Source organism: Anomaloglossus baeobatrachus, chromosome 7, assembly GCF_048569485.1.
Source record: "Anomaloglossus baeobatrachus isolate aAnoBae1 chromosome 7, aAnoBae1.hap1, whole genome shotgun sequence".
NCBI lineage: Eukaryota > Metazoa > Chordata > Amphibia > Anura > Aromobatidae > Anomaloglossus > Anomaloglossus baeobatrachus.
Genome location: NC_134359.1, coordinates 115,827,210 through 116,403,925, shown reverse-complemented (window position 1 = coordinate 116,403,925; position 576,716 = coordinate 115,827,210). Strand labels below are relative to the sequence as shown.

At 47.4% G+C, this 576,716-nt stretch overlaps 3 protein-coding genes across 4 annotated transcripts in view; 1 reads left to right on the top strand and 2 right to left on the bottom strand.

Moving 5' to 3' along the window:
* The window catches only part of LOC142246633 (uncharacterized), a 20,125-nt gene extending 13,626 nt beyond the window's left edge, over window positions 1–6,499 (bottom strand). Inside the window, exon 1 of the mRNA XM_075319699.1 lies at window positions 6,427–6,499. Coding sequence (XP_075175814.1) covers window positions 6,427–6,499 — 73 coding nt within the window. The remainder of the gene's footprint in view (window positions 1–6,426) is intronic.
* Window positions 6,500–117,559: 111,060 nt separating this feature from the next.
* On the bottom strand, window positions 117,560–497,493 carry CDK15 (cyclin dependent kinase 15). Of its 2 annotated transcripts, XM_075317605.1 has the most exons (15): window positions 497,345–497,493; window positions 482,250–482,281; window positions 448,648–448,797; window positions 442,991–443,088; window positions 402,364–402,443; window positions 396,445–396,539; window positions 384,405–384,467; window positions 381,722–381,845; window positions 375,589–375,709; window positions 350,167–350,260; window positions 339,842–339,905; window positions 258,198–258,246; window positions 194,806–194,945; window positions 123,656–123,776; window positions 117,560–118,298 (listed from the first exon to the last, which is right to left on the bottom strand). In XM_075317605.1, the coding sequence occupies exons 1-14, from the start codon at window positions 497,469–497,471 to the stop codon at window positions 123,667–123,669; spliced, it is 1,347 nt and encodes a 448-aa protein (XP_075173720.1). In that variant the 5' UTR covers window positions 497,472–497,493; the 3' UTR covers window positions 117,560–118,298; window positions 123,656–123,666. The 2 variants fall into 2 exon arrangements, with proteins under 2 accessions (XP_075173720.1, XP_075173721.1); XM_075317606.1 differs by lacking the exons at window positions 482,250–482,281; window positions 497,345–497,493 and adding an exon at window positions 473,943–474,088.
* A 45,304-nt stretch (window positions 497,494–542,797) lies between these two features.
* The window catches only part of ALS2 (alsin Rho guanine nucleotide exchange factor ALS2), a 195,351-nt gene continuing 161,432 nt past the window's right edge, over window positions 542,798–576,716 (top strand). The window contains exons 1-4 of the mRNA XM_075317602.1: window positions 542,798–542,881; window positions 559,116–559,192; window positions 573,805–573,959; window positions 576,068–576,716. The exon at window positions 576,068–576,716 is cut by the window's right edge and continues 259 nt beyond it. Coding sequence (XP_075173717.1) covers window positions 559,173–559,192; window positions 573,805–573,959; window positions 576,068–576,716 — 824 coding nt within the window. The 5' untranslated portion in view covers window positions 542,798–542,881; window positions 559,116–559,172. The remainder of the gene's footprint in view (window positions 542,882–559,115; window positions 559,193–573,804; window positions 573,960–576,067) is intronic.

The window sequence follows — 576,716 nt, the reverse complement described above, 5'->3', positions numbered from 1 at the left end:
GCCCACCTCCTTCCTTCTTCATTGCAGCCGGGACGCAGGTAAGGTGATATTCCTCACTCCTGCGGCTTTTTCTCTCTTTCTCTCTGTTTTTCTCTCTTTTTCTCTCTTTCTCTCTATTTTTCTCTCTCTTTCTCTCTTTTTCTCTCCCTCTCTTGTTCTCTCTTTCCCTCTCTTTCTCTCTTTTTCTCTCTTTTTTCTCTCTCTGGTTCTCTCTTTTTCTCTCTTTTTCTCTATTTCTCTTTATTTCTCTTTCTCTCTCTCTTTCTCTCTTTCTCTCTCTTTTTCTCTCTTCTCTCTTTTTCTCTCTTTCTTTCTCTTTTTCTCTCTTTCTCTCTCTCTTTTTCTCTCTTTCTCTCTCTTTCTCTCTTTTTTTCCTCTCTCTTTCTCTCTCTCCTCTCTCTCTCCTCTCTCTCTCCCCACTCTCTTCTCTCTTCTCTCTTCTCTCTTCTTTCTCTCTCTCTCTCCTCTCTCCTCTCTCCTCTCTCCTCTCTCCTCTCTCCTCTCTCCTCTCCCCTCTCCCCTCTCCCCTCTCCCCTCTCCCCTCTCCCCTCTCCCCTCTCCCCTCTCCCCTCTCCCCTCTCCCCTCTCTCCTCTCCTCTCCCCTCTCTCTCCCCTCTCCCCTCTCTCTCCCCTCTCTCTCCTTTCTCTCTTCTCTCTTCTCTCTCTCAGACCTGGCGATGATCACCTGATGCGGTCACCTGACGGAATCAGCTGACACTATAAGTCAAGCGGTGAGGCTGGCTTTTTACCGCCTGGCCGGCTAAACTATCAGCTGCTGCTGTCGGACAGGAGTCTGCACAGAAGTGTGTAGTTTGTTTTTGTTGTTTTTTGTGCACTGATGCATCAGCTGATTGTATAAAAGCCGTTTATACAATCAGCTGCTGTCATGTGATTCAGGCCCTTGAACCTGACACATCATCTGATCGCTTTGCCTTCCAGCAAACCGATCAGATGATATTGGATCCGGATTGGACGGTGCGGGACCCTTGACCCAGGATTACTGCGGAGGGGGGTTCTTTATTTCAATAAAGATGGAGTCACTAATTGTGCTGTGTTTTATTTCTAATAAAAATATTTTTCTGTGTGTTGTGTTTTTTTTTTATCTGTACTAGAAATTCATGGTGGCCATGTTTAATATTGGCGTGACACCATGAATTTCGGGATTAGGGCCAGTTGATAATATACAGCTAGCCCTAACCCCATTATTACTCAGCAAGCGACCCATCACCAGGGCAGCTTGAAGAGTTGGACACAGTGCCCGAAGATGGCGCTTCTATGAAAGCGCCATTTTCTGGGGCGGCATTCAGAAAGCTTGGGCACCGTGCGCTGCGGATTCCAATCCCCAGCTGCCTAGTTGTACCTGCCTGGACGCAAAAATTGGGCAAAGCCCACGTCATTTTTTTTTTAAATTATTTCATGAAATTCATGAAATAATTAAAAAAAAAGGGCTTCCCTATATTTTTGGTTCCCAGCCGGGTACAAATAGGCAGCTGGGGGTTGGGGGCAGCCCATAGCTGCCTGCTGTACCTGGCTAGCATAAAAAAACATGGCAAAGCCCACGTAATTTTTTTGGGGGGGAAAAAAACTCCTGCATACAGTCCTGGATGGTGTATGCTGAGCCTTGTAGTTCTGCAGCTGCTGTCTGCTGTCTGTCTGTATGGAGGAGAGCAGACAGCAGGTGCAGAACTACAAGGCTCAGCATCCTCCATCCAGGACTGTATGCTGGAGGGAGAGGCAGAGGGAGCAGAACTGCAAGGCTCAGCATACTTTATCCACTAGTGTATGCAGGAGAGCAGACAGCAGCTGCAGAACTACAAGGCTCAGCATGCTGCATCCAGGACTGTATTCTGGAGGGAGAGACAGGGGGAGCAGAACTACAAGGCTCAGCATGCTCCATTCACTAGTGTATGCAGGAGAGCAGACAGCAGCTGCAGAACTTCAAGGCTCAGCATACTCCATCCAGGACTGTATGCAGGAGTTTTTTGCCCACCAAAAAAATGACGTGGGTTTCGCCATATTTTTGTATGCTAGCCAGTTACAGCAGGCATGTATGGCTGCCCCCAACCCCCAGCTGCCTATTCGTACCCGGCTGGGAACTAAAAATATAGGGAAGCCCTTTTTTTAATTATTTCATAAATTTCATGAAATAATTAAAAAAAAAAACGACATGGGCTTCGCCCCATTTTTGTATCCAGCCAGGTACAACTAGGCAGCTGGGGATTGGATTCCGCAGCACAGGTTGGCCCGAGCTTTCTGGGCCCCTCTGGTGCAAAATGCAGTTCACAGCCACCCCAGAAAAGGGCGCTTTCATAGAAGCGCCATCATCTGGCGCTGTATCCAACTCTTCCAGCTGCCCTGATGCCGGGTGGCTCGCTGGGTAAAAATGGGGTTAGGGATAGCTGTATAGCTTGTTGGGCTTTGTTTTACTAGCTAGTATTAAGCCAGAGATTCTTAATGTCAGGCAAGTTTGACCCGGCCATTAGGAATCTCCAATAAAGGGTTAAAAAAAAGACACCACACAGAGAAAAAATACTTTAATAGAAATAAATACACAGACACACTTAAAGACTCCATATTTATTACTCCCTCTCACCCCTCCACGATCCTGGTCTTCTGTCTTCTTTCTCCTTCAACCCATGCAGCTCTGCTACATCAGACAGCACTGCATGGGAGGAAGACGCTGCTGCTCCCATGCAGTGTAATCACTCAGTGAGTGAGCAGAGGCCACCGTTGAAATAGTAATCTGACAGGCGGGTTAGTATAGCAACAGTGATCTCCAATATTCACCGGCTGTGGCATCCAGTCCTTGCATGTGGGCTGACTCTGTAAAGAGCGCCCATATGCAGGAACGGGGAGCCAAGCATGTGCCCAAGCATCTTGCCGGTACATGGAGATGCTCAAACAAGCACCACATACCGGAGAGATGCACTGACAGGATTTAGCATGACGTCTAGCCATGTGACGAGTCTGTAGCCAATGAGATAATACACACGTGACTGGTCACATGCTATTTTGACGTCACGGAAGGCCCTATCATCAGTGCTGGTTACCGGGAGGGCGCAGCGATGATCGGAAGGAAAAGCGGCAGGAAACAGAGTGCAGGACGCGTCACAGGGACCTGTAAGTGTAATGGCAATGTTTATTAACTGTATGTGTACATGTATAATGTGTTTGTATGTGTTTGTGTTTGCCTCCCAATGTTTTCAATGGGGTTCGAAGGTATTCGTCGAAGGTTCGTCGAACATTCGCCGAACTGAGCCTCCGTTCGACGAACTGAACTCGAACACTAGGGGTTGGCTCAACACTACTTACAACCCCTGGCAAAAATTATGGAATCACCTGGTTCTGAGGATGTTCATTCAGTTGTTTACTTTTGTTTAAAAAAAGCAGATCACAGACATCGCACAAAACAAAACTCATTTTAAATGTCAACTGTCTGGCTTTAAGAAACACTAAAAAAAAATCCTGAAAACATAATGTGCTAGCCAGTAACGGTTACTTTTCAAGACCAAACAGGGGAAAAAATTATGGAATAACTCAATTATGAGGAAAAAATTATGGAATCATGAAAAACAAACAAACAAAAGAACACTCCAATACATCACTAGTATTTTGTTGCACCACCTCTGGCTTCAATAACAGCTTGCAGTCTCTGAAGCATGGATTTAATGAGTGACAAACAGTACTCTTCATCAATCTGGCTCCAACTTTCTCTGATTGCTGTTGCCAGATCAGCTTTGCAGGTTGGAGCCTTGTCATGGACCATTTTCTTCAACTTCCACCAAAGATTTTCAATTGGATTGAGATCCAGACTATTTGCAGGCCATGTCATTGACCTTATGTGTCTTCTTTCAAGGAATGTTTTCACAGTTTTTGCTCTATGGACTGATGCATTATCATCTTGATAAATGATTTCATCATCCCCAAACATCCTTTCATTTTATGACAAAAGAAAACTGCCCACAATTTCAATATAAACTTGGGCATTTATTGAAGATGTAATGACAGCGATCTCCCCAGTGCCTTTACCTTACATGCAGCCCCATATCATCAATGACTGTGAAAACTTACATGTTCCCTTCAGGCAGTCATCATTTTATTGTTTAGCTTTTCTGTATGTAAATCCCATTTCCTTTAGGTGGTTTCTTACAGTTCGGTCACAGACATTGAATCCAGTTTCTTCCCATTCGTTCCTCATTTGTTTTGTTGTACATTTCCTGTTTTGGAGACTGTGACGACATGGACTCTCATGGGTTAAAGTTTCTTAACATTCAGCCAGACTATTGTTCTTATGTTTGCTACGTCATGTTTGCTTAGCTATTGCTCTCCAGACTTTTCCAGTAATCATTGTATTGTAGTTGTGTATTGATAATGTAATTACCTTAGTAGCCATTGTCTAGTCAGTGACTTTCCGACTCCATGTAGATATACTGAGTCTTTCCATGCACATCATTTAAATGAACATTTTCCATGCAGCTTGAAATTCATCCAATGGGAGAAGCAATCTTGTCCAACCAATCGATGAGGACGCAGTGTATCCTAAGGGAAGGTTATGGCTATAAAAGGGACTTCTTTAAGCCACCAGGGTGGATAAAGGTTGATGGATGCTGATGGATGGATCCAGTCTAAGCTCTTTGGAGCTGACTAGAGGATCAGGATATCTTATGGCTTCAATCTAGGGACCCCAGTTCTGGTTGGAGACCATATCCACAGCCTAGGGATTTCGACTCCGGCTGCCAGGATTGTAACATCAAACCAGGACCACCTAAGGAGGACACTCAGGTTGGGACAGTTCAGTCACCTGTTACAGACTTTGCAGACCTCACACAGCTTCCTGAATCTGGCATTATTCCTTTCTCGGTGGGTGCCCGCCAAAAGCGGGGTGCTGCTGGACTGGAGTAAGGGCGGCTTTGCACGTTGCGACATTGCACGTGCGATGTCGATGGGGTCAAATCGAAAGTGACGCACATCCGGCGTCGCAGTCGATATCGCAACGTGTAAAACCTTTTTGATACGATGAACGAGCGCAAAAGCGTCATTATCGTATCATCGCTGCAGCCTCCGACATTTCCATAATGCCGGTGCAGCGACAGGTGCGATGTTGTTCCTCGCTCCTGCGGCAGCGCACATCGCTGTGTGTGAAGCCGCAGGAGCGAGGAACTTCACCTTACCTGCCGCCGGCTGCAATGAGGACGGAGGTGGGCGGGATGTTTACATCCTGCTCATCTCCGCCCCTCCACTTCAATTGGCCGCCTGCCGTGTGACGTCGCTGTGACGCCGCACGACCCTCCCCCTTAGGAAGGAGGCAGGTCGCCGGCCAGAGGGACGTCGCACGGCAGGTATGTGCGTGTGAAACTGCCGTAGCGATAATAATCGCTACGGCAGCTTTCACGAGATATTGCACGTGCGACGGGGGCGGGACTATCGCTGCAGCATCGGTAACACATTGTTACCGATGTCGCAGCGTGCAAAGCCCGCCTAAGCGGCCCTGGAAGCTATGAGGCATGGACATTCTAAATCCCTGGTGAGCCAGCGGAAGGGTGAGACTCTGTTGCCTGTTACATTTGTGTTTTGCTGGTTATGTGTTATGTGCCGTTAATTGTTTGGGGATCCAATAAAGTCTAATTATTGTGGTTCCCTCACCCTGTGTTGTCTGAGTAGTGTTACGCCCACGGTTAAGGAGGCCGGCGTTCAGTTGGGATGAGCCCTGAGCTACGCTGTCTTTCTAAAGGCGGCGGGTTTTAGTGGACGAGAGTACCCACTGAGCCCCATGTCTCCACAGAGACATATTGCTTTAAGTTTCCTGTCTTGATGCTTTGATGTCTACCTTGGTCTACCAGTGTTTGCCTTTAACAACCTTCCCATGTTGTTGGTATTTGGTCCAGATTTTAGACACAGCTGACTGTGAACAACTAACATCTTTTGCAACATTGTGTGATGATTTACCCTGTTTTAAGAGTTTGATAAACCTCTCCTTTGTTTCAATTGACATCTCTCGTGTTGGAGCCACGATTTATGTCAGTCCACTTGGTGCAACAGCTCTCCAAGGTGTGATCACTCCTTTTTAGATGCAGACTAACGAACAGATCTTATTTGATGCAGATGTTAGTTTTGGAAATGAAAATTTTCAGAGTGATTCCATAATTTTTTCCTCATAATTGAGTGATTCCATATTTCTTCCCCCTTCTTTGGTCTTGAAATAACTGTTACTGGCTAGCACATTATGTTTTCATGATTTTTTTAGTGTTTCTTAAAGCCAGAAAGTTGCCATTTGAAATGACTTTAGTTTTGTGCTATGTCTGTGATCTGCTTTTTTTAAACAAAAGTAAACAACTGAATGAGCATCCTCAGAGTCAGGTGAGTCCATAATTTTTGCCAGGGGTTGTAGTAGTTAATGTGTGTCCCACTCAGCCAAATGTCCTTCACCCTGATGCTCATTTTCCCTTGCTTCTTTCGGAGATCTTCCGAAAAAGTGCTTGAGTTTTCCATTGACTTCCATTATACTTGGTACAGGAGTCAAGCCTGTCCAAGCATCCAACTGCTGGTTACGAGTATCGAGCACACAAGCATGGTAGTTCACGCTCATCACTAATCACCTCCTCACTGCAGGTTTCATGTCACTCACTTGTGGCGCCCTGGACAAGCCAGGGGCCACAGACAACAACACCAACACACCCCACACTCCCGGTCAGGCACACCGAAGTCAGACACAAACCCTTGTTGCCTTCCTCCAGAGGCTGATGTTCACACCAGGGGGGTGGGCCAGGCGGTTGGCCCCACCCACCGAGGAGTTCACAGTCCTGGAGGCGGGAAAAGTAAGGAGATGAGTTGAGGAGAGAGGACAGATCAGTGAGAGAGTTGAAAGTGGTAGGAGGGAAGTGGCAGTAGAGAAGCCTGAAGTTGGTCCGGGTGTGTGGCCCGGACGGATCAGCAAGGTTGGCAGACGGTGGTGACCGTCTGCAGGAGTGGCCTATCGGAGTCTACTGTAAGGACCGTGGACGGGCGGTAGCCCGGCGGTATCGGACCGGTACACGAAGAGAAGTCAGCACCATCCGGCAGGGGCTTGCGGACCCCGGCAAGGCTAGGAGTCACCAAATGAATTTGCCAAATCCGTCAGCGAAGGGAACCTCCTGAGTTTCCCAGCAGCCAAGTCCCGACAGAAGGCAACAGTCCAACCGTTAGAGGGAAACACAGCCACCGCCAAGGCTACCGTTCCCAGGGCCAGAGCCTGCGGGCAAAAGGGGCTCCTCCAGCCCATATCCAAGCTGGGAAGCGGGTTACCGGTGGGAACCCATTGGAACCGTTTACAGTACATAGGTGCAGGGAAAGGCAGTCACCATCAACCTGCCGGGAGAAACAACACCGCAGCCGTCTGTGGGACCCGTCCATCCAGCCGTGTGTTTTACCGAGAACTGTGTCCTCATCATTGGCTGAGTGAGTACCACCGTGCCGTGCGGCACAGCGCTGCCCCTGCGACCCTGCACCTCACCAGGCCCCGTAACCCGCCTGCCATTCATCCCTACCCCATCACCGGGCCCCGGGACAACCAACCCTCTACCCACGGAGGGGAGAACTAACATCAAAGCTGCTCCCTGTCACCGCTCCCGGGATCCCCTTCTAGAGCAGCGGTGGTGTCACCAATATCACCACAACCGTGGGTGGCGTCACGGACAATATCCAATCCCCACAATCAAAAATCCTTTTCACTCACGGGCGAGGAGCGCCGCTCGAGTCCCCGGGATCCGGCCCACTGCTCGAGCCACCACCGATCAACCGCAGCCGATGCAGCAGCAGTAGCCGGACCCGAGCAGTGGGAGAACGCAGCGTCCCCTCCTCCGCCCGCGACACACTTCTTCAGGGGGGCATGGCTACACTGCTCGTCATAGCATCTATATCTGATCTGTCTTTGACTAATTGGTCAGGTAGACCAATCACAGCGGTTTTCTGGTGCATGCTCACTGAGGTCCTCGGTCGCCACAGACTCCTCTGTACGCATCCGCATGCACAAAGAACACTGAAACAAGCTGCCTAGTGTGCACAGTTGAAATTATGAGAAACAACAGAGTAGAATGAGGGGAACAGAGGAGTACAATGATTATGCGCATGTGAATATATTATGCTGCCAAGAGCATGGATCCATTTATATAAACCTGTGCATTAAGAAAAAATAGTGACCATGATTATGTCAGTGATGACTTAGTTGTGAGTTGACATTAGATACAGTAAACAGTAAGTCTTCTGGAAAAATGCTGGAATATCTCATTGACTTCCATCATACTCGGTATATCAGTCGAGCCCGTTCAAATATCTGATTGCTCATTTCGAGTACCAACCACCCAAGTATGGCATACATTTATACAATGTGTATACATAGCAAAAACAGCATAATATGTGCAATAAAATTAAACAGGTCCAACGCTCACCTATGCAAACAGTTCAAAGGTACAAATGATGGAGGGGAGATATTTTCAAGCCTCTAATAGCATGATTAGAGAACTAAAGGGGGCTTTACACGCTGCGACATCGCTAATGCGGAGTCGGTGGGGTCATGGAATTTGTGACGCACATCCGGCCGCATTAGCGATGCCGTTGCGTGTGACACCGATAAGCGATTTTGCATCGTTGCAAAAACGTGCAAACTCGCTAATCGGCGACATGGGGGTAATTTCTTAAAAATCGTTACTGCAGCAGTAACGAAGTTGTTCCTCGTTCCTGCGGCAGCACACTTCGCTGCGTGTGACGCCGCAGGAACGAGGAAGCTCCTCTTACCTGCCTCCCGGCTGCTATGTGGAAGGAAGGAGGTGGGCGGGATGTTACGTCCCGCTCATCTCCGCCCCTCCGCTACGATTGGGCGGCGGTTCAGTGACACTTCAGTGACGTCGCTGTGACGCCGCACGGACCGCCCCCTTAGAAAGGAGGCGGTTCGCCGGTCACAGCGACGTCGCCAGACAGGTAAGTATGTGTGACGGCTCTGGGCGATGTTGAGCGGCACGGGCAGCGATATGCCCGTGTCGCGCAACAGATGGGGGCGGATACCCACACTAGCGATATCGGGACCGATATCGCAGTGTGTAAAGCCCGCTTAAGTCTTATTGCCCATTCTATTTTTGCATCAAACATGCCAAAAACCTCACAAACCACCACATGATTTCATGATTTCATAATCTTAATATACAACCCAAGTTGACACAGCTAAGGCGGGCTTTGCACACTACGACATCGCAGGTGCGATGTCGGTGGGGTCAAATTGAAAGTGACGCACATCCGGCATCGCATGCGACATCGTAGTGTGTAAAGCCTAGATGATACGATTAACGAGCGCAAAATCGTCGTAATCGTATCATCGGTGCAGCGTCGGCGTAATCCATAATTATGCTGACGCGACAGTCCGATGTTGTTCCTCGCTCCTGCGGCAGCACACATCGCTGTGTGTGAAGTCGCAGGAGCGAGGAACATCTCCTACCGGCGTCACCGCGGCTTCCGTAGGATATGCGGAAGGAAGGAGGTGGGCGGGATGTTTACATCCTGCTGATCTCCGCCCCTCCGCCGCTATTGGCCGCCTGCCGTGTGATGTCGCTATGACGCCGCACGACCCGCCCACTTAGGAAGGAGGCGGGTCGCCGGCCAGAGCGACGGTCGCAGGGCAGGTGAGTGCATGTGAAGCTGGCGTAGCGATAATTTTCGCTACGCTAGCTATCACACGATATCGTACCTGCGACGGGGGCGGGGACTATAGCGTGCGACATCGCAGCATCGGCTTTCGATGTCGCAACGTGCAAAGCCCGCCTAAGTTCTGTTTTGCAGAATTGGTCACTGGTCATAGGGCATCTATTCCTTACTCTAAAGCAACATAAAACAGCACAATTTACAACTCCAAAAAATATATTTTACATTCATCAGTAAGAATTAAAAAAATATTAATGTCATATTACACAAATACAAAAAGACATGAAAAAAGTCCAAGAGCAACAAAACCATTACATATCTACATGGCTAATCCTAAAAAGCCTATACCTCCCATAATATTCACGGCTGGGGCAAGGGAGTGTACATAAATAAGGCCTCATCTGCAAAGATTATGAGAAAAAGAAATTTATGGTGTGATTAGGAACAAAATAAGACAATTCTTTCAGTAAATTAAAAGTTTTAAACATGTCACATATATCTTGAGTTTAGCAGTAAAGCAAATTCACTTATACTGGCCACAGGATTTCACATGAAGTAAGCAGCCTTGAGAGAAACCTCCCTTGTACTATTTTATCAGAAAAGAAACACTTCATGTAGATAAGTACCCATCTGGGGAACAGAAAACAACACTGTGTTCTTTCTGTATTATAATAGTTCTTTAGTTTGCATCTAGTATTGTAATTATAAGCCCATCTCATTCAGTTTCATTTGATTTTACTTCAACTTTGAGGTCGGGGCCACACGGGGCACTAGTGCAATCCTTGCATGACACTCGGCTCGCGCTGGCAGCTGAGCAGGAGCCGAGTGTCATGCGAGTGTCACTGCGACTGAGGTCCGATCCTTTTGGAAAAACTCCACTTCTGCACCACGTCCTCACCAATCACACATTAACATTTCCCATTGAACACCATATCACATATATAGCCATCAGCCTTTGTTAAGGCTAAAAGATTTTTTTTCAATTTGCCATCATGACAAGGTGGACTCTTGGTAGGGCCCTACTCTAAATTATTAAAAATCTCTTAAAGTATCCAATATTCTCTTTAGGCATGTTTTTATTTATTTTTCTTTTGCAGAATGTGTCACATACATTTTTTAAAAATGACCAATAATACCACATACAAGAGACAAATAATGCCACACCATGACGAGACCATATATTACAACCACATAGTGGACCGAATAATACCACATACAAGTGACAAATACAGTCACACTATGATCAGACCACATATTACCACCAAAAACTACAATTCTGATAGTTAATAAAAAAAACACAAAATTAATATTACCTTAAGTGTCATTATACACAAGAGCTCTGTACATAGTATACAGTGTAAAGTGTCAGTGTACAGGTAATACAGATATTACTGGTAACATTATACACAGGAGCCCTGTACATAGTATACAGTGTATAGTGTAAGTGTATAGGTAATACAGTGACTCACCAGTGACATACACAGAATATAGTGTAATACGTCACTGTATTACACTATACTCTGTGTTTACCTAACCATGTCATCTCTAGTGGAAATAATTCATCTTCACTTTTCTTCGTTATCCAGTGCAGACCACCATTTCTTCTTCCAACCAGGACTCATCTCTGCAGAAAATAACACACAGCTTTGTATAGCTGATCAATTCCAGAGCACATGCCCACTCTTTCCCTGATATCTCAACTACGCTACATGAAGAAAAAAAGCAACAATTTGTTGCCCTGCAGTTACAGAGACTCCACCCCATTGAAAACAGTATACTCAAAAAAATAAAATACATCACAGCAGTAATAATATCCTTTAATTAGCCCCTACAGTAATAATGTCCCACATCTTGGCCTCATGTCTCTCCATCCTGGCTCCATGTGTCTTCATCTTGGCTTCATGTCTTTCCATCCTGGCCCCATGACTCTCCAGACAGATCCCGTGTTTCTCTATCCTGGCACCTATATATCTGTTCCCCCATATTGCTTCTTTTCAGTACAAGCAAGAAAAAAAAAAGACGTTTCCTCTTACCTGGCCACAGTCCAGCACCGTACTCTTCCTACTTGAGCTATGCGGTGTCAAGAAGCTGGCGCATGGCAGTGACATTATACACCAGTGACATGTGTGCCGACATCAGCTGCCAGCCTCTGATTGGCTGGTTGCTGTTAACTATTGCAATGTAGGAATGTACTTCAACTGAATGTGTGTCCAATGACACATGTTTAATTGAATACCGAAACAAATCCTGCCCCTGGGGCCCAGTGAGCAGAAGCAGAGGAGGGAGGCCTGGACTTTCTTCTGCTCACTGGGCCCCATATACCATTAAGGGCTGTAATGCTCTTATCTCAGCCCTAGTTCCTTCTTTACTTTATCTAACTGCTTTATTTTATTTTAACTTACCTACAATGCATACTGGGATAGTCAAATGGGACTTCATCAAGGTGGAAGGGGCTGACGTCTATTTCATGGGCTGGGCTAGTTCCGTGCTCTAGTGAACATGCACAGTTGTCAATTATGATATATTTACAGTAGCAGCTCAAAGCTCATGGTTCGATATTCCTTTTCAATGCACAGTGACAGTGCTAACAGGACTGCAAGTGAGCGCACTGTCAGTGTGCATTATAATGGAGATAATACAGGGAGCAGGAAGAGCAGGGGACATGTCCTTCTTTCCTTTGAGTGTTGCTAAAAAAAAGTCAACTCATTAGGTGCCAACTTCTTTGCTATGTTCTCGACAATTACCAGATAGCATTAAAAAATAAAGTTTTATTCCACCCCTCAGCCACTATTGCATCCAGTGTCCAGTTCAACCTTAAAAAAAATGTAAAACATTTCATGAAAGTTCCTCCTTAATAAAGATTGTAAAAAAAAAAACTTGTCAATATTGACAAAAAAATGCATTCAACTCAAAAACCTTATTTAGAGAATGGGTTATTTTCTGATTATACGTTCTGTAAGGAAAAACAACAACAACAAAAGGCTCATTTGATATAAAATAACAGTAAAGGGGACCACTGAGTCCACAGAATGACCTAGCTACATGTCAGAAGGTTCCAAGTGCTGAGACTCCCAGTCTGAGGAGCAGCCAAATGGACACAGCTCTGAACAGGGCTTTCAGCTGTTTCAGCAGTCAATGGGGTCTTAGCAACTGGACACCCACCTATCAGAATATTTTAGGAAGTGTCATTGTTAGCTAGAAGTACAATACCCTTGTAATTGTAACTAATCACAACAACTACAAATATTGTTTGCTACATATAGTATGTTACTTTATCCACTTGTACAGAAACATACTGCACCTCATTTTCTCAATCCGTATGTGTTAGGTTGACCTAACGGTCACAGCTGTTACCAGTGATGTCCGAATGCAGAGAGGGTACCGGTGACTCCCCCCCCTCTGCTACTCCGTCTCAATGCGGACGCTGTTATACACATAAGACTGGAGATGTGCGGCTCCGAATAGAAAGTGTATTGATATTGTTTACATTACAAAGATATACAAAGTTGATTAGGGCGTAACTATGCAACATACATATTCATTAAAGGCGTGAATTACATATTCCCAGCAAAAGAAATTAACATAATGACTTATACTCCCATAACAAGATGTTTTTCAGTCGTCTCTAAGTCAAAACATTCTGCGTCCTTGAGGTTGGTCTCACAGTTTATTACGCAAATAAGGCTATGTGCACACAGTGCGTTTTTTTGACGCTGCGTTTTTGTGCGTTTTTGGCCGCTAAAAACGCACAAAAACGCACCTGCGTCGAAAAAACGCGGCAAAAAACGCACGCGTTTTGCCGCGATTTGGTGCGTTTTTTTGCTGCGTTTTGCTGCGTTTTTGCTCACTGCGTCCTTATGCGTTTTTTTATCAGTGAACAAAAAAAAAAGGTCTGATGTCATTTCCTTCTTCAATGTGTTCTTCATTCTCCACTAGTGTATGCAGAAGAGCAGACAGCTGCTGTCGAACTACAAGGCTCAGCATCCTCCTTCCAGGACTGTATGCAGGATTTCTTTGCCCCCCCCCCAAACAAAAAAAATGACGTGGGCTTCGCCATATTTTTGTATGCTAGCCGGGTACAGCAGGCAGGTACGGGCTGCCCCCAACCCCCAGCTGCCTATTTGTACCCGGATGGGAACCAAAAATATAGGGAAGCCCTTTTTTTTAAAATTATTTCATGAATTTCATGAAATAATTAAAAAAAAAAATGACGTGAGCTTCGCCCAATTTTTGAGTCCAGCCGGGTACAACTAGGCAGCAGGGGATTGGAATCCACAGTGCAGGGTGCCCATGCTTTCTGGGCACCCCCGCTGTGAATTGCAGTCCCGCAGCCACCACAGAAAATGGCGCTTTCATAGAAGCGCCATCTTCTGGCGCTGTATCCAACTCTTCCAGCTGCCCTGATGCCGGGTGGCTCGCCGGGTAATAATGGGGTTAGGGCTAGCTGTATAGCTGTCCCTAAGCCCGAAATTCATGGTGTCATGCCAATATTAGACATGGCCACCATGAATTTCTAGTAAAGATAAAAAAAAAACACAACACACAGAAAAATATTTTTATTAGAAATAAAACACAACACAATTAGTGACTCCATCTTTATTGAAATAAAGAACCCCCCCTCCGCAGTAATCCTGGGTCAGGGTCCCGCGCCGTCCAATCCGGATCCAATATCATCTGATCAGTTTGCTGGAAGGCAAAGCGATCAGATGATGTGTCAGGATCAAGTGCCTGAATCCCATCACACATCAGCTGATTGTATAAAAGCCGATTATACAATCAGCTGATGCATCGGTGCAAAAAAAAAAAAAAAAAATAATAATACTCACATGTGCTGATTACCGGCAGCTCCTGGAGCGATGGGGCGGGAGTCTGACCCCGTCCGATCGCTGCAGCAGCTGCCGGTAATCAGGGATGAAGTCTCCTGACGCATCCGCTGATACCGGCCGGGCGCCCGCGTCACCGCGATACTTACGATCACCTGATGTCCTGAGGGACAGATTTCGGGATAAAAAATATCCGGTGTCTGTGATCAAAAAAGCCTACAATAATAACAAGTCGCTTAAACAGGTTGATCTTATTGGGAAGATCAGAAATCCCGAGAATAAGGAGAAGAACATGGCCTTTTCCTCGAATTTCCTAATGACATATAGTGATGATAGTGGCAAAGTGAAAGATATCATTGCTAAACACTGGAAAATCCTGTTGAATGATCCATTCCTAAAGGAGACTTTACCTTTGAAACCGGGAATTACGTTCCGCAGGGCCTCGAGTCTGAGAAATCATTTGGCCCCCAGTAGACTCAAAAATAATAGTAATGATATGGTCATCTCTACCACCAAACCTTTGGGGGTGTTTAAGTGTTTGGCGAAGAACTGTCTTTGTTGTAATATTATCCAACATAGAAGGGTCTCTTTTGGGCTGTTTCCAGGGGGGACAGAATTCCCTATCAAAAGCCATATGACTTGCCAAACTGATTTTGTGATATACTTAATAGAATGTGAGTGCGAGAAAAGATATGTGGGCAGAACAACACAGCCCCTCCATAATAGACTGAACTCACATAGATACAACATTAAAATAGGTTTTTTGTTACATGGTCTCTCCAGACATGTAACTTTGACACATAAAGGTAAATCACGGTTGAGAATCACTCCCATTGAACAGATATCCCCCTTTGTCAATAATCGGGTGGAACTTTTGAACAAAAAAGAGACTTTTTGGATTTATAAACTTAATACTTTGAAACCACAAGGGTTAAATGAGGTGACTGATTTGTTTATGAAAGGTTAAAATATCATATCCTGCTATATAGTATCATTGTGGATTTTATGCTTTTATTGTGGTCTTATTTGTGTTGGAAGGTTTTAATTTTATATCCCGCTTTACAGTATCATTGTTGGTTTTATGCTTTTATTCAGTGTTTATTAAGTTTTGGGAGTTACATTATATTTTATTTTTTGAAAAATTTTTTATTTTCCCTTTTTTTTATATAATATTGTATCATGTTTATATGGTGTATATATATATATATATATATCGCTTACAGTTCATATACAATGTTTTTAACTTATTTGAAGGTGTTGGCATTCACCTGTGGACATTTGTCCTATTTATGATTACTGTTCTTTCCTGTTTCTATTGCACTATGCACTTTGTATTTATTTTTCTTGGCTATTCATGTTTTGACTCTTTCTTTTTCACTCGATCTTCACGTTTTTTGAAGTTATGTGTTTAATACCACACTGTTTTTTGCCCTTTTTTAACACGCTAGTTACATATTTTCCGCTTTTGCCCTGCGCACTATAATTTAGAATAATTTTGCGTTTTTCCTCATTCCTTGGACAGGCTCTTCTTCACCTTCTTCATTATTTTTCCTTAATTTTTGGTCTGAGCCAATGTCCGCAGAATATGAGCCTTCTATTGGTATCGAAGGCAGAGTTCATCATTTTTTTGGTTGCAGGGAGGGGGATAGGATTCCACCCGACCAACGCACCGATTGACATATGAGATTGAGACTTTAACACAGGGATATATAATCCATGTGCTCCCGTTTTTGTTTTGTGTTTTTCCCCTTTTTTTTCGATTTTTTCCCTTCAGCCTGTCTCATAGTATCATCATATTTCGATTATATTATACTGAACTGTATACATTGTTTTTAAAGAGTTTACCCATACAAGTACTATGTTCGGTTATTTTTTCCTTAAAAATACTGATTTTTGCCTTTTTTATATATACACACTGTGTCAGCCCTAGATTTATATACAAGGCTTTTAGAGATAGAGATTTATATACATATATATATGCCCGTCCCCCCTTTTTTTCTCTCGACATTTTCCCCCTCCTTTATGTTTTAAATTTTAATTTTTATTCCACTAGGTCCGCAATAAGGTTTTCTGATGAATAACCGGTAGATTATTCTCTGCACGGAGCTTGGAAGACTAACTGGCTCCCATCTCTTTTTCTCTGACATGCGCACTTTCTTTTTCCCACGCTTTGAACTTTCTTCACCTTGTCTTAACAAGCTCCGGACCTTTTCTGACATGCGCACTCACCTTTTTCCCACGCTCTGAACTTTCTTCACCCCGGCTTAGGTGTTTTACGTTGACTTACGTAGGATTTTCACGTAAACACTCGGAATTATACGGATCTTCTCACAGCTACACTTTCAGAGGTATTTCTTTCTATACTTGGTTTCAAAAGGTGTTTTCGGGACTCCTAAGGTGGAGACATGGTTTGCTCTCTTTGAGATGCAACCCCTTTGAGAAAAGAGTTAATATTCCCATGGGTTCTAGACCGCTTCATAGCGGCTTGGCAGTGCAGGGTTTTATTCCCGTATTTTATTTAAATACACAATAATTCACACATTTTTTCTTCTTTTTTCTTTTTATTGCATACCTTCATTTTATTTCATTTCTATTGGATAATATGATGATATTTCCATATGTAATTATGTATTTTTTTTGATCGTGATTTTCATTGTTATATGTGTTTTTGTGTTTTTTTGATGTGTCTTTCCCGCCGATTTTTTTGGAAGAGGCTGGGCTTTGACGTCATCATGACGGAATGTATATAGATTCTGCAGTCCTCATGGTTTAGCAGATTTGATGTACTTTTTTCCTGTGTGTCCTGAGGAAGGGAGCAGAGACTCCAGAAACGCGTCGACCTAAAGATGAAATAAAGGAACATTAACTCTCTATGTTCAGAGTGGTCACTGGCGCAGCCTTGCAAGCCCTACTTCACTATTCCCTGTGATCACCTGATGCGTCAGGTGACTGCATCAGGTGATCCATCGCCAGGTCCTGCATCCATCGGAGCTTTCCCGGCCGTCTGCACTCAGGCGGAGCGGGGGTGGCGATACCGTGAGAGGAGATGGGAGCGGGCATGGCACCGGGAGTCTGCAGACAGGTGAGTATAACTTTTTTTTTTTTTTCTACTGTTAACTTTTGTTTTCGCAGCCGCTTCCACCTCCTGCCTGTACATGGCGCCGCACGGCAGCATACATGCACAGGGCGGGAGGTGGGCGCGGCGGTGACGGTACCGGGAGGATTCACGCTTCTGTATATACTGACAGAAGGAATCCTCTTCCTGTACACGTCACTTTACTACCCACCTCCTGCGTTTATAGCTGCGTTTTTGGTCTTAGAAACGCACCAAAACGCAGCTATTTGCGTTTCTCATTGCGTCTTTCAACATCCCATTGCACTCAATGGATGAAAAGCGCAGTTAAAAACGCGGGAATAATTGACATGCTGCGTTTTTGTGGTCACCACAAAAACGCAGCTGAAAAAAAACGCTGTGTGGGTACAGCAAAAATGAAAACTCATAGACTTTGCTGGGGAAGCAAAGTCATGCAGTTTTGAGGCCAAAAACGCACCCGAAAAACGCGCAAAAACGCAGAGAAAAACGCACTGTGTGCACATAGCCTAAGTCTGGTTTGGTCTTGCCAGGGAGAATGAATTTCTATTCAGTCAGTGAAAAAGGTTAACTCTTTCCTCACAATCCCCCCTATTGGCGTGATTGATGGACAGGGGGCCATCGAGAAGCTGTGGACTATAGAGCGAGCAGGCTAGCCTCCAGATACTTTCTGAGCCGCGCATTGCTCAGGGAGTGTCGTCTCACATCCGTCACCCAGGACTGCCTGCATGCCTCTCGATAGGAGTCTCATCATGATACGCCAAGGTGATTTCTAGAGGAAAGAGTAGAGAAGAGAAAAAAAAGGCATATTAGTTATTTCATACGGGTGCTGAATAATCATTGTATCTACATTGCTTCAAGCAGCGGGAAAACAAAGCCATTAGCAACTTGAACACTACATAAGCAACTAGTAAACAGAGTAACACTTGGTTTCATTGACTGAAAGTCTATTGTAACAGCCTCCCCATTGAAACACTTCGTTTATTGGGACTCGTATGGCTAAGTATGGCATGGAAGAGGCTGTCACAGGTGCGTGTGTACATATCCAGCAATCTGTGATCTCAAGTTTTTCAGCTAACACTTCATGATGGGTCTCAAATGAATTCTGCCGTGGTGTAGAAGGCCCCAAAAAGGGAGTACACATAGAAATACTTATCAGCAGTATTAGGCCTTCTTGCAGTGGCTGGCATGGACCCATGTCGATTTCCCCTCAAGTTTGACGGAGGTTGGAGTGGTCAGCTGGACAGTAAAAGGCCCTTCGAATCGTGGCTCAAGGGTCTTTTTCACGTGCTTCTTTAGGTAGACCCGGTCACCAGGCTTTAGAGAGTGGGTTCCTGGAACGGCATCAGGCTCAGGTAGAAAAGAGTAGACCCTTTGGTGGGTTTCAGTTAGTCTCTTCTGCAGGGAAACAACATAAGGGTAAGTTCACACAGTGCGTTTTTCGCGGCGTTTTTGCGCAGTTTTCGGGTGCGTTTTTGCTCAGAAACCTGCATGACTTTGCTTCCCCAGCAAAGTCTATGAGTTTTCATTTTTGCTGTCTGCACACAGCGTTTTTTTTCAACTGCGTTTTTGTAGTGCCACAAAAACGCAGCATGTCAATTATTCCCGCGTTTTTCACTGCGCTTTTCATCCATTGAGTGCAATGGGATGTTGAAAGACGCAATGAGAAACGCAAATTGCAAATATAGCTGCGTTTTGGTGCGTTTCTAAGACCAAAAACGCAGCTATAAACGCAGGAGGTGGGTAGTAAAGTGACATGTACAGGAAGAGGATTCCTTCTGTCAGTAAACACAGAAGCGTGAATCCTCCCGGTACCGTCACCGCCTCGTCCACCTCCCGTCCTGTGCATGTCTGCTGCCGTGCGGCGCCTTGTCTGGGCGGGAGGTGGAAGCGGCAATCAAAAGTGAACAGTAAAAAAAAAAAAAATTATACTCACCTGTCTGCAGACTCCCGGTGCCATGCCCACCGGTGTGTGCAGTCTCCCCGGGTATGTATGCCTGCAGGATGCAGGACCTGGCGATGGATCACCTGATGCAGTCACCTGACGCATCAGCTGATCGTAAGTCTCGGGCTGACGCCAGCGGCCGGCTGGCTTCACCTATCAGCGGATGCGTCAGGAGACTTCATCCCTGATTACCGGCAGCTGCTGCAGCGATCGGACAGGATCAGACTCCCGCCCCATCGCTCCAGGAGCTGCCGGTAATCAGCACATAAGTGAGTATTTTTTTTTTTTTTTTTGCACCGATGCATCAGCTGATTGTATAAACGGCTTTTATACAATCAGCTGCTGTGTCATGTGATTCAGCCCCTAGAACCTGACACATCATCTGATCGCTTTGCCTTCCAGCAAACCGATCAGATGATATTGGATCCGGATTGGACGGCGCGGGACCCTTGACCCAGGATTACTGCGGAGGGGGGTTCTTTATTTCAATAAAGATGGAGTCACTAATTGTGTTGTGTTTTATTTCTAATAAAAATATTTTTCTGTGTTGTGTTTTTTTTTATCTTTACTAGAAATTCATGGTGGCCATGTCTAATATTGGCGTGACACCATGAATTTCGGGCTTAGGGCCAGCTATACAGCTAGCCCTAACCCCATTATTACCCAGCGAGCCACCCGGCATCAGGGCAGCTGGAAGAGTTGGATACAGCGCCAGAAGATGGCGCTTCTATGAAAGCGCCATTTTCTGGGGTGGCTGCGGGACTGCAATTCACAGCGGGGGTGCCCAGAAAGCATGGGCACCCTGCACTGTGGATTCCAATCCCCAGCTGCCTAGTTGTACCCGGCTGGACACAAAAATTAGGCGAAGCTCACGTAATTTTTTTTTTTAATTATTTCATGAAATTCATGAAATAATTAAAAAAAAAAGGGCTTCTCTATATTTTTGGTTCCCATCCGGGTACAAATAGGCAGCTGGGGGTTGGGAGCAGCCCGTACCTGCCTCCTGTACCTAGCATACAAAAATATGGCGAAGCCCACGTAATTTTTTTTTTTGGGGGGGGCAAAGAAATCCTGCATACAGTCCTGGAAGGAGGATGCTGATCCTTGTAGTTCGACAGCTGCTGTCTGCTCTCCTGCATACACTATTGGATGGAGGATGCTGAGCCTTGTAGTTCGACAGCTGCTGTCTGCTCTCCTGCATACACTATTGGATGGAGGATGCTGAGCCTTGTAGGTCTGCTTCCCCTGACTCTCCCTCCAGCATACAGTCCTGGATGGAGCATGCTGAGCCTTGTAGTTCTGCAGCTGATGTCTGCTCTCCTGCATGCACTATTGGATGGAGTATGCTGAGCCTTGTAGTTCTGCAGCTGTCTGCTCTCCTGCATACATTAGCGGAGAATGAAGAACATATTGAAGAAGGAAATGACATCAGACCTTTTTTTTTTGTTCACTGATAAAAAAACGCATAAAGACGCAGTGAGCAAAAACGCAGCAAAACGCAGCAAAAAACGCACCAAATCGCGGAAAAACGCGAGCGTTTTTTGCCGCGTTTTTTTGACGCGGGTCCGTTTTTGTGCGTTTTTTGCCGCAAAAAACGCACAAAAACGCAGCGTCAAAAAAACGCAGTGTGTGAACCTAGCCTAAGACGTTAGGCTATCACATTGCAGGTGTAACTCCTGCGGGAAGTAGCATCCTAATCTGGGTGCACTACTAAAGAGTATTGCAAAGGGTTAGAGCCTGTGCTTTCCCTGCGGGGTAGTCCTTATAGAGTAAAGAGCTATGGGAAGACATTCTGTCCATGGTCTACCAGTCTCCTCCACTGCCTTGGCTAGTTTGAGCTTTAGGCTGGAAACACATCTATGCGAGTAAAATCGGTCCGACTGGGCTGAAAAAAACTCGGCTGATTTTAGTTCACGTTAGGTGCGAGTGCAACGCAAGTGCGATGCTATTTCTGAATAAGTTAATGATTTTACTAGCGTGTGTAATGCGTGTGTAATGCGTGTGTAATGCGTATTTTTTACTATGTCATCTGCCATTCAGCGCTGCTACATGGCCGCTGACAGCAGACACAGACAGCCATGTAGCAGAGCTGAACGGCAGATGACAGCAGACACAGACAGAGCCGCACAATCAGAATGAACTCGGGTGAACTTAACCCAACTTCATTGTCATGCTGCGGCTCTGTCTGTGCCGCGTCCTGATTAGCGGTCACCAGTGAAGGGCTCACCGGTGACCACTAATCCCCCGAGTGACTGAAGTTAGCAGCCCTCTCTCATACTCACCGATCCCTGGCGCCGCCCTGCACGGCGTTCACACTGCTCCGGCGGCTTTTACTATTTTGAAAAAGCTGGCCGCTCATTAAACAATCTCGTATTCCCTGCTTTCCCCGCCCACAGGCGCCTATGATTGGTTGCAGTGAGACACGCCCCCACGCTGAGTGACAGGTGTCTCACTGCACCCAATCACAGCAGCCGGTGGGTGTGTCTATACTGTGCAGTGAAATAAATAAATTAATAATTTAAAAAAATGGCGTGCGGTCCCCCCCAATTTTAATACCAGCCAGATAAAGCCATACGGCTGAAGGCTGGTATTCTCAGGATGGGGAGCTCCACGTTATGGGGAGCCCCCCAGCCTAACAATATCAGCCAGCAGCCGCCCAGAATTGCCGCATACATTATATGCGACAGTTCTGGGACTGTACCCGGCTCTTCCCGATTTGCCCTGGTGCGTTGGCAAATCGGGGTAATAAGGAGTTAATGGCAGCCCACAGCTGCCACTAAATCCTAGATTAATCATGTCAGGCGTCTATGAGACACCCTCCATGATTAATCTGTAAGTTACAGTAAATAAACACACATACACACATGAAAAAATCCTTTATTAGAAATAAAAAACACAAACACATTCCCTCATTACCAATTTAATAAGCCCCAAAAAGCCCTCCATATCCGGCGTAATCCACGGACCTCCAGCGTCGCTTCAAGCTTTGCTGCATGGAGGTGACCGGAGCTGCAGAAGACACCGCCGCTCTGGTCACCTCCAAGCAGCAACTGAGGTGAGTAGCTGAGCTGTCACTGAGGTTAATCGCGGCCACCGCTGGATCCTCCAACAGTGACAGCGGGTAACCTCAGTGACAGCTCAGCCGATCGCGCTACTCACCTCAGTTGCTGCTTGGAGGTGACCGGAGCGGCGGTGTCTTCTGCAGCTCCTGTCACCTTCATGCTGGAAGCGACGCTGGAGGTCCCCATCCTGAGAATACCAGCCTTCAGCCGTATGGCTTTATCTGGCTGGTATTAAAATTGGGGGGGACCGCACGCCATTTTTTTTAATTATTTATTTATTTATTTCACTGCACAGTATAGACCCGCCCACCGGCTGCTGTGATTGGGTGCAGTGAGACACCTGTCACTCAGCGTGGGGGCGTGTCTCACTGCAACCAATCATAGGCACCTGTGGGCGGGGAAAGCAGGGAATACGAGATTGTTTAATGAGCGGCCGGCTTTTTCAAAATAGTAAAAGCCGCCGCAGCAGTGAGAAAGCCGTGCAGCGCCGCGCCGGAGATCGGGGAATGGTGAGTATGAGAGAGGAGGGGAAAATGACCGACAGACTGTGAGAGAGGGACAGAGATAGTGACGGACCGACAGAGAGAGAATAGAGACCGAGAGGGAGAGACCGACTGACAGAGAATAGTGATTGACAGACATTGGGAGACATCGCTCGTTTCCAGTGTTTTAGGAAACATGCGAGAAATGTATTTAGAAAATCGGATGTCACTAGGATGGTGTGAGTGCCGTCCTGTGACATCCGATTTTTTACACGCTCCCATAGACTTGCATTGGAGAAACTCGCAGTAGAAACTCGCAAAAAAGCAGCATGCTGCGATTTTTTTCTCAGTCCGATTCGGACTGAGAAAAAAATCGCAGATGAGAGCTGAATCATTCACTAACATGTGTCCGACTCCAATGCGAGATTTTCTCGCATTGCTCTACTGCGAGAAACTCGCAAGTGAGAAGCAGCCCTTAGAGTTCCATTTAACCTTTCCACTTTCCCTGATGACTGTGGGTGGTAAGGCGTGTGTAAGGCTGACTGAATGCCTAACAGGGCACAGGTGTTCTGGAACACTTGTCCAGTGAAATGAGTACCTGGGTCTGACTCTATGACTTCAGGGAGTCCAAACCGAGGCACCAGCTCACAGGCCAATTTCTTTGCTGTAATTCGGGCCGTGGCTGAGCTTACAGGATAGGCCTCTGGCCATCCTGAGAAGAGGTCTACACAGACAAGTACAAACTCGTAGATGCCATGTTTTGGCAACTGTATATAGTCTATTTGTACTCTTTGAAATGGGGCAAACGTCTTTGGCATGTGTCTTTGCGGGGTTTTAGTTAGCTGGCCTGGATTGTGTTGTTGACAGATATGACAAGCTTTTATTCTCTGGGAGGCGTATTGTCTGAAGCCGGGGGCTACCCAATATGGTTGCATCTGGTTCATGATTGAGTTTGTGCTACCGTGTGTGGGGTAGTGGAGTACTTTGAAAATGGCAGGGAACCAACTGCGTGGCAGGACGGGAAGTCCGTTTAGGCGCCAAATCCCCTCCACCTTTTCTGCCCCCTTGGCCCGCCATCCGGCCTTTTCTTCCTCAGAGGCGTTTTCTTGTGTCTTAACCCCTTCACCCCCGGCCACTAAAACACCCTAATGACCGGGCCATTTTTTGCAATTCTGACCAGTGTCACTTTGACAGGTTATAACTCTGGAACGCTTCAACAGATCCTGGCGATTCTGAGATTGTTTTTTCGTGACATATTGTACTTCCTGACAGTGGTAAATTTAGGCCAATATTTTTTGCGTTTATTTGTGAAAATTTAGGAAACTTTGCAAAAATTTTGAAAATTTCGCAATTTTCAAACTTTGAAAATGTATGCCTATAAATCTGAGAAATATGTCACACAAAATAGTTACTAAATAACATTTTCCACATGTCTACTTTACATCAGCGCAATTTTTGAAACAAATTTTTTTTTCGTTAGAAAGTTAGAAGGGGTCAAAGTTAATCAGCAATTTCTCATTTTTCCAACAAAATTTACGAAATAATTTTTTTTAGGGACCACATCACATTTGAGGTAACTTTGAGAGGCCGAGGTGACAGAAAATACCCAAAAGTGACCCCATTCTAAAATCTGCATCCCTCACTCTGCTCAAAACCACATCCAAGAAGTTTATTAACCCTTTAGGTGCTTCACAGCAACCAAAGCAATGTAGAAGGAAAAAATGAAAATTTTACTTTTTAACACAAAAATGTTACTTTAGCCATAAAATTTTAATTTTCACAAGGGAGAAAAGAGAAAGTGCACTCTACAATTTATTGTGCATTTTCTCCTGAGTACACTGATACCCCATATGTGGTAAAAATAAATTGTTTGGGCGCACGGCAGAGTTTGAAAGGGAAGGAGCGCCATTTGAATTTTTGAACACAAAATTAGCTGCACTCATTAGCAGACGCCATGTCGGGTTTGAAGACCCCCTGAGGTGCCTAAACAATTGAGCTACCCCACAAGTGACCCCATTTTGGAAACTAGAGCCCTCAAATAATTTTTTTAGATGTTTGGTGAGCACTTTGAACCTCTGGGGGCTTCACAGAAGTTTATAACGTTGAGCTGTGAAAAGAAAAAAAAAAAAATTTACCACAAAACTGTTGCTTCAACTAGGTAGCTTTTTTTCACAAGGGTATCAGGAAAAAATGCACCATAAAATGTATTGTGCATTTTCTCCTGAGTACGCAGATACCCCATATGTGGTTGAAATCAAATGTTTGGGCACACGGCAGGGCTCGGAAGGCAAGGAGCGCCATTTGAATTTTTGACTGCAAAATTAGCTGCACTCATTAGCGGACGCCATGTCGGGTTTGAAGACCCCCTGAGGTGCCTAAACAATGCAGCTACCCCACAAGTGACCCCATTTTGGAAACTAGAGCCCTCAAATAATTTTTCTAGATGTTTGGTGAGCACTTTGAACCCCTGGGGGCTTCACAGAAGTTTATAACGTTGAGCCGTGAAAAGAAAAAAAAATTTTTTTACCACAAAACTGTTGCTTCAACTAGGTAGCTTTTTTTCACAAAGGTATTAGGAAAAAATGCACCATAAAATGTATTGTGCATTTTCTCCTCAGTACGCAGATACCCCATATGTGGTGGAAATCAAATGTTTGGGCACACGGCAGGGCTCGGAAGGCAAGGAGCGCCATTTGAATTTTTGACTGCAAAATTAGCTGCACTCATTAGCGGACGCCATGTCGGGTTTGAAGACCCCCTGAGGTGCCTAAACAATGGAGCTACCTCACAAGTGACCCCATTTTGGAAACTAGAGCCCTCAAATAATTTTTCTAGATGTTTGGTGAGCACTTTGAACCCCTGGGGGTTTCACAGAAGTTTATAACATTGAGCCGTGAAAAGAAAAAAAATTTTTTTTACCACAAACTGTTGCTTCAACTAGGTAGCTTTTTTTTCACAAGGGTATCAGTAAAAAATGCACCATAAAATGTATTGTGCATTTTCTCCTGAGTACGCAGATACCTCATATGTGGTGGAAAGTAATTGTTTGTGCGCATGGCGGGGCTCAGAAGAGAAAGAGCACCATTTGACAGCAAAATTGGTTGGAATCATTAGCTGACGTAATGTTGCATTTGGAGACCCCCTGAGGTGCCTAAACAATAGAGCTCCCCCACAAGTGACCCCATTTTGGAAACTAGACGCCTCAAGGAATTTATCTAGATGCTTAGCGAGCCCCAAGGGGCTCCACACAAATTGATAATGTTGAGCCATGAATACAATTTTCTTTTTTTCACCACAAAACTGTTACTTGAACCACGTAGCTTTTTTTTTCACAAGGGTATCAGGAAAAAATGTACCATAAAACGTATTTTGCAATTTCTCCTGAGTACGACGATCTCTCATATGTGGTGGAAAGTAATTCTTTGGGCGCATGGCAGGGCTCAGAAGAGAAAGCGCACCATTTGACAGCAAAATTGGTTGGAATCATTAGCGGACGCCATGTCATGTTTGGAGACCCCCATGGTGCCTAAACAGTGGAGCTCCCTCACAAGTGACCCCATCCCCTCAAGGAAATTATCTAGATGTTTGGTGAGCCTCTTGCACCCCCAGGGGCTCCACAGAAGTTGATAACATTGAACCGTGACATTTTTTTTTTTTTTTTTTACCACAAACTTTTTGCATCAACCAGGTAGCTTTTTTTTTTTTTTACAAGGGTATCAGGAAAAACTGCACCATAAAACGTATTGTGCAATTTTTCCTGAGTACGCAGATACCTCATATGTGGTGGAAATAAATTGTTTGGGCACATGGTGGGGCTCAGAAGAGAACAAACGCCATTTGACTTTTCAAACGCACAGACGCGGTGCACTGATCGACCGCTGCAAGACGCACATTCGGATGGGATACAAAAAGCGTCGGTGATACGGAAAAAAAGAAAAAGTCACGCCAAAAATTCAGCAGGGATGCCAATCCGTTATGTGCATCCTGATCAGCGCTCGGCGGGACGCACGGACAGATGCGATACAAAAAGCGTCGCGGATACGGAAAAAAGTCACGCCAAAAATTGAGCAGGGATGCAGATTTGTTATGTGCATCCCTGATCAGCGCTTGGAGAGACGCACGGATGGATGCGATACAAAAAGCGTCGGGGATATGGAAAAAAGTCACGCCAAAAATTGAGCAGGGATGCCGATCCGTTATGTGCATCCCTGATCAGCGCTTGGCGAGACGCACGGACAGATGCAATACAAAACGCGTTGGGGATACGGAAAAAAAAAAGTCACGCCAAAAATTGACCACGGATGCAGATCCGTTATCTGCATCCGCGATCAGTGCTTGGCGTGATGCACGGACAAATGAGGTGTAAAAATGGACAGGATACAGGGAAAAAAAAAAAGTTATACTCACAGTACCCAGAGGAGTAGCAGACCCAGAGATGTGATCGGGCCAGTGAAGAAATTGGACGACCCGGTGAAGGCAGGTAAGAGGACGTCAAGGGGAGAAGGGAGGGGGAGAGGGGAGAGGGAGAGCAGAGGGGGGCGCGGGAGAGCAGAGGGGGTGCGGGAGAGCAGAGGGGGATACCGGAGAAGCAAAGAAGGAAGGAAGGAAGCAGAATAGAGATGACAGAGGAGGCAGGCAGATCGCAGGGGGAGCAGATCAGGATGTCAGGGGACAGATCGGGGCGTGGGGGGGCAGACCGCGGGGGGCAGGGGCCATAACGGGAGCGCGCATGGGCCATAACGGGAGCGCGCAGGGGCCATAACGGGAGCGCGTACGGGCTGCAAGGGGAGTGGAATACTCACCTGGAGCAGGCGCAGAAGCCGTGACATTAGCGGCGGCAGCGGTGGCGTGGTACCACAAGTACCAGCCACTCCACGCTGCAGACATGCTGGGGGAGGCTCCCCAGACCAGCACAGGCCTGGGGAGGGCGGCCACCTGCAGATCAGACCGCCCCACTGCAGACTGATTGGAGCGATTGCGCGTCATAGCACGATTGCTCCAATCAGTGCTGCAGGGGCTGGGGGCGGCATGTTTGAGATCCACCTATGATCTGCTGTAGCTGCTACGGCATCTCATGGCAGGATCTCATAGTATTGCACTAATTCGGGCATTATTTTTGCCGAAATCAGTGCGAATGATGTGGTTGGCGGTTCAGATTTGAACAGCCAATCACATCGATCGTCGATGGGGGTTGGCGATGCCACCCCCCTGGGGTCAAGCAAAGGTCCCCTGCTGTAAGAAACAGCAGGGGACATCATTTGAAAGCCGTTGCTATGGCCACGACAATCAAATGAACTTTAGGCAGTAAAATTACGTCCCTGGTCGTTAAGTCACGTTAAAATAGGACGTAATTTTACTGCCCGCGGTCGTGAAGGGGTTAAAGAGGTTCTGCATTTCTTCCTCCGTTGTTGACACTGTTTCCGTCTCCTTCAAAGGGAGTAAGGCTGCTTGTTTTGCTATTTGATCGGCCAAGCGATTTCCCCTTGCCTTGGGTGTTTGAGCCTTGGTGTGGGCAGCAACCTTTATGATTGCTAGCTGCTTTGGTATCAAGGCTACTTCCATTAGTTTCTTCACTGAGGCTCCATGCCTGATGGGATTTCCTGTTGCTGTGAGGAATCCTCTAGTCTGCCAGATAGTGCCAAAATCGTGCACAATGCCGTATGCATAGGCTGAGTCCGTGTAGATGTTCGCTGTTCGTTCTTCCAGAAACTCAATTGCCCAGATGAGAGCAAGAAGTTCTGCTTCTTGAGCAGATATGCGTGGAGGTAGCGGTTGTTTGGCTAGGACTGCATATAGAGTCACTACTGGAAATCCGGTGTGGAACTTGCCTGCTTCATTAGCGTATCTGCTACCATCCACAAAAAGTTCAAAGTCTGGATTTGTAAGCGGTGTTGCCTGAATATTGTGCAGGGGCTTTGCCTCATGTTCAATGAGTTCCTGACAATCATGATCAAATGGTGCGCTGGTACGTTTGTCACTCTCTTCTGTCCTCTCTTCTGTCCCCCCTTCTAAACTTGTGAAGATCAGCAGATCAGCAAGGTTTAGACTTGTAACTCGAGCAAATGAGATGTTTGGGGGTAGCAACAGCGTGCACTGAAGTCTGACCTGTCTTGCCATGGAGAGGTGTTTCAGCTGCACTTGATTGAGAACAGCATAGATGTAATGGCTGGTAAGGATGGTAGTCGGGAAATCGAGTGAGATTTCAGATGCTTTCTGCAGTATGTTTGAAACTGCTGTAACAGCACGGACACAGGTTGGTGCTGCTTTGGTGACGTTGTCAAGTTGAGAGGAGTAGTACCCGATTATGTGATGTTTGTCCGTCTTCTGGGTGAGTACTCCTACGGCAAATCCTTGAAGCCCTGCTACGAACAGATTAAAGGTGAGATCATAGTTTGGTAGTGCCAGAGCATCAATCACTAGTTCCTTGAGCTTTTGAAAGTTTTGTCGAGCTTCTTCTGTAAGGGAGAAAGGAACATTCTTTGTGCAATCATACAGCGGTTGCATGAGTAGTGACGCATTGGGAATCCACCGTCTGCATTTATCTCTGCTCGCTTTGCATCCTACTTCTGCCAGAAAGGTAAGAAGACTTATTGAAGCCGTTTTACATTCCTCTTCACTAGGGCAGCACAGTAGTAAATCATCCACTTACTGGTAGATGTACTGCGAGAGGTAGCGGGAGGGGGGATTGTCTCAGCTGCGGTGGCATAATTCCAGGCTTGACTGAAACTTTTACTGTGGGCACGGGAAGTGTGCCGAGGTCAGTTTTTGATGTGGACCAAAGTTTTGCAGGAACTTGTAGAAGTATTGGATCCGTGTTTACTTCACATGTAACATCAGATTCTGGTTGATCTTCTATCATCTGGAGAGTGCACAGGATTTCTTCTGGGATATCTTCTGGAATTTGCAGGATAGCAGATCCATCTTCATTGTAGACAATCTGAGCTTGCAGTCTTGAAAGTAGATCTGCTCCCACTAGGGCATCTCCACCCAGGGGGGACACTAAGAATTTAGACACGAACATGTGTGGTCCCAGTTTCACCTTCAGAGGATGTGTTATTGGGATTATCTGGGCTTGTCCATCAAATCCGGATACTACAGTAGCTTCAGATGAGATGGATCCTTCAGGCACCAGGTTCCTGGGGAGTACGGAGCGTGAGGCTCCTTAGTCCACCAAAGCTCTTATTTCCTTGTTGCCAATGTGAAGGGGGACGTGTGCAAATGGACCTCTGGCATTCCTATCCCGTGCTGCCGCAAGTCAGGCAGTCTTCCCCTCCTGACTCTCGGGTTGGTTTTGAGTGTCCCTCTTCTTCTTTCTACAGTCTCTGATCACATGTCCTCTGATCCCACAATAGTAGCAGGTCGGTGCCTTCCTTCTTGTACCTTCTGGCTGACCGTCCACTGCTGCTATGACAACTTTCTTGTTGCTCCTTTGCGTTGGTTTCTAAGCCACTTGCTTTGTTGACTAGAAGATCTATGTCTTCCATGTTTCTCCATTCTGGGCAGCAGGCTTTCAATCTTTCTGCCAGAGGTGCATGTATTCCATCCATGAAGGATCTTCCCATCAGGCGACGTATTGCACCCGCTTGTAAGTCCAGCCCTTCATCTGCGAATGACTGCATCAATCTCCCATTGTGCCCTTAGTTCTTTGCTCCTGGGCGCAGAAGAGATTGAGTCTTATCATGAAGTCTTGGCCCGATTCCACATTACAGGTATTGTCCGGAACATGTCCTGTCGGGTGGGCAGTGAGTTTGGCATACAGTTCGGGAGACATTTTAACTCTACACAAACCTTCCATATCCAACCAAGTGCTTCTGTAGGAGACCTGTATTTGGTTCAGGTAACATGAAAAACTGACTGGGTTTCTAGTCGGGTCTGGAGCATTTTGCAGGAAAGCCATCTGCTCGGCTGGAGTCCAGGGTACGTAGTCATCATACGTACGAGGAACTGCATCTCTGGGAGCATCTGGGTTTTGTGGATTAACAGGTGGTCTTATCAGGACTCTTCTTTCCACTACGGGATAAAGAGGAACTGGTGCTGTGGCTTGTAGCTTGTGCTGTGGGGCTCCACAGGCTAGGCATGTTTCACTCCAGTCCGGATTTTGTTGGCCACAGTTTGTGCAGGTCCATTCCGGGGATCCTGCTATTTTTGGAGTTGTTCCAGGAGTAGCTGACAGGTACGGAGGAGGCTGCTGTTGATCCTTATTAGCCTTCTTCCCAGCTTCTTCCCATGTGTCTGATTCTTCATGATATATCCAACCTTGATCGTGGGCTGTTTTTGCCATGTCAGAAAGAGTTCTGACTAGTTCAGTCCATGATTTATCTGCTATCACTCCTGCTCTAGTAGCTCTTATTGTGTCCCATTTGTTGCGGTCCAATTGATCCTTCCCCTTCAATCCAAATGTCTTAAAAACTTCCTTGGACTGACTGGCTGTTCTTTTGCCATGATAACACGTAATGAGATGTTGCAGGGTGCATCCAGCTCATCTGTCTTTTGATATTCCTTGCCCCATTCTTCATCTATCTTCTACAGCTTTTAGACCCTTGAACGTCCTTTGGACTAAACCTACCTATCCTGGAAGTACTCAGAGACTAAGGGGTGCTTCACACACAGCGAGATCGCTGCCGAGATCGCTGCTGAGTCACGCTTTTTGTGACGCAGCAGTGACCTCATTAGCGATCTCGCTGTGTGTGACACTGAGCAGCGATCTGGCCCCTGCTGCGAGATCGCTGCTCGTTACACACAGCCCTGGTTCGTTTTCTTCAAAGCCGCTCTCCTGCTGTGACACACAGATCGCTGTGTGTGACAGCAAGAGAGCGACAAATGAAGCGAGCAGGGAGCAGGAGCCGGCGTCTGACAGCTGAGGTAAGCTGTATCCAAGATAAACATCGGGTAACCAAGGTGGTTACCCGATATTTACCTTAGTTACCAGCCTCTGCAGCTCTCACGCTGCCTGTGCTGCCGGCTCCGGCTCTCTGCACATGTAGCTGCTGTACACATCGGGTTAATTAACTCGATGTGTACAGCAGCTAGGAGAGCAAGGAGCCAGCGCTCAATGTGCGCGGCTCCCTGCTCTCTGCACATGTAGCTGCATTACACATCGGGTTAATTAACCCGATGTGTACTGTAGCTAGGAGAGCAAGGAGCCAGCGCTCAGTGTGCGCGGCTCCCTGCTCCCTGCTCACACTGGTAACTAATGTAAACATCGGGTAACCATACCCGATGTTTACCTTAGTTACCAGTCTCCGCAGCTTCCAGACGGCGGCTCCGTGCAAGCGCAGCGTCGCTTGCACGTCGCTGCTGGCTGGGGGCTGTTCACTGGTCGCTGGTGAGATCTGCCTGTTTGACAGCTCACCAGCGACCATGTAGCGATGCAGCAGCGATCCTGACCAGGTGAGATCGCTGGTCGGATCGCTGCTGCATCGCTAAGTGTGAAGGGACCCTAACTCCTTTTGTATTCCTACCTAAGGTGAGGTCTAGAACCACCTTTCCTGGAAGTACCCAGAGACTGACTCTTGATCTGTATTCCTACTGAAAGGTGGTGTCCTAACTTCAGAGGGGGCTGAGAATGTTGAATGGCGCTGGGTTACCCTTCTTGTACCAAAGGTACACTCTATATCCGATGGCAATGGCAAACAGGGCTATTCCCACTAACACTAGGGCAGTGAATATCACATCCATTGGACAGAGCAGGTACACTATTACCTTTCAACACTCACTGATGTATGGGATCTATGACTACCAACAAGGACAACAGCACAGAAGCAAAGCGCAGGAGAGCAGACACGCGACACACGGAGAGGCAGAGAAACACAGAGAAACAAACAAACAAACAACCAAACAAGGCACAGAAAACATCAGCTGGCAAGGCTCTCTCTCTCAGAGTTCAGTAGAAACCCGCCAATAACCCAGTATCTACTCACAGTGTACCTCTTGCGCATTGAGGAGAGGGGAGATCAGATGTGGGGAGCATAAAGAGAAGAATAAGGTTCAACTCTTACCTGGCCAGGTGTTTCTGGTCCCCACGTCTGGTCACCTCCTCCTCTGCTTGGCAAGACAGTCCACTGCGTCCTGGGATTACACGGTTCCCTGCTTTTCGGGCGCCAGATAATGTTAGGTTGACCTAACGGTCACAGCTGTTGCCAGCGATGTCCGAATGCAGAGAGGGTACCGGTGACCCCCTCCTCTGCTACTCTGTCTCAATGAAAACAAGCGGACGCTGTTATACACATAAGACTGGAGATGTGCGGCTCCGAATAGAAAGTGTATTGATATTGTTTACATTACAAAGTTATACAAAGTTGATTAGGGCGTAACTATGCAACATACATATTCATTAAAGGCGTGAATTACATATTCCCAGCAAGAGAAATTAACATAATGACTTATACTCCCATAACAAGATGTTTTTCAGTCGTCTCTAAGTCAAAACATTCTGCGTCCTTGAGGTTGGTCTCACAGTTTATTACGCAAATAAGTCTGGTTTGGTCTTGCCAGGGAGAATGAATTTCTATTATTTTCTAAGTCAGTGAAAAAGGTTAACTCTTTCCTCACATATGTCATGTTACTAAGATGTGAGAACTGAGAAGACTTCTGAAATTGGAGGTATACTTTTACTTTGAATTCCATGTTGTTTCAGCTCTATGATGCCAGAGTCCCTCACCAAAAGGCAGGATCTGGCTGTTTTAGGCCTCTTTCACACATCCGTGAAAACCACACACGTTTTTCTCACGGACGTGAAAAAGGTGCGTCTTGCCCTCCGTGTGCCGTGATTTTGGCACATGTATGTCCTCTGTGCTATCCGAGATAAGACACGAAGAACAGGAACTTTCTACTCACCTGTCCCTGGTGTTGCTGTCCGTGGTGCTGATCTACGGTCTCCGGCCCTGCTGACTCCCCACTGCTGCTGCTTCCGGTCCTCTGTGCCGTGCATATGTGATGAGCATAATGAGCGGGGGTCGGAAGCAAGTGCCGGCAGTGGCAGAGACAGCAGCGCTGAAGACAGGTGAGTATAGAAATAGAAATTAATTTTATTTCACAGACACGTGTGTTTTCTCCGGTACGTGTCACACTGATGTCAATCGGATCACATCCATGCGGTCTGTGTGACACTCGTGCTGCTGGAGAAAACGGACATGTCTACGTGTGGACCACATGGACACACGGACACATGTCTATGGCAAAACATGTATGTGTGCAAACCCATTGATTTTAATGGGTCTACGTGTGCCCGTGTCTCCAGTACCTGTGAAAACGGACATCACATGTACCGGAGACACGGATGTGTGAAGGAGGCCTTAGTCACATTTTTTATGAATATAATTATGTTGACACTTGGAAACGTTTCTGCATCCATCTGGGGGTGGAGAGGTGATGGGGACATGATGACCTCCATGACAGCCAGGTTATTTCTGTAGTTTTTCCATATTTCTTTTGTGGCGCCCCTGACCCGGTCAGGCACCACTGAGTACTGCACCCATGCTGGGACAGTACTTCCAGGTAATCCTGAGGGCCAGAATGAGGTGTGTACGGACAGACACATAGCAACCAGTTCTCCCACACCATTAGATGGGACCCTTGAGCAGTCCCTGGAGGGGTCTGGCGTTCAATTCTTGTCAAGGGGTGTAGTGGAGGGGCTGAGAGCTAAAGTGCAGAGGTTGTCAGGAAAGGAGTGGAGCGAGCCAGTCTGGCAGTGGTGAGTGCAGCCCCTGCGCGGTGTAGTGACAGTTGGTGGGGGAGAACGGTCAAATGGTCAGTCAGTCAGGCAGTCAGTCAGTACGAGGTTGCCGGTGACTAGGCACGCACAGGGAACAGGTCCCCAGAGCAGACTTCAGTTTTAACTACCTGCTAAACCTGCTGGTGAGGGGAACTACAAGTACCTCACCAACATTACAGAGTCCGAGCCTCAGCAGCAACGCAGGGACCCATAAGGGGACAGAGCTTGAAGCTGTCTCACCTGGTCCACGCTGCCGGCAATCGGTCCAAAAAGGGGAGAAAAGGCAGTTGCGACTCCCTGGATAGACCCCATGGTACTTCAAGTCAGGGGTCATCCGAACACAGAGTGCTAGGAAGGCGAGCCAACTAGTTACCTTCAGACTGGTCAGAAGGAGCCCTGGTTCTACCTGGTTAATCACAGCATCGCCCGGGTCAGCTCACCATAACACCTGAGTGAGTAAAAAGCAGTTAAAAAGACTTTTGGACTGAGCCTGAGTTATTCTGGGACCTGTTGTTCTACACACTTGAGCCCCTGGGGCCTGCCTCACTCACGGGAGGCCACACCATCTGACTGCAGACCCCATCAGCCCCAGAAGCTCATAAAATTTGCAGTGGCGGTCATCCAAGCCGTGAGTGGCATCACGACACTTACAAAATCTGACATACCTGTTTGCCATATACTGAAGAAGACCCTGTGGTGTCCCTGAAGCTGGATCGATGTCCCTGGGGCGACACACTTTCTCTTATTGTTTTTGTAGATTGGTAACAAAAATTATACAAACAAGACAATGAATTCAAAATTTGCTGATATTATTATAGAACAATTTTTAATGTATAAGCCATAAACCATATTAGTCTTTATTATAAACTATATGTTACACATTGATTTATATAAGTTTTTCTTCTAAGTAAAATGTTAGTATTTAGATCCTCATTATCCTCCCCTAAGTTGATCCCAGGTCCCTCACTAGGCATTGTACTCTCAACATGCCTAGGAGGGTGCATTTCAAAGGTCTTATCAGAGAGGGCACATTAAAAGGTGTTTATTTTCACATATTCACAGCCAGATGGAGGGACAAGTCCATTTGAAATGCAAATCAGATTAGTTTCATTCCAACCCTCCCCCTTCTGCCATGTGGGTGGTATTAGTAAGTAAATACCATTCAAGTAGATGAAAAGTTGGGAGATTCTACATATTGGAGCTTTGCAATCTTCACATATGGCAAATTTGTTACAGAAATTCCAGTGAGTGACCGTCAATTTCTAAACAACATGAATGGGTTGTTTCTGTAGCACATACTTGGGCTTTTGCAAGCCCCAATCAGATGAACAGAATAGTCATAGACATTTCTACAACAAAGCTGCCATATGGGGAAATCAGTGACATACCATCAATGGCGACAGACCACGAGGCCACTATGGAATATCATGACCATTGCACGTGTATCCAGCTCCAATCCTTATAGTCCATTCATGGGCACCAGGACCTGGCCACAGCAACAGATCCTCGCCCATCCAAGCTACAGCATTAACTGCCTCACCAAGTAAATGTTTGGCTTATTGTATCTCTCCTGGGATCAGCCCCCTGGAGAGGCAGAAGTATTCATCATACCCACTCCCTTAGGGGTGCTTCACACACAGGGAGATCGCTGCTGAGATCGCTGCTGAGTCACGTTTTTTGTGACGCAGCAGTGACCTCATTAGCGATCTCGCTGTGTGTGACACTGAGCAGCAATCTGGCCCCTGCTGTGAGATCGCTGCTCGTTACCCACAGCCCTGGTTAATTTTTTATTATTGCTCTCCCGCTGTGACGCACAGATCGCTGTGTGTGACAGCGAGAGAGCGACGAAATGAAGTGAGCAGAGAGCAGGAGCCGGCGTCTGACAGCTGCGGTAAGCTGTAACCAGGGTAAACATCGGGTAACCAAGGTGGTTACCCGATATTTACCTTTGTAACCAGCCTCCGCCGCTCTCACGCTGCCAGTGCTGGCTCCCTGCTCTCTGCACATGTAGCTGCAGTACACATCGGGTTAATTAACCCGATGTGTACTGTAGCTAGGAGTGCAGGGAGCCAGCGCTAAGCAGTGTGCGCGGCTCCCTGCTCTCTGCACATGTAGCGACGTTATGATCGCTGCTGCGTCGCTGTGTTTGACAGCTAAGCAGCGATCATAACAGCAACATACAAGGTCGCTGTTACGTCACAGAAAATGGTGACGTAACAGCGACGTCATTGTCGCTGTCGCTATGTGTGAACCCAGCTTTAGACATTTTATACATGAAGCTCAAAGTATGAAGATTCCAGAAGCCAAGTCTTTGGCCCTGTCTACCAAATTGTCTATTAGGAAAGCCCCCTGCAGGAAGGAAAAAAGAATCACAACCCCCCCATCAGATGCAGGACAATGAATTCTACTAATTACATTAGAGTCGATAGAATCTAACTAGGATGACACACTGTTACAACCCCTTCCCCATCCAAATTGTGTACCTTAAACTGACTAGGAAGCAATCTCTAATAAAAAAAAAAGCAAAAAAAAACAGAAAAAAACAATAATAAGATTGATGTAACCACTGCTCTGTGCTGGAAAAAGTTGACTAGTTTTCAGCTCCTCGCAAACATCATCCAGCTCATCGATAGCAGTCTCTCAGCCAAGAAAACTCCCAAACTGCATCATGTGAGCGCTATGACTTTTGTAACAATACAAAATGAAGTCCATCCATCCATTTAAAATCCAAGCAATAAACGTCCAGGCAAAATATTGGTGTCAACAAGTCGGCTCATCATTAGATCTATGAGTTCCAGCGCGACAAACTCGACAATGGAAGTGGCTCATATGCTTTGTAATACACAGACATCTATGCAAGCATTGTGCAATGCACTTTACACAGGTCTGGAATGGTGGCCCAAAAAAAGGCAAAGAAACCTCGACTTCAATATCATCATAAGAAGTATCCAATGAAGTTTGCAAAAAAGTATGAAAAGAGGACAGGAGAAGATTGGAAACGGGTGATTTGGATCAATAAAGGTGGTGTCACACACAGCGACGACGACAACGATGTCGCTGCTACGTCAACATTTTCTGTGACGTTGCAGCGACGTCCCGTCGCTGTCGCTGTGTGTGACATCCAGCAACGAGCTGGCCCATGCTGTGAGGTCGCCGCTCGTTGCTGAATGTCCTGCTTCATTTTTTCGTCGTCGCTCTCCCGCTGTGATGCACACATCGCTGTGTGTGAGAGCGAGAGAGCGACGAAATGAAGCAAGCAGGGAGCAGGAGGCGGCGTCTGGCAGCTGCGGAAAGCTGTAACCACTGTAAACATCGGGTAACCAAGAGAAGACCTTTCCCTGGTTACCCGATATTTACCTTCGTTACCAGCCTCCGCCGCTCTTGCTGCTAGTGCCGGCTCCTGCTCTGTGCACATGTAGCTGCAGTACGCATCGGGTAATTAACCCTATGTGTACTGTAGCTAGGAGAGCAAGGAGCCAGCGCTAAGCAGTGTGCGCGGCTCCCTGCTCTCTGCACTGTGACATGTAGCTGCAGTACACATCGGGTTAATTAACCCGATGTGTACTGTAGCTAGGAGAGCAAGGAGCCAGCGCTAAGCAGTGTGCGCGGCTCCCTGCTCTCTGCACTGTGACATGTAGCTGCAGTACACATCGGGTTAATTAACCCGATGTGTACTGTAGCTAGGAGAGCAAGGAGCCAGCGCTAAGCAGTGTGCACGGCTCCCTGCTCTCTGCACTGTGACATGTAGCTGCAGTACACATCGGGTTAATTAACCCGATGTGTACTGTAGCTAGGAGAGCAAGGAGCCAGCGCTAAGCAGTGTGTGCGGCTCCCTGCTCTCTGCACATGTAGCGACGTTATGATCGCTGCTGCGTCACTGTGTTTGACAGCTAAGCAGCGATCATAACAGCGACTTACAAGGTCGCTGTTACGTCACAGAAAATGGTGACGTAACAGCGATGTCGTCGCTGTCGCTATGTGTGAACCCAGCTTAAGACTAGAGTTAATAGACGAGGATCTGATGGGTGCAGATGCCCTTAATCGCCTTGCGACAGATGAGATGGACTTCAGGAAAATGGTGCCGGAGGTGGCGCATGTGCAGATTGAGATCTCAATCTGCACATGCGCCACCTCCAGCGCCAATTTCCTGAAGTCCATCACTGGCACCGTGAGCACACTCTCTTCTTCTAGCCCAGGGCCTGCAGCATCGCCCAGGCCATGCTGCCAGCTTCCTATGGCCCCGTTCCATCGCTCCGCACCCCCCTGGTAAGCTACATTTGCTTTATAAGATGCACTTCCATTTCCCCCTAAATTTTTGGGTAAAAAAGTACATATTATAATCCAAAAAATACTGTAATATATTTATTTAATAATGTGTGAACTTTGTACTGTGAAATCTGGTAACAAATGTATTTTAATAACTTGAATAAATAAGATGAACAAGTATGCCACACCACTTCAATAATGCTATTAATTATTATTTTTTTTAACCATCAAGCTGGGTTCTGTTCTTGAGACTGTGTAAAATTGCATCAGCCTTATCAATTAAATTATTTACAAAGCTAGATTTACAAAAACATTAATAAAAGACTCATTCACTTTTATGTCACAGAAAATTCTTTAAATTGCCAAAGGAGCAGATTTAACATTTTAATTGAAATATGGAACTCTATGAGATCAAGGACCTTGAAATATAACACATGGTATCTATAAAACTACAATATAGAACAACAATGAAAAGTACAGTAAGAGATCTAATCCATGAACTATGCTGTAAGTCACATTAGGTAAAACACTGCCCCATCTTTCCAGAGATTGTGTGTGGTATTGCAGTCCAACATTCACAGTCTAATTACAGACAGTAATATTCAGACCGGCTATGGGGCTCCTCATTTAGTAGAGATGAGCAAATTGTTTTTAAGCAAATCAAATTTGTGTTGAATATTTATACATTTGCTGAACCCGGTGAATTAAAAACAATTTGCAGATTGTTTTGTGCAAATTGCTTAATATAACTCCCACCATTTTACACATTGCAGAAGAATTAATCAGCAAAAGACTTATCATATGCAGCCTTCTGTATTATACCTTGCAGCTTGCACAATCAATCACGAGGAATTAACATATCATGTATAAAAGCTGGGGCAGGGAATTCAGCAGCCATTTTGTGGTGAATCTGGATAGTGAGAGGACATCATAACTCCCTGCATAGTCATGGAGGTAAGGAAACAATGACATAAAACACTAAAGATACTATACAAATATTGTGTAAGGAAAAGATAATAGTGGCATATACATTTTTTCAGGACAATTGAAGACTTTGGAGTGATTTCAGTTTGCATGAAATCAAATTTCCTGATAAAATTTGGCAAATTTGCCAAATTCAAAATTTTTCTATCATATATGTTTTTAATGCACATCAAGTGACCCACAGTCATTCTTACATTGTGGTCCGTACATAGTCTATAAATGTTGGATGTGTAAAACCTGACTGAACAGTGTCAGTTTTTGGAATTATGCCTACTTATACCACCCGAAAGCAAAAGTAAATAATGTTTATATAAATTTTAAGGTTTACTAAATCCATTCCTTTAACTGAAAAATACAAGGAAGCACTAAGTATAAAGACTAAATTTCTATGAATTATACATAAAGCTGCAAATGAAAGAAAGAAGGGGAATGAAGAATAAAATGTGTCAGCTCCGATCATCCTCCCACCAGCAGTCTAATTAAAAGTCCATCAAAGTCCGGGACGGCAGGTAGGAAGCAGATGTCGTGTTCACAGCTGACGGAAGGGGCTTGTCTACAAACTTTCTGTTTTGTGTGAATACATCTGTGAAAAACACCATGATGAGAATTATGTGCATGCAGCCTGTATGGTAGTCTAGATTACAGGGTTTGTTGGTTGGTGTACAGAATCTACTGGAGCATATCACAATTTCTACTGTTTTGTATGCAATTCTACAAAAAAAAAAAAAAAAAAATTGATCGCGTTTGAAACACTAAGCATTTAGAGGTACAGTAAAATGGTACATATAAGAGCATCTCAATAAATTAGAATATCATCAAAAAGTTAATTTATTTCAGTAAATCAATCCAAAAAGGGAAACACATATATTATATAGAGTCATTACAAACAGAGTGATCTATTTCAAGTGTTTATTTCTGTTAATGTTGATGATTACGGCTTACAGACAATGAAAACCCAAAAGTCATTATCTCAGAAAATTAGAATAATTACCACAAAACACCTGCAAAGGCTTCCTAAGCATTTAAAATGGTCCCTTAGTCTGGTTCAGTAGGCTACACAATCATGGGGAAGACTGCTGACTTGACAGATGTCCAGAAGGCAGTCATTGACACACTCCACAAAGAGGGTAAGCCAGAAAAGGTGATTGCTAAAAAAGATGGCTGTTCACAGAGTGCTGTATCCAAGCATATTAATGGAAGGTTGAGTGGAAATGGGGTAAAAAAAATGGTGCACAATAACCGGGATATCCACAGCCATGATAGGATTGTTAAGAAAAGGTCATTCAAAACTTTGAGGGAGATTCACAATGAGTGAACTGCTGCTGGAGTCAGTGCTTCAAAAGCCACCACACACAGACGTATCCAGGACATGGGCTACAGCTGTCACATTCCTTGTGTCAAGCCAATTATGACCAATAGACAATGCCAGAAGTGTCTTACCTGGGCCAAGAAGAAAAATAACTGGACTGTTGCTCAGTCGTCCAAAGTGTTTTTTTCAGATGAAAGTAAATTTTGCATTTCATTTGGAAATCACGGTCCCAGAGTCTGGAGGAAGAGTGGAGGCCACAATCCAAGCTGCATGAGGTCTAGTGTGAAGTTTCCACAATCAGTGATGGTTTGGGGAGCCATGTCATCTGCTGGTGTAGGTCCACTGTGTTTTATCAAGACCAAAGTCAGCACAGCCGTCTACCAGGAATTTTTAGAGCACTTCATGCTTCCCTCTGCCGACAAGCTTTTTGGAGATGGAAATGTCATTTTCCAGCAGGACTTGACACCTGTCCACACTGCCAAAAGTACCAACACCTGGTTTAATAACCACAGTATCACTGTGCTTGATTGGCCAGCAAACTTGCCAGACCTAAACCCCATCTATGGGGTATTGTCAAGAGGAAGATGAGATACACCAGACCCAACAATGCAGACGAGCTGAAGGCTGCTATCAAAGCAACCTGGGCTTTCATAACACCTCAGCAGTGTCACAGGCTGATCGCCTCCATGCCACGCCGCATTGATGCAGTAATTCATGCAATTGGAGCCCAGCCAAGTATTGAGTGTATTTACTGTACATACTTTTCAGTAGGCCAACATTTCTGACTTTTTTTTTCTAATTTTCTGAGATCATGACTTTTGGGTTTTCCTTGGCTATAAGCCATAATCATCAACATTAACAGAAATAAATACTTGAAATAGATCACTCTGTGTGTAATGACTGTATATAATATATGCGTTTCCCTTTTGTATTGAATTACTGAATTAAATTAACTTTTTGATGATATTCTAATTTATTGGGATACAGTTGTATATGGAGGTCATATCGTACTGTAAAGGCAACACACACATTGGATGAAAGTTGGCTGATCTAGCTGTCCATCTGGTGTTGCATATGGAGGCCTCCCAACTCTTTTCTGATGATGTTAATTGAGAGAAGGTAGCCACAGAAGCAGACAGACTATTGGAGTAACCTGTGTAACCACAGAGTAGTCCAAGTGGTAAGAGGGCCGACTTCTACCTCAAAAACAGATGGAGTTGTGCATTATGATGAGCTCTGGGACTACAAAGGACCCATGTACTGATCTTGCACATGTGTCCTCTTCTGTCTGTGTCCACTTCTGATAGGGCAGATGGACATTTAACCACCAATCCTTTTGTTTTTTGAGGAGGTTCCTGGCAATGACTCCTATCTCCACGTTGAAAACATATGAATGCTCGGCTGACAGCTATCTCATATGTATGTACAGCATAATTTGTACATCAGCATTAAGGCCCTGTTACACGCAACGACGTATCTAACGTATTCCGTGACGCACATCCAGCATCATTAGCGACGTCGTTGCGTGTGACACCAACGAATGGCCGTTAACGATCAAAAATTCTCACCTTATCGTTGATCGTTGACACGTCGTTTATTTTCAAATAATCGTTGATTGTTGCAGGACGGAGGTTGTTCGTCATTCCCGAGGCAGCACACATCGCTACGTGTGACACCTCGGGAACAACAAACTACATCTTACCTGCGTCCGCTGGCAATGAGGAAGGAAGGAGGTTGGCGGGATGTTATGGCCGCTCATCTCCGCCCCTCCGCTTCTACTGGGTGGCCACTTAGTGACGCCGCTGTTACGCCGCACGAACCGCCCCCTTTGAAAGGAGGCAGTTTGCCGGCAACAGCGACGTCGCTAGGCAGGTAAGTCCGTGTGACGGGTCCTAACGATTTTGTGCACCACGGGCAGTGATTTGCCCGTAATGCACAAACGATGGGGGCGGGTGCTTTCACCAGCGATATCGCTAGCGATATCGCTGCATGTAAAGCCCCCTTTAGCCCTAGGATGACAAGCTGGGATGCTGTATATAATATGGCAATGTGAATGTTTCCTTCATGATACCATTTTGGAGGTATACATGAGCTATTCTATTTTGCCGTCTAAACTACATCATGGTCATATAGATCGGTTGTTGTAGAAAAATATAAGGTTAGGTGTCTTTCACATGGAACATTCTTGGTTCCTTTTCAATACTGCTGAGTAGTTGTATTTAGATATTACAATTTAATGACCTTATCAAAAAGTTTTTTAACATGCCAGAAAATTTGTGGCCAAACCAAACTAAACTGATTGTTTAGAAATATTTACACCATCAGATGTTCATGAGTACATATTGTGGAGACACGGGGCTCAGTGGGTGCTCTCGTCCACTAAAACCCGCCGCCTTTAGAAAGACAGCGTGGCTCAGGGCTCATCCCAACTGAACGCCGGCCTCCTTAACCGTGGGCGTAACACTACTCAGACAACACAGGGTAAGGGAACCACAATAATTAGACTTTATTGGATCCCCAGACAATTAACGGCACATAACACATAACCAGCAAAACACACAAATGTAACAGGCAACAGAGTCTCACCCTTCCGCTGGCTCACCAGGGATTTAGAATGTCCTTGCCTCAGAGGTTCCAGGGCCGCTTACTCCAACCCAGCAGCACCCCGCTTTTGGCGGGCACCCACCGAGAAAGGAATAATGCCAGATTTAGGAAGCTGTCTGAGGTCTGCAAAGTCTGTAACAGGTGACTGAACTGTCCCAACCTGAGTGTCCTCCTTAGTTAGTCCTGGTTTGATGTTACAATCCTGGCAGCCGGAGTCGAAATCCCTAGGCTGTGGATATGGTCTCCAACCGGAACCGGAGTCCCTAGATTGAAGCCATAAGATATCCTGATCCTCTACTCAGCTCCTTAGAGCTTAGACTGGATCCATCAGCATCCATCAACAACCTGGTGGCTTAAAGAAGTCCCTTTTATAGCCACAGCCTTCCACTTAGATACACTGCGTCCTCATCGATTGGTTGGACAAGATCGCCTCTCCCATTGGATGAATCTCAAGCTGCATGGACAATGTTCATCCAAATGATGTCTACAGAAAGACTGATGGTATACATGTAGTCTGGGAGTCACCGACTAGACAATGGCTACTAAGGTGATCACATTAGCAATACACAACTACAATACAATGATTACTGGAAAAGTCTGGAGAACAATAGCTAAGCAAACATGACTTGGCACACATAAGAACAATAGTCTGGCTGAATGTTAAGAAACTTTAACCCATGAGAGTCCATGTCCTCACACATATACTCTTCAACAAAGAAACTACAACGCCAAGAAGAAAAACCCATGAAGTTATGCAAAACGATGATGTAGCACATGTCGATAAGATCTGTAAATTATCAGTGTCAAGCACAAAACTCATTCTGTGGACAGGCAAAAAGCCAGATTGAAAGTAGATCTTTTTAGCCATACGAAAACTCAAAAATTGTATTAAGTCTTGTGAGCTAATTGTGTGATACCTCCTGTTAGTCGATGTGCCAGTTTACAGAATGCTTGAACTGAAAGACCTTGGTTCATCACCCCAGTAGATCACAAGGTGCGTAGATCAATACGTAAGCTCTATTCAACATTGCATGTTCCAGTGGCTGGGAGAACAATGATGAACTGGATTGACAACAAGAGATGCGCAGGGGAGAACCTCTACACAGATAGATCTTCAAATTAGAAGAATGGCAAAAGTTATTCATTCTGTACTGCAATTGAAATTGGATGTCGCATAAATAACCTAAGTCGTCAAACAGTGTCTGCACAAACCGTCAGAAGGCATTTGCATGGCATTGCACTACAAGTAATACCAAAGTTTTCTCACATGAGGGAATATAAAACGTAGTGTCCAATGGTGTCAATGCCCCACTGCATACCCCATACGGTTAAATGGAAATGGCTATAAAAATTGAACGTATATACCCATACAAACTAAAAAAATAGCCAATACAAAATATGTGATTATGAAAGTTTATTAATGAATAAATTAAAAAACAAAGTAAAAAGCAATGAAAGTAGTGCGAAATGTACCACAAAACAGCCCGGCAAGGGACAATAGACAAAATATATTAAAACAATCTCAAGAAGATCACGAAAAAATGGGAATATGTACTCAAAAATATGTAATGTTTTAGAAAATATTATGCAAGAAGGAGTACAAACAGCATCAATATAAACCAATGGTCACAATATATGAGATATAGAGCATAAATAATAGTACACACCAAAATATAATATACATACATGCATATATACAGTCAGGGCCAGAAATATTTGGACAGTGACACAAGTTTTGTTATTTTAGCTGTTTACAAAAACATGTTCAGAAATACAATTATATATATATAATATGGGCTGAAAGTGCACACTCCCAGCTGCAATATGAGAGTTTTCACATCCAAATCAGAGAAAGGGTTTAGGAATCATAGCTCTGTAATGCATAGCCTCCTCTTTTTCAAGGGACCAAAAGTAATTGGACAAGGGACTCTAAGGGCTGCAATTAATTCTGAAGGCATCTCACTCGTTAACCTGTAATCAATGAAGTAGTTAAAAGGTCTGGGGTTGATTACAGGTGTGTGGTTTTGCATTTGGAAGCTGTTGCTGTGACCAGACAACATGCGGTCTAAGGAACTCTCAATTGAGGTGAAGCAGAACATCCTGAGGCTGAAAAAGAAGAAAAAATCCATCAGAGAGATAGCAGACATGCTTGGAGTAGCAAAATCAACAGTCGGGTACATTCTGAGAAAAAAGGAATTGACTGGTGAGCTTGGGAACTCAAAAAGGCCTGGGCGTCCACGGATGACAACAGTGGTGGATGATCGCCGCATACTTTCTTTGGTGAACATCATCAACTGAAGTCCAGAACACTCTCAGTGAAGTAGGTGTACCTGTCTCTAAGTCAACAGTAAAGAGAAGACTCCATGAAAGTAAATACAAAGGGTTCACATCTAGATGCAAACCATTCATCAATTCCAAAAATAGACAGGCCAGAGTTAAATTTGCTGAAAAACACCTCATGAAGCCAGCTCAGTTCTGGAAAAGTATTCTATGGACAGATGAGACAAAGATCAACCTGTACCAGAATGATGGGAAGAAAAAAGTTTGGAGAAGAAAGGGAACGGCACATGATCCAAGGCACACCACATCCTCTGTAAAACATGGTGGAGGCAACGTGATGGCATGGGCATGCATGTCTTTCAATGGCACTGGGTCACTTGTGTTTATTGATGACATAACAGCAGACAAGAGTAGCCGGATGAATTCTGAAGTGTACCGGGATATACTTTCAGCCCAGATTCAGCCAAATGCCGCAAAGTTGATCGGACGGCGCTTCATAGTACAGATGGACAATGACCCCAAGCATACAGCCAAAGCTACCCAGGAGTTCATGAGTGCAAAAAAGTGGAACATTCTGCAATGGCCAAGTCAATCACCAGATCTTAACCCAATTGAGCATGCATTTCACTTGCTCAAATCCAGATTTAAGACGGAAAGACCCACAAACAAGCAAGACCTGAAGGCTGCGGCTGTAAAGGCCTGGCAAAGCATTAAGAAGGAGGAAACCCAGCGTTTGGTGATGTCCATGGGTTCCAGACTTAAGGCAGTGATTGCCTCCAAAGGATTCGCAACAAAATATTGAAAATAAAAATATTTTGTTTGGGTTTGGTTTATTTGTCCAATTACTTTTGACCTCCTAAAATGTGGAGTGTTTGTAAAGAAATGTGTACAATTCCTACAATTTCTATCAGATATTTTTGTTCTAACCTTCAAATTAAACGTTACAATCTGCACTTGAATTCTGTTGTAGAGGTTTCATTTCAAATCCAATGTGGTGGCATGCAGAGCCCAACTCGCGAAAATTGTGTCACTGTCCAAATATTTCTGGACCTAACTGTATATATATATATATACCCCCGTATACGACAGAGGTCCAGCAACAGGTGTTACATTGTTCTCAAAAACTACGGTATATTGGTGCAGAGCAAAGAGTAATGGAGCCTAGAATGGAGGCCAATTCTGTTCAGTCATAAGTCCCGCTTTTGTTTTGGACATAATGATAGCTGGAGATTGATTTGAAGACCACGCTGGCAACTATATGAAAAGGGCTTCCTGAGGTAATGTTACAGTGTCCTAACCCTGGGATTATGGTGTGGAGTGGCATAATTTACAGTGGCCAGATACTTCTAATCTTCATTCCAGGTACAGCAACTCTTGGGCCGTACATTAATTTGGCTGTTGAAACAGCAGTATGGCCATTTCTCCAAAGTGTAACACAAGTAATTTTTCAACCCAAGATACCATGTTGTGCTAGTGCTACTGTCTGGGCTGCAAGCATCTCCAGACTTGTCTCCCATCGAGCAAATCTGGGGTGTCATTGATTGGCAATTGCAAAGATACGGTAGCTGCCAGCAGGAGACCTTGATGGTTTGCATTCCTAATTGCATTCAGTTTAGCAGACTATTCTTCAAGCAACTATTAATAATAACTTCACCGATAGTATACTAAGGTTTGCTAGTGTGGATCGTCCTGTGTGTGGTGCTCATACTTCATACTGAATAAATTGAGATGTTCCTATTTTATTATCATTTATATATCAGTAACATGTCTCTTGATTCTGTGAATTCCATAATTCCACAACTTTGCCTTCTTGGTGTTGCAATTTCAGTTTTGACAAGTCTACTATAGCAGCCTGCAAAGTCACACGAAGAATAATTAATGTTTTGATCAGTGCCATACATATTTGGAAGTTGTCAGCTTTAATGATGGACGATCCCGAATTGTAAAGATCGGGGATCCTACCGATCACATAGGGATCATTTACATGATTCCAATCACGAGCTTTCCTGGGAAGCTCGTGTTACAGATCAGATTCAGATCAGGTCCGGGGTCTGTAAAAAAAACCCCAAACACATTATTAAAAAACATTACTTACAGGTCACACGACGCGTCTTGCCGACTTTGTCACTCGGCCGCTTCTGCTTCCAAGTCCGATTATTGCTATGCCCCCAAGTTAAAAGACCTTCCATGATGGATGTCATAGCCATGTGTCCAGTCTGATGTAAATGTTGTACAGACATTGGCTTACAGACTGGTCACATGACTATAACGTCATCGAAGGTCCTCATTGTCACCCTGCTTCTTGCTCTGTCTTGCTCTGTACAGAGCAATATAGCAGAGCTGACAATGCTCTCTCTGCTTCTCAACTGTGTCTGCACAGAGCGATGAAGCAGAGCTGACATGGCTCTCCCTGTGAACTACATTGGGCTAAGAAGTTTTTTTATAACAAAGATGGAGTCTCTAAATGTTTTTTTTGTTTCATTTCTAATAAAAAAATTTTTTCTAAGTGTTGTGGTTTTTTTTTTACTGTTTATTAGAAATTCATGGTGGCCATGTCTAATTTGGCATGAGACCATGAATTTCGGGCTAAGTGCCATCTAAGAATACAAAGCTGGTATTAACCCCTTTATTACCCAGCGTGCCACCACCTTCAGGGCCGCTGGATGAGCCGGGTAAAGCACCTAGAAATGGTGCTAAGAAACAATGCACCATTTCCAGGGGCAGCTGTGGACTGTCGAGAATCCCAGCCCCCAGCTGCCTGGCTTTACCTGACTGGCGATCAAAATATGGCGAGAGCCCACGCAATTTTTTTTTTAATTCTTTTTTTAAATAAAAAAAAAGGGCTTCCCTGTATTTTGATTGCCAGCCAGTGTAAAGCCAGGTAGAAGGGGGTGGCAGCCCGTAACCATCCGCTTTATCTGCACTGAGAATATTATTTATCCTTATATAACTATAGATTGTACATACTATATACATATATACAGCTCTGGCAAAAATTAAAAGACCACTGCAAAATTTTCAGTTTTTCTGATTTTTCTCTTTATAGGTATATTTTGCAGTAAAATGTAAATTGTTGTTCTATGATATAAACTAACATTTTCAGAAAATAAATGCAATTTTTTTCCTTCGGAAATTCGGAGACATGCTGTCAGTAGTTTATAGAAAAAAATCACAGTTCAAATTGTACTCAAAAATATACCTATAAAGAGAAAAATCAGAAAAACTGAAAATTTTGCAATGGTCTCTTAATTTTTGCCAGAGCTGTATATATATATATATATATATATATATATATATATATATATATATATATACGGTAAATAAATATATAGATATATAAAAATGTATATATATATATATATATGTATATATATACAATATATAGTTGGTATAAAAATAAGTAGATAATTTAAAAAAAATGATGTAGCGCTCCACGGTATTTTTGATTCTCAGCACAGATAAGGCGGACGGCTACAGTCTCCCTGGCTTTACCTTGGCTGGCAATCAAAATACAGGGAAGGCCTTTTTTTTTTTTTTTTTTTTTTTTTTTTAAATAATTAAAAAAAAAATGCATGGGCTCCCCCCAAATTTTGATTGCCAGTCAGGTAACACCAGGCAGCCTGCAGCCGCCCCTAGAAATGGCGCTTTGTTTGTTAGTGCCATGTCCTGGCGCGTCCAGCGACCCTAAAGGCGGTGGCACGCTGGGTAATAAAGGGGTTAATACTAGCTTTGTATTCTCAGATGGTACTAAGCCCGAAATTCATGGTGTCATGGCCACCATGAATTTCTAATAAACAGTAAAAAAAAACACAACACATAGAAAAAAAGTTTTTATTAGAAATAAAACAAAAAAAATTTAGAGACTCCATCTTTATTATAAAAAACTCCTTAGTCCGACGTAGTTCACAGGGACAGCAATGCCAGCTTCATCACTCTGTTCAGATGTCCATGAATAAGAACTAACGACACTGCGTTCTGTCGAAACGTGTTGGATGAACTGTGCCTTGTGGATGCTGTCTATCCATTTTTAAAGCGATAAAAATAAAGGGAAGTTTTTAATTTATCTGCCTGTGATCCACTGGATTTTGTTACTTTGTATCTGCTATTATCCCCTTGTGCCTGGGATTTCCATGCAGGATCAGCTGGTCTACTCCTCAGACTTACACACCAGAGCGGTGAGCTGGAACACATTTCTTCTTGCTGTACAGATACAGTCTATACAAAATAAGAAACAGAGAGAGCATTGTCAGCTCTGCTACATCGCTCTGTAGAGAGCAAGAAGCAGGCTTACAGTGAGGACCTTCATGTGACCAGTCTGTAAGCCAATGTCTGTACAACATTTATACCAGACTGGTCACATGGCTATGATGTCACAGGAGGTCCTTTAACCTGAGGGCACAGCAATGGTCAGACTCGGAAGCAGAAGCGGCCGGGAGACAGAGTCTGCAGGACACGTCACGGGACCTGTAAGTATAATGACAATGTTTATTATTAACTATATTCTTTATTTTAGAGCCTCCACTGCCCCATCACATAACTCAATCGGTGATCGGACGCTAGATCATGTTATCTCGATCCCGATCTCGATCTTTACTAAACTGTTGTGAACACATTTTCAAGTTTGGGGCTCCCTCTTGTGGTCAGTGCTGGCAATGCAGTTATTGTGTGGAGCAAAAGCTTCACACCCGTGGAGGACTGGCAATCAGGGTCAGATTGGGCTATTTAACTGAGTAGTTTTCTCTGGTTACTTGCCGGTGGTCAATTGCGCCTGTGTGTTAAGGACATTCTGTAACTAGCTCTGCTCACTTCCAGAACTCCTCTCAGATAAGTGGTCTTTGTACCTCTGCTGTTGTTTTCCACTTTCTTGTTGCTTTCTCTGCTTTGATACTAATGCATGATTCCTATTTTGTCTGTGTGGAGTTCGTGGTGGAATGGGATGATTACCTGCTGGGTGTGTCTGTATACTTAACTCCATGATTCTGCAAGGTTTGTGTTTGTCATGCTTGGTATTAATTCAGTCCCTCATGTGTATTAGTGTTTTTGGATCCCAGTAACATCTGAGTGCTGGTACAGTGGGGGAGAGGTTGTGTGACCTCAGGATTTTTCCATATCAGAAGTGCTGGTATATATTAGGATTTTTACGGCTGCAGACAGTTGCTCTTTCCTATGCTTTCTTATAAAGATAGTTTGGGCCTCACGTTTGCTGAATCAGTCTTTTCTGGCTTTGTATTGTATTTTTTCTATATCACCATAGCCTTTACATGTGGGGGGCTATCTATCTATCTTTGGGGACTACTCTGAGGCAGATTAGCTTTCTTATATTTCTATCTGTGAGATTATTTAGTTCTCCGGCTTTGTCGAGGCGTCCAGGTCATCGTAGGCACGCCCCACCGCTACTGTTAGTTGTGTGTCAGGATTAGGTCTGCAGTACGTTAAGTTACCAGCCACTCTGTTACCTTTTTGGGATTCCACATTTTTTGATTCTCCTCGGTCCCTGAATCATAACACTAAGCGATCGGGCGAGGCTCCTGATCCCGACCATCGGGGGGGATCACCCATCACTAGACAGCTTAACATACTTTCTGCTCAAGGCCATCTCTCCTACCCTCTATCCTTGCATGTACATGCTCAGCTCAACCAATAGTGACTGTGCTCCTGTTTACTCCTCTGCTCATCCTGAGTGTCCTGGTTTATCCTGAGTCTCCTGATTCATGATTCATGAACCAGGAGGCTCAGGATGACCAGATCTCTGCGCCTGTGATGTTTCCTCCTCTGCTCATCCTGAGCCTCCTGGTTCATGAATCATGAACCAGGAGGCTCAGCCTGAACCAGGACGTTCAGAATGACCAGAGGCGGAAACATCGCAGGCACAGAGATCTGCTAATCCTGAGCCTCCTGTTCATGAATCATAAACCAGAAGTCCCAGGATGAACCAGGTGGCTCAGGATTAGCGGAGGAGGAAACATTGCGGGCACAGAGATCTGCTCACCCTCCCATCTAGGGGTCTTACCCCCAGAACCCCGCTTCTATTATAAACAACTCCATGCCCACGTGGACTTAGAAAAAAAAATGTTTATTCCATCTGGAAAACATTGGGCTGTATTTTGAACACGCCCCCCCATCATGTGACAAATTACGTCATACCTGGAAGGAGCCCGTACACTCTCATCTACCTTTATTTTTAGTGCACGATCTAGACGCACGCAGCCTTAGAAGTGAATGCGTGACCTGGAAGCAGTTTGCCGCCATGACACGGAGCTTCGGTGAGTCCTATCCCCCTATCCCTTAAACCAACATTTTTAATCACTGGCTTCTGGTTCCAATAAACTTATATGGGTACTGGATTCTGGACAGGAACAATTTTTTTTTTAAAAAATTTAGCAGGGACCCGCCGGTCCCGGTTATCTGCGAGACTGCCCATCTCTACTCTTTAGTTTTTTTACTCCCCTTATTTCTAGAGCCATAACTTTTTTATTTTTCGTTTGACATAGCCGTGTAAGGGCTTGCTTTTTTGGAACTGGTTGTACTATTGAATAGCACCATGCATTTTATAATGTGATGTACTGGAAAGAGGGGAAAAAATTCCAAATGTGACATGATAGCTAACTGTTTTTTCTTTTTTAAATTTACAGTGTTCATTTAATGGGAAAATGACCTGTAAATATAATTCTCCAAGTTAATACAATTACACAGATACCAAACATGCATTGTTTTTTGTTTATTTAAAGGGAATCTGTCAGCAAGTTTTTGCTACCTCATCTAAGAGCAGCATGATGTAGGCAAAGAGACCCTGAATTCAATGATGTATCACTTAAGCCTGCTTTACACGCTGCAATGTATCTTACAATGTGTCGGCGGGGTCACGTCGTAAGTGACGCACATCCGGCATTGTAAGTTACATTGCAGTGTGTGACAGGTACGTGCGATTGAACGGTAAAACGTTCATCGCACGCACATCGTTCATTTCTCTAGAATTGAACGTCAGGTGGTTCATGGTACCCGGGGTAGCACACATCGCAGTGTGTGACACCCCGAGAACGATGAATAGATCTTACCAGCGTCCTGCGGCTCCTGGCCCACAATGCGGAAGGAAGGAGGTGGGCGGGATGTTTACGTCCCGCTCAGCTCCGCCCCTCCGCTTCTATTGGCCGGCTGCCGCGTGACGTCGATATGACGCCGAACGTCCCTCCCACTCCAGGCAGTGGACGTTCGCCGCCCACATCGAGATCGTATGGAAGGTAAGTATGTGTGACGGGGGTTAATCGTTTGTGTGGCACATTCAACAAATTGAACGTGCCACACATACGATGGGGGCGTTGCAAATCGCATACGATATCGTATGCGAAATTGCAACGTGTAAAGCAGGCTTTAGATTACTGTGTGCAGCCGTTCTGACAAAGGGAAAGATTTTAGATTTTGCATGTAGCAGTGCTGGGGGAGCTGTCCCTGCCCACACCAGGCTTTCAGTGTACATTTCCATAGACAGAAACTGCTAATCACAGAAGAAGGCATAGTCGGACTATAACGCACACGCTGTTGAGACCCACTAATGATAAAGATAACAGGGTTAAGCTAACATTGCAAGTATACCAAAGCAGACATTGAGATTCGATACAAAGGGCTGAATTTTCTGTATTAACTCTTGCAGCATGCTGTCTTCAGGTTATATTGCAGAAACCTGCTGTTTACCAATTTAATTGATTTATTTTAGGTTTATTAATTTACTAATGCAGCAATACCAAATATGTGCATTTTTTTAAATAGTTTTTCTTTCTTAATTTTCAGTAATGGAAGGGGGGGGGATTTAAATTTTTATATCTATTTATTTTTAATTTTTTTTATTTAAGCATTTTTATTTTCTCGATGTATGTGTTAGGCCCCTTACCAACCTTGAACTTGCAATCATCTACTTGCTTGTGCTATGTACTGCAATGCCACAGCAAAAATCATGGTCTCCTGTGAACACTGAAACGGGCTGCTGGCTTTCACAGGTGTACTATATGGAGAGAAGGTATGCACATCAGTGACTATGTAAGGGGAATATATGAAAAGCAGAAACTGCTGTGTGAATACTGACATGAAAAATCCAATATCTATATGTAAGAATGAAAATATGAAAAATGGAATCTGCATTACTGCCATGAACATATGAATCAAGAGAAATTTAGTTATTGAATTGATCAATGCAACAGAGTCCCAACACTACGCCAAAGTATTTCTCTACGTTGGGGTCCCTAGCTAGTGTGTGTCCTCTCATGCAGTTAAAAAACTTACCGTGTATGGGAAGGTGAGACCCAGGCTATATATACGTATCATGTGGATTGGCAATAGGTGTGGGTGGGGCCGGGTTCACAAACGAAAGACTACAAATCAATCAAGACATAACGTCTGGAACATCATTCTGAGTCTGAACTGGGTGCAAAAACCTAAAAAATTACACTATATGGAGAGAAGGTATGCACACCAGTGACTATGTAAGGGGAATATATGAAAAGCAGAAACTGCTGTGTGAATACTGACATAAATAAATAATAATATATAGCCTGGGTCTCAGCTTCCCATACATGGTAAGTTTTTTAATTGCATGAGAGGACGCACACTAGCTAGGGACCCCAACATAGAGAAATACTTTGGCGTAGTGTTGGGGCACTGTTGCATTGATCAATTCAATAGCTAAATTTCTCTTTATTCACATGTTCATGGCAGTAATTGTACCGCCCCGCCGAGCCGCTCGGATCCGTGCTCGTACTGCGGGTGGTGGCTTGAGCCTCTCACAGACCCGGGAGTCACGTCGCTCTGCAAGGGAGTTGGTGCTACACGTTGGGATTTGGGGTGTTTGGATTTGAAGTGATAGTTCGTGACACCACCCACGGGTTGTGGTGATTGTAGACACCACCACTGCGGTGAAGGTGGGGGGGGAGTGGTGTAGTGGCGCAGCTAGGTGTTGACCCCTCCGTGGGTAGGGGATGTTGGTCCCGGGGTCTGGCGGGCTGGGGCCCGGGTGCAGGGTGTAGTGTTGCGGTGCAGCGCGGCGCGGTGCCTGATGGCACTGGTGTACTCACTCTGACACAGGACAATGGAGTCGCTGGTAAACAAAATGGAGTGATGAACGGGGCCCGCAGCCGGCTGTAGCTTTTCCCAGATTAAGTTGGTAATGTACGCTTTTCTCCTGCACCTCTGTATGTGAATCTTGACTCCTGTGCCTAGGCACCGGTAGTCCGCTCCCCGGCGTGTATCTGTCATAGGAGCTCGTTTGCCCGCAGACGCTGGCCCTTTGGATCTCTGGCCCTTGGCGGTGGCACTTATCCGGAATGGTTGGGCTGTTGTCTTCAATCGGGACTTAGGTGGGAATGAACCCCTGAGGTCCAGACCGCAATCAGTTAATTCGACTATGGTGGTGGCTTCTAGCCTAGTTCGGGGTCTGAGTACCCTGCCTGGTGCTCCGGTATCCAGTTGGCTCCCCGGTTCGTTTCCGGCGGGCCACTACCCTGTCCCGGTCCCTTACGGTTCCACCGGTCGTATTCCCAGTCTCCTGCAGGCGGCCACTACCATCTGCCTCCTTGCCAATGGCGACTGGGCTCCAACCCAGCCACCGGAGTATTCTTTGGCAGGCCTGAGCACAGGTCTGCTTCTGGACTTGAACTTGACTCCTTCCAGAGCCAGGGCTAGACTTCAACTCCTCTTCTCTGTTTTCCCGCCTCCAGGTTTGTGAACTCCTCGGTGGATGGAGGCAACCGCCTTGCTCCACCCCCCCTGGTTTGGACATCAAACCTGGAGGGTGGTGAAAAGGCTTTTAGTTTGACTGCTGTTACCTAACTGGGAAGGGGTGTGTAGTGTTGTTGTGTCTACCTGGGACGACCTGGATAGTCCAGGGCGTCACATAATGCAGATTCCTTTTTTTCATATTTTCATTCTTACATATAGCTATTGGATTTTTCATGTCAGTATTCACACAGCAGTTTCTGCTTTTCATATATTCCCCTTACATAGTCACTGGTGTGCATACCTTCTCTCCATATAGTGTAATTTGCTAGGTTTTTGCACCCAGTTCAGACTCAGAATGGTGTTCCAGATGGTATTTCTTGATTGATTCACAGGTGTACTGTCATGACAGGTACAAGGGTCTTCATCAGACTCTTGGCTGTAATTGCAACCCATCAACAACGAGCAATCACATCACAGGCATGCTAAAGGGCTCATAAAATTATATGCCCCCTACTGCAGGCGCACAGAGATTAACAGCAGCATTTAACAGGTTAAAAGCCGCAGGCAGAGCTCATCATCTGCCGGCAAAGATGTGGGCTTAGCTTTTGAACCTGCATCAAAGTCAGGGATCCAGTATATGACATACCATTATGTCATATGTCGGTAAGGGATTAAAATACATTTCTAAGTGGAACAAAATAAAAAAATAACCTTCAGGCTAGATTCATACACTGTATTATGCAGCAAATGTTTCATTATGTTGTTAAACATTACATTTTATTCTACCTCAGTGTTCCACTCAGGGAGTCTATGTTCCTTCTTTCAGGATGTGCCACATGAATAATGCCTAATAAAATGTAATACTTCTATATGTATTTTTGTATATTTCTGCACAGATTAGCGTGTATATGGTTTAATCTGAATCCAAAGAATAGGAGATAACTTCCCAGTCACTTAGGCCACTGAGACCCCAACAAATAGTGAGAACTGGGTGTCACGGCTGAGGTTAGAGACTATACAACAACACAAAGGAAGGGGGAAGGAATGCCTTATTGCTAGGGAAAGAGGGTAAGTGATGACCCCTGATAACAACCTGCAGCTCCCTCTCACTGCACTCACAGACCCTATACAGGTTCCACACCCGTCGCTGAGCTGGATACCTGAGGCCCTGTCTTACCCTGGCAAAAGGGCCATAAGTAAGGATGGTGGGTATGATCGCTAGTGTGACGCCCTGGCAAAACCAGGTAGTCACAGATGACTGTACCCCCCACCAAGGGAACAGGAATTGCCTCCTCCTTGGGAATTAACAACACACTTCCCACACATAGGAACACCAGCCACAAATCCTTGTCGCCCCCATGACAGCCAGGACACACCAGTGGGCGGGACCAGGCAGATAGGAACGCCCACCTAGGGGTCTTGAGGTGACACGGGGTGGGAACCAGTGAGTTGAGTTTCAGTTCAGTTTCAGTTCAGTTTCCAGGGGAGTTCAGTGGAGTTTGAGTCGGTGACACGAGCTGAAGTGAAGTGTGGTCAGAGTTGGAGCCCTTGGACCACGGGAGGACCGACTAGGTGGCAGACAGCATTGTAGGGCCACAGGCGACGGAGATCCGGTCGCGGGATACCTGAAGTGGACCGGGGAAGAGTTGTAGCCCGCCAGTACCGACGACGGGAATCCGATCCGGAGGCCGTGCACAGGCGGGGTACCTGGACCCTAGGACGAGGCAAGCTTCAAGCCCCTTGTTAATTGACCAGCGGGAAAAGGTACCAGGTCTTGTTCCCAAAGAGAGAAGCCCAGATAGAGCAGACCGGCAGCCCAACGCGGGGAACAGGGTGTCCGCCAAGAACCCATTAAAGTCCAATGGGTCAGCGTCTGCGGGCAACGGCTCCCTCTGCGTCCAAAGCTGCAAGTGAGCGGATTTCTCCTGTTCCAAGCGGGGTTAATCTATACACCACAAGACACAAGTGCAGGAGGAAGGGCCCCTACATTGCCAACCCGTGTGCGGGACCAGCACACCCCTCCAGATGCAACCGGCATCTGGCCTTGGTTTACAATACAGACTTGGTGTGAATTCTTCCTAATTGTGAGTACACCGGTGTCGTCCGGTCCAACCTGCCAACAGCGCCCCTGCCTTGTGTTACGCTCACCGAGGAGCGGCGATCGTCCGGAGGTGGACCCACTGGACCGTGCACCGGACTCCCCCGAGAAGGCGAACAGCAGCGAACCCCTATACAGGGACTGTGCGGCGCCTCCCCAGAAGGCCTAAATGCACGGCGGCCAGGAACCGGTAGCAGGAGCCTCTGTAGGGCCAGGTGTAGCAAGGTTGTGACGTCCACAGCCGGCAGAACACGGAAACGGCACCGGAGATGTTCACAGCAGGTGACGTCCACAGCAGATACGGTACGGATAATGTCCACAGCAGGTAGGGCACGGTGACGTCCACTGTCAGTATGAGCGGTGACGTCCACTGCGGGTATGTATAGATAGTGTCCACTGCAGGTATGGCACGGTGACGTCCACGGTAGGTATAAGTGGTGACGTCCACAGCCGGGATGGTATAGATGGCACTACGGTGAGACACAGGATTAGAATCAGGTAACAAATGCACGGATCACAAACAATAGCACAAACGGATTTGGACACTGGCAATGCACTAATAGAGGCGTTGCTCGGGCGCCTGCTGCCGGGGAAGGTGAACTTAAATACCTATTAGGCAACAGGTGACCTCTGAGGTCACTTCCAGAAAATGGGGCATGCCACTTTAAGAAAGGGGGCGTGGCCTCGCGCGCAGCCTAGAGTCACTTACAGCAATTCTGTGTGAGGAGGAAACTGCAGCAGGCCTAGGAGTGGGAGCAGCGTCTGCAGAGCCATGGGGCCGGTAAGAGGAAGGCCTTCGCTGCCTGGGAGTGGGGGCAGGAGTGCACGTGGGAGCCATGCTGGGACTGGGCAGATGTGAGGGAGAGCTCCCCCCCCGGGGTCTGGTGGGACCAGGCATTACACCCTGCTCCTTACCCACACCTGGGCCCCGGGACTACACCTTCCCCTACCCGTGGAGGGGATACCACCTTGCTGCCCCCACACCATCGGTCCCGGACGTCGACCCCGAGAGGCAGCGGCAGTGCCACCATCCTATCACCGCAAACCACGGGTAGCGTCACAGATAATCTCCCCTGTAAATACCTCCATTTTTCACTGTGTGCGAGGACGGGCGGTTGCACGAGCCCCGGGTCCGGTCACCACTTGAGCCCAGGACACGATCCCGGATCCGAGCGCCACTCAAGCAGCCCCGGTTACCGCAGCAGAGGCGGCACCCATCCGCGACACTAGTCAATACCACTAACACTAAAAGATGTCACAAGGAAACAATGCGGGGCAAACACAAATGCTATCACCAGAGCCCAGGTAGAGAGCAAAAGTCAAACACTTATCTGAAGAGCAGTAACAGAAGTCTCTGGAGCAGCAGGAGATGACCACTGCAGACCACAACAATGAGCAAACTTTAAACTGCAACCAAACCACCCCAAGGTGAGGTTAATAAAGGAAGTCAGAGGATAGCAACTGAGAGGAAGGACTGACTGTTCTCCAAGGTCACACAGTCCGCAGGATGCAGAAAGAGGGAACTATCAGATAATAACATGTGCCACCTAAGTCTGTGATCTTCTAATACTCGCTGACAATGGATTGACAGGCTGTGACACATCCTTGACACTGAGGCATTTCAGAGTGTGAAAAAAGTGGAGGTCGCACTCTCGCTGCATTTACTCTTATGATAGTTCTGAATACTAATAAAGCGCTGCAGTCGGCTATCTCTGGGGGTCCTGTGGCGCCCTGGACAAGCCAGGACGTCACAGGTACTACACCAACACACCCCACACCCCGGTCAGGCACACCTAAGTCAAACATAAATCCTTGTTGCCTCCCTCCAGGGGCTGATGTTCACACCAGGGGGTGGGCCAGGCGGTTGGTCCCGCCCACCGAGGAGTTCACAGTCCTGGAGGCGGGAAAAGCAGAGCAGATTAGTTTGGAAGTGGAGAAGTGAGGTGGAAAAAGAGCAGTCTGAAGTTGGTCCGGGTGTGTGGCCCGGACGGAACAGCAAGGTTGGCAGACAGTGGTGACCGTCTGCAGGAGAGGCCTATTTGAGCAAGCCGTAAGGACAGTGGACGGGCGGTGGCCCGGCAGTACCGGACCGGTATGCAAAGAGAAGCCAGGACCAACCGGCAGGGCTTACGGACCCCGACAAGGCTAGGAGTCACCGCTGAAATTGTCAAATCCGTTAGCGAAGGGAACCTCCGGGGTTTCCCAGCAGCCAAGTCCCGATAGAAGGCAACAGTCCAACCGTTAGAGGGAAACACAGTCACCGCCAAGGCTACAGTTCCCAGGGCCAGAGCCTGCGGGCAAAAGGGGCTCCCTCAGCACATATCCAAGCTGGGGAGCGGGTTACCGGTGGGAACCCATTGGGACCGTCTACACTACACAGGTGCAGGGAAAGGCAGTCACCATCAACCAGCCGGGAGGAGAAACACCGCAGCCGTCTGTGGGACCCGTCCATCCAGCCGTTTGTTTTACTGGAGACTTTGTGTTCATGATTGGCTGAGTGAGTACCACCGTGCCGTGCGGCACAGCGCTGCCCCCGCGACCCTGCACCTCACCAGGCCCCGTAACCCACCTGCTTATTACACACCAATTTTAATAAGAATTAGAGAATTCAACTGTTAATAGACCGAAAACTGATTACTCTAAAAACAATTTTTATTTATAAACATTAAAATTATAAGTTCAAGCTATATCTCATTGTATGTAGCTATATCGGTCAGTGAACACACATCCAGTCGTGCAGAGCTAGATATACTCTAAAGGGATATCAGACTAGGGAAATTAAGGATAGCCCAGTGAGGTTCTTTTTGATAGAAATTGTAATATCAACTAAGATGTTAAAAAATGGCCAGGTCATAGATCCCTAGTCCTTCACCTTCCTGGCAGCGGAGGTAAACACCATAATGTTTCGGGCGCCCCCGCTCCTCGTCGGCTATCCCTAGTAGGCCCTAGAACTGCCTGTGTGTCAATAATTGACCTAAAGCCCAGAAAGTGTGGTTAGTGCTGAAGTCAGGATTATTCAATCACACTAGGTGCATAGTCAATATGCTGATTAGTATTAAATATATTAGTTGGTCATAGGTGAAATCCCCATACAGAGTAGTTGTAAAAAATGCTCCCCTCAGATGCACTCTAATGGGTGAGAGGGAGTACACAGGTAGCTGTCAAAAATCCGTTACCCAGTGCAGATGACCAACTGCATTAAAGTGGACCTGTAAGAATTAAATCCCAGTAGGGTAAACTTAACTTGCTGGAGAACAACCTCAACCCCGTAACCCACCTGCCATCCATCCCTACCCCCCTCACCGGGCCCCGGGACAACCAACCCCCCTACCCACGGAGGGGAGAAAAACAACAGCCAAGCTGCTCCCTGTCATCGCTCCCAGGATCCCCGTCCAGGGCAGCGGTGGTGTCACAACCTCACCACAACCGTGGGTGGCGTCACGGACAATATCCCCAAACGACACCACCCCCTTTCACTCACGGGCGAGGAACGCCGCTCGAGTCCCCGGGATCCGGCCCACCGCTTGAGCCACCACCGAGCAGCAGCAGCCGGACCCGAGCAGTGGGTGAGCGCAGCGTCCCCTCCTCCGCCCGCGACAGTCCCATTAAGAATAAATGGAATGTGGAAGTGTTCATCATTGATGGCCGCAGGATTCACACTCTAGGTGCTCCGTTTCTCAGGGACATTTTTGTCCCAGCAGTCAGACTTCCAGCAAATATAAAGTTATCCCCTGTCCTGAAGATAGTGTATAACTTTCAAATTTGAGAATACATAAGGTATCCTTATAAATATTGAATTGTACAAATGTATCATGGTGAGGTTCAAAAATATTTTCTTTAGGGAACAATCCAATGGGGAAAAAAAGCTGTCCACCACGGAGTTTTTAATGTATCAGCATTTATATAACCATTAATGTATTTTTGTGAAGTGATACGACTCCCTGAAGGTTGAGTTTTGAAAGGAGTTCAGTCTTGTCCTCTGTTGCTGTACATCACTAATGATGCATTATGTACAGGATTGGCGCTCTACACCCCCACTACTTTAAGCAGCTTTTCAAGAACATTGTAATACAGTGGGAAACACGTTATTTTCTTCAGGTGTGATCAAGAGGTTCCTCTGCTGCTGTCAGTGAGAAGACATTTGCCAACACACAGAGTGACTGCCTGCAACATTCTCTCATTATCCTTGGAAAAGTACTAATGAGGTAGAGGAAAAGATGGTGTCTGCTGCTCCGACCACCTGCTGGGGAGGTAATGAAGCAGTGTCTTGCTATGGTGGTGCAATCACTTTTATCTCTGGGAACCCCAATCACCATTTAAAAATGACACCTGTCATGACAGAAATGTGGGGATTTTAATCTATCATTAAAGCTTTTTTTTGGCTGTGTCACTTTTAATCTGCCACTTACAGCTGGTAGCAATGTAGAGAAAAACAATCTTTGTGTAGGGTAAGGAAGGTTTCCGACTTTTGGTTTTATATTAAATGCATTTCGTGGCCATCTTACAAGAAAGTCCCTAAAGCTGAGTGTTGGTTCTCAATCATTTAAAAGTTACCAAGTAAAAGTTGATTAATTTCTTGATAATATCTTATTTCAATGATTAGATTTCATGTTTCGGAGCGCTATCTAGCAGTGAATAAATTAATGAAAAAAAACCTGAATGTCAAACTCCAGAAAAAAACAATTATATAGACTGTAGAAATCGGGCAATGAAACAATCAAAAGCTTCTTTCACGCGTATGGTTTTTTTATACATTTTTTTTGCAAAAAAAAATCAGCATTTTAAAAGGCACATGGCTTTTGTTTGACAACTTTTAGTGCTTTTTTGTGCTATTTTGTTTTTTCAAAAATCCATTATTTTACTGTGCTTTAAAGGGAATCTGTCCCCACCTTGACCTTTTTAAACTGGTACTATCGGCATACAGGTTATAGAATGCTGAAAAAAGCCATACCTGTCTGTCTCACATCAGATGCCTTGTTGTGAAAATATCATCTTTTATAACTTTATGTAAATGCACTCTTCCAGGCTATGGGGTGGATGCTGCCTAGAAGATAACTCCACCTCCAGAGATTATTTTAAATAAAAGGGGCATTACTAGTGTGGTGTGTGATGGTCGGTCATTGCTCGCACTGCAGAGCTGTGTGTGATTATAAGGCTGGCTTCACACATGTGATTAACTCGCACGAGTGCAATGCGAAAAAATTAACTTTATCTAGGAGGCCGCATGGCACATGAAATACAGAATATAGAGTAGGACCCCCTATTGAGATTTGCCGTGACGTTGGCAGGGGTGGCTCAAAAAATTGATCAATTATTTGCTAAAAATCTCATTTTTTTATTATAGTACAGTTGGAATAAATCTGTGAATTTTCACTTTTTATATGATGCATGCCAATTTCAGATCATGCTGGCTCCTTTTTTTCTCTGTTATGTCTGTAGTTATGCTACAATTCTGGTGACTGACCATCTCCATACCATGTACGCCTGATTTTGGTTTGCAATGTATTCCTCCTGTTGGTAGCTGTTCAGATTCCTTTACCTCACCCCTTTCCACAGGCATTGCTAATTAAGCACCATTCTTGGATCTGGTCCGCCTTTATCAATGGTTGCTGTTTGGCACTGGGAGGGTCAGTTCTGATATAGTCCTGGTATGTGTAGAGCTTGCTCCACATGATGGGACCTGGGCTGATCTCTATCCACAATTGCCTTTTTTGCAACATGGAAGCGGCTATATACAGGTTACAGGTATGTGTGCTCCATTATGGTTCTGCTTTTAACTTTATCTAGGAGGCCGCATGGCACATGAAATACAGAATATAGAGTAGGACCCCCCTATTGAGATTTGCCGTGACGTTGGCAGGGGTGGCTCAAAGAATTGATCAATTATTTGCTAAAAAATCTCATTTTTTTTATTATAGTACAGTTGGAATAAATCTGTGAATTTTCACTTTTTATATGATGCATGCCAATTTCAGATCGTGCTGGCTCCTTTTTTTCAGCTGGTAGCAATGTAGAGAAAAACAATCTTTGTGTAGGGTAAGGAAGGATTCCGACTTTTGGTTTTATATTAAATGCATTTTGTAGCCATCTTACAAGAAAGTCCCTAAAGCTGAGTGTTGGTTCTCAATCATTTAAAAGTTACCAAGTAAAAGTTGATTAATTTCTTGATAATATCTTATTTCAATGATTAGATTTCATGTTTCAGAGCGCTATCTAGCAGTGAATAAATTAATGAAAAAAAACCTGAATGTCAAACTCCAGAAAAAAACAATTATATAGACTGTAGAAATCGGGCAATGAAACAATCAAAAGCTTCTTTCACGCGTATGTTTTTTTTATACATTTTTTTTGCAAAAAAAAAATCAGCATTTTAAAAGGCACATGGCTTTTGTTTGACAACTTTTAGTGCTTTTTTGTGCTATTTTGTTTTTTCAAAAATCCATTATTTTACTGTGCTTTAAAGGGAATCTGTCCCCACCTTGACCTTTTTAAACTGGTACTATCGGCATACAGGTTATAGAATGCTGAAAAAAGCCATACCTGTCTGTCTCACATCAGATGCCTTGTTGTGAAAATATCATCTTTTATAACTTTATGTAAATGCACTCTTCCAGGCTATGGGGTGGATGCTGCCTAGAAGATAACTCCACCTCCAGAGATTATTTTAAATAAAAGGGGCATTACTAGTGTGGTGTGTGATGGTCGGTCATTGCTCGCACTGCAGAGCTGTGTGTGATTATAAGGCTGGCTTCACACATGCGATTAACTCGCACGAGTGCAATGCGAAAAAATTAACTTTATCTAGGAGGCCGCATGGCACATGAAATACAGAATATAGAGTAGGACCCCCTATTGAGATTTGCCGTGACGTTGGCAGGGGTGGCTCAAAAAATTGATCAATTATTTGCTAAAAATCTCATTTTTTTTTATTATAGTACAGTTGGAATAAATCTGTGAATTTTCACTTTTTATATGATGCATGCCAATTTCAGATCGTGCTGGCTCCTTTTTTTCTCTGTTATGACTGTAGTTATGCTACAATTCTGGTGACTGACCATCTCCATACCATGTACGCCTGATTTTGGTTTGCAATGTATTCCTCCTGTTGGTAGCTGTTCAGATTCCTTTACCTCACCCCTTTCCACAGGCATTGCTAATTAAGCACCATTCTTGGATCTGGTCCGCCTTTATCAATGGTTGCTGTTTGGCACTGGGAGGGTCAGTTCTGATATAGTCCTGGTATGTGTAGAGCTTGCTCCACATGCTGGGACCTGGGCTGATCTCTATCCACAATTGCCTTTTTTGCAACATGGAAGCGGCTATATACAGGTTACAGGTATGTGTGCTCCATTATGGTTCTGCTTTTAACTTTATCTAGGAGGCCGCATGGCACATGAAATACAGAATATAGAGTAGGACCCCCCTATTGAGATTTGCCGTGACGTTGGCAGGGGTGGCTCAAAGAATTGATCAATTATTTGCTAAAAAATCTCATTTTTTTTATTATAGTACAGTTGGAATAAATCTGTGAATTTTCACTTTTTATATGATGCATGCCAATTTCAGATCGTGCTGGCTCCTTTTTTTCAGCTGGTAGCAATGTAGAGAAAAACAATCTTTGTGTAGGGTAAGGAAGGATTCCGACTTTTGGTTTTATATTAAATGCATTTTGTAGCCATCTTACAAGAAAGTCCCTAAAGCTGAGTGTTGGTTCTCAATCATTTAAAAGTTACCAAGTAAAAGTTGATTAATTTCTTGATAATATCTTATTTCAATGATTAGATTTCATGTTTCGGAGCGCTATCTAGCAGTGAATAAATTAATGAAAAAAAACCTGAATGTCAAACTCCAGAAAAAAACAATTATATAGACTGTAGAAATCGGGCAATGAAACAATCAAAAGCTTCTTTCACGTGTATGGTTTTTTTATACATTTTTTTGCAAAAAAAAAAATCAGCATTTTAAAAGGCACATGGCTTTTGTTTGACAACTTTTAGTGCTTTTTTGTGCTATTTTGTTTTTTCAAAAACCCATTATTTTACTGTGCTTTAAAGGGAATCTGTCCCCACCTTGACCTTTTTAAACTGGTACTATCGGCATACAGGTTATAGAATGCTGAAAAAAGCCATACCTGTCTGTCTCACATCAGATGCCTTGTTGTGAAAATATCATCTTTTATAACTTTATGTAAATGCACTCTTCCAGGCTATGGGGCGGATGCTGCCTAGAAGATAACTCCGCCTCCAGAGATTATTTTAAATAAAAGGGGCATTACTAGTGTGGTGTGTGATGGTCGGTCATTGCTCGCACTGCAGAGCTGTGTGTGATTATAAGGCTGGCTTCACACATGCGATTAACTCGCACGAGTGCAATGCGAAAAAATCTCGCATTGCACTTGGACCAATGTTGATCAATGAGACAGCTCCCATCTGCTATTTTTTTTCTCAGTCCAAATCGGACTGAGAAAAAAAAATCGCAGCATGCTGCGTTTTGGTGAGTTTATCGCGCGTGTCTCCCCAATGAAACTCTATGGGTGCGTGGAAAAAAACGGATGTCACATGGACGGCACACACACCATCCTAGTGAGATGCGTTTTTCTAAATACATTTATCGCATGTTGCAGAAAACACTGGAAATAAGTGAGGTCTGTCGATGTCGGTCAATTTCTATCGCTGTCAGTCGGTCTGTCTCTCTCTCTGTTGGTCTCTCTGTCTCCCTGTCGTCGGTCTCTATCTCGCTCTGTCTGTCTATCCCTCCCCCCCTCTCATACTCACCGATCCCCGAGCACCTGCGCGGCGCTGCACGGCTGTCACAAAGCTCCGGCGGCTTTTCCTCTTTTGAAAAAGCCGGCCGCTCATTATTCCATATAGTATTCACTGCTTTCCCCGCCCACCAGCGCCTATTATTGGTTGCAGTTACACAGGCCCCCACGTTGAGTGACAGCTGTCTCACTGCAACCAATCACAGCCGCCGGCGGGTCTATATCGTGCAGTAAATTAAATAAATAGATGATTAAAGAAAAACGGAGTGCGGTTCCCCCCAATTTTCATACCAGCAAGGGTAAAGCCATACGGCTGGAGGCTGGTATTGTAAGGATGGGGAGTGGATGGATGGGGGGGTGGGGCTGGGAGGGGGTGGGCCCAGAGGTGCCTGGTTCAGTTTAAAAGGGAGCTGCTGGCATCAGGCCCCTTTTCTCATCTGCTCATCTTTACATCTGTCTGTCACGTTGAATATCAGGCCTCCTGATGACCCTGGAGGGAGAAACGCGTTGAGGCAACCAAAGGCGACAATTGGATCATGTATCAGTGATGAGTACACCCCTTTCTTAGTCCCCTGCATCTTTGATTAAGCACATGCACTTTCTGGTTTAAAATGCTGCTGTAAATTTATTATTGCATCCTAGTATAAGTGCCTCCTTATCGTTATTTATCACTATGCACTTTAGGCCCACAGCACAGGCACTTTATATTTGTATGCATATTGTCTGATAGGGTGCAATAGGGACTCTTTAGGGGCAGCCTTCGTGGTGTGGGGGCGCCATATGTTATCGTGTATTCAGGGTGCCGACCCCCGCTTGAGGTAGGGAGTGGTTAGGAGACAGTTATTAAGGTCCCCTCCACGTTTTCTGGCGCATCCTCGCCTAACCTCTAAGGCCAATTGATTTACATGATCCTCTTTTTATACCTCATTAGCTATCCGCACTTATGCACTTTATGAGTTTTTGAGCACCTTTCATACCTGCCGCTAGGGTTAACTAGGGCAGGCTAAGGATAGCCGGCGGTGAGTGGGGGCGCCATATCGTGCTTTTAGGGTGCCAACCCCCGCGTGAGGTAGTGGACAGGAGGGAGGTTTATATTTAGGGGTTACTTTATCCTTTACCCTCCTCCCTTCTCCACCTGTGCACTTTAGGTTCTATAGTGTGTATTTTGGATGTTTTTAGATTTTATAATAAAATGATGTTTTAAGGGTTTATAGATATATTTGTCACTTCAAATTTCCCTTCACTTTATATATTGTTTAATATGGCCAGTTTTTTGTCAGGACCAATAAATAGTGATTCCTGGGTGGAGGACGCAAACCAGGCGTTCTGCACTAAAGAAACCCCGGAAGGTGGTATTGGAATTACTTCCTTGAGAACTAAATTTAATGATCTGTACCTCTCCTACAAAGAGTACACTAAGTCCTGGTGGGAAATTAAAGCACTTGAAAATTACCTAAAAAACAAAATTGTCCCTAAGGGTCTCAGGATAAATATCCGTCCATCCCCCCGCACCTCAAGTCCAAAGCTCCTTGAGGCTTGGCAAAAAGAGTCGGTCGAATCTTCCCTTAGACTAATGACCATCCTCCTACAGGAGGAAAAAGCTCTTCTAGAACAAGCTACGGTCAAATTGAATACAGATATTGAAAGCATACTTAAATGCAAATCGGATCCTGATTTTAATAAACGTGAAAGTACCCTACAGACCTCAATCGAAAAGTATCAGGGTTATTTGAAGGAGAGAAAACATCTACAGTTTCAGAGGGATCTAAGGGAATTCAACACAAATCAGGCCTATCACTTTGCCAGCCAAGCCCAGAGGGAGACGGACGTCTCCTCATCAGACTTGGAATATTCAGATACCGAAAAAACAGGAGCAGAGGGCTGGAGTAACAGAAGGGGGCAGTATAATAAGAGATGGCGGGGAAAAAAGGGGTACTCTGGGAAGGGACCAGGAAACCCAAGACCTTATGGACAGGAATCAAATTTCTCCTCATCCTCGGCTTCATCCAATGCATCCAAGGCACCCTCTTTTTTAGAACAGGGGATATCCAAGGTTTATCAATTGAGGAGTCGAGTGAACTAGTGTCTAGTGATATAGTGCAGGGTGGACTCAACAGGAATCAAATCATTAATCTATCTAGCTGTTCATTGAGTGAGAAACAATATGATGTCTTGAAAAAGGGCCTATCGTTTGTCCCCACAAATGACTTCAACTGCTTCCATTGGGTGAAAGATCTACAACTCTTTGGAAGGAAGTTGAAGTGGAGGAAGTTCTTTCTGAACAATGATAGGGAGAATTGCAAACGGATGGGGCTGACAGAGGAAGACTTGGAGGGCTATCAATCATTGATGGGGCTTCTGCAAGAACAGAGCACCACCTCAGAAAATGGTCTTGGTCCATTCACCAGACTTAGGGGGAAAAGCAAGAAAATGCCTCCACAAGGTGACACCCTTAATATTGATATCTTTCTGGAACTGGTGGAAAGGGACCTAAAAAGGATCCCACGTAAAGGGGGAAGCAATTCAGAGAGTAATCTTTCTAGTGAGGAATGGTCAGTACTAGAGGAACTGGAGAAAAATGATAACCTCGTACTGAAACCATCTGATAAGGGTGGAAACCTTGTAATTATGGACCATGAAAAATATCTGGGGATGTGTCAGCGCATTTTGGGGGATAGAAACATCTATGCGGTTCTCCCCTCTAACCCCATAAATGATTTTGAGTCAGCCCTTGTGGTGATCCTTGAGGAGGCCAGGGAAGGTGGTTTACTATCAAACAGTGAATTTGATTTCTTGAAGCCTGTTTCCCCGATGCTACCTACTTTCTATGCCTTGCCCAAGGTTCATAAGGGTCTTGATGTACTTAAGGGGCGTCCTATAATATCTGGAGTCGATTCATATATACAAAACAGTGGTATCTATATTGACGAGATTCTCCGTCCATTTGTCATCTCACTCCCTTCTTACACAAGGGATACTGCAGACCTGTTGGGCAAAATTGATGGCATTGTTGTAGGGGAGGAGGTATTCTTGGCCTCCATTGATGTGGAGGCACTGTATAGTAATATACCACATGATTTGGGTCTTAGAGCTGTTGAGTATTATTTAAACACCAGAAATATTGAATGCTCCAATCATACTCGGTTCCTTCTGAGTCTCCTTAAATTTTTGCTGTATCATAATGTCTTTAAGTTCGACGGTAAGTACTTCCACCAGCTCAGGGGGACAGCTATGGGGAGCCCTTGTGCTCCCTCGGATGCTAACCTCTTCCTGGGCTGGTGGGAAGAAACCGTCGTATTTACTGATGAGGACCATTGGTGGCAGACACATATTATTTTATGGACTAGATTTATTGACGACGTTTTTGTTTTGTGGTCAGGGACGAGTGCTCTGTTTGAAAAATTTGTAGAACAGCTTAACATCAATGATTTGGGGCTCCATTTCACATTTGAGATTAATGCTAATGAATTGCCATTTCTGGACGTTACTATACTGAAGGAGCGGGATGGTGGTCTTTCCACTCGAACTTATCGCAAACCTACTGCGACAAATAATCTACTTCGATGGGATAGCCACCACCCGACTCCCTTAAAGATGGGTATCCCGAAGGGCCAATATTTGCGCCTGAGGAGGAACTGCTCCACCATGACGAGCTTTAGGACACAGGCAAGGGACATGACCCGACGCTTCCTGGATAGAGGCTACCCTGGCAAGATTCTACATACAGCCCGTGATTTTGCAGAGAAACAGGACAGAGCAGCACTCCTGCATAGATGTGGCAATAGGGATAAATGCAATGAGGATATCACCAGATTAATTGGCACCTTTGATTGCCAGAATGAGCGGGTGCTAGGAGTCCTGAGAAAACACTGGGATGTACTCACGCTGGATCCAGATTTGAGGGGGATGATATCCCAGAAACCGAGTGTTACATATAGGAGAGGTAGATCGATCAGGGACAGATTGGTTCACAGTTGGTATACAAGACCACAACCTGTGGGCACTTGGCTCAATAGAGGTCTCTGTGGTTTTTTCAGATGCGGTGACTGTATATACTGTGGCTCCATGAAACCCTCAAAGTCTGTGATCAGTGCCAAAAATGGCAAAGAATTTTTTCTGAGGAGTTTCTGTAACTGCAAGACCACAGGGGTGATATATGTGGCCACCTGTTCATGCCCCCTAGACTACGTAGGGAAGACTAAGAGGGAACTACGTAGGAGAGTTGGGGAACACCTGGGTGATGTCCGCAACCAGCGTGATACGCCGCTAGGGAGACACATGAATGGACATCATGGAGGGGATATCCATCAGTTATCCTTCCGTGTACTAGAGGTGGTAAAAAAGAACCCTAGGGGGGGTGATCATGACAGGATACTCATGAGAAAGGAGTGTGAGTGGATCTTCAGGATGGAGTCGGTACACCCTGGGGGGCTTAATGAGCAATTATCGTATGTTTCTTTCCTTTAAGCCCAGGAATGCTACTTTGTTGGTTTGTGATGGTCATACTGGTCTGTATCCCGCAACTGGGAGGTAAATACTTTGCATTAAATGACATTTTTGTGCATTTGTGACATTCATATGTGATGCCTGGCACGGCGGGCCCTCCCCTTCCCCCTTCCCCTCTTCCCCCTCCCCCCCCCCCTGTTTTTCCTACTCCCGACCAATATTTTTCCCTTGTGTTTCATTAAGGGTATTTTTTGTTTTATTTGACCACATGATTAAATGGCATTTTTTTCAACATAAGAACATTAGTGCCTCATGTTTGAGACTTTAATCAGTAAATAATTAAACCATAATGAAATATTGGAATAATTGATGAAGGGTGATGAAGGGACAGAAACTATCTATGTATACATTTGTATACTTTGTTTATCTATTGTCCTTGTATGGTCGTCTATATGGATGAGGGATGACTGATGCCCATGGTTTATATACTCAGCAGTGGTTTGGAGGAGAGAAGGGGGGTTCTCAGCCCCTATTGCACCAGTTATTAACATGGTGGTGCGTTCCAGACTGGAAGGCAAACACCGGTCACATGATCGCGGATGTTACCGCATCACTTCCGGTTTGATGCTGGATATCGTAGCGTCACTTCCGGTCATGTGATGCGGTCCCGGTCATGTGATGCGGTTCACCCTGGAACGCAAACGGCCTCCACATGCCTGAATTGGCCGGAGGGAGGATTACATTAGTCACCACGAGGCGTGTGAGTAACGCCTTTGTGGCACCAAATGTTGATAAGCATGCTGATGGGTGAATCATGGACATTTAGGTATATTATCCATATCTATGGGGCGTGGATGGATGGGGGGGTGGGGCTGGGAGGGGGTGGGCCCAGAGGTGCCTGGTTCAGTTTAAAAGGGAGCTGCTGGCATCAGGCCCCTTTTCTCATCTGCTCATCTTTACATCTGTCTGTCACGTTGAATATCAGGCCTCCTGATGACCCTGGAGGGAGAAACGCGTTGAGGCAACCAAAGGCGACAATTGGATCATGTATCAGTGATGAGTACACCCCTTTCTTAGTCCCCTGCATCTTTGATTAAGCACATGCACTTTCTGGTTTAAAATGCTGCTGTAAATTTATTATTGCATCCTAGTATAAGTGCCTCCTTATCGTTATTTTTCACTATGCACTTTAGGCCCACAGCACAGGCACTTTATATTTGTATGCATATTGTCTGATAGGGTGCAATAGGGACTCTTTAGGGGCAGCCTTCGTGGTGTGGGGGCGCCATATGTTATCGTGTATTCAGGGTGCCGACCCCCGCTTGAGGTAGGGAGTGGTTAGGAGACAGTTATTAAGGTCCCCTCCACGTTTTCTGGCGCATCCTCGCCTAACCTCTAAGGCCAATTGATTTACATGATCCTCTTTTTATACCTCATTAGCTATCCGCACTTATGCACTTTATGAGTTTTTGAGCACCTTTCATACCTGCCGCTAGGGTTAACTAGGGCAGGCTAAGGATAGCCGGCGGTGAGTGGGGGCGCCATATCGTGCTTTTAGGGTGCCAACCCCCGCGTGAGGTAGTGGACAGGAGGGAGGTTTATATTTAGGGGTTACTTTATCCTTTACCCTCCTCCCTTCTCCACCTGTGCACTTTAGGTTCTATAGTGTGTATTTTGGATGTTTTTAGATTTTATAATAAAATGATGTTTTAAGGGTTTATAGATATATTTGTCACTTCAAATTTCCCTTCACTTTATATACTGCCTGGAGCTTTTGCCTGACCTAGAATTCTGTACCCCATTGGTGCGTAGTTCCAGGAGTACTCCACCATACTCCTCCGGCAACTAACCGCTTGGGCCCTCAGGTCACTGTTCACTCCGGTCAGTCCGTCTGCTCCCTTTCACTGTCACCTCTCAACTCCTCACTCTCCACTGTCTGACTCTCCACTGTCTGCCCCTCCTACCTGGTTGTCTAGTGAACTGGATTGGCTCCACCTCTAGGCGGCCATCCATTGGTCCAACCCTAGCCTGGTACAATGTTATGGGGGATGTTGGGGAAAAGCAGGGATTATCTGGAGTGTTTGTGTGTTACCGGCACTGGTCTTCTGGGTCCCTAGGGGGTAGGCCCTGCATCCTGGTGGGGATGCAGTATCTTGTAGCTCCCTGATGGGTTCAGGGGCGCTACAGTAGCACTACCTAGATGTTCATGGCAAATTTCAGCAGCTGCTCCCCCTAGTGTTTAAATGTGGAAAATATAAAAACTTTTTAACTTATTTTTCATATTTTATTCCATTAAAAAATATATATATATTAATACTTTAGATTTTTTCAAATAGTTGAAAAAAGTCATTTTTGTGCTGACATTCCCTTTTAGAAATTCTGGTTCATGATGTATCAGTGTAAATAAAGCTTAAGTTTAAACCACCTATTAGTTGGCTCGCTTTGTACTAGAAATGAGAGTCACAATTTTGGAGCACGATTTTGTGCATTAGGTCCTCGTTATTTCCTTCCTCCCCTTTTCATTGAGGTCATAGAAAGTGTCTAAAACACATAATAAATACAATGCAAGTCTTGAAAGATAGTTTAATGGCAAAGATTGTACCAGAATTCTAGCTTTATAAGTATGCCCTATTGTGTTTTCTCTGTTGTGCTTTGGTGACTTTTTTCTTTTTTTGTGTGTGTTAATGAAGCTTGATCTGGGTATAGCATTTTTTTTGCCTTTTATTCAATAGACTTCCTTAAAGGACATGAGAAAAATGCAGAAAAAAAACAACGCACGTTACTAATGTAACTGTAAGATAAATAGCACCACTAAAAACGCATGGCAAAAAGCCGCAGTGGAAAACAGTGCATGTGAAGATGGCTTAAGGGAAGAACTTTTTAGATTTTCTGCTAGATATTTTAATGTAAGTGGTACAGTTAGGTCTTTGTAATTTGGGCTCTGCATGCCAGTATTTTTATTATTTATTTAAAATTAAATAACTGAGATGTAATTGACGTATAGACTTTCAGTTTTATTTAAAGAGGTTGAACAAAAATATCCTGTGAAATATTTAGGAATTACAACCATTTTTCTACAAAGCCTCCTTATTTCAGGGGCTCAAACTTAATTGGACAAATTTACCGTATCATAAATAAAATGTTCATTTTTAATACTTTGTAGAGAATCCTTTGCAGACAGTGACAGTCTGAAGTCTGTAAGCCATGTGTTACCGGTCAGAGTCAAGGTGCCTCCTGTCTCTCCGTTGCCCGAGACTCATTCTTCTCCGCCTCGGCGCCATTTTCAATGTTTGGCACAATCCTCCGCTGTGCTACTAGTGGCTGTATTTTTTTTTATATATAAATTTAACTTTTATTAACATTATCAATAACACAGGAAACACCGTATTGTACAGAATAAAGCACAATGTCAGAACACAAGCATTTTATCGAGGAATTGTTAGCAGATCAAATCCTAAAATATGGGGAGATACAAAACTCAAGACTGTATAAACAACAATGAGAACTGTAACCGACAACTGTCGGAGGATTAACATAATACCTTTTTATACTATATAACGAGGCCAACAAAACCGGGGCCGTAACTCAAGTGTGAGTTGGCAGAATAGAAGATACTGTGTAAAACATGAATAAGAAAGAAAAAGAGAGAAAACAAAGTCAGAGAAGAAAAAGGTGGGAGGGTTGGAGTCAAAAAGGGTAGGTGAATTTGTCAGGATGGAGGGGGAGGAGGGGGGGAGGTTCTAGACACTGACAGTGCAATGTGGCTGTATTTTAAGATTTTGTGAATGACATATTTCGCAACCACCAACAGTCATCAGTGGTTGTCTACCTAGACGATATACTTATCTTTTCCCCAAACATGACTGCACATCGTAGGGATGTGGACGACGTAGTTAAACGCCTGCAAGCAAATTCCCTTTATGCAAAATTGGAAAAGTGCTTATTTGAGTGGGACTCCCTCCCATTTCTGGGGTACACTGTTTCTGGTACGGAGCTCGCCATGGATCCCACCAAAGTAGAAGCGGTATTAAATTGGCCTGAACCCCATTCGTTGAAAGCAATACAGCGCTTTCTCGAGTTTATTTCTTACTAACGCCAATTTATCCCTCATTTTTCTACTCGGACAGCCCCTTTGGTAGCACTCACGCGTGAAGGAGCTAATGTCACGGGCGGGGGAGGACGCCGCTGCGCTGCGCTCGCTAATGCTCGGGTCTGGCGCTGCTGCGATGGCTGCTCGGTGGCTAGAGCGGTGGGCCGGATCCGGGGACTCAAGCGGCACTCTTCGCCCGTGAGTGAAAGGGGGTAGTTTGGTTTGGGGTTTTTGTCCGTGACACCACCCACGGGTTGTGGTGAGGTTGGGCACCACCACTGCTGGTGACGGGGATCCCGGGAGCGATGGTAGGGTGCAGCTAGGATGTCGACCCCTCCGTGGGTAGGGGTTGGTGGTCCCGGGGCCCGGTGAGGTGACGGGGAGGCAGGGTCGGGAAGGTGCAGGGTTGCTTGGACTGCGCAGCGCGGTGCCGGACGGCACAGTAGTACTCACTCAGCCACAAAGGTACGCAAAGTCTCTGGTAAACCAAACGGCTGGATGGACGGGTCCCGCAGCCGGCTGCTGTGGCTTCTCCTGGACGGTTAGTGGTGGCTGCCTTTCCCTGCACCTTTGTGTATGTTTGGTCCCGATGGATTCCCACCGGTAACCCGCTCCCCAGCGTATATATGTGCCGGAGGAGCCCCTTTGCCCGCAGGCTCTGGCCCTTGGAACTCTAGCTGTGGCGGTAGCTGTATTTCCTTCTGTTGGTTGGACGGTTGCCTTCAATTGGGTCTTGGCTGTTAGGAAACCCCTGGGGTTCCGGTCACTGACGGATTTGACCTCTAATGGCAACTTCAAGCCTGGTCGGGGTCCGCAGGCCCTGCCTGTGTGTGCTGGCTTCACTTTGCTCCCCGGTTCGGTACCGGCGGGCCACCACCGTCTGCCAACCTTGCTCTTGGTGCCTGGGCCACACACCCGGACACAGTCAGTTTGCTCCTCTACTACCACTTCACTCTTCTCCTGACTCCTACTGACTCAACTCTCTGGCTCCCTTTTCCCGCCTCCAGGACTGTGAACTCCTTAGTGGGTGGGGCCAACCGCCTGGCTCCACCCCACCTGGTGTGGACATCAGCCCCTGGAGGGAGGCAACAAGGATTTTGTGTCTGGCTGATGTGCCTGTCTCAGGGTGGGGGTGTATGTTGTAGTACCTGTGACGACCTAGCTAGTCCAGGGCGCCACATTAATCCTAAAGTATGGGGTGAGGAGGTCTCTAAAGCTTTTACTTCCCTCAAAGCTCATTTTTCCAAAGCTCAACCGACCCGATGCTAATAAACCTTTTCCTCTTGAAGTGGATGCATCTTCTGTCTGGGCCGGTGAAGTTCTGCATCAGAAAAATGATCAGGGTCAAAAACATCCTTGTTTTTTCTTTTCCAAATCGTTTTCGCCTGCAGAGAGAAACTATTCCATTGGAGAGAGAGAGAGTTGCTGGCTCTGAAAATGGCTCTCTCTAAATTAAGACATTTACTGGAAGGAGAAAAATTTCCCTTTCAAGTTTTCACCGACCATAAGAATTTACGTTATCTCCAAACCGCACAACGTTTTAATCCCAGACAGGAAAGATGGTTGTTATTTTTATCTCATTTTCACTTTGCTACACTTTGTGTCTGGAGAGAAGAACACTCGAGCAGACGCGCTATCCCGATCTGTTGCACTGACTGATGAAGAAGACGAAGCTCAGCTAATCATTCCCCCTAATAGCCTTCTCTCGTTTTTTCCAGGCCCGGAAAGACTTTTGTCCCTGCTGGGTTGCAAAATGAAGTCCTTGCTTGGGCACATGCATCTAAAGTCGGAGGACATTTTGAGGATGAAATGTACTATTCAGCTTCTTGAGAGATTCTATTGGTGGCCTCGCATGGCACAAGATGTTAAAGAATACATTCAAAGATGTGTATCTTGTGCCAGAAATTGTCCATCCAGACAAAGACAGGCTGGATTACTTGATCCTATACCTCTAACCAATAGGCCATTGGAGATGGTCAGGATGGATTTTGTTGTGGATTTACTCAAGTCCCGTGGCAATGACACCATTTGGGTCGTTACCGACCATTTCTCTAAAATGGTTCATCTCGTTCCTCTTCTGGGACTTCTCTCATCTCGAGCTGTCATCACGAACCCTAGAGTTGAACCTATCCTCTGCGTATCATCCTGAGATGAGTGGCCTGGTGGAAAGAACTAATCAAACGTTAGTGACTTACTGTATCTTTGGCATTTTGTGTCCGCAAGTCACTGGTCCACTTTACTGCCTTGGGCAGAATTTGCCTTGAATAATTCTGTTTCTGAATGCACGGGACACAATCCTTTTGTTCTTAATAATGGTCAGCATCCTCATGTCCCAGTTTCTATACCCATTTTCTCCACAGTCCCAAGAGTTGTTGATTGGGCTACTAATGCTCGGGATATTTGGGATCACACACAGGAAGTGATTTGTTTATCTAAATAATGTATGAGAACAACAGCAGACGAACATCATCACCTTGCTCCTATATTTTCCCCTGGGGAGTTAGTCTGGTTATCCTTAAAGCACAAAAATTTCACAGAAAAACAGATCAAAATCTGGAGTATGTGGAGACCCAAAAAATCACAGAAAAATATTCCTAAAATTTATACCTTTATTGATTATCAATATATTAAAAAACTAGAAAATACCCTAAGGGTCTAAAATACAGTTTAGTACACAATTTAGTGGACCAGCCAGCGGTATACCCCAACAAAAATGGGGAGTGGTTATATTGCTCTACCAGTCAACTTTACATTCAATAATAAATGTTTACGCTCATTATAGAAACAATCAATCAAAAAGTCATTTAATCTAGATCCAATAATTGTCCATATACAGAAAAAAGAAGGAGGAAGTATATATTATTGGGAGGTGTGCAACTAAATTTAACATGTATCTCCCATATAGTAAATGAGAAACATATAAGAATGTTAGAACTATGTATGGTTTTAGGTCGTATGGAACAAAATGGAGAATATATAGTTTACTGTTGTGGTATATATTTTACATCCAGTATTCTTTTATGCCCAAGGCATGCCCTCTTCTCATCATAAGAAGCAGACTAAAGGCTGCTTTACACGCAACGACATTGCTAACGCAATGTCGTTGGGGTCACAGAATTCATGATGCACATCCGTTCTCGGTAGCGACGTCGTTGCGTTTGACATGTACGAGCGACCGCTAACGATCAAAAATACTCACCTTATCGTTGATCGTTGACACGCTGTCCAGTTCCCAAATATCGTTGCTGTTGCAGGACTCAGGTTGTTAGTCGTTCCCGAGGCAGCACACATCGCTATGTGTGACACCGCAGGAACGAGGAACCACATCGTACCTGCGGCTACCCGCAATGAGGAAGGAAGAAGGTGGGCGGGATGTTCGTCCCGCTCCTCTCCGCCCCCTCCGCTTCTATTGGGCGGCCACTTACTGACGTCGCTGTGACGCCGAACGAACCACCCCCTTAGAAAGGAGGCGGTTCGCCAGTCACAGCGACGTCGCTAGGCAGGTAAGTAGTGTGATGGGTCCGAGCGATGTTGTGCGCCACGGGCAGTGATTTGCCCGTGATGCACAACTGCCGGGGTGGGTACGCAAGCTAGCGATCTACAAGTCAACTTTACAATCCGCCGGATGGTCAACTAAATTGTGTACTAAACTGTATTTTAGACCCTTAGGGTATTTTCTAGTTTTTTAATATATTGATAATCAATAAAGGTATAAATTTTAGGAGTACTTTTCTGTGATTTTTTTTATCCTCAAAGAACATTAAACTGAGAGCAGCCTCTCCTAAGTTTGACTCTCGTCTTCTCGGCCCTTTCAAAATACTTGCCCAGGTTAATCCTGTGGCCTAAAATCTTAAGTTACCTTCTAATTGGGCTATTGCCAACACTTTTCATGATTGCGTGTTGAAACCAGTACGTCAGAATAAGTTCTCTGGTTCTTTTCCAGTAAACTCTGAATCGGGAGTGGACTATTTTGTAGTTGGTTCTAAGATAGTTAGAGGCAAGAAATATTACCTGGTGGATTGGAAGGACTACAGGTTGCAGGACCGAATGTTGGAAGCACAGGAGAATATCCATGCTCCAGAGCTTATCGCGGCATTTGAACAAGAGTGGGAGGATGTTAAAGAGGGGGGTACTGTTACGACTATACGCTGGAGGGGTCCTCCTTCTCAGGTCAGAGTCAGGGTGCCTCCTGTCTCTCCATTGCCCGAGACTCATTCTGTGGGTTCTGCTTTGCATTGGTGCCATTCTCAGCGTTTGGCCCAATTCTCCACTGTGTTACTGGTGGCTGGTTCAGCCACCAGAGTCTAAAGGCCGCTTTACACACTGCGATATCGGTACCGATATCGCCAGTGTGCGTACCTGCCCCCATCGGTAGTGCGACACGGGCCAATTGCTGCCCGTGTCGCACAACATCGCCCGGACCCGTCACACGGACTTACCTTCCCTGCAACGTTGCTGTGACCGGCGAACCGCCTCCTTTCTAAGGGGGCGGTTCGTTCAGCGTCAAAGCAGCGTCACTGAACCGCCGCCCAATAGAAGCGGAGGGGCGGAGATGAGCGGGACGTAACATCCCGCCCACCTCCTTCCTTCCGCATTGTGGCCGGGATGCAGGTAAGGTGAGGTTCCTCGTTCCTGTGGTGTCACACAGAGCGATGTGTGCTGCCGCAGGAACGAGGAACAACTTCGTTACTGCTGCAGTAACGATATTTGAGAATGGACCCCCATGTCACCGATGAGCGATTTTTAACGTTTTTGCGACGATGAAAAATCGCTCATAGGTGTCACACGCAACGGCATCACTAAAGCGACCGGATGTGCGTCACAATTTCCGTGACCCCAACGAGATCACTTGAGCGATGTCGTAGCGTGTAAAGCCCACTTTAGTGAGGAAAGCAGGCGAGTGCGCAGAGTTTTTTCCTGAGTCTGACTCTTTGGCCAACGCGCATGCGTGTGATGTGGCATCTTCGGATTGGCCATTGGACGTCAGCTACACTGATTGGGCATGAACTGAGACTAGGCGGTGCTTAAGTTATATACGGACGCTGCTGACGCCGGACGGCACACAGTCTTTACTTGCCTTGTAGTGAGAGCATCTCTTAGGCAGGTCTCTTACCAAATTGCTACCAAGTAGTTATAGCCGGTGGCTGTGTGACCGCAATCCTAGTGGCTGTGACAGTGCTGGTGAAGCCACTGTTGTTCCAGAGCCTGCTTCACCTCTACCAATATAACAGCACTGGTTAAGCGTACTGTTAACTATATCTTTACTTTATTAGGCGGCTGCACTGGTTAAGCGAGCTGAAAACTCAGGAGGACAAGATGTATAAGTACTAATATATAGAGAAAAAATTGCAGATAATACTAAAAATGCAAAAATTAATGTATGTGGAAAAACTCCTTTATTAACAATATAAAAAAGTTCACATGAATAATTATGAAAAAAAGGGAGGGGGAGAGGGATGGGTACAGAAATGTGAGGGTACAGGTAACACTATGCAGGATAATGTTGTAAGGAATAGACCTTCATATGTATATCAAAGAGCGCCCACTAAAGGTCAGGGAGAGGCATGAAGTCAAGCATGTGCAAAAATTATTGCTATTAAATAAATCAGTCTAACAATCACCACTTAGGAAGCTAAAATATTAAAATAGAAGAAGGTCATAGCAGAGGTATGGGAAAGGAATTCTCAAATGTAAAAGGATCCATAGTGGATACATCCAATAAAGTGCATAATGCTTTCTACATTACCCCTGCAGTAGTATGAGTTAGATGGAGGGCAGGGGGGAAGCCCCAAGGACCGTTTCGCTAGAGAGCAGCTCTATTAAATTAAATAGCGTGGTTTAATTGCTGCTCTCTCTTAACGCGGTGGAAGCCATAACTCACGGTTGTTTGTAGAAGAATGAGTGTGCTATTAACACTGACCGTTTAGCACCCTTTTAATTTGAACCTAATTATACTGAAGTCTGTAGTTGTCCAACCAGCTCTCTGGGCTCTCAGCAGCTATATCAATCCATAGCACGGTAAACCCCGGGTTGCGCTTAGAATTGTATGTACCATCCTCCTTCTAAGCCGCCAACCCTTAACACCATGGCTATCACCAAACACTGGGTTTCCTTTTTTATGATACTTTGCCAGACTGTACTGCAGCTGACTTCAGTTATTCCTTGTTTGTGGTTCTGTTTGCCTTAAAGCAAACCAAAGACCAGGATTTTCCTATATAAACTAAAGCCAGTGCTATACTGGCGCTATCATGCTGATTCTATACTTACCTTTGGTTGTCGGATTGGATGTATAGTTTTTTAAATACAGGCAAGTAAAGTTACAGAAATATACAGCTCTTTGATTGGCAGCAGCTGCTGAATAGCTAATATGTGGGACGGGTTTTGTTATCTATTCCCGCCCCTGTCTGCTGCCTGACCTCTGTAAATGCTAGACTGTATGGGCTGCATTTCTAACACACCCCTATCATGTGACAGAAATTACTCATACCTGGAAGGAGCCCATACAGGCTAGCAGAGGCCAGGCAGCAGACAGGGGTGGGAATAGATAACAAAACCACAATAATTCAAAGAAAATCTCCTAAATTTAAGTTTATTAGACATATATTAAAATGAGAAAAATCCTCAATTCACAACTCTTTAGAAAACATGACGTCTCTATAAGGGATAATTTGGTCTCCAATGTTGAACACCCCTCTTAACCACTTTACTTAAATAACGACATAACTTTTATGGGCGAAAGGCCACAGCTTTTATTTAAACAGTATACATATATCAAAACTTGTGGCTCAACATGCCCCCTTTTAGTAAAACATAACCGATACATGTATACCTTCCCAACCAAAAACAACCGATAGGTCCGTCCAAGAAGCCAACAATCATTCTTATCCCCTGGCCGTAACCTGCAACCGGCCCAAAGGACCACCTCGGCCGTGACCAACCGACCCGAGGTGTGGGATAATAACGTTCCATCGTTAAATACCCCTCCCCAGAACCTGCAGGACCTACGCCCACAAGTTCCCAATCCTGTCTGAAGCCACTACCCATGAGTGACTTCATACCACCAACCGACTATCGGTACTCCCGGCCTCTAGGAACGGACCTATCTCCCCACCACAGACCGACCACGTGACCGATTATGTGGCCCGGGCCCTCCACACCCCCATGGCTTGCTCCAGGCCATCTCTCAAACCAAGCATCCACAAGTCCAATCCGATATCCGTGAGATGCACCCCATCTCTCCGCAAATATTGACCAGTCGACGCCTCCAATTCCCTATGTCGCACCACCAAACCCCCATTCTGTGCCACAAACCAGCCAATTGCCCTATTCAATTTAATACGTGACCTGTTAACACGGTCAACCGACCTTGCAAAACGCCAGTTCTCCCGAGCTACAATATCAGACCACACTATGACAATAGCTGGGAATGCTCTCCACAGATGCAACAGATCCAGCTTAATGTCCCTCTTCAACTCTCTAGCTTCTCTCACTCCCAGATCGTTTCCACCCACATGCAAAATCAATACATTGGGATCCTGGTCGATCCTGCTATAATAAGCCACCTCTAGACGCACTCTCCCCCAGGTCATGCCCCGAATCCCGATCCATTTGACCTGCGCATCCGCTCTCGCCACTCCAAGTTGCCGACCGTCGGGACGTACATCCGCCCGCAACGCTCCCCAGTAAACAAAGGAGTGCCCGAGAATCCACACCAGGCACGCACCTAAAAAATATAAAAACCAAGAATAAACAGCAACTGAACAAGGAAAAAAACAGCACTCAAGCAATTAAACAAAACATATTAACCACCGTACTCCTAAATCCAGTCCCATCACTCCCCGTCACCCCTCACCAGGTGCGGCCTTATGTACAAGCGAAACCTGGACGACTCCCATCTCCAAATGCGCCGGATCCAATCATCGCTCAACCCAACAACAAAAGGAATCCCAAACCAGCAAATCCCCTTTCATCACCTTTGTCACTCTGACAAAGTGATTCGGCGCTGTCACCCCTGCAGATGCACTCTCCAATCTCCTATTAAATATTCACCCCATCGGCATAATGCGACAAGCGAAATTCAATTTTCACAAAACTGACTGCAAATCTCTCAACCTCACCTTTTTAGCCTGATATAATGAACGCACTGACGCTTTTAAATCAACCAACTTTTTGGGGACCACCCCCAATGGTGAAATCCTAAGATTGGAGAATGGCGGATCCTGAAACGGCCCGCCATCCTACCTAACTCTACCTCCTTGACTAGCTTTTCCTTCACCACCTCCGGGTGTTCCTTTGCGGACTTCAAGTTACCCGGGCGAAACACTGGCGCCCCAGATTCAAACGGAATCCTAGCTTTTCCTTTCCTTTCTTAAAGCACCTGGCCAAAGAATGGGAACCTCCACATCCGGAACACTCATGTTTGAAATGGCACGATGCCCCGAATTTACACTGCCCCTCATTGAATTGCCAGCAAGCTACTTTTTTCTGACCAGCCGGTGACCCGCTGTTCGCACCCGAGCCCTCGGCAGCCCCCCAAAAGGGCTGGGCCGGAGCCATCCTTAACCTCATCCACAAGGAGATGTTCTTGTGGTCCCAATTAATACCAGCCCGCAGAGCTTTCCGTTGCCGGGACTGCACGTCATATCTTAGCCACCCTAAACCCCCGTATACTCTATACGCCTCCCCAATCGAATCCATATATCCAAAAAGTGCGGAACAATGTTCCGGCTCCTTTTCCCCAATGACACTGGCTAGGATAGCAAAATCCTGCAGCCAGTAAGTAAACGTTCTGGGAATAAGCCTATACCTCCTCTTTTCCTCATCCTCCTCCTTTTTGAATCACTTGGCTTCACCTTGTCCAAGTTAAACTTCTCAAGGGGAAGTGTCGCGGGCGGAGGAGGGGACGCCGCGCTCTCCCACTGCTGCTCGGGTCCGGCTGCCGCGGCTGCTGCGGCCTGCTGCTGCTCGGTGGCTCGAGCGATGAGCCGGATCCCGGGGACTCTAGCGGCGCTCCTCGCCCGTGAGTGAAAGGGGGTTGTTGGGTGTGGGGATGGTTTATTGTCCGTGACGCCACCCACGGTTGTGGTGATTTGTAGCTCCACTGCTGCTCAATATGGGGATCCCGGGAGTGGTGATGCGGAGCAGCCAGGTGTTGTGTTGCCCCTCCGTGGGTAGGGGTTGGTGATCCCGGGGCCCAGTGATGGTGTGGAAGGTGCAGGGCCTGGTGGGCGCAGGGACGCGGGGGCAGCGCTGTGCCTTGCGGTACTGTGGTACTCACTCAGCCTGAGACGTTGACACAGTTTTACGGTAAACCACACGGAAAGACGGTTCCCACGGACGGCTGCACTTGCTCTCCCAGTAGGTAACGGTGATGTCCCTTTGACCTGCACCTAGTGTTTCTATGTTGGTAGCGATGGGTTCCCACCGGTAACCCGCTCCTCGGCTTGGATATGGGCCGGAGGAGCCCTACTTTGCCCGCAGACGCTGGCCCTGAGGAACTGGTGCCCTGGCGGTGGCGGTGTTCCTCCTTAATGGTTGGACTTTTGCCTCCAGTCGGGACTTGGTTGTTGGGGGATCGACGTCCCCTTCACTGACGGATTCGGCAAATTATGGCGACTCCTAGCCTTGTCGGGGTCCGAGAGGCCCCTGCCCTGGTGCTGACTGTCCTTCGTATACTGCTCCAGACTGCCGGGCCACTACCCGTCCGCGGTCCTTCCAGCAACCTCCGAGCAGTCCCCCTCCAGACGATCACAGCTGTTGCTGACCTTGCTGACCTGTCCTGCACTTAGCTGGACTAACTTCAGGTCTTTCTACGCTCACTTTTGTTCCTTTTCTTCTTTGCTCCACTACCACTTCACTTTCACTTAGCTGTTTACTCCTTCCTCACTCTAGCTCTTCCCTGAGCTGACTCTGTTGTTTCCTCCTTCACTCCCCTAAGTAGACTGCTTGGTTCTTCCTGCCTCCAGGGCTGTGTACTCCTCGGTGGGCGGAGCCAACCGCCTGGCCCACCCCCTGGTGTGATCATCAGCCCCTGGAGGAAGGCAACAAGGATTTTAGTAGCCTTGGTGTTCCTAACTGGGATGTAGGGTGTGGTGGTGTGATGACCTGTGATCCCTGGCTTGCCCAGGGCGTCACAGAAGCAGGGAAAAGATTTCCACATACTCCCCCTTCCATATCTTCTCCCTCACTTCCTTTTTTAAATGCACCCCCAAAGGACTCTCAAAGCAAACATATACTTCGTTCTGTGCCCTATCACCTAACCTCACCACCTCATCCTCTTTTTCCTTTTCTTTTTCACAGTCCTTTGCCGGACCCGGCCGCAACTCCTGCCGCCTGCCCCGTTTCCACCGCTACTGCAGCTCCCTGCATTGCTACCTCCTGCGCCGCCACTAGCGGCTGCATACCCCACGAGGGGCCCACCCGAGCCCCCGCCGGAGAACCAGACCCACTCACCCCCGACCGCTCAGCCGCCAACCCCCGCAGCACCCCTAATAACTGACCCCAAAACTCTGACCGTGGTAACCCCAGCTGCTCCCGCACCCCCGAGCCCTGTGTACTAACACTCGCGGAAGACCCCCCACTCCCACTACCTGCAACATTAAGCATACTCGTCGTTCGCTCACCGGGCTGCCTCTGAATTGGATCCGGAACAGCCGTATCACGATTCCTCTGATGCTCCATCCGTCCTGACACGTCGTCACCTCCATCCTCATCATCGGAATCCGAATCGCTGCTGAGGACCTCAGGGGGGACCAGTGTCGCGGGCGGAGGAGGGGACGCCGCGCTCTCCCACTGCTCGGGTCCGTCTGCTGCTGCGGCTGCTGCTGCTGCTCGGTGGCTCGAGCGATGGGCCGGATCCCGGGGACTCGAGCGGCGCTCCTCGCCCGTGAGTGAAAGGGGATTGGGATTTGGGATAGTTTATTGTCCATGACGCCACCCACGGTTGTGGTGATTTGTTGACACCACCGCTGCTCTGTATGGGGATCCCGGGGACTGATGACAGGGAGCAGCAAAGGTGTTGGTTCTCCCCTCCGTGGGTAGGGGGTAGTTGTCCCGGGGCCCAGTGATGAAGTGGGTGATGCAGGGCTTGGTGGGGTGCAGGGACGCGGGGGCAGCGCTGTGCCTTGCGGCACTGTGGTACTCACTCAGCCTGAGACGATGACACAGTTCTCGGTAAAACACACGGCTGGAAAGACGGTTCCCACGGACGGCTGCACTTGCTTTCCCCAGTAGTTGACGGTGACGGTCCCTTTTTCCTGCACCTAAGATGATGATGGTTGCGATGGGTTCCCACCGGTAACCCGCTCCCCGGCTTGGATGTGGGCCGGAGGAGCCCTACTTTGCCCACAGGCGCTGGCCCTGAGAAACTGGTGCCCTGGCGGTGGCGGTGTCTCTCTGTAACGGTTGGACTGTTGCCTTCAATCGGGACTTGCTTGTTGGGAGACCCAGAGGCCCCCTTCACTAACGGATTTGGCAAATTCACGGCGACTCCTAGCCTTGCCGGGATCCGAAAGGCCCCTGCCACTGGTGCTGACTGCTCTTCGTATACCGCTCCGGTACCGCCGGGCCACCACCCGTCCGCGGTCCTTCCAGCAACCTCCAAGCAGTCACCCCTGCAGACAGTCACCGCCGTCTGCTGACCTTGCTGTCTCTCAGTCCGGGGCACACACCCGGATCAGCTTCAGGCTTTACAAACTGTCACTTTCCTTTTACTTCAGCTTCTCTCCTTAGCTCCTCTGCCACTTCCTTCTACTTCCTCCTCCTAAACTGCACTGCCTGGTTCTCCCGCCTCCAGGCCTGTGAACTCCTCGGATTTTAGGTTAGCCTTGGTGTTCCTAACTGGGGTGTAGGGTGTGGTGGTGTTATGACCTGTGACCCCTGGCTTGCCCAGGGCATCACACCAGCAAAGGGACAGCCTGCAATTGGCGGCCGTCGACCCCCACGGTCACCGCACCCTGCTCCTCCAAACGCCTCCTGCTGGACCGTTTTCGTTTGATCCGACGCAGCATCCTGCCGCCATCCACCGTCACCGATCCCATGCCTGACTGCCGAACCAACGCTCCCTCCGTCATCCTCACTGGCCTCTCTCCCTGCCGACTACAGGAAGGCCGCTCACCTCCTGTTCCTTGCTGAGTCCTCCCCCCAGCACGATCCTCGCTGGGGGGGACCGTCACCACTGACCGCACACTCTGGTCCTGCCAACTGCTTCCCCCTGGCTGCTGACATGGAGATCTCGGGCTGCACTCTCCTGGCGCTTCCCCTGCTTCTTGCAGGGAGTCTCTGCCGTCGAAACCTCACACAGGGCTCTGCCCCCAGCTGGCACATCACCGGGGGCTGCCGTCAGTCTGCTCCCTCGCAGGCCGCAGACTGGAAGTAGGCCTTTCCGAAGCTCCGCCCACCTCCAACCCGCGGGCTCTCCGATGAGGATTCCTCCCAGAGGCCGGCGAAGCTCCTGCAGACTGTCGAGGGCTCCCCTGCCCCGGAGGGTCTCTGAGGGGGCTCCTTGATCTAGATCTCCTCCCACCACCGGGGAAGTAACTCTCTGGCGGCCGCGACCGCCGAGCACGCAGCACAGGTCCGGGTGCAGCAACAGCCGCAGTGGCAGGTACCATCGCTCCAGCTCCACAGGCCGCGACCAGCTGCTCCCGCACCGCATCCACTCCCAGGACCTCAGAGGCTCCACGCACCCACTCCAGTAGCGCCGCAAAATCTGACATCCTGGCACTGGCGATGCTGACCCACACAACGATGGCACCAACGGCAAAGAGGAGGTACCAGCCCTTACGGCTCCTTATAAACCCCCTTTTTACCCCACCCCTCACAAAGCTCTGCCCCAATCCTCATTGCTCTCCCAATCCACCAATCCCCTAACCCCTTACACAGCCCTATTAAACCAACCCTCCCGATCGTCATGGGGCTTACTCACCCCTATTGGGCTCATTGCCCATCTTACACCAATTAGAAGTGTGATACCAGAATAAGAGATAAACAAGAAACAAAGGGAGCTAACCCTAGTAGGCCCTACTCTCGCTCCTACCTTGCCGTGAAAGTCGGCACCCTAATCCTGCGCTTGTGGTGCCCCCACTCATCAATGGCTGTCCCTACAGGCCCTAGATGGCCCTAAGCAGGAGAAATAAGAGACCATAACCAACCCACACTAATATAGAAAAAAATACATTAATGTGACAAATCTAAATGCACAATGAATTTCAGGGTAAAACAACAATGATCTCCCCAGTACCTGAAATCTGGGGAATATAAAAAAGGGCGAAGAGCCCAGAAGATAATGAACCACTCTATATGAATATGGTCAAGGATATCTAGTCGGACTGTGTCCCGAAGTATGCACATCGTATGTTTGTGGCCACATGACTCCCCCTCTCCCAGTTTAGTAAAATGGCCACCACCAGAGAATCCTGATCGTGCGTGCTATGCACAATGTGAGTATTCACATGTCTGCAGTCACATAGCATAGAAAAAACAATTAGTGTGCAGTCAGCATTAAGGAGTAGAGATGAGCGAACTGGCCGTGGTTCGGCTCGAGTTCGGTTCGTCGAACGGAGGTCTCGTTCGAGTTCAGTTCGGCGAACGTTCGACGAACCGAACTCGAACCAATAGGATATAATGGGAGGCAATCACAAACACATAAAAACGCATTATAAATGTACACATACAGTTAATAAACATTGCCATAACACTTACCGGTCCCCGCGATCCCTCCTGCACTCTGTCTCCTGCCGCTATTCCATCCGATGATCGCTGAATCCTCCCGGTGACCAGCACTGCCAGCAGTGATGCAGGACCTATCGTGATGTCAAAATAGCCATGTGACCAGTCACGTGGCTATTATCTCATTGGCCACAGACTGGTCACATGACTATGACGCGTCATGTAGGACCTGTCATTGCACTCTCCGGTACACGGTGCACATTTGTGTATCGCCGTGTACCGGCGACATGCTCTAGCACACGGTCGACTCCCCATTCCGTTAGGGACCGTCTGACACAGCCGGTCATTAACGGAGATCACCGTTGTCATAGCAACGCAGTTAGCGGTGACGTCACCGCTAACCGCGGCTCCGGGAATCACATGATCGGAGCCCTGTTGCTATGGCAACGCGTCTGTCACCGCCAGCAGCCAGCAGCACTGATCTCTCACGGAGTGAAGGCTGCACGCTGCTTCCCGTGCAGCCATCACGGAGTGAAGGCTGCACGGGAAGCAGCGTCTTCCCCCATGCAGCAGTGATGGAGCAGAGCTGCATTTGTTGAACGAGAAAGACAGAAGACCATGGATCGTGGAGGGCTGACAGGGGGTAATAAAGATGGAGTCTCTAATGTGTCTGTGTATTTATTTCTATAAAACAAAGCCAGTATTAACTCATGATTACCCAACAAGCCACCTGGCTCCAGGGCTGTTGGAAGAGTTGGATACAGCGTCAGATGATGGCGCTTCTATGAGAGCGCCATTTTCTGGGGCGGCTGCAGACTGCAATTCGCAGCAGAGGCGCCCAGAAACCTCGGGCTAACCTGTGCTGTGGATTCCAATCCCCAGCTGCCTAGTTGTACCTGGCTGGACACAAAAATGGGGCGAAGCCCACGTCATTTGTTTTTTAATTATTTCATGAAATAAGTGAAATAATTAAAAAAAAACGGGCTTCCCTATACTTTTGGTTCCCAGCCGGGTACAAATAGACAACTGGGGGTTGGAGGCAGCCCGTGGTTGCCTGCTGTACCTGGCTAGCATACAAAAATATGGCAAAGCCCACGTCATTTTTTTGGTGGGCAAAAAACTTCTGCATACAGTCCTGGATGGAGTATGCTGAGCCTTGTAGTTCTGCAGCTGCTGTCTGCTCTTCTCCATACAGACAGACAGCAGCTGCAGAACTACAAGGTTCAGCATACTCCATCCAGGACTGTATGCAGAAGTTTTTTGCCCCCTGAAAAAATTATGTGGGCTTCGCCATATTTTTGTATGCTAGCCAGGTACAGCAGGCAGGTACAGCTGCCCCCAACCCCCAGTTGCCTATTTGTACCCGGCTGGGAACCAAAAATAAAGAGAAGCCCTTTTTTTATTATTTCATGAATTTCATGAAATAATTAGAAAACAAATGACGTAGGCTTCGCCCCATTTTGTGTCCAGCCAGGTACAACTAGGCAGCTGGGGATTGGAATCCGCAGCACAGGTTGGCCTGAGCTTTCTGGGCCACACTGCTGCGAATTGCAGTCTGCAGCCGCCTCAGAAAATGGCACTTTCATAGAAGCGCCATCTTCTGGCGCTGTATCCAACTCTTCCAGCACCTGCCTGCTATACCTGGCTAGCATACAAAAATATGGCGAAGCTCACGTCCTTTTTTTGTAGTTTTTTGGCAAAAAATTAAAAAATGCTTCCCTGGATTTTCCATTGCCAGTGAAGGTAACAACAAGCAGTGGGGGTTAGCAGCCAGTAGCTGCTTGGATTACCCTTAGCTAGCAATACAAAAAATGCAGCGGGAGCCTATATATATTTTTTTTAATTATTTATTTAAATAACTAAAAACAAAATGGGCTTCCCTGTATTTTGATTGCTGGACATCACAGTGCTGTAAAAATAAATCTTTAAAAAAAATGACATAGCGCTCCGCGGTATTTTTGATTCTCAGCGCAGATAAAGCAGACAGCTATGGGTTGCCACCCCCATCTGCCTGCCGTTACCTTGGTTGGCAATCAAAATACAGGGAAGCCCATTAATTTTTTCTATTTAAAAAATAGTTAAAAAAAAAATGACGTTGGGTCCCCCCATTTTTGATAGCCAGCTAGGGTAAAGCAGACGGCTGTAGCCTGAAAACCACAGCTGGCAGCTTTACCGTGGTTGGGGATCCAATGTGGAGGTCCCCCCAGGCTCTTTTTTTATAATTATTTTATAAATATTAATAATTAGACAAAAAAAGTAGGGTCCCCCCCAAATTGGATCACCAGCCAAGGTAAAGCGGACAGCTGTGGTCTGGTATTCTCAGGGTGGGAAGGTCCATAGTTATTGGGCCTTCACAGCCTAAAATTAGCAGGCCGCAGGCACCCCAGACGTGGCGCATCCACTAGATGCGCCAATCCTGGCGCTTCACCCCAGCTCATCCCGTGCCCTGGTGCAGTGGCAAACGGGGTAATAAATCGGGTTGATACTAGCTGTAAAGTCACCTGAGATCAAGCGCAGCAGTTTGTGATGTCATGGCGTCTATTAGATACCCAACATCATAAACTGTCAGTACTAACAAAAAAAAAAATCAACAAAAGAAATTTATTTGAAAAAACAGTCCCCAAAACATTTCCTCTTTCACCAATTTATTGTAAGAAAAAAAATAAAGGGGTCCCACGACGACTCTGGACCGTCTAGAATAAGGGGGGGAGACACTCAAGGAACGTATCCCCCATTTTCTAGGAGTGCAGACCCTTCATGTGAGGAGTGATGAGCAATGAATCTGCACTCACTCTCCCCGGGTCCACAGCAGCAGAGTCCATGTCGTAATGGTTGCTACCAAAGCTGCAATGCCCTGCTCATGAGGTAAGGGCATGCCTAATCAGGAGAACTATTCTACATTTCCAAATATTGGTATTTGCTGATATTATTGCTATTCCACCTACTATATATTGGGGATAGGATCTTGGAGATGGAATACCCCTCTAAGTCCAGTTATCCAGCTGAATGAATACTTAACAACAGAGCTCGCTATTTAGATGTGTTTTCTTGTGGCGTATAACGGACTCTCATGTTTGGTAGTCGTTCAGCAGGGAAACTATAAAAGCAAATCCCTCCATTTGGAAATGTAGTATATAGCTCTCCTGATCAATTATGTTCCTTACCTCATGAGCAGGGCATTGCAGTAATAATAATAATTTATTCATTTATATAGCGTTATTAATTCCATAGCGCTGTATGTCTTTGGAGTGTGGGAGGAAACCGGAGTACCCAGAGGAAACCCACGCAAACACGGGGAGAACATACAAACTCCTTGCAGATGGTGCCCTTGGTGAGAATTGAACCCAGGACCTCAGCGCTGCAAGACTGCAGTGCTAACCACTGAGCCACCGTGCCGCCCATTTAGCTTACAGATGCATAACCACCACTCACTGTGTCTGAACACAGGAAGCTGAGCTGACAGCCGCTCTGTGCATGCGGCAGCGTCTATTGTGAAGGAGAGGGCCGTGGGGGATCAACGCTGCACAGGTACCGTGGGACACCGGGGAACACCGGTGGGGTTATAGGGGGTAACCTGGCAGGGCCTGGGGAGGAGTTTTCTGTCGCATGTGTCATGGCACATGCGACAGAAATCAGAGGAGTAGGGTGAATGCGGCCGGCGCGCTGCTGTGCGCGTGGCCATTTTGGATTTCTGGGAGGGCATCGGGGGGTCACTTTGGCGACACCGGGGGACCGGAGGGGACCGGGGAGGAGATTTATCATGTTTGTTCATGCCAGATGGGAGATAAATAATTTTTTACCGGCGCTGTCATTTACTGTAACGTGATCATCGGTATACGGTGTATACCTGTGATTACGTGAGCGGGGACCGGAAAAACCGTCCTGAATCATGATCTCCAGGGTCTCAGCTAGCCCTGAAACCCCGGAGATTTTCTGACGCTGGGGGGCGTTATTCACTTATTTCTGCCTGCTGTTTATAAACGGCAGATCAGAATAAGGCTACATTCACACGACCGATCCATTTTTGTGGTCTGCAAAAAACAGTCCGTTTTTTTTCACAGGTGCATCCGTGTGGCATCCGTTTCCGTTCCGTAGATGGTCCGTATTTCATCTGTTTGTCATCCGTGTGCCTTCCGTTTTTTTTGTGTACTGCAAAAAAACTGAAGGAGGGAAAATACATATATTTACCCAGGATCCTTAGCTTCAACTTACATGAGGCGGTCGCATGTTCACTCCAGTGCCATTTTCTACTGCTTTTCACAGCGTAGAGCGCTCTGGTGATTTTCTTGTGCTTGTACACTTCATATCAGTCTTTTCTGTCATTATAATGGCAGAAAGACACATAATGTCCCACTCTCCTGCATTTTGTAATTTTGCACCCTTTGGTGCCTTTCATGTGGCACTAAGGGGTGCTTAGCTTTGTATTTAGCCAAAAAAATGAAAAAAAAAATGACGTAGGGTTCCCCTATTTTTGTAGCCAGCTAGAGTAAAGCAGATGGCTGCAGCCTGCAGACCACAGCTGGCAGCCTCACCTTGGCTGGTAATCCAAAACTGAGGGCACCCCACGCTGTTATTTTAAATTAAATAAATAATTAAAAAAAAAAACACGTAGGGGTCCCCCCAAAATTGGATCACCAGCCAAGGTAAAGCAGACAGCTGGGGTCTGATATCGTCAGACTAGGGAGGTCCATGGTTATTGGACTCTCCCCAGCCTAAAAATAGCAGGCCGCAGCCGCCCCAGAAGTGGCGCATCCATTAGATGCGCCAATCCTGGTGCTTCGCCCCAGCTCATCCCGTGCCCTGGTGCGGTGGCAAACGGGGTAATATATGGGGTTAATACCAGATGTGTAATGTCACCTGGCACCAAGCCCTGGGGTTGGTGAGGTCAGGTGTCTATCAGATACCCGACATCACCAACCCAGTCAGTAATAAAAAAAAATAGACGACAAACACATTTTTATTTGAAAAAACACTCCCCAATACATTCCCTTTTTAACCAATTTATTAGAAAGAAAAACAAATCCAGGTCTGGTGTAATCCAAGGGGTTGCCATGACGATCCACACTGTCCCAGTCAATGAAGAGCAGGATGTTCCCCATTGGCTGGGAGAGCAGTGCAGTGACCTGAGCTAACATCAATGGGTCAGCCCCGGTCACTGCAGGGGATGACAAGTGCTGCTGTCAGCGAGGTACATTACCTGCGCTGATCTCCTGCACTGCTGACAGCACCTGTCACTGAGTTCAATGACCGCCGCCTTCACAGCCAAGTATCGCGAGAGGCCCGTGACGTCACCGCTAGTCAGTCTCGGGTCGGAAGCGAGAGAAGGTGATATGACAAACGGCGGCCATGGAGGACAGTGACAGCGCTGAGGTCGGGACTTCATTACCGCAGGTAAGCCGAGCGGGACCATGTGTGCAGAGTGCCAGGAGGACGTCAGTGTCGTGGACTGCATGGCTGGGGACGTGTGTGTGTGTGTGTGAGTGTGTGTGTACATGCCGCGTGCAGGAGGGGGCGGAGTGAGCTGAGCGGGGAAGTGTGGGCTTCCTGCACGTAACTAGGATAAACATCGGGTTACTAACCAAAGCGCTTTGCTTGGATACCCAATGTTTATTTTGGTTACCAGCTTCTGGCAGGCTGCCAGCGATGGCTCCTGCACACTGTAGCTGTAAAAAGCCCTGCTTTTTGCTGCTAGAACCGTTCTCGAACGTATCTAGAACTATCGAGCTTTAGCAAAAAGCTCGAGTTCTAGTTCGATCTAGAACAGCCCCCAAAATCACTCGAGCCGCGAACTGGAGAACCTCGAACCGCGAACCGCGCTCAACTCTATTAAGGAGCAGAAGGTGCTGGCTGATTGGGGTGATGGCTCTGTGCTGCAGGTAATAGAAAATTCTCCACTCTCCGGCACCGGAGAATCCTGACAGTGCGTACTGTGCATGATGTGAGAATTCACAAGTCTGCAGTACCATAGAGTGACTAAAGACCATAATGCTAAACCAGGACAACTCCTTTAAATGCTGAACATGTCTACACAAGCACATGGACCCAAATTCATCTGTTTTAACCAGTTTTCTTGTAGTTATTCAAACATTTTGCAAATTTACACAATTTTTCCACCGCCTCAGCCATCTTCATCAACTATTTGAAAGTGCAAAGTGGCAGCTTTGATTAATCTGAACAACATTTTTCTCATTTACAGACTTCTTAATAGATCTTTAAAAATACCTAAAAAATGCCCGTGCAAAAATAGTAATAAAAAAAAAGTTAAAAATGTTAATTTAAACTCCTCAAACAGCAGGCATTTTTACATGTGTTTTAAAAAGTCAAATTAGTTAAGTGAAACTACTTTGGTGTCATGGCTGTCAGATATTCTTTAAGTGTAAGGCCGGTGTCCCACTTGAGATTGCCTCGTGTATATCTCGCGTGAGTATCGCGGTGCATCACCCGTCACGGACTCACACTCTGCTCACAGGAGCGGGTTGGTTGCAAGCATCTCTATGCAGCAGACCCGCTCCTGTCCGGAGAGTGTGAGTCCGTGACGGGTGATGCACCGCAATACTCGCGCGAGATATACACGAGGCAATCGCAAGTGTGATACCGGCCTAACAATTAGTTTTGCGCTTCATGATGTAATCTATTGAGGAGAAGCGCTTCAATTAATCCATATTACCAAGATAATTTAGAGGTTACAAAGGTTACCCTAGATCAGGCATAACCCTGTAGAACAGTATGGAGTGTAAGTATGACTACTGCTCCAAATCATGAGCCAATATCGGAGGGATCCAGATACTTCAAAAAGCAGTTAAAAGTCATATTTACTCTGAATGGAACCATATAAAACTGCAGCTCTACATGCAAAAATACATCTCAACTGACATAAAAAGCTATGGGCCTAGTAAAATGGCAACACAATCCAATTTTTCATTACAATGTTTTGCATTTTTTATAAGCCACATGTGATTGGGTCTGAAGAAGGAGAAGGGATCTCCAAAACGCATTAAACATTAAATCACTGTCAAGGTTCCTAGATTGTCTCTTCTTGCACGGCACCGTGACGTTAACCCTTTATACAGTGCTTTTACTTAAGCTGGTGTCACACTAAACGACAGCGACAACGACGTCGCTGTTACGTCACCATTTTCGGTGACGTAACAGCGACCTTGTAAGTCGCTGTTATGATCGCTGCTTAGCTGTCAAACACAGCAGAAGCAGCGATCATAAGGTCACTGTGCTACATGTTCAGAGAGCAGGGAGCCGCGCTTAGCGCTGGCTCCTTGCTCTCCTGCAGCACACATCGGGTTAATTAACCCGATGTGTGCTGCAGCTACATGTCACAGTTCAGAGAGCAGGGAGCCGCGCTTAGCGCTGGCTCCTTGCTCTCCTGCAGCACACATCGGGTTAATTACCCGATGCGTACTGCAGCCACATGTCACAGTGCAGGAGCCGGCACTGGCAGCAAGAGCGGAGGCTGGTAACCAGCGTAAACATCGGGTAACCAGGGAAAGGTCTTCCCTTGGTTACCCGATGTTTACGCTGGTTACAGCTTACCGCAGCTGCCAGTGCCGGCTCCTGATCGCTTCATTTCGTCGCTCTCTCGCTGTCACACACAGCGATGTGTGTGTCACAGCGGGAGAGTGACGACCAAAAAATGAAGCTGGACATTCAGCAACGACCGGCGACCTCACAGCAGGGGCCAGGTCGTTGCTGGATGTCACACACAGCGACAGCGACGGGACGTCGCTGCAACGTCACAGAAAATGGTGACGTAGCAGCGACGTCGTTGTCGTCGTCGTTATGTGTGACACCAGCTTTAGATCTACACATGGAGCTGCAGCAGTAATATTACTATACCTTCATAGGTGGTTGTGACTCTCACAATCCCTTAAGGTGAGCAGAACCTGTGCTCATATATAACCCTGAGTAGGCCCAGTCCAGGAACAACTTCTCACACCAATATCCCTGGCCGCAACACACCGACCCAGAGATGAGGTATTAATCACCAACGGATTAATACCCCCAACTTTGCAGAACCCCGTGCCTGCAACATCCCGGAACCCGGAGCCACCATACCAAGATGGTGTCCCTCAGTCCAGTTACCATTGCCTTCAACGGACCAGACCTACCCCCCGCTGCTGTGACAAAGAAAACAACCCAGGCAAATATTTTCCACCGTACTAAACACAAGGGAGGGTGGGCGGGGATCGCTCCATATACGGAAATCAAGAGAGGGGGTAAGCCAAATTTCCTATACTTACACCCCTCATCTGTCCCACCTCTTCCTCCAGAGAAACTCCTCCTACCCACCAATCCCTTTCTCTGCGCTATATACGAACATTCCTGTTCCTATTAACCCCATCACTCCTTTCCTTCCCTCTAGTCATGTCGCCCCTCCACCCTATGGGTTCCATGGCTTTCTTTGCGTTTTCACCTGCATTTTAGCTGCTTTTTAGGTCCGTTTAGAAAGCCATGGACCCCATAGGGGGGAGGGGCGACATGACCAGAGGGAAGGGAGGGAGTTAGGGGTTAATAAAGTGAATTAAAGGGCATTATGGGCCCTTATAGGGGATTGGTGGAATAGGGTCACTGTAGGGTGGGGAGGGGGCTAGTATATAAGCTATAGGGGAGGGGTCTTACCTTCCTTGTGACTCCGGACAGCAAAGGATTCCGACCTGACCAACTGACCAGCGGCATGGCGGACCTCCAGGAACTGGACAGGATGATCCGAGCAGCGATGGCGGTGCACGGGGCCCAGGCAGTGCAGTCCCACTTCAGGGCTGCCTGGGTTTCCCCGTCAGCACCTGCCCCTTGTCCCCCCCTCGGCCGCGGGCGGCGTTCCAGGCCCCCCCATCAGGTATTTCCCGGGCGCAGGGGGGCAAGGAGGCCCAGTGAGAGCCCCCCCCGGGACCCTCCGCGGCGGGGCGGGCAGCGGCTGCTTCCAGCGTCTGCCCCGGCCGCAGGGAGGAATCTCCAGCGAGGCCGCGGCGGCCGCAAGGGGGGCGTGGCCAGCCCGGGGCCTTCTTCTGATGTCGGGCCTCGGGCTGGAGTGAGGAGCCCAGCGGCGTCTCCCGGCCGGGAGCGAGCCCGGCAACGATCTGAGGCCAGCGGCGGCCTGGACGGAGGCGGGCCCGGCCTGGGGCCTACTTCCGGTCCCAGGCCTCGGGCTCAATTTAACAGGCCAGCGGCAGCCCGGGACCGGGGGGCGTGCCCAGCGGAGATCGGAGACTTCGAGAGGGGGCGTGCCCAGCCTGGGGCCTGCTCCTGGTGACGGGCACCCTGCGGTGGGACACGGCCCTGCGGCAGCTTCCAACTGGGAGCGGGCCCAGCAGTCGAATGAGGCCAGCAGTACCCCCCATGGGCGGCGGGGGGGCCAGGCGCAGGCAGCCAGCGGGGGGACCGGTGTGTGCAGGCGGCACCCGGATACCCGTGAGGCTGCGGGGAGCGGGGGGGACGGCAGGACCCCTGCGGTTCCCACCAGGTCCCTCAGGTCATCAGTACTGCGCCCGGCAGCAGCGGTCTCCCCCGAGCGGGGGAGGACCCAGCGGGATGCCACGGTTGGGGCCCCTGGAGGGCTGGAGGCGACGGTGGGGAGCCCCCTGAGCTCGGGGAGAGGCTCCTCCAGGAAGAGGATTCGGTCAGCGGCGGCCCGGGGGACAGGACGGTCTCGCGGGCTGTCGCCGCATAGGAAGAGAAGGACGCCCACCGCCAGTGCCCACACGGTGGCCCAGGAGGGCGGCCGTGGTGGAGGGGATGCATCGGCTGCGTCCTCTGGAGCTGGAACGGTGGAGGACGACTACAGCGAGGAAGAAGAGGGAGCCCTCAGGTCGGGGGACGAATCTGACGAGCAGATGGCAGAGGACGTCACGGTACCGATTTCCATTTCTGCGCCACGGTCGGGTGAGCTAGCCGTGGATTCGGCATTGCTTGCGGCGCGGGGTGCTGGTTTTGGGGAGGTGGCTGCGGGCACGGCAGCGCCGGAGGGGTCAGCATTGCTTAGTCAGTTGCTGGGCTTGTTGCAGGGTTTAGCGCGCACGCCGGCGGCAGCAGCGGCCTGGACGGGTCAGCGGTGGATGGCGCAGCATCGGTCATCAGCGAGGTGGCGCCGGTAGGGACGGGTGCGGTTGGTGGAGTAGTGGAGCTCGCGGGAAAAGGATAAGGAAAAGGAGGATGAGGTGGTGCGTTTGGATGATAGGGCCAAGTTTACGTGTGCTTTGAGGGACCGTTAGGGGCTCATCTCAAGAAAGAGGTGAGGGACAAGATTTGGAAGGGGGAGTATGTGGAGATATTTTCCCTGCTACCCGTGGAAAAAATTTAATCTGGACAGGGTGAAGCCGAGCGACTCCAAGAAGGAAAGGGAAGAGGAAGAAAAACGCCGTTATAGGCTCATTCCTCGTTCCTTTTCCAATTGGCTGCAGGCGTTCGCAATTTTGGCAAGTGTAATAGGGGAAAAGGAGCCGGAGCACTGCTCGACTCTGTTTGGTTATCTGGATGCAATTGGGGAGGCGTATCGCACGTACGGGGGCTTGTCATGGCTGCGGTATGATGAGCAGTTTAGGCAGCGGAAGGCGTTGCGGCCCGGCATGTGGTGGGACCATAAGGACATTTCCTTATGGATGCGTTTAATGGCGGCCCCGAGCCAGCCCTTTCGTGGCGGTGCCGGGGGAACGGGAGCCGGGCCCTCGGGTACCCAGAAAAAGGGATTGTGCTGGCAATTTAACGACGGCCAGTGCAAATTTGGTGCAGCATGCAGGTTCGAGCATGAGTGCTCCGGCTGCGGGGGGGGACATAGTTTTTTTCCAAATGTTTTAAAAAAGGGAAAGGCAAGGCTGGGGACGGGTTTGGTAAAAGGGAGGACGCCGGTGAAAATAGGGGCGATGGTGCCGTTTTTAAATAGGTATCCGGACGGGGCAGCGGCGTCACTTTTGCGGTTTGGTTTTTATATGGTTTTCAGATTCCGTCGGCGGTTGAGGCATTGCCTCCGGTTTGTCGTAATTTACGGTCGGCAAGGGACCACCCTATGGTTGTGGGTGAGAAGTTGGGGAAAGAGGTTGAGTTGGGAAGGATGGGGGGTCCATTTGAGAGCCCGCCGTGCAGTAATCTGGTGGTGTCCCCGTTGGGGGTGGTGCCAAAGAAGGAGCCGAATAAATTTCGGCTCATCCATCATCTTTCATTTCCGGAGGGGTCGTCAGTGAATGATGGCATCGCGCCAGAATTGTCAGCAGTGTACTACGTCTCGTTTGACAAAGCGCTGGACTTGGTACGGGCGGCAGGACGCGGTGCATTGATGGCAAAGATGGATGTAGAATCGGCGTTTCGTTTGCTGCCGGTGCATCCGGAGAGCCAGCACCTTTTGGGTTGCTGGTGGGGTGATAAGTTTATGTTGATCGTTGTTTGCCTACGGGCTGTTCAATTTCTTGTTCGTATTTTGAGGCGTTTAGTTCCTTTGTTGAGTGGGTGGTGCGGGACATGTCTGGCTTGTCCTCCATTATCCACTATCTAGATGATTTTCTTTGTGTCGGTCCGGCGGGATCCATGGTTTGCGCTGGCCTGTTGTTCACCTTACAGAGAGTGGCGGATAGCTTTGGGATCCCTTTGGCACAGGATAAAACGGAGGGGCCGGCGCCGGTTATGCGGTTCTTGGGGATTGAGATTGACTCTTTGGCTATGGAATGCAGGCTGCCGGAGGGGAAGATGGTGGACCTGTGGTGCGCGGTAGCAGCAATGCTGGCAGCATGGAAAGTGCGGCTGAAGGTGGTGCAGTCTTTGCTCGGGAAGTTGAATTTTGCGTGCAGGATTATGCCAATGGGGCGGGTGTTCGCCAGGAGTTTGGCTGCAGCTATGGCAGGCGTACGGTCCCCGGCGCACTTTGTGCAGGTCACGCGGGAGATCAAGGAGGATTTTCTGGTTTGGGATGTGTTCTTGCAACGTTTTAACGGCCGAGCCTTGTGGTTGAAGAAGGTGGTGCCCAATGGTGCGCTGGAACTGTACAGGGTCGCGGCCGGGTCGGCGGGTTTCGTCGCCCTTTTACAGGGACATTGGTACGTTGGGAGGTGGCCTGAGGAATGGCGGCAGGTTGGTCTGGTAAGGAATCTGGCCTTGCTTTAGTTATTTCCGATCGTGGTGGCGGTGGAGTTGTGGGGGTCGCAATTTTCGGGACGTAAAGTGTGCTATCACTGCGATAATCAGGCGGTTGTGCATGCGATAAACAGCTTGTCAGCAAAATCCGGACCGGTAGTGGCTTATCTGCGGCATTTGGTGCTCAAGTGTTTACTGTGGAACATTCATGTGGTTGCAAAACATGTGGCGGGGGTTGATAACGGGGTGGCGGACGTTTTATCTCGTTTTCAGTTCCACAGGTTTCGGGAGTTAATGCCGGGGGCGGACGAGATCGGAGCGGTGTGTCCAGAGGACTTGTGGAGCCTGGTGAGGCATTGATTGCGGGTTTAATTAGGAATTCGGTGACCGAGGTGACTTGGTGCCGTTATGCTAAAGTGTGGGTTGAGTGGCAGGAGATGCTGGGAGTTATGTTTGGTGACGGGCGAGCAAATTACTTGTTGGCGCTACTGGCATTGGTGAGCGAGGATTTCAGGGCTGGGAAGTCAGCATCAGCAATGATACTTAGGGTGGCTGCTGTGGCCTTTTGGTTGAAGGTCAGGGGTGAGTGGGGCGTGTCGCGGGATTTCGGGTGCGGCAGGCCTTGAAGGGTTTTCGTAAAGGGGTGAAGGAGCGGGACACTAGGCGGCCCATTTCTTTGGTTTTGTTATGGCGATTGGTGGATGGTTTGCGGGAAATTTGTGTCTCAGTTTATGAGAGGGTGCTTTTAGAAACGGCTTTTGTGTTAGCCTTTTTTGGGGCGTTGGTGAGCCCTTCCAGGTTCAGGGGGGGTGGTCTGATGTCCGAGGATGTGGCAGTGGTGGGACGGAGAGTAGAGTGTCAGCTTAGGTGGTCCAAAACAGACCAGATGGGTCGAGGCAGGTTGGTTGTGATGTACGCGGTGCAAGGGGATGAGTTGTGCCCGGTGCAGATGGTGAGGAAGTTTTGCGGCCTGCGGGGCGGTCTTCCGGGCCCGCTGTTACGGCACGTGGATGGGACTTAGTTGTCTCGTTACCAGTTTGTGGCCGTACTGAGGAGTTGTTTGCGCTGTGCGGGGGAATACCCGGGAAAATACGGGTCTCATTCCTTCAGGATCTGGGCGGCTGCGGAGGCTTCGCGTTGGGGCCTGGGTGATGACATGGTGAGACGAATCGGTTGGTGGGAGTCTTATCGTTTTCGGGGTTATGTGCGCCCACAGTTGTTGTCCCAGTGAGGGCTTTATAGAGTTATTGGTTGTGGCTTTGTCGGGGTTCCTTGCTGCAAATTGGAGTTGGTGGGTTTTTTTGTTTGTTAAAGTTGTTTCTTTGGTTGTAGGAATCTGCCTGATATGGATTCTGGGGCACTCCTTCGTGTTCTGGGGGGCCCGTCGGGCCGAAGCTCGCCCGAATGGTCGGCAGTTGGGTGTGGACAGGTCGCTGGCATTGGTCAAGTGGATCGGTGTGCGGGGTATGGAATGGAGCAGGGTCGTGCCGGAATTTGAATACTATTGCAGGGTGGATAGACCTCTGAACGTGTTGGTTTTGCACGTGGGGGGGAAATGACTTAGGAGCGCGGGCATCACGTGATTTGATCAGGGACATCAAGATGAATCTATTGCGTTTATGGACCAGGTATCCGGGTTTGATAGTGGTATGGTCGGATATTGTGGCCAGATTGGTGTGGAGGGGGGCACGGTCAGTTGAGAAGCTTAATCGCGCCCGGGCTCAAGTGAACAGGGTGGTTGCGCGTTTCGTGCGGAGAAACGGCGGTATTGTAGTGCGACATGCGGATCTAGAGTCGCCGAAGTGGCAGTTTCGGAGGGGTGATGGGGTTCACCTTAATGAGATTGGTTCTGATCTATGGGCCTTGGGTTTGCATGATGGTGGAGCAAGCCTTGGGTGTGTGGCGGGTCCAGGCCACGTAAGGTGTCACGTGTCCTGTCCTGTAGCAGGGGTAGGTCTGGTCCAGAGGCGGTTGTAAGGGATTGGTGGCTGGACTGAGAGGCACTGTCTTGGTATGGTGTCTCCAGGTTCCGGTAAATTGCAGGCACGGGGTTCTGCAAAGTTTGGGGGGTATTAATCCACGGGGTGATTAATACCTCATCTCTGGGTCGGAGTGTTGCGGCCAGGGATATTGGTGGAGGAAGTGGTTTCTGGACTGGGCCTACATGGGGTTACATGTACAGTTATTATTTATGTGTTACCTATTATTTGTTTGGGGTCGCCCGTTGGACGGCGCCCCCTTGTGTTAGAATGTTAATAATAGGTAATAAAGGCTGCTGTGGCCAATTTGTTTAACCAAGTCGCATGCAGTCGGTGTGTTATTTATTAGGTTAAGTTGGGTATACTAACCATCACGACCGGAGAATCCTTCCTCAGTGGTCAAGAAAGCCATGGACCCCATAGGGGGGAGGGGCGACATGACCAGAGGGAAGGGAGTGAGGGGTTAATAAAGTGAATTAAAGGGCATTATGGGCCCTTATAGGGGATTGGTGGAATAGGTCACTGTAGGGTGGGGAGGGGGCTAGTATATAAGCTATAGGGGAGGGGTCTTACCTTCCTTGTGACTCCGGACAGCAAAGGATTCCCGCCCACCCGCCCTTGTGTTTTGCGAGTTCGTTTTGGCAATGTTTTTTTTAAAAAAAAAGAAAACAAAATGAGAAAATGGAATGATGCAGTTTAAAAAAAAAAAAGAAAAAAAAAAAAAAAAAAGGAATACAGGTTAAAAAGAGTCGTATGTTCTGTCGCAGCAGCGGGGGTAGGTCTGGTCCAGAGGCGGTTGTAAGGGATTGGTGGCTGGACTGAGAGGCACTGTCTTGGTATGGTGTCTCCGGGTTACGGTAAATTGCAGGCACGGGGTTCTGCAAAGTTTGGGGGGTATTAATCCACGGGGTGATTAATACCTCATCTCTGGGTCGGAGTGTTGCGGCCTACATGGGGTTACATGTACAGTTATTATTTATGTGTTACCTATTATTTGTTTGGGGTCGCCCGTTCGATAGCGCCCCCTTGTGTTAGAATGTTAATAATAGGTAATAAAGGCTGCTGTGGCCAATTTGTTTAACCAAGTCGCATGCAGTCGGTGTGTTATTTATTAGGTTAAGTTGGGTATACTAACCATCACGACCGGAGAATCCTTCCTCAGTGGTCATGATTTGCACCTTTTTCATGCCAAAAGGCATGCGTTTTGATTTTCCAGTAAAGTCTATGGAAAATGGGGATTTCTGACCGCACTTTGCGTTTTAAAACGCTGCATTTAATTTGCATAATTTGTGGCAAAAAACATGCGTTCAAGAAGCAGCATGTCAATTGTTTTTGCCATTTCTGCAGCGTTTTGCTAACATTGAAGTCAATGAGAAGTGTCAAAAAGCAACAAACATCAAAATTCCAGCGTTTTACCTGCTTTTTAGGTGCAGAAACACTGCGTTTTGGACTTCAAAAACGCATGCTTTTCTGACTTAAAAATAATGGAATAATATGTCCTTTTACACACATACATAGTCCGACAATCAAATTAAAGAAAATTAGGATTTTATTGCTATTTTAGCATTAAATATTATAAAACCGCTATAATTTCATGAAATATAACTATTTTCTTTAATAATTCCAAAATTATATATTTTTTCCTTTTTTTTCTCTTTTTTCATTCTGTTTGACTATTTAATCTTTATTTAGCAGTGTCTTGATGTTCAAAATGCATCTGTCAAAACGCAGGTGAAAAAGCATGTAAGAAGCGCTGAAAACGCATCTAAAACGCGGTAAATACGCATGCGTTTTTAGCGCTAAATTTCTGGATTAGGCAACTTTGGCTAAATCAATTAAGGCAAAACGGTGCGTTCTAAACTGCATGTACGGCAACGCAAAGTGCAGTCATACCCTTACTCCCATAAGTCTATTCGGGTAAGACCCTATTTTGAGCTTCTTTGTCTTCCAGACTGTTTTCGTTCTTAGGCTATGTGTCCACGGGAGAATGTAGCTGCGGATTTTTCTGCATCAAAATCCGCAGCTTTCCCGCAAAATTTGCCGCGGATTTGCCGCGGATTTGATGCGGATTTTGGTGCGGATTTTTTTTTTCCCAATTTTAAAGCCAAAATCCGGATGAAAATCCGTAACAATAATTGACATGTTGCAGATTTTTCCGGACCAAAATCCGCACGAAATCCGCTGCGTAAAAATCCGCAGCGTGGGCACAGCATTTCCAAAATGCCATAAAAATGGCTGGGAAGTACCTGTGCTGCAGATTTTCAGGAAATCCGCGGCTTTTCCGCGAGAAATCCGCGGCAAAATCCGCGCATTTTCTGCAGCGTGGGCACATAGCCTTACAGTAAAGAAGCAATGTCTGTGAATATGATTAAACTTTCTTTCTTCTAGACATAGAGGATGCCCCCTTGTCATTGCAGGTCTCATCATGAAAAGATCATTAGAAAGTTCTCTATACTGTCCACGCATATATTTGCACATTGTAATAATATCGCCTCAAAGATTTCATTTTTACAAACTGAATAACCCCAAGATAAAGTGTCTTCTGTAGTGTACATAGAAATCACAGGGCCCCATAGCAAAAGTGCAACTTGGGCCCAACCCGCAAAAGCAAAAAAATTATATGTTTATGTGACGCCCTGGCCTGTCAGTTCGTCACAGGGTATTGTGCAATCTGCCATTCTGCACAGTATCCAATCCTTCTTGGTTACGGGTCCTGGTCCTTTGGTGTTGTTAAGAGCTTATCCAGTCAAAACATTAGAAACACTTTACACCATACCCACCAGACACACCATTGGGGGTCCTGAAGGAAATAGGGCCGCCCACTTGGGGGGTTGGTAGGGGAAGGTGAGAAAGTGAGAGAGAACTGAAAAAGGAGTGGAAGGAGTAGGAGGTAGAGTAGTGACTCTCTGAGAGGGAGTGGTCACCGATGAGGAGCAGGGCTCCTTGAGTTCTAGGTGACAGACGTTGGTCTGGGCCTGGTAGGAGCTGGAACCCCGGTCGCAGGGGATCGTATCAAAGGGCACGGATTGTCGAGGAGGGCAGCCGGTGGCCTTGAGCCATCTCCGGGCAGGGACCAGGGCACAACGGGGTACGCGGACCCTAGGCCGGGAAGTATCCGACGGGGGTGAAGCCTTCAAGATTCATCTCTCACCCGCTCCAAAATCGGGATACTAGCGCACCGATGGGATAGGATTTTCTCTGACACAGTCCACCAAATCCCAAGCGTGAACCCTGAGAGCAAGCTCACTCCGTTATCTATACAGGTGAGCGGGACACGACTAGTTCCACACTACAGGGTCCAAACAGTTAACAAGGTGCCACGGAAAAGGTCACAGGCTAACAAGCAACACCAAGGGCACGGACCCAAGCTTGCTCCCTCCTGGCTGCAGCGGTGCTCAGAATTCTGGTTACAAGCTGTCGGTGTCAGTATTCTTGGACTGAGTGCGTACACAGAAACCCTTCCTTTTCCCAATGGCACCCCACTCCTGCATTACCAACACCGGGCCCCGGGGCACAAACCCCCTACCCACGGAGGGGTTAAACACCTTGCTGCCGCACCATCGCCACCGGGCTCCCACTTTCCCAAACAGCAGTGGTGGTATCTCACCTTACCACGCACCGTGGGTGGCGTCACGAACTTCTAACTCCCCAGTACATACTCCCCTTTTCATACTCGAGTGTCCGCACGAACCCCCGGGTCCGGAGACCCCTCAAGCCACCGCGGTTCCGGATCAGAGCGGCTCGGCCGCTGGCACGGGGGCGGTACATATACACATATCGAAGCCTTAGTGTTGTCACCAGCAATGGCCCTTTTAGAGTATGATGCTCCCAAATATGCCCCTCCCCTCACACACTGAGTATGGTATCCCACAGTGAATCCCCCGCCAGTTTCACCCAACACATACAGTATAGCATCTGTCAGTGTGATGCCCCCACTCAGTATAAAGTCCCCACAGCCCCCTACTAAGTATGAGATGTCCGTAGTCTTATTCAGTATAAATGCTCCCACATAGAATGAGGATTCCCACTGCTTATTCACAGAATAAGAGCCCCACAGTATGGAAGTCCCCACAGTATGGAAGCCATTCAATTAGCCTCTCACTCAATATGTCAGCTCCCATTTAGTATGCCCCCACAGGCCCCCACTCAGTATGATGGTTTCCACAGCTCCCCCACATAGTATATTGGCCCCCACAGTCCTGCACACAATATAATGCCCCCCACAACTCATCAATTCAATATGAGAGCCCTCACAGTACAGCATAGAACATCACACAGTATCATAGCCCCTACCAGCCTCTACTCAGAATTATGGCACCCACCAGCATCAAACTCGGTAGTATGGCCCCGAACTCCTCCTGACACCGTAATATGGGCCCCACCAGACCTCCACTCAGTATTATGCCCCCACAGTACCCCCTGCAGAATTATGGCCTCCACCAGGCCCCTAATCAGTATAATGGCCCTCACAGTTCCTGACATTGAAAGAAAAAGAAAAGCATTACCCTCCTTACCTTGTTTATGCAATGTGCTGCTCTGGTCTGTACAGTGCGAGCACAGAGATTTCACACTATAGGTGCGATCTAGTGACGTCATTGCACCTACAGTACACAGAGTCTCAGACTCACCATCGCAAGCTGAATGGTGGATCACAGCGCCTTTAGCACTCTGATCCACCCACCTTTCTATTCAACGGTATCCACAACCTGAGGATATGGATTCCACTAAAATTGTAATGGCAGGAAAAGGGAAGCCTACGTCTAGCGACACTGGACCCCACCAAATCACAGGCCTCATAGTGGCCACATGGGTTGCCGCCAAAGATGGTGTGCCCCTGCGTGTCTTGGTATTTTTACTGCTTTTTAAACAGTCATAATTGATTAATCAGCTTAAGGCTAGGCTAGGGCCCCACTTTGCGTTCACCTACCTGCAGTTCAGAACGCACCTTTGTCTTGTAATTATTTTTGCCAAAGTTGTCGTTTGCTGAATTTTAGCGCTGAAAACGCATGCGTTTTTTGTGCGTATTAGATGCGTTTTTAGCGCTTTTTACATGCGTTTTGAACTGCAAGTAGTGACTTGCGTTTTGCAAATAAACACAAAGCTACATAAAGTTTAACTATTGAAAAATCAAGATATCTGTCTTTTATAAAAAAAGACACTCAGTACTGATGTCATGTCCTGTAGACATGTTAACATCCATGTTATAAAACAGCATTTAGGTTAAACTAGAGTAAATTTTTTTTAAAAAAAAACAAGAAATTTAAATGATGTTTTTAAGATACTTTTATTTGTAACATAATACTTTATTAAATTCCACACAAAACAATTTTTTTTTTTTTTTTTAAATAAACAAAAAATTACTTCATTTATTGTTTATTAAAAAACAATAGTTTAAATTTCCACATAATTATATTTTTAAAAAATAAACTTATGTATCTGAGTACAACTGCTGGGTGAAATATCCTTGTTTTTTTCTTGTGGCTTTATAAATATATTTTGATTATTGGAGACATTTTCTGGTGGTTGCAGACTAAATTCTGGTTGGTTTGGCTTAACATAAAATTTTTGTTGATATGGTGGAATATATTGTCTTTGGTATTGTTGATAGGGATTTGGCCTGGAAATATTTATTGGTTGGTGTAGTGGATCAATAATTTCTGATTGTGGTTTTTTAAAATCCAAGAATATTTTTTCAAGCAGAGAAACCATTTCCCCACCAGAAGGATATGGTCCCTCTTCCTCGAAACAGCTCATCATGCCACATATGGATGTCATGTGTCGCGGGCGGGGAAGGAAGCCGCTGCGCTGCGCTCGCTAACGCTCGGGTCCGGCGCTGCTGCGGTGGCGGCTCGGTGGCTCAAGCGGTGGACCGGATCCGGGGACTCGAGCGGCGCTCCTCGCCCGTGAGTGAAAGGGGGTACTTTGGTTTGGGGATTTGGTCCGTGACGCCACCCACGGGTTGTGATGAGGTTGGGAACCACCGCTGCTGATGACGGGGATCCCGGGAGCGATGGCAGGGAGCAGCTGGGATGTTGTTTTCCCCCTCCGTGGGTAGGGGTTGGTGGTCACGGAGCCCGGTGAGATGACGGGGAGGCAGGGTTGGATGGGTGCAGGGTCGCCTGGACTGCGCAGCGCGGTGCCGGATGGCACGGTTGTACTCACTCAGCCACAAAGGTACGCAAAGTCTCTGGTAAACCAAACGGCTGGATGGACGGGTCCCGCAGCCGGCTGCTGTAGTCTCTCCCAGACGGTTAGTGGTGGCTGCCTTTCCCTGCACCTTTGTGTATGTTCGGTCCCGATGGATTCCCACCGGTAACCCGCTCCCCAGCGTATATATGTGCCGGAGGAGCCCTTTTGCCCGCAGGCTCTGGCCCTTGGAACTCTAGCTGTGGCGGTAGCTGTATTTCCTTTTGCTGGTCGGTCGGTTGCCTTCAATCGGGTCTTGGCTGTTAGGAAACCCCTGGGGTTCCGGTCACTGACAGATTTGACCTCTAATGGCGACTCCAAGCCTGTTCAGGGTCCGTAGGTCCTGCCTGAGTGTGCTGGCTTCACTTCGCTCCCCGGTTCGGTACCGGCGGGCCACTGCCCGTCCCCGGTCCTACGGTTCCGCGTTGATCTGCCTCTCCTGCAGACGGCCACCACTGTCTGCCAACCTTGCTCTAAGTGCCCGGGCCACACACCCGGACACGGTCAGTTCGCTCCTTCACTTCCACTTCACTCCTCATTCCTTCTCTTCCCTAACTGTTCTCTACACTCCACTCAACTCAACTCTCTGGCTCCCTTTTCCCGCCTCCAGGACTGTGAACTCCTTAGTGGGTGGGGCCAACCGCCTGGCTCCACCCCACCTGGTGTGGACATCAGCCCCTGGAGGGAGGCAACAAGGATTTTGTGTCTGGCTGATGTGCCTGTCTCGGGGTGGGGGTGTGTGTTGCAGTACCTGTGACGACCTGGCTAGTCCAGGGCGCCACACATGCATATGGGTTTTTTTTGGGATCTTTGATTTTTCTAAGGCGACATGCTATACTCATGCCAAATGTGTCAAATTCGTCATCCTCAGTTGCAGATTTTAAAAGTTCCATAGTTTTTGTGGATATAGGATCATCCACAAGATTTTTTTTTTCAATGTTTTTTTGTTTTGTTTTTTGGTTTTGTGTAGGTTGGAATTTTATCAGGCAGATTTATGACATTTGAAACACTGGTTTCTACTATATTAGTTGATAATTCATCAACAACAATAGACTGTTGAATGCTGGATTCCCTCTCCCCATCTTCATCATGAGTAGCTTGGTTTTCACCAGCTTGATCTTCATCAGGTGTTTCGTCCCTTGGTTGTATACTGCCAGAAGTTTTACCAATTTTAAAGCAGAATAATTATTTTAACTTTATGAAAATGTTTTTAAATTTAGTAACAAATAAAATAAATAATATTTTATAATAAAATACTGAACACACAAAAAAAAAAACTAAAACTAAAAAAACTTACGGACGTAACTGTCGACTTGTACATAGAAAACGGAGATCTTCATAATACATGAAATTTATTTTTTTTGGCGATGATCCACTTTTCATTCCCTCTAACCTTATTTTATTAAAACGGTCTTTAACTGAACGCCATCTCTTCCTGACATCTTGTTCTACATTTGTAAAAAAAATAACATATATATGCTGATTAAAAAAAAGTATAAAATTTTAAACAAAAAAAAACAAAAAAAAAATAATAATAATATAATAAAAATAACATAAAAACGTACCAATTTTATTTTGCATTGCCTGATCAACATCATGCCACTGGGGGAATAATTCCCGACAAATGATTATCCAACAGTCTGATCGTTTGAGCTTCAACATATAGTCAGGAGAAGCTGGATCCCACAGGCATGGCATTGATTCAACCTTTTGGGGCATTAAGAAAAATTAAAATTAATTTAAGTTTAAGTAAATAAATGAATTTAAATAACAAAAAATGATATTTAAGTAATCAAAAAATGTATTTTACCTAAACACTAAGAAAAAAAAAACATTGTTTGTTATTAAAAAATAACTTACCAGAGAAATCAATTTTGGGACATCTATTTTAAGCCGCTGAGACCAAGCCATTGGTGACAATATAATATCCAGACACAGGAAAAAAAGGTTCTTCAAGCATTCAAGGGCAAAAATAATGATTCAACATGCCCCTTTTTATTTGACAACGAATGTGATGTCAATGATGACGTTTTTGCAAACAAATGCAAACTCCATTTGCTGCGTTTTTTGCGCCCAAAACGCAGGTAAAAAGCATTCAAAACACTAGTAAAACGTACATTTCTATCAAATCCAAGATTTTTGACCATTTCCATTGACTTCAATGTTAGCAAAACGCACCCAAAATGGCAAAAACAACTGACATGGTGCTTATTTGAACGCATGGTTTTTGCCACGAAATATGCAAATTAAACGCAGCGTTTTAAAATGCAAAGTGGGGTCTGGAAATCACATTTATCCATAGAATATCATGGAAACGCAAAACGCAGGCCATTTGGCATGAAAAAGGTGCTTCTCAAAACGCTGCAGAAACGCAAGTAAAAACGCAAAGTGGGGCCCTAGCCTAAAACATCTGTAAATCTCAAACCCTGCCTACAATGAAACACAAAAATAGAGGTTTACAGTAGCATTTAAATGTTTAAACTACATGTGCTACAACCGCTGTAGTTACAGGCACATGCTAGCTTTATATTATAACTGGTATCAGCCACATATGTTGCGGGTTCAGCTCTTGACTCTGCTCCATAAATGGAAACCCAACATAGGACGTACTACTAGATCTTAGGCCAGAAAAGGTTAAATCAGACCTTTGTGTAACATGCAGTTTGAATAATATATCATAAAGAAATTATAATATCCAAAAAAGACATCTCTTTGGTCTCTAGAGAGGGGACATATCCACCCCCTCATTGAACATATGGTATGAATTAAAATGGAGGAAGAATTATCTGCTGAGAAACCAGCACAAGGTCTGGGGTCTATATATGCAGGGATAGAAAAGCATCAGATATGTTACATCTGAAGTCAGCTATGGTAAATTTCAAAAGATTGTCCCATATGTTTGGGCACCAGTGATCAGTGATGAATATTGGGTTTTGTAGCCATCCAATATTTCTAGGAGACATATTTTTGGCATTGCAATCCTGAGGGGAAGAACATTAATATTTTTACATAATTGTGAGGCCTGTCTATGAGCTCCAAATTAAAATCGGTCAGGTGGATGAGGCTATCCATGTCATGTTTCATCTCTATAGAAAGGTAAAATTGTGATAAGAAACATGAACACGATAACTTCTGCCTGGGACCTCCAAGGACGAAGATATTCTGAAAGTTGGGGATCATATCATTTTCTGGAGACTGAGGTCACATCCTATGACCAGTCCTTTTTTGACTCACAAGAGGGGAGGTATCTAAGTGTAGCTTGTGTTTATAAAAGTAAATGCCAAATTATAACCTTTGTTCGATACCAGAAAGATACAAGGCTGTGTAGGATTGTTACACGTTTCATTGGATTTCTTTCCTCCATAAATCTGAGCCATTTCTGTTACATATTTTTAGTAATTTTCTTTTGTGATTCCTTTTTTATTGTAATTGTGTATACTGTTGTTTTGTACCCTTTCTAATATCTTTTGTATATTTTTAGAAACACTGCCTACGTTTCAGATTAAATATATAAAATGTATTAGCTTCTTCCCTCTTGCTCTATAAAACTGAATCCCCAAAGCCATATGCTGCCTGTAACAGATGCTCAATTTGCCTGCAAAAGGATTGGTGGTGGCCGCAAGTAGGTTTTCTTGGGTTATTGTGAAGTTTGGCAGTGACTATACTATTAGGTCCTTGTGATTTTCCCAATAATCGGCCTAGTAGTGAAAACAACCATTGCCATGTCCATCAATCATTGGTGAGTTGCATATTGTCCTTAACAATTGGACACAGCAGAGTGATTTCTATGACTACATATACACACACACAAATTTATATATTAGTATTCCTGCACTGGCCACTGATTGCAAACACCTCTGCACACAGCTGTTACACGGGATCCAACAGTCATAATAAGTGATGTCACAGCCCTCTCTTTGCCCTCCCTTCACAATGATCTTTGCAAACGATCATTAGAAACTTCAAAACAAAAGATAAGGTCTGATTTAGTCTATTGCTATTCATATACCTGTAAGTTTCTTGAAACAGAAAGTTGTAATCTAAAATATCCCCAGTTATCAGTGTGAAAATTGTAAGATTTCTAATTTTTATTTTTAATGCAGTTTATGATATGCAAAAAAAAGAAAACATTGCTGTGTTTTTTCTTTTTTTTAATACAAACCTGATTTAAACAATTGGTCATTTTTTTCATTAAATATTCCTTAACAATGTCTATGTACTAAAATGTTGCCCAGGCAAATGTACACTGAACAGTTTCTCAGCCCTACAAAGAGTAACTGAAGCAGGGACCTGTAAGCTGGCCCTCAGACTTGGGACCCTGCACTGTCCCTCCTTCCAGAGGTGCGCCTAATGGTAGCGAGGTCTGGACTGCCAGCGTAACCCTAAATCCTGTTCAAACCCTGAAGTAACACCTCGTCTCCCACATCCCAGCAGAGGACTGGAACTGGAGCAGCAAACCTCAAAATAGCACAGACAGGAGAACAAAAAATAAACTCATGCACACAGCAATCAGTCACTAGGGAGACACAATAATTGCCCAGGAAGAAATAAACGCAGTGAGGAAATAAACTAGCAGGGATATTTCCACACCACACAGGAAAGCACATAACAGATTACCAGGCTCTGGATTACCATGAAAGGACTGGTATCGCTGAAAAAAAGCTGGGCTATATTCGGCAATGAGAAACCGGATCCAGCACTTTATAAAGAGTGAAGGCGGCTGTGAATGGTCATTAGCAGCCTGAACTCCTAGCTGCAGTTCACAAGCCAGCAGGAATTAACTCCTAGTGGACTGAAGAGCAGTGATTCTAAAACAGCCGACGTCTGACTCAAGTTGAACAACTAGGAGACCTAGGAGATCAAAGATATCTCCTCTTTTTGTTGCTATTTTAGATATTTATCAGTGTAGGGACCCGCAAGCGTGAGGATCCGTGATGAGGATTGCGGGCTTACGTACATTGGCCAATTTACAAACTAATACCTCATAGTTATTTTATATGTATTTTTTGCACTTTTTTATACGGGGTGCAGCCGGGCCTCTTAATACAGGCCGTGCATAGTGGAATTTCTGTCCCTTGCGTGCTGCAGTGAGTAGTGTCCGAGTAACCCGCCTAATCTAATAGTAAGGGCGTGGTAATAGGTTGCTGGCTGGACACCATGCGCATACAAGTGTGAACAGCGCCCTATGCGCGCCACTAGTGTGCAATTTACCTTGCACCTGTGAAGTGTCCATCATGTTGAGAGGTTTGTCTGCATCCTGTTTGTGCATTGGATGTGTTGGCCTGGGCTAACTGGACTGGTTGCCCTCTTTTTTGCTGTGAGTATAAAACCATGAATAGGAAAGAAATACAGCAGTGGTGCCAGTGTTAAGGCCACGTCTCACTAAGCGACCGCTAGCGACATCGCTGCTGAGTCATGGTTTTTGTGACGCACCCTGTGATCTTGCTAGCGATGTCGCTGTGTGTGACATCCAGCAATGACCTGGCCCCTGCTGTGAGGTCGCCGGTCGTTGCTGAATGTCCTGGACCAATTTTTGGTCGTTGCTCTCCCGCTGTGAAGCACACATCGCTGTGTTTGACAGCGAGAGAGCAACGATCTGAATGTGCAGGGAGCAGGGAGCCGGCTTCTGCGGACGCTGGTAACCAAGGTACACATCAAGTAACCAAGCAAAGGCTTTGCTTGGTTACCCGATATTTGCCTTGGTTACCAGCGTCCGCAGCTTCTAGAAGCCGCCTCCCTGCTCCCTGCACACATAGTCAAGGTACACATCGGGTAACTATAAGCAAAGTGCTTTGCTTAGTAACCCGATGTGTACTATGGTTACCAAGCACAGCTTCATTACACAGGTCGCTGGTGGCTGATCTCTGATCGCTGTGGAGATCTGCGTGTTTGACAGATCACCAGTGATCATGTAGCGACGCTCCAGCGATCCCTGCCAGGTCAGATCGCTGGTGGGATCGCTGGAGCGTCGCTAAGTGTGACGGTACCTTTACTTTTCCACTGGTTATGCCACTCCTGAGGTAAATAGCTCCCCAAATACTCAATGTGTGAACATGGCCTTAGAGAGCTACTAACAACCGTTTGAAATCAATATCTACCAGGAATACAATGTAAATCAGCAGGGTAGAAATAATAAAGTTAAAAGTTAGCTTTGAGGGCACTGTATGATATTAAGCCATCACCCGACCTGGACTCTTAGGGGTACTTTGCACGTTGCAATATTGCTACTGCGATATTGCCGGGGTCAAATCGAAAGTGACGCACATCCGGCGCCAGTAACGACGTCGCAACGTGTAAAGCCTAGATGCACCGATTAACGATCGCAAAAGCGTCGTAAGTCGGTGATCTGTGTAGTGTCGGTCATTTCCAAAATTTCGCTGCAGCGACAGGTACAATGTTGTTCCTCGTTCCTGCGGCAGCACACATCGCTGTGCGTGAAGCCGCAGGAGCGAGGAACATCTCCTTACCTGCGTCCCACCTGCAATGAGGAAGGAAGAAGGTGGGTGGGATGTTTACATCCCACTCATCTCTGCCCCTCCGCTTCTATTGGCCGCCTGCCGTGTGTCGTTGCTGTGACGCTGCATGACCCGCCCCCTTAGGAAGGAGGCGGGTCGGCGGCCAGAGCGACATCGCAGGGCAGGTAAGTGCGTGTGAAGCTGCCGTAGCGATAATGTCTGTGTGCATCTGTGACGGGGGGCGGGGACTATCGCGCTCGGCATTGCTACAATCGGCTAGCGATGTCACAGTGTGCAAAGTACCCCTTAGGCTATGTGCCCACGGGAGCTTGCTTCTGCAGATTTTGCCGCGGAAAACCTGCGGATTTATCTGGATTTTCTATGGGACATGGGGAGTGTCTGTGTCCACGCAGCTGAATGTGCGGCTGCGGAATATGCTGCGGATGTCCCGCAGCCGCACATAACAGCATGTCAATTATTCCTGCGGAATTACCTGCCAAAATCCCGGCCCTCCACTATGGAGATAGAGGCCGGGACGTCCGCAGGTAAATCGCATGAAAGTCCGCATGTTTACCGCAGCTATTCCGCTGTACTACCGCAGATAAAAATAGCTGCGGGTGCCGGCGAGCAGCTGCGGGAAACCTGCGGCCGTACCTGTGGATATATCCGCAGGTACGAGCTCCCGTGAGCACATAGCAATACTCTCCGGACAGGAGCATTTCAGCTGCATAGAGATGCATGCAACCGACCCGCTCCTGTGAGGAGAGTGCGAGTCCATGACAGGAGATGCAACGCGAGACTCGCGCAAGATACACACGAGGCACTTGCAAGTGTGACACCGGCCTTAGAAAGCTTTTGGTCTTGCCCATGTTGTAGAGGTTACAGTCTGACTGATTAATTGAGTCTGTGGACAGGAGTCTTTTATACAGGTGACAATTTACGACATTCGTCTTTAATGCAGGTAACAAGCTGATTAGGAGCGTCTATGTGGTCTGTAGGAGCCAGAACTCTTAATGGTTGGTAGGGGATCAAATACGTATTTCACTCTGCAAAAGGTAAATCATTTTATATAATCTATACAATGTGATTTTCTGGATTTTATTTTGGATATTCTATCTCTCACTTAAAATTAACCTACCCTTAAAATTATAGACTGTTCATGTCTTTGTCAGTGGGCAATATCCAAAATAGCAGCTGCACTCAAGTAAAGGGAAGGAGAAAAAACAAGATTGTAGATGGTGAACATTGGAATGTGAACACGCATTACTGACAAGAAAACATGAAAATATATATATATATATATATATATATATATGTATATGTATATGTATATGTATATATATATATATATATATATATATATATATCTATCTATCTATTTATGTATATATATTTATCTATTTTTTTTTCTTCACTTGTGCCTAGACACCACATCAAGGTGTAACTCTCATCTGGGTCCTACTCTATTTTTAAGCCTCTCTTGTCCAAGCTCAACTATTATATGGGCTAGAATAGAACCTGCAAAAGAAAATTAAAAACACCTGAAATAACTTTGAGGAGTGCGCAGACAAAGGACATGACTGCATAATACAAATTGGAAAATGGCACCTCCTAATGTCCAGTCTGAACTGGTGCATACTGAACATGTCAGTGGGCAAACTTACAAAATCAGCAAGTGATCAAAGAATTTTTTCCTTCACTGTATGTCCCTTTAGATTATACAGCTGTTGAACCAAGTAATAATAAGTACATGATATTTAATGACCAATTGTAGCTAGATAAATTTGCGGTGGGCTTCCTGATATATTTTATCACTCTATCTGTACAAGCTAACCGTAGATCCATGCTAGCGAACAGCAGAAGTAGGCGCAACAAAGAATGGTATCATATACAAGTTTATTTTATAGGATTTCAGCAGTACTTGACTTCATATTTAAATGTACAGCAACAAGTGTAACAGCAGTACCATATCTGTAAAAAAGTGACCATTTCTAAGTCTCCTATCCTGATTCACTCTAATAATATCACAGTCTGTAGGTAAAAGGTAGAAGACCCTTTTTCTATAATGTTACCAACTAAGCAATTACAGCAAATCATTGCATGTGGCACAATTGCACCACAATTTAGCTTTTTCGCTGTGCTCACTTTGGATGGAGCATGTTCGGCATTTGTCCAACAAACTTACTAAGTAGGGAGGCAGAAGATGGCTCAGGAGCAGATTGTATTTTCTATCTTAAGGACATTCATAGATGCACCAAATATTTAGGAGGCGTGCTGTTAATAAATTTAGTACTTATTAGTCTAGTGAGGTATGAAATGTCAGTGGTAAAAGTGGCTCATAATGTTATTCTGAAGAATAATGAGTACTGATCAGCTGTCTCTATTAGACAGTTTTCGCTATTGAAAAGCAGCAAAGCTTCAGCAGAAGTGATTATTCTGGCTTTGGAGAACTGGATAAAGCGGAGTATATATTTTTGTAAGGTGCATTATTCTTCCATTTTATTTCAAGATGGCTTCTCTAATAAGAAGGCAGCAGGTTGGGGAAGGTGTGCAAAGTCGGATGGAAGGCTGGTACATTCATACAGGTGCATACAGAGCCTGGGGCTGACCGTCCATCTAGGTAAATGAAGAAAGCCAGGAGTTACTTATAAGCATATAACGTGATATATCACAAAACAATAAGGCAATGTATGTAGGCATAAACCTCTAAGGGCACATGCCCATGATCCTGACATGCTGTGCCCCGGAATCAGCATGTCATCTCCCGTGGGGCCACGAGTGTTCTCTGCAGGAGACCACAGCTGCTTGTGCCTATGATCAGGATTCGGGACTCTGCGGACTTTCTCTCTGTTCTACCCGCTGAGAACACTCGCGTCTCCTCAAGCCTAAACGGTCATGCTGAAGCTTGGAAAGCTGCACTGCCGGTCAGTTTATGCTGAAAAGAAGCACAGTGGACATGGGATTTCTATAAATCCCATTCACTGTGCTCCTACTATACAATGCAGCATTTTGGATGCAGCGAAAACACGCTATGAGCCAAATACTGATCTACCTGGGAATCTGACTCCAGAGATCATTTTAAATATAATGGGGCGATAGCAGTGTGATATGTGATGGCTGCTCTCTGCTCTGTGTGTGATTATGAGCCCTGACCCTCAATGTTCTCAAGCAGTGATGGCTTCCCCCCTTTATTGTATTTATTGGTTCAGTGGCTGACACCCAACATGCCGCGCACGCCTGGTTTGGTTTGCAAATTCCTTCTGTTTCTATCAAATATTATTTTGGTGGCTGTTCACACTCAACCACCTCACCCTTTTCCACAGGCTTTGTTAATTAAGCACCATTTACTTGGGCCTGTTCCGCCTTTATTTATGGACCCTGGTCTGGCACTGTGAGGGCCAGTTCTGGCATTGTCATAGTGTGTGTGACATCCGCTACACATGCTGGGACATGGGCTGCCTTTTTTCGCGTTTGCCTCTCCTTGCAATCATGGAAGCGGTTTCTGAAATGTTACAGGTATGTTCTGCTTTTAATGAATTTCGGAGGCCGAATGGTACAATGAAAATATAAAATATACAGTAGGACCCCCGTATTGAGATTTGCCGTGACGAAGCAGGGGTGGCTAAAAACATTGATCAATTATTTGCCAAAAAATCTCATTTTTGCATTATAGTACAGTTGGAATAGTTTGTGAATTTTCACTTTTAATTGTTACATGCCATTCTCAAGCAGTGCTGCCTCCACCCCTTTCTGTAGGGTTGCAATGTTGTAGCAATACAGCAGAGCTGTGAGAGCTGCAGCTGCTAATGTGTTTGTCAGAAAACAAAGTTTAGTTCTGCTGTTCTGTGTTAGTTACATATCTCACACTGGTAACATCACCTTTTATTAAAAATAAACCCTGGAGGCAGATTCTCATGCAGATTAGTGTCCGGCCCATAGCCTGGAACAGCTCATTTACATACAGATTTGTCTAGAATAAGACATCAGATTGCAGATATCATGGTATCATTTTATTCAGCTTCCTATGACCTACTTGCCCATATAAACAGCTTAGGAGGTTTGATCCTACTAAAATGAATGGAAAGTGGCTGTAAAAAGTTGCTCCAGCCTTTAAATACTCAGCATATATGTGAATAATACAGGATGCCTCCACTAATTACAGCTACTTATTTGGGGTCCCAGAAGAACATATAATCATATTAACATTGGGGGAACCTTCTAAGGGCAAACCTGCTGCCCATTTTGGCCTTAAATTGAATGTTTGCCATTAGATATCAAATTTTGATATATTTTTAATCTAAGTTTCATTTTTTATATATATGTATATATATATATATATATATATATATATATATATATATATATATATAAAAAAAGCTTTCGTACATATTGCCAAAACTACTGCACAGAGGGAGACTAGAGGCTTACTACTATATATTGTGTTAAAGGGAATCTGTCACCTGTTTTTTGCTATATAATTTGAGAAAGAGAAACCGAGGGAACAATTGTGAAAACATACCCTGCTGTAACTAAATAAAAGCATAGTGCATATAAACATAGGGTACTTAGTAAACACTGTTTTTGATCAAAAAAAGCATAAAGCTATCCCACCAAACGTCAAGGTGTACCCAGTTGGGATAGTACCTACACTCTCTAATATTAAAACCTTACCATGGGTCTAAAATAGGCCTCAGTTTTGCAGTGCAAAACCCAAATGGCAAAACAACTGACATGTCAATTGTTTTTGCCATTTGGGTTTTGCCCTGCAAAGCTGAGTTTTTGACCAAAGTTCTGCAACAAAAAGGCTGCAGTTTGAACTGCATAGTGCGGACAAGAAACCCAAATTCCCATAGACTTTGCTTGAAAAGCAGAACACAACCATTTTGACATTAAACGCTGCAGTTGAAAAAGCAGCAAAAAAGCAGGTAAAAAGCAACGTGCGGACATAGCCTTAATGTGGCTAAGGGCTGAGAGTGACCGGGTCCCGACAGAACACACAGTCAGGGGATGCACAGAATGAAATGCCCAGCTGACTAAGAAGGAGGGCCACACCCTATTTGTACTGAATACAAAAAAACTACATAAAAACAAAAAAGTGAGCCAGAGTATGAGATGGTATACATGGAGCTTGTGAGACCATATTCACACTGGCCACTTGTCTAATGAACATCAACAGCTACATAGATATTTAGGAATCAGCCAACAGGACTGAAAGCAGAACATTTGGGCAGTTTGAAAGAAAAAAAAATAATTGTATCAGCAAGTTTATTTAATGTACATTTGGAAAACAATAACATATTCTTTCTGGAGTCAGACAACTCTTTTAACCCTTTCACTCCTTGGTGAGTTTCCGTTTTTGTGTCCCCCACCTTCTTTGATGAGCCATAATTTTGTTTTTATTGTTCCATCAATATAGCTGTATAAGGGCCTAATTTTTTGCAGAAAGTGTTGTACTTTTGAATGACACCAATCATTCTGCCCCATATTGTACTGAAAAACAGAAAATAATTAGCAAGTGCGGTAAAATTGCAAAAAAAAAAAATGCAATTCGACAATGTTTTGTTTTCTTTTTTTGTTATTTTTTTTTTATTTACCAAGTGCAATACATCCCCAGGTCAGAATAAGATTGTAGATACCAAACATGTACCATTTTGGAATTATTAAGTGGTAAAAAAAAATAAAAACCGCTTTTCGTCATTTTTTTGAGACCTGTTACTGTCACATTTTTGGGATCTGGGAATGTGTGTCGGCTTATTTTTTTGCGTTCTGAGCCGATGTTTTTACTGATACTATTTTTGGGTAGATGCAATGGCATTTTGATTTTTTTTTCTTGTTATGCCCTTTACCAATCAGATTAATTTATTTTATATTTTGATAGATCGGGCATTTCTGAACTCGGCAATAACAAATATATGTATTTGTTATTGTTTTATGTTCAATGGGGGCAAAGTGGGGTGATTTGAACTTTTGTGGGGTTTTTTATAATTTTTTTTTTACTTTTTACTGGATTTACAGTAATAGTCCCCTTAGCGGCCTTAAAGCTGTGATCATCTGATTGCTTGTGCTATACAGAGCAGTGCATCAGCATCAGCTGCTCTTTAGAGCTGAAATCACAATCTCATATGAAGGCTGACATTTACAGGAGGATTGTGTTGACAGGCATGGGGGTCATCAGCAGTCCCCTGACATGACGACCCTCATCGACATCCTGTGATCACGTCACCGGTGCATCAGTGGGCAAGATAAATTACATGCTTCCTGTCAGCGTATGTAAAATGCTGCCATTAGTGATTGACAGCATAATTTAACTGGTTAACAGCTGCGGGTGGTTGACAGCAGAATGTAACTGGTTAACAGCCACGGGTGGATTTCTGATCCACCAGCAACTGTTAGAGGCACTAAAGAGCCATTAAGTAGGGGTAAAGATGCAGCCTCAGCGTGTGACCCCCACATCAAAGCTAGGCACATGACCGAAAACAAAAATATACGTCATCGGTTGTGAAGGGGTTAATGATGATTTATATGTATAAAAAATATACTTTAAAATTTCCTCTAGTGGTGACTGCAAGAAGTCTGGAGTTTATCATTTAACTCTATGGGGCCAAATAATATTACCCCACCATAACTCTTTATTAACCCCTTCAAGACCTTTGACGTACATTTATGTAGAAGGTTGTGTCCCTGCCTTTGATGCAGGCTCATACACATGAAACTCTCGTGATTTCTGCTGTACATAGAAATGCTGATGCTGATGCACTGCTCTTTATAGCACAAGTGATCGGATTATCACAGCTTTAAGTTCCCTAAGGGGACTAGTAAATACAACAAAAAGTGGAAAAAAAGGTATTAAAAATATAAAAAAAAAAAAAAGTTCAAATCACTCCTCTTTTGCCCTCATTGAACATAAAACAATAAAAATACACATATTTGGCATCGCAGAGTTCATAAAATGTCCGATCTATCAAAATATTAAACAAATTAATCAAATCAGTAAACAGCGTAAGGAAAAAAAAAATGAAAAAACCCCAGAATTAAGTTTTTTGGGGGCCGCCAACTACATTGCAATAAAATGCTATAAGAGGCGATCAAAACATTGTATCTACCCAAAAATGGTATCAGTAAAAATGTCAGCTCAGGTCGCAAAAAGTAAGCCCTCACACAGCCCCAGGTACTAAAAAATAAAATTGTTACTGTGCTCATAAAATGGTGACACAAGCACACATTTTTTTATGTACAAATTTTGGATTTTTTACAACGTTTAAATAAAAATGTAAAAAACCCTGTACGTTTGGTATCTATGTACTCGTACTGATCTGGAAAATCATATTGGTAGGTCAGTTTTACCATATAGGGAACATGGTAAATAAAAAACTCAATCAAAAATAATTGTGGAATTGCTGTTTTTTTGCAACTTCACAGAACTTGGAATGTTTTTTCCATTTTCAAGTAGAATATATGAAAATGAATGGTTTAATTCAAAAGTACAAAAAACAAGCCCTCACATGGCTATATTGATGGATAAATAGAAAAGATTTGGCTTTTTAGATGGGGAGGAAAAAACTAAAACAAAAAAACTGAAAATGTCAAGGTCATGAAGCGGTTAGGAATGTAATGAACAACGCGACTCTTAATGAATTGGAATTCTCTCTATACAGGGAATTTGGACCTCTATGCCAGGAAAATGAAGCTTTGGACTGATCATATCGTGTAATCTTTCAATTTAGTGTTTATTGTTAATGAGTTTGATCATGTCTGCAGATATTTGCTGACTTTAGATTATAAACCCAACTACAGAGGAGATTGATGTGAATAAACATCTGTTCACCACAATGTAACATTGTTTCTGTATAAAAGTAACAACATAAATAAATGAGTGGAACATGGAGTCTTCTAAGTGAATACTGAATATTACATATTTGTTGTATGTAAGTCATAGTGACACATAATTGTGTGCTGGTGCTGGGGAGACTCACCTCTGGAATGTTCACCACGGCTTATGATGTGCGGTGGGTTGAGAATTTTTCCGATGTGGTATAATCAGATCTCGGATTTCAGGTTTAAGGCTTAGCCCCGGAACAGTGAATATGGACCGCACTGCAAGAAAAACATGTATAGTTAGTCTTCACCCAGAATTTCTTTAATTACAGTGGGAGAAATTAGTATTGAACATGTCACCAATTTTCTAAGTAAATATATTCTATAATATTAAAATGAATTTCTCACCAGATGTTGGTAACAACCCATCCAATTTACAAAATCAAACAAATCAATAACGTACATGTCCATAAATTAATTTGTTTTAATAATGAGAAACAACACAGGTGAAAGTATTGAAGATGCTTTCTGAAATTTAATTAATACTGTGTACAAAAGCCTTTGTCGGGGATGACAGCTTCAAGTCGCCTCCTGCATGGAGAAACTAGTTGCATGCATTGCTCATGTGGGATTTTGGACTATTCTTCCGCACAAGTACTCTTCAAATCCTGAAGGTTCCATGGGCTCATTCTATGAACTCTGAGCTTTAGTTTCTTCCACAAATTTTCTATTGGATTCAGGTCAGGTGATTGGCTGAACCATTCCAGCAGCTTTGTTTTCTTTCTCTGAAACCAACTGAAACTTTCCTTGGTTGTATATTTCGAACCATGGTCTTTACAAAATACTTCCATTTTGGACTCATCTTACCAGTCTATATTCTCCCAGTATTTCACAGGCTTGACTAAATTTTGTTGAGCAAACTTGAAATGCTCTTGAACATGCTTTTAGATCAGTAATGGAGTCTTGCATGATGGGTGTGCATACAGGCCTTGGAGATTGAGGGCACTACTTATTGTTTTCTTTGAAACAATCGTACCTTCTGATTCCAGGTCTTTCTGTAGCTCTCCACAGGTAATTGTTGGCTCTTGGCCAACTCTTCTGACAATTCCTTTCACTCCTCTGTCTGAAATCTAGCAGGAGCATCTTGTCGTGGCCGGTTTATAGTGAAATTATGTTCGTTCCATTTCTGGATTATGGCACCAACAGTGCTCACTGGTACCTTCAGCAGTTTGGAAATTATGTAATCAGTGCCATTAGTATGTTTTGGAACAATAAGGTTGTGAAGGTCTTGAGACAGTGCACTGGTTTTACTCATCATAGTTCAATTGTTTTTCCTGGTGTCATTTCTCATTACTACACAAGTTATGAACCTCTATAGTTTGATTTCTTTGCCTGTCTGGATTGAAAGGGTTGTTACCGACACCTGGTGAGAAATTCATGTCTATAGCACCTTTTTTAGAAATATATTTACTTAGCAGGTTGGTGACATGTTCAATACTTTTTTCACCTGTTGTGCATGTACTACACTTTAGTGACTGTGGCCATATGCCAAAAAACCATCAATAGGCAAACTGCAAGTAATTTGTTCGTAATTTGTTCGTAATTTGTAGCAGAATGACCTGACGTGGATCTAGACTCAATAGTACAGATTACTTTGTATGGATGGGAAATATTCCTTGCACTTTTTGATTTACATCACAAAAGAAAATTTACCTTCATGACATTCACTTGCTAATATGTTGGCAGACCTTATTCTGTGGAGCTCAATTGCAGGGGAATAACTTGTGAGTAAGACACATGTAGCTGCTCTGAGAATGGCAGATGATGAACTCCAACTGGCTGCTGGAGTATGTCTGACTCTTGTGTTGCATCCCACATATTTATTTTCCATGGTAAGTAGTCAAGGACTAAATGTTATCAAAGTATATAAGGAAGTTAGTGTAAAAAGATCTACATCCTTTGGAATCCCACATGCAGTAATGGACTACTACTGTGAAGGACATTTAGACAGCTGTCAATAAGGAAGAGGGCAAATCTGTAAGAAGCTGTTCCTGATTGTGGGCCTGTGTATGGATGCTGACAACCACCTGATGAATGATTAACATGCTTGTCCCTCAGGTGATTAGATTGTTTATGAGAGTATAAAAATTATCATCATACGTAGCATATTGTCCCATGTAGACAGAGGATGTGCTGGTGATAACATGACACTGTATGGGGTCAGAACGATTGTCTTAACAATCATTGACCTTTGCAAATGGGCCAGGAAAAGAACACCAATTGACTTGGATAAAGGGAAATAAGCCAGTTTAAATGGTTTGGTCATCATATATTCGCTGTCAGGTTCCCTTTCATGTGCACATGCAAAGGGATTGTCTTAGGGTCCTTTCATACATCCATATAAATTGTCTGTAGAGAGCAATTATGACTTGGTCAATGACTTGAGAAGGTTCCCACAATTGTTAATTTCCTTTCGACTTTCAGGTCAGCAGCTCCTCCCTGGTTTACACAAGCAGACGTGCTGCCAACCAACCATAATTTTATGTTAGCATAAAAGATGTGTTTTCTCATTTGCTGATTGGTCGTTGAGCCATGATCATCAATGAACATTTATAAAACTGTATTTTCGAAAATCATTGCTGTATGTGAAAGGCCCTTAAGTGAGAAAATCCATGTAAGGCTTCCCTCACACGTCAGTGATTCCAGTCCGTATGACACCGTTTTTATGCATACCAAAATCACTGACATATGCAGACCCATTCAAATCAATGGGTCTGCACCCACAGCAGTGATTTCTCACGGACGGTGTGACCGTATGGAGCACACACGTATCCATGTGTTCCGCACAGAGATAAGTCAATTTTTCTCCGGCAGCACTGATGTCACACAGACCACACAGTGGTGTGATCTATGTGACATGTATTGGAAAAAAGACTTGTTATTGAAATAAAATGAATTTCTATACTCACCTGTCTCCAATGATGCTGTCTTTGGCACTGCTGTCTCTTGCATCAGGGTCCGCTGATTATGCTCAATGAATATTCACTGCAACCGCAGACCCGGAAGAAAGTGTGTTAGCAGCATCAGAGACATCAGCACCATGGACAGCAGTATCGGGGACAGGTGAGTAAGAAGTTCCTGCTCTGTGTCTTATCATGGATAGCACACGGAGAACACACATGTGCCAAAATCACGGATGGCCATATGCATCTTCAACACATCAATGAAAGACATGTGCTTTTCACTATCCATATATCCAGTGTGCGGCTCTGCAGGTGGAGGTCCCTAGAATATCGGATCCTCTTAGTGGAGATCTTCTATGTAAATGAATTGTTCTTATTTACCTATGAAGGATGGATAAAGACAGGGACAGGATGGTGGAAAGGTTAATACACCTCACCCTAGAGATCCTCTTCCGGCTTACTGGAAAGGATTACACAGTAGTGAAGAAGACCTCTAGTGAGCGCTGTCAGGACCCTGTGTCTGAGGGACGGGGAAGACCTCTGAGCCCAATCATGGGGCCGCCACCTTGCCCCCTGATTCATGAGGACATCAATGACCAGAAGATCCTAGAACTCACCTACAAGATGATTGAGCTGCTGACTGGAGAGTTTCCTTTAAGGTGTCAGGATACCACTGTCTATTTCTCCATGGAAGAGTGGGAGTATTTAGAAGAACACAAAGATCTATACAAGGACGTCATGATGGAGGATCCCCAGCCTCTCACATCACCAGTTCTATCCAGTGAAAGGACAACACCAGAGAGATGTCCCCGTCCTCTTCTCCCACAGGACTGTAAACAAGAAAATCCCAATGTTCCTCTGGACCATCAGGGTGAAGATCTGACCCATATTAATACTACAGACACATATGTGAGGGGTGATGACCGGTGTAAAGAGGAGATTCCTACATATGGCTACCCAGATGACTACACCTGGAACTCCGAGGAATATTTGACAGGTTTAGATATTAAAATAGATGATGAGGGTATCACACAGGATACATATGCAGAGAATACCATTTTCCCAGATATAGACTCAGCCATTCACAGAAATTATATATCAACTGAGCTAAAACATCAAATAGCACACACAGGGGAGAAGCCATATTTATGTTCAGAATATGATAAATATTTTCTAGAAAAATCAAATTTTATTACTCATCAATGAACATTCATAAAACTGTATTTTGGAAAATCATTGCTGTATGTAAAAGGCCCTTAAGTGAGAAAATCCATGTAAGGCTTCCCTCACACGTCAGTAATTCCAGTCCGTATGACGCCGTTTTTATGCATACCAAAATCACTGACATATGCAGACCCATTCAAATCAATGGGTCTGCACCCACAGCAGTGATTTCTCACGGACGGTGTGACCGTATGGAGCACACACGTATCCATGTGTTCCGCACAGATAAGTCGATTTTTCTCCGGCAGCACTGATGTCACACAGACCACACAGCGGTGTGATCTATGTGACATGTACTGGAAAAAAGACTTGTTATTGAAATAAAATGAATTTCTATACTCACCTGTCTCCAATGATGCTGTCTTTGGCACTGCTGTCTCTTGCATCAGGGTCCGCTGATTATGCTCAATGAATATTCACTGCACCGCGGACCCGGAAGAAAGTGTGTTAGCAGCATCAGAGACATCAGCACCATGGACAGCAGTACCGGGGACAGGTGAGTAAGAAGTTCCTGCTCTGTGTCCTATCATGGATAGCACACGGAGAACACACATGTGCCAAAATCACGGATGGCCATATGTATCTTCATCAACACATCAATGAAAGACATGTGCTTTTCACTGTGTGTAATGCCTGCCTGGATCCACAGACTCAGACTGGCTGTAATGGACAGGCTAGAGGGAAGCCACTCACCCAGCAGGACCCCCAGAACCCTGAAACCCTTTAACTCATATACAGGAATTTGGAATTACACAGTGCCTCGGTAATCACTACCTGTGGAAGGCTGCAGTCCGATAAGTAGTAGTCAGGCAGGGTCAAACCAGAAATTGCAGAACAGGGACAGAATCAGGCAGGCAAGGACGTAATCAGGAAACCAAGCAGAGGTCAAATCCGGGACTGGCGGCGAGGTACAGAAACGGCAGGCAGGGAGGTAGTCAGAAAACAAGCAGAAGTCCAAACACAGGGGTCACTAATCAAAACAGGGAGGGAGCCAGGTAACATAAAAACAGAGCTACCTCTGGCAGTGGTCAGCAGACAGGAGGGGAATTAAGAAGGGAGTGGTGTCTTTCCATTGGTTGTAGCTGAATGATGGCAACCTCAGCTGGAAGACACACGCCACCTACAGTCAGCTAGTGGTACTGCAGAGCCCAAGGAAACCCAGCCCAGTGCATGAGCGGAGCCTGCGCCCACCAGTGCCGCTGGCATCGACTCCTCTCCCACCACCAGCACTATCCACGGCAGGGACACGGCTTCGCCTGGTGATCGAAGTAGAAGTCGCTGGAGCGGACTCCGGTGGTGACAAAACAATGTGTGAAAGAGGCCTAAGGCTGAGTTCACATGCACGGTAATCATGTGTTTGAAGGGATTAAGCAGGAATACATTGGCAAAACAGGTCTGCAAATACAACTTTCTTGTCCATTTTGAAAAAATAGATTTTTGCAAGATGTTTTTTTTTTTTTAAAACATTAGAGTCTATGGAAAACAGATTGTTTAACGGATTGCTATTTTTTCTTCCAAATGAATCTGATCCAGTAAGCAAAAAACGCATCCTTTACAAATGGAAGAAAAAATGGATGGCTAAATAGCAATCCTTTAACGGATCAGTTTCCCATAGACTCGCCTGTTAAAAAAAAAATTAATCCTACAAAAATCATTTTTTTCAAAAAAGGACAAGAAGGTTGTGTTTGCAGAACTTTTGTGTCAACGGATTTCTCCTGGATTCGTTCTAACAGATGATTACTGAAGTGAACAGAGCCTAAGAATTTCCTCAGGAATAATGCTAAGCAACTCCCACTCCCACCCCAGTGGGAACCCACTTTATTTACACAGACATTTGGTAACTTTTTCTTAACATTTTCTTATTTTCTACTCAGTTCCAGCTGAGAATTCTTATGTGTTTGAAGATACATGCCTGACTGCTCAGCAAACACCCACATATATCAGGTTCACAATTTACATGTGGAATCTGTCTACATAAGAGTTGGGTAATGTTGTAAATACATTGCCTTACTTTATCTACTGATCCTAAGCTAGCCCAGATATGCATTCACAATTCAGTTGACTGCAGAGCTGCACTCACAATATTCTGTGCCGTTTCAATGTCTAATTAGATGTTGCCTTGGTAATTTAACATTGCCGGAGACTAAAGGCCCTATATACATTGACCTAACCCTTGTCGGACACACCAATATCGATCACCTACAATCTAAGGATAGATTCCGGCATCGGTGTGAGTGTTACTATCCGAGAAAAACAAAACAATTTTTTTCTCAGGTGTTGTTCTAGATACATCTGCTTTTTACTCATGTATTTTATTTTTTTATACTGAACCACGTAGACTGATCCATTATTTATTTTAGGGCGCATTCACACATCCATTAAAGAGAACCTGTCCCCAGTTTTGGGGCCTATAAGCTGTGGCCACCATCAGTGGGCTCTTATATACAGCATTCTAACATGCTCTACATAAGAGCCCAGGCCGCTGTGTAGAACGTAATAATCACTTTATAATGCTTACCTAAAACGATTGCTGTGGTGGAGTTGGGCCACATGGGCGTCTCCGTTGCTGGCGCATCCTCTTTCGACCATCTTTGTTGACCTTCTTCTGAAGCCGGGGTGCATGACGCATCCTACGTCATCCACACTCGCCGGCATTGAGGTTCTGCGCAGGCGCACTTTGATCTGCACTGGCAGGGCAGATCAAAGTATTGTAGTGCGCCTGCGCGGGACCGGCGAGTGTGTATGACATAGGATGGGTCATGCACACAGGCTTCAGAAGGAGGTCGAAGATGGCCAAAATAGGAAGCGCTGGCACTGGAGAATGGAGACGCCCATATGGCGCAACTCCACCACAGCCACCATTTTAGGTGAGTATTTTAAAGTGATTTTTACGTTCTACACAGTCGCCTGGGCTCTTATATACAGCATGTTAGAATGCTGTATATAAGAATCCACTGGTGGTGGCCGCAGCTTATAGGCCTTAAAACTGGTGACAGGTTCCCTTTAATGTTGGTGTGCTGCCCCATTTTCTATCAAACAGCACATGGCTCCACTGCATATCAGATCAGAATAGGACATGCTGTGAGTTTAACAGGTCTCATTTTCAGGTCCATCATTTTCGTCGATGGGTCTTTATGGATCCGAGTGCCCTCTGAAAAAAAATCGTACAGCACTTTGGCATGTCATAGAGATATGCGAGTGCACCCTTAATAATATACGAGTTAAAAACATGAAACTAGGATGGAGATCTGAAGTATAAAGTCTGTTTTCTTAGTTTCATCTGTGACTTGCGGATTCCCATTTAACACCGGTGTACCTGTACTGCTCTGCCTCTCCCCAGCAGGGACGCCAACTCACTCACCGGTGCAACGGCTGGACTGTGCCCTGCCTTGCTTCCCCACGGTCCTTCACGTGTGTCTCTCCTGCTCTTGGGGCCTGTGCTTCACAGGTCCCCTGGGAGTGTGCTTAGGGCATACACTCACTCTCTTAAAGGATCAGTGCACCTCTTTCCGGAAGTGCCTCTCAACCTATAGCTGAGAGACACTATGTACTTTAAGCATACTCCCATTACTGGAGGTGACTGAGCAACATAGACAGCTAGTCAGTTTATGGCAATGTAGCTAGCTAGTTGTTGGCCCTGTCTGTCCAATGTCCATTACCTTCTCCCATGCCCACTAACCTGTGCCTTCCTATACCTGTCAACATCTGCCATGCCATCTGTACCTGCCCTCATCTGTCTTCCTGTCTGCCTCAGCCATCCTGACTGTATCTGTTAGCACTAGAAACTTTGCCGGTCTGTACCTGAGCCTGTTCCTGCCCTGGGGGTCAGCTGCCGCCAATGGCACTTGACGTCTATCCAGTAAGTGCTTAGTTAAGCACCTCCCATTTCAGGGTAAGCCCGGGTAACCCCCCTATCGTCCAGTGAGTCACTCCTGCTCACCGCCTCATCACCATGCGTTATGTCTCATAGATTTTAATGGCTAAAGGGTGCTTTACACGTAGCGAAATCACTAGCGATGTCGCTGGTGAAAGCACCCACCCCCGTCGGTTGTGTGTCACGGGCAAATCGCTGCCCATGGTGCACAACATTGTTAGGACCCATCACACGGGACTTACCTGCATAGCGACGTTGCTCTGGCTGGAGAACCGCCTCCTTTCTAAGAGGGTGGTTCATTTGGCGTCACATCAGTGTCACTAAGCGACCGCCAAAGAGAAGCGAAGGGGCGGAGATGAGCGGACGTAACATCCACGCCCACCTCCTTCCTTCCTCATTGTGGCCGGCCGCAGGTACGGTGATGTTCCTCGTTCCTGCGGTGTCACACGTAGCGATGTGTGCTGCCGCAGGAACGACGAACAACCAGCGTCCTGCAACGATTTTATGAAAATGAACGACGTGTCATCGATCAACGATAAGGTGAGTATTTTTGATCGTTAACACTCGCTCGGAGCTGTTACACACAATGACGTCGCTAATTACACCAGATGTGCATCACGAAATCCGTGACCCCAGCGATATATGGTTAGATACGTCGACGCATGTAACGGGGCCTTAAGTCTGAACTGCAAAATGGATGAGGTGGGTCCTGCTCTTAATCTCACGGACCAGAAACATGGATCTGTTTTTAAAACTGTTGTGTTTATGGCTCAAAAAAACTTCATGGATCTATGGGGACTCAGAGATAACAGAGGAGAGAAGGATCTGGCATGTACAATACTCTGACTGCCAATAGTCTTCTTCTCTAAAGAAAAGCCGCTACCAGAGATGGCGGTGCTTTCGACAGAGTGAGTGCGCCTGTGTATGGAAGAGTCGGGCAAGACATCTGCTGGCCGAAAATCAGCCAAGCCCTCATCGGCCAACAGCTATCAGAAATGCATGTGGTGGCTTAAGCTGTTATTGTGCGTCTGTTGACACTTTTGCGATTTCCATTATTAATGAGCAGAATTGAAAAGATGATCCATTACATCAATCTATAAACCGAAAATGGCTTTCACACATAATCCTTAATCATAAGAACAGTTTATGATAGTGGTTTGGTTGCCAGAGTTAATATCTATTGATAGGATGAGATATACTTGGCCGCCAAGTTTCCAGAAATGAAGTTTTCTGATGGGCTTTAAACTTTTTAAAGTGAAAATCAGTTCAACCCAGAAACTTGTGTACATGGAAGGCAGCTCATTAAGAAGGAGAAGATATTATAACACTGTGCAGATGCAATCTGAGAATAAACTGTTCTCCCTGTCTGCCTGTCGGGGTGGTTAATCTCCCATCTCCCCATTCCGAGCAGTCACTTGCATATTTATTTATTCAGAGCACGAGGCTCCTGAGATAATTAGACTGTCAGATTCAGAGTTAATAAGAAATTGCCGGAGAGCGAAGGCATCTTCTGTGTCTTTCACACTCTCTTCATCTTCTATTTTTTATCTTATGTGCTTAGTGGCTTTATTTCACTTGCTGTTTCTATACTGCATATTTTTTTCCTCTGGAAGCTTACCATCTTAATTAAGAGATCACTTATCCCCAAATGGTGCTCTATCTAGCTGTTATCGTATCTATTCCCTGCCTGACAACATTGAATCTTTGCTAACATAGACCTTATAAGTGGCCCTTGGTCCAGTTAAGTCCAAATAAGAGCATCCAGATTAAATGTTCACAGTAGGCCATTAAAATTAACAATAGCAGTGGGGATACATTATGATCCTAACCACGTGTGACTCGGGTTTGTGTTGTTCTCTGTATGCAGCAGCTACACAGACTTTTGTTAGGCCAAATTCCCAAGCCAGTTTTCTTCCTCATACACAAAAAAAAAAGACCGATATTTCATCAGCGTGCTATATTCGATTTTCAGACATTTTTACTCCATATTACAGTTTCTACCAGAAATGTGTCATTTGTTTTTCTTGTATGAAAAATAATGAAGGAAGTTGTATTAGCTTTTCCTAACAATTCCTCCCACGTTTTACAGAAGAGAAAGAGGGACAAACTATGTGGCGCGCGCTGTAAATTTTTGGCCATGCTCTATTCACACCCAATTAGCCAAACCTTTTTACTGGGACAGCAGAGCGTAAACCCAATTACGTACTGTCCCACTGTATCAGGGACAGTATTCACAGATGGTACAAAAAACTCTTCAAACCAATAATCTTTATTAGAAATATTTTTTTTAAAATAGGACTCAGAGTGCCCACATAAAAAATACAAAATGGCTCTTACATTGGTCCCAGGTAAGGGAAAGTAGTGACAGACCAACTGCTTGAGAAGTAGGGATAGATGAATGAAATAGGGGAAGGAGATATACAGTTAGGTCCAGAAATATTTGGACAGTGACACAAGTTTTGTTATTTTAGCTGTTTACAAAAACATGTTCAGAAATACAATTCTATATATAATATGGGCTGAAAGTGCACACTCCCAGCTGCAATATGAGAGTTTTCACATCCAAATCGGAGAAAGGGTTTAGGAATCATAGCTCTGTAATGCATAGCCTCCTCTTTTTCAAGGGACCAAAAGTAATTGGACAAGGGACTCTAAGGGCTGCAATTAACTCTGAAGGCGTCTCCCTCGTTAACCTGTAATCAATGAAGTAGTTAAAAGGTCTGGGGTTGATTACAGGTGTGTGGTTTTGCATTTGGAAGCTGTTGCTGTGACCAGACAACATGCGGTCTAAGGAACTCTCAATTGAGGTGAAGCAGAACATCCTGAGGCTGGGAAAAAAAAAAGTCCATCAGAGAGATAGGAGACATGCTTGGAGTAGCAAAATCAACAGTCGGGTACATTCTGAGAAAAAAGGAATTGACTCGTGAGCTTGGGAACTCAAAAAGGCCTGGGCGTCCACGGATGACAACAGTGGTGGATGATCGCCGCATACTTTCTTTGGTGAAGAAGAACCCGTTCACAACATCAACTGATGTCCAGAACACTCTCAGTGAAGTAGGTGTATCTGTCTCTAAGTCAACAGTACAGAGAAGACTCCATGAAAGTAAATACAAAGGGTTCACATCTAGATGCAAACCATTCATCAATTCCAAAAATAGACAGGCCAGAGTTAAATTTGCTGAAAAACACCTCATGAAGCCAGCTCAGTTCTGGAAAAGTATTCTATGGACAGATGAGACCAAGATCAACTTGTACCAGAATGATGGGAAGAAAAAAGTTTGGAGAAGAAAGGGAACGGCACATGATCCAAGGCACACCACATCCTCTGTAAAACATGGTGGAGGCAACGTGATGGCATGGGCATGCATGGCTTTCAATGCCACTGGGTCACTTGTGTTTATTGATGACATAACAGCAGACAAGAGTAGCCGGATGAATTCTGAAGTGTACCGGGATATACTTTCAGCCCACATTCAGCCAAATGCCGCAAAGTTGATCGGACGGCGCTTCATAGTACAGATGGACAATGACCCCAAGCATACAGCCAAAGCTACCCAGGAGTTCATGAGTGCAAAAAAGTGGAACATTCTGCAATGGCCAAGTCAATCACCAGATCTTAACCCAATTGAGCATGCATTTCACTTGCTCAAATCCAGACTTAAGACCCACAAACAAGCAAGACCTGAAGGCTGCGGCTGTAAAGGCCTGGCAAAGCATTAAGGAGAAGGAAACCCAGCGTTTGGTGATGTCCATGGGTTCCAGACTTAAGGCAGTGATTGCCTCCAAAGGATTCGCAACAAAATATTGAAAATAAAAATATTTTGTTTGGGTTTGGTTTATTTGTCCAATTACTTTTGACCTCCTAAAATGTGGAGTGTTTGTAAAGAAATGTGTACAATTCCTACAATTTCTATCAGATATTTTTGTTCAAACCTTCAAATTAAACGTTACAATCTGCACTTGAATTCTGTTGGAGAGATTTCATTTCAAATCCAATGTGGTGGCATGCAGAGCCCAACTCGCGAAAATTGTGTCACTGTCCAAATATTTCTGGACCTAACTGTATTTAACGTTCTATTAATCCAAGGTGAATCAAGGTTATAAAACAAAAATCCCCAATGAAACACAATATCCCTCCATATCTGGAGTATACTTGAGATGACTAATTTATACACTCAGTATCCTAGTATAAAGTCCATCAAGTCCAGTCCAAACTGTCCGTTCTCCCTGGTATTCCCAAAATGAATGGTGGTACTAATAATTTTCAAATACTGGAACTGTTAAAGTGAACCAGAGATCTACAAGTGTGCTTTCCCTCTCACAGCAATGTTTAGAAAATTTGAGGGTAAAAACCCAAATTATACCAGGTGAAAAATTATATCAGATAGTAGTTCCCTTATCTGCATTCATATAAACACTATGGGGAATGCCAAAACCCAACGCATTTCCCCTCTAGCTGTGTATGAGGTTCATCAGGGATATCAATCCAAATTTCTCCACAAAAACATTTCACTATTCATACATCAAGTCTGATCAAAAATGTATGCAATAAAGGTTTGTTCATAAATATTGCTGGGTAGCTCTTCATATATTCTGCAGATCAGTTGTAACTGATGGACAATACATCAAATCTCTCCATGTGTGTTTATAAGCTTGTAATCAATCTGTTCTCCATGCTTAATGTGCCACACACAGACACACAATGTAAAGATTGGAGTCAAATTATCCCCTTTTTATCTGTTTTCAGGTGTGATTTTCATATTGCCCACGCCTGTTAGTTGCCATAAGGCTGGAAACACACGTATGCGTGTAAAATCGGTCCGACTAGGCTGAAAAAAACTCGGCTGATTTTAGTTCACGTTAAGTCAGAGTGCAACGCAAGTGCGATGCTATTTTTTTTAATTTATTTAATGACTTGCATAGCGTGTGTAATGCGTGTGTGTTCCTTTTTTTTCTCAACAGCTGTCATCTGCCATTGAGCTCTGCTACATGGCCGCTGACAGCAGCCACAGACAGAGCCATGTAGCAGAGCTGAATAGCCGCTGACAGCAGACACAGACAGAGACGCACGATCAGAATGAAGTCGGATGAACATCACCTGACTTCACTGTCATCCCGCGGCTCTGGCTGTGTGGCATGGCCTGATTTTTGGTCACCGGTGAAGGTCTCACCGGTGACCGCAAATCCCCTGAGTGACTGCAGTGAGCCGCGCGATCAGCAGTGCCGTCACTGAGGTTACCCGCAGCCACAGCTGAAGTCCTCCCGCTGAGATCTGTGGCCGCGGGTAACCTGAGTGATGTCATCGCTGATAGCGCAACTCACTTCAGTCGCTGCGGGGAGCTCACAGAGCGGTCGTGGTCTGTGACCGCTCTCTGTCAGCTTCCGATGTAGCAGAGCTGACAGCGTCGAGGGACCTCTGTGGATTACGTCGGACATGGAAGGGTATTTGGGGACTTTAATAAAGTGGTGAAAGAGGTTGTTTTTTTTTTGTTATTTATTTCAAATAAAGAATTTTGTGGTATATATCTTAATTTACTTTATCTTACAGGTTAATCATGGATGGTATATCGGGGAGACACCTGCCATGATTAATCTAGGACTTAGTGGCAGCTATGGACTGCTGCCATTAACTCCTTATTACCTCAATTGCCAACGCACCAGGGCAATTCAGGATGGCCGGGTACAGTCCCGGGACTGTCACATCTCATGGATGCAGCTATTCCGGGCGGCTGCTGGCTGATATTGTTAGGGTGGGGGGCTCCCCATAACGTGGGGCTCCCCATCCTGAGAATACCAGCCTGCAGCCGTGTGGCTTTACCCTGGCTGGTATTAAAATTGGGGGGACCACACGCCGTTTTTTTTTTTTAATTATTTTTTTTTTTTAACTGCATGATATAGACCCGCCCACCGGCAGCTGTGATTGGTTGCAGTGAGACAGCTGTCACTCATCGTGGGGGCGTGTCTGACTGCAACCAATCATAGGCGCCGGTGGGCGGGGAAAGCAGGGAATACGAGATTGAATAATGAGCGGCCGGCTTTTTCAAAAGAGGAGAAGCCGCCGGAGCAGTGTGACAGCCGTGCAGCACCACGCCGGTTATCAGGGATCGGTGAGTATGAGAGAGGGGGGGAAAGGAATAGACTGACATAGACACAGAGAGAGAGAGACCGACCGACAGACCGACCGACAGAGGGAGAATAGAGACCGAGAGGGAGAGACCGACCGACATTAATCGCATGTTTCTCAAAACACTGGAAATGAGTGAGGTCTCACAATGTCGGTCAATCTCTATAATTGACCGACATTTTGAGACCTCACTCATTTACAGTGTTTTGAGAAACATGCGATTAATGTATTTAGAAAAACGAATGTCACTAGGATGGTGTGAGTGCCGGTCCGTGTGACATGCATTTTTTTCACACTCCCATAGAGTAGCATTGGAGAGACTCTGCGAGAAACTCTCCAAAAAGCAGCCTGCTGCGATTTTTTTTCTCTGTTCGATTTGGACTGAGAAAAAAATCGCAGATGACAGCTGAATCATTCACTAACATGTGTCCGAATCCAATGCGAGATTTTCTCGCATTACACTACTGCGAGAAACTCGCAAGTGAGAAGCCGCCCTAAATGAGTGGGAACAAGCAGCTCAGCCTTGAATCAAAGTTATTTATCCACAATTTTGGAAAGATGCCAACAATTTTGTCTGGCCCATTTTCCGGTTTTGTGTTAAATTATGTCCAATTTGCCTTTTTTTCCCTTTGTATTTTTTTTGTGTTGTTCTAATAAACAAAAAGGAAATAATCGTGTATAACAAAACTTATTTATTTTCTGGAACCATACTAAGGGTGCCAACACTTTTGGCCATGACTTCATGAAGTCTTACTTTTTTGCGAAACAAGCCACAGTTTTGAGCCATTTTGCCAAAAACATCTATACAGCTGCGTTCACACACAGCTTAAATGCTAAACTATGCAATAACAATTTTCTCATGTTATTGCATTTATTTTTTTCCATTTTCCCCTTTAGTTGATGAATTTTGGGAGCAGATTTAGCAACGGTTTTAATCCCTTCACCACTCAGCAATTTTCAGTTTTTCGTTTTTATTTTTTCCTCCCCTTCTTTCATAATTTTTTAGTCAATACAAGCCATATGAGGGCTTGTTTTTTGCGGGACAAGTTGTACTTTTGAATGACATCATTCATGGTGTTAGATATTGTACTGGAAAACCGAAAAGAAATTCCAAGTGAGGTCAAATTGCAAAAATAGTGCAATTCAACAATTGTTATTTGGGTTTTTTTACTTACGATGTGTACTACATGGTAAAACTGACAAAGAAATATGATTTCCTAGGTCAGTACAAGTTTGTAGATACCAAGCATGTATAGTTTTATTTTTATTTAACTGGGGGGAAAAAATCTGACATTTATATAAAAAAAAAAAAAAAAAAAATTAAACTTTTGTCACCATTTTCCGAGACCTGTTGCATTCTCATTTTTTGGGATCTGAATCTCAGTGATGGCTTATTTTTTTGTGTTTTGAGCTAATATTGTTAAATTATACCATTTTTGTGTAGATACGATGTTTTGATTGCCTGTGATTGCATTTTATTGAAATATTGCGGCGACCAAAAAAATGTAATTCTGTTGTTTTGATTTTTTCTTATTACTCTATTTACTGATCAGATTAATTTATTTTGATAGAGCATTTCTGAAAGCGACAATACCAAATATGTGTATTTTTTTTGCTTGTTTTTCTTTCAAAGGGGGTGATTTTAAATTTTTTTTTATTTCTTTCATATTTTTTAAAACTTTTTTTTATACTTTATTGATTAGATTAGTTCCCTTAGGGGACTTGAAGCTGACACTGTTCAATTGCTTCTGCTATTCAGATCGGTTTGTCAGCATCACTCTGATCAGCAGAAATGCTGATCTTCTGTGAATGCCAGCGTTCAGGCAGCATTAACAGGAACTACGTTCCTCCTCCCTCATATCCCACCCCTTAAATAACTTTAATAACATATTATAAGTTTGTTACGTTTATTTAATAAATTCTAAACATTAAAATATATTGGAGAATGACAGTGACAGGAGTCTTCAGATGACCCCCGGCTGTAATGCAAGCCATCGGAACCCCGTGATCACGTCACGAGGCCGCTGATGGCGGCGGGGAATAGCGAGCTCCCCGTCGAAGCACGTTAAATCCTGCTGTCATAGATGATCAGATCCGCTGACATGTGCTGGGAAACATACAGGCTCCCCAAGTGAGCCGGCATTAAAGGGAGAGACACGGCCTTGAACATACAGGTACGTCTAAGGTCGTAAAAGGGTTAGTTTTTTGTTTTTTTTTAGTACAGTAAGGCTATGTCCGCACGTTGCTTTTTACCTGCTTTTTACCTGCTTTTTTGCTGCTTTTTCAACTGCAGCGTTTAATGCCAAAATGGTTGTGTTCTGCTTTTCAAGCAAAGTCTATGGGAATTTGGGTTTCTTGTCCGCACTATGCAGTTCAAACTGCAGCCTTTTTGTGGCAGAACTTTGGTCAAAGACTCAGCTTTGCAGTGCAAAACCCAAATGGCAAAAACAATTGACATGTCAGTTGTTTTTGCCATTTGGGTTTTGCACTGCAAAGCTGAGTTTTTGACCAAAGTTCTGCAACAAAAAGGCTGCAGTTTGAACTGCAAAGTGCGGACAAGAAACCCAAATTCCCATAGACTTTGCTTGAAAAGCAGAACACAACCATTTTGGCATTAAACGCTGCAGTTGAAAAAGCAGCAAAAAAGCAGGTAAAAAGCAACGTGCGAACATAGCCTAAAGCTTTAATTTTGCACTTAAAGCAATTACATATATTTTTATAAGCATCTTTCCCAGGCTCCAAATAGAAGCCTATAAAGAAAAAATGCACCAAAATCGCGTTTAACAATGTCTTTAGATGCACAGTGAGCATGAGATTTATCATGAAATTTTTCTGGGAAAGTTTAGATAAAGAATCCTGAGCTCTGGAGGGGCCAAAAGCCCCTGATGTATATTACAAAAAAATTATGGGCCAGCACACCTTTAGTATTAAATTAATATACAGGTGCACAAAATATGCTACATGGGTGTGCAAAAGGGTAACAATGTCTTGTACTTTTTTCTTTCAGACTCCATAGCTCTCTATCCACTACAGCTTTCAGTGTGAAACTACTATCATTTTATTGACAATCACCTTGGCTACAGTTACTTTTAAAGACCTCTTAGGGTATCCTTAAGAATTTGGGTCCTTTCATTGAGAAGCTGCAGAACAATGACCGCTTTGCGGCCATGAGGGAGGTGAAGTCGGAGGCCAGAGGTGTAGTAACAGTCCCTTAGGGGTCTTCGGCTGTGGGGTCTGTTTTGGCTTCTCAGCCGGGGGTGGCCTTGCTCCTTGTGTCAGTGCAGCGGCCGGGGAGTCTAGGACAGGAATGTGTACTAACCGAGGCATCGCTGGATACTGCTGTATCTCCATGTACCAGTATGGCAGCGGCCCTCCACTTGGCATCTTCAAAACCGGAAGTGACGTCACCGGAAGTGATGTCACCAGAAGGCAGGCGTGCGGCAATGGAGGGTGAGCCACAGAGCCGCATAGCCCCAACCACCGACGCCATGCCCCCTGCTGAAGCCAGTAAGGCTGGCGCCTGCAGGGAAGGGGGAACCCGGCCTAGCAGTGCTGCCAAGAATACAGGCAGCCCTGGTGTGAGTGGGCGGCTTTCCCCTACCAGTGACAGGCAGGGGGAGCTGGTGGAAAGTGGCAGTTCAGGGATCCGGGGGGCTACTGCTGCACCCATGGCGAAGAGACCTGGCCAGAAGGAGGACAACCATCCCGTTAAGCATAAAGACAAAGGTAAAAGTAATCTGTACTGTACTATTGCTGGAAGCAACACTTCTGTGTGCCAAGGACAGGAGGCACATGGAGGTGAGGAAGAGGAAATGGATACGTATAGCTCATCCTCGTCTGAGGGGGATGGGCTGCTATGGGAGATCCGGCATCTTAAGTCCCCGGTGGAACTGTTGCAGTTTTGTTTTGGGGATGAGGTGCCAGAAGAAGTATAGAAATAATATAATAAATATATATATTACCATATGTATAATATGTCAATAAAAAAGAAGGCCAAGAAGAAGAAATTGCAGGAGGTGGTGCGGTTCAGATACACGTCAATGTCTGACATGGAGGCCACCACCTCCCGTACTAGTTTAAGAAGGCAGGGCTCCTCAGCGGGCCGGGAGCATGTGTCTCATGGGGAGCGACGGGCCAAACAGGGCCATGAAGTAAGAGTGGGCACTGTGCGGTCTCACACTCCCGACATTTGTAGTGTGGAGGATTTCCCATCACTTCCCTCCCCACAAAGTCCGGTGGCAGTTGGAGGGGGAGGAGATGGGAGAAAGGGGCTGAGCCCTCTAAATGTGGAAATGGAGGAAGTGGAAGTGGTGCCCGACCCGGCAGGTATGCATTTGGTGAATACATCGGGGGTTGTGGCTGGTGTAGTGGCTGATGTGGAGGATATTGAGGTGCTTTCGGCTTTGGCTGCTGTGGATATTGCTAAGCAAGAGAGGGAGGAGAAACAGCAGGAGGAGAGAAAGAGGGGGGGAGAATGTTGCGGTTGCCAATGCTGCCTCGGTGGTGGCACCTGGCCCGGTACCGGCAAGTACGTATGATCGGGTTGCTGCTGCTGGGGGTGGTGCAAGGAGAGTGGCTGAGGCTTTGTCCGATGATTTTGAGGCCGGTGATTTGCAACAGCATCTCCTGAGTGCCCTGAAGAGGTGAGAGGAAACCTTGACAGTAGGGAAGGGGGTGGTGGACCTGTCTTTTTGGATAAAGAGACATGGTTTGTCAGCCTTCCAAGATAGAGAACAGAAGGGACCCATGGTGTGGTCCCTCCCCACAGTGGGGCGAGGTAGTGCCACTAAGAACATGGTCCATTTCCGATGGTCCACCTTGAGCGATGAGGCATGTCCCTGGAATTGCAGGGACAGAATAACTGAGCTTTTATCAGGAATGGGCTTTAAGGGTCACAACGTGGCTGGTTTTGTCCAGCCTTTTGGCATTACCATTTTTGAGGCTAGTTTCATGACTCCAGAAGGCTTGGAACTCTTCTGGTCTCGATTATGAGCTGGCCAAGAATACCCCTACATCGCGTAACATCAAGGTAGAGGCAGTTTCTCGGCAGAACACAGTTAAGAAGTGACCGGTAATTACAGCTAACGTGTTACTTTCTTGTGTTGACATCATGACCTGGATCAGCCGTTATGGTGAGGTGGTCCAGGTCCCCGAGAAAGTGCGGGATCGATTTGGTTTCTGGACTGGTGCCTGGACTTTCATGATAAAGTTGAAAGTTTCAGGAAACTCTGTTGCCCACATGCTTCCCTCAACGTTCCTGGGGAGGGACCGGATCCTGATCCACTATCAGGGGCAGCCGAAGGTCTGTCACAAGTGTGGCAGCCCCTGCCACTTCAGTGCCGCTTGTAAGGTACAGAAGTGTGCACTGTGTGGGGCACATGACCATCTTGTCGCCACGTGTAAGGCCATTCGGTGTAATATTGTGGGTATCTGGGTCACACGTTTAGCCGTTGCAACGCTCTTTCGCCAATACAGTCCTTCATCCTGCCACAGCTCCACAGGGTGCTGAGGAGTCGGTGGGGGAAAGTACTAGCAGAGGTGAAAAGGGAAAGGGTCCTGTGAAGCGTAAGAGTATGCCCCCCTCACAAGTGAGGCGACAGGAACAACGTCAGAGGAAGAGGGAGCAAGGTGTGATGATTTTGCCCTCTACCTCTGGGGCACCTGCAGCTGAGGACCTGGGTAGTGAGCTAGATGAGGAGGAAAGGAGGTTGAGAAAAAAGGAGGAGGCCAATGCCTCACATTCCTCTTGCAGTGAAGATTAGGAGGAGGATGTGAAGGCATGGCAAAAGAAACACCGTAAAAAGAAGGGCAACAAGAGCAAAGCCAGGAGGGGAGCCAGGAAAAAAAAGGCCAGGACTCCTTCTCTGGAGTGGACCCCCTCAGGAACATCTATCCTTTATGACCCTCCTGGTACGGTTCCATCAACTCAGTCCAGGCGACCAACGGAGGCTTCTGCCACCCCACCTCTGGTAGCCATTTCCACCCGGTACCAGGCCCTGGATGAACACATCCCCCCCTGCCCAGGTGGGGAGGACAATTCAAGGTGCCGGTGGTAGCGGAAAAGGACGTAGGGGCCTCTGGGGATGCTGGTCCCCCCACTCCCCAACAAAATCCTGCTTGGAGGGGGGGATCACCCCAAAACCACTGGACAAAAGGGTGTGTGAGAAAAGCATGGATGTGTCAGTATACCTGAAGTGTATAGCCTCATCAGAGGGTGAACAGGATGAGTGTGTTAGTGGGGGTGGGGAAAAAGCTGGCTGTCGAGCTCAATCAACTTTGATGGCGGCACTCACCCCGTTGACATTGGCGACCATTAATGTCGCTAGCATTAAGTCTGATACGGCTAGGTTTACAGACTTTGATTTTCTCGGCCATTTTGATGCCGACATTTTGTTTTTGCAGGAGACAAGGTTGACAGATCAGTCATCCATGTGGAAAGCATGGCAGCAGTGGACTCATGGTCCCTCCTACTGGTCTCTTGTGGCCGAGTCGTATAGCGGGGTGGCAATCCTTTTTAAGATCGCTGAGGTCACATGCTGACAAATTATTGAGCTTGAAATGGGGAGGTGTCTGATATTAGATGTGCTCATGAAGGGTCAAGAGCTTAGGCTAATTCACATCAACGGTCCCCAAACCAAGTGGGACCAGAAAAGACTCTTTATGAGGATAAAACCTTTCCTGTTTTGTAGCCGGCAAGTAGTCTTTGGAGGAGACTTTAATACTATCATAAGACTCCGGGATAAAGGAGGTTCCAGAGACAGGCTGGCATATGACAGCGTCACGATAAATAGCATAGCTAGTGAAGCTCACCTGGTAGATGTCCACATCAGGGCTGATCTAGGCCACTCGGGATTCACCTATTTTAGGGGTAGTCAGTGTAGGAGTAGAATAGATAGATTTTCTTTGAAGGAGGAAGCCATTTTCTCACCTTTGTCGGTTGTAGAAGTGGAATTCTCCGATCACTGTTTAATTTGTTTTTCTCTGAATGTTACAGACACCCCTCGGATGGGAAGAAGCATGTGGAAGCTGAATTCATCACTCCTCGAGGAAGCAGCGGTAAGACAGTCTTTTGAGGATTTTCTTCAGAGCCAGGTACCATTATTGGGCCTTTGTAACAATGAGTCGGAGTGGTGGGAGATGTTCAAACATCGGGTAGCAAGGTTCTTTCGACAGCTTGCTAACCTCAGAAGCTTGAACAGCAATCACTTGTATCATAGCGTGAGGAGGAAACTCGAGACCCTAGTCTCGGCTGGAGATGACCATGAGGAAATCTCCAGGGTGAAAGCCTTGCTAAAGAGGTGTCAGTATGATAGGCACATATCCTTGGTTTTTTAGAGGGATTTTGGGAGATACCGCTCACCCGACCCCTACAAGAACTGTAGGATATCAGTAAATAGTAAGTTGATAGTGGGTCTGAAGGATGGTACGGGATCTCTGGTACGGTCCAAGTCAGAGATCCTGGAAGTTGTCAGATCCTTCTACTCTCACGTCTTTGGAAGGAGGGAACCTGACCGACAGGGGATTTCGGCTTTCTAGCTGAAACTGTTCCCATGTCAGGGGCAGACCCCTTGCTTGGTGTTTGACAGAGGATATTAAAGAAGAAGTGAGACTGGCCATTGATAGGCTCCGGCCCAAGAAATCGCCAGGTCCGGATGGCTTACATCCGAGTTTTACAAGACCTTTAATGACTCTTTGGTCCCCTTATTGACTAGGGCCTTTAATGCGTGTCTATCCTCGGGCACGCTACTGAAATCAATGAGGAAGTCGGCTTTGATACTTCTGTGAAAGGGTAGAGATCCATCGCACATTGAGAATTGGAGCCCCATATCACTTCTCAATGTAGATAGAAAGGTTCTGACAAAAGTGCTGTTTACCAGACTGGTGAAATTTGCACCAGTGCTCCTTTTGGAGTCCCAACACTGTGCTGTTCCTGGCCGAGTCGCTTTTAGCGCCGTTCTAGGTGTCCGGGAAGCCATGGAGCAGGACAGGGAGAGTCTCTGGAATGGGTACTTGCTGTCCTTGGATCAAGCTAAGGCCTTTGACAGAGTTGATCACGCGTACCTCTGGTCCACTCTCTTGAGGTATGGTCTGCCGGGAGGGTTTGTCAACTGGCTACAGATTTGTACCAAGGGGCAAAGACTTTCCCGTTGGTGAATGGTTGGACTGGACGGCCCTTTGTGGTGGGATCCGGTGTTCGCCAGGATTGCCTGCTGAGTCCATTGCTCTGCGCATTTGCGATTGACCCCATCATTAGAAGGATAGATTGTGGGCATATGAGGGGGATTCGGATGGGTGATCCTGGACCACAGGAGACCATACTGAGGGCAGTAGCCTATGCGGATGATGTCATTGTCTTCATTTCCTTGCGAGAGGAGGTGGGGATGGTGTTGTCAGAAGTACAACACTACTCGGATCCAAGATCAATCAGGATAAATGTGAAAGTCTCTGGCTGGGTGGAGGAGAGCCTGATTTTAGTATCCCGGACACTCTACCGGAGCTCCAAGAATATGCCAAAGTTCTAGGCGTGGAATTTGGCCAGGGTGATTACCCAATAACAGAAATCGGGAAGGCAGGATTCACATCGCTGCTCAGAGAGTGGACCGTTGGAAGGCTTTAACGTTTGACCCTGAGGGAAAGGGTTGCCTTGTGCAAAACTTACTTGCTTCCAGTGTTACTTTATTTGGGCAGTATCTGTATATTACCATAGCCTCTCTGGACGATGGTCTATAGCCTGTTTTTCCAGCTTTTATGGGGAAACAGGTTAAACCTAGTCAAGCGAGAGGTTACTTACCGTACGAGGAGACTAGGGGGGTTAAATATGGTCAACCCTGTAGTATATCTGACAGATACCTTTTTAAAGCTAAATATTGTAAACCTCTGGAAAGAGAGGACTCCTCAGTGGGTATCCTCCTGCAGGGGGTGGTTTTGGCCTTTCTTCAGGGAATGGGAGACAGGCGGACGTTTGAAGGACCTTCGTGTACCTCACGGGCATCTCCTGGCTTATGTTACCCTGGTTCTGAAGGTCATCCACTGGTGTAATCTGGGGGTGTGGGAGGTGAGGACTCTGTCGAGGAGGTTACTCGACGTGTGGATCTTGTCTATGCATTTTTGGGCCCCGCTGGTCCTCAGAGACTGCCCAAGCCGGGATCTGGAGGATGGGGCTGAGGTTAATAAATTCTAAGAGGATCCCCAAGACATTTTGGGACTTGGCGCTGCTTCCTAGGTATGCTATATGTGAGGGACAATTTGAAGTGGCGGGACTGCGATGACAGGGATTGTCCTCTTGAGTCTTGTGTGGGCATTCTGGAGAGTATGGACCACTTCCTGCTTCATTGTCCCTTCAATATAGAGGTTAATAAACGGGTGGGTACTTCCATGGGTTGGAATCGGCTAGCCAGTCTCTCCTATGCTGAGTGGGCCTATGGTGCATTCAGAGACCCGGGTGGACAGGACCTGACCACTTTATTCATAGTTAGCATAGTGTTAGGTACTTCACGAGGAATTCACGAGCTTTAGTATCGACGGGTAGCAAAATCCTCCAAGTAGAAGTGTGTAGCAACATTCTTGGTGACCTGGTAAAGGTACGCTCCCTGGAGTATGAGTGGTTCAATGGACCGAGGGCCTATCGCCTGTGGAGGGGCTTCTCGTTCAGGGTGCACTAGCTGTCTTTTGCTCCAGTATCTTTCCTTTCCTGTTTGTTCCCTTCCCTCCCTTTTCCTTCCCCTTTGTTCCCTTCCATTTCTTGGTGATGGGCTGTCTTTCTCACCCTAGGTTTTTGTTTTAAATACATTATCAAATGCATTTACGTGTTAACACTTGTTTCTTTATTTTTCAGAGTTTGTTGTGTGGATTTAGTGTAGGGGTGTAGTTAGGTTTGGGTGGGGGTTTTAAAGCGGGGAGGGGGGCGGAGGAGATGTCATATGTACCGGATATCCAGCTTGGTCCCCCAGTCTGGGGTGAAACTTTGGGGGATCTCCACGAGCTCGGGAAAACTGTCCTTTAAACTTGGGAGCTGGGCAAAGCCAGATGGTAGTAGATTTAATTAGATATGTTAAGAAGGTTTTATTATGTGTGTGTATATATACAAAAAAAAAAGGGAAAAACAAACATTTTTAGGATGTTTGTGGGTGGTGGGAATGTTGAATTTATTGCCAAGTTGTGCCTGTTATGTTTTGCCGAGGTGTGCTTATTTTTGTTTATTTTTTATATATGTAAATAATACTTGTATGTATTGTAATATAGGGTAATATTTTGGGGTGTATGTACGGGCAGTGGAGCTGTGGTTGGGTTTCTTCTTTATAGTTCTGATTTATTGCTGGAGTGTATATATGTTTTTATTTTGTTTTATATTGTATTTTTACTATTATTTTAATAAAAGATTTCCTGCATCTCTACTTCATTGTATTTGAACTATTTCTTCGCCAATCTCAACATATACTTAAGGTTGTTGTTTTGCTGAAACACTATGTCGTCCTTTTCATACTGATAGTACTCAAGTATATAAAGTAACTCGTCTTGTAGGATACTCACATATGTACAGTATATAGCTCAGCATTGAGACCACTATCAATCCTGGTCAAGTATCCAACACCTTTGGCTGTGAAACAACTTCATACCATCAGGCTTCCTCCACTGAACTTAATAGTTCCTTCAATGTCTCAATCTGTTAGCCCTTTTTTCCCTTTGTTTCATCCAGACCCCTTTGCACCCATCAGAGCCTAGATTTTTTACTGTTGCCTCATCAATTCAAATCACCCATTTTCAATTTTCTACTGTCCTCTTTTTGTAATTTTTTGAAAACTCGTGCCAACTCTTCTTATGATGATATTGAAGTTCAGGCTTCTTCACCTTTTTGGGGCTACCATTCCAGATTTGTGCCATGTGCCTTGCATAGTGCTTGCATTGACATCTGTGGTCTTACTATTACGAAGCATACAAGCCGCCTCCACTGCTGTGTTTGTCGCACTAAAACTGATGGAAATTGTGATGAGCTGACTTGATTACTCCAATATTTTACTGGATGGTCACCTTCTTGCTTTTGAATGATCACCGGACTTCATTTAGTATTCTTGAAGCTCAGCAATTTTCTTGGCTGATAGACTGCTATCAATGAGCTGTGAAACAAATGATTTGTGAGCAATCTGGTGATGAACAATGCTTTTTTTCAGCATGATGGAGCACCGTGTCACAAGGCAAAAGTGATGACTAAATGGTTCGGTTAAAATATTGGGTGAATGGCCAGGTCAATTCTCAAAAATGACGACATTCAAAATCACAGAAAATGTGAGAAACTCAAAGTTCTGACTAGACAAGAATGGAGTTTCATCATTTGGGATTTGGCCCAGATCAGTTCAGTTGTTTGAGCAGCATGCATTAGATGTCAGGTTCTCTTTAAATCCTCAATTTCTAATGACTGAATTCTCAATCTGCCTCAATCTAAACAGCAATGCTGAGAAATACAGAAAACAGTAGTTGTCAGCAAACTATGATTGATAAAATGTTTCAGATTTTTGCATTGCACAATATAACACTTGATAGTATAAGAAAAAAAATCTAATTAAAAAAAAAACATTTAAAAAGATTTAGGCTATGTGCACACGCTGCGTTTTTTTGACGCTGCGTTTTTGTGCGTTTTTGGCCGCTAAAAACGCACAAAAACGCACCTGCGTCGAAAAAACGCGGCAAAAAACGCACGCGTTTTGCCGCGATTTGGTGCGTTTTTTTGCTGCGTTTTTGCTCACTGCGTCCTTATGCGTTTTTTATCAGTGAACAAAAAAAAAAAAGGTCTGATGTCATTTCCTTCTTCAATGTGTTCTTCATTCTCCACTAGTGTATGCAGAAGAGCAGACAGCTGCAGAACTACAAGGCTCAGCATCCTCGATCCAATAGTGTATGCAGGAGAGCAGACAGCAGCTGTCGAGCTACAAGGCTCAGCATCCTCCTTCCAGGACTGTATGCAGGATTTCTTTGTCCCCCCCAAAAAAAAAAAATGACGTGGGCTTCGCCATATTTTTGTATGCTAGCCGGGTACAGCAGGCAGGTACGGGCTGCCCCCAACCCCCAGCTGCCTATTTGTACCCGGCTGGGAACCAAAAATATAGGGAAGCCCTTTTTTTTTAAATTATTTCATGAATTTCATGAAATAATTTAAAAAAAAAAATGACGTGAGCTTCGCCCCATTTTTGAGTCCAGCCGGGTACAACTAGGCAGCTGGGGATTGGAATCCACAGTGCAGGGTGCCCATGATTTCTGGGCACCCCCGCTGTGAATTGCAGTCCCGCAGCCACCCCAGAAAATGGCGCTTTCATAGAAGCGCCATCTTCTGGCGCTGTATCCAACTCTTCCGGCTGCCCTGATGCCGGGTGGCTAGCCAGGTAATAATGGAGTTAGGGCTAGCTGTATATTATCAGCTAGCCCTAAGCCCGAAATTCATGGTGTCACGCCAATATTAGACATGGCCACCATGAATTTCTAGTAAAGATAAAAAAAAAACACAACACAGAAAAATATTTTTATTAGAAATAAAACACAACACAATTAGTGACTCCATCTTTATTGAAATAAACCCCCCTCCGCAGTAATCCTGGGTCAGGGTCCCGCGCCGTCCAATCCGGATCCAATATCATCTGATCGGTTTGCTGGAAGGCAAAGCGATCAGATGATCTGTCAGGATCAAGTGCCTGAATCCCATCACACATCAGCTGATTGCATAAACGCCGATTATACAATCAGCAGATGCATCAGTAGAAAAAAAAAAAAAATAATACTCACTTATGTGCTGAATTACCGGCAGCTCCCGGAGCGATGGGGCGGGAGTCTGATCCTGTCCGATCGCTGCAGCAGCTGCCGGTAATCAGGGATGAAGTCTCCTGACGCATCCGCTGATACCGGCCGGGCGCCCGCGTCAGCCCGAGACTCGATCAGCTGATGCGTCAGGTGACTGCATCAGGTGATCCATCGCCAGGTCCTGCAAGCAAGGTCCTGCCCCGGGGAGACTGCACACAGCCGGAGCGGGGGTGGCGATACCGTGAGAGGAGATGGGAGCGGGCATGGCACCGGGAGGCTGCAGACAGGTGAGTATAACTTTTTTTTTTTTATTCTACTGTTAACTTTTGTTTTCGCAGCCGCTTCCACCTCCTGCCTGTACATGGCGCCGCACGGCAGCATACATGCACAGGACCGGAGGTGGACGCGGCGGTGACGGTACCGGGAGGATTCATGCTTCTGTCTATACTGACAGAAGGAATCCTCTACCTGTACATGACTCGCCCACCCCAGGGCTAGGGGACACCCGGTGCCGGGCCGGACTAGTCCGGTGGTAGTCAGTGGTGGCTGGGCCCGGCTCCGTGGCCCTGGTGGGTGTCAGTTGAATATGTGGCTGATGAGTTGAAGTTAATGCTCGTGACGCCACCTGTGGTATGCGGCTATTAAGCCGCCGCTGCTATGGGAGAACTCCGGGGTGATGTTATGGCAGCTATGATGTTACTGCTCCCCACAGGTGGAGCGATGCCCCGGGATACAGTTGGTGCCCGTGAAAGTCTATGGTGTTGTGTGGCTAACACGGTGCAGGGCCGACAGGCGAGGAAAGAACCAGGCACAAACAACAGTCTCTTTACCTTCTCCTCTTTTACTCTGGGAACAGTCCAGTCCTGGGAGACCGTTACAGGTGGTGATGGGGATCCGGTCGGCCTGGAAGTACTTGGGATGATCTTTCTGGCCAGCTGAGTATGAGGCCTACTCCTGTACTTTGCTTTGTGATGATAGGACCCTGCTTCTCTGAATCCAGCAATGGCCCTCTTTGCTGCTGGGACCAATGGCACGTCCCTTCTTTCTGTAGGTGGCTGCGCAGACCCTCTCTCTGGTGCTTCTCCGCTGGAGTCCACACCGGGCCCTGATGCTGCAGCTGTACCTTGGATGTTTCTGGGCCAGGGGCTTGCAGCTCTCCTGCCCTTCGGACTCGGCTACCAGGGGCGGATTTTATACCCTGGCAACCACAGACTCCGATGTCTGAGTCTCTCTGCTGCCTCTCAGCTATTCCTGCTTCTCTGGGCCAAGCTGCTCCAGCTCTAGGCCCCAGATTCACAGGACAGCTCACTCTGCGTCTGTTCACTTCCACTACTCCCTACAGACTGGCTGCACTTCCTCCCTCTGGTCAGGTAGAGGAAGGCTCCCTGGAATTCCAGGTTCAGAGCTCCCCCTGCTGGCCGGAGGGAGAACTGTGTTGGGTGTTAAACCTGCTGGCCAATGGATCTCCCAATTACCTCCAGGCTCAGCATTAACCCTTTGGGAGGGCAATGCTGCTGTGGCGACCAGGTCCTAGGGCGCCACACTCCCCCTTAGTTAAATTCAGTACTCCCGGACTGTGGAAACAAAACATAACATGTCATACATTTCATCCCAATATGGGAGGCACATTATTTTTAACGTTACAACTTCAGACAGTACTATAAGAGTCCAGTGTGGCTCCCTGCCGGGTGTCCATTACACTGCTCCATGGGGGACCCGCCGCGATCAAACCCCCAACGTAGGCTCTGGGCGTGCGTCAGAGCATTGATGACCCCACTCTATGCACGCCGGACGGGTTTTTCCTCAGGGGTGTTGAGCACACTGGTGCTAACTATAAACAATTTAGGTGTTGGCCACCCATAGTCCAGTGGCCCAATTGTCCATTTTCGCAATCACAAAAAAAAACATTTTGTACACGACATTACAGACTTTTCACATAACTATTTACATTCTAATAAATACTCTTTCTTTATATAGTTGATTCCCTATACCTTAGAGGGGGTTGTCCCCGAGTGCTGCGTTGAGACCTGCGTAGCTCTGGTGTTTGTCCCTGACTACTTAGTGTGTCTCCTATCTCAGCACTACCGGTAGGCCTAACCCCAATAGGTATGCATGATGATTGCCTATGTGGTCTAGGAGTCGCCAAGGGTATGACAGGTTCACCACTGACAGGGGGTTGATCCTCCTGTTCCACTGCTGGCGTGTCACCGCGTGTCGGGGCGGACGGTTCTTTGGGTGGATCCGGAACCTGTTCTGTTTCTGGCTCGACCAACTGTGGGAACGTCAGGACCGGTACCACTACGGCACCATTTATGCGGGTCCAAGTCTTGGGGAATTTGCCGAGGATCGTTTGTATCATCTCTTCCCCTTCTTCTCGAACTTCCTCCACTTCCCTTTGAACTTTGCACCGCTCAGGGCACGTCTTCAGGCGGTCTCTGGATATTGCTTGACAAGTCTTGCCTTCGTCCTTGCTTATGAGGCACACCTTACTGTTGTCAAAGTTGGAGGGGATAATGGTGTAGGGCTCGTTCTCCCACTGATCATCCAATTTATGCGTCCTCCGCTTCTTCTTGAGGACTTGTTCTCCAGGTGCTAAGGGAGTTGCTGGGGCCGTTTGATTGTACTGCTGCTCTTGTCTTGTTCTGGCTTGAGACAGGCTCCTCTCTACGCATTCCTGGACCTTACGGTACTGCTGCTGCCGTTCTGTATCCCAATCCTCTATTTCTTGAACCGCCTCAGGCGACACAGTCCCCATCTCAAAGTCTACAGGCAACCTGCCAGGTCTGGCTCGCATCAGGTAAGCGGGGCTGCAGTTGGTCGAATTTACTGGGATATGGTTGTACAGGTCGACCAGATCTGGCAGCTTCTCTGGCCATTGGTTCCTTTCTTCCAGAGGTAGAGTCTTCAGCATATCAATAACCACATGGTTCATTTTCTCGCACAGTCCATTGGTTTGGGGGTGGTACGGTGTTGTTCTGATTTTCTTACAACCGTACATGTTACAAAACTCTTGGAACACCTCCGCCTCGAACGCAGGGCCTTGATCGGTCAGTACCCTTTCCGGATAACCGTGAGGCCGGGAAAAGGATGCCTGGAACGCTTTAGCTGCTGTTCTGGCTGTCTGGTCCTTCACAGGCACTACTACCAGGAAACGAGAGTAATGGTCCACAATTGTGAGGGCGTACACATAGCCTGACCGGCTTGGTGTTAACTTCACGTGGTCCAGGGCCACCAACTCCAGGGGCTGCTTCGTAACAATTGGCTGTAGGGGAGACCTTTGGCTGGCATCATCCTTCCGCCTCAGGTTACACGGGCCACAGTCTCGGCACCACTTCTCGATCACCTTTCTCATGTGCACCCAATAGAACCGATCACGGAGTAGGGCCTCCAACTTCTTCCACCCAAAGTGGCCTGCGTTATCATGATAAGCTGCTAGGACCATTGGAGCATCCCTCTGCGGAACCACGATCTGCCAGACAAGTTCATTTGTTCGCCAGTTGACGTGTCTCTTGCAGAGCTTGCCTTGGTAGGTGAACAGTCGTCCCCTCTCTTTCCACAACTGCTGGGCTTCTTCTGGAGCATCTGGACCAAGATGAGTCTCAGCTTGTGCTAGCTTTTCTTTGACCAATCGCACCGCCGGGTCACCGTTCTGTGTCTCTTCCCAATTATGGTGGAGTAATGGGTTAACCGGGACCTCGTGTTGGCTCGAGCGCTTCACTCCCACAGCATGCTCACACTGGGAAACGCCCTGATGATGGAAAGCCGGTAACTCTATCTCTTCGAGTTCATCCAGGTCTTCTCCAGATTCGGGTAAGTGAGGCATTCTGGACAGCGCATCAGCATTGTTATTCTTCTTGCCAGCCCGGTACTTGATGGTAAAGTCAAAGTTAGACAGCCGGGCCATCCATCGCTGTTCCAACGCCCCTAACTTGGCTGTTGCCAGGTGTGTCAACGGATTGTTGTCCGTGAAGATGGTGAACTTGGCCGACGCCAGATAGTGTTTGAAGCGTTCAGTCACTGCCCAAACAATAGCGAGGAACTCCAGCTTGAAGGAACTGTAATTTTCTGGATTCCTTTCTGTGGGCCGAAGCTTCCTACTGGCGTACGCTATCACCTTCTCCCTGCCTCCCTGCACCTGGGACAAAACGGCTCCCAGGCCCACGTTGCTGGCGTCTGTATACAGTACAAACGGCTGGCTGTAGTCAGGGTAGGCCAGAATTTCTTCTCCCGTGAGAGCCCCTTTCAGCTGGACAAAGGAGGTTTCTAGTTGGCTGCTCCATTCAAATGGAGGGCTCTGCTTCTTAGCCTGCTTTGGCTGGCCCACCAGGAGATCTTGAAGGGGCGCTGCTATCTTGGTGAAACCATCAATGAACCTTCGGTAGTAGCCCACCAGCCCAAGGAACTGCCGCACCTCCTTTACCGTGGTGGGTCTTGGCCAGTCCTTGATTACGGTGACTTTCTCCGGATCAGGTGCCACACCTTCTGCGCTGACCACATGACCCAGGTACTGTACCTTTGGCTTCAAGAGGTGACATTTGGACGGCTTGATCTTCAGGCCATATTTTGACAAAGACTCGAACACTTCTGCTAAGTGCTTCAGGTGGTCTTCATAAGTCTTGGAGTAGACTATGACGTCATCCAGGTACAACAGCACGGTTTCGAAGTTGTGGTGGCCCAAGCAGCACTCCATCAACCGTTGGAATGTCCCTGGGGCATTGCAGAGCCCGAATGGCATGCAGTTGAACTCGCAGAGGCCCATCGGCGTCGTGAATGCAGTCTTCTCCTTGTCCGCCTCTGCCACGGGAACCTGCCAATACCCACTGGTGAGATCCAAGGTGGAGAAATAGTTAGCTGACTTTAAGGCTGTTAGTGACTCCTCTATTCTGGGTAGGGGATAAGCATCTTTATGTGTAATGTGGTTAATTTGCCTGTAATCTACACACATTCTCATTGTACCATCCTTTTTCTTTACGAGCACTAGTGGAGCTGCCCAGGGGCTACAACTATCTCTGATAACCCCAGCCTCCTTCATTTCCCGTAACATTTCTTTGGCACGCTGATACTGTGCGGGGGGTACAGGGCGGTATCTCTCTTTAACGGGAGGATGATCACCCGTGGGGATTTGATGTTTAACCCCTTTCACCTGCCCAAAATCTAGGGGGTGTTTGCTGAAGACCCGCTCGTACTCCTGTACCACCCGGTAAACCCCATTCTTTTGGTGTGAGGGGGTGGAGTCGGTGCCCACATGTAAGTTTTGGCACCAGTCTTCCAGCTGCCCCTTGGAGCCCTTGTCTTCCGCCTGGTCGGACGGGATCAAGGGTTCCACTGCTTTGATGGTGTTGTTGCTGACAGTGTACAGTTTTGCTACAGTGGCGTACCGGGGCAATTTGGCTTCCTCCTCCCCACAATTCAGGACACGGATGGGCACTCTCCCCTTGCGGACGTCTGCTACCCCTCTGGCTATCAGGACTCCAGGCCTACTGTCTGAATACACCGGTTCTACCAAGGCATGGTAATCCTGACCCTTGAGGCCTATTGCTGCCCGACACCATATCAACATTTCACTTCTTGGGGGTATTGCAATGGGTAGGGGGTCACTTACCCTCACACTGCCAATTTCTCCTCCGGCCAGCTCCACCTGCTGCCTCCTCATCAGGGCTCTGATCTCCCTCTGTAGGGCACGCTGCTGCCCGGAGCTGGCAGTTTCAGACGCCTGCTGCAACAAAATTATCACTTCGGCAATACAATTTTCTATCACATTTGTACCAATGGTTACCAGCGGGTCAGATTCTTTGCGATCAATATCTACAATTATCATCCCCTGACATGGCAATTCCACCCGCCCCACTTTAATGGTTACTTCTTTATACCCAATTTGAGGTAAGGGCTGACCATTACTGGCCACAATTGTTAAATCATCATCTGGGCCATGGTCAATGTCTGAATCAGCCCAATATCTTTTGTACAGTTTATAGGGGATGGTCGTTACCTGGGACCCAGTATCCAGGAGGGCATTCAAAGGGATCCCATCCAGCACAATAGGAAGGACCGGTCGTCCTCCCACATACTTGCTGCGGCTGGGGGTTGAGCCGGGCTTCCTTACACCTGGGGGTCGGCTCCTGGCCCCAGGCTCGGCCCATTTAAAGGACAGTATCGTGCAATGTGGCCCGCCTGGCTGCAGCGGCGGCAGATCGGTTGTCCCGTTGAATCATACCGGTCTGTGTCTCTGCCTCGGGTCGGCGGAACCCTCCTCTGTCGCATCCATGGGACGTCATCTGGGCTGGAGGCCAACTCGATTTTTGCAGGCGATGGGGTCACTTGTAGGGACTGCACGATCTTGGCAAGGGCAGCTACAGTCTTGGTCAGCTCCTGGAACTGCTGTCTGAGCTCTGCAGTGGGATCCTTATCCAGGGACTGCGCCTCAGCCCCTGCAGTGGCTCGTGTTGCAGGCACCACCCCGGGGTACGTGATAGCAAGAGGCCGGAGGGGCACTGGGTCATTCGGTGTAGATTCTCTCAGTACCCGGATGGCCTGGTCCTTAAACTTTGCAAAGTCCAGAGCAGGGTTCTGCAGGACCATGATACGCAGCTGGGTCCTGTGGGCATCTGACAGGAGCCCCTCTATGAACTGCTCAGTTAGGAGTTTGTGTTCTTCACGTACACTCTCTGGGTCCACTTGTTTAACCGCTTTCAGGGCCTCCTGCAGGTTTAAGGCATAGTCCCTTATGCTGTCTGTGGGCCGCTGCTTGCACCCAAAGAATCTCATCTTTATCTCTGCTGCGGTGCGGGTGTCAAAAGTACTCTTTAGCTTGGCCAGTATCTGGGTTACTGTCCCTTTATCTGTATCAGGCCAGGACTTCACTTCACGCTGGGCTGCGCCGGCTAGCTGTCCCATTAATATGCCCACCTTCTGGCTCTCAGTCAGCGGATACACCCGGAATAAGCTGTGCAGGCTTTCTCTGAAGTCGCTCAAGGTATGGGACTCCCCGGAATACTGCGGCAGCCATTCTGCGCCCGGTATGTACGGCATGGTGATCGGCATTACCGGCGCTACAGCGGGGGATGGGGCGACGGCGACAGGGATCGCTTCGGCGGGCGCTGCGGCGTCTCGGGCTATGGCAGCCACCTGCCCTCCCTCTGCGTCGGACATCTTCCTCCCCCTTAGTGAACCTTACCAGGCTCCGTTCACTTTTCAAATTTCCTTCCGGGTCGCGCGGGGTTAACAGCGCTCTGCTCTGATGGCGCGCTCCCTTCGCGCTCTTTGTCAGGCACGCCCCCCTTCTTCCTGCGCTCAGTGAGGATAATGGCGGCGGCAGTTTTCAAACAGTGAAACACGCAGTAATACAGTCTTTAAAGCGCAATTATTCAGGCGCACAGTACCCGGTGGAACCGGGCACGAAATCCTGTTAGTGACGCCAAAAGTTGACTCGCCCACCCCAGGGCTAGGGGACACCCGGTGCCGGGCCGGACTAGTCCGGTGGTAGTCAGTGGTGGCTGGGCCCGGCTCCGTGGCCCTGGTGGGTGTCAGTTGAATATGTGGCTGATGAGTTGAAGTTAATGTTCGTGACGCCACCTGTGGTATGCGGCTATTAAGCCGCCGCTGCTATGGGAGAACTCCGGGGTGATGTTATGGCAGCTATGATGTTACTGCTCCCCACAGGTGGAGCGATGCCCCGGGATACAGTTGGTGCCCGTGAAAGTCTATGGTGTTGTGTGGCTAACACGGTGCAGGGCCGACAGGCGAGGAAAGAACCAGGCACAAACAACAGTCTCTTTACCTTCTCCTCTTTTACTCTGGGAACAGTCCAGTCCTGGGAGACCGTTACAGGTGGTGATGGGGATCCGGTCGGCCTGGAAGTACTTGGGATGATCTTTCTGGCCAGCTGAGTATGAGGCCTACTCCTGTACTTTGCTTTGTGATGATAGGACCCTGCTTCTCTGAATCCAGCAATGGCCCTCTTTGCTGCTGGGACCGATGGCACGTCCCTTCTTTCTGTAGGTGGCTGCGCAGACCCTCTCTCTGGTGCTTCTCCGCTGGAGTCCACACCGGGCCCTGATGCTGCAGCTGTACCTTGGATGTTTCTGGGCCAGGGGCTTGCAGCTCTCCTGCCCTTCGGACTCGGCTACCAGGGGCGGATTTTATACCCTGGCAACCACAGACTCCGATGTCTGAGTCTCTCTGCTGCCTCTCAGCTATTCCTGCTTCTCTGGGCCAAGCTGCTCCAGCTCTAGGCCCCAGATTCACAGGACAGCTCACTCTGCGTCTGTTCACTTCCACTACTCCCTACAGACTGGCTGCACTTCCTCCCTCTGGTCAGGTAGAGGAAGGCTCCCTGGAATTCCAGGTTCAGAGCTCCCCCTGCTGGCCGGAGGGAGAACTGTGTTGGGTGTTAAACCTGCTGGCCAATGGATCTCCCAATTACCTCCAGGCTCAGCATTAACCCTTTGGGAGGGCAATGCTGCTGTGGCGACCAGGTCCTAGGGCGCCACATACACGTCACTTTACTACCCACCTCCTGCGCTTATAGCTGCGTTTTTGGTCTTAGAAACGCACCAAAACGCAGCTATTTGCGTTTCTCATTGCGTCTTTCAACATCCCATTGAACTCAATGGATGAAAAGCGCAGTGAAAAACGCGGGAATAATTGACATGCTGCGTTTTTGTGGTCACCACAAAAACGCAGCTGAAAAAAACGCTGTGTGGGGACAGCAAAAATGAAAACTCATAGACTTTGCTGGGGAAGCAAAGTCATGCAGTTTTGAGGCCAAAAACGCACCCGAAAAACGCGCAAAAACGCCGAGAAAAACGCACCGTGTGCACATAGCCTTAAACTTAAAACCCATGATATGTCCCTTCTAATTTGGTCATTGTTTGACTTGTGACGCATTGGCTTCATTGTTTAGCACTGCTACTTTGTAGCCCTGAGACCGTGAAAGTGAAATCTTACCAGGGCCACAGTTTGCATGTTTTCCACATTCTTATTATGCTGGTTGCTGAATTCGATGGGATTAGTCGGATGGGCTTTAGTTGGTAATTCTCCTTTCCCCTGTGACTTGACTTATGTTGACTTTTTGATTTTGAGATCTAAGAGATTTCGGGCAGACTACTTTACATGAGGTGTTGCCATAATTGAGTTGATACAGGTCACATTGTATGGATATGCATAGCCCTAACTTGACAGATGTGAGACAAAGAAGAAACATGAGACAAGGAACAGGGGGACAAGAGCCAACTAGCTTTTTTGCCAACTTAAATCTACTTTACTCCCTTTTTCCTATTAAGCTGGGCACTTTGAAAAGAAAAGGGTTAAAATATTCTTTGTAGGTCTCCTTCACATGTCCATTTAAAATAAAAATGCACGTGTGGCACATTCCGTTTTACACATCAGTGTGTATGTATGTGTCATTCGTGTATCATCCAAAGATAGACAGATGATAGATTTTATAGCTATTAATAAAATAAATACATAATTGAAGAAAATGAAGTGTGATTCCCTAATTTTTGACAACCAGCAAAAAGGTAAAGCAGACAACTGGGGGCGGATATTATCAGCATGGGAAGGTCCATGGTTATTGGGCCCTTCCCAGCCTAAACATAGCAGCCCCCAAGAAGTTGCACATTACCCCGTGATAGTAATGGAGAGGTGTCTATCAGACACCCATTGCTAACCCAGTGATCAAAAATCTATCTTTGCACATCTTTAACACATAAGAATCTTTAACTTCTTGAATGCATTTAATTCAAGTCCGTGTCACACGGACGGCACAGGGATGTCACACGGATGTCATCTATGTGCTGTATGTATTTTTCATGGACCCATATACTTCTATTGCCATTTTTCATGTGTGCTGATACTAAAAAACGGACACATCTCTGTTTGGATCACACAAACACGTGTGGGTCACATGGACATATAGTCTTTGTAAAAGCACAGAGGTGTGAAAATCAACACAGATTGTAAGAGTGTGCGTGTAAACGTGTCTCCAGTACATGTGAAAGACACCACATGTACTGTAAATACGGACATGTGAAAGGGTGCCTTAGGTTGTATTTTCTTCTCCTCTGGAGACTCCCTTTAGAGTCTCTGTCACAGATTTCTCAACATCTACTAGAAAACGTAGTGTAGCATTCTGCATGGTGTTTTCTTCTATAAGAATTGAATCCCAAAAGACCCCAATATAAGTAAACCCGGATCAACTGGGCACCATTGGCTTGATTTTCAATGAATATATCCAGCCCGCTGTCTAATTGTTGAAGCAAAACAGAAAAAGGTATTATCTACATGCATAGTATATAGTATATGTATCATGTGTATAAGACTTTTGGCCCCCGTAACACATACCTTTTTGTGGCAAATTTTTACCTTGTCAAAGACAATGTTTTATAAGCATTTTTTCGGTAACTTTTTTTAAATTCAGACATTATTTTAATGTGTTATTGAGGGGCAAGAACCACCAGAACAGATGGTTTGGTTGGTATGAGCTAGTTTTTATTTTTTGGACATAGAACATTGCTTTGAAAAGTCTTGTAACATGCAGGCCCGTAGCTATTCACTCTGTTTACACTTTAGTCACTAGGACATTGATGGTTAACCTCTGACACATGTGTCGGAGGTGACACACGGAGCCATTTTTGTTGACACGCGCGACAAGGACAGGTGGTCGCATCCCGATCTATAAGACAAGCCGCAGCCGTCGGTGATTTAACTAGTTCTGTCAAATGGGTATGGGGGCCAAATGTATCAGCTTTAGTGTAAGTGGATTCACCTGCTGGTGGTATTCCATTTTCATCTTTTTGGCCATCTTTACACAGAATACCATATAAAATAGGCAACTACTGCAGGAACATAGCCAAAGCAATAAAATATCTTGTTGCCCTCTAATTTCCATTTTTACACAATGCAAAACTATGGTCTTTATACAAGAATATTTAACAGCACAACCTGATAATAATACAAAATATAATAACTAGGTGCCCACAGTTCAAAATAACTGGCCCATTGGGACTTCCAAATGTATACCAGACAGATGACCACAGCACTCCATAATGAAAATGCACCATATGTATATAATAACACCACAGCATATGCAACGTTTTAATACCAAATATGTCATTAGTATTGTTATAATCTATCTTGCAAACTGTCTTTTTTACATTTATCTAAAAAAATTGTTTAAAAGAACTGCGAGTCCCCAGTGGTTGATACCTTTTAATGGCTCACTGAAAAGCTTTCGAGACTACTCAGGTCTCTTCTTCAGGCTCAATATAACACAAAATCTGAAGAGTCACATATTTATACACAACAGGACATAGAATGGGGCAGTAAATAAAACAAGTTATGTGAAGCAGAACTATCACTATGGCAAGAGCACAAACTGTTGTGGCCATAAATATTGCTGCAGTTCAGTGTGAAAGTTTTATTGTCCTCTGATTAGGGTCTGGTCCAGGGCTGTGATGCCCCCGGATGGTCTGAGGAGCACATCTCTTAATTGATGTAAAAAGACATGAATCCATGAGACACATTCATTCCTGCTCTGAATGTGTCAAAGGTCATCATAAGTTTGTACTCCCATAGTCTCCTATCTCTCTGGGACTTGAAGTTTCCTTTCAATACCAGCAATTTCATGTCCATGATGCTGTGGTCTGGGTTACAAAAATGTTTGGCCACAGGTATCTCTATTCTTTTTCCTTAATTGTGTGGCGGTGAGGATTCATCCTTGTCCTGAGCTGTTGTCCTGTCTCCCCTACATACAGACCCCCAGTTGGACATCTGGTACATATAATTAAGTACACCACATTGGTTGTGGTGCAGCTGAAGGTACCTGGGATCTTGTAGTCCTGATGTGATCTGGGAATCTTTATCTTGTCCGTTGTCACTATAAATGGACAGGTCTTACATTTTTTCTGGTTGCAGGGAAGTGTTCCTGTTGTTGGAGAGGACAGGGAGCTTCTGACAATGATGCTTCTTAGATTTGGGGGCTGTCTACAACACAGAAGTGGGGGAGTCTGGAAAAATAGATTTTAACCGGGCATCTTTTTGCAGTAATGGTTGTAGTTTCCGTGTAGCTCCTCTTAACACCTCCAGATGTGGATTGTAGGTGATTACAAGAGGGATCGGTTGTTTTCTTCTTTAGTTTTATAATGTAGAAGATGGTTTCTTGATACTCTGGTGGCTCTTGCAATCTGGTTTTCAATTGTTCTTGGGTGGTAGCCTTGATTCAAAAAGGTCTTTCTGAGGCCCTCAAGGTGATTGTATCTATCTGTACTGTTGGAACATATACGATTGTACCTGATAGCCTGGCTGTATACAATAGAGTTTTCTATGTGTTTTGGATGAAAACTGTCCCATTTCAGGTATGTTGGACGGTCAATTAGCTTCTTGTACAGGGATGTCTCTATTTCATTGTTCCGTAATTTAATGATGGTGTCCAAGAAGTTGATTTCAGTGCAGGAGTAGTTGAGTGTTAGGTTGATGGTGGGATGAAACTGATTAAAGTGTTCATGGAAGGTTTTCAGCTGCTCCTCAGACTCTGTCCAGATGATTAAAATATCGTCAATGTAACGGTAGTAGGCCAGAGGCCTGATAGGACAAGAGGATAAAAAGTCACTCTCAAGCTTGGCCATGAAAAGATTTGCATATTGTGGTGCCATTTTGCTTCCCATTACAGTCCCAGTCTCCTGTAGATATATGTGTTTATGACCACAACAGTTTGTCCTCTTGCCATAGGGATAGTTCTGCTTCAAATAACTTGTTTTATTTACTGACCCATTCTATGTCCTGTTGTGTATAAATATGTGACTCTTCAGATTTTGTGTTATATTGAGCCTGATGAAGAGACCTGAGTACTCTCGAAAGCTTGCTATTATTACCATCTTTTCGGTTAGCCATTAAAAGGTATCAACCACTGAGGACTTCAGTTCTTTTAAACAATTTTTTATCTCTACTGGCTAACATGGTACAAAGAGATATTTTACCTGTACATTTATCTAGAAATTTTCTATTCCACACGGATTCAAACACTTTGAGATTTGAGTCTCAAAAAGAAAACAAAACTTGCCCGCCCCATTTTCACACTGTTGATGCACCAGTGAGATGGATAACGCCTGCTTCCCCTGGCTGGCCCTGCAGCTGCGACATCTAGAGGATTATCATTCTCTCTCTCTCTCTCTCCAGTATTCGGATTTGCTCAAATTTATTCTTCGCAAATTGAATATCTGGAGAAAATTCGGTGAAGACGGGAAATAACGAATTTCAAATAAACTGCTCATCTCTATTAGCTAACTACCTAGATTACTTCACCCATAACTGAGAATGAGCGTATGCAAAGAAACATTATAGGGAGTTTTATTACACTAAATGCAACAAAATTAAAGGGCAATTTGTACCAAAACCTGTCTTCCATGGCTTGCACCATATGTATTCTGAGTAATCGATACTTTTTGTGCCTTGTCTCTTGTCAGACCTCAATGAAAAGGAATGTGGCTTAGTGAAAAGGGACTTGATTTCACAGATGACACATCTGCCAAAATTTTGCAGCAATTTTCTGGCACAGAATAAGCCAACAAATAAGTGATGCAAACTTAGACAACACAATCTAAACATGCACCAAATATACCCTTTGATCAATTTGGCACATTTTAAGACTGCCTAGTACTGTGTAAGTTTGCCCATTCTAAATCTTACACTGCATTGTCTTTTACTCTTGCATTTCTTATCCGGAAAGCATCTTCCTTGAGTTTCTTACATTAACTTGAGGCCGACTACAGAACATATTAAAACTAACAAGAAAGTAGATAAGCACTAATGTTATTTGCTAAATTGAGACAAGTTAGGCCTCTTTCACACATCAGTTTTTTGCCATCAGACACAATCCGTCGAATTTAAAAAAAAAAAAAAACGGATCCGGTGACATGCCACTGGATCCATTATTTTCTCATCGACTTGTATTAGCGACGGATTGCGACGGATCGCCTCACGTTTTCTCCGAGACAACGGACAAAGTAACGTTTTTTGTCTACGCTGAAAAATCGGACAGTGATGAATGTGTCGCCGTCCGTCGTTTGGTAGAATGGAAGCCTATGGGCGCTGGATCCGTCGGAATCTGTCAAATGAATCCGGCGACAGATTCCATTTTTTTTTAAACTGAGCATGCTCCAATTTATTTTATTTAGTATCAAATAGCCAGGCAGTCGGATCCGTTGAAAAATCGCATCAGTTTTTCCACAGTCTGCAACGGATCCGTCAAGCCAACGGATTGTGACTGACAGCAAAAAACTGATGTGTGAAAGGGGCATTAAAGGGAATCTGTCAGCAGGTTTTTGCTATGTAAACTGAAGACAGTATGCTGCAAAGGTTAACACAGAGAATTCAGGGATGCATGTCTCGTCAAGGTCCAATCTGTTTATTTGCTATGCTTGTTTAATCAGTGGGACCCTTATCATTTCTCAGACTACAATGTCACGCGCACGCCAGGTGACACACCCCTTCCTCTGATTGACACCTCACTGTCAATGTACACTCTCTATGGAGAGCCTGGTGTGGGTGGGGGCAGCTCTCTGGACTCTGATACATGACTAAGGGTACGCTCACACAAGCGTGAAAAAAGGACGAGTCCAATGCGAGAAAATCTCGCATTGCACTCTGACTAATGGTAGTCAATGAGGGAGAGCAGTTGGTCAGCTTTTCTTGCATCCAGATTCTGGATGCGAGAAAAGCAGCAGCATGCTGTGATTTTCGGCTACAGCCGTATCCCTCGCACCCATTCAAGTGAATAGGTGCGAGAGATACATCGGACTGCACTCGGATGTTATCCCAGGGAAGTGCGATATACGCACAGGCTGACAGTGGAGGAGATGAGGAGATTAACCCCTCTCTCTCCTCCGCAGCGCCCGCCTTCAACTTCACATATGTGACCTGATCGTAAGATCGGGTCACAGTCGCATGACACTCGGCTCAGCAGAGCCTGAACCAGGGGTCATTAGCATATCGCATCCGATGCTCTGACATCGGATGCTATACGCTAGTGTGAGTCCAGCCTAAAGCTAATGATTCTGATTGTGTCAAAATGGCCGCACCAGTAATTTAAGTGATACATGATTGGATTCAGGATCTCTTTGACTACATGATGAGGTAGCAAAAACCTGCTGACAGATTCCCTTTAAGGGTAAATCCCTAATATTGATCTGCACAAAGAGAGTGGCTCAATAGTGCTCAACTATGATGAAGTTGTAACTGGTTTACAATGGGACCACCCAAATCAACATTCAGGTTGCAGTATCACAAGTCATCATGTAGCATGATTTTTAATAACCGCGTTCTCTCAACCAATATCACATTAGTGTATAACTGCTATTTTATTCTTTCTGTACTTTTTCTCCCTGGTATCTGGATATTTTCAGCACCATCTCTCGGCGCCGATCTCTTCGTCCTGTTCACCATTTCTCTTTTACTTCCACCTCTCTCTTCACATACCTCTGTATTTATATCTATTCTGTCTCTCTCTCTCTCCATCTCTGTTCCTGTACGCCGTTGCAGGCACTTTCATCTGTTCCCTTGGGGACTGGATATGTCACCGCGGGATTTGCTTGTCCGCCTCTCATACAGTGGCAGAGCCCCATGGCTTTGACAAACCTCATTTAATTGGGAGGAAGCCAGGAGGGTTTGAAAGAACTCGCATGTCTACGAAACTCCTTTTATCAGGCATAATTTAAACTCTGCATGGAAAAAAAAACCTATATGTAGAAAAGAAAGTCAAACTCCCTCCTGCTGTGAAGCCCCCCTCTCCCCGCCGCAGATAGGCAGGTTCATATAAGATTCTATCTTTTTATTTTTATAAAATTGTCAGTGTAGATTTACCTTCTGTGGCTGTCTGAGGACTGAAGAGGAATGCAGATATAGCTGTCCTTCACTGTCATCACTGCTTAGCTGTCTGCCTCTGTTCAATATTTACAGGGGGATTTTTTTTTTATCGTTTTATTTCATAAATGAGTTATATTATCCCTTCATTGACAAAAAAATAAAATGTCCTTATATTTAGCTCTTCTAACAGCTTATAAGTACATGGTGTAGACTGTGTCCACCATCATATAATACAGATCCTTAAGTCATACATTGACGATGCATAAGCTGAACTTTAAAGCGTAACCATCGTTTACATTTTTAGTTCATAAATCAATAGTACAAATAAAAATAAACATGTTTGTAATATATCTCATCAGAGAAATCTGATTCTTTATCCTCCAGGATTGATGTTTCACTCATTCATGGGTAAAATCTGTTCAGTGAAGACATATTCTCCCATTAGGCTAGGTTCAAATGTCCTGTAGTCTTCCGTTATCATGTATCAGTTTGCAAAAAACTTGTGCAAACACAACTTTTTCGTCCGTTGTTAAATAACGGATGTCGGCTCGATCTGTTTTTAACATGTGCAGTCTATGGACAACGGATCTATTAATGGATGGCTATTTATCGTCCATTTGTAACAGATCCATTAAGAAAAGAACAGATCCGTTACAAATGCAAGTACAACATATGGCTTAATCTCTTCACCCCCTCTTTTTCGCCATTCTTATTCTGAGAGACGTAACCTTTTTATTTTTCAGTTAATGTCATGTGAGGGCTCGTTTTTTGCTGTAATTTTAAATGAAACCATGAGTTTTACCATATAGTGTACTGGAAAATGGCAAAAAAAATCCAAATGGGGAAAAATTGCAAAAAAAAGTGCAATTGCACTATTGTTTTTGAGATATTTTATTCACAGTGTTCACTATATGGTAGCACTGATGTGTTGGTTGGTGCGAGTTTGTAGACACCAAACATGAATAGGTTTACTTTTATCTAAGGGGTTAAAAAGAATCAGAAGTTTGTCCGAAAAAAGTGGCGCATGTTTTGCGCCATTTTCCACAACCTGTAGTATTCTAATTTTTTGGCATCTATGGCTCAGTGACTACTTATTTTTTGCGTCTCAAGCTGACAGTATTAACAGTACCATTTTTGCTTCAATGCTACGTTTTGATCGCGTGTTATTGGATTTTGCGCAACATATGCGTTGACCAAACAAACGTAATTTTGGCGTTTGGAATTTTTTTGCCGCTATGCCATTTACCGATCAGATTAATTGATTTTATATTTTGATAGATCGGGCATTTCTGAATGCAGCAATACCAAATGTGTGTATATGTTTTATTTTTTTAACCCTTTAATTTTCAATGGCGCAATTGGGTGTTGATTTGAACTTTTATTATTTTTTTATTTTTTTTTCATTTTTCAAAACTTCATTAAACTTTTTTTTTTTTTTTTTTAATTTTACTAGTACCCCTAGGGGACTATAAGGATCAACAGTCTGATCACTCATTCATTTCTCCCGATCAGAGCAGCACCGCTCAGATTGGTAGAAATGCTCATTTCTAACCTGCAGTGCTCGGATGCTGGTTAAAGGACCTGAGTCATGTGAGCTACAGGAGTCAACACAAGACCCTGTGCTACCATGACAACCATCGGATCCAAGTGATCATGTGCCGCCCCTGCAGCGGTCGAACCGCTCAGATCCAGGGGTTGCTGCTGTGGCTAGAGGGTCTCCGGACCCAGGGGCTTGCGGCCACTTCAAATGAAAGGGGGTATTTACAGGGGGGTAAGAGTTTGACGCCACCCGTGGTTCGCGGTAAGGGGAGTACCGCCACTGCCGATGGGAGTACCCGGGGAAGATGGAGTGGGGCAGCCAGATGATGCTCCCTCCATGGGTAGGGGAGGCCCCGGGATTCTGGATGATGGAGAGCGTGGTGCAGATGGGAAGCAGGGGGAGGACAGCATACTCACTCAGGTGATGTTGGCAGTGCTGCGACCGCAAAGCAGACTCTGACACAAAGGTAAACCAAGTCTCTGGGTGCCCTCTTGGGAGAGCTCATCCAGGTGTCCATTTCCTTTTGTACTGCCAGATGGTCCGGAGCCTGCCTCCGTGCACTAATTTTAGGACGCTTTGGTGGCCCGTTGGCTTAAAGCTGTCCGGGTCTCGCTCCCTCCTTGTTGATAGTGGAGCTGTGCTCTCAGGGGCTCACGCTTGGGATTTTTGCAGGCTGCATGGATTGGAAAGCCATATCCCCTTCTTTGCGCTAGTGCCCCCAATCTCTGAGCATCCTGGGGACAGTACGTGAAGACACTATCCTCCACAGGCTAATTGCAAGGTTGCCTGAAGCTACTTCCCGACCTAGGGTCCTGTACCACGCCGTGCTTTCGGTCCCAGACCAGTTATTAGGCTGGAGAAGCTGTCCGTTCTCCAAGACCGGGTCAACGCACCCAGTCACAATACCCTGCGACCCGGTCTCCGACTCCTCTGGGCCCAGACCACCGTCTGCGAGCCAACCAGCTACATACAGGGAGACACTACTCCCTCAGCCCCTCACTTCTCGAGGGTTAACACTCTTCTCCTCTCACTTCCCTCCCACCAGCCTACCTGGCCCTTAGGTGGGCGGCTCTATTCCAGCTCAGCAGCCCACTGGGGTGTCTGACAGGGTGTGGTGTGAGGTGTGGTTGGGATTTGGATGCGGATGGAGTCAGTACCATAGGTTGGGAACCCGGAACCATGAGGTCCTGCACCAGTCCTGCACCACTAGAAAAAGAGGGTGCAGTATCCTGTGACACCCTGACTAGTTCAGGGGCGTCACAATCACATCACGTGACTTTTGGTATCGGGCGGTGTGTAAATTCTACCGCGAACACCTTTAATATGGCGCTGTCACATCTTGACAGCGCCATTTAAGGGGTTAACAGGTACAGATGGATAGCGATTCCACTCGTACCTGTGAGGCACACATGTCAGCTGTACAAATCAGCTGACATGTGCGCGGATCCCCTCCTGCAGCCGACAGCAGTGGATTAACATTATGACCATAATAGTATTGCCCGCGGTCATTATGGGGATAAGGCTGGTTTCACACATCTGTTTTTTGCCATCAGGCACAATCCGGTTTGTGCCTGATGCAACGGATCCGTCGCAGATTGTGTAAAAACTGATGTGGCAGATCCGGTTTTATTTTATTCTTTTCTTTTTCATGCCAAAGAGAGAGAGAGCGACCCCATCATCACTGCACACACCGGCACTACCTCCCCCATCATCACCGCCCACACGCAGGCACTACCGCCCCCATCATCACCGCCCACACGCAGGCACTACTGCCCCCATCATCACCACACACACGCAGCACTACCGCACCCATCATCCCCGCACACACGCAGGCACTACCACCCCCATCATCACCGCACACACCGGCACTATCACCCCGATCATCACCACACACACACAGTCACTACCACACCCATCATCACCGAACACACCACCAATACCGCCCCCATCATCACCGCACACACGCAGGCACTACCGCCCCCAACATCACCGCACACACGCAGACACTATCGCCCCCATCATCACCGCACATTCACCGGCACTACCTGACTGACGTCACCGCTGACAGCGTGACTCACTTCAGTTGCTCCGTGGAGCTGACAGAGAGCGGTCATGGTCTGTGGCCAGATCTGTCAGCTTCCGATGTAGCAGAGCTGAAAGCGTCGTGGGACCTCGTATGGATTACGCCAGACCTGGAGGGGTATTGAGGGATTAAGAGTGTGTTTTTTTTGTCTTTCATTTCAAATAAAGGATTTCTTGGTGTTTGTGATTATATACTTTCACTACAGATTAATCATGGAAGGTGTCTCATAGACGACTGCCATGATTAACCTAGGACTTAGTGGCAGCTATGGGCTGCCACTAACTCCTTATTACCCCGATTGCCACCGCACCAGGTCAATTCGGGATGAGCTGGGTAGAGTCCCGGGACTGTCACATCTAATGGATACGGCAATTCCAGGCGGCTGCTGGCTGATATTTTTAGGCTGGGGGACTCCCCATAACGATGGGCTCCCCATCCTGAGAAAACCAGCTTTCAGCCGTGTGGCTTTACTTTGGCTGGTATCAAAATTGGGGGGACTGCATGCTGTTTTTTTTTAATTATTTATTTATTGTACTGCACGATACAGACATGCCCACCGGCGGCTGTGATTGGTTGCAGTGAGACAGCTGTCACTCAGCGTGGGGGCGTGTCTGACTGCAACCAATCATAGGCCCTGGTGGGCAGGGGAAGCAGTGAATACGAGATGGAATAATGAGCAGCCAGCATTTTCAAAAGAGGAGAAGCTACCAGAGCAGTGTGACAGCCGTGCAGCACCGCGCCGGTGATCGGTGAGTATGAGAGAGGGGGTGAGAGGGAGGGACCGACCAACAGAGAGAGATAGAGACAGAGAGAGAGACCGACAGAGAGAGAGAGACCAACATCGACAGACAGAGAGAGAGAGAGGCTAGAAATGAATTCACATCTCATCTGAGCATGCTCAGATTAAAAATATGGATCCATCACTGGAATGTGTTATTTGCCAGATGACGACAGATATGGCACCCATTGGCTTCCATTATATAACATGCCAGACAGCGCCGTATCCGGCGTGGTCCGGTTTTTTGCCGGAGGAAAAAACGTTGCATGATGGCACCCGGACAAAGAAATTTTGCCGGAACCGGTGGACGCCACATGCAACACAAGGCCATCCGGCACAATCCGGCGCTAATACAAGTCTAATGGGAATAAAACAAATCCAACGTCGGATCCGTTTTCTCCGCAATTCGCCGGATTGTGCCTGATGGCGAAAAACAGGTGTGAAAGCAGCCTATTAGCAATCCAATAACGGATCCGATATCCATAGACTTTCATGTTAAAAAAAAATGGATACAGCAGAAATCAGTTTCTCAACGGATCTGTTCTAATGGATGACTACAGGACATGTGAATTTAGCCTTACTGAGATAGGAAATGAGAGTTGGACCTTATAAGACTCTATGGAGATGAAAGAAGGAGGAGTTAGCACAGATATTCTGCTGCTCATTCTGCATTGAACTTATGAGCTCCATCAGTCATCTCCTAAATAATCTCAGTAACAGGAAGATCTGCCTTCATTGAATACAGATTTTACCCTTTGAGAATATTGAGAATGAATGATCAGTCTAGCAGAAGAAGGAAGCATATTTCTCTGATATCACATGCACTTACAAAGTTCTTTCTTTTTGTTTATTATTGATTTATTAAAAAAAGTTCCATAATAGTTCCATAATATTTAATTATAAATTGAAATAAAATGCAATTATAATAATGAATGCACTCTCAAGTAATATTCCATTTCCGATAACAGATAATATAGGGGAAGTTACTTATAGTAACCTAAACAAACATTAATATTGTTTCCTATTTGGTGACCAATCATCTCAGTATTGGTATTGGATTTCATGTGTCACATAAATATATCAGGAATCTGCCCAGGGCTGTAAAATGTATGGGCCTGCATGTCAATGGGATTCTAACAAAAATATATATTTTTTTTATTCTACTTTCTCTTGTGACTAAAATAACATTGGTCATTAATCTGAACTGCTTTTGAAGTAACCGTACAAGTAAAACGATCTGACTTGTAGGTTCAGCCATGCTTGCATTTTTCATATGAGTTCTATCCATATTTTTCTATGAAAGAACATGTAGCTATTATAGTCTATGGGGCACTTCACATTTCTTTAGTTTTTTTTTGCAGATCCAGTGTCTCCAAAAAAATACAAACAAACCAACCAAAACAGATGTCTGTTTTTTGATCCAAGTAACAGTTCAAACTCAGCAAAGCAAGTCTATGGGTCAATGACATAAAATGGAGAGCACAAGGATGCCATAATAGTTGCATCTTTGTGCTCTGTTTTTCACTTGCTGTTCTATGAGAAGCTTAAGAAGTCACCATCACCTTTTTTGCATAGCGAAAAACTAATAAAACATTGATTAAAAAAATGACCCAGTGAACTGATGAAATATAGTCCATTTTTTCACAAGCAAGTTAAAAACAGACGTCTGAATTAGGCCTTAATAAGGCTACTTTCACACATCCGGATTTTTGCTCTGCGGCACAATACGGCGTTCTGCAGAAAAACCGCAACCGGCTTTTGTAACACCGGTTGCGTTTTTTTTTGCATAGACTTACATTAGTGCCGTATTGTGCCGCAGGGGCTTGCGTTCGGTCCGGTTTTTGCCGCATGCGGCAGATTTAGCCGATGCCGCGGCCGGATCGAACGTTCCCTGCAACGTTTTTTGCTCCAGCAAAAAACACCGCATCGCGCCGCATCCGGCCGCTGCGGCGCATTTTTCAGTGCATACCTATGGAGGCCGGATGCGGCGCGATGCGGAAAAAACCGCATCCGCTCGCCGCATGCGTTTTTTTCCACTGCGCATGCTCAGTAGCATGCCGCAACCGGAAAAAAACGGACGGGCCGCATGTAAAAACTTATGCAAAGGATGCGGTGTTTTCGCCGCATCCGTTGCATAGTTTTCACAGCCGGATTGAGCCGCAGTGCTCAAACCGGATGTGTGAAAGTAGCCTTAGTGTATGCAAGAAGCACTCAAATAAAATCCAACAATTCTTTACATCCAAATACATTGCAAAAAACATCATGCTTTGTGGCATGTTTCTAGCATGACAGTGCTCTTAGCCATAGCATGCAGTAATACAGTACATTTCCTTGAGATGGCTGGATTGTCATTGTAAATAAGCACTTGTACCTTGCCCCCCCCCCCCCATCTCATAGTAGATTGTAAGCTCTCACAAGCAGGGTTGTCTTTTTTCCCTCTAAGGCTATGTGCGCCTGTTGCGTACTGGCCCTGCAGAAATTTCTGCAGCGATTTGAACAGCACACGTGCGCATCAAATCGCTGCAGAAACAAAAGCCGATTTCATGCGCTCTGCATGTAGCCCCTCCCAGCCCCGCCCATAGACAGAGCAGGGACTACATGCAGAGCGCATGAAAGAAGTGACATGTCACTTCTTAGGACGCGCGCTTCGGGCAGCAGCCGAAGCGCTGTGCTCTAATATGCCACATGCGCACATCTCCTGCACAATCTCCATAGATTGTGCAGGGGACGCAGGACGCATGCTGTTACGCAACGTGCGCACATAGCCTAAATATTGTATTTTCTATAACTGTTACTTGTTTGTATATGATCCTCCTGAATTGTAAAGTGCTGCGGAATATGTTGGCGCTATAGAAATAAAGATAATTATTATTATTTATTATCAGAAGCATGCATTGGAGAATTACAGCTGAGGACAGATGACATGAGAGTAAGCTTAAGGCTATTTGCACACAGTGCGTTTTTTGCTACGTTTTTGTGCATTTTTGGGCGCAAAACGGCATGACTTTCCTTCCCCAGCAAAGTCTGCGTTTTCAATTTTGCTGTCCGCACACAACTTTTTTTTTTAAGCTACGTTTTTGAGCTTAGAAAAAAAATTGACATGTTCATTCTTTCCTGCGTTTTTTCTGCGTTTGCACCCCATTCAATGCATTGGAAAAAAACACAGAAAAACGCAGAGATCAAAAACGCAGCAAAATGCAGCCAAAACGCGGTACAAACGCATGCGTTTTTACTGCAGGTGCGTTTTTGTGCGTTTTTAGCAGCCAAAAATGCACAAAAACACAGCGTCAAAAAAATGCAGCGTGCACACATAGCCTAAAGGGGTTATCCTTGACCTTTACTGTATTATTTTTCTGTTTGTTGCCAAGAACGAACATATCTGCTCTGCACGGGGATGATCTCTGCCGACAATTCCATTTCAGCTCTCACTAACATAGCAGCTCTTCATCTTCCGCCCTGCTGATCTGGCATCTCTGTCGATGTCATGCTGACTGACAGTCATCTCCACAGGTACACACTAGGGAGTTGGCTGTCAGTCAGCATCACATCGCCAGAGATCCCTCATCAACAGAGCAGAGCAGAAGAGAAGATGCTGCACTGCCGACATGACGTCAGCAGAATCGCCTCCAGGAGTAGTCTGTGACTCCTCTGACCCGGCAGAGATTGGCACCAGGCAATGACCTGCCTGGAAGTTCTTAGTGCCATACACAAAAATAACAAAAATCCAGAGTGAGGCTATGTGCGCACTAGAAAGTGCCCTTTTCTTAAGAAAAATCTGGACCCTCTTAAAGAATCCCACACCCGCTGTAAAAAAACCACACCAAAACTGCAGCAAAATCCGCATGCAGTTTTACCGCGGTTTGTCGTGGATTTACTGCGGATTTACCGCAGATTTTCCGCAGGTTGGTCCCTGCAGATTTTTAACATTATCTATGGCAAAAACGCAGTTATCTGCAGAAAAGAAGTGACATGTACATTAATTCCACAGCGGAAAATCCGCGGGTATAAAAAAAACACAGTGTGCGCACAGCATTTTTTAAAACCCATAGGATTTGCTGGGGAATGACTGCAGCAATGTTAGACACATTTTCTGCAGCAAATCCGCGGCAAAATCCGCGGTAAATCCGCAGCGTGCGCACAGGGCCTAACCCTCTGTAAGGCTTTGTAAAATTAACCCTTTAATGACCAGTGCATTTTTTTTTCAATATGCGTTTGTTTTTTCCTCGCCTTCTTCCAAAAGACATAATTTTTTTAATCTTTTTTTGTCAACATAAATGTATGAGGTCTTGTTTTTTGTGGGACAAGCTGTAGTTTTGAATGAAAACATTTTGCAATATAATGTACTGAAAAAGAGGAAAACAAATTTCAAGTGAGATGAAATAGTGAAATTATCTCTTTACTTTGTTTACCTTATGGGGTAATTCATTTTATATTATATTATTATATATTATACTAGATCAGACACAGGTTGTCCAAGGCCTTATTTTTTCTATTTTCACGTGGCAGTAATTATTTTTTAAGTTCATTTCAACTAGTTTTATGGGTGGGTACTTTTTTATTATCGCTCATAAAAAAAAACCTACATAATGCAAAATGGATGAAACATAACAACATATTTGTGCATTATCAGTGTCGTCCGGTATTGTTGTCCATTCTACTGTACTTAAAAAAACTGACGCACTGGAGGATTTCATCATTGTGATCCCCTGTGATTGAATGTGCTTACTGCAGCTGCTGCAATACAATACTTTTTGCCTTTGCAGAATGTCTAAGGCCATGTGCACACGTTGCGTTTTTTCATGCGTTTCCGCAGAGTTTTGAGCTGCAGCGTTTTAATGGAAAAGTGCATGCGTTTTGATTTCCAGGCATAGTCTGTAGAAATTAGGGCTTTCTTGTGCGCACAATGCTGTTAGGCTATGTGGGCACTTTGCGTCGAGGTAGTTGCAGTTCAAAACACATCCTCTGGCAGAAATTGCTTTTGCCAAAGTTGCTTTTGACCACAGAAACGCGATAAATACGCGTGCGTATTTACCGCGTATTAGCTGCATTTTTAGCGCTTTTTACATGCTTTTCCATTGCATGAAGACAGATGCGTTTTGAACATAAAGACACTGCTAAATAAAGTTTAAACAGTCAAACACTATGAAAAAAGGAAGAAAAAAAAGAAAACAAATATAATTATTTAAATCATAATGAAAATAGTTATATTTAATATAATTATAGTGGTTTTATACTATTTATGGCTAAAATAACAATAAATTTATATTTTCCATCAATTTAATTGTCGGACTATGTGTGTCTGTAAAGGGACATATTATTCCATTATTTTGATGTCATAAACGCATGTTTTCTGCAGGTAAACGCTAGAATTTTGATGTTGCTTGCTTTTTGCAACTTCTCATTGACTTCAATGATAGCAAAACGCAGCCAAAATGGCAAAAACAATTGACATGTTGCTTCTTCAAACGCACAGATTTTGTCAAATTTTTGACACCTAAAACGCTGCTTTTTTAAAAGCATCATGCGCACAAGAAAGCCCTATTTCCATAGACTTTGCCTGAAAATCACAGCGCATGCAATTTTGCATTAAAACACTGCAGCTCAAAACGCTGCAGAAATGCATGAAAAAATGCAACGTGCGCACATGGCCTTAGGCTACGTGCACACGTTTTGTTTTTTCCCGCGGAAACGCTGCGTTGAGAACTGCAGCGTTTCAGTGTCAAATAGCATGCGTTCAGCTTCCTCAGCAAAGTCTATGAGAAAGCCGAAAAATCAATGCACACGCTGCGTATCTAAACGCAGCGTTCTGGATGCCAAAAATCGGTGCGGAAAAAGAAGCAGCATGTCACTTCTTTTGTGCGTTGTAGCTGCGTTTTCCCCCCATTGAAATCAATGATGTGGGTCAGAACGCAGCTACACCGCAGTTCGCTGCATTTTTGTTGCGGTCCGCATGCTTTATCGGCATACAGAACGCAGGCATTTACCTGGAAGTGAGGTCAAGAGGTTTCCTGTTGACCTCACTTCCTAGCAAAGTTCAGGAAAGCCCCCGGTGTCGCCAAAGTGCCCGCCCCGACCCCCGACCCCCCTCCCGAAAATCCAACATGGCCGTGCGCACAGCAGCGCACCGGCCGCCCTACTCCTCTGTTTCTGTCGCATGTGCAATAACACATGCGACAGAAAACTGCTCCCCAGGCCCTGCCAGGTCACCCCCTATTCACCCCGGTGTCCTCCGGTGTCCCCCGGTAACCCCCGTACCTGTCACAGCGCTGATCCCCCGCGGCCCCCTCCTCCTTCACAGTGCGCGCCGGTCACATGTGCCATGCAGCTGACGGCTTCCTGTGTTCAGTGTGAGCTGCGCTGGCTGCTGCTGCTCGGCACTGTGCAGCTGTGACCCGGGGAGAGTGGGTGCAGATTCTTTGCACCCACTTTCCTCAAATGGAGGGTCTGCACTATTAGAAAATGGGGGACACGTTCCCTGAGCGTTTGTGGAGCCCTGTGTGTCTGCAGTGTTGTCTGTGTGTGGTGCTGTGTGTGTTGCGCGGTTTGTGTGGGTGTGGGGTGCGTGTGTGTGTTTTGGGGGGAGGTATGTTTTGTGCAATGTGTGTGTGTGTTGCGCGGTCTGTGCGTATATTTGTGTATGCCGCGGTGTTTGTGTGTTGGGTGTTGTGTGTGTGCGGCGTTGTCTGTGTGTGTTGGTGTCTGTGTAGGGTGGTGTTTGTGGTTCCCAGTGTGTGTGTGGTGTGTTGTGCGATGCGCGTGTGGCGGTGTGTGTGTGTTTTGGGGGGAGGTGTGCACCCCCCATCGTGCTCCATCCCCCATGCTGCGCACCCCCCATCGTGCTCCATCCCCCATGCTGCGCACCCCCCATCGTGCTCCATCCCCCATGCTGCGAATCCCCCATCGTGCTCCATCCCCCATGCTGCACCCCCCCCATTGTGCTCCATCCCCCATGCTGCGCACCCCCCATCGTGCTCCATCCCCCATGCTGCGCATTCCCCATCATGCTCCACAGTCACACATCAGACAGTATACACGCACACATCTGATCGCATACACTCACACCCCACTTCTCCCTGTGCCCTCTGGTGGGCGGTCCCAGCAGCTGTACTGCACGCCGTGCTCCTCTGCCTTCTGCCGACACTCACAGATCCGATCGCATACACTCACACATCAGAACACACGCACACATCCGATCGCATACACGCACACATCCGATCGCATACACGCACACATCCGATCGCATACGCGCACAAGTCCGATCGCATACACGCACACATCCGATCGCATACACGCACACACACACTGACGATATCGCACATACGCGCTCACACACTCACAACATCCAGAGATACCACATGCTTTCGGCCATGTCATCCTCCGGCAGGTCCTGGAAGGTCACTGCACGCACAGTGTCGCCGCCGAGAAGCGATATCACTGGATGTTGTGAGTGTGTGGATGCGATCTGATGTGTGTGTGAGGTGTGTGTGAGAGTGAGTGTGATCTGATGTGTGTGTGTCTGTTCTTATGTGTGTGCGTGTGTGTGTGTTCCGCCGCTGCAGGACCTTGATGCGCTCACCTGCTCCCAGTCGGCATCTGGTGAGTATGATTGTGGGGTCTTCTTTCTTCTGTCTTCTCTCTTCTGGGGGTGCCCGCTGCCTATAATGAAGTGTTTTGCAGTGTCTTTAACTCTTTCACCGCTGCATGACACTTCATTATTGACCGCAGCGTATGCCGGCTCCCTGCACATGTGTACCGGGAGCCGGTGTACGCTGGTAACCATGATACACATCGGGTAACTAAAGGAAGCGCTTCCTATAGTTACGCGATGTTTATCATGGTTACCAGCGTACACCGGCTCCGTCACGATCCCAGCATCGCAAGGTTATGTCTGGGCTGGGGGAGTCGGGGCTTCGTTTGAATTCGGGGGAAGGGGCGTGGCCGAGCGGTCAATGAGTGCGGAAGGTCGGGGCGAGCGGCCAATCCATGTGGGGGGCGGGGCCAGGCCGAGGCGAGCGGCCAATCCGTGGGGGTGGGCGGCCAATCCGAAAGTTTTCACTGTAACGACACAATTTTGGAGCAAGACAGACAGACAGACCGACAGAATAAGGCAATTATATATATATATATATATATATATATATATAGTACAGTTCAAAAGTTTGGACACACCTTCTCATTCAAAGAGTTTTCTTAATTTTCATGACTCTGAAAATTGTAGATTCACATTGAAGGCATCAAAGCTATGAATTAAAACATGTGGAATGAAATACTTAAAAAAAAGTGTGAAAAAACTTAAAGTATGTCTTATATTCTAGGTTCTTCAAAGTAGTCACATTTTGCTTTCATTACTACTTTGCACACTCTTGGCATTCTCTTGATGAGCTTCAAGAGGTAGTCACCGGAAATGGTTTTCCAACAGTCTTGAAGGAGTTCCCAGAGATGCTTAGCACTTGTTGGCCCTTTCGCTTTCATTCTGCGGTCCAGCTCACCCCAAACCATCTCGATTGGGTTCAGGTCTGGTGGCTGTGGAGACCAGGACATCTGGCGTAGCACCCCATCACTCTCTTTCTTAGTCAAATAGCCCTTACACAGCCTGGAGGTGTCTTTGGGGTCATTGTCCTGTTGAAAAATAAATGATGGTCCAACTAAACGCAAACCGGATGGAATAGCATGCTGCTGCAAGATGCTGTGGTAGCCATGCTAGTTCTGTATGCCTTCAATTTTGAATAAATCCCCAACAGTGTCAACAGCAAAGCACCCCCACACCATCACACCTCCTCCTCCATGCTTCACGATGGGAACCAGGCATGTAGAGTCCATCCGTTCACCTTTTCTACAAGACACGGTGGTTGGATCCAAAGATCTCAAATTTGGACTCATCAGACCAAAGCACAGATTTCCACTGGTCTAAAGTCCATTCCTTGTGTTCTTTAGCCCAAACTAGTCTCTTCTGCTTGTTGCCTGTCCTTAGCGGTAGTTTCCTAGCAGCTATTTTACCATGAAGGCCTGCTGCACAAAGTCTCCTCTTAACAGTTGTTCTAGAGATGAGGTGTGTCCAAACTTTTGGGCTGTACTGTATGTATATATATATATATATATATATATATATATATATATATATATATACTGTGTATATATATTATATATATGTATGTATGTATGTATGTATGTGTGTATATATGTGTGTATATATATTATTATTATTATTATTATTTATTATTATAGCGCCATTTATTCCATGGCGCTTTACAAGTGAAAGAGGGTATACGTACAACAATCATTAACAGTACAAGACAGACTGGTATAGGAGGAGAGAGGACCCTGCCCGCGAGGGCTCACAGTCTACAGGGAATGGGTGATGGTACAATAGGTGAGGACAGAGCTGGTTGCGCAGTGGTCTACTGGGCTGAGGGCTATTGTAGGTTGTAGGCTTGTTGGAAGAGGTGGGTCTTGAGGTTCCTCTTGAAGCTTTCCACGGTAGTGGAGAGTCTGATTTGCTGAGGTAGAGCGTTCCAGAGTATGGGGGATGCACGGGAGAAATCTTGTACACGATTGTGGGAAGAGGAAATAAGAGAGGAGCAGAGAAGGAGATCTTGTGAGGATCTAAGGTTGCGTGCAGGTAGGTACTGGGAGACTAGGTCACAGATGTAGGGAGGAGACAGGTTGTGCATGGCTTTGTATGTCATGGTTAATGTTTTGAACTGGAGTCGTTGGGCGATGGGAAGCCAGTGAAGGGATTGGCAGAGTGGCGAGGCTGGGGAGTAATATATACAGTATAATGTGACGCCCCTGAACTAGTCAGGGTGTCGCAGGGTATTGCACTCCTTTCTCTTCTGCTGCAGAGCTCAACCCCCATGGTTCTGGGATCCTAACCTTTGGTATTGCTCCATCAGCATGCAAATCCTAGCCACACCTAACACCACACCCTGTCAGGCACACTAGTGTGTGGTCTAGCTGGAAAAGGGTCCAGAGACCCTCGAGCAACAGCAACCCCGTATCCGAGCAGTCCGACTGCTGCAGGGGCGGTACACCTCGAAAACATTGGCGTCACGAACAGGATTCGGACTGGACCCACTAACCCGGCTCACGTGCACCTTGAAAAAAAAAAATCCAAGCTGCGGTGTCAAAATTCAGTTCCTGCCATTTTCTGCCATTTTTGACGCTTAAACACCATCTTCCCATCCAAAAGAGCGCAAAACTGAAGCTCTGCCCCTGGTCCAGAGAGCGCAGCAGGAAGCTGGAGAGCTGGCTGCCGAAAACCAAGGGGGCGTGACAGGATATAGCAGCGGAAGTGGAGCAGGGACGCCAGGTGTCTGCTCATAAAGTGCCTGGACCTCGGAGAGACAAGATGTCGGAGCAACGCGACTGGTCGACAGAGGGTGCCGCTCCCGGGATGGCTGCCTGGATCGAGATGAGGAGCGCGGCAGCGGCGGTGCGGGCCCGCGAGACGGAAGCCCTGTGTGTGGAGTGAGTAAGCAGAAGCCCAGTTCCAGTTGATCCGGCCTACCTGGCTGCGGAACCTGGTCTGCCACCGGCCACGGCCACCGTCCTACCACCTCCTCCATCCACGACAGCAGCTGCAGTCAAAACCCTGACTGCAACACCAGCAGTGGGAAACTTAGCCCCCGCGGAGGACGACCAGGCCGCGAATTCCGATCAAGTTGTCCCGGTTCCTGTGGCTTCGGACCCAGAGGAGATGGAGGAAGAGATGGATTCGGGCTCCAGCACGCCGGAAGCCGCCTGGGTTCCACGTTTTGGAAGAAACGGCTACTGAGTCTCCCTGTCAGCACGGTCAGTGCCGGAGATATTAGTGATGGAAGTGAAGGAGGAATCCACCTCAGATGATGAGACCCCGGCTAATACTATGGATGTTGTGGTGCCCATCTGTCGCCGCTGCGGCCTACCAGGGCACTTTGCTAGAGTGTGCCCGGGGGATGCCCGGCACTAAGGAACCGGTATTCAGACGTAGCTGAACCCGGATGGCTACCCGCCAGTTTGTTTAACAGTTTAAAAAGTGCTGCGTGGACCTGTTGCCCTTGTTGAATGTTCTCCATTGTTATGTTTGAGTGGAGAAGGCCATCGGGGACTGGCTACAGGGTCCTCAGTGGAGGGTGCAGGAGGGTTACTGCTCCAGATACACTTTGTTATCCTTGTTGAACCTTTTTCCATGCTCCGTTAAAGGTAAAAAGGCCATCAAGGTCTTGGATGGTGCGGCGCTGGTAGACGGCACCAGGGGTCCTTGATGGAGGTTGGCACAAAGAGTAGCGACTACCAGGTTACTCAGGACAGTTACCAGAGTCGTCTTTTACACCTCCAGGACTTCGACACTGTCACCAGGGACTGCCAAGGTGCCTGGAAAAGGTGTGTTCACCAGGATTAGAGGTGGCATCAAGGATCCAGGTTGTTTGGGTGGCGGGTTGAAGGGAGTGGGACAATGAGAATGGACTGTCACAGGAAGGGGCTGCAGCAAGCAGACTGAGCCACCGACTACAGCTACAACCGGTAGCGTTCCCCGTTGTTGTTTTTAGTAATTGAACTTTGGGAGTTTAAAGTAATGTTTAAGTATATTGTCTTCCCTGTGAGGGATGAATAAACATGCATAATTTGTTCAGTTTTCTTTCAGTTAAAACAAAATTAATCCTCTTGGTGTCCTGTAGTTCGGGGACAAGCTACGTATAACCAAGGGGGAATGTGAGGCCCCTGAACTAGTCAGTGTGTCACAGGGTACTGCACTCCTTTCTCTTCTGGAGCAGAGCTCAACCAGCATGGTTCTGGGATCCTAACCTTTGGTATTGCTCCATCAGCATACAAATCCTAGCCACACCTAACACTACACCCGGTCAGGCACTCTAGTGGGTGGTCTAGCTAGAAAAGGGCCACCCGCCTAGGGGTCAGGCAGACTGGTGGGAGGGACATAGTCAGTTGAGTGGTAGCCCTCAGAGAGTGAGGAGCTGAAGGGAGTTGGAGCTCCCTGGTAAACTTTGGCTAGGTCGCTGACAGTGGTCTGGGACCAGAGGAGTCGGAGACCCCGTCGCAGGGTATTAGGGAAGGGTGCCCAGACTTACTTTTGGAGACCGGTCGGCATTGGAAAATCTAGTAAGCGGACTGGTACTGAGCACGGCGGGGTACTGGACCCTAGATCAGGGAGTAGCTTCACGCAACCTGATAATTAACCTGTGAAGGATAGTCTCTTTATGAACGTTCCCCAAAAGCTCAGAGATCGAAGGCACCAACACAACGAGGGGGATAGGGCTTCCCAGCTTATGCGGCCCACTGAGATCCCAAGTGTCAGCCATCGAGAGCACAGCTCCTCTAACTAACTGTAGGGAGCGGGACCCCGAAAGCTTCAGGCTGAGGGGTTACTCAGAAAAGTCTAAACTCAGTGCATGGAGACAGGTCCAGAACCATCAGCAATACACACGTGGACGGATTCCCGGACGAACTCCCCTGAGTGGCAGCGGCACCCAGAGACTTTGTTTACTCTTGTGTCAGAGTCTGCTTAATGGACGCACCAACATCCACACGGTCTGAGTGAGTACGCTGCGCTCCCCTGAGTCTGCCCGCCTGGCCTGCACCATGCTCCCCTACACCTTCACGATCCAGTGTCCCGGGGCCTCCCCTACCCGTGGAGGGAATGTCATCTGGCTGCCCCACTCCATCTTCCCCGGGTACTCCCATCGGCAGCGGTGGTACTCCGCTTACCAAGAACCACGGGTGGCGTCACGAACACTAACCCCCTGTAAATAGCCCCCTTTCACTTTCGAGTGACCGCAAGCCCCCGGGTCTGGAGACCCTCGAGCCACAGCAACCCCGGATCTGAGCAGTCTGACTGCTGCAGGGGTGGTACAATATATATATATATATATATATATATATATATATATATATACATATATACATACATACATATACATACACATACATACCCCACAAGCTTTCAACATTTGTTATCTTCAATTTTCCCACTGACCCTGGGGACTTTTTTTTAGAATCACACCTCCTGTCCTTTGAGGAAGACTTTTTAGCAGGTTCTTTATCAGCAGAGGCAGGAGTACAATGATAGTTAATACCTCTATATACAGATGATAATACAGGATCCACCAATCACAATAAGCAATGTCATAACGGGCCCTGCTTCCCCTCCCTTCACAATGACATTTACACATGCTTATTAGATGCTTCAATTTAAAAGATAGGTTCAAGGTTGGACAATTATGGTTATGTACATGACGTGTGGCGCCCTGGACAAGCCAGGGGCCACAGGTAACAACACACACACACCCCCACCCCCAGCAGTTTCACAGCAGACATCCCCAGTGAAACTTGATTCCTTTCCTCGGGCTCAGACAGACACACCAGGTGGGCGGAGTCAGGAGATGGAGATGCCCACCCAGGAGTTTGCTGGCCTGAGGCAGGAAACAAGCCCAGACAAGTCTAGGAGAGGAAGAGAGAGGAGGTCTGCAGAGAGGCAGACGCAGACTGGGGCCTAGGATTGGAGTCTAGGGCCCTCGTGCAGCAGAGAGTCAGGCAGACGGTAGTGGCCGTCTGCAGGGAGCCGGGGAGACAGTTGGTGGAACCGTAGGTAGCCGGGGCTGGGCGGTGGCCCACCGGTACCGAACCGGGGAGCCAGCTGGAAGCCAGAGCGCAGGAGGAGCGTGCACGGAGGTGGAAGAAAGGACTTACACCACCAAACTGGGTCAGGGGAGAAACAACAACCGCAGCCGTCTGTGGGCACCCGTCCATCCAGCCGAGTGTTTTACCAAGGACTGTGTCGTGATTACTGGCTGAGTGAGTACCCCGTGCCGTGCGGCACAGCGCTGCCCCTGCGACCCTGCACCTCGCCAGGCCCCATAACCCGCCTGCTACCCATCCACCTACCTCACCGGGCCCCGGGACAACCAACCCCCTACCCACGGAGGGGAGAACTAACATCTAGCTGCTCCATACCATCACTCCCGGGATCCCCGTCCAGAGCAGCGGTGGTGTCACAACCTCACCACAACCGTGGGTGGCGTCACGGACAATCTCCCTTACCAAATCCCCTTTTACTGTGGAGCCTGGGATCACAGACCGGGTCACGCCACCGTGATACCCACAGAAGTGACCCCGTGGCCCGGATCTGAGTACCCCTGGTCCCTGGGCAACACATTTGGTGTCACGAACAGGATTCTACCGCTCTGCCGTTTGGTAGAGGTGCGCCTTGTGACCGCCGGAGGTGTCCGGCCGAAAGATTTGCAAAGCCGCCATCTTGGGCGCGAAAAAATTTCCCGCTCGAGCGTCTTCCCCGAGCAAGAAAGGCGCGAAAGTGGAGCCCTGCCCCCTGAAGAAGGAAGTGCTAAAAAGAGGCTAAGGGGGACGGGATGGCGTCCGGCCGCATGTGAACCGCGGCTGTGGAAGCAGGGACGCCAGAACTCTGCCAGTGTTTGGTTCCTGGAACATCGCTGCACGAGATGTCCCGTCCGTCCGGCACCGCTGAAACCTCAGTGCCCGCGGCCAACGCCCCGACCTACCCGTTACCCCTGTCACCGGTAGCGGAGCTCGCAGCGTCTGTGAGGGAGGGCCCAGGCCTTACCATCGTCACCGCCCTGCCACCGGTCCCGGCTTCCATCCCAGCCGCACCGCCGATGACGACGGCCCCGGCAGTCCGCCCGGCCGCAACGGAGATGACGACGGCTCCGGCAGTCCGCCCGGCCGCAACGGCAGCGAAGCACCCATCCCATTAACTGTCTTGGCAGCCTGGTTCTGGACTGGGGTCAAGGGGTGCTGCCCACTTCTTAGGGGCAGTATCAGGGCCAGGTTGTTTGGGTGGGTGACTGAAGGACCCGTTCCACTGTTATTATTAAAAGTGTTTGATTACTGTTGCAACGTTAAAGTAATGTGCATCCCGTTGTGGGAAGATTGAAAATGCTTGTGTTTAATGTTTTAATCTTTTGCAGTTTAAAAAAAGAAAAATAAAACCGGTGATGGACGGGCAGCCCGAGGACGGTCTGCATTTTGCTAAGGGGGAATGTGGCGCCCTGGACAAGCCAGGGGCCACAGGTAACAACACACACACACCCCCACCCCCAGCAGTTTCACAGCAGACATCCCCAGTGAAACTTGATTCCTTTCCTCGGGCTCAGACAGACACACCAGGTGGGCGGAGTCAGGAGATGGAGACGCCCACCCAGGAGTTAGCTGGCCTGAGGCAGGAAACAAGCCCAGACAAGTCTAGGAGAGGAAGAGAGAGGAGGTCTGCAGAGAGGCAGACGCAGACTGGGGCCTAGGATTGGAGCTTAGGGCCCTCGTGCAGCAGAGAGTCAGGCAGACGGTAGTGGCCGTCTGCAGGGAGCCGGGGAGACAGTTGGTGGAACCGTAGGTAGCCGGGGCTGGGCGGTGGCCCACCGGTACCGAACCGGGGAGCCAGCTGGAAGCCGGAGCGCAGGAGGAGCGTGCACAGAGGTGGAAGAAAGGACTTACACCACCAAACTGGGTCAGGGGAGAAACAACAACCGCAGCCGTCTGTGGGCACCCGTCCATCCAGCCGAGTGTTTTACCAAGGACTGTGTCGTGATTACTGGCTGAGTGAGTACCCCGTGCCGTGCGGCACAGCGCTGCCCCTGCGACCCTGCACCTCACCAGGCCCCATAACCCGCCTGCTACCCACCCACCTACCTCACCGGGCCCCGGGACAACCAACCCCCTACCCACGGAGGGGAGAACTAACATCTAGCTGCTCCATACCATCACTCCCGGGATCCCCGTCCAGAGCAGCGGTGGTGTCACAACCTCACCACAACCGTGGGTGGCGTCACGGACAATCTCCCTTACCAAATCCCCTTTTACTGTGGAGCCTGGGATCACAGACCGGGTCACGCCACCGTGATACCCACAGAAGTGACCCCGTGGCCCGGATCTGAGTACCCCTGGTCCCCGGGCGACACAGACGCGTCCACGGGGTCTCTGGGTTTTTTTGGTTACTTGTCACCAGGCCGGTTTGGGGGATGTCACAGCGGCCTGGCCCGGTTCCGTGACCCAGTCGGTGTCAATAAAGATGGAGGGGTTATTTACAGGTGAGTAGGATAACGTTTCTCTTCGTGATGCCACCTGTGGTGTGCGGCTACGATGGGAGCCGCCACTGCGAGATATCTTTCCTCTCTGGGACGGATGGTAATGCAGCTCAGATGGTCCAGCTCTCCACAAGCAGAGCTCAGGCCCCAGGGAGGATGTTGGGAGTAGTAGTCCACTCCAATAAGATGAGCACGGGGTGCGGGAAGGATTAAACAACACAGCAGTTGCAGTTTAGGTTGTTTACTCACTGAGTTGCTTCTGCCGTTGGACTGCCGAACTCCACTGGGATGGGCTCCAGCTGATCCCAGATAGTTTGGAGGCTAGGACCGGTGTTTCGTTCAGTGAGTCCTTCCTCCCTGCCCTGTGTTGTGTGAGTCCCTGCGACTTGAAGCTACGCGGGGACCCGAGTCTTTGCGGTTTGTTCAGTCCCCCATCCCGTAAAGCAGGCAACGCGAGTCCATAGATGGATCCCCCTATTGTCATGACTCCTGGCTCTATATGCTGCTTTGGGCACTGTGTGTGGGCCAGAAGACTTGAATCCTCTGCTCTGCAGATTCTGCTGGCAGGACTTCCAATGCCCACCAGCCTAGGGCTCCGAACCCTGAGGTGTGCGCTGGTCCTGAGGGAGCTATGAGCTCTCCCCTCAGCGACCGTGTTCTCCTACGTCTCACTTAGTTTCCTGTGGTTTCTCAACTGACTGAGTTTGTGTGTGTCGCCTTGCTCCCCAAACAGCTGCTCCACCCCCCGGGTTCCTGAGCTAGTGTGTGGGAGGCCCCAGACGATATGCTGACCATACTAAATGACCCTACCCTAACCCAGTTCCAGTCAGAGGGCAACTAGATATATGTGTTGGTGAATTGTGGTTTACCGGCAATGACCTCCTCCTTACCCAGGATGAATACTGCACATCTGGTGAGGTGCAGTACTCTGTGGCGACTGAAGCCTCAGGGGCGCCACATACACATGCTGTTTCCTGAAACAGGAACCTAGAGCCTAAAAAAAGTCCCAATTGGCAAAGTGGTAGTTGCAAGATTTCAGGGATTTTTTTTTAATACAGATTGTGGTATGGAAAAAAATATTAGCAAAAGTAAATAAAAAAATGTATGTTTTGCAAATAAACCTGAGTTTGATAGTTCTGATGATATTTTTCATGGTCACACATTAGGGAAGCTAACGCATACATCAGTATGATAGATCCATGTGTTATCCATGTGAAATCTTTATATCAATCCATGATTTAGGAATCATAGTATGCTCCATTAGACGCAGAATATGAGAACACTACAAAGTCTCTGGTGTAACACGAAGATTCATAATAAGCAAATAATGTCTTGTCATAAGTTTTCAGGAAATGGAAAAGTGTGATAAAAGTATAACTGGGCGAGAACCCAGCATATGCATTTTCCCAGACTATGTTCAGCCATGGTTGGATACACCTCTGGCCCTTGATAAGGGTCGTGTGTCAATGGTGGTGGATTATTATCCCATAAACAAGCTGACATTACATTACAAAGACATATTGGGCTTAATTCAAGCCTTTTAATACAAGAAGCCAATAGGTTCATTAGCATGCTGGCTGCCACATTCCTCGCCATCTATTAGTGGTATAATATTCGGAAAGTATATATGAGAACAGGAGATGTCAGTGTCAGAAAGCATGTGTTAGAAAATATAATATTTTCTTGGATCACAATGATGAGCACTGTCTGCAGAGAATAGTTGATGAGTGGTTACAGAATTGGAGGAGACCCTATAAGCTCTTCACCAGTTCCAGAATGTTTATTTAGGAATTAGTCGCATAACTTCTCCATATGGAGGAATGGAAAGCTACTTTATCCAAGGTTCCTCGTAATGAGAGGGCTGAAATCCTACACATTTATAGGAAGACATAAGTGGTAAGCTGGCCTGTTCAGGATTTAAGAGATAACCCAAATAAAGAGTAGGCATGCTAGGAATTTATGGGGCAATCCTTCAAAAGGATTATCAAGGGACCTCTGAACATGTGATTAAGTCATTGCCATGTGTTCTGTATGGCTTTTTGTGGATAATTTCTACCAATAATGTGCACTGCATAGCTTGGGATGAGGAGATGTCTACCACCTCGGGAACATTTAAAGGGAGATTACAGGTAGATAAAATTATCACTGACAAAGCATATGGTCTAAAAGACAAGAATCATTACAAAACGCTGCTTAAGATGGCTGTCTAATGTCTGAGAACCAGATGTTACAAACATGCTCTATCAAATCAGGAAATATCCTGCTTGATCATTTATTTGGGTGCAATCTGTATACAGTATATTATACTTTGAGTCTAATATTAATAATATTTATTCACTTATATAACATCATTAATTCCGTAGCGCTTTACATACTGTACATCAGCAACACTATCCCCATTGGGGCTCACAATTTATATTCTCTATCAGTATGTCTTTGGAGATTGGAAGGAACCGGAGAGTCAGAGGAAATCCACACAAACACAGGGAGAACATATAGACTACTTGCAGATGTTGTCCTTGGTGGGACTTGAACCCAGGACCCCAGCGCTCCAAGACTGCAGTGCTAACAACTAAGTGACCGTGCGAGTATTTCATATTTTTATAATACACTACATACAAGTAACTGATCACTATTTAAAGGGGTGTTCCTGGAAATTATCATGTCTTTTAGGTAAATGCACTAGAGTGTGCAAAAATAATAAAATAAATCATACATACTCTCCTCAATTCCAAGCAGGTCCCATTCCGATGTTTACCCAGTCTCTATTGGTCTCTGCTCCCTGGTCCCATTTTTGAGTGGTGATAGTTCTGCCTTCACAGCCAATCTGGAGCTAAGTGTACAATCTATCTGTAAAGCGTGGTGTCTATGGCGTCTATTAACACTTACTGAGAGAATTGAATTTATTTCAACCATTTCAGACATGAATGCTGATAAACAGAACTAATATTGAATCTCCCTATGTCAGAAATATTATGGTGTTATGAATACAGAAGAACTGCACAAACTCTTAAATGATGCAAATTTCAGCTTCCAGCCGCTCAGCTCCTTCTGAATATTACCATAAAGTCTCTACACAATACTAAGCAAAGCTCCTATATTATAAGGTATAATTAGACTATCTGACAATCAGCGCTCCTGATTAATGGTCCATTTAACATGCCAGCGATCACCCAATGAGCAAGCACAACATATGGGCGATTGGATGGTTTATGCCAGCATATAAATCATTGCTATTGGCGGAATTCCTTCTGATACTGGTATGAGGGCAAAATGAACATATTAGCATAAAAGGGTTGTCTGGTCTAAAATGATAACTCTGCAGCCACTCTATGTGGGAGAAGCTTTGAAGCCTAAGGGTACCTTCACACTTTAGCGATGCAGCAGCGATCTGACCAGCGATCTGACCTGGTCAGGATCGCTGCTGCATCGCTACATGGTCGCTGGTGAGCTGTCAAACAGGCAGATCTCACCAGCGACCAGTGACCAGCCCCCAGCCAGCAGCGACGTGCAAGCGACGCTGCGCTTGCACGGAGCCGGCGTCTGGAAGCTGCGGACACTGGTAACTAAGGTAAACATCGGGTATGGTTACCCGATGTTTACATTAGTTACCAGCGCACACCGCTTAGCTTTGCTCTCCTAGCTACAGTACACATCGGGTTAATTAACCCGATGTGTAATGCAGCTACATGTGCAGAGAACCGGAGCCGGCAGCACAGGCAGCGTGAGAGCTGTGGAGGCTGGTAACTAAGGTAAATATCGGGTAACCACCTTGGTTACCCGATGTTTATCTTGGTTACAGCTTACCGCAGCTGCCAGATGCCGGCTCCTGCTCCCTGCTCGCTTCATTTGTCGCTCTCTCGCTGTCACACACAGCGATCTGTGTGTCACAGTGGGAGAGCGCCTTGGAAGAAAACGAACCAGGGCTGTGTGTAACGAGCAGCGATCTCGCAGCAGGGGCCAGATCGCTGCTCAGTGTCACACACAGCGAGATCGCTAATGAGGTCACTGCTGCGTCACAAAAAGCGTGACTCAGCAGCAATCTCGGCAGCGACCTCGCTGTGTGTGAAGCACCCCTAAGAGTCCCATTACATGTAGCAACGTTCCAGTTATCCCAACAACGAAACGACCTGGTCAGAATCGCTGGTACGTCGCTACATGGTCACTAGTGATCTGTCAAACAGGCAGATCTAATTAGCGACGCAGAAACGATACAGCGATCCGTATAACGACCTCGGCGGTTGTTGGGACCCTGTCACACAGCAGCTATTCTGACAACTCAGACCTCACCTCAATAGAACGCTGAGTTCTGAGTCGCCAACGAGGTCGCTCGTCTTTGTTATGGCGTCAAACACAGCGATGCATGCTGCCCAGCGGGACTACAATGATCAAAAAATGAACCAGGACGTTCAGGTACGATCGGCGATATCGCAGCGGCGGGCCGGTCACTGCTATGTGTCACACGTAGCGAGAACGCTAGCGAGGTCGCTGTTGTGTCACAAAACCTGTGACGTTTCAGCAATCTCGCTAATGATATCGCTATGTGTAACGGGGGCTTAAAAACACCATCCCAACTGTGAAACATGGGGGGGTGGCCGTATCATGTTGTGGGGGTTTTTTGCTGCACGAGCGACTGGTGCAATTCACAAATTAGATGGCATCATGAGAAAAGAAGATTATGTAACAATACTGAAGCAACATCTCAAGACATCAGTATGATAGATCCATGTGAAATTAAAAGCAGATATGAGTAAGGATCTGTTGAATTCGAAACGCGTCATCTGTTTCCCTTTTAATGGAGTGCTAACCATGGAATTTTAAAATGTATAATAAAGTTTTGGAATTTATTTTATCGTTTGGGATTGCTGGATTTTTCTTGAATTTTTTTGGAGGTCTATAAAATGCAGCAAGATAGATGGGAATATAAAACCCAGCAGTGCTCGGCTACTTTACAACAGTCTGTAGGCTAGATCCCGTTTGTAGATAATTATAAGTTGATGGCAGATTCTCACAGCAGCCAAGGTAACAACACTATGGTATATTTAGGATACCTAAATTAAATTACATTTACATTTTATATAACTGCAGACTTCCTCCATTACCCTTGCAAGACAAGCTCATGATTGGGAACTAGACATACATCAATGAATTGTATGTATAGATAGTCTGTAATATACTTCTATTATCAGCTCCATTTATGAGCGGTAACAGCCGTTATCAGACGCGGGTTGTTGTATAACAGATTGTATCTACTGCTTTATTATCAGAACACAGACTAATGTAGACAGGAAACCGGACGGCATTAGGAAAGGTAAACGCTTTACTATCCACGCCTATGGTTAATTCCAAAAACTGAATTAAGGAAAATACCAAAAACTGCATGTGTGACTCCAACCATTTACTGTTCTGAATTAATTCACTTAGTAATTAACTGACAAACAATATATAACTTTTAAACGTATTTTGAATCCAGATTTTCTCCATATATAGAAAGTTAAAAAGTAGCCACCCTTTACACCAATAAATTCTCATAGAGACACCAAATTCATCGAAGCTTTTGAGCCAGAAAACTGTCATAAAAAGCTTTGAATGGTTATAAAATATTTGTTCAATGCAAGGCTGGGCATATATTTTGCAACTTTTGGTGTTTTCACACCACTTTTGCCAAGCTCTGACACAGTGGGTGGGCCAGGCGCATGACAGGGAATTAGGCCATGTGGAGTATTTGATGAGTTTTTTTACCTCAATATTTGTGGCCAAAATCAGAAGTGGAACAATTAGAGTATATGCCCATGATTAGGACTCACTGCATCCGATCAGGGTTCAGTGCGCTGCGGTCTTTCGCTTGTGTTCTCCCTACGGAGGACGTATGCAAATCCGCAGCAAACAATTGACTTGCTGCAGCCTGGAAAGACGCACCACAGGTCAGTGTTTGCTGTGGAAAAAACAAGCACAGTTCACACGGGATTTCTAGAAATCCCATCTCATGTGCTTGTACTGTACAATGCAGCATTTTGGATGCAGCTGAAGCATGCTGTGTCCAAAACGCTGCAAACACTGATTGTGGGCACACACCCTTAGGGCAGCTTTGCACACTACGACATCGCAGGTGCGATGTCGGTGGGGTCAAATCGAAAGTGACGCACATCCGGCATCACTTGCGATGCCGTAGTGTGTAAAACCTTTTTGATATGATGAACGAGCGCAAAAGCGTAGTTATCGTATCATCGGTGTATTTGTCGCGGGCGGAGGAGGGGACGCCGCGCTCTCCCACTGCTGCTCGGGTCCGGCTGGCACTGCGGCCTGCTGCTGCCGCTGCTCAGTGGATCGAGCGATGGGCCGGATCCCGGGGACTCGAGCGGCGCTCCTCGCCCGTGAGTGAAAGGGGGTTGTTTTTGGGTGTGGGGATTGTTTATTGTCCGTGACGCCACCCACGGTTGTGGTGATTTGTTGGCACCACCGCTGCTCTGTATGGGGATCCCGGGAAGGATTGTATGGAGCAGCCAGTTTTTGTGTTGCCCCTCCATGGGTAGGGGTTGGTGATCCCGGGGCCCAGTGATGGGTTGGGAGATGCAGGGCTTGGTGGGCGCAGGGACGCGGGGGCAGCACTGTGCCTTGCAGCACTGTGGTACTCACTCAGCCTGAGACGATGACACAGTTCTCGGTAAAACACACGGCTGGAAAGACGGTTCCCACGGACGGCTGCACTTGCTTTCCCCAGTAGGTGACAGTGACGGTCCCTCTGTCCTGCACCTAAGTTGACAATGGTTGCGATGGGTTCCCACCGGTAACCCGCTCCCCGGCTTGGATATGGGCCGGAGGAGCCCTACTTTGCCCGCAGGCGCTGGCCCTGGGAAACTGGTGCCCTGACGGTGGCGGTGTCTCTCCTCAATGGTTGGACTGTTGCCTTCAATCGGGACTTGGTTGTTTGGAGACAGACGTCCCCTTCACTGACGGATTCGGCAAATTTACGGCGACTCCTAGCCTTGCCGGGGTCCGAGAGGCCCCTGCCCTGGTGCTAACTGTTCTTCGTATACTGTTCCAGACCGCCGGGCCACTACCCGTCCGCGGTCCTTCCAGCAACCTCCGAGCAGTCCCCCTCTAGACTGTCATCACCGTTTGCTGACCTTGCTGACACTGTCCAGGCACACAGCCACGGACCAACTTCAGGCTTTCTTTACTGACACTTTTACTCTTTTCTTCTGCTCCTCTACTACTTCACTTCCACTTCACTTAGCTCCTCTCTCACTTCCTTCTACTTTCACTTCCTAAACTCATCTGCCTGGTTCCTCGCGCCTTCAGGGCTGTGTACTCCTCGGTGGGCGGAGCCAACCGCCTGGCCCACCCCCTGGTGTGAACATCAGCCCCTGGAGGAAGGCAACAAGGATTTTGGTAGCTTAGGTGTTCCTAACTGGGGTGTAGGGTGTGGTGGTGGTGTGACCTGTGACCCCTGGCTTGCCCAGGGCGTCACATATTCTCTGACATTTCCATAATGCCGGTGCAGCGACAGGTACGATGTTGTTCCTCGTTCCTGCGGCAGCATACATCGCTGTGTATGAAGCCGCAGGAGCGAGGAACATCTCCTTTCTGCCACCCGGCTGCAATGAGAAGGAAGGAGGTGGGAGGGATGTTTACATCCTGCTCATCTCCGCCCCTCCGCCGCTATTGTGCCGTGTGACGTCGCTATGACGCCGCACGACCCGCCCCCTTAGGAAGGAGGCGGGTCGCCGGCCAGAGCAACGGTCGCAGGGCAGGTGAGTGCATGTGAAGCTGGCGTAGCGATAATTTTCGCTACGCCAGCTATCACAAGATTTCGTACTTGCGACGGGGGCGGGGACTATCGCACTCGACATCGCAGCATCGGCTTGTGATGTTGTAAGGTGCAAAGCCCGCCTTAGAGGAAAGGTGTAATAGAAACCCAGGCATCACTTGTGCATTTTTAACCCAACTTGTGTACGTGGCCTAAAAGTACAGATTAGACGTTTGAATATTACATAAAGTAGATGCTTGGATGTGTCCTACAACCTACCGTCAGATAGCTGGTAAAGTTGACAAGGCAATGTGCTAAAGAATTTATGAAGAAGGGCATCTTCAGCAGAAATCCTTTCACGAGGACAACCTTTCAGCATCTTACATGCAAGATCTTCTGCCCCCATAGTTCTACTCAATCTGGAACACAAAACAAGATTGTTTTTTTTGTTACTTAAATTTACATTTTATATTCAGGTCACCAATTATATACAGATAAGACTAATTGCATAATGTCAAATATTATACACCGTAAATTGTATTTTATAGTATTTAGTATTGTGTATCCTAGAATGTCCATGTGTCTAAAATATACTTCTATACATAAATGCCATTGCGCATATGTTTATATGCAAAACAAATGGGTCTTAAATGTAATTTATAGGCGTCATATAAAAAATCAGGAGCATCACAATTGTGGTCAGAGAGGGTACGACCCTGGCCAGGCCCGTGGAATGAGATCATGAAAGGGCCCAATCAGGAGAGGGGGGCCCGCTGACACCAGTGGCTATTTCGCTGGATGTGACTTCGAGGATGCACATTCAGCTGAAAATTAATTCCTGATGTTACAACAGAACACTAACACTCTCATAGAGATGGACAAACCAGGAAAGATGTAAAACCAGAAATACATAGGTCCCAAAAAAGGCTAGTACTTGCCCTAGATCTGAATTGTCCCGGCCTGACAGTGGAGGTTGGCACCCTGAGATCAAATAATGGCGACGCCACTCATCGATGGTTGACCTGAGTGTCCTTAACTGCACCCTAAGCTATAAACTAAGTGTAACACAACACAACAATAAGCATAAATTAACTACACTCTGACAGAGGGTGAGACATAAGGCTAGAAATGTGCAAATACAGTCATACAGGAATTATGGAATGCAAGAAATCAAAAAGAATAACAGAATACGTGGAAACCCTCCCAAATATAAGTGAAACAAAAAAGGAGATAACTAGAGAGGAATTCACACAAACAACCTGCAAAGAATAGCAGTAGCAATGTCTCAGTAAGACAACCTTAACCGAGGAGCTGGGACTCCAGATAACCATCCATCCAGAAATATAGCCAGCACTGAGGCACCTGTGTAGTAAGTATAAATAGCCCCTCCCAAAATGTGATTTGGCAAACCAACCGAGAAAATTCACACACCTGAATAGAATTAAAAAAGTAAGGCAAAGCATAAGGAAGACAAGAAGTCCTTCAGCAGGTGGAGCAACATAAAAAAGGCTGTGGTGAATAGGGAAACCAACCAACAACTAGAGATCACTTGTTCAAACTGCAGAGTTGAACCATGACACAGGTAACCATGACAGAGTTGAACCATGACCATGACACAGGAAATATACACCTCCGGCCATTCAGAGTTTGGCAGTTAACATTGGCGTAACAGTCACAGGCACATATCAGTGATGTCTTAAGTCGCCCATAGCAGGCACGCTGATGTCAGGTGCCGGCCTCTGCTCCAGCTGCAGAAGGAGATGCTGCGCATCATGGGAGCAAAGGAAAGTGAGAAGAATGTTATGCATTGTAGAACAGAGGCAGAATGGGGGATATATATATATACAAGGAAGGGGCCCATAATGCAGGATATATATATACACCAGGATGGGGACATACAGTATATACCAGGAAGCGGCCCAGGATGGGGGACATATATACTAGGAAGGGACCCAGATGGGGGTCATATATACCAGGAAGGGGTCCCAGAATGGAGGACATATATACCAGGAAGGGGCCCAGGATGGGGGACATAGATATCAGGAAGGGTCCAAGATAAGGGATTTATATGACAGGTAGGGGTCAAGTATGGGGGACATTTTACCTTTAAGGGGTTCAGGATGGGGGACATTACTGCAAAATGGGGGGGCAACAAGTATGCCTTTATAGGATTTAGAGAGCTACAAGCGCCTATACATTTGACCAACATGCAGGGGGGTGGCACCCAAGCCCAAATCTTGCACTGGGCCCATCAGACTAGCTATGCCACTGTCAGAAATATATAATCATATACGTTTGTGATCAAATCAATTAACTACAATGGATTCTTTGTACTATATACATTAAATAAAGTCACCCGAAGTACACAAGATACCATTTTATGGCCATTTTACGAGAGAACATACCGTTCTGAGTTTTTAAGACACCAGATGACTACAGAATATATACAGAGACAGATTTCAGTTGAGTCTGGACCTGCAGGTTATTTATTGCATGAGGCTGATGCTATCCAGGGAAAGATTGAATTGAGGTATACAAATTTGTTTATGAGACTAGGAGGAGACAACAATAGTGACAATAGGTCAAGGTGAAATAAAGAATACTGAGTGTAATATAGTCATTTCTGGTAAAGATAAGGTATCTCAGAGGTTGGGCAGCCAAGACGCACAGCAGCTGGGTATTAGTTTCATGTGAACAAATCCATTTAATAGACAAAATACAAAACAAATGTTTCTAACCGCTAAAACCAAGAAGAAATGACGTTTTGTTTGCTGTAAAACACAATAGATTCCATTTATCATCAGCTGTCAGAGGAACCAGTCCAGTAATGTAGCACAGCTTCATTTGGCTGCCGCACACTCGGACACAGAATTTCAAATCACTAACCAATGTTGTTAGATAAACTCAGAACTAAGCTTATCAAGTTACTGAAGTATCCTGGGTATGTGTGACTAAGTAATTGAAGGAATCCATTTAGCATGACTTGAAAACAATGTATAAGAAGCTCTGGGGGCTTATCTTATTAGTCTGTAGAAAAGGGGACCATGGCAAAGTCCTAATAAATGCTGCTCAAGTGGGAATTATCACCCAAATTCAAGTGTTTACTTAGAAGTGGTACAACAGTTCAATCTTCTATGTGTTATAGGGCTGATAGAAGAAAACAATCTTATCTTTCCTTTATAATCATAAACAATAGATAATTAGGTCACCTAAATTAATCATGTCTAGTATTATATAAATCTTCCAAGCTCATACCGTTTCAATTTGAAATTGTTTTTTTTCTTGTGGCTTTATTTTGGGACTAATGGATGAAATGTTGCAGTATTCTAAAGCAGGCCATGCACACTAGATGGCCGTTCGAGGAATGATGCTTCGACCATAACAGCCCACACTCCCAAACACAGAAGCGTTCACTTGGCTGAGTGATCTTCTGTTCTCTATGAGATAGCTGCCTTTTGGTATGTTGGCTGGTATCTTATCTCAGGGAGAACAATGCTATAGTCGGTGGGAAATCAGACATGTTCGATTAAAATCTTTCCAGATCGCTGCTGAGTCACGGTTTCTGTGACGCAGTAGCGATCCCGTTAGCGATCTCGTTATGTGTGACATCTACCAGCGATCAGGCCCCTGCTGTGAGATTGCTAGTCGTTGCAGAATGGTCCAGGCCATTTTCTTCAAAGGCGATGTCCTGCTGGGCAGGACACATCGCTGTGTTTGACACTGTCTGACAGGGTCACAGTGACTGCTGAGATTGTTATACAGGTCGCTACTGCGACCTGTATTGTTCCTGCATCGTTGGTAAGGTCTGAGGGGTACTTTGCATGCTGCGACATCGCTAGTCGATTGTAGCGATGCCGAGCGCGATAGTCCCCGCCCCCATCGCAGATGCGATATCTTGTGATAGCTGCCGTAGCGAACATTATCGCTACGGCAGCTTCACACGCACTTAGCTGCCCTGCGACGTCACTCTGGCCAGCGACCCGCCTCCTTCCTAAGGGGGCGGGTCGTGAGGCGTCACAGCGACGTCACACGGCAGGCGGCCAATAGAAGCGGAGGGTCAAAGATGAGCGGGACGTAAACATCCCGCCCACCTCCTTCATTCCTCACTGCAGGCGGGACGCAGGTAAGGAGATGTTCATCGCACCTGCAGCTTCATACACAGCGATGTGTGCTGCCGCAGGAACGAGGAACAAAATCGTACCTGTCGCTGCAGCGAAATTATGGAAATGACCGACACTACACAGATCACCGATTTTCGACGCTTTTGCGATCGTTTATCGGTGCTTCTAGGCTTTACACGTTGCGTCGTCGTTACCGGCGCTAGATGTGCGTCAATTTCGATTTGACCCCGACGAGATCGCAGTAGCGATGTTGCAACGTGCAAAGTACCCCTGACTGTGTGACATCTCACCAGTGACCTCCCAGCGACTTACCAGCGATCCCTATCAGGTCGCATCGTTTTCGGGATCGCTGGTAAGTCGTTGTGTGTGACTGGACCTTTAGTCAGCCCGCTTTCCATACAAACTGGTCCATCGGTGATCGGTGACTGAATTCTACCTCGGTGGAATACCACTACATGATTACCCCATAGACTATTGACTGGCTGATCCCGATTGTCTATTATTCAGTCACAGGTATTCACATATTACTTATTCACCGATCACAGTCAAGAATCACTGCATAGGTTTCCTTTGTTAATGATTCTTTCTTTCACCTAGCGCTCATACGCACCTGATAAGTTCCTCTTCATATGAGTGGTGACTCGTATTGCTCCCTCCCTCGAGTAGTATGCACATACTGATTTCTCTGCTTCATAGGTACGTCTACCTGTTAGTCTCTTCTGATACTTACATGATAAGTTTCCAGTTGGTAAACAATTACTTCGGATGTTGTTCTTTCTTCTTGGGTGTATACAGATGTTATTATCTTATATATATCTTTGACTCTGTACCTTACCATTGTAATGTATACTCCTTTTGTGTACAATGTATATAAATAACCGGAGCTGTGTCTCCTGGTAATTCTTCTCCTGTATTATGTATTAATTTCTGTTTTTTTATGTTCTCTTTCTATAGTCTGATTAATTCTCTTGATAAAGGTCAAGGTATGACCGAAACGTCGAGATAAGACTATTCACAATAAAAAACATCAAAAATACCCAGACATTGTTTCTTTTTTCTCTTGGAGTGCCGGGGATAATTTTGTATTTTTAGAGACTTAGCAACTGTCCCCATTAAAGGTGGAACTGATACAAAAAGGGCCACCAGACATCCAACTCCACTTCATAGCAAACAGATGTCCGGCCATGCTCACTCCCATTTCTCTTTAGCCTCTGCCTCTGCTATCTACATGTATAGAGGCAAGTGGGCCCCCTGTGCCACATGCCACATAACAGCCACATGAGCTGCAATCTCTGGCAGTTCCGCAGTATTGGCCTCTTCAGAGTATAGGAGGGCGACCCCTGCCCTGCAAACCCTCTGAAGACACTGGCTGTTGTACTGAATACGTATATTTTGTCTGTTTATTGTATTATGCCTTTTAGTGTATTATAGAAAGATGCATGTGGGTTATGTCGCAGTTCTGCTCCCTACCACCAGATGGCACTGGACTCTGCAAATGCTAGGAGGGAGCTCAGATAGAAGGTATAGTGGTAGGATTGCAAGGGTTAATGTAGAAAGCCTGGCCCACAGCTTAGGGGGATATAAGAGGTAGGATTTCCTGGTTTTAGTCAGTAAGTGGTAGAGATGAAGTGAAAGCAAGATACAGAAGGATAGAGTGGTGTGGTATGCTGAATGAAGACGAGGCAGAAGCATTGGGCAGGAGGAAGACTGAAGTCAGTGACTTACAGAAGGTTCATACAGAACGGTGTCCGGGAGATATATCAACAGCGCCTCTGAGGTCCGCAGATAGACTGAAGTTGTGCGGGAGAAGCTCAGTGCCTTTTTCCGACATTACCAGTTCTGGGGTCTTTGGATGTTAAACTCAGGGTAGCCTATCCTTATGTGAGAAGTTTCTTGACAAAAGACCAAAAGTGAAGGATCTGTATACTCTCAAGAACCAGTGGGACTCTCTATATAGCCAGTATAGGAAGAGCCGTGTTGCACTGTATACCAAAGCCTGTAAGGTACATGTACCTCTGAGAAGAATGGTGGTGTTTTAGTAAAGTTAAAAAGTGTTAATCAGCAACAAAGAGGGTGTCTGTGTTTCTTCAGGACCATCAGCCTGTGAAAAGAACCCGCAGCCCTTAGGTAACCACACCAGCTCTCCCACACACCCCAACCCTGTTTCATGTAGTGCGTTGGGCAGGTGCACGACTACAACTCCAGGCCTCAGCCAATGCCAGGACCGACCCTACATTTTGGCGCAGTCGGCAGGATGCAAGTTCCTCACATGAAAGCGGGGAAGTGACCCCTGGTGCTGTGATCGGAGTGCCTGAAGAAAAGTAGCCTAAAGATGAGGCACTGCAAATTAACTGTGATGATTGTGATTTGAAATGACTGAAAATCAAGATGATGGATGGCAGTGTGATCCCCAACATGGCGACGGTCCGCGTCCTGAAGGGAGAATGCGCTGGCCTTTGTGGGAGGACCCAGTATCCAAGAGCATGTAAACATACCTGGCCAGGAGGAGTGCTCCCCATGCAGAGGGGAGGCGCTGTCGAGAAGGTCCATCCGGTGAGAGGTGGCCCTCACAGAAGAGGAGTGCCTTGTGAAGAAAGCGCCTATGAGAAGGAGGTTCAGCAGGTCAGAGAACACCTGCCAGTGAGTAACACCCAGTGTACATCAGAGGCATGGCTGTGAGCGCAGCCAAGAAGATGGATGTGTGACACAGCAGGGCCACAAAGCCAAAAGAGGCGAGCCCAGAGTCACAGGAAACGCACGTCATTACACCGGCCGGCGCCATTCCGTGAGACGAGACCAGAGCGTACAGATGGAGATGACAGAGCTGGAAGAAGAGGGGGTTATGCGAGAACTTTGGACTGGAGGAGGACTGTACCCTCAGCCTGGGACTTGCCCCTTGCACCCTCATGGACTTGGCCCATTTTGCCCCTGAGGACCAAGTCCTGTCCTGTTTATGGACTTTCTCCATGGACTCTGTCCTGAACAGCCCCTGAGAGACTGAACCCTATCCTATGCAGAGGGGAGAGGGGAAAAGAGCAACGGATGACCTGATGTGCTACAAGAGGCCTCCGGATGTCTCATGGCACTTTCTCTGCTGTTCCTTCTCTCATGAGTGCCAGGAATTGGAGGTGTCATTGGTTGTGAAGGAACCAGCCTCTGCTGAGGTGGCAGGGACAAGTTCTCGAACGCCTCTTGCAGTTGAGTGACTGCTACTGTGTACGAGCCCCGCAGTACATCCTCCTTTATGAACTGCACTCCCTCACCCTCTAGAAGACTGGAGGCATTGACATAGACTTTGTGTCTGGTCCTGTAACGCCTGCCTGGATCCACAGACTCATACGGGCTGTAATGGACAGGCTAGAGGGAAGCCACTCACCAAGCAGGACCCCTAGAACCCTGAAAACCCTTTAACCCCTATACAGGGATTTTGGTATTACACAGGGCCCAAGGTGATCACTACCTGTGGAGGGCTGCAGCTCGGAGAGTAGTCATCAGGCAGGGTCAAACCAAGAACTGCAGAATAGGGACAGAATCGGCAGGCAAGGACATAATCAGCAAATGAAGCAGAGGTCAAATCCAGATCGGGCAGCGAGGTACATAAACGACAGGCAGAAGGGTAGTCAGAACACAAGCAAGGTCAGTGCACAGGAATCAAAATACATATAGCACAAGAACCAGGAATACAAACTATCTCTGGCAGTGGTCACATGACAGGAGGGGGAATAAGAAGGGTGTGGTGTCTTCCCATTGGCTGCAGGTGAATGATGGCAACTTCAGCTGGAAGACACACGCCACCTAAAGTCAGCCAGTGGTACTGCAGGTTCCAGGGAAACCCAGCCTAGTGGATGAGCGGAGCCTGTGCTCAGCAGAGCCATGGGCACCGACTCCTCTCCCATCACCAGCACTATCCATGGTGGGAACACGGTGTCATCTGGCGATCGGAGCAGAAGTCACAGGAGCGGACTCTGGTGGGGACATGACAGGTCTTTTCCTCCATCTCAAAGTTGAAGCCTCGTCCGCTATCATTAATTTGCCCTGGATCATCAAATGCACTAGTTCTTCTCCACCAGGAGGGTTCAGGTGGACTAGCTAACCCACTCTTCCATCTCCTTCTTGTCTTTGATGACAGCCCGCAGCCCATTTTGCTTTAGTAGTAAGAGGCTTCCTTCCAGGAGTAAAAATGTCCTTTGAGAATAAGGATGACAAATCTGGACACAGGGTGAGGCCTTCGGTGGGGTCGATGGGGTATTCACCAGCCACTGAGCCAGCAGGACTCCAAGTTGTTCGGAGTTGAGCTGGGGAGTAGGCCTCAGCTTCCGACTTGGAAGACCGGATGAATTTCTCTGCCAAGTCACCCAGTCCTACCTCCTCCATAAGGGCCATGGGCCTCTGCCATTCACTGCATCTGGACCCCCCTCGGGTGGGTCTGCTGTTCCAAAGTCTGGCATGCTCCATCAATAACGAACAATTTATGCAAAGCAAAAAAGCAATGCGTGAAGAAAATTTTAGAAATCTAATTCCTTATGCTGCTACTGTAATACAATCATTTTTTCCATTCCCAATAAAAAAAACACAGGACAATAAAAAAAACATTGCAGGGGTGATTCACTGCAAAGAATATTGGCCACATCGATATAAAGCTGTAACAGAAGGCTTTTTCTAAATACCTTCTGTTGTCCATTCTGCCTGTGAGCGGCGCTATCGCTGTCCGCTCACCCCCATCACGTGACCCCAGGATGCAGTGACCTCTGATGTCCAGTGATGTCATGCCAACTTCCGGAATTGGAAGGTGACCCGGCATTACCGAGGTGGGACCCAGTCTCCATGAATGAATGTGGGGAGATAAGGTATGCACACCAGTGACTATGTAAGGGGAATACATGAAATAGCAGAAACTGCTGTGTGAATACTGACTTGAAAAATCCAATAGCTATATGTAAGAGTGAAAATGTGAAAAATGGAATCTGCATTACTGCCATGAACATATGAATCAAGAGAAATTTAGCTACTGAATTGATCAATGCAATAGAGCCCCAACACTACGCCAAAGTATTTCTCTACGTTGGGGTCCCTAGCTTGTGTGTGTCCTCTCATGCAGTTAAAAAGCTTACCGTGTATTCACTGTGTAATTCAGTAGCTAAATTTCTCTTGATTCATATGTTCATGGCAGTAATGCAGATTCCATTTTTCACATATTCACTCTTGCATATGTGAAGCCCCGCAGGTGTTGTGTCGGTGCATTACCTTCAGGGACTCCACTCAGCTGGATCTTGTCACAGGTAGGAGATCTTCTTCTAGTCGTGACGCCACTCTCAGTATTGCGGCCAGTAGGGACCGCCACTGCAGGTTGAGGGTCGCCTGAGGCTGATGGTATGTGCAGTTAGTTGGAATAGCCTCCTGAGAGTGAGGCAAGCCCCAGGGCCCGATGTAGTACCACAAGGCGCAGAATAACTCCACACAGGCAGAATGTCTTTCAGGGTTTTTACTCACTTCAGGTGGCAGGGTGAGTAACCCGGGCGTAGCTGGGATGAACCAGGTGGGAACCAGGTGTCCTTCAGGCTGACTTGTGAGGGTGACTACTAACTCGCCTTCCTTAGCCCTTGGTGGTTTGGGGTGACCCCGACTTTGAGTCCCTATGGGGGTCACCCAGGGAAGTTGCTGAAGCCTCACTCCCCTTCGTTCGCCGTGTGCTTGTTGCCTGGGCCAGATCACTCCAGCTTCTTGCCTCCTGTGAGCTATGGGCCCTAACTGTGGCTACGTGGCTGCGGCTTTTTGTGGTGTTGTGGCGTGGGCTTTGAGAGCCCCACACCGGCAGGTTTAGCAAAAGAAAGCTGGATCTATCTCCGCTTCGGGATCTGCCGCCCGTTTGGGCCTGGTACTCTCTAGCAGTCTCCTTACTTCCCACTCCGTGCCCTCTCTTTAGCTGAAGATGGATTTCGGGTAGCACTCCTAGTTGACCGTTCTCCCCCGTCAGTAGCCACTGCGCGGGCGCTGTTAGACAGCAACAGCCCCACAGGTCTGCTCCTCACTGAGCCCTATGGAGTTCTGCTCTAACTGACTCACTGCCCCTCCTCTCCTGTTCTTGCCTACGCCACCTAGCAACCAGACTCTCTTACCACACCCCTTGAGAGGAGATGGAGGCTTTTGGCCCCCTCCACTATTCCAGTGAAGGTCAAGGCTTTTCCCCCTCCTGGGATCCCCAGGGGTCCTCTCATGGGTACATGTGTGAGACCTGATCACTATGCGCCTGTGTTCCACACCCCGGTCAGCCTTCTGGATTACCTGTATTGTACTGTCCCCAGCATGGGTGCAGTACTCAGTGGTGCCTGACCAGGTCAGGGGCGCCACATTCCCCCTTAGTTATCACCAGCACGTCCTCGGGCTGCAAGACAACATTTTAAAATGCATAAAACATTAAAACATGTAAAACATTTAAAAGCACCAGGTACCATACATCACCACCCTCCACCCACAAGTCCGTTAACCCACCCAAAACCCTTTCACGTTGGCCGCGACTTCAGCCACTTCTGGCAGGATGTAGAGGCGGCTTTCATGGGGCTGGTGGTTTCAGGGTATACCTGGCCTGGTGGATCCGCGCCTTCAGCCTCTTCTGGCAGGATGTAGAGGCGGCTTTCATGGGCTGGTGGTTTCAGGGTATACCTGGCCTGGTGGATCCGCGCCTTCAGCCTCTTCTGGCAGGATGTAGAGGCGGCCTCCACAGTTGGTGCTGACCAGGTACCCTCTTTGTGGTGGAGAGCCAGGCCCCATAAACAGGCATGCTCTCTGGTCGCAGGTGAGCCAAGGCCCTATATACGGACGGGCTCCTCCTGGTTGCAGACGAGCCAAGCCCCTAAACAGGCTGACTCTGGTGGTGGTGGTGCCCTCTGGTGTAACTATTTACACTGCGAGAGTTTGTGGCTATAGCCAGTTCATAGCCTTAAGGTTTATTTCTCACAATAGTTTTTGTGGGCACATTACTTGAACTTGAGAACGTTGCAAAACAAACTTTTTCAAAACTTTAACTTTCTAACTGCTGAACTTCTTACTTTCCTTTACTCCTCCATACCAGGGCTTGGGCCTGTTGGGCTGCGGCACCTGCTGCTTTCTTGCTCTTTGTCGTCGTCTGAGGTAGTTTCATCTGTAGGTTCCTTGTCTTTTCTTTCTTGATCTTCATCTGTTTCCTTTGCTGCATCTGTTTCTTTATCTCTGTCTTTTCTTTCTTCTTTGGGACATGGTGCTACATCTAAGGCATACCAGCCTCTTTCTCCTTGGTGCATGGTGAACTGCACTGTGTCTCCCATCTTTAAGTTTCTGCCAGGGTGTCCTCTGGGCAAGTGGGCTCTCACATCCCTCCTATTAACGAAAATGCCCTCTTTCATACCTGGTGCCACAATAAAGCCGTATCCGCTTTTCAAGTTAAAGTCTTCCACTACTCCTCTGCAAAGGGGTCCTCTGGCCTGGGCTTTGGCTCTTCTCAGGAACCTTTTCTCCTGTAGGTCTCTGGCCGTGACTTCTCTCTGCTCTGGGGATGGCGGTGCAGGGGACAGCGTTGTTCTGTTGCGACGCCTTGTCTTGCGGCCTGAACTCCGCGTGGTACAGCTTGCAAGCTCCCAGGTGAGACTTTTAGGCAGATCTTCGTCAGCGGACGGTGTCAGGTCTTCCTCATCCCAACGGGAATAGGGCAACATCTCCGGCTCTGAGTATAGATCCACTGCTGGTGGCTCCAGAATCAGCTCCTCAGCTTCCTGGCCTCCTCTCCCCCTTAGTTCTTCTTGGCACTCCTTTGGTGGCAGTGCTGGGGATGGGCTTTCTTCAGCAGGCCCAGGCGGGGGACTCTTTGGCGTGGTTGCTGCAGGGGTTGCTGGAATCCTCTTGGGGGTATGCGGAGGGAGCATGTACCGGTCCACCAACCATTGTGGAAACTTGGCCTCCATGTCAGCCTTCAGCCGCCAGTATTCGGGGTCCTCCCCCAGCGTGGGCTTTCCAGCAGGGACCTCTTTGGACTGGGGAGCGGTGTCTGCTCTGGCCTTGCAGGCCGAGGTAAATGGTGATGCAATCTCTTGGCGGGCCGCGCCCTGTTTGGCGGCGGCCTGGTCTTGGCGGGCCGCGCCCTGTATGGCGGCGGCCTGGTCTTGGCGGGCCGCGCCTGGCATGGCGGCGGCCTGGTCTGTGCGGGCCGAGCCTGGCGTGGCGGCGGCCTGGTCTTGGCGGGCCGCGCCCGGTATGGCGGCGGCCTGGTCTTGGCGGGCCGCGCCCTGTATGGCGGCGGCCTGGATCGGCGTCGCAGCTGCGATGGGATCTGTGCAGGCTGGGCTGGGCGTCGCTGCAGGGACCGGGTCTTGGTGGGCCGAGCAGGGCATCGCTGCGGCGGCCGGGGCTTGGCGGGCCGCGCCTGGCGTGGCTGCGGCCTGGTTCAGCACCTCACTTGCGGCGCGGACGAGCGTTGCTGCGGCGGTGGGGTCTTGGCGGGCCGGGCCTAGCAGGGCGGCGGCCTGGGTCAGCGTTACGCCTGCGGCGCGGATGAGGGTCGCGGTGGCAGCCGGTTCTTTGCGGGCCGGGCAGGGCATCGCTGCGGCGGCCTGGGCTTGGCGGGCCGCACCTGGCGTGGCTACGGCCTGGCTCAGCGTCGCCGCGCCGGGCGCCTCTTCAGGGACCGCGGGCGTGGCAGCAGGGGTCAGGGCATCCGGGCCGGCAGGGGTAATACTGGACTCACCCATCGGTGGCAGCATCGGGGTCTGAGTCGTCGCCGTCCGGTCTGGCACTCGTCGTGCGGTTCCCCTCTCATAGGCCTGAACCGCGGCAGCCATCTCCAGAAGTTCCATACGTTCTTCTCTGATCTGCTCCACGACCCGGGTCTCCAGTCGGTCGCAGAACTGGGCCAGCTCCCGATACCACCAGGCAGCGGAGCCCGGTTCTGGATTTCTGCGGTCAGACGCCATTTCTTCTGCGCCCTCTTCTGCACGACTCTCCAGCTGTGGACTCGCCGTTGCCTCTAGTAGCAAGCTCTTCAGTTTCTGCTCTGCCTCTTTCAGCAGCTCCTCTCCCAGCAGCAGGCTTCTGGCTCCCTTTCCTTCCCGACGTCTCTGGACGCTTCCGCTCTCTTCACAAGCGAGGTCAGAACTCTGCAGGGGATCTCTGGGTAGCCACACCTCTTCGTGGGCGGTAACTTCTTCCAGCGCGGGCTGCTGTTGTTTTTCAGCGCGCTTTTCATGGTGGCAATATGGCGGCGCTTCCAATTTTTCAAGCGGACCGCCCAGGCACATGGTCACCTGTCTGAACAGGTCTAGTCCTTATCCTGTTCGTGACGCCAGATGTGAAGCCCCGCAGGTGTTGTGTCGGTGCATTACCTTCAGGGACTCCACTCAGCTGGATCTTGTCACAGGTAGGAGATCTTCTTCTAGTCGTGACGCCACTCTCAGTATTGCGGCCAGTAGGGACCGCCACTGCAGGTTGAGGGTCGCCTGGGGCTGATGGTATGTGCAGTTAGTTGGAATAGCCTCCTGAGAGTGAGGCAAGCCCCAGGGCCCGATGTAGGTGCGTAGTACCACAAGGCGCAGAATAACTCCACACAGGCAGAATGTCTTTCAGGGTTTTTACTCACTTCAGGTGGCAGGGTGAGTAACCCGGGCGTAGCTGGGATGAACCAGGTGGGAACCAGGTGTCCTTCAGGCTGACTTGTGAGGGTGACTACTAACTCGCCTTCCTTAGCCCTTGGTGGTTTGGGGTGACCCCGACTTTGAGTCCCTATGGGGGTCACCCAGGGAAGTTGCTGAAGCCTCACTCCCCTTCGTTCGCCGTGTGCTTGTTGCCTGGGCCAGATCACTCCAGCTTCTTGCCTCCTGTGAGCTATGGGCCCTAACTGTGGCTACGTGGCTGCGGCTTTTTGTGGTGTTGTGGCGTGGGCTTTGAGAGCCCCACACCGGCAGGTTTAGCAAAAGAAAGCTGGATCTATCTCCGCTTCGGGATCTGCCGCCCGTTTGGGCCTGGTACTCTCTAGCAGTCTCCTTACTTCCCACTCCGTGCCCTCTCTTTAGCTGAAGATGGATTTCGGGTAGCACTCCTAGTTGACCGTTCTCCCCCGTCAGTAGCCACTGCGCGGGCGCTGTTAGACAGCAACAGCCCCACAGGTCTGCTCCTCACTGAGCCCTATGGAGTTCTGCTCTAACTGACTCACTGCCCCTCCTCTCCTGTTCTTGCCTACGCCACCTAGCAACCAGACTCTCTTACCACACCCCTTGAGAGGAGATGGAGGCTTTTGGCCCCCTCCACTATTCCAGTGAAGGTCAAGGCTTTTCCCCCTCCTGGGATCCCCAGGGGTCCTCTCATGGGTACATGTGTGAGACCTGATCACTATGCGCCTGTGTTCCACACCCCGGTCAGCCTTCTGGATTACCTGTATTGTACTGTCCCCAGCATGGGTGCAGTACTCAGTGGTGCCTGACCAGGTCAGGGGCGCCACACATATAGCTATTGGATTTTTCAAGTCAGTATTCACACAGCAGTTTCTGCTATTTCATGTATTCCCCTTACATAGTCACTGGTGTGCATACCTTATCTCCCCATAGTGATGTTTTTTTAGGTTTTTGCACCCAGTTCAGACTTAGAATGGTGTTCCAAACGTTATTCGTTATTCCATGAATGAAAGGGCTGTGGGAGGAGTTTAGCCGCACATCACAGTCCAGCAACGCTCGTGCTTGCAGCGCTTTGTAGTGAAGGAAAGAACATGCAACATGATGAGCTGTGACGTACAATGAAACTCTGCTCACAGCCCATTCACTCTCGGAGACTGGGTCCTGCCTCGGTGATGTCCGGTCAACTTCCAGTTCCTGAAGTTGACATGACATCACTAGACATCAGAGGTCACTGCAGCCTATATCATGTGATGACGATGAGCGGACAGCGATAGCGCTACTCACAGGTAGAGTGAACAACAGAAGGTATTTAGAAAAACCTTCGGTCACAGCTTTACATCGATGTGGCCATTTTGTTCTGTAGTGGACCACCTCTTTAAATACTATTATTATTATTATTATTATGCTTGAATAACCCTATAAGTCTCCCATACTGTTGGCTTAATAAAAAATAACGTATTAGGCACGAACCCTTCCGAATTGGCTATTAATTTAATGCTAGTCATAGAATAAAGGGTGCTTTACATGCTGCGACATCGCTAAATATATCGTCGGGATCACGTCATTAGTGACGCACATTTGGCGCCGTTAGCGACTTCGCAGCGTGTGACACCAAGGAGCGATGATTAACGATTGCAAAAGCGTCAAAAATCATTGATCATTGACACATCGCTCCTTTTCATAATATCGTTGGTGGTGCATGTCGCTGGTGGTTGGTCGTTCCTGCGGCATCACACATCGCTATGTGTGACACCGCAGGAACGACGAACATCTCCTTACCTGCGTCCACCGGCAATGAGGAAGGAAGGAGGTGGGCGGCATGTTCCGGCCGCTCATTTCCGCCCTTCCTCTGCTATTGGGCGGCCGCTTAGTGACGTCGCTATGACGCCGAACGCACCTCCCCCTTGAAGGAGGGATTGTTCGGCGGTCACAGCGACGTCGCTGAAAAGGTATGTGCGTGTGACACTGCCGTAGCAATAATGTTCGCTACGGCAGCGATCACCAAATGTCGCATGAACAACGGGGGCGGGTGATGTCGCAGCGTGTAAAGCACCCTTAAGAGGAACTGGAATCATTCTGGAAGTAGAATATCCTAAGACAATAGCAGTAGAAGCCAGTGACACAGTGATGGCCAGCTTATGATTACTATGCTGGTGTTTGCTCACTTTACTAACTTGCTCTTTGGATTTGCAAAACATATGAACCAATTTAAACAATCAAAACTTGCTGCAGACCCTTTTAACGCCCAGCTTGGCTTCATTCACAAACTACAAAGAGTCAAATATTTTTGCACGCTCCTTCATTTCCTGTTTTTTTAAAGCTTTTTGGGATTTGTGTTGCCTTTAAACTTGATCTTTTAAACGATATATTTTTTTTTTTTGCATCGCAGCACCTGATAAGAATATAAATCCCTAGAAAAGCCAAGACTTTCCTTTGAAGTTGTGGTCTTTAAAATGGCTTGGCCGCTGGAAACCCCTGAGGGCGTGTGTTTTTCTTCTTTTCCTTTCAGCCTTTTCCCTTGAATAGCTGAAGGGCTGGATCATTTTATGGAGGACTGAAAATTGTCTGGAAAGGAGCAGAGTGACAACTGCACTGAAAACAGGGGTCATGGCACCAATTGTGTCCTGGGCCCCTGTCCTTCACTTCAAATACAATGCTGGTATTATTGGCAAGAACAATTGCAGTGAAGACGAGAAATTAGTACTCCTTCTTCTGGGCAGGCCTATTTCAAAACCCTTTCTAAAGTGTGATGGGTGCAGATGTTACTTCCCCTCCATTGAACATTTTCATTGTCATTGGTATGCATTTAGCCCAACTTTGATAAAATGCATTAATCTGTTCTTGTGGCAGTAACGAAATACTTCATTGTTGGTTGCAAAGGAATGGGTTAAATGTCTATAGAGTTGGAGCTGCAATGTAAGGATATGTGCGCCTGCTGCAGATTAGGTGCAGAGATTTTCTGCACCAAAAAACGCACCTGGTGGCAAACAAATGCACCAAAAAACAAATGCTTTTTCGGTGCATTTTTTTGTTAAGTTACTGCTTCGAAGGGCTAAAAAATGCAGAAAAAGCACCAACAATTGACATGCTGCAGATATTTCTGCACAAAACTGCAAGGAAAAAACAAGCAGTGTGTGCACAGCACTTAAGAATTCTCATGGTGGTACTTACTCAGCCAGTAAAGCACACGGAGTCTCTTGTAAAACAAACGGCTGGATGGACGAGTCCCACAGACGGCTGCGGCAGTCATTCCCGGTAGGTTGGCGGTAACTGTCTCTCCTTGCACCGGTGTTCTATGCTTGGCCCCTATGGCTTCCCACTGATAGCCCGCTCCCCAGCAGTATGTTGGCTAAGGGAGCCCTTCCTTTGCCCGCAGGCTCTGGTCTGGCCCTGGGAGCTCTAGCTCTGGCGGTAGCTTTATCTCCCTCACGGTTTGGACGGTTGCCTTCAGTCGGGTCTTTACTGCTGGGAAACCCCGGAGGTTCCCGTTGCTGACGGATTTGACCGGTTTTACGGCGACTCCTAGCCTGGTCGGGGTCCGTAGGCCCTGCCGGATGGTGCTGGCTTCTCTTCGCTGCCCGGTTCGGTACCGGCGGGCCACCGCCCATCCCCAGTCCTCACGGTTGTGCGTCAATAGGCCTCTCCTGCAGACGGTCACCACCGTCTGCCAACCTTGCTGTCAGGTGCCCCGGCCACGTACCCGGACACGGTCAGTCGGTTCCTCCACTACTACTTCCTCACTCTACGACTCCTCAAACTGTTCTTCTTCCCTTTTCCCGCCTCCAGGACTGTGAACTCCTCAGTGGGTGGAGCCAACCGCCTAGCTCCGCCCTACCTGGTGTGGACATCAGTCCCTGGAGGAAGGCAACAAGGATTTGTGTTTGACTTCGGTGTTTCTAACCGGGGTGTAGGGTGTGTTGTTGCAGTACCTGTGACGTCCTGGCTTGTCCAGGGCGCCACAAACTCAGTGTGCGCACATAGACTAAAGGGCACTTTACACGCTGTGATATCACTATCGATATCGCCAGCGAGCGTACCCGCCCCGTCGGTTGTGTAACACGGGCAAATCGCTGCCCGTGGCGCACAACATCGCTTACACCCGTCACACGGACTTATCCTTCCCTGCAACGTCTCTGTGACCGGCGAACCGCCTCCTTTCTAAGGGGTCGGTTCTAGCGACGTCACACGGCAGCCGTCCAATAGAAGTGGAGGAGCAGAGATGAGCAGGCGGAATATCCCGCCCACCTCCTTCCTTCCTCATTGCTGGTGGACTCAGGTAAGGAGATGTTTGTCATTCCTGCGGTGTCACACATAGCGATGTGTGATGCTGCAGGAACGACGAACAACCAGCGGCATGCGCCACCAACGATATTATGAAAAGGAGCAACGTGTCAACGATCAACGATTTTTGACGTTTTTGCAATCGTTGATCATCGCTCCTAGATGTCACACGCTGCGATGTCGCTAAAGAGGCTGGATGTGCGTCACTAACGACGTGACCCCGACGATATATTGTTAGCGATGTTGCAACGTGTAAAGCACCCTTAAGAGTATGTGCCCATGATCAGGACCCGCTGCATCCTGGATGCTGCAGATCCTGACCTGCGGGTCCGCGAGTCTCCTATGCAGGAGAACTCAGGAGACCACAGCTGCTCATGCCCATGATCAGGGTTTGGTGCATTGCAGTCTCTCACTTGTGTTCTCCCTATGGAGGACACTTGTGACTCCTCAGCAAAGAATTCACATGTTTGTGGCCCGGAAGGCCGCACCGCCGATTAGTTTTTGCTATACGCACAGAAGGCATGGGATTTTTATAAATCCCATCCACTGTGCTTGGACTGTACAACGCAGCATTTTGGAAGCAGCGAAAACACGCTACATCCAAAACACTGAAAACACTGATCGTGGGCACGTACCCTTAATTATTTAAAAAGTTACCAAATTCTGGTAATACAGTACAGATCCAAAAGATTACTGAACTATACTCAGCAGTAAGAATAAAGCATAAAGCAAAACATTGGCACAAATATTGGTTCTCTTGATTCAAAGTAAAGAAGTGAAAATGTCCCAGATACTTTTATGGGTCCGCTCACATCTTCATATAAATACTGTGAGTGCAATTCCATAAAAAAAATCGGATTGCACTCGCATGGATGTAAAACAATAAGGCCGAGCGCATTTGTGAGTTTTTCCTCAGCTGTTTTCGGTTTGAGGAAAAAAATCACAATATCCTGCTTATGGCCATGTTAAACGGTCGAGACTCGCCAAAGCAAGACTATGCGTATGAGAGAAAAACGTACGGCACATGGCCCATCCGTGTAACTTCCATTTTTTTACAGATACATTACCATTCTGTAGCATAGAACACTGTAAACGATCCTGTAAATGATTGTAGAATAATAACTATCCAAGCAAAGTGGATGCGATGTCATGAAAACTCATGCTCACTATGCTTTTAAAGATGCCGTTAAACTGTGTGGTATTTAATGTATTTCTCTATGGGGTGTCTGAATAAATGCATGAAATAAAAGCATGTGTTTTTAAGTGCAGAATCATAGCTTTTCTGTACTAAAAACAGCATTAAAAATTGCTGCCTCAAATCTGCACCAAAAAAGTATCAAAGAAAATGAAAACTGCCTAATAACCAGTAATAATAAGAGAAGATTGTTGTTGTTTGTTTTGGTATGGAAACATGCAATGAACAGCAGAAAAAAAACTGCATTTACACTAAGGGGTACTTTACAGGCTGCGACATCGCTGGTGATATATCTTCGGGGTCACGTGGTTAGTGACGCACATCCGGCGCCAGTAGCGACATCGCAGCGTGTAACACAAATGAGCGACAATTAACGTGAAAAATCGTTGCTCGTTGACAAGTCATTCATTTCCATAATATTGGTGCTGCTGCAGGTACGATGTTGTTTGTCGTTCCTGCGGCAGCACACATCGCTATGTGTGACGCCGCTTTAACTGCAAACATCTCCTTACCTGCGTCCACCGGAAAAGGAGGAAGGAAGGAGGTGGGCAGGATGTTTAGCCGCTCATTTCCTCTCCTCCGCTTCTATTTGGCGGCAGTTCAGTGACGCTGCTGTGACGTCGCTGTGACGCTGAACGAACCGCCCCCTTAGAAAGGAGGCGGTTTGCCGGTCACAGCAACGTCGCAGAGCAGGTATGTGCGTGTGACGCTGCCGTAGCAATAATGTTCGCTACGGCAGCGATCACCACATATCGCATGTGCGACGGGGGCGGGTGCTATCGCGCTCTACATTGCTAGCAATTGCTAGCGATGTCGCAGCATGTAAAGTACCCCTAAGTGTGAATGACGCGCCCACGGGATCTGGGGGGTTACTCGTCACCGGGCCAGTGTCGGTTTGGGATTTCACAGCGGCCTGGCCTGGTCCCGTGACAATAAAGATGAGGATGGGGATGATGGGAGTTGTTATTCGTGATGCCACCAGTTATTAACCGCTGCTCCAGAAAGTCTTTCTATTCTAGGGTAGATGGTGATGCAGCTTGGGTGTTGCAGCTCTCCACAGGTAGAGCTAGGCCCCAAGGAGGATGGGAGTAGTAGTCGCCTATGGCGCAGGGACACGATGATGGGCGCACCGGCAATGATGGGACGACACAGAAGGTGCAGTTCAAGTTCTTTACTCACTGATGTTACACCGCCTCTGTAGTGCCGTGTTCCGCTGTGATGGGTTCCAGACCATCCCAAATAGTTCAGAGGTCAAGGCCGGTGTTCCTTTCTGTGTGTCCTTTCCAGTGGTCTTCCCTCCACCCCACACCACTCCTGGGCCGTGGAACGGGTCACAGGTGCTTGCTGCACTCCCTGCGAACCCTGGAATCCCCCTTCTTCCTAAGAGCCCGGGTCGAGCCTCCAGCTCCTGACCACGGGCCCCTTTCTGTCAGTTACTTACAACGTCTCTTCCTGAGTCTGACCTGGCGCTTGCTGCACCAGGAGCTAACTGAATGCTGCATGAGATGGCTCCTCACTTCCCCTGCAGATGCCCCGCCTTGCAGTTTCCTGAACTAGTAGGCAAGAGGTCCCATACTTCGTGATGGCCATCTCTGGCACCTACCCTGGCCCAGTCCCAGTGACAGAGCTCCCGAGTTGTGTATTGAATGTGTTGTGGTGGTTTACCGGCGATGACCTCATCCGTATCTGAGATGAATACTGCACCCCGGGTGAGGTGCAGTACCCTGTGGTGCCTGAAGCCGCAGGGGCGACACACCCACCCACAGCGAATCCCAGCACGTCCGCCGGATGGAAACAAAGCAAGACAGTGGAAAATTGCAAAATTTTGGTTATGCTGTAAAACATGAACACTTCTTCATTTTATGGGAGGCATGGTTTCTTAAACATTGCAAACTCTCATATACTTCACAGTACGACAAGTAAAATCGTTGATACCATAACACAAATAAAACATTGGTTCTCAGCATAAGACATTCACTTTGGGCAATAAACATTCCCTTTGGCATAAAATTTTCACTTTTGCATAAAACTTTTCGTTGACATGAAACTTTTTCTTTTGCACCTTGCATCCCTCTGACCAAGTGCAATAAATTTAGCAGCAACAACAATATGGGGGACCTGACATGAACCCCCAACGTAGGCTTTGGGCGTGCTCAGAGTGTTCCAGACCCATTTTAACCACACATTTATCAAAACACTATCAGCATACTGTTAAATGACTATTCACATTTCCACATTTGCTTCTTACTCTCTTTTGTGTTCTTGCACTTGAGGGCTGGCTCCTGCTCCCAGGTTCTGTCCACTCGAAGGGTAGCCTCGGGCGTAGTACCCCACTTTGCCACAGTGGCAGCAAATCGGCTGCCCGTTGGAATCATAGGAGCCAGGGACTTGGGGCAGTGGGCTTCTTCCATGCTGTGGCCATGGGACGCCTTCAGCGCTGGAGGCCAGCTCGATGGTTGCCAGTCGCTGGGCCTCCTGCTGTGGTTGCACTACTATGGTTAGGGCAGCCATACTTTTAGTCAGCTCTTGGGATAGCTTGGGTTAATTCACAGCCGCTCCGGCAGCGGGGCTTCTCTTCACGCGTATTGCTGGGTCCTTCCCACAAGACACGCCCCTCTTTCTTCCTGCGCCGCGCAGTTAATGGTGACTGTTGTTTTTAGGAGAAACATATTACACAGTTTTGTAAGGCGCACAGTACCCGTACGAGACGGGCACAAAATTCTGTTTGTGATGCCAAGTTGACGTGCCCACGGGGTCTCAGGAGTTACTCGTCACTGGGCCGGTGTCGGTTTGGGTTGTCACAGTGGCCTGGCCCGGTTCTGTGACCCCGGCGGTGTCAATAAAGATGGGAATGGGGATGATGGGAGTTGTTATTAGTGATGCCATCTGTGGTGTGCGGCCAGTTATTAGGCCCTGCTGCGGAAAGTCTCTCTCTTCTGGGGCAGATGGTGAGACAGCTCGGGTGTTGCAGCTCTCCACAGGTAGAGCTAGGCCCCAGGGAGGATGGGAGTAGTAGTTGCCTATAGCACAGGGGCGCCATGATGGGAGCGCTGGCAATAATGGGACGACACAGAAGGTGCAGTTCAAGTTCTTTACTCACTGATACTTATACTGCCTCTGGAGTGCCATGTTCCGTTGTGATGGGCTCCAGCCGATCTCGGATAGTTCAGAGGTAAAGGCCGGTGGTTCCTTCTGTGTGTCCTTTCCAGTGGTCTTCCCTCCACCCCAGCTCCTGGGCCATGGAACGGGTCACGGGTGCTTGCTGCACTCCCCGCGACCCCTGGGGTCCCCCCTTCTTCCTAAGAACCCGGGTCGAGTCTCCAGCTCCTGACCACGGGCCCCTTTCTGTCAGTTACTTGCGACGTCCCGGGTTGCTGAACTAGTGGGCAAGAGGTCCCATACTTTGTGATGGGCACCCCTGGCAGCTACCTTGACCCAGTGCCAGTGACAGAGCTCCCGAGTTGTGTATTATATGTGTTGTGGTGGTTTACCGGCGATGACCTCATCCGTATCCGAGATGAATACTGGTGAGGTGCAGTATCCTGTGGCACCTGAAGCCGCAGGGGTGCCACATGAACAGGGCCTAAAACTAGTTTGTTATTTGCTAATCTTAAACAGCAATTTATTTGAGGAAGAGGAAGACCAGCAACCCGATGGCTTGATACAATCAAGAAAATGTTGGAGAAGATCCTGGTGGACCTATCTAAGCTGCACAAGATCAATCTTCCTACAGAGTGTTCATCCATTAAGTCGCCATGACTCAAGATTGATTTGAAGGCCGTTAAAAAAATGTTACAGAATTGCAACGTATTCATAAAAAAAGCAGATGCAATACTTATAGCATCTGATATTCTTTTACACACCTTTTACATTCTTTTACATGGTTTGAGTGGACAATCTCATCCAATTTAACACTAGAACTACTGAGGTAGTCATTTTGACTACTTTGCACTATGTATTTCTATATAGGTGTCATGAGTCCAGTAGTTCTAGTGTTAAGGAAGAAACTAGTGCATGGTGCAATTTATTTCACACGCAAAGTTAGCGGGAAAAAAAACACTCATTTGCACTTCCCGAACTGAATAACAAGTATGAGTGTGGTCTGTTTTTTTCTATGGATAGCATTCAGACTGAAAATATGGTCATGTGAACAAGTCTTTAGTGTGAGTGATACTGTAAAAGTGGGAACAACTTGTGAGTGAATACATTTATGGGAGCACTGTCTGCATAAACACAATCAGATGTCCAAGACCCCCACATACATTAGACTGCTGACCGAACTTGTCGTTATCGGAGAATTTGGCCAACATTGGTCGGTGTTTGAGAGGCTTATGACATATACAGATCCCATTATGTCTGTTCTTCATGAAATATTTCTAATTTTCACGATTCACATTACAATTAGCACAAAATATAAATTTATTACATGTTTATTAGCTACACACAGATATATAAATCACCGACTAATTGTGGAAGAGTTCCATCTAATAGGAGTGAATACATTTCTCCTTTACGATGCAGACATGGTTTGATGTGGTAATGTTGTTGTCTTGCATGTCTTCCGAAGGCTTCCTCACACTAAATTGATAATGAATTCAGCAAATTCTCACACACGGCAAATGGCGAGTCATGTGAGATCTCTCAGTGCTGCTGTTTTCTGCTCTTGTTAGACACAAGTTTCTAGTCTGGTTTCCTTTGACAGTCCCAGTTGGGGCTTCCTTTTAAGAGGGAGACCCCTCCCTTGCTGCCATCTGTTCAAGTGTTTCATGCTCAGCCTCACATATTGTAGTGTGTAGCATGAGGGATGGGGCACATATTTTTACGGCTCGCTGGCTGAGGGAGGCCTGCAGGTGCCATCGTCTGTGTTGTGTCAGGTGATGGGGTGAGAAAGAAGCTGAGGGAGACAGGTGTGTCTATGAATGGCCGAGTATCATCTTCTTGGAAATGTGGACACAACATCACAATGGTGATTTTCAACACAAGGACTCTGTTTTAATCAATGTCTTCTACATTGTCTAACTCTTGTAGTGGAAAGATGATCCATGTGGTAAAAAATGTGGAGAACAGTCACATCTGTTAACATTCAGCTAAGTGGGAACTCCAGTTTATTCCAGTAATTCCCAGTATTGCAAAACCAAGAGACATTTTTTTTGTAAAGTGTTATAAATGGAAGCTCCACTAAAAAAACGGAGGCTTTCATCCACATTTTTCAATGTCTACATAATTTTTAGGTGCATTGTACTCCAGAATAGTGTCTAATCTGCTGCGTGACAATTTTTTTACCATTTGCAGCTGAAGAAAGCCATTTGTGCCTTCATATTGTAAGGGCGGCTTTGCACGTTGCGACAATGCACGTGCGATGTCGATGGGGTCAAATCGTCAGAAAGAACTGTGGAAAAAAGCGCACATAGGGTCTTATCCGATGATAAATGGAGATATAACAAACAGGACAGGTACTCACCTGCTATGGTTGTGACAGGCACAACTCCTGGGAAAGCCAAAACAATTGAATGTAAAGAAAGCGGTCAGCTGCAGCCCCGATAAAGCCGTGGAGAAAAAACAATTGAGATAAAGAATCGGGTTTGATGCTGCGCTAAAGACCACAATATCCAAGGTTGTAAAAAAACTTTTTCTTTATTTCCAAAGGTCTACGCGTTTCAAAGGCATGTCCGCCTTCTTCATCAGGACAAGGAAAAAAAAAATAGAGGCTGTTCTTTATTTTTCCTTGTCCTGATGAAGAAGGCGGACATGCCTTTGAAACGCGTAGACCTTTGGAAATAAAGAAAAAGTTTTTTTACAACCTTGGATATTGTGGTCTTTAGCGCAGCATCAAACCCGATTCTTTATCTCAATTGTTTTTTCTCGATGGGGTCAAATCGAAAGTGACGCACATCCGGCGTCGCAGTCGATATCGCAACGTGCAAATGACTCGCCCACCCCAGGGCTATGGGACACCCGGTGCCGGGCCGGACTAGTCCGGTGGTAGTCAGTGGTGGCTGGGCCCGGCTCCGTGGCCCTGGTGGGTGTCAGTAGAATATGTGGCTGACAACTTTAAGTTTGTGTTCGTGATGCCACCTGTGGTATGCGGCTATTAAGCCGCCGCTGCTGTGTAGGGCCTCCGGGGTGATGAAGTGGCAGCAATGGTGATACTGCTCCCCACAGGTGGAGCGGTGCCCCGGGACACAGTTGGTGCTTGTGGAAGTCTATGGTGTTGTGTGACTAACACGGTGCAGAGCCGACAAGCAATGAAAGAAACAGGCACAAACAGTAGTCTCTTTACTAGAGATGAGCGAACCGGTCCCGGTTCGGCTCGAGGCCGGTTCGCCGAACGGAGGTCCCGTTCGAGTTCGGCTCTTCGAACGTTCGACGAACCGAACTCGAACTGCATAGGAAACAATGGCAGGCAATCACAAACACAGAAAAACACCTAGAAAACACCCTCAAAGGTGTCCAAAAGGTGACAAACAACTCAAACACATGGGAAAGTGACAAGGACATATACTCATGCGAAAACAAAACAGCTGGACAAGGAAAAAGAGGAGGACACACAGATATAGGCATGGCACGCCCTTCTAAAGTCATGTAAAACACCGCAAGGTGACTCCAAGCGGAGTCTCCCTTTTTTCCAAAAATTTGGCCCCACACACACCCACCCCTTCAGTGGCAGCAGTTGTGCCCCAGTTGTACACTTCACAGCTAGATTTGCATCAAGCACATTCAAAAATACGCCATTCTTATCCGTCCCCAGGATGACACCGGGGTAGGTAGCAAAGTCTTTCCTGATCCAAGCTCTGTTCATCTTGGCTTCTTTTAAAAACACAGCAAGCAAGGGTTACTCCAAGCGGAGTCTCCCTTTTTTCCAAAAATTGGGCCACACAGACACCCACCCCATCAGTGGCAGCACTTGGGCCCTAGTTGCAAACAGGATGTTTTGATTTGCATCAAGCACATTCAAAAATACGCCATAATTAACCGTCCCCAGCATGACACCGGTGTAGGTAGATAAAGTCTTTGCTGACCCATGACTTGTTCATCTTGGCTTCTTTTAAAAACAATGTAAGCAAGGGTTACTCCAAGCGGAGTCTCCCTTTTTTTCCAAAAATTGGGCCCCACACACACCCACCCCTTCAGTGGCAGCAGTTGTGCCCTAGTTGTACACTTCACAGCTAGATTTGCATCAAGCACATTCAAAAATACGCCATTCTTATCCGTCCCCAGGATGACACCGGGGTAGGTAGCAAAGTCTTTCCTGATCCCAGCTCTGTTCATCTTGGCTTCTTTTAAAAACACATCAAGCAAGGGTGACTCCAAGCGGAGTCTCCCTTTTTTTCCAAAAATTGGGCCCCACACACACCCACCCCTTCAGTGGCAGCAGTTGTGCCCTAGTTGTACACTTCACAGCTAGATTTGCATCAAGCACATTCAAAAATACGCCATTCTTATCCGTCCCCAGGATGACACCGGGGTAGGTAGCAAAGTCTTTCCTGATCCCAGCTCTGTTCATCTTGGCTTCTTTTAAAAACAAATCAAGCAAGGGTGACTCCAAGCGGAGTCTCCCTTTTTTCCAAAAATTGGGCCCCACACACACCCACCCCTTCAGTGGCAGCAGTTGTGCCCTAGTTGTACACTTCACAGCTAGATTTGCATCAAGCACATTCAAAAATACGCCATTCTTATCCGTCCCCAGGATGACACCGGGGTAGGTAGCAAAGTCTTTCCTGATCCCAGCTCTGTTCATCTTGGATCATTTTTAAAAACACATCAAGCAAGGGTGACTCCAAGCGGAGTCTCCCTTTTTTCCAAAAATTGGGCCCCACACACACCCACCCCTTCAGTGGCAGCAGTTGTGCCCCAGTTGTACACTTCACAGCTAGATTTGCATCAAGCACATTCAAAAATACGCCATTCTTATCCGTCCCCAGGATGACACCGGGGTAGGTAGCAAAGTCTTTCCTGATCCCAGCTCTGTTCATCTTGGATCATTTTTAAAAACACAGCAAGCAAGGGTTACTCCAAGCGGAGTCTCCCTTTTTTCCAAAAATTGGGCCCCACACACACCCACCCCTTCAGTGGCAGCAGTTGTGCCCCAGTTGTACACTTCACAGCTAGATTTGCATCAAGCACATTCAAAAATACGCCATTCTTATCCGTCCCCAGGATGACACCGGGGTAGGTAGCAAAGTCTTTCCTGATCCCAGCTCTGTTCATCTTGGCTTCTTTTAAAAACACAGCAAGCAAGGGTTACTCCAAGCGGAGTCTCCCTTTTTTCCAAAAATTGGGCCACACAGACACCCACCCCATCAGTGGCAGCACTTGGGCCCTAGTTGCAAACAGGATGTTTTGATTTGCATCAAGCACATTCAAAAATACGCCATAATTAACCGTCCCCAGCATGACAGCGGTGTAGGTAGATAAAGTCTTTGCTGACCCATGACTTGTTCATCTTGGCTTCTTTTAAAAACAATGTAAGCAAGGGTTACTCCAAGCGGAGTCTCCCTTTTTTCCAAAAATTGGGCCACACAGACACCCACCCCATCAGTGGCAGCAGTTGTGCCCCAGTTGTACACTTCACAGCTACATTTGCATCAAGCACATTCAAAAATACGCCATTCTTATCCGTCCCCAGGATGACACCGGGGTAGGTAGCAAAGTCTTTCCTGATCCCAGCTCTGTTCATCTTGGCTTCTTTTAAAAACACATCAAGCAAGGGTGACTCCAAGCGGAGTCTCCCTTTTTTTCCAAAAAGTGGGCCACACAGACACCCCATCAGTGGCAGCACTTGTGCCCTAGTTGCAAACAGGATGTTTTGATTTGCATCAAGCACATTCCAAATCCACAAGCATTTACTCTCCCCAGGATGACACAGGGGTAGTAAATTCCTTGTGGATCCATGACTTGTTCATTTTGATGTACGTCAGTCTGTCCACATTGTCACTGGACAGACGCGTGCGCTTATCTGTCAGCACACACCCAGCAGCACTGAAGACACGTTCAGAGACAACGCTGGCAGCTGGACACGACAAAATCTCCAAGGCGTAAGTTGCGAGCTCTGGCCATTTTTCTAGGTTTGAAGCCCAAAAGGAGCAAGGCTCCAGTTGCACAGTCATGGCATCGATGTTCATTTGGAGATACTCCTGTATCATCCTCTCCAGCCGTTGACTATGTGTCAGACTTGTTGTCTCTGGTGGCCTTGCAAAAGAGGGTCTAAAAAAATTATGAAAAGATTCCATAAAATTGCTGTTACCAGCACCAGATACGGTCCTACTGGTACGGGTAGACTGTTGAAGATGACGAGACCGTCCCATGTTTGTCAAGTTACAACTGGGAGATTCCCTCCCTGCACCTGCACGGTTGTTTGGTGGAAAAGCCGAGCTAAGATCGAGTAACAGCTTCTGCTGATACTCCTGCATACGTGCGTCCCTTTCTATGGCTGGAATTATGTCACAAAATTTGGACTTGTACCGGGGATCTAATAGTGTGGCAATCCAGTAGTCATCATCACTTCTAATTTTGACAATACGACTGTCATGTTGGAGGTAGTGCAACAAAAAGGCACTCATGTGTCTTGCGCAGCCATGCGGACCAAGTCCACGCTGTGTTTGTGGCATAGAGGTGCTACCCGTTCTTTCTTCCTCTGACATCTCCCCCCAACCTCTTTCAACTGAAATTTGACCAAGGTCTCCCTCATCCGCTGAGTCTTCCATGTCCATGGACAGTTCGTCCTCCATTTCTTCATGTTCTCCTGCACCTTGCTCAACATTTCGCCTTCTACTATGCGCCCTTGTCGATCCCTGTACCCCATGGTCCCATGCCTGCTGCGTTGGTGATGATGAACGTCTGGACCTTGGTGATGTTGTTGTCCCTTGCGCATATGAATCCTCCTGTAGTTCCTCCCCTTCATGTTGTCCCACCCCCTGACTCCGAATAGTGTTTAGCGTGTGCTCCAGCATGTAAATGACTGGAATCGTCATGCTGATAATGGCATTGTCAGCGCTAAACATATTCGTCGCCATGTCGAAACTGTGCAGAAGGGTGCATAGGTCCTTGATCTGAGACCACTCCATCAGGGTGATCTGCCCCACCTCTGCATCTCGTTGGCCCAGGCTATACGTCATGACGTATTGCACCAGGGCTCTGCGGTGCTGCCACAGTCGCTGTAACATGTGGAGAGTTGAATTCCAGCGTGTCGCCACATCGCATTTCAGGCGATGAACCGGCAGGCCGAAAGACTTCTGGAGCGATGCAAGTCGCTCTGCTGCGGCGCTTGAACGGCGGAAGTGAGCAGACAGTTTTCGTGCCCTGTTCAGAAGGCCATCTAGGCCGGGATAGTGTGTTAAAAATTGCTGGACGACAAGGTTCAACACGTGAGCCATACAAGGTACGTGTGTCACCTTGCCCAGGCGAAGGGCCGCACCCAGGTTTGCAGCATTGTCGCACACGGCCTTACCAGGCTGCAGGTTGAGTGGAGACAACCATTTATTAAACTCGGACCGCAGAGCTGACCACAACTCCTCAGCTGTGTGACTCTTATTCCCAAGACATGTCAAGCTAAAGACCGCCTGATGCCGTTGCGCTCTGCTGCTAGCATAGTAATGAGGGGTGCGTGATTCCTTCTGCGCAGTGAGAACGCTGGTGGCCTGACCAGGCAGGCTTGGGGCGGAGGTGGAGGACCTAGATGAGGTGGAGGATGCAGAAGCAGTGGCGGAACTTGGACAGACAGAGGATTGACACACAAGTCGTGGGGATGGCAAGACTTGTGCAGCAGACCCTTCACCATCTATCACCATAGTTACCCAGTGCCCAGTCAGCGACATGTAACGTCCCTGTCCATGCTTACTGGTCCAAGTATCGGTGGTGAAATGCACCCGTTCACACACAGAGTTTCTCAAGGAAGCGGTGATGTTGTGTGCGACATGCTGGTGTAGCGCGGGCACACCTTTCTTAGAGAAGTAGTGGCGACTAGGCATCTGGTACTGGGGCACAGCGACAGACATAAGGTCTCTAAAATCCTGTGTGTCCACTAGGCGGAAAGGCAGCATTTCGGTAGCCAACAGCTTACAGAGGGATAGAGTCAACCTCTTAGCTTTGTCATGGGTCGCAGGAAGTGGCCTTTTATTTGACCACATCTGAGGGACAGAGATCTGGCTGCTGTGTGTAGACGGTGTTGAGTAGGGTGTCCCTGGAAAAATGCAGGTTTGTGAGGAAAGTGCAGGCGGAGACATGATGTTGCCTTCATCCAACGTTGGTGCTATCGATGTCTGAGAGAGCTGTACACACTCACTTGTTTCCCCTTCCAAACCAACTGACGACCTACCAAGCAAACTGCCTGTTGCGGTTACAGTGGTGGAAGTTTTGCGTGGAAAAACAGGTGTGACAGCTGTCCCCACAGTCCTAGAAGATGAAGAGCGCGCGGATGCACTGGAAGGGGCAGGCGGTGGATGGTTCGCTCTGCTAGGCCGCATTGCAGCACAGTGAGCTTCCCACCGGGACCTATGATATTTATTCATGTGACGATTCATGGAAGAAGTTGTCAAACTGCTGAGGTTTTGACCTCTACTAAGAGAACCATGACAAAGTTTACAGATCACATAATTTGGGCGATCTTTTTCTATGTCAAAAAAGGACCAGGCTAGGCAAGGCTTAGAGGCCATGCGACCTGTTGATCCACCCCGAATAATGCTCATAGGCAGAGTGGTGGCTGAGGATGCAGTTGTAGACGTGCTACCAGTGCTCTGACTCTGTCCAGGAAGGCGCAAGGTAACTTCGTCGTCGGTTGCATCCTCCTCCACCGCCTCTGTTGACCTCCTCGAGTGCCTGACTGGGGGTTGACAGTAGGTGGGATCTAGAACTTCATCATCAATTGTTGTGTTTGCACTCCCCTCCCCCTCAGACCGAGCCTCTTCTTGCCCTGACCGAATATTTAAGTTGTCATCCCAATCGGGTATCTGCGTCTCATCTTCATCAGTATGTTCCTCATTGTCTATAACCACAGGTGTTACAGTTTGTGACAAAGGGTCAACATTATGCTCAGAAACTTGGTCCTCACGGCCTGAATCAGAGTCACAAAGGTTCTGGGCATCACTGCAGACCATTTCCTGTTCTGTACTCACTGTAGCTTGGGAGCAGACCTCTGATTCCCAGGCTATAGTGTGACTGAACAGCTCTGCAGACTCAGCCATCTCAGTTCCACCATACTGTGCAGGGCTGATGGAGACTTCAGAGCTGGGAGAAATCAAGTGTGATTGGGATGACAACTCAGAGGACTGGTGTTTTTTGGATGCGGTACTTGAAGTGGCTGAGAGGGCACTTGTTGGACCACTTGAGATCCATTCAAGCATTTTCCTTTTTTGCCCATCATCTACCTTTCTTCCTGTTGTTCGTGTCCGTAAAAAAGGGAGCACATCGGATTGTCCACGGTAAGTAGTAGACATCTTACTTTTGCTGGTAGATGGTCTATCTTCAGCAGATGATAATGGAGCTTTGCCACCTTCCCCACAGACAAAACCTTTTTTGCCTTTTCCACCACGCCTCTTCCCCTTTCCACCAGCATCTGTCATTTTGCCACTCATGTTGATTGCGACAAGATTGTGGACTGAAAATGTGGTATTAAAAATTGAGAGGTGGTGAAGATTGCAGTGGTGGTCTAGCTTTATTAACAGCAGAATAATAAAGAATAAATATCCCTGACAATGCAACTACGGCCCTTAAACTGGCAGCAAAAATTGCTAGTATAATGGCTTAGTTATAATGAGTTGGAGTGTGCAATGCAGGCAGACGCGCTCTGCAAATGTCTTTGCACTAGTGTGACTATAGCAAAGTCCAATAGCCACGTATAGGATGCCACTAGGTACACTGAGTGTTTGCTAGTATAATGGCTTAGTTATGAGTTGGAGTGTGCAATGCAGGCAGATGCGCTCTGCAAATGTCTTTGCACTAGTGTGACTATAGCAAAGTCCAATAGCCACGTATAGGATGCCACTAGGTACACTGAGTGTTTGCTAGTATAATGGCTTAGTTATAATGAGTTGGAGTGTGCAACGCAGGCAGACGCGCTCTGCAAATGTCTTTGCACTAGTGTGACTATAGCAAAGTCCAATAGCCACGTATAGGATGCCACTAGGTACACTGAGTGTTTGCTAGTATAATGGCTTAGTTATCATGAGTTGGAGTGTGCAATGCAGGCAGACGCGCTCTGCAAATGTCTTTGCACTAGTGGGACTATAGCAAAGTCCAATAGCCACGTATAGGATGCCACTAGGTACACTGAGTGTTTGCTAGTATAATGGCTTAGTTATAATGAGTTGGAGTGTGCAATGCAGGCAGACGCGCTCTGCAAATGTCTTTGCACTAGTGGGACTATAGCAAAGTCCAATAGCCACAGATAGGATGCCACTAGGTACACTGAGTGTTTGCTAGTATAATGGCTTAGTTATAATGAGTTGGAGTATGCAGAGGACACGAGGGTACAGTGCCAGGATTTTGGGGCTCTGGGTAGAGGAATGGAAGCCTGCCTTTCTATCCCTCCTAATAGGGAAATGCAGGGAGGAAATCCCTGACCTTTGCTACACAGACGCTGGCGCTGTTTTCAGGACCTGTCACCTTAACTCTGACCCTGCCGGTTTGAGCCCTTAAAAGGACTGCTAGAAAGTGCTATCCCTATGCTGTCCAGCGCTGTGTATGGAGCGCATACAGCTGTATCGGCGATAGGACTCAGGAGGACGGAGCTGCGACAGTGATGTCTGACACCAAAGACGCAGAAGAGATAATGGCGTCCTGGAGGAAAATGTCCGTTTTTATAATGCAGGGACATGTGACATGGCCATCCTATCACACATGCCGTTGCTTCTCTGGCTAAAAGTCCACTTAGCTGTGTGTGTGTCTGGGATTGGCTGACATGCTGGCCCGCCCCACAAGACGCGCGCGCTTAGGGAAGGAAGACAAGAAAAAAAAAAAAAAAATGGCGATTATAGAAACAGCAGTGATCTGAAGGCGCTGTTCACGCACACTATACACTGAAATGTCATAATAGTGTGATTCACAGAGTGACTTACACTATTACAGCAGAAACCAAGCTAGGATTTAGCTGTTTTTTTGCTGCTAGAACCGTTCTCGAACGTTTCTAGAACTATCGAGCTTTTGCAAAAAAGCTCGAGTTCTAGTTCGATCTAGAACATGCCCCAAAATCACTCGAGCCTAGAACTGGAGAACCACGAACTGCGCTCAACTCTACTCTTTACCTTCTCCTCTTTTACTCGGCAGCAGTTTAGTCCAGGGAGACCGTCACAGATGGTAAAGATGGTCCGGCCGGCCTGGAAGTGCCTGGGGTGATCTTTGGCCAGTTGAGTATGAGGCCTACTCCCTAATCTTTCTTTGCTGTTTTAGGACACTGCACTTTGGGTTCGCAATTGCCCTCTTGCTGCTGGGACTGGTGGTTCGTCCCCTTTTCTGTGTGGTACACTGCGCAGGCCCTCTCTGGTGCTTCTCTGCTGGAGTCCACACCGGGCCCTTGGAATGCAGCTGTACCTTCAGATTACTTCTGGGCCAGGGGGCTTGCAGCTCTCCTGCCCTCCGGATTCAGCTACCAGGGATGGATTTTATGCCCTGGCAACCACAGACTCCGATGTCTGAGTCTCTTCTGTGCCTCTCTGCACCTCTTGCTTCACTGGGCCAAGCTATTCCAGCTCTAGGCCCCAGTTCTACAAGGCAGCACTACTCTCCGTCTGTCCTCTTTCACTCCTGTCTACAGACTAACCACTACTTCCTCCCTCCAGCCAGACTTAAGGAATGCTCCCTGAAGTTCCAGGTTCAGAGCTCCCCCTGCTGGCCGGAGGGAGAACTGGGTTGGGTGTTACACTTACTGGCCAATAGATCTCCCAATTACCTCCAGGCTCAGCATTAACCCTTTGTAAGGGCAATGCTGTTGTGGCGACCAGGTCCTGGGGCGCCACACTCCCCCTTAGTTAATTTCAGTACTCCCGGACTGTAGAAACAAACATGACATGTTAGAACATTTCATCCCATTATGGGAGGCGCATTACTTGAACGTTACAAACTTAAACATTACTATAAGAGTCCAGTGTGGCTCCCTGCCGGGTGTCCATTACACTGCTCCATGGGGGACCCGCCGCGATCAAACCCCCAACGTAGGCTCTGGGCATGCGTCAGAGCATTGATGACCCCACTCTATGCACGCCGGACGGGTTTTTCTTCAGGGGTGTTGAGCACACTGGTGCTAACTATGAACAATTTAGGTGTTGACCACCCATAGTCCAGTGGCCCAATTGTCCATTTTCGCAATCAAAGAAAAAGAAAAACATTTTGTACACAACATTACAGACATTTCGCATAACTATTTACATTCTAATAAGTACTCTTTCTTTTTCCCTTATACAGTTGACTCTCTATACCTTGGAGGGAGTTGCCTCCGAGTGCTGCGTTGAGACCTGCGTAGCTCTGGGGTTTGCCCCTGACTACTTGGTGTGTCTCCTACCTCAGCACTACAGGTAGGCCAAACCCCGATAGGTAAGCGTGATGATTGCCTATGTGGTCTAAGAGTCGCCAAGGGTATGACAGGTTCACCACTGACAGGGGGTTGATCCTCCTGTTCCACTGCTGGCGTGTCATCTCGTGTTGGAGCGGACGGTTCTTTAGGTGGATCCGGAACCTCTTCTGCTTCTGGCTCGACCAACTGCGGAAACGTCAAAACTGGTACCACTATGGCATTGTTTATTCGGGTCCAAGTTTTGGGGAATTTTCCAAGGATTGTTTGGATCATCTCCCCCTCTTTCTCTTGACTTTGGGGACTTCCTTGTACTTCTTCCATTTCTCTTTGGATTCTGCACCGTTCAGGGCACGCTTTCAGGCGGTCTCGAGAGACTGCTTGATAGGTCTTGCCTTCATCCTTGCTTATGAGGCATACCTTACTGTTGTCAAAGTTGGAGGGGATAATGGTGTAGGGCTCGTTTTCCCACTGATCATCCAATTTATGCGTCCTCCGCTTCTTCTTGAGGACTTGTTCTCCAGGTGCTAAGGGAGTTGCTGGGGCTGTTTGATTGTAATGCTGCTCTTGTCTCGTTCTTGCTTGAGACAGGGCCCTCTCTACGCATTCCTGGACCTTACGGTACCGCTGCTGCCGCTCTGTATCCCAATCTTCCATTTCCTGAACCACCTCAGGTGACACAGTCCCCATCTCAAAGTCCACAGGTAACTTGCCAGGTCTGGCTCGCATCAGGTAAGCAGGGCTACAGTTGGTCGAATTTACCGGGATATGGTTGTTCAAGTCTACCAGATCTGGTAACTTTTCTGGCCATTGGTTTCTTTCTTCCAAAGGTAGAGTCTTGAGCATGTCAATAACCACATGGTTCATCTTCTCGCACAATCCATTGGTTTGGGGGTGGTACGGTGTGGTTCTGATTTTCTTACAACCATACAGGTTACAGAACTCTTGGAACACTTCTGCCTCGAATGCAGGACCCTGATCAGTCAGTACCCTTTCAGGGTAACCGTGAGGTCGACAAAAGTAGGCCTGAAATGCTCTCGCTGCTGTTCTGGCTGTCTGGTCCTTCACGGGCACTACTACCAGGAAACGAGAGTAATGGTCCACAATGGTGAGGGCGTACACATAACCTGACCGGCTTGGTGTTAACTTCACGTGGTCCAGAGCCACCAACTCCAGGGGCTGCTTCGTGACAATTGGCTGTAGGGGAGACCTCTGGCTAGCATCATCTTTCCGCCTCAGGTTACACGGACCACAGTCTCGGCACCACTTCTCGACTGTCTTTCTCATGTGCACCCAGTAGAACCGATCACGGAGTAGGGTCTCCAACTTCTTCCACCCGAAGTGTCCTGCATTATCATGATAAGCTGCTAGGACCATTGGAGCATCCCTCTGCGGAACCACTATCTGCCAGACGAGTTCATTCGTTCGCCAGTTGACATATCTCTTACAGAGCTTGCCTTGATAGGTGAACAGCCGTCCCCTCTCCTTCCACAACTGCTGGGCTTCTTCTGGAGCATCTGGGCCAAGATGAGTCTCAGCTTGTGCTAGCTTTTCTTTGACCAATCGCATGGCCGGGTCACCGTTCTGCGTCTCTTCCCAATTATGGTGGAGTAATGGGTTGACCGAGACTTCGTGCTGGCTCGAGCGCTTCACTCCTACAGCATGCTCACACTGGGACACACCTTGGTGATGGAAAGCCGGTAACTCTATCTCTTCGAGTTCATCCAGGTCTTCTCCAGACTCGGGTAAGTGAGGCATTCTGGACAGCGCATCAGCATTGCTATTCTTCTTGCCAGCCCGATACTTGATGGTAAAGTCAAAGTTAGACAGCCGGGCCATCCATCGCTGTTCCAACGCACCTAACTTGGCTGTTGCCAGGTGTGTCAACGGATTGTTGTCCGTGAAGATGGTGAACTTAGCCGATGCCAGATAGTGCTTGAAGCGTTCAGTCACTGCCCAAACAATAGCGAGGAACTCCAGCTTGAAGGAACTGTAGTTTTCTGGATTCCTTTCTGTGGGCCGTAGCTTCCTACTGGCGTACGCTATCACCCTCTCTCTACCTCCCTGCACCTGGGACAGAACTGCTCCCAGTCCCACGTTGCTGGCGTCTTTGCCGAACAAAGGATGTTTCTAGTTGGCTGCTCCATTCAAATGGAGGGCTCTGCTTCTTAGCCTGCTTTGGCTGGCCCACCAGGAGATCTTGAAGGGGCGCTGCTATCTTGGTGAAACCATCAATGAACCTTCGGTAGTAGCCCACCAGCCCAAGGAACTGCCGCACCTCCTTTACCGTAATGGGTCTTGGCCAGTCCTTGATTACAGTGACTTTCTCTGGATCAGGTGCCACACCTTCCGCGCTGACCACATGACCCAGGTACTGTACCTTTGGCTTTAAGAGGTGACATTTGGACGGCTTTATCTTCAGGCCATATTTCGACAAGGACTCAAACACCTCTGCTAAGTGCCTCAGGTGGTCTTCATAAGTCTTGGAGTAGACTATGACGTCATCCAGGTACAACAGCACGGTTTCAAAGTTGTGGTGGCCCAAGCAGCACTCCATCAGCCTTTGGAATGTCCCTGGAGCGTTACAGAGCCCGAATGGCATACAGTTGAACTCACAGAGGCCCATTGGTGTCGTGAATGCAGTCTTTTCCTTGTCCGCCTCTGCCACGGGAACCTGCCAATACCCACTGGTGAGATCCAAGGTGGAGAAATAGTTAGCTGACTTTAAGGCTGTTAGTGACTCCTCTATTCTGGGCAGTTGATAAGCATCTTTATGTGTAATGCGGTTAATTTGCCTGTAATCTACGCACATTCTCATTGTACCATCTTTTTTCTTTACGAGCACTAGGGGAGCTGCCCAGGGGCTACAACTATCTCTGATAACCCCAGCCTCCTTCATTTCCCGCAACATCTCTTTGGCACGCTGATACTGTGCGGGGGGCACAGGGCGGTATCTCTCTTTAATGGGATGATGATCACCCGTGGGGATTTGATGTTTAACCCCTTTCACCTGCCCAAAATCTAGGGGGTGTTTGCTGAAGACCCGCTCGTACTCCTGTACCACCCTGTAAACCCCATGCTTTTGGTGTGAGGGGGTGGAGTCGGTGCCCACATGTAATTTTTGGCACCAGTCTTCCAGCTGCCCCTTGGAGCCATTGTCTTCCGCCTGGTCGGACGGGATCAAGGGTTCCACTGCTTCGATGGTATTGTTGCTGACAGTGTACAGTTTTGCTACAGTGGCGTACCGGGGCAATTTGGCCTCCTCCTCCCCACAATTCAGGACACAGATTCTCCCCTTGCGGACGTCTGCTACCCCTCTGGCTACCAGGACTCCCGGCCTACTGTCTGAATACACCGGTTCTACCAAGGCATGGTAATCCTGACCCTTGAGGCCTATTGCTGCCCGACACCATATCAACATTTCACTTCTTGGGGGTATTGCAATGGGGAGGGGGTCACTTACCCTCACACTGCCAATTTCTCCTCCGGCAAGCTCTACCTGCTGCCTCCTCATCAGGGCTCTGATCTCCCTCTGTAGGGCACGCTGCTGCCCGGAGCTGGCGGTTTCAGACGCCTGTTGCAACAAAATTATCACTTCGGCAATACAATTTTCTATCACATTTGTACCAATGGTTAGCAGTGGTTCAGATTCTTTGCGATCTATATCTACAATTATCATCCCCTGACATGGCAATTCTACCCGCCCCACTTTAATGGTTACTTCTTTGTACCCAATTTGGGGTAAGGGCTGACCATTACTGGCCACAATTGTTAAATCACCATCTGGGCCATGGTCAATGTCTGAATCAGCCCAATATCTTTTGTACAGTTTGTAGGGGATGGTTGTTACCTGGGACCCCGTATCCAGGAGGGCATTCAAAGGGATCCCGTCCAGCACAATAGGAAGGACCGGGCGTCCTCCCACATACTTGCTGCGGCTGGGGGTTGAGCCGGGCTTCCTCACACCTGGGGGTTGGCTCCTGGCCCCAGGCTCGGCCCATTTAAAGGACAGCGTCGTGCAATGTGGCCCGCCTGGCTGCAGCGGCGGCAGATCCGTTGTCCCGTTGAATCATACCGGTCTGTTTCTCTGCCTCGGGTCGGCGGAATCCTCCTCTGTCGCATCCAGGGGACGTCATCTGGGCTGGAGGCCAGCTCGAGTCTTACAGGCGATGGGGTCACTTGTAGAGACTGCACGGTCTTGGCCAGGGCAGCTACAGTCTTGGTCAGCTCCTGGACCTGCTGTCTGAGCTCTGCAGTGGGGTCCTTATCCAGGGACTGCGCCTCAGCCCCTGCAGCGGCTCGTGTTGCAGGCACCACCCCGGGGTACGTGATAGCAAGAGGCCGGAGGGATACTGGGTCATTCGGTGTAGATTCTCTCAGTACCCGGATGTCCTGGTCCTTAAACTTTGCAAAGTCCAGAGCAGGGTTCTGCAGGACCATGATACGCAGCTGTGTCCTGTGGGCATCTGACAAGAGCCCTTCTATGAACTGCTCAGTTAGGAGTTTGTGTTCTTCACGTACACTCTCTGGGTCCACCTGTTTAACTGCTTTCAGGGCCTCCTGCAAGTTTAAGGCATAGTCCCTTATGCTGTCTGTGGCCCGTTGCTTGCACCCAAAGAATCTCATCTTTATCTCTGCTGCGGTGCGGGTGTCAAAAGTACTCTTTAGCTTGGCCAATATCTGGGTTACTGTCCCTTTATCTGTATCAGGCCAGGACTTCACTTCACGCTGGGCTGCGCCGGCTAGCTGTCCCATTAATATGCCCACCTTCTGGCTCTCAGTCAGAGGATACACCCGGAACAAGTCGCTCAAGGTATGGGACTCCCCGGAGTACTGCGGTAGCCATTCTGCTCCCGGGATGTACGGCATTGTGATCGGCATTACCGGCGCTGCAGCGGGGGCTGGGGCGACGGCGACTGGGATTGCTTCGGCTGGTGCTGCGGCGTCTCGGGCTATGGCAGCCACCTGCTCTCCCTCTGAGTCGGACATCTTCCTCCCCCTTAGTGAACCTTACCAGGCTCCGTTCACTTTTCAAATTTCCTTCCGGGTCGCGCGGGGTTAACAGCACTCTGCTCTGATGGCGCGCTCCCTTCGCGCTCTTTGTCAGGCACGCCCCCCTTCTTCCTGCGCTCGGCGAGGCTAATGGCGGCGGCGGTTTGCAGACAGTACACAGTCTTTTAAGCACAATTCCTGCAGGCGCACAGTACCCGGTGTGACCGGGCACGAAATCCTGTTCGTGACGCCAAAAGTTGACTCGCCCACCCCAGGGCTATGGGACACCCGGTGCCGGGCCGGACTAGTCCGGTGGTAGCCAGTGGTGGCTGGGCCCGGCTCCGTGGCCCTGGTGTGTGTCAGTAGAATATGTGGCTGACGACTTTAAGTTTGTGTTCGTGACGCCACCTGTGGTATGCGGCTATTAAGCCGCCGCTGCTGTGTAGGGCCTCCGGGGTGATGAAGTGGCAGCAATGGTGATACTGCTCCCCACAGGTGGAGCGGTGCCCCGGGACACAGTTGGTGCTTGTGGAAGTCTATGGTGTTGTGTGACTAACACGGTGCAGGGCCGACAAGCAATGAAAGAAACAGGCACAAACAGTAGTCTCTTTACCTTCTCCTCTTTTACTCGGCAGCAGTTTAGTCCAGGGAGACCGTCACAGATGGTAAAGATGGTCCGGCCGGCCTGGAAGTGCCTGGGGTGATCTTTGGCCAGTTGAGTATGAGGCCTACTCCCTAATCTTTCTTTGCTGTTTTAGGACACTGCACTTTGGGTTCGCAATTGCCCTCTTGCTGCTGGGACTGGTGGTTCGTCCCCTTTTCTGTGTGGTACACTGCACAGGCCCTCTCTGGTACTTCTCTGTTGGAGTCCACACCGGCCCCTTGGAATGCAGCTGTACCTTCAGATTACTTCTGGGCCAGGGGGCTTGCAGCTCTCCTGCCCTCCGGATTCAGCTACCAGGGATGGATTTTATGCCCTGGCAACCACAGACTCCGATGTCTGAGTCTCTTCTGTGCCTCTCTGCACCTCTTGCTTCACTGGGCCAAGCTATTCCAGCTCTAGGCCCCAGTTCTACAAGGCAGCACTACTCTCCGTCTGTCCTCTTTCACTCCTGTCTACAGACTAACCACTACTTCCTCCCTCCAGCCAGACTTAAGGAATGCTCCCTGAAGTTCCAGGTTCAGAGCTCCCCCTGCTGGCCGGAGGGAGAACTGCGTTGGGTGTTACACTTACTGGCCAATAGATCTCCCAATTACCTCCAGGCTCAGCATTAACCCTTTGGAAGGGCAATGCTGTTGTGGCGACCAGGTCCTGGGGCGCCACACTAATCCTTTTTAATACGATGAACGAGAGCAAAAGCGTCGTTATCGTATCATCGCTGCAGCCTCCGACATTTCCATAATGCCGCGGTGCAGCGACAGGTCCGATGTTGTTCCTCGCTCCAGCGGCAGCGCACATCGCTGTGTATGAAGCCGCAGGAGCGAGGAACTTCACCTTACCTGCCGCCGGCTGCAATGAGAAGGACGGAGGTTGGCGGGATGTTTACATCCTGCTCATCTCCGCCCCTCCACTTCAATTGGCCGCCTGCCATGTGACGTCGCTGTGACGCCGCACGACCCGCCCCCTTAGGAAGGAGGCGGGTCGCCGGCCAGAGGGACGTCGCACGGCAGGTATGTGCGTGTGAAACTGCCGTAGCGATAATAATCGCTACGGCAGCTTTCACTAGATATTGCACGTGCGACGGGGGCGGGACTATCGCTGCAGCATCGGTAACACATTGTTACCGATGTCGCAGCGTGCAAAGCCCGCCTAAGTGAAGTAAAACATTGACTAATTGCTTGGCTACCACACTATGCACTCATTATTGCATGTGTGGTTATTCACATCTGTGATATTTTGTGGACCTCTTCATCTGCGAAAACACAGTCATGTCCATTTTTGATCCATGTATTGGAGCAATATTACCCATACAAGTCTATGGGTCCGTGCGAATCACTGACAACACACATTGTATCTGTGCAAGGCCAATTTGCTCTTCGTGATTTAAGGGACCCTGTTACCAAGTTTTCCCTAAATAAACTAAGAGTGCTTCCTTTAGAACCTCCTATGCCTCTTTCACAAGTCTGTGCAAAGCACACACATTTTGCAAGGTCCGTGGTGTGGGTGTGTATGTGTGTGCGTGTGTCCGTGTGTAGAACGGTGTGTGCAGGGGTTGCCAGGCCGCAGCACAGCTGCTCGATAACTCCTAACTTCCTGGTTGCCGCTCCACTGAAGGGGTGCTTTCGCCACAGTCCATTCGTTCTCTGAGTCAATAAAGCAGACACCGGTATATTCCCTTCAAACAACCGAACTTTAATGAACTTCAATACAAGGATATTTTCCATTCGTATAACACATGCACCTCTTCTGGTCCCGATGGGGTTCCCTCGAGACTCCACTTCAACCTTTAATTTATCAGCCGACTGCTTTCCTGGCAGCTGGGCTCTATTGGACACCACTAGGCCCCTCATTTTCCCGTCTGACGCCACGCTGCACAAACCGATATAAATAGTCCTTAAGCCTATCCCTTGCACCCACAGGGATTAGCTTGCGCTTCGGAAAGGCTACATGCGACCCCACTCCTCCATTCATGCTTATGACAAGGACCTACCCTTCACTGTTGAGGGCCCACTGACCTTCGGTCTCGCAGGGGATTTCTTTGGGTTTTAGGATTTGTTTTATTATTGATCAACAACTATGTTCTCAATCAACCCAAAAGACTCAAATATCAAAGCTTAATATTTTTGGAAGTTGTAGTGAGTTTTTTTTTAGATTTGGCTATCTTAGGAGGATATCTGTTTGTGCAGGTAACTATTACTGTGCAGAATTATTAGGCAACTTAATAAAACTTAATAAAAACGAAATATATTCCCATCTCACTTGTTTATTTTCACCAGGTAAACCAATATAACTGCACAAAATTTAGAAATAAACAATTCTGGCATGCAAAAACAAAACCCAAAACCTTTCTTTATGATGACACTCAACAGCCTACCATCCATAGATTCTGTCAGTTGCTTGATCTGTTTACGATCAACATTGTGTGCAGCAGCCACCACAGCCTCCAGACACTGCTCCGAGAGGTGTACTGTTTTCCCTCCCTGTAGATCTTACATTTTATCAGGGACCACAAGTTCTCTATAGGGTTCAAATCAGGTGAACAAGGGGGCCATGTCATTATTTGTTCATCTTTTAGACCTTTACTGGACAGCCACGCTGTGGAGTAGTTGGATGCATGTGATGGAGCATTGTCCTGCATGAAAATCATATTTTTCCGACTACAGTAGGTCTGGGAGTTGAGCATCACTCCATCCTCAACCCGAAAAGGTCCCACAAGTTCATCTTTGATGATACTGTGGCGCCCTGGACAAGCCAGGACGTCACAGTTACTGCAACAACACACCCCACACCCCGGTTAGGCACACCAGTCACACACAAATCCTTGTTGCCTCCCTCCAGGGGCTGATGTCCACACCAGGTGGGGTGGAGCCAGGCAGTTGGCCCCACCCACTGAGGAGTTCACAGTCCTGGAGGCGGGAAAGGAAGGCAGAACAGCTAGGGAGAGTGAAGTAGAAGGAGTAAAGTAGGAGAGAAGCAGTCTGACCGTGTCCAGGTACGTGGCCCGGGCACATACAGCAAGGTTGGCAGACGGTGGTGGCCGTCTGCAGGAGAGGTCGATCGACGCGGAACCGTAGGACCGGGGACGGGCGGTGGCCCGCCGGTACCGAACCAGGGAGCGAAGAGAAGCCAGCACCATTCGGCAGGGCCTACGGACCCCGACCAGGCTTGGAGTTGCCGTTAAACCAGTCAAATCCGTTAGTGACGGGAACCTCCGGGGTTTCCCAGCAGCAAAGACCCGATTGAAGGCAACCGTCCAAACCGTGAAGGGAAATACAGTCACCGCCAAGGCTACAATTCCCAGGGCCAGAGCCTGCGGGCAAAAGGAGCTCCTCCAGCGCCTATCAAAGCTGGGGAGCGGGTTACCGGTGGGAAGCCATCAGGGCCGAAAACACACTACAGGTGCAGGGAAAGGCAGTCACCGCCAACCTACCGGGAGCGACCACTGCAGCCGGCTGCGGGACCCGTCCATCCAGCCGTTTGTTTCACCAGAGACTCCGTGTATGTTACTGGCTGAGTGAGTACCACCGTGCCGTCGGGCACCGCGCTGCCCCCGTGACCCTGCACCTCGCCAAATCCTGCCATCCACATTCCAGTCACTTCACCGGGCCCCGGGACCACCCAAAACCCCCTACCCACGGAGGGGAGAGAAACATCCGGCCCACCGCTCGAGCCACCGAGCAGCGAGCAGCAAGCAGCAGGCTGCAGCAGCGTCGGACCCGAGCGCCAGCGAGAGCGCAGCAGCGACGACTCCCTCCCCGCCCGCGACAATACCAGTCCATACCAGTACCCCACCTCCACCTTGCTGGCGTCTGAGTCAGAGTGGAGCTCTCTGCCCTTTACTGATCCAGCCTCTGCCCCATCCATCTGGCCCATCAAGAGTCACTCTCATTTCATCAGTCCATAAAACCTTTGAAAAATCAGTCTTAAGATATTTCTTGGCCCAGTCTTGACGTTTTATCTTATGTTTCTTGTTCAAAGGTGGTCGTTTTTCAGCCTTCCTTACCTTGGCCATGTCCCTGAGTAATGGCACACCTTGTGCTTTTTGATACTCCAGTAAAGATGCAGCTCTGAAATATGGCCAAACTGGAGGCAAATAGCATCTTGGCAGCTTCACGCTTGATTTTCCTCATTCATGGGCAGTTATTTTGCGCCTTTTTTGCCCAACATGCTTCTTGCGACCGTGTTGGCTATTTGCCATGAAATGCTTGATTGTTTGGTAATCACGCTTCAAAAGTTTGGCAATTTCAAGACTGCTGCATCCCTCTGCAAGACATCTCACAATTTTGGACTTTTCAGAGCTCTTTTCTGACCCATTTTGCCAAAGGAAAGGAAGTTGCCTAATAATTAAGCACACCTTATATAGGGTGTTAATGTCATTATACCACACCCCTCCTCATTACAGAGATGCACATCACCTGATTTACTTAATTGGCTCTCAAGCCTATACAGCTTGGAGTAGGACAACATGTATAAAAATCATCATGTGATCAAAATACTCATTTGCCTAATAATTCTATACAAAGTGTACAGTCCTCTAAAGAGCAGGACCCCGCATGTCTGGGATCAAAGGGTTGACCCTTAGGATCGTTAATCAAGTTCAATAGTATGGCCTCTTCTATTTATCTCCTACTGAGGACTCTTCTGAACTGCTAATACATCCTGTCCTATATATACCCTATCCTCCTCCTTTCGCTTAACACTATTCCTGCCTACCCAGGTGCCAGGACAGCCGTCACTACCCCACTTCCACCTGGTGGCCATTTACAAGATACACAATACATTCATTCAATTACATTAAATAAAACCTTTGGTGTGCTGGCTACTTTTGAAGGGAAGTGGCATAACCTTAACCCCCCTACACATATGTGTGTTCAGCGTGTGCTGTCAGTGTGCTCTCTGTGTGCTATCTGTGATAGCACATGGACAGCATGGACGTCTATATTCCCTTATCCCTGCTGCTGCTGTCTCTGACGCTGCTGCTTCCAGGTCCGTGGTGCAGTGAATATTCATGAGCAAGTGACAGCAGTGCCGAAGACAGCAGGGCTGGAGACAAGTGAGTATAGAAAATAATTTTATTTCATACATGTGTTTTCTCCTGTACATGCCACACTGATGTCACATGGATCACATCAGAGTGTGGTCCATGTGACACCCGTGCAGCTGGAGAAAAATCAGACAATGTCGCCGTGTAGAGCACACAGACACTCATATGCTCCACACGGACACATAGTGCATGGGAAAACACGCACATTTGCACAGACCCATTGATTTTAATGGGTCTACATTTGTCTGTGTCTCTGGTACATGTGAAAATGGACATCACACGTACTGGAAACATGGACGTGTGAAGGAGGCCTTCCATGGCAGTCCAGCAGCATGTGTACACGCTCCCAACTCATTCACAGATCAAAGAAAATATCTTACATAACTATCCCACACAGTCTGCTAATTGCTATGGCACAAAAAAAAAAATCCCAAAAATGTGCGCTTTTTTTCCACACACAGACCCTAGCGTAGAAAAAGTGTTGTACAGTCATGGCCAAATGTTTTGAGACTGGCACAAATCTTGTTTTTACAAAGGTTGCTGCTTCAATGTTTTCAGATCTTATAAGCCTCATACACTATAGAAGTCTGTTTTTTCCACACATGAGAAAAACAGACTGATTTTTTTGATCAGAGAATTGTCCAAGTGTCATCAGTTTTTCTCAGAGAAATACGTTCCTCCACCTTCTCCTATCTGACAGTCTGTGAAAATCAAACCGAACTCGCATTTCATCCAAGTCTGATTTCTTCACAGACCCAAAGACTTGCATTGCCAATTTTGGACCAACCCTTGCATGAAAATTTGCAATGTCTCTACGATTTCTTTCAAACATGTGAATAGCCTATCTGTGAAAACCAAGAATAGCACTCATACAAGGATATTGGATGTCTGAATGACTTCTTAGGCCTGTTTCACCCGTCAGTGATTCTGGTACGTTTGTGCTTTTTTTTAAACGTACCAGAATCACCGACATACGCAGACCCATTATAATGAATGGGTCTGCTCACACGTCAGTGATTTTTCACTGCACGTGTCTCCGTGCGGCGTACCCGCGTGTGCGTGATTGCCGCACGGAGACATGTCCATTTTTTTCTGGCATCACTGATGTCCCACGGACCACGCAGTGGTGTGATCCGTGAGACACGTGCCAGAAAAAAACGTGCTTTTAAAATAAAAATCATTTTTACTCACCCGGCTCCAGCGATGTCCTCTGCAGCCCGTGCAGCTTGTTGCTTCTGAGCCGGATCATTACTGTCGCGCATATTCATGATGCACGACACAGCCGACCCGGAAGCAGCTGCTGCGGGGGTCAGCGCCGGCCGGATGTTGCACCGCGGGAGTGATCAGCACCATGGAGAGCGGGAGCGCGCACAGGTGAGTTAATCTCTAAGTGCAATCACGGGCCACGGAGAACGGAGCCCGGATTGCATTTAGACAACCCACGTGTGCCGTGATTAACGGCACACGGAGGGACATGTGCATGTTTTACACACCAGTGAAAAACGTCAGTGTTTTTCACTGACGTGTGAAACGGGCCTTAGTCAGATATTTTTATGGTTACTGAATTACCATAATAAGTGAAGATGGGCAAACTCATGGATATTCGGGTTCAGCAGGTCCAGCTGGACTTAAAAAAAAAGTCCAGTTGGGACCGGACTTGAACCTGAACATCTGACCAGACTCCAAACCCCATATAAGTCTATGGGTACCCAAAGATTGTGCTGTAAAATGGTGATAGAAAGGGCTAGGGGCTGTAAAACAGGATAATTATATGGGGTTCGGCGTCTGGGCAAAAGTTCGGGTTCAAGTCTGGCACAAACCTTTTTTTTTTTTTTTTTTTAAAATAAAGTCCGTGCGGACCCACCAAACCTGAACATCTGCGGGTTCGGCCATCTCTACTCATCGCCAGGAAACTCCCCAGATCTCAATGTCATTGGGACAAACAAAAATACAAAAACTGTGATAAAGGCCAAAGACTGATTAGGCAGGAATGGGCTGTCATCAGCAGGGCCAGGGTCAGTACCCGGCACACCTGGGCAAGTGCTGGAGCCGTGAACCGCTGAGGAGGCCCACTCGCAGACGGCAGGGTGGCGTACCACCAATGGCGGCAGATCACGCAGCCGCTTTGGAGCCCGTGAGTCAGAGAGGAGAGTCCCAATGCCAGCGCTGCACCATCTTCCGTCACCTTCCGCAGGCCCCCTGTCCCCCGCTGGGGATCACACTTTTAATTGTATCGCATCACAGATGACGATACAATTGAAAGCAATGATGATAGAAGGAGCAGCGTGCTTCCTCTCTCATTCTCATGCAGCGTTTGTCTGTGTCTGCGCTCTGCTTCTGACAGCTCAGTACAGAGGAGCGCAATGACGTCATTACTGTGCGCGCCTGTGTCCTGAGCTGTCAACGCGGCAGAACAGTGGACACGCTGATTAGAACGGAGCAGCGGGGGAACGAGGAGGAAGTGAGTATGTAATTACGGTGGCCAAATGACTATGGGGCTGCATAATGCTGCTACACGAGTCTGCATAGTGCTACTACATGAGGCTGCATAGTGCTGCTACATGGGGCTGCATAGTGCTGCTACATGGGGCTGCATAGTACTGCTACATGGGGTTGCATAGTACTGCTACATGGGGCTGCATAGTGCTGCTACATGGGGCTGCATAGTGCTGCTACACAGGGCTGCATAATGCTTCAACACGGAGCTGCATAATGCTGCTACACGGGGCTGCATAATGCTGCTATATGGGGCTGCCTAGTGCTGCTACATGGGGCTGCATAGTGCTGCTACATGGGGCTGCATAGTGCTGCTACATGGGGGTGCATAATACTGCTATATGGGGCTGCATATTGCTGCTACATGGGGCTGCATAGTGCTTCTACATGGGGGGCTTCATGATGCTGCTACATGGGGGTGCATGGTGCTGCTACATGGGGGTGCATGGTGCTGCTACATGGGGGCTGCTGCATGGTGCTGATACGTGGGGGCTGCTGCATAGTGCTGCAACATGGGGGCTGCTGCATAGTGCTGCTACATGGGGGCTGCTGCATAGTGCTGCTACATGGGGGCTGCTGCATGGTTCTGCAAAATGGGGGCTGCTGCATGGGGCTGCTACATGGGTGCTGCTGCGTGGGGCTGCTACAAGGGGCCTGCTGCATGGTGCTGCTACATGAGGGCTGCATTATATTATGTGGAGCAATCTGGGGTGAATTATATTATATGGATGAATATTTGGTGCATTATATTATATGGATGAATATTTGGTGCATTATTCTATATTGATGAATATTTGGTGCATTATTCTACAGTCATATGAAAAAGTTTGGGCACCCCTATTAATGTTAACCTTTTTTCTTTATAACAATTTGGGTTTTTGCAACAGCTATTTCAGTTTCATATATCTAATAACTGATGGACTCAGTAATATTTCTGGATTGAAATGAGGTTTATTGTACTAAGAGAAAATGTGCAATCCGCATTTAAACAAAATTTGACCGGTGCAAAAATATGGGCACCCTTATCAATTTCTTGATTTGAACACTCCTAACTACTTTTTACTGACTTACTAAAGCACTAAATTGGTTTTGTAACCTCATTGAGCTTTGAACTTCATAGGCAGGTGTATCCAATCATGAGAAAAGGTATTTAAGGTGGTCACTTGCAAGTTGTTCTCCTATTTGAATCTCCTATAAAGAGTGGCATCATGGGCTCCTCAAAACAACTCTCAAATGATCTGAAAACAAAGATTATTCAACATAGTTGTTCAGGGGAAGGATACAAAAAGTTGTCTCAGAGATTTAAACTGTCAGTTTCCACTGTGAGGAACATAGTAAGGAAATAGAAGAACACAGGTACAGTTCTTGTTACGCCCAGAAGTGGCAGGACAAGAAAAATATCAGAAAGGCAGAGAAGAAGAATGGTGATAACAGTCAAGGACAATCCACAGACCACCTCCAAAGACCTGCAGCATCATCTTGCTGCAGATGGTGTCAATGTGCATCGGTCAACAATACAGCGCACTTTGCACAAGGAGAAGCTGTATGGGAGAGTGATGCGAAAGAAGCCGTTTCTGCAAGCACGCCACAAACAGAGTCGCCTGAGGTATGCAAAAGCACATTTGGACAAGCCAGTTACATTTTGGAAGAAGGTCCTGTGGACTGATGAAACAAAGATTGAGTTGTTTGGTCATACAAAAAGGCGTTATGCATGAAGGCAAAAAAACACAGCATTCCAAGAAAAGCACTTGCTACCCACAGTAAAATTTGGTGGAGGTTCCATCATGCTTTGGGGCTTTGTGGCCAATGCCAGCACCGGGAATCTTGTTAAAGTTGAGGGTTGCATGGATTTAACTCAGTATCAGCAGATTCTTGACAATAGTGTGCAAGAATCAGTGACGAAGTTGAAGTTACGCAGGGGATGGATATTTCAGCAAGACAATGATCCAAAACACCGCTCCAAATCTACTCAGGCATTCATGCAGAGGAACAATTACAATGTTCTGGAATGGCCATCCCAGTCCCCAGACCTGAATATCATTGAAAATCTGTGGGATGATTTGAAGCGTGCTGTCCATGCTCAGCGACCATCAAACTTAACTGAACTGGAATTGTTTTGTAAACAGGAATGGTCAAATATACCTTCATCCAGGATCCAAGAACTCATTAAAAGCTACAGGAAGCGACTAGAGGCTGTTATTTTTGCAAAAGGAGGATCTACAAAATATTAATGTCACTTTTATGTTGAGGTGCCCATACTTTTGCACCGGTCAAATTTTGTTTAAATGCGGATTGCACATTTTCTGTTAGTACAATAAACCTCATTTCAATCCAGAAATATTACTGAGTCCATCAGTTATTAGATATATGAAACTGAAATAGCTGTTGCAAAAACCCAAATTGTTATGAAGAAAAACCGTTAACATTAATAGGGGTGCCCAAACTTTTTCATATGACTGTATATGGAGGACTATGTGGGCTGCATAAAACTATGGAGTAATATGCGGGTGCATTATATGGAGTAATATGAGGCTGCATTAAATTATGTGGAGCAATATGGATGCATTGTTATATGGAGGAATGTGGGGGCTGCATACTTTTATACCCCCCAGAGCTGTATGTCCCCTCCACCCCAGTGCTGTATATGTGACGCCCTGGCCTATCAGGTCGTCACAAGGGTGCCGTGCAATCTGCCCTTCTGCATGGAACCCGCTCCTCCTTGGTTACGGGTCCTGTCCCTTTGGTGTTGCTAATAACAGGTATACACAAATCCTGAGGAACACTTTGCACCACACCCACCAGACACCAATTGGGCAGCCTGAGGGGAATAGGGCCGCCCAGATGGGGGAATGGTAGAAGGAGGGCCAGAAGTGTGAGGAGTGAGGGAGAGTGTAGTGGAGAAGTGCCAGTGAGCAGTGACAGGAAAGGTCACGCTGCGGAGCTGGGCTCCTTTAACCGTCCCAGGTGCCAGATGTTAGTCTGGCCCGGAAGGAGCTGGAACCCCGGTCGAAGGGTGTAGTGACAGGGGGCACGGTACTGCCACAGACCGGCGGCCTTGTGCTACAACCGGGCAGGGGCCAGGGTACGACGGGTTACGTGGACCCTAGGCTGGGAATTAGCTTCACGCAGCCCAGTAATTCACCCAACGGGAACAGAGTCTTCACGAACCACTCCCCATCCACTCCAAAATCGGAATACTAATGCAACGGAGGGATAGGACTTCCCAAAACCATCCAGAAAATCCCAAGCGTAAACCCTGAGAGCACGCTCACACTGCTAGCCACACAGGTGAGGGGAACCGGACCTTCAGTGGGTGGCTCGAGGGTCTCCAGACCCGGGGGTCTCGCGGTCACTTCAACTGAAAGGGGGGTTGTGGTTTGGCGACGTAGATGTACGGCTGGAGCCGTGTTAAGTTCGTGACGCCACCCACGGGATGTGGTGAAGGTGGACAAAACCGCTGCAGTTACGGGGCACCCCGGGGAGAAGTTATGCAGCAAGTTGTTAACCCATCTGTGGGCAGGGATGGTGGCCCCGGGACCCATTGGGGGGATGATGTTTGGCGGTGCAAGGAGATGGGTAACCGGAGGGTGCTGTTGTACTCACTATTAGTAAACACACGAGTTTCTGGTAAACCAAGGTGATGGTGGTCGGTGCCCGCATCCGGCTGCGGTCTGGTCCCCCACCCGGCTGGTGGTCTCAGTCTTTCTCCCGCACCTGTGTTGGACTACCTGTGCTTGCAACTTCAGGAGTCCGCTCCCGGCTTGTGGGTGCTCAAGGAACCCTTTGCCCGCAGACGCTGGCCGTGGGATCTCTGAGCCGTGGCGGTGGTCGTTTATCCCCCTCGTTGGGCTGTTGCCTTCAGTCGGGACTTTGGGTGGGACAAGACCTCTAGTCCTGACCACAATCTGTTAATTAGCTAGCCCCCAGTAGCTTCTGGACCTAGCTTCAGGGTCTGAGTACCCCCCTTTGTGCTCCGGTTTCCGAGTCGGTTCCCCGGGTCAGTACCGGCGGGCCACTACCCTGTCCCGGTCCACCTCGGTTCCACCGAGCCGTCTTCCGGGCTCCTGCAGCCAAAGGTACCAGGGCTCCTACCCCGGCACCTGCTCAAATTGGGTTCTCTCCTCTGCTGGAGCTGCACACAGCTCCAGCCCACACACCTCTCCAACTTGAACTCTCAAACTGTACTGTTTACTTTCCCATCCTAGCCTGTCTGAACTCCTCGGTGGGCATCTTCCAACCGCCTGGTTCCGCCCCCTGGTGTGTCCATCAAGCCCTGAGGGGGGTGACTAGGGTTTAAATGTGCCGGCTTCCCAATATTAATAATACCTCTAATGTGTCTGTGTGTGTGTGTGCATGTATGATGTGTGTCTATGTGTGTCAGTGTATATGACTGTGTATAGATTTATGTCTATTTATGTGTTTTTCTGAATTTCTCTTTAAATATGTATATGTACGTATGCCTGTATGTGTATGTATCTGTATACGCGTGTCTGTGTGTGGATGGGGCCCACTGAGACTTTTTCGCCTGAGGCCCACAAAAACCTGGAGCCGGCCCTGGTAATCAGTTAGGATTTGTCCCAGAAAATGATATTCAGCTGCCAGAGCAAAGTTTTGGAATAAAAAGGGTCAATAATATAAAGATTGGGTGTTTTCATACACTTGATGTATCTGACAATATAAGCGTAAGAGTATGTGCACATGTAGCAGATTTGTGTGCAGATTTTCTACACACAAAACTGCATGTTTTGTCAGGAAAAACGCAGCAGAAAAAAAACGTGTTTGCATTTTTTTCACATGCATTTTTTGCCGCAGTTTTGTGCCATGAGGGGCACATTTAGTGTTGAAATTGTCTGCTCCAGATTTCAGCATTGCATTTTTTTGTTACTTAAAAAAAACGATGTGCGGTCCCCCCCCAATTTTCATCCCCAGCCATGATAAAGCCAGCTGGGGGCTGTTATTCTCAGCCCGCAGCCGCCTGGTATAGCCGCATCTATTAGATGTCACAATCCCGGTGCTATACCAGCTCTTTCCGGTGCCCTGAAGCGGTGGCAGTTGGGGTAATAAGGGGATAATAACAGCGCACAGCTGCTACTAAACCATAGGTTAGTAATGGCACAAGCGTCTATGACATACCTGCATCACTGACCTGTACATGAAAGTAAATAAACACAGACACCGAAAAAATCCTTTATTTGGAATAAAGTACAAAACACACCCTCTTTCACCACTTTATTAATCCTCAACACACTCCTCCAAGTCCAGTGTAATTCACACGAGGTCGCCACAGGGAAATGCATCTGGTTTAAGTTGTAATTCTCTCCCGAGTGAGAAAAGGTTAATCACTGGTTTTAACACTTACATAGAACATCTAGCATGAGTCACTACATACAGGAAGCCAGACTGCAGGTGGGCACCATAGCAACGGGTAATTCCCCAGCACTGCTGAGACATTCCATATGGTGGGGGCTGCTCTCAGTGAGTAAGTAGAAAGAGACAAACAGTTTCATTTTAGTGGAGAACAGTCTGAGACAGCAAAGGAGCAACAGGTCTCCTGAGGGGAGCTCCCCTCAGGGGGACCACCCGGGATGCATGCCTAGGAGCTATTTCGGGAAGAAGGAGAGAGTGCCAGAACTCCATGGGACCTGTAGTACCACAGCTACTATAGAGAGTGCTTCACAGAACTTCTATAGCTATGACCGGCCAGACTGTAAGAGGGCGAGACACAGAGGCAACTGGTGGAGATGGTGAGACATAGGAGACATGGCAGCTGGGGGAGAGCTTAACCGCTTCCACAGTTTCAGCACAGTCAGGGAGCAGAACCCTCGGTAGGGGAAACCTTCATGGACTCTAACAAATCTGCAGGGGTTGGGGATTTCATGTCCCATCGCCCACCACCCACTTTCCAGGAGCATAGTGACATATAGGATCCGGGGTTAGGTTTACAGCCAGGCCCCACGGCGAGGACCCGCGTCACCTGCATACGGGACGGGACACTTAACACAGACAGCGAAGTCCCCAAGTTGCTTCAAGCTGCGAGTCAGCACAAGGAGGCAGGTCTCACACATTTCCACAGACATCAGTGATTGCCAACGAACTACCCGGGACCAGCTGGAGTCCATCCATTGCGGTGTAAAGCTGCAACTCCGGGGAGCTTTAAGAACTGTGAGTAAACGGAACTTTGAACCACAGCCCCCATGTGTCATCCTTGTGATTGCCAGCACCGCCGCCCCGTGCTTCAGCGATATCAACCATCCCCATCGTCCTCATCCTCCCTGGGGCTTGCTCCACCTGTGGGGAGCTGGACTATCTGTGCTGCATTAACATCAGCCCCGAAGGAGAGCAACATCTCGCAGTGGCGGCTAAATTCCTGGCTGCACACCACGGGTGGCGCTGCAAAGTATCCACATTCCGATCCAACACCGCCCCTGGGAGAGGAAAAGTCGCAGGAGGGGTCGGCGGCTGAAACCCCAGTCACTGTTACAACTGGCGATGCCTTCCAGGGACCCTTCGCCCTACTTCCATCGGACACCCTTGCACCTGTCTTTACATGTAGCCGACAGGGCCACGGAGCCAGGTCAGGCCAGTCACACCAACCCCACGAAACCACTGGCCCGGTGACGAGTAACCCCTAAGGCACCGTGGGGCGCTACAAATGTGCGACCCGGAAGCAGTTTGCCGCTATGAAACCGAGTCTCGGGAAGTATGAAACTCTCGCTTATTTCTTGTTTTGTTTATTTTCCCTTTAATTCTTGAATCCAGATCATGTGCCCGGGTCCAGCACCCAGACATCTTTGAAACTGCGTGGATCCGGACTTTTACAGTCTGGATCCGCTCAGCCCTAGTCATGGATCCTAATTCTCACCAGTTCCCTCCAAAAAATTGAGGAACACAGAGCTTGGTTCTATACCCAGTACTGTTTACAGTTTATATGATTCACGTTGATAAAAAAAAATCCAGATTCTCATACATTCCGGCATACTACTGCTACGCAGTCAGATAATGCCCAACTATACCTTCCCTTTAAGTCCAAAGTCAATGACCTGTCAGTTCCTGTTTAACTGAACTACAAGAATGGATGAATGCTAGCTAGCTAATGTGATGCCCTGGACAAGCCAGGTAGTCACAGATAGAGCCCCGCACAACACCAGTCCCCTCCCTAGGTAACACTAGCCAACCACATAACATCCTGAGTCACCTCACTCAGGGCTGGATGAACACACCAGGGGGCGGAGCCAGGCGGTTGGACATGGCCACCGAGGAGTTCAGAGAGCCTGAAGGAGGAAAAACACAGTTAGTTCAAAAAGAGTCGAGTTTGAGAGTGGAGTGGAGGAGGTCAGGCCTGTGACAAACTGACAGTTGCCAGGGTTGGAACCCGGGTACCTTTGGCTAGGAGGCATATGGAGGCCTCTGTCTGCAGGAGCCGGGAAGACGGCTCGGAGGAACCGTGGTGGACCGGGACAGGGTAGTGGCCCGCCGGTACCGACATGGGGAACCGACTCGGAAACCGGAGTACAAGAGGGGGTACTCAGACCCTGAAACGAAGTCTAGAAACTACTGGACTGAGTTAATTAACAGATTGTGGTCTGGACTTTTGGTCCTTTCCCACCCAAAGTCCCTCATAGAAGACAACAGCTCAACGAGGGGGATAGAAAGCCACCGCCAAGGCTCAGATATCCCATGGGCCAGCGTCTGCGGGCAAACGGGCTCTTTCGACATCCACAAGCCGGGGAGCGGACTCCTGACGCTGCAAGCGCAGGTAGTCCAACAACTCAAACAGGTGCAGGAGAAAGGCAGAGACCACCAACTGGGTGGGGGAACCCGACTGCAGCCGGCTGCGGGCACCGACCACCATCATCTTGGTTTACCAGAGACTCGAGTGTTTCATTCTAATAGTGAGTACACCAGTGCCCTCCGGCCGCCCATCTCCCTGCACCTCCAAAACACCCCCAACGGGTCCCGGGGCCACCATCCCTGCCCACAGAGGGGTTAACAACTTGCTGCATACCATCTCCCCTGGATGTCCCGTAACTGCAGCGGTGGTGTCCACCTTCACCACATCCTGTGGGTGGCGTCACAAACTTAAAACACGGCTCCGGCCGTACACCTTCGTCCCCAAACCGCCAACCCCTTTTTTGTCGGAGTGACCGCAGGACCCCCGGGTCCGGAGACCCTCGAGCCACCCACTGAAGGTCCGGACCCAAGCAGCTTGGTTGCAGCCGAGCACGGGGCGGCACACTAACGCACAGCAAATGTGGCATTATCTTGGTTTAAGGTCAGTTCCTAATAGCAAAATGAAAATTTCTGTACCCTCGGAAACACAACCCTTCAACTTTCAAACCAAGTATGCAATTTGATTACCGTTATTGATAAGATCATAAATCTCAGGAACCACTAATCTTCCATCATTAAAAGTGTTGTCTAGGACTTCGGGTACTGTCTCACTAAACGACGTACCAGCGATTCCGACCACGATATAACCTTGTCAGGATCGCTGGTGCGTCGCTACATGATCGCTGGTGAGCTGTCAATCAGGCAGATCTCACCAGCGACCAGCCACCAGCGACTCTGCGCTTGGTAAGCAGGGTAAATATCGGGTAACTGAGCACAGTGCTTTGCTTCGTTACCCGATATTTACCCTGGTTACCAGCGTACACCACTTACACAGAGTCGGTGCGGTGCTCGTTGGTCTCCCGCCATCAAACACGCCGATGTGTGTTGCACAGTGGGAGACCAACAAGCAAAAAATGAACCAGAACAGTGTGTAACAATCAGCGATTTCACAGCAGGGGCCAGGTCGATGCTTAGTGTCACACACAGCGAAATCGCTGATGAGGTTACTGGTACGTCACAAAACCTGGGACTCAGCAGCAATCTCGCTTTGTGAAAAGTACCCCTTAAGGACCCTTTACACACTGAGACTTTCTAGCGATCCCACCAGCAATCTCGACCTGGCCGGGATCGCTGGAAAGTCTCTAACAGTCACTTGTGAGCTCTCAAACAGGCAGATCTGGCCAACGACACAGCAGCGATACGGACCTGCAGAACGACCTCGCTGGAAAGGGAACGCTAGCACGCCTATGGGTTGGGTCGCTAACGATGTCATTGTAACGGTGTCAAACACACCGATACATGCTGCGCAGCGGGAAACAAAGGACCAAAGAATGGTCCTGAACGACTTGTAGCGATCCGCGACCTCACAGCAGGGGCCAGGTCGCTGAGGTGGATGTGGCTCAGATGGGCGTCTTTGTCTTTGTCACGCTCCCCGGGTCCTCGCCTCCCCTCCCCGGGTCCTCTGCTCCGCTCCCCGGGTCCTCAGCTCCGCTCCCCGGCTCACCTGCCACGCTCCCCGCTCTCCAGCCTCCGGTGCCCGTCCTTCCCAGGCCCCCTGGTCTCCGCTCCCGGCGCCCGACGGCTTCCCAGGTCCTGGCCGGCTCCCCTGCGTCCTCCTCTCAGCTTCCTTCCCGGGCTTCTGGCACCCGGGCCGCGCGCATGCGCATTAGGGCGCGCGCGCGGTCACTGACCCTTTCTTAAAGGGCCAGTGTCCACTAACAGGAAATGATGCACACAGGTACAGGGTATATAGGGGGTTAATGTCCAAGGGAGCGGGGCCTGTTCTTCGTGTTTTCCCAAGCTAGGAGTCAGGTCTCCTTGTACTCTGTGAGATACTTACCTCTCTGTCTTCTAGAGCCGATCCTGCATCGCCATCCGGTCCTGCGGTACCTCGAACCCCGAACGCTGCCCATCTGCCATCCTGACAGTCCGTACCATCTCGGATCCCTGCGGTGACCCGTCATCTCGCTCCAACGGTTCCGGACCCTGCCTGACACCATCACGGCTTCCGAACCTGAGCTCCGTCACCCGGACCACCATCAGTGACCTCGTGGTCCCAGGGACTTCTCCATTTTCTCCCAGTGCACGGACTGCCCTGCTACCTAAAGTGCTCTGGCTACCGGACTCCTTTCCCTCATCCGGGAGTTCGGCCCAGTGGATCCACCTCCAGGGTCTACCCGTCCATCTGGCCCTAACAGTAAGAACAGGCCATGGATCCCGCCGAAGCACTAGCGGCCTTGCAGGAGGAACTCCAACGCCAGCGTGAAGTCCAGACCCGCATGCTGAATTTTATGACCTCCGTGGACGCCCGCTTGAACACGCTACAAGCCTCGGTCACATCTGCAGCGACCCGGGCCTCCACTAGTCAAGCCACGACCCCCGCTCCCGTGGCTGCCTCTTCGGATGCTTCCAGACTGGTACGCCGGAGATCCCAAGACCTGCAGGGGGTTTATAAACCAATGCTCCCTCCATTTCACGCAGCTGCCACATCTGTTTGCCTCCGACCAAGCCAAGGTCGCCTTCATCATGTCTCACCTAGAGGGCGAGGCACTGGCGTGGATGAACCCCTTGTGGGAGAAGGAGGAACCTATGACCAAGAACCTCCAGGAGTTTCTACAGGCCTTTCGCAGCACCTTTGACGAACCCGGACGCGCCTCCGCGTCTGCGTCATCTCTTCTCCGGTTACGTCAGGGAACACTGACGGTGGGTCAATACGCCATCCGTTTCCGCACCTTGGCTTCAGAACTCGGGTGGAATAACGAGGCCCTAACCGCCGCCGCCTTCTGGGAAGGACTATCGGGTCGAATCAAAGATGAGCTGGCTGGACGTGACGTACCGTCCACCCTGGACGCCCTGATTACCCTAGCGACTCGAGTGGACATACGCTTTCAGGAGCGGTCCAAAGAGGTGTCCCGTGAGAGACGTCCGGTACGGCATTCCTCTCCTCCACAGAAGCCCGCCGTACTCCAGTCAACGGCCTCTGGTGTCTCCGTCCATGAGCCCATGCAGATCGACCGTGTGCAACGTCGAGCAGAGCGGCTCGCCAAGGGTCTCTGCTTTTATTGCGGAGAGGGCACACACCTGCTACGCGCCTGTCCAGAGAGGCCGGGAAACTCCAAAGCCTAGGGTTGGTAGGAGAGGCCACCCTAGGTGCTGGGACTCTCTCAGACCCAGTTACATGGACTGTGCAAGTGACAACGGGAGAGACGCGGTTTACGGCTGAGGCGTACCTCGATTCTGGGGCAGCAGGCAATTTCATCCAGCAGGCCACGGTGGACAAGTATCAGGTGCCTGTTACTCCACTCGCCAAACCTCTTGTGATTGCCTCTGTGGATGGGAGACCCCTCTCTGACACCATCTCCTGGATCACCAAGCCGCTTGAACTGCGTATCGGTGCTCTGCACACCGAGAACATCGCTCTCTACGTCCTCCCACATATGTCACATCAAATCCTGCTGGGTCTTCCCTGGTTGCGGACACACGAGCCTTCAGTCAGCTGGGGCACTGGCGATATCACTCGATGGGGGTCTTCTTGCCATGAGAGGTGTCTGAAGACCATACAACCTATCCGGCGACCTCCGGTTCCCGAGTCCCTACCGGGACTGCCCTCAGCCTATTGGTCCTTCGTGGACGTCTTTGATAAGAAGGAGTCCGAAGTACTTCCGCCACATCGTCCTTACGATTGTGCCATTGACCTGCTCCCGGGAACTACACCACCTCGAGGACGGATATATCCACTGTCTCCAGCCGAAACAAGGGCCATGTCTACGTACATCACAGAGAGCCTGGCTAAGGGATTCATCCGGAGATCCTCCTCTCCTGCTGGAGCAGGCTTCTTCTTCGTAAAGAAGAAAGAGGGTGACCTACGCCCATGTATAGACTACCGGGGATTGAACCTAATCACCGTGAAAAACAAGTACCCCCTGCCGCTCATCCCCGAATTGTTTGATCGACTCAGAGGAGCTCGTGTGTTCACCAAGTTGGATCTTCGGGGTGCCTACAACCTGGTCCGTATCCACTCAGGGGATGAATGGAAGACCGCGTTCAACACTCGCGATGGGCACTATGAATACTGCGTGATGCCCTTCGGCCTGTGCAACGCACCAGCAGTCTTCCAAGAATTAGTGAACGATGTGTTTCGGGACCTCCTCTACGTCTGTGTGGTGGTATATCTGGATGACATCCTTGTCTTCTCTCCGGACCTCCAGACCCACCGAGAGAACGTGCAACTGGTTCTACAAAGACTGAGAGAGAATCGTCTGTACGCCAAGTACGAGAAGTGCGTCTTCGAACAGTCTTCTCTCCCCTTCCTGGGGTACCTCATCACCGAAACCGGACTGCAGATGGATCCCAAGAAGGTCTCCTCCATTCTCAACTGGCCTCCTCCTTCTGGACTGAAGGCAATCCAACGCTTTCTGGGATTCGCTAACTATTACCGCCAGTTCATTCCTCACTTCTCGGCTCTGACTGCTCCTCTCTCCGCCTTGACCAAGAAGGGGGCTAATCCAAAGGACTGGTCACCTGCGGCCGTCGCCGCGTTTGGCACTCTAAAGCGAGCCTTTGCCTCCTCTCCTGTACTCCACCGTCCAGAGTTAAACCGCCAATTCACCTTGGAGGTGGATGCCTCCTCCTCGGGAGCCGGAGCAGTGCTCATGCAGAAGTCCTCCTCCGGGAAGATGGTGACGTGCGGTTTCTTCTCCAAGAGCTTCTCCGCGCCTGAACGCAATTACACCATCGGTGACCGAGAGCTATTGGCGGTCAAACTGGCTCTGGAGGAATGGCGCTATCTTCTGGAAGGAGCAGTGTACCCTGTCATTGTTTACACGGACCACAAAAACCTGGAATACCTGCGGACTGCTCAGCGACTGAACCCACGGCAAGCCAGGTGGTCCTTGTTCTTTGCCCGGTTCGACTTCCAGCTTCATTTCCGACCCGCGAACAAGAATGTACGCGCTGATGCCTTGTCTAGGTCTTTCGTGCCCGTGGAACAGGAGGAAGAGACATCTCAACCCATCATCTGTCCAAGTAAGATTATCCCGGTGGCTCCTGTCACCCTGGCCCAGATACCACCTGGGAAGACTTATGTCTCTGAGACTGACAGGCAAAAAGTGTTACACTGGGGCCATGCCTCGAAAACAGCCGGTCATGCAGGTCAGAAGAAAACATGGAGCGCTATTGTACCTCATTACTGGTGGCCATCCCTGCGCACGGACGTCGCCTCTTTTGTCTCTGCCTGCTCCTCCTGTGCCAGGAACAAGACACCCAAACACCTGCCATACGGCCGTCTTCTGCCTCTGCCCATACCCTCAGTTCCCTGGCAACACATAGCGATGGACTTTATTACGGACTTGCCTTTGTCCTCCGGACACACAGTCATATGGGTCGTGGTGGATCGGTTCTCTAAAATGGCCCATTTCGTTCCTATGGCTGGACTGCCCTCTGCTCAGGAACTCGCGGACGCCTATATACAGCACATCTTCCGCTTGCATGGCTTTCCATCACACATAGTGTCCGACAGAGGAACTCAGTTCACCTCCCGCTTCTGGAGGGCTCTCTGCAAACATCTGGGAGTGACCCTGGACTTCTCTTCGGCCTACCACCCTCAGTCGAACGGCCAAGTGGAACGGGTCAATCAGATATTGACCTCTTTCTTACGTCACTACGTGAACGCCCATCATGACGATTGGTCCACGCTTCTTCCTTGGGCAGAATTCTCCCATAATCACCACATCAGTGAGTCCTCCTCCAGTTCTCCCTTCCATGTCGTCTACGGACTTCAGCCGTCTGTCCCATTGCCTGTATCCTCGTCCTCGGACATCCCTGCTGCTGATGCAGTACTCCGTGACTTTACTACCATTTGGGACTCAGTTAAGGCGTCCCTTGCACGGGCAACCCTGCGGATGAAGAGACACGCGGACAAGAGACGCCTAGATCCTCCGTGTTTCTCTCCGGGAGATCTCGTCTGGCTTGCTTCCAAGTACATCCGACTGAAGATACCATCCTACAAGCTGGGACCTCGCTACATCGGGCCGTTTAAAGTCCTCGGCAAGATCAATGAGGTCTCCTACAAACTGCAGCTCCCGGCCACAATGAGAATACCCAACTCCTTCCACGTCTCTCTGCTCAAGCCGGTTGTCCTTGGTCCCTTCTCCGCTGCCGCCAGCCCAGCTCCTCCTCCTATTGCTGAGGACGACATCTATGCGGTAAGAGATATCGTGGCCATGAAGACCGTACGTGGTCGGCAGTTCTTCCTGGTGGACTGGGAGGGGTATGGTCCTGAGGATAGGTCCTGGGAGCCCAGGGAGAACGTGGGCACTCCTCTGATCCGTGCCTTCATGTCCCGGTTGCGGGGAGGGGGGCGTGGGGGGGGGGGTACTGTCACGCTCCCCGGGTCCTCGCCTCCCCTCCCCGGGTCCTCTGCTCCGCTCCCCGGGTCCTCAGCTCCGCTCCCCGGCTCACCTGCCACGCTCCCCGCTCTCCAGCCTCTGGTGCCCGTCCTTCCCAGGCCCCCTGGTCTCCGCTCCCGGCGCCCGACGGCTTCCCAGGTCCTGGCCGGCTCCCCTGCGTCCTCCTCTCAGCTTCCTTCCCTGGCTTCTGGCACCCGGGCGCGCGCATGCGCATTAGGGCGCGCGCGCGGTCACTGACCCTTTCTTAAAGGGCCAGTGTCCACTAACAGGAAATGATGCACACAGGTACAGGGTATATAGGGGGTTAATGTCCAAGGGAGCGGGGCCTGTTCTTCGTGTTTTCCCAAGCTAGGAGTCAGGTCTCCTTGTACTCTGTGAGATACTTACCTCTCTGTCTTCTAGAGCCGATCCTGCATCGCCATCCGGTCCTGCGGTACCTCGAACCCCGAACGCTGCCCATCTGCCATCCTGACAGTCCGTACCATCTCGGATCCCTGCGGTGACCCGTCATCTCGCTCCAACGGTTCCGGACCCTGCCTGACACCATCACGGCTTCCGAACCTGAGCTCCGTCACCCGGACCACCATCAGTGACCTCGTGGTCCCAGGGACTTCTCCATTTTCTCCCAGTGCACAGACTGCCCTGCTACCTAAAGTGCTCCGGCTACCGGACTCCTTTCCCTCATCCGGGAGTTCGGCCCAGTGGATCCACCTCCAGGGTCTACCCGTCCATCTGGCCCTAACAGTCTTCCGGTGCCGGCGCCGCCTTTTTCGGCCATCTTTGTCGCCACCCCTGTCATCTTTCTGAAGCCGTGGTGCATGACACGTTTGACATCATACACAGTCGCTGGCATTCAGGTCCTGAGCAGGAACACTTTGATCTGCCCTGAGCAGGGCAGATCAAACTATTGTAGTGCGCATGCGCGGGACCGGCAAGTGTGTATGACGTAGACGCGTCATACACCACGGCTTCAGAAGAAGCATGAAGATGGCTGAAAGAGGCGGCGCCAGCACCGGAGGACGAAGACGCCCATCTGAGCCACATCCACCGCAGCGACCGGTTTAGGTGAGTATTATAAAGTGTTTTTTATCTTCTACACAGCGGCCTGGGCTCTTATACACAGCATGTTAGAATGTTGTATATAAGATCCCACTGGTGGTGGCCGCAGCATATAGGGTATAAAACTGGTGACAGGTTCCCTTTAAGATGCACCAAATTTATCATCCAACATGGGTGTAAATATACAGGACTCATAATTCCAAACCAATAATTTATTTTTCGGTGAAACTAGAAATAAATCACAGATTCTTCAAAATGTTTCCAAGAACTGACTCTCATCCTTCCACTATTCTGCTACTACATATATTAGAGAAGAGCATGGCAAGGAATTACCTAATATATGAGCAATGGAGTTTTATAGTTCCTTACAGCAAATATAATCCCTGCTATATGCCTTTATGAATTTTATACCTGTTGTTTCTCATGCATATGGTAATTCAATACCTTGGCTTACCTTTCCCAGACACTTCCAAATGGTTGCTTCCCAGTTAATGTGAGCCATTCTAAAAAACACATGAGAAATAGATACATGAAAATCAACTAAAGCAAAACACATAAATTAATTAGATACATTTATGGATCCTTAAAGAGAACCGATCGTCAGGGTCTTACACCACAAACTAATAGCATATATGTCAAGGTGCTTTGATGCCGATTTAAGCTTTACTTTTCTTGTAGAGATCAGTTCTACCGTTTTAGAGAAATCCATAGTTGAAACTGTATGCTAATGAGTTGCATATGCAGTGGGTGAGCCCTAAACTTACAGATTTCTCCCAATTTCCCTCCTGCTGCCTGCCTCCTGTCTATAGGTCACTTATATTTCAGTGAACTGTCAATCAGAGACAGGAGGCAGGCAGCGTGCGGGAAAGGCAGAAGAGCTGTTAGTTTAATGCCCATCCATTGCACTTGCAACTTATTAGCATACAATTTTCAACTATGGATTTTTGTAAAAAAAAAAAAAATCCAATATGGATGTGTACAAGAAAAATAAATATTTAACAATTAAAGAGCAAAAATAGATATACACTTTATTTTTTAAACTAATAGTACATGTGATAATAAGCAACTTTGTAATAAAATGTATTACCAAAATCCCCTTCTGTCTGGCAGTACTGATTTTTAATTTTCAAAATTCTCAATTCACGAGTAAATTGTGTATTCAATGATATTGATATATACAGCTCTGGCAAAAATTGACAGACCACTGGAAAAAATTTCAGTTTTTCTGATTTTGCTCTTTATAGGTGTATTTTTTAGTAAAATGTAAATTGTTCTTTTATTCTATAAACTACTGACAACGTCTCCAAATTTCCAAGCAATACATTTTGTATTTATTTTCTGAAAGTGAGAAATGGTCAAAATAACAAAACAATGCATTGCTTTCCGACGTCAAATGATGCAAAGAAAACAAGTTCATAATCATTTAGAAACAACAATACTAATAATGTTTCAACTCAGGAAGAGTTCAAAAATCAATAAATTGTGGAATAACCATGATTTTCAATCACAGCTTTCATGCGTCTTCGCATGCTGTCCACCAGTCTTTCACACTGCTTTTGGGTGACATTATGCCACTCTTGGTGCAAAAATGTAATCAGTTCCTCTTTGTTTGATGGCTTGTGACTATCTATCTCTTGATTACATTCCAGAAGTTTTCAATGGGGTTCAGGTCTGGAGATTGGGCTGGCCATGACAGGGTTTTGATGTGGTGGTCCTTCATCCACACATTGATTGACCTGGCTGTGTGGCAGGGTGCATTGTCCTGATGGAAAAAACAGTCCTAAGAGTTGGGGAACATTGCCTGAGCAGAAGGAAGCAACTGTTTTTCCAGAATACTCTTGTATGCGGATTGATTCATATGTCCTTCACAAAGTTTAATCTGCCCAATTCCTACCCAATTTCTAGAGTAAGGTAATCTCTGATGACTCTAATTTTCAGCTTGCCATACCACACAGCTAGGTTAATCAATGTGTGGATGAAGGACCACCACATCAAAACCCTGTCATGGCCAGCCCATTTCTCCAGACCAGAACCCCATTGAAAACATCTGGAATGTAATCAAGAGGAAGATGGATAGTCACAATCCATCAAACAAAGAAGAACTGATTAAATTTTTGCACCAGTAGTGGCATAAGGTCACCCAAAAGCAGTGTGAAAGACTGGAGGAAAGCATGCCAAGACGCATGAAAGCTGTGATGAAAAATCATGTTATTCCACAAAATATTGATTTCTGAACTCTTCCTGAGTTAAAACATTATTAGTTTTGTTGTTTCTAAATGATTATGAACTTGTTTTCTTTGCATCATTTGACGTCGGAAAGCAATGCATTGTTTTGTTACGTTGACCATTTCTCATTTTCAGAAAATAAATACAAAATTTATTGCTTGGAAATTTGGAGACATGTTGTCAGTAGTTTATAGAAGAAAAGAACAATTTACATTTTACTCAAAAATATACCTATAAAGAGAAAAATCTGAAAAACTGACAATTTTGCAGTGGTCTCTTAATTTTTGGCAGATTTTATATATATATATATATATATATATATATATGTATATATTTCAAGATAGGAAATGACAGCTACTGCAGACCATATTATATGTTAAAGGGGGGAGCGAAGGAGACAGGAGCTCTGCTTTTAGCTCCTCTTTAACTCTTGTCTCCATAGGAGATGACGGTTGCTAATATTAAGAGTCTATCTCAGTAATGTAACAATCTGTCCTCACTGAATACAGATTTTAGTCATAAACTGAGAATTTTATAAATAAATCATTAATTCTTGGGAGAAAAAAAAAACAGATTTCACTGATAAGATACACAGTTAATAATTTTCACGTCTACTATTTACTTATGAAATAAAAATGATAACACTGCTTACTGTGTTTAACCCCTTGACGCAATATAATGTACATGTAAGTGGTTGTATGGGGGACTGCAGATGGAGAGGACTCAGGAGCGGTGCTCTCTCCACACCCGGCACATACTGGCTAAATTAAATAGCCGGAGTCTGTCTATAACAGACAAAGCAGGAGATGAGCTCTGGCTAGCGCTGATAACATTTAAACAACACATTCAATATCTGATAAAGGAAGAGCCCGGACTGCTGCCCCGAAGGGGCTCAAGGGAGGGCTACATGACTAGGAGGGATGCCAGGCCATAGGGTTAATAAGGGGTTAATGAAGAAAGTCAGTGTGGGCGCGAAATTTGGGGGTGGTGCTAAGGGTCAGCTAGGATCAGGGGTCAGTGTGATTGGTCAGGGGGTGGTGCTATAGGGGGTCGTATATAGGGCAGGTCAGAAGGAGGTGGGCCATTCCTACCTGGACAGTGACTGTAATTGTTCCCGCCCGCCCGCCCTGATTGTGGATTCGACATCGACGAATAAGAGGAGGAAGATCGTATTTGTCGCAGCGGCGGAAAGGAGGGGGGTGTCTGAAGGTGGGGGTTTGCCCAGAGGAGAGGACGGAACCCAGTGCCGGAGCGGGTTACCTCTAGAGGTGCAATTGTTTGGTAAACGGGTCCTTGCTGGGTTGAGTCTCAGCGGGACATGGTGTGGGCAACATCTGGCTTGGGCTCTCGAGTCGGTGTGTTGCGGCTGAGGGTCAGGAGATGGGCTGATGTTGCAAGGAACATTTTGGTTAACCTTCAGGTACCCCCCCCCCCCCCTCCTTTTTCGGGGGTTCTTCAATGAAGAATTGTATTGTTATATGGTTTATGTTTTTGTTACTAATAAATGGGGCTGCTGTGGCCTTTATATCCAATGTCACGCAGTGTTTGTGTTTATTTTAGATAAGAACCCTGGTGGGTAGGGGGATGTTGGGTGTAGGTCAAGGCCTTTAGTCAGACATTCCGGAGTCATGGCATTCAAATGGATTGCGTGTCGCTGCTCGCACTTACCGGTGCCCATTAGCTCCCTGTTACATATTCGTGGGGTGCTAATGGGTTAGTGAGGCAGCTGGAGGCCTGCTGAAGACTCCCATCACAACTATCTTCATGCTTCTCTGAAGCTCAGATATATGCTGAGGTTCAGAGCAGATGGAGATTTACATTATATGCTAAAATAAATACTATATATGACAGTATATTATAAGCGATTGGATAATCAGGTGCGCTGAGAAAATTAAAAATAAAATTTAGAAAAAAAAATTAAATGAACAAAACAAGAATTTTAAATAACCCCCATTTTTCCCATCGAAAATAAAGAAATTAAAAAATATATTTAGCATTAATAAAAGTCTGATCTATCCAAATATAAAATTAACTAACCAGATTGGTAAACGCCATAAAAAAAATCAAAAAGCCAGAATTGCTTTTTTTGGTCACTAGTTCTCCCTGAAAACATGCAATAAAAACACAAAAAAACAGAATTACTTTTATATCCACAATTTGAGCACACTTTAAGTTTTTCCCCATTTTTCAGTACATTGAAAGGTAAAATGAATGGACAACTATGTGGAAGGACAAAATAAAAAGTTATGGCTCTTGGAAAAAGGAAATAAAAAGCGCAAAAATGAAACTTTGCTGTGGGAGGGAAGTGAATAAATGTCATTTACATATTTGCCACGTGTCGGGGAATAAAATCCTGATGACAGCTTCTCTTTAATACATACAAGACACAAATTCCCTGAAGATGGTCATTAATGGAAACTTGTAACATAGAAGCATGAAGCACTGAAGCATTTTTGAACAGAAGCTGTCAGCACGGTTTTCACATATGGAAGTAGTGGTATGGCTATGTAGGTGCCTCCAGAAAAAAAATATTTTTATGGTAAAGAGTCAGTTTGCCAATAAAGAGAAATCTAATTTAAAAGCAGGAGGTGGCTTGTTCCTCACTTGGACTGCAGTCTGCATTTCTCATGGCTGGCTTATCAGATCTCTAGTGAAAGGTTATACGGGTTGTCAGTCTAAAATGACTAGTATACAGTCACTCTATGTGACTGCAGACTTGTTATTCGTCACATCACGTGCTCTGTGAGGATTCTCCGGTGTCAGCGGCAAAACGGCGGTCGTGTGACTGCAAGTAAACAATAAGTAGACTTCCATTGTGAATCCAACTAGTCTGTTTCCGGCCTGTTCAAAGTAAATGTATTGTGCCATACCAGAAACAGTCAAGTCGGATTCTGGCTAGGAGTCTGCATATTGTATATTTGCGGTCACGGAACCGCCATTCTCGGCTGTGACACAGGAGAATAATAATAATAATAATAATAATTTTATTCATTTATATAGGCTATTAATTCCACAACGCTTTACATACATTGGCAACACTGTCCCCATTGGGGCTCACAATCTAGAGTCCCTATCTGTATGTCTTTGGAGTGTGGGAGGAACCCAGAGAACTCGGAGGAAACCCACGCAAACACAGGGAGAACATACAAATTCCTTGCAGATAGTGTCCTTGGTGGGATTTGAACCCAGGACCCCAGCACTGCAAGACTGCAGTGCTAACCACTGAACCGCAGTGCACATCAAAGTCTAGCCTCTTGACTTTCTGTCATGATGTAATTATAGGCTAGTGAGGCACTGGGGGCTAAAAAATACTGTATCTCACGCTAGGGGATGCTAGGCTATCCGTAACCTCTGGATTACCATTGATGGTGGAGATGCTGGGGTCCTGTATCTTACTGCCCTCTTGACCCTAACAAAACTGACCCACTCCCCAGGGAGAGAAGAGACAGGAGTGTGATATCAACACAGATTAGGACAGACAGGGAATAAAGAAAACTCAGACACACTGCAAACTGACAGGAACAAAACAGAAAGAGACCAAGGAGAAAAGCAAGAGAAGGAAGGCAGCAACAAAAAGACAGCAAGACATAGCACCAAAACTGTTCACATCAACAAAGTACTACATCCACCAGTAAGTCTGAATGACAATACATCACCAGAGCAGTAAAGAGAAGCTATAGATGGCATTAATGTAATTGTCCAGCCAGCATACAGTGCCTACAAGTAGTATTCAACCCCCTGCAGATTTAGTAGGTTTGATAAGATGCAAATAAGTTAGAGCCTGCAAACTTCAAACAAGAGCAGGATTTATTAACAGATGCATAAATCTTACAAACCAACAAGTTATGTTGCTCAGTTAAATTTTAATACATTTTCAACATAAAAGTGTGGGTCAATTATTATTCAACCCCTAGGTTTAATATTTTGTGGAATAACCCTTGTTTGCAATTACAGCTAATAATCGTCTTTTATAAGACCTGATCAGGCCGGCACAGGTCTCTGGAGTTATCTTGGCCCACTCCTCCATGCAGATCTTCTCCAAGTTATCTAGGTTCTTTGGGTGTCTCATGTGGACTTTAATCTTGAGCTCCTTCCATAAGTTTTCAATTGGGTTAAGGTCAGGAGACTGACTAGGCCACTGCAACACCTTGATTTTTTCCCTCTTGAACCAGGCCTTGGTTTTCTTGGCTGTGTGCTTTGGCTTGTTGTCTTGTTGGAAGATGAAATGACGACCCATCTTAAGATCCTTGATGGAGGAGCAGAGGTTCTTGGCCAAAATCTTTAGGTAGGCCGTGCTATCCATCTTCCCATGGATGCGGTCCAGATGGCCAGGCACTTGGCTGAGAAACAGCCCCACAGCATGATGCTGCCACCACCATGCTTGACTGTAGGGATGGTATTCTTGGGGTCATATGCAGTGCCATCCAGTCTCCAAACGTCACGTGTGTGGTTGGCACCAAAGATCTCGATGTTGGTCTCATCAGACCAGAGAACCTTGAACCAGTCTGTCTCAGAGTCCTCCAAGTGATCATGAGCAAACTGTAGATGAGCCTTGACATGACGCTTTGAAAGTAAAGGTACCTTACGGGCTCGTCTGGAATGGAGACCATTGCGGTGGAGTACGTTACTTATGGTATTGACTGAAACCAATGTCCCCACTGCCATGAGATCTTCCCGGAGCTCCTTCTTTGTTGTCCTTGGGTTAGCCTTGACTCTTCGGACAAGCCTGGCCTCGGCACGGGTGGAAACTTTCAAAGGCTGTCCAGGCCGTGGAAGGCTAACAGTAGTTCCATAAGCCTTCCACTTCCGGATGATGCTCCCAACAGTGGAGACAGGTAGGCCCAACTCCTTGGAAAGGGTTTTGTACCCCTTGCCAGCCTTATGACCCTCCACGATCTTGTCTCTGATGGCCTTGGAATGCTCCTTTGTCTTTCCCATGTTGACCAAGTATGAGTGCTGTTCACAAGTTTGGGGAGGGTCTTAATTAGTCAGAAAAGGCTGGAAAAAGAGATAATTAATCCAAACATGTGAAGCTCATTGTTCTTTGTGCCTGAAATACTTCTTAATACTTTAGGGGAACCAAACAGAATTCTGGTGGATTGAGGGGTTGAATAATAAATGACCCTCTGAATAAACTTTTCACAATTTAAAAAAAAATTACACTTCCAGGCTGATCTACAGTCCAAATGTCACAATGCCAAGTTAATTCCGAATGTGTAAACCTGCTAAATCTGCAGGGGGTTGAATACTACTTGTAGGCACTGTATATAGGAGGGGAGAGCATGTGACTGGATCCCTCACAGCAAGTGATCAAAGGAGACTATCAAGCACTTCAGCAGGGATTAACTCTTGCTAGCTTGCCTATCAACCACAAGTCTGTATGACGTCACCCAAGTCTGCCTGCGCTGATCACAGACATCAGATTAGTTAGCAGGTAAAGTGCCAGAATCTGTAGTCCCCACAAATCCTGATGCCGCCATGACAGTCAGCAATGTTTGTAAAAACCTCCTCATGACATTACTCATCCCTCTAAGAGGAGCCGTTGGACCCTCAGGACCTGTTTTTCTGGATGAAGGTGATGAACACTTCCAACCAGGTGCTCTGCATGGATATCAGGAGCATAACCCCACCAATAAAGTATATACTACAACAACTTTATAGATGAGCCCGAGTGCTGAGAAAAACCCGTCCACCTTTAAAAATATAGGAGAATCAGGAGGCAACGAAAAGAACCACTTAAAAAAGAGAGATATAATTCTAATCTGCTGTTTCTCACCACCAGAGGATGGGGACATAAACGAAAATATAACTTACACACCTCTTTAAATGTAGCAAACCGGCTGCACTTCCCCGGAAATCTTTCTGGGAGAGGCAGCATGGGCTCTGATGATCCAGAGACCAGGGCAGATTGCAGTGTATACATTTCACTACCAAATCTGTATCTCTTAGCAAAAAAAAATTGCTGTTTTCTGCCAGGAGATGCAGGTCTGTGAGCTTAATGAGAACAGAAGAATTGCCAACAGTTCCTAAACTAAAGGTCTGAACTGGTGCAATCTGAACATAGCATATCTTATCCAAAATGTCAATTGCACTCAAGTAAAGGGGAGGGAAAAAAACCTGATGTAAATAGTGAATACTGAAATGAGATTTCAATATTCACTCTTTATATCTCTTTTCAATATTCACTAATTATATCCTTCAGTTATTTTTCCCTCCCCTTTACTTGAGTGCAACTGTTATTTTGGATACTGAGTTTAATGAGGTCACCTGAGATCAGTTTACCTTTGGTCACAGGTTGGGTACCGTGGGAACCTCCAGCTGTGACCGCAAATAAACTGAGTGACATCACTGCTCTTCGCTGTAGCTAAGTTAGTCTCTGCCTGAAGCCCACAGCATACAGACATGTTCTGTGCCAGCGCGTTGTGACTTCAGTATGTAGCAGACCTGGAATCGTCATGGGACCTCATGTGCATTACATTGGAACTGGGTGTTTGGGTTTTTATTTGGGATTTTATTTCAAATAAAGGATTTTTTCAGTGTTTCTGTGTATTACTTTTCACTTACAGATTAGTAATAGGGGGGTCTCATAGACACATCGCATTACTATTCTAGGGTTTAGTGCCTGCTGTGAGCTGTTATAAACCCCTGATATTACCCCAATTTCCATTGCACCAGGGCAATTGGGATGAGTCAAGGAAAGTGCAGAGATTGTAGCATTTAATGGATGCAACAATTCTGGGAGGTTGCAGACTGCTATTTTAAGGCTGGGGGCCTAATGACCATGGGCCTCCTCAGCCTAAGAATACCATCCCCCAGCTGTCGGCTTTATCATGACTGGGTCTGGGGGAGGCCTACATGCTGTTTTAAAAATTATTTATTTAAATAAGTAAGATATAGCCTCATGGGGTTCCTCTTATTTTTATACACAGCCAAGATAAGCAAATGGCTGGGGGCTGCAGCCTGTAGCTGTATGCTTTATCTGTGCTGGGTATCATAATATGGGGGGGACTTTATGCCAAATTATTTATTTATTTATTTATTTTTAGACCACTATAGATACATAGACAGCATGTACAATTGCAAGCAGTCAGATACACTGTCACAAAGGGTGAGGGCGCAGTCTGACTGTAACCAATCACAGACATCAGGGCTGCAGTTCATATGCATGAGGTTAATGAGCGGCCCCGGAATTTGTGTTACAACCACGCAGAGACTGGTAAGTATAACATGCTTGCTTTAGTCTTATTTTCTTTCTTTTTACTTTATTTTTTTTTTTAATTTTCCTGGGTGGCCGGATCCGGACAGTTACCTGGAGTTGTCTGAGAACTTCAGGCCCAGTATCGGTGCACAGGCAGGGGGTGTATCATCCAGCTGAAATACATTGCAGCATAGAGACCCGTCAGGTCCCTGGCACTGTGATGTGCCAGCCACCAATGAAGGCCATGAATATTCATTGTTCCCCATGCACACAATCCTGGCCATGGGAAGCAGAGAGTATGCTGGCAGCTGCCGGTGCTGTAAGTCATGCGCTGCACTGCTTAGAATGCTGGTCAGTTGCCAGCATGCCAGTGTTGCAGGAGGATGCCGAGGGAGCACAGGGTAGGTGAGTACAATCGTTTTGTTTTTTTACTCTGTTGGGGGCTACATACCAGGAAGGAGGGCTTTATACCAGGATGAAGGTGCTATATACCATGATGATGGCTATATACCAGGATGGAGGGCTATATACCAGGTTGAGGGGGCTATATATCAGGATGGAGGGCTATATACCAGGATGAGGGGGCTATATACCAGGATGGAGGGCAATATACCAGGATGAGGGGGCTATATACCAGGATGAGAGGGCTATATATAAAAATGGGGGATTATATACCAGGATGGGGGGCTATATATCAGGATGGGGACATGCTTGGCACATACCGTATACTAGGATGTGGCTATATACCACGATGGGGACATGATGGGGCCATATACACCAGTATGCGGACATGATTGGAGCATATATACCAGGATGGGGCAATGTTGGGAACATATATACCAGGATGGAGCCATGATGGGAGACTATATACCAGGATGGGGCCATTATAGGGACATACTGTATATACCAGGATGCGGCCATGATCATTACATATATGCCAGGACGGGGCCATATATACCAGGATGGGTCATGATGAGGACATATATACCAGGATGGACCATGATGGCGCCATATATACCAGGATGGGGCCATATATACCAGGATATATCCATGATATAAACCAGTATGAGGACATTATGGGAGCATATATATACCAGGATGGGGCCATGATGGGAAAATATATACCAGGATGGGGCTATGATGGGGACATACTGTATATACCAGGATGCGGCCATGATCATTACATATATGCCAGGACGGGGCCATATATACCAGGATGGGTCATGATGAGGACATATATACCAGGATGGACCATGATGGCGCCATATATACCAGGATGGGGCCATATATACCAGGATATATCCATGATATAAACCAGTATGAGGACATTATGGGAGCATATATATACCAGGATGGGGCCATGATGGGAAAATATATACCAGGATGGGGCTATGATGGGTGACTATATACCAGGGTGGGGCCGTTGTAGGGACATATTTACCAAGATGTGGCCATCATCGGGACATATATGCCAGAATGGGGCCATATATACCAGGATGGGCCATGATGAGGACATATATACCAGGATGGGCCATGATGGCGCCATATATACCAGGATGGGGCCATATATACCAGGCTACATCCATGATTGGGCTCATACACCAGGGTGGGGCCATGATGGGGACATATACCAGGATGGGGCCATATATACCAGGATATAGGCATGATGGGCGTCATACATCAGGATGGGCCATGATGGGGACATATACCCTGATGGGGTCATGATGGGGATATATACCAGGATGGGAGACATATTTATCAGGATGAAGGACATATTTACCAGGAAGTGTCCCAGAATGGGGGGCATTAGTGCAGGATGGAAGACAGTACTACACAATGAAGGGGGGCAATGCGTATGTCTTTATAGGCTTTAGAATGCTACAATGGCCCATACATCTGACGAACATATGGCGGGCCACAGGCTGAAACTCTGCATCAGCGGCCATCAGACTCTACTTATACCAATGTGCATGGGTACTAGGTTACCCGCACGGATCCGGACTTTTACAGTCTGGGTTCGACCATCACTACTCATTTGTAATTGAACTTGTTTGAACTTTGTAGGGGGTAAAAAACCTACCAAATCGGCAGTGTTTCAAATACTTATTTTCCCCACTTTAGCTGTATTGGGTTTTGAATATTCTATATTGTACTATAAATTATCACAGCTTTTTAGGGCATGGGCGTACCCACGCTGGGGCAGGGGGGGGCAGCTGCCCCCCCGTAGAAGCAGGGTAGGGCCATCATCAGGGCATTATTACTGTGCCTGGTGTACCGGGCCCTGTGAAGAGAGGGGGCCCGGTCAGGCCCGGGGTAATTACTTGGGTTTGTTAAGCCCCAGGCAGGATGGGCCCCTTCGCTTCACCGGGCCCCAGTCACAGGCGCAGCAGATGGGCCCGGCTGTGTCGTTTCTTCCACTGCACACATGGCTAAATTGCAGGTGAAGCCCTTCTAGGACATCACATGCAAATTAACCATGTGGCCGGAAGCAAGTAGCGCAGGGAGGCGGCGCGTCATCACACAGCACTGTGATGAGGTCATCATTCTGCGCCTCATCACAGTGCTGCGTACAACGAGGACCTGGCATCCAGCGGGGACAGGTAAGCGTTGTAAGCTGAAGACGATCGTCGAGGTGGTGAGGTGCTGGTCCCAGCCCGAGGGGGGCCCGCTAAGCTCTGCCTGCGGCGGCCCGCAGACCCGCCAACTGCCAGATCGCAGACCCGCCGACCACAGGCCCCCCCGACCGCAGACCCACCGACCGCAAGCCCGCAGACCCACCAACCACAGGCCCCGCCGACCGCAAGCCCGCCGACCACAGACCCGCCTGCCGCAAGTCCCCCGACCACAGGCCCCCCGAATGCAGGCCTGCTGACCCCTGCCTTGCTTCAGCTAGATCAGGGGTGGGAAACCTCCGGCCTGAGGTCTTATGCCTCCCTGCTGTGGTCCTCCTGCCCCTCTGCTGTGGTCCTCCTGCCCCTCTGCTGTGAGCCTCCTGCCCCTCTGCTGTGCGCCTCCTGCCCTTCTGCTGTGGGCCTCCTGCCCTTCTGCTGTGGGCCTCCTGCCCTTCTGCTGTGGGCCTCCTGCCCCTCTGCTGTGGTCCTCCTGCCCCTCTTTTTTCCTTGAAAATTTCCGTATATAATTCTATATGTATAGTAAAGTGAGGCTGATGGGCTGTGCAGCAGTATAGTGGGATGAGGGGGATGGGTGAGGCAGGGTACAGTAGATGAGGGCAGAGCTGGTCGTGCACTGGTATAGTGGTGTGAGGGGGGATGGGTGAGGGTACAGTAGATAATGTGCATGCCTCCCAGCATTCCTCAGTAATATGTATGCCCCCCAGCCTCCAGTAATGTGCATGCCTCCCAACATTTCCCAGTAATGTGTATGCCCCCCATTGTCCCTTAGTAATGTTTATATCCCACAGGCCCCCAGCGCCTCCCAATAATGTATATGGCCTCCCTCAGTGTCCTCCAGTAATGTGTACTTGACCGACCATGGCTTGCCCCCCCCCCCCCCAGTTTTGATCCTGGGTATGCCCATGTTTTAGGGCAGAGTTCTGATTTGCATTGGTCAGTTTTAAGAAGCATTGCTACTTCTTTTCCAATAAATAAAGCCTCTAGAGCTACTGTAGTGAATAATACACATCTCACAGTGCCATTTTTGGCAACATTTCAGGGTTTTAGCAGCAAGATTAGCCCAATTTATAGAACTATATTTTACTGTCAACCAAAATCCTGACAGCATACTGACTGACTGTATTATGTATGTCAGTGGGGTCCATCAGGATTTATTAGTTTTCTTCTACAAATAGAGCCAGAAAAACTGTCATGGCTCTGTTATCAACTGGATTTACCCAAGCCGCCGTTAAGTACTTTCTATACACTATGAGTTTAAAAAAAATAAATAGAATAAAATATCAAACATGTTCATGAATAAGTAAATGCCATTTTATTTTGTCTTTGCTTATAGTCCTCTACTTTGCATTTCACTTGAAGCTCACACTGGAGCCCTTGAATTGTTTTTGTATTCCCCCAAACTAAAATATTAATATTATTTTATATAGAACTGCAGACAAATACTGATGTGCTGTTATTTAATATTGCCATGGGGTCTGGTGGTAGATGGTATCTTTAAGGAGCAACAAGCTTGTGGGAAAAATTCCTTCTCTCTTTCTAATCTTCTGCCTCCTTGATGTTTGCAGATTGTTTTATTAACAAGTGCCGCATTCAATACAGAGTATTGCCCAAAAGTGAATTGAAGCAACTGGAAAACTATCAAAGCAGTAGAAACCATACATAATTCATAGGGACCCTCTAATCTCTTCAGGGTAGAAAGAAATCAAAACAATTTGAATACAATGTGCTGAAAGTGACCTGATCGTTGTATGGGATCGTGAATACTTCTATATATTCTCTCCATGAGACACATCAGAACAACTATATGTGATGTTAAGAGCAGGCAGGTGGTAAAGTTTAGCATAAAGAGGTACCTTGAGAGCTTGTTCAGCTTCTTCTTACAGATATTCATGTGGAAACAATGTGGAAGGCAATACAAGACGATGGAGACGCCGAATGATTATCCAGTAGTGTAATTGGTTCTTGGTACTGGTCAATCTCATCACTGATTGATTAAGATTACATTTTGGGAGGCTCCAACTGTGTTCACATCACTTTTGACCCCATGTTTGAGACTACATAAGCAACTTCTTAAAAATACCTATGACAGGACGAAACGGTCCACTTAATGGCGAATAAATATGTTTTGATTTTTTCATCAACTGCTGTCACAAGGAGATTTTTGCAGCCATGCCCAACTGTCATGCAAGCATAAGGATCTGTGGACACTACAGATTCTGGTAACCTGCCTGCTAACTTCTCTGATGTCTGTGATCAGCGCAGGGAGATGCGGGTGTCGACCTACAGACTTTGGCAGGCTAGCAAGAGTTAATCTCTCCTGGACTGCTTGTCAGTCTCTTTAAGGGTACTTTCACACTTGCGTTGTTTTCCTTCCGTTACAATCCACCCTTTTGGAAAACAGCGGAATCCGTTAACGGATTCCGCTGTTTCCCATAGACTTGTATGGTTGACGGATTGTACCAAAAGGACCTGCGTTGCTTCCACTGGGCGACGCTCCGTTGCTTCCGCCCAGCGGGAGGAACGTAGCACATAACGTTGTTTTGAACAGCGTAATCCTCTGGATTTCACTGCGCATGCTCTTTTTTTTTTTTTTTAAATCACAAACTTTATTTTGGCTCGCGGTGGCCGAACGTTCAGCTGAGCGCCCACCCGCCGGCAAGTGACAGCGCTCAGCTGAGCGCCCGCCCGCCGGCATGCCCGGGCGCCGACAAGTGACTGCCTCAGCTGAGCGCCCGCCCGCCGGCATGCCTGGCCGCCGGCAAGTGACAGCGCTCAGCTGAGCGCCCGGCCGCCGGCATGCCCGGCTGCTGGCAAGTGACAGCGCTCAGCTGATCACCCGGCGGCCGGCTGCAGGGAGCGATCAGCTGATCAGCCGGCGGCCGGCTACAGGGAGCGATCAGCTGATCACCCGGCGGCCGGCTGCAGGGAGCGATCAGCTGATCACCCAGCGGCCGGCTACTGGGAGCGATCAGCTGATCGTTCACAATAGTCTGCCGCCAGTAAAACTGTAAAAAAAAAAAATCAAAACGGATTCCGTTGTTTTGCAGCATCCGTTGTATCCGTTGTGCCACTATATGCAACACATCCGTTGCATCCGTCACACAACGCAATGCAACGGATACCTTCAACGGAAGTGTGAAACTAGCCTAATCCAATGTTGTGAGGGAACCAGTCATGTTCGCTCCCTTCTATATATGTTGGCTGGACTACTCCAGTAATGCCAGCTATAGCTTACTTATACTGGTCTGGTGAGGTGTTGTGTTCCAGACTTATTTGTTGTTGTTGTGCATTATTTCGGTGAGCTGCTTGTCTTTTTGTTGATGTCTTCCTGCTCTTGCTTTTTTCCTTAGTCTCTTACTGTTTATTCTTGTTAGTTTGCAGTATGTCTGAGTTTTGGTTTTCCCCTGTCAGTTTTAATCTGTGTTTCCATTACATTCCTGCCCCTTCCTTCCCTGGGAGGAAACAGATTAGATCTGGTCAGGAGAACAGTAAGGCACGGGACTCCAGCATCTCCACCTTCAAAGGTAATCTAGAGGTCATGGATAGCCTAGGGTCCCTTAGCCTGATGGACAGTATAGGAGCCCACTGTCTGTTGTTACCCTGCAGTCACATTGTGACAACTATTATTGTACCCTGTCTAATATTTCTTATCTACATAAGGGGCTTCAGTCTGAAACCGCAAAAAATTAGATTTGGACACAAGCCCCAATGGAGCCCTGACAGACCCATTCACTAGAATGATACAGACGAAGTCACTTTCTGCTACGTCTAGCCTCCATTCCGACGATATTGTTTATTCATATGCTAAATTCACACATCCATGTCAAATCTCCATGTGCTGCCATTTTTATTTAATCGGACAACACACAGATCCATAAAGTTTTATGGATCTATTTCCACATCTGTAAAAATAATGGACATGAGTGCTAAATCGGTGGAACTCAGAGCAAGTTCTATTCTAATCCGATTTTGAGGATCAGAATAGGATATACTCAATGGGTCAGTGTGCAGTACGATAACAAATTGGACATTATGGCAGACAGTTTTTGTGTTTCTGCAAAAAAGACAGATATTGCTAGAAATGGGGGTGGGGGATGGCGAGGGTTAGTGGGTGGGTTAAGAGGCGTTTCGAGCATGAGGTCAAATGTCAGCATAAGCAATTTAGGAATAATGTACTTCGGAGTTAAGGCCACTTTACACACAGCGACATCGCTAGCGATGTCGCTGGTGAAAGCACCCGCCCCCATCGGTTGTGCATCATGGGCAAATTGCTGCCTGTGGCGCACAACATCGTTAACACCCGTCACCCGGACTTACCTGCCTAGCGACATCGCTGTGGCGGGCGAACCGCCTCCTTTCTAAGGGGGCAGTTCGTGCAGCGTCACAGCGACATCACTAAACAACCGCCCAATAGAAGCGGAGGGGCGGAGATCTGCGGGACGAACATCCCGCCCACCTCCTTCCTTCCTTATTGCGTGCGGCCGCAGGTATGATGTTGTTCCTCGTTCCTGCGGTGTCACACATAGCGATGTGTGCTGCCGCAGGAACGCCGAAGAACATCGTAACCTGCAGCAGCAACGATATTTGAGATTAGAACGACGTGTCAACGATCAACGATATGGTGAGTATTTTTGATCGTTAACGGTCGTTCCTGCGTTTCACACGCAACGACGTCTCTAACGAGGCCGGATGTGCGTCACGAATTCCGTGACCCCAACGACATCTCGTTAGCGATGTTGTTGCGTGTAAAGTGGCCTTTACCTCTTAAATGGGGGAGTAGACAAGTCTAACAGCTAAAAAATCATCTTAGAAATAACTTTTTAGAGCCACAGAATATGATGACCCAAGCTCCATTCGTTGGCACTAGGATCAATACACAGATATACAGTATTTGAACATTTTACTGCTGCATAAGGAATAACTTATAATTTGTAAATGGCCCAAACATATTTTATATTCCATTTTCATTGAACAGGGAGAGTTTTTAAAGATATTTCTTGCACGGCCAAGTTTCAGGAGAAAACAACAGTCTATAACTTTCCCACAGATATTGTTATGGTTGTGAGAACGTTTTATATTACTGTCCTGGTATGTGTTTATTCAATTAGTTGTAATATTTTCAGCTTCTTTGAAGACTAGCAATGGCGTAAATGTGGGGCTCACATTTTTCTTTCATATTAGTTTTCATATTTTTTATTTTCCCCTACTCCTCTTGTATGTCTACAGTGGCTCAGTGGGTAACACTGTTGCTTTCCAGCGCTGCGGTCCTGGATTCAAACACCACCAAGAAAAACATCTGCAAAGATTTTGTGTCTTTCCCCCCACATCACATACTGATAGGAAGTTTAGATTGCGAGTCCCAATGGAGGCAGTCTGTAAAGCGCTGCAGAATTAATGACGCCATATAAGTGAGTAAAATTACCTAAGAGGGCAGGAGACATGATGTTGCTGATGCAGAGTCTGACTGGGGATCCCTTTGTGAAAAAGAGGACACAGTCTTGACACCCCATAACCATCAGCAGTCATTTTCTGGACAGAGGGGCTGTGCAGTCTGCAAGAAAGGAAGCACTAACATGTACAGGAGAAGATAATACTTACCATATTTTTCGGATAAGACACTTTTTCCCCAAAAAATTGGGGAGTGGGGGGGGAAGGGGGTTCGTCTTATAACAGTGATGGTGAACCTATGGCACGCGTGCCACCAGGGGCACGCAGAGCCCATTCTGCTGGCACGCGTTGTGTCGCCTGATCCTGCCGCTTTGATCTGCTGGTGCAGTCGCGCCAGCAGATCAAAGCTGTGTTGGAGTGGAGGAGACATTTCTCCTCGCTCTGACACTCCTCCTCCCCCAGGCTGCAGGTGTGTTGCCCAGGAGACGGAGGAGCGTCAGTGAGCGGCGCCGGCGTAATGAGGTCTTCTGGCCGCGTGGGAACTGAGGACTCAGTGGCGCGCAGCGGTGGAGCATGTGCAGGAAGGTAAGTTGTGTGTTGCTTATTTTTTTTTTATAACCCGTGTGCGGTTGCGCCAAGGTGGGGATGGGGGGGCCAGTGCCAGCGCAAGTATGGGTTGGGGGAGAACACACATGCCAGCATGGGGTGGGGAAGGGGAAACACACATGTCAGCATGGGATGGGGGATAAACACACATGCCAGTATGGGGGGGGACGCACATGCCAGCATGGGGGGGAACACACATGCCAGCATGGGGGGGGGACACACATGCCAGCATGGGGGGGATGACATGCATGCCAGGATGGGGAACAATGCATGCCAGGATGGGGAAACATGCATGTCAGAGTGGGGAAACATGCATGCCAGGATGGAGGAAACATGCATGCCAGGATGGGGAAAACATACATTCCAAGATGGAGGAAACATGCATGGCAGGATGGGGAAAACATACATGCCAAGATGGAGGAAACATGCATGCCAGGATGGGGAACAATGCATGTCAGGGTGGGGAAACATGCATGTCAGGGTGGGGAAACATGCATGCCAGGATGGGAAAACATACATTCCAAGATGGAGGAAACATGCATGGCAGGATGGGGAAAACATACATGCCAAGATGGAGGAAACATGCATGGCAGGATGGGGAAAATATACATGCTAAGATGGAGGAAACATGCATGCCAGGATGGAGGAAACATACATGACAAGATGGAGGAAACATGCATGCCAGGATGGAGGAAACATACATGACAAGATGGAGGAAACATGCATGCCAGGATGGAGGAAACATGCATGCCAGGATGGAGGAAACATACATGCCAGGATGGAGGAAACATACATGACAAGATGGAGGAAACATGCATTCCAGGATGGGGAAACATACATGGCAGGATGGGGAAACATGCATGGCAGGATGGGGAAAACATGCATGGCAGGATGGAGGAAACATACATGTCAAGATGGAGGAAACATGCATGCCAGGATGGGGAAACATGCATGGCAGGATGGGGAAAACATGCATGGCAGGATGGAGGAAACATACATGCCAAGATGGAGGAAACATGCATGGCAGGATGGAGGAAACATGCATGGCAGGATGGAAGAAACATGCATGCCAGGATGGAGGAAACATGCATGGCAGGATGGACAAACATGCATGGCAGGATGGACAAACATGCATGGCAGGATGGAGGAAACATGCATGGCAGGATGGGGAAACATGCATGCCAGGATGGGGAAACATGCATGCCAGGATGGGGAAAACATACATGCCAGGATGGGTAAAATATACACGCCAGGATGGAGGAAACATGCATGCCAGGATGGAGGAAACATACATGCCAGGATGGAGGAAACATACATGACAAGATGGAGGAAACATGCATTCCAGGATGGGGAAACATACATGGCAGGATGGGGAAACATGCATGGCAGGATGGGGAAAACATGCATGGCAGGATGGAGGAAACATACATGCCAAGATGGAGGAAACATGCATGCCAGGATGGAGGAAACATGCATGCCAGGATGGGGAAAACATGCATGCCAGGATGGGGAAAACATACATGCCAAGATGGAGGAAACATGCATGCCAGGATGGGGAAAACATGCATGCCAGGATGGGGAAAACATGCATGTCAGGATGGAGGAAACATGCATGCCAGGATGGGGAAAACATACATGCCATGATGGGGAATCATGCATGCCAGGATGGGCAAAACATACATGCCAAGTTGGAGGAAACATGCATGCCAGGATGGAGGAAACATACATGCCAGGATGGAGGAAACATGCCACGATAGGGTACATTTGCCAGGAAGGGGAACATTTACCAGGAAGGGGAACATTTACCAGGAAAAGGTACATGCTAGGAAGGGGGACATTTACCTGGATGGGGGTACATTTACCTGGATGGGGGTAAATTAACCAGGATTGGGAACATTTACCAGGATGGAGGACATTTACCAGGAATGGGGTACATGCCGGGATGGGGGAACATTTACAAGGATGGGCAATATGTCAGGATGGGGTACATTTACCAGCATGGGGGAACATGCCAGAATCGGGTACATTTACCAGAATGGAGGACATTTACCAGGATGAGGTATATTTACCAGGATGGGGCCATGATGGGGACAAATATACCAGAATGTGGGAAATATATATCAGGATGGGGGACATGTTTACCAAGAATTGGCCCAGGAAGGGGACATAACTACACAATGAAAGGGGAGTGGAGCAACTCGTACGTCTTTATGGGATTTCAAGATGTTCAGACTTTGAAATGTAGATGTGGATTCCAGGGTGACATCTGATTGCATTCCATGCTAAAATCTCTGTCTAATATGCTGCAATTTTTTCCAGAAAGATCATCTGCTGTGTCTGGAAAGGGCTCAGCTTCAATGTGTGGTAAGCATGCATGAGCGTGATGCCCCCTGCTGAAGAGAAACTGCAAAGGTAAGGTTAAAATCAATTATTTACATAATAGGATTGATTGGCACTTCGGAAAAATGTCCTGATCCCAGCTCTGTTCATCTTGGCTCCTTTTAAAAAACACAGCAAGCAAGGGTTACTCCAAGCGGAGTCTCCCTTTTTTCCAAAAATTGGGCCACACAGACACTCACCCCTTCAGTGGCAGCACTTGTGCCCTAGTTGCAAACAGGATGTTTTGATTTGCATCAAGCACATTCCAAATCCACAAGCATTTACTCTCCCCAGGATGACACAGGGGTAGTAAATTCCTTCTGGGTCCATGACTTGTTCATTTTGATGAACGTCAGTCTGTCCACATTGTCACTGGACAGACGCGTGCGCTTATCTGTCAGCACACACCCAGCAGCACTGAAGACACGTTCAGAGACAACGCTGGCAGCTGGACACGACAAAATCTCCAAGGCGTAAGTGGAGAGCTCTGGGCAGTTTTCAAGATTTGAAGCCCAAAATGAGCAAGGCTCCATTTGCAAAGTCATGGCATCAATGTTCATTTGGAGATACTCCTGTATCATCCTCTCCAGCCGTTGACTATGTGTCAGACTTGTTGTCTCTGGTGGCCTTGCAAAGGAGGGTCTAAAAAAATTATGAAAAGATTCAATAAAATTGCTGTTACCAGCACCAGATACGGTGCTACTGGTACGTGTAGACTGTTGAAGATGACGAGACCGTCCCATGTTTGTCAAGTTACAACTGGGAGATTCACTCCCTGCACCTGCACGGTTGTTTGGTGGAAAAGCCGAGCTAAGATCGAGTAACAGCTTCTGCTGATACTCCTGCATACGTGCGTGCCTTTCTATGGCTGGAATTATGTCACAAAATTTGGACTTGTACCAGGGATCTAATAGTGTGGCAAGCCAGTACTCATCATCACTTCTAATTTTGACAATACGAGGGTCATGTTGGAGGTAGTGCAGCAAGAAGGCACTCATGTGTCTTGCGCAGCCATGCGGACCAAGTCCACGCTGTGTTTGTGGCATAGAGGTGCTAACCGTTCTTTCTTCCTCTGACATCTCCCCCGAACCTCTTTCAACTGAAATTTGACCAAGGTCTCCCTCATCCGCTGAGTCTTCCATGTCCATGGACAGTTCGTCCTCCATTTCTTCATGTTCTCCTGCACCTTCCTCAACATTTCGCCTGCTACCATGCGCCCTTGTTGATCCCTGTCCCCCATAGTCCCATGCCTGCCGCGTTGGTGATGATGAACGTCTGGACCTTGGTGATGTTGTTGTGTCTTGCGCATATGAATCCTCCTGTAGTTCCTCCCCTTCCTGTTGTCCCACCCCCTGACTCCGAATAGTGTTTAGCATGTGCTCCAGTATGTAAATGACTGGAATTGTCATGCTGATAATGGCATTGTCAGTGCTAAACATATTCGTCGCCATGTCGAAACTGTGCAGAAGGGTGCATAGGTCCTTGATCTGAGACCACTCCATGAGGGTGATCTGCCCCACCTCTGCATCTCGTTGGCCCAGGCTATACGTCATGACGTATTGCACCAGGGCTCGGCGGTGCTGCCACAGTCGCTGTAACATGTGGAGAGTCGAATTCCAGCGTGTCGCCACATCGCATTTCAGGCGATGAACCGGCAGGCCGAAAGACTTCTGGAGTGATGCAAGTCGCTCAGCTGCGGCGGTTGATTGGCGGAAGTGAGCAGACAGTTTTCGTGACCTGGTCAGAAGGCCATCTAGGCCGGGATAGTGTGTTAAAAATTGCTGGAAAACAAGGTTCAACACGTGAGCCATACAAGGCACGTGTGTCACATTACCCAGGCGAAGGGCCGCACCCAGGTTTGCAGCATTGTCGCACACGGCCTTACCAGGCTGCAGGTTGAGTGGAGATAACCCTTTATTAAACTCAGTCTCCAGAGCTGCCCACAACTCAGCTGCTGTGTGACTCCTATTTCCAAGACATGATAAGCTAAAGACCGCCTTATGCCGTTGCGCTCTGCTGCCAGCATAGTAATGAGGGGTGCGTGATTCCTTCTGCGCAGTGAGAATGCTGGTGGCCTGACCAGGCAGGCTTGGGGCGGAGGTGGAGGACCCAGATGAGGTGGAGGAGGCAGAAGCAGTGGCGGAACTTGGACAGACAGAGGATTGACACACAAGTCGTGGGGACAGCAAGACTTGTGCAGCAGACCCTTCACCATCTATCACCATAGTTACCCAGTGCCCAGTCAGCAACATGTAACGTCCCTGTCCATGCTTACTGGTCCAAGTATCGGTGGTGAAATGCACCCGTTCACACACAGAGTTTCTCAAGGACGCGGTGATGCTGTGTGCAACATGCTGGTGTAGCGCGGGCACACCTTTCTTAGAGAAGTAGTGGCGACTGGGCATCTGGTACTGGGGCACAGCGACAGACATAAGGTCTCTAAAATCCTGTGTGTCCACCAGGCGGAAAGGCAGCATTTCGGTAGCCAAGAGCTTACAGAGGGATAAAGTCAACCTCTTAGCTTTGTCATGGGTCGCAGGAAATGGCCTTTTATTTGTCCACATCTGAGGGACAGAGATCTGGCTGCTGTGTGTAGACGGTGTTGAGTAGGGTGTCCCTGGAAAAATGCAGGTTTGTGAGGAAAGTGCAGGCATAGACATGATGTTGCCTTCATCCAACGTTGGTGCTATCGATGTCTGAGAGAGCTGTACACACGCACTTGTTTCCCCTTCCAAACCAACTGACGACCTACCAAGCAAACTGCCTGTTGCGGTTACAGTGGTGGAAGTTGTGCGTGGAAAACCAGGTGTGACAGCTGTCCCCACAGTCCTAGAAGATGAAGAGCGCGCGGATGCACTGCAAGGGGCAGGCAGTGGATGGTTCGCTCCGCTAGGCCGCATTGCAGCACGGTGAGCTTCCCACTGGGACATATGATATTTATTCATGTGACGATTCATGGAAGAAGTTGTCAAACTGCTGAGGTTTTGCCCTCTACTAACAGAATCATGACAAATTTTACAGATCACATAATTTGGGCGATCTTTTGCTATGTCAAAAAAGGACCAGGCTAGGCAAGGCTTAGAGGGCATGCGACCTGCTGATCCACACTGACTAGTGCTCAGAGGCACAGTGGTGGCTGAGGATGCAGTTGTAGACGTGCTACCAGTACTCCGACTCTGTCAAGGAAGGCGCAAGGTAACTTTGTCGTCAGTTGCATCCTCCTCCACCATCTCTGTTGACCTCCTCGAGGGCCTGACTGTGGGTTGACAGTAGGTTGGATCTAGAACTTCCTCATCAATTGTTGTGTTTGCACTCCCCTCACCCTCAGACCAAGCCTCTTCTTGCCCTGACCGAATATTTAAGTTGTCATCCCAATCTGGTATCTGCGTCTCATCGCCATCAGTATGTTCCTCATTGTCTATAACAACAGGTGTTACAGTTTGTGAAAAAGGGTCAACATTATGCTCAGAAACTTGGTCCTCACAGCCTGAATCAGAGTCACAAAGAATCTGGGCATCACTGCAGACCATTTCCTGGTCTGTACTCACTGTAGCTTGGGAGCAGACCTCTGATTCCCAGGCTATAGTGTGACTGAACAGCTCTGCAGACTCAGCCATCTCAGTTCCACCATACTGTGCAGGGCGGATGGAGACTTCAGAGCTGGGAGAAAGCAAGTTTGATTGGGATGACAACTCAGAGGACTGGTGTTTTTTGGATGCGGTAGTTGAGGTGGCGGAGAGGGCACTTGTTGGACCACTTGAGATCCATTCAAGCATTTTCCTTTTTTGGCCATCATCTACCTTTGTTCCAGTTGTAAAAAAGAGAGCACATCGGATTGTCCACGGTAAGTAGTAGACATCTTACTTTTGCTGGAAGATGGTCTATCTTCAGCAGATGTTAATGGAGCTTTGCCACCTTCCCCACGGACAAACCCTTTTTTTCCTTTTCCAACACGCCTCTTCCCCTTTCCACCAGCATCTGTCATTTTGCAACTCATTTTGATTGTGCACTTAAAATGTGGTAGTAAAAATTGAGAGGTGGTGTAGATTGCAGCGGTGGTCTATCTTTATTAACAGCAGAATAAACAACAATAATTATCCCTGACAATGCAACTACGGCCCTTAAACTGGCAGCAGTGTTTGCTAGTATAATGGCTTAGTAACAATGAGTTTGAGTGTGCAATGCAGAGGTGCTGCACATAGATTTGCACCAGTGGGACACTAATGGAAGTCCAACAGCCACTTTTAGGATGCCACTAAGTTTACTCAGTGTTTGCTAGTATAATGGCTTTGTAACAATGAGTTTGAGTGTGCAATGCAGAGGTGATGCACATAGATTTGCACCAGTGGGACACTAATGGAAGTCCAACAGCCACTTTTAGGATGCCACTAAGTTTACTCAGTGTTTGCTAGTATAATGGCTTAGTAACAATGAGTTTGAGTGTGCAATGCAGAGGTGATGCACATAGGTTTGCACCAGTGGGACACTAATGGAAGTCCAACAGCCACTTTTAGGATGCCACTAAGTTTACTCAGTGTTTGCTAGTGTAATGGCTTAGTAACAATGAGTTTGAGTGTGCAATGCAGAGGTGCTGCACATAGGTTTGCACCAGTGGGACACTAACGGAAGTCCAACAGCCACTTTTAGGATGCCACTAAGTTTACTCAGTTTTTGCTAGTATAATGGCTTAGTAACAACGTGTTTGGGTGTGCAATGCAGAGGTGCTGCACATAGATTTGCACCAGTGGGACACTAATGGAAGTCCAACAGCCACTTTTAGGATGCCACTAAGTTTACTCAGTGTTTGCTAGTATAATGGCTTAGTAACAATGAGCTTGAGTGTGCAAAGGGCAGGAGGGTACAGTGGCAGGGTTGTGGGTCTGGGTAGAGGAAAGGAAGCCTCCCTTTCTATCCCTCCTAATGGGGAAATGCAGCGAGGAAATCCCTGACCTTAGCTACACAGACGCTGTCATCTTGTGTAGCTGTTAAAATCTGTTTTCACGGACCTGACTGTCACCTATGGCTCTGACCCTGCTGATATTAGCCCTTAAAAGGACTAATAGAAACTTCTATCCCTATTCTGTATAGCGCTGTGTATAGAGCGTACACAGCAGTATCGGAGACAGGAGCTACGCCAGCGGTGACTGACACCAAGACGCAGAAGGCAGATAATGGCGTGCTGGAGGAAAATGTCCGTTTTTATAATGCATGGACATGTGACATGGACATCCTATCACACATGCCGTTGCTTCTCTGGCTAAAAGTCCACTTAGCTGTGTGTGTGTCTGGGATTGGCTGACATGCTGGCCCGCCCCACTACACGCGCGCGCTTAGGGAAGGAAGACAAGGGAAAAAAAAAATGGCGATCGAGTGATCTGAATGCGCTGTTCCCGCACACTATACGCTGAAATGTCATAATAGTGTGAGTCACAGAGTGACTTACACTATTACAGCGGAAAGCCAGCTAGTAATTAGCTTGTCTTTTTGCTGCTAGAACCGTTCTCGAACGTATCTAGAACTATAGAGCTTTAGCAAAAAGCTCGAGTTCTAGTTCGATCTAGAACAGCCCCCAAAATCACTCGAGGCGCGAACTGGAGAACCTCGAACCGCGAACCGCGCTCAACTCTAGTCAAGAGTCGCTTAAAGATGGGTGCTTGGGATATGGAAATTTGAGTGGATTATAGCGTTGGTAGAGAATACTTTGAGGATAAAGGTCCCGTGTTTAGCCAGCGCAGCAGCGCTGTGGCTAGTGATATGGTGCAGACCAATTTTTTTTATCTGAATTGTAAGCAAAACAGGTTTCAGGCATATGCGCGGACCAGGCCATTGACTGTACTGAGGCAGACGAAGTCACAGTGTGATATGCCGTGCAACATTTTTGTCCATTTACGCCTATTGGAGGCGGACACTAAAGCCTGCTTTACACGGTACGACCGATTGTGCGATTTCACAATCGATCGTACCCGCCCCCGTCCTTTTTGCGTCACGGGCAAATCGCTGCCCGTGTCGCACAAAGTTAGTAAACCCCGTCACGCATACTTACCTCTCGTGCGACCTCGCTGTGGGCGGCGAACGTCCACTTCCTGGAGTGGGAGGGACGTTCGGCGTCACAGCGACGTCACACGGGCGCCGGCCAATAGAAGCGGAGGGGCGGAGATGAGCGGGACGTAAACATCCCGCCCACCTCCTTCCTTCCACATAGAGGCGGCCGCGGGAGGCAGGTGAGCTGCTCATCGTTCCCGTGGTGTCACACGGAGCGACGTGTGCTACCACGGAAACGATGGTCAACTAAAGTAAACGATATTATGGAACCTAACGAGCAGTACCCGACTCACGATTTGTGAGCGATACTGCGTCGCTAGGAGGTGTCACACAGGCCGGCATCGCCAGCGATGCCGGATGTGCGTCACAAAAACCGTGACCCCGACGATCTATCGCACGATAGATTGCCTGGTGTAAAGCAGCCTTTAGACGTAGTAGACTACAGCTTGGCGCTCACCTCAACTATGCGTACAGTATATGGCCAAAAATGATGCGTGACAGAGAAGACAGTGACTCGGTCTGCCTCATTATAGAAATAAATACTTATGGTGTGCTTACGAAGGAAAATGGAAATATTAAGCACAAAGATACTGGCAAACCCACAGGTAATGCTAAAAAGTTATATGGTATACATTGGCATGAGATACAATAGATAAGACACTAAAGTATTTTTATTTTTATATATATATATATATATATATATATATACTGTACATTGACAATGCAAGGATATATATAGGTGAACCATTAATAGTAAAAAAAATTGCATGTTGAAGACAAAGTCCCTGCATCAAATATGCACAGCATTATTAATATGGTATGGAGGACAACATTGACTGGATAATAAAGTAATAACTAGTAAGGTAAGAGATGCAATGCTGATCGTGATCAGTGTAAGTATCAATACACTGGGAGGTAAAAATTGTAACACATTAGGGACAGTGCAATAAGAAAAAAAATTGCATGCCACGTGAATGTATCATAGGAAGAACCTGGTCATTGTCAGGACTTGTAGGGTGCAACGCCTACCCAAACACACGTTTCGGCAAGTCTTCATCTGGGGGCATTTTTCCCCATAGATCTTTATACCATTCACTACCAAGCCTATTTTCACCTTGCTGACCAGGCCAAATTTTACAAGTCTGACCTGCGTAAATTTATGTTCTAATAAGTTTGGAATGCTTCAATATATCCCAGTAATTCTGAGATTGTTTTTAGTGACATATTGTACTTAAAGGGAACCTGTCACCAGAATTTTTACTATTAAACTAAAAGAATCCCATTCTGCAGCTCCTGGGCTGCATTCTAGAAAGGTTCATCTTGCTACTGGTCCCCCTTTCAGACCTAAATAACAACTTTATAAAATATTACCTTTTGCTATGGTAATGAGGTTTGCTGGCCCCGTGGGCGGGCTGTATTTCTTCCGTTATCCCCCTCCTGCCGCTGTTCGCCGTCCCCCAGTGTTCATTTACATAGATGGGGCCGCTGCCCAGATCTTCCGCAGTGCTCCGGAAACTCGCACATGCGCAGTGGCACTATCGCGGGACTGAGCGCTGTTTTCAAATCGCGAGCGCCAGTGATGTTATTGCGCAGGCGTGAGATTATTGGCGGGTACTTGGATGATGCTAGTGATGACATTCACAACGCCGCCCATAATCTCGCGCCTGCGCAATAACATCACCGGCGCTTGCGATTTGAAAACAATGCTCAGTCCCGCGATAGTGCCACTGCGCATGCGTGAGTTTCCGGAGCACTGCGGAAGATGTGGGCGGCAGCCTCATCTATATAAATGAACACTAGGGGATGGCGAACAGCGGGAGGAGGGGGGATAACAAACGAAATACAGCCCACCCCCGGGGCCAACAAACCTCATTACCATAGCAATAGGTAATATTTTATAAAGTTGTTATTTAGGTCTGAAAGGGGCACAGTAGCAAGATGAACCTATTTAGAATGCAGCCCAGGAGCTGCAGAAAGGGATTCTTTTAGTTTAATAGCGTAAATTCTGGTGACAGGTTCCCTTTACTGTTAGTTGTCAATTTTGTTTGATAAGATTTGCATGTATTTATGAAAATAATCAAAATTTGACAAAAACTGTGAAAATGTCCCAATTTTCCAACTTTGATTTTTTTATGCCCCTACACCAGATAGATATGGCACACAAAATACATCATACAGAACATTTACCACGTCTACTCCAAATCAGCATCATTTTTGTAACAATTTTTTTTGTTAGGAAGTTAGAGAGGTTAAAGGTTTATCAGCAATTTTTTATTCTTTCAACAACATTTACAAAACCAATTTTTATAGGGATCACATCACATTTGAAGTGACTTTGAGGGACCTATATGTATGACAAAAAGTGACACCATTCTAAAAACTGCACCCCTCAAGTTGCTCAAAACCACATTCAAGAAGTTTATTAACCTTTTACGTGCGTCACAGAAATTAAAGAATAAAATAATTATATTAAAGATAAGGATTGATCGGCAGCCTTTTATATGGCAATGTAAAAATGTATCTTTTTTACATGTTTTTGTCACACAAACAAAGCATATATAATACACTGAATAGCCAAAGGGTAACAATGTTTTCAACTTTTGACTTTCAGGCTCCATATCTCATCATTCACTAGAGCTTTTAACACGAGACTACCTTCATTTTATAGACAATCATCTTGGCCATCTCATATATATATATTTGACTTGCAGCTATTTAGCATATGATTAGTTATGCAGATTCTTGTCATGTTACCACATTGTTACTATTTTTCTCCTCAAAACCTAAATTTTTATTTTTATTATTTTGTTAGTATGTTGAAAGTCCACCTTTTACTTTCCACACTGCCTGAATCCTTCTGGACATGCTCTCTATCAGATTCAAGCATGCCTCGACCAAAATCTGATCCCAGTATCTTCTACACATTCCCAATATTGGTACACACTGGTCGACTCACTTGGGTATGTATACAGCTTTTCTTCAAGTCTATTCACACGTGTTTCATTGGATTGATGTCTGAGGGCTGTAGGGGCCAATCCAGCACCTCTACTTCATTGTCATTGAATCATTTGTTCACCAATCTCAACATACAGTGCCTACAAGTAGTATTCAACCCCCTGCAGATTTAGCAGGTTTAGGCTATGTGCGCACGTTGCGTAAAAACATGCAGTTACGCTCCGCTTTGTAGCGCAGCGTAACTGCATGCGTCCTGCGGCCCCTGCACAGTCTATGGAGATTGTGCAGGGGCCGTGCGCACGTGGCGTCTAAGAGCGCAGCGCTTCGGCTACTGCCGAAGCGCTGCGCAAAAAGAAGTGACATGTCACTTCTTTCCTGCGCTTTGCCGGCAGCTCCTGCTCTGTCTATGGCAGGAGCTGCAGGCAGAGCGCATGGAATCGGCGCTCACTACGGACATTTCTGCAGCGATCTAAAGCGCACATGTGCTCTTCAGATCGCTGCAGAAATTTCTGCAGGGCTTGTACGCAACGTGCGCACATAGCCTTACACATTCGGAATTAACTTGGCATTGTGACATTTGGACTGTAGATCAGCCTGGAAGTGTGAAATGCACTGCAGCAAAAAAGAATGTTATTTCTTTTTTTTTTATTTTTTAAATTGTGAAAAGTTTATTCAGAGGGTCATTTATTATTCAACCCCTCAAACCACCAGAATTCTGTTTGGTTCCCCTAAAGTATTAAGAAGTATTTCAGGCACAAAGAACAATGAGCTTCACATGTTTGGATTAATTATCTCTTTTTCCAGCCTTTTCTGACTAATTAAGACCCTCCCCAAACTTGTGAACAGCACTCATACTTGGTCAACATGGGAAAGACAAAGGAGCATTCCAAGGCCATCAGAGACAAGATCGTGGAGGGTCACAAGGCTGGCAAGGGGTACAAAACCCTTTCCAAGGAGTTGGGACTACCTGTCTCCACTGTTGGGAGCATCATCCGGAAGTGGAAGGCTTATGGAACTACTGTTAGCCTTCCACGGCCTGGACAGCCTTTGAAAGTTTCCACCCGTGCCGAGGCCAGGCTTATCCGAAGAGTCAAGGCTAACTCAAGGACAACAAGGAAGGAGCTCCGGGAAGATCTCATGGCAGTGGGGGCATTGGTTCCAGTCAATACCATAAGTAACGTACACCACCGCAATGGTCTCCGTTCCAGATGAGCCCGTAAGGTACCTTTACTTTCAAAGCGTCATGTCAAGGCTCGTCTACAGTTTGCTCATGATCACTTGGAGGACTCTGAGACAGACTGGTTCAAGGTTCTCTGGTCTGATGAGACCAAGATCGAGATCTTTGGTGCCAACCACACACGTGACGTTTGGTGACTGGATGGCACTGCATACGACCCCAAGAATACCATCCCTACAGTCAAGCATGGTGGTGGCAGCATCATGCTGTGGGGCTATTTCTCAGCCAAGGGGCCTGGCCATCTGGTCTGCATCCATGGGAAGATGGATAGCACGGCCTACCTGGAGATTTTGGCCAAGAACCTCTGCTCCTCCATCAAGGATCTTAAGATGGGTCGTCATTTCATCTTCCACCAAGACAACAACCCAAAGCACACAGCCAAGAAAACCAAGGCCTGGTTCAAGAGGGAAAAAATCAAGGTGTTGCAGTGGCCTAGTCAGTCTCCTGACCTTAACCCAATTGAAAACTTGTGGAAGGAGCTCAAGATTAAAGTTCACATGAGACACCCAAAGAACCTAGATAACTTGGAGAAGATCTGCATGGAGGAGTGGGCCAAGATAACTCCAGAGACCTGTGCCGGCCTGATCAGGTCTTATAAAAGACGATTATTAGCTGTAATTGCAAACAAGGGTTATTCCACAAAATATTAAACCTAGGGGTTGAATAATAATTGACCCACGCTTTTATGTTGAAAATTTATTAAAATTTAACTGAGCAACATAACTTGTTGGTTTGTAAGATTTATGCATCTGTTAATAAATCCTGCTCTTGTTTGAAGTTTGCAGGCTCTAACCTATTTGCATCTTATCAAACCTGCTAAATCTGCAGGGGGTTGAATACTACTTCTAGGCACTGTATGTTTTGGGTCGTTGTCCTGCTGGAACACTATGTCGTCCATAAACTCGAAAAATAAGGGTTTGAAAAGAAGTAACTCTTCTTGTAGGTTATTCACATATAGCTCAGCATTGAGACTACATTGATCCTGGCTAAGTATTCAATTCCTTTGAATGTGAAACAACCCCATATCATCAGGCTTCCTCCACCGAACTTGACAGTTCCTTTAGTTTCTCAATACGTTATTCCCTTTTTCCATTGTTTCTTCAAGAACTATTTGCACCCATCAGAGCCTACTCTATTGACTTTCTTCTCCTCACTCCAAATCACCCATTTCCAGTCTTCTATTGTCCACTTTTTGTAGTTTTTTGCAAACTCAAGCTGATGTGTAGCACCCAGGAATATGGGGTACTCGGTTCGGGCAGTGTCTCTATTGGGAATGTCACGATGGTAGCCGTTACCCGGTTCCGTGCCCTGGGCCCTTTTTGTGATGGAGATATTTACAGGGGATTGGTGAATAAAGTTTATTCGTGATGCCACTTTCGGTGTTGCGGCTAAAGGTAGGGAGCGGAGCTGCCGCTGCAGTGTCTCTACTGGGGCTGATGGTATTGCAGCTAGTATGGTAGTCCCTCCGCAAGTAGGGTATTGCCCCAGCGGGTGTATGGTGCGGTGGGCGTCGGAAGAAAGAGTCCAGACAGATATTCAGTGCAACTGATTTACTCACTTTTTGGGTGTTACCTGGTTGCCCGAAGCCGGCTGGTTTCGCCTCCAGGTCCCCTTCGTCCCAGTGCCAGTCTGGTTCTCTGGTACCATTTTTCCCCTGCTCCTGTCTCTGGTAAGTGGGTTCCCGTGGTATAGAACACTGTGGCTCCCCGGTTTGTGGTTTGTCCGCCTCTGTCCGCCTGACGGTAGCGTGAACCCTGTGGTGTTGGAGTCTCTGGTCCTGTCCCCGACTCTCTCTTTGCTACTGAGTCTTCGGATTCTTTAAGGTCAGCAAGGTCCTTGATGGTTCCCTTTGCTGTCCAGGTGTTAACAGGTTGGCCTGAAGCTCTTTCCTGTCCTAGGGTCCTGTACCCCGTCAGTGCGTAGTTCTGGGAGTACTCCACTGTACTCCACTGGCAACTACCTCTCCTGGGTACCAGGTCACTGTCAACCCGAGTCAGGGACTTACTTCACTTCCACCTTTACACTTCCACAGTCACTACTCAACTGACTACTCTCCACAGTCTGCCCCTCCCACCTGGTCAACTAGTGGACTGGAGTGGCTCCATCTCTAGGTGGCCATTCATAGTCCCACCCTAGCTAGGTACCATGTATGGGGGATTGTTGGGGAAAACTGGGATTACCTGAGGTTTTGGTGTTACCGGCACTGGGGTTCTGGATCCCTAAGGGGGTAGGCCCTGCATCCTGGTGGGGATGCAGAACCTTGTAGCACCCTGATGGTCTCAGGGGCGCTACAGATGCTTCTTCTCACCCTACAACCTCCCCCAGTGACCCTATTCCCTAACATTTCATTTAGCCTCTCTCCCCAGTTATTCCTCTTACCAAACTAAAATATAGTATTAAACCTTTTTCTCCTCATTTAAACATGCTGTGATAAGATCTCTGTAAAGTTTGTGGGTGTGGAACTATTGCGCCACAGGCTAGACTTACCAGGTCTTCACTAGAACCTCTGATGGTGAGGATAGGCTCAGTTGCCAGTAATCAGGTACCACTCCAGGGCAGTCCCCGGGACTACAACAGCTAACCGAAGGGTCAAAAGCACGGGAATGAGGTAAAGGAGGGCGGAGATGTCATCAAACAGTCCGAGGTCCGGGCAGATGGCACACAAAGCCAAGGTCAGGAGCAGAGAAGTCAGACAAGAAGCGTATACGAGCAGAATTAATGACAGGAGAGGGAGAACAAACATGTACCCACAGGATCCAGAGACAAGCAACTAGGAACCAATGATTGGGCAAAGAGTGATGGGAGGAGCTGTCAGATACAGGCCCTGCTAGCATGGGGTTGGCCAAGGAACCAAAACGATGAAGGACACAGTAGGGTTAAGTTCCTGCAGAGATGTCCACGCCTCCCTATAGCCATGTGGAGATTCTCTAGGAACAGAGCTGGAAGTAAGTTCATATCAGCACAGAAAGCTGGTCTGACACTGGTGACGCAGAATAGCAAAAGCCCTGGGTAGTGTGGCACCAAGAAGGAGTGCGAAACACTGACATGACACCCTCAACTAAAGAAAATATCCCTGGACCAGAACTGCTTTGCTAACTAGAGACCAGTCTCTAATCTACCCTTCATCTCTAAAATCATGGAATGCTTGGTCTACTCTCATCTAATCAGCTATCTCTCAGATATCTCACTTCTTGACCCTTTACTATCTGGTTTCCTTAAGGGTACGTGCACACACTGCGTTTTTTTGACGCTGCGTTTTTGTGCGTTTTTGGCCGCTAAAAACGCACAAAAACGCACCTGCGTCGAAAAAACGCACGCGTTTTGCCGCGATTTGGTGCGTTTTTTTGCTGCGTTTTGCTGCGTTTTTGCTCACTGCGTCCTTATGCGTTTTTTATCAGTGAACAAAAAAAAAAAGGTCTGATGTCATTTCCTTCTTCAATGTGTTCTTCATTCTCCACTAGTGTATGCAGAAGAGCAGACAGCTGCAGAACTACAAGGCTCAGCATCCTCCATCCAATAGTGTATGCAGGAGAGCAGACAGCAGCTGTCGAACTACAAGGCTCAGCATCCTCCATCCAATAGTGTATGCAGGAGAGCAGACAGCAGCTGTCGAACTACAAGGCTCAGCATCCTCCTTCCAGGACTGTATGCAGGATTTCTTTGCCCCCCCAAACAAAAAAAATGACGTGGGCTTCGCCATATTTTTGTATGCTAGCCGGGTACAGCAGGCAGGTACGGGCTGCCCCCAACCCCCAGCTGCCTATTTGTACCCGGCTGTGAACCAAAAATATAGGGAAGCCCTTTTTTTTTAAATTATTTCATGAATTTCATGAAATAATTTAAAAAAAAAATGACGTGAGCTTCGCCCAATTTTTAAGTCCAGCTGGGTACAACTAGGCAGCTGGGGATTGGAATCCACAGTGCAGGGTACCCATGCTTTCTGGGCACCCCCGCTGTGAATTGCAGTCCCGCAGCCACCCCAGAAAATGGGGCTTTCATAGAAGCGCCATCTTCTGGCGCTGTATCCAACTCTTCCAGCTGCCCTGAAGCCGGGTGGCTAGCTAGGTAATAATGGAGTTAGGGCTAGCTGTATATTATCAGCTGGCCCTAAGCCCGAAATTCATGGTGTCACGCCAATATTAGACATGGCCACCATGAATTTCTAGTAAAGATAAAAAAAAAACACAACACACAGAAAAATATTTTTATTAGAAATAAAACACAACACAATTAGTGATTCCATCTTTATTGAAATAAAGAACCCCCCTCCGCAGTAATCCTGGGTCAGGGTCCCGCGCCGTCCAATCCGGATCCAATATCATCTGATCGGTTTGCTGGAAGGCAAAGCGATCAGATGATGTGTCAGGATCAAGTGCCTGAATCCCATCACACATCAGCTGATTGTATAAAAGCCGTTTATACAATCAGCAGATGCATCGGTGCAAAAAAAAAAAATAATACTCACTTATGTGCTGATTACCGGCAGCTCCTGCAGCGATGGGGCGGGAGTCTGATCCTGTCCGATCGCTGCAGCAGCTGCCGGTAATCAGGGATGAAGTCTCCTGACGCATCCGCTGATACCGGCCGGGCGCCCGCGTCACCGCGATACTTACGATCACCTGATGCGTCAGGTGACTGCATCAGGTGATCCATCGCCAGGTCCTGCATCCATCGGAGGTTTCCCGGCCGTCTGCACACAGCCGGAGCGGCGATACCGTGAGAGGAGATGGGAGCGGGCATGGCACCGGGAGTCTGCAGACAGGTGAGTATAACTTTTTTTTTTTTTTCTACTGTTAACTTTTGTTTTCGCAGCCGCTTCCACCTCCTGCCTGTACATGGCGCCGCACGTCAGCATACATGCACAGGACGGGAGGTGGAAGCGGCGGTGACGGTACCGGGAGGATTCACGCTTCTGTATATACTGACAGAAGGAATCCTCTTCCTGTACACGTCACTTTACTACCCACCTCCTGCGTTTATAGCTGCGTTTTTGGTCTTAGAAACGCCCCAAAACGCAGCTATTTGCGTTTCTCATTGCGTCTTTCAACATCCCATTGAACTCAATGGATGAAAAGCGCAGTGAAAAACGCGGGAATAATTGACATGCTGCGCTTTTGTGGTCACCACAAAAACGCAGCTGAAAAAAAACGCTGTGTGGGGACAGCAAAAATGAAAACTCATAGACTTTGCTGGGGAAGCAAAGTCATGCAGTTTTGAGGCCAAAAACGCACCCGAAAAACGTGCAAAAACGCCTAGAAAAACGCACTGTGTGCACATAGCCTTAAGGTGGCTTTACACACTGCAACATCGCAAACGACATTAAGGTGGCTTTACACACTGCAACATCGCAAACGACATCGCTGTAACGTCACCGGTTTTGTGACGTTACAGCCACCTCCCCAGCGACATTGCAGTGTGTGAAACACATCAGCGACCTGGCCCCTGCTGTGAAGTTGTGATCGCTACAAATCGTTCAGGACCATTCTTTGGTCTTTTGTTTCCCGCTGTGCAGCATGATCGCTAGAAAGTCTCAGTGTGTAAAGGGGACTTGACAGCGACTCCGCGGCTCTGTCTGTGTAGCGTCCTGATTAGCGGTCACCTGTGAAGGATTCACCGGTGACCGCTAATCCCCCGAGTGACTGAAGTGTCCCCCCCTCTCTCATACTCACCGATCCCCGATCACCGGCGCTGCACGGTGTTCACACTGCTGCGGCGGCTTTTCCTTTTTTGAAAAAGCCGGCCGCTCATTAAACAATCTCGTATTCCCTGCTTTTCCCCGCCCACCGGCAAATATGATTGGTTGCAGTGAGACACGCCCACACGCTGAGTGACAGCTGTGTCACTGCACCCAATCACAGCAGCCGGTGGGCGTGTCTATACTGTGCAGTAAAATAAATAAATAATTAAAAAAAAACGGCGTGCGGTCCCCCCCCTATTTTAATACCAGCCAGATAAAGCCATACGGCTGAAGGCTGGTATTCTCAGGATGGGGAGCTCCACGTTATGGGGAGCCCCCCAGCCTAACAATATTAGTCAGCAGCAGCCGCCCAGAATTGCCGCATACATTAGATGCGACAGTTCTGGGACTGTACCCGGCTCTTCCCGATTTACCCTAGTGCGTTGGCAAATCGGGGTAATAAGGAGTTATTGGCAGCCCATAGCTGCCACTAAGGGGAGATAAGGTATGCACACCAGTGACTATGTAAGGGGAATACATGAAATAGCAGAAACTGCTGTGTGAATACTGACTTGAAAAATCCAATAGCTATATGTAAGAGTGAAAATGTGAAAAATGGAATTCTGCATTGATCAATTCAGTAGCTAAATTTCTCTTGATTCATATGTTCATGGCAGTAATGCAGATTCCATTTTTCACATATTCACTCTTGCATATAGCTATTGGATTTTTCAAGTCAGTATTCACACAGCAGTTTCTGCTATTTCATGTATTCCCCTTACATAGTCACTGGTGTGCATACCTTATGTGAGGCAAATCCCGGGATATGAAGATGAATTATGACTCCAGTCATAATCCCTCATCACTCCCTGGCAGTGCCCCCCCTCCCTTCTTGTTCTCAGTGTTCCACTTACACCTCCATGGCCATGTCCTGTGATATGGAAATTAGGTGGTGTGGGAACAATGGACACAGGATGACTCCCTGCCGTCACCCTGTAACAAGAGTTGTATCTCATTAGCAAGGCTATGGAAATAGCCAGACAGAACGACTCCAGTAAAAAATGGTTCATATCTCGCAAGCCATATTTCCGATAAATATGGCAACCATAAAAATGGTGTCTCCGCATGCGGACGATGCCGGCACACCCTTTTTATGGGAGCAGGACATTGGGAAATGCCCCAGGCGTGATATCAGCCAATGGGGAACTGGCAGACAGGTCATGAGTCCCCTCGTTCTGTAGCTAAATTCATAACTGTCACAATGAGAGCATTGGCGTCCGCCTACGACGCTCCCAGGCAAATTTATGGCCCATATTCCATGTTGGGATATTGTCCATAACTCAAGCCAGGGGTGGAGCAGTGCTCCCTGTGAGGTCACTAAGGTAGGAGGGGACCTGGATCTGCCCAGGTTGATAACCCTACTTCGGCCATTTTCCAGTGTCTTTTCGCTGGGGGCACGTGTAGGAAACATCTGTGGGAAGGATCCTAGAAACCTGGGTACAGCGCCCCCCTGTGGCCAGACGCAACAAGGTAACTGCTGGAACTGTGTATGCCTGTTTGTAACCCATGCTTTGATTGTAACTGTACTCTGACCTATGTATATTCTGTAGATTCCCTATTGTATATATTGTAGTTTCTAGTGTGCTTTAGGCTGATTAAATTATATAATTAATCTTGGGCTGTTCTGTTATCTCGATCTTGAATCCCACGTCTGTGTGTTCGGCTAATAGTTACCGTGAAGCGGTTGGTGGCAGCGAGTTTGTGCCAAGGATTATTGTGGGGAGGCCAGTGAGATTCGGGGAGATTTTATATATTCCGCCCGCGGAGGTCGGGGGAATATATACCCTACTCTCACCGGGGACCCTTCAATAATCGGCATAAGTAGTATAGCGGCCTCCTTGCTTATTGTCGGGCAATTCCATAATTGGCCTGACTATAAGAGGGGCGCTAGAGAGCGCGTCACGTGCTCTGTCTGTCGGTCGGGAGGTATAAAGGAGGGGTGACCCCCACTTGTTACCCCCCGATTGTGACGTACTGGTAGCCAGCGCGGGGGATTTCTGAGTGACCCCCCCGGTGGTTTGTGACATATTGGTGGCATAGCGGTGGGATCGAGATAATAGTGTGTGTGAGTGTGAGACCCATACTCCCAGACACTAAAGACTGCCTGCAGCAGCTGTGGCTGCTGGGGTCTTCAGACTAGCTCAACACTAGAGTGTCAGAGTGCAGATACTGTAAGGTGTGTGGAGGCATCAGGTGTCAGTTCTGTGTCAGTGACCAAAAGTCTGCAAGAATGGCTGATGGCACCAGGAGCAGAGCTATGCAACTGGCCAATGCTAAAGCAGGAGCCGAAGAGAGGGAGGACGGTGCTGTGGGCAGTAATGAGGAGGTTGCCCACGAGTCCTCCAGGAGCTCGACGCCAGAAAACCGTTCTGCAGAGGACAGCGCACAAGCTGGCAATTATGGACAAGATGAGGAGCAGCTCACCCAAGGGTCCTCAACGAGCCAGATGCCAGCCCTCCGCTCTGCAAGGGACAGTGAATCACCAGGCTCCGCAGCGGGCCGCAGATCACCACGTGCCATTCCACCGAGCCTGGGAGGCTCGGATAGCCTTCTTCAAATGGCTATGGCCCTTCTCCAGGCTGGAGACCAGGAGGGCTACAAGGGACTCCTGGCAGAGCGCAGGGCAGAGCGGCAAGCAGCGCGTGAGGCTGAGGCTGCGGAGCGGCAGGCAGCGCGTGAAGAGCGCCAGGCAGAGCGTGACTACCAGCTGCAGCTAGCTCAGCTCCGGCCCTCATCAGCCCCACGTGACCTTCAAGACACCAAACTTCCAAAGGTCCGTGTTGAGGACTTCCCAGTGCTGGAGAAGGATGGAGACTTGGACTCCTTCTTGACTGCTTTTGAACGGACTTGCTTGCAGCACCATCTGGACAAGGACCAGTGGGCCAAATACCTGACCCCCCGTTTAAGGGGTAAGGCCCTAGATGTCCTTGGGGACTTGCCTGCTGAGGCAGATCAGGGCTACGACACCATCAAGCGGGCCCTGATCCAACAGTACAACCTCACTCCAGAGTCCTACCGCAAGAAGTTCCGGAGCCTACAGAAGGGACCAAAGGACTCCTGGGCTGACCACCGGCGGGCACTTGCCCGAGCTGCCGACCACTGGACCCAAGGCCTGCAGCTTTCCACCGGACCGGAGATCCTGGACTTGTTCATCACGGAGCAACTCTTGTGGAACTGCCCTGAGGATCTCCGCCAGTTCATCCGAGACCAGAAGCCAAAGGGGTCCACGGCTACAGCTGCCCTGGCCGATGACTACACCAACAATCGGGCTCCTGAAGCCAGGAGAGCAGCCACCAGCAGCACCTGGAGAGGGGGTAAGATGAACTCTACGACTGCCCCACCTGCCCCTAGACTGCAGGGGGTGTCCCCCTCAACTCCCCTCTCCAGGCCCGTGGCAGAACCAAGACGGTGCCACCAGTGCAACCTACCTGGACACTTCAAGGCCATGTGCCCTCAGCGTCCCAAGGCCCCGGCTCCGTCCCCGTCCCAAGGGCCGCCCAAGGTGTATTGTGTGGGTGGGGGTGGTGGTAGGTCCCTGGACAGCTTCCAACCTGTCACCGTCGGCCGGTCTGTGACCATAGGACTGCGAGACAGCGCCTCGGAGGTGACTCTGGTGCGGCCTGAGATGGTGTCCCCCCAAGACTTGATCCCTGGAAAAACCCTCGCTGTCTCCGGGATTGGAGGCACTGACCCGGCGCTGCCTGTTGCTGACATTTATGTGGACTGGGGCGCAGGGCGGGGGGTGAGGGAGGTGGGGGTAACTGATCGGATCCCTGCAAACGTGCTACTTGGGACAGATTTGGGGCAGATAACCTCCCAGTTTGGGCCCCAACCAAGGGCTGAACCTTCAGCCAGTACTGACATGCCTCCGGACAATGTTAATGTGTTATCTATGAATGATGTAAGGGAGGAGGGAGTGAACTCTGATATTTCTGCTTGCATAGACACCATAGACACACACTCAGCTGCAGCTGTGACAGGGGAGGGGGTCAGAGAAAGGTGTGACAATGCCTCTACAAGTAACCAGCCTGTGAGCTGGGATCTGTTGCCCTCTGCAGGGATAAGCAGAGAGCAGGGTGCTGCAGGGGGAGGACCAGTGTGTGGGGTGGGGGCTACCACAGCAAATGTGGGGTCCCCAGAGATTTCACAGCGGGGTTCTGTTGCTGCAGGAGGGGAACAGGCAGGTGAGATTGGGGCCGGTCCAGGAGCGGAAGTGCTCCCAGGTAAGATCTCGGTGCATGGTTCCCCCACAACCGGGGTGTCAGGAAGCCAGGTAGGTCTGCCTGAACCGGCGACTTGGTCAGGAACGGAGGAGGAGCAGGCACGACCCACGGTCGCAGCGGCTGTGGCCGCTGTCACCCGCAGTGGGAGTGCTGGAAGCCAAGGGGCCTCCCGGAGGTCCGATAGCTCTTCCCCTTCTGACCAAGTGGCAGCCGAGTCAGGTGGAGGCCAGGACACAGGTCCCGGGGTACTGACTGAAGATGTGACAGTCTCGTCGATTCTGGCCACATCTAGTCAGGGGTTTCAGGCAGCGTTAGAAGCTGATGACAGCCTGAAAGCTCTTAAGGAGCAGGCGGCACAGCCTCCCTCGGACTCGGACCCGGAGCGAGTGGTCTGGGACCAAGGACGGCTGTACCGGGCCACGGTCCAGCAGGGTTCACCGGAGGCGTGGCCCAGGGACCGACAGTTGGTGGTACCCTATCCGTTCCGGACGGAGTTGTTGCGGATCGCACATGAGATTCCGATGGCCGGACACCTAGGGATCGCTAAGACCAAGGCCAGGTTAAACCAGCATTTCTACTGGCCAAAAATGGGGGCCGATGTGGCTGCCTACTGCCGTTCGTGTGAAACCTGTCAGAGAGTGGGGAAGGCGGGGCCACGCCCCAAAGCCCCACTGGTATCTCTGCCAATCATCGATGAGCCTTTCAGGAGGGTGGCTGTGGATCTGGTCGGCCCGCTGGCCATCCCCAGCAGCTCCGGGAAACGCTTCATACTGACGGTAGTGGACTATGCCACCCGGTACCCAGAAGCAGTGGCCTTGTCGTCCATTCGGGCTGACAAGGTGGCCACCGCATTGCTGGAGATTTTCTCCCGAGTGGGTTTTCCCCAGGAAATGCTCACTGACCGGGGGACCCAATTCATGTCCCAGCTGATGGAGGCCCTCTGTAAGCAAGTCCAGGTGCGACATCTGGTGGCCAGCCCGTACCATCCCCAGACTAATGGCCTGTGCGAGCGGTTCAATGGCACCTTAAAGCAGATGCTTAAGATGTTGGTCGACTCCCATGGGCGTGACTGGGAGCGGTATCTCCCACACCTGTTATTTGCTTACCGGGAGGTTCCACAGGCCTCAACAGGATTCTCACCGTTTGAGCTCCTGTACGGGCGACGTGTGCGGGGCCCCCTGGCTCTGGTGAAAGAGGCTTGGGAAGGGGATTTGGCCACCCCTGGAGTGTCGGTTATCGAGTATGTCATGCGCTTCCGGGACAAAATGCAGGCCTTGACGCAACTGGTACACGACAATATGGCTCAAGCCCAGGCCGATCAGAAGCGTTGGTACGACCAGAACGCTTGTGAGAGGACCTACCAAGTGGGTCAAAAGGTGTGGGTACTGGTCCCCGTACCACAGGACAAGCTTCAGGCAGCCTGGGAAGGCCCATACCTCGTGTACCAGCAGCTCAACCCTGTGACGTACCTGGTCACCCTGGACCCTGCCCGTGGAAGGCGGAAGCCCTTCCATGTGAACATGATGAAGGCACATCATGAGCGGGAGGCATGTGCGCTCCCCGTGTGCAACCTGCCCGAGGAGGGAGAAGCGGAAACCCTCTTGGATATGCTAGCCCAGGTTAGGGCAGGCGGATCCATTGAGGATGTGGAGGTTGGCCACCAGCTCTTGGAAGACCAACGGTCCCAGCTGTGGGCCACCCTCCTCCCCTTCCGGGGGTTGTTTACCAACCAGCCCGGAAGGACTGACTTGGCTGTCCATCACGTGGACACTGGGGATCATCCCCCGATCCGGCGTTCAGCATATCGGGTCTCCCTGGAGGTGCAGCAACACATGCGCCAGGAGATTGACGAGATGCTGAAGCTGGGGGTGATCCAGGCATCCAACAGCGCTTGGGCCTCGCCTGTAGTCCTCGTCCCTAAGAAGGACCGAACCACTCGGTTCTGCGTGGACTACAGGGGGCTCAATGCGGTCACGGTCGCCGATGCGTACCCAATGCCACGCATCGATGACCTGCTCGATCAGTTGGCCGGGGCTCAGTACCTGACCATCATGGATCTGAGCCGGGGATATTGGCAGATCCCCCTGACTCGCAAGGCCAGGGAACGCTCTGCCTTTATTACCCCATTTGGACTGTACGAGTCCACGGTGATGCCATTCGGGATGAGGAATGCCCCTGCCACTTTCCAGCGGATGGTCAACACCCTGCTCAAGGGACTTGAAGGGTACGCGGCCGCGTACCTGGATGACATTGCCGTCTTCAGTCCCACCTGGGAGGACCACCTAGAGCATCTAGCACAGGTGCTCAGGCGGATCCACCGGGCAGGTTTGACCATCAAGCCGGGAAAGTGTCAGCTGGCCATGAGCGAGGTCCAGTACCTCGGTCACCGGGTAGGTGGGAGAACACTGAAGCCCGAGCCTGAGAAAGTGGAAGCCATCGCATCCTGGCCCACCCCCAGGACCAAGAAGCAGGTGATGTCCTTCTTGGGGACCGCTGGGTACTATAGGAGGTTTGTTCCATGCTATAGTAGCCTGGCAAAGCCCTTGACGGACCTCACCAAGAAGAAGCTGCCCTCTGCAGTCGATTGGACAATGGACTGCGAGACAGCCTTCCAGGCCCTAAAGGACGCCCTGTCCAGCCCGCCCGTGCTACAGGCAGCCGACTTCACGCGGCCGTTTGTAGTACAGACCGACGCCAGTGACTTCGGCCTCGGTGCGGTGCTCAGCCAGGTGGACTCTGCGAGCCAAGAGCACCCAGTCTTGTACCTGAGCAGGAAGCTGTTACCAAGGGAAGTTGCCTATTCCACGATGGAGAAGGAGTGCCTGGCCATAGTGTGGGCCCTGCAGCGTCTGCAACCCTATCTATACGGGCGCCACTTCATCGTGGAGACGGACCACAATCCCCTCAGCTGGTTGCACACCGTCTCTGGGACGAATGGGCGATTGTTGCGATGGAGCCTTGCGCTCCAGCAATACAACTTCACCATTCGCCACAAAAGGGGCCGTGACCACGGTAACGCAGACGGGCTGTCCCGACAAGGAGAGGTCGCGGACGGGCGCACGGGGGAACACCGGAGTGTGCTGCCCCCTAGCGCCCTCAAAAGGGGGGAGGTGTGAGGCAAATCCCGGGATATGAAGATGAATTATGACTCCAGTCATAATCCCTCATCACTCCCTGGCAGTGCCCCCCCTCCCTTCTTGTTCTCAGTGTTCCACTTACACCTCCATGGCCATGTCCTGTGATATGGAAATTAGGTGGTGTGGGAACAATGGACACAGGATGACTCCCTGCCGTCACCCTGTAACAAGAGTTGTATCTCATTAGCAAGGCTATGGAAATAGCCAGACAGAACGACTCCAGTAAAAAATGGTTCATATCTCGCAAGCCATATTTCCGATAAATATGGCAACCATAAAAATGGTGTCTCCGCATGCGGACGATGCCGGCACACCCTTTTTATGGGAGCAGGACATTGGGAAATGCCCCAGGCGTGATATCAGCCAATGGGGAACTGGCAGACAGGTCATGAGTCCCCTCGTTCTGTAGCTAAATTCATAACTGTCACAATGAGAGCGTTGGCGTCCGCCTACGACGCTCCCAGGCAAATTTATGGCCCATATTCCATGTTGGGATATTGTCCATAACTCAAGCCAGGGGTGGAGCAGTGCTCCCTGTGAGGTCACTAAGGTAGGAGGGGACCTGGATCTGCCCAGGTTGATAACCCTACTTCGGCCATTTTCCAGTGTCTTTTCGCTGGGGGCACGTGTAGGAAACATCTGTGGGAAGGATCCTAGAAACCTGGGTACAGCGCCCCCCTGTGGCCAGACGCAACAAGGTAACTGCTGGAACTGTGTATGCCTGTTTGTAACCCATGCTTTGATTGTAACTGTACTCTGACCTATGTATATTCTGTAGATTCCCTATTGTATATATTGTAGTTTCTAGTGTGCTTTAGGCTGATTAAATTATATAATTAATCTTGGGCTGTTCTGTTATCTCGATCTTGAATCCCACGTCTGTGTGTTCGGCTAATAGTTACCGTGAAGCGGTTGGTGGCAGCGAGTTTGTGCCAAGGATTATTGTGGGGAGGCCAGTGAGATTCGGGGAGATTTTATATATTCCGCCCGCGGAGGTCGGGGGAATATATACCCTACTCTCACCGGGGACCCTTCAATAATCGGCATAAGTAGTATAGCGGCCTCCTTGCTTATTGTCGGGCAATTCCATAATTGGCCTGACTATAAGAGGGGCGCTAGAGAGCGCGTCACGTGCTCTGTCTGTCGGTCGGGAGGTATAAAGGAGGGGTGACCCCCACTTGTTACCCCCCGATTGTGACGTACTGGTAGCCAGCGCGGGGGATTTCTGAGTGACCCCCCCGGTGGTTTGTGACACCTTATCTCCCCATAGTGATGTTTTTTTTAGGTTTTTGCACCCAGTTCAGACTTAGAATGGTGTTCCAAACGTTATTCCTTATTATTCATAGCTGCCACTAAATCCTAGATTAATCATGTCAGGCGTCTCCCCGAGATTCCTTCCATGATTAATCTGTAAATGACAGTTAAAAAACACACACACCCGAAAAATCCTTTATTAGAAATAAAAAACACTAACAAATTCCCTCATTACCAATTTATTAACCCCGACAAAGCCTTCCATGTCCGGCGTAATCCACGGACCTCCAGCGTCGCTTCCAGCTCTGCTGCATGCAGGTGACAGGAGCAGCAGAACACAACGCCGCTCCGGTCACCTCCACGCAGCTAATGAGATGAGCTGAGCTGTCACTGAGGTTACCCGCGGCCACCGCTGGATCCAGCGGTGGCCACGAGTTACCTGACTGACAGCAGCTGATCGCGCTATTCATCTCATTAGCTGCGTGGAGGTGACCGGAGCGAAGGTGTCTTCTGCTGCTCCTGTCACCTCCATGCAGCAGAGCTGGAAGCGACGCTGGAGGTCCGTGGATTACGCCGGACATGGAGGGCTTTGTCGGGGTTAATAAATTGGTAATGAGGGAATTTGTTTGTGTTTTTTATTTCTAATAAAGGATTTTTTCAGGTGTGTGTGTGTGTTTTTTAACTGTCACTTACAGATTAATCATGGAAGGTATCTCGGGGAGACGCCTGACATGATTAATCTAGGACTTATTGGCAGCTATGGGCTGCCAATAACTCCTTACTACCCCAATTTGCCAACGCACCAGGGCAAATCGGGAAGAGCCGGGTACAGTCCCAGAACTGTCGCATCTAATGTATGCGGCAATTCTGGGCGGCTGCTGACTGATATTGTTTGGGTGGGGGGCTCCCCATAACGTGGAGCTCCCCATCCTGAGAATACCAGCCTTCAGCCGTATAGCTTTATCTGGCTGGTATTAAAATTGGGGGGACCGCACGCCGTTTTTTTAAATTATTTATTTATTTATTTTACTGCACAGTATAGATACGCCCACCGGCTGCTGTGATTGGGTGCAGTGACACAGCTGTCACTCAGCGTGTGGGCGTGTCTCACTGCAACCAATCACATTTGCCGGTGGGCGGGGAAAGCAGGGAATACGAGATTGTTTAATGAGCGGCCGGCTTTTTCAAAAAAGGAAAAGCCGCCGCAGCAGTGTGAACGCCGTGCAGCGCCGGTGATCGGGGATCGGTGAGTATGAGAGAGGGGGGGAAATCACCAGCAAATGAGGTGAGTAACGCGATCAGCTGCTGTCACTGAGGTTACCCGGTGGCCGCCACTGGATCCAGCGGTGGCCGCGATTAACCTCAGTGACAGCTCAGCTGATCGCGCAACTCACCTCATTGTGGAGCTGACAGGAGCGGCGGTGAGTAGCGCGATCAGCTGAACTGTCACTGAGGTTACCCGCGGCCACCGCTGCATCCACCGCTGGATCCAGGTAAACTCAGTGACAGCTCAGCCGATCACAAGGCTGTCTTCATTAGCTGCGTGGAGGTGACCGGAGCGGCGGTGTCTTCTGCTGCTCCTGTCACCTGCATGCAGCAGAGCTGGATGCCATGCTGGAGGACCGTGGATTACGCCGGACATGGAGGGCTTTGTTGTGGGTAATAAATTGGTAATGAGGGAATTTGTTAGTGTTTTTTATTTCTAATAAAGGATTTTTCGGGTGTGTGTGTGTTTATTTACTGTAATTTACAGATTAATCATGGAAGGAATCTCGGGGAGACGCTTGACATGATTAATCTAGGACTTATTGGCAGCTATGGGCTGCCAATAACTCCTTATTACCCCGATTTGCCAACACACCAGGGCAAATCGGGAAGAGCCGGGTACAGTCCCAGAACTGTCGCATATAATGAATGCGGCAATTCTGGGCGGCTGCTGACTGATATTGTTAGGCTGGGGGGCTCCCCATAACGTGGGGCTTCCCATCCTGACAATACCAGCCTGCAGCCGTATGGCTTTATCTGGCTGGTATTAAAATAGGGGGGGACCACACACCGGATTTTTTAATTATTTATTTATTTACACGGCACACAGACAGAGCCGCGCGGCATTAAATGAAGTCGGGTGAAGTTCATCTGCTTTTTTGACACGTCCCCAACGACCAGCTAGTCGCTCTGCAGGTCCGGATCGCTGTTAGGTTGTTGGCCAGGTCTGCCTGTTTGACAGCTCACCAGAGACTTTGTAGCGATCCCGGCTAGGTTGAGATCGCAGGTTGGATCGCTAGAAAGTCTCAGTGTGTAAACCCAGCTTTACACTCTACTGAAACTGCCCTCTCAAACATCTCTTAACGATCTGCTAACAGTTAATTTGATGGTCTGATCTACTGATTCTCCTAGATCTCTCTGCTGCATTTGACACTGTGGCTCCCCAGCTCCTCTACACTATGCTCAGCTCTATTGGACTCAAACAAACTGCTCTTTTTTGGTTCTCCTACCACTCTGACTGCTCCTTCACTGTATCATTTGCCAAATCATTTGCTAATGACATTCAAATATACACTTCTCCTGACATCACCCCCACCTTAATATAAAATACCAGTAATTGTCTGTCCGCTGTGTCTAAAATCATGATCTCCCTCTCTTTGAGGGTTCAGTCACATGTGCGAATAAAATTTGTGACAGCAATGTGAGGAAAAAATCGCATTGTACTCACATCAATGTTAAGGAAACCAAACCTCAGGATGTTCGTATATAAAGTAAAGCCAGTGCAGTACTGGCACTATCAGGCACGGGGCTGTACATACCGTTAGTGGGCAGCTCTGTTGTTCAGGCCGTGAAATCCAACTTTATGAAGTTTAAAAATTCATCATGTTTTTGATTGACAGTTGCATGTCTCCAGATGATATCTGGGCTGGTCATGGAAATGATTCCCGCCCCCCCGCCGCCTGTTCCTCCCTCTCTCTGGCTGTATGCAAATTTCTCTATTCAGTAACACGGCGTCAGAGTTGGCGACTGCACATAGCGCTTATCTCCAGCGCCATGTTTTTGAAGCCCGCATTACCCAGTTTTGTGCCTGAGAGGGCGGCGCATGCGCCCTCGCTTCTTCAGATCCCGCTGTGACCGCGGGAGCGCGCGCGCTCACAACAGGAATGGAGAACAGCTGATCTTACCGATTAGCTGCAGTAGAAGATATCGTGGTTGCAGCTAATTTGTAAGATCAGCTGTTCTCCAGTCCTGTTGTGACCGTGCGCGCTACCGCAGTCACAACGAGATCTGAAGAAGCGAGGGCGCATGTGCCGCCCTCTCAGGCACAAAACTGGTAATGTGGGCTTCAAAAACATGGCGCCGGAGATAAGCGCTATGCGCAGCCGATAAATCCGACGCCGTGTTACTGAATAGAGAAATTTGCATACAGCCAGAGGGAGGAACAGGCGATGGGGGGGGGCAGGAATCATGTGCATAACCCACCCGGATATTATCTGGAGATGTACAACTGTCAATCAAAAACATGATGAATTTTTAAACTTTATAAATTTGGATTTCACAGCCTAAACATCCGAGCTGCCCACTAATGAATGGTATGTAGATAATCTGCCTGATAGGGACAGTACTGCACTGGCTTTACCTTATATACCAAAATCCTGATGTTTGGTTTCCTTTAAACAATAGATCAGAGCACATCTGCTACTTTTTCCTCTGCAATCTTCTGAGTGCGGGGAAAAATCACAACATGAGTGGCTCCATAGCTTGGCAATACAAGTCAATGAGTGCGATAAAAACATGCGTCACACGGACATGCGTTTTTAACATGGGGATTTACATACTGTACAGTCAAAAGCTAGAAAGATAGATAGCTGGATAAGTAGATAGATAGATAGATAGATAGATAGATAGACAGACAGGAGATCAAAATTAGAGAACAACAGAAAATGTCCTAAATGTTAAGGTCATTGTGTAGTCCTATGTGATTATATCCTAACATGAGTAAACTCACAGTATTTTAAGCTTATTTCATAAATTTAATTTATTCCAAAGCACATAATAAAAATTTAAATTAGATAAATGAAAAAGAACACTGATCAAAATTAGAGAACACTTTCAGATACCGGCAAGTTATTGGTGTTAATTTGGCACCTGGTGCTAATTTCTTTAGTTATCTGACAAACCCTTTGTAACTGGCAGCCTAACTTTCCAGTTTGCACTGACTTTGCAAAAATCGCGTATCGTTCCAAAGTCACTGAAACACTCAGGCAGCAGGTTGTCCAGATAAAGGCCAAAGGGATGACCCTATCGGCCATAGCAAGAGGAGATGGTTGTTCCAAGTCTGTGATTTCGAGAATATTGCATCTTTACAACATCACAAACTCTTTCAAGTTCCCCAAGAAGTCTGGTCACAATTGAAAGACAAATGCAAAAGAGGACAGCATAATGCGGAGACTCTCCATGAGTAATCATTTCAACACTGCAGCTGGTACTTCTTGCCAGTTCAGCACTGAACAGGATAAGGATCTGTCTCATCATACAGTGTCACAACATTTAAGAGCATTTCGACTGAAACCTCTCATTAGCAGAAAGAATCAAAAGGCTAGACAACTTTGGTGAGGAACATGTTGTGTGGACAGAGGAGAAGTGGTCAACAGTTCATTTTAGTGATGAAAACAAGTTAATTTTGTTTGGGTCTGATGGGAAACATTATGTTCGTCAACAAATTGAAGAAAGACTGAGCCCAAAGCATGTTAAGAAGTCAGTGAAAGGTGGTGGAGGAAGTGTCATGGTTTGGGAAATGTTTTCTGCAGCAGCAGTTAGACCTCTCATACAGCTTCATGGTAGTGTGAATGGAAGTGTGGTGCCCCTGAGGCTTCAGTCGCCACAGAGGTACTGCACTTCAGCCAGAGGTGTGGTATTCCATCCTGGGTAAGGAGGAGGTCATCACCAGTTCACACAAAGCATAACACCCTCACTTACTAACACCTCACCACATATAGCGGCGTGATTATACCCGAAGCCAGGCCGGGGGGTGGAGCTTCACGAGTGCAGACAGATTCATTCAGTCAGTGGTGGAGTGTGGAGAAAGAAGGAAAGGAGCAGTGGAATAACGAAGACCCTAGACCTGGAGCTGGTACCGCTTGGCCCGGGCACAGAGAGAAGGGGTCCTAGAGACCACGGGAGTTACCCTTCCGTGACCTTGTTACACATATAATCTACAGGTGGAAGGATTTGGCCACAACACGAGGACTGGTCCCTAGGCTAGAGGAGAAGAACCTACGTACTCCACTAGTAAAGCCAGTGGCTGAGGTGACTTCAAGCACCGATGCCACATCTGCACACGAATTTTCTGGAAGGTAACCCAAAAGGACCAAGGGATAGAGCTTCACACCACTCAACAGGGTCCACGGGCACTGGCACAGGGTTTCAGTGAGCGAGGGCGCAAGGCAGGAGGGGGAAGCGTGCGCAGGAAGACGACCACGGAAGGTACACTTAAGAAAGGTGCACGAGACTCGACCTCCGAACTATCCGGGATCGGCTGGAGCCCATCACAGTAAAACCCCAGCACTCCAAAGGCGGTCACTGGCATGTCATGTTACCTTGGAACCTGCTACAGTGAGTAAAAACCTTGAGACTGCATCCCTGTGTCGCTCCTTTTTTCTCCTGCGCCTCCAGGCCAGCAACCCTCGCCATTGCCTACTACTACTACCCCCATCTGCCCTGGGGCCTATTTCTACCTGTGGAGAGCTGCACCATCCAAGCTTCATCCCAATCTGCCCCACAGGTCTCTATCCCGCAGCGGCGGCACCTAACTTGCCGCATACCACAGGTGCCATCACGAATAAACTGTCATCATTCCCTTCCTATTCCCTAAACGACACCACCGGGGTCACAGAACCGGGCCTCGCCACCGTGGCGCCCCAGGAGCAGAACCGCTGCCCGGTAACCCCAGACCCCGCTGCGGGCGTGTCACAAGTGTGTATCAAAACCTTCTTCAACAATACATGGTTCCTTACTTGCGTTCATCACTCAATCAGCCAGCAATTTTCAGGGAGGACAACACAGCAAAATGGGTAAAACAGTTCCGTCAAACAGAACACATTGAAACAATGAAATGGCCAGCCCAGAGTCCTGATCTAAAAGCAATAGAAAACCTCTGGAAAATCCTTGGGGACAAAGTTATTGCTAAGAAACCTACAACAGTCAAAGAACTGTGGAAAAGACTGAAAGAAGAGTGGACCAAAATCACACCAGAGCAGTGTGCGAGACTAGTGACGTCCTGTGGCCGCAGATGTGCGCAAGTAATTAAAAACAAAGGCCTGTACATTTCTTACTGATTGATGACTGTTGTTACCTTCAGAAAATTTACTGATAATCTTTCTTTGTGCTACAGTCATTGTTGTTCACTAATTATGATCATCACGTTCTGGGCAAAATAAAGGTTTTATGTTAATAAACTTTGGATCTTTTGTAAAACTCTGTTCTAGTGGCATGGTGCACCCCTTACGAAAAAAAACCTTAAAATGTTCATCAATGTAGATTACATTATTTCTGAAAAAAAGCAAGTGATCATACATTGTTCTCAAATTTTGATCTCTAGTGTAGATGGATATGAAACACATACATACTGTCCCACCCTCTCCAAAACTGAACTGCTCATGTTCCCTTCCCTCTACCCACCTACCTATACTCGATATAGCAATTTCTATGGGTGGTTCAACCATGACTCCTAAGCAGCATGCTCACTGTCTTGGGGTCATATTTGAACTTTCCTTTATTCCCTATATCCAATCACTCACGTGCTCCTGTCCCCTGCATCTAAAAAACATCTTCAGACTCTGACCCTTGCTCACCTTTGAAACTGCAAAAACTCTTACTATTGCTCTTATTCATTCTCATCCAGACTACTGCAACTCTCTACTGATTGGGCTCCCTCTGACCAAACTTTCTCCTCTCCAGTCAGTTCTGAATGCGGCAGCTAGAATTGTATCTCTGTCCAGCTGCTACACCAATGCCTCCACTTTGTGCCAGTAGTTGCACTGGTTATCCATCTGCTACAGAGTACCAGAGCTGCCACTAGGAATTTCAGGGACCCAAACTGGCAAAAGTTCGGGGCCCCCTTGATGCTCCACCCCAGCTCCGCCTCCACCCCAGCTCCACCTCCACCCCACGAATCTTCCACAGTCTCACCGCCACTCTTGGAAAAACTTCACTTCTGCACTACAACCTCACCAATCACACATTAACTATTCACACTGAACACCATATCACACACGCAGCCATCAGATTTTGTTTTGGCCAAAAGATTTTTTTAAGCCTGCCTCCAAGACAAGGTAGACTCTTTTGGCAGGGTCCTACTCTAACTTTTTTTTTTCTTTTTAAATCTAACTTCTTTGGTATATATTTATTTTTGGTATATCTATTTTTTTTTCCTTAAGTGAATGTGTCACATACAGTTTTTATAAAGAAATTGAAACCAAATAGTAATAATGCTGACTTGTGGATTTAGACCTGACAACCTATTTAAAGGGAATTTGTCATTAGGTTTTTAACACCTAATCTGAGCGCAGCATAACATTGCGGAAGAGATCCTGATTCCAGCGATTGTCACTTATTGGGCTGCTTAGTGTAGTTTTGATAATCTCCTGCTGATTAACCAGTGATGTTATCATTACAGGGCTACTTGTCAAGCTGCAGGTAGTCCAGCATATTCATGAGCTCTGTATAATTGCTAGATCTGCAGCAGAGAACACATTGATTTTATCATAATGAAAACAAACAGCCCTGTAAGTGACGCATCGCTGGAATCAGGGTGTCTGTTTCTACTTTATGCTGCTCTCAGATGGGGGAGCAAAAACCTGCTGACAGATTCACTTTAAGGCTCTTTCAGCAGATAGATAGAATCATAGATAGATAGATAGATAAATGGATATGTTGCGCCCCTGAGGCTTCAGTCACCACAGGGTACTGCACCTCACTGAAGGTGCAGTACTCATCCTGGATCCAGAGGAGGTCGGTACCAGTTCCACAACACAAACTCATATACACAACCAGGTTGCCCTCCCCATTGGGGACCAGGCTAGGGTCGGGTCTTAAGATAGTCACCAAACATGGGGGGCAGCCACCCACTGGTGACAGGGAACCGGGGGAGGAGCAGCCACGAGAGGGAGTTAGGAGCTTACACAACAGTTATGCGGGCATCACACGATATGATCTATCGTGCGATCGCACGAGTGATCGTACCCGCCCCCGTCGTTTGTGCGTCACGTGCAATTAGTTGCCCGTGGCGCACAAAGTCGTTAAACCTCCGTCACACGTACTTACCTGCTGAGCAACGTCGCTGTGGGCGGCGAACATCCACTTCCTGAAGGGGGAGGGACGTTTGGCGTCACAGTGACGTCACACAGCCGCCGGCTAATAGAAGTGGAGGGGCGGAGATGAGCGGGACGTAAACACCCTGTCCACCTTCTTACTTCAGAATTACAGGTGGCCGCAGGTAAGCTGCAGTTCATCGTTCCCGGGGTGTCACACGGAGCGATGTGTGCTACCCCGGGTACGATGAACAACCGGCACAAAGAAGAATAAACGATTTTTTAAAAATAAACGACGTGTAAACGATACATGATGTGTAACTGATTTGCGATCGTTCTGAGATGCTCGTAGGTGTCACACGAAATGACGTTGCAAAACCGTGACCCCGACGACATATCGCACGAAAGATCGACTCGTGTGACGCCCGCATTAGAGTGTTCTCCAGCAGGAGAGAACAGGAGCGGGACCGGTGCGGTTCAGGGTGCAGAGCCTTAGGGTAGAACAGACTTCACGTTGTATCACCGAAATCTGCAGGACAGGGGGATTGCATGTCCCTCTGACCACCACGAGATCCCGGAGCACAGTGCCACATAGGGTCTAGAGTCGTGATTACAGACAAGTCCAACAGTGGCCCCGCGTCACCTACACACGGGACAGGAGCTAACACTACACGAACCGGGGTCCCCAAGCAGCATCAGGACACGGGGATCCATCTTTAAAGGCGCAAGAAGGAAGGGCCCATCGACCACCATACCGGTTCTAACCTCCAACGGATCTGGGATCGGCTGGAGCCCATCACGGCTGGAACCACAGCAGCTGATTCAGCCTTTTGATTGCCGTCGCTCCGTTCTTCGGCGCCAACGGCCACTACTCTCCTCATCATCCTCCCCGGGGTCCCGCTCCACCTGTGGGGAGCAGAACCATCCTTGCTGCAACACCATCCGTTCCGGAGGACAGTGACAGCAGCGGCGGCTAATCCCTGGCCACGTACCACAGGTGGCGTCACAAGACTATCATCCTCATCATTCCCCCACCATCATCCAAATCCCCTTTTATTGTACACCTCGGGGCCACGAAGCCAGGCAGGGCCACCTGTGACATCCCCCTGACCCAACATCACCGGCCCGGCGACAAGTAACATTTAACCCCTGCCCCGTGGGTGCTACATATAGATGAGAGACGGACAGCCAGAGAGACGGACAGCCAGAGAGACGGACGGCCAGAGAGACGGACGGCCAGAGAGACGGACGGCCAGAGAGACGGACTGCCAGAGAGACGGACGGCCAGAGAGACGGACGGCCAGAGAGACAGCCGGCCAGAGAGACGAACGGCTAGAGAGACGGACGGACACATGGACAGATAGATATATAGATAAAGGGACAGATAGGTAGAGGGATAGAGGGATAGATAGGTAGAGGGATAGAGGGATAGATAGGTAGAGGGATAGAGGGATAGATAGATAGATAGATAGATAGATAGATAGATAGGTAGAGGGATAGATAGGTAGAGGAATAGAGGGATAGATAGGTAGAGGAATAGAGGGATAGATAGGTAGATAGAGGGATAGGTAGGTAGAGGGATATAGGGATACATAGGTAGATAGAGGGATAGATAGGTTGATAGAGGGATAGATAGATAGAGGGATAGATAGATAGATAGAGGGATAGATAGATAGATAGATCGATCGATAGATAGATAGACGGATCGATAGATAGAGGGATAGATAGATAGAGGGATAGATAGATAGAGGGATAGATAGATAGATAGAGGGATAGATAGATAGATGGATCGATAGATAGAGGGATCGATAGATAGAGGGATAGATAGATAGAGGGATATATAGATAGATAGATAGATAGATAGAGGGATAGATAGATATATAGAGGGATAGATAGATAGATAGAGGGATAGATCGATAGAGGGATAGATAGAGGGATAGATATATAGAGGGATAGATAGAGGGATCACAGCAGGTGGGGGGTCACAGCAGGTGGAGGGGTCATAGCAGGTGAGGGGTCACAGCAGGTAGGGGGGTCACAGCAGGTGGGGATCACAGCAGGTGGGGGGATCACAGCAGGTGGGGGGGTCACAGCAGGTGGGGGGTCACAGCAGGTGGGGGGATCACAGCAGGTGGGGGGATCACAGCAGGTGGGGGGATCACAGCAGGTGGGGAGGACACAACAGGTGAGGGGAATCACAGCAGGTGGAGGAAGGTGAGAGGGGGCAGCAGATGAGGAAGGGGGGCAGCAGATTAGGGAGGGGGGCAGCGGCTGAAGGGGGAGAGTGGTGGCAGATGGAGGGGACGCAGCAGATAGGTTCAGTGGCGGTGGATCAGGGGCAGTGACTACTGCAGCCGGCCGCTGAAGGGTGGGGGCTGGGGCAATGGCGGTGGCTGAAAAGAGACAGTGTCTATAACTCACCGATCGCTCCCATCAGCTTCCCCAGACGCCGGAGTAAAGCTGAGGGGAGTGGTCACCAGCCCCAGATCCACAGTGATTGGTGAGATCGGTCACAAGGCTGGTCTCTCCAATCAGAGCTGGGGACGGGTGAAACTGAGGTCACCCAGCTCCAGCCAGTGATCGGTGCTACAGCTGCACTGATCATGGCTGGATTTCAATGTTTCAACCATTTTCAATGGCTAAAACATTACAGTGGCTGTGATTGGCTGAGCGGCGTTCGTCAGCCAATCACAGCCTCCTTAGGTCCGGGGAGGAGACAACACCCCTCCTGAGGTCAAGCAGAGGGTCCCTCCTCCCCGAATCTAACATATTTGCAGAAATTGCAGTCTCCGGGGCCGCGATCTCGCCATGACGTACTGGGTACGTCATGGGTCCTTAAGTACCAGGGAGCTATGACGTACCCAGTACGTCATAGGTTGCTAAGGGATTAACACGTTTTCAGGCTTTAGGGGCCCACTCTCGCTTGGGGCCCCTGTGCAACTGCAGGTGCTGCACTGCGATATGTCTGCCAGTGCAACGTCCCCGCCCCCTGCCCATGGGGCCCGGTGAGCAGAGGAATGAAAGGGGAGGGGCCCGAGCTGTCAGCCGGGCCCCTGCTTCTGCCTGCTGCTCACCTGGCCCAGTACAGGAGTCCCAGTAGTAATGCCCTGATGACGGCCCTGCAGAGTACAACATAGACTTATCCCTCTCACCTACACAACTCTCCACAGTTCTGCACTACCATACATCTCCCTCATCTACATCTACTACCCTACCCGTTCTCTCTTCGTTCTGCAACTGATCTAAGGCTAAAATCCTCCTTAATTCAAAACTTTATTTCCTGTCTCCAAAAATTCTCTCGCGCAGTGCCAGTTTTACCCCAGATGCTCAGATTAACACCTAACCCCCCCATTATTAAGCGTGCTTTAAAAATACATCATTTTAGACAAGCTTATCACCTAACTTCACTAATTTAACTCTCCCTTGTTCCCCCTACTATTTTTTTCCTCAGAATCTGGTCCCTCGATTCATCTGCCTGCCCATCCTCCATGCACCCAATAGCACTTGGTACTGTACTTAGACAGATACTGGCTGATGATGGCTCATACAGCTGCATATCATAACCCCGATTTATTATAATGGTGGCTGGATCATACATGACAAGCACGTTCTACCTATAGTGTCCTCCCCACTCCTTTTCCTTATAGATTGTAAACTTGCGAGCAGGCCTCTCACCCCTTCCGTAACTGTTGAACAATGAATAAGGACAAGTACATCTGAAACGCATTTGTAAGAACTAGGATATTCCTGACATTGTTGGGTTTTTTCATATTACCTATGGATTGAAAGCTTTTAAAGAAATTTTTTAATAAAATTATCTTTTTATGGAACCTGGATGCCGGATTATTCCCTCCCTTTGTTGAACTATGTGTTACTTTGTAATTTCTTTACTGCCTGTTCATATCAATGCTCAATTGTAAATGGCTGAGGAATACTAAATAAATAAAATAATTATATTATTATTATTATTATTATGAGGCCTAAGCCACACGGCGAGAAAAACGGTGCAAGTGGAGTGCGATATAAAATTGCATTCCACTGGGATCAATATTAGCCTGTGTGTGAGCACACATGAGCGATTATTTTCTCAGCCCTAATCGGACCGAGAAAACAATCGCAGCATGCTGCGACTGTAATGCAATCATTGTTTCTCTTGCACCCATGCAAGTCAAAGGGGCGAGAGAAAAATCGCACTGCACTCGCGGTACACCGGAGTACCACAAGTGCAGGGCGAGAATGGCAATAGCCGGCTAGGGAGGAGAGAGGTTGATAAATCCCTCCCTCCTCTCCTCCGTGCCGGCCCGCCCTCCGCGGCGCCAGCCCGCCCCCGCAGTTGAAGTCCGCTCGAACGGACCTTAGTCGCAGGGACACTCGGCTCTGCTGTACTGTCAGCGTGAGCCGAGTGTCGTGCGAGGATCGCACTAATCCCCGTGTGGCCCCAGCCTTATTATTATTATTATGGTGGTCAGTCCCTGAAAGGACTGCCCACCAGCCTGAAAAGTTCAGAATGAGCAGACGTTTAAATGGCTAAAAGAAAAATTATACTAGATTTTTTTTGACAAAATGATATATAAATCTGTTCAGCTCTTGCCATGATGCTGCAGACTGACCTGCATTTTTAGCGTGACCAGTTCCCTTTAAGTTTTTTCATGTTTAATGGTAGAAAAACACATATTGAAAATATCATTTTTTATTAATTTGCTCCTTTTTTAATCTGCAGACAGGATATATTTAGTTGTGTTTCTTTAAAATAGAAAAAAAAGCCTGTGTTCACACCCACACACACAAAACACAATTGTACTAAAACATGCGGTTTCAGTGCATTTTTTCCAGATGTGAGCTGTTTGTATCTTTACAGCTCTCAATGTCCCTATGTGAACCCAGCCTACCTCTGTCATGTACATTGTGCCAAATCTTTGCAAATCTTTTCTGCTGCATTCTTATATGAAAGTTTTCATTTTTGTAATATAATGTCATGTAAGATATGTGAATCTGTACTAAAAAAAAAAATGAAAAAGAAGATCAAATAGTGAGTCACACACATGCAAATGTGTTATAGTGTTATAGCGCTGGACACCCTGTAAGCCATTAAAAAGTCATTATTTTGCCATAACGGAAACTCTTGACCTGATGGTGACAGCCGGAGCACATTGTGTATGAGCCCATTTAAATTGTCCTCACCCCTCTAATGTCTGCCAGAAGCAGCCAATGTGACGTGACCTACATAAAGTACACAACCAGAGATGAGTGAATGGTTGTGGTATTTAGACTGCGGAACAGATGTTCCGTCGAATAGTTCTAGAGACCCCCACAAATCCCACATAGCATTTGTCTATTTATCTCCATCTCATTTTCCTTTGAAGAAACCAAAATGGCAGCCAAACCTCTTTGGTCAGCAAGATCAGACCATGGCCACATCAATAATCCCGAACAGAAAGTATCCTTGGAATTGGGCAGTCTCTGGAGTTTGAAATTGAGAAATTCATGTCTGGGTTGCCTCCTTTTTTCAGATGGTGTGAATTTAAATAAACAAGGGAGATTTTTTTTGGAGAGCGCCAGCTTATGTTCTTTCCATATATTGCAATGATCTAAGTTTACATAATAATCCAAACCTTTGTCCATGTAAAATCTAGGCTATCAAATATAAGCCAACACATGCCTGAATGCTGAGCTTGCGAGTGCAGAATTTCATAGAATCCCGAGTTATGCTTAACCCCTTGACTGACAAACTAAAGTCACGGGCTACTAAAATGGTCAACGCCGTAAATGCATGTTCCAAATCTAAAGGGGAAGCTTTTATCCTTACGGAGACTGACAAAACAAGCTGACTACCAGTGAGGAGACTTTAAGCCACAATGCTCCTCTGGGAAATATTCAATTGTCTCTTCAAGGAGGACGACGACGACCATGTCACCATCCTGAAACACCGTGTCTGCAAATTGGGGTTCTGATCTAGCATAAAGCCTAAGGGCGACTTTGCAGACTACGACATCGCAAGTGCGATGTCGGTGGGGTCAAATCGAAAGTGACGCACATCCGGCGTCACTTGCAATGTCGTAGTGTGTAAATCCTAGATGATACGATAAACGAGCGCAAAAGCGTCGTTATCGTATCATCGTTGCAAGCTCCGACTTTTCCATAATTGTGCTGCAGCGATGGTACGATGCTGTTCCTCGTTCCTGCGGCAGCACACATCGCTGTGTGTTATGCCGCAGGAGCGAGGAACTTCACCTTACCTGCCGCCGACGGCTCTACGGAAGGAAGGAGGTGGGCGGGATGTTTACATCCTGCTCATCTCCGCCCCTCCGCCGCTATTGGCCGCCTGCTGTGTGACGTCGCTATGACATTGCACGACCCGCCCCCTTAGGAAGGAGGCGGGTCGCCAGCCAGAGCGACGGTCACAGGGCAGGTGAGTGCATGTGAAGCTGGCGTAGCGATAATTTTCGCTACGCCAGCTATCACACGATATCGTACCTGCGACGGGGGCGGGGACTATCGCGTGCGACATCGCAGCATCGGCTTGCGATGTCGCAACGTGCAAAGCCCGCCTAAGTCATACGACAAGACTCGTTGGAGGGTCACTTTTGACTTTTATGATTGCTACCTCTAAGGCTATGTGCGCACGTTGCGTACAGTTCACTGCAGAAATTTCTGCAGTGATCTGAAGAGCACATGTGCGCTTTAAATCGCTGCAGAAATGTCCGTAGTGAAGCCGATTCCATGCGCTCTGCCTGCAGCTCCCGCCATAGACAGAGCAGGAGCTGCCGGCAAAGCGCACGGAAGAAGTGCGCTCTAAAACGCCACGTGCGCACGGCCCCTGCACAATCTCCATAGACTGTGCAGGGGACGCAGGACGCATGCAGTTACGCTGCGCTACAAAGCGCAGCGTAACTGCATGTATTTACGCAACGTGCGCACATAGCCTAATAGGTGGCACCAGAGTTCATCTTCTTCCTCCCTGAAGAGACAATTTGCATGTTCTAAGGAACATAAACAGCGATGAGTTGGTGGTAGAGATTTCCTTTAGACAAAATGATAGAGCTGGAAAGAATAAAAAACAACTTTCTAACAATGGACCTTAGGTATGGGTCTACCAGCCCCCTAATTTACAATAAAGCTATCGGACAACACTTGTAATGAATGGGCACCACAGCTGGTGAACGAGAAATCAATGATCTCTAGAAAGTACAGGATATGAGCTGTATCTCCCAATTTCCCCAGAACTTGACGACCCATGAATGCTCCTTGTTGTGTTCATGGTCTAGGAAACATTTCATACATAGCTGGTGTGTGCGCTCACTATAGAAACCAATGATCTCAACTTTCTTCTCAGTAATTCACACTGCAGCAACTGCAATACAAACCAACCAAACTGCAATCACAAAGCAAGGCCCTGTTGGTATCAAGGCTCGTATGTACATTTGGGTGGTGAAGAGGTTAATATCCCGATCACTCTGGAAAGGGAACAATTAGATCCCCCTCCCACCGCACACACATCCTGCTGAATATTTTTGCAGGGTTGTTTGCTTGTCTAGTAAACTCTGACTGCAGAGGTAATCAGGGCTCTGTTTTACATTAGCCTGGCTGCCCCAGAGAGGCTCCTTGAGGATTTCACGAGGCTTTTAAGCTGCTAGAACCTGTGTTTTGTTATATATATTGAACTTTTATTGTGCTACATGCATGAGTTTATGTGTTTTTGAATGTACACGAACATCTTACAGGCTGTTGTTTATCAGAGATACATCTGAAAATGTAGTGATACATTAGTCATTGTGGTTGAGATGTCTTAGATATTCTAAAAAACATTTGTTTTGTTTAATATACATTCAAAGTTTTCTTGAATGTGGCACTGATTACCCCTTGCTAGTGATGAGTGAGAACTACCATGCTCAGATACTTGAAACGAGTAGTTGGATGCTTGGACGGGCTCGACTCCTGTACTGAGTATAATGGAAGTCAATAGGGAACTTGAACATTTTTCCAAAAGATCTTCTGGAAAAATACTAGAGTAACCCAGTGACTTACATTATACTAGATACATAAGTCAAGTCTGCCCGAGCGTCTGACTTGTCGTTACGAGTCCTGAGCACCGGAGCATGGTTGTGCTTGCTCATTACTATGCCCTTGCCTAATGCTTTGCGGAAGCTTCAGACACTGAACAGTCCAGAAGATGACAGCAGTCCACATCACTAGAGATGAGCAAACCGAGGTTCGGTGTTTATACCAAACGCAGACTTTACAAAAAAAAACAGAGTTTGTTTTCGGAGTTCAGGTACTTTATGCATGCGAACCACTACAGTAGTGCGAGGATCGCGGTGCTCGGGTACGCTCGGTGCTCAGCCCAGTGTGAGCCGCTTGCAGTATTTGATTGGTTCCCACTGGGGGTACCAACAGCATGATCAGATGTAGTGTGCGCCAAGCAAAGAAAAAAAAAATGGAAAAACTGCATGTGGGTGGAAACCCAAACTGCCCAATTATTGACTTCCATTAGGGTTCATGTCAAGGCTGAGTCCCGAGCTTTATATAAAGTCCTAGTGATCACGCCAAACCGAACATCTACGGATTCGCTCGCTACAAATCACATCATAGCAAAAAGATCAACTGTTTGTAAGCTTGACAAGCATGGTCTCCACAATGGAGTTAGACTATGTTCACACTAGCATTTGGGCCTCCATTTATATCTGGAAGCACAACACTCTGCCGGATCTGTCATGTCAGACACCATTACTTACCGTCGGACCCCATTCACTTATAGTTGGAGTTTGTTAGTTCCTATAATGATTTCCCTTCTTTTAACTGGAAGTACAGTGCTGCTTACTGAGAGTTTCATGCCTCTCACGATAATGTGAACAAAGCCTTAATGCATGTCTTGAGGGGGTGTCCAGCGCTAAAGGAACTCTGGTCGTAAGTATCGAAATTATTCAATAACATCAGTCATTCAAACTTTGTTCTCAAAAAGCCCTTCTCTCCTTAGAACTAGAAGAAATAAATCCCATATACAGACCTATTATTATCCATAATTTCTTCACTACTAAAAACCTAATTGCAGCCAATTGGAAGAAAATCGACGTCCCCAATATATCACAAATTGTTAAAACTCTCGCACTTCATGAAAAATATGAAAAATATTATGCTATTACAAATAATTTATTCGCCCCATATTACAAACGATTGATCACGTGAACAAATATTTGTGCATCATAATATACATCACATAGGGGTATCTTCTTACAACTCATGAAATAATATAGTCATTTTATTTGTCGTAACAGATAAGATCATTTATTCGATCACAAATAATTTGTATATATGTTTTAGTTATATTTAATGATTTATTAAGCCTTGTTCTCCCTTACCCTCTACCCTAATTTTTCCTTCCTCCTGTCCCTGTTTCAACAAATAAATTACACGTCTTTCCACAGCCCAACCATCCCTAGATCCTCCCCATCCCTATCTTATACCTAACCCTTAGGCTACATTCACATGACCATTCCATTTTTGCGGGCTGCAAAAAACTGTCAGTTTTTTTCACGGATGCATCCATGTGGCATCCGTGTTGCATCCGTTCCATTCCGTATACGGTCCGTGTGTCATCCTTTTTTTGCGGACCGCAGAAAACGGAAGCAGCAAGAAAGATAAATTGATGAGTAGATATAGAGATGGATAGATAGATATACAGATAGAGGTATGAATGAATGAATGAACTGAGGGATAGATAGAGAGATAGATAGATAGATAGATAGATAGATAGATCAGAAAGACATATATAATGTCCCACCCCCTGCATATTCTAAGCTGGCACCCTTTTGTGACTGTCATGTGGCACTAAAGGGTGCCTAGCCTTGTATTTAGCAAAAAAATAAATACCGGTAATTTAAAAAAAAAATGAAGTGGGGTCCCCCCTATCTTTTGTAGCCAGCTAGGGTAAAGCAGATGGCTGCAGCCTTCAGACCACAGCTGGTAGCTTTACCTTGGCTGGTAATCCAAAACAGAGGGCACCCCACACTGTTATTTTAAATTAAATAAATAATTTAAAACAAAAAACACGAGGTCCCCCTCAAATTGGATCACCAGCCAAGGTAAAGCGGACAGCTGTGGTCTGGTATTCTCAGACTAGGGAGGTCCACTGTTATTGGACACTCCCCAGCCTAAAAATAGCAGGCTGCAGCCGCCCCAGAAGTGACTCATCCATTAGATGTGCCAGTCATGGCGCTTTTTGCCAACTCATCCCGTTGCCCTGGTGCGGTGGCAAACGGGGCAATATATGGGGTTGATGCCAGATGTGTAATGTCACCTGGCATCAAGCCCTGGGGTTAGTGATGTCACGCATCTATCAGATACCTGACATCAATAACCCAGTCAGTAATAAAAAAAACAAAAATTGACAACAAAAAAAGGTATATTTGAAAAAAAACTTCCCAAAACATTCCCTCTTTCACCAATTTATTCAAAAGAACAATCAAATCCAGGTCCGGCGTAATCCAATAAGGGGGTCCCACGACGATCCATACCATAGTCACTGTCCTAGTCAATGAAGAACAGAATGTTCCCCATTGGCTGGGAGAGTAGTGCAGTGACCTGAGCTAACATCTGTAGGTCAGCCCAGGTCACTGCAGGGGATGACGAGCGCTGCTGTCAGGAGGTTAGATGAGATCATTACCTGCTGTGACGATCTTCTGCTCTCCTGACGTCAGTGCTGTCACTGACTTCTGTGCCCACCGCGTTCTCAGCGAAGAATCGCGGGAGCCCGTAATGTCACCTCTAGTGACAGTCTTGGGCCGCCCACGAGACTTGAAGTGAGAACTCGGCGGGCATAGAATGCAGTGACAGCGCTGACGTCAGGAGAGCAGGGCTGAGGCTGCCCGCACTGCAATGTGAGAAGCTGCTGATACTGCTGTGTGAGAAGCTGCTGATACTGCAGTGCGGGCAAACAGTGACACAATGCAGTGCGGGCAGCCGCGAGGTTGGAGCAAGACACAGACTGCACGGGCATCCACCGGAGGTCACACGGAAGTGCTTCCGTGCGGCTTCCGTGGATTTTGCGGGCCCATTAACTTGTATTGAGTCACGGTCCGTTATCACGGAACAGAATAGGACATGTTCCATAATAACGGAACGGACATACGGCATCCGATCTGTTTTTTTGAAGGATCGGATGCATACGGAAGTTCTTCCGTGTGCCATCCGATCCTACACAAAAGACATTGAAAAGATGGTCCTGTCCATGGGTCTGCAAAAAAACAGGAATTGACCAGGACAAACGGAACGGTCATGTGAATGAGCCCTTAATAAAAGCTTTAAGATATAGAAGTCTTTTGTTATCTATGTTGTATTCAATCATATTCAACTATGAAATAGTATCAAATTCCTCCTCCCCTTTCCCCTTCTTAATTATTGAAAATAAAAATATTTTAAAACAGAGCCTTATTTACTAAATTTGGAAAGGTGCATTTAGAGAGGCTGAATAATTAGTACTGATCAATTATACACAAGTTGATCGGCGCTCATTTACAGGCCTGTTTAGACAGGCCAAGAAATGCTAATGGAATGCAACAAATTAATCGTTAATGTGATCGCTCTGACCCCATATGCTATCAGCAGCAAGTACATTTAAAACGGGTTATGTGCCTTTAAGGCCTGTGTCACACTTGAGAGTGCCTCGCGTGTATCTCGCGCGAGTCTCGCGGTGCATCACCTGGCACAGACTCACACTCTCCACACAGGAGCGAGTCGGTTGCATGCATCTCTATGCAGCTGAGACGCTCCTGTGAGGAGAGTGTGAGTCCATAACAGGTGATGCACCGCAAGACTTGCGCGAGATACACGTGAGGCAATCGCAAGTGGGACATTGGCCTAACAGTGATAGTTTTCATATCGGCAGACAAGAACCGATTCCCCAAATGAACAAGTAATTTGCGCGTGCCTTGGGTGATCCTTGGATATTTACACCACAGGCCGATAGTTGGGAATGAGCATTCTTATTCAGATGAGCTCTAGTTCACCGATTGTAGGCTCTTCTAAATGAATATCGATACTAGAACAATATCAGGACAGAGGACATGTACTACAACTCCCAGCATTTTCTGTAGTGTTCAGAAAGCCAAGCACATATAGGCAATGGAAAGGAAGCAATCAGCTGCCTCTTGTCACTTTCAGTGGGCGCTCAGTAGCTTTTGATGATGGCAGATTAGAATTTCTGATTTCATTCAATATCTTTATCATAGCATTGTGTGGTATGGAATATCCTTCCTGCCCGCCTAAAGTAGACATGTTTTTTCATGATATATAATCCTATTTTTTTGTTGCCCCTTCAGAGAAATCTTTTTTCTCCCTCCATAGGATCTATTTTCTTGGTTAAATTAAGCCATAAAACCTGCAATAAACTGAAATCTGCTAAAAGTGGAGTTTTACTATTTGGGAAACTATCACTAGATTCATACAGCTCAAACCACAAGCAAGATGAATCAGAGCCTGAATCAGAAAGAAAAAACAGTTTGTAGTTCCCAATTGTCTTCTCCCTGCCCCATTCCAGTTGACTGATAGAGCTCTCCCTGTGCATACACGCAGGAGATGTATGTTCCATTTAAAGGGGCATTCTCAATTTATTTGCTTTTTCTATCTGCTGTCATTTTCCTGCAATGACAGCTTTTATCTTTCATAGTTTACAGCTCATTTCCATGGCACTCAGCCATTAGACCAGGGCCCAGGGTGTGCAGTAACTACATTCCAGGAGAGAGGTTAACACTTAACATACCAGTGATACCAGTCATCTCTTTCCAGCCCATTGATCTCTAAACAGCAGTTAAGGCCCCGTTACACGCAACGACATCGCTAACGAGATATTGCTGGGGTCACGGAATTCGTGCCGCACATCCGGCGTCAATAGCGATGTTGTTGCGTGTGACACGTACGAGCAACCGTTAACGATCCAAAAAACGTCAAAAATCGTTGATTGTTGACACGTCGTTCCTATCCCAAATATCGTTGATCTTTTAGGATGCAAGTTGTTCGTCGTTCCTGAGGCAGCACACATCGCTACGTGTGACACCCCGGGAACAACGAACAACAGCGTTACTGCGTCCTCCGGCAACGAGGTGAGAGTGACGTTAATGCGGCTGCTCTCCGCCCCTCTGCTTCTATTGGTGGCCCGCTGTGTAACGTCGCTGTGACACCGCACAAATCTCCCCCTTAAACAAGAGTTTGTTCGGCGGCCACAGAGATGTCGTTAGTAAGGTATGTGCATGTGATGCGTACTAGCGATATTGTTCGCCATGGGCAGCGATTTGCCTGTGACGCACGCATGACGGGGGCGGGTGCGATCGCTAGCTGTAAAGCGGCCTTAAGTCTCACCTCTGTTTACTCATTCTCAGCTCCTGACAACCTGCTGTTATAAATCTTACAAAATCACCAGCCTTGACTTCTTAGCAGGTCTCCTAATCACAGCTCTGCGTGTTATTTCTATGTGTAAATATAGTGATAACAGTGTAGACTCCAGAACAAACCACTGATAGCTAAATGTGTTACAGCAGAAAATGTGCTGAGCTTTATAGTATATAGCTTTGCCGCTCACTAGCGTTGTTACACAAGGAAGAAAGCCCGCCCTGCCAGATACCAGGAAGTAAAGAGACTGCATTGCACTGAGCTGCTGAAGAGACAACTGTAGAATACTCTTTAATGTTTTTGTGATTTTTTGAAGTAAGTTCTAATATTTATAAACAATTGTTGGTCACAATTATTTAAAAATATTAGAATTTAGTTAAATAAATCACAAAAAGATTTATCAGTCACAAGAGACTTATCTCAACCATCATAGTCATAAGGCCGCTTTATACGTTGCGCTATCCCTATCGATATCACTAGCGTGCATACCCGCCCCCGTCGGTTGTGCGTCACGGGCAAATCGCTGGCCGTGGCGCACAACATCGCTCAGACCCGTCACACTTCTTACCTGCCTAGCGACGTCGCTGTGACCTACGAACCGCCTCCTTTCCGTGACCCCGACATCGCTTTAGCGATGTCGCTTCGTGTAAAGCAGCCTATAGTCTCAGAAGCAACATTGCTCTTTTAGTTTATCTTTATTTACTACAATAAAAGAAACCATTAAAGGACACTTGTCTTAAATCCTCATTTAACTGGTGCTGAAGATTTCTGATGATGTCTCATGAATTAAATATATCTGGTAAGCGGTTGTAATATTTTTTATGGTGGACAGACGAGAAACTGTCGGTACATTCTCAGTGGGATAAAGCAGCAGGACATGTCTCCAAGAAGATTTAATGTTATGTTAAGGGAGCAGTGTGGAGACCTTTCCTGCTGGCAGAGTGCCCCAGACGTGTGTCTGTCATGTGCGATGACAACATGGTAAAATGATGCTAATGTTTCACAACAGGTTCACCCCGGCACAAACATAAGCCCCAATAACTAATAAAAAAATGTTACCAAAGTCAGCTAAATGCAAAATCCTCCATCCAGGTATTACATAGAGAGGAGCTAGACATGTAATGTAGCAGCACGGACCTGACCAGACAAGTCGAGAGACATTTAAGTCACACAAATCAATCAAGTTTGTTAGTTTTACACCAAAACACATCCTAGCAATCTTAAATGATATATGATCTCCTTGGCTTCACCCTGTTTACTGATTGTTGCTGATAATGTCTGATTCTGCCTTTACAAATCCAATCAATACCGACCCATGAGATGATACTTTTTCCACATTGAATCATTCATTAGATATGTTTTGAACCTCACAAATGAAACCTAGTGCAGAAGAAAGTGCTGCTCTTACAATCATTCACATTTCAGCACATATTTTTTGAGGAAGCCACCCTATAAAGTACATGATTGGATTAGTGGCTATATGTAAACTCCGCTTATTATATATGAAGCTCAAAGACTGCACAAGATGTATGTTCCCTTCCTATACAAGAGATATGTTCAAATGTTGTGTAAAGAAAAATAAAATTTATGCACATGCATCAGTATATATATACATATATATATATATATATATATATATACACACACACACACATATTTATATATATATATATATATATATATATATATATATATATATATATATACACACACACACACACATATATATTATATATACATTTTCTACCAATGAGACGATAAAATAACTGCTGCCATTGTCTAAAGAGAATAGATTTGTCTCCCTCTGCTGGTCAGAAATAGAATAAAATCGCAAATTTCTACCATGTATCGTATATGCTATGTAAAATATACAATTTGTTTGGTCAAATTTTGGATGCATCCCAAAACCTTTCAAGCTCCCCAGATCCAGTGGGATACTCATGAATTTGGGGAGATGTCCCAGGAAGTTGGGAGTATGTCCTAACTTTAACTGTATCTGTGTCCTGAGGTTACTTACAGATACAGTTCAACACAGATATAGTTGAAGAATAGTAGTAAATTGCCAGATCTTATTCCAACTCAGTAGAGACTGAAAGATCTACTTGGACCATCAGGTCACCCAACATTCTCAGGACATGTGACTGTGAAGCAGAGACCAGCTCAGTCACAAGTAGCAGTCATGTAGGACTGGAGCATCATAATGTAGTTGGCTGTGGGGGCATTATACTGTGTGGGGAAGACTTTGGGGGACTATGGGGGCATCATACTGTGTGGGGAGGACTTTGGGGGGACTGTGGGACATCATACTATGTGCGGAGGACTTTGGTTGGACTGTGGGGGCATCACGCTGCGTGAGGAGGACTTTGGGGGTCTGTGTGGGCAGGACGTTGATGGGACTATGGGGGCATCACGCTGTGTTGAGAGGACTTTGGGGGACTATATGAGGAGGACTTTGGGAGGACTATGGTGGCATCATACTATGTGGGGAGGACTTTGGGGACTATAGGGGCATCATACTGTGTGGGGAGGACTTTTGGGAGACTATGAAATCATCATACTATCTTTGGAGGATGTAGGGGACTGTGGGAGCATCATACTGTGTGGGGAGGACTTTGGGGGACTATGGGGGCCATCATACTGTGTGGGGAGGACTTTGAGGGGACGATAGGGGCATCACTTTGTGTAGATTGAATGTGCAAAAATTATACTATGTGGGAGGAACATTGGATAGTGGATAGTGCATTGTGAAAGACTGTCACACCTCACAGCTTAGCCATAGAGATACGCAGAGAGAGTCAAAAAAACACTGAATAAACTGAATAGATAGTGTGTGAGGAAAATAGAATAGTGTCTTGCACATTTTTCAGGCCAATTGCAGGGTTTAGAGTACGTTCAATTTGTGGCAAATCGATTCACCTTAAAATTACTTTCCTAGGAAGAGTCAATGAATAAGGACAATTTGAATTTTAAGAGATTTGTTTATCTGAGTCTCACCTGTTTACAGCTTTTAACATTCTTAAAAAAGCGGGTGTCCCACTAGAATGACTCCTTTTCCGTGTGCTAAACATATAGAGCATACACATATGGCATGTGATATAATAACTATGGCAGCTGTCCTGTAACATAATGTCTTGCCCTAGCCTTGTAGTCGGCTTAAGTGTTGTGTGATCAGTCCCCAACACATTGAGCTATAGACTTTCTCTGTCCAATTGTTTTTAATGACTGCCATCATAAGTAACATGAGACTGACAAGATAAAAATCTCCGCTGTCAGCAAAGTTAATTCTTGGTGACCTTTATATGTAATTATGTCTTGTTCCATTTAGCACCAGCATAAGAAATCCAGCCTTCTAATATCCGATGGCATGAAGGTTAAGAGGTTACAAGCATTTGCATCAAAATTGTGTAAAGACTGTTGTATAATACTCTGCGGACGTCACAATAACTAGATTACTAAGTCAGATCCGCACAAATTTATAGAGTATAACCATTAGCACTCATGCCTCGTGTACATGGCAGAGCTTAGTTTATATAAAACCAGACAAAAAAAACTATACAACACACACCGCTATGGATGCCTTATTTAGTCTATAATTCAAAGGCTTGTCCTGGAATATAATATTGATGATCTATTCTTCAGATAGGTGATGAATATTGGAAAGTGGGATCCAACTCCCAACACCACCGATAAGCTTTTATTATCTCTGGCATCAACAGAATGTAAACAGTGAATGGAGCCAAAACACCACAAAATGTGTAGCAACTAACGATGAGTAGACTCGTGAAGTTCGGTTCGGCGGGTTCAGGCAGACTTTACGTAAAGTCGATTTAGGACCCGGACTTGCCCTGAGCTCCAATGGAAGTCACTAATTGGGCAGTTCGGGTCTCCGCCCACATGCAGCCAGCCATTAACAGAACACTTGCGGGGACAGGTGAGCGGACTTTTTCCATTTTTTCGAGTGCACACTACATAAGATCACGTTTTTGTTACCCCAGTGGGAACTGATTAAACACTGCAAGTGGCTCGCACTGGGCTGAGCACCAAGCGTACCCGAGCACAGCGATGTTTGCTCAAGTGGGCAGCATTTATAAAGCACCCAAACTCTAATTTTCTTTTTTGTAAACTTTGTGTTCAGTACAAATACCAAACACAAAACTTCTGGTTCGCTCATCTCTTATAGCAGCCACTGCCGAGAACTGCAGATCAGCTCCTATTCTCAATAAAGGCTGAGCTACAGTACTCACCAGTGGCAGCGACACATTAAACAGAGCCGAGCACTCTATTCATTGTGTACAATAACAGATGATAGGTGTATTGCTGAGTGACAGACCCCACTCATCTCATATTGAACATATCCTCTGGACAACCCTAATGACCCTAATTAGAGGCAGATCATACATTTGTGTAAAACGATTCCTAAAGGTCCCTATACACCTTTCTTTCCTTTGACATAATTTCTGGGAAAAGCCAGGAGACCCCCTATACACATTGGGTTGTTGGCGGATCCCATCGATATCGACAGGTTTGGTCGACTTTAGTCTAATGTAATGTGTATAGATGGCTTAATAGAATCGTCCAGTCTAAATCCATAAGTGTGCAGTCACTCTCTGTGTCACTATGGGACTGCAGACTTGTGAAATCTCATATCACATGCACTGTGCGCTGCGAGGATTCTCCGGCATCAGAGTCTGGAATGGCAGGTTCGTGAGAGCGAGTATGCGATATGCAGACCCCAACTAGATGGGCAAGTATATTGAGTGCGGCCGCTCCCATCTTGGTAGATTCTAGCCAGGAGTATGTGTGACGCCCTGGGCAAGCCAGGGGTCACAGGTCATCACACCACCACACCCTACACCCCAGTTAGGAACACCCAAGCTACCAAAATCCTTGTTGCCTTCCTCCAGAGGCTGATGTTCACACCAGGGGGTGGGCCAGGTGGTTGGCTCCGCCCACCGAGGAGTACACAGCCCTGGAGGCGGGAAGAACCAGGCAGTTGAAGTCTAGCTGAGGGCTAGAGTGGAGTCCAGTGAGGGACGTGAAGGAGTAAACAAGTAGTCAAGTGAAAGTAGAAGGAAGTGAAGTGGTAGAGGAGCAAAGGAGAAAACTGGAGTAAAGGAGTAAAAGTGACAGTAAGAAAGCCTGAAGCTGGTCCGGGTGTGTGCCCCGGACTGAGACAGCAAGGTCAGCAGACGGCGGTGACTGTCTGGAGGGGTGATTGCTCGGAGGTTCCTGGAAGGACCGCGGACGGGTGGTGACCCGGCGGTCTGGAACAGTGTACAAAGAACAGTCAGCACCAGGGCAGGGGCCTCTCGGACCCCGGCAAGGCTAGGAGTCGCCATAATTTGCCAAATCCGTCAGTGAAGGGGACGGCTGTCTCCCAACAACCAAGTCCCGATTGAAGGCAACAGCCCAACCATTAAAGCAGAGACACCGCCACCGCCAGGGCACCAGTTTCTGAGGGCCAGCGCCTGCGGGCAAAGAGTAGAGCTCCTCCGGTCCAGCTTGAAGCCGGGGAGCGGGTTACCGGTGGGAACCCATCGCAACCATCAACAACATAGGTGCAGGACAGAGGGACATCACCGTCACCTACTGGGGAAAGCAAGTGCAGCCGTCCGTGGGAACCGTCTTTCCAGCCGTGTGTTTTACCGAGAACTGTGTCATCGTCTCAGGCTGAGTGAGTACCACAGTGCCGCAAGGCACAGCGCTGCCCCCGCGTCCCTGCGCCCACCAAGCCCTGCATCTCCCACCTCATCACTGGGCCCCGGGATCACCAACCCCTACCCACGGAGGGGCAACACAACAACTTGCTGCTTCACACCATCACTCCCGGGATCCCCACACCGAGCAGCGGTGGTGCTAACAAATCACCACAACCGTGGGTGGCGTCACGGACAATAGACTATATCCCAAAACCCAATCCCCTTTCACTCACGGGCGAGGAGCGCCGCTCCAGAACCCCCGGGATCCAGCCCACCGCTCGAGCCACCACTGAGCAGCAGCAGCCGGACCCGAGCAGAGGGGTGAGCGCAGTGCTGACACCCTCCTCCCCGCCCGCGACATATGTATATCAGACGCTCACAGCCACGTGACCGCCGTTCCTGGCTCTGACACCGGCGAATCCTCACAGTGCAAGTGAATGTGAGGTTTCACAAGTCTGCAGTCACTTAGAGTGACATAGAGAAGGACTGCCGACTTATGGATTTAGACTGGACAAACCCTTTAAACTTGGTTCAGTACAACACTGGGTGGTCCGGGTACTACTGCCAGTCTGTAGCTGTCCTGAGAGAAAGATATACACTAACATAGTCAAAATCAGATCAGACAGTCATAATATAAGGATTGTCTTATTTAAAAAAGACTGGGAAGCTCAGATATAAATAATATTATTAAAGATAACACTATTTCAGTTTTTGCTTTATCAGCAAGCATATGTCTCTGCCCCATTCACTTTGATTAATGTGCTTGATAATTTTCTGTATAGGCATGGGTGTAACCAAGCCATAGTGCAGGGGTGAGGTGCTTACAAATGAAGGGTTTTGGGATGAAAATGGAACAGAGTGAGCTTCTTAGTGAAATAGAGTGATAAGTAACACCCCACTCTTTCAGGTCGTCTTTCTCTGCTCAGATGAATCCCATCTTATAACCAGTTCCATTTCTCTAGGCTCCAATTCTCTTATTTTATAGACTCTGATGCTTCCATGGTCAGTAACACAACTGCCCCAGTTAATACAGTATGTCTTGTGACTAATCTGTCAGTGACTAAAGCCCCCCGTCACATTTAGCGACTTACCAGCGATCCCGAAACCGATGTGACCTGATAAGGATCGCTGGTAAGTCGCAGGGAGGTTGCTGGTGAGATGTCACACAGTCAGACCCTACCAACGACTCAGTAACGATATAGGTCGCAGTAGCGACCTGTATAACGATCTCTGCTGTCATTGGGACCCTGTCACACAGTGTCAAAAACAGCGATGTGTCCTGCCCAGCAGGACATCGACTTTAAAGAAAATGGTCCCAACCATTCAGCAATGACTAGCGATCTCACAGCAGGGGCCTGATCGCTGGTAGGTGTCACACATAACGAGATCGCTGCTGCGCATATTCTACTATAGGGTTATGCACACTGAGCAGCCGGGTTCAAACGTCAGTGTCAGAAAGGTCGTCAGTGCAACGAGAAGCTCCAACATACAAGACGTCTGAATAGATAGCCAAAGATCCATTCATTTCAAGATTGATCCTTTTTGTGCTGTGCGTCTTTGGTTAAGGACATTTCGGGAAGATAAGGAGGACTTTACTACATTCTCTTACCATCTAAATATAGAATTTTATTACAAGGGATATGACACAGGTAATGGTGGTGGGAAGGATGTATTAACTCATTCTGCAGGAAGGCTTTCTGCTAGAGATATTTGATGATAACTGCATTTAAGTATGGAGTTTTATAGGCAAAAAGTATGCACACGTTTTCCAGATGAAATGAAAAGTCAATGACCCATCCTTTTAAAGGGGTGGTTCACTACTCAGCATAGTGGCCACACATCGATTTAAACCTCATAAAGAACGTGCCCCATTTGCTGGGAGAGCAGTGCCTGCAGCCTCTCACACTGCTGTGAGAAGCACTACAGTTAACTAAGATAACCTCAAGAGGTCACCCCAGGTCATAGCAGCGGGTCATACAGCAGTGTGTGAGCGGCCACGGGCATGTCGAGCAGTGCCGCAGCAATGAACTCAGCTGAACTCAGGACGTCACGACTTGTTACTGAGTTCAATGATCACAGTCGTTCTCACACCAAATAATGCGGGAGTCTGCGGCTATGATGTGGTGATGTCACAGACTCTCGCGATACTTCACGCGAGTATGGCCGCAAGCATTGAACTCAGTGACAAGCGGTGACGTCCCAAGTTCAGCTGAGTTCACTGCCGCAGGCAATAAATTGGGTTGACCTCTATGACGTCACCCCTCATTATACACGCGGCTGCTCACATACCGCTGATGTGACCTGGGGTGACCTCTCAGTTCACTGCAATGTTTCACACAGTAGTGTGAGAGCCTGCAGTCACTGCTCCACCAGCCAATGGGGAACGTTCTATTCTTTACTGACTGGGACAGTGAGTATGGGATTGTCTTGGGACCCCCTTATTGGATTACACCGAACGTGGATTAGGGAATTGTCAGGAAAATAAATTGGTGAAAGAGTATGTCTCTTGTCCTTATTTATTTAATCATTTTCTCTTTTTATATCTTTCAGGTTCGCTTTTGAGGAATGTTGTAGGACATCGCTATGGATTACTTCAGACATCTTTTTTTTTTTTTATAAATAAATTGGTGAACAAGTTCTGTAGTTGGGGGGTGTTTGTTCAAATAATTATTTTTTTCAACTACTGGATTAGAAATGGGGGTGTCTGCTAGACGCCCGCCCATTACTAATACCAGGCCTTGATACCAGATGGGAATTCACAGCTGGCATCAACCCCATTACCCTATTTGCCACCGCACCAGGGCACCGGGATGAGCTGAGGTGAAGCACCAGGATTGGTGCATCTAATGGATGCGCCACTTCTGGGGCGACTGCGGCCTGTTATTTTTAAGCTGGGGAGGGCCCAATAACTATGAGCCTCCCGAGCCTGAGAATACCAAACCCCAACTGTCCGCTTTATCTTGGCTGGTGATCTACTTTGGGGGGAACCCCACATTTTTGTTTTTAAATGATTTATTTAATTTAAAAAAAAAAACAATTTAAAACAACAGTGTGGGGTGCCCTCTGTTTTGGATTACTAGCCAAAGTAAAGCTGCCAGCTGTGTCTGCAGACATTATATATGTGTTATACATACATTTATCTATCTATCTAAAATTATAACGGATCCATTGTTGGTAACATTGACTATAATGATAACGGATCCATTAACGTATCGGTTACAAAATTGATTTGTTTGTACAATCCGATAACAGATCTGTTACTTTACATCCGTTGGATCCGTTACAAACAGATCATTACAGGACATGTGAACACAGCCTAACATGAGTGCATAGCATATTATATTGTTTCTTTTCTCCGCCAGCAATACATAAGACTGTCTGGGATAGATTAAACTGCTTGACATGATATTGGCGTGTTTTTGAGAGGAAATTTAATTGTGAGCTCCATAGGGCACTGGGACTCTTGTGAGTAATTACAATATCTGTACAGTTTGTTCTATGGGAACAAAATGCTAATTCTATAACTTATACAGCCAGTTGAATCTGAATCAGTAGGCTGTGTGCACACGTTGCGTTTTTATTGCATCTTTGAGTGCAGATTTGTCACAAAGTTCTAAAAAAGAATATGCTCCAGATAGTTAAAAATAAATAAATTCTTTATTTTCAGAGAAAAGTCTTGATTTAAAATTGCTTGCAGCAAAAACAGTCATGTGGGTTAGGCAAGGTTCACATTTCCGTTGTTGTGCATCAGTCACATGCGTTGCTTGACGCTTGCGACTGATGCGTTGTGCAACGGATGACAAGAATTAGGCTAGGTTCACATTTCTGTTATTTTAAATCAGTCAGGTCCGTCAGCAACGGATCAGTCGTTTTTTAGATGTCAACTGATGCAACGGATGTGTTTTTCACAGGATTCCTTTTACAGGAATCCTGTGAAAAAACTGATCCGTCGCGTCCGTTAGGGTGCTTTCACACTTGCGTTGTTTTCCTTCCGTTACAATCCGCCCTTTTGGAAAACAGCGGAATCCGTTAACGGATTCCGCTGTTTCCCATAGACTTGTATAGATGACGGATTGTACCAAAAGGACCTGCGTTGCTTCCGCTGGGCGACGCTCCGTTGCTTCCGCCCAGCGGGAGGAACGCAGCATGTAACGTTGTTTTGAGCAGCGGAATCCTCTGGATTTCACTGCGCATGTTCTTTTTTTTTTTTTTTTTTAAATCACAAACTTTATTTTGGCTCGCGGTGGCCGAACGTTCGGCTGAGCGCCGGGCCGTCGGCAAGTGACAGCGCTCAGCTGAGCGACCGTCCACCGGCATGCCCAGCTGCCAGCAAGTGACAGCGCTCAGCTGATCACCCGGCGATCGGCTACAGGGAGCGATCAGCTGATCACCCGGCGGCCGGCTGCAGGGAGCGATCAGCTGATCACCCGGCGACCGGCTGCAGGGAGCGATCAGCTGATCACCTGGCGGCCGGCTCCAGGGAGCGATCAGCTGATCACCCGGCGGCCGACTGCAGGGAGCGATCAGCTGATCACCCGGCGGCCGGCAAGTGACAGCACTCAGCTGATCACCCGGCGGCCGGCTGCAGGGAGCGATCAGCTGATCACCCAGCGGCCGGCTGCAGGGAGCGATCAGCTAATCACCCGGCGGCCGGCTACTGGGAGCGATCAGCTGATCGTTCACAATAGTCTGCCGCCGGTAAAACTGTAAAAAAAAAAAAAAAAATCAAAATGGATTCCGTTGTTTTGCAGCATCCGTTGTGCCACTATATGCAACATATCCGTTACATCCGTCACACAACGCAATGCAACGGATGCCGTTCAACGCAAGTGTGAAACTAGCCTAACATCCGCTGTGTGTCCGTTTTTTGACGGATCCGTCATTATCCGTTTGTGTTTAGGACAGCTCAGTGGGTGTGCCAAACATGCTGGGCATGCTCAGTAGAGCATGTTGGAATCCAGGGCTGGATTCCGTCGTAAGACGGATTACGACGGAATCCAGCACCAAAGACATACATTACAAGCTTGTCGGATGGCGACGGATTACTATGCGGTGCGTTAATTTTGACGGCCCGAAAAACATTACATTCTGCGTTGCTCCCGCCCGGCGGTCAGTCAAAAGCGACTGACCGCGGTGCAGCGGATGCAACGCAAGGTAATCAGTCGCAATCCAAGTCTATGGGACACAACGGAATCCGCTAAACGGATTGCGTTGTTTACCATAGCCGCGGATTGTGACCGATACATTTTAACGGAAATGTGAACCTAGCCTTAGAATTCATTATCGGACTCCGTTGTAAAAGAGAGAACGATCAGCTGATCGTTCACAATAGCCGGCCGGCTTTTGAGAGCGAACAGATGATCTCCCGGCGGCCAGCTAATGAGAGCAATCAGCTGATCACTCACAGGTGGTGGTGAGGGTGATCAGCTGATCGTTCGGCCACCGAGAATGTGTGCGGGGGGCAGAGTGCGGGGTGGGTGGAGCTGAGTGGGGCATTGGCGCTGAGGACGTCAGTGTCGGTGACTGCATTGTTTCGGACAGGTGAGTGTGAGTGTGTGTGCGCGTGTGTGTGTGTGTGTGCGCGTGTGTACATGCGGAGTGCTGGAGGGGGCGAGGTGGAGCGGGGAAGTGTCGGGCTCCCTGCACACGTAGCCAGGGTAAATATCGGGTAACTAAGTTAATCACTTTGCTTGGTTACCCGATATTTACCTTGGTTACGTGTGCAGGGAGCCAGAGAGAGCATGCGCAGTGAAATCCTACGGATTGCGCTGCTCAAAAAACGTTATAGGCTGCGTTTCTTTCGCCCGGCGGTCAGTCATTCCACGACTGATCAGTCGGGCGGAGGATGCAACGCAGCATCATCAGTCACAATCCGCCGCTCATACAAGTCTATGGGAACAACGGAATCCGCCAAATGGATTCCGTTGTTTACCAGAGCCGCGGATTGTAACTGATAGAAATTGACGGAAATGTGAACCTAGCCTTAAGAGAAAGGTCGCCATTTCAGAGTGATGAGCAGTGACTCAGTGTCTCGAGATGTGCAGTGTGAATCGGGACTGGCTGCTGCTCAAAGCCTCCTTCTTAAGGCTACTTTACACACTGCGATATCGGTCCCGATATCGCTAGTGTGGGTACCCGCCCCCATCTGTTGCGCGACACGGGCATATCGCTGCCCGTGCCGCACAACATCGCCCAGAGCCGTCACACATACTTACCTGTCCGGCGACGTCGCTGTGACCAGCGAACCGCCTCCTTTCTAAGGGGGCGGTCCGTGCGGCGTCACAGCGACGTCACTGAAGCGTCACTGAACCGCCGCCCAATAGCAGCGGAGGGGCAGAGATGAGCGGGACGTAACATCGCGCCCACCTCCTTCCTTCCGCATAGCAGCCGGGAGGCAGGTAAGGGGAGCTTCCTCGTTCCTGCGGCGTCACACGCAGCGATGTGTGCTGCTGCAGGAACGAGGAACAACTTCGTTATTGCTGCAGTAACGATTTTTAAGAATGGACCCCCATGTCGCCGATTAGCGATTTTGCACGTTTTTGCAACGATGCAAAATCGCTTATCGGTGTCACACGCAACGGCATCGCTAATGCGGCCGGATGTGCGTCACAAATTCCGTGACCCCAACGACTCCGCATTAGCGATGTCGCAGCGTGTAAAGCCCCCTTAAGGCTGCTTTTACACTACGTTTTTTTAACATGCGTCCGGAACGTTTTTTTTTGCTGCAAAAGCGGATCCTGTTTTCCAAAGAGAAACGCATGCAAACGCATGTGTTATTTTACAGGATCCTATCATTTGAAATTATGGGCAGGTATTGGAGTCATGGGATCGGGAGTGAGGGGATCTGAATGTGATAGACTGGAAATTCAGACGTTAGGAGTGGGAGTGGGAGTGAGTGTGAGAGTGAGTGTGAGAGAGTGTGAGAGTGAGTGTGAGAGAGAGAGAGATGTAGGCACTACCGCATCCATCATCACTGCACACAGCTATCATCACTGCACACACCCCGGCACTACCGCCCCCATAATCACCGCACACATCGGCACTACAGCCCCCATCATCACCGCACACACGCGACAGAGACAGACTGACAGAGAGAGATAGATACCGAGAGAGAGAGAACGACAGACAGAGAGAGAGAGAGAGACTCTGTGATTACGCCAGGCTAGTTTCTGCCCAACAGGATCCTATCTATCAGCATGCCAGCGTTCACATGCGTTTGCGTGCAGTATATTCAGGATCCAGTGACAAACAGTATTTGGACGCAGCTGAAAAACGCTACAAGTAGCGTTTTTGAAAAATGTTAAAATACTGCAACTCGCTGGATCCTCACTATAAGGCCCGTTTCACACGTCAGTGAAAAACAGTGACGTGTAAAACACGCACATGTCCCTGCGTGTGCCGTGAATCTCGGCACACGTGGGTTGTCTAAGTGCAATCCGGGCTCCGTTATCCGAGGCCCGTGATTGCACTTAGAGATTCACTCACCTGTGCCCGCTCCCGCTCTCCATGGTGCTGATCGCTCCCGCGCCGCAGCATCCGGCCGGCGCTGACCCCCGCAGCAGCTGCTTCCGGGTCGGCTGTGTCGCGCATAATGAATATGCGCGACAGTAATTAGCCGGCTTAGAAGCAGCAGGGAGAACGGGCTGCAGAGGACATCGCTGGACGCCGGGTGAGTTAAAATGTTTATTATTTTTAAATGCACGTTTTTTTCTGGCACGTATTTCACGGACCACACCACTGCGTGGTCCGTGGGACATCAGTGATGCCAGAAAAAAATGGACATGTCTCCGTGCGGCAATCACGCACACGCGTGTACGCCGCACGGAGACACGTGCAGTGACAAATCACTGACGTGTGAGCAGACCCATTCATTATAATGGGTCTGCGTATGTCCGTGATTCTGGTACGTTTAAAAAAAAGCACAAACGTACCAGAATCACTGACGTGTGAAAGGGGCCTAACACACGCAAACGCATGTGAAGACATGTTGACGCTCGTCCATTGAAAATGCATTGAAATTAAAACGTATTTGCACTGGATCCGCTTTTGCTGCAAAAAAATGTTCAGGACGCATGTTAAAAAAACGTAGTGTGAAAGCAGCCTAAGGCTCCATAGCCTTTGATCTAGGTAATCGAGGAACATTGGGCGGAACCACAGGACAATGTTGAAGCTGGGAACTTTTCTAATAAATTGGTGAACGAGGAAATGTGTCTTATTTTTATTGCTCTCTTGTAAAATTTTCAGGTTTCCATTTGTGGACTATGTTGGAATACCTGGACTACAGATGGACCTGCATGGATTTTTTTTTTAATGAAATGGTGAAGAAGGAAAAGTGTGAGGGATTTATTTTTCAAGGGGTGTATTTTTGTGTGTGTGTTTTTTCTTTTCCCTTACTGGGTTAGTAATGGGTGTGTCTGATAGACACCTCTCCATTACTAACACTAGGGCTTGATGCCAGCTAACACTACACATCTGACATCAACCCCAACTGCCATTACCCAGATTACCACCGCACCAGGGCAATTCGGAAGAGCCAAGGTAAAGCGCCAGAATGTGATGCACCACTTCTGGTGTTGCTCTGGGCTGGTATTTTTAGGCTGGGAAGGGAACAATAACCATGGACCTTCACAGGCTGACATCAGGCCCCAGCTGTCTGCTTTACTTTGGCTGTTGTCAAAAATAGAGGGGACCCCACATTGTTTTTTTAATTTACTTATTTAATCAAAAAAGCTGTCCAATAAGCTACACAGGGTGCAAATTCACTATATGTTGGGGGGTTGTGTAGTTATATGTCTATATATCTGTCTGGCTATATATATATATCTGTATAAAATTTATTCGTATCCAAAAACGCTAGTAAAATGCATGCAAAACACATAAAAAAAAAACGTAAAACGCAGATTTTTGCTGCTGGGTTTTTCCTGCCAAGAGATGGAGAAATGGTGCAGAAATGTCTGTATACAAATACTCAATGTGTGCACATCCCCTTACAGCATTCCATTGTTACTTTGCATTTTTGCTGCCTACTACACAGTATATTTGAGAGATATTTAAAGCCCCCCATACACATAGATATCTGTTGACCAATCAACCGGTCGACAGCTGACTTTCACATACACAGGAGTGCTCAGCTCGATCAAATTTTCCTGTGTTCTCTATGAGAGAGCCACTGCCAGACTCTTCCAGAGAACAAAAGAACTCGGAGTCTGAAATCCAACAAGTTGGATTCTTTTCTTCTCCAACATCATCGGGAGATTCGTAAGGCCCCATCCACATTAGATTGTCCTATATCAGTGAGTTTGGCAGTCTAATGTATATGTGGGTCCTTTTAGCAACAAATTCAAGGTTGCAGAAATACTAATTTCAAAAAATGTGAAATTTTTCAATACTCACATAAGATCATAGGTATATAAACCACCAGTAATGAGCGCCAATCAATAATAAAAGAGGACGGTCAGTAATCATTAAGGACCATTTTCTTTCAGCAATGATTAGGAGAGGAGTATGATCAATACACGAGAGGAGGAGCTGTCAGGTAACCATGATTATTACATCTGTATAAAAATAATATGATACGTGACCTAAGAGTCCTGCTGATCGTTGGGCGCATATACACTGGGCAATAATTGGAATTTACCATTACTATGTACATATACGTTCAGCCTACTGTCCTCCATAAGTTTCAGTTATTTCGACGATTGGCATACCTGTTTTGTAGTTTGGAAGTTGCGATACTCCAGGCCACGTTTCCTCTCTTGGAGTCCCGATAACCTGGAATAATTCATTTTACATTACTAACAGTGATAACATCCTCTCATGCAGTAAAATAATGTAATTAAGGAGACCTGACAATTACCAGAATACAAACCATCCTAAATTATCAGTTCACTTTTTTTAACGTACCTGAAAATGTAAATGAAGGAATCCTGTAAACCTGCAGAGAGCAATGTCTCATACCACTGTGTTCCTGCAAGACATATTTTCCATACCATAGGTGATAAATGATTAGTGGCGATTTCACCTACAGGAACACCACCAATCACATGAATGGGGTCCTGTCTCCCCATATAAATTGAGCAGTAGTGCACATAAGTAACCACTGATCTATTCATATAGTTACATAGGTTGAAAAAAATATATAAAAATATAGGCCCATCAAGTACAACCTTTCTCTACCACTTTACATTAGCAATCACTAACTTATTTAAAACCCACCATGCCATTCTGTATTAGAAAACCATCCACCCCTCTTTTATAACCTGATATAGTTGTGTGTGCCATTATTGCCCCTTGCTGGGGACAGTTCACAGTTTGACTGCTCTAACTGTAAAGAACCCTTTCCTATTTAGCTTTCCTTCACACGTAGTGAATGTCCCCTGGTCCTTAGTATTGTCTTTGGAAGGAATAAGTCATGACAGTAGTTTATATTGACCACACATGTATTTATAGATATAAATGATATCTCCACTGAGATTTTTATTTTCTAAGCTAAATGAGCCCAAGCTTTCTAAATTCTCTCTAAGAAAGACTTTTCATCTTGTACTATTAATCTAGTTTCGGCCTTTGAAACAACTGTAGTTTTTCAATATTCTATTTACAATGTGGAGTCAAACATTAAATCCCATATTCAAGATGTTGCCTTATACTGTAAGTGATTTATAGAGGGGTATACATTTGAATCAAAGGATTTTCTCTCACCATACCTTATGTATATGGAAGTGGTGGTGACCTGCACACTACTGATTTCATAGACCCATGAAAGTAAATAGAGAGGTAGTCACTAGTGATGAGCGAGCACTAACATGCTCGGGTGCTCGATATTCATTAAGAGCAGTTGGATGCTCGGATGGGTGCAACTTGAGTATGATGAAAGTCAATGGGGAAGCCTTTTTACAGAAGATCTTTCGGAAAAATGCTTGAGTTCTCCATTGACTTCCTTTATACTCAGTAGACGGGTTAAGCGTCCCAACTGCTTGTTATACGTACCGAGCACCCAAACATAGAAGTGCTCTCTGATGACTTGTGGTCGCCCATGCACACTACAGCTTCACTCCCCAGAAGCAACAGGACCCTCGTTCTTAGGATAAGTGGTGGTCACAGTTGTTGGATCCTACCAGTAGTACATTTATTACTTATGGATAAATGGTAAATATTGCTTACAGGACAACATCTATAAATTAAATTAGTGTTATCTAGATTTCATGGTGAAGATCTGTATTTGACAAAAACTTTTCATAGCCACTAACACTGAGAGTGCATCTCAATAAATTAGAATATCATCAAAAAGTTAATTTATTTCAGTAGTTTATTTCTCTTAATGTTGATGATTATGGATTATTGTCAATGAAAACCCAAAAGTCATTATCTCAGAAAACTAGAATATTATATAAAACCAACTGAAAAAATGATTTTAATCCCAGAAATGTTGGCGCCTACTGAGAAGTCGTACAGTAAACACACTCAATACTCAATTGGTCGGTGCTCCTTTTGCATGAATTACTGCATCAATGTGGTGTGGCATGGAGGCGATCAGCCTGTGGCACTGCTGAGGTGTTATGGAAGCCCAGGTTGCTTTGATAGCAGCCTTCAGCTCATCTGTATTGTTGGGTCTGGTGTCTCTCATCTTCCTCTTGACAATACCTAATAGATTCTCTATGGGGTTTAGGTCAGGCGAGTTTGCTGGTCAATCAAGCACAGTGATACTGTGGTTATTAAACCAGGTATTGGTACTTTTGGCAGTGTGGACAGGTGCCTAGTCCTGCTGGAAAATTAAATTTCCATCTTCAAAAAGCTTGTCGGCAGAGGGAAGCATGAAGTGCTCTAAAGCGGGCTTTACACGCTACGATATATCAAACGATATGTTGTTGGGGTCACATCGTTAGTGACGCACATCCGGCCTCGTTTGACATATCGTAGCGTGTAACACAAATGAGCGACTGTGAACGAGCAAAAATACTCACCTTATCGTTGCTCGTTGACACGTCGCTCATTTTCAAAATATCGAACGTCCTTCTGTGCTCCGGTTGTTCATCATTCCCGAGGAAGCACACGTCGCTCCTTGTTACACCCCAGGAACGATGAACTGCAGCTTACCTGCGGCCGCTGCCAATGCGGAAGGAAGGAGGTGGGCGTGATATTTACGTCCCGCTCATCTCCGCCCCACTGTTTCTATTGGCTGGCCGCTGTGTGACGTCGCTGTGACGCCGACCGTCCCTCCCCCTTCAGGAAGTGGATGTTCGCCACCCACAGTGAGGTTGTTCGGGAGCTAAGTACGTGTGACGGGAGTTACTGACTTTGTGCGACACGGGCAACAAATTGCCCGTGCCGCACAAGCGATGGGGGCGGGTGCGATCGCAAATGCGATCACACGAGAAATTGCCGCGTGTAAAGCAGGCTTAAGATTTCCTCGTGGATGGCTGCGCTGACTTTGGTCTTGATAAAACACAGTGGACGTACACCAGCAGATGACGTGGCTCTCCAAACCATCACTGATTGTGGACACTTCACACTAGACCTCAAACAGCTTGGATTGTGGCCTCACCACTCTTCCTCCAGACTCTGGGACCGCGATTTCCAAATGAAATGCAAAATTTACTTTCATCTGAACACAACACCTTGGACAACTGAGCAACAGCCAGTTCTTTTTCTCTTTGGCCCAAGTAAGACGCTTCTGGCGTTGTCTATTGGTCATGCGTTGCTTGCCACAAGGAATGCGACTCAAGCAGCACTCCACTCCCTGTGAATCTCCCCCAAATTTTTGAATGGCCTTTTCTCAACAATCCTATCAAGGCTGCGGAAATTCCGGTTGCTTGTGCACCTTTTTCTACCACACTTTTTCCTTCCACTCAATTTTTCCATTAATATGAACAGCCAGCTTCTTTAGCAATGACCTTTTGAGGCTTACCCTCCTTGTAGAGTGTGTCAATGGCGGCCTACTGGACATCTGTCAAGTCAGCAGCCTTCCCCATGATTGTGTAGCCTTCTGAACCTGACTAAGGGACCATTTTAAATGCTTATGAAGCCTTTGCAGGAGTTTTGTGGTAAGTATTCTAATTTTCTGAGATGTTGACTTTTGGGTTTTCATTGGCTGTAAGCCATAATCATCAACATTAACAGAAATAAACACTTGAAATTCTCAGAAGTAAAAATGGGTATCACGGCTGTGCTTATCACCAAGGCAAGCCAGGAATTAGTAAATTCAAGTCTTTATTGCATGTGCTAATACAAGTCAATGCGTTTCAGGGGTCACAGCTCCCTTCCTCAGGAGACAACATAGCAGACAAGGAAAAAACTTGACTTTTTTTTTTCCTTGCCTGCTATATTGTCCTGAGGAAGGGGACTGTGACCCCTGAAATGCATTGACTTGTATTAGCACATGCAATAAAGACTTAGATTTACTAATTCCTGGCTTGCATTAGTGATAAGCGCAGCGATGATACCCGTTTTTACTTCTGAGAATTTCATCCTATTTCTTCGGGGCTACAGCTGTCACTAGCTACGATTATGCGGGTTTAGGTGTTGTGATCTTTTCACAACTCCTATAGGTGAGTGCCCCTTACATTAATACCCCTATTCTTTATCTGGTAAGACCCTATTCGCCTTTTTGTTCCACAGCCTCTGATACCTAGAAATAAACACTTGAAATAGATCACTCTGAGTGTAATGACTATGTAATATGTGTATTGAATTACTGAGATAAATTAACTTTTTGATGATATTCTAATTTATTGAGATGCACTTGTATATCTCTGCCAAATTAATATACATCACTAAAAAGGTTTGTCATCAAATAGATATGTAGTTGCTGTACCAAAACTAAAATAATGTAGGTGTGGCACCCCAGTGGTCATGGGAGCTACAGTGGCGTTGTTCTCCTCATGGGAGGGAAATGCTATGCCTTGAAGCAGCGGGGAGATCTCTGTGTCAGGGATTATCACACACAACAGTTCCCAATCCAGGCCAGAAGGGGGAGTTCAAGTCCTGTTTGGGGAAGCTTTTGTGTGCATTCTGGGCTGGGGAGGGGTTAGAGAGAGGAACAGGAAGAGAGACCTCAGAACACGAGTGGCGAGGAAGGAGAAAGGTCACTGTAAGAGAGCTGTCTGTAAGTTTTCCAGGAGCAGGCGCAGAGATCAGGACACAGGGGTCCTCGATTGTCGGGGGCAAACGGCCCAGCAGTAAAACCCGGAGGGCAGCAGATTCCATTTGCCTGGCCCAGCAAAAAAATCACCAAGGCAAAGTAGCACAATAGAGCCCGGGGCCGTGGTGATATGTGACGCCCTGCCCTATCAGGTCATCACAGGGTATTGTGCAATCTGCCCTTCTGCATGATATCCAATCCTCCTTGGTTACGGATCCCTAGCCTGTAGTGTTGCTAAGACTAAGCTAATCAAAATCCTAGAAACACTCTGCACCACAACCACCAGACACACCAGTGGAGAGCCTGAAGGGAATAGGGCTGGACACTTGGTGGAGTTGGTAAGGGGAGGTCAGGAGTGTTAGGAGACAGTTGAGAGTAGTGAGTGCTGACTCTCGAGTGGAGAGGTCAGGGAGCTGGGCTCCTCAGTACTAGGTGGCAGACATTAGTTTGGGCCTGGTAGGAGCTGGAACCCCAGTCGCAGGGGATCGCGTCATGGGGCACGGAACTGCCGAGCAGCGCAGCCAGCGACCTTGAGCCATCTCCGGGCAGGGGCCAGGGCACGCCGGGGTACGTGGACCCTAGGCTGGGAAGTAGCTTCACGCGTCCTGGTAATTTACCCGACAGAAGCGAAGACTTCACGATTCGTCCTCCACCCGCTCCAAAATCGGGGTACTAGCTCAACGAGGGAGATAGGACTTTCCCAATATATAGTCCAGCAAATCCCAAGCGTGAACCCTGAGAGCCGTTAGCCATACGGGTGAGCAGGACCTGTTCAGTTTCATGCTGAGAGGGACCAACTACAGACAGAGGTGCCAAGGTCAAGGTCACAGGCTAACAGACAACACCATAGGGCACGGGATCCCGGCGTGCTCCCTCCTTGCTACAGCGGTGCTAAGAATTCTGGTTTACAAGTTGTCGGTGTCAGCGTTATTGGACTGAGTGAGTACGCAGTGACCCTTTCCTCCCCAACGGTGCTCCCCTCTCACCATCACCAAGCCCCGGGGCATCCCCCCCTACCCACGGAGGGGTTAAATATCAGGCTGCCATTCCACCGCCACCGGGCGCTCCCAACAGCAGCGGTGGTATCCCACCTTACCACACACCGTGGGTGGCGTCACAAACTCTAACCACAAAATCCCCTGTAAATACCCCCCTTTTAGTTCGAGTGTCCGCGCGACCCCACTCAGGTCCGGAGACCCCTCGAGCCACCGCAGATCCGGATCCGAGCAGTGGCCTGGCTGCTGGCGCCGGGGCGGTACAGATACAAGCGGGCCCCACATCCGGCTTGCACTGCCCGCCACAAGGGAAAAGGCAAACCGCATCCAAGAAGTGGGACGCTATGCTGCTTCAGGCCACAGTGACATACACACAGGGCTCACTAAGGAAGGCCTCCAACCCACCTGGCAAAGAGAGATTCCTCACTGCTTCCCGGCTGATCGGACCACTTTAACTTTGGGACTATAACAACTGACCAGTAAAGATAAAGGAAACTACCAACCTGTGTTGTCCAGTTACTGTCGGCATCCTCAGCCCTGCACCCCAGTGTACAACACCATAGACTACCACCCCTATCATCCTCCCTGGGGCCTAGCTTCACCTGTGGGGAGCTGAACCATCCCAGCTGTGACACCATCAGCCCCAGAGGATAGCGATTGCAACGACGGTTAATCCCTGGCCGCATAACATATGTGGCGTCAAGAGACAACTACTACTCCCAACCTCCTCAACCCCTTCATCCTCATCATCCTACCATCCATCCTTCATTTCCCCTTTTGCGGATACCTCGGGGCCACAAAACCAGACAGCCACCCGTGACATCCCCTGACCCTCACCGGCCCGGTGACGAGTATTCCCAAGACCCTGTGGGGTGCTCCATTGGCATCTAGAAGAAGGAAACTATCCAGAGATAATAAATAAGCCTTCCAGCCTTAAGCCTCATGTTTTATTACTGCTAGACACAAACCTGACTGATTGACTGTCAATAAATTTAGCAGGATTCTTTTAACATTTGCAGCCCAAGGAAATATGAAACTTAGAAAAGGAAAACATTTGACTTTATGGTAAGGTCTGTCATTCCCGCGTAATGAAGATAAATGATTCTTTTCTGAGTCCAAGAATATACACTCAGTGATCAAAGAGTACACCCTGTGATGAAGGAGCTGGTGCTGACGGTGTGGGAAGACGAAGGAAAGGTCAATCAGTAAATAAAACATTGAAATTGATGCTACATGAACAAACAGCAGGAGCCTCTTCTTCCTCTCCACAGGTCCATACCGCCAATCTAAAAATGTCAGCGTAGAGGGCATAGAAGCATTTTGTAGGTTTTATAAAGATTTAAAATAATAAAGATCTATATTAGGGAAATATAGTACTTTGTGTCACATGTAAGTAGCAAATTATTTTACATATACAGTATATATTAATGTTTATTTTTTAAGCGTAAGCTATAAATAAAAAAAATCAATAAACTTTAAAGTTAACTGAGGGTAAATGAAGCAGACAGGTGCCTTGAGAGCCATTGAGGGGAAGCAATCATTTGATATTTTAGTTTTCTAACTAATCAGTGTTTTTCTGCATATTTAAAGGGGTTGTCCAGTCTTGGCGTACAAGTCTGTAGTAACTATGTGACTGCGGACTTGTGAATTCTGGCAGAATTCTCTTGTGCCTGTACCGGCAGCAAGAGTGCGCGTTTCCGCAAGTATGTGGTTTGCATACATGCAGTCATGAGCAGACTAGACGTGTGCGGCCTCACTCAATACAAGTGAATTGAGCAAGGCTGTATATGACTAGTCGGAATGTGGCCAGAACTATGCAAATTGCATGCATGACCATTTCAAGGGCTGGAGATTCCTAACAGCGTGCGCATTGTGCACTCTGAGGATTCACAAGTCTGAAGTCACATTATTACACCAACTACATATTGGGATAGCATCTTGGAGATGGGAATACCCCTTTAATGGTTGTACACCTGGCAACTATAATGCTAAACATCTGGGACTGAGGATGCTGCAGATACCAAGAAGGCTTAAGCGGGCTTTACACACTGCGATATCGGTCCCGATATCACTAGTGTGGGTACCCGCCCCCATCTGTTGCGCGACACGGGCAAATCGCTGCCCGTGCCGCACAACATCGCCCAGACCCGTCACACATACTTACCTGCCCGACGGCGTCGCTGTGACCGGCGAACCGCCTCCTTTCTAAGGGGGCGGTCCGTGCAGCGTCACCGCGACGTCACTGAGCGGCCGCCCAATAGCAGCGGAGGGGCAGAGCTGAGCAGGACGTAACATCCCGCCCACCTCCTTCCATCCGCATAGCGGCCGGGAGGCAGGTAAGGAGAGCTTCCTCGTTCCTGCGGCGTCACACATAGCGATGTGTGCTGCCGCAGGAACGAGGAACAACCTCGTTACTGCTGCAGTAACGATTTTTGAGAATGGACCCCCATGTCACCGATGAGCGATTTTGCACGTTTTTGCAACGATGCAAAATCGCTCATCGGTGTCACACACAACGGCATCGCTAATGTGGCCGGATGTGCGTCACCAATTCCGTGACCCCAACGAGTTCGCATTAGCGATGTCGTAGCGTGTAAAGCCCCCTTTACTCTGACCCTGAATGAGATGTAGAAAAAAGAATTAAATATGAATGCAACTTGTAAGATTTCACTGCTGAGATCTAATCGCTTGATAGTACTGGTTTGCAGCTTGATGAGAATGCAAATCTGATGATATCAGTGAGGTAGGTATTCTCATGGAGACTCTGCTTAGATGAACTGCACCAAATACATCAATGTCTAAGTTAATATACATTGATATTTGCAAAATTCAAGCCAAGCATAAGAAGATAAAGGTCTGTTATCTAACCTGAACATAAGCTGTGCATGATGCCAGAGTAGTTCTGAGTTGTTAGTCAGCTACTACGGTAGGAGCATAAAGAAGGGATGTGCCCAATGTAGGGGTATCGCCCCTACGAAACAGTTAGAGCACTTACTGTAAAAGGAGAGCTCCTCTGTTTTCTGTATGTTATGGACTGGCCGACTCGACTGGTGCTGCCCTCTGAACTGGAAACTTGGACTAACCCGGCCCCAAAAGAGCGGGAAAGGGAGAAGGAGCAAGAGAAGAGTTTAGGCAGGAACAGGAGCAGTCGGGTCGCCTCAGGGAAGCGAGAGAGTAGGAATGCTGTTTGAGTTTTGTTCGAAGGCAGGTATGGTGCCAGCTGCGATAGAGACTGTGGGCCAGGACATCAGAGAGCCCTGATCACCATCAGGCAAGTACTAAAGTTCCAGACATCGGCAAATCGAGGAAGAAGAAGAGTTACCCCCCTGCCCTGCATAGAGAAATGTGCACTGACAAGCATCACAGCACAGAGCTCCCGTGTGTGGACTTGTCCCCCCTCAACTGGTCCGTGAGTATAGGCCTCCAGGCATAGGCCTCCATAGCCAGAGCGTAGTATCCGTACGGCCTGAGTAGCGAAGGTCATCAAGGTCATCAAGGCTGTTAGTGCAGCGTAGTTGTGATTAGTTGTCTGCCAAGTCTATTGTTGTGGTCATCTTTGTAATGGCTGGGGGACGTACTGTTGCCGCGCTCCAGCTAGGATTTCAGTGTGTTAAAACTTTACTGTTTCCAGTAGTTACCCCGTTCACTTGTATAAATGCTGATCTTGTGCAATCTCGTCTTGTGTACCATAATTGCATCTTGCCCTGCGGTGAGTCCTAGGTCATCACTACACTAACATGAGGACTAGCATCCATTTTTGGAATGTAATGGGAAAAAGCTGTAAAATTAAAATACTTTGAGTCACAGTTAAAAGGGGTTTTTATTTTTACAGAAAATGGGTACACAGGGGTGTAACTATAGGAGCAGGGATTGCACTCACACACGGGTCCTTGAGTGTAGAGGCCCAATATATCACTTTGGCCCATATTAAAAGTCTCCAAATATTAAAGATGCAAGAGTTGGAGGCCTAGTTGGAGATTTTGCATTGGGGCCAACGAGTGTCATGGGTGTGTCATGGGTGACAGACAGTCATGTGGCTTCTGGCCATAGAAGGTTGCAGCCTTTGCCTTTGCAGAATGCTCCCTGACTTTCCAATGTCCTGCTGTCAGTATTCATTGGTATAGGTAGCTTTCCTGCTGGATTCATCTCTCCCCTTTTGGACCCAACAGGAGCTCGCCTTCCACTCAGCTCCTGATCATCAGCATTCTCTTGGTGCTTAAATACCCATTCCTTAGACTAGGGCTGGTGATATTTTTCAGTTCATTCAATTCTTGGTTGCAAGCAGGTGGCTTGTACTCCTCTGCGGTATTGTTGTGGAATAGGTTGCTTAACGTCTACCTGTGTAATCTGTAGATAAGTAGTTGATGCATTTTCCCTCTGTGTGTCCTCCTTTTGTCATCTATAGTGTTTAGTGGGGTTAACAAAGAGCTCATGCCATCCGTTCCCTATTCAGGGTTCAGCACTAGGGATATCTAGGGACAGGTATCTGGCTTGGGGCAGAGGTACAGAACCTATCTAGGGTAGTGAGGGACCCCAGGGACCAGCAGTAGGTTTGGTCAGGGGTCACCATCTTCCCTTTCCCTACTGTAGACAAAGGGTTTCCCTTCCCTTTCGCTGTTTGCTTGGTGCTTCCCCATACCTAGCGTGACAATGAGCTTCAAGTTACCCATTAGGTGCACATGTCATATTTGTAAGGTATTGTAAACTTGATAGTATGATAATATCTCTCAATCTTAGAAGCTTGGTTACTCTATGTCTTTATCTGGCACATTGACAGATCCTAATGCCACAGTTACAATGGTAATACCTAGGGAGAAAAGGCAAAAAGGTCCGAAAAATATCATCTTATTACATAATGTATTGTGTAGGTTGTAACTATACTAAAGGGTTGTTCACTTACCGACCAAATCTTTTCAAGTTGCTCAAAGGCATCTGACACACCAGAGAATGCGGGGTATCCCTGAAGCATCTCTATGAATATACAGCCAGCACCCCTGGAATTAAATCAGAGGAAAGGGATTTTCAGCCTCTTTGATGGCTCACAGCCTCTATTTCTCTAAAGATTACATGACTTTCCTCACTAGTTTTTTTTTACACTGTTTTTCTAAATTAATTTCACATTAATAAAGCTTAATCTGGTTGTTAAAAATAGATGTAATAATTACATAATTGAAATTCATCATCTGTAGAATAAAATGCATATGATGGGGCAAAGTGAGAAGTTACTGAAGGGCTTTTACCAAGGTAATACTGTCTTAGCTAAGTTCATGGAATAAATGATTTCTTGTTTCAATCAGGTTTATGTTTTACATGTAATAACAAAAATGACAATATTTTTATATTTTCATATTATGACCTTTATTAAAAAAAAGAGTAATCTTGCAACTGGGGTCATGTTAGATGGAAGAGTTTACAGCAATTTCCTTATCATCAGAGGCAGGATTACAATGACAGCTGACACCTTAATACACAGCTGATCACACAGGATCCACCAATCACAATAGTGATATCAAATCTGATCCTGACACTATGCACATTATCAATGCAAAGTGGATCAGAGATTGTTCATTGTGGCTATGTGCATGTGTTGTTTCTTGAAACAGGAGGTTATAGACTAAATAAGCCCCAGTGAGCAATGTGAAAATTGCAGAATTTCTAATTTTTTTTTTATTTAAGTTTGAGATATGGAAAAAAAAAATACATTGCAAAAAAATGGTTTTAACTCAAAAATTGAATTTGAACATTAGGTAATTTCTTGTTGACACATTCCTTTTACAACTGGACTTGAAGCGGGAATTGTATATGTCAGTATTATTTAAACCTACTAGAGATCTCATGTCGTGGACTCAGTTCATAAAGTTTGACAGCATTTACTCAATATATTGACATGAACTCTACCTGATTGAGCTCCATACATTATGATCTTCATGCATTAACCTTAGACTTGTGAGGCAAAGAGCAGAATCAAATAAAGTATAAGGCTATGTGTGCACTAGGCCGTTTTACCCGCGATTTACCCGCAGATTTGCAGCGGAAATTTCTTGAGAAATGTCTGCAATCTTTGTGCAGACATTTCCCAGCAAATCCTATGAGAAAAAAAAATAGCTGTGCGCACGCTGCAGATTTTTCTCAAGAAATTTCCTTGAGAAGATTTTCTTGAGAAAACTTCTTGAGAAAATGAGCATGTCAATTCTTTTCCACAGGTACCTGCGGATTTCTGCAGTACAGCCTGCAAAATCCGCAGGGAACAACCTGCGGGAAAATCGCGGCTAATTCGCGGCTAATCCGCGGCAAATCCGCATGCGGATTTACCGCGGATTTGGTGCAGATTTTTTCCGGCGGTCCGGAAATCTTCCACTCCCAGAAGTTTCTCAAGAAATTTTTTTGATAAACTTCACATTTCTAGTGCACACAAAGCCTTATGGTGAAGATTTACCAAGCTGTTACACAGAGTTTTGCACAGACTTCGCTGACTGTCATGGTGCCGTCAGGCTCTGTTCAAATTGCAGATTGACACTCCGCCCGATAATTTCTCTGATGTCCCTCATCAACATAGGCAAACTCGGGCATTGACCTTTGCTAGCCTACTTGTAAAGGCCACGTCACACTAAGCAACATCGCTAGCAACATCGCTGCTAAGGAACAACTTTTGTGACGTAGCAGCGATGTTGCTAGCGATGTTGCTGTGTGTGACATCCAGCAACAACCTGGCCCCTGCTGTGAGGTAGTTGATTGTTGCTGAATGTCCTGGACCATTTTTTAGTTGTTGCTCTCCCGCTGTGAAGCACAGATCGCTGTGTGTGACAGCGAGACAGCAACAACTAAATGTGCAGGCAGCAGGAGCCAGCTTCTGCGGACGCTGGTAACCAATGTAAATATCGGGTAACCAAGAAGCCCTTTCCTTGGTTACCCGATATTTACCTTCATTACCAGCGTCCGCCGCTCTCAGCTGTCAGTGCCGGCTCCCTGCTCCCTGCACACGTAGCCACAGTACACATCGGGTAATTAACCCGATGTGTACTGTGGCTAGGAGTGCAGGGAACAGGGAGCCGGCACTGGCAGTGTGAGAGCGGGGGGCGCTGGTAACGAAGGTAAATATCGGGTAACCAAGGTAAGGGCTTCTTGGGTACCCGATGTTTACCGTGGTTACCAGCGTCCACAGAAGCCGGCTCCTGCTGCCTGCACACATAGCAGAGTACACATCGGGTAATTAACCTGATGTGTACTGTGGCTAGGTGTGCAGGGAGCCAGCGCTAAGCGGTCTGCGCTGGTAACCAAGGTAAATATCGGGTTGGTTACCCGATATTTACCTTAGTTACCAAGCGCAGCATCGCTTCCATGCAGCGCTGCTGGCTGGGGGCTGGTCACTGGTTGCTGGTGAGATCTGCCTGTGTGACAGTGTCGCGGGCGGAGGAGGGGATGCTGCGCTCTCCCACTGCTCGGGTCCGGCTGCCGCTGCTGCTGCGGCCTCCGCTGCTCGGTGGCTCGAGCGATGGGCCGGATCCCGGGGACTCGAGCGGCGCTCCTCGCCCGTGAGTGAAAAGGGGTTTGGTTTTGGGGATTTATTGTCCGTGACGCCACCCATGGTTGTGGTGATTGTGTGGATACCACCGCTGCTCTGTATGGGGATCCCGGGAGCGGTGACAGGGAGCAGCAGAGTTGTTAGTTCTCCCCTCCGTGGGTAGGGGTTGGTTGTCCCGGGGCCCAGTGATGGGGTGGAGGATGAAGGATGGCAGGCCAGTTGCGGGGCCTGGTGAGGTGCAGGGTCGCGGGGGCAGCGCTGTGCCTCACGGCACGGTGGTACTCACTCAGCCTGAGACGTTGACACAGTTCTCGGTAAAACACACGGCTGGAAAGACGGTTCCCACGGACGGCTGCTGTTGCTTTTCCCCGGTAGTTAACGGTGACTGTCTCTTTCCCTGCACCTTGTGAAATGTTGGTAGCGATGGGTTCCCACCGGTTACCCGCTCCCCGACTTGGATATGGGCCGGAGGAGCCCCTCTTTGCCCGCAGGCGCTGGCCCTAAGAAACTGGTGCCTTGGCGCTGGCGGTGTCTCTCTCATACGGTTGGACGGTTGCCTTCGATCGGGACTTAGTTGTTTGGAGACCCGAAGGTCCCCTTCACTGACGGATTTGGCAAATTCACGGCGACTCCTAGCCTTGCCGGGATCCGAAAGGCCCCTGCCAATGGTGCTGGCTTCTCCTTGTGTACCGGTCCGGTACCGCCGGGCCACCACCCGTCCACGGTCCTTACGGCACCTCCGATAGGCCACTCCTGCAGACGGTCACCGCCGTCTGCTAACCTTGCTGTCTCAGTCCGGGGCACACACCCGGACCAACTTCAGGCTTTCAAACTGTCACTTTTTCTCTTTCACTACTTTCCCTCAAACTCTGTCTCTCCTCTCACTTCCTCCTCCAAACTCTAACTGCCTGTGTTTTCCTTCCTCCAGGACTGTGAACTCCTTGGTGGGTGGAGACCAACCGCCTGGCTCCACCCCCTGGTGTGGACATCAGCCCCTGGGGAAGGCAACAAGGATTTCTGGTCTAGCTGAGGTGTACCTAACCGGGGTGTAGGGTGTGGTGATGTCATTACCTGTGACCCCTGGCTTGCCCAGGGCGTCACAACAGCTCACCAGCAACCCGTGTAGCGACGATCCAGCGATCCCTGCCAAGTCAGGTTGCTGGTGGGATCGCTGGAGCGTCGCTTAGTGTGACATCTCACCAGCAACCTCCTAGCAACTTACCAGCGATCCCTATCAGGTTGTATCGTTGTTGGGATCGCTGGTAAGTTGTTTAGTGTGACCGGGCCTTTAGGCTCCTTTGATCACATATTGTGAGAAAGCCAATACATCTGCCCCTCTCATATTTAAGCTGGATAAAATCTTCTACCCATGCCAGCAGTAATTTATACTGTTTTGGTCTGCGGGTTTTGATGTCCCAGACTATCTGGAAAGTGTTGCTTTTTGAATAGAGTGGTTGTGAAGTTAACCTGTTGTCTTCTTGTTTCCTCCTTATCTTTTATTGTCTTATACCTCTGTGTCCATGCTGTGTGACAGAGTTTTGGTTTCCTCTGTCTATTTTTGTGGGTTTAATCTCACTCTAGTCAAGTTCCCCCTTGTGTGAGGGATATCAGATCAGGAGTGCTCAGGAACAGGGCAAGGAAAGAGACTCAGGCATCCCCACCTTTAGAGGTATCCCTGAGACTAGGAATAGCATAGGGCTCCCTAGCCAGAGGGTCAGCTTAGGAGCCTCGGTTTACTGCCATCCCTATAGTCATCATGATACTCGTACAAGCAAATTGAGACAGATTTCTGGTGCTCATGTTGTGCAAGAATTAACTTCACCCAAGAATAGAGTGTGATTAAGGGGTACTTCTCACATAGCGAGATCGCTGCTGAGTCACGTTTTTTGTGACGCACCAGTGACCTCATTAGCGATCTCGCTGTGTGTGACACTGAACAGCGATCTGGCCCCTGCTGTGAAATCACTGCTCGTTACACACAGTGCTGGTTCATTTTTTTGACGCTACTCTCCCGCTGTGAAGCACACATCGCTGTGTTTGACAGCGAGAGAACAACGATCCGGCGTCTGGCAGCCTGTGGTAAGCTGTAACCAAGGTAAATATCTGGTAACCAAGCAAAGTGCTTTGCTTGGTTACCCGATATTTACCTTGGTTACTAGCGTCCTCCGCTCTCAGGATGCCAGTGCCGGCAACCTGCACACGTAGCCAGAGTACACATCGGGTAAATAAGCAAAGCGGTTTGCTTATTAACCTGATGTGTACTCTGGCTACGAGTGCAGGGAGCCAGCGCTAAGCGGTGTGCGCTGGTAACCAAGGTAAATATCGGGTAACCAAGCTCTTGGTTACCCAATATTTACCTGAGGTACCAAGCGCAGCATCGCTTCCACGCGTCGCTGGTGGCTGGGGACTGGTCACTGGTCGCTGGTGAGATCTGCCTGATTGACAGCTCACCAGCGACCATGTAGCGACGCACCAGCGATCCTGACCAGGTCAGATCACTGGTGGGATCGCTGGAACGTCGCTAAAGTGTGACAGTACCCTTACTTAGAAAGGGTCTTCCTACCTCTACCTGGGAGCTGTCCTGTGGTCTATGTCCATGCACCGCACCCTTATTAGAATGAACCATACATGGACAGGGTAATGGGTACTTCTCACATAGCGAGTTCGCTGCTGAGTCACGGTTTTTGTGACGCACCAGTGAACTCATTAGCGATCTCGCTGTGTGTGACACTGAGCAGCGATCTGGCCCCTGCTGTGAAATCGCTGCTCGTTACACACTGCTCTGGTTCATTTTTTGGATGTTGCTCTCCCGCTGTGAAGCACACATTGCTGTGTTTGACAGCGAGAGAGCAACAATCTGAATGTGCAGGGAGCAGGGAGCCGGCATCTGGCAGCCTGTGGTAAGCTGTAACCAAGGTAAATATCCGGTAACCAAGCGAAGTGCTTTGCTTGGTTACCCGATATTTACCTTGGTTCCTAGCGTCCTCCGCTCTCACGCTGCCAGTGCCGGCTCCCTGCACACATAGCTGGAGTACACATCGGGTAATTAAGCAAAGCGGTTTGCTTATTAACCCGATGTGTACTCTGGCTACGAGTGCAGGGAGCCAGCGCTAAGCGGTGTACGCTGGTAACCAAGATAAATATCGAGTAGCCAAGCGCTTGGTTACCCGATCTTTACCTTAGTTACCAAGCGCAGCATCGCTTCCACATGTCGCTGGGGGCTGGTCACTAGTCGCTGGTGAGATATGCCTGATTGACAGCTCACCAGCGACCATGTAGCGACACACCAGCGATCCTGACCAGGTCAGATCGCTGGTGGGATCGCTGGAGAGTCGCTAAAGTGTGACGGTACCCTAAGTTGATGTGATAACTCTTTCTCTTGCCTTAATTCCCTTTAGCCCTGAACAGATGTCTGGCCCGATAACAGCTCCCTAACAATGTCTGATGGGGGAGAGTTGGGACACCACATACATATTAGATGGACTGCTGGTCCTTGCAAAATTGGCATGTTTGTAAGATATATATCTAAGCTTTAGATTTATATATCTAAAGCTATATTTCTAGAAAATCTGTCACCAGGTTTTTGCTAACCCATCTGAGGGCAGCATAATGTAGGAGCAGAGACCCTGATACCAGTGATTTATCGTTTACTAGGCTGTTGCTTCAGTTATGATAAAATCAGTTTTATCTGCTGCAGATCTATGAGTTGTCTGAATGCTGAGCTCTGTGTAACCCCGTCCACACAATTGATTGGCAGCTTTTTGTATACACTGTGCATAGGCAGAAAGCTGTTATTCCATGATAGTGGCAGAGGTATACCGAGCTCTTTAATATATACGACTACCTGGCAGCAGGTTTACTAGTCCTCTAATGATAATCTCCTGCTGATAGAACAGTGATTTTATCAAAACTACAGCAAGCAGCCCAGTAAGTGACATATCGCTGGAATCAATTTGTCTGTACATAACGTACAGACGTACGTGCTGCTCTCACAAGAGGTGGTAAAAACCTGCTGACAGATTCCCTCCACATAAAAAAATGTTTAACAACTACAAAATAGTTTGCAATCTTAGCTAATTGGATTCGGCCATCAAAGGATCTTATGGACGCAGTACTACGGTATTATCACTTCATTAAAATGATTCTTCATAAAGTAATGAATCTTTGTATAAATGTGTTCAATAAAAAGTATAGCGAGGGTTAACAGCAGAAGGTCCCTGGCACCTGTATTAATAAAATGGTCCTTTCCCTTCCCCTCTTTAGCTGCTCTGTATTCTGTGCCTTCATCCACTCCCAGGATAAAACAGTTTGTGTTCTCTTTCATCCTTCTTGCACACTTTATATTTGCAGGGAGAGGAAGCCCTGGAAAGCTCAGAACATCATTTAGATTCCGACTATCCGTCTCGCCTTCTGTTTCACTTTGCTCTTCACCACTTTGTGTCTATGCATGATCTCTATGTCCTCCTGCCCTTCAGTCTGGATCCAGCACCTCTATTAAGTAAATACAGGGGCAGACATTAAAATATCCTACTATTACAGACCTTAGAAGTACACTGGAAGGGCCAAATTTATCACAGTGGCTCATGCTGGATGATAAATTTGGCACATCTTTAGACCTCATGGTTGGCTTATTTTAGACATTATGGATTTCCTTTATGTGTAAGAAATAACATTGCCCGGTACATATGGTTATGTGTACATATATAGGATTGGATTCGACACCACAGTTTGTTTCTAGAGTGATATATTAAAGGGAACCTGTCACCAGATTTGTGGCCTATAAGCTGCAGCCATAACCAGCGATCCCTTATATACCGCATTCTATAATGCTGTATATAAGAGCCCAGGCCGCTGTGTAGAACGTAAAAAACACTTTTATAATATTCACCTAAGGCCCCCTTTACACGTCAGTGTTTCTGGTACGTTTGTGCTTTTTTTTTATACGTACCAGAATCACGGACATACGCAAACCCATACCTCCCAACATTTAAAGATGAGAAAGAGAGACAAAGCGCGCCGTGGCAATTTTGAGCCACGCCCCCTGATCACACCCATTTTGCAATTTGTCACGCCCACATCCAATCCTTTTCAGCACTGCTGATCACATTGTTTAAGGCTGCGTGCCCATGATCAGTATTTGCAGCATTTTGGATGTAGCGTGTTTTTGCTGTGTCTAAAATGCTGCATTGTACACTACAAGTGTGGCGCCCCTGACCTGGTCAGGCACCACTGAGTACTGCACCCATGCTGGGGACAGTACAAAACAGGTAATCCAGAAGGCTGACCGAGGTGTGACTACACAGGCGCATAGTGATCAGGTCTCACACATTTACCTTTGAGAGGACCCCTGGGGATCCCAGGAGGGGGCGAAGCCTCCATCTCCACTCGAGGGGTGTGGTAGAGAGCCTGGTTGCTAGGTGACGTAGGCAAGAACAGGAGAGGAGGGAAGAGTGAGCCGAAGACAGTTGAGTGGTGAAGTTCAGGGAGGGCAGAAGCAGACCCTGTAGCTCTACACAATTCTGACAAACGTACGCGCAGTGACTACCGACGGGGGAGATCGGTCACCTGGGAGTGCTGCCCGAAATCCACCCACGACTCAAGAGAGAGCAACGGAGTGGAGAGTAAGGAGACTGTCAGGGAGATACCAGGCCCAAACGGGTAACAGGTCCCGGTGCAGGGATAGATCCACCTGTCCTTTGCCAAACCTGCATGAGGGGGCACTTTACACCCCCAAGACAACACCACAGAGTCCGCAGCCACGTAGCCAAAGTGAGGGCTCACAGGAGGCAAGCAGCCGGAGTGACCTGGTCCAGGCTACAAGCAAACGGGCCAAAAAGAAGGGGAGAGAGGCACCAGCAACTTCCCTGGGCGACCCCAGCAGGGCTTCAAGCAGGGGTTACCCCAAAACACAACGGGCTAAGGAAGGCGAGTTGGTAGCCACCCTCATAAGTCAGCCTGAAGGACACCTGGTTCCAGCCTGGTTCATCCCAGCTACGCCCGGGTTACTCACCCTGCCACCATCAGTGAGTAAAATCCCTGAAAGACATCCTGCTTGTGCGTGTGAGTCATTCTGCGACTTGTAGTTCCACACACCTACACGGGACCCTGGGGCATGCCTCACTCTCAGGAGGCTATTACAACTGACTGCACCTGCTATCAGCCCCAGGCACCCCTAACCTGCAGTGGCGGTCCCCACTGACCGCAATTCTGAGAGTGGCGTCACGACAATCAAAATAGAGGATTTCCTACCTGTGACGAGATCCAGCCGCGTGGAGTCCCTGAAGGTAATGCACCGCTGCACCGACACCGAGCCTCGGGGCCCCACACAAGCACAGTGGAGGGATTTCTAGAAATCCCATGCACACTGAGCTTGTTTTTTCTGCAGCAAACACTGACCTGCGGAGCGTCTTTCCAGACTGCAGCATGTCAATTGTTTGCTGCAGGTGCATGCGTCCTCCGTAGGGAGAACACAGCAGGAGACCGCAGCGCACTGAACCCTGATCGTGGGCACAGGCAGCAGTGGTCTCCTGCAGAGGAGACTTGCAGCCCCGCAGGTCAGGACCTGCTGCCTCCAGACACAGTGAGTCCTGATCGTGGGCACAGGCAGCTGCGTTCTCCTGCAGAGGAGACGTGCAGCCCCGCAGGTCAGAACCCGCTGCCTCCAGGACACAGCGAGTCCTGGTCATGGGCACAGGCAGCTGCGTTCTCCTGTGGAGGAGACGTGCAGCCCCACAGGTCAGGACCCGCTGCCTCCAGGACACCGTGAGTCCTAATCGTGGGCACAGGCATACGCATATATACGGTACATATTTGAAGACAAATTCCCTAAAATACATATAAACAGACAAATCTATACACAGTCATCTGCACTGACATACATAGATATATACATCATACATATACACACATTGGAGGTAATAATATGGGGAAGCCGGCAGCAGCCGCACTCACCTACCCCGCTTGTCTCTATCCAGCTCCTCCTCGGCATGTGATCACTTGGCAACACTTTAATAGACCTAGCCACGCACAGTGCACACTGACACCGCTGTGTATGTATCACAAGGGAGGATGGGGATTTTATATAATATATATATATATATATATATATATATAATGTGTATACACTGTATATATACAGTATATATCACAGGAGGGGCTGGGGGCTACAGTATATACAGCACAGGAGGGGCTGGGGGCTACAGTATATACATCACAGGAGGGGCTGGTGGCCACAGTATATACACATCACAGGAAGGGCTGGGGGCTACAGTATATACAGCACAGGAGGGGCTGGGGGATCGGTATATACAGCACAGGAGGGGCTGGGGGCTACAGTATATACAGCACAGGAGGGGCTGGGGGCTACAGTATATACACATCACAGGAGGGGCTGGGGGCTACAGTATATACAGCACAGGAGGGGCTGGGGGCTATAGTATATACAGCACAGGAGGGGCTAGGGTTACAGTATATACAGCACAGGAGGGGCTGGGGGCTACAGTATATACACATCACAGGAGGGGCTTGGGGCTACAGTATATACAGCACAGGAGGGGCTGGGGGCTACAGTATACACAGCACAGGAGGGGCTGGGGGCTACAGTATATACAGCACAGGAGGGTCTTGGGGCATAGACAGTACTTGAGGGGCATACATATTAGGCCTGTTTCAGACGTCAGTGATTCTGGTATGTATGTGCTAGTTTTTATACGTACCAGAATCACTGACCTATGCAGACCCATTATAATCAATGGGTCTGCACACACATCAGTGATTTTTCACTGACCGTGTCTCCGTGCGGCGTACATGCGTATCCGTGATTGCCGCACAGAAACATGTCTGGTTTTTTTCTGGCATCACTGATGTTCCACGGACCACACTATGGTGTGATCCGTGAAACACGTACCAGAAAAACACGGACATTTAAAATAAAAAGCTTTTTCAACTCACCTTCTCCAGCGATGCTGAGTTCGGCAGCTGCTCTCTGCTTCTTCCTGCCCGGCTCATTATGGCATGCATATTCATTTATGCAGCCAGAGCGGACCCGGAAGTAGCTGCAGAGGTGAGAGAGCGGTGGCTGGATGCTGAATCGCGGGACTCTTCAGCACCACGGAGAGCAGGAGCGGGGACAGGTGAGTATATGTCCATGTGCAATCACGGAGTACAGATCACGTATCACGGATTGCACATGGACAACCAATGTGTGCTGTGAATCACGGAGTATGAAGGGACATATGCGTGTTTAAGACGTCAGTGAAGAACGTCTGTGTTTTTCACTGAGGGGCATACACGTTACTAAGGGGTCTACACATTACTGGGGGAAATACACTTTATTGTGGGGCATACAAATTACTGGTAGCATAGATATTACTAAGGGGCATATAGCTCTGGTGTTGGGGCTTATACAGCTCTGGGGGCACATACAGCTCCGATGGGGGGGATGGGGGCATACAAATCTGGTGTGGGGGCTGAAGGGCACACAGATCTGGTGAGGGGTGTGGCTGGAGGCATATAGCTCTGGTGAGGAGAGGGCTGCTGGGGCATACAGATCTGATGAGGGGGGCTGGGATACATATCTGGTGGGAGGGAGCTGGAGGCATACAGAGCTGGGGGGTGCTGGGGGGCATATAGATCTTGTGGGGGTGCTGGGGGGCATACAAATCTGGTGTGGGGGCTGGGGGGTATACAAATCTGGTGTGGGGGCTGGGGGGTATACAAATCTAGTGTGGGGGATGGGGGGGCATACAGATCTGGTGAGGGGGGGTGGCTGGAGGCATATAGCTCTGGTGAGGAGAGGGCTGCTGGGGCTTACAGATCTGATGAGGGGGGGCTGGGGGATACATATCTGGTGGGAGGGGGTTGGAGGCATACAGAGATGGGGGGTGCTGGGGGGCATATAGATCTGGTGGGGGGGCTGGGGGGCATACAAATTTGGTCAGGGGGCCATACAGATGTGGTGAGGGGGGTGACTGGAGGCATATAGCTCTGGTGAGGAGGGGGCTGGGGCATACAGCTCTGGGTAGGTGGGGGGTCACATACAGCGTTTCTAGGTGTTGCAGCTCTTTTCCCTCCAGTCTCTTCATCTGTGGACAGAGCTCAGCATGTTGCTCAGTAGCTCCGCCCACAGATGCACTTCCTTCCATACACAAGCAGCCCAGCTGAGAGCAGTGCACGCTGAGCTGCAGGTGCCGATTTAAAGTGCCAGCAGCCAGGAAAGTGCTACTGCCGCCCACCCATAACAGCGGCAGTACACAGAGCCAGAGCAGTGAAGCAGCGCTCGGCTCTGCTCATGTGCATTAGGAGGGGGAGAAAGTCAGACGGGGAGAGAGCGGGTGGGCGGAGCCACGGGACAAAAGCCTCACGATCGTGACACCGGGACACCCGCTGAAATCCGGTACAGTCCCGCTGAATCCGGGATGGTTGGGAGGTATGGCAGACCCATTATAATCAATGGGTCTGCTCACACATCAGTGATTTTTCACTGAACGTGTCTCCGTGCTGCGTACACGCGTGTCCATGATTCTGCACGGAGACAAGTCCGTTTTTTTCTGGCATCACTGATGACCCACGGACCACACTATGGTGTGATCCGTGTGTGATCCGTGAAACAGGTACCAGAAAAACACTGACATATAAAATAATAAACATTTTCCACTCACCTTGCCAGCGACGTGCTGTGCAGCCTCCGCTCTCTGCAGCTCCTGCGGGGCTCATGAATATTCATGAAAGCAGGAACAGCCGACCCGGAAGTAGCTACTGAGAGCGGTGGGCGGACGCTGCAGAGTCGAGGAGTTCAGCACCATGGAGAGCAGGAGCGAAGGCAGGTGAGTAATGTCCATGTGCAATGACGGATCACGAATCATGGATTTCACATGGACAACCCACGTGTGCCGTGAATCACGGAACACGGAGGGACATGTGCGTGTTTTACACGTCAGTGAAGAACGTCAGTGTTTTCCTTGACGTGTGAAGGGGGCCTAAGGGGCGGTCTGGTAATGTGCATACGCGGGCGGTCTTTAACCTCTCCTCCCGCCTGCGCGTTACAGTACTTTGATCTGCCCTCAGCTCAGGGCAGATCAAAGTGTGCCTGGGCGGGACCGCAATGTCGGCCTGTGTGGATGACGTAGACATGTCATCCACACTGGGCTGGGTGGAAGGAGGATGGAGATCGCAGCAGAGAAGAGGTGCCAGACTGGAGAGATGAGGCGCCGGACACCCATTGGACTGGACCGCCCCATAGGTGAGCATTATAAAAGTGTTTTTTACGTTATACAGAGCAGGCTGGGTTCTTATATACAGCATTCTGGAATGCTGTATAAGGGCTCACTGGTGGTGGTTGCAGCTTATGGTCACGAAATCTGGTGACAGGTTCCCTTTAAGTTCCTACATTCATAGTATTTTTTACTACACCTATCCTTTTGTATAGGAATGGCATGCCAGTTTAGGGCATCTTGGTAAAGCTTCCAAGTTGTGGCCAACTGCTATAGAATCCAGAACATCTATAACGGAAGTGAGCTTCATTACATGTAAAACTGAATATTACAAACATACCTATTACAATGTGACGCTTATAGATTACATGAATTCTCCAGCAGAGGACAATCGCCCTCAAGGATTTATGTCCATTTTCCATAACTGAAGAACATCTTGTGAAAAAATGAACACAAGCAAAATTTCAGACAGACAGGGGAACAGGTGAAGCCCCTGGTTGCAGACGTGGACCTCACATGAGCAGTGCTTGGCACATGACTTAAGAATATCGGACTATATGGGCACTACCACCCTTTGATTAGCCACCAACCCTGCTCTCCCCTCTTTAATTGAACACAACTCTGCATGACATTTGATGCAATTGTGCCGCCCTGTGCAATGGGGTCCACGGTCACTCTGATCTAAAAGGAGTTGGCGGTTTGGGGGGACGTAGGTGTACGGCCGGACCCGGGTTTGAATCCCTGACGAAGCGGGTGCGAAACGGTCGTTGGAGTGGCGTGGAGGGGTTGGTAGGTATCTGCAGGCACCAGTGGGTATAACCTCTTTGCACCTTTTGGTCTAAATCTCATTTGCTCCGACTAGTTACAGGGGTTTTTTTCCCCATGTGTTTCACGATAGGATTAACATTCAGTATATGATCTTTTCCTGTGTTTACATTGCCACTTGACTTCAGTCTGTCTGATCTTTGGGATCAGGACTATCAATTATAATTACTCAGGGAAAATACCTCTGTTAAATTTAGTAACTTTTATACATATCTGTTTATTGGATTGGAGCAATTCTTTTTGTGATCAACTCAGTGAAATTCATTTCTGTACTGATCAATTTAGTTAAATTTGTTTCTGTATTAACACCTATACAGCAAAAACTCTTTATTGAATACAGACATAATATATATATCATTTGGCCACCAGAATATATTATATATATGCGCATATTTTCCCATCTTCCCCTCCTTTGTTTATGTTTTTATCATGCTTTTAATTGTGTGTATGTTTTTAACCAATAAAATTTCTACTTATGAATTATTTCTGCTTCCACTTTAGTTCACCTCCTAAACTCTTCTGACTACTTTTCCCGCCCCAGGCCCTCGGAACTCCTCGGTGGGCATGTCCAACCGCCTGGCTCTGCCCCCTGGTGTGTCCATCAAGCACTGAGGGGGGTGACTAGGGTTTTAAGTGTTTGGCTGCTGTCACCTTGTTAGGTGACTGGTGTAATGCAGGGCCCTATCTGTGACTACCTGACTACCACAGACCGTTCGCGGGCTGTCCGACCACCACCGTTTATTTTCTTTAACTGGAAAAGATAAAAACATATTTACAAGTATAATAACATTTAAACAATTCTCAAGCATATGTATGTTTCTTCCCTTGCGGGAGGCATATTACTTAAACGTTGCAAACATTTTTATTAACCGGGAATGGGACGGGAACGGGTCCTTTCCATTTTGCCCACCCAAGCAAACCTAGCCCTGATGCTGCCTCTAACAGGTCAGCACCCCTTTTCCCCAGTCCAGGAAACGGGTTCAGTTCAGAGTGTTGCCCACACGGGCCGGGTAATAAGTTCCTTACCCGGCAGTCTCTTAGAGGCCCCACGCCCAGGGGACCCCTGACCCGGAGGGTAGCCACCAGTTTCCTTGGTAATGGGACCCCGGCCTCCTCTGCCGCAGGCCCTTCCTCCAACCAGCCTCTCCGGAGTCTGTAGGACAATGAAAAGGGTGGTCAGGGACTATTTACAAGGCCCAAAAGTTTTTGGGTGGCCTGCTAGTTCTCAACCATGTCTTTATTTAAATGGGGTAAACAACGGGCAATTAACTGAGTCCTAACAGGGACTGGCAGGATGGTAGCCGGGAACTGCTACCTTGTTCAGTATTCTTCTTCATTGTCGTCAATGGGAATGTATGGCCGGGGAAGAGACTGCGGCTCACCCTCCTCTTCACATCGAGGGCGAACCATCCCCTTTCCCCGCAATGCCGGGTGTACGTGACGAGCTCACCGGGTTCCAGGTCCTGGTCCGGGTGACCTATCGGGAGGTGGGGATTGACGTCCCTCCGGGACACAAAGATCTCCGCGTCCAGGTTCAGCTCAAAGATGAACCCCCATCCATGTCGGGGGGTCGAAATGCAGGACCTGGCCTTCATATCTCGGGCCCCGCACTCGGAAGGTGGCATTGCGGAGGTTGTCCTTCTCTTTAATGGTACGGGACAGCACCTCCGCCTTCCTCTTCTACCGGGCCGTGATCTCCCAGCCCAGCTGGCGCTGCTGCCGCTCCCAATACAGAGCATCCTCCTGCTCCGGCTCCCTCTACGCGCGGGTCGGGCCGAGCCAGAGCTGCCCCGTGCCGGCTACGACCAGCACCTCCTGCATGGGGGAACCCCGCTGTGTCATGGCCTGCTCGGCTGCCTCACAGCGGCAACCCCGCGACGCCTCAGCCGAGGCTTGAAACCTGGGAGCGGACAGCTTTACCCGCTGGGCTGACTTCCGGTCTACGGCCACCTCCATCTTGGCCATGCAGATTGCCGGGGCCTGGATCACCTGGGGCGCAGTCACTTCCGGGACCGACGGGTCCACACCGGGGCCGGGCATCCTCCAAAGATGAATCTTCCTCGGGGGCGGTGTCGGGGTGGCGATTCGACGGGCTGCTTGCCGGCAGGCGGGTCCTCATGGGCTGGTGGATTGGGCTCCGCTGCCGATGTTGGTGGCGGCGGACCGAGCGGGGGAGCAGCGGCAACCGGTACGGGCGGCGAGGGAGGCAATATAGAGGGCAGGGACAGACCGGGTCCCTCAGCTGCATCGGCCGGTCCCTCGGGGACATAGGGGCGTGGGTCACTTACCCTCTCCTCCAAAGTTGCCTCCACTTCGCGTGCGTGCACGGCTGCAGCCACTTCCTCCATCTCGGCCATCCACCGCTCCATCAAGAAGTGCACCTGGGCCTGCAGACGGCAGCACATCTGCGTCATCCGGGCTTCCACCTACGCCGCTGTTCTGGGCGCAGGCTCCGGTGCTCCGGCCTTGCTGGATGGGTCAGCCATGTCGCTCTCTTGGGGTCCAGGAACCAGAAGGGTGGCAGGGACCTGGAGTCCCTGCTCTTTATCTGCTCGGTCACATGTCGCAGAATCTTCACCCGCCCCCCTTGGTCTTTTTGCGGCACTCCTCTCTCCAGCCGGTAAGTTTCGTTTTGCGACTTCCGGCTTTGCTGCACGGCCGTGTTCCTAGGGGGAGGGGCTTTAGCTTTTGCGCCCTTTTTGCGGGGAAGAAGACTCTGGCGGGAATCTTCGCGCCAAAAGATGTCGGCAAGATGGCGGATTTTGAAACTTTTACAACGGATCACCGCTATCTTCACTTCAAGGCGCACTTCACTAGGTAAGTGAATGGATAAGTATCCTGTTCGTGATGCCAGGAAATTGGGGTGTGCCGCCCCATGCTCGGCGGTAGCCGAGCCGCTCGGGTCCGGACCTTCAGTGGGTTGGTCGAGGGTCTCCGGACCCGGGGGTCCACGGTCACTCCGATCTAAAAGGGGTTGGCGGTTTGGGGGGGACGTAGGTGTACGGCCGGAGCCGGGTTTGAGTTCGTGACGCCACCCACGGGTTGTGGTGAAGGTGGACACCACCGCTGCAGTTACGGGGCACCCGGGGGAGATGTTGCGCAACAAGTTGTTAACCCCTCCGTGGGTAGGGATGGGGGCCCCGGAACCCATTGAGGAGAGTTGGGCGGTGCAGGGAGATGGGCGGCCAGAGGGCACTGATGTACTCACGATTAGTAACACACACAAGTCTCTGGTAGCCAAGGTGATGGTGGTCGGTGCCCGCAGCCAGCTGCAGTTTGGTCCCCCACTCAGTTGGTGGTCTCTGCCTTTTTCCTGCACCGTTTGTGTGATGGTGGACTACCTGGGCCTGCAACGTCAGGAGTCCGCTCCCCAGCTTGTAGTTGCCTAAGGAGCCCTTTCCCGCAGACGCTGGCCCGTGGGATCTCTCTGCCGTGGCGGTGGCTTTCTATCCCCCTCGTTGGGCTGTTGTCTTCAGTCAGGACTTTGGGTGGGACAGAACCTATAGTCCTGGCCGCAATCAGTTAATTAGCTAGCCCGCAGTAGCTTCTGGACCTAGCTTCAGAGTCTGAGTACCCCCCCTTTGTGCTCCGGTTTCCGAGTTGGCTCCCCGGGTCGGTACCAGCGGGCCACTACCCTGTCCCGGTCCACCACGGTTCCACCGAGCCGTCTTCCCGGCTCCTGCAGACAGAGGCCTCCATATGCCTCCTAGCCAAAGGTGCCCGGGCTCCAACCCTGGCACCTGTCAGTTAGTTGCAGACCTGACACACAGGCCTGCTTCCACTTTATTTCACCTCCTAAATTCTTCTGACTACTTTTCCTGCCCCAGGCCCTCTGAACTCCTCGGTGGGCGTGTCCAACCACCTGGTTCAGCCCCCTGGTGTGTCCATCAAGGAATGAGGGGGGTGACTAGGGTTTTATGTGTTTGGCTGCTGTCACCTTGTTAGGGGACTGGTGTAATGTGGGGCCCTATCTGTGACTACCTGGCCCGGCCAGGGCATCACACAATGGCCACAGTAGCCTCTTTATCAAGACATTTAACAATATTATTACATACGAGTATACAGTAAATCGTAATCCACAAGAAATAAGGGGGCTTTGACCATCTAGAGCCACATTTACCCACATCAGCTCCTCCACTCCGCCCTTTGCCATGATGCAGTGACTCAAGGGAACCTCAGCTTATTGCTGTCCATACAAATGTCATGATGAGGTGAAAGCTCAGTAGGAACCTGCCTATATATCAAATCTTCCAAACACCATGGCAAATCTTCCTTGTTTGCCTACCAATTATATATATACTCTGTCATACTCATTCCTCAACTGCCTCCTTGAACATTTGCCATATGTACTATATGTTGCGGGCGGGGAGGACGCCGCCGCTGCTGTGCTCTCGCTAACGCTCGGGTCCAGCGCTGCTGCGGCTGCTGCTGCTGCTCGGTGGCTCGAGCGGTGGGCTGGATCCGGGGACTCGAGCGGCGCTCCTTGCCCGTGAGTGAAAGGGGTGGTTGGTTTGGGGGATCTAGTCCGTGACGCCACCCACGGGTCGTGGTGAAGATAGGCACCACCATTGCTGGTGACGGGGATCCCGGGAGCGATGGTAGGGAGCAGCTGGGATGTTGTTTCCCCCTCCGTAGGTAGGGGTCGGTGGTCCCGGGGCCCGATGATGTGACGGGAAGGCAGGGTCGGTGAGGTGCAGGGTTGCAGGGACAGCGCGGCGCGGTGCCGGATGGCACAGGTGTACTCACTCAGCAAGAAAGGTACAAAGTCCTCGGTAAACCAAACGGCTGGATGGACGGGTCCCGCAGCCAGCTGCAGTGTTTCTCCCCGGACAGGTGATGGCGGCTGTCTTTCCCTGCACCTTGATGTTCTCCTTCTGACTACTATGGATTCCCAGCGGTAGTCCGCTCCCCGGTGTATGGGTACCGGAGGAGCCCGTTTGCCCGCAGGCGCTGGCCCTTGGGTCTCTATCCTTAGGCGGTAGCTGTATACCCTCACAGTGTGGGCGGTTGCCTTCAATCGGGACTTTTGCTGTTGTGAAACCCCTGGGGTTCCAGTCACATTCGGATCTGACTATTGTCGGCGGCTCCAAGCGTGGTCGGGGTCCGATGGCCCTGCCTGTGTGTGCTGGCTTCACTTCGCTCCCCGGTCGGTACCGGCGGGACGTCGCCCGACCCCGGTCCTACGGTTCCGCGTTGCTCCACCACTCCTGCAGACGGCCACCGTCTGCCAACCTTGCTGTTAGTGCCTGGGCCACACACCCAGACACCCAAGTGTTTACTCCTCACTTCTCAAACTCCAACCTCTATCTGTCACTTTTCCCGCCTCCAGGCCTGTGAACTCCTCGGTGGGTGGGGCCAACCGCTTGGCTCCGCCCCACCTGGTGTGGACATCAGACACTGGAGGGAGGCAACAAGGGTTTTTGTTTGGCTGGTGTCCCTGTCTAATGGGGGGTGGGGGTGTTTGAGTGTTATCTGTGATGACCTGGCTAGGCCAGGGCGCCACATTCCCCCTTGGTGAAATGCAGACCGTCCGCGGGCTGCCCGTCCATCACCGGTTTTATTTTTTTTTTTCAAAAGCTGTAAAAACATAAATAACAGGTAAACATTTTAAACATAAGTATTTTTGTTAGGACACTTGAACGTTGCACATATAAACAAAACATTTTTAATAATGACAGACGGACGGATGTCTTCCGCTCTCCCACCCAAGCAACCTAGCCCTGATGCTGCCCCTAAGAAGTGGGCAGCACCCCTTGACCCCAGTCCAGGTTCAGGCTGCCCGAGCGGGAACGGGTACGGTTATTCGCACCCGGTTGTCACTTCAGGGGACCCCACGTCCTTGGGGGACCCCTGACCCCCCGGAGGATGGCCACCAGTCCTGGTGGTGGCCGGGCCCCAGCCTGCTCTGCTGCGGGCCCTTCCTCCAATCTGCCTCTCCGGAGACGGCTCCGACGGAATATCACCCCTCAACTTATTTACAAGCCCACAAGTTCGTGGGTGGCCTGCCAGTTCTCGGCCATGTTCATGAGTAGTCTCTCATGCAGGTGGTAAAACACATAAAGTCCCTCCGGGGACAACTTGCCAGCAACGGCCAGAATAATCACTTAGACAATCAGGTGAAGATCACGGTTCATTAAAGTCATTCATTTAAACTGCTGAGGGTCCCAACGGGGGACAACTGCTTACAACGGCGGACCGCTGCCTATTCCACCTCTTCCTCCGAGGTGGCCTCGCCCTCCGCTGTTAATATTGCAAACATCCGGGGGAAGGCCTGGTGGGAGAGGGCCACCCGGTATCCATTCCCTCCACCACGCAGGACATAGAAAGCTACTGGCGCACTGCCGTTGGGAAGACTCTCACCCGCTTCCTCGGACTCCGAGACCGGTTCTGTGTCAACCCCCGAGCTGCTGTCATCCGACTCCAGGGAACTAATGGTGGGGCTTGGCAGGTCGGTAACGGTTTCCAGCTGAGCCCAGACTCGTGGCTCCTCCGTGGCGAGTGGCCCGTCATTGGCTGTTGTATGGAGGTCTGCCATCGGTTCTTCTAAGCCACCCCCTCCGGCTGTTGATTGGCTGGCTTTCTCTGTCCCTGGCGGGGCAACACGGACTCCGCCACCTCCATTGGGGACGGCAGTCTGAGCGGGGTTGTACGGGCGGTCAGCACAGGCGATGGGTCGGGCCGTGCTTGGGCCAGGGGTAGACCGAGTCCTTCAGCCGCAGTGGCCGGTCCTCTAGGGCCACAAGGGTGTGGGTCTCTCACCAACTCCTCTAGCATGGTCTCTATTTCATGCGCCCGCACGACCGCAGCCAGCTCCTCCATCTCAGCGGTCCAGCGATCTAGCAGGTCCCGTACTTGGGCCCGGTTACGGCAGCACAACAGCATCACTTGGGTGTTCAGCCAAGCCTCCGTCCCGGGGGCAGGCTCCGGAAGACTCAGGCCTCTCAGATGGTGCGGACATGTTGCAAGCTGCTTCCAGGAACCGGGTATATTTGCAGAGTCCTGGCATCCCCGCTTTTATAGCCTCGGTTACATCAGGCAGACACACTCTCGCGCCCCCTTGGAACTCTTCAGCACTTCCGTTTGTTGGGGGCGGGGCTTTGCTTTCGCGCCTTCCCTGCTCGGAGAAGATGCTCGAGCGGGAGATTTTCGCGCCAAGATGGCGGCGCTTCAAAATTTTCGGCCGGACACCGCCAGCGGAGATCACAAGGCGCACTTCTACTGGTAAGTAGATCGGTTCAATCCTGTTCGTGACGCCAAGTTGTCGCGGGCAGGGGGGACGCCGCCGCTGCTGCGCTCTCGCTAACACTCGGGTCCGGCGCTGCTGCAGCTGCTGATCGGTGGCTCGAGCAGTGGGCCGGATCCGGGGACTCGAGCGGCGCTCCTCGCCCGTGAGTGAAAGGGGTAGTTGGTATGGGGGATCTAGTCCGTGACGCCACCCACGGGTCGTGGTGAAGATAGGCACCACCGCTGCTGGTGACGGGGATCCCGGGAGCGTTGGTAGGGAGCAGCTGGGATGTTGTTTGCCCCCTCCGTGGGTAGAGGTCGGTGGTGGGGGGGGTCTGCTTTTTTGGGGGGTAAACTTACCCCCAACCATGTTTCTCCAAGAATAAGACCTCCTCCAAAAATAAGCCCTAGTGCTTTTTTGGGGGGCAAAAAAAATATAAGACAGTCTTATTTTTGGAAAAACACGGTAGCAGCATAATGTAGAGACAAAGATTCTGATTCTAGTGATTTACACTTATGAGCAAAAAGAAAAAGCAAAATCTTTTTCTTCCTGTATACTACAAATTATAACCTGTTCTCCCATTCCCTGATAGCTCAGTGTGTTATTAGGTTAATTCCCAAACAAAAAGTCACTAGTTCGAGTCAACGAGTAGTCATGGAGATCATTTTCAAGATTTCTCAAGAAAAGAGAAACAGCATCATCCAGCTCACCGATAGTGGTCTCTCGGCCAAGAAAAATGGCCAAACTGCATCATGTGAGACATATGACAGTTGGAACAATACACAGTTAAGTTCGTCCATCCATTCAAAAGCCAAGAGGTGGACGTCCAGGCAAAATATTGGAGTCAACAAGTCGGCTCATCACAAGCTCTATCAGTTCTGGCACAAGAAACACGGTAGTGGAGGTGGCTCATATGCTGCATAATAGTGAGATCACAGACATCCATGCAAGCACAGCGAGACGCACGTTGCATAAGTCTGCAATGGTTGCCCGGAAAAAGGTGAAGAAGCCTCGACTTCAATATCATCATAAGAATCGTTAACTCGAGTTTGCAAAAAAAGTACAAAAACTGGACAGTAGAAAAGCTGAGCTATATGTGAGTATCCTACAAGACGAGTTACTTTGCACTCTTGAGTAATATGGGTATGAAAAGGACGACATAATGGTCCAGCAGGACAATGACCTGAAGAAATGGTTCAATAACAATGAAGTAGAGGGCTGGATTGGCCTCCACAAGTCTCCAGACCTCAACCTATTTGAACACTTGTGGGTAGAGTTGAAGAAAAAGCTGTATACATACCCTAGTGTGTCGACCAGTATGCACCAACATTGAGCACATGTAGAAGAGACCTGAGATCAGAGTTAAGTTGAGACATGCTTGAATCTGATCGAGAGCATGCCCAGAAGGATTCAGGTAGTGTTGAAAGTCAAAAGGTGGATTTACAAAATACTAACAAAATAATAAAAAATGTAATTTAGATTTTTAAGAGCAAAACAGTAATGATGCACTGATATGACAAGAATCTACATAACTAACTAACCATATGCTAAATAGCTGCAAGTCACATTTATGTACAAGATTGTCAAGATTGCTGTCTATAAAATGAAGGTAGTCTCACGCTCAATACTGTAGTGGATGGTGAGAATATGGAGCCTGAAAGTCAAAAGGTCAGAACATTATTACTCTTTTGCTCATCAGTGTATCATGTATTGATCTGCTTAGTGTAGTTTTTATAAAATCACAGTTTAATCAGCTGCAGATTATCATTTCAGAACTACTTGGCCTGCTGACAGGTAGTCAAGCATACTCATGAGCGTTGTATAACACTGCCCCCACCACTGGTTGGCAGCTTTCTCTGTACACTGTACTGTATATAGATAAAAAGCAGTGTGGGCGGGAGTATAGAGCACCTCATTGAAATAACTGCTAGTACTGCAGCAGAGAAAAGCAGACCATTAAGTGATTCATCACTGGAGTCAGAGTCTCTGCTCCTATATTATGCTGCTCTCAGGTGGAGTAGCAAAAACCTGGCGACAGATTTCGCTTAAATTCTGCAGCTTACCAGCTGGCAGTCAATATTCCATCACAACGAAATCTATTTCAATGCCAAAAACTTCAACACTTGAAATGGATCCTCAGCCTTTCTTTGCTCGTCAACTGAATGCCAAACTAGTGAGCAGTGGACTCCACAGTACTCACCCACTAAGCACTGAACACACTGAAGACCTAGCAAATCCAGTACATAGAAAATCATGTAGTGTAGTTTTGTTTGCCCTATCACATCTTGGGAGGTGCTATTTATACTCCCTATGCACAAGCCTTCAGTGCTAGCTCATCAGTTAAGAATTCTTACTGAGTTATTGCTATTCCTTTTCTCTGTGTTTTGTTTGTGTGATTCCCTTCCCAGTTAGGTTTTGCCTATTCAGACTCTTTTAGGATTGGAAGGTCTCCACGTATTCCACTATTCTTTTGGGTTTCCTTAGTTTTCCTTCATCTTCCCTTTAGGACTGTGTTTATTGCTAGCTTGTATAACATGGCCTGTAACCAGTTATTGAATATCCAAGGAATGAGACAATACTGCCTATGTTCCTCCTCCTTGTTAGTCTCATTCGGCATAACTTTGTCAAGGTAAAACTTTTCAAGAGACAAAAAAAAAAATCTGTATAACAGTTTTTCCACATTTTCTCCCTGACTCCCTGTCTTCAGAGATCCAGCAAGGCATACATATACATTATCCCTCATCCTATCATCTATACACACCAAATTAGCTGAACACTAACAAATCAGAGACCATCCTTACAGATTTACAGATTCCACTGTTATGTCTTCAGTTGCCACCAAACCACATCCATCCCACTACTATTGCTGAATTTACCCGAGGTGCCTGTAAACCATGTGACTTACCAGGTTGACTGGGAAAATGAATTGGAACAGCCATCATGTGCACTCCCTGACATTCACCAATCGACTTCTTGCTACCAGTAGTTCTCTGGCCCTCCACCTTTTGAAACAAATTCTCTCTCAAGGAAATTGTCAGGAGATCCACAGCAAACAACACTCTGCAGCCGCTACACGTTGTCTCCTGGAATGCTGCCCTTACTCTAGTACCAAATGTGGGGAGAATCACTTGCTTAAGCTTGCTTCTCGAGGTAAAATCAGGAGTCCTTTCCCTTTAAGAATCCAGCAAATGTATTTCATACACATAAACCGGCCCCCTGGCATTACAACATAAGCCTTTGTTGGCTTGAAAAGGACCACATTATGGAGTACAGGCAGTTCCTGGTCAAGGAAAGTGAATCCTTTATCTCTCAGAGGTTCCTTCCAGAGTCATAGCAGCCTCCACACACTGACCATGTGTCAAACAGACACCATTATAACATATGGGACACCCCCATTGGTGGAGGTATGTGAATAGGCAGACATGCCCTAATGAATCTCGTAGTACTACAGGTACCAAAGTCACCATCTTACACCATGTTGGATGTGGACCTCCTGCTGTAACCATTTTCGTGTTTGGGAGCCAAGTAAACCTTTTCATCTGCATGCCTGTAACCAGACACAAGGGATCTTCAGTGCTCTTCCCACTTTTTCCAAGTTGCTCCTGTGGTATCAGAATCTAGCATATTCACTGTCCTGGTTCCCATCCCATGCAAGCCAGTTGTGCACCACTGCTCTGTAGAGAGGAGGCAGTTACATCATTCTTTCCCTTCAGTGGACCAGGTTAGTGCCCCAGAGTTCATTTGATGCAGACTGTTGCACCGCTGCCGGCTCCAAATCCTGTACCTGGTCTAGGGAGTCACCTCTAGACTTGGTATCTCTAGATGTATATAATTCCTTGAGTTTTGGTATGGTGCTAGGACCGTAGCCGCCTTACAAACTCCTCCTACTGCATTCCAATGCTCCAACTGGCCATGGAGCCACTACTGACCTCTCGGCTCCGCTAAGGACCACATCTGCTACATCAAGAGCGCCATCTTCTTACACCTACCAGATACTACACGGTAAACGGTCTGCAGCATCAGATGATAGCCCCCCCTGATGAACTCTTCTTTAACACTCCATCACTAAAACTCACCTACCCATCAATGAAGTAACAGCATACCCCCAATCTTATTCTTCTCTCTAAAAAGTAATGCTCTAAATACTTATTGAAAGGTTAATCCTTTCAACCCCAAACCTCGGGCCTAGCATCCCTCCCAAGTCTGGGGACTCTACCCTTAGTTCTGGTATGCACAGCTACTCTACACTTGATGTACTGTATACAGACAGAGACAGCATATAGTATCTCATTTATTTAAGAAACTACTCGTGTTATTACTGTATGGAAGCATCAGCTAAAATTCTATAAAGGAGCTTCAGAAACCACACACTCCATTCCTGACAAAGTCTTTAATGTAGCTGAAGAACGGGCCTCAGAATCAGTTATTAGTGGCCCCTTGGTGTCCCACTCCATCACTCATGTATGGTATAATGGTCCGACATTGTATATGCCTGGCTATCTATTTGTCTATTTTCATTTAGTAATTAACAGTTCTTACCAGATGTCAAGGTCAGATGAGTAATCTGTAGCTCCTAAAAGCACATCGGGTGGACGGTACCAGAGGGTGACCACTTCTGAGGAATATGTCTGGCTGGGAATTGACTTTGCACGGGCAAGACCTATGTAAAATATGTAATTTAGATATATAATTGCATATTAAGTCAGGGATTCTCAATTTTTATAAAATAAAAGATCTTTAAAAAATTGTGAAGTTCATTACAGATTATGCCCCTGTGGTGATTTATTCTAAATGTAAAGCAGTCCATATAAATCATTTAGCTGTCGTCAGAGCAAACCCCCATAAACACAAGAACTTCAGTTTAAAACAGGGACAGAGGAAAAAAGCTGTAGCCATCACATCTAGCAGCTGCTTATCTCACCTAAAAAAAATAACCAGGCATTAAAATTGCAAATGCCTGATCCTACTGTTCCCCAATAAATGATGTTGGAAGCAAACACGTCAGACTATTGGCTAGCTCACCAAAATCAGCAGGTTGACCAAATTTCATCAAATTGTATTGCGATTGGTTGCATAAAGGGGTTGTCCAAGAAGTAACTCAAGATGGCCTCTGTCAACTTTTTTGTACTGCAACCCATCCTAGGTATGACTAAGGATCAGGTTGCAATCTAAAGAAACACTGCTCAAGGCAGATGTGTCTGAGCTCATCTACAGTAGAGCAACTTCCTTCAGGCTCAGAAGATTTACAACACAATACAGACCTGCTGGAAAATAAAGCCCACTTTGTTCTGTTAGTCTCCTTACTCTGCTGTAAAGACTAAAGGGGGCTTTACACGCTACGATATCGTTAATGTTTTGTCATCGGGGTCAAGTTGTTAGTGACGCACATCCGGCATCATTAACGATATCGCAGCGTGTGACACTGACCAGCGACCTTAAGCGACCTCAAAAATGGTGAAAATCGTTCACCATGGAGAGGTTGTCACAAACTCAAAAATCGGTAAGGGTTGTTTATCCAGGTGGTTCATCGCTCATGCGGCAGCACACATCGCTATGTGTGACACCGCATGAGCGAGGAACGTCTTTACCTGCCACCGGCCACAATGCGGAAGGAAGGAGGTGGGCGGGATGTTACGTCCTGCTCATCTCCGCCCCTCAGCTTTGATTGGCCGGCCGCTTAGTGACGTTGCGGTGACGTCGCTGTGATGCCGAACGTCCCTCCCCCTTGAAGGAGGGATTGTTCGGCAGTCACAGCGACGCCGCTGACCAGGTAAGTATGTGTGACGCTGCCGTAGCGATAATGTTCGCTACGGAAGCGATCACAAACAATCGCATGCACGACGGGGGCGGGTACTACAAATTGCTAGCGATATCGCTACCGTGTAAAGCCCCCTAAAGAGTACAGATTCTCTCAGCAGAGCACAGCAGCTTTTTTCTCCCTGGTCTGTGTCCCGATGTAAACCTGTCAGGCTCAGTGAGCAGATATGTGATGTTAGTTCACAATACTACTTCTCACCCTCACAGGAAGTTGCTCTACTATCCAGTGATCATGAGACTGAACCTGATCCCTCTAAGAATGGACAAGGTTCTAAAATTCAAAAATAACCAACTATCTTACTCTTGTCATCCTCTTTCCCCATGATTTATAAATGCACTCATCACTTAATTATCAGGTAGTAGCGTTGGTACAAATTTATTTCAACTTAAGGCTACTTTACACGCTGCGATATCGGTACCGATATCGCTAGCGTGGGTACCCGCCCCCATCTTTTGTGCGACACGGGCAAATCGCTGCCCGTGCCGCACAACATCGCCCAGACATGTCACACATACTTACCTGCCCGGCGACGTCGCTGTGACCGGCGAACCGCCTCCTTTCTAAGGGGGCGGTTCGTTCAGCGTCACAGCGACGTCACAGCTGCGTCACTGAACCGCCGCCCAATAGAAGCGGAGGGGCGGAGATGAGCGGGACGAACATCCCGCCCACCTCCTTCCTTCCGCATAGCGACCGGCAGGCAGGTAAGGAGAGGTTCCTCGTTCCTGCGGTGTCACACGGAGCGATGTGTGCTGCCGCAGGAACGAGGAACAACCTCGTTACTGCTGCAGTAACGATTTTTGAGAATGGACCCCCATGTCACCGATGAGCGATTTTGCACGTTTTTGCAACGATGCAAAATCGCTCATAGGTGTCACACGCAACGGCATCGCTAATGCGGCCAGATGTGCGTCACCAATTCCGTGACCCCAACGAGTTCGCATTAGCGATATCGTAGCGTGTAAAGCCTCCTTTACCCTTCCATCAGCCACGACAGAGTCTGTGATAGCTGCACGGGAAGGGTTATACCACCTCTTACCTGAAGATGTCCACTGCGCTTCTTCTGATTAGCTGGCCTTGCGTAAGGTCACGTGTGTGTATGATACATGATACAACAATAATGTCACGCCATGTTGGCTAATGAGAAGAAGAGCTGTGGCTGTCAGCAGGTAAGAGGCTGTAATTCCCCACTTGTGCAGTAGCCACAGACCATTGTCGTGCCCAGTTGAATGGGAATAAATTTGCAAAAAATCTAGCTACTGCTCATAACTCAATAGGACAGAATTCTAAAATGAGAAAATTGGCAATTTCCTCTCCACCATCCAGCACACTTCACCAATCCATTATAATCTACAGACTGTGAGCCCTTGTGGGCAGGGTCCTCTCTCCTCCTGTACTAATCTGTGCCTTGTATTGTTTATGAGTAGTGTATTTGGTTTTATTATGTATACCCCTTATCACGTTATGCGCCATGGAATAAATGGATTTTAAATTACCCTATGGTGCCTGATGTAAAATTTCTTTAGTGACTGTTGGCTATGTGCTCACGTGTGTGCGCTCTGCACCGCAGTGTTTTGTCACTGCATGTCCACTTCAGAGCGCAGCTGAAAAGCTCCGATCTGAAACTTTGGTGACTGCAGAATTTGTGCGCTCTGGATGCTGCCTCTCCCTATAGACAGAATGGAGACAGCATGCAAAGCGCACAAAAGAAGTGACATGTTGCTTTTTAGAACGCAGCGATTTGGCAGCATGCAAATCGCTGCATTCTAAAAACGCCACGTGGGCATGGATTATGCACAATCTTCATAGATTGTGCTAAGGACGCAGGACGCATGCAGTTATGCTGCGGTGCAGATCGCAGCGTAACTGCATGCAATACACACACGTGGGCACATAGCCTATGTCTCCAGAATGGAAACCTGTTAAAGTAATGTAGGAAGTTTGTGAGAAAAAAAAACATTTTCCTGAATTACCATGATAGGTTCCAATAGATTTTCACTCTAAATATATATTACAGCGCCTGGTCTGAGCTTGAAATACATTAGTACAATTAAAGGGAATCTGTGAGAAGGATCCACCACTCCTCAACAGTGTATATGGTCATGTTCTTCTCTGAAAGATAATGTCATCCACACCTTTACTTATGCAAGATGCTGCTCGCAGATGCAAAAAAAAAAAAAAGAAATCATTGTTTTAATTCATATGGAAAGGAGGCTTAAAGAGGTGGTTCACCCCATTTCAATACTGGCCACATCGATATTATGTTGAGAAACAAGATTTCTCTCAAATACTTTGTGTTGCCAATAGTGCCTGTGAGCGACACTATTGTGCTCAGCTCATCACCTTCGCGTGATCCCTGTGGGAGCTACGTGACCTCTGATGTCCGGTGATGTCACGTCAACTTCCTGTTGACCTGACATCACTGCGGCCAGCCCTAGTCTTTTCGAGTCACTGGGCTATGGGCAGCGTTTCACAGCTCATCACAGCCCAGTGTCTCTCCGCGTTCTGTAGTGAAAGAGGAGGGAGCAGGGAGATGATGGGCTGTGACGCTGGGCTGTGACCAGCAGTGAAACGCTATCCACACCCTGGTCACTCAGGAAGACCCTCCTCAGTTGACGTGACATCACCGGACATCAAAGGTCATCCAGCCCAAGGGTCACGCAAAGGGGGTGAGCAGACCGCAATAGCGCCGCTCACAGGCAATATTGGTGTGACGCCCTGGCAAAACCAGGTAGTCACACATTAGGGCCCCGCATAACACTGTCCCTCACCTAGGTTACATACAGCCGACCTGAAACCCTAGTCACCCCCCTCAGGGCAAGACAGGCACACCAGTGGGCGGGACCAGGCGGTTAGGCAACGCCCATCTTGGGGTCTAGATAGCCCAGGGCGGGAAAACAGTCAGTCTAAGTCAAGCAGATGAAGTCTAGAGTTCAAGTTGAGAGGAGTGGAGGCTGGGACTAGGTGTAGCTCCAGCAGAGCAGAAGCTCAAGTTGAACGGTGCCAGGGTTGGAGCAGACGGTGGTCTCCATCGGCAGGCGACGTGAAGACAGTAGCCGGAGATCCAAGGTGGACTGCGACAGGGTTAGAGCCCGCCGGTACCGACACCAGAGACCCGACCCGGAAACCATGCACGGAGGGGGTACTCGGACCCTGAAGCCAGGACCGGAACCAACGGCCTAACTAATCAACCGATTGAGGGCAGGATTATAGGTCCCAACCAAAGTCCCAAATTCAGACAACCACCCACAGAGAGGAATAGGGCAACCGCCAGGGCCCATAGATCCCACGGGTCAGCGTCAGCGGGCACGGCTCCTCAGGCACACAAAAAGCTGGGAGCGGACTCTCGTGTTCCATACCGGGAAGTCCAACACAAGCAAACACAGTGCAGAGGGAAAAGACGGCGACCATATACAACCGGCCGCGGCGGCCGGCAACCAGCACCTTGGTTTACCAAAGACTTGTGTGATTCATTTAATTGTGAGTAACCAAACATCCCCTGGTACGTCCGGACGTGCAAGCCCCTGCCATCGCCATATCCTGCAGAGACACTGGGTCCCAGGGCAACCATCCCTACCCAAGGAGAGGTTAACATCCAGCTGCCACTACATCTCCCCCGGGTGTCCCACAACCGCAGCGGTGGTGTCCTACTTCACCACACACCGTGGGTGGCGTCACGAACTGAATACGGCCAAGGCCGTACAACTATGTCCCCCTTTTCATTTGGCGTGCCCACGTGACCCCCGGGTCCGGAGGATCCCTCGAGCCACACAGCAGGTCCAGATCCGAGCAGCCCGGCTGCTACAGGCGTGGGGGCGGCACATTGGCAACAAAAGTTATTTAACAGAAACATTTCTCAACATAATATCGATGTGACCAGTAATTAAAAGGGGTGAATAACCCATTTAAGTGCTTTGGGAGCTATAAAGCACTTCCTAAGCCGCTGCCTAACTGGCTAGTTTTCTGCCCAGACACTGTTTCCTGTGGTTGATTGGCAGCTAATTGGTTAGTATACAAAACTAGTGAGCTGTCAGCCAGGCAGAGGTCGGTGGGAGGAACATAGAGCCAGGGAGGCAGAGGACGGTGGAGGAACATAGAGCCAGGGAGGCGGAGGCTTGGAAAGTGCTTTGACGCTCTCAGAGCACGTAAGCCTCATTTCTATTTACATTAAAACAGTGATTTTTTTTCCAGTGAGGAATCAACAGACTGCATAAATAAAGGTGTGGAATGGATGACATAATCTTTCAGAGAACAACATGACCATATACACAGTTTAGGGGAGGTGGATCAGATTCCCTATAAAGCCGCAGTTTTATGCATTCACTATGTAGTCATCTTTCTAATATTTTTAAATGACAGATCTATGCAGTATTATAATGGTAGAAGATGGGAATGTATAAGTGAACAACCAGGTAGATTTCACTTTAGGCACATAGGATAACACCTCCGGGAAAAGTAAAAATTTGCGTGGCAGCCTGACATAACTATAGGAGGTGCAGACCATGTCCTGACCATAAGCAACATATGAAGAGATTTTTGCAATTTCAGTATTTGAACTATATTTTTCACCTTTTTTATGTCCTAACATCCCCTAATAAATTTATAGTATTGCATGAATTATCCTATAATCAAGGTTTTTAATATTATATATCTCCAGTACTTATGTGGCTAATTACTCTACTGACCGGAAAGAAACAAGTGTCAGATTGCGGCTTTGATATAAGTATTCTGTGCTATCCCCTGGTATTTTGTAGACTGTACATCAAAAGCATGTTCCTGAAAAAATAAGACGAGCAGCCACAGCCCCTGTTGTTTCAGCTGCTGTGCACAAAATGGTCTTATCAGACCCGCACTTACCAAAGTCAGCCAGCTTGAGCTCCCCTAGGTAGCTGATGAGAAGATTCTGCGGCTTTAGGTCCCGATGTAGGATGTGCTGGTGATGGATATAGGCCAGACCTCGAAGCAACTGGAACATGAAGAGCTACATGAGGAGATAACAAGTTTCAGATCAAAAGGAGATTCTCTTCACCTTGTACAGGATGACTTTTCCTGTAATTCTGTTTAGAATCAGTATCACATAAGATGGAAGAGCCGGCTCTTAATTTACTGTATAGATCTATTCCATGATCAGAGCAGACATTTCGATGGAATAAGGGTTAAAGTTGCTTATCTGATTGCCCACAGTCTTCACATGCCCAACCGGCCTCGTGTTAAATCCTCTCAGGGCTCCTAGGACTCTATTAACTCCTTAAAATCGCTTTAACTCCTTCATGATAAGTAATGAATGAAGTCGGTTCAGGAGCTGAGCCCGCTTCATACCAGGCAGATGCCGTCTGTGTTACATAGCTGGTATCTAAAGTTTAAAGTACGATTCCAGCATTTTGTTTTGTTCTCAGCACGTTTAAATGTAAGCCCCCTGTCCCCTATCATATACTCACCTTTCGGTGTCTTCATCATTTACCAATGCCACTCCGGTCCTGCGGCGTCATCTTGTTACTGTAACTTCTGATTGGCCAGAAGTCAGAAGTTACATCACAAGGTCCCAATGCATCTCAATGAGAACCAGAACAAGGTCAGAACGAGGCTCTCATAGAGTGGTATTGAGTTGAGATGTAACCTCCGGCATGCTCCATGAAACACTGGAGAAGCTGGCAGGTCACAAATCGCCAGAGCCCGGTGGAGCGGCAGTGGTAGAAGGTGAAGAGGCCGCAAGGTGAGTAAAAGACAGGGGCAAGAGACTTGAATTTAAAGCACCTCTCCAGTGGTGCAAACAAAACAAAACACTGTAGTGGTTCTTTAACCATTTAAATCTTGAAAAATGTCCTGTTTTCCAGTACTTTGTATGATGAAATAGTGTCATTCAAAACTACATCTTATCCCGCAAAAAACAAGCTATAGCATGTACATCACACTAAACAAGCTGGTAAATGACTGCCAGTCAGCTTGTACATACTTGATTGGCAGCAAGTCTAAAGGGGACTTAAAGGGGTCTCCCACTAAGGCATCTTTCACACATCTGTGAAAAATTGAAGGTGTGTCTGGGCCGTCAGTGTGCCGTGATTTTGGAACACGTCTGATGTCCCTGTGCTATCCATGTGATATCCAGATAGCACACAGAGAGCAGGAACTTCTATACGACCTATCCATGGTGCTACTGTCTCCGGCACTACTGCTACTTCCGGGTCCACTGTGCAGTGAATATGCATGAGCATAATGAGCGGAACCCAGAAGCAAGTGACAGCAGCGCCGAAGACAACAGCGCTGGAGAAAGGTGATCATAGAAAATCATTTTATTTTAAAGATATGTGTTTTCTTTGGTACATGTCACATGGATCACATCACTGTGGGGTCCGTGTGACATCAGTGCTGCCGGAGAAAAACGGTCATGTCATGTGTGCGGAACACACAGACACGCGTGTACTACATATGGACACATAGTCCTTGTGAAAACACTGAAGTGTGCAGATCCATTGATTTAAATGGGTCTGTGTATGTCCGTGTCTCTGGTACGTATGAAAATGGACGTCACACATACCGGAATCACAGACTTGTGAAGGGGGCCTAACAAAGTTAATTGTAAAGTTAATTTTAATCAATAGATCTTGCTATAATAATTTATACAATTGGATGTGTTTTAACATACTGTTCATGTGCTGAGATAATCTTATATATGTGTCCCTGCTGTGTACTGTGTAATGGCCGTGTCTGACCGTACAGGAACATGGTCTGATCATACCACAGCTCCTGGCAGGGGACGACGCAAAAGAGTATAAAGACATAACAGCATGAGATCATAGCGATATTTTTTGTGAGGTGAAACATTTCCCTGCCTGTTTTTAAAAAATGTTTTACTGCAAAGGAAGATTTTTTGCGATCCTGGGCTGTAATGTCTGTATACTTTTTTTATCTCCTTCCCTGTACAGGAGATGTGGTATGATCAGACCATGTCCCTGTACGGTCAGACACCACCATTACACAGTACACAGCAGGGACACATATATAAGATTATCTGAGCACAGGAATATTTTTTTTAATCACCTCCAATTGTGTAAATTATTATTATTCCGAGATCTAATGATGAAAATGAACTTCAAAATTAACTTTGTTCGTGGGAAACCCCTTTTAACGATGTAGAGATCACAAGTTTGCAGTTTTCCCGTATTGAGACTTAAAAAGCACAACTTGTTATTTTCTTGAGTTCATAGTCTGAATGGAGTGGTAGTGCATGGCCCCTCGCGTATTCAAATGGGGGACATGAGACCCTCATTCTTGCGATCGGTGGGGGACACATATATACCTGTGCTGTGCTTGGGGCAATCCATTTAATATAATTATTACTTACGGTACTTTTAATAAAGCAATAAATACCATGAAAAGTAGATTAAGATTCCACCATTGAATTGAAATCAGTGGAATCTAATATGAAATATAAAGAGAAGAATATTTGCTGCACATCCTAAATTCTGCATGCATTTTTTTCCTAGAAAGAGAATAGAATTTGGAAACCATTAATGATGGGTGCTTTACATTAAAGTCTTACCCGAACATTGTAGGGCAAAAGTCCACCCGGGTGTTGTGCCATGTACTGTGCCAGGTCTGTATGCTGCACAAAAAAGTATGGACATCACAAGATCAAACAAGGGTGTGCTGACCAGTCCAACATTGGAGCAGAACTTCAAGAGCCAGGTCTAGAACTCCATCCTTCCTTCTTAGTCATTTGCATTACACATAACCTAAAATCAAGTGTATAATTGCTATATTGTTTGTATAAGTTTATTACTAGGGATGATCGAATATCACAAATATTCGGCAATATTCAGCTTCACGAATATTCGATGAATAGGTCGCCACTATGCGAATATTCGATGCACAATGTAAGTCTATGGGAAGCCCGAATAGTTGCTATTCGGCAACTATTCGGGTTTCCCATAGACTTACATTGCGCATCGAATATTCGCAAATAGTCGAATAGCGGCGACCTATTCGTCGGCTATGGGCGTAGCCGAATATTTGAGGTATTCGATCATCCCTATTTATTACCTTTATTTCGCAAGGCCCTAATCACTAACAGTCGGCCCTCCACCATAAAAAAGTGACATGCTTTGTGTTTGGTGTAAAAGTATGGCACTTTTTATTGGATTATATTATGATCCCCCCTCAGTAACAGGTGAATAACACCTGCATAGTATCTGTATAGCAGATCAATTATTATTTTTGCTTGTGTACGGCTATAGAAGTAGTAAGTAGTTTATACAGTAACATTTTAAGGGTATGCTCACCGAGAACGTTTTCCTGTCGTGTCACTGAAGCATGTCCATGATGTGGGACAAGTTATGTGGGTAATACCTCAGCTGATATCCGAGACATTATAATGTACAAATATGTGTATAGTCTTGTGCCAAAATGAGTGTAGTCCGGTACCTTCCTACGATTGCTGACGGAGGTTTACCTATGAGTACAGTCATGCGCCAACCTATGAGTGCACTCAGCTGCCTACATATGAGTGCAGTAGGGTGCCTCCAAAAATTATTCATACACTAAACTTTTCCACATTTTTTCACATTACACCCTCAAACTTAAATTTATTTTTATTGAGATTTTATGTGATATACCAACATTAAGTAGCAAGAATTTATGACTGTAAAGGAAATCATATATAGTTTTCTAAATATTTTAAAAATATAAATTTGAAAATTCATCCCCTCTGAGCCAATACTATCTAGGACCATATTTCACTACAATTACTGCTGCAAGTCTTTTGGGGCAAGTCTATTCCAGCTCTGCACAACTAGAGACTGACATTTGTCCTATTCTTCTTTGCAAAATATGTCTAGCTCAGTGAGATTAGATGGAGAGTGTCTGTGATCAGCAATTTCCAATTCTTGCCTCAGATTCTCAATGGATTTAGGTCTGGACTGTGACTGGGCCATACACACACATGAATATGCTTTGGTCTAAAAAATTCCATTGTAGCTCTGGCAGTATGTTTAGGGCCATTCTCCTGCTGGAAGGTGAACCTACTCAAGTCTTTTGTAGTCTCTAACAGGTTTTCCTCCAGGGTTGCCCTGTATTTAGCTCCATCCATCTTACCATCAACCCTGACCAGCTTCCCTTCACCTGCTGAAGAAAAGCCTCTCCACAGCATGATGCTGCCACCACCATGTTTGATGGTGGGGTGGTGTTTTAAGGGTGATGTGCAGTGTTAGGTTTCAGCCACACAGTGTTTGGAATTTAGCACAAAAAGTTCTAATTTTTTCTTATCTGATCAGAGTACTTTCTTCCACATACTAGGTATGTCCCCTACATGGCTTTCTGGTAACTGTAAACAAGAATTCTGGCTTGCTTTCAAAAATGGCATTTTTTGCACTTTTTTGCAGAAAAACGAACCTTTGTGCCATGCGTTTTCTAATAAAGTCCGTGAGTGGAAAGGCTAAAAAAATGCACCAACAATTCATATGCTGCAGATCATTTTCGGTACCAAATCTGCAAGTAAAATATAAGCTTCCTGCGCAGTGCACTGCAGAATTCTCACTGACTTTGCTGGCATGAAAAGAGACAAGAAGAGTTGGGTCACAATCTGAACCAAATGTGCATCTGTCACGCTCCCCGGTGCCCGTGCCACGCTCCCCGGTTCTCCTGCCTCGCTCCCCGGCTCCCCTGCCACGCTCCCCGGCTCCTCTGCCACGCTCCCCCGCTCCCGGACCTCGCTTCCCCGTTCCCGTGCCACACTCCCCGGTCCCCCGCTCCTCAGCCTCCATGCTCCCTCACCTGCATCCTCCAGGCAACCCGGTCCCCGGTCCATGCGCATGCGCATTAGGGCGCGCGCGCGGTCATTGACCTTTTCTTAAAGGGCCAGCGTCCTCCAACAGGATATTGAAGATGCAGGTACAGGGTATATAGAGGGTTCCTTTCCAAGTGGGCGGGGCCTGTTCTTCGTGTTTGCTAAGCTAGGAGTCAGGTCTCTCTGTGCCATTGTCTCGTACTTACCTATCTCTCTTGTAGAGTCGCTCCTGTCTCGCCAACCGGTCCTGACGATTCCAGAACCCCGAACGGTGACTGTCCGCCATCTCGTCAGTCCCTACCATCTCCGATCCCTGGATCCGTGTGGTGACCCACCTGCTCGCTCCGTTGGTTCCGGATTCTGCCTGACATCATCTCGGCCTCCGAACCTGAGCTCCGTCACCCGGACTACCTTCAGAGACTCCGTGGTCCCAGGGACTTCTTCACTCCACTCCTCTGAACGGACTGTCCTGCTACCCGTAGTGCTCCGGCTACCGGGCACCTTGCCCTCGGTGAGGTGTTCAGCTCAGTGGATCCACTTCCTGGGCCTACCCGTCCTCCTGGTCCTAACAGTAAGAACAGGCCATGGATCCCGCCGAAGCACTAGCGGCCCAGCTGGGCAACTTGCAGCAGGAACTCGGACGACAGCGCGAGACTCAGTCCCGCATGCTGGCCTTCATGTCCTCGGTAGATACCCGCCTGAACACGCTGCAAGCAACTGCCACGTCCCTGGCATCTCAGGCTTCAACAGCACAGTCCACGGCCGCAGTTCCCGTGGCGGCTTCCTCAGAAGCCTCTAAACTCCGCTTGGCCTCTCCACCCCGATATGCCGGAGATCCTAAGACCTGCAGAAGATTCTTGAATCAGTGCTCCCTCCACTTTAAGCTGCTTCCGCACCTGTTTGCCTCCGACCAACCAAGGTGGCGTTTGTGATGTCCCATCTAGAGGGTGAGGCACTGGCCTGGATGAACCCCTTGTGGGAGAGGGAGGACCCTGTAACTACTAACATCCAGGAATTCCTGCAGGCGTTTAGAACCACCTTTGATGAACCCGGACGTGCCGCCGCGTCCGCCTCATCACTCCTTAGGCTACGTCAGGGGACCTTGACGGTGGGCCAATATGCCATCCGCTTTCGCACCTTGGCCTCAGAATTGGGGTGGAACAATGAGGCCCTCACTGCCGCCTTCTGGGAAGGACTCTCCAGTTGTATTAAGGACGAGCTGGCAGGCCGCAATGTTCCTTCCACTCTGGATGCCCTGATTGCACTAGCCACTCGCGTTGACCTCCGTTTTCAGGAACGATCCAAAGAGGTGTCCCGCGAGAGACGTCCGATACGGCATTCCTTTCCTCCGCAGAAGCCCGTCGTACCTCAGTTGGCATCGTCTGGCGTCTCTGTCCACGAACCCATGCAGATTGATTGTTTGCGGCAGTCCGAACAACGCCAAGCAGAACGGCTCGCCAAGGGTCTCTGCTTCTACTGCGGAGAGGGCACACACCTGCTACGTTCCTGTCCAGAGAGGCCGGGAAACTCCAAAGCCTAGGGTTGGTAGGAGAGGCCACCCTAGGTGCTGGGACTCTCTCAGACCCGGTTAAGTGGACTGTTCAAGTGACAACGGGAGAGAAGCAGTTCACGGCAGAGGCGTACCTCGCTTCCGGGGCAGCAGGCAATTTCATTCAGCAGGCCACGGTGGACAAGTACCAGGTGCCGGTTACTCCACTCGACAAACCCCTCATGATTGCCTCTGTAGATGGGAGACCCCTCTCTGACACCATCGCGTGGATCACCAAGCCAGTAGAACTACGTATCGGTGCCCTACACACCGAGAACATCACTCTCTACGTCCTCCCACACATGTCTCATCAAATCCTGCTGGGACTCCCCTGGTTACGGACACACGAACCGTCGGTCAGCTGGCGTACTGGTGAAATTACCCGATGGGGCTCTTCTTGCCACGAGAACTGCCTGAAGTCCATACAGCCCATCCGACGACCTCCGGTTCCGGAGTCCCTACCAGGACTGCCTTCGGCCTATTGGTCCTTCACGGACGTCTTTGATAAAAAGGAGTCAGAGGTACTGCCGCCACATCGTCCTTACGACTGTGCCATCGACCTACTCCCGGGAACTACACCACCTCGAGGACGGATATATCCTTTGTCCCCTGCTGAAACAAGAGCCATGTCTGCCTACATCACTGAGAACCTGGCAAGGGGATTCATCCGGAGATCCTCCTCTCCTGCTGGAGCAGGCTTCTTCTTCGTTAAGAAGAAAGAGGGCGACCTGCGCCCATGCATTGACTACCGGGGATTGAACCAAATCACCGTAAAGAATAAATACCCCCTGCCGCTCATCCCCGAATTGTTTGATCGGCTTAGAGGAGCTTGTGTGTTTACCAAGTTGGATCTTCGGGGTGCCTACAACCTGGTCCGCATCCGATGTGGGGACGAATGGAAGACCGCATTCAACACTCGCGATGGGCACTACGAGTATTGTGTGATGCCCTTCGGCCTGTGTAACGCACCGGCAGTCTTTTACGAATTAGTGAACGACGTGTTCCGGGACCTTCTCTACGTCTGTGTGGTGGTATATCTGAATGACATCCTGGTCTTCTCTCCGGACCTCCAGACCCACAGAGAGAACGTGCAGCTGGTACTACAAAGACAGAGAGAATCGTCTGTACGCCAAGTACGAGAAGTGTGTCTTCGAGCAGTCTTCTCTTCCCTTCCTGGGTTACGTAATCTCCGATACTGGCCTGCAGATGGACCCAGAGAAGGTCTCTTCCTTTCTCAACTGGCCCCCTGCTTCCGGACTGAAGGCAATTCAACGGTTTCTTGGATTTGCGAACTATTACCGTCAGTTCATCCCTCACTTCTCTGCCCTGACTGCGCCTCTCTCTGCCTTGACCAAGAAGGGGGCTAATCCAAAGGACTGGTCACCTGCGGCCGACGCCACGTTTGGCTCCCTGAAACGGGCATTTGCTTCCTCTCCTGTGCTCCACCATCCTGAGTTAAACCGACAGTTCACCTTGGAGGTGGATGCCTCCTCCTCTGGAGCCGGAGCAGTGCTCATGCAGAAGTCCTCCTCCGGGAAGATGGTTACTTGCGGTTTCTTCTCCAAGAGCTTCTCAGCGCCTGAACGCAACTACACCATCGGTGACCGAGAGCTATTAGCAGTCAAACTGGCTCTGGAAGAATGGCGCTACCTTCTGGAGGGAGCAGTGTACCCCGTGATCATTTACACGGACCACAAGAACCTGGAATACCTGCAGTCTGCTCAGCGACTGAACCCACGACAAGCCAGGTGGTCCAGGTTCGATTTTCAGCTCCATTTTCGGCCCGCGGATAAGAATGTGCGAGCAGATGCCTTGTCCAGGTCATTCGTGCCCATGGAACAAGAGGAGGAGACATCCCAGCCCATCATCTGCCCAAGTAAAATCATTCCGGTGGCTTCTGTCACTCTGGCCCAGATACCGCCCAGGAAGACCTATGTCTCTGAAACTGACAGACAAAAAGTGTTGCACTGGGGCCACGCCTCGAAAATAGCCGGCCATGCTGGTCAGAAGAGAACATGGAGTACAATTGTTCGTCACTATTGGTGGCCATCCCTTCGCACGGACATCGCGTCTTTTGTCTCAGCCTGCTCCTCTTGTGGCCGGAACAAGACGCCCAAACACCTGCCATATGGTCGCCTTCTGCCGCTGCCAATCCCCTCCGTTCCGTGGCAACATATTGCAATGGACTTTATTACAGACGCCCTTATCCGCCGGACACACAGTCATATGGGTCATGGTTGACCGGTTCTCCAAAATGGCTCATTTCGTCCCTATGGCTGGACTCCCCTCTGCCCAGGAACTCGCTGACGCCTCTATACAGCACATCTTCCGCTTGCATGGCTTTCCCTCACACATTGTGTCCGACAGAGGAACTCAGTTTACCTCCCGCTTCTGGAGGGCTCTCTGCAAACATCTGGGAGTCACTCTGGACTTTTCTTCAGCCTACCATCCTCAGTCGAATGGCCAAGTGGAACGAGTCAATCAGATCCTGACCTCCTTCTTGCGTCACTACGTTAACACCCATCACGACGACTGGTCCACGCTCCTTCCTTGGGCTGAATTCTCCCATAACCATCACGTCAGTGAGTCCTCCTCCAGCTCTCCCTTCCATGTCGTTTACGGACTTCAGCCTTCCGTCCCATTACCTGTATCTTCTTCCTCGGATGTCCCTGCTGCTGATACCGTAGTCCGTGACTTTTCAACAATTTGGGACTCTGTCAAGACGTCCCTTGGACGTGCTTCCCTGCGGATGAAGAGACACGCAGACAAGAGGCGTCTAGATCCTCCGTGTTTCTCCCCAGGAGATCTGGTCTGGCTTGCTTCCAAATATGTCCGATTGAAGCTACCATCATACAAGCTGGGTCCTCGCTACATCGGGCCGCTTAAAGTCATCGGCAAAATAAATGAGGTCTCCTACAAGCTGCAGCTCCCGGCCACGATGAGGGTACCCAACTCCTTCCACGTCTCCCTGCTCAAGCCGGTTGTCCTTGGTCTCTTCTCCGCTGCTGCTAGTTCTGCTCCTCCTCCTATTGCTGACGATGACATCTATGCCGTAAGGGATATCGTGGCCATGAAGACCGTGCGGGGCCGACAGTTCTTCCTGGTGGACTGGGCTGGGTATGGTCCTGAGGATAGGTCCTGGGAACCCCGGGAGAATGTGGGTACTCCTCTGATACGTGCCTTCCTGTCCCGGTTGCGGGGAGGGGGTACTGTCACGCTCCCCGGTGCCCGTGCCACGCTCCCCGGTTCTCCTGCCTCGCTCCCCGGCTCCCCTGCCACGCTCCCCGGCTCCTCTGCCACGCTCCCCCCCGCTCCCGGACCTCGCTTCCCCGTTCCTGTGCCACGCTCCCCGGTCCCCCGCTCCTCAGCCTCCATGCTCCCTCACCTGCATCCTCCAGGCAACCCGGTCCCCGGTCCCGGCGCCCGTCTGCTGTCCTGAGCCGGCCCGGCACTCATGCCTCCTGCACACCGCATCCTGCTCTGGCTTCTGGCACCCGGGCCTCGCGCATGCGCATTAGGGCGCGCGGTCATTGACCTTTTCTTAAAGGGCCAGCGTCCTCCAACAGGATATTGAAGATGCAGGTACAGGGTATATAGAGGGTTCCTTTCCAAGTGGGCAGGGCCTGTTCTTCGTGTTTGCTAAGCTAGGAGTCAGGTCTCTCTGTGCCATTGTCTCGTACTTACCTATCTCTCTTGTAGAGTCGCTCCTGTCTCGCCAACCGGTCCTGACGATTCCAGAACCCCGAACGGTGACTGTCCGCCATCTCGTCAGTCCCTACCATCTTCGATCCCTGGATCCGTATGGTGACCCACCTGCTCGCTCCATTGGTTTCGGATTCTGCCTGACATCATCTCGGCCTCCGAACCTGAGCTCCGTCACCCGGACTACCTTCAGAGACTCCGTGGTCCCAGGGACTTCTTCACTCCACTCCTCTGAACGGACTGTCCTGCTACCCGTAGTGCTCCGGCTACCGGGCACCTTGCCCTCGGTGAGGTGTTCAGCCCAGTGGATCCACCTCCTGGGCCTACCCGTCCTCCTGGTCCTAACAGCATCAATAAGCCGCACTGTGTCCACAAGGCCTTAATGTTGTCAAACAAACCTCTGAGGGGTTCATAGAACATCTGTAGTTTTACTGAGAATAAATTACACACACGTGGACTCAGTTTACCAATTAGGCTATGTGCGCACATTGCATTTTTTTCATGCGTTTTCGCAGCATTTTGAACTGCATCGTTTTAATGCAAAAATGTATGCGTTTTGATTTCCAGGCAAAGTCTATGGGACATAGGCATATTGTTTGCGCACTATGCGTCCAAAAACGCTGCTTTTTTTGTGACAAAAATTTGTCAAAATCTCTGCGTTTAAAGAAGCAACATGTCAATTGTTTTGAGCGCTTTGGAAGCGTTTTGGTAACATTAGAGTCAATGAGATTTATCAAAATGCAGCCTAAAACAAATTTCTAGTGTTTTATATGCATTCTTGATGCAAAACGCATGCTTTTTTGTTAAAATCAAAGCATGCGTTTTTGGCATCATAGTGTGGTCAAGAGGTTTCCTTTTGCCCTCACATCCAGTCCGACTCAAAAAAAAGAGTCAAACAATAATTTTACTTTATTTGGATCATAATTATTAAATCTCAATTATCATTTTAGGAAAATTATCATTATAGTATATGATTTAAAGGTTTAATTTTGTTGGGTTTTTTCTCTTTTTTTCCTAGTGTTTGAATGTTCAAACTTTATTTAGTAATGTCTTTGTATTGAAAACGCATCCCATTTTTAGCACTGGAAATGCATGTAAAACGCGGTCAAAACGTGGCAAAAATGCATGCGTATTTCCTGCGTTTATGTGGTGAAAACCAAATTTGACAATGACAAATTCTGCCAGAGGATGCGTTCATTTCTGCAAGGTACTAAACGCAACGTGCGCACATGGCCTTAAGGCCGCTTTACATGCTACAACATCGCTAAAGCAATCTCGTTGGGGTCACGGAATTTGTGACGCACATCCGGCCGCGTTAGCGATGTCGTTGCGTGTGACACCTATGAGCGATTTTGAAAAACGTTCAAAATCGCTAATCGGTGACATGCCCCCCTATTCCCAATTATCGCTGCTGCTGCAGGTACGATGTTGTTCGTCGTTCCTGCGGCAGCACACATCGCTATGTGTGACACCGCAGGAACGAGGAATCTCACCTTACCTGCGTCCGCCGGCAATGAGGAAGGAAGGAGGTGGGTGGGATGTTACGTCCCACTCATCTCCGCCCCTCCGCTTCTATTGGTCGGCCACTTAGTGACGTCGCGGTGACGCCGAACGCACCTCCCCCTTGAGGGAGGGATTGTTCGGCGGTCACAGCGACATCGCTGAACAGGTATGTGCGTGTGACGCTGCCGTAGCGATAATGTTCGCTACGGCAGCAATCACCACATATCGTTACAACGACGGGGGCAGGTGCCATCGCACGCGACATCGCTAGCAATTGCTAGCGACGTTGCAGCGTGTAAAGTGGCCTTTAGGTGACTTCTAGAGGCAATTGATCACTCAGGATTTTATTTAGGGGTATTAGACTACTGGGGGGTGAATACAATTGCACGTCATTATTTTCAGATTTACATTTCTAAAATATTTAGAAAACCATATATAATTTAGTTTACATTCACAAATACTTGTTACATAGTGTTGGTCGATCATATAAAATCTCAATAAAAGGCATTTAAGTTTGTGGGCGTAATGTGAAACAATGTGAAAAACGTCATGGGGTATGAATACTTTTTCAAGGCATTGTAAGTCCATGTATACCCACCTATGAATACTGTTGGATGCCTACATTTGAGTATAATGTGATATTAATGTTTGGCATTCTGGATAGTAAGTCCAGTGCTCAATGGGAAGGAATTTGTCTAGAAAGTGTAACTTCTTCATTTATCTTCTATTATTTACATGTCTACAAGTGATAATTAATTTAATATCTTTTGCACATAGAGAAATTATACAAACTACTTGCACCAATGTTTTGGTTGTCCCAGACATTACTAATGAGGGATAGTAATTACTTCTCCTTTTTAGTGATGGATGAGTATTTCCATGCTCGGGTGCTCAATACTCGTGAGGAGCAGTTTGATGCTCAGACTGGCTCGTCTAGTGTACCAAGTGTAATGGAAGTCAATGGGGAACTTATGCATTTTTATGGAAGATCTTGCCTGTTCGAGCATCAAAATGCTCGTTGCGAGTACTAAGCACTACTCCTTATCCTTCACATTTTCACACTTCATGACTAAGGTCAGTGGAGACCGAAACGTTCGTGCAAGTATTCAGTATAATTTCTCTGTGAGCAATATACACCAAGTCTAAGATCAGATTGTGATCAAAACGCGTCTGGTGCTCCGTTACTGGTTGTGACCTCTGTTCATATACTGTACATGAGATCTACAAGTTTTGTATTGCTTTTAAAGAAATCATTAAAGAATGGATTTATCTGAATATACTCTCCGGAAGCTGGATCCTTCTTTAATCCTTGTTCCAAACACGCTGGATCTCATGCTTCCACAGACATAGACGTCGGCATTGGGGTGAGCTGCACTATTTTTTCTTTTTCCAGTGCAATATACATCGCATTATCTACTAATACACATGTGAATACAACTTTATTCTGTTCACAGGGCCGTGGTTTCATTCCAAAGATATGGTGTACTGTGAGTACTGTCAGGGGCCTGCAGATATGATTTTTACCGCCTCTCTGATAAATATCTTATAATACATAGTTTAGAAAAGCGCCTGTAAGTGACTGCATGGCCTCTCATTAAGGCTACATTCACACATTCACACTTTGTTGTAACACTGATGTGACGCATCCGTTAAAAAACTGAACCTTTTTTTTATTTTTTAACTGGATGAAAGCTCATTTGGTATTGAACACATATGTGAAGGCATACCCGGACATGAGGGATGAGGGAGAAGAATGAGGGATGAGGGGAGAGGGATGAGGGGAGAGGGATGAGAGGAGAGGGGAGAGGGATGAGGGGAGAGGGATGAGGGGAGAGGGATGAGAGGAGAGGGGAGAGGGATGAGGGGAGAGGGATGAGGGGAGAGGGATGAGGGGATGAGGGATGAGGGATGAGGGGAGAGGGATGAGGGGAGAGGGATGAGGGATGAGGGATGAGGGTGAGGGATGAGGGGAGAGGGATGAGGGGAGAAGGATGAGGGATGAGGTATGAGGGATGAGGGGAGAGGGATGAGGGTGAGGGATGAGGGGAGAGGGATGAGGGGAGAGGGATGAGGGGAGAGGGATAAGGGATGAGGGGAGAGGGATGAGGGGAGAGGGATGAGCGGAGAGGGATTAGGGGAGAGGGATTAGGGATAAGGACTGAGGGGAGAGGGATGAGTGGAGAGGGATGAGCAGAGAGGGATGAGCGGATAGGGATGAGGGGAGAGGGAGAGGGTTTTCATGACCAGAAGTTCATTTACACTCGATCAGAATAAAAAAAATGGATCCGTCGACTGATTTCGTCATTAGACGGATTCCGACGGATTCCGCTGCCCATAGGGTTCTATAATAAAACACGACAGACGATGGCGCATCCGTCGGCATCTGTTTTTTGACAGTGACAAAAACGGTTACATTCTGCTCGATGGTCAGTCAGTAAACGACTGATCCGTCAGGCGACGGATGCAAGGCAAGCCCATCAGTCACAATCCATCGGTAAAACAAGTCTATGAGGAAAAACGGATTCCTGCAAAATATTTAGCAGGATACCAAATTGTTTAAAAGAACTGAAGTCCTCAGTGGTAGATACCTTTTAATGGCTAACTGAAAAGATGGTAATAATAGCAAGGTTTCGAGACTACTCAGGTCTCTTCATCAGGCATGGTGATTTGGCTAACACGGTACCAAGATATATTTTACCTGTAGCAGGATACAGTAATTCCTCAAGGCAACAGATTGTGACTGATGGAAAACAACGAAAGTGTGAATGTAGCCTAACACATTTCTATCCAGTACCCACTAAATCTAGCATTTACGGTAGTTTGTCTCTATCCATCATAGATGATCTCCTATATCTCTTATATCAAATCAGTATGGTATATCACATATCTGACATTAATGGTCCAAGTATGGACCACCATATCTGGATTTATGACTGACGCTGGTGAATTGGGGTCAGGAGACCATGAAATTCTATACTTAGACTGGCAATGTCATAGGATGATGATAAACAGGACTGGAACATTGAATATAAAGCATTCACTCACCACATACTCAAATACAAAGGTCAGCGTCTCCCTGGTTTGAATGATATCGTGCAGAAGAACAATGTTCGCGTGTTTCAGACCTTTCAATAGAGATGCTGAAGAGAAACACAAATTTCAGAAGTCAATCAAAAGGTTTGTTAATCTAAAATGGAAAGTGTCCTCAAACAATAACCCATGTGTAAAGCTAGTTTTATGTTCAGGCAATTTTTAATTTTCTATGTGACTGTCTACTTAAGGCCCTGTGTGCACACTGCGTTTTTTGCCGCAGATTTGCCGCGGTTTTTGCTGCAGAAAAGGTGTGGTTTTTGTTCATAACCTTTCTGCAGTCCTTCCCCAGCAAAATCTATGGAAAATCCAAAATGCTGTGAGCACACTGCATTTTTTTTCCCTACAGGTTTTGCTGCGGAATTTCTGCAGCAAAAAGAAGTAGCATTTCACTTCTTTTCCACAGGTACCTGCGGTTTTGCCATAGCTAATGGTTAAAAACCGCAGGGACCAACTCGCAGAAAAACTGCACCAAAACTGCAACAAAACTGCACCAAAACCACGACAAACCACGGTAAAACCACATGCGGATTTTGGATGCATTTTTGGTGCATTTTTTTGTCGTGGGTGCGGAATTCTGCCAGAGGGTGCGGATTTTACTTAAGAAACACATTTTCCCAGTGCGCACGGACCCTAAAGGGAATCTGTGACCGGGTTTTTGCTCCCCCATCTGAGAGCAGCAGAATATAGAGAGAGACCCTGATTCCAGCAATGTGTCACTTACTAAGCTGTTTGCTGTCATTTTGATAAAAATCAATGTTTTCTCTGCTGCAGATCTAGCAGTTATATAGAGTTCATGAATATGCTGGACTACCTGCAACACGTCAAGTAGTCCTCTAATGATATCTACTGCTGATTAACCAGTGATTTCATCAAAACTATACTAAGCAGCCCAGTAAGTGACACATCACTGGAATCAGGATCTTTGTCTCTACATTATGCTGCTCTCAGATTAGGTAGGAGAAACCTGGTGACAGATTCCCTTTAAGTGGTTGTCCAGGCACAGGTATTAATGAGCTGTCCATATTAGAGGTCAACAATATAAGATTGTCAGCCCATTCCATTCAAAGTGTAACTTATCCAGGGCAAATACCAGTTGACAGGTGATATTTCTGACCTCTCCTACAGACAGCCCGTCAATATCTATGATTGGAGAATCCCTTTAAAAATAATCCCTAAGTCTTGCAGTTTCTCATAACAGTCTCAGGGAGAGACAGACAGAGAAGGGACGGACAGGGAAAGAGATAGAGACACAGACAGGGAAAGAGATAGAGTGAGACACAGAGATAGAGAGATCAAGAGAGACAGAAAGAGACAGACAAAGAGATAGAGAGACAGACAGATAGGCAGAAGCAGACAGGGAAAGAGACAGAGAGACAGCTACTATCCCGGGCAATGCCATGTACTACAGCTAGTGTTTAAATAAAGTTAGTTTCATTCACCACACAAGCACAATTGTGTTTTTGTACTTTCTCATTGCTTTCAATGGTGAAAAAAGTACCAAAACACTGAAAGGATTGACATGCTGCTTCTTCCAAAAATGCAGTAATTTTCCATTTCAGTTAGGGAAAAACAGCAAGTGTGTGTATGAGATTTCTGATATCTCATAGATTTTGCTGTTACTGTGTAACGGGGGCAGGGGGCGCCTCGGGGGGTGTAGTCGCGGTCTCCCGCCCAGGGGGCAGCAGGCTGACCCCCGGCCCGGCCGTCACTGTTAAAACAGAGGTGTTGTTTGTGGGGCAGATCTAGCACACACTACCGGTTCCGGATGAGTTCCCACTCCTCTTTACACCTTTCAGCATCAAGTCACATCGGTTTACAGGTTAAACTTCTTGCTGACGGTTTCCTCTTTCCCCGGTAACTTTCCCTTGCCTGCAGGGGACATGCGTTAACCTCCTAGTAGCTGCACACTGAACCCGGATTTACTATAGGGCAGATCTAGCACAGACTACCGGCTCCGGATAAGTTCTCACCTCTCCACTTCTTTGCGGGGGAACTACTTCACTTGTTTTCTACGGGCGTTTCCATTTACCTTCACGTCTTTGTCAGGGCACTACCCTTCGCCTGCAGGGGCCACTTGTTATCCCCCTGATAGCTGCACTGCACTGTAGTACACACTACCGGCTTTGGGACTAGTCTTGACTCTTCCACTTCTTCTGCCACTGCAGCACTTCCACACTCTGCCCCGTCACCTCAGACTTCTCTCTCCAGTCACATCTCACTGCACACTGGACTCTGCATTCAGAACCCTTCCTTCCCCACCTAGGCTGCCCTGCCCCTTCATTCCCTGCCACTGTTACCAGGGAAACCACTGCTCTACACTGGCACCTAGTGGGGAAACAGTTTATGACAGGTAACATTTTACCATTAACATTTACAATTTGCCACCATACTACTGTGGCGTCTTCAGGGGGGGAAAAAAAGCTCCTTCACTACCAGGGGTCCGACTACCCCTTACATTCCTCCCCTCTTTAACCTCAGCCTCCTGGCGAGGTTCGTACCTGCAAAACAACACATGTAGGAAAACACAATACTTAAAACACACAGACTGGCACACAAGTTTGGTGCCCGGAGTCCCTCCAGGGAAGCTCCCGGTCTTAGTCGCACATCTGCCCGGAGGCCCTCCTCAGGCGCTCCCGGTCTTAGCTGACCTTCTGCCCGGAGGCTATTTCCAAGCGCTCCCGGTCTTTGGGTGGGCAGAAAACAACAAGACAACAAGATTCCTTCTTAACAGTCACGGAAGGAGTCCACGCACAGTTCTGCATTAAGCTCCTCCCAGGTTCAGTACTTTTAACGTTACTGTAACTGGAAACATTCACCGGCTTTCAACAGTACCGGTTTTCAACGGCAAACAAATCACTCTCTTCCGGACGATTACCTCCTCACTGCGGGTGCTATGCACGCAGCCATTCGGCCCGCTGGGCCCTCACATGGTCGGAGAGGGACTGTCCAGGTAAGCGGGGTAGCCTACGAAACGGCTCATAACCCGGTGGCTCCGGTACTTCCTTCTCCGGTTCAGGCCCTTCAGCCTCCTGCGGGGGTGAGGGGGTAGCTGGACGGGACCGCAGTGGGCTGCCGACAACAACTACCGGGTGCGACACCATACTCTGATGTATCACCAGTAATGCCGATGCTTCTCTTGGCTTGTCTCCAGCCGTAGGTTCGGCGGCCGCATTTGGCGCAACCGTCGGGGTACTCTTCAGCCCACAGGCTTCAGCGAACGCTTGCTTATGCTGAGCGCGCCACGCTCTGTTCTCCATTCTGCTTGGTCCAGGTATTGGAGTTTGCTTCTTCTTCCACTGCCGGGGTTGCAATCGCGCCGGGGAAGGTGGAGCCGGTTCTTCTTTTCCCGCTTCTGCCAATACTCCGCCCCTGGCCTCACCCACCAGGTCGGCACAGCGTTTGCGATGCCTCTTCTTTCTTGCGGCGCCGCCCATGTCTCTAGACCACTGCAGTATCTCGGGGCAAGCACCTCCCCTCTTTGGGCGGTGCACTCCGGGCTTCTTCCTTACAGGCCAGCCCAGCGCTTTTCGTTTGGCGCCCACTTTTCGCGCCTTCACTAAATCCATGAGGACGGCCGCCATCTTGCCGCCATCTTGTGGCCTGTTCAGTACATCATGCACCACTTGGTCTCTGCTCGGGGTTTCTCTTCTGCGGGCTTGATCCTGCCGACTACGCCAGAATGTAACGGGGGCAGGGGCGCCTCGGGGGGTGTAGTCGCGGTCTCCCGCCCAGGGGGCAGCAGGCTGACCCCCGGCCCGGCCGTCACTGTTAAAACAGAGGTGTTGTTTGTGGGGCAGATCTAGCACACACTACCGGTTCCGGATGAGTTCCCACTCCTCTTTACACCTTTCAGCATCAAGTCACATCGGTTTACAGGTTAAACTTCTTGCTGACGGTTTCCTCTTTCCCCGGTAACTTTCCCTTGCCTGCAGGGGACATGCGTTAACCCCCTAGTAGCTGCACACTGAACCCGGATTTACTATAGGGCAGATCTAGCACAGACTACCGGCTCCGGATAAGTTCTCACCTCTCCACTTCTTTGCGGGGGAACTACTTCACTTGTTTTCTACGGGCGTTTCCATTTACCTTCACGTCTTTGTCAGGGCACTACCCTTCGCCTGCAGGGGCCACTTGTTATCCCCCTGATAGCTGCACTGCACTGTAGTACACACTACCGGCTTTGGGACTAGTCTTGACTCTTCCACTTCTTCTGCCACTGCAGCACTTCCACACTCTGCCCCGTCACCTCAGACTTCTCTCTCCAGTCACATCTCACTGCACACTGGACTCTGCATTCAGAACCCTTCCTTCCCCACCTAGGCTGCCCTGCCCCTTCATTCCCTGCCACTGTTACCAGGGAAACCACTGCTCTACACTGGCACCTAGTGGGGAAACAGTTTATGACAGGTAACATTTTACCATTAACATTTACAATTTGCCACCATACTACTGTGGCGTCTTCAGGGGGGGAAAAACAGCTCCTTCACTACCAGGGGTCCGACTACCCCTTACAACTGTAAAAAGCAGATTTTCATTTGCAAAAAAACAACAACAAAACAATGGAAGAAACATGCAAAAAAAGTAGCAAAGATGCAATATGTCAACATAGCCTAAAAAAGAAAAATAAAAGAAAACGTAACCTGGACAGTGTATTATTTCAGTCCAGCTACACATTTCTGTGTCTATCTGTCTCTGTCTGTCTCTTTCCCTGTCTGTCACTCTCTCTATCTCTTTGTCTGTCTCTGTCTGTCTGTCTCTTTCCCTGTTGGTGTCTCTATCTCTTTCCTTGTCTGTCTGTTTCCCTGTCAGTCTCTCTCTCTCTTTCCCTGTCTGTCTCTCTTTCCCTGTCTGTTTCTCTATCTGTTTCCCTGTCTGTCCCTTTCCCTCTCTGTCTCTTTCCCTGTCTCTTTGTCTGTCTGTCTCTCTGTCTCCCTGATAAAGCAAGAGATCACACAATCGTGAAACGTACGTTGGAGGTCTGTGTCGGGGGTTAACGCTCCCTGTCACCTCCGGACCTGCCTACACTTTATCTGGCATTTTTCCTGCTACTCTGGTATGCAACAGATTTGTTTATGCATAGCTTTCAATCCACTTGGCACCAATGTACCTAATATACAGCATAGGGACATTTCTTATGGTATCCATGTAATTAACAACTCAGTCTCCTGAGTATAGTAACAATAGATTCTTTCCCTGGACCTTACATTGTTAACCCCATGAATTGTCTTGAATTGCTGTCTCTGGTCCAAACCAATTTATCTCATTGATGCATGTAATTTTCTTTCTTATCAATAAGTCTAGTTTGCATTGATTGTAATGTATGCATGGCAGGTCTTTTTGCCTGCTTTTTAACATCTATTCTCTGCCGTGCCATATGTTCACTTGTGTCCCTTTGGACCTTGTTTCATTAATTTATGATATTTATTATCAATAAAAAAACCTTTGAAGCATTTCTACTCTTCTTTTCTACTTGGTTTAATTCTTTTTCTGTCTCTTTCCCTATCTGTTTGCCTGTCTCTTTCCCTGTCTGTCTCTTCCTGTCTGTCTGTCTCTGTCCCTGTGTCTGTGTCCCTGTCTGTGTCTGTCTGTCTCTTTGTCTGTGTAGATGACAGTCAAATTACACTCCAAAAATATATTAAAAAACAGGGGGTTTTTTACTGTGAAGAGACGATTTTGCTGTAGAAAAATAAAACAGAAAAAAATGCAATGTGTGAACATAGGCTTAAAATACATAAATGTCCTGGTGGCTAGAAGGATGCGGTTTTGTATTAGGAAACATTACACAGATCAGACTCATTTGAATCATATACAAAATTGGAATAATGTAATCGTTCTGCCTAGAAATTGCAGGTGTCAAGACTTATGAATTACCTTCTCGGATAGCAGTAAAAGGGACGCCTTCCTCAGCTTTCATGCTGATGACTTTCAAAGCAACTAGCTGTCCATTAATCCTGGGGGGAAAAAATCAGGAAGATCTGCTGTAATTGCATACTAAAGCAATTCCGCTCAATAAGCGTGAATAAAGACCAATTTATGTCATAGAATTACAGTATAACTTTCTGCCACCAGATGGCAGTATAACAATGTACTGAATCCTCCATGCACATCACCTGCTGCAGTGATACAAGTCTGGGGAATCACAACAGATGGAGAGAGCTACAGGTTCCTCACCTTCATGTGCATGATATCTAATGATCATTAATCTAGTGTAGATGGGGAAAACATTCTTTCATTCAGTGGTATATGTAACGGGGGCAGGGGGCGCCTCGGGGGGTGCAGTCATGGCCACTTTGTGCATCAGGCTGACCCCCGGCCCGGCCGTCACTATTAAAGTATGGGTTTCGTTTGTGGGGCAGAGTGTGGATGGCAGGGGCACTTCTTCAGGCTCAGTAAAACGCCGCAGACATTCAGCTGGTAAACCAAAAGGCACTTTATTGAACATCTTGCTGTACAGTTTCGGCACACAAACCCTTCAGGTTCAAATCACAGTTCTTGCCGGGGGACTACTTTACTTTTCTCTTCTACGGGCGTTACCCGTCTACTTCTGTCTCTTCAGCTGTACACGTACTCCACTACTATAGGCTTTACCCACACACTTCTGTTCTTCTCTGTCTATGCTCGTACGGGTCTTACCCGAGTATTTCTGTCTGCGTGGTCGAGGCACTTTCTCTCCCTTTGGCTATCTGCCATGCGTCGCTCCCACACTCTGCCCCGTTGCTTCTCTCTGTCTCAACACACACTGCACTCACTACTCTCACTCTGCTACAGAGTCCTCTATCCCTCCCCCTAGGCTGTCCTGCCCCTCCTTCTCCTGTCACTGTTCCCAAAGGGACCACTGTTCAACCCTGACACCTAGTGGGGACACCGGTTACTACTGCAAACACAAATAACATCACATCAGCATCACTTGTCACCCCAGCGTGGGGCATCTTCAGGGGGGAAAACTGCTTCTTCATCACCAGGGGTCCGTCCACCCCTTACATTCCTCCCCTCTTTAACCTCAGCCTCCCGGCAAGGTTCGGACCTGCAAGACAACATCTGACAAAAACCACATACACACGGTTGTAAAGCAATCTTCTCACTTTATCGCATAAAACTTTAAAACCAAACTATAGAGCACAATCTTCAAAACACACCGAAAGGCACTTGAGTACAGTGCCCGGAGTCCCTCCAAGGGAGCTCCCGGTCTTAGTAGTATCTTTGCCCGGAGGCCCTCCGCAGGCGCTCCCGGTCTTAGCTGACCTTCTACCCGGAGGCTATTCCCAGCGCTCCCGGTCTTACGTGGGCAGAAAACAATAAACACCAAGCTTCCTTCTTAAGAGTCACGGAAGGAGTCCCTGCACAGTCCGGCATTAAGCTCCTCCCGGGTTCAGTACTTTGAAACATTACTGCAACTGAAAACTTTCACTGGCTTTCAACAGCACCGGCTCTCAAGAACATCCAGGACCTTCACCTCTGATTACCGCGATCTCACGCGGGGTAGTAGGCGCGCAACCATTCAGCCCGCTGGGCCCTCACATAATCAGAGAGGGATTGGCCCGGTAAGCGGCGCAGCCTTTGGAACGGTTCATAACTTGGCTGCGACTCTGTTTCTCCTGTCTCCGGTTTCGGCCCCTCAGCCCCCGGCGGGGATGATGGGGTAGCTGGACGGGACGGCTGTGGGCTGCCGACAACAACCACCGGATGCGACACCATGCTCTGGCGAATCGCCAAGATCTCCGGTGCTTCCTTCGCCTGATCCCTTTCTGCCGGCTCGGCCACCGACCCAGCAGCTGCTTCTGGTGGTGTCGCCAGAGTGCTCTTTGGCTGGCAAGCTTCAGCGGTCGCCGGTCTCTGCTGAGTGTGCCTTCTGTATTGGCAGTCCTCCCACTCTATTTCTTGCTGCCACTGCTCGGCCTCCTGGACGGTGGGCATACGGGTCACTCCCACTGCAAATAGGCCTCGGCAACCTACTTCCCTTCTGAATTTGACCTTCTCGCCCGGATATAAGGTATGGAGGCGCTGTGGTAACCCCTCGGTGTCCAAATTGACACGGTTATAAAAGAAATGGTCTCCGGTCTCATCATCTTCTATAAACCCGTATCCCTCGGCCTGGTTAAACTTGACCACTGTGCCGATACTACATTGCCGGTCAAACTTTTCACTGCGGGACCCGGCCATCATTTCCCTCGCCACTGTCTCGGCCAGGAGTCTTTCCTGCACCGGATCTACTTCGGGCGGTGGGGACTGTCTCCGGTGTGGGGGCGTCGGCTTCACCGGTTCCCAGACAAACCCCCACTCATCTTCCTCAGGCTCTGGGACGTCTTGCCAGCATGGGGCCTGGTCTCCTGTGGGGGGCGGAGGTCCTACCTTGACCGACGCGGACACCTCCGGACTCTGTAGAGATGTTCCTAGTGCCCCACTTCCCCGCATCAGTTGGGACGTGTAGGTGGTCCGGACTTCTGTTGTCGTCTCCCCGGTAACGGCATCCCACGAGGTAACCCACGTGACCTTCGCGGGCCTCTCCGGTACACCGGTCACGACCGGTATCAGGCTGGTGGGTACTTCTTCTACCAAACTTCCCTTCGGACGTCCTCTCCCCCGTCCTGCGGTCACCAGCACGCCTGCTTCGGCTGGTTTGCCTGTTCTTGCTTCCATTTTACTTCGCGCAGGCAGCTCAATCTGCGTCTCCTGTTGCTCTAACTGTAATGGCGCCAGGGAAGGTGGAGGCGGTCCTTCTTTTCCTGCTCTTGCATGCACTCCACCCCTGGCCTCACCCACCAAGTCAACCCAGCGTAGGCGACACCTCTTCTTTCCTGCAACGCCGCCCACATCTCTAGTCCTCCGCAGCATCTTGGGGCAAGTACCTCCCCTCTTTGGGCGGCACACTCTGCACTTCTTCTTCTTCACCGGCCAGCTCAGTGTTTTGCGTTTGGCGCCAACTTTCCGCGCCTCCACTGGGTCCATGAGGACGGTGGCCATCTTACCGCCATCTTGTGACCGATCCAACGCCTTAGGCACCACTTGGTCTTCCTCACATTTTGGGGTCGGGGTTCCTTGCAGACAGGCTTCACCCTGCTCGCAGCGCCACTTTGTAACGGGGGCAGGGGGCGCCTCGGGGGGTGCTGTCATGGCCACTTTGTGCATCAGGCTGACCCCCGGCCCGGCCGTCACTATTAAAGTATGGGTTTCATTTGTGGGGCAGAGTGTGGATGGCCGGGGCACTTCTTCAGGCTCAGTAAAACGCCGCAGACATTCAGCTGGTAAACCAAAAGGCACTTTATTGAACATCTTGCTGTACAGTTTCGGCACACAAACCCTTCAGGTTCAAATCATAGTTCTTGCCGGGGGACTACTTTCCTTTTCTCTTCTACGGGCGTTACCCGTCTACTTCTGTCTCTTCAGCTGTACACGTATTCCACTACTATAGGCTTTACCCACACACTTCTGTTCTTCTCTGTCTATGCTCGTACGGATCTTACCCGAGTATTTCTGTCTGCGTGGTCGAGGCACTTTCTCTCCCTTTGGCTATCTGCCACGTGTCGCTCCCACACTCTGCCCCGTTGCTTCTCTCTGTCTCAACACACACTGCACTCACTACTCTCACTCTGCTACAGAGTCCTCTATCCCTCCCCCTAGGCTGTCCTGCCCCTCCTTCTCCTGTCACTGTTCCCAAAGGGACCACTGTTCAACCCTGACACCTAGTGGGGACACCGGTTACTACTGCAAACACAAATAACATCACATCAGCATCACTTGTCACCCCAGCGTGGGGCATCTTCAGGGGCGAAAACTGCTTCTTCATCACCAGGGGTCCGTCCACCCCTTACATATACAAGCTATAATTTTATATATTGTGAGGGGATGTGGGCGAGGTTATACATGGCTCAGAATTCCGAGCACTGCTACATCTACAACACAGAACGCAAGAATTTTAGCAAAACTGCACAAAGCAGCCCAGAAAACATTGCTGGAATCAGGCTCCCTGCCCCTATAGCTTGCTATTCTCAAATTACAAGCAAAAACCTGATGTAAATGCTTTTATGTCCCAAAATGACAAAAGTATTCTAGAAGTGATACCTTTATTCCCTGACCAATAAAGCCAATTAACCTTTTTCTGAGTCCCCCCGGGAGGGGGGGGGGCATTTAAAATAATCTGTTAACCTCATTTGTCCCCAGGCAGGGGACAGCAATATTTCATACGCATTTTACTGTCTTCTTCTGCCAATGGGTTTGAGCAGATTCCGTTTTCACTACATAACGCTGGAATAAATATAACTGATGACGACCTAATGGGTTTTCAATGAGCAAAACAGGAAATTGTATTGGCTAGGAAAAGGTTAAGGTATCCCTTCTAGAAAATTTTTATCATTTGCGCTATAAAAGTATTTACTTCGATTTTTCTGGCTAACACGGTACCACAATATAATTTTGTATTGTAAATGGAGAAAAACCTGATACAGATTCCCTTTAAATAACAATTTTGACAGTGATATCCCATTCAAACATTTAGGACACATTAGTACAGACTTCCCTAAAGGCGTAAATTTGCACCAAAATGTGAAAGATTTTTACATTTCATTGCAGAAATGCTATAGATTTGCAGCATGTCACCTTTTGGAAATCTGCAGTGAAATCCACAGTAGAATTTGATATTCTGTGGACTTAAAGGGGGTGTCCACTACTTTTACATTGATGTCCTATCCTTCAAATAGGTCATCACTGTCTGATTGGTCCCGCATCCCTGCCGATCAGCTGCCTGCGGTCCCAGTGGAGGCAGCAGGCAGCCGGAAGTCAGAAAAGAAGAGTGGATAGTATTGTCCGTGAGAATGAAACTCCTGTGAATAGCGCTATTGATTACATTGGTCAGTATGATGCCAGATTTTTACTTGGACAGCATACGTACGTATTATACACAAAGTTTTTCGTGGCCTATTTACTCTGCAGTGAAGTAAAACTTGTATTATTCTTATATTCCCCACATACACATACTCTCAAACCTGTCAGCAAAAAAATCTGCATTTACCTGCAGCTATAGTGGTAATCTGAAGGTAAATATTGTGTAAGGCCTCCTTCACACCTCTGTGTCTCCAGTACATGTGACGTCCTTTTTCACACAAACCAGAGACAAGGACTCAGGTAGACCCATTAAAATCAATGGACTTGGTTATGTGACGCCCTGGGCAAGCCAGGGGTCACAGGTCATGACACCACCACACACCCCACATTCCCTGCAGGACCACCAAGGTCAGAACACAAAATCCTTGTTGCCTTCCTCCAGGGGCTGATGTCCACACCAGGGGGTGGGCCAAGCAGTTGGCTCCGCCCACCGAGGAGTTCACAGTCCTGGAGGCTGGACAGACATGGCGGATGTCATAGCGACCGTGCGGAGACGCGAGGAGGAAGCTGCGGAAGGGAGGGTGAGTGACCCACGCCCCGATGCCCTTGAAGGGCCGGTCATCGCGGCTGCGGGACCCGGTCTAAGCTCTCTCACCCTGCTGCCTCCCTCGCCACCCATCCCGGAAGCCGTGACCCTGCCACTAGGCCCGCTGCCACCGCAACCGGTAGCGATACCCAGCATGCCCGCCCCGGCAGGCCGACCTGCAGCCGGAGCCGGTAGCCGCCCGGAGGTGCTGCACTGGAAAACCCCGAAGCCTGAACCAGAGGCGTCCTCCGAGAAGTTCCCCAAGCCGGAGCCGACAACACGCTCCGTGCCGAAGGCCCAGCAGAGGAAAGCCCCTGTGCCCATCCCCCACACCTCGGCTGAGGTTGCGCCGGGTTGCCGCTGCAAGGTGGCGTCCAAGGCCAAGTCACCGCGGGACCTGCCGCCCAGATCAACAGTAGTGGGCAGCGTCCGAGAGGTCTCGCGGGGCCCGACCTGCGCGCCGGAGCTCGCAGCAGCGCTGTACTGGGACAGGGAGCCGGTACTGTTGGGCCTGGAATTCGAGGAGAGGGAAAGAAAGAAGGCGGAGATGGTGGCCCATACGATCCGGGAGAAGGAGAGCCTAAGACAAGCTACCTTCCGTGTCCGGGGCCCGTTGTATGAAGGGCAGGTGAGGCGGTTTGATGTCCGCCGGGGCTATGGATTCATTTATGAACCGGGCCTGGAGGCCGAAGTGTTCATAGCCTGGCGGGATGTGAACTCCCATCTCCCGGAGGAGCACCCAGGTCGTAACCTGATGCCGGGCGATTTGGTTCAGTACACCCGGCACTGTGGGGAGAGGGGGTGGTTTGCGCTGGATGCAAAATTGAGGGGCAGCCAGGAAGCCCGTGTGAGCGCCGCAACCCTACCCCAAACTGATGCCGAGAACTCAGAGTGATGGCAGCGGAGCACCGTTGCACCGTCCCCGTTGGGACCACCTGTGTGTTGAAAGTTTTAAGTTTGCAAGTTGAAAATGAAAGTAAATGATTACCGAACAGTAACCTGATTGTCAGCACCGTGATTGAACCGGCCGTTGCCGGCACCGTTGTCCCCGTGGGGACCATCCACAATTTATGCATAGGGAACTCTCTATGAACAGGCCTGAGAACTTGCAGGGCAACCACAAACATTAGTGGCATGTAAATAAAATATGTTTGTTGCAGCAACCGTTACCGCCTCCGGAGAGGCAGGTTGGAGGGAGGGCCCGCAGTGGAGGAGGCTGGGGCCCAGCCACCACCAGAACCGGTGGCTACCCTCTGGAGGGGAAGGACAGATCCCGCTCGGGTAACTGGTGCAGGACTGGGGTCAATTGGTACTGCCTGTTTCTTAGAGGCAGCATCAGGGCCAGGTTACTTGGGTGGGAGAGAGTGGCAGCAGCAACCGTTTGAAATGTTACCGTAACGTTTAAGCAAAGTGCCTCCCGCTGTGGGATGATGTTACTATACTTGTATGTCTTGTTTTTCTTATCTTTTTCAGAAAAATAAAACCGGTGTTGGACGGGCAGCCCGAGGACGGTCTGCATTTTGCCAAGGGGGAATGTGACGCCCTGGGCAAGCCAGGGGTCACAGGTCATGACACCACCACACACCCCACATTCCCTGCAGGAACACCAAGGTCAGAACACAAAATCCTTGTTGCCTTCCTCCAGGGGCTGATGTCCACACCAGGGGGTGGGCCAGGCGGTTGGCTCCGCCCACCGAGGAGTTCACAGTCCTGGAGGCGGGAAAACCAGGAGATGAAGTTTAGAGTTTGAAGTGAGAGGGAGGTGGTAGAGGAGCTAGAGAGAGGAGTTTGAAGTGAGGGAAAAGGTGACAGCGACAGAACCTGAAGTTGGTCCGGGTGTGTGCCCCGGGCTGAGACAGCAAGATTGGCAGACGGCGGTGACCGTCTGCAGGAGAGGCTGATCGGAGGTTGCTGAAAGGACCATGGACGGGTGGTGGCCCGGCGGTACCGGAGCGGTATACGAAGAGAAGCCAGCACCATTGGCAGGGGCCTTTCGGATCCCGGCAAGGCTAGGAGTCGCCGTGAATTTGCCAAATCCGTCAGTGAAGGGGACCTCCTGGGTCTCCCAACAGCCAAAGTCCCTATTGAAGGCAACCGTCCAACCATATTAGAGAGACACCGCCACCGCCAAGGCACCAGTTTCTCAGGGCCAGCGCCTGCGGGCAAAAGAGGGGCTCCTCCGGCTCATATTCAAGCTGGGGAGCGGGTTACCGGTGGGAATCCATCGCTACCAACAACCGTATTTAGGTGCAGGAAAGAGACAGTCACCGCTAACTTGCAGGGAACATCAACACCGCAGCCGTCCGAGGGAGCCGTCCAACCAGCCGCTTGTTTACCGTGAACTGTGTCATCATCCTTGGGCTGAGTGAGCACCTCCGTGCCGTGCGGCACAGCGCTGCCCCTGCGCCCCTACACCTCAACAGGCCCCATAACCCGCCTGTCAACCACTCTAACTCTCCATCATCGGGCCCCGGGACAACCAACCCCTACCCACAGAGGGGAGAACTAACAACTCTGCTGCTCCCTGTCACCGTTCCCGGGATCCCCATACAGAGCAGCAGTGGTGTCCACACAATCACCACAACCGTGGGTGGCGTCACGGACAATAAATCCCCAAAACCAATCCCCTTTTCACTCACGGGTGAGGAGCGCCGCTCGAGTCCCCGGGATCCGGCCCATCGCTCGAGCCACCGAGCAGCGGAGGCCGCAGCCGCAGCCGGACCCGAGCAGTGGGAGAGCGCAGCGTCCCCTCCTCCGCCCGCGACAGTTACACATCCTTGTTTTGACACGGACTGTATGTCCATGTGGAGCACATGCTTGTCCGTGTGCTCCACACGGCAACATGTTTGTTTTCCTTCGGCAGCACGGGTGTCACACAGACTTCACACCGATGTGATCCGTGTATCATCAGTGTGACATGTAGTGGAGGAAACACATATCACTGATAAATAAATGTATCTTTATACTTACCTGTCTCCGGCACTGCTGTCTCTGGTGCTGCTGTTGCTTCCGGGTCTTGCTCATTATGCTCATGAATATTCACTGCACTGACTGCGGATCTGGAAGCAAGTGTGACAGCAGCGCCGGAGATAGGTCAGTATATAAGTTTGTTTTTTCCGTGTGCTATCCTGATGTGACACGGATAACACACGGAACACACACACAGATGGACATACATACCTACACCAAGGACTGTGCAAAATGTTTCTTTTTTTAAACATATTCAACATTCTAATTGGAAATGCAGCTGCTCAGTTCCAGTCAGCAGGGTAGTGCCGGAGCAGGGATCAGTCATCAGTCACTACACAGTGAGTGCGCTGTAATCATGCCCACTGCTCCTTGACTGACAACCTGATCTGAAGTGTCTAGGCTAGGACAACATGTCAGTCAATGAATGGTGGACACAATTACAGTGCACTTACTGTGTAGCAAGCGCTGACTGATCACTGCTCCGATGCCACCTCAATAATGGTATGCTAGTGGCCTGTGGGAAAATATATGTTCATTTGCTCCCTGCAACTGCAGTTGCTGTAAGGGCACATTCAGATGTCCAATTTTCTCATACGAGTGCTATCTGTAGTTTTCACTAGTTATGAGCGAGAACTAAAATGCTCTAGTGCTTGTTATTTGAATCAAGCAGGTTGAACACTAGGAAAGGGTCAATTCGAGTAATGAGTATAATGGAAGTCAATGGGAAACTTGAGAATTTTTCCAGAAGATGCCACATTAGGAGAGAGGGAGGGAAACAGTGCTAAGATTGAATGGGAAAAGCATGGGGAAGACCCCTGGATGCATCTCTTTATCACTGCTGGGAACTAAACAAATAAATAAATAATTTTAAAAAATGATGTGGGGTCCCCCCCATTTTTGATTACTAGCTAAGGTAAAGCCGACAGCTGAGGGATGATATTACCAGGCTGGGAAGGTTCATGGATATTGGCCAGTCCCAGCCTAAAAGTAGCAGCCCGCAGCCACCCCAGAAGTGGCACATTACATTAGATGCGCCAATTCTGATGCTTACCAGTTGCCCTGGTTTAGTGGTTTAATGGTAGTTAGGGTTGATGTCAGCAGGTGTAGTGTCAGCTGGCATCAAGCCCAGGGGTTAGTAATGGAGAGGTGTCTATCAGACACCCCCATTACTAACCCACTAATAAAAAAAAAAGAAAAATTAATTCACCAATTGTTGTCCATAATCCTCGAATGCAGCTCCGACGACTGTGAATAACAGTAAAGTACAGTGATTTACAGACACTAACTCTCATCAGCGTTGCCAGGTCTCGCTGAGTGCAGCATTTAGGCTGGAAACACATCTATGCGAGTAAAATCGGTCCGAGTTGGCTGAAAAAAACTCGGCTGATTTTAGTTCACGTTAGGTCCGAGTGCAACGCAAGTGCGATGCTTTTTCTGAATAAATTAATGATTTTACTAGCGTGTGTAATGCGTGTGTAATGCGTATTTTTTACTATGTCATCTGCCATTCAGCTCTGCTACATGGCCGCTAACAGCAGACACAGACAGCCATGTAGCAGAGCTGAATGGCAGATGACAGCAGACACAGACAGAGCCGCACGATCAGAATGAACTCGGGTGAACTTCACCCGACTTCATTGTCATGCTGCGGCTCTGTCTGTGCTGCATCCTGATTAGCGGTCACCAGTGAAGGGCTCAACGGTGACCGCTAATCCCCTGATTGACTGAAGTTAGCAGCCCTCTCTCATACTCACCGTTCCCCGATCGCCGGTGCGGCGCTGCACGGCATTCACACTGCTGCGGCGGCTTTTACTATTTTGAAAAAGCCGGCCGCTCATTAAACAATCTCGTATTCCCTGCTTTACCCGCCCATAGGCGCCTATGATTGGTTGCAGTGAGACACGCCCCCACACTGAGTGACAGGCGTCTCACTTCACCCAATCACAGCAGCCGGTGGGCGTGTCTATACTGTGCAGTGAAATAAATAATTAAATAATTAAAAAAAACCGGCGTGCGGTCCCCCCCCAATTTCAATACCAGCCAGATAAAGCCATACGGCTGAAGGCTGGTATTCTCAGGATGGGGAGCTCCACGTTATGGGGAGCCCCCCAGCCTAACAATATCAGTCAGCAGCCCCCCAGAATTGCCGCATATGTCGCGGGCGGAGGAGGGGACGCTGCGCTCTCCCACTGCTCGGGTCCGGCTGCCGCTGCCGCTGCTGCTCGGTGGCTCGAGCGATGGGCCGGATCCCGGGGACTTGAGCGGCGCTCCTCGCCCGTGAGTGAAAAGGGGTGGTTTCATTTTAGGGATATTGTCCGTGACGCCACCCATGGTTGTGGTGATTTTGGTGACACCACCGCTGCTCTGGACGGGGATCCCGGGAGCGGTGACAGGGAGCAGCTTAGATGGTAGTTCTCCCCTCCGTGGGTAGGGGGTTGGTTGTCCCGGGGCCCGGTGATGGGGTAGGGATGAATGGCAGGCGGGTTACGAGGCCTGGCAAGGTGCAGGGTCGCAGGGGGGGCAGCGCTGTGCCGCACGGCACGGTGGTACTCACTCAGCCCAATGATGCACACAGAGTCTCTGCTGAAACAAACGTCTGGATGGACGGGTCCCACAGGCGGCTGCGGTGTTTTTCCCCTGACCCCAGGTTGGTAATGTAAGTCCTTTCCTGCACCTTCCGTACGCTCCTCCTGCGCTCCGGTTTCCAGCTCGCTCCCCGATTCAGTACCGGTTGGCCACCGCCCAGCCCCGGCTACCTACGGTTCCACCAGACTGTCTTCCCGGCTCCTGCAGACGGCAACTACCGTCTGCCTGACTCTCTACTCGAGGGCCCTAGGCTCCAACCTAGGCCCCAGTCTGTGTCTGCCTTTTTCCAGACCTCCTCTCCCTTCCTCTCCTGGACTTGTCTGGACCTGCTTCCTGCCTCAGGCCAGCTAGACTCTTTGGTGGGTGTGCCTATCTGCTTGATTCCGCCCACCTAGTGTGTCCGTCTGAACCCGAGGGAAGGAATCAGGTTTCACTGGGGATGTCTGTTGTGAACTGCTGGGGGTGGGGGGGTGTGTGTGTTGTTACCTGTGTCCCCTGGCTTGTCCAGGGGGACACATTCCCCCTTAGTTAAATGCAGACCGTCCGCGGGCTGCCCGTCCATCACCGGTTTTATTTTCCTCTTTTTTAACTGCAAAAGAATAAAACATTTAACAGACATTTTCAATCTTCCCACAACGGGATGCACACTACTTTAACGTTGCAACAACAATCAAACACTTTTAATAATAACAGTGTAACGGGTCCTTCAGTCACCCACCCAAACAACCTGGCCCTGATGCTGCCCCTAAGAAGTGGGCAGCACCCCTTGACCCCAGTCCAAAACCAGTCTGCCCAGATAGTTAACGGGATGGGTGCTTCGCTGCCGTTGCGGCTGGGCGGACTGCCGGAGCCGTCGTCATCTCCGTCGCGGCCGGGCGGACTGCCGGAACCGGTGGCAGGGCGGTGACGATGGTAAGGCCTGGGCCCTCCCTCACAGACGCTGCAAGCTCAGCTACCGGTGACAGGGATAACGGGTCAGTCGGGGCGTTGGCTGCGGGCACGGGCACCAAGGTTTCAGTGGTGTCGGACGGACAGGATATCTCGTGCAGCTGTGTTCCAGGAACCAAACACTGGCAGAGTCCTGGCGTCCCTGCTTCCACAGCCGCGGTTCACATGCGGCCGGACGCCATCCCGTCCCCCTTAGTCTCTTTTTAGCACTTCCTTCTTCAGGGGGCGGGGCTCCACTTTTGCGCCTTTCCTGCTAGAGGGAAGACGCTCGAGCGGGAATTCTTCGCGCCCAAGATGGCGGCTTTTCAAATTTTCCGACCGGACACCTCCGGCGGTAACAAGGCGAACCTCTACCAGACGGCAGAGCGGTAGGATCCTGTTCGTGACGCCAAGTTGTCGCGGGCGGAGGAGGGGACGCTGCGCTCTCCCACTGCTCGGGTCTGGCTGCCGCTGCCGCTGCTGCTCGGTGGCTCGAGCGATGGGCCGGATCCCGGGGACTCGAGCGGCGCTCCTCGCCCATGAGTGAAAAGGGGTGGTTTGGTTTTAGGGATATTGTCCGTGACGCCACCCACGGTTGTGGTGATTTTGGTGACACCACCGCTGCTCTGGACGGGGATCCCAGGAGCGGTGACAGGGAGCAGCTTAGATGGTAGTTCTCCCCTCCATGGGTAGGGGGTTGGTTGTCCCGGGGCCCGGTGATGGGGTAGGGATGAATGGCAGGCGGGTTACGGGGCCTGGCAAGGTGCAGGGTTGCAGGGGGGGCAGCGCTGTGCCGCACGGCACGGTGGTACTCACTCAGCCGTATGATGCACACAGAGTCTCTGCTGAAACAAACGTCTGGATGGACGGGTCCCACAGGCGGCTGCTGTGCTTTTCCCCTGACCCCAGGTTGGTATTTTAAGTCCTTTCCTGCACCTTCCGTACGCTCCTCCTGCGCTCCGGTTTCCAGCTGGCTCCCCGATTCAGTACCGGTGGGCCACCGCCCAGCCCCGGCTACCTACGGTTCCACCAGACTGTCTTCCTGGCTCCTGCAGACAGCCACTACCGTCTGCCTGACTCTCTACTCGAGGGCCCTAGGCTCCAACCTAGGCCCCAGTCTGTGTCTGCCTTTCTCCAGACCTCCTCTCCCTTCCTCTCCTGGACTTGTCTGGACCTGATTCCTGCCTCAGGCCAGCTAGACTCTTCGGTGGGTGTGCCTATCTGCTTGACTCCGCCCACCTAGTGTGTCTGTCTGAACCCGAGGGAAGGAATCAGGTTTCACTGGGGATGTCTGTTGTGAACTGCTGGGGGTGGGGGTGTGTGTGTGTTGTTACCTGTGGCCCCTGGCTTGTCCAGGGTGACACGCATACATTAGATGCGACAGTTCTGGGACTCTACCCGGCTCTTCCCGATTTGCCCTGGTGCGTTGGCAAATCGGGGTAATAAGGAGTTAATGGCAGCCCATAGCTGCCACTAAATCCTAGATTAATCATGTCAGGCGTCTCCACGAGATACCTTCCATGATTAATCTGTAAGTTACAGTAAATAAACACACACACCCGAAAAAATCCTTTATTAGAAATAAAAAACACTAACAAATTCCCTGGTTCACCACTTTAATAAGCCCCAAAAAGCCCTCCATATCCGACGTAATCCAGGATGGTCCAGCGTCGCTTCCAGCTCTGCTGCATGGAGGTGACCGGAGCTGCAGAAAACACAGCCGCTCCTGTCAGCTCCATGCAGCAACTGAGGTGAGTATCGCGATCAGCTGAGCTGTCACTGAGGTTACCCGCTGTCACGGTTGGAGGATCCAGCGGTGGCCGCGGGTAAACTCAGTGACAGCTCAGCTGATCGCGATACTCACCTCAGTTGCTGCGTGGAGCTGACAGGAGCGGCGGTGTCTGCTGCAGCTCCGGTCACCTCCATGCAGCAGAGCTGGAAGTGATGCTGGACCATCCTGGATTACGCCGGACATGGAGGGCTTTTTGGGGCTTATTAAATTGTTTAACCAGGGAATTTGTTAGTGTTTTTTATTTCTAATAAAGGATTTTTTCGGATGTGTGTGTTTATTTACTGTAATTTACAGATTAATCATGAAAGGAATCTCGGGGAGACGCCTGACATGATTAATCTAGGATTTAGTGGCAGCTATGGGCTGCCATTAACTCCTTATTACCCCGATTTGCCAAAGCACCAGGGCAAATCGGGAAGAGCCGGGTACAGTCCCAAAACTGTCGCATATAATGTATGCGGCAATTTTGGGCGGCTGCTGACTGATATTGTTAGGCTGGGGGGCTCCCCATAACGTGGAGCTCCCCATCCTGAGAATACCAGCCTTCAGCCGTATGACTTTATCTGGCTGATATTAAAATTGGGGGGACCGCACGCCGTTTTTTTAAATTATTTAATTATTTATTTCACTGCACAGTATAGACACGCCCACCGGCTGCTGTGATTGGGTGCAGTGAGACACCTGTCACTCAGCGTGGGGGCGTGTCTCACTGCAACCAATCATAGGCGCCTGTGGGCAGGGAAAGCAGGGAATACGAGATTGTTTAATGAGCGGCCGGCTTTTTCAAAATAGTAAAAGCCGCCGCAGCAGTGTGAATGCCGTGCAGCGCCGCGCCGGAGATCGGGGAACGGTGAGTATGAGAGAGGAGGGGAAAATGACCGACAGACTGTGAGAGAGAGATAGTGACGGACCGACAGAGGGAGAATAGGGACTGAGAGGGAGAGACCGACTGACAGAGAATAGTGATTGACAGACATTGTGAGACATCACTCGTTTCCAGTGTTTTAGGAAACATGCGAGAAATGTATTTAGAAAATCGGATGTCACTAGGATGGTGTGAGTGCCGTCCCGTGACATCCGATTTTTTACACACTCCCATAGACTTGCATTGGAGAGACTCGCAGTAGAAACTCGCAAAAAAGCAGCATGCTGCGATTTTTTTCTCAGTCCGATTTGGACTGAGAAAAAAATCGCAAATGCGAGCTGAATCATTCACTAACATGTGTCCGATTCCAATGCGAGTTTTTCTCGCATTGCTCTACTGCGATAAACTCGCAAATGAGAAGCAGCGTTTAGCCAGCAGCACTGATTAGAGTTGTCGCCACTACCCAACACCTGTGAATCACTGTACTTTACAGTCGCCACCAGAAGTCACCACTTCCAGAAATGCTGCAAAAGAAAAAAACCTCCTCCAAAGGGTATGTGCACCCAACGTTTTTTCAGGTGGATTTGGAGTACTCTGAAACTCACCTGGAAAAACGCTAAGAAAAGGCTAAAAAAAAGAACATATTTCTCAATGTAAAAATGACTTGCTATTTGTTCAATCTTTTGAGCTTATTTTCTTAATTTCTTAATCAATTCAGGTTTCCAAAGACGGAAGCGCAGTTTCAAGAAGAAACTTGACAATTATTCAGGTGTCTTCCACTTTGAAGACACTTTGTACTTACAATAGAAGCCAATAGAGAGGCTCAAAAGTTTCATAGCCGATCCCTGAATGTATATGTTAGGGTGTTTTGTCAGCGTTTTTCTTTCAAAAATGACTAGTGATTTCTATTGTGAACAGTAGTTAAAAAAAAGATTCCCCAAAAACTCTGGAAATATGCTCCAAAAACGCACCGGCAGTAAAAATGTCAGGAAACAAGCAAAAAACTTTTAAACAGACGTTTCAGGTTTCCAAAACATCAGAGTAATGAGAGATTCCTGAATTGTCTCCTACTTGAAGAACTGACTTTTTTGGTAAACATGGAGTGTGCACAACAAGCGCACGCTGCATTTTTTGTCGCTTTTTTGGCTGCAGTTTTGTTGTCAGAACCTTCTGACATCTGACTTCCCAGCAAAGTCTATGAGAATTCAGATTTGCTGTGCTCACATTGCAGTTTTTTTGTCAGCATTTTCTTTGACAAAAGTTTGTGACAAAAAAGAAGCAGCATGTTCACTCTTCCTGCGTTTTTGTCAACATTTGTCACTAAAAAAAGCACAAAAAACGCATGCTGTTAATTTGGTGCGTTTTTGGTGCATTTTTCATGCATTTTTGGTGCATTTTTGTCACAAAAAATGCATAAAAAATGCACCAAAACCAAACCACAAACGCACTAAAAATGCACCTACATAACAAGCGGGGTTTTTTTACATTTCCAGGCTCTCTCTGACAAGGTGCAGTTTTGGTTGCAGTTTTGGTTGCAGTTTGTGTGCAGAAAAAACTACAGAGTGCGCACGGAGCCCGGGGGTCAGGTATGGGAAACAGCGGTCCGCAATAGCTCCGCTCACAGGCACTATTGCCAACATAAGGTATTTGAGAGAAACCTTGTTTCTCAACATAATATTGATCTAGAAAATAAAAAATATGGGTGAACCACCCTTTTAAAGCATTTCCAGAATATGTTCTGAGCAACTTTGGAACAGTTTTTTTTCCTCATGTGTTTTTTACAGGACTTTAATTTGATAGTTCTTAGCCTAAAGGCTGCTTTACACGAAAAGCACCTGTTTGCGAAAGCACCCGCCCCCGTCATTTATGTGTCACGGGCAAATCGTTTCCCGTGGTGAGCAATATTGCTAGGACGCGTAAAACGGACTTAGCTTCCTAGCGACGTCACATAGCGGCCAGCCAATAGAAGCGAAGGGTCGGAGACCAGTCGCATTAACGACACGCCCACCTCATTGCCGGAGGACGCAGGAACGCTGTTGTTCGTCGTTCCTGCGGTGTCACACGTAGCGATGTGTGCTGCCTCAGGAACAACGAACAACCTGCATCCAGCACCATCAATGATATTTTGAAAATGAACGACGTTTCAACGATCAACGATTAGGTGAGTATTTTTGGTTGTAAGCGGTCACTCGTAGGTGTCACACGCAACAAAGTCGCTAACAATGCCGGATGTGCGTCACGAATTCCGTGACCCCGACGACATCTTGTTAGATACGTCGTTGCGTGTAAAGCAACCTTAAGGCTTCATTCAGACATCTTTGTTGCATGTACATGTTGTATCCGTTGTTATCATGCACAGGCCACGTACCTATTGCACCATAGATTATAATGGGCACATGTGCTATCCATAAAAAAACAAATGACACCCGTAACGGAAACACGTACATGTGAAGGGGGCCTGAGGTTCATTCAATAAGTGTTATATACAAGACCCTAAGGTTTTCTGTATAATTAATGATTATATTATGTAATAATATGACTGAATATTCAATTATATAACTAGTAATTATATTATCATGAACATTAGAAAAAGAAATATGTGCATTCAATTAATAAAAAATAAACAAAGAGCCCTTAAAAATGAGAGCGCGACATATCTGATTCACAAGTTCCTCCTCGTGACCTGCATTCCACATCAAAGACCCCAGGGGATTACAGAGCAATGAGGTTAGGTACATTTATTAAATCAGTCACAGTGCGGAATCAATACGGCTAGTTCATTTACAGCCGCAGACCAGTGTGGGTATAAATAGCTAATTCATTTGCATGGCTTCAACCATGAATAGTGCCGCCATCATTTAACACTTGCTTCATTAGTCCTAATGTGCTAAAATAATGACATTAGAGTGAAACACTAAAACAAATTTGTCACGTGTTCACAGCCACATTGTAAAGAATAATTATCTTTAGTGGTCCGCCACACAATATTTTTTATGTATAAATTCTCTATATTTAGACTTTGCTGTGTAAGGATATGCACACATGACTGGGATACATTGCGACCTGCGGGGCTGTGAGTGCTCTCCACAGGAGACTGCAGTGGCCCATGCCCACGGTCAGTGTTCGGAGGGCAGCGGACTTTTTCTCTGTTTTCACTGCGGAGAATGCTCGCGACTCCGGAAGCATAAATTGCCATGCTGCAGCTCGGGAAGCAGCGCAGCAGGTCAGTTTACACTGCAGGAAAAACAAGCACAGTGTGCATGGGATTTCTATAAATCCCCTCCACTATGCTTGTACTGTACAACACAGCATTATGGATGCAGTGAATACACGCTGCGTCCAACACGCTATGAACTGATCGTGGGCTCGCAGTCTTATAGTTCTTATAGTTCCTTACTAAGAACCTCCTTATGTCCCTTCTCATATTAGTTTTCTTTCTTTAGTTTCTTTTAGATCATCATTTTACTATGCTTTCTGTAAAAGTGTTCACTTTAACTTGCACAGGCTTCGTGGAGAGCAGCACATCAGAAGCCACAGATCTTCAAGGTATCACATGTGCTAGGGTAGGAACATAAGTTTGACATATTAAAGAGGTTTTCCACTGCTAATGTGACCCACTTTCTTTTATTCTAACTCTTCCTAACTAAAGCTGGTGTCACACACAGCGACAACGACGTCGCTGCTACGTCACCATTTTCTGTGACGTTGCAGCGACGTCCCGTCGCTGTCGCTGTGTGTGACATCCAGCAACGACCTGGCCCCTGCTGTGAGGTCGCCGGTCGTTGCTGAATGTCCAGCTTCATTTTTTGGTCGTCACTCTCCTGCTGTGACACACACATCGCTGTGTGTGACAGCGAGAGAGCGACGAAATGAAGCGAGCAGGAGCCGGCACTGGCAGCTGCGGTAAGCTGTAACCAGCGTAAACATCGGGTAACCAAGGGAAGACCTTTCCCTGGTTACCCGATATTTACCTTCGTTACCAGCCTCCGCTCTTGCTGCCAGTGCCGGCTCCTGCTCTGTGCACATGTGGCTGCAGTACGCATCGGGTAATTAATCCGATGTATACTGTAGCAAGGAGAGCAAGGAGCCAGCGCTAAGCAGTGTGCGCGGCTCCCTGCTCTCTGCACTGTGACATGTAGCTGCAGCACACATCGGGTTAATTAACCCGATGTATACTGTAGCAAGGAGCCAGCGCTAAGCGCGGCTCCCTGCTCTCTGCACATGTAGCACAGCGACGTTATGATCGCTGCTTCTGCTGTGTTTGACAGCTAAGCAGCGATCATAACAGCGACTTACAAGGTCGCTGTTACGTCACCGAAAATGGTGACGTAACAGCGACGTCGTTGTCGCTGTCGCTTAGTGTGAACCCAGCCTAACTCCATTATTACCTAGCTAGCCACCCGGCATCAGGGCAGCTAGAAGAGTTGGATACAGCGCCAGAAGATGGCGCTTCTATGAAAGCGCCATTTTCTGGGGTGGCTGCGGGACTGCAATTCACAGCGGGGGTGCCCAGAAAGCATGGGCACCCTGCACTGTGGATTCCAATCCCCAGCTGCCTAGTTGTACCCGGCTGGACTCAAAAATTGGGCGAAGCTCACGTCATTTTTTTTTAAAAAATATTTCATGAAATTCATGAAATAATTTAAAAAAAAGGGCTTCCCTATATTTTTGGTACCCAGCCGGGTACAAATAGGCAGCTGGGGGTTGGGGGCAGCCCGTACCTGCCTGCTGTACCCGGCTAGCATACAAAAATATGGCGAAGCCCACGTCATTTTTTTTGTTTGGGGGGGCAAAGAAATCCTGCATACAGTCCTGGAAGGAGGATGCTGAGCCTTGTAGTTCGACAGCTGCTGTCTGCTCTCCTGCATACACTATTGGATGGAGGATGCTGAGCCTTGTAGTTCTGCAGCTGTCTGCTCTTCTGTATACACTAGTGGAGAATGAAGAACACATTGAAGAAGGAAATGACAGACCTTTTTTTTTGTTCACTAATAAAAAATGCATAAGGACGCAGTGAGCAAAAACGCAGCAAAACGCAGCAAAAAACGCACCAAATCGCGGCAAAATGCGTGCGTTTTTTGCCGCGTTTTTTCGACGCAGGTGCGTTTTTGTGCGTTTTTAGTGGCCAAAAACGCAGCGTCAAAAAAACGCAGTGTGTGCACATAGCCTAACACTTTTCAAATTTACTTTTGCTATCTACTCTGCTCCTGTAAGCTTATCTCTAAGGCTTGTAAATTCCTTTATTGGTGTAGCTTTAATCCCTCCGGCTGCAGACCGGAATCGGACCAAATGAAGAAGGCATGTCACAGGTGGGGGTGGGGCTGCATCTCTGAGTGACAGTAGTCTGGTCACACTTGTCCAGATCACACTTCATTCCTCTCAGCCCCTACCAGTGACTTGCCCTGCTCAGTTGGTCTCATTCCGGTCTGCAGACGAAAGAATCAAAGCTACAACAACAATAAGTTTTAGTTAGGAAGAGTTAGGATTAAAGAAAGAGTGTCACATCAATAGTAGCAAACCTCTTTAGGTGCATCATAGCTGTAACCTAAATTTAGTCTACTTTCTCGTTCCGGTCAAGTCCACAGCATGGGTTGGGGCAGACTCCAAGTGTACTTGACAATATGCGGCAGAAATCCAAACTTTGTTTGGCATTAAAGACTCATTCAGAAGTTTATTTCTCACATGTGTATTCTATGCATTATTTTCATAAAATGAACACGCACCTATTATTCACATGTTTATGTTTTTGTATTTTGCAGACTGTGGGTCCATGAAAAATACATGAAGACAGTTAAATAAATAAATCTTTATTTTTATATAGAGCTAACATTTTCCGCAGCGCTTTACATACATCAGGAACACTGTCCCCTTTGGGGCTCACAATCTATCTGTATGTCTTTGCAGTGTGGGAGGAAACCGGAGAACCTGGAGGAAACCCATGCAAACATGGGGAGAACATACAAACTCCTTGCAGATGTTGTCCTTGAAGGGATATGAACCCAGGACCCCAGCGCTGCAAGACTGCAGTGCTAACCACTGAGCCACCGTGCTGCCCCAGTTCTGAAGTAGATCAGAGTCACAAATCAATATCAAACATCACAAGTCTGTGGTTCATGGAAATCATGAGCAGCACACAGATGCCATTTGTGTACAAGCTTTTTGCTGTTTTTTTATCATTGTTAAGAGAAGAAGTGTGGCAAATATTTATACCTGTAAGAAAATCACTGATAAAAAATAAGCAGACAATGACTAAACACAGATGAAAATATGATCCAAAACACTGATGACAATAGGTCAGTTTTTTGCGTACAAAAAAACCCAGGAATGTCTGGATGAGGCCTTACTTTAAAATCTTAAGCGAGTGAACATTTCTTTACTGACTTCTTTATAGGCTCTGTCTAGTTACCCTGAAAATGGAAAGGATGACATTACATCCCCAACAGAATAGGATGAAGACTTGAGTAAGGCTGAAACTGAACCAAAACATCACACTGAATACTGGATAAATAAGAGTAGTATGTTCCCTGTAGAAGCACCGTTGTGATAGGAATAATCATAATCGTCTGTGCTTGCTTTCTCCTTTTTCTCTCTAGCTATATTGGTCATCTATGGCATTAGACTGCAAGGTATGGACTAAACCTTATAGCTCCAACGTAAAAAATAACCAAGCAGTCACTGCTAAAGAAAGAAAATAGCAGAGAAGCATGAGCCCTACATTCAGTCCACAACTCCTGACTAGTGATGGGTGAACCCACAGATATTTGGGATCGGAGGGTCCAACAGGATTAAAAAAAAAAAAACTGTTCGGGACCGAAATTAATCCCGAATATCTACCCGGATGTCGATCCTCATATAAGGAGATGCAAATTTGGTGCTGAAATGTCTGCACCAGATTTCTACACCAAATTTGCATCTCGTGGCAGAAAACCGCACCGATACAGCTGTGTCGCCAGGGGTTAAGGGGATACCCAGAACCGGGCCAAGGGGTCGCTTCTGGAAAGGGGATCACGGTGTCGTGACCCGGTCTGTGCTCCCTGGTTCCACAATAAAAAGGGGGGTTGTGTTCGTGACGCCACCCGTGGAATGTGATCAGAGATGACCACCGCTGCTGCAGAACCTCCGGGGTGATGGAAGGCAGCTTGAGATGGGACGGCTCCCCACGGGTAGAGCCTTTTCCCCGGGGCAGTGTGTAAGTCTATGGGGGGAGTGCAGGACACGAGCACAATAAACAGGCAGACTCACGGTTTTGCAGTTTCTTTGTCTTTTACTGATGATGTTATTCAGCAGAGTACTGTCCACGGAGTCTGTGAGGGGTTCAGGGCTTCTCCCACCCAGCCGGGCCGTTTTGGCTTCCTTGCCTGCACTGTGTGTCTGTGGCCCTGCTGCTGCGTGAACTATGCAGCCGGCTCTGCTGTGCTCTGCTCCTAGGTACCGACCTGACAGGCAACTCGAGTCCTTACTTGTATGTTCCTGAACTCTGCGCTTGTTGCTTGTGTCTGTGGTACAGATAGAGAATGTGGAATCCTCACTTCTCTGGTGTTCACTGTACAGTATGTAACCTGCAGTCTCGGATCCAGCATCCGTTCTGTGTGCTCCACTGGGGATGAGCTCTGCAATGCTCTGTCTCCCAGGAATGTTCCTCTGTGTACTCTTTCTCCTTTCCTCAGACCCTCAGCTAGGCCTGGAATTGGTCAGTGGATCCTGAGGTGAGCTAAAGCCAGCTTCCCACCTGCAGAGATCCTGTCTCCTCAGTGCTCTGCACTGAACTTCCAAACTGAAACTACTCCTGACCATTTCCTCCCTCCACCAGAATATACAGGGAAGCAGCTTGGTCTCCCCCTTCTGGCCAGGAGGTCTTGGTGTTGTGTGTGGGGAGTTAACCCTTTGTGTGGCAACCCTGGGGTGCCACATTCCCCCTTAGTGAAGAACAGTACTCCGGGACTGTGAAACAAACAAACAAGTTATCACAACAATTATATATATACAGAGTCTCAAAAGGAAAAAATACAAAAACCTTAAAGCTCAAAAAGAGTCCAAAATGTTCAAAAATATGTAAGTGTTCATACAGTATAGTCTCTGTAGGTACTGGGCTTTTGGTCTTAACGTTGCAATTAAATAAACATTTCAAACAACAAACACTTCTTAAAGGTGCCTCTACTCTGGTCATAAGTGCAGTAGGCCTCACGGCCCTCGGGCCACCAACAATGTGATCAAGTTGTAACTCTCCGTGCTGCCACCTTACACCACTCTTCTCTCACCTTTTCTGTACACTAAACTGTTACGGTTTTTCATATAAACATTATAACATATGTACATTTTATATGCAATTCCACATTAGTCTTTATATCTTGCTGGTATCTGACCCTGAGTACTACGCTGTGACCTGCGTACTGTTGGTGTACTGGGTGTACTTAGCATAATGGTGTGGGTGGAAGTGTACCTATTTGGTGATTCTGGTACTTGTGAGGATGGGGGGCTGACTGTAGGACTGGCAAGCTCACTGGGACCAGGAATCTGTTCTTCCTCTACGGTTTCAACTTCCAGTTCTTCATGTCTTGGGACTTCTTGTGGTATGGATTCTGATTGTGGTTCCACCACTTGAGGGAAGGCGATCATTGGGACTACTACTGCTCCATAGTAATTTGGCCATGTTTTTGGGAAATCTCCTAAGACTGTATGTAATACATCTTCTTCCTTCTTGACAGGTTGTACCTGTATGGGTAAGGTGACTTCTGGTGTCTTCAGGGTTTCAGGACACGGTTTGAGTTGATCTCTTGACACGACAGCTGATGTCCTTCCTTCATCCTTACTGATGAGACATACTTTGGGATTATCCATATTGGATGGTAAGACTGTATATGGGGTGGTTTCCCACTGATTATCCAATTTGTTTGTGCGCCGTTTCCTCTTGAGAACTTGGTCACCAGGTTGCAATGGGGTTGCTAGAGCATGCTGGTTGAAGTTTCTCTCCTGTCTTCCCCTAGCTTGTTGGAGACTTTTCTCTACGCACTCTTGTACTTGGCGATACTGCTGCTGACGTAAGGTATCCCAATTGGATTCTTGAACTTCTGCATCTGGCTTCAGAATTCCCATATCTAAATCAATTGGCAGTTTACCGGGCCTTGCACGCATAAGGTAAGCGGGGGTGCAGTTTGTAGAACTCACCGGGACATGATTGTACAAGTCCACTAGGTCTGGCAACTTCTCTGGCCATTGATTTCTTTCTGACTCTGGTAAGGTCTTCAACAGGTCAATCACAATATGGTTCATCTTCTCGCATAAGCCATTTGTTTGGGGATGGTATGCTGTTGTGCGGATCTTTTTACAGCCATACATATTGCAGAATTCTTGGAAGATCTGTGATTCGAAAGCTGGACCTTGATCTGCAAGGACTTGTTCTGGGTAACCATGGGGTCTGCAAAAGTACGTCTGGAATGCTTTAGCTGCTGTTCTAGCTGTAAGGTCTTTCACGGGTACCACCACTAAGAAGCGTGAGTAATGGTCCACGATGGTTAAGGCATAGACATAGCCGGACCGGCTTGGTGACAACTTGACGTGGTCTAATGCGACTAGCTCGAGTGGTTGCTTGGTTACTATGGACTGGAGTGGAGCTCTCTGGTTCTGTTGATCCTTTCTTCTGAGGTTGCACTTTCTACACCAATCTTCAATTGATTTTCTCATGCCAACCCAGTAGAATCTTTCTCTTAAGAGCACTTCCAACTTTTTCCAACCAAAATGACCAGCACCGTTGTGGTAAGCTTCCAGAACCATCTTGACGTCTCTCTTGGGCACAATGATCTGCCAGACCAACTTATGTGTTTTTGGATTGGTGTGCCTTCTACAGAGCTTCCCTTGGTACAGGAACAATTTACCTCTCTCTTTCCAGAGATGTTGTGTCTCAGCTGGGGCATTCTGATTAGGGTATGCACCTTGTTGTGTAAGCAGTTCTTTCACTAGCTTCACAGCTGGATCGCTGTCTTGTGTGTCAGCCCATCCGTGGTGTGCTAATGGGTTGAGAGTTGCCTGCTGTTGTTTTTGGTAGACACTTGGTTGATACTGTCCCACCTTAGGACGGTGAAAGGCCGGTAACTCAATTTCTTCCAGTCCCTCCGGTTCCTCTTCCACGTCCCCCGAGTGTGGCATCCGGGATAAGGCATCTGCATTCCCGTTCTTGTGGCCTGCCCTGTACTTGATGACAAAGTTGTAGTTTGACAGTCGGGCTATCCATCGCTGTTCCAGCGCACCTAGTTTTGCAGAGTCCAGGTGGGTCAACGGATTGTTGTCAGTAAAGATGGTAAATTCTGCAGCTGCCAGGTAGTGTTTGAAACGCTCTGTTACAGCCCAAACTACTGCCAGTAGTTCTAACTTGAAGGAGCTGTAATTCTCTGGGTTTCTTTCTGTAGGCCGGAGCTTCCTGCTTGCAAAAGCAATAACTTTCTCCTTGCCTTCCTGCTTTTGAGACAATACTGCTCCCAGTCCTACGTTGCTGGCATCCGTGTACAAAATGAAGGGTTGATGGTAATCTGGATATGCCAGGATCTCTTCTCCTGTCAGTGCCCACTTCAACTTCTTAAAGGACTCTTCTCTCTCATCACTCCACTGGAAAGGAGGATTTCGGGCTGCAGACTTCTTTGACTGTCCTACCAGGATGTCTTGTAGGGGAGCTGCTAGCTTCGTGAACCCTTTTATAAATCTTCTATAGTAGCCCACCAGTCCCAGGAATTGCCTCACCTCTTTCACGCTGGTGGGTCTCGGCCAATCTCTTATCACGGTAACTTTTTCAGGATCTGGTGCTACCCCTTCTGAGCTCACGACATGTCCCAGGTACTGTACCCTTGGCTTTAGAAGGTGACACTTGGATGGCTTGATTTTCATGCCGTATCCGGATAAGGCTTCAAACACTTCCGCCAGGTCTTGTAGATGCTGTTCATAGGTCTTGGAGTAGACTATGACGTCATCCAGGTACAGGAGGACAGTTTCAAAGTTCTTATGTCCTAGGCAGCACTCCATCATTCGCTGGAAGGTACCAGGCGCGTTGCAGAGTCCAAACGGCATACAATTGAACTCACAGAGGCCCATCGGCGTGGTGAACGCTGTCTTCTCCTTATCAGCCTCTGCCACAGGAACTTGCCAATACCCACTAGTCAGATCTAGGGTGGAAAAGTAAGTAGCGGATTTTAATGCAGCCAATGACTCTTCTATCCTAGGTAATGGGTATGCATCCTTGTGTGTAATGCGGTTGATCCGTCTGTAGTCTACACACATCCTCATGGTCCCATCTTTTTTCTTAACTAGCACTAGTGGGGCTGCCCAGGGGCTACAACTGTCTCTTATTACCCCTGCTTCTTTCATTTCTTTGAGCATGTCTTTGGCGCATTGGTAGTGAGCTGGTGGTACTGGTCTATACCTCTCCTTTATTGGTGGATGGTTACCAGTGGGTATAGTGTGCTCTACCCCTTTGATCTGCCCAAAGTCTAATGGGTGTTTGCTGAATATTTGTTCATATTCTTTCACTACCCTGTATACTCCATGCTTTTGATGGGAGGGTGTAGAATTGGTACCTACATGTAGCTTTTGGCACCAATCCTCCAGCTTTCCCTCTGAGCCATTGTCTTCCGCCTGACTTGACGGCTTCAAGGGCTCAACGGTGGTGATGGCGTTGTTATCAACCGTATATAGCTTAGCCATGGTAGCATACTTAGGTAGGGTGACCTCATCTTCCCCACAATTTAGAAGGCGTATTGGCACTCTTCCCCGATGTACCTCAACTATTCCTCTGGCCGTCAGTACAGTGGGCCTACTGTCTGAGTACACGGGTTCTACCAGGGCCTGATAGTCTCGCCCTCTGATGCCTATTGCGGCTCTACACCAGACCAGCATTTCAGTTTTGGGAGGCATTACAATAGGTATTGGGTCACTTACCCTTGCACTGCCAATTTCACCTCCTGACATTTCTACCTGCTACTTCAGCATCAAGGCTTTAATTTCCTTCTGCAGGAGTCTCTGTTGCCCAGGTTTGGCAGTCTCGACGATCTGCTGCAAGACAGTAATTACCTCTGCAAAACAATTTTCAATTACATTCATTCCTAGCAGCATAGTTGGTTCACGTTCTCGTCGGTCAACATCAACAATGATAATACCCTGATTCTGCAATTCTACTCTCCCAATCTTAATGGTCATTTCTCTGAAACCAACCTGTGGTACTAATTCACCATTGCTAGCCCATATATTCAATGCAACATTAGATGGACCACTGCTAACGTCTGAATCAGCCCAGTACCTCTTATAAAGGACATGCGGAATTGATGATATTTGGGAACCAGTGTCCAGCAAGGCGTTGAGCGGAATGCCATCCAGCACGATGGGGATGACTGGACGTCCCCCCACATACTTGTCGTGCCAGGGTGAAGGACCTTGAGAGTTCATTCCTGAGGAGCGGCCCGCCTCCCCAGGGGATCCCCATTTAAAGCACATTCACGGGCAAAGTGACCTGGCTCATTGCAACGGCGGCAAATGGGCTGTCCATCCGGCTGGTAGCGGTCGCTGGGTCGTCCTCTCGTCGCTTGGTATCTCCTAGGCCTCATCCATGGGACATCCTCCTTGCTGGTCGCCAGCTCAATCTTGGGTGCAGACTTGGATCCACGCAGCTCCTGGACGATTCTAGCCATGGAAGCAACAGTGTCTGTAAGGGCTTCAAGCTTTTGATGTAGAGCCTCATTAGTGATCGGCTCCAGGTGGTTAGCAACAGCCGCTGACATGGCCGATGTCACCGGCACCACTGGCTGCTGGGGTGCCACTGTAAGGTGTTGAACAGAGTCTATATCCTGCGGCTCCTCCACCTGCTGGAGGCGGATGGCTCTATCCTTTAGCTGGGCAAATGTTAGTCCTGGATCCTGGATCACCATCATGCTCAGTTGTCCCCGGTGGGAAGGGGATGAGAGTCCATCCAGGAATTGGTCTATCAGCAGCTTATCTGCTCCAGGGGCTAAGGCAGGTTCTGCTAATTTAAGTGCTCTGAGCGCCTCCTGTAAGTTTAAGGCAAAGTCTCTTGCGCTCTCTCTAGGTTTTTGCTTGCATCCAAAGAACCTCATTTTAGCCCGGCTGCCAGCAGTGGATTCAAAAGCTGCTTTTAGTCCAGCTATTATATGCTCTACAGTGTCTTTTGCATCGTCCGGCCAGGATGTAACCTCCCGCTGGGCATTGCCAGTTAACTGTCCCATAAGCATACCAACACGCTGAGCTTCTGTCAGGGGGTACATGCTGTAGTAGATTTTTAGCTTTCCGATAAAGTCATTAAGTGTGTTGGGCTCACCTGAGTACTGTGGCAGCCACACTGCACCCGGGGTGTACGGCATCAGGAACGGCATGATAGGTGCCGCTGCACCGCCGGGTACAACAGCGTCTCCCTGCTGCGACATCTTTGCGCCCCCTTAGTTAATTTCACCAGTCTTCTTGACAGCAAGCCTGGGACACTTTTCTGCGTTTTCGTTCGGGTCGCAGCACCGAGCGCACCTCCTCAGCAAGCGGTGGGCGGAGTCTTAGTTTAGGCGCGATGTTTTCCCGCGCGTAGCAGGTAATGGCGTGATTAAAGATGGCGCCTGGAAAATTTTACCAATGATGTTTTTGGATTTTTCCAGGTATGTTTGCAAAGTTTAAAGTCCGTTCTTTGTTGCAACAATTCACAGTGCAAGTCTTTTATGCTATGCAATAAGTCTTTACAGGCGCACGTCACCCGGGTTGCAGCCGGGTCCAGTCCGCATCCTGTTCGTGACGCCAAAGTTGTGTCGCCAGGGGTTAAGGGGATACCCAGAACCGGGCCAAGGGGTCGCTTCTGGAAAGGGGATCACGGTGTCGTGACCCGGTCTGTGCTCCCTGGTTCCACAATAAAAAGGGGGGTTGTGTTCGTGACGCCACCCGTGGAATGTGATCAGAGATGACCACCGCTGCTGCAGAACCTCCGGGGTGATGGAAGGCAGCTTGAGATGGGACGGCTCCCCACGGGTAGAGCCTTTTCCCCGGGGCAGTGTGTAAGTCTATGGGGGGAGTGCAGGACACGAGCACAATAAACAGGCAGACTCACGGTTTTGCAGTTTCTTTGTCTTTTACTGATGATGTTATTCAGCAGAGTACTGTCCACGGAGTCTGTGAGGGGTTCAGGGCTTCTCCCACCCAGCCGGGCCGTTTTGGCTTCCTTGCCTGCACTGTGTGTCTGTGGCCCTGCTGCTGCGTGAACTATGCAGCCGGCTCTGCTGTGCTCTGCTCCTAGGTACCGACCTGACAGGCAACTCGAGTCCTTACTTGTATGTTCCTGAACTCTGCGCTTGTTGCTTGTGTCTGTGGTACAGATAGAGAATGTGGAATCCTCACTTCTCTGGTGTTCACTGTACAGTATGTAACCTGCAGTCTCGGATCCAGCATCCGTTCTGTGTGCTCCACTGGGGATGAGCTCTGCAATGCTCTGTCTCCCAGGAATGTTCCTCTGTGTACTCTTTCTCCTTTCCTCAGACCCTCAGCTAGGCCTGGAATTGGTCAGTGGATCCTGAGGTGAGCTAAAGCCAGCTTCCCACCTGCAGAGATCCTGTCTCCTCAGTGCTCTGCACTGAACTTCCAAACTGAAACTACTCCTGACCATTTCCTCCCTCCACCAGAATATACAGGGAAGCAGCTTGGTCTCCCCCTTCTGGCCAGGAGGTCTTGGTGTTGTGTGTGGGGAGTTAACCCTTTGTGTGGCAACCCTGGGGTGCCACACAGCGTTAAAACATTTTTTTGCCAAGAGATGCAGATTTAGTGCTGAAATTTATACAGCATATTCCTGCATTAAATCTGCATCTCCTGGCAAAAAAGAATTGCATCACTACCACAAAAAAAAAACACATTGTGTTTTGATGAATTTTTTTGCCAGGAGATGCAGATTTGGTGCAGGAATATGGTGTATAAATGTCAGCACCAACTCTGCATCTCTTGGCAAAAAAATGCAGTTTTCTGCCAGGAGACACAGGTCTGTGAATACAGAACACCTGAGGTGAGGTCACTGAGTTCAATGAGGTCATCTGAGGTTGGTTTACCTGTGGTCACAGGTGGGGTACCGTGAGAAACTCCAGCTGCAACCGCAGAAAAACTGAGTGACGTCACCACTCACAGCTGCAGCTCAGATAGTCTCTGCCTGAAAGCCAAAGCGTGCGGACATGTTCTATGTATGTGCGCTGTGGCTTCAGTATGTATGTTGCAGAGTCGGGATCGTCATGGGACCTCGTGTGGATTACATTGTAAGAGGGTGTTTGTGGTTAATAAAGGGGTGATAGAGGGTGTTTTTTTTATTTTATTTCAAATAAAGGATTTTTTCTGTGTTTGTGTCTATTTCTTTTCATTTATAGATTAGTAATGGGGGATCTCAGACGGTGAGGTCACTGACATTACTGAGGTTACATGAGATCAGGTTACCAGCGGAAACAGGCGGAGAACTGTGGGAACCTCCAGTTGTGCCTGCAACTAACCTGAGTGATGTCACCGCTGATCGCGTGGCTCACTCTCTGCCTGAAGCTCAGAGCAGGTAGTCATGTTCTATGGCATTCGCTGTGAATTCAGATGTAGCAGAGCTGGAATCGTCATGTGTGGACCTTGTGTGGATCACGTTGGACCTGCAAGGGTGTTTTGGGGGTTAATAAAATGTTGAAAGAGGGATTTTTGTATTTAATTGCAAATAAAGGATTTTTCGGTGTTCATCTTTACTTTAGCTTACAGATTAGTGATGGAGTGGTCTCATAGATGCCTCCCATTACTAATCTAGGGCTTAGTGGCAGCTGTGGGCTGCAATTAACCCCTTATTATCCCGATTGCCACCACACCAGGGCAATCGGGAAGAGCTGGGTAAAGTGCTGGTATGGTCGCATTTAATAGATGCAACAATTCTAGGTGGGTGCAGGCTGCTATTTTTAGGCTGAATAACCATGTGTCTCCGCAGCCTGAGAATACCCGCTCCCAACTTTCGAGTTTTATCATGACTGGGTATGAAAATAGGGGGGGGTCACATGCCATGTTTTAAATTATTTATTTAAATAATTTTTTAAAAAAAAGCCACATGCGAGTCCTCCTATTTTGATACACCGCCTATAGCCGTAGGCTTTATCAGTGGTGGGTATCATAATATGGGGGACCCCACACCAATTTTTTTAATTTATTTATTTATTTTTATACCAAGATAGACGCACATAGCGTTTGTGATTGGAAAGTCAGCTGACACACTCACACTCAGGGTGGGGGCACGTGTGACTGTAACCAATCACAGATGTCAGTGGGCGGGGGAAGCAGTGCATATGCATGAAGGTAAATGATACTGAGTTTTTAAAGTGCAAGTGTACATTTTTTATTTCACAGTGGGTGACAATTTCAATAAAACTTTTTTCTAAAAGTCAAAACGCCAGGACTGGACAAAAACAGTATATAATAGTATATGTATAAGACAAAGTCTCCCGAGATTCACAAGGCACATGTATAAATTAATGGTACATAATCACAGTATCTGGGAGCAGACTAACAGAACAAACCTACAGGTTATTATGACTAATTTAGTGCAGGTGACACATAAGCACATATGCATTAAAGGACAGTCAAAGGTACATTTTTAGCCAAAGTAAGTGAAAATTATTGGTCCAAGATGCAAAGAGTCCTGAAAGATCCACTACATGGAGTGGTTTACACTCCACAGGATTGTATTTGTTGCGTGCCTAATAGCAAGCCCCAAGGAGACCCGTGAGATAGAAGATACATGAGACAATCCAGGCATTTGGGAAGGCCCCCATTACGCCCTACGTACGTTTCAATTCTTTAGTTTGTGTAGAATCTTCATCAGGGGTCAAGGTGCCGTAGTGAGGGGTCCTCAATCCGCCGGGTTTAAATAGCACCGCTCAATAATGGTGAACCCGGAAATCACGTAAGCGGCGCATGCGCGGATCGCTCCAGGTGATCTCGCGCGATTCACCGCCGTCAGGCCATCTCGCGCATGCGCGGGAGCAGGGACGCGTCACCATAGCTCCCGCGCATGCGCACGGCGCCTCAGACGGCGGCTACCATCGCGCCGACCAGCCGGGATCAACGCACGCGCACACGTGAGTCGGGCCATCAACATAATATGTATTAGTATGTCACAAAAAAGTGATTTTCATATGAATTTCACAGCGGTGGTCCAAATCTTCAATGTTAATATTGTAGAGATGCAAAATTGCCTAAAGAGGAACAATCAGAAAAATATATACCCGGCATTAATGATGGAGCCACATTTAAAATAGTGATATTAAAAGTAACACTAAAATTAACAGTGAAGCAGAGGTAGTCAAGCAACGGTACAAATACAGAGAGGGGTGGTTCAGAGAAACGGGACATAACTAATGGACTCATTAAGTCCCTTAGGGACCAAAGTGTCCAATGTAAGGATCCATTTGGCCTCACATTGTGCCAAGCGCCTTTTCAGATCACCACCCCTGATCCCTCCCTCTATCACATCGATGCCCCTAATTTTTAATTTAGAGGGGTCACAGGAGTGGTGGATCTTGAAATGCCTTGGCAAGGTTTTCAGGAGGGTCATGTCGGTCACTGCTTCGGCCGCAACAATGTCCCTAACATGCTCTCTGACTCTAATGCGGAGCTCACGTGAAGTGAGCCCCACATATGTCAGAGAGCAGGTACATGTGGCAAAGTACACAACATGTGTAGTGTCACATGTAATGTATGATTTAATATTATAATTCCTTTTGCCATCAGATGAATAAAATGTTGTACTTCGTAGGACATTGTTGCAGGCCAAGCAATGGCCACAGGGAAAACATCCCTGTAAAGGGCCTCGTGAGCCAAATATATATGTCCTTGGGGGGACATAATGGCTTTTCACTAGGAGGTCTTTCAAATTCCTAGCTCTCCTGGAAGTCATGGATGGAAATTGTGGTAGTTGTTCAGCCAAAATTGGATCAGTTAACAAAACTGACCAATGTTGTTTCATTATGTTCCGCATCCTCTCCCACTCCTCATTGTAAGTGCCAATGAACCTAATCACCGGGTCAAAGGTTTCCCGTCGTTTGGGAGCATAGCTAAGTAGTTGGGTCCTAGGTGTTTTTTTAGCCCTATTGTAGCCAGATTTTATACACCTCTTGCTGTAACCCCTATCCAGAAAACGGCCCCTGAGATCGAACGATTGTGCTTCAAAATTGGTGTTTGAGGAGCAGATCCGTTTCATCCTTAAGAATTGTCCCGTCGGAATGGCGCGAATAGTAGATGGATTATGGGCTGATGAGGCATGCAGTAATGCATTGACGGACGTGCTCTTACGATACACGTCCATCTGGATCGACCCCCTATCGTCAACAATGATTTGGATATCTAGGAAGTCGATCCTGCGATTACTGCATTTATATGTCAATTTGATGTTAAATTTGTTTCGATTTAATTGCCTCATGAACTGATCGAGTTGCTCCGCCGGGCCCTGCCAAATAAATAATATATCATCGATAAATCGATGCCAGCACTGCACATGGGCAACGCCCTGCACGCCCCCGTCTCCAAAAACCAGCCTCTCCCAGTAGCCCAGAAAGAGGCCAGCGTACGAGGGCGCACAGGCCGCGCCCATTGCAGTGCCGCGTTTCTGTAAATAAAAATTATCCTTAAACACAAAAAAGTTATGTGTCAGGGCGAAGCGGAGCAGCTCAAGGATCAGTTCACCCATAACGCCATCCCGACCGGACATCTCAAGGAAAAAACGGACCGCCCTCAAACCATCCTCATGTGATATGCAAGTATACAGACCCTCTACGTCAGCAGTGACTATCACCATATCCTCCTCCATAAAGATACCGTCAATGCGCCGTAGGACGTCAGTTGTGTCACGAACATACGAGGGGAGTGTTTCCACCAAAGGTTTAAGATGGAAGTCAATGAATTTACAAATGGGGTCACACAACCCCTCGATGCCGGACACAATCGGACGCCCAGGCGGGTTGACGGCATCTTTATGTATTTTGGGTAGGACGTAGAAGGTCGGTATCCTCGGATATTTCCTGCATAAACCATCGTGCATTTTTTTGTCAATAAGTCCGATCTCAAGAGCCCTGGAAAGGATCACAGCAAGTTCACTGGTGTATTTCGTTAGGGGGTTATATGTAAGTTTAGTATATGTGTCCCTGTCTCTTAGTTGCCTAAGTACCTCATGTTCGTATTTTTCTATAGACAGAACCACAATGTTTCCCCCCTTATCGGCAGGTTTGATAATTATATCGGAATAATTTTGTAGCTCAGTGAGGGCCCTTCTCTGATCACGGGTGAGGTTATCCCGTTTACATGTAGTTCTAAGCTTCTTAAAATCCTCACTGACCAACCTAGTAAATATATCCACTGCCGGGCATAGTGAAAAGGGGGGAAATTTTGTGGATCTAGGCAAAAGTGTCTGAGGGAACACACCTGTCGGGGGAGCTTCCTGTTCCTGTAGAAGTTCTTCCAGATTTTGAATGGCCTCCCTCTCCATTTGGCTGTCAGTCATAGCATCCCTCTTACAAAAAAGTTTTTTGAAAATTAATCTACGGGCAAAAAGGTTAACGTCCTTCAACGCTGTGAAGAGATTGAATGGGTTAGAGGGGACAAATGTCAGACCGCGGGAGAGAACCTCCACCTGGGCACCAGAAAGAACACGTGTAGATAAATTTATTACCTGCAATTTATTGCCTTGTTGCTTGTTTTTTCCGGGGGGCCCAAATTGACGATTTCTCTGCTTGACCCGACCACCTACGGTTTCTGCAGGCATGTTGTGACTTTCTGATGCTCCAGAGGAGGATCCCTCACCAGAGGTCTGGGATATGAAGGATGTAGATCTCGATCTCTGTTTCTTATCAGAGCGAAACATCTGTCGTCCACGGCCCTGTTCGGTTTTCCACCTGTAAGCTCTTTGTGTGGAATAATCCAACATATCACGATTGAATTTTTTAATTTTATAAGCTTTAATTTCCTTCTCCCATCTTTCCAATTCTCTAGAAGATACATGAGACAATCCAGGCGTTTGGGAAGGCCCCCATTACGCCCTACGTACGTTTCAATTCTTTAGTTTGTGTAGAATCTTCATCAGGGGTCAAGGTGCCGTAGTGAGGGGTCCTCAATCCGCCGGGTTTAAATAGCACCGCTCAATAACCTCTAGATATAAAGAACTGTCTAAAAAACGAACCAAACTTTGGTGGAATAGGGCTTTCCTATCCAAATACATGGAGAAAGATCTAGTCCCTCGGGGCCTCCGGGTACAGGTGTTTCCGTCGTTTGTATCGGAGGACGAGGATTTCAAAATGAAATGGGAAACATTGGCACAGACATGTTCCAAGGGTTTCCTGGCCCTTTTATGCGATAATAACACCCTTTCATTAACTCAGATTGAGGGCGAATTGGAATCCCTTGATAAAGCCATTGTAGAAAAATGTGATCCTTCCACAGTTAGCCACTTCAATGCTGAGATGGAGAGAGAATTGGAAAGATGGGAGAAGGAAATTAAAGCTTATAAAATTAAAAAATTCAATCGTGATATGTTGGATTATTCCACACAAAGAGCTTACAGGTGGAAAACCGAACAGGGCCGTGGACGACAGATGTTTCGCTCTGATAAGAAACAGAGATCGAGATCTACATCCTTCATATCCCAGACCTCTGGTGAGGGATCCTCCTCTGGAGCATCAGAAAGTCACAACATGCCTGCAGAAACCGTAGGTGGTCGGGTCAAGCAGAGAAATCGTCAATTTGGGCCCCCCGGAAAAAACAAGCAACAAGGCAATAAATTGCAGGTAATAAATTTATCTACACGTGTTCTTTCTGGTGCCCAGGTGGAGGTTCTCTCCCGCGGTCTGACATTTGTCCCCTCTAACCCATTCAATCTCTTCACAGCGTTGAAGGACGTTAACCTTTTTGCCCGTAGATTAATTTTCAAAAAACTTTTTTGTAAGAGGGATGCTATGACTGACAGCCAAATGGAGAGGGAGGCCATTCAAAATCTGGAAGAACTTCTACAGGAACAGGAAGCTCCCCCGACAGGTGTGTTCCCTCAGACACTTTTGCCTAGATCCACAAAATTTCCCCCCTTTTCACTATGCCCGGCAGTGGATATATTTACTAGGTTGGTCAGTGAGGATTTTAAGAAGCTTAGAACTACATGTAAACGGGATAACCTCACCCGTGATCAGAGAAGGGCCCTCACTGAGCTACAAAATTATTCCGATATAATTATCAAACCTGCCGATAAGGGGGGAAACATTGTGGTTCTGTCTATAGAAAAATACGAACATGAGGTACTTAGGCAACTAAGAGACAGGGACACATATACTAAACTTACATATAACCCCCTAACGAAATACACCAGTGAACTTGCTGTGATCCTTTCCAGGGCTCTTGAGATCGGACTTATTGACAAAAAAATGCACGATGGTTTATGCAGGAAATATCCGAGGATACCGACCTTCTACGTCCTACCCAAAATACATAAAGATGCCGTCAACCCGCCTGGGCGTCCGATTGTGTCCGGCATCGAGGGGTTGTGTGACCCCATTTGTAAATTCATTGACTTCCATCTTAAACCTTTGGTGGAAACACTCCCCTCGTATGTTCGTGACACAACTGACGTCCTACGGCGCATTGACGGTATCTTTATGGAGGAGGATATGGTGATAGTCACTGCTGACGTAGAGGGTCTGTATACTTGCATATCACATGAGGATGGTTTGAGGGCGGTCCGTTTTTTCCTTGAGATGTCCGGTCGGGATGGCGTTATGGGTGAACTGATCCTTGAGCTGCTCCGCTTCGCCCTGACACATAACTTTTTTGTGTTTAAGGATAATTTTTATTTACAGAAACGCGGCACTGCAATGGGCGCGGCCTGTGCGCCCTCGTACGCTGGCCTCTTTCTGGGCTACTGGGAGAGGCTGGTTTTTGGAGACGGGGGCGTGCAGGGCGTTGCCCATGTGCAGTGCTGGCATCGATTTATCGATGATATATTATTTATTTGGCAGGGCCCGGCGGAGCAACTCGATCAGTTCATGAGGCAATTAAATCGAAACAAATTTAACATCAAATTGACATATAAATGCAGTAATCGCAGGATCGACTTCCTAGATATCCAAATCATTGTTGACGATAGGGGGTCGATCCAGACGGACGTGTATCGTAAGAGCACGTCCGTCAATGCATTACTGCATGCCTCATCAGCCCATAATCCATCTACTATTCGCGCCATTCCGACGGGACAATTCTTAAGGATGAAACGGATCTGCTCCTCAAACACCAATTTTGAAGCACAATCGTTCGATCTCAGGGGCCGTTTTCTGGATAGGGGTTACAGCAAGAGGTGTATAAAATCTGGCTACAATAGGGCTAAAAAAACACCTAGGACCCAACTACTTAGCTATGCTCCCAAACGACGGGAAACCTTTGACCCGGTGATTAGGTTCATTGGCACTTACAATGAGGAGTGGGAGAGGATGCGGAACATAATGAAACAACATTGGTCAGTTTTGTTAACTGATCCAATTTTGGCTGAACAACTACCACAATTTCCATCCATGACTTCCAGGAGAGCTAGGAATTTGAAAGACCTCCTAGTGAAAAGCCATTATGTCCCCCCAAGGACATATATATTTGGCTCACGAGGCCCTTTACAGGGATGTTTTCCCTGTGGCCATTGCTTGGCCTGCAACAATGTCCTACGAAGTACAACATTTTATTCATCTGATGGCAAAAGGAATTATAATATTAAATCATACATTACATGTGACACTACACATGTTGTGTACTTTGCCACATGTACCTGCTCTCTGACATATGTGGGGCTCACTTCACGTGAGCTCCGCATTAGAGTCAGAGAGCATGTTAGGGACATTGTTGCGGCCGAAGCAGTGACCGACATGACCCTCCTGAAAACCTTGCCAAGGCATTTCAAGATCCACCACTCCTGTGACCCCTCTAAATTAAAAATTAGGGGCATCGATGTGATAGAGGGAGGGATCAGGGGTGGTGATCTGAAAAGGCGCTTGGCACAATGTGAGGCCAAATGGATCCTTACATTGGACACTTTGGTCCCTAAGGGACTTAATGAGTCCATTAGTTATGTCCCGTTTCTCTGAACCACCCCTCTCTGTATTTGTACCGTTGCTTGACTACCTCTGCTTCACTGTTAATTTTAGTGTTACTTTTAATATCACTATTTTAAATGTGGCTCCATCATTAATGCCGGGTATATATTTTTCTGATTGTTCCTCTTTAGGCAATTTTGCATCTCTACAATATTAACATTGAAGATTTGGACCACCGCTGTGAAATTCATATGAAAATCACTTTTTTGTGACATACTAATACATATTATGTTGATGGCCCGACTCACGTGTGCGCGTGCGTTGATCCCGGCTGGTCGGCGCGATGGTAGCCGCCGTCTGAGGCGCCGTGCGCATGCGCGGGAGCTATGGTGACGCGTCCCTGCTCCCGCGCATGCGCGAGATGGCCTGACGGCGGTGAATCGCGCGAGATCACCTGGAGCGATCCGCGCATGCGCCGCTTACGTGATTTCCGGGTTCACCATTATTGAGCGGTGCTATTTAAACCCGGCGGATTGAGGACCCCTCACTACGGCACCTTGACCCCTGATGAAGATTCTACACAAACTAAAGAATTGAAACGTACGTAGGGCGTAATGGGGGCCTTCCCAAACGCCTGGATTGTCTCATGTATCTTCTATCTCACGGGTCTCCTTGGGGCTTGCTATTAGGCACGCAACATATACAATCCTGTGGAGTGTAAACCACTCCATGTAGTGGATCTTTCAGGACTCTTTGCATCTTGGACCAATAATTTTCACTTACTTTGGCTAAAAATGTACCTTTGACTGTCCTTTAATGCATATGTGCTTATGTGTCACCTGCACTAAATTAGTCATAATAACCTGTAGGTTTGTTCTGTTAGTCTGCTCCCAGATACTGTGATTATGTACCATTAATTTATACATGTGCCTTGTGAATCTCGGGAGACTTTGTCTTATACATATACTATTATATACTGTTTTTGTCCAGTCCTGGCGTTTTGACTTTTAGAAAAAAGTTTTATTGAAATTGTCACCCACTGTGAAATAAAAAATGTACACTTGCACTTTAAAAACTCAGTATCTTTGTCTTAAATCATTATGTTTATGAGTTTGTGCCACCCGAGGGATTTCTGTGGGTACAGAACCCAGGGGAATTGTTTGAGTATGGTTTTATGGAATCTTCTTCTAATGAAGGTAAATGAGTAGCTCTGTTAGTGAATGGGCGGCCGCAGGAGCAGTTACAGCTGTGCCAGAGACTTGGTAAGTATAAAGTTCTTGCTCCTATCCCCCTATCCCTTCTACCACCATTTTTAATAGCAAGATTTTGGTCCCCATAGACTTAGGCGTCTGGCCAGATAACCGGGATCAATTTTGAGCTGGAACTGGATTATTTTTTTTTTTTTTTAATCTTGTCAGATTGTTAGGTCCCCCAGTCCTGGTGTCACATTTATATCTCGGCGAGGAAAGATTTGTGACAGGTCTTCTATTTGAACTCCCCCCTACCCTGGAGACTAATATTAAATGGACTTTGCTTTCGGTTGGGGCATCAAGGGTTAAATGTCAGTTTTCCCTTGCTGCAAGTTGCCTAATTGAAGCTCAGCTGTTGCCTTTTGTGGTCACTCCCCTCCTCCTTAAAAGGCCAATCAGCCATCTCTTCTTGCAGTTGATAGAAACCCCATTCTACCAAGTTTTGTCATGGAGAGAGGGAGTTGGTGTGCAGCTGCTCATGGAAGTGTTGATGTGGAGTTACCCCTTGTCTTGTATTTTCTTCCCTGCTTTGGTTTTACCTTTTACCATTTTGTTGTCTTATACCTCTGTATTTGGGTGCAGTGTGTCTGAGTCTTCATTTCCCCCCTATTGGTCTATTTTCTGTGGGATTACCGCTCTGTTCCCGGTTCCCCCCTTGGGTGTTGGAGAGGGGAACTAGATCAGGGCTGGTTAGAAGCAGGGTAAGGGTGGCGGCCCAGGGGTCCTCACCATCAGAGGTAATCCTGGGATCAGGGACAGCTAGGGCCCCTCTAGCCTCAGGGCCAGTCCAGGAGCCCTTATTCCCCAGTTACCACCATCCCTTCCCATGACACCCGGTTATCTGCGACTCCGGCCATCACTATTCAGGATTGTTCGTTTACAGAAGAGCTGACAGGGCTTTCTACTCTTTATGATCTCTAAAGCTGTCTAACAAAGTCAGATAATGAAAACTCAATCTTCCTCCCAGCTGTGTCAGTCTTATTGCTTTCCCTTCCAGTGGGGATGGACATGTAACTGCTGCAGTCAATCACTGGTAGCAGTAATAAGCAATTCTTCACCACCACGGCCAGTATTTGGCTATAGACATTATGTATTCCTATGATCAGAACAGGATGTACAGAGCCATTTCTGTTCACAAACGGTAGGTGAGTAGTTATGTTTTGTGACCAAGATGGGCCAAGTTTGAGAAAAAAAGGGGAGTTGAAAAAACACTGCACCTCTATGTATTTTTTTTTTATTACTCATGTCAATATTTTTTAATAGAAATAGCTGTGATTTTCAATAATCTTTAATATGGAAAAAAAGATTAGAATAATGAAGTAGGTGCTAGGATACTGTATTCTGCCACAACAGATATACCATAAGTGATGTATTCTGGTTATCAGTTAGGCCCTCATATAAAATGATGATTGATGATGGATGATGGATGATGATGGATGATGATGATGATGATGGATGATGGATGATGATGATAAAAAAAGTTGTTCTTTAAACAACTAAGGCTGAAAAGCAGAGGAACCCAACGATAGCTCTTCAGTTGCTGAAGAACTACAACTATCAGCATACCCTAACTGCAAATCATTTTGTTATACATTCAAACAAAGGAAAAGGGAAAGTGTCACTTACCTGCTTATTCCTTTATATACTGTTGCATAGGAGCCTTCACCCAGTTTTTCAAGATTTAAGTAGGAAGAAGCGTTACCAAATGGCAGGCCTTTCCTCTGCTGTAAGGGGAGTATGAAAATAATGTAAAATGTCTCATGGAGAACATAACTACATAAAAATAGCAATCTGTGTACATAGAGTATTCGTCTAACCTTGCAATAACATTTTCCACTGGGCATGATATTATTACCTACACCATGCCATGGTATTGATACACTAAGGATATTATGGCAACATCTAACTATAGTAACAGGAACATCAAGATATTTGGAGATGATCTTATAGACTTTAACTTTATCATGTTTATCTAACATTTTCTTTCTAATCTCCCAAGTCATCTCTATCTTTAAATTTCTTTGTTCAATGTTCAGTGTGGTACACACTATGATACCAAACAGCACAGTGACTACTTTTAATCATTTAAATACTTTACAACTTTGTAAATACTTGTGATGCTATTTACAGTACACACCCTTAGTTTAAAATGTGTTAATGGTCAAATTATTTCCAATCTTTTCTAGGGTTACCATTCACTTTTAGGTTTTTTATTATTATTATTATTATTATTATTTTTTTTTTTTTTTTTTCTGTTAAACCAAAATTCAAAAGCAATGACTTATTTTCATGACTTGATATTCATTAAATTTAAATTGAAAATTTCTTTAATCAGTTTCAAGTTATTTCAGTGACCATTATGGGCTTTTCTTACTTTACCCAATACAAGAAGGGTACAAACAATTTTGTTCATGTATGTTTCTACATTATTAACTGTTTCACTTATCTTACAATGTGAATTGGCATATAAGAAAGACCACATTATTAAGGGTGCACAATGTGAATTATTGTCAACATCAAAATGTACCTTCTACGCCAAAGACAAAACTTGCTATCACCAATATCTGCAACCTATAATGACTGGAACATACCACCGTGCCTTCTCGATTCTCCTCAATCTGGTAAGCAAGCCTGAATATACTAGGGATGTATATGACAGCTTTTGGAAATTTTGGTGTATTTTCATCAAATGTTCATAGACTTTGCCCACATTGCCTTCTTGAATCGTTTAATGGGTATGTGCACATGGCATCTTTGGCAGGCGTTTCAAAAAACCTTCAAAAGACTGAACATGTGCATGTCTATGGAAGAAACACTTGCTGTGGTTATGATCCGTCTTTTATTACTTCTTTTAACCACTTCAGGGTTGGGAAACTGTTGAGAGGTTAAAAGATGTATCATGTTCATTCTTTGGGTGGCTTCTTCTTTTAATAGAGTTACAAGTGAAAAAAACTCCAGTAGCAGATCCGAAATTAAAACATAGAATCTGACGGCGTCTTTTTCCTATAGCCGATTTGTGAGTGAAAATTCCAGAGACATCATGTGCACATAGCCAATCTTTGGATTTTCTAGTATACTCCTGAACATTGAAATTGCATCACCAAGAAGGAAAGGTTGTGGGATTATGGAAATCACAGGATTGATAAAATCGTAGCGATATTCAAATGATGAAACAAGGAAGCAAAATTGTAAAAATAATTCTGTTTATTCAATATCGAGTATGAGCTCCATGTGCAGAAATCCCGTCACTTACAGCGAGTAAAATAAGTATTGAACACGTCACCAATTTTTAAAGTAAATATACGCTAATCACAAAAAGTTAAGGATATTTGTCTTTCGGGTGAAATGTATGTAAATCTTAAAAATTTCACGCTACAGTAATTTTTTATCATGAAGGTAGGGCATTTAAGTAAAATCATGCAAGAGTGATTTCCTCATCTCAAATCATTTATTGAATCAAAAGCTAACAACGGCCCCCCCCTCAAAAAAAAATTCAGTGTCTCAATAATAATGTGTCATGTGGCCTTGAGCATCAATTACTACAGCTTGCCAACGACTTCTCATACTTTTCAAAAGTGGAGTTATTGTCTGCTGAGGCATGGTGTCCTACTCTTGAAGGGCACCCTCAGGTCATTGAGGTTCTGGTGTACAGAGTTACGAGCCTCTATATGCGACTCAGCTGATCCCATAGGTCTCCTGCTTCAGTTCCCTAATGATGAGACCTCGATGAGCTGGAGCATTGTGGTCCATGAAGATGAAATTAGGCCTGTGTTGTTCATGCAGAGGCACAATGACTGGATTAATTATGTTATTTAAGCAGTAGGGGTTTGTCACTGTACCATTCACAAAGTGTAGGATAGTTCTGTAGTGACTAGACACATCTGCCCACACTGTATCACCACCAATACCAAAGGCTCATCTGGTGACAACAGTGGCTGATGCATAGCGCTCTCCTTGAATTCTCCAACATCATTTCTGCTCAACATGAATCGACTTTTATCAATGAACAGTACTGAGGCCCAATGGTGCGTCGTTCAGCAAGGCGATGATGCTTGTGCCTGGTGGTCTGGTTGGGTATCCTTGCAGGCCATCTAGCACACAGACCACGCTGATATAAATGGTTTTGAATGGTATGATGTGACAATTGAGTGCCTTTCACTAACTTTAAATATGCCTGGACTTGTTTGGCATTCATCATCCGATTCCGAAAGGCACTGTTCAGAATAAAGCGATCGGGGTGGGATGTGGCCAAAGAGTGTCCACTTATATGCCTTTCTGGGACTTTTCCAGTCTCGTTGTATCTCTATTGCAACCTACTAATGACACTCTGTAACACCCCAAGTCCAGTGTTCACTTCCGCCTGCCTCACAGTGGCGAGGTACTGTTGATGAATTGTTAGGCGTCATCTTGGTTTCGTGATGTCAAACTGATAACAACATGATGAGGAAGACTGTTTAAATACCAATTCTAATTGAACCCCAAAATTTATAGGCAATTCATGGATCAAACACTTGTTAAGAATTTTGCCATTAGCTCCCTGTTAGAGAACAACAAGTTGTGCAAAAAGTACTGAAACAGTGAACAGTTGGACATGTGGACATGTGCATTAAAAAAAATTAGTGAAGGTCACATTAAGTTCACTTGAAAAAGTAAGGGGGCATTATAGAATCACCTTGAAATTTCACCCAAAAGCCAAATATCCCTAACTTTTTGTGGGTAGTTTATTTTTAAAGGTGCTATTAACATAAATGTCTCACCAGAAGTCCGTAACACCCTATCCAATCCAGACAGGAAAAAAAAATCAAACAATAAATGTGCATACATTTAGTCAAGTGTAATAATGAGAAATGAAACAGGGAAAAAGTATTGTACACACTTACTGAAAATTATTTGATAATTCGTACAAAAGCCTTTCTTAGTGATGAAAACTTTAAGTCGCCTCCTGTATGAAAAAACTAATCGCATGCATTGCTCAGGTGTGGTTTTGTCCCATCCTTCCACACAAATACTCTTCAAATCCTGAAGGTTCTGTGGGCTCCTTCTATGAACTTTGAGCTTTAGTTCCAAACATTCAGGCCAGGTGATTGGATCGGCCATTCAAGCAGCTTTATTTTCTTTTTCTGAAACCAATTGAGAGTTTCCCTGGCTGTGTGTTTAAGATCATTGTCTTGCTGAAATATCCACCCTCGTTTCAGCTTCATGATCTTGATAAATGGCCGTTTTTTTCTAACAAGAGTGTCTCTTTACATTTGTCCATTTGTCCATTCATCCTTTCTTTAATATGAAGTTTTCCAGTTCTGTAGTCTAAAAAACAGCCTCACACCATGATTTTCCAACCTCTAAACTTCACTGTTGGTATGGTGTTTTTTGCATGATATGCGCTTTTTAGCCTTCAAACATGGTGTGTATTCTGGCATCCATAAAGTTCATTTAACCAGACTATTTCTCCAGTATTTCACAGTCTTGACTAAATGTTCTTGAGCAAACTCTAAACGAGTAGGAACATGCTTTTACATCAGTAATGGAGTCTTTTGTTGTGAGCGTGCATACAGGCCATGGAATTAACGTGCATTACTTATGGTTTTCTTTGAAATAATTGTGCCTGCTGATTCCAGGTCTTTCTGTAGCTCTCCAGAGGTGTTTCTTGGCTATTGCACAACTCTTCTTATAGTTCTTTTCACTCTTCTGTCTGAAATCTTGTGGGGAGTACCTGACCATGGCCTGTTTATGTTGAAGTGATGTTCTTTCCACTTCCACACTATGGCCCCAGCAGTGCTCACTGGAGCCTTCAGTAGTTTAGAAATTATTCTGTAACCAATACCATTAGTATGTTTTGAAACAATAAGGTTGAGAAGGAAGGTCTTGAAACTGCTCATGGTTTTACCCATCATGAGATGTTTCTTGTGTGGCTCCAGCTGATATTATTTTTCACTAGGTGACAGAATTGCTTTCTAATTACTGATAGATTTCAGCTTTTACTTTCCATGGATTTTTTGCACCTCTCTTCATGTATTCAATACTTTTTTCCTGAGTAATTTCTCATTATTACTCATCACTACATTTATGGACATCTATAATTTGATTCCTTTGCCTGTGTGGATTAGATGGGTTGTTATTGACATTTGGTAAGAAATTCATGTCAATAAAAATATATTTACTTTGAAAACTGGTGATAGGTTCAATGCTTATTTCATTCACAGAATATGACTTGGTTGCTATAATGTGGACCATGTGGACAATACCATGAAGATGCACACACAAGGGAACATCACACCGACCCTACTCCTAGGATTATGGTGTGAGGTGGCATAATGTATGGTAGCTGGACCCCTCTAGTCTTTATTCTGGGCCTTAATGTGTTACCATGGGTTGCAGCGTCTCTGGACATGTCTCCCATCAAACACATCTAGGACGTCATGTGTTTGTCATCACAAATTATTTTCGTGCCCAAATGCATCCGGCATGCCAGAACATTCCTCATACAACCATAACTAACCTGATTGATACGTAGTAGCCAAGGCATGTAAGTGCAGGGATTTCAAGCACTCATGCTCAATACAGAATAAATCAAAATGTTTTGAAAAATGTATTTCCATGTTTTCATTATTTGAATATCATTAACATGTTTATCGATTGTGTGATTTTCATAATTCCACAATTTTTCTGTTTTGGTGTTGCACTTTCAATGTTGAAGAGCGCATATTTATATATTCAAATACAGGAGAGTATGCACTGAGTTTTGGTAATGGCTGCACAGTGCAGTGTTCCTAGATTTTACCCATACGTTACTTGTGTCTCAAGGATTATTGAGTTCTATGCTTTACAAAGCAAACATTTTAAGGGAATTTTATTAAGACTGGTGTCTCATACACCAGTCTAAGCGTAAGTGCATATGAGCAAATGAGAAATCATCTTTTTTACAGCCAGTCAAAAAAAACCAGACGATTTTCATTCTTTTAGTGGTTCTGGATGGTTTCTCATATGTACAATTTGTTTTTTTACAGCTTTAATTAAATAATAATAATAATAATAATAATAATAATAATAATAATAAAAGGTTCGATACAGTTTCCTGTGTAATTTTTGCTGGAAAAATCTTGTAATTTTGGGTAAATTTCCCCTCAATTATATTTTTTAATAAAAGAGCAGTGTCATCCATCTTAAACTAAAATGACAAATATACATTTTTTTTTGTTATTTAAACAAATAACTACAGACACAAATGTACAACACAGATAGAAAGATTTGATATAATGGGTAGTTATAACTAAAGTCACACTCACCCACTGAAACCCCTGTCCCAAGTTTTTTCCCTGTAGTGGATCACTGTTACTTCGAGCCCTGAGTGATCGTATTCTCCGAACTTGAACTGTGTGATACCACTGGGGTGGAAGGGACCGTACGGCACATGGAACATCACTGAAATCTGTAAGCTGAAGAGAAAGTGCCATTAGCTTGTACCAAAGAATTGCCAAAGGTTGCCAAAAATTATTGTGCAAGCCCAAATATTATGTTCTAATTATCTGTATTATATTGGTACTTGTAGTAACAGTAGTGTTATAAAGTACTACTTCTCTGCCTGTGAGAGGCATAATAAATAATTGGGTGGCACTGATACCCTGCAGCTCTGAGGTTAACTGGGAAGGGATTCACACAAATTAAACTTCAGGTAATAGCAATAGCAATGTTTCAGTGAGAAAACCTTAACTGAGGAGCTGGGATTCCAGACAACCATCCAACCGAAAATATAGCCAGCACTGAGGCATGTGGGTAGTAAGTATAAAGAGCCCCTCCCAAGATGTGATCGGGCAAACCAAACAAGAAAGTGCATACACCTGAATAGAAGTGAAACAGGAAGGCACAGCATAAGAAAGAAAGACAAGAGATCCTTCAGCAGTTATGACCAACACAAAACAGGCTGTAGTCCAACCAAAAAGAAAAATAAACTAACAACCAGGAGTGGAGCCATGACAGTATACCTCTTTCTACAAGGGTCCACTGGACCCTCAGCAATCTCCAAAGATGCTGATGGAACTCTCTTATCAGGCGATCAGCATGAAGGTCTGCCAAATTAACCTGGGAATTATCCTCAGGACAGTAACCCTTCCACTTAACCAGATACTGCAGACGGCATCTGACTCGCCTGGATCCCAGAACTCACTCCACTGTATACTCCATATCCTCCTCAATAATGTTGTGAAGACCAGGCGTCCCCACAAATCTCTTCAGAAGGAACTAATGCAACGAGTTGTTGATTTTCTAAGCTACGAGGAGTTGAATTTTAACAGTTACTGGATTCAAAACCTCAGTAATTCTGTTAGGACTTGCAAATTACCTTGAGGCAACTTTAAGCTGTAAAATTTTAGAGGGCAACCACACAAATTCCCCCATCCTAACAACAGGAGCCATTCTGCATCTGCGGTTTGCTCCTTTTTTGGCCCAGTCACTAGAAACGAAAAGACCCCTTTCAACCTTCTTCCAGATTTTTATCCCATAGGAAGAACATTTCTTCTCTGGCATGAAGGACTGCACCCCAGAAATATTTCTAAACACTTGATGAAAACCCCCACAATAAAAAAAAAGGCGAGATACTGGTAGCCGTGGAAGTACGATTATTTAAAGCAAAAACCCACCCAGTCTTCCTGATTAGATAAATCAAAACACCTCAAGTATTGCATCTTTTTGTTCATCCTCTCAGTCTGTCCACTAGTCTAGAGATGGTATCCTGAGGAAAATGACAACTTGATACCCAATATGGAGCAAAAACTACTTTATGTGCAGAATTGCAGAATTATTAGGCAAATAAGTATTTTGATCACATGATAATTTTTATACATGTTGTCCTACTCCAAGCTGTATAGGCTTGAGAGCCAACTACCAATTAAGTAAATCAGGTGATGTGCATCTCTGTAATGAGGAGGGGTGTGGTGTAATGACTTTAACATCCTATATAAGGTGTGCTTAATTATTAGGCAACTTCCTTTCCTTTGGCAAAATGAGTCAGAAAAGAGATTTGACGGGCTCTGAAAAGTCCAAAATTGTAAGAGGTCTTGCAGAGGGATGCAGCAGTTTTGAAATTGCCAAACTTTTGAAGCGTGATCACCGAACAATCAAGCGTTTCATGGCAAATAGCCAACAGGGTCGCAAGAAGCGTGTTGGCAACATAGTCGCAAAATAATTGCCCATGAATTGAGGAAAATTAAGCGTGAAGCTGCCAAAATGCCATTTGCCACCAGTTTGGCCATATTTCAGAGCAGCAACATTACTGGAGTATCAAAAAGCACAAGGTGTGCCATACTCAGGGACATTTCTAAGGTAAGGGAGGCTGAAAAACGACCACCTTTGAACAAGAAACATAATTTAAAACTTCAAGACTGGGACAAGAAATATCTTAAGACTGATTTTTCAAAGGTTTTATGGACTGATGAAATGAGAGTGACTCTTGATGGGCCAGATGGATGGGCCAGATGATGTAAAGGGCAGAGAGCTCCACTCCGACTCAGACGCCAACAAGGTGGAGGTGGGGTACTGGTATGGGCTGGTATCATCAAAGATGAACTTGTGGAACCTTTTCGGGTTGAGGATGGAGTGAAGCTCAACTCCCAGACTGCCAGTTTCTGGAAGACAACTTCTTCAAGCAGTGGTACAGGAAGAAGTCGGTATCGTTCCAGAAAAACATGATATTCATGCAGGACAATGCTCCATCACATGAATCCAATTACTCCACAGCGTGGCTGGCCAGTAAAGGTCTAAAAGATGAAAAAATAATGACATGGCTCCCTTGTTCACCTGATCTGAACCCCATAGAGAACCTGTGGTCCCTCATAAAATGTAAGATCTACAGGGAGGGAAAATAGTACACCTCTCGGAACAGTGTCTGTGAGGCTGTGGTGGCTGCTGCATGCAATGTTGATCGTAAACAGATCAAGCAACTGACAGAATCTATGGATGGTAGGCTGTTGAGTGTCATCATAAAGAAAGGTGGCTATATTGGTCACTAATTTTTGGGGTTTTGTTTTTGCATGTCAGAAATGTTTATTTCTAAATTTTGTGCAGTTATATTGGTTTACCTGGTGAAAATAAACAAGTGAGATGCTAATATATTTGATTTTTTAATAAGTTGCCTAATAATTCTGGACAGTAGTAGTTACCTGCACAAACAGATATCCTCCTAAGATAGCCAGATCTAAAAAAAAACCACTCCAACTTTAAAAATATTAAGCTTTGATATTTATGAGTTTTTTGGGTTGACTGAAAACATAGTTGTTGATCAATAATAAAAAAAAATCCTATAAAATACAACTTGCCTAATAATTCTGCACACAGTGTATGCCAAAAGCTAGCTAAGAACTGAAAGCCACTATCGGAAATAATATTTTTGATACACCATGTAGTCTAATAATGAGAAATGAACAATGTAGCTGTTGCACCGGTGTCCCTGCACCACCCTGTCTCTCCCTAATAGGGACGCTGATGCACTTGCACAGCCAGACGTCTTCCCCTGCACTGCCACGGCCGTCCATATGCTTGTCTACCTCCTCCTCCCGGTGCCTGTGCATGCCGCACACGTCCCCCAGAAATGCGCCTAGAGTGCCTGCCAGCGCACCATCTCCTGGAAGTGCCTCTAAGCATGTGGCTGAGAGGCACTAGGTACTTAAGGCATCATCCCACTAGGAGAGAGGTCTGCGCAACGCATATAGTTAGTCTACCGGCTGCTGGCTAGTTGTCAAATCCTGTGCTCCTGTCCCGTTACTGCACCTGTGTGCATACCTTCCCATACCTGCCTTCCCTAGTTGTGCCCCATTTCTTCTCCAGCCATCCCAGCTGTACCAGACTGACCTGGGGGTCAGCTGCCACAGTGCCGGACACTGCCCTCTGAGTGCCACCTGGCATTTTCTCCAGTGGTCATGTAGCGCCCCTGAGCCATCAGGAGCTACAGGGAACTGCATCCTGTCAAAGATGCAGAGCCTGCCCCAGGGACCCAGAAGACCAGTGCCGGTAACACCAAAACATTCATACAATCCCTGCCCCCCCAAACTAGTGACGGGCTAGGGTTGGACCCAATGGATGGTCACCTAGGGGTGGAACCCAAGCAGTACACTAGACGACAACCAGGGAGGAGGGGCCAGACAGTCAGTAAGTGGAAGTGAAAGGAGACGGACATAACGGTACTGATGGGAGAGTGTAGCAGTGACCTGTCCCTGTCAGGCTCAGGCGTGTGGATGCTGAGGGAGTACGGCGGAGTACTCTCGGAACCATAGCACCGACGGGGTGCAGAGCCCTAGGTCAGGAAAACGCTCCAGGCAGACCTGATAAAATCTGCAGGGTGAGGGGACCACCCAGGACCTCAACGACCTTAAAGTTCGGGGCACAGCAGTGACGGGAGAACCTGGGACCGGGAACAGAGAACCGACCCAACAGGTTTCAAACTGCCTGCCATATGGACTAAGACTGAAAGACAACCAGGAGGGGACCCCCAGACCCTACAAGCCACGGGGACCCACCAACTAGAAACGGGTGCAAGGGAAGTAAGCCACCAGGTCACCACACCGGTACTGGAACTAAGGGGACCAGTGGTGAGGACCAGCCTCCATCGGGTTGCCAGCAACATCTCTGTAAGTAAAGAACCAGTTACGCTGCAATCCCTTGTGTGGCCTACCTACTTTCCGCGCCCAAGTATTATCAATGGACATTAAAACAAACACCATCATTTACCCCTTGTGTAATAATCCCTATAAATACTCCCATTTTAAAAGCGACCCCCCCCCAGGGTCACGGTACCGGGTACCGGCCATTACACCCTTGACATTTTGCAGTGAAACCAGGCCCGGGACCGAGTACCCCATGGGCCCTGGGGTGCGACAGGCTTTTTCTTGGCGTCACAAGCAAGATCAAACTGGACCCGTTAACACCTGGGGACATGCGCCTTGTGAACTGTATTATGCTTGTACTTGTAAACCTGTCCGCCATCTTGGGTGGCAGAAAACTAAAAGTGCGCCATAGTGGGGGTGAAAAGCGCGCAAAAAGAAACCCCGCCCACGACTCTACTACAGACCAACAGAGTGGGTGATGACCTGAACCGGAAGCTCCCGAAATGCTCCAGTCCCACGAGAGAGTGGTGAGAAAATCCAAAGGGGACGGAAAAATGGAGGCGTGAGGCGACGAGGATGCAGCGGGGCCTGGTCCGGCCGTGGATGCAACAGCGCCCGGAGCAGTGGCACCGATCATGCCGATCACCCTGGTGTATGTCCCAGGAGTGGCGTGGCTGCCTCAGTATGATGGCAAACTGGATGCCTTAATCGGGTTAAAAAAGAAAATATGCACCGTGTTGGACATGTCTGCAATGACTGTCAAGCAAAGAGCGTCTGTTGTGCTGGGACAGTTAACGGGTGCAGCAGAGCTAGAAGTAGAGACCTGGTCAGATGCAGACCTGGAATCAGTGAACACCATCTTTGAAAAGTTGAAAATAGCTTTTGAAACCCGTACAGAGGCACAGCTGAGAATCGGATTTTACCCATTGGGTATGTGTGCTCGTTGCGGTCTGGCTTGAGAAATAAAAAGCAGCATTTTGTTACTGCATAATAAAGAAGTACAAGGTATCCTTCAGCAATTGTCTGTGGTCCAACCAAGATGGAAACCGAACAATGACCAAAGAGCACTGGTTCGAATACTGCAGTGGAGCCATGACAAAAGATTGTTGAAAAACTAAAAAAAAAAAACATATGTTGCAACACTAAATAAAAACAATTTGCTGATATAAATTTTTCCAAAAACCCTATAGTAATGAATTAAAAAGTAAAATAGAAAATGAAAAATGGGAAATGAAAATAAACTGAAATAAAAACAATAGTGAATGTGAATAGTATAGATAGTATCAAACCAGCTGCTTGGGAAAAAAGCAGAGGCTCATCCTATTTAGCACTATTGCTGTGAGTGATTTTCAACACTACTAACCCAGTAATTCACTCATCTCAGTCATTGTACCTATCTCACTTCATTCAAAAACAATGACGCTCATAGTATCATCTTCACTTTTTTCCTTTTTTTTTCTCCCACTCACCTTATCACTACCTCTACTCCAGCTACCCCCTTGGTCTTGCATTAGGTACCCCATTTGCAACACAACACTACGGTAATTGGAATCATACCCGAAGCACGCACCTCTGCGTTTGTTTCAGCAGTTGGTTCTATGCCGCTTCACCTACGCCCACTTTTTTATTATCTCACACACACACGTACTGTATATATACTGTGTATATATATATATCTATATATATATATATATATATATTACACATACATCTATACACAGTATATATATATATATATTTTATATATACAATATAGACACACAGTATATATATTACACATACACACACACACACATATATATATATATATATGCATATTACACATACATACACATATACTGTGTATATATGTGTGTGTGTATATATATGTATATATATGTATGTGTATATATATATATATATATATGACACATACACACACACACACACTTTTTCTTTTTTTTTCTCCTCTCTCACATCTATCTGACCGATGTATCTGCTCCAGCCATCTGCACTTTTTTTTATTGCATTCGCCGTGCTAAACATCACGAGCTTCTGCTTTTTTTTTTTTTTTCAAAAGATGCTGGTTTGATAGCATTCTGTATCGATACTATTCCCATTCACTTTTGTTTTCATTTTTGTTTATTTTCATTTTCTGTTTTTCATTTTCTATTTTATACTTAATTTTTTCATTCTTTAACAAATTGTTTTTGGATAAATTTATATCTGTAAAATGTATATATCTGGTGTTGAGTTGTAACATGTTTTTTGGGTTTTCATCAACCTTTATTCAAATAGACAAACAAGGAGTCACCAGACCCCCTTGTGTGCTTTTCTGGCGCAATTTTTGAATGTGTTGTCCATTTAATCCTCTCGGTACATTGGGGTTTGTCCTGATGAAGAAAGCGGTGGGTTTCGAAACGCGTAGACTCCAATAAACAGCATTACTTTAACTCCACGTATTCTGAGCCTTCTTGCACTGCTGGCAGCATGGATCACATCAACTTTTTCTCTTCATTTATTGTATCAAGCTCTGGACCTGCAGCGACCATTCTCATTGAAGCCTACATAGGCGTTGTGCTCTCACAACCAGTCCACGTGAGTGTATTTGTATTTGTTTATTATTGTCTCCACACAGTTAAGACCCTATTGCGCTCTTCCGTATTTCCAGCTCTACTATACACAGTGAGTTTTTGACATTGTATATTACAGTTCCAACAAATTGGATGAAATTTAGAGCAATCTCATGCCTGCTGCGCTTTTGTTATGCTGTGTAAACTGAAAACCGATGCATTTTTGAAATTAGCAACTTGTCAATTTCTCTTTCGGAAACACTGAGTTTTATGCACAAATTTTCCCAATATAATTGCATTAGAAGCGGAAAATTCATAAATAAAATTCATATGATCTATACAAAAGTGTATCAATAATGCTTTGTCAGAGCCAAAAAACAGGAAGTGTCAAAAAGAAAGTAGCTTTATTTAATAGATGACATACCAAAAAGAGACACAAACAACAAGTCAAAATGCAGGTAACAAAAACTACTCTCAAAAACACAAGGAACGTAATTTAGCAAAGGTACTCATTGTGGGAACGTAGCCTTAAAGGGGTGTTCCCATCTCCAAGCCCAAGATCCTACCCCACTGTGTAGTAGGTGTAATAATGATAATACAACCCCAGGCAAAAATTATGGAATCACCTGGCTCTGAGGATGTTCATTCAGTTGTTTACTTTTGTTCAAAAAAAGCAGATCACAGACATGGCACCAAACTAAAGTCATTTCAAATGGAAACTTTCTGGCTTTAACCCCTTCAGCCCCCGGGCACTTTCCGTTTTTGCGTTTTTGTTTTTTGCTCCCCTTCTTCCGAGAGCCGTAACTTTTTTATTTTTCCATCAATCTTGCCATGTAAGGGCTTGTTTTTTGCGGGACGAGTTGTACTTTTAAATGAAACCATACGTTTTACCATATAGTGTACTGGAAAACAGCAAAAAAATTCCAAGTGCGGAAAAATTGCAAAAAAAGTGTGATTGTACAATAATTTTTGGGATATTTTATTCACTGTGTTCACTATATGGTAAAACTGAGATATCTAGGTGATGCCTCAGGTCGGTGCGAGTTTGTAGACACCAAACATGTATAGGTTTACTTGTATCTAAGGGGTTAAAAAAAATTCACAAGCTTGTCCAAAAAACGTGGCGCTCGTTTTGCGCCATTTTCCAAAACCCGTAGCGTTCTCATTTTTCAGGATCTGAGGCTCAGTGATGGCTTATTTTTTTGCGTCTCAACCTGACGTTTTTAACGGTACCATTTTTGCGCAGATGCTACATTTTGATTGCCTGTTATTGCATTTTGCGCAAAATTTGTGGCGACCAAAAAACGTAATTTTGTCGTTTGGAATTTTTTTGCCGCTACGCCGTTTACTGATCAGATTAATTGATTTTATATTTTGATAGATCGGGCATTTCTGAACGTGGCGATACCAAATATGTGTGTATTTTTTATTTTTTAACCCTTTAATTTTCAATGGGGTGAAAGGGGGGTGATTTGAACTTTTAGGTTTTGTTTATTTTTTTTTAATTCTTTAAAACTTTTTTTTTTACTTTTTTTTTTATTTTACTAGTCCCCCTAGGGGGCTATAGCGATCAGCAATCCGATCGCTCTGCACTATCTGCAGATCTCAGCTACAGAGCTGAGAACTGCAGATTTGCTGCTTTACTTTCAATGCCGGCTGTATTCCGGCATTGAGAGGAAATGAGTCATGTTAGCTACAGGCGTCATCACATGACCCTGTGCTACCATGGCAACTGCCGAAAGTCACGTGATCATGTCACGTGACTTCCGGCAGGGGCGGGGTAAGTGACTGTCATGGCGGTGCCCATATACATATCGCTGCCAAGATTTTGGCAGCGAAATGTAAGGGGTTAATGGCCGCGGGTGGAAGCGATTCCACCCGCGGCTAGCAGGCACACATGTCAGCTGTTGATAACAGCTGATATGTGCGCGGATCGCCGCCTGCCGGCGGCAGGGGGCGGGGCTTACCGGCACACGATCCATGACGTACCCAGTACGTCATGGGTCGTTAAGGGGTTAAGACACTAACAAAAAAACTCATAACACTAAAAAAATTCATGAAAACATAATGTGCTAGCCAGTAACGGTTACTTTTCAAGACCAAACAGGGAGATAAATTATGGAATCACTCAATTATGAGGAAAAAAATTATGGAATCATGAAAAACAAACAAACAAAAGAACACTTCAATACATCACTAGTATTTTGTTGCACAACCTCTGGCTTTTATAACAGCTTGTAGTCTCTGAGACATGGACTTAATGAGTGACAAACAGTACTCTTCATCAATCTGGCTCCAACTTTCTCTGATGTTGCCAGATCAGCTTTGCAGGTTGGAGCCTTGTTATGGACCATTTTCTTCAACTTCCATCAAAGATTTTCAATTGGATTGAGATCCGGACTATTAGAAGGCCATGATATTGACCTTATGTGTCTTCTTTCAAGGAATGTTTTCACAGTTTTTGCTCTATGGCAGGATGCATTATCATCTTGATAAATGATTTCATCATCCCCAAACATCCTTTGAATTGATGAAATAAGAAAAGTGTCCAAAATTTCAATGTAAACTTGGGGATTTATTGAAGATGTAATGACAGTCATTTCCCCAGTGCCTTTACCTGACATGCAGCCCCATATCATCAATGACTGTGGGAATCTACATGTTCTCTTCAGGCAGTCATCTTGATATTGTTTAGCTTTTCTGTTTGTAAATCCCACTTCCTTTAGGCGGTTTCTTACAGTTCAGTCACAGATATTGACTCCAGTTTCCTCCCATTCCTTCCTCATTTGTTTTGTTTTGCATTTCCTGTTTTGGAAACATATTGCTTTAAGTTTCCTGTCCTGACGCTTTGATGTCTTCCTTGGTCTACAAGTATGTTTGCCTTTAACAACCTTACCATGTTGTTTGTATTTGGTCCAGATTTTACACACAGCTGACTGTTAACAACCAACATCTTTTGTAACATTGCGTGATGATTTACCCTCTTTTAAGAGTTTGATACTATAATCCTCTCCTTTGTTTCAATTGACATCTCTCATGTTGGAGCCATGACTCATGTCAGTCCACTTGGTGCAACAGCTCTCCAAGGTGTGATCACTTCTTTTTAGCTACAGACTAACGAGCAGATCTTATTTGATGCAGATGTTAGTTTTGGGAATGAAAATTTACAGGATAATTCTATAATTTTTACCTCATAATCGAGTGATTCCATAATTTTTCCCCCTGTTTGGTCTTGAAAAGTAACCGTTACTGGCTAGCACATTATGTTTTCATGATTTTTTTTTAGTGTTTATTAAAGCCAGAAAGTTGTCATTTGAAATGACTTTACTTTTGTGCCATGTCTGTGATCTGCTTTTATTAAACAAAAGTAAACAACTGAATGAACATCCTCAGAGTCAGGGGAGTCCATAATTTTTTCCAGGGGTTGTATTAGCAAATACCGCCAATTAGAAATGTAGTATAGGTCTTTTGATTCACTATGTCACTTACCTCATGTGCAGGGCATTGAAGACCTTAGGTATCCATTGTTATGACCATGAGCAATTAACTAACTAACTGTCACTATATGCGTGGTCGTAACCATGGATACCTAAGCTGCAATGCACTGAACATGAGCTAAGCGACATAGTGACTCAGGGGTAACTATACTACATTTCTAATTGGAGGTATTTGCTAATATTATTCTTACACCAACTACATATTGGTGTAAGATTAATCCAGGTCTGTACCAGAACTTAAAGGGTTATTCCCATCTCCAAGATCCTATCCCAATATGTAGTACATATGATAGTAATAAGCAAATATCTCTAATTAAGAGAAATATAGAAATGTTGTATAGTTCTCCTGATATAGCTATGTCTCTTACCTCATGTGCAGGGCATTGCAGCTTAGCTATCAATGGTTGTGACCTCTTATACAGTGACAGTTAGTTACTAGTGATCGTAACAATGGATACCCAAACTACTGCAATGCCCTGCACGTGAGCTCAACATAGCTAATCAGAAGAACAATACTACATTTCTAATTGGAGGTATTTGCTATTATGATTATTATTATTATTACTACTACTATACCTACTTCCGATTGGGATAGGACCTTGGACATGGGAATACGCCTTTAACTAATTTCTTTCTAATTTGATCCTAGTGTGTTTCTGACCCTTGGATTTTGCAAAAAGGGAGACCTACCTGCAGCCAAATAATGCATACTGTCACACTGGGTTTACCCTGAAAGGCCATGACTAAGCATCTATCTAGTTTTCCCCAGAGCCTCTGATGGTGAGGATAGCATGGGCTGCCAGTAGACAACAGATACCACTCTATGGCAGGACCATCAAGCAGGAATTGGTACTGGAGGCTGTCAGGACAGTGTTGGAACAACTAGCAGGAATCAGTACTGGAGGATGGAGGACAGAATCGGAACAACTAGAAGGAATCAGTACTGGAGGCTGGAGGACAGAGTCGGAACAACTAGAAGGAATCAGTACTGGAGGCTGGAGGACAGAGTTGGAACAACTAGAAGGAATCAGTACTGGAGGCTGGCATTATGCAGTCTGAACAGCAAGCAAGAGAGAGACTGTTATGCTAGCAGGAACTAGACAAGCTAGGAACCTAATTTCTCAGGCACCTTGCCCACAGGGGAAGGTGCCTTACATACTCAGAGACTCCCAGTGATAGACTGGGGACACATAATGTGTATACACTGTCCGTTTCAGACACAAAGAGCGTGCATGTGAGCCCTAAATATATTGCCAAGAGACCTGCCCGGCATGGAGTTTTGTGTGAAATCATGTCCAATTTGTCTTTTTTTTGTGTTGCTCCAATACACACAAAGGAAATAAACATGTATAACAAAATATATGTAATTGCAATTATTTTATGGGAGAAATACTTCATTTTCTGGAACAATTTCAAGAGTCCAAACACTTTTTGCCATGACTTTAAGTTAACATCGGGTCCATGTGCTTTCCTTTTCCCACACAACCAGCACACGGACTGAAAATGTGCTTGCCCTAACATACTGTTAAAGGTGGATATACGCATGCATTCAGTTATATGAATGACGCTTCGCTTCAGAGAAATCTCTTGATGACACACGGCTCCCTGTGATTTTTGTGAGATAGTGATGGTAAGGCAACCTTGTGTGGATCTAAAGAACCAAATACAATATCAACTGTCCTCCTGATTTGACTAGAAGCGTGTGTGTGTGTGTGTGTGTGTGTGTGTGTGTGTGTATGTGTATGTGTGTGTGTGTGTGTGTGTGTGTATGTGTGTGTGTGTGTGTGTGTGTGTGTGTATGTGTATGTGTGTGTGTGTGTGTGTGTGTGTGTGTGTGTATGTGTATGTGTGTGTGTGTGTGTGTGTGTGTTGGGGGAGTCTTTGGAATCCATCTTCTTTTCCTAATTTTTCAGGTTTTATAGCTTTACTATTTGAAAAAAATCCTATGTTGTTACCTAAAACCAACAAGACATTTCTTTACAATTCTGTTTTTTGTAAGTATGAGTCACTTTGTACAATGGAGTACAGACAATTTATGTTGCAGCGACTGTCACATGAATGACTGATGTGAGATCACTGCCACTTTTCAATACTAAGAACACTGAGCAAAATGTTTAATGACTGCTAGTGGTGCTTTTCATTTTGACCAGATTCCCATTTAGTTTTATACGGCAACATTTGAAACAAAATCCTTTAAAGAGTAACCATCATTTTTTTTGTTTAGTTATTTCCTTTTATATTTCAGTAGTACACACAATTAAGAAACTTTGTAATATATCTTATAAGAGAATTTTACTTCTTTCTCATCCTGGACTAATCATTCATTCTCAAAATTCCAAATCAACAGGTAAATTCTGCCTTTCTGCTGTCTCTAACTGAATTTGTCAAAAACTGAACTCCTTTTGCTTACCCCTCAACTAATCTACCTATACCCGATATTACCATTTCCTTGTGTGGTTCTGCCATTACTTCCCAGCAGCTCACCCGCTCTCTTAAGGTCATATTTGACTCAGATCTCTCCTTCACTGCCTACATCCTACGATTCACTTGCTTATGTCATCTACACCTTAAACACATCTCTAGATTTCAACATACTCTTACCTATAACTCTGCAAAAAAAAATCCTCTTGCTCTTATTCATTCTCGTCTGGACTATCAACTCTCTACTAATTGGTCTCTCTCTTAACAAACTCTTCTGTCTCAAATCCATCCTGAATGCAACAGCCAAGATCATATTCCTCACCAACTGCTACACCAGTACCTCCACACTGTGCCAGTCATTGCACTGGCTGCCCATCCTCTACAGAATACAATATAAACCAATCTCTATCACACAAAGCCCTCCACAGTTCTGCACTGCCCCACATCTCCTCCCTCATCTCTGTCTATCACCCAACCTGTGCCATCTATTTTGCTAATGCCCGAAGACTAATATCCTCAATAATCCCATCCTCCAACTCCCGTCACCAAGACTTTTCATGAGCTGTGCCAATTCTCTGAAATGCACTATCCAGAACAATTTGATTAATTCAACACCCACAGTTTTAAGCTTGCCCTAAAAATGCATTTCTTTAGACTGGCCTATCACCGCACCTCACTTTTGTAGATATGCAAGTTTTGTTGGCGCTTTAAAAATACAAATTATTATTATTATGTCTTTGATGAATACAGACTTTTCCCATTACAGAAATAGGAGTTGACAGTTAGTGCTCATAACGTTCTATACAGAAATGTAACTGCCTTTTCAGGAGAACTTGTAGCAGAATGTCTGGATCTAACTGCCCAATTCTTCTCATCCTCCCCTCTACATAAAATTTTAAAAGCACCAACTGTCATCTCATGTTATAAGGGTATGTGCCCACGGTCAGTATTCATAGTGCTTTGGATGCAGCATACTTCAGCTGCATCCAAAACGCTGCGTTGTACAGTACAAGCATAGTGGATGGGATTTCTAGAAATACCATGCCCATTGTGTTTGTTTTTCCTGCAGCAAACACTGAGCTGCGGTGTGACTTGTCGAACAACAGCATGTCAATTGTTTCCTGCGGAGAGACCATAGGGAGAATACAAGCGAGAGACCGCAGCACACTGAACCCTGTTGTCTGCTGTGTTCTTCTGCAGAGGAGTCTCGCGGCCCCGCAGGTCAGGACCCGCTGAGTCCAGGACGCAGCAAGTCCTGATCGTGTGTACGGACCCTAATAATGGCAAAATCTGTCTTCAATGAATATTTGAGAGTGAAAGATAAATCCAGGAGATGAAAAAATCAAATTTCTCTAATAAGATGAGCTACAAAGTTGCTTCTTTTAAGGTATAAACTTGATTTATTAAATAAAAATTAAAACAACAGTTACTCTTTAAGTTTTCTTACCAAACAGTCACCTTTCAGTCCTACCTCACAAACTTCAGGTGTCTAAACACTAATCATGCCATGTGTATACAAGTATTTGGAATTCAGTCCGGGGTCAGTCAATGGTTAAACATGTGCCGAATAGATGTATTAAAGGAAACCCTGTCACCAGCTGAGCAGATTGTCTCTCCAGTAAAGGAGACAAACTCTAGCACAGCGCCACCTATTGGAAGTAGCGATCCTAAAAGTCACAAGTGGATTTTCAACAATCCTTTGAAATATGACTCAGGATATATAAGCCAGATCAGAATCCCAATTTGCAGACACGGTGTTTCGGGGTGCTTGCCCCTCGTCAGTGCAAAGTATGGGGGTGTCTGATCTGGCTCATGAGAAAGCTATGTGGGGACCACGGGGGAACACTATTCTCCTTAAGGAGACTTTGCAAGCCAGTCTGGCTGCCAGGTAAGGGGACTTATAGCTGCAATGCCCCTCTGGGAAATATTCAAATTGTCTCTCCAGTAAAGGAGACAAACTCTAGCACAGCGCCACCTATTGGAAGTAGCGATCCTAAAAGTCACAAGTGGATTTTCAACAATCCTTTGAAATATGACTCAGGATATATAAGCCAGATCAGAATCCCAATTTGCAGACACGGTGTTTCGGGGTGCTTGCCCCTCGTCAGTGCAAAGTATGGGGGTGTCTGATCTGGCTCATGAGAAAGCTATGTGGGGACCACGGGGGAACACTATTCTCCTTAAGGAGACTTTGCAAGCCAGTCTGGCTGCCAGGTAAGGGGACTTATAGCTGCAATGCCCCTCTGGGAAATATTCAAATTGTCTCTCCAGTAAAGGAGACAAACTCTAGCACAGCGCCACCTATTGGAAGTAGCGATCCTAAAAGTCACAAGTGGATTTTCAACAATCCTTTGAAATATGACTCAGGATATATAAGCCAGATCAGAATCCCAATTTGCAGACACGGTGTTTCGGGGTGCTTGCCCCTCGTCAGTGCAAAGTATGGGGGTGTCTGATCTGGCTCATGAGAAAGCTATGTGGGGACCACGGGGGAACACTATTCTCCTTAAGGAGACTTTGCAAGCCAGTCTGGCTGCCAGGTAAGGGGACTTATAGCTGCAATGCCCCTCTGGGAAATATTCAAATTGTCTCTCCAGTAAAGGAGACAAACTCTAGCACAGCGCCACCTATTGGAAGTAGCGATCCTAAAAGTCACAAGTGGATTTTCAACAATCCTTTGAAATATGACTCAGGATATATAAGCCAGATCAGAATCCCAATTTGCAGACACGGTGTTTCGGGGTGCTTGCCCCTCGTCAGTGCAAAGTATGGGGGTGTCTGATCTGGCTCATGAGAAAGCTATGTGGGGACCACGGGGGAACACTATTCTCCTTAAGGAGACTTTGCAAGCCAGTCTGGCTGCCAGGTAAGGGGACTTATAGCTGCAATGCCCCTCTGGGAAATATTCAAATTGTCTCTCCAGTAAAGGAGACAAACTCTAGCACAGCGCCACCTATTGGAAGTAGCGATCCTAAAAGTCACAAGTGGATTTTCAACAATCCTTTGAAATATGACTCAGGATATATAAGCCAGATCAGAATCCCAATTTGCAGACACGGTGTTTCGGGGTGCTTGCCCCTCGTCAGTGCAAAGTATGGGGGTGTCTGATCTGGCTCATGAGAAAGCTATGTGGGGACCACGGGGGAACACTATTCTCCTTAAGGAGACTTTGCAAGCCAGTCTGGCTGCCAGGTAAGGGGACTTATAGCTGCAATGCCCCTCTGGGAAATATTCAAATTGTCTCTCCAGTAAAGGAGACAAACTCTAGCACAGCGCCACCTATTGGAAGTAGCGATCCTAAAAGTCACAAGTGGATTTTCAACAATCCTTTGAAATATGACTCAGGATATATAAGCCAGATCAGAATCCCAATTTGCAGACACGGTGTTTCGGGGTGCTTGCCCCTCGTCAGTGCAAAGTATGGGGGTGTCTGATCTGGCTCATGAGAAAGCTATGTGGGGACCACGGGGGAACACTATTCTCCTTAAGGAGACTTTGCAAGCCAGTCTGGCTGCCAGGTAAGGGGACTTATAGCTGCAATGCCCCTCTGGGAAATATTCAAATTGTCTCTCCAGTAAAGGAGACAAACTCTAGCACAGCGCCACCTATTGGAAGTAGCGATCCTAAAAGTCACAAGTGGATTTTCAACAATCCTTTGAAATATGACTCAGGATATATAAGCCAGATCAGAATCCCAATTTGCAGACACGGTGTTTCGGGGTGCTTGCCCCTCGTCAGTGCAAAGTATGGGGGTGTCTGATCTGGCTCATGAGAAAGCTATGTGGGGACCACGGGGGAACACTATTCTCCTTAAGGAGACTTTGCAAGCCAGTCTGGCTGCCAGGTAAGGGGACTTATAGCTGCAATGCCCCTCTGGAAAATATTCAAATTGTCTCTCCAGTAAAGGAGACAAACTCTAGCACAGCGCCACCTATTGGAAGTAGCGATCCTAAAAGTCACAAGTGGATTTTCAACAATCCTTTGAAATATGACTCAGGATATATAAGCCAGATCAGAATCCCAATTTGCAGACACGGTGTTTCGGGGTGCTTGCCCCTCGTCAGTGCAAAGTATGGGGGTGTCTGATCTGGCTCATGAGAAAGCTATGTGGGGACCACGGGGGAACACTATTCTCCTTAAGGAGACTTTGCAAGCCAGTCTGGCTGCCAGGTAAGGGGACTTATAGCTGCAATGCCCCTCTGGGAAATATTCAAATTGTCTCTCCAGTAAAGGAGACAAACTCTAGCACAGCGCCACCTATTGGAAGTAGCGATCCTAAAAGTCACAAGTGGATTTTCAACAATCCTTTGAAATATGACTCAGGATATATAAGCCAGATCAGAATCCCAATTTGCAGACACGGTGTTTCGGGTTGCTTGCCCCTCGTCAGTGCAAAGTATGGGGGTGTCTGATCTGGCTCATGAGAAAGCTATGTGGGGACCACGGGGGAACACTATTCTCCTTAAGGAGACTTTGCAAGCCAGTCTGGCTGCCAGGTAAGGGGACTTATAGCTGCAATGCCCCTCTGGGAAATATTCAAATTGTCTCTCCAGTAAAGGAGACAAACTCTAGCACAGCGCCACCTATTGGAAGTAGCGATCCTAAAAGTCACAAGTGGATTTTCAACAATCCTTTGAAATATGACTCAGGATATATAAGCCAGATCAGAATCCCAATTTGCAGACACGGTGTTTCGGGGTGCTTGCCCCTCGTCAGTGCAAAGTATGGGGGTGTCTGATCTGGCTCATGAGAAAGCTATGTGGGGACCACGGGGGAACACTATTCTCCTTAAGGAGACTTTGCAAGCCAGTCTGGCTGCCAGGTAAGGGGACTTATAGCTGCAATGCCCCTCTGGGAAATATTCAAATTGTCTCTCCAGTAAAGGAGACAAACTCTAGCACAGCGCCACCTATTGGAAGTAGCGATCCTAAAAGTCACAAGTGGATTTTCAACAATCCTTTGAAATATGACTCAGGATATATAAGCCAGATCAGAATCCCAATTTGCAGACACGGTGTTTCGGGGTGCTTGCCCCTCGTCAGTGCAAAGTATGGGGGTGTCTGATCTGGCTCATGAGAAAGCTATGTGGGGACCACGGGGGAACACTATTCTCCTTAAGGAGACTTTGCAAGCCAGTCTGGCTGCCAGGTAAGGGGACTTATAGCTGCAATGCCCCTCTGGGAAATATTCAAATTGTCTCTCCAGTAAAGGAGACAAACTCTAGCACAGCGCCACCTATTGGAAGTAGCGATCCTAAAAGTCACAAGTGGATTTTCAACAATCCTTTGAAATATGACTCAGGATATATAAGCCAGATCAGAATCCCAATTTGCAGACACGGTGTTTCGGGGTGCTTGCCCCTCGTCAGTGCAAAGTATGGGGGTGTCTGATCTGGCTCATGAGAAAGCTATGTGGGGACCACGGGGGAACACTATTCTCCTTAAGGAGACTTTGCAAGCCAGTCTGGCTGCCAGGTAAGGGGACTTATAGCTGCAATGCCCCTCTGGGAAATATTCAAATTGTCTCTCCAGTAAAGGAGACAAACTCTAGCACAGCGCCACCTATTGGAAGTAGCGATCCTAAAAGTCACAAGTGGATTTTCAACAATCCTTTGAAATATGACTCAGGATATATAAGCCAGATCAGAATCCCAATTTGCAGACACGGTGTTTCGGGGTGCTTGCCCCTCGTCAGTGCAAAGTATGGGGGTGTCTGATCTGGCTCATGAGAAAGCTATGTGGGGACCACGGGGGAACACTATTCTCCTTAAGGAGACTTTGCAAGCCAGTCTGGCTGCCAGGTAAGGGGACTTATAGCTGCAATGCCCCTCTGGGAAATATTCAAATTGTCTCTCCAGTAAAGGAGACAAACTCTAGCACAGCGCCACCTATTGGAAGTAGCGATCCTAAAAGTCACAAGTGGATTTTCAACAATCCTTTGAAATATGACTCAGGATATATAAGCCAGATCAGAATCCCAATTTGCAGACACGGTGTTTCGGGGTGCTTGCCCCTCGTCAGTGCAAAGTATGGGGGTGTCTGATCTGGCTCATGAGAAAGCTATGTGGGGACCACGGGGGAACACTATTCTCCTTAAGGAGACTTTGCAAGCCAGTCTGGCTGCCAGGTAAGGGGACTTATAGCTGCAATGCCCCTCTGGGAAATATTCAAATTGTCTCTCCAGTAAAGGAGACAAACTCTAGCACAGCGCCACCTATTGGAAGTAGCGATCCTAAAAGTCACAAGTGGATTTTCAACAATCCTTTGAAATATGACTCAGGATATATAAGCCAGATCAGAATCCCAATTTGCAGACACGGTGTTTCGGGGTGCTTGCCCCTCGTCAGTGCAAAGTATGGGGGTGTCTGATCTGGCTCATGAGAAAGCTATGTGGGGACCACGGGGGAACACTATTCTCCTTAAGGAGACTTTGCAAGCCAGTCTGGCTGCCAGGTAAGGGGACTTATAGCTGCAATGCCCCTCTGGGAAATATTCAAATTGTCTCTCCAGTAAAGGAGACAAACTCTAGCACAGCGCCACCTATTGGAAGTAGCGATCCTAAAAGTCACAAGTGGATTTTCAACAATCCTTTGAAATATGACTCAGGATATATAAGCCAGATCAGAATCCCAATTTGCAGACACGGTGTTTCGGGGTGCTTGCCCCTCGTCAGTGCAAAGTATGGGGGTGTCTGATCTGGCTCATGAGAAAGCTATGTGGGGACCACGGGGGAACACTATTCTCCTTAAGGAGACTTTGCAAGCCAGTCTGGCTGCCAGGTAAGGGGACTTATAGCTGCAATGCCCCTCTGGGAAATATTCAAATTGTCTCTCCAGTAAAGGAGACAAACTCTAGCACAGCGCCACCTATTGGAAGTAGCGATCCTAAAAGTCACAAGTGGATTTTCAACAATCCTTTGAAATATGACTCAGGATATATAAGCCATATCAGAATCCCAATTTGCAGACACGGTGTTTCGGGGTGCTTGCCCCTCGTCAGTGCAAAGTATGGGGGTGTCTGATCTGGCTCATGAGAAAGCTATGTGGGGACCACGGGGGAACACTATTCTCCTTAAGGAGACTTTGCAAGCCAGTCTGGCTGCCAGGTAAGGGGACTTATAGCTGCAATGCCCCTCTGGGAAATATTCAAATTGTCTCTCCAGTAAAGGAGACAAACTCTAGCACAGCGCCACCTATTGGAAGTAGCGATCCTAAAAGTCACAAGTGGATTTTCAACAATCCTTTGAAATATGACTCAGGATATATAAGCCAGATCAGAATCCCAATTTGCAGACACGGTGTTTCGGGGTGCTTGCCCCTCGTCAGTGCAAAGTATGGGGGTGTCTGATCTGGCTCATGAGAAAGCTATGTGGGGACCACGGGGGAACACTATTCTCCTTAAGGAGACTTTGCAAGCCAGTCTGGCTGCCAGGTAAGGGGACTTATAGCTGCAATGCCCCTCTGGGAAATATTCAAATTGTCTCTCCAGTAAAGGAGACAAACTCTAGCACAGCGCCACCTATTGGAAGTAGCGATCCTAAAAGTCACAAGTGGATTTTCAACAATCCTTTGAAATATGACTCAGGATATATAAGCCAGATCAGAATCCCAATTTGCAGACACGGTGTTTCGGGGTGCTTGCCCCTCGTCAGTGCAAAGTATGGGGGTGTCTGATCTGGCTCATGAGAAAGCTATGTGGGGACCACGGGGGAACACTATTCTCCTTAAGGAGACTTTGCAAGCCAGTCTGGCTGCCAGGTAAGGGGACTTATAGCTGCAATGCCCCTCTGGGAAATATTCAAATTGTCTCTCCAGTAAAGGAGACAAACTCTAGCACAGCGCCACCTATTGGAAGTAGCGATCCTAAAAGTCACAAGTGGATTTTCAACAATCCTTTGAAATATGACTCAGGATATATAAGCCAGATCAGAATCCCAATTTGCAGACACGGTGTTTCGGGGTGCTTGCCCCTCGTCAGTGCAAAGTATGGGGGTGTCTGATCTGGCTCATGAGAAAGCTATGTGGGGACCACGGGGGAACACTATTCTCCTTAAGGAGACTTTGCAAGCCAGTCTGGCTGCCAGGTAAGGGGACTTATAGCTGCAATGCCCCTCTGGGAAATATTCAAATTGTCTCTCCAGTAAAGGAGACAAACTCTAGCACAGCGCCACCTATTGGAAGTAGCGATCCTAAAAGTCACAAGTGGATTTTCAACAATCCTTTGAAATATGACTCAGGATATATAAGCCAGATCAGAATCCCAATTTGCAGACACGGTGTTTCGGGGTGCTTGCCCCTCGTCAGTGCAAAGTATGGGGGTGTCTGATCTGGCTCATGAGAAAGCTATGTGGGGACCACGGGGGAACACTATTCTCCTTAAGGAGACTTTGCAAGCCAGTCTGGCTGCCAGGTAAGGGGACTTATAGCTGCAATACCCCTCTGGGAAATATTCAAATTGTCTCTCCAGTAAAGGAGACAAACTCTAGCACAGCGCCACCTATTGGAAGTAGCGATCCTAAAAGTCACAAGTGGATTTTCAACAATCCTTTGAAATATGACTCAGGATATATAAGCCAGATCAGAATCCCAATTTGCAGACACGGTGTTTCGGGGTGCTTGCCCCTCGTCAGTGCAAAGTATGGGGGTGTCTGATCTGGCTCATGAGAAAGCTATGTGGGGACCACGGGGGAACACTATTCTCCTTAAGGAGACTTTGCAAGCCAGTCTGGCTGCCAGGTAAGGGGACTTATAGCTGCAATGCCCCTCTGGGAAATATTCAAATTGTCTCTCCAGTAAAGGAGACAAACTCTAGCACAGCGCCACCTATTGGAAGTAGCGATCCTAAAAGTCACAAGTGGATTTTCAACAATCCTTTGAAATATGACTCAGGATATATAAGCCAGATCAGAATCCCAATTTGCAGACACGGTGTTTCGGGGTGCTTGCCCCTCGTCAGTGCAAAGTATGGGGGTGTCTGATCTGGCTCATGAGAAAGCTATGTGGGGACCACGGGGGAACACTATTCTCCTTAAGGAGACTTTGCAAGCCAGTCTGGCTGCCAGGTAAGGGGACTTATAGCTGCAATGCCCCTCTGGGAAATATTCAAATTGTCTCTCCAGTAAAGGAGACAAACTCTAGCACAGCGCCACCTATTGGAAGTAGCGATCCTAAAAGTCACAAGTGGATTTTCAACAATCCTTTGAAATATGACTCAGGATATATAAGCCAGATCAGAATCCCAATTTGCAGACACGGTGTTTTGGGGTGCTTGCCCCTCGTCAGTGCAAAGTATGGGGGGTGTCTGATCTGGCTCATGAGAAAGCTATGTGGGGACCTCGGGGGAACACTATTCTCCTTAAGGAGACTTTGCAAGCCAGTCTGGCTGCCAGGTAAGGGGACTTATAGCTGCAATGCCCCTCTGGGAAATATTCAAATTGTCTCTCCAGTAAAGGAGACAAACTCTAGCACAGCGCCACCTATTGGAAGTAGCGATCCTAAAAGTCACAAGTGGATTTTCAACAATCCTTTGAAATATGACTCAGGATATATAAGCCAGATCAGAATCCCAATTTGCAGACACGGTGTTTCGGGGTGCTTGCCCCTCGTCAGTGCAAAGTATGGGGGTGTCTGATCTGGCTCATGAGAAAGCTATGTGGGGACCACGGGGGAACACTATTCTCCTTAAGGAGACTTTGCAAGCCAGTCTGGCTGCCAGGTAAGGGGACTTATAGCTACAATGCCCCTCTGGGAAATATTCAAATTGTCTCTCCAGTAAAGGAGACAAACTCTAGCACAGCGCCACCTATTGGAAGTAGCGATCCTAAAAGTCACAAGTGGATTTTCAACAATCCTTTGAAATATGACTCAGGATATATAAGCCAGATCAGAATCCCAATTTGCAGACACGGTGTTTCGGGGTGCTTGCCCCTCGTCAGTGCAAAGTATGGGGGTGTCTGATCTGGCTCATGAGAAAGCTATGTGGGGACCACGGGGGAACACTATTCTCCTTAAGGAGACTTTGCAAGCCAGTCTGGCTGCCAGGTAAGGGGACTTATAGCTGCAATGCCCCTCTGGGAAATATTCAAATTGTCTCTCCAGTAAAGGAGACAAACTCTAGCACAGCGCCACCTATTGGAAGTAGCGATCCTAAAAGTCACAAGTGGATTTTCAACAATCCTTTGAAATATGACTCAGGATATATAAGCCAGATCAGAATCCCAATTTGCAGACACGGTGTTTCGGGGTGCTTGCCCCTCGTCAGTGCAAAGTATGGGGGTGTCTGATCTGGCTCATGAGAAAGCTATGTGGGGACCACGGGGGAACACTATTCTCCTTAAGGAGACTTTGCAAGCCAGTCTGGCTGCCAGGTAAGGGGACTTATAGCTGCAATGCCCCTCTGGGAAATATTCAAATTGTCTCTCCAGTAAAGGAGACAAACTCTAGCACAGCGCCACCTATTGGAAGTAGCGATCCTAAAAGTCACAAGTGGATTTTCAACAATCCTTTGAAATATGACTCAGGATATATAAGCCAGATCAGAATCCCAATTTGCAGACACGGTGTTTCGGGGTGCTTGCCCCTCGTCAGTGCAAAGTATGGGGGTGTCTGATCTGGCTCATGAGAAAGCTATGTGGGGACCACGGGGGAACACTATTCTCCTTAAGGAGACTTTGCAAGCCAGTCTGGCTGCCAGGTAAGGGGACTTATAGCTGCAATGCCCCTCTGGGAAATATTCAAATTGTCTCTCCAGTAAAGGAGACAAACTCTAGCACAGCGCCACCTATTGGAAGTAGCGATCCTAAAAGTCACAAGTGGATTTTCAACAATCCTTTGAAATATGACTCAGGATATATAAGCCAGATCAGAATCCCAATTTGCAGACACGGTGTTTCGGGGTGCTTGCCCCTCGTCAGTGCAAAGTATGGGGGTGTCTGATCTGGCTCATGAGAAAGCTATGTGGGGACCACGGGGGAACACTATTCTCCTTAAGGAGACTTTGCAAGCCAGTCTGGCTGCCAGGTAAGGGGACTTATAGCTGCAATGCCCCTCTGGGAAATATTCAAATTGTCTCTCCAGTAAAGGAGACAAACTCTAGCACAGCGCCACCTATTGGAAGTAGCGATCCTAAAAGTCACAAGTGGATTTTCAACAATCCTTTGAAATATGACTCAGGATATATAAGCCAGATCAGAATCCCAATTTGCAGACACGGTGTTTCGGGGTGCTTGCCCCTCGTCAGTGCAAAGTATGGGGGTGTCTTATCTGGCTCATGAGAAAGCTATGTGGGGACCACGGGGGAACACTATTCTCCTTAAGGAGACTTTGCAAGCCAGTCTGGCTGCCAGGTAAGGGGACTTATAGCTGCAATGCCCCTCTGGGAAATATTCAAATTGTCTCTCCAGTAAAGGAGACAAACTCTAGCACAGCGCCACCTATTGGAAGTAGCGATCCTAAAAGTCACAAGTGGATTTTCAACAATCCTTTGAAATATGACTCAGGATATATAAGCCAGATCAGAATCCCAATTTGCAGACACGGTGTTTCGGGGTGCTTGCCCCTCGTCAGTGCAAAGTATGGGGGTGTCTGATCTGGCTCATGAGAAAGCTATGTGGGGACCACGGGGGAACACTATTCTCCTTAAGGAGACTTTGCAAGCCAGTCTGGCTGCCAGGTAAGGGGACTTATAGCTGCAATGCCCCTCTGGGAAATATTCAAATTGTCTCTCCAGTAAAGGAGACAAACTCTAGCACAGCGCCACCTATTGGAAGTAGCGATCCTAAAAGTCACAAGTGGATTTTCAACAATCCTTTGAAATATGACTCAGGATATATAAGCCAGATCAGAATCCCAATTTGCAGACACGGTGTTTCGGGGTGCTTGCCCCTCGTCAGTGCAAAGTATGGGGGTGTCTGATCTGGCTCATGAGAAAGCTATGTGGGGACCACGGGGGAACAGGGCAGATCAAAGTATTATAGTGCGCCTGCGCAAGACCTCAATGCCGGCACGTGTTTAAGACGTAGACGCATCATGCACCCCGACTTCAGAAGAAGGAGGACGAAGATGGACGAAAGAGGAGGCGCCGCCCCTGGAGAACGGAGACACCCATCTGACCCATCTGCACCGCACCGCCCGTTTAGGTGAGTATTATAAAGTGATTTTTACGTTCTACACAGCGGCCTGGGCTCTTATATACAGCATGTTAGAATGCTGTCTTTAAGAGCCCAGTGGTGGTGGTCGCAGCTTATAGGCCCCAAATCTGGTAACAGGTTCCCTTTAATTACACACATATATATACATGGTAAACCCAGATAGAAATGATTACTTGATGACACACAGCGATGGCAAGGGTTTTTCTATAATTGGAAACACTTTGCCACATTAATAAGATGAGTAGCACTTAAGATTATGAGTACACATGGCCAATTAGACATTACCATTACATACATGTAGAACAGCCCGTGTCGGCACATTGAGGAATACACAATACTGTAGCTGAATAAATGCAGTTATCTCACATACCTCCAAGTTAGGAGAATTCTCATGTCCAGAACATTCTTCCTGTTGATATTCTTGGACATCTCTCCCCGATCCACAGCACACAGCATTGACACACAGCACTTCACCCATTACCTTCTATGCTCCTCGTACATTCATTCTGCCGCCTTGTATTCTTTCTTGCCAGTGCTGTATTCACATGACTCACATGACACCCCAGCTTCCAGCAAACAGACCCATGACTCAAACTGCCTTCCCACATTCTCTAGGATTCCAAAAACATACTCTGTTTTCTGGTTACAATGTCACGCCAATGTATCTGCTTTACTTATAGATTGCAAGCTTCTATAGAGGCAATGTGTATTTGACAACGCTCATAACAAAGGAGACACATATCCCTTCAATAAATTATCAAAGAAAATATATATACTGTATATGCAGAATATTCAACCCACTTGATGACCACTTATATCCAAAGTCTCAAGATTTTATATTTCATGAATCTTTATTTTGTAGCTACAATATATGAAGAAAAGTATCGGAAATCTTTCACATTCCACCTACAGGGGCTTTTATGATATCCTATTCTAAATCAATAGGCATTAACATGAAAATGGTCCTCGGCTTCCACTCTTCTACAAGACTTTCTACAGGATTTTGTCCAGAACAACATTTGTGATGTGAGACATAGATGTTGGAAGAAAACTGCCTAGCTTACAATCTTTGTTCTAGTTCATCACAAAGATGTTTGATGGGATTGAGGTCAGGGCTTTCTGCGGCCAGTAAAGTTCTTCCATTCAGGGGCGTAACTACCGCGGTCGCAGAGGTCGTGACTGCGACCGGGCCCGACAGCTTAGGGGCCCGCTCTGCAGATCAGCAAGCAGCTCCTTTCTGTCAGAGTTCTGGCACAGACCACGCGGCCGCTATATGACCCAGTGCCGCCGCTGACATTGGGCCCCCCTGCTTGGTGTCAGCAGCAGTGGCATCAGGCCCCCCTCCCCTGTCATCGCACACAACAACAATGAAGCATGGAGTGGCCCGTGCAGCTCCACGCATAATCATTCTCCCCCTGTGCCTGCGCGGTGACGTCACTCCTGTGCGACGGCTGTGCTCAGAGCACAGAGCGCAGGGCGGGAGGACGTGACGGCAGCAGCAGGGGAACAGGAGAGAAGTAAGAACTTGTTTGTTTTTCTTTGTTTTTTTTTAAAAAGTCAGTTCATACACGGTGGGAGCGCTGCCTGCATTATACATGGAGCATGGGGGGCTGCCTGTATTATACATGGAGCATGGGGGGCTGCCTGCATTATACATGGAGCATGGGGGAGCTCCCTGTATTATACATGGAGCATGGGGTCTGCATTATACATGGCGCATGGGGGGCTGCCTGCATTATACATGGAGCATGGGGGGCTGCCTGCATTATACAGGGGGCATGGGGGGCTGCCTGCATTATACATGGAGCATGGGGAGATGCCTGTATTATACATGGAGCATGGGGGGCTGCATTATACATGGCGCATGGGGGGCTGCCTGCATTATACATGGAGCATGGGGGGCTGCCTTTATTATACATGGAGCAATGGGGGGGCTGCATTATACATGGAGCATGGGGAGCTGCCTGTATTATACATGGAGCATGGGGGGCTGGCTGTATTATACATGGAGCATGGGGGGCTGGCTGCATAATACATGGAGGTCTATGGGGCTGCATTATACAACATGACGGACACCTTATACATGGACTATAGGGGTGCATTATACATGGAGGTCTAGGGGGCTGCATTATACATGCATGGAGGTTTATGGGGCTGCATTATACATAGAGGTCTATGGGGATGCATTATACAACATGAAGGACACCTTATACATGGATAATAGGGGTGCATTATACATGGAGGAGTATGGGGCTGCATAATACAATATGAAGTTTTATGGGATTGCGTTAAAATACATATAGGACTATGGGGGCTACATTATAATATATGGAGGACTATGGAGCCTACCTTATACATGGACTATGGGGGTACATTATAAAACATGGAGGACTATGTGGTGCAGTATAATATATGAAGTACTATGGGGTGCATTAAAATATATGGAGAATTATGGGGTGAATTATAATACATGGAGAACAATGGGAAATGCATTATAATACATGGAGGACTATGGAGCTGCATTCAAATATATGAAGGGTTATATGGGACCCTTTATACAATATGGAAGGCTATGTGGGGGCCATTATAGTATTTGGAGAACTATATATAAGGGGACAAAGATACAAGCATGGGATGGGAAAAGGACTCTTTCCCTCAGCACCCAGCTTTTCCATGCTTTGATATGGGAAAGCTGGGTGCTGAGGGAAAGATGTATAGCAGATGTATAGCAGAGCATGGGGAAGCTGGGTGCTGAGGACAAGATGGATATCAGAACATGGGAAAGCTGGGTGCTGATAGAGGGATTTCAGATCATGGGAAATCTGGGTGCTGAGGGTAAAAGCCAAGTGTCAGCGTCATTATCCTGTACCCCGAGTGTTAGTGTCATTGTCCCGTACCCCAAGTGTTGGTGTACGTGGAGGGGGGGCCCAGGTCCGAACTTTGCATCAGGGCCCATCAAACTCTAGTTACGCCACTGCTTCCATACCAAACTCTCCCAACCGTGCCTTCATGGACCTTGCTTTATGCACTGATGAGGGATCTGAAAAGGACCTTTTCCAAATTATTCCCAAAACGTTGGAAGCTGGATATGTCCAAAATGTCTTGTATGCTGAAGTATGTTTTCCGTTATTGGATCAAAGGGGCCTTAGCCACATGCTGAAAATCAAGTCTATATCATTATCCCTTCTCCACCAAACCGTACAGTTGCAGTCAGAAGCGTAATGTAATGCATGTGCCGTTTGGGCCAGAATTCAGGGCCATTAGGCTTAACAAATCTCCTTCCATATCTGTAATTTACAATGTGTACTTCTAGATTTATTCTTTCTTTTCTGATGCCAACTAAAGAGATATTTTTCACAGTCTTTTCTTGTTTGTGCAAGATATTTTTGCCTATTGAAGGTATTACACACAATGCTTTGTACAAGAGTTGGGAATGATCTACTTTTATATAGTCAGGTCAGCCATCATTCACACTCCGTTTTTATCTCACACGTGAAATGTAGACATTTTATTTCAGTGTGTTGTATCCATTTTTAGTCCTTCTATCAGTTTTTACAATCTGTGTGTCGTACGATTTTCTTGTAGGAAAAAAGTATATATAGCTGAAGCCAAAGATCGGCCGCTGGAACAGGTCTCCTTGTAACGCCTATGCCAGCTTCCTCGCACTCTCCTGCTCCCCTCCCCCAGCGAGGACGTCGGTTTCATCACCTGTCCAGGCGTCCTGCAGCGGTGGTCCCGTCCCATGCTGCTGACCTCCGGAGTGTCTGTGTGACGCCCTGGAAAAACCAGGTAGTCACAAAAGTGTCCATCCTCCTTGTTACCACCAGAAACCCACACTCAGGTACAACACACAGCCATTAAACCCTAGCCACTCCCTCATGATAATAAGGACACACCAGTAGGCGGGATCAGGCGGATGAGAACGCGCACCTAGGGGTCCTGAGGTGTCAGGGGCGGGAACACAGTAGGTGAGTTTTGACAGTTGAAGTGAGTGGAGCAAAGTGTGCAGTGTAATCAGGGGTAGGAGCCCCTGGACTACCCAGCTAGGTGGCTGACAGTGAACAGGGCTACAGGTGACGGAGATCCGGTCGCGGGAAACCTTAAGTGGACCGGGGTAGGGTTGTAGCCCACCGGTGCCAACAGCGGGAATCCGGTCCGGAGCCCGTGCACAGTCGTGGTGCCTGGACCCTAGGGCGAGGAAGGTTGAAAGCCCCTTTCCAATTAACTAGCCGGGGACACAGTTCCAGACTTTGTCCCTTTAACTGCCCAGATAGAGCCAAAAGGAAGCCCAACGCGGGGGATAAGGTGTCCGTCAGAACCCACTGAGATCCCAAGAGTCAGCTTTCGCGGGCCACAGCTCCCAACTACACACAGAACCAGAAGTGGACTTCTCCGTTCCATGCGAAGTCGTCCAAAAGGAAAGACAAACACAGAGTGCAGGAGGAAGGGACACCTGTTCATTAACCTGGGTGCGGGACCCGAATGCACCCTCCAACAGCAGCCGGTCACTGGCAACTTGGTTTACTATTGGACTTGTGTGAAATTACTGAACTGTGAGTACACCATTGTCGCCCAGTCCAGCCCGGCGCGCCACCTCCAGCAGCCATCACTCCCGTGTCCCAACACAGGGCCCCGGGACTACACCTTCCCTACCCGTGGAGGGGATCCCATCTTGCTGCACCGTTCCATCAGCCCCAGGCACCCCATCACCAGGCAGCGGCGGGGCCACCATCCCTCACCGCAACCCACGGGTGGTGTCACAGACACAACACCTCCCTGTAAATATCCCCTTTCTGACGGTTGTGAGGACGGGCGGCCGTGAGAGCCCGGGTCCGGTCACCACTCGAGCCGCAGCAGCAAACCCGGATCCGGGCAGGCCCCCGAGAGAGAGAAGCAGCAGCAGCCCCCTGCCCGCAACATCTGTACTCCTAGCAGGCTCCCGACCTCTGCCCATAGGGCACACTCGCAGCCATGCCTCCTTTTTTAAAGGACTAGTGTCCTCTTAATCCATACTTTCATTCATCCATACATCCCGGACAGAACGTCTACACCCGCTGCTGCAGAGTATCCTCACCAGCTGCTGCTGTCTCATCCATATGTCCATCAATCCATACATCCCAGTCGGAACCTCTACACCTGCTGCCGCTGTCACCTACCACCTGTGACTGTCGCTCCTGTATCACAGAGGCCAGCCGTTGCAGCACCAGTCTTCCTGAGTGACACCAAGACTCACACCTGCAGCGTAACACCCTCAACATCAGCAGCTCTAGAGAAGACCAGGTGTAGGTTCGTAGTCAAGCCCCTCAGGGTTTTCTGTGTGCTGTGGCCCAGTGGGTTTGCTAAAATCTCTGCTCTCCCGGCGAGCATAACAGCCCTCCTACTTCTGGACATGTGTGCCTCTGAAAATGGGAAGCGTACACCTGGCATCAGAGGCACAATGATGTGTCTGTGTGAGAAAGAAAGTCGGGTGCATGCGCGATATTTGGAAAGGGTGGCCACCATCGCTGAATCTTGCAAACCACACACAGGGGAGTGATAACATGGTGAATCGGACAACTAGCCTGGGTTAATAAACGCCCTATCAACTAGTCAAAAATAAATTAGCATATTAAAAATGGACTGTAAAAATACTTTTTTAAACCTCTATTTATGTTCCAAACAGTATAAAGGGACTGTGAGGCAGTATATTTAGAAAGGAATATACAAATACTAGTGCATTGGAGGACATGGGGGACCGGTCAGGTTCCCTTTAAGCAAAATGTTCTTGCATAGATCTTCTCAGACAAACCTAGTGATACCAAATGAGTAAAACATTTAATCACCTAAAAAACAACAGTTAAAAATCATTTGTGTGGCTTAGACCACAAAATGACATAACAGGATCTTTATGAAAACTGATAATAATGGTTGTGCATACAGCAATGAGCATTGTAAGGATTTAAAGTGACCATGTAGTTTTAGCAACCTTCTAAAGGAAGTATTTTCAGGATCCTTGAGAAGCAACACGTACCAAAAAGTAAACCCCACGGGCCTTTGGTACGTTACAGTTGTATTAATCTTTATCACAATTGGAGTGCACTAGGGATCTCTCTTTCAAGAAAAAGTGAAGATGTCAGGTCACACAGACTCCTCGATACTTTCCTCTGAGGCACTGACAAATCAAAAGATTGTTAACAAAGGTGAATTACTTTTGTATTTCTAATCCCATCCTGGGCCACTTCTAGGTAAATATGTCCCACATCATGGTAAATATGTCCCGATCCTGGTATATGTCCCCATCATGGCCCAATCCTAGCATATGTCCTTGTCATGGCCCCATCCTGGTCTATGACCCCCATCATGGCTATATCCTAATATATATGGCCCCATCCTGGTATGTATGTCCCCATCATGGCCCCATCCTGGTATATATGGCCCCATCATAGCCCCATCCTGGTATTTGTCTTCATCCTGGTATATGTCCCCATCATGACCGCATCCTGGTACATATGATCTCCATCACACCACACACAATAAAAAAAATAATTGATTATACTCACCTTCCCTCCGCTCCCGTGATGTCCTCCTCCAATTATGTCATGCCGGCAACTGACCTCAGCCTGTAAGTAGAGCAGCACATGACATGCGTGCCCACTAACACTGCCATCAACTGCTGTCATATTTGCTGCTCCAAATGCCTGGGATTATGGGAGTGGGGAGCAGTGAATATCCATATTCTTTAATAGCGGCATACGTGACCATCTTGCTACTGCAGGAAGCCTGCTGCTGGGTGGTCACATGTGCTGCTATTAAAAAACATGAATATTCACAGCTCCTCAGACGTATATCCAACTGAAACAGGCGCTGGTGTTGGCAGGCCACCTATACCCCCGGGCCCAATCACGGTCACAAGGATAGCCCCTGGGAGTTACCAGTGTGAGACATGTAGATCAGGAGAGCAGACTGTCAATCTATATATGTCTCACACTGGTGATGCCTGCTTTCAGTTAAAATAAGCTCTATAGGCAGACTCGCAAGGAGATCTGTATCCAGCCCATAGATCTCAACAACTCATTTACATATTAATGTGGATTTCTCTTTAATTAGACATTGTATGCTAGATATCAGGATATCATGTTAGTTATGTTTCTATAACCTACATGCTCATATAGACAGCTTAGGAGGGATGATTCTACTGACAGATTCCCTTTAAGGCCCCCATTAGAGTAATGTGAATGTCAGTCAAATGTGTGGGGGGCTGCCAGACTGTCCCCTGATAGATGACGTTGGGGGACACAAGGATCCGGCACGTCCAATTTTAAACTTCAAATGCTTTTGTTTTGTAAGTTATAAGCCACTTCCAAAGATGTCTGGCAGCGCCTCTCTCACAGAGAACACGGGAGCGTTCCGCAGAGTGGGCGCTCCTGTGTATGGAAGAATTGGAAAAAGTCACTGCCAGAGGAATCACAGCTATCTAAACTGTATGGTGGGCTCTAATCTTATACAAAGTGGAGTGTACCATTACTTAGAACTAATGCGGGCATCACACGGTACAATCTATCATGCGATTTCACAATCGACCACCGTCATTTGTGCGTCACAGGCAAATCGCTGCCCGTGTCGCACAAAGTCGTTAAACCACCGTCACACGTACTTACCTGCTGAGCGACCTCGCTGTGGGCGGCGAACACCCTCTTCGTGAAGGGGGAGTGACGTTCAACGTCACAGCGATGTCACACAGCCGCCGGCCAATAGAAGCGGAGGGGCAGAGATGAGCGGGACGTAAACATCCCGCCCACCTCCTTCCTTCCGCATAGCCGGCGGGTGCCGCGGGACGCAGGTAAGCTGTGTTCATCGTTCCCGGGGTGTCACACGAAGCGATGTGTGATGCCCCGGGTACGATGAACAACTGGCGCCATGAAAAATAAACAATGTTTTAAAAATAAGCGACGTGTACACGACTCACGATTTGTAACCGATTCAGCGTCGCTCGGAGGTGTCACACGAAACTACGTCGCAAACGATGCCGGATGTGCATCACGAAAACCGTGACCCCAACGATGCATCGCACGATAGATTGTCTCGTGTGACACCGGCATATGTGAGATACCACCACACCGGTGGACCAGACAAAAAAAGGCCCCTGTGCAAGAACAATATATGGGCTCTTTGCAACCCAATAACCTGCTTTGGAGGTAGAAATGGCCCCCTACCCTCCTGGGTCCCTGTGCGGCTGCACAGGCTACACCAATGATATGTCCGCCCCTGTACAATCATGTATAGTAGCTATATTAACATATTTACAACATGATGTAATATTTGATTTATGCTTGTCTTGTGTGAGTCCTTTTTGTATACGGGTACAGTATATGTATATCATGCTATTGTATAACACACAGAACCATCTTTTAAAATTTTAAAAAGATACAGGCAATCCATAAAAGAAATTCAAACGATATACATAGGCTTTGTCACACTGAGGTTTTTGTCAATTGCTGTAAAAACCATCGAAACCTTAACGGACTTCCCTGATAGGTTACCGAGTGGATTCTATGATAGATCTCGCCAGGGCTTTTATCAATGGACGCCATGATACCAGCAAGAACAAAACCTAATCCATCCTAGGGGTCTACCTGAATCCAACCGAAACGCCCCAAATATTGCTTGTTTATCGTGACTGACATCATATTATCCTTACCTCTTCATAGCCTGTATGTTTTTGTTTCAAACCTATAACAAAAAAATAAAAATTTCTTAATTACATAATGTTCCATTCCAACGTATTAAACAGAGTCGTATCTATCACAATTGCTTTAATGAAAAACATATAATCCAGAAGAGCTAACGAGCGATACTTTGTGATGTGGACGCGTTTCCACAATGTACTTTACATTCCATCTTCCTTTTACATAACTGTAGTATTATTGTGGTTGTCATGGGAATAGCACTGAGAATAGCAGAGCCGGGGAGAGACAGAAGGCTTATTTGTCTTGTCAGGAGTACGGCTCTTATAATAGATTTCCACTGATCGTTCAATTCAATTTATGCAAAGCATTTTACCCACAATGTGCATTAAAGCTGTAATCCCATATAATTGGCCCGAAAACAACATTTAGCTAAAAGATTAATTGCCTTGGAGGGTTTTTCAAACACTGTGGCAATGCTAAAAACTACTTTTTGGATTGTTTTATGTCTCTGGACAAGAAGTAGCATCTTTATTCCCTACGATAACATTTTTCTATATTTACATTAAATCTTTTTTTCCATGTCAGGACCAGTTTACATTATACATAGGCACAGATTTAGGCTGCAGTCACTTATCCGTGTGCGGTCTGATTTTTGTAATGAACAGCACACTCACACATAGAGTTTCATTGATTCGTATAGACAAAAATTAGGGAAAAGGGGAGGGAGAGCTCACCGCTAATTCAGCAGATCCACAGGTGCACGGACCAGGCTTGGCAACCATATAAACAGAGAAGAAAGGAAAAGTCCAGCACCAAATATTCTTTAAAAAAATCGTGACTTCTTCTTTATTGAAACATCGCATACACATTATTAAAAACATGTGCATATCCATAATGTGGACCCTACAGACCTCCTGAGTCACTGGGTTGTGGGCGGAGTTTCAACGCTCATCACAGCCCAGCATCGCTCCTGCTCACAGCGCTCTGCAGTGAAGGAGGGAGCAGGGAGACACTGGGCTGTGATGAGCGGTGAAACGTCCCCCCAAGGCCCAGTCACTCAGGAAGACTGGGGCTGCCACGGTGATGTCGGGTCAACTGGAAGTTGACCCGACATCACCGGATCTCAGGGGTCACAGAGCCCAGAGGGGGTTACTTGATGGGGATGAGCTGATGATGCTCAGAGGCAGAACGTACTACACAAGGTATTTGAGAAAAGCCTTTCCTATGAGTTTTACAGGCCACTAATGCTGAGTAGTGAACCACCCCTTTAACACTGAATTAAAAGGTTATTTTTCCTTAAATATTTCCTTAATGCTTATCATACACAGAGCCAAAAGTATTAGACTGGTGGAGTGATGCCCCGTCAATAGAGCAGACTGGAAGACAAAGAACTATTCTGTTGATCTGAGGTCAAATAAAACATGAAAATTTACACCTGAGCTGGGAGGAAAATTACACAGGGCATATCAAGCAGGTAGTAAGCCAGTAAGTCCTTAGCCTCATAGGAAAAAAGAACAAACGTCTTGGATAATCTCATTAAAAGGAATCTGTCAGCAGGTTTTTGCTATGTAATCTGAAGACAGCATTAAATATGCACTGAAACACAGAGTTCAATGATGTGTCATTTATTACCCTGCATCATGTGGTTTATTTATAGTGAAAGTTTTATCACCTAGGATTAACATTGCCAGACTACATCAATCTGACCACGCCTCCTTTTCCTCTGATTAGCACCTCTTTGTCTATATACTCTTTGTATATACAGAGCCTTGTGTGGGTGGGGGCAGCATTTCATCTCTGCTGCATTGCTAAATCTAAAAGCTATGACAGTGTCACAACTGCTGAACCCAGTAAACTAAGTGATACATCATTGGATTAAGAGTCTCTTTGCCTACATTATGCTGCTCTCAGATGAACTAAACAAAAACCTGGTAACATTCCTTTTAAAGCACCACTCCAGTGTTTTCTTTTTAGCACTGGAGTGGTTAGTGTTTCTAATCATAGGTCCCTGACCCTAGTAGTATGCTTATCCACCAGCGTCTTCACCTTATATCGGCACTGTTTTGGTCCTGCTGCGCCATCTTACGACCACAACTTCTGACTACTGGAAGTCAGACATAACGGTCACAAGCTCTCAATGCAAGTCTATGAGAGCCAGATTGAGTCTCTCATAGACTTGCATTTTAAAGTGATCTCTGGTACGCTCCATGAAACATTGGAAATATACGAAAGATCACAAACTGCTAAAGACCAACTGAAGTGCTGGCGACAGAAGGTGAAGACGGCAGCAGAGAAATGTAAGACTAAGTGCAGGGAAGTTAAATCAGAATCACCACTCCAACAGTAAAAAAAAATATGCTGGAGTAGTGCTTTAGTACAATTGTTCCTCTGTCCTCATACAGAATCATGTTATTGGCAGTATATCCCCTTCTCACCCTCCAGTGTCTACAGCTAAAAATATCAATGTACAATATAATGAACAGCAAGGTCAAATACGTTCTCCAAACAATAATTCTGGATCTAGATGCTGATACACCCCAATAAAACCCAATAATAAATAAGAAGATATTATAAATACAATCAACATGTAATAAAACAACATCAATGGAACCCTACAAGTAGTGAACAATTCACAATCCATATGAAATTGTGCTGTGAACCTCCAAGGAGTGAACATTTCAATGGGAAATGAGAAAAAAATGTGATACAAAAATAAAGAAAAAACTGAACCCTAATGTGTCATCATCTCCAACGGAGGGTCAACAATAGTCATTAAAGCATATGTGAAATAACCATATTCAGAAAAGAGGAGGTGGGAGGGGAGCCCAATGTGTATCGCTGCACACTGAGGCTTCATCAGGAGCTATAAGTATGTAGGACAGAATGTGTATTTTTTATATACACCCAATAGGATATAAGGAGATAAAATATGAAAAGGAAGGCATTTTATGTATTTTGATTATTTTTATGTGGCATAAATCATCCAATCTCCCAACAAACAGGTTCTTTCTCATCAATCAATGGTAATGCACCATGACCTTACTATGCTTATTATATCATTATTTCTCTTGGGAAACAATAAAGATTATATATATGTTTGTATGACTTGATCTATATTTTATTTGAGGAAATGTCATTCAACACTCAGGGACTCCGGTTAGTATACATGTCCGAAAATGCTCTTGGCGTACACTCAACATATTAGTGGACTATAGAGTGTGGCTTCGGCATATGTCTGGCTGCATCAGGAAACTTTCATTTTCAACTGCATTGGAAAGAGTAGTTCACTGCACACTTTCCATATAGTTTAATAAGTCAATAGCGTATAGTTGAACACAACCAGGCTTATAGTCTGGCATATACATATATACTGAACACACTGTGAACAGAGCTGAACAGTTGGTACCAAATTTAATTTCTTTTGTTGTTTTTTTTCCTTTGGATTTTTTTATTTTTGATAATTTTAAGACCCATTTTGTACTTAACGTATAGTAATACTGTAACATACCTGCAGCTTTCTCTGGGGCAAACTGGTTGCTGTCTTTTTGTAAAGTGTAGTCTGCTGTTATTTACAGCAATAAATGTATGTTAGATATGCTTGTTTTAAAATCAGGAAGAAATGGACATAATCCGCACTGCTGGCAATCCAAAGGTATAAAACAAGCAAAGTGTGGATGACATTGTTTATTACAGTCTACGCATTTCAAACCCTCTGGTTTCTTCAAGAGGATAAAAACCACTGTTATTTACTGCAACAAATGTTAGGTACATATGCTATTTTAGAATATAAAAAAGAAAAGCTGAAACCAATCTATGTGGCTTACAGTTTCATCCTTTTTTTTTCATTTATAAATATTTTAAAATATTTTAAAATATATAAATTTGGGGTAAAATAAGCAGAAAATGTATTTTGGTTTTAAAAAAAATAGCATTGTGTGAACATTGCCCTACTATTCTGCCATGATTGTTTATTAAACAAATAATTATTTAACACAAATGCATTGAACATTAATTACATTGTCTACTTGTCATATCCAATTGTGTCAAACATAGAGATCTAGAGAGTAAAGTGGGTTTTACACGCTACGATATCGTTAATGAATTATCGTCGGGGTCACAGTGTTTGTGACGCACATCCGGCGTCATTAACGATATCGCAGCGTGTGACACTTATGAGCGACCTTAAACGATCGCAAAAGCAGCCAAAATCGTTTGCCGCGGAGAGGTCGTCCTGAAACATAAAATCGTTTTCTTCTTATTAATGATGTTGTTCCTCGTTCCTGCGGCAGCACACATCGATATGTGTGACACCGCAGGCGCGATGAACATCTCCTTACCTGCCTCCATCGGCAATGCGGAAGGAAGGAGGTGGGCGGGATGTTACATCCCGCTCATCTCCGCCCCTCGGCTTCTATTGGACGTCTGCCGTGTGACGTCGCGGTGACGCCGAACTAACCGCCCCCTTAGAAAGGAGGCGGTTTACCGGCCAGAGCAACATCGCAGAGGAGGTATGTGCATGTGACGCTGCCGTAGCGATAATGTTCGCTACCGCAACGATCACAACATATCGCACATACGACGGGGGCGGGTACTATTGCGCTCGACATCGCTAGCAATTGCTAGCGATGTCGCAGCGTGTAAAGTCCGCTTTAGGCTAAGGACACACGACAAGTAAAAAAGAGTGAGTGGAATGTGATAAAAAATCGCTTCCTCCCGCACCCAGATTACGCTATGGGGTTTTCTCAGCTCTAATCGGACGGAGAAAACAATCGCAGCATGCTGTGTGTGGAATCCGATTCATTTTCACTAGCACCCATAGAAGTCTATGGGTGCGAGAGAAACATCACACTGCACTCGCGTTACACAGGAGTACAGTGTGATATATGCATCAGCTGATAATGGAGGAGATGGGGAGATTAGTCCCTCCCTCTCCTCCGATCGCACCACTGCAGCACAGTATAATGACACTCAGTTTACACTCGCAGCAGAGATGGAGCCGAGGGTCATTAGCATAACGCATCCGATGCTCTGACATCGAATGCTGAATGCCCGTGTGTCCTTAGCCTAATAAGTTTTTGGATACAGATGCACCTTTGGCATTTAGTTCAACTGATAGATAATGGTCTTTGTACTTTCCTGGTTGGAAAAGTACCACATTTTTCAGATTATGACGCACTTTTCCTCCCAAAAATTTGAGAGGAAAGTGAGGGATGCGTCTTATAATCTAAATGTAGCTTACCAGGGATGGAGAGGGGTTGCAGGAGACTGGGGGAATGCTGCGGCTGTGCAAGGGCTGCGGTGGTTGGGCTGGTGCTACGGCAGCTGTGCAGGTACTGTGGTGGCTGTGCGGGCTCTGTGGCGGCTGTGCAGTGTTTGCGGTGGCAGTGCTGGTACTGTGGTGCCTGTGCGGGTGCTGTGGTTACTGTGCCAGGTCTGCGGTGGCTGGTGCTGCGGCTGCTGCCGTTGCTGGTGCTTGGAAAGCTGAGTGGGGTCTGCGGCGGCTGTGCAGGTGCTGTGGTGACTGTGCTGGGGCTGGTACAGCTGTGTGGCGGCTGGTGCTAGGGCGGCTGTGCAGTGGCTGGTGCTGGGGCTGCAGCGGCTGGGCTGGTGCTCCGGGGCAGGCGGTGAGGACTTCAAATAATGGCGCCTGGAGTCGGCACGTGTGTAAATGGAGCTCTCGGGATCTAGATCTCATCTGCACACGCGCCGTCTCCGGCCCATTGATCTCGCAGTAACGGACTTAAGGAAAATGGCACCCGGAGGTGGCGCTTACGCAAATGAGATCTCGACTGGCCATTGAGCCGAGAGCTTAATATGAGCTGACTCCAGGTGCCATTTCTTTGAGGCCCTCATCGCCCGCTGCCGCCGCCGCAGCCCAAGCCCCAGCACAGCTTCCCCAGCACTAGCACAGCTGCCCCTGCTGCAGCCCCAACACAGCTGCCCCAGCACTAGCACAGATGACAGCTTCTGGGACACCCACCGCCCCTGCCTCCTGTGACCCTGCTCCACCACTGCTACCGCCCCCTCCGGTAAGACACCACCAGATTATAAAATGAACCCCATTTTTTTCACCCTTTTTTGCTCTGAATTTGGGGTGCGTCTTATAATCTGGTGCATCTTATAAACCGAAAAATACAGTAATATTAAGAATGATAATGAACAACCTAGGAACTAAATAACGCAGCGTTTCAGATTAACTATCCTTTATTGGTGAGTTTTAATGTCTGCATATTTGTAGAGTTTTTGTGTTACTCATCAGTTAAAAAATCTCAAATCTAAACTGACAAAACTTACAAAAAGAAGAACTGTCTGTGGGAAAAGATAATCTTATCTAGGCATTAGTCTTAAGAAAGAATATACGTTAATATCTACTGTTGAAATTAGAAGAAAAGAGACACAAAAAAGTTGGAACATTCATCATGAGTGACATACACAGTGGATTTTTGCAGGTACAAAATCTGCTGCATATTATTGTACCTGCAATGTGGGTGACATTTTATGAAATCTCATCCACAGATGTCAGAGAACACGAGAAACATAAGTTGACCAGCGCTGACGATTTCATAAATGCAGTGGTATAACTAGCGATGAACCCCCAGCGCAGCCAATCAACAAGCTTTATTGCATGCAGAAGATGAATGTACGATGTTGCGAACAATAAAGATTTTTAGCCTGGGATGGGACAAATAACTATGGGCCTTCCCAGCTTGATACTGCCAGCCCTGCTTTACCTTTGCTGCTTATCAAAAATAGGGTGGAGCCCCTGCTGTTTTTTTATATTATTCATTTAAATAATTTTCAAAAACGGCATTGAATTCCCTCTCTTTTTGATAACCAGCCAAGGTAAAGCTGACAGCTGAGGGTTGCAAATGTAGCTGTCTGTTTTACCTGCGTTGGTTATCAAAAATAAGTGGAAGCCCATGTAATTTTTTTTATTTATTCCATATCCACATGTTTTCAGGGCAATTGCCCCATTTTGCTTTCTTCTCTAGCCCTCTAGTCCTTAATACAACCATTTTCAGCCATTTTACAACATCAAAAGTCCACATTGAGTTCTTTGGGGTTCGGGTCCGAGTCAAGTTTGGGTCAGGTCCTGAACCGAACTGTTAACTAAAGTGCGGCTGAACCTGGAGAATCCGAACTTCCACAGGTCTGCTCATCTCTATTCTCGTAGGTAAGTCATAGTGTGACGCCCTTGACTATTCAGGTCGTCACAGGGTTCTGCACAATCTCTCTCTCCCTGTGCATGGCTCAAACCCCCATGGTTCTGGGAAACTAACCTGCAGTACTGCCTTCACCAGCATTCACAGATCCTAGATACACTTTGCACCACATCTGTCAGGCACCCCAGTGGGCTGCTTAAGCAGGAAAAGGGCCGCCCACCCAGGGGTCATACAGGGAAGTGTGAGGTGTCAGTTCAGTCGAGTAGTAACCCTCAAGCTGTGAGGAGCTCTGAGGAAGCTGGGAGTTGTAGCTCCCAGGGGAGAAGCAGACTTTGTTGCAGACGGTGGTCTGGACCTAGAGGAGTCCGACCCCCGGTCGCAGGGGATTGAGGCTAGGTGCCTGGAACCCGTCAAGGAGGACAGTCAGCAGCCTGGTCCTATCACCGGTCCAGGAACGAAGGCACGTCGGGGTACACGGACCCTAGGTTGGGGAGAAGCTTCAGGTGACTCGGCAATTAACCTGCAGAGGACAGGGCCTTTATGGACTGTTGCCACGAAGCTCAGAGATCGGGGGCACTAGCGCAACGAGGGAGATAGGGCTTTTCTACCAAGCGGCCCACTGAAATCCCAAGCGTGAGCTCCTGAGAGCATGCTCCTTCACTTAGCCACAGTGGGGAGCAGGGCCCGGAAAGCTCCAAGCTACCAGGCCACAACGGACAATCTAAATTGTGTGCCAGGAGGCAGGTTACAGACCACCAGACAGTGCTGCATGGGACGGGTCCCGGACGAGCTCACCTCAAGAGACAGTGGCAGTCAGAGACTTGGTTTACCCTGTTGTTAGCGTCTGCTTCATGGCTGAGTGAGTATCCGACTGACCCCTGCACTGCACCCCCGCATCACCATCCAGAGTCCCAGGGCCTACCCCTACCCGTGGAGGGTAACGTCATCTTGCTTCCCCACTCCATCACCCCGGGTACTCCCAATGGCAGTGGCGGTACTCCCAATTACCGGACACCACGGGTGGCATCACAAACTATATCTACCCCCTGTAAATAATCCCCTTTTTCATTTGAGTATGGCCCCTAGCCCCTAGGTCTGGAGACCCTCGAGCCACGAGCAATCAGTACCCCCGGATCCGAGCAGTTCAATCCGCTGCAGGGGCGGCACAGTAGCTTGGTGATCCTTGCTTTCAGTGACATGTCTGACGTGATATGTTCCAAAATTGATTTATTTGATCTTTTGCCATCTATGGTATTGATAACGTTCTCCTCCAGCACTACATTTTCAAGGCGTTGATCCTTTTTCTGTCTTATTTCTTCATTCAGGTTTTGCATCCCACAATATAGATGAAAAATTGTGGGTTTTTGTCATGATTTTTATTTGCTTGTTCATATTCAAGCTATTTCACAACTTGTCAATAGAGCTGAATTGCTCACACTATACTCATATAATACAGGGCACCATAAGCAGTAGCCTGCTTTCTGAAGGTTTTTAAAATACCACTAGTGCTAGTTTCTAACAAGTATAATTTGAGCAAACTTTCTGCACTTGTATTACAGATGAAAATTTTAGACCAATGATCCTAACTAGCTTTGCAACCCTGGAGCCCTGGGTTCAAATCCCACCAAGGACAACATCTGCAAGGAGTTTGTATGTTCTCCCCATATTTGCATGCCCTTCCTCCGTGTCCCCTGGTTTCTACCCATACTTCATAGACATATTGATAGGGAATGTAGATTATGAGCCCCAAAGTGGACACTGGTGATAATGTCTGTAAAGCACTGGAGAATTAAAGGCGCCATATAGGTAGAATAAAAAAATAACTAATATCACAATTCTATATTAGACCAAAGGCAGGGTCTTCATTTGCATCAATGCAACGAGTCATACTAATCCTAAACCTTTCACTATATTGTTTTAGCAACCTCTGTAGTAACAGGATGCATTTACAATTGCCGCATTATACTAAAATGAATTTACAGTAATAGGATTACATTAGGAAATTGCTCCAATAATGTTTCTCATTAAATCATAATTTTTGCATACAAATAAAAGGCTAAATTAAGGCTTTGAAAGCTAAACTTGTTCCAAAATGAGTTACATAACTTCTGGTATAAATATTTATTTTGATATCTATGATGAATACTGTTTGCTATAGAATCCAAACATGTAAACTGGTGCAGTATACTGAAATTACAGCATGTGTGGGCAGAAGATGTAGGGGAACACTGCTGGGACAAGTGGCAAAACTAGAGTCCGATGGGTCCCAGTGAAAAATATGGACCTGGTCCGCCACCTGCATGTTGGTCAGATGTATGAGCTCTTATAGCGTTCTAGGTCCTATAAAGACATGAGTGTTTGCACACATGTAATAATGTCCCCCATGCTGGTCCCTTTATTTAATGTCTCACATCCTGGGCCCATTCCTGTATTAATGTCCTCCATCCTGGGACCTTTACTGGTATAATATCCTCCATCATGTGCCCATTTCTATAAGGATGTCCTGGGCCCCTTAAATTAATAATGTCCAACATGTTGGACCCCTTACTATAATATTCCCTATCCTTGATCACTTTATTTAATAATGTCCATGATCCTGGCCCCGTCATATAATAATGTCCCCCAAACTGGGCCAATTCCTGGTATAAAGTTCTCCATCCTGAGACCCTTCCAGTAATAATGTCCATTGTCCTTTCTATAATAATGTGACCCATCCTGGGCATCTTCAAGTAATAATATCCCCTGTTCTCCTTCAACACATTTCTCCACTCCCACTACTTGCATCGTACTCCTCTATAGCCAGTGCAGAAGCCGTCAGCTGACTTTGGTTCACCCACTACAGTTAGCAAATGGCGTCACTGCCATGCACCACTTGTGGAAGGCATGCCGACGTCAGCTGGCAGCCTCTGATTGGCTGACAGTGTGTATTGTGGTGCAGGGAGACACGGGGTCCCTGGGCTGCAAAAGATTTCAGCTGAATATGTGTCCAAGGGTATAAATCCAACTGAAATATGTGCTGGCATCGATGGGCCCCCCTCCAGTAGAGACCCCATAGCATGCTCAGCAACCATGATCATTACACCCCTGGGTGGGATTACTAGAGTTAATCATTTAAACATGACCTTTAATTGGATTTTTTCTAATTCAAAGTTTTTATTAAAGGGGTTGTCGAGGTTTTTCAAGACAGTCTGTAGGTGCTCTGTGTGACTGCATAGTTGTTGATCCTCACATTGTGTTGCACCCGCGCTGTGAGGATTCTCTGGTTTTGGCTGCAAGAACGAGTAGTCATGTGGCTGCAAGTATAAGATAAGTATACTCCAATCCTTATTCTGAGTAGATGTGTGTGGCATCGCTCAATACAAGTGACCTGAGTGAGGCTGCACATGTCTGGTTCGAAATGGGGTCAGGAATATGCAGATTGCATACTTGAAGTTACATGACTGCGCGGTCTCACCACTGCCACCAGAGACTCCTTACAGCACCCACTGCTCCTGATGTGAGGGTTCACAAATCTGCAGTGTAAGACAGTAATGCGGACTGTCATGATAAAGCTGGACAACCCTTTTATGACATATAAAATAACATAAAATAACTGTATAATTCAAAAAGAGATTGCACACTATACATAAAATTCTATATAATGTATAAACCGCAATTGTTAACATTAATAAACTTATAACATAAAAACATGAAAGAGTTAAAAAAGAAAAAGATGAAATTTAACCCCTCCAAGACCTATGACGTACTGGTACGTAACAGCTCATGTTCCCTGCTTTGATATGGGCTCACACGCAGAGCCCACATCTTTCCTTGCACATGTCGGTTCATCTGATCAGTCGACATGTGCATTTAACAAGCACGGGTGGAACGGAAATCCACCTGTGCCTGTTACCAGTTAAATTCAGCTGTTAATTGCTGATACAAGATTTAACACTCACCAGCGGGGAGCGCATCATTCCCCGCTCCCAACGGCAGGCCTTTGACGTGATAGTAGGGGGCTGATGGATTGTCATGACAGCAAGGGTTCAGCTGATAACCCCCTGTCACTGTCATGACGTAATGTGTTTCCCTGAAAAATAAGCCCTACCCCGAAAATAAGCCATAGCAGGAATATTCGGCCTTTTTTAGTGAATAGAATAAATATAAGCCCTAACCTGAAAATAAGACCTAGTTGCAATTCAATAATGTAGTGTCCATGCAGCTAAAAAATGTAAAGAATACAGCAGAACACTTCATTAAGGAAAGCAAACACTCCAAAAGAGAGAAGATAATCGCACTCACCAGATCCCAAACAGCTATAGCTGGAAGGTGCTGACGGTGAATCAGCTCTCCCACAGCAATTTGTGTCACTGCCAGGTCCCTCGCCGTTCTGCTCACACACACATCGGGTCCAGGATCCCTTCGCTCTCACACACATACATCTGATCATAGCAACATCACACACATTAGGTGATACCATACTACTTCCGACCCACAGGGAGATCTGGGACGCTGTGGAACATGAGGACCTGCAGTGGAACACATCAATGACCTGTGGAGGAATCCTCCTTCATGTGTTACACCATAGGTCCTCGATGGTCCTAGGTACACCTGCGACCAGAAGTAGTATGGTATCAGCGGTTGTGTGTGTGATGTTACTGCAATCGGATGTGTGTATGTGATGGTACTGTGATCAGGTGTGGTGTGAGAGCAAAGGGATGTGTTCCGCTGTGGAACATACGAGGACCTGCTGGGAGCACCCGCTGTGGATCACAGGAGGACCTGAGAGTGATGCAAATGTCCGGGGTCTGGTAAGTGCGATTTTCCTGGGGTTGGGGTGTAAATTTAACCCCAACACGTGTTTCCCCAAAAATGAGCCCTACCCTAAAAATAAGCCGTAGCACATATTTCCCATTTTTTGGGGAAATACGGTAGCTCCTGTGAGCTCCAGCATTCACAGGAGATCAGCATTTATGCTTTTCAGAGGAAGCATCACTCTATACAGCACAAGTGATCAGAACATTTCAGCTTCAAGCCCCCTAAAAGGACTAGTAAAAACAATTAAAGTGAAAAAAAAAAGTTTTTAAAACTATGAGAAAAAAAAACAAAACAAAAGTTCCTATCACCCCCCTATGCCCCATTGAATATAATACAAAGAAACAACAACATATATTTAGTATCGCCACCTTCAGAAATTCCCAAACTATTGAATTATAAAATAAATTAATTTGATCAGTAAAGGCATAACAAGAAAAAATTTAAACACTAAAATTACGTGTTTTTTTTTATTGCTGCAACATTGCAATAAAATGCAATTAGAGGCGATCAAAACATTGCATCTATTCAAAAATAGTACAATTAAAAACATCAGCTCAAGACGCAAAAAATAAGCCATCACTAAGCCCTAGATCCCAAAAAATGATAACAGTACAGGTCTTGGAAAATGGCGCCAAGAGCACAATTCTTTTTTCTGAGAAATTTCAGATTTTTTATTCATCATTTAAATAAAAAAGCTCTACATGTTTGGTATCTACAAACTCGTACTGACCTGGGTAATAACATTACCAGGTCAGCTTTACCTTAAAGTGAACATGTTAAGTATAAATGAAACAAAAACCATTGTGGAATTGCACTTTTTTTGCAATTTAACTTGCAATGTTTTTTCTTATTTTTCAGTACAGTATGTAACAGAATGGATGGTGTCATTCAAAAGTACAACTCATTCCGCAATAAAACAAGCCCTCATATGGGTATATTGACACAAAAATAAAAAAAGTTATGTCGCTTGGAAGAAAAGGAGGGGGACAAAAAAAAACAGAAAATTCGCGGGATGGTGTTGGGGTTAAACTGAATACCTAATCCAGCTGGTGCTACTCCAGTGATTTATATTTTTTCTGTGCTCCTTCATTATAAAGTTATGTCCTCTGAAGTAATTATGCAAATTTACTCTTAAACTAAGTGGGCGTATACCACAGAACATCTGCATGGGCAAGGCAGAGGAGAAGGGAAGTTCTGTGTGGGCAAGGCTGTGATTAAATTGGCCAGCCTCAGAGGAGCAGGGAAGTTCTGTGTGGGCATGGCTGTGATTAAATTGGCCATCCTCAAAGGAGCAGGGAAGTTCTGTGTGGGAGTGGCTGTGATTAAATTGGCCAGCCTCAGAGGAGCAGGGAAGTTCTGTGTGATTGTGGCTTTGATTAAATTGGCCAGACTCAGAGAAGCAGGGAAGTTCTGTGTGGGCATGGCTGTGATTAAATTGGCCATCCTCAGAGAAGCAGGGAAGGTCTGTGTGGGCATGGCAGTGATTAAATTGGCCATCCTCAGAGGAGCAGGGAAGGTCTGTGTGGGCATGGCTGTGATTAAATTGGCCATCCTCAAAGGAGCAGGGAAGTTCTGTGTGGGCATGGCTGTGATTAAATTGGCCAGCCTCAGAGGAGCAGGGAAGTTCTGTGTGGGCATGGCTGTGATTAAATTGGCCAGCCTCAGAGGAGCAGGGAAGTTCTGTGTGATTGTGGCTGTGATTAAATTGGCCAGCCTCAGAGAAGCAGGGAAGTTCTGTGTGGGAGTGGCTGTGATTAAATTGGCCAGACTCAGAGAAGCAGGGAAGTTCTGTGTGGGAGTGGCTGTGATTAAATTGGCCAGCCTCAAAGGAGCAGGGAAGTTCTGTGTGGGAGTGGCTGTGATTAAATTGGCCAGCCTCAGAGAAGCAGGGAAGTTCTGTGTGGGAGTGGCTGTGATTAAATTGGCCAGCCTCAGAGAAGCAGGGAAGTTCTGTGTGGGAGTGGCTGTGATTAAATTGGCCAGCCTCAGAGAAGCAGGGAAGTTCTGTGTGGGAGTGGCTGTGATTAAATTGGCCAGCCTCAGAGAAGCAGGGAAGTTCTGTGTGGGAGTGGCTGTGATTAAATTGGCCAGCCTCAAAGGAGCAGGGAAGTTCTGTGTGGGAGTGGCTGTGATTAAATTGGCCAGCCTCAGAGGAGCAGGAAAGTTTTGTATTGGTGTGACTGTGATTAAATTGGCCAGCCTCAGAGGAGCAAGGTAGTTCTGTGGTAAGCGCCCACTTTGTTGAAGGGAATATTTGCATCATTAAGACCACGAGTCATAACTTTGTTACAAAGGGGCACAAAAAAAAGAAAAACTGTTTCAAAATCAGTGGAGCAGCGGCAACTGGAGGAGATATTCAGTTTCAATGAAAAAAATCCAATGAAAGGTCATTTTTAATGTGTTTATAAATAAGGTAAAGATCATATAACAGTTCGGAGTCTTGGGACAGTTGAATGGACACGCGATACATGTGAAATAAAGGTCTACTCTTACACAAGCAATGTTTGTCATATCCGAGACCTACACACTGTGTGGCCCTGAGTTATTATGGATGAACACACAAGCCTGTCACCTCAAGGAACCCTGGAGACAAAAATTCAGTTTGGCAGCTTCTTCCCAGCCCCTCGAGGACTTTAATTCAATTGCACAGAAGCATCACACGTTTTTTTATGCCGGAGCAGGGACCCTGTTACAGCATGGCTGATTCATCATGGATCTTATTATGAAGCTCACACATATCTTTATCTTGTAATAATCACTAATGACCTTTAGCTGAATCGCACTGGATATTGCCGTTAGTACATCAACAAATGAGTAAGATCAAGATAGCGAAGATCGCGAATGTCTGCAATATCCTCACCCAATTATGCCAAAGTAGATTTACACCCCCTGTTGTTTATGTCCTTATCTGTGCTCCCAGGCCTGCAGCATATCTGTATGGGATGCATTAAAGGGGCTTGTGTAAAGGGTTAACCCTAGGAATGGTGGATACCCGTGCCTCACCCTAGTAGTAGTACTCCACTGCACACCTGCCTTGTTCCACCAGCCGTGCACGGCTGCATAGAATGGAAATGTAAAAGGATCATTGTTTTCTGCAAGGAGTAATAACCTATTGAAATCCTAAGGCTGAGGAAAGAGGCACTTACCCAGGCGACAAAAGGCCTCTGTGGCTGCTTGCCTTATGTTCTGCATGATGGACACAGAGCGAGAGAGAAGAGAGGAAACGGGGAGAGAAAGAGAGAGATCGAAAGAGAGGCAGGCTGCTGTGTTCATCACTGCGCTAGCTGTGGTATACATAGACTTGGAAAGGATAGTGGCAGTATATGGGCACGGAAGGGAGGAAAGAGATGCACATTGCATTGATTGCAGATACCGTATCATTTATTTATCATCTATTTGCCCACAAATAACATAGCACATCTTTACATGCTTCGGTAATTATTAGCTATAGGACATCAGCCGGTGTCTATGAGATGTCCCCTCATTAATTGTATGTACCGAGGCTTATTGAAGATGGTATACTTTACAATATTCAATATACACAGTGAATATTGTATAAGTGAAGTCTGATAATGTAAAGGTCAGAAGAACTAATATAGTGTAACGACTTGAGGCCTCGTGTCGTGAGTGTGCCACGTCCTGATGTCACCTCTGGGGGACCTGGGGTCAGGAATTCTCAGCATTTAATAGATTGCAGGCTTTCTGACTGTTATCACGCTGATGTACTTGCCCTTCTAGCTGAAGGGGTTAAGAACCCTTTCCATGCTGGCCGAGAATTCTCTTAGCCTTCAGCTGCAGTCTATCTTTCCCTTCTGCTATATCTACCTGCCTCTGGCTTTACTCCATGCCGGATATAGTTCTTACTATAACTGACCACGTTAAAGGAGCTTGTCTCAGCAGAGCTGAGGTGTTTGTTTCAATTGTAACAGTGAAGCTTCCTACTGGAGAAGATTTGAAATTCATTTCTATTTGTTTCCCTGCCTGTTTTGTCTGTGTGTTACACTTGTACTCCTGCCCATTTACTCCCTTGGGGTGAGGGGGGACATTAGGTTTTATCTAAGAGACCCAGGCATTTCCACCTTTAGGGGTAATCCAGGGAACAGAGATAGCATAAAGACTCCTAGCTTGAGGGACAATGGAGGAGCACACTTGTCTGTTCTTCCTATCATCACTCACCTTTCTATTCTGCATAGATAAGGTCTATTAAGCCCAGCTTTGGACTCTACATTCTGAATTTAAAGCGTACCTGTCATTTCAGGTAACCTCAGAAATTACTGTTGTGTGTAAATATAAGGGATAACACTATTTGTGGTCATTACATGACTTGTATCCTGCATTTTTCGCCATGTTTCCTCTCTTCAGGCTCTGTGTCTAATTTTTCAGTTATTTCTGAGCTGGTGGGTGAAGACTACCTACTAAAGCTACATGAAATATCCCTGCTCTTCTGTATCTATGTAGCCCATGTTAAGAGCAGCATGGAGGATAGTATACAACAGAACCGAGCAGTGGAGCTATGAATCCAGCATTGAAGTGAGATAAACCCTTAAGGCCCCGTTACACGCAACGACGGATCTAACGATATATTGTCGGGGTCACGGATTCCGTGACGCACATCCGGCATCGTTAGCGACGTCGTTGCCTGTGACAGCAAGGAACGACCGTTAACGATGGAAAATACTCACCTTATTGTCCATCGTTGACACGTCGTTCCGTTTTAAAAAATCGTTGATTGTAGAGGATGGAAGTTGTTCGTCGTTCCCGAGGCAGCAAACATCGCTATGTGTGACACCTCGGGAACGATGAACTGCAGCTTACCTGCGGCCGCCGGCAATGCGGAAGGAAAGAGATGGGCTGGATGTTACGTCCCGCTCATCTCATTCCCTCCACTTCTATTGGGCGGCCGCTTAGTGGCGCCGCTGTGACGCCGCACTAACCGCCCCCTTAGAAAGGAGGTGGTTCACCGGCAACAGCGACGTCGCTAGGCAGGTAAGTCCGTGTGACGGCTCCAAACGATTTTGTGCGCCATGGTCAGCGATTTGCCCGTGACGCACAAACGACGGGGGCGGGTGCTTTCACCAGTGATATCGCTAGCAATATCGCTGCGTGTAACACCCCCTTTAGTAGAAAGCAGCAACACATTTATCGTTCACTCTTCTTCTTACTTTGCTCCTCATTCCTCTTCGTTTTTCTCTCTCCATACACTTCAATGAGCAGGTGTAATCTGATCCCTCAATGTACTGATAGTTCATCTTGTTTTGACTAATACAGATTTGAGCTGTTTCAGATTAGGTGGTGAGTTTGGCAGGCAGCATGGAAGGGGATAAGTGGCTCATAAGTGGAGAAATAAGCAGATTAAGTGGAGAAATAAGCAGATGTATTACAAAGATTCTAATATTCAGTTTTACTAATAGTGTTAGAAAAATGTATCATTTAAAATAAGTATGCATTAAATTTGATGTATACAGTTTAATGTGAATGCATGAGAATCTGTGCTCCAATTTACTGAGACTGACGCTTCATACGGTATACCAGTCTTAAAGGAAACCTGTCACCAGATTTGTTTTCTAAACCAATACTAGCACCTTAAGCGGTTCCTGTGCTGCATTCTATAAAGGTGCATGTTGTCCCCTGACTCCTCCTGTAGACCCCACAAATACCTTTATAAAATCTCCTGCTATGTATGCTAATCGTTGGGTCCGATTTGATGGGCATCCTATTTTGCATCTCTTGTCCCTCTTTTCAGTGCTGATCGCCGTCCTCCTTTGATGATTGATGTGGATGACGCCTCTGGCACCATCCACGTAGCCGGGCAAAATTTTGCGCCTGCGCAGAGACATTGCTGGCTCGCACAGGCGCAATTGCATTACTCTAATGCAGGCAGAGCTGAAAACAAAGGTGGCCTGCATGTGTGGCGCCCTGGACAAGCCAGGTCGTCACAGGTACTACACCAACACACCCCACACCCCGGATAGGCACACCTAAGTCAAACACAAATCCTTGTTGCCTTCCTCCAGGGGCTGATGTCCACACCAGGGGGTGGGCCAGGCGGTTGGTCCCGCCCACCGAGGAGTTCACAGTCCTGGAGGAGGGAAAAGTAGGCAGATAGAGTTTGGGAGAGAAGTGGTAGAGGAGCAGCCTGACGGTGTCCGGGTGTGTAGCCCGGGCACAGGCAGCAAGGTTGGCAGACGGTGGTGACCGTCTGCAGGAGAGGCTGATTGGAGTGAACCGTACGGACCGGGGACGGGCGGCGGCCCGCCGGTACCGGATCGGGGAGTGAAGAGAAGCCAGCACCATTCGGCAGGGCCTACGGACCCCGACCAGGCTAGGAGTCGCCGTAAAACCGGTCAAATCCGTTAGCGAAGGGAACCTCCGGGGTTTCCCAGCAGTCAAGACCCGATTGAAGGCAACAGCTCACACCGTAGAGGGAAACACAGTCACCGCCAAGGCTACAGTTCCCAGGGCCAGAGCCTGCGGGCAAAAGGGGCTCCCTCAGCATCCATCCAAGCTGGGGAGCGGGTTACCGGTGGGAAGCCATTGGAACCGTAAACACAACACAGGTGCAGGGAAAGGCAGTCACCATCAACCTACCGGGAGGAGAACAACCGCAGCCGCCTGTTGGACCCGTCCATCCAGCCGTTTGTTTGACCAGAGACTCTGTGTGAATTACTGGCTGAGTGAGTACCACCGTGCCGTGCGGCACAGCGCTACCCCCGCGACCCTGCACCTCACCAGGCCCCGTAACCCGCCTGCCATCCCTAAAACCCTCACCGGGACCCCGGGACAATCAACCCCCCTACCCACGGAGGGGAGAACCAACATCCAAGCTGCTCCCTGTCATCGCTCCCGGGATCCCCGTCCAGAGCAGCGGTAGTGTCACAACTTCACCACAACCGTGGGTGGCGTCACGGACAATATCCCCAAACCACACACCAAACCCCCTTTCACTCACGGGCTAGGAACGCCGCTCGAGGCCCCGGGATCCGGCCCACCGCTCAAGCCACCACCGAGCAGCAGCAGCAGCCGGACCCGAGCAGTGGGTGAGCGCAGCGTCCCCTCCTCTGCCCGCGACCACTTGGCGTCACGAACAGGATCTTACCGCTCTGCCGTTTGGTAGAGGTGCGCCTTGTGACCGCCGGAGGTGTCCGGCTGAAAATTTGGAGAACCCACCATTTTGGGCGCGAAAAGTCCCTGCTCAAGCGTCTTACCGAGTAGTGGAGGCGCGAAAGCTGAAGCCCCGCCCGATAGAGGAGGAGCCGAAAAAAGACTAAGGGGGACGGATGGCGTCTGGCCGCATGTAGCCCGCGGCTATAAAAGCGGGGACGCCAGGACCCTGCAGCCATCTTTTTGTTCCTGGAAGAGGCCGCCGCAGCGATGCATCATCCATCCTGCAGCACCATAGCCCCCGCGCCCGGGACCGCGGCGTGGGTGGAGGTCCGGACTGCCCAGCTACAACAAAGGCTACAGATCCGCATGCAGCTCCTCCTGGAGGAGTGGGGGGCCAACATGGCGGAGGTGGTGGCGGCTATAAGGAGATGCGAGGAGGAGCATTTGGAGGAGTGGGTAAGAGACCCACGTCCCTGTATTCCGGAAGGATCAGCCACTGCGGCTGAGGGGCCCGGCCCGCGCCTGCTCACCCTGTCGCCGCCCCCGCTATTTGCGTTAGTCGTTACCTCCCCGCCACTAGGCCCGCTACCCGCCCAACTGGTAGCGGTACCCTGCCTATCCACCCGAGCAGACCGATCTGCAGCCGAAGCCCGTGACCGTGCAACACCGCTCCCGTGGAAGACGCCGAAGGCCGAGCCCGTTGGTGAAGTTGTACCGGAGGCACCGCTGATCGTGCCTGACCCCGCATCGGCCCCGGCAGCTCGTCTCGTGCAGGAGGAGGCGGAGGTTCAGCGGAAAAGGATCCCTGTGCCCGTTCCCCACACCTCGGCTGAGGTTGCGCCGGGTCGTCGCTGCAAGGCAGCACCCCAGGCCAAGTTACCGCGGGACCTTCCACCCAGATTGCCAGTGGTGGGCAGCGTCCAGGAGGTCTCACGGGGCCCGACCCGTGTGCAGGGGCTCGCAGCAGCCCCGTATTGGGACAGGGAGCCGACACCGCTGGGCATGGAGATTGCTGAGAGGGAAAGAAGGAAGGCGGAGCTGGTGGCCCGCACCATTGAAGAAAAGGACTGCCTCCGAAGAGCCACTTTCCGGGTGCGGGGCCCGAGATACGAAGGACAGGTCCGGCGATTTGATACCCGAAGGGGGTATGGCTTCATTTATGAACCGGGCCTGGAGGCCGAAGTTTTCGTGGCCCGGAGAGATGTGAATGATCACCTACCGGAAGACCATCCCAGCCGCAATCTGCTCTCCGGTGACCTCGTCAACTACACCCGACATTGTGGGGAGAGGGGATGGTACGCCCTGGGTGTCCGGCTGAGAGTAGGTCAGGGGCTTCAAGCGCCCGCTCAGCCCTCTACCCCGGTCGGTGAGCTGGACCTGAGGTGAAGTCGGCGGTCCCCCCGCCAAAAGGTTGTCCCCGTTGGGACCATCAGCACTGTTGAGTGTACCCAGTTTGAAAGTTTAAAATGATAAGTGAAGATTAATCAACCGAAGAAGTTTACCTGATTGAACCGTGATTAAACCGGCCGTTGCCGACAACTGTTGTCCCCGTAGGGACTGTCTGCAACCCGTTGCGTAAGGAACTGCTTACGGACAAGCCCGAGAACTTGCAGGGCAACAACAAACTTAGTGGCATGTAAATAAAAATATGTTTCTGGCTTGACACCGTTACCGCCTCCGGAGAGGCTGATTTGGGAGCATGGGCTCGGAGGAAAGAGATGGCCCAGGCCCACCACTACCGTAACCAGTGGCAATCCTCCGGGGGTTCAGGGGTCCCCATGGACGCGGGTCCACTGAAAGAGACAGAACCCGCTCGGGAAACTTGGTGCTGGACTGGGGTAAGGGGTGCTGCCTGTTTCTTAGGGGCAGCATCAGGGCCAGGTTGTTTGGGTGGGAGAAGAGCGGAAGCCGTACCGTTGAAAATGTTGTGATGTTTTTTTATATGTGCTTTTACCGTTTTACTCTTTTTCAGTTGTGAAAATAAAACCGGTGATGGACGGGCAGCCTGCGGACGGTCTGCATTTTACTAAGGGGGAATGTGGCGCCCTGGACAAGCCAGGTCGTCACAGGTACTACACCAATACACCCCACACCCCGGATAGGCACACCTAAGTCAAACACAAATCCTTGTTGCCTTCCTTCAGGGGCTGATGTCCACACCAGGGGGTGGACCAGGCGGTTGGTCCCGCCCACCGAGGAGTTCACAGTCCTGGAGGAGGGAAAAGTAGGCAGATAGAGTTTGGGACAGAAGTGGTAGAGGAGCAGCCTGACGGTGTCCGGGTGTGTGGTCCGGGCACAGACAGCATGGTTGGCAGACGGTGGTGACCGTCTGCAGGAGAGGCTGATTGCAGTGAACCGTACGGACCGGGGACGGGCGGCGGCCCGCCGGTACCGGATCGGGGAGTAAAGAGAAGCCAGCACCATTCGGCAGGGCCTACGGACCCCGACTAGGCTAGGAGTCGCCGTAAAACCGGTCAAATCCGTTAGCGAAGGGAACCTCCGGGGTTTCCCAGCAGTCAAGACCCAATTGAAGGCAACAGCTCACATCGTAGAGGGAAACACAGTCACCGCCAAGGATACAGTTCCCAGGGCCAGAGCCTGCGGGCAAAAGGGGCTCCCTCAGCATCCATCAAAGCTGGGGGGCGGGTTACTGGTGGGAACCCATTGGAACCGTAAACACAACACAGGTGCAGGGAAAGGCAGTCACCATCAACCTACCGGGAGGAGAACAACCGCAGCCGCCTGTGGGACCCGTTCATCTAGCCGTTTGTTTGATCAGAGACTCTGTGTGAATTACTGGCTGAGTGAGTACCACCGTGCCGTGCGGCACAGCGCTGCCCCCGCGACCCTGCACCTCACCAGGCCCCGTAACCCGCCTGCCATCCCTAAAACCCTCACCGGGGCCCCGGAACAACCAACCCCCTTACCCACAGAGGGGAGAACCAACATCCAAGCTGCTCCCTGTCATCGCTCCCGGGATCCCCGTCCAGAGCAGCGGTGGTGTCACAACTTCACCACAACTGTGGGTAGCGTCACAGACAATATCCCTAAACCACACACCAAACCCCCTTTCACTCACGGGCGAGGAACGCCGCTCGAGTCCCCGGGATCCAGCCCACCGCTCGAGCCACCACCGAGCAGCAGCAGCCGGACCCGAGCAGTGGGTGAGCGCAGCGTCCCCTCCTCCGCCCGCGACACATGAGCCGGCAATGTCTCTGCACAGATGCACAGATGTACATGGCTACTGTACGTGGATGGGGCCAGAGGCGTCATCCACATCAATCATCAAAGGAGGACTGTATTAAGATGCTCAAACTTTAAGAGGCACACGCTCCTTAATATTATTGGGCTGTTCATGAGATGCAAACTGAAATCTACAACAGTTGTGAACTCAGTATTTGATAAAAGTTACCTTGCAGTATCATTCTTTGAGGCAGTATGAGTACGCTGACATTCATGCTTAGGCCGGTGCCCCACTTGCGATTGCCTCGCATGTATCTCGCGCGAGTTTTGCGGTTCATCACACTCTGCTCACAGAAGCGGGTCGGCTGCATAGAGATGCATGCAACCAACGCACCCGCACCTGTGAGCAGAGTGTGAATCCGTGACAGGTGATGCACCGTGAAACTCATGCTAGATACACGCGAGGCAATCGCAAGTGGGACACCGGCCTTAGGTTTCAACTTTTCTTTTCAGCATTTAATGTATAGTTAAAATAATTCTAAATGTTGATAGATAACACTTTTTGAATGCAGCAGCATCAAAAACATTTATTTTTTATTTCTTTATTTTCTAAATGGGGACAGCTGGATGATTAAAAGAGAATCAACCACCAGGATTTTGCAATATTAACTAAAGGCAGTCCCATACTGGCCCTAAGATTATGAATCCAGGCCTACCTGTTATAGAAAGGTGGGATGCTCGGTTGCAGAAATATCTTTAAAGGGAACCTGTCAGCAAAAATTTTGCCCAAAACCTAAAAGATTCCCCCTCTGCAGCGCCTGGGCTGCATTCTAGAAAGGTCCCTGTTATTATTGTGCCCCCTGTGAGACCAAAATAAAGACTTTATAAAGTGGTACCTTTTTGTATGCAGATTCTGTAAATGTGACACGGGGGCGGGCTGTGATTATTACCAAGCAACCGCCCATAATCGCGGGACCGCGCTTTCCCCCTCAGCGTCCTTCGTTCTGCGCAAGCGCGGTGCTGCTGACCCCACGTCACCTCCTTCTATCTATTTCCTGCCTCAGGGCAAGATGGGAAGGAGGTGACGTGGGGTCAGCAGCACCGCGCTTGCGCAGAACGAAGGACGCCGAGGGGGAAAGCGTGGTCCCGTGATTATGGGCGGTTGCTTGGTAATAAACATCACAGCACCGCCCATAATCTAAAGCCTGAGCGCACGTCACCAGCGGTGACACTGGGCACAGTGCTCATCCACGAGAGATGGGCACTGGGCATGCGCGGGGACCTGTGGAGCACTGGGCGGCGTCCACAGCTATGGAAATCAGCGATGGGGGACGGCCTAAAGCGGCAGGAGGCAGACTAACGGCCATCAGGCAGCCCGCCCCCGTGTCACATTTACAGAATCTGAATACAAAAAGGTACCACTTTATAAAGTCTTTATTTTGGTCTCACAGGGGGCACAATATTAACAGGGACCTTTCTAGAATGCAGCCAAGGAGCTGCAGAGGGGGAATCTTTTAGGTTTTGGGCGAAATTTCTGCTGACAGGTTCCCTTTAATCAAAGTTGCGGGCCATTGTGGGTTAGCTCCTCGCAGTAAACTCCTCCTCCAGCATCCTCGTGCCCCCTTTTCTTTATTTGAATATTGCGCCGCACCACCTTTGCTACTAATGGTGGCTTGTGGATATTGACACAGAAATTCTGTTTTCATTAAAATGGTGCCGGAGTCTGCGCATGCATGTTCTCCAGAACCATTTTATTAAACACACTGCGATGAAGATATTTCTGCAACAAAGCATCCGATCTTTCTATAACAGGTATGTCTGGATTCATAATCTTAGTGCCAGTATGGCACTGCCTTTAGCTCATATTGCAAAATCCTGGTGGTTGATCCTCTTTAAACTTTTTTTTTTCCATTTTTTTATATTATTTTAAATTTTCTTTGTAATTTTTTCCGTTATTTTTTGGTCTCCATAGGGCACTTGAACTTGCAGTTTTTTTATCGTTGAATGAAGTACACTATATACTTCAACGTATATAGCACTGCACTATAACATAAAATTGATTTTCTTGTACGAAGTCCACCCACAGGTTGGGCTTCACAGGAGGACAAATATGGTAGCTATGGTGGCCTTAAGAAGGCTCCAATTTGCCATCATGATAACCCATTGGTTTCCAGCGATCGTGTTGTGGAGGCATATTGGAACTTGTGACAATTTAGGAATCTTGCCCCGGGGGCTATTTTAGACTCATACTTCTTATCCTTTTAGGAACAGTTTTCAGCAAGCTCTTTATTATCAGAGGAAGGATTACAATGACCAGTAATACCTCTATTCACAAGATCCACAAATCACAATAGGGGTGTCACACCTGACCCTGCTCCCTCTACCTTCACACTGACCTTTGCACATGCTCATTATACACTTTAATACAAAAGTTAGGGTCAGAGTCTGATAATAAATGCTAATGTACATGTGGTTCCTGAAACAACAAAAAAAGCCCCAGTGGCCAGTATAAAAATGGCAAGATTTCTAATTTTTCTATTTAATATATTTTGTTATATGGTAAAAAAATAAACATTACCCAAAAAATACATTTAAAGGGGTGGTTCCCTACGCTGCAATAGTGGCCACATCCCTGTAAAACTGATGAGGAAGGCTTATTCAGCCAATTCTGGCTGTGAGCGGCGCTATTGCGGTCCGCTCATCCCCATCAAGTGACCACCCCATGCTCTATGGCCTCTGGGATCCAGTGATGTCACATCAATTTCCAGTTGACCTGACACCACCGAACCCGGCCTTAGTCTTCATGAGTGACTTGGCTGTGGGAGGAGTTTTACCGCTCATCACAGCCCAGCGTCACAGCCAGGGGCGTAAATACCGCGGTCACAGAGGTCGCCACCGCAACCAGGCCCAGGGATGCAGGGGGCCCGCCGGCCCCAGCCCCTGATTCAGATAGATGTGTGTCGAAGGCTGCGCATTCAGCTTAAATACATCACAGCACAGAGATCCGTTGGGTCCGTGCACTGCGATGTACTGGCTGCCAATTAAGGCCATGAATATTGCTCCCCACGCTCACGATCCTGGGCATGGGGAGCAGAGAATATGCTGACAGTCGACGCTGCTGTAAGTGGCCGTGCATGACATTGACGTCATGTGCTGCACCGCAGGACGCTGGGGGAATGCAGGGTAGGTGAGTACCATGGCCACCAGTCGCAGAGGGCCCCTTCTGACAGACAGCAGATGGGGAGCCGCAGGGAGCGGCAGTTCACTGTCATTTGCAGCTCCTGCAGTGCCTGCACTGCTGCGGTCAGAGAGATAGAGGGGGGAGGGGCGCCTGCACTGCTGCTGCGGCCGCAGCAGTGCAGGCGCCCCTGCACTGCTGCTGCCGCAGCAGTGCAGGGGCGCCTGCACTGCTGCGGCCGGAGAGGTAGAGGGGGGGAGGGGCACCTGCACTGCTGCAGCCAGAGAGATAGAGGAGGGAGGGGCGCCTGCACTGCTGCAGCCAGAGAGATAGAGGAGGGAGGGGCGCCTGCACTGCTACGGCCAGAGAAGCTGCTTCTAAAGACCATCTGAACTCCAGGAAGCCAAGAAGGAGGTGAGTATAATGTGAATCATGTGTTATGTGCTGTCTGTATGTGTTATGTACAAGATATGTGTGTCCTGTATAGTGTGCAATTTGTAGCTGTCTATCTGAGTATACTGTCTCTGTGTCTGTGTATACTATCTGTCTGTTTGTCTGTCTGTCTATACTGTCTGTCTGTCTATACTATCTGTCTGTCTGTGTATTCTTTCTGTCTGTCTATACTATTTGTCTGTCTATACTGTCTGTCTGTCTATATGTCTGTCTATCCTGTCTGTCTGTGTATACTGTCTGTCTGTATAAACTATCTGTCTGTGTATACTGTCTGTCTGTACATCCTATCTATCCATCCATCCTATCTGTCTGTCTATATGCCTCATTATGAAAGTGAACACATAGTACAATGGTTTATTTTTTATTTTTTTACTGTGTGCGGTGCAGTGGGGGGCTATATACCAGGATGAGTGGGCTTTATAGCATGATGGGGGCTATATACCAGGATGAAGGGGCTATATACCAGTATAGGTGGCTATATACCACAATGGGGGCTATATAGCAGGATGAGTGTTATATACCAGGATGGAGTGCTATATACCAGGATGGGGGGCAATATACCAGGATGGGGCCATGATGGGGCCATATATACCAAAATGGGCCATGATCGATTCATATATATCAGGATGGGCAATGATGGGGACATCTATACCAGGGTGGGGCCATATATACCAGGCTATATCCATGATCAGGGTCATACACCAGGATGGGTACATATACCAAGATGGGACCATATATATACCATGATATAGGCATGATAGGGTCATACACCAGGACGGGTCCATGATGGGGAGATATACCATGATGGAGTCATGATAGGGCTATATGTACCTGGATGGGGCCATGATATTGGACATATATACAAGGATGGGACCATATATACCAGGATATAGCCATGATGGGGTCATACACCAGGATGGTGCCATAATGTTGACATATTTATCAGGAAATGGCCCAGGCTTAAACTCTGCATCAGGGCCCATCAGATTGTAGTTATGTCACTTGTCACAGTCCAGCATCTAGTGAGCGCTCTCTCCTTCACTGCAGAACACCGCAAGCAGGACCAATGCTGGGCTGTGATGCAGGCTGTGATGAGCGGTGAAACGCCTCCCACAGTCCAGTCACTCATGAAGTCTGGGACCGCCGCAGTGATATCTCCTCAACTGGAATTTGATGTGACATCACCGGATCTCAGAAGTCCTGGAGTCCGGGGGTCACTTCATGGAGATGAGTGGACCGCAATAGCACCGCTCAGAGGCAGAATGTACTACACAAGGTATTTAGAAAAAACCTTCCCTATCAGTATTACAGGGATGTGGCCACTATTGCAGAGTAGTGAACCACCTGATTTAGGCAGTAGGTCATTTTCTGATCACACAATCACTTTAGCCAATTATTTAAAGTATAATTTTTAAAACACAATTAAAAAATTAGAGAAAGTCAGATTCCAATTGTATTAACAATTAAAATTCTATGACTCGGATCTTTCCTGCTTATAAATTGACAAACTTACCTCTGAACACATAAATGTAAAAAGAGTGGATTGCACCCTTGCAGGGAGTTCCCTCTTCCCTCTTTTTGTTTTTTTCACTTGTCTAACTGCAAACAAACGTAACTCCAGTTGGCAAATCCATATCCTGGAAGATCCTGATAGTTTGCACAGCAGTGACAGGGTGTGGTATTACTTGGAGATTAGCAAAAAGAGTTTAATAACAACATTTAAAGAGAACATGACAGTCACTGGACTCGGGCTGACTGATACATGGCTGTATGATTTCAGCCAGGTATGTTTGACTCTGGAACGATGTGGCGTTTCCAGGAAAAAAATATTTAACCCCTTCATCCCCAACCTGTTTTCACCTTCATGACCGAGCTAATTTTTTTTCAATTCTGACCAGTATCAATTTATGAAGTAATAACCCTGGAACACTTCAATGGATCCTGGTGATCCTGATTGTTATTAATTACATATTGCATTTCATGATAATTATAAATTTTGGACGATATTTTTTCCGTTTATTTGTAAAAAATATCGGAAATTTGGAGAAAATTTTTTAAATTTCGCAATTTTCTAACTTTTCATTTTAATGCCCTTATACCAGAGAGTACTCAAAATAGTTAATAAATAACATTTTCCACATGTCTACTTTACATCAGAAGTTTTGAAAGATTTTTTTTTTGTTAGGAAGTTTAAAGATTAGGCTGCTTTCACACCTCCGGTTTCTGCAATGCGGCACACTCCGGCACTTTGCAGGAAAATCGCAACCGTTTTTTTTTTGCTGCCGGTTGCGATTTTCCTGCATAGACTTTAATTAGTGCCGCATTGTGCCGCATGGCCTTGCGTTCCATCCGGTTTTTGCCGCATGCGGCAGATTTAGCCGATGCGGCGGCCGGATGGAACGTTGCCTGGCACGTTTTTTCGTGCGGCAAAAAAAACCCGCATCGCGCCGCATTCGGCCGATGTGGCGCATTTTTCAATGCATGCCTATGGCGGCCGGATGCGGCGCGATGCGGCAATAACCGCATCCGGCCGCCGCATGCGGTTTTTGCCACTGCGCATGCTCAGTAGCATGCCGCAAGCGGCAAAAACCGGACTGGCCGCAAAGGAAAAACTTATGCAAAGGATGCGGTGTTTTCACCGCATCCGTTGCATAGCTTGCACAGCCGGATTGAGCCGCAGAGCTCAAGCTGGATGTGTGAAAGCAGCCTTATCAGCAATTTCACATTTTTCTAACAAAATTAACAAAATCATATTATTAAGGGACCACATCACATTTGAAGTGACTTTGAGAGGCCTAAATAACAGAAAATACCCAAAGTGACACATTCTAAAAACTGCACCCCTCAAACTGCTCAAAACCACATGCAAGAAGTTCATTAACTCTTCAGGTGATTCACAGGAACTAAAGCAATGTGTAAGGAAAAAAAAATAATTTTGCATTTTCATAAGGGTAACAGGAGAAAATACAGGATACAATTGGTCGTGCAATTTCTCCTGAGTTCACTGATATGTGGTGGAAAACAAATGTTTGGGCGCATGGCAGGGCTCAGAAGAGAAGGAGCGCCATTTAACTTTTGGAAAGTGGATGCCATGTTGCGCTTGCAGAGCCCCTGATGAGCCAAAACAGTAGAAACCCACCGCAAATTACCCTATTTCGGAAACTAGACCACTCAAGAAATTTATTTAGATGTGTTTTGAGTAGAGATGAGTGAACATGAGGCTTGAGGTTTGAGGTTCGGTTTCGGAAACCGAGATCCAAAAAAACAAGGTTCGGGTTCAAAATTCGAGCGAGTGACAATTATGAACCACTCAAGCAAGCAGTGCTGTGCTTGGGTATGAGTGATGCACAGCCTTGTGCAAGCCGCATGCAGTGTTTGATCGGCTCGCATTTGGGGTAAAATCAGCATGTACACACACAAACCCCCCAAAAAAATATATATATAAACCCCGCCCACCCTGTCCCAGAAGTGTTTTGCTAATGGCCCATAAAGAAAACACTTTTGGGGCAGGGTGGGCAGGGTTTATAAAAAAAAATTGGGGGGGGGGATTGTGTATGTACACTACATCTGGTCACACAGATTGTACCCCAAATGTGAGTCGATCAAACACTGCACGCGGCTCACACAGAGCTGTGCATTACTCATACGCAAGCACAGCGCTGCTTGAGTGGTTTATATTCGGCACTCACTCGAACCTCGAGCCCGAATCTTGTTTCTTTGGAGCTCGGCTTCCAATCCCTAACCTCGAGCCACAGGTTCGCTTATCTCTAGTTTTGAGTACCTTGAAAACCTCCAGGTGCTTCACAAAATTTTATAACGTTCAGCCATCAAAATGACAAAATACATTTTTCCCACAAACATGTTGCTTTTGCCAAAATTTTTAATTTTCACAAGGGTAACAGGAAAAAAATCACTGTAGATTTAGATGTGCAATTTCTCTTGAGTACACCAATACCCCATATGTGGTGGTAAGCCACTGTTTGGGCACATGGCAATCGGCAGGGCTTGGAAGGGAGGGAGCGCCATTTGATTTTTTGAATGCAAAATTGGCTGGAATCGTTAGCGGACGCCAAGTTGCAGTTGGAGAGCCCCTGATGTGATTAAACCGTGAAAGCCCAACACATGGGACCCCATTTTGGAAACTAGATCCGTCAAGGAATTTATCTAGATGTAGGGTAATCTAGATGTAGGGTAATCTAAATGTAGGGGAATTTTATAATGTTGAGTCATGAAAATGAAAAAATACATATCCCAAATTTTTACTTTTCACAAGGGTAACAGTAGAAAATGCACCTTACAATTTAATTTGCAATTTCTCCTGAGTACACTAATACCCCAATTGTGGTCGAAAACTACTGTTTGGGCGCACAGCAGGGCTCAGAAGGGATGGAGCGCCATATTGGTGATCAAATTTAGTTGGAATGGTTTGGGATTACCATGTCACATTGCATAGTCCTTAATCAAAAAAGACTGCTGGAACACCATTCCATGGAACACAATTGTGTATGGGAAGCAAGGGACCTGGGTATATAGGAAATTGAACAAACATGGCTACAGGGCGGGACTGAGTTCTCAGACAGAAAAACTGCACAACAATCAAAAAAGACTGCTGGGACACCATTGTAAATGTGAACAGGGTGCTAGCTTAAATTTACACAATCTATCAATCTATATGAAGTGAAAGCTGCACACCAAATTCAGAGAAATATGAACAAGCACAACTGCTTTATAATACATAAGGAATGAAAAATACAATTAGCCATATGAAAAATTGAAAAAATTAAAATGTGACATTGCATAACTGCTGAGGATTATTTGAAAAAAGAGATATTTAGCTAATGTATTGATCAATTTATTACTGCCCCATTACCACTTCACGGTAATCTCTTATTTATGGGGTCCCTAACCAAATGTTACCTCTATATGCGGTTAAAACCTGCTTGTGTGTATTATTATTATTATTGTTATTATTATTATTATTATTATTATTATTATTATTATTATTATAGCGCCATTTATTCCATGGCGCTTTACAGTGAAAGAGGATATACATACAACAATCATTAACAATACAAAACAGACTGGTATAGGAGGAGAGAGGACCCTGCCCGTGAGGGCTCACAGTCTATAGGGAATGGGTGATGGTACAATAGGTAAGGACAGAGCTGGTTGCACAGTGGTGTACTGGACTGAGGGTTATTATAGGTTGTAGGCTTGTTGGAAGAGATGGGTCTTGAGGTTCCTCTTGAAGCTTTCCACGGTAGGGGAGAGTCTGATATGCTGAGGTACAGCGTTCCAGAGTATGGGGGAGGCACGGGAGAAATCTTGTATGCGATTGTGGGATGGGTACCTAACCAAATGTTACCTCTATGTGCGGTTGAAACCTGCTTGTGTATGGAAAGCCAGGGACCTGGATATATAGGAAATTGAATAAGCATGGCTAAAGGGCGGGATTGGGTTCTCAGACAGAAAAAAACTGCATAACAATCAAAAAAGACTGCTGGGACACCATTGCAAATGTGAACAGGGTGCTAGCCAAAAAATACACAATCTATATGAAGTGAAAGCTGCACATTTTTTCAATTTTTCATATGGCTAATTGTATTTTTCATTCCTTATGTATTATAAAGCAGTTATGCTTGTTCATATTTCTCTGAATTTGGTGTGCAAAATCAGTCTTTTTGATTGTTATGCAGTTTTTTCTGTCTGAGAACACCCTGAGAATGCCCTTTAGGCATGTTTATTCAATCTAATATATAAAGCTGAGTGTATGTGTGTGTGCATGTGTGTGTGTGTGTGTGTGTGTGTGTGTGTGTGTGTGTGTGTGTGTGTGTGCGTGTGTGTGTGTGTGTGTGTGTGTATGTCCGCTAAAGGAATCCGCACTGTCTCATTTACAATCAGGAAAATGTAACCCCGCGCTTTACAGTTACTCTCCAAAAAACATGTCTCCATTATACTGAATGGAGGTGGGAGCTAGAGGCTATTAATACCAACTGTCAGTGGTTGCTATAGGAACAAAATAAACTGTTAGTATAACAAGCTTATGTGTGAGGTAATAAGATGTCGGTGGGGAGACGGATAGAGAGAGACAGAAAAAGACAAACAGACAGGCAAAGAGACAGATGGGCAAAGAGACAGACGGGCAAAGAGACAGATGGGAAAAGAGACAGACGGGAAAAGAGACAGACGGGAAAAGAGACAGCCTGGGAATAGAGACAGACTGGGAAAAGAGACAGACGGGGAAGAGACAGACGGGGAAAGAGACAGACGGGCAAAGAGACAGACGGGCAAAGAGACAGACGGGGAAAGAGACAGACAGGGAAAGAGACAGACCTGGAAAGAGACAGACCTGGATAGAGACAGACCTGGAAAGAGACAGACCTGGAAAGAGACAGACGGGGAAAGAGACAGACCTGGAAAGAGACAGACGGACAACGAGACTGACAGACAGATAGACAGAGATAGACAGAGAAAGAGAGAGACACAGAGATAGAGACACAGATAGAGAGAGACAGACAGAGAGACTGATACAAACAGAGACAGACACACAGAGACAGACAGAAACTCGAAGAGAGACAGTTACTATCCCGGGCAACGCCCGGGTACTTCATCTAGTTTCCTATATAGCCAGGTCCCTTGCTTCTCATACACAACAGGTTTTAACCGCACATAGAGGTAACATTTGATTAGGTACCCAGGGATTCAATATAATTTTTATACTGTTCTTTGATATATACAAGACGGCTGTGGCAGTGACATCTTAATTAACATCTTGGTAACCTCCTTATTAAGCACATAAGCATCTAATTACAATTGCGGTGTTCCCTGTGGACTATATGGGAATTTCATGTACACAATTCCATCACTGACCTTCTTTATCTGAATGGCCTTCTTAATACTCATATTATGATGTTTTCAATGGTTTATTGCTGATAGATTGTGGTCTAAGCACTGGCCACACTGATTGGAGGGGAGATACACATTCTGGTTCCCTGTCTACCTGATGCAGGTTTTTATATTTTCCTGTGTCTCTGTCCTGTATGTTGGTTTTCTAAATGTTTGCATCAATAAAAAGAATATTTTCTATTAAATTCAATATCATTTGGTTTCTGTTCTTCTTTTTCTCCTTATTTAATTGTTAATCGAAGAATAATACCAATTCGTGGTTCACTATACGTTGTGACCCCGATATTTCTACCTATGTTAATGAGCATAATTCTTTTTGGACCCCTCAACAAATTCATCAAGGGGTGCAATGAGCATATGGACACCACAGGTGTGTCACAAAATGTTATACTATAGGGTGATAAAAATAATTTGGGTGGTAAATTACATTTTTGACACTTAAATGTAGTTTTAACCCCAGATTTCAATTTTTACAAAGGCAATAAGTAAAAAATTCCCCATAATGTGTTACACAATTTCTCCTGAATGTGGTAAAACCACTCATGTGACTGTACATAACTATTTGGCCCACCAGAGGGCTCAGGATGGAAGGAGCGCTCTTTGATTTTTGGAGCATAGACTTTCCTAAAATAGTTTGTGGACTCCATCTTCAGAGTGCCAGAACAGCAGAAACCCCCTCAAGTGACCAAATTTTGTACATTACACCCCTCTGAGAATTCATCTATGGGTGTAGCAATGATTTTGTCTTTGGAAAACACCCATGGAGTGTAACATAATTAATGTTTCAGAATTAAAAATTGCAAATAAGCCATTGTTGTGCCCAGTACATTGTAGTGCCTGCACATTGTGACCAACTCGTGCTTCTGGAGATACACACCCCATAAATTAGGCGAACGTATTACAATTGTCATGTTGAAAAACAACTCCTGGGACACTTTTAATAAATGACTCAACCACTGGTTCCATGATTGTGCATTCAGTATTGCAAGTGAAATTGGATATCACATACCAAACTTAAGGCAACAGTTTCTGCACAAATCATCAAAAGGCCATAACACAACATTGAGATATGGGCCAGCTGTCCAGCTAAAGGTGTTCCATTGACCTCACACCACCAGCTATCATCATAGTAAGATGGCAATGGAGACTGGGGATTGGAGGTCTATTCTATTCAGCAAAGAGTCCCATCTTTATTTGGGATGCAATAATAATTAGAGATTGTCTGGAGACAACATTGGCAAAGCCATGAAGAGACCTTCCCAAGGGAACGTCTCATATCTCCTGGGATTATGCTATGGGGTGGTATAATGCATGGTAGTTGGACCCCTGCATTCTTTATTCCAGGTACACATAATGTTCAGTTTTACATTGATTTGGTGGTAAAACCGCTGTTACAGTGATTTCTCTAAATCGTCTCCCATCGAGCACATCTGCGATGTCAATGTGGCGCCCCTGAGGCTTCAGTCGCCACAGAGGTACTGCACCTCAGACAGAGGGTAAGGAGGAGAACACAAACCGATATACACAAAACACAGACACTCTCATTAGCAACACTCCACTGGACCGTGGTTAAGGCAAGTTGCACCTTTGAAGTCACCATTGGAACGCACAGTCCGAGTCAGGCTGGGAGGTGGAGTCTAGTTAGTGGGAGCACACTGTATAACGTTGGCCAGTAGAGTAGGAACAGTGGAGGAGTCAAGACCTGTGGTCTGCAGCTGCAGCAGCTCGGCTCTGGCACACGACAGAAAGGGTCCTAGAGCCCACGGGAAGTGACCATACTCTCGTGGCCTTGTTCCCCAGACAACATACCAGAGTGAAAGGACTTGGCCGTAGAAAGGGGACCGGCCCCTCAACTAGTGGAGAACTTCAAGACTAGCTAACCAGAGGCTGAGGTTACTTCAAGTGCCGAAGCCAAATCCACACACCACCAGTGAAAAGGTGACCACATAGGGTCAAGGGATAGAGCTTCAAGCCACCCGACAGGGTCCACGGACACCGGCTCGGGGAACTGTGTGCAGGTGCGGGACAGGCGGGAGAGGTGAGCGCAGGAAGAAGACCAGGAAAGGAAGACATAAGGGTGTACCGGCTTGTGCCTCCGAACTATCCGGGATTGGCTGGAGCCCATCACAGCAGGACTCAGCACCCCGAGGGCAGCATTTTTCTGGACATGCTAACCTGGAACTCTTAAGTATGAGTAAAGACCTTGTGACTGCATCCCTGTGTCATCCGGTCATTCCCTGTGCCTCCGACCCTGCGCCCCGCCGTTATAGACTACTACTCCCAACAGCCCTGGGGCCCAGCTCTACCTGTGGAGAGCTACTCCAACTATAGATACTCCAACTCGGCTACGCCACCAACGACCCCAGGGGAAACTGAACGGCAGCGGCGGCACCTATCTTGCCGCATACCACAGGTGGTGTCACGACATCTCCCCTGTAAATATTCCCCCACCATCATCTACATTAAACGACACCGCCGGGGTCACGGAACCGGGCCCTGTCTCCGTGACATCCTCCCAGACAGAACAGAAACTGTGGCCCGGTAACGAGTGCCCCTAGACCCCGGTGGGGCGTGCCATCAACTGTAAAACAAGCTGATGAATTGTGTGCACAAGTGCATTCAGCGTGGCAGAACATTTCACAGAAGGTGTGTAACTGTGTGTACTTCTGTGTGGGGCGCTCATTCTCAATACTGAATAAATTAAGATGTTTAGAAAATTTTATTTTTCATTTATTCATCATTTGCATGCATATCAGTAACACGGCTATCGATCCTGTGATTTTCAGAATTCCATGACTTTTACTTTTTGAATTTGCAATTTCAATGCTGAGTAGAGTAGATAATTAGTTTTGAAACAACATAATTTTCCAGATTTCTATTATTGTTCTGAGGTATAACAGAAAGGAAAAAAAACTTTAATTTACTGGTGATTGTGAGATTTTTTTAATTCTTTAAGGGATCAAAATATTAATTTAAACTAAATTAATAAATAATAATCTGTATTTATATATTGTCATCTTATTCCGCAGTGCTTTACAATTAATCATGTCTGGCTCACCACAAAGAAAAACTATAAAACAATTTACAACAACAAAGAGATACTGGTAAATAATATACATATATAATGTACACATGAATATGATTACAACAATAAACTGCATAAATGTTTCCTAAACGCCAAACTAAGCTCTAAAATCAGTAGAATCTGATGATTTTGTCAGGATCATCCAATCATCTAATATATGGGGGCTCCCGACTGTCTCCTAAAGGATTGTCAGGGGAGGAAGGTTTATATAAATGTATTCTGTTTTCCTGGTAGATAATTTGTGGAGACGTTCACACTTTTGGATCAAAATATTTGCTAACATTGACTAAAATTGTTGTGGCTAGCAGTCAGGGGCGGACTGGCCCACCAGAAGGTCGGGAGAACCCCCGGTGGCCCCTGCTATTGATGGCCACGCCCCCTAGGCCCCGCCCCCCTACCCCCACTGGGCCCCTATGGATGTGTGTGAGAGGCCCCCCCCCGGCCGGTAATTTCACTAATCATATCGGCACATTGCCGATATGATTAGTGACAATTTCATTCCCTCTGGAGCGGCAAGCAGGGAGAGCGATCTCCCCGCTCTCCCTGCTGTCACTGTCAGTGCCGCGTGGCTCTGACTCATCTGCGCAGCGACACTGCAGGAGGAGGCAGTCTCAGAGTGATGACTGCTTCCTTCCTGTGCAGGTGCTGGCAGCATCGGGCTGCGCGCTGCGGAAGACGGACCGGCGTCACCCTACTGACTGCAGCAGCACGTGAGTATAGAAGGCGGGGGCCCCGGGGGAGGGTGCGGGGGCCCGGGGAGCGAGCAGGGGCCCCGGGGGGAGGGTGCGGGGGCCCGGAGAGCGAGTAGGGGCCCCGGGGGGGGGGGTGCGGGGGCCCGGAGAGCGAGCAGGGGCCCCGGGGTGGGAGTGCAGGGGCCAGGAAGGGTGTACGGGGGCCCCGGAGGGGGGGTGCGGGGTCCCGGGGAGTGAGCAGGGGCCCCTCATACTCACCTGTCTGCAGCCTCCCGGTGCCATGTCCGCTCCCGGTACCGCGGCTCCGGCTGTGTGCAGACGGCCGGGACACCTCTGATAGCTGCAGGACCTGGCGCTGATCACCTGATGCGGTCACCTGATGGAATCAGCTGACAGTGATAGTGACAGCGGTGACGGTGACGGTTTTACTACCCGGCCAGCTAAACTATCAGCTGATACCGTCAGGAGACTTTATCAGCTGATTACCGCCGGGTCCTGCATTGATCGGTCTGACAGGAGTCTGCACAGAAGTGTGTGGGTTTTTTTCTTTTTTTTTTGCACTGATGCATCAGCTGATTGTATAAACTGCTTTTATACAATCAGCTGATGTGTGATGTGATTCAGGCCTTGATCCTGACACATCATCTGATCGCTTTGTCTTCCAGCAAACCGATCAGATGATATTGGATCCGGATTGGACGGCGCGGGACCCTTGACCCAGGATTACTGCGGAGGGGGGGTTCTTTATTTCAATAAAGATGGAGTCACTAATTGTGTTGTGTTTTATTTCTAATAAAAATATTTTTCTGTGTGTTGTGTTTTTTTTTTATCTTTACTAGAAATTCATGGTGGCCATGTCTAATATTGGCGTGACACCATGAATTTCAGGCTTAGGGCCAGCTGATAATATACAGCTAGCTCTAACCCCATTATTACCCAGCGAGCCACCCGACATTAGGTCAGCTGGAAGAGTTGGATACAGCGCCAGAAGATGGTGCTTCTATGAAAGCGCCATTTTCTGGGGTGGCTGCGGACTGCAATTCGCAGAGGGGGTGCCCAGAAAGCTTGGGCACCCTGCATTGCGGATTCCAATCCCCAGCTGCCTAGTTGTACCTGGCTGGACTCAAAAATATGGCGAAGCCCACGTCATTTTTTTTTAATTATTTAATGAAATTCATGAAATAAAAAAAAAGGGCTTCCCTATATTTTTGGTTCACAGTCATATTTTTGGTTCACAGTCGGGTACAAATAGGCAGCTGGGGGTTGGGGGCAGCCCATAGCTGCCTGCTGTACCTGGCTAGCATACAAAAATATGGCGAAGCCCACGTCATTTTTTTGGAGGGCAAAAAACTCCTGCATACAGTCCTGGATGGAGCATGCTGAGCCTTATAGTTCTGCAGCTGTCTGCTCTCCTGCATACACTAGTGGAGAATGAAGAACATATTGAAGAAGGAAATGACATCAGATCTTTTTTTCAACAATCTTTAATGGCATTGTTCACTGATAAAAAACGCATAAAAAAGCAGTGAGCAAAAACGCAGCCAAAAACGTAAAAACGCATCGCTTTTTACCGCAGGTGCATTTTTGTGCGATTTTCTGCAGCCAAAAACGCACAAAAAACACCTAGTGCGCACATACCCTTCGTGTGCAGAGAGCCGCGGAGGATGGAAGACAGAGGAGAGGCCACCGGTGCTTGGAGCAGGTAAGCGCTCAGTGACCCGAAGATGCAAGGAGAGGGACCACATAAGATGGCAGCTATATGTGGCTATATGGGGAGAGGGGCCACATTAAGATGGAAGCTATATGTGGCTATATGGGAAGAGGCCACATAAGATGGGAGCTATATGTGGCTATATGTGGAGAGGGGCCACATTAAGATGGCAGCTATATGTGGTTATATGGGGAGAGGGGCCACATTAAGATGGCAGCTATATGTGGCTATATGGGGAGAGGGGCCACATTAAGATGGCAGCTATATGTGGCTATATGGGGAGAGGGGCCACATAAGATGGCAGCTATATGTGGCTATATGGGGAGAGAAGCCGCTTAAGATGGCAGCTATATGTGGCTATATGGGGAGAAGAGCCGCATTAAGATGGCAGCTATATGGGGAGAGGGGCCACATAAGATGGGAGCTATATGGGAAAAGGAGCACATGGGATGTGATCTGCTGGGGAAAGAGGCCATAATGGGATGGGACCTGTTGGGGAAAGAGGCCATAATGGGATGGGATCTGCAGGGTAAAGAGGCCATAATGGGAAGGGATCTGCAGGGGAAAGAGGCCATAATGAGATGAGATCTGCAGGGGAAAAGAGGCCATAATGGGATGGGATCTGTAGGGGAAAAGAGGTCATAATGGGATGAGATCTGCAGGGGAAAAGAGGCCATAATGGGATGGGATCTGTAGGGGGAAAGAGGCCATAATGGGATGGGATCTGCAGGGGAAAGAGGCCATAATGGGATGGGATCTGTATGAGGAAGGTCGTCCATTCCAATTTTAGCAGGGCTCCTTTAGTAATAATTTTTAAAAACTGTAGAAAAATCATTTAATACAATAAGACTGACAGTGACTGGAACAACTGATGCTGGACAGGAGAGGAAGGGGAAGAAGATTTTACTTTAAATTACTTGTATTTTTTGGTTGAGGAAATTGTGTGAAAATGGGTGTGGCTAACAGAATGGGTGTGGTTACAGAATGGGTGTGGTTTTCAAATGGGCGGGGTTTACAGATAACCTGTTAAAAATTTGAATCCCACCCCTGCTATATATAGTACGGTAACTGCATGGTGCTGGTGGGCCCCAAGATTGATTTTTCCTGGTGGGCCCAAGGTACTCCAGTCCGCCGCTGCTAGCAGTCATAACAGTAATGCAATTTGTGCTTGTGTTTGTTACAACCACAGCATACCAGCACCTGGGCATCCATTTCATTCCATAGAAAGTGTTGCTACCTCCATCACTGTGTACCCTACCCACACTGTTTTTATTTAGAGTATAACTGGATGCCACTTCTCTGAGCTCATTTGGAGGCCTAGGTGAGTCTGCTTAGTGAAGAGTCCAATCTGAAAGAGGTCACCCTACTCGGGCAGATGGTCTCACACACTTTGGTCAGAATGTGCAACCAAGAATGTTATAGATTTGTTTGTAGCAATAATGCAAATCAAATGTATATGTACTGACCCGCGTCAGCAGCCGGGCTGCTAGCATCCGGATCCGTGGTGGCTTTAGGGATCTACGGACCCGGGGTCGGGGGTCGCGTGGCCACTCAGAATAAAGGGGGAATATTTATACGGGGAGTTATGTTTGAAGTTCGTGACACCACCTGTGGTGTGTGGTAAGGTGGAGTACCACTGCTGCAGTTGGGAGTACCCAGTGGCGATGGTGTGGGCAGCCAGGTGTTTAACCACTCCAGGGGTAGGGAGAATGCCTCAGGACTCGATGAGGGCTTCGGGGAGGTGCTGTTGGGACAGTAAGGGTCACATCTGTACTCAATCAGTCCAATAACGCTGACACCGACAGCTGTGGTAAATCAAAGTTCTTGACACTGCTGCCGCTGGGAGGGAGCACGCCTGGATCCTGTGCCCATTGTTGTTGCCTGTTAGTCTGTGACCTTTACCTTGGCACCTAGCTTTTCTGGTTGGTCCCTTGAGTATAAAACTGGTCGGGTCCCGCTCACCAGTATGGCTAACTGGGTGAGCTTGCTCTCAGGGTTCACGCTTGGAATTTTCTTGACCGTGTAGTGGGAAAGTCCTATCTCCCTCGTTGCGCTAGTAACCCGATTTCGGAGCGGGTGGAGAACGGATCTTGAAGGCTCCGTCCTCGTCGGGTAAATTGCCAGGATGCCTCAAGCTACTTCCTGACCTAGGGTCCACGTACCACGTCGTTCCCTGGCCCCTGCCCGGTGATGGCACAAGGCCGCCGGCTGTCCTCCTCGACAGTCCGTGCCCCTTGTCACGATCCACTGCGACCAGGGTCCAGCTCCTACCAGGTCCAGACCAACGTCTGCCACCTAGTAGTTCCAAGGAGCCCAGCTCCTGACCTTCTCTTGAGAGTCACTGCTCAACTGACTGTCTCCTGACACTTCTGACCTCCCCTTAACCAACCCCCCCAAGTGGGCGACCCTATTCCACTCAGGCCATCCACTGGTGTGTCTGGTGAGTGTTCTGCAGAGTGTTCCAAGGATTTTGATTAGCTTGTTCTTGGCAACACCAAAGGTCAGGGACCCGTAACCAAGGAGGAGGTGGATATTGCACAGCAGGGCAGATTGCACAATACCCTGTGACGACCTGATAGGCCAGGGCGTCACATATAAATTTAGTGTTTACAGAGTGATGTTATATTTTAGCGCTTTCCTTTGTCAAATCTGAAAGAGGTCACCTTGTTGGGGCAGATGGTGCACATTTTGATCAAAGTTTTTGAGCCCATCAACTTCATATTATTGTATGTAGCAAAAAGGGAATTTAAAAGGTATACGTCACAATTACTCCGCTCAGTGTTTCTTGGACTCAATTAGTGGCTGTTCTGCTGCACTGTGGAATCAGGGCAATGCTGAGATGTCAGTTGGGTGAGTGACAGCTCAGTCGTCCAATCTAGTGCTGGGGTGTGCTGAGTTGTCGGTATACATATATTTCTTGATCAACACAGAGTATCTCTGTGACGCCCTGGACCCCAGGGGTCAGAGGTAACAACACCTACCACATTACACACACACCCCCATCTCTTGTGAGGACACATCAGTCACCCGAAAGGGAGACCTGATGCCTTCCTCAGGGCTGGTAGGGCACAGAACACCAGGTGGGCAGAGTCAGGCGGAAAGGCACTCCCACCGAGGAGACTACTGTCCTGAGGCAGGAAATACAAACAGATTAAGTTGGACAGTGACAGGAGGTGTGAGGAGCAGAGCTGTCAGGGACCCGAGTTGGAGCCTGGGATCCCCGTAACGTCAGGCAGGCGGACGGATGTGGCCGCCTGCAGGAGTACCGGTACAGCAACCGGCGGAACCGTAGGGACCGGGCCAGGGTGGGAGCCCGCCGGCCCTAAACCGGGGAGTCAACCGTTTACCGGAGCACCAGAAACCGGGTACTCAGACCCCGTCCTAGCTTAGAAGCCACTGAGTATAGGCAAATTAACTGATTGCAGTCTGGACCTCATGGGTTCATCCTCACCCAAAGTCCCGAAAGAAGGCAACAGCCCACCGATACCAGGTGAGAGCCACCGCCAAGGGCCAAACATCCAACGGGCCTGCGGGCAACCGAGGGCTCCTCCGGCAGCTAAAACGCCGGGGAGCGGGCTACCACTGTTCAGGCAGGGGAGCCAACAGTCAAACAAGAGGTGCAAGGGAAAGGGGCCACCATCAGCCTCCCAAGGGACACAAGCAGCCAGCTGCGGGACCCGACCAGACCCGAACTTTGGCTTACCAGTGACTCTGTGTGGTTTAATTGTGAGTACACCAGTGCCATCCGGGCACGACACTGCACCACAGCACGGCACCCTGCACCCCGACAACAACACCGTCGCCAGTCCCTCCCTCACCGGGCCCCGGGACACACCGCCCCTACCCACGGAGGGGCTAACATCCAGGCTGCGGCCGCAACACCAATTCCGGACGAGCCCCCTTCACTCCAGCCGCAGCGGTGGTGCATCCCGTCACCACGACCCGTGGGTGGCGTCACGACCCATCCGATGACAACGCGGCCCCCGGGCTGCAGACCTCGTCCCACACCACCACCACCCCACTGCCTCCCCTTAACAGAGCGACGTGGGCCCCGGTCCGGAGGCGCTCGTGCCACCGACAACCCAAGCCCGGACCTCGAGCGGCTCGGCCCGAGCAGCGGAGAGCGGCCGGACCCCTCTCAGGGTGGTACATTTCCATAATCAGTCTCTCTACTCTTTCCATCTCACTTGTTTCTGTCTGCAACAGTCCTGCCTGCTTCACCACCACCAAGCTCAACATCACGCTATATTGCTCATATGGCCAGACTTTAGATTCAAGCACTCAGCTGCTTAGAAAACTCCCACCCGGGGCACTCAATTCATCTCACGTTCTATTCCACCCTGGCCCATTTCCTTTAACAGTTGTAAACTGCTTAGGGCCTTGCTGCTGAGCGTCCTTTCTAAGGACCTGTCTCACTTGGTCACTGGTTTCTTCGGACAGTCTGCTGACCCGACTCCAATAGATCACTGTCTTCTTGGTCCCTTCTCTCTGTTTCTGTATTCCGATTCATGCTCTCGCTCTGGTCTTCTCTCACTTCAGGGACACCCACGTCATGGGGCCTTGTCACCTACCCAGACCTTAGGTCTCACTCTGTAACACGCTGGGCTCTATCTGATGTTCTCATAGGAAAATGGTCCTTTCCCGGCATCTAAGCCCCTTCTACCATGGGCTACCCTCAACTGTTAAAGCTATCTTGCCCTAATGTCAGGCACCTATGTATAACACAATAATGCAGAACATAGTATAAGTTGCACATTATCTTACACAACCATCACGCAATTGGTGTCTTCAAGGGGAAACGTGCTCAGTAAGTTCATCTTCTTACAATCTGACTACGCCTTTGTCTTTACCCTTGCTTCAATGTGCTCTCTTGGTATCGGACCCCGGAACGTTTGACTACCCAGTCTGACAGCTGAGAGTAGTGACTAGTGTGATGCCCCTGGGCTTCAAGCGCCACAGGGTATTACACCACTTTTCAGGGGTAATATCTATCCTGGGTCAGGAGGGGGTTAACCTGCCGGTGCCTTCACAAAACACACACAAACAACAGCAGATGCTTACTCACAGGGGTTTGGACTAGGGCAGACAGGGGAGCCAGCCATCACGAAGCATGGGACTTCCCCAGTTGCTAGGACAACCACTGGGGGCAGGCACCACAAGGGGTAGAAGTAGGAGCAACCAACACACTTAGAACAGAACCTTCCTGGGCACAACTTGGGATAACATCTAGCACTGACAACTGGAGTTAGTGTCTCTCTCTTTGTGGGCCCATGGCTTGGAGCAGGAGGCTCGGGATCAGCTGGAGCTCATCGTGGCAGAGGACGGTACTCTGGGGCAGAGCCTGATAAACTTGTGAGTAAAAAAGACTTGGAACCGGAGCCCCTGCCTTTGCCTCTCCTTTACCAGCGCCGTCACCCAGCGCTGCGGTGCCAACGGGGACTACCACCACCCCCGCCAGCCTGTGGGGAGCGACACCATCCCGGCTGCACTTAACATCTGTCCCAGTGAGAGACCCTGCAGCAGCGGCCCCCATCCCTGGCCGCGTACCACAGGTGGCGTCACAATCACTTAAAAGACCTTCCTAACTTCCGACTACTACCTACATCCTCCATGCCACCCTCCAATCCTCCTTCCTGTATGCCTCGGGGAAACAGATCCGGGCCAGGCCACCCCGTGACAACGCAGAGGATCTGCACCCCTAGCCCAGCGAAGAGTAGGTAAAAACACCTGCTCCGTGGGGCGCAACATCAGCATCACAGTATACATGTAGTTTTTTAGTGCTGCAATATTTCTGTTTGCTGTTCAGTGGCATCATGTGCTCTCAACATCTTAAAGAACACTTAAAGAAACATTAATTTCACATTTGCTTCTCACCCAGAAAGTTCACTAGGTAATGTTGCCAAAAAACATGGTTCATAACTTATGAAAATGCAAGAAGGTCACGCATCATCTGCTTCTACAAATAAGATGGCCTCTGCAGTGGGGAATGTACAGCTCAGGCTGACCCACGACTCCCGTTTGTTCTGTGATATGGAGGCATGATCTAGACATCCGGCTCCCTATGCCACTGTGGTGAGATGCAGAGGGAATCAAATAGATTAACAATACATTACAAATGTATAGTCACTTTTCATTGCCAGGGTGGAGGGTCACTTTAATGTTTTACCAATGCACACTGGCTCCTTAGGCTAGTTTCACACTTGCATTGGACGGGATCCGTAGCATTGCGTTGTGTGACGCATGCAACGGATGCGTTGCATATAGTGGCACAACGGATGCTACGGATCGTACAAAATAACGCAATCCGTTATAGGTTTTTTTTCTTGACTTTACACATCTGGTCATGCACAGTTGTGTAAAGATGGATGCGTTAACGGAATCCGTCAAAATGACGGATTCTAACGGAATCCGCCACCATAGGCGTCCATTATAAAAACAACGGACGCCGACGGAATCCTGCAGGTTGCGTTTTTTTGACACTCCGCCAAGTGCAGAAAAACGCTACATGCAGCGTTCCATCCACCCGACGGTCACTGACGGTCAGCGTCAAAACAACTGATGCGCCGCAGGGCGGATGCAATGCAAGACTATCCGTTGCTATCCGTAGCTAATAGAAGTCTATGAGGAATATAACGGTTTCCTGCAACGGTTACCGTAATTCCTCAAGGCTGCGGATAGCAACGGAAGCCGTCCAACGCAAGTGTGAAAGTAGCCTTACCTGGGAGTTGTGTTTTATCTAACAGCTTACGTCAGCCTCTTCTACTGTAGAAAGATACTTCAATTCGCACTTGTCATGCTAAATGAAGGAACAGGTTTTTGTACAACTGTTTGTCCAGATGTATCCTGCGTCATACCACCTAACAAAAATATATTGGCTATATATGTAATTCATTTAAATAGCTGCCAAACACAGCTCCACTATGACTCAATCTGTCAGTCGCGTTCAACAGACCAGAACTGTACATGTTACTCTGGTTAAAGGGAAACTGTCATGTATGATAACTCTATTAATCTGCAGATATAGGCAGTGAAGTAACTAGAGTTAGATGGGCCTCAATGCAAAATTTGGACCTGTCCCCCTCACCACATGTTGGTCACATAAATGGACACTTGTAGCATTTTAAATCCTATAAAGGCATCTGAGCTTCCCTTCCCCCATTATATAGCCAAGTCTCCCATCCTGTTCTAATGTATCCCATCCTGGGCTCCTTCCTCCCAGTAAATGTCCCCCATCGTGGTTAATGTCCCCAATCCTGGTAAATATGTCCCATATCCTGGTAAATATGTCCACCATCCTGGTATATATGTCCCCCATTCTAGTAATTATATCCCTCATCCTGGTATATATGTTCCCATCCTGGTATATATTTGCTCATCCTAGGCCTCTTCCTGGTACAGTATATATGTCCCCATCCTGTAATACATGTCATTATCCTAGGCCTACCCTGTTGTATATGTCCCCCATCCTGGTATATATGTCACAATCTTGGTATATATGTTCCCATCCTAGGCCCCTTCCTGGTATATATGTTTTCATCCTGGTATACATGGCTTTATACTGGGCCCATCCTGTTATATATGTCCCCATCCTGGTATATATGTCCCCATGCTGGTATACATGACCTTATCCATTGGGCTTTTCCTGGTATAAATGTCCCCATCCTGGTATACAGTGCCTACAAGTAGTATTCAACCCCCTGCAGATTTAGCAGGTTTACACATTCGGAATTAACTTGGCATTGTGACATTTGGACTGTAGATCAGCCTGGAAGTGTGAAATGCACTGCAGCAAAAAAGAATGTTATTTCTTTCTTTTTTTTTTTTTTTAAATTGTGAAAAGTTTATTCAGAGGGTCATTTATTATTCAACCCCTCAAACCACCAGAATTCTGTTTTGTTCCCCTAAAGTATTAAGAAGTATTTCAGGCACAAAGAACAATGAGCTTCACATGTTTGGATTAATTATCTCTTTTTCCAGCATTTTCTGACTAATTAAGACCCTCCCCAAACTTGTGAACAGCCCTCATACATGGTCAACATGGGAAAGACAAAGGAGCATTCCAAGGCCATCAGAGACAAGATCGTGGAAGGTCACAAGGCTGGCAAGGGGTACAAAACCCTTTCCAAGGAGTTGGGCCTACCTGTCTCCACTGTTGGGAGCATCATCTGGAAGTGGAAGGCTTATGGAACTACTGTTAGCCTTCCACGGCTTGGACAGCCTTTGAAAGTTTCCACCCATGCCGAGGCCAGGCTTGTCCGAAGAGTCAAGGCTAACCCAAGGACAACAAGGAAGGAGCTCCGGGAAGATCTCATGGCAGTGGGGACGTTGGTTTCAGTGAATACCATAAATAACGTACTCCACCGCAATGGTCTCCGTTCCAGACGAGCCCGTAAGGTACCTTTACTTTCAAAGCGTCATGTCAAGGCTCGTCTACAGTTTGCTCATGATCACTTGGAGGACTCTGAGACAGACTGGTTCAAGGTTCTCTGGTCTGATGAGACCAAGATCGAGATCTTTGGTGCCAACCACACACGTGACGTTTGGAGACTGGATGGCACTGCATACGACCCCAAGAATACCATCCCTACAGTCAAGCATGGTGGTGGCATCATGCTGTGGGGCTGTTTCTCAGCCAAGGGGCCTGGCCATCTAGTCCGCATCCATGGGAAGATGGATAGCACGGCCTACCTGGAGATTTTCACCAAGAACCTCCGCTCCTCCATCAAGGATCTTAAGATGGGTCGTCATTTCATCTTCCAACAAGACAACGACCCAAAGCACACAGCCAAGAAAACCAAGGCCTGGTTCAAGAGGGAAAAAATCAAGGTGTTGCAGTGGCCTAGTCAGTCTCCTGACCTTAACCCAATTGAAAACTTGTGGAAGGAGCTCAAGATTAAAGTCCACATGAGACACCCAAAGAACGTAGATAACTTGGAGACGATCTGCATGGAGGAGTGGGCCAAGATAACTCCAGAGACCTGTGCCGGCCTGATCAGGTCTTATAAAAGATGATTATTAGCTGTAATTGCAAACAAGGGTTATTCCACAAAATATTAAATCTAGGGGTTGAATAATAATTGACCCACACTTTTATGTTGAAAATTTATTAAAATTTAACTGAGCAACATAACTTGTTGGTTTGTAAGATTTATGCATCTGTTAATAAATCCTGCTCTTGTTTGAAGTTTGCAGGCTCTAACTTATTTGCATCTTATCAAACCTGCTAAATCTGCAGGGGGTTGAATACTACTTGTAGGCACTGTATATATGTCACAATTCTGATAGATATATTCCCATCCAAGGCCACTTCCTGTTATTTATGTCCCCATCTTGGTATACATGTCCTTATCCTAGGCCCATCCTGGTATATATGTCCCCCATCCTAGTATATATGTTCTCATCCTGATAAATATGTTCCCTTACTGGTATATATGTCTCCATTCTGTTCTAACTTTAAAAAAAACATTATCACCTTCCCCAGCTATAACGTTGCACTGTGTCTTCCTCTGCAACCAGCATGCAGTGGCCAGCAGCTGACATTGGTATCTGGGCTATAGTGAAGCATGACATCACTGTTATGCGCCCACAGTCACAGGGACATTGACGTCACCTGCTGGTCACTGTTTGGCTGGCAGAATGAATTGCAAAGCAAGGCCCGTCGGGTCTCTGTGCTGCGATGCATTTCAGTTTGATCTGCGCCCCCCAGCTGAAGCAGGAACTGGGGTCAGCGCCCCCCCCCCAGGACCAACCGCAGTTGCAACCCCTGCAACAGCGATTGTCATGCCCCTGGATATTGGGTTAATCTGTTAGTGCATAGTTTAATGCAGCTGTTCTGAAATTGCGGCACCTGAGAGAACATTAACTTTTTTTCTCAGCACCACTGGATCTCAGATAATCAGCCATTTCTGGATCAATCACAGTCACTGCTCACAGCACAGAGTGGTAGCTGTAACCCTGGCACTGACTGACAGCCGGCTTTACACTGATGCACTGCTGAGCCGGCTGTCAGTCAGTACCAGGGTGTGCTTACAGTGAAAGATTTCAGTATTGGGAGTGGTGACTAACTGCTCTGGGCACAACGGCATGACTGAAAGCCGGCAGCACCCAGGAGAAATTAAGTGAATTTTCTGCCAGGTGCCGCACTTTCAGTCCTTCATAACACTGTGAACCTAGAGATTAACCCTATATCTGCAGTTAAATAGCGTTATCAGACAGGACAGGTTACCTATAACAAACCAGAGTAATGTGCACAGTTCTGTTCTGTTGAAATGGGATAAATTATATTAGGCTACAGCATTTCATTGCATCTATTTACAGATGAAAACAGCAGAAGTCTAAGACAGAATTTAATTTTCTAATGTGTCACTATTATATCACATTATGTGGGAAAGTATTGCCCCAGCCTAAGGTCTTTCTCTCACGTTGTTATTTTTGGTATGTGTGCTATCCGTTATAATGAATGTGCCTTTTCACATGTACTATTTTTTTTTTTAGCGGACCTACTTTGATCTGTTTGGAGGATCAATTTCACCAATGATTGCTGAAAAAAACATATAGCACATAGATGTTATACTTTTTCTGTTTGCATGTTACTGTTTAAAGGAAATCTGTCACAAAATTTTTGCTTCCCCATTTAAGAGAAACTTAATGTAGGGGCAGAGACCCCGATTCCAGCGATATGTCACTTATTGAGCTTCTTGCTATCCTTTTGATAAAATCCCTGTTTTATCTGCCGCAGATCTATCAGTTCTCAGAATGCTGAGCTCTATCTTAATAACTCCACCCCACCACTGATTGGCAGCTTTCTGCGTACACTGTATAGAAATCTGCCATTCAGTGGTGGGGTTATACAGAGCTTTTGAATATGGAGTACTACCCAGCAGCAGGTTTACTAGTCCTCTAGTTATCACCTCTTGCTAATAAAATAATGGTTTTATTAAAACTACACTAAGCAGCCCAGTAAGTGACAAATCACAGGAATCAGAGTCTCTGTCTCTACATTATGCTGCGCTCAGATTAGGTGACAGTTTCCCTTTAATAGGTAAGAGAAGAAAGTTAAAATTATTTTTTTAAATAAAATAAAAACAAATACAACAAGGAGTGTAGAAACTGACAAGGACCAAAAAATGGATTAGAGCAAGGAAAAAAACAAAACACAGACCACGTGTCATGTATAAGGAAAAAAGAACTAACATGTAAAACCGGCCTAGTCATCAACGAGGTGCTGGCCAAAATATGTAACATACGTAATTCTAAGAACAATGTAGTAAGTAGAACACGGCAAACAATGTGCTCTATCCTGGACTGGAAAATAAAGGAGCAGATGACACCTCACAGCCTCACAAGAAGCAGCAATTATACACTGTGTGGGCATTTTAGTATAATTTGTACAGCATAACTTTACACAAACGCTACATAAAGTATGTGTATACTACTAGCACCACTGTTAATTCAACCTTTATGTGAACAGTCCCATAAAGCACTACTTCAGCGTGTTTTTTCTTTTATTGCAGCACTGCAGTGGTTCTTTAATTCTAGGTCCCCTGACCCCTGTCATATACTCACCTTCCAGGTGCTTCATCTATTCTCGCCGTCGCTTTTATTGGTCTCCGGTGACTTGTGACTTACCAGCAGCTCCAGTGTTTCATGGCGCGTGCCGAATATCACAACTTAATACAAGTCTATGTGAACCTTTTTCTGGCTCTCATAGACTTGCATTGGTAGAGTGTAACGTAACTTCTGACTTCCGGCCAATCAGAAGTTACAGTTACAATATGACACAGTGGAACCGGAGTGGCGTTGGTAGAAGGTGAAGCCGCCAAATGGTAAGTATATGACAGATGGCTTAGATTTAAAGCGTCACTCCAAAGCTGAACAAAAAAAAATGTTGCAGAGCTTTAAAACATTAGGAAACGTAAGGCACTTTTCCAGTGAAATACTGCCCCTTGGGGAAATCTATTACACAGTATAGACGTCTCGGAAAATACTTTCCTTGGGCAGAGTTATGGGACCAGATTATCACTGACATTCCCTATTATGAAAGCATTTACAGTTTGCTGCTGTTGGCCAGACTGATCCTACCACACAAGCTGATAGAGAGCTGAAAAAAATGAAACTTGTTTGCCTTTGTTTTTGTGATCATCTACACTCCTGCAGAGACGCAAGTGCTTCCTGGGATGTTTAAAGTTGTGGAAGTCTTTTTGTAACCAAATTCGGCTTTAAACGTTTCCACAACAGTATCACGGACCTGCCTGTTGTGTTCCTTGCTCTTCATGATGCTCTCTGCGCTTTAAACAGAACACTGAGACTATCACAGAGCAGGTACATTTATACGGAGACTTGATTACACACAAGTGGCTTATATTTATCATCAGTCATTTATGACAACATTGTATCATTCAGAGACACTCAATATACTTCTGGAGTGAGTTTTCTGCACTGAAAGTAAAGGGGATGAATAATATTGCATGCCACAATTTTCAGTTTATTCTTTTTTACAAAAGTTTAAAATAACCAATACATTTCGTTCAACTTCACAATTGTGTCCCACTTGTTGTTGATTCTTCACCATAACATTAAAACTTTTATCTTTATGTTTGAAGCCTGAAATGATGGAAAATGTTGAAAAACTCAAGGAGCCGAATACTTTTGCAAGGCACTGTATGTCTTGTCTAATGGTGTGTAAAGCTGTGATTAGAATAAAAAGGGGGGTACTTTGAAGATGCTAAGATTTATCATGCATTCTGGTTTGTTACATGCGTTTCTTTACTTCCTTGTCTCCATATGTGTACCCTCATCGTTTTGCTGCCTTCAGTCTGATTTACAATATCCACATTCCAAAAACAAGGAAAACCATTCCTGAACAGGTGTGTCCACATATTTTACTGTTACTGTACAAGTTGTGACAATATATTTATTATGTCATATTTACCAGTATGGTATATGAATGATCAGCAGAATTACATATATTTCAAAGGATTTTGTTTGGGTGCTAAAATAGGATAAGGTGGAATTCACACATCCATGACTGAAATTGGCAGCACACGAATGGAAAACAGATGACAAGGCAATCACAGACACATTTATTGAAATATTTGCGTTTGGTCGGTGACTCGGACCAAACCCAGAAGAGTCCCTCCAGTTTATTATTGCTTTTTGTGAACTATAGGTCAGCAAACAAAAAAAAAAAGAGAGAAGAGAGTGTGCTATAGGCAATAATATGCCTGTGTGTTCTGCTATGTCTTAGGCCTCTTTCACACGTTCATGAAAAACCACGCACATTTTTCACGGACGTGTCAGAGGTGCGTATTGCCCTCCGTGAGCCGTGTTTATGGCTCACGTGTGTTTTCCGTGTGTTATCCGTGATAACACACGGAGAACGGGAACTTTCTACTCACCTGTCCCTGGCGTTGCTGTCCGTGGTGCTGAACTTCGGTCTCCGGTCCTGCCGACTCCCCGCTGCTGCTGCTTCCGGCCGCAGTGAAGTGAATATTCAATGAGCATAATGAGCGGCGGTCGGAAGCAAGTGACAGCAGCGGCAGAGACAGGAGGGCTGGAGAAGGTGAGTAATGTTTTTGTTTTTTTTTCTTGCAGACACATGTGATTTCTCCGGTGCGTGTCACACGGAACACATCCGTGTGGTCCGTTTGCGTTACGTGTGACCCGTTTGCATTCCATGTGACACCCGTGATGCCGGAGAGGAAACAGACATGTTGCCGTGAGAAACACATGGATACACGTATGTACGGAACAGACACACGTTCCGTGCGTAAATACATACGTGTGTCCAATCTCCATTTGAAAACATAGGTCTACGTGTGTACGTGTCTCCGGTATGTGAGAAAACGCACCAAACATGTACCGGAGGCACATACATGTGAAAGAGGCCTTAGCTTTTATTCACACATCAGTATTTTTGATCAGTATTTCATCAGTATTTGAAAAACCAGGAGTGTCTCCAAAACACAGAACAATCTTTCAATGATAGTTTTTCTCGTTAAGTTCCACTCCTAGTTTTGGCATACAAACACTGATGCAAAATACTGACCAAATACTGATACGTGAATAAGGCCTTAAAGAAAAATAGTACACGTATAAAAAAAAAAACAAAAACGTGTGAATGAAGGTCAAAAGAGGCGTCTGAGAGGTTGGTTCTATGCAGCTGGCCTAATCTTCATTTCACAAATCTTATATACACAAAGGTGCTGGTATTATTCATTGCTGATCAAAGAGGTTTTTCACAGCTATAATGTTTATCTGATATTTATTTCAAGCTAGCTGTACTACCCGGCTTCGCCCGGGTTAATAACTGTTGTTAACAAAATAGAATGTATTAACAAAAATGTATTCTGCACACAAAAACCACAAAACAAATAGATAGAAATGTAATTATTAAAAGGCAAAAACTAAGCTAATAGAAGCATTTCACAACATATATTTCAACATCACAGATATTCCACACAGATTTAACTAAATTGGCCAAGTAATGTGCTCCGTCTGTCTCTTTCCAGGTCTGTCTCTTTCCCTGTCTGTCTCTTTCCAGGTCTGTCTCTTTCCCCGTTTGTCTCTTTCCAGGTCTGTCTCTTTCCCTGTCTGTCTCTTTCCCTGTCTGTCTCTTTCCCCATCTGTCTCTTTCCCCATCTGTCTCTTTCCCTATCTGTCTCTTTCCCCGTCCGTCTCTTTCCCTGTCTGTCTCTTTCCCCATCTGCCTGTCTCTGGCTTTTTTTTTGTCTGTCTCTATCTCTCTGTTTCTTTCCCCATCTGTCTCTTTCTAGGTCTGTCTCTTTCCCAGGTCTGTCTCTTTCCCCGTCTGTCTCCCCGTCTCTTTGTCTGTGTCTTTTCCTTTCTGTCTCTTTCCCTGTCTGCCTGTCTCTGTCTGTCTCTTTCCTTGTCTGTCTCTATTTCTCTGTCTCTTTCCCTGTCTGCCTGTCTCTGTCTGTCTCTTTCCAGGGCTGTCTCTTTCCCCGTCTGTCTCTATCAAGGTCTGTGTCTTTCCCCATCTATCTTTGTCTGTCTCTCTGTCTGTCTGTCTCTGTCTGTCTCTGTCTTTCTCTGTCTGTCTCTATATCCGTCTCCCCACCGACATCTTATTACCTCACATATAAGCTTCTTATACTATGAATGTCTTTTGTTCCTATAGCAACCACTCACAGCTCCTACTAATAACCTGTAGTTCCAGGCTCCATTTACTTTAATGGAGGCATGTTTTTTGGAGAGTAACTGTAAAGCGCGGGGTTAAATTTTTCTGTCAAAACATAGTCTACGACGTTCCCTGGGTCACATGAGGTGTCTGTGCAAAAGTTTGTGATTGTAAATGCGACGGAGTGGATACACTTTTCGTTTCACTTATTCCCCATTATGTAGATAGGGGCAAAATTGATTGGTAAATTGGAACGCGCGGGGTTAAAATTTCGCCTCACAACATAGTCTATGACGCTCTCGGGTTCCAGACGTGTGAGTGTGAAAAATGTTGTGGCTGTAGCTGCGACGGTGCAGATGCCAATCCCGGACATACATACATACACACACACACACACACATACATACACACACACACACACACATTCAGCTTTATGTATCAGATAAAACAAACTTTTTCTGGATTAAAAAGAAAATCCATTGTTAAGTATTGAATGATAACAGCTACCAGTCAGGCTGCGTTCACATGTCCTGTAATCATCCATTAGGACTAGTGATGGCGGGACTAACTGAACTTAAAAAACAATCGGTTCTGGCCCACAATTGATCCCGGATATCTGGCCGGACACCGGTCACCATATAAGTCTAAGGGGACCAGAATCTGGTGCTTAACCCCTTCACCCCCGGCCACTAAAACACCCTAATGACCGGGCCATTTTTTGCAATTCTGACCAGTGTCACTTTGACAGGTTATAACTCTGGAACGCTTCAACGGATCCTGGCGATTCTGAGATTTTTTTTTCGTGACATATTGTACTTCATGTCAGTGGTAAATTTAGGCCGATATTTTTTGCGTTTATTTGTGAAAATTTAGGAAATTTGGCGAAAATTTTGAAAATTTCGCAATTTTCAAACTTTGAAAATTTATGCCCATAAATCTGAGAGATATGTCACACAAAATAGTTACTAAATAACATTTCCCACTTGTGTACTTTACATCAGCGCAATTTTCGAAACAATTTTTTTTTCCGTTAGGAAGTTAGAAGGGGTCAAAGGTCATCAGCAAATTCTCATTTTTCCAACAAAATTTACAAAATATTTTTTTTTAGGGACCACATCACATTTGAGGTGACTTTGAGAGGCCTAGGTGACAGAAAATACCCAAAAGTGACCCCATTCTAAAAACTACACCCCTCACACTGCTCAAAACCACATCCAATAAGTTTATTAACCCTTTAGGTGCTTCACAGGAACCAAAGCAATGTGGAAGGAAAAAATGAAAATTTTACTTTTTAACACAAAAATGTTACTTTAGCCATAAAATTTTCATTTTTACAAGGGAGAAAAGAGAAAGTACACAATACAATTTATTGTGCATGTTCTCCTGAGTACGCTGATACCCCATATGTGGTAAAAATCAATTGTTTGGGCGCACGGCAGAGCTCGGAAGGGAAGGAGCGCCATTTGAATTTTTGAACGCAAAATTAGCTGCACCTGTTAGCGGACGCCATGTCGGGTTTGAAGACCCCCTGAGGTGCCTAAACAATGGAGCTCCCCTACAAGTGACCCCATTTTGGAAACTAGAGCCCTCAAATAATTGTTCTAGATGTTTGGTGAGCACTTTGAACACCTGGGGGCTTCACAGACGTTTATAGCGTTGAGCCGTGAAAAGAAAAAAAATTTTTTTTACAACAAAACGGTTGCTTCAACTAGGTAGCTTTTTTTTTCACAAGGGTAACAGGAAAAAATGCACCATAAAATGTATTGTGCATTTTCTCCTGAGTACGCAGATACCTCATATGTGGTGGAAATCAAATGTTTGGACACACAGCAGTGCTCGGAAGGCAAGGAGCGCCATTTGAATTTTTGAGTGCAAAATTAGCTGCACCTGTTAGCGGACGCCATGTCGGGTTTGAAGACCCCCTGAGGTGCCTAAACAATGGAGCTCCCCTACAAGTGACCCCATTTTGGAAACTAGAGCCCTCAAATAATTTTTCTAGATGTTTGGTGAGCACTTTGAACACCTGGGGGCTTCACAGAAGTTTATAGCGTTGAGCCGTGAAAAGAAAAAATTTTTTTTTTACCACAAAACGGTTGCTTCAACTAGGTAGCTTTTTTTTCACAAGGCTATCAGGAAAAAATGCACCATAAAATGTATTGTGCATTTTCTCCTGAGTACGCAGATACCTCATATGTGGTGGAAAGTAATTGTTTGGGCGCATGGCGGGGCTCAGAAGAGAAGGAGCGCCATTTGACAGCAAAATTGGTTGGAATCATTAGCAGACGCCATGTCACGTTTGGAGACCCCCTATGGTGCCTAAACAGTGGAGCTCCCCCACAAGTGACACCATTTTGGAAACTAGAGCCCTCAAATAATTTTTCTAGATGTTTGGTGAGCACTTTGAACACCTGGGGGCTTCACAGAAGTTTATAGCGTTGAGCCGTGAAAAGAAACATTTTTTTTTTTACCACAAAACGGTTGCTTCAACTAGGTAGCTTTTTTATTCACAAGGATAACAGGAAAAAATGCACCATAAAACGTATTAGGCATTTTCTCCTGAGTACGTAGATACCTCACATGTGGTGGAAAGTAATTGTTTGAGCGCATGGCGGGGCTCAGAAGAGAAGGAGCGCCATTTGACTTTTCAAACGCACAGACGCAGTGCACTGATCGGCCGCTGCAGGACGCACGGTCGGATGCGATAAAAAAAAGCGTCGGGGATACATAAAAAAAAAGTCACGCCAAAAATTGACCATGGATGCAGATACGTTATGTGCATCCCTGATCAGCGCTTGGCGGGATGCACGGACGGATGCGATACAAAAAGCGTCGCAAATACGGAAAAAAGTCACGCCAAAAATTGAGCAGGGATGCCGATCCGTTATCTGCATCCCTGATCAGCGTTTGGCGGGACGCACGGACGGATGTGATACAAAAAGCGTCGTGAATACGGAAAAAAGTCACGCCAAAAACTGACCACGGATGCAGATCCGTTATCTGCATCCCTGATCAGCGCTCGGCGGGACGCATGGACGGATGCGATACAAAAAGCGTCGGGGATACGGAAAAAAAAGTCACGCCAAAAATTGAGCAGGGATGCCGATCCGTTATCTGCATCCCTGATCAGCGCTTGGCGGGACGCACGGACGGATGAGCTGTAAAAATGGACAGGGGATACGGAAAAAAAAAAAAAGTTATACTCACAGTACCCAGAGGACTAGCAGGAGGATCACTGACCAGAAGAGCTGCAGAGGAACAGATGGCAGAGAGATGGACAGCTTTACAGGAGCAGCAGGCAGATCAGCAGAATGCCCAGGAAGGACCCAGCGATGGACCCAGATGTGATCAGGCCGGTGAAGACAGGTAAGAGGAGGGGGAGAGCAGAGGGGGAGAGGGGGGGGGTGAGAGCAGAGGGGGGGTTGAGAGCAGAGGGGGGGGAGAGCTGAGGGGGAGGGGGGAGAGCAGAGGGGGAGACCGGAGAGGGAGCTGCAGAAGCAGAATAGAGATAATGGGGGAGGCAGTCAGATCGCGGGGGGAGCAGATCGGGATGTCGGGGGGGGGGGGTTGGGGGGAGCAGATCGCGGGGGGGGGCACGGCAGGGGCTATCACGGCAGCGCGCAGGGGCACCACGGGAGCGCGCACGGGCTGCAAAGTGAGCACAGTACTCACGTGCAGCAGCAGCAGCGGTGACCTCAGCGACGGCGGCGGCGGCAGCAGCAGAGGTGGCGTGGTACTACAAGTACCAGCCACTGCACGCTGCAGACATGTTGGGGGAGGGCTCGCAGGCCAGCACAGGCCTGGGGAGGGCGGCCACCGGCAGATCAGACCGCCCCACTGCACACTGATTGGAGCGATTGCGCGTCATAGCACGATCGCTCCAATCAGTGCTGCAGGGGCTGGGGGCGGCATGTTTGAGGTCCACCTATGATATGCTGCAGCAGCTGCGGCATCTCATAGCTGGATCTCACAGGATCGCACTAATTCGGGCATTATTTTTGCCGAAATTAGTGCGATCGATGTGGTTGGCGGTTCAGATTTGAACAGCCAATCACATCGATCGTCGATAGGGGGTGGCGATGCCGCCCCCCCTGGGGTCAAGCAAAGGTCCCCTGCTGTAAGAAACAGCAGGGGACATCATTTGAAAGCCGTTGCTATGGCCACGGCAATCAAATGAAGTTTAGGCCGTAAAATTACGTCCCTGGTCGTTAAGTCACGTTAAAATAGGACGTAATTTTACGGCCCGCGGTCGTGAAGGGGTTAAAAATGTTGATAGTAGGGATAGGGGGATTAGAGCAAGAGCGCCATACTTACCGAGTCTCCGGCGCGGCTGTAACTTCTTCCAGCCTGCTCATTCACTTCTGGGGCTGCTCATTTACCTTCATCCATATTCACTGCCTCCCCCGCCCACCGGCAGTCCTGCCATCTGTGATTGGTTGCAGTCAGACGTGCCCCCAGCCTGTGTGACAGCATATGGATGCAACCAATCACAGGCGCTGTCTGCAGGTCACTATCATGGTTTAAAAATAAATTAAAAAAATTGGCTCAGGGTCCCCTATATTATGATACCCAGCTTAGATAACACATAGGGCTACAGGCTGCTGCCCCAGCAATGCGTTTATCTTGCCTGTGAATCAAAATAAGAGGAACCGCATACGGCTCATTCATTCTCTGCCTGAAGCTCACAGCAGGCGGTCAGTGTTCTATGGCCACACACTGTGACTTCAGACATAGCAGAGCTGGAATTGTCCTGGGACCTCATTAGGACTATGTTAGACCTGAGTGATTTTGGGGTTAATAAATTGGTGAAAGAGAGTGTTTGTTTTTTTGTATTTTATTTCAAATAAAGGATTTTTTCGCTATTTGCATTTATTTCTTTTCACTTACAGATTAGTAATGGGGGTGTCACGCAATTAAACGTGGCGAGCACATGCAGACCTACAGATGTCTGATGCACAACAGAAAACACCCCACAACTACACCACAAACAAAGGGAAACACCAGGAACAAAGGGAAACACAAGGAACACAATAACAATGGTGGGCCCTGGCACTAGTGAGAGGGTAGATGGACACCTCCTACCTTTACCTGGCACTGTACCCTGCACTCCTAACCAGACCCTATACAGGCTCCACATCTGTCGCCGAGCAGGCATTCTTGAAGCCCTAAAAAATCCTAACTATGGTCGTTGCTAAGGAGTGGGGTGGTAAAGCTCATTAGGCCCCCCCGCTGCACTAATACAAGAGGCTAATACAAGAGGAAAGGTGAGACAAACATGGGAATAACAACCAAAAATGGAGAAGATCCAACTTCAGGATGAATCCTCAGCAGCTTCCTTCACCAAGGCTGCCAGAATATAAAAGGCTTACCGAGAGACCTAACCATTTAAACACAAGGGTGTGTGGCTACAAAGCAGCTACAGCTGACCTTAACTGCAAGAGAGTTGCTAGCAGAAAAACTGACATTACTGCAGAACCAAAAGAAATTAAACATTTAAATGCAGAGTCCCATATAAATCTGTCACTAGTCTCCAAAAACAGGGAGATGACTGTGACAGGAGGGTCTGATAGACACCTCCCATTACTAACCTAGGGCTTAGTGGCAGCTGTGGGTTGTTATTAACCCCTTATTACCCCAGTTGCATGGATGCGACAATATGTTTAGGCTGAGGGTGCCCCAGATGTGTATTTAGGCTTTCCAGCACCCGGAATAAGAATTCAGTTTGGCGCCCCCCCCCCCCCCCACCAAGCAATTTGGGTGGTTTTTCATGTGACCAATCACTCATATGTGATTTGCACACTTACAGTCATGTGATAACGAGCTTCTCTTAATAATTCTCTCAATGTTCAATGAGAATCATATGAAGAAAAGCTAATTGTCACATGCAAGTATGAAAATCCCATATCAGTGGAGAGGCCATGTGGTGACCAGCGAGCAGAGCTGAATTGTGACAGTGGGTATATTACACACTGTTAGAACTGAGGATACAACACGGCTTAATTTTATAATTAAAGGGATTGTCCAGATTAGAGATGAAAGTCTGCAGTGAGTCTATTCGTGACTTCAGGCTCTGAATTCCTACAATGCATGCTCTACACTTTTAGGATTCTCCGGTGCCAGTGATGAGAGTGGACGATCATGTGACCGCAAGTATGAGATTTGTAGACTTCTGGCCATATTCTGATTTGATGTTTCCAGCCTCAGTCAATTCATTTTCATTGAGCATGTCTGTTCAGCACGTGACCACATCTATGTAAACCGCATACTTGCAGCTCCGTAACCTCCCACGGTCACCACCAGAGAATCCTGACAGTGTGCAGTGTGCGCACTGTGAGAATTCAGAAGTCTACAGTCACATAGTGACACAAGGAGTGGCTGCAGACTCATCACAAACTTGGACAACCCCTTTAATGCTCCTAACAACATAAATAAAAACATAGTAACCCTTAAGTTGTCAGACGGCACAAGACTTTATTAAAGAGATTGTCCACTACTTTAACACTGAAGGCCTTTGCTTAGGATACATCGCCAATGTCTGATTGGTCAGGATCTGGCACCTGGCAACCCCGCCAATCGCCTGTTTTAGGTGCCGTGTCGGTGGTGGCTGGAAATGCTCATTCTGATCTGCTCTGGATGTGCAGTACCCGGCCGCGGACACTATCAGAGGACAGGGCAGATCTAGAAATAAGCATTTCCGGACACCTGCACCATAATCAGCTGATCAGTGGGGGTCCTATTGTGCTCACATCAGAAGCAATGAGCAAGTGGGCCCAAGGCCTAATCTGGTGACAGGTTCCCTATAAATAATTGAAAGAAAAAAAAAAAGCTGCATGCAGTTCCTCTTATTGTGATACACAGCCAAGATAAGCGCAGGGCTGGGGGCTGTGCCCTATAATTTTCCATTTACATTTGTGGGTTTTAGGCACCAGTGGAGTTTCTGCCCTCAGTGTGAAGAACACGTCCTCACACACCGCTACCACCCGCCCACAAGGACTTTTCCATAGTTTCTACAACCACGTGTAACTCCAGCGGCACCGACCGAAGCCTGGCCCCTCCCACACACGTGACTGATCACATGCTCATGACATCATCTAAGGCCCTTCAGCTCTGGGTGTCCCGTCCCGCCCCTCTCTATAGCCACTCCCCTCTTGCGCTCCATGTGCCGCCCCCGGGTCAGCTGACCCCGCAGGCTGTGACTGCGACTGACAACAAGACGCTGTGCCGGCTCCGGTCAGGTGAGGGGCGCAGTGCGGGGACAGAGGCCGGGCTCCCGGGTACTATCAGCGGCCGCTCATGTGTCTGCAGCGGGAGCGGGGTGTACGCGGCCCCCGGGGCCAGGGCTGTGCGGAATGTGACCGGGACCGTCCTCACAGAGAGGCAGCACCCCGTGAGCGCAGGCCCCGGGGCTGCCGTTGTAACGGATTGTTGTATGTGTGCGCCCTGCACAGGAATGTATGGAGAGCAGTGCGTCCGCTGTACAGTGTGCGTCTGGTGTATGCTGTGCAGGTAGTGTGCTGTCCGTGTATGCTGTGCAGGTAGTGTGCTGTCCGGTGTACGCTGTGCAGGTAGTGCGCTGTGCGTCCGCTGTACGCTGTGCAGGTAGTGCGCTGTGCGTCCGCTGTACGCTGTGCAGGCAGTGCGCTGTGCGTCCGCTGTACGCTGTGAGCAGTGCGCTGTGCGTCCGCTGTGCAGGCAGTGCGCTGTGCGTCCGCTGTGCAGGCAGTGCGCTGTGCGTCCGCTGTGCAGGCAGTGCGCTGTGCGTCCGCTGTGCAGGCAGTGCGCTGTGCGTCCGCTGTGCAGGCAGTGCGCTGTGCGTCGCTGTGCAGGCAGTGCGCTGTGCGTCCGCTGTGCAGGCAGTGCGCTGTGCGTCCGCTGTGCAGGCAGTGCGCTGTGCGTCCGCTGTACGCTGTGCAGGCAGTGCGCTGTGCGTCCGCTGTACGCTGTGCAGGCAGTGCGCTGTGCGTCCGCTGTACGCTGTGCAGGCAGTGCGCTGTGCGTCCGCTGTACGCTGTGCAGGCAGTGCGCTGTGCGTCCGCTGTACGCTGTGCAGGCAGTGCGCTGTGCGTCCGCTGTACGCTGTGCAGGCAGTGCGCTGTGCGTCCGCTGTACGCTGTGCAGGCAGTGCGCTGTGCGTCCGCTGTACGCTGTGCAGGCAGTGCGCTGTGCGTCCGCTGTACGCTGTGCAGGCAGTGCGCTGTGCGTCCGCTGTGCAGGCAGTGCGCTGTGCGTCCGCTGTACGCTGTGCAGGCAGTGCGCTGTGCGTCCGCTGTACGCTGTGCAGGCAGTGCGCTGTGCGTCCGCTGTACGCTGTGCAGGCAGTGCGCTGTGCGTCCGCTGTACGCTGTGCAGGCAGTGCGCTGTGCGTCCGCTGTACGCTGTGCAGGTAGTGCGCTGTGCGTCCGCTGTGCAGGTAGTGCGCTGTGCGTGTGCTGTGCAGGTAGTGCGCTATGCGTCCGCTGTGCAGGTAGTGCGCTGTGCAGGTAGTGCGCTGTGCGTCCCGCTGTGCAGGTAGTGCGCTGTGCAGGTAGTGCGCTGTGCGTCCGCTGTGTGCTGTGCAGGTAGTGCGCTGTGTGTCCGCTGTGCAGGTAGTGCGCTGTGCAGGTAGTGCGCTGTGCGTCCGCTGTGCGTCCGCTGTGCAGGTAGTGCGCTGTGCGTCCGCTGTGCGTCCGCTGTGCAGGTAGTGCGCTGTGCGTCCGCTGTGTGCTGTGCAGGTAGTGCGCTGTGCGTCCGCTGTGTGCTGTGCAGGTAGTGCGCTGTGCATCCGCTGTGCAGGTAGTGCGCTGTGCGTCCGCTGTGCAGGTAGTGCGCTGTGAAGGTAGTGCGCTGTGCGTCCGCTGTGCAGGTAGTGCGCTGTGCGTCCGCTGTGTGCTGTGCAGGTAGTGCGCTGTGCGTCCGCTGTACGCTGTGCATCCGGTGTATGCTGTGCAGGTAGTGCGCTGTGCGTCCGCTGTGCAGGTAGTGCGCTGTGCGTGTGCTGTGCAGGTAGTGCGCTGTGCGTCCGCTGTGCAGGTAGTGCGCTGTGCGTCCGCTGTGCGTCCGCTGTGCAGGTAGTGCGCTGTGCGTCCGCTGTGTGCTGTGCAGGTAGTGCGCTGTGCGTCCGCTGTGCAGGTAGTGCGCTGTGCAGGTAGTGCGCTGTGCGTCCGCTGTGCAGGTAGTGCGCTGTGCGTCCGCTGTGCAGGTAGTGCGCTGTGCGTCCGCTGTGTGCTGTGCAGGTAGTGCGCTGTGCATCCGCTGTGCAGGTAGTGCGCTGTGCGTCCGCTGTGCAGGTAGTGCGCTGTGCAGGTAGTGCGCTGTGCGTCCGCTGTGCAGGTAGTGCGCTGTGCGTCCGCTGTGCAGGTAGTGCGCTGTGCGTCCGCTGTGTGCTGTGCAGGTAGTGCGCTGTGCGTCCGCTGTACGCTGTGCATCCGGTGTATGCTGTGCAGGTAGTGCGCTGTGCGTCCGCTGTGCAGGTAGTGCGCTGTGCGTGTGCTGTGCAGGTAGTGCGCTGTGCGACCGCTGTGCAGGTAGTGCGCTGTGCAGGTAGTGCGCTGTGCGTCTGCTGTGCAGGTAGTGCGCTGTGCGTCCGCTGTGTGCTGTGCAGGTAGTGCGCTGTGCGTCCGCTGTGCAGGTAGTGCGCTGTGCAGGTAGTGCGCTGTGCGTCCGCTGTGCGTCCGCTGTGCAGGTAGTGCGCTGTGCGTCCGCTGTGCAGGTAGTGCGCTGTGCGTCCGCTGTGTGCTGTGCAGGTAGTGCGCTGTGCGTCCGCTGTGCAGGTAGTGCGCTGTGCAGGTAGTGCGCTGTGCGTCCGCTGTGTGCTGTGCAGGTAGTGCGCTGTGCGTCCGCTGTGTGCTGTGCAGGTAGTGCGCTGTGCGTCCGCTGTGTGCTGTGCAGGTAGTGCGCTGTGCGTCCGCTGTGTGCTGTGCAGGTAGTGCGCTGTGCGTCCGCTGTGTGCTGTGCGGTGTGCTGTCCGGGGACTGCGCTGTGTGTGTGCATAGTGCGGTATGATAAGTGCAGACTGGACATGGCCTGTAGGGGGCAGATGTGTCCTGTATGATCTGTGCACATCTTTGGTGCAGACCCTGGATCTGCAGATGCCCCCGCTTCTGTGTGATGAGGCCTTTCCTGCCCAGATGTGGCGCTGCCCCTCCCCTGAGGGTGTGTAGTGAGCGGCCTTATCGATCAGTGCATACACAGCGATTGGTAACTACAGATGCCGGCCGCCCCATAAGTATCCATTTCTCAGGTATCCTCAGTATAGCAAGGTCAAGTTCACAAGTTACAGCAAAATACAAGTAAATGGATGTTTGATAATCCAAGTGCAGAAAAAACCCTGCAGAATAATGAAAGCGAGAGACGGGTCTCACCTCTGCAGCGCTCGTACTTGTGCGGATTTATATTGTGGGTGTCACCCTTAATAAATGGAGTAGAGTGAAATGTGCAACCAAATCCTCCAATAACACCTGTAGATTCTGTCCACGGATTACTGACCAAATCCACAGCGGTAATTTTATGCAATGTGTGAACCTTAAAGGGAATCTGTTACCGGGTTTTTGCCACCTAATCTGAGAACAGAATGATGTAGGGGCAGAGAACCTGATTCTAGCAATGTGTCACTTACTGGGCTGCTTAATGTAGTTTTGATAATCTCCTGCAGCTTAGTCAGTGATTTTATCATTAGAGGACTACTTGGCATGATACCAGGTAGTCCAGCATATTCATGAGCTCTGTATAACTGCTAGATCTGCAGCTGAGAAAACATTTATTTTATCAAAATGACAGCAAACAGCTCATTAAGTGACATCACTGGAATCAGCATCTCTGTCTCTACATTATGCTGCTCTCAGTTGCAGGAACAAAAACCTGGTGACAGATTCCCTTTAAAGGGAACCTGTCACAAAGTTTGTCTCTTATGAGCTACGGCCACCACCAGTGCCTTATATACAGCATTCTAGAATACTGTATATAAGAGCCCAGGCTGCTCACTATAACATAAAAAACACCTTTATAATACTCACCTTAGGGGTGGTCTAGTCCAGAGGTTCCCAACTCCAGTCCTCAAGACACACCACAGTGCATGGTTTCAGGATTTCCTTAGTATTGCACAGGTGATAATTTAATCACCTGCAAAGGTGCTGAATCCAACACCCATGCAATGCTAAAGAAATCCTGAAAACATGCACTGTTGGTGTGCCTTGAGGACTGGAGTTGGGAACCTCTGGTCTAGTGAGATGGGTGTCGCTCTCGTTCCGGCACCTCCTCCATTTTGTGTAGTCACCGTCCTCCTTCCCAGCTCCGTGTGGATGACGTATCCTACATCATCCACGTAGAGTCCTCCATTTGTGCTCCTGCGCATGTTGATCTTCCCTGCTGAGGGCAGAGCAAAGTATTGTAATGTGCTGGTTTGAGGAAAGGTCAAGGACCGCCCGTGTATCTGCACTACAATAATTTGATCTGCCCTCAGCAGGGCAGATCAAAGTGCGCATGCGCAGGAGCGCAACGGAGGACTCTGTGTGACTGATGTAGAACACATCATGCATTGCACACGGGACTAGGCAAGAGGACAGAGAATGCACAAAATGGAGGAGGTGCTGGACCGAGAGCAGTGACTCCCATCGGACCAGACCACCCCCTAGGCGAGTATAATAAAGATGTTTTTTACGTTATACAGCGCAGCCTGAGCTCTTACATACAATATTCTGGAATGCTGTATATAAGGGACAAACTGGTGACAGGTTCCCTTTAATGTATGTGACTAGGGGTACAGGCCCTGCTGCTAGTTATCCGGTGTCCCCAGTGATGATACATGTGCACAGCTGATAAATGTCTGTGTGATAATCCCCAATCTTGTCAGATCTCTCTTCTTCCGGTGAGGGGACGGCTCCAGGCCGTTGTTTTTGGCAGTTACAGAGATGAGCGATTAGGTTACAGGATTTGTTCTCGATCCTTTCCTGGAAATCTGTCTGGCATCAGTGGCATGATAAATGATTGTCCATTATACCAGGATAAGTCACATGTGACAGAGTCTTCTGCAGATTAAAGGGAACCTGTCACCAGATTTGGGCCTATAAGCTGCGGCCCCCACCACTGGGCTCTTATATATAACATTCTAACATGCTGTATATAAGAGTCCAGACCGCTGTGTAGAACATAAAAATCACTTTATAATACCCACCTAAACGGTCGCTGCGGTGGAGTTGGGTTGGATGGGCGTGTCCATTCTCTGGTGCCAGCGCCTCCTCTTTCGGCCATCTTTGTCCTCCTCCTGAGCCAGTGTGCATGACGTGACACCCATATGACCCAACTTCACTGCAGCGCGACCGTTAGGTGAGTATTATAAAGTGATTTTTACGTTCTACACAGCGGCCTGGGCTCTTATAGCATGTCAGTATGCTGTATATGCTGGTGGTGGCCGCAGCTTATAGGCCCCAAAACGTGTGACAGCTTCCCTTTAAAATTCTGTTCCATCCGTCAGACTGGGGCCAGGAGCACACAACATTTATTTCAGGTGACTTTGGAGAACTAAAAAGAATGACCATATTCACCACAATATAATAATGACATTGCTCTGCACGAGGTCCGTCTTCTGTAACGTATCTGTTTCATTCTTCAAAAGTCATGTAGTGGTTAGAAATTGGGCTCTGTGGAAACAGTTATGTAGGGGACTTCGCCCCTATAAACTTCATACCATGCCTATACACTTTAATGTTATATTTGCAGAAAAATCTGCTTTTATCCAATATGCAAATGAGTGTGCTTTGGTGGTCCCTTAGCGTGGCCCATGGCTCCGTTACGCCCTCCAGGTTATATATGGCTATGTGTTCTCTCCAGACCCCAGTTCCCCTCTGCTGTCCCTTGCTCAGTGTACTGTATGCTCTGGCCAGATCTGCACTACTACACAATAAAACCCCCTAGCATGAGCTGAATGTGCGGTGCTGCCCGGATCTCCCATGTTACATATGTTTGTTGTGATATAATGTGATCGGTGCTATAAATATTTGATGTGCACTGTGCATTGTGCGGAGTGCTTTCCCTGCAGAGCATCTATGAAGCCTCTTCACCCCGATGTCAGTCATTTTTCATATGCCCAAAAAACAGTCCAAGATTGATCTGATTTTTGACCGTGTCTGATTTGACCATCCTACCCATTACCATTTTAATCATGGAGAGCACAAGATTGTACACTGACGCCATTCGAGTGCTGTACAGGGTTTTCACATAACCACAGACTAATATATGCTACAAAAACCAAAAACATGGACCCTTTACCCGTCTGACAGACCACGGTGGACTTATGTTCAGTCTGAAAACCGACGTGTGAATGAGGCCCGAGTTACCTGCGGGGACCGGGTTGTGCAGCCGATGCTGTTGTGTTGTAGAGATGTATCTTGTCATCCGGCTTTCCTGCAGCCGCTGTTCTTATTGATCTGGTAGTAAACATCTCTTCTACAGAGAAAGCGTGTGCTTCCCCCCCCCCCAACACTACCAGGAGCCGGGGATACACAATCAACCTGTTAAGATTTATGTCTGTTTTATATTGTGAGCACAGATGAGAAGACATACAATGTTGGAATAGCTCCATTCAGTTCATGTGTTTTTACTTTGGGAGCTTTGTCGTTTACCTGCACTGCTCACAAGAAGTTAGGGATATTTGACTTTCTGGTGAAATTTCAGGATTGTCCTAAATGTCCTCTAACATCTTTCTGGTGAACTTATTGTGACCTTCTCTAATCTTTTGAATGCACATGTCCAACTGTTCAATGTTTCAGGACTTTTTGCACAATTTTCTGTTCTCTAAGGCTATGTGCCCACGCTGCGGATTTTGCCGCGGATTTCTCACGGAAAAGCTGCGGATTTTCCAGAAATCTGCAGCACAGCTACTCCCCAGCCATGTCTATGGTATTTGGGAAATGCTGTGCCCACGCTGCGGATTTTTCCGCAGCGGAAATCGTGCGGAAAAATCTGCAGCATGTCAACTATTGTTGCGGATTTCTCCGCAGGGTCCCATATACTTACCTGCCTCACCAGAGTCACTTTCTCCATCCAGTGTACAGGAGCGCAGTGAATCCAGGTACAGGAAGGAAGAGGTGGGCGGAGCCTGCACGAGCTCTGGTCATGTGACAGCCGGAGCTAGTTCAGGCCCGCCCACCTTCTCCTGCAGACGCTGACAGTGAGACCCGGCTGCTGGAAAGCGAGGTGCTGCATGATGGAGGTAAGTATGAACTCCCCCGATCACTGCAGCACTTGTTCTGCATTGAGGATGCAGTGCCGAAGCCATGGTACTGTATCCTCAATGCAGAATGCCGGCACCATATCCGCAGGACATTCTGCAGCATGGAAACAAACAAAAGTTGTGGTGCTGTTTCCTGGGAGCACCTGCGGAATGTCTTGTGGATATATCCGCAGGACACTGTCCCCGTGGGCACATAGCCTTATGGTGGGTGCACACAATCAAGGTTTGCAGCTGTTTGGACACAGTCGATTCACACTGAGCAGGAATGATGGCGGCCAACAATGTTGGAGACATGAAAAAGAGCGCTATGCATCAGCCACTGTTGTCACCAGATGAGCCTTTGGTGGTGGTGGTGTTAGTGTGGGCAGATGTGTGTGGTCAATGCAGAATTGCCCTACACTTTGTGACTGGTACAGTGACAGTAACTACTACTCTTGGTCCGCTGGATTCTGTCTGGCGACTCTTCCATCTTTCGCGATTGCCGTCCTCCTTCCCAGCCCCATGTGGATGACCCGTCCTATGTCATCCACACAGAGGCCACCATTTCACTCCTGCGCATGCGCACTTTGATCTGTCCTGCTGAGTGCAGATAAAGTATTGTGGTGGGCATGTGCAGGTGGTCTTTGACCTTTCCTTGCAACTGTGCATTACAGTACTTTAACCCTTTAGTGACGGAGCTAATTTTCACCTTAATGACCAGACCAAATTTTGCAATTCTGACCAGCGTCACTTCATGAGGTTATAACTCTGGAACGCTTCAACGGATCCCGGTGATTCTGAGATTGTTTTTTCGTCACATATTGGACTTCATGTTAGTACCAAATTTAGGACAATATTTTTTGTGTTTATTTATGAAAAAAATTGAATATTGGCAAAAATTTTCAACTTTTGAATTTTTATACCGTTAAACCAGAGATTTCTGTGACACAAAATAGTTAATAAATAACATTTCCCACATGTCTACTTTACATCAGCACAATTTTGGAAACAAAATTTTTTTTTGTTAGGAAGTTAGAGGGGTTCAAAGTTTATCAGCAATTTCTCATTTTTACATCAAAATTTACAAAACCAGTTTTTTAGGGACCACATCACATTTGAAGTGACTTCAATAGGCCTAGATGACAGAAAATACCCAAAAGTGACACCATTCTAAAAACTGCACCCCCCAAAGTACTCAAAACCACATTCAAGAAGTTTATTAACCCTTCAGGTGCTTCACATGAACAAAAGCAATGTGGAATGAAAAAAAGCAAAAATTAAATTTTACCTAAAAATGTTGCTCTAACCCAAATTTATTCACTTTTAGAAGAAATAACACAACAAAATGGACCTCAAAACTTGTTCCCCACTTTCTTATGAGCGCGCTGATACCCCACATGTGGTCAGAAACCTCTGTTTGGACAAATGGGAGGGCTCGGAACAGAAGGAGCAATATTTGAATTTTGGAAAGCAAATTTGGCTGAAATAGATTGCGGGCACCATGTTGCATTTACAGGTCCGCTAAGGTACCTAAACAGAAGAAATCCCTCACAAGTGACACCATTTTGGAAACTAGACCCCTCAAGGCTTCTATCTAGGGGTATAGTGAGCATTTTAGATCCACAGGTACTTCACAGATTTTGTTAACGTTACGTTGTCATATTGAAAATTTTAATAATTTTCTCAAAAATGTTGCTTTAGCATCAATTTTCTCACTTTTTCAAGAGGTAATTCCAAAAATTTGACCTCAAGGTTTGTTAACCACTTTTTTATGAGCGCGGTGATACCTCACATGTGGTCTGAAACCTTTGTTTGGACAAATGGGAGGGCTTGGAACGAAAGAAGCAATATTTGAATTTTAGAAAGGAAATTTGGCTGAAAAAGATTGCGGGCACCATGTCGCATTTGGAGGTCCCCTAAGGTACCTAAACAGCAGAAACCCCGCACAAGTGGCCCCATTTTGGAAACTAGGCCCCTCAAGGAATTTATCTAGATGTTTGGTGAGTACCCTGAACCCTCAGGTGCTTCACAGAATTTTATAACGTTGAGCCATGAAAAAAAAAAATAAAATTTTACCACAAAATTGTTATTTCAACCAGGTAGCTTTTTTTTTTACAAGAGTAAAAGGAAAAAATTCAGCATAACATTTATTGTGCAATTTCTCCTGAGTTTGGCGATACCTTATATGTGGTGGAAATCAACTGTTTGGGCGCATGGCAGGGCTCGGAAGGGAAGGAGTGCCATTTGACTGCAAAATTGGCTGGAATCAATAGCGGACGCCAGGTTGCATTTGGAGAGCCCCTGAGGTGCCTAAACAGTGGCGGTCCCCCACAAGTGACTTCATTCTGGAAACAAGACACCTCAAGGCTTTTATCAAGGTGTATAGTGAGCAGTTTGAATCCACGAGTACTTCACAGAATTTGATAAGCTTAGGTTGCCATATTGAAAATTTTCATTTTTTTCACAAAACTGTTGCTTTAGCATCAAATTTCTCACTTTTTCAAGAGACAACAACAAACCGTGGACCCCACAGGTTATCCAATGTCTTATGAGCACAGGGATACCCCACATGTGGCCAAAAACCTCTGTTTGGATAAATGGGAGGGCTTGGAATGGAGGGAGCACCATTTGAATTCTGGAAAAGTTGAAATAAATTGCGCGCACCATGTCACATTAGCAGGGCCCCTTGGGTACCTATACATCAGAAAACCCCCACAAGTGACCCCATTTTGGAAACTGGATTTTATTCAGGAGTATAGTAAGCATTTTGAATCCACAGGTACTTCACAAAAATGTTGCTGTAGCAACAAATGTCTCACTGTTAGGCTCTGTGGCCATGATCCAGCGACACGGCATCTAGTACACAGTGTCAGCCTCCTGCAGAGATGTGAGTGTTGTCCACGGGAGAACGCAGCTGCCCAAGCCCACGATTTGGGTTCAGGCCGCTGTGGAGCTCTATGCTACCTGCAGAGAACACTCATCTCCGCAGCATAAATTGACATGCTGAGGCTCGGGAAGCTGCGCCACAGGTCGGTTTATGCTGCGGAGAAAAGAAGCACATTGGGCATGGGATTTCTAAAAATCCTTCCACTGTGCTTCTACTGCACAACGCAGCATTATGGACACAGGGAAAACACTCTGCGCCCAAAACGCTGCAAACCCTGATTGTGGGCACACAGCGTAAAATGCTACAATGGATGAATGGATAGATGTCAAACAAATATAACGTCCCATTCCCCTGCATATTCTAAGCTGGCGCCCTTTAGTGCCTTTCATGTGGCACTAAAGGGTGCCTAGCCTTGTATTTAGCCCCCCAAAAAATTAATAATTAAAATAAACGACGTGGGGTCCCCCCTATTTTTGATAGCCAGCTAGGGTAAAGCAGACAGCTGTAGCCTGCAAACCACAGCTGACAGCTTCACCTTGGCTGGTGATCAATTTGGAGGGCTCCCCAGGCGTTTTTTAAAAAAAAAACAAAACGTAGGGTCCCCCCCAAATTAGATCACCAGCCAAGGTGAAGCGGACAGCTGGGGTCTGGTATTCTCAGGGTGGGAAGAGCCATGGTTATTGGACTCTTCCCAGCCTAAAAATAGCAGGCCGCAGCCGCCCCAGAAGTGGCGCATCCATTAGATGCGCCAATCCTGGCGCTTCGCCCCAGCTCATCCCGCGCCCTGGTGCGGTGGCAGACGGGGTAATAAATGGGGTTGATACCAGCTGTAATGTCACCTGGCATCAAGCCCTGGGGTTAGTGATGTCACGGCATCTGAACAGATACCCGACATCACTAACCCAGTCAGTAATAGAAAAAAAAAGACAAAAAAAAAATTTATTTGAAAAAACACTCCCCGAAACATTCCTCTTTTACCAATTTATTGAAAATAAAGAAATTCCGGTCGCTGTAATCCATTTTGGAGGTCCCGCGCCGACTCTGGATCTTCTAGAATATGGGGGGCACGTTCAGGGAACGTATCCCCCATTTTCTGGAAGAGCAAGCTCTCCATGAGCAGTGTGGGTGCAGTAATCTGAGAATACTGCACTCACACTGCCCCGGTCCAACCTAGGGCAGAGTGACCTGCAGTAACCTCATTCCAGAATATGAGGGGCACGCTCACAGAACGTACCCCCCATTTTCTGGAACAGCAGCCTCTCCATGTGAGGAGTGTGGCTGCAGATCACTGCACTCACCCTCCCCCGGTCCACAGTGGAGCCTGTGCATCAGCGACGTCAGCAGGATCCCTGCTTGCAGGGATCCAGCTGACAGCCGCTGTCTGCGCATGCGCCGCCAGCATTGAAGAAGGAGGCGGCGATCGCGGGCCCGGAGCGGCAGACAGGTAACGTATAATCGGGGGCTTGGGGGGGGGGGGTGACGGGGGGTGACCTAGTGGGACCTGGGGACACCTTTCTGCCGCATGTGACGTGTCACATGCGGCAGAAAGAGCAGAATGAAGGCGGCCGCGCGCTGTGCGCCGCCATCTTCCACGCTCCGGAGGGGGGAGGGGGGTGGTGGCTCTGGAGAACCGGAGGGGGCTCCGGTGACCAGAGGGCTTCGGTGGACCGGAGGAGGGGTCAGGGGGAGGACATTTCCCTCCGATCTGAAATGTTTGATCATGTCAGATCGGAGGGAAATGACTGCAGAGCCGGCGCCGGCGGCAGTTTTCTGTGCGCTTCGGCGCCATTTTGGATGTCCGGTGGGGGTAGGGGTGGGGGTGGGGGGACTCTCCGGTACCGGGGGCTTTGGGGGCACTAGGGGGTTAGATTTCTTTCTCATCTGACATGTTTGATCATGTCAGATGAAAAAGAAATCAGTTTTACCGGCCATTTCTTTTTTTTTTATGTGTTCGTCGGTATACGGTGTATACCGCCGATCACATGATCGGGGTCCAAAAAAAACACCCCGATTCATAATCTGGGGGGTCTCAGCTACCCCCGGTAGCTGAAACCCCCGAGATTTTCGGTCGCTGGGGGGCGCTACAGGGTTTTTTCGGGCCGCCGCTTTAAAGCGGCGGAACAGAATAAGTACCCTGTTTTGCCGCCGCTTTAAGTCGTACGGCCGTCGTTATGAGGTTAATCTGCTCTCAGCAGGGCAGAACAAAGTGCATGTGCAAGAGTGCAGTGTGGCTGATGTAGGATGCGTCATCCCCACGGGGCTGGAACAGAGGACAGCGACTGCACAAGATGGAGGAGGCGCCGATCAGACACCAGTGACACCCACCGGATCTGACTGCCACCTAGGTGAGTATATTAAAAAAAAAGTGTTTATGTTATACAGCGAGGCCTGGGCACTTACATACAACATTCTGGAATACTGTGGCTCACTGGTGGTGGCCACAGCTTATAAAGGAAAAACCTGGGGACAGGTTCCCTTCAAGGCTCCCTCCAATTGCATCCTTCTGCCCAGTCTGACATTGGGTGTAGAGAATTGCAGGGGTAGCTAGATGGAAGTTATAAGAATTGTCAAACACCAGCATAGGCACTGTTGTTCTACCAAGTGTCAAATTAGGAAGGAGAATAAGATTGAAGTGACAGTAAAACAGAAAAAATTCCCATAGTCATCCCCAGTGCCCACAAGATCTTTTGTCTTCGTCCTTGTATAGCATCTTACCACTGTTGCTTCAGACTATTTCATGGGTGTGTGTGGTTTGCCACTGAGCATGGCACTTTGTATTCACATCCATGTATGCAGCTCCTGGGGAGAGCCGGGTGCATTGTACTGTATATATTGGTGATGTGAGCTGCAGATGTGGCCATTTGGTTTGTATTCAACATGTCCAACAAAGTCTAGACTAAGGCGGGCTTTGCACACTACGACATCACATGTGCGATGTCGGTGAGGTCAAATTAAAAGTGACGCACATCCGGCATCGCATGCGACATCGTAGTGTGTAAAGCCTAGATGATACGATTAACGAGCGCAAAATCGTCATAATCGTATCATCGGTGCAGCGTCGGCGTAATCCATAGTTACGCTGACGCGACGGTCCGATGTTGTTCCTCGCTCCTGCGGCAGCACACATCGCTGTGTGTGAAGTCGCAGGAGCGAGGAACATCTCCTACCGGCGTCACCACGGCTTCCGTAGGTTATGCGGAAGGAAGGAGGTGGGCGGGATGTTTACATCATGCTCATCTCCGCCCCTCCGCCGCTATTGGCCGCCTGCCGTGTGACGTCGCTATGACGCCGCACGACCCGCCCCCTTAGGAAGGAGGCGGGTCGCCGGCCAGAGTGACGGTCGCAGGGCAGGTGAGTGCATGTGAAGCTGGCGTAGCGATAATTTTCGCTACGCCAGCTATCACACGATATTGTACCTGCGACGGGGGCGGGGACTATCGCATGCGACATCGCAGCATCGGCTTGCGATGTCGCAACGTGCAAAGCCCGCCTTAGGCTGGGGGCTACACGGCGACATAGCTGCACAATAGCAATTCTCACAAGTATTGCAGCCAAATACATTTGTACAACTTGCGGTCATGCCACTATTTTAGTGTTGTGAGTTTGCTGTTAACAATAGCTAAATTGTAGTAAGTCGCAGTCGCATGCTACTTGTATTGAAGTCTGTCATGTGCAACAAAATCCAGCACATTTGGAAATATTTGCGACTGTGTTCCCAATGCAACGTCAAAGGATATATGTGATGTCACAGTGCAAAACCACAGCACCTCTCACCATGTACCATCGGCTCTTCTTCCAAGGCCCCTTCCCCATACACATGCACGCACTGCTCAGCTAAGTGTGCACAGGTTTCTGTGAGGACAATATGGTAAACCTTTTATCCCCAGGGGACAAAAAATCGGGCTTTTGAAATCCGTCTAGTCCAAGCTGCCTTGGGATCACATCTTGGACATCACTACTTAATGAGTGATTGTGTCCTCCTGCTGTCGCTGCTCCACCTTTCCTATTCCCTGCTCCACGTTTTGGAAACTTTGATGTCAATAATCCAAGTGGCGGAGTTTACTTGAAGTGGGAGCTGTGAACCATTAAGGCTATGTGCACACGCTGCGTTTTTTTGACGCTTTTACCGCGATTTGGTGCGTTTTTGATCTCTGCGTTTTTCCAAAGCATTGCATGGGGGGAAAACGCAGAAAAACGCAGGAAAGAAATGACATGTCCATTTTTTTTAAGCTCAAAAACGCAGCTTAAAAAAAAAGTTGTGTGCAAACAGCAAAAATGAAAACTCATAGACTTTGCTGGGGAAGCAAAGTCATGCAGTTTTGAGGCCAAAAACACACCCGAAAAACGCACTGTGTACACGTAGCCTTAAGCTGGTGTCACACATAACGACGACGACAACGACGTCGCTGCTACGTCACCATTTTCTGTGACGTTGCAGCGACGTCCCGTCGCTGTCGCTGTGTGTGACATCCAGCAACGACCTGGCCCCTGCTGTGAGGTCGCCGGTCGTTGCTGAATGTCCAGCTTCATTTTTTGGTCGTCACTCTCCCGCTGTGACACACACATCGCTGTGTGTGACAGCGAGAGAGCGACGAAATGAAGCGATCAGGAGCCGGCACTGGCAGCTGCGGTAAGCTGTAACCAGCGTAAACATCGGGTAACCAAGGGAAGACCTTTCCCTGGTTACCCGATGTTTACGCTGGCTACCAGCCTCCGCTCTTGCTGCCAGCGCCGGCTCCTGCACTGTGACATGTGGCTGCAGTACACATCAGGTAATTAACCCGATGCATACTGTAGCAAGGAGAGCAAGGAGCCAGCGCTAAGCAGTGCGCGCGGCTCCCTGCTCTCTGCACTGTGACATGTAGCTGCAGCACACATCGGGTTAATTAACCCGATGTGTACTGTACCTAGGAGAGCAAGGAGCCAGCGCTAAGCGCGGCTCCCTGCTCTCTGCACGTGTAGCACAGCGACGTTATGATCGCTGCTTCTGCTGTTTGACAGCTAAGCAGCGATCATAACAGCGACTTACAAGGTCGCTGTTACGTCACAGAAAATGGTGACGTAACAGCGACGTCGCTGTCGCTTAGTGTGACACCAGCTTAAGAAGAGGAAAGTGGAAACAATGTCCTTTTAAGAAACTTACAAACTAAATACAGATGAGTTTGGAGGAAGAATGGTCCACTCCGTGACCAGTAGTAATGGCAGCCATTAGTTCCCTCATATTATTCCCTACTGAGGGTGCTAAACTGAGAAGATGGGAGCTACAAGTGATGATTTGTATTGGTTTGATTTCTTCAGAGTATTCCAGTTTCCTTTGGACTCATATCTGTACTCAGACTAAAAGTGAAACAAGAGCTTAAGGCCCTGTGTGCACTAGACATTTTTGCTGCGTTTTTTACCGTGTTTTTGTGCAGAAAACGCTGTGACATTGCTTCCCCAGCAATGTATATAGGTTTTCAGAAGTGCTGCCCGCACACAGCGTCTTTTTGTAGCTGCGTTTTTGTGGTGACCACAAAAACGCAGCATGTCAATTATTTCTGCGTTTTTCACTCATTGAATGCAGTGCACAAAAACACAGCCAAAAATGCGGACAAAAACGCAGCGTGAAAAAAACGCCTAGTGCGCACATAGCCTAAGACTGGTGTCTCCTGATTCCTCCACTTGTTGTTTTTGTTTTTTGTTTTTTTTTTAAAGAAATTCTACCAAAGCCCCCAGTAATTTAGCTGTTTTTCGTGGGAAAGCTGCAGAGCCCTGCACATTTTTCTGAAGGGCATTCATTCGCACGAATCGTTTGTAGACATCTGTGTCAGAGGCTCCACAGAAACCATCATCACAGATAACATCACATCTGAGAGGAAAAGATAGCAATGTATGTAGCTTTGTAGGAGTCGGTCAGATCATGAAATCAGTATTCATCCTATGACAGATCTGCATTATTAGTACAAATCATGATCAGCTTTTATAAACTGCTATATGGACCTGACTAGTGATCCTCCTGTGAAGGGATCTGATGGTCAGTGCTGCCGAATCTCTATGTTCAGTCACTCCGTTTCCTGATATGTTCTGCAGAAGGAACGTTTGGTTTTTTTTCTTTTTTTACTCTCCAAAGGGGTTTCACATATTGTTCAGTAAATGTTTCCACCCTTTGTGGGGAACCTTCTAGTTGATCTGTTATTTACACTTAATCGAGGTAACGGCCAGCGATCTCTGTTCTGTGGACACCAGTATCTTCTGCGGCCCGTCATGTTCCCATCTGGGTGTGCGCAGCTGGCAGCTGTGCCTGTTTACTGCCTGAGCGGGTCATGGGACTCCGGCTGTCTATCTCTACAGCGTTGTGAAATGCTTTACATTTGAGCAATGTATTTACTAATGGTTTATTTTATTATCTCCTGAATAGGTACTTCAAGGAAAACCAAGAAAAGTTAATACTGGGATGGATCTAAACTGCTGACACATGGACGCACAGGCAGGAAGGTATGGGTTGTTTGTGTTTTTTTTTTTTTTTTTTTTTTAATTTTAATTTTGAGAAATGCTCAGCACCTAATATGAACTTTCAGTTTCTTTAGTGACGATTTTTCAGCAATGGCTGTGAATCATATCTCCATTTAACTATATCTTCTTGCTTGATTGACGTGAGGAGAACTCTGATTGGAGCGGCGGTTGTAGAGGGTCTATGCTGCCCCATTCAGGTCTGTGGAACAGACGAGCTGATGGAAAGCACAAGTATGTTATTCGATTATTTCTATCAGCACCGTAAATAGAAGTGCATCTCAATAAATTACAATATCATCAAAAAGTTCATTTATTTCAATACAGAAACGGAAACACATATATTATATAGTCATTACAAACAGAGGGATCTGTTTCAAGTGTTTATTTCTGTTAATGTTGGTGATTATGGCTTACAGCCAATGAAAACCCAAAAGTTATTATCTCAGAAAATTAGAATTATTACCTCAAAACACCTGCAAAGGCTTCCTAAGCATTTAAAATGGTCCCTTAAGGGTACTTTACACGTTGCGATATCTGTACCGCTATCGCTAGTGAGCATACCCGCCCCCGTCAGTTGTGCGTCACGGGCAAATCGCTGCCTGTGGCGCACATCGCTAACACCCGTCACATGGACTTGCCTTCCCTGCGACGTCGCTCTGGCCGGCGATCCACCTCCTTTCTAAGGGGGTGGTTCGTGCGACGTCACAGGGCAGCCGTCCAATAGCAAGAGGAGGGGCGGAGATGAGCGGCGCGAACATGCCGCCCACCTCCCGAACATGCCACCCACCTCCTTCCTTCCTCATTGCCGGTGGACACAGGTAAGGAGATGTTCGTCGTTCCTGCAGTGTCACACATAGTGATGTGTTGCTGCTGCAGGAACAATGAACATCATACCTGCAGCAGCAACAACGATATTTGGAAAAGGAGCGACGTGTCAACGAGCAACGATTTTTCATGTTTTTACGCTCGTTGATCGTCGCTCCTTGGTGTCGCGCTGCAATGTCGTTAACGGCAGCGGATGTGTGTCACTAACGACGTGACCTTGATGATATATCGTTAGCGATGTCGCAGCGTGTAAAGCACTCTTTAGTCTGGTTTTTGTAGGCTACACAATCATGGGGAAAACTGCTAACTTGACAGATGTTCAGAAGGCCATCATTTACACACTCCACAAGGAGGGTAAGCCACAAAAGGTCATTACTAAAGAAGCTGGCTGTTCCCAGAGTGCTGTATCCAAGCATATTGATGGAAAGTTGAGTGGAAGGAGAAAGTGTGGTAGAAAAAGGTGCACAAGCAACCGGAATAACAGCAGCCTTGATAGGATTAAGAAAAGTCTATTCAAAAATTTGGGGGATATTCACAAGGAGTGGACTGCTGCTGGAGTCAGTGCTTCAAGAGCCACCACACACAGACGTATCCAGGACATGGGCTACAATGTGTCGCATTCCTTGTGGCAAGCTACTGATGACCAATAGACAATGCCAGAAGCGTCTTACCTGGAGAAAAAGAACTGGACTGTTGGTCAGTGGTCCAAGGTGTTGTTTTCAGATGAAAGTAAATTTTGCATTTCATTTGGAAATCGCGGTCCCAGAGTCTGGAGGAAGAGTGGAGAGGCCACAATCCAAGCTGCATGAGGTCTAGTGTGAAGTTTCCACATTCAGTGATGGTTTGGGGAGTCATGTCCTCTGCTGGTGGGTAGGTCCACTGTGTTTTATCAAGACAAAAGTTAGGCAACCGTCTACCAGTACATTTTAGGCCACTTCATGATTCCCTCTGCTGACAAGGTTTTTGGAGATGGAAATTTCATTTTCCAGTATAACTTGGCACCTGTCCACACTGCCAAAAGTACCAATACCTGGTTTAATAACGACAGTGTCACTGTGCTTGATTGGCCTGCAAACTGGCCTGACCTAAACCCCATAGAGAATCTATGAGTAGGGCTGATCGAACAGCCAATAATCCGGGGCCGGCGGATCATTGCCAGATTTAAAAAAAGAGTCCGATCCGCTCCGGAATCCGGTGCCCATATAAGTCAATGGGGACCGGAATCCGGAGGTTAAAAACGTTTGTGGACTGGCTAGGGGGCTAGGAACGAGCGCAGCATACTCACCGAGGCACTGTCATGGCGGCACACTCCTTCCGGGTCACGCTGTTACCTTCCGGAGCCGACAATTCAATATTCATTGTTTTCCCCACCCACCGGCGCGTGTTGGTTGCAGCTAGACGCGCCCCCACCCTGAGTGGCAGCTAACTGCAACCAATCACAGGTGCCGGGATGGCCGGTGGGCGTGGAAAGCAGTGTGTCTGTCGCAAGTGTGACTCCGGCTTTTTTTTTTTTATTAAATAAATAATTTAAAAATCTGACGTGCGGTCAACGCTAATTTTCATCCCCAGCCATGGTAATGCCGGCCGGGGGCTGGAATTTCAGCCCGCAGCCGCCCGGTATAGCCGCATGTATTACATGCGGCTATACCGGTACATTACCGGCTCTTCCCGGAGGCGTGATGCGGTGCCAGTCGGGGTAATAGGTTTGTGATCGCACGGGCGTCTGTGAGATATCCACATCACAAACCTGCAAATGAATGTAAATAAACACACAGAGAAAAATCCTTTATTTACAATAAAGTACAAACGCAGCCTCGTTCACCACTTTATTACCCCAACACCCTGCAGCTCCGGCGTAATACGTCCCACAGCGACACATCCGGCTCTGCTACATGTCACAGCTAGCAGCCGTAAAGCACGGCTGCCAGCTCTGAGTGTAGACACTGACTGAGCGGCTGTGACAGGCTGGGCTGTGACAGTGTCTCCTCCGCAGCGCGCTCCAGCCCCTCCCCTCCTCAGTACCGGCTTGCCACCCTCGCATGACACTCTGCTCTGCTGTACTGCCAGCGTGAGCCGTGTGTCATGCGATGGGATCGCACCGGTGCATGTGGAGACATACAGCGGAGGAGATGGGGAGAAAGTGCTCCCTCTATCTTCTCCGCTCCCGTGATGCGATTGCAAGATCGCATCACAGTCGCATGACCCTTGGCTGACACCTGCAGCAGAGGGTCATTTGCATATCGCTCCCGATGCTGTCGCATCGGAAGCGGTATGCAAGTGTAAAAGAGCCCTCAGAAGTGTGCAGGTGATGATATATCCGACTCGTGCGGGGCTGACATCACCCGACTCAGCCTGCCACTGTCTGAACATGAGCGTACATTTACCTAGAAACACATGCACGCTCCTGTCAGATGTGTGTGCGGCTGTGCTGCGATGTCACACTTGTGGGAGTCCCTCACTGTGACTGCTGCCTAAGATAAACCGCATGCTTTTTTTTTTTTTTTTTTTTTTTTTTGTTTTTTTTAAATTTAAATAATTAAAAAAAAAAGACGTGCGGTCCCCCCCAATTTTCATTCCCAGCCATGATAACGCCATGATAATTCCTCAGCCCGCAGCCGCCCGGTATAGCCGCATCTATTAGATGTGACCATTCCGGTGCGATATCTGCTCATCTTGATTGCCCTGGTGCGGTGGCAATCAAGGTAATGGGGGTTAATAACAGCGCACGGCTGCTACTAAACGCTAGGTTTGTGATCACACGGGCGTCTGTGAGACACCCGCATCACAAACCTGTAAATTTACAGTAAATAAACAAGACACAGAGAAATCCTTTATTTGAAATAAATTACAAACGCAACCTCCTCCTTCACCACTTTATTACCCCACCACAGCCCTCAGCTCCGGCGTAATCCACACGACATCCAGCGGCGACACATCCAGCTCTGCTACATGTCAGAGCAAGCAGCCATAGAGCACGGCTGCCCACTCTGAGTGCAGCGTAGTACTGACCGTGATAAGCGATGACTGCACGGCTGAGACTGACACAGGCTGGGGGGCGCGGCAGCCAGGAACCAATCACAGCTGAGAGGACGGCCGGTGGGCGGGGAAAACACGGAAAGCTGTGTGATTGCGTGCACGCAGTACAGGAAGTGAAAGCGCGACCCGGAAGCAGTGTGTCACCATGACAGAGTCTTGGTAAGTATGAAACGCTCATTTATTTATTTTTTTCATTTATATTAATTGCCGATTCCGAATCGTGCAGCCGTAATCCCGCGCCTGGGTCCGGCCGAGGATAGCGCTGAAACCGCGCGGATCCGGACGTTTACAGTCCGGGCCCGCTCAGCACCATCTATGAGGCATTGTCACAAGCCCAACAATGCAGACGAGCTGAAGGCTGCTATCAAAGCAACCTGGGCTTTCATAACACTTCAGCAGTACCACAGGCTGATCGCCTCCATGCCACGCTGCATTGATGCAGTAATTCATGCAAAAGGAGCCCTGACCAAGTATTGAGTGTATTTCCTGTACAGACTTCTCTGTAGGCGTTAACATCATTTTTTCAGTTGGTCTTATATAATATTCTAATTTTCTGAGATAATGACTTTTGGGTTTTCATTGGATGTAAGCCATAATCATCAACATTACCAGAAATAAACATGTGAAATAGATCCCTCTGTGTGTAATGACTCTATATAATGTTTCCCTTTTTGTATTGAATTACTGAAATTAACTTTTTGATCTAATGTGTTGAGATGGACTTGTATTATAAGTAGCTGCGGGGCTTCTGCACAACCACCACTCCATTCAAGATCCTCCTCACTGTGGTCATAGTGAGGAAGATTGGGGGGCTCTGGACCTCCTGACTAGTGAGCGGTGGGGCCCCCAGCGGTTATGTGCCTTCCAGCTTCACTGTGTACTGTGCTTGGTACTGCTGCTACATCATGTAGCCAGCTGGGCTTCTGCCTGTGGCCTCCTGGCTCCTTGAATTTTCTGGTGACCTTACTTACCTGCGTTTACGTCCTTCACCCCCAGCACTTGTCATTCCACTCTTTTCTTTTTATAGTCCAGTCATTCTTCAGTTGATGACCATGGAATCGGTGGACCCTTTCTACGCCGTGTGCACTGTCAAAAAAATTAGATCTTTTATATAGGATACAAAAAACATTCAGGAATTCAAATATTAAAAGGATATTTTATATTAATGAAAGTCTATAGAGGGCTGCCCTATTACTGCATTATAAGTTTACTTCCTTACTATTCTTCTTGCTAAATGCAATTCGCTATTAAACCTGAAAAAAATGAGACTCCTAGATCTTTAATAGTCTTTTCATATGGGGCAAGCGACCTTTTGCATCTCCAGCGCCTGTTTGCGATTGCACCCCCCTACATGTATTATAATTAAGCCCTTGATTGTAACCCAGAGGGATAGAATCACAGACTCGCCTGGAGAATATTCGACCATTACACATAGGTACCAGATTAGCTTTGACAATCTAAGTATCTGCCTAAAGCTGGGTTCACACTAAACGACAGCGACAACGACGTCGCTGTTACGTCACCATTTTCGGTGACGTAACAGCGACCTTGTAAGTCGCTGTTATGATCGCTGCTTAGCTGTCAAACACAGCAGAAGCAGCGATCATAACGTCGCTGTTCTACATGTGCAGAGAGCAGGGAGCCGCGCTTAGCGCTGGCTCCTTGCTCTCCTACAGTACACATCGGGTTAATTAACCCGATGTGTGCTGCAGCTACATGTCACAGTGCAGAGAGCAAGGAGCCGCGCGCACTGCTTAGCGCTGGCTCCTTGCTCTCCTTGCTACAGTATACATCGGGTTAATTACCCGATGCATACTGCAGCCACATGTCACAGTGCAGGAGCCGGCACTGGCAGCAAGAGCGGAGGCTGGTAACCAGCGTAAACATCGGGTAACCAGGGAAAGGTCTTCCCTTGGTTACCCGATGTTTACGCTGGTTACAGCTTACCGCAGCTGCCAGTGCCGGCTCCTGCTCGCTTCATTTCGTCGCTCTCTCGCTGTCACACACAGCGATGTGTGTGTCACAGCGGGAGAGTGACGACCAAAAAATGAAGCTGGACATTCAGCAACGACCGGCGACCTCACAGCAGGGGCCAGGTCGTTGCTGGATGTCACACACAGCGACAGCGACGGGACGTCGCTGCAACGTCACAGAAAATGGTGACGTAGCAGCGACGTCGTTGTCGTTGTCGCTGTGTGTGACACCAGCTTAAGGTCTCATTCACATGACCATTCCATTTTTGCGGTCCGCAAAAAACGGTCCTGTTTTTTCACGGATGCATCCATGTGACATCCGTGTGACAACTGCATCCGTCCCCTTCTGTATACGGTTCATGTATCATCCATGTGACTTCCATTTTTTTTTTTGCGGACTGCCAAAAAAGGGATGGAGAGTTACATGCAGTCCAGGGTATCTGGCTAGATGTTGGTCCCCATATAAAGTCTATGGGTAACAGAATCTGGGTCAAAGGGCTAGGAGCAAGCGCTACATACTCTATCACCGGCACAGCTGTCACACTGCTCCCTCGGCAGTTCTTTGATCTTCCCAAGCCGGCTGCTCATTAGGCTCCTACATATTCACTCCTCCCACGCTGAGTGACGGCAGTCTGACTGCAACCAATCACAGTCGCCGGTGGGCGGCTCTGTTATACAGTACAATAAATAATGTTAAAAAAACAGTGTGCGGTACCCCCCCATTTTTGATACTAGCAAAGATAAAGCCTCACAGCTGCTGGCTGGTATTCTTAGACTGGGGAGACCCACGTCATTGGGATCCCCCCCCCAGCCTAAAAATATCAGCCAGCTGCCAGCCGGAATTTCCGCATCCATTAAAGGCGACAGTCCCGGGACTTTTCCCCGGCTCATCCTGTTGCCCTGGCAAACTGGACAATATATGGTGTTGATACCAGATGCGTATTGTCACCTGGCATCAAGCCCAGAGGTTTTGATGTCACGGCGTCTATCAGATACCCGACATCACTAACCCAGTCAGTAATAATAAAAAAAAAAGAATAGACACATTTTTATTTGAAAAAAAACACACCCCCAGCACATTCCCTCTTTCACCAATGTATTGGAAAGAAAAAAACAAATCCAGGTCCGACGTAATCCAATAAGGGGGTCCCACAACTATCATTACTCACTGTCCCAGTCAATGAAGAACAGAATGTTCCCCATTGGCTGGGAGAGCAGTGAAGTGACCTGAGCTAACATCATGAGGTCATCCCAGGTCACTGCAGAGCATGAACAGTGCTGACTTCAGGAGGTTAGCGAGGTACATTACCTGCGGTGACGGAAGCCGCTGCACTCCTGACGTCAGCGCTCGTCACTGAGTTAATGACCGCCGAATTCACAAAGTATTGTGAGTGGCCCGTGACGTCACCACTAGTCACAGTCCCGGGCCGCCCGCAAGAGGTGATCTGAGAAAGCAGTGGGCATAGAAGTCAGTGACAAGCGCTGACATCAGGAGGAGGGCAGGACTTCTTCACCGCAGGTAATGAACTTTACTAACCTTCTGACTGCAACGCTCATCATCCCCGACGCCGCTAACACACTGCCGTGAGGGCAGCCGCTAACACACTGCCGTGAGGGCAGCCGCTAACACACTGCCGTGAGGGCAGCCGCGGGCACACTGCCGTGAGGGCAGCCGCGGGCACACTGCCGTGAGGGCAGCCGCGGGCACACTGCCGTGAGGGCAGCCGCGGGCACACTGCCGTGGCACCCGACGGAAGTCACATGGAATTGCTTCCGGGGATTTTGCGGACCTATTGACTTGTATTGAGCCATGGTCCGTTAAGGAACAGAATGACATGTTCCATAATAACGGAACGGACATATAGCATCCGATTTGTTTTTTTTTTTTTTTTTTTTTTTGTATGATCGGATGCACATGGACGTGCCCATATACTGTGCTTGTACTGTACAACACAGCGAAAACACACTGCATCCAAAACACTGATCATAGGCATGTACCCTTACTAAAGCAGGGACTGGTGAAAGACTTATGGGAGATGCACACCACTTCTCCAACACTCCTGATTTCATAAAATGCCAAAATGGGGAGCGTCTGACTCCAGCACAGCCTCACATAAAGTCTGACGTGAACAATGCCCGTCTTGATGAATCAGCCCCAGTGTTTTCTTGCAAAGTGACATTTCTTAGAATGTGCAGTTGACAGCGTGTGTTGGCGTTTGTCTCAGAATCCACTGTTCCCCCATAGAGCTCAAGGAGATTGGTTCCGGCTACATGGTGCAAGCTCATGTGATTTTTAGTCTATATTGTATTTGCAAAATAAAATTTAGGCACTTAAGTAGCATATTCATCTCAAATGCGACATTTACTTATTTTTTGTAATGTGACTGAATGCTATCGCTAACATTGTATAGCAGAAACTTGTACAAATTTGGTTTTCTTTTTCGCTCCTAATTGGGAGACCCAGACAGTGGGTGTATAGCTACTGCCCTCTGGAGGCCGCACAAAGAACTACACTTAAAAGTGTAAGGCCCCTCCCCTTCTGGCTATACACCCTCCCGTAGGAGTACAGATTCCTCAGTTTTAGCTTTGTGCGCAAGGAGGTCAGACACGCACGCATAGCTCCATTGTTTTTAGTCAGCAGCAGCTGCTGACTATGTCGGATGGAAGAAAAGAGGGCCCATACAGGGCTCCCAGCATGCTCCCTTCTCACCCCACTGTATGTCGGAGGTGTTTGTAAGGTTGAGGTACCCATTGCGGGTACGGCGGCAGGAGCCCACATGCTGATTCCTTCCCCATCCCTTTTTACAGGGCTCTGGGTGAAGTGGGATTTACTGGTCTCCAGGCACTGAGACCGTGCTCCATCTACAGCCCCTGGAGAAGATGCTGGATGGAGCGGAGTACATCAGGGACATGGCCCTGCTTCCTCAAGGTACTCTGTGTCCCCGTGCATTTGGCGCTCACACCGCAGCATGCTGGGTGTTGTAGTGCGCCGGGGGACATCAGCGCTACGGCGCTTGTGCCATGGCCTCATTCAGCTTCGCTGAAGCAGGCACACTTCTAGGAATCGGTCGCGCCGGCCGCTGGGACTGCGGCGCGGCTGGCACTTGTGGTGCGCCGGGGACTTCAGCGCGGCCCGCGCTTTTACGGCGGCCGCGCTGATAACTCGAGTCCCCGGCTTTTGCGGCCTGCTTCCGTTCGTTCCCGCCCCCGGACCTGCCAGTCAGGAGAGGGGCGGGACGCTGGCCACGTCTAGGAATCGGTCATGCCGGCCGCTGGGACTGCGGCGCGGCTGGCACTTGTGGTGCGCCGGGGACTTCAGCGCGGCCCGCGCTTTTACGGCGGCCGCGCTGATAACTCGAGTCCCCGGCTTTTGCGGCCTGCTTCCGTTCGTTCCCGCCCCCAGACCTGCCAGTCAGGAGAGGGGCGGGACGCTGGCCAGTGCATCAGCGCTGAGGGCTGGAGTCGTTTTTACATACTCCAGCCCTCACAATCGGCACAGAGGGGACACTGTTTCCCGCACTTTTGTTTGGGAACTCCCACGGACCGCCCCTCTCCACAGACGCCGGCAGCCATTCCTGCTGACACGCTGAGCTGCAGAGGGGAGCCGGGGAGACCCAGACAAGGAATTCTGCAGCCTCTTACCCGCTATTCAGCGGGCGGTAAGCAGCCCTCAGGGCTCACCCCCTCTTGTGCCAGTAGTATTCTTAGTATTTTGTTTCTACAAATACTTTGTATTGCATAGCGCTGGTCGCCCTTTGGCTATAGACTCTCTCACATTGCAGAGAGCCAGCAGCATGTCGTCCGTAAAACGCAAGGGTGCCAAGGCACAGACATTATATGCTTCCTGCACCGCATGTGGGACTTTTCTACCGGCAGGCTCCACGGACCCCCATTGTGTGCAGTGCTCGGCCCCTGCGGCGCTTGCACAGTCGGGACCTCTGCTGGACGTGACCCAGGGTGTACCACCTGTGAATGCTGTCCAGGTGACAGGAACTGAGTTTGCAGCTTTTGCTGACAGAATGTCTCTCACTATGTCACAAATTCTTGACACATTGCGAGCTAGGCCTGTACTTCAGGCCACGGACACTGTGCAATCATTGCCCCCTGGTCCCCCTCAGCTCCAAGCTCCGGGACGGGCATATACACCTCAGGGTGAAGACTCTGACTCGGACGATGGCCCCGGGCAGCCTAAGCGGGCTCGCTATGACGGGCCTTCACATTCATCTCAATGGTCAGGATCCCAGCGAGATGAATCTATGGGTGATGAGGCGGACGTAACTGATCAGGATTCTGATCCTGGGACCGCTCTCAATCTAGATACACCAGATGGTGACGCCATAGTTAATGATCTTATATTTAACATCAATAAGATGTTAAATATTTCCCCACCAGCTCCTCTTGTGGAGGAGTCAGCTTCGCAGCACGAGAGAATCCATTTCAGATACCCTAAGCGTACTTTAAGCACTTTTCTGGACCACGCTGACTTTAGAGACGCAATCCAGAAACCCCACGCTTATCCTGAAAGGCGTTTTCCTAAACGGCTTAAAGATACACGCTATCCTTTTCCCCCTGAGGTGGTCAAGGGTTGGACCCAGTGTCCAAAAGTGGATCCTCCAATTTCCAGGCTTGCAGCTAGATCCTTGGTTGCAGTTGAAGATGGAGCGGCACTTAAAGATGCCACTGACAGGCAGATGGAGCTCTGGCTGAAATCCATCTATGAAGCGATTGGAGCGTCATTAGCGCCTTCTTTTGCAGCCGTATGGGCACTCCAAGCTATCTCAGCCGGGCTTGCGCGAGTTGACTCCGTCACACGTGCATTTGCCCCGCAGGTAGCACCATTGACCTCGCAAATGGCGGCATTCGCGTCGTACGCGATTAATGCTGTTCTTGACGCTACAAGCCGCACGGCAGTGGCGTCAGCCAACTCCGTTGTTTTGCGTAGGGCCCTGTGGTTGAGACATTGGAAAGCAGATTCTCATTCCAAGAAGTGCTTAACCAATTTGCCTTTTTCTCGTGACCGATTGTTTGGAGAGCGTTTGGATGAAATCATCAAACACTCCAAGGGTAAGGACTCATCCTTACCGCAACACAGACAAAACAGACCCCAACAGAGGAAGGGTCAGTCTGGTTATCGGTCCTTTCGAGGACCGGGCAGGTCCCAATTCGCCTCGTCAAAAAAGACTCAAAAAGACCAGAGACGCTCAGATTCTTGGAGGTCTCAGTCACGCCCAAAAAGGACAGCCGGAGGAACCGTTGCCAAGACGGCGTCCTCCTGACTTGCGGTCTCCGATTCCCACACCCGCGGTCGGTGGGAGGCTTTCCCACTTTGGCGACATCTGGCTGTCACACGTCAAAGACCGTTGGGTGAGGGATATTCTGTCTCACGGGTACAGGATAGAGTTCAGTTCTCGTCCGCCAACTCGTTTCTTCAGAACTTCTCCACCACCAGACCGAGCCGATGCTCTGTTGCAGGCGGTGGCCGCTCTAAAGGCGGAAGGAGTGGTGACCTCCGTCCCTCTTCAGGAACAAGGTCACGGTTTTTACTCCAATCTGTTTGTGGTCCCAAAAAAGGACGGATCGTATCGGCCCGTCCTGGATCTAAAGTTGCTCAACAGACACGTAAAAGTCAGGAGGTTCCGGATGGAATCCCTACGCTCCGTCATAGCCTCAATGTCTCAAGGAGATTTTCTAGCATCAATAGATATCAAAGATGCGTATCTCCACGTGCCGATCGCACCAGAGCATCAGCGTTTCCTACGCTTCGTCATACACGACGAACACCTGCAGTTCGTAGCGTTACCTTTCGGTCTGGCAACAGCCCCCCGGGTCTTCACCAAGGTCATGGCAGCAGTAGTAGCTGTTCTGCACTCGCAGGGTCACTCGGTCATCCCGTATCTAGACGACCTGCTTATAAAGGCACCCTCTCAAGAGGCATGCCAACACAGTCTGAAGGTGGCACTAGACACTCTCCAGAGTTTCGGGTGGATTATCAACTTTCCAAAGTCTCATCTAACCCCGACCCAATCTCTGACTTATCTTGGCATGGAGTTTCATACTCTCTCAGCGATAGTGAAGCTTCCACTGGACAAGCAGTGCTCGCTACGGACTGGAGTGCAATCTCTCCTTCAGAGCCAGTCGCACTCACTGAGGCGCCTCATGCATTTCCTAGGAAAGATGGTAGCAGCAATGGAGGCAGTCCCGTTCGCGCAGTTTCATCTGCGCCCTCTACAATGGGACATTCTACGCCAATGGGACGGGAAATCGACGTCCCTCGACAGGACTGTCTCCCTCTCTCAGACTGCCAAGGACTCTCTGCGTTGGTGGCTTCTCCCCACCTCATTGTCACAGGGAAAGTCGTTCCTTCCCCCGTCCTGGGCAGTGGTCACGACGGATGCGAGCCTATCAGGGTGGGGAGCGGTGTATCTCCACCACAGGGCTCAGGGGATGTGGACTCTGGAAGAGTCCACCCTGCAGATCAATGTTCTGGAAATCAGAGCAATCTATCTTGCCCTGCGAGCCTTCCAACAATGGCTGGAAGGCAAGCAGATTCGGATTCAGTCGGACAATTCCACGGCGGTGGCGTACATCAACCACCAAGGGGGAACACGCAGTCGCCAAGCTTTTCAAGAAGTCCAACGGATTTTGACGTGGGTGGAAAGCAGAGCGTCCACCATATCCGCAGTTCACATCCCAGGCGTGGAAAACTGGGAAGCAGACTTTCTCAGTCGCCAGGGCATGGACGCAGGAGAATGGTCCCTTCACCCGGACGTGTTTCAGCAGATCTGTTGCCGCTGGGGGACGCCGGACGTCGATCTGATGGCGTCACGGCACAACAACAAGGTCCCAGTTTTCATGGCACGGTCTCACGATCACCGAGCACTGGCGGCAGACGCCTTGGTTCAGGATTGGTCGCAATTCCGACTCCCCTATGTGTTCCCACCTCTAGCATTGTTACCCAGAGTTCTCCGGAAAATCAGGTCCGACTGCCATCGAGCCATACTCGTCGCTCCAGATTGGCCAAGAAGGTCGTGGTACCCGGATCTGTGGCATCTCACGGTAGGCCAACCGTGGACACTACCAGACCGTCCAGATTTGCTGTCTCAAGGGCCGTTTTTCCATCTGAATTCTGCGGCCCTGAACCTGACTGTGTGGCCATTGAGTCCTGGATCCTAGCGGCCTCAGGTTTATCTCATGAAGTTGTTGCCACAATGAGACAGGCTAGAAAACCATCCTCAGCTAAGATCTATCACAGAACGTGGAAGATATTCTTAGCGTGGTGCTTGGCTCAAGGGTTTTCTCCCTGGCCATTTGCATTGCCAATTTTTCTTTCCTTCCTGCAGTCTGGGTTGGAAAAAGGTTTGTCGCTTAGCTCTCTTAAGGGTCAAGTCTCCGCGCTATCCGTATTCTTTCAGAAGCGCTTGGCACAGCTTTCTAAAGTACGCACGTTTCTCCAAGGAGTTTGTCATATCGTTCCTCCTTACAGACGGCCATTGGAACCCTGGGATCTGAACAAGGTTCTCATTGCTCTCCAGAAGCCGCCTTTCGAGCCTTTGAAAGAGGTTCCCCTTTCTCGGCTTTCACAAAAGGTAGTTTTTCTTGTGGCGGTCACGTCTCTTCGAAGAGTGTCCGAGCTAGCGGCGTTATCTTGCAAATCTCCCTTCCTGGTGTTTCACCAAGACAAGGTAGTACTGCGTCCAATTCCAGAGTTTTCTCCCAAGGTGGTTTCTTCCTTTCATCTCAATCAGGATATCACTTTACCATCTTTGTGTCCGCATCCAGTTCACCAATTTGAAAAGGGTTTACATCTGTTGGACCTGGTGAGAGCACTCAGGATTTACATTTCTCGCACGGCGGCTCTACGCCGTTCTGATGCGCTCTTTGTCCTAGTCGCTGGTCAGCATAAGGGATCGCAAGCTTCCAAATCCACCCTGGCGCGGTGGATCAAGGAACCAATTCTTCACACATACCGTTCTGCTGGGCTTCCGATTCCATCTGGACTGAAGGCCCATTCTACCAGAGCCGTGGGTGCGTCCTGGGCATTGCGGCATCAGGCTACGGCTCAGCAAGTGTGCCAAGCGGCTACCTGGTCGAGTCTGCACACGTTTACCAAACACTATCAAGTGCATACCTACGCTTCGGCAGATGCCAGCCTAGGTAGACAGGTCCTTCAGGCGGCGGTGGCCCACCTGTAGGAAAAGGCTGTCTGACAGCCCGTTCATGTGGTATCTTTTTACCCACCCAGGGACTGCTTTTGGACGTCCCACTGTCTGGGTCTCCCAATTAGGAGCGAAAAAGAAGAAGGGAATTTTGTTTACTTACCGTAAATTCCTTTTCTTCTAGCTCCAATTGGGAGACCCAGCACCCGCCCTATTTGTTCTTAGGGTTTCGTTTTTCGGGTGCACATGTTGTTCATGTTGTTTCTTAAGTTCTCCGATCGTGTTATCGGATTGAATTTGTTTTTGAAACTGTTATTGGCTTTCCTCCTTCTTGCTTTGGTACTAAAACTGAGGAATCTGTACTCCTACGGGAGGGTGTATAGCCAGAAGGGGAGGGGCCTTACACTTTTAAGTGTAGTTCTTTGTGCGGCCTCCAGAGGGCAGTAGCTATACACCCACTGTCTGGGTCTCCCAATTGGAGCTAGAAGAAAAGGAATTTACGGTAAGTAAACAAAATTCCCTTCATTACCATTTGATTTGTGTTTTTGCTTTTTTGTTTTTTCTTTCCCTTGTTTCTTCACCAAACTCTTTGCACTCTTATTAGTTCAGAAGAATCGGAAGAAATTCAGGAAAGAGGCGCTGTCCATGTGTGGCAGGCGGGGTCCTCCCATGTCACACCAATAAGATTTCATGGACTGGGCGGAAGAACTGTTCTGAATGCCAGCCTCGGAAGAAGTCATGGGCTACTGCTCACTAGTGGTATGTGGAAGTGTCCTTACATGCACTATAGTAATGTCTAGCACTGCTAAGCTCCGGCACAACACCGAAGTGCTATATTTGCAGAATTAGTACTCCGATAGTGTTTTTCCCACCACTAACATATATACAGCATTACCCCAAGCTTTACATTGTTGTTTTACTTTTAACTATGTAAATCCAGTGCATGTCTGAGATCAATGACCCTCCCGATGGGACAGAAGTTGTGTAGTTCTAAGCAGGGCTGTGGAGTCGGAGTCGGAGTCGTGGAGTCGGAGTCGGAGCTCATTTTGGTGGAGTCGGAGTCGGAGTTGGAGTCGGTATAAAATGCACCGACTCCGACTCCTAAAATATATAATAAATTGGGGACAGGAGTGCAATGCAGAATGTGCTGAATATTTTACTAAATAATAACATTTAGTATAATGCTTATATTTAAGTGAAAAATTTATTGTAGTATAATGTGAACATCAGACATTTAATTGTTTTTATGATACAATAATCAAGATATTTGGATAGAACATAAAATATTTATTGGATACAACTTTAGAACACAAAAAACTAATAAATTGTAAATATGTAATATTATATATATATACACAGTGTATATACACACACAAGATATATATGTAATCTACTGTATATTACATAGTGTATTACATATTTACAATTTATTACAGTTTTTTGTGTTCTAAAGTTGTATCCAATAAATATATTTTATGTTCTATCCAAATATCTTGATTATTGTATCATAAAAATTATTAAATGTCTAATGTTCACATACACATATTCATGTACTACAATAAATTTTTCACCTAACTATAAGCAATATATCTAGGAGCCGGAGTCGGAGTCTGAGTCGGTGCAAGAGAATTTGAGGAGTCGGAGTCGGTGCAAGAGAATTTGAGGAGTCGGAGTCGAAGGTTTGGCTTACCGACTCCACAGCCCTGGTTCTAAGAGTTTGTCTTGGCCGCACCTCCTCTGGGTGTAGGTCTTAAGCCATGGCCAGTTACCACAGGCACAGTGATCTGTCTTCACAGAAAGGAGATGGGAACAGTTTCAGGCTGCGATGAGGTCGTTGGGGATGTTCACTTCACGGTTTCGCCCTGTATTTAGTACGTCTGCCGGTAAAGCTCCCCTCATACCGGCTGAAGTTGTCTATCGTGCTCCAGTAGCCGGATGTAGGACAAGTGTGTCCTTATGGCCGATATATGTTAGTATACCACAAAAAAGTTACTTATTGTGTGTTTGTCATATTGATCTATGTGTGACAGATGCTCCTGTAAAATATGATTTTGGCACGCAGATGAGGAGGCCTGGGAATCGCGCATCTTGCTTTCTTTTCTTTTATCAATCTATGGTAGACCAACAGCATAGTCCATCAGTCTGATGGAGGTGAGCATGGTTTTTGCATCCACTAAACTAATATGGACCCTAGACTATATTTATAGGTAGCGCAGGTGAGGGAGGATGCCAGTCTGAACATGTTCCTATTGACAGCACATCCCAATGTATGCTTTGCTTCTTTTCAGCAGAGGAGTAGGTTCGGCGTTCTTCAAATGTAAATACCTCAGAAGGAAGCTACCAAACATGGATAGGACCTAAGGGGCCCCATCCATAACAAATAGCTGTCAGGTGCTGGCTCAGCTATCTATCTCTCCCGACTCCTATATACACAGGAACGCTCGCTCAGCTGACGACTGCTCCTGTGTTCTCAATGAGTCGCCTGCTGTCGGACTCCTCTGGTGGCGGCTTATCTCGCCGAAAACAAGAGTCAGCATTCTGAAATCAGACATGTTAGATCCTTATCTTCCCAAACTTCACCAATGGAGTGGGGGGCATATATATTGGATTGTCGATCCACCCCAATAATCGCCTGTGTGGGGGCTTCAGCATTCGACACTTCACAACTTGTTGCCCATCGTCTGCCCTGTATTACAGAATGGTAAATGCTGTATATTTTAGTAGTTATTGGCTTGTTCATTTGATGATTTCTATTCTTGGCACTGCAGTAACATCCTCATATCTGCAAGATTATATTATATTGATGGTGTCTCCCTGATTAGTCATTCATTATGTTAAATTTACCTTTTTTAACTTTTTTCGTTTAGATGGAGAGGTCTTCAGCTTTGGGAAACAGCCATGGAAGGAGAATGCAAATGACGATATCCCCGGCGATGTCCCGGTGGTAGAGAAAGTATTGAGTGGTCAGCGTGTAATATGCGTTGCTGCGGGAAGTTATCACTGCGGAGCAGTGACGGAGAATGGCATGGTGTACATGTGGGGGGAGAACATTGCTGGGCAATGTGCCATTGCCAACCGCCCATCTATACCAGAACCTATACCAGTCACCATAACTGACCAGGAGAGCACACTGCCCCTGTGGGTGCGGGTTATACAGCTGTCATGTGGAGAAGAGCACACTCTCGCATTGTCCGTCAGCAGAGAAATCTGGGCCTGGGGCTCTGGCTGTCAGCTTGGATTAATAACTTCAACCTTCCCTGTAACTAAGCCTCAAAAAGTGGAACATCTTGCAGGTCGTGTTGTCCTTCAGGTAGTTTGTGGTGCATTTCACAGCCTGGCCTTGGTGCAGTGCCCACTTGCCCAGGATGTAAAGCCGGTGCCAGAGAGATGCAATCATTGCAGAGAGCTGCTAATTACCATGACTGAGAAGGAAGACCATGTCATTATTTCTGATGCTCACTGCTGCCCGCTTGGGGTAATGTTAGCAGAGTCCCAACCTGACACGAGGACTAGAAA

Excerpts from the sequence above, each read along its gene's own strand:
- CDK15 (XM_075317605.1), bottom strand. The coding sequence starts at position 497,471 with ATGAACACAGCAGCCTGCCTCTCTTTCGATCTCTCTCTTTCTCTCCCC. Across the intron at positions 402,444-442,990 it reads GTATATAAAGGAATAAGCAG|GATTAATGGACAGCTAGTTG; the intron begins GTAAGTGACACT and ends TTTTCCCCCCAG. Across the intron at positions 258,247-339,841 it reads ACTTCCAAACTACAAAACAG|AATGGCTCACATTAACTGGG; the intron begins GTATGCCAATCG and ends TGTGTTTTTTAG.